Source organism: Musca domestica, unplaced genomic scaffold (assembly GCF_030504385.1).
Source record: "Musca domestica strain aabys unplaced genomic scaffold, Musca_domestica.polishedcontigs.V.1.1 33, whole genome shotgun sequence".
Classification (NCBI taxonomy): domain Eukaryota; kingdom Metazoa; phylum Arthropoda; class Insecta; order Diptera; family Muscidae; genus Musca; species Musca domestica.
The window spans coordinates 8,905,289-9,482,004 of record NW_026712312.1 but is presented as its reverse complement, the minus strand read 5'-3'; the positions used below and the strand labels follow the sequence as shown (position 1 = coordinate 9,482,004).

General features: G+C 35.2%; 33 protein-coding genes and 5 long non-coding RNA genes across 64 annotated transcripts; 14 read left to right on the top strand and 24 right to left on the bottom strand.

The window, feature by feature from the left end:
* Window positions 1-52,657: 52,657 nt before the first annotated feature.
* Window positions 52,658-56,064, bottom strand: LOC101892370 (dipeptidase 3). Its single transcript, XM_005176849.4, has 4 exons — window positions 55,313-56,064; window positions 54,760-55,247; window positions 53,463-53,638; window positions 52,658-53,396 (listed from the first exon to the last, which is right to left on the bottom strand). Exons 1-4 carry the CDS (start codon window positions 55,677-55,679, stop codon window positions 53,051-53,053), a joined length of 1,377 nt encoding a protein of 458 aa, XP_005176906.2. The 5' UTR covers window positions 55,680-56,064; the 3' UTR covers window positions 52,658-53,050.
* Window positions 56,065-68,563: 12,499 nt separating this feature from the next.
* On the top strand, window positions 68,564-69,611 carry LOC101897124 (ribosomal RNA-processing protein 7 homolog A). Its single transcript, XM_005188129.4, has 2 exons — window positions 68,564-68,704; window positions 68,764-69,611. The coding sequence occupies exons 1-2, from the start codon at window positions 68,680-68,682 to the stop codon at window positions 69,534-69,536; spliced, it is 798 nt and encodes a 265-aa protein (XP_005188186.1). The 5' UTR covers window positions 68,564-68,679; the 3' UTR covers window positions 69,537-69,611.
* A 5,057-nt stretch (window positions 69,612-74,668) lies between these two features.
* LOC101898275 (integrator complex subunit 15) lies at window positions 74,669-76,104 on the bottom strand. Its single transcript, XM_005188137.4, has 2 exons — window positions 75,762-76,104; window positions 74,669-75,709 (listed from the first exon to the last, which is right to left on the bottom strand). The coding sequence occupies exons 1-2, from the start codon at window positions 75,838-75,840 to the stop codon at window positions 74,682-74,684; spliced, it is 1,107 nt and encodes a 368-aa protein (XP_005188194.1). The 5' UTR covers window positions 75,841-76,104; the 3' UTR covers window positions 74,669-74,681.
* Window positions 76,105-76,320: 216 nt separating this feature from the next.
* Window positions 76,321-78,878, top strand: LOC101897929 (THO complex subunit 1). Its single transcript, XM_005188135.4, has 5 exons — window positions 76,321-76,478; window positions 76,545-77,213; window positions 77,274-77,578; window positions 77,646-77,939; window positions 77,998-78,878. The coding sequence occupies exons 1-5, from the start codon at window positions 76,422-76,424 to the stop codon at window positions 78,773-78,775; spliced, it is 2,103 nt and encodes a 700-aa protein (XP_005188192.1). The 5' UTR covers window positions 76,321-76,421; the 3' UTR covers window positions 78,776-78,878.
* LOC101897306 (mucin-2) lies at window positions 78,789-100,977 on the bottom strand. Of its 5 annotated transcripts, none has more exons than XM_005188131.4 (6): window positions 100,709-100,977; window positions 91,969-93,275; window positions 82,775-82,894; window positions 80,908-81,579; window positions 79,700-79,741; window positions 78,789-79,629 (listed from the first exon to the last, which is right to left on the bottom strand). In XM_005188131.4, exons 2-6 carry the CDS (start codon window positions 92,014-92,016, stop codon window positions 79,114-79,116), a joined length of 1,398 nt encoding a protein of 465 aa, XP_005188188.1. In that variant the 5' UTR covers window positions 92,017-93,275; window positions 100,709-100,977; the 3' UTR covers window positions 78,789-79,113. The 5 variants fall into 5 exon arrangements, with proteins under 5 accessions (XP_005188188.1, XP_005188189.1, XP_058981466.1 ...); XM_005188132.4 differs by lacking the exon at window positions 100,709-100,977 and adding an exon at window positions 96,453-96,594; XM_059125483.1 differs by lacking the exons at window positions 91,969-93,275; window positions 100,709-100,977 and adding an exon at window positions 89,967-89,987.
* A 10,859-nt stretch (window positions 100,978-111,836) lies between these two features.
* On the bottom strand, window positions 111,837-169,982 carry LOC101898097 (uncharacterized). Of its 2 annotated transcripts, none has more exons than XM_005188136.4 (8): window positions 169,896-169,982; window positions 161,896-162,255; window positions 131,092-131,139; window positions 121,668-121,944; window positions 121,458-121,485; window positions 120,747-120,831; window positions 118,158-118,382; window positions 111,837-118,086 (listed from the first exon to the last, which is right to left on the bottom strand). In XM_005188136.4, the coding sequence occupies exons 2-8, from the start codon at window positions 161,978-161,980 to the stop codon at window positions 117,884-117,886; spliced, it is 951 nt and encodes a 316-aa protein (XP_005188193.1). In that variant the 5' UTR covers window positions 161,981-162,255; window positions 169,896-169,982; the 3' UTR covers window positions 111,837-117,883. The 2 variants fall into 2 exon arrangements, with proteins under 2 accessions (XP_005188193.1, XP_058981329.1); XM_059125346.1 differs by lacking the exon at window positions 169,896-169,982 and adding an exon at window positions 169,221-169,875.
* On the top strand, window positions 113,214-230,858 carry LOC131803726 (uncharacterized). The gene is made up of 3 exons (XR_009342755.1): window positions 113,214-113,303; window positions 141,047-141,069; window positions 230,815-230,858. It is a non-coding gene; the product is annotated as an uncharacterized LOC131803726 (long non-coding RNA).
* On the bottom strand, window positions 193,910-200,500 carry LOC101888282 (uncharacterized). Its single transcript, XM_005175440.4, has 4 exons — window positions 200,016-200,500; window positions 199,562-199,705; window positions 197,024-197,778; window positions 193,910-196,953 (listed from the first exon to the last, which is right to left on the bottom strand). Exons 1-4 carry the CDS (start codon window positions 200,172-200,174, stop codon window positions 194,712-194,714), a joined length of 3,300 nt encoding a protein of 1,099 aa, XP_005175497.2. The 5' UTR covers window positions 200,175-200,500; the 3' UTR covers window positions 193,910-194,711.
* On the bottom strand, window positions 202,608-263,407 carry LOC101890787 (fasciclin-1). Of its 12 annotated transcripts, none has more exons than XM_059125342.1 (17): window positions 263,277-263,407; window positions 260,415-261,015; window positions 240,982-241,014; window positions 227,415-227,547; window positions 227,044-227,213; window positions 226,819-226,955; window positions 225,589-225,685; window positions 225,336-225,504; window positions 224,965-225,125; window positions 216,333-216,478; window positions 216,092-216,182; window positions 215,785-216,005; window positions 215,543-215,705; window positions 215,333-215,480; window positions 215,137-215,172; window positions 212,564-212,689; window positions 202,608-205,839 (listed from the first exon to the last, which is right to left on the bottom strand). In XM_059125342.1, the coding sequence occupies exons 2-17, from the start codon at window positions 260,580-260,582 to the stop codon at window positions 205,826-205,828; spliced, it is 2,013 nt and encodes a 670-aa protein (XP_058981325.1). In that variant the 5' UTR covers window positions 260,583-261,015; window positions 263,277-263,407; the 3' UTR covers window positions 202,608-205,825. The 12 variants fall into 12 exon arrangements, with proteins under 12 accessions (XP_058981325.1, XP_058981327.1, XP_058981326.1 ...); XM_059125343.1 differs by having other exon boundaries at window positions 203,204-207,787; XM_059125344.1 differs by lacking the exon at window positions 215,137-215,172.
* A 3,217-nt stretch (window positions 263,408-266,624) lies between these two features.
* On the top strand, window positions 266,625-268,711 carry LOC101890615 (COMM domain-containing protein 5). Its single transcript, XM_005189036.4, has 3 exons — window positions 266,625-267,094; window positions 267,160-267,297; window positions 267,370-268,711. The coding sequence occupies exons 1-3, from the start codon at window positions 266,796-266,798 to the stop codon at window positions 267,599-267,601; spliced, it is 669 nt and encodes a 222-aa protein (XP_005189093.1). The 5' UTR covers window positions 266,625-266,795; the 3' UTR covers window positions 267,602-268,711.
* Window positions 268,712-271,653: 2,942 nt separating this feature from the next.
* LOC101890446 (probable galactose-1-phosphate uridylyltransferase) lies at window positions 271,654-273,184 on the bottom strand. The gene is made up of 3 exons (XM_005189035.4): window positions 272,906-273,184; window positions 272,681-272,850; window positions 271,654-272,617 (listed from the first exon to the last, which is right to left on the bottom strand). The coding sequence occupies exons 1-3, from the start codon at window positions 272,922-272,924 to the stop codon at window positions 271,757-271,759; spliced, it is 1,050 nt and encodes a 349-aa protein (XP_005189092.1). The 5' UTR covers window positions 272,925-273,184; the 3' UTR covers window positions 271,654-271,756.
* Window positions 273,185-276,624: 3,440 nt separating this feature from the next.
* Window positions 276,625-344,201, bottom strand: LOC101896578 (neurexin-1). Of its 4 annotated transcripts, none has more exons than XM_059125493.1 (16): window positions 343,719-344,201; window positions 340,070-341,620; window positions 328,135-328,756; window positions 327,679-327,866; window positions 327,422-327,580; window positions 326,309-326,461; window positions 326,124-326,240; window positions 325,674-326,058; window positions 325,239-325,609; window positions 325,019-325,139; window positions 308,859-309,006; window positions 306,345-307,102; window positions 305,925-306,275; window positions 305,628-305,863; window positions 302,062-302,359; window positions 276,625-290,587 (listed from the first exon to the last, which is right to left on the bottom strand). In XM_059125493.1, exons 2-16 carry the CDS (start codon window positions 340,778-340,780, stop codon window positions 289,641-289,643), a joined length of 5,565 nt encoding a protein of 1,854 aa, XP_058981476.1. In that variant the 5' UTR covers window positions 340,781-341,620; window positions 343,719-344,201; the 3' UTR covers window positions 276,625-289,640. The 4 variants fall into 4 exon arrangements, with proteins under 4 accessions (XP_058981476.1, XP_058981477.1, XP_058981478.1 ...); XM_059125494.1 differs by having other exon boundaries at window positions 340,070-340,925; XM_059125495.1 differs by having other exon boundaries at window positions 343,942-344,201.
* Window positions 344,202-351,722: 7,521 nt separating this feature from the next.
* On the top strand, window positions 351,723-352,931 carry LOC101896763 (valacyclovir hydrolase). The gene is made up of 2 exons (XM_005184199.4): window positions 351,723-352,636; window positions 352,702-352,931. Exons 1-2 carry the CDS (start codon window positions 351,885-351,887, stop codon window positions 352,793-352,795), a joined length of 846 nt encoding a protein of 281 aa, XP_005184256.2. The 5' UTR covers window positions 351,723-351,884; the 3' UTR covers window positions 352,796-352,931.
* Window positions 352,932-353,308: 377 nt separating this feature from the next.
* LOC101900556 (valacyclovir hydrolase) lies at window positions 353,309-354,805 on the top strand. Its single transcript, XM_005184223.4, has 2 exons — window positions 353,309-354,165; window positions 354,228-354,805. Exons 1-2 carry the CDS (start codon window positions 353,414-353,416, stop codon window positions 354,319-354,321), a joined length of 846 nt encoding a protein of 281 aa, XP_005184280.1. The 5' UTR covers window positions 353,309-353,413; the 3' UTR covers window positions 354,322-354,805.
* Window positions 354,806-355,598: 793 nt separating this feature from the next.
* On the bottom strand, window positions 355,599-356,850 carry LOC101900733 (valacyclovir hydrolase). The gene is made up of 2 exons (XM_005184224.4): window positions 355,957-356,850; window positions 355,599-355,895 (listed from the first exon to the last, which is right to left on the bottom strand). Exons 1-2 carry the CDS (start codon window positions 356,691-356,693, stop codon window positions 355,793-355,795), a joined length of 840 nt encoding a protein of 279 aa, XP_005184281.2. The 5' UTR covers window positions 356,694-356,850; the 3' UTR covers window positions 355,599-355,792.
* Window positions 356,851-359,320: 2,470 nt separating this feature from the next.
* Window positions 359,321-360,077, bottom strand: LOC101896933 (protein D3). The gene is made up of 2 exons (XM_005184200.4): window positions 359,630-360,077; window positions 359,321-359,567 (listed from the first exon to the last, which is right to left on the bottom strand). The coding sequence occupies exons 1-2, from the start codon at window positions 360,022-360,024 to the stop codon at window positions 359,432-359,434; spliced, it is 531 nt and encodes a 176-aa protein (XP_005184257.2). The 5' UTR covers window positions 360,025-360,077; the 3' UTR covers window positions 359,321-359,431.
* A 2,179-nt stretch (window positions 360,078-362,256) lies between these two features.
* LOC101897110 (protein D2) lies at window positions 362,257-363,311 on the bottom strand. Its single transcript, XM_005184201.4, has 2 exons — window positions 362,640-363,311; window positions 362,257-362,574 (listed from the first exon to the last, which is right to left on the bottom strand). The coding sequence occupies exons 1-2, from the start codon at window positions 363,032-363,034 to the stop codon at window positions 362,424-362,426; spliced, it is 546 nt and encodes a 181-aa protein (XP_005184258.1). The 5' UTR covers window positions 363,035-363,311; the 3' UTR covers window positions 362,257-362,423.
* A 2,081-nt stretch (window positions 363,312-365,392) lies between these two features.
* Window positions 365,393-369,738, bottom strand: LOC101897295 (AP-2 complex subunit mu). The gene is made up of 4 exons (XM_005184202.4): window positions 369,357-369,738; window positions 368,950-369,228; window positions 367,413-367,572; window positions 365,393-367,104 (listed from the first exon to the last, which is right to left on the bottom strand). Exons 1-4 carry the CDS (start codon window positions 369,531-369,533, stop codon window positions 366,407-366,409), a joined length of 1,314 nt encoding a protein of 437 aa, XP_005184259.1. The 5' UTR covers window positions 369,534-369,738; the 3' UTR covers window positions 365,393-366,406.
* A 370-nt stretch (window positions 369,739-370,108) lies between these two features.
* LOC101897467 (26S proteasome non-ATPase regulatory subunit 6) lies at window positions 370,109-371,509 on the top strand. Its single transcript, XM_005184203.4, has one exon. The coding sequence runs from the start codon at window positions 370,227-370,229 to the stop codon at window positions 371,394-371,396; it is 1,170 nt and encodes a 389-aa protein (XP_005184260.1). The 5' UTR covers window positions 370,109-370,226; the 3' UTR covers window positions 371,397-371,509.
* Window positions 371,510-371,646: 137 nt separating this feature from the next.
* LOC101897636 (broad-complex core protein isoforms 1/2/3/4/5) lies at window positions 371,647-401,426 on the bottom strand. 2 transcript variants are annotated; one of them, XM_005184205.4, is made up of 3 exons: window positions 400,609-401,426; window positions 376,707-377,639; window positions 371,647-372,865 (listed from the first exon to the last, which is right to left on the bottom strand). In XM_005184205.4, the coding sequence occupies exons 1-3, from the start codon at window positions 400,811-400,813 to the stop codon at window positions 372,054-372,056; spliced, it is 1,950 nt and encodes a 649-aa protein (XP_005184262.2). In that variant the 5' UTR covers window positions 400,814-401,426; the 3' UTR covers window positions 371,647-372,053. The 2 variants fall into 2 exon arrangements, with proteins under 2 accessions (XP_005184262.2, XP_005184261.2); XM_005184204.4 differs by lacking the exon at window positions 371,647-372,865 and adding an exon at window positions 374,375-375,601 and having other exon boundaries at window positions 400,609-401,425.
* A 2,007-nt stretch (window positions 401,427-403,433) lies between these two features.
* On the top strand, window positions 403,434-410,209 carry LOC101897916 (cytoplasmic aconitate hydratase). Its single transcript, XM_005184206.4, has 13 exons — window positions 403,434-403,586; window positions 403,702-403,794; window positions 405,011-405,180; window positions 405,249-405,464; window positions 405,528-405,732; window positions 405,791-405,861; window positions 405,926-406,058; window positions 406,119-406,217; window positions 406,297-406,514; window positions 408,374-409,028; window positions 409,103-409,535; window positions 409,597-409,882; window positions 409,949-410,209. Exons 1-13 carry the CDS (start codon window positions 403,580-403,582, stop codon window positions 410,057-410,059), a joined length of 2,697 nt encoding a protein of 898 aa, XP_005184263.1. The 5' UTR covers window positions 403,434-403,579; the 3' UTR covers window positions 410,060-410,209.
* Window positions 410,210-410,602: 393 nt separating this feature from the next.
* LOC101898086 (solute carrier family 25 member 44) lies at window positions 410,603-414,211 on the bottom strand. Of its 2 annotated transcripts, none has more exons than XM_005184207.4 (4): window positions 414,075-414,211; window positions 412,618-413,516; window positions 412,419-412,546; window positions 410,603-411,778 (listed from the first exon to the last, which is right to left on the bottom strand). In XM_005184207.4, exons 2-4 carry the CDS (start codon window positions 413,309-413,311, stop codon window positions 411,587-411,589), a joined length of 1,014 nt encoding a protein of 337 aa, XP_005184264.1. In that variant the 5' UTR covers window positions 413,312-413,516; window positions 414,075-414,211; the 3' UTR covers window positions 410,603-411,586. The 2 variants fall into 2 exon arrangements, with proteins under 2 accessions (XP_005184264.1, XP_019892544.1); XM_020036985.2 differs by lacking the exon at window positions 414,075-414,211 and adding an exon at window positions 413,617-413,752.
* Window positions 414,212-418,133: 3,922 nt separating this feature from the next.
* LOC101900911 (uncharacterized) lies at window positions 418,134-423,029 on the bottom strand. Its single transcript, XM_020036984.2, has 3 exons — window positions 422,715-423,029; window positions 420,089-420,799; window positions 418,134-418,812 (listed from the first exon to the last, which is right to left on the bottom strand). The coding sequence occupies exons 1-3, from the start codon at window positions 422,824-422,826 to the stop codon at window positions 418,217-418,219; spliced, it is 1,419 nt and encodes a 472-aa protein (XP_019892543.1). The 5' UTR covers window positions 422,827-423,029; the 3' UTR covers window positions 418,134-418,216.
* A 6,236-nt stretch (window positions 423,030-429,265) lies between these two features.
* LOC101901090 (ETV5-related protein Ets96B) lies at window positions 429,266-442,765 on the top strand. Its single transcript, XM_020036990.2, has 7 exons — window positions 429,266-429,328; window positions 431,210-431,705; window positions 431,803-431,976; window positions 434,962-435,043; window positions 435,285-435,331; window positions 441,259-441,886; window positions 441,963-442,765. Exons 1-7 carry the CDS (start codon window positions 429,266-429,268, stop codon window positions 442,456-442,458), a joined length of 1,986 nt encoding a protein of 661 aa, XP_019892549.2. The 3' UTR covers window positions 442,459-442,765.
* Window positions 442,766-442,767: 2 nt separating this feature from the next.
* LOC101898264 (uncharacterized) lies at window positions 442,768-448,701 on the bottom strand. The gene is made up of 3 exons (XM_005184208.4): window positions 448,412-448,701; window positions 448,147-448,327; window positions 442,768-443,605 (listed from the first exon to the last, which is right to left on the bottom strand). Exons 1-3 carry the CDS (start codon window positions 448,554-448,556, stop codon window positions 442,930-442,932), a joined length of 1,002 nt encoding a protein of 333 aa, XP_005184265.1. The 5' UTR covers window positions 448,557-448,701; the 3' UTR covers window positions 442,768-442,929.
* Window positions 448,702-451,397: 2,696 nt separating this feature from the next.
* Window positions 451,398-455,784, top strand: LOC101898436 (colorectal mutant cancer protein). Of its 3 annotated transcripts, XM_059125291.1 has the most exons (9): window positions 451,398-451,510; window positions 451,576-452,138; window positions 452,690-452,960; window positions 453,017-453,201; window positions 453,265-453,636; window positions 453,698-454,008; window positions 454,074-454,211; window positions 454,281-454,922; window positions 454,992-455,784. In XM_059125291.1, the coding sequence occupies exons 2-9, from the start codon at window positions 451,824-451,826 to the stop codon at window positions 455,251-455,253; spliced, it is 2,496 nt and encodes an 831-aa protein (XP_058981274.1). In that variant the 5' UTR covers window positions 451,398-451,510; window positions 451,576-451,823; the 3' UTR covers window positions 455,254-455,784. The 3 variants fall into 3 exon arrangements, with proteins under 3 accessions (XP_058981274.1, XP_005184266.1, XP_005184267.1); XM_005184209.4 differs by having other exon boundaries at window positions 451,458-452,138; XM_005184210.3 differs by lacking the exons at window positions 451,398-451,510; window positions 451,576-452,138 and adding an exon at window positions 452,292-452,629.
* Window positions 455,785-455,915: 131 nt separating this feature from the next.
* Window positions 455,916-457,092, bottom strand: LOC101898715 (pre-mRNA-splicing factor SPF27). Its single transcript, XM_005184211.4, has 2 exons — window positions 456,752-457,092; window positions 455,916-456,687 (listed from the first exon to the last, which is right to left on the bottom strand). The coding sequence occupies exons 1-2, from the start codon at window positions 456,824-456,826 to the stop codon at window positions 455,941-455,943; spliced, it is 822 nt and encodes a 273-aa protein (XP_005184268.2). The 5' UTR covers window positions 456,827-457,092; the 3' UTR covers window positions 455,916-455,940.
* A 2,320-nt stretch (window positions 457,093-459,412) lies between these two features.
* On the top strand, window positions 459,413-461,511 carry LOC101898881 (large ribosomal subunit protein uL4). Its single transcript, XM_005184212.4, has 4 exons — window positions 459,413-459,572; window positions 459,786-459,966; window positions 460,041-460,411; window positions 460,743-461,511. Exons 1-4 carry the CDS (start codon window positions 459,570-459,572, stop codon window positions 461,397-461,399), a joined length of 1,212 nt encoding a protein of 403 aa, XP_005184269.1. The 5' UTR covers window positions 459,413-459,569; the 3' UTR covers window positions 461,400-461,511.
* Window positions 461,333-463,178, bottom strand: LOC131803741 (uncharacterized). The gene is made up of 2 exons (XR_009342756.1): window positions 462,445-463,178; window positions 461,333-462,390 (listed from the first exon to the last, which is right to left on the bottom strand). It is a non-coding gene; the product is annotated as an uncharacterized LOC131803741 (long non-coding RNA).
* A 1,743-nt stretch (window positions 463,179-464,921) lies between these two features.
* On the top strand, window positions 464,922-475,679 carry LOC101899063 (glycerol-3-phosphate acyltransferase 1, mitochondrial). 2 transcript variants are annotated; one of them, XM_005184213.4, is made up of 7 exons: window positions 464,922-466,271; window positions 470,394-470,514; window positions 472,667-472,831; window positions 472,893-473,744; window positions 473,805-474,587; window positions 474,656-474,986; window positions 475,051-475,679. In XM_005184213.4, the coding sequence occupies exons 1-7, from the start codon at window positions 466,159-466,161 to the stop codon at window positions 475,245-475,247; spliced, it is 2,562 nt and encodes an 853-aa protein (XP_005184270.2). In that variant the 5' UTR covers window positions 464,922-466,158; the 3' UTR covers window positions 475,248-475,679. The 2 variants fall into 2 exon arrangements, with proteins under 2 accessions (XP_005184270.2, XP_005184272.2); XM_005184215.4 differs by lacking the exons at window positions 464,922-466,271; window positions 470,394-470,514 and adding an exon at window positions 472,060-472,476.
* Window positions 475,680-475,894: 215 nt separating this feature from the next.
* LOC101899586 (nuclear receptor binding SET domain protein) lies at window positions 475,895-481,823 on the bottom strand. Its single transcript, XM_005184217.4, has 6 exons — window positions 481,363-481,823; window positions 479,709-481,302; window positions 477,787-479,642; window positions 477,058-477,719; window positions 476,867-476,992; window positions 475,895-476,801 (listed from the first exon to the last, which is right to left on the bottom strand). The coding sequence occupies exons 1-6, from the start codon at window positions 481,589-481,591 to the stop codon at window positions 476,493-476,495; spliced, it is 4,776 nt and encodes a 1,591-aa protein (XP_005184274.2). The 5' UTR covers window positions 481,592-481,823; the 3' UTR covers window positions 475,895-476,492.
* A 2,702-nt stretch (window positions 481,824-484,525) lies between these two features.
* Window positions 484,526-485,624, bottom strand: LOC131803774 (uncharacterized). Its single transcript, XR_009342761.1, has 3 exons — window positions 484,990-485,624; window positions 484,655-484,929; window positions 484,526-484,580 (listed from the first exon to the last, which is right to left on the bottom strand). It is a non-coding gene; the product is annotated as an uncharacterized LOC131803774 (long non-coding RNA).
* Window positions 485,625-485,816: 192 nt separating this feature from the next.
* On the top strand, window positions 485,817-487,127 carry LOC105261852 (uncharacterized). Its single transcript, XR_891551.3, has 2 exons — window positions 485,817-486,723; window positions 486,790-487,127. It is a non-coding gene; the product is annotated as an uncharacterized LOC105261852 (long non-coding RNA).
* A 1,033-nt stretch (window positions 487,128-488,160) lies between these two features.
* On the top strand, window positions 488,161-492,574 carry LOC101899747 (biorientation of chromosomes in cell division protein 1-like 1). 2 transcript variants are annotated; one of them, XM_059125455.1, is made up of 4 exons: window positions 488,161-488,548; window positions 488,609-490,455; window positions 490,512-491,075; window positions 491,897-492,574. In XM_059125455.1, exons 1-4 carry the CDS (start codon window positions 488,325-488,327, stop codon window positions 491,953-491,955), a joined length of 2,694 nt encoding a protein of 897 aa, XP_058981438.1. In that variant the 5' UTR covers window positions 488,161-488,324; the 3' UTR covers window positions 491,956-492,574. The 2 variants fall into 2 exon arrangements, with proteins under 2 accessions (XP_058981438.1, XP_005184275.2); XM_005184218.4 differs by lacking the exon at window positions 491,897-492,574 and adding an exon at window positions 491,539-491,790 and having other exon boundaries at window positions 488,179-488,548.
* Window positions 492,575-492,725: 151 nt separating this feature from the next.
* On the bottom strand, window positions 492,726-518,691 carry LOC101899920 (mitoferrin). The gene is made up of 6 exons (XM_005184219.4): window positions 517,571-518,691; window positions 495,040-495,128; window positions 494,851-494,975; window positions 494,537-494,772; window positions 494,305-494,466; window positions 492,726-494,217 (listed from the first exon to the last, which is right to left on the bottom strand). Exons 1-6 carry the CDS (start codon window positions 517,685-517,687, stop codon window positions 493,786-493,788), a joined length of 1,161 nt encoding a protein of 386 aa, XP_005184276.1. The 5' UTR covers window positions 517,688-518,691; the 3' UTR covers window positions 492,726-493,785.
* Window positions 518,692-520,416: 1,725 nt separating this feature from the next.
* On the bottom strand, window positions 520,417-530,027 carry LOC101900090 (sideroflexin-1-3). Of its 2 annotated transcripts, none has more exons than XM_005184220.4 (8): window positions 529,869-530,027; window positions 523,609-523,973; window positions 523,118-523,235; window positions 522,976-523,051; window positions 522,831-522,916; window positions 522,639-522,766; window positions 521,335-521,492; window positions 520,417-521,268 (listed from the first exon to the last, which is right to left on the bottom strand). In XM_005184220.4, exons 2-8 carry the CDS (start codon window positions 523,919-523,921, stop codon window positions 521,182-521,184), a joined length of 966 nt encoding a protein of 321 aa, XP_005184277.1. In that variant the 5' UTR covers window positions 523,922-523,973; window positions 529,869-530,027; the 3' UTR covers window positions 520,417-521,181. The 2 variants fall into 2 exon arrangements, with proteins under 2 accessions (XP_005184277.1, XP_005184278.1); XM_005184221.4 differs by lacking the exon at window positions 529,869-530,027 and adding an exon at window positions 524,289-524,415.
* Window positions 530,028-540,106: 10,079 nt separating this feature from the next.
* LOC131803744 (uncharacterized) lies at window positions 540,107-543,027 on the bottom strand. Its single transcript, XR_009342757.1, has 2 exons — window positions 540,369-543,027; window positions 540,107-540,309 (listed from the first exon to the last, which is right to left on the bottom strand). It is a non-coding gene; the product is annotated as an uncharacterized LOC131803744 (long non-coding RNA).
* A 183-nt stretch (window positions 543,028-543,210) lies between these two features.
* Window positions 543,211-575,358, bottom strand: LOC101891146 (probable sodium/potassium/calcium exchanger CG1090). Its single transcript, XM_005191538.4, has 7 exons — window positions 574,096-575,358; window positions 549,224-549,430; window positions 548,913-549,156; window positions 548,566-548,855; window positions 547,492-548,500; window positions 544,046-544,234; window positions 543,211-543,970 (listed from the first exon to the last, which is right to left on the bottom strand). The coding sequence occupies exons 1-7, from the start codon at window positions 574,096-574,098 to the stop codon at window positions 543,960-543,962; spliced, it is 1,953 nt and encodes a 650-aa protein (XP_005191595.1). The 5' UTR covers window positions 574,099-575,358; the 3' UTR covers window positions 543,211-543,959.
* Window positions 575,359-576,716: the final 1,358 nt, after the last annotated feature.

Here is a 576,716-nt window from a genome sequence, read left to right as displayed (position 1 = left end):
ATGTAAATCAAAATTGATATTAACATATATAAAACACAAACCTTTATTGTTTCGCAGTTATAAAAGCGAAACCTAAAGACACGTTTTATATACAACTCCACCATTATACAAAAACAACAACTCAAATAGTTTAAATAAACACTCGTGCATGGAGTACAGCATTTTTCAAATTCAAATTAATTGCAAATTCATGGGAATTTTTAAATTACCCTGACGATGAACCCCCTGTTCACCTCCCGGAATGTTTTTTCACTGTTTGTAAACTATTCGGTGAACAAGAATTTCTGGAAGAATAACCGAAAGAAAACAAAATGGGATATGGATAACAAAATAAACTAGATTTTTACCTCAGGCTCGGTTTTGTTTGGGGTTATGACAAATTGCTTCATAAAGTGTTTTGTCTGTCGTGCACACACACACACATACACACAAAACATGCATACATACCGACACACATAATATGTGTACAAGTTCACTTGACATTCCCTCAAATTCACGCACATTCTCAAGATATGCAAGAAAAGAAATACGCGCTTAAAGCCAATAGCAACTTGTTACCACTGCCATAACAACGAAGCCAAGTAATATTCCCTACAACTACAACAAAGACGCGGCTGGAAATAAAAATCTCCCATAAAGTACACACCACCTGTACCACGTTTGTACACGCTTCGCGCTGCAGTGACATTGTTTGCTCTACTTCTTCTTGTGTAATAGTAACTACTATTGTTGTTGTATCACAATTCCAAAACTAACACAAATTCGTATTTAAAAACCACACATATGTTCACTTCTAATTGAAGAATCCTTGAAATTCCCTTCATAAGAAATATTTTTTTTTCTCTGGTAACCTGAAGCATCCTTTTTTGTTTTGGGGAACTCCGTTTTGTTTTTAGTTTATTTTGTTAGTTGTCACTTCATCTCTCTTTTGTGTCGTTGCCATTGGTTTCTAATAACAATCGCATGGCAGCTGCCTGTCTGTTTGTCTGTCTAACGTAATGACTGCGGTTGCATGTGTTTACATACAACATAAATTTGAGGTTGCGTATGTGTGTGTATGGTTGCATGGCTGAAGAGAGTCTACGCGTGTGTGTGAGTGCGAGTGTCTGTTCGACGACTGGTTTTTATATCAACACTTAAATGGTATTTAATGTTAATTTATGTGATTGCCTGTGATAAACGTGACTTTATGACTTTCGATCATAAATGTTTGCCAACTTTATATGTGTGTGTGTGGGTCTGTGTATGTATGTGTAAGGCTTCGTAAGCTGTTATTTAAGTGCACAAATTTTTATGTCTTCACTGTTTGTTCAAATATATGGGCTCGTCGATACGATACGAGAGTATTTTGGTTTTTTTGTTTTGTAAAACAAAAAGGGAACAATTGTTGCAATACCTACAGCGAGTGATCAAAAGAATTTTTCGAACATAATTTTTAATTTTTTAAATTGTGGAAATGTGATTTATTTTAAAATATACGGTACATCCATTTGAATTATATAAAAAAGTATTGTGATTTTTAAACCTCCCTTTCTATTGCTGACAAAACGCTTTCAATACGGAAGGCCAAGAAAACCAAATGGGCCAAATTTTAAAGTCTAGCCTAAATCCATCTATTGATTGGATTTGAATAGGTAATCTCGTGAAAATGCTGTACTTAATTAATTTAGGTATATCTGTAGATCATATAATCCGATATTGCAGATTTCCAACAAAAATATTGCTACATGTGTAATTTGAAGACAATCGAACTCTTATTTCACATTTTATTAGAGTGGTAATAACTCCAAATGTTGTACTTGATAAATTAAAATATTAGGATGTGTAAAATTTGAAGATAATCTGACTCTTATTTCGCATTTTATAGGAGTTATAATTATTCAAAATGTTGACCCTTTGTGGAAGGCACATGAGGTAAATAATTTTCTTTGGAAAAGTTGACCTTTTGTGGGGGAGGTACCAGAAGGAGTAGACCGACATTGCCCAATTCCGAACTCAATCTAAGTTTGACAATAATATTACGATGTAACAAGATTGGACCTAATCGGATACTCCTTTCGAGAATTATGGTGCTCATAAGCAGACAGACGGACGGACACTGCTAGATCAATTGGAAATGTCCTGAAACGGATTGGTCCAAAGAGACCTAGGTCTTAAACCGTGATTTCGATGAGGTACGTTTTGGCTGAGTTTATAAAAATTACTGCCATGGTTTTTGACCAGAGTCAGAATATTATGCATAATTTCTTGGGAAGTGTCCTATCCTTATGGCCACTATTAGAATACAGGGTGAGATAAAAAAACTGCAACAATGTCAAACGCCCTAATTTTTACATTTCTTTTTTAATTTTATTGAATTGAAGCAAAAAATGTCGGAAATAGCATCATATTTTAGAATAAGTTTAGATTTGTTCGAATTGGTTACGAATTATGGCCTCGAACGGCGATCGACACTTTGGAATTTTTTAGCGCCAACCTTGCTTCCCAAAATATAGTCCAACGGATTGGTATACGGAGATTTTGGTGGCCATTGTGCGGAAATGCTGGAAATGAAGCAAGGAACCTCATTTTGTAACAATTCTTGGGTAGCGCGTGCTGAATCTTGTGGGAATGTCCAAGGTCTGCGGCCAAAATGTTTGCGTGCCCAAGGTTTTAATACACCCTCCAGAATATTTTTCCGATAACTTTTGCTGATGCCACGGTCGATTAATACGAGCGAAGAGCGACCATCGGCTGTTATGGCGGCCCACACCATCACCATGGCCGTCGCTTGAGTTCTTGTGGCCAACCGGAGGTGCACATTTTCAGCTGACCTCTTTGGCAAGTACACAAGATCATTTTCTTTGTTTACAAACTTCCTTGACGTCGGGCAACGCTACCAGTATCACTGTAACAAGCGAAGGTGCGAGACATAAAAGATTTATTCACATTTAAATGTTGGAGTGCTCTAACGATGCCCACTTGTGATTTTCCAGCCAAATATAAAGAAATCACGTTTGAATTCCATCACGAATTAACTTTTTTCTGGAAAATTCTCACCAAATTGCTTATGTACGCAATATAAACAGCGCAATGTAAACAATATAATGAGCTGTCACTGGAATAATCTTAACAGCTGTTGGACGAGTGGCTTAGAAATGACAGTAGTCTAAAGTTGGTTGCAGTTTTTTCATCTCACTCTATATTTTTGAATGTATACGTATTCGAAACCAGCATCAACAGATGTGGCATTTTCGTTAATGTGTGATTTCGGCTAGAAGTGACTTTCAGCATTAAAAATATTCACGTGTGCTCTATTTCACCCGCTAAATTGTATACGATAGCCATCTAAAATGGTAGGCCCTATTTCAAACTCTAACCTCAATCAAAATTTCGTCTGCAAATCATAAACATGTTATATTAAGAGTTGTGTTAGTCTTATTCGATCCAATGAACAAGTTCCTTATCTTGGACTTCTGTCGTTTGCATGAAAACTATGCGTATGAGTGATATGACATATTGGAAATTTATTAAATCACTCATACGCTTACGAACTGGTGTACTGAATTGTGAACTAGATCAGCCTTGCTGGCATTACATGCATTAGTAATGGTGAGAGACTCTCCTCCCCTGCCAAATCAATCAATAAAATCCAGAGAGAATACATTTGATTTTACATCCAAGGCAAAATATTGACTCCAGGTGGTTTTAACCTTAAATTATATTTTCAATTAATTAAAAAGGTGAATGGGATAAAACTTTGAGCCCATTTTTTCTAAAAATTTTATTCGTATTGGCGCTCAGTAATTCTCTATACATTTTTGACATTACCTCTTTCCCAGAATGCATTTTGTCTGGTCTTTACCATTTTATATCTTTGTTGTATATTTTTTATATAAAGGACATATCTGCTAATACGACAGATTTGAATTTTGGACTTGGAAAATAAGGACATAAAAATAACGCTGTTGATATAATTCCATGGACTTTTTTCCGACGTCATATGTATGCATCCCTTCAATATTTATTTTGCTTATAGTAAAAATCGCGACATTTTTATGGCTTTAATGGTTCAATAAGACATTTATATACTTATTAACAATGCATAAAATGGTTTGATTCGTAGCGAATTAAAACTTCCCTACATGTCGATGTAAAGAAACGTTCTGTAAGTGGACATATCAAATCACGTAGTTTAAGCATAAATAATGTTAAAGAAACGATATGATATGACCTTCCCTAATGAAAATTGATTATCGAAATCTTTTTATATGCTTCAAATTTTTAAATTAAAAATTAATAAGGGTGTTCTCTTGTCGCAAAAGCCTCTCTAAACTAACAATACCGACAAATTTTTAGTTTGCTGAAAAAAACCCCAAAAACTATACATTAAATATGCAAAAGAAATGTGACTTCGAGTGTGAGTTCGTAACCACTCAAGTGTTGTGAAATATGAGACAGCGGACTTAAAGTGTTAAAGCCGCAGGCTTATGACACATAATCCCTCATACTTTAATAAAAAATATGAGTTATTGGACTAAAATTACAATTTTTTTATTTAATCCGCGAAGCGTCAGAGTTATTTATTCGGGCAGTAATTTATACAAAATTGGTGGTAAAATAAATATCTGAAATATTATGAGAAATGTTGTCACATTTTAGCTATGCACAATTTTCTAAGAAGTTTTAAAATAGCTATGCACGCCTTTTACTTTGGAGAATGAACCAATTCCATTATTTTGCAAGTCTAGGATATTTTTTTATTTGATTATATCGAAAAATGCAGGCTGTGGATTTTTTTTTTGTAAGAGCTCAGGAGATGTAACCAGAGAATCCCTATTAAAAATATGCAGATTTTTTGCTTAATTTTTTATATAGTTATGAAATATTAACTGAAACATTTATGATATTTCACTAACGTAAATTTCGTAAAATTGAAATTTTAAATTTCAGAGTTATATCCAAATTGTGATTTATACAAAAGTAAAAATTTCGTCAAACCATTCCATCCGTGAAATCTTATTGACAAATTACAGACAAATTGGTTGAAAACACAAATTAATATTTTAAAATGTCTCACATCCATATTCGACTTCTTTACACCCATTCCCGAGTCCGATTTCTTTCTCTTTAAGTTTTCTCTTGGAAAACTTTTACCTGAATTCCCATGAAAAAATAACCACACGATAATGAAATTCTTCATCAGCTACCATTCAACGTTGTTCTCTCCTATGCCAACTAAATTTACATAAAGCGTAGTTTTTAACCAACATTTTCTTTCAAGCTACGTTTTTTTTTTTCGTTTGGGCATCGCTTAGTTTATGCAAATGTGTCTATTTTGATGACGTTGAATTTGAAAATGTTGAAAAGTGGGTCAGTCGTTTGAGTTGTGCGGGGAAATGCGTTGAGTGACATTTTCCGCGCTAAACTGATTTATGTTTGAATTTGTGAAACAAAAACTTTGATAGGATGCTTGCTCGACTCGGCTTTACATGGTAGATATTTAATACAAAATGCACGGAAATGTGTATATATAGGTGAATGCGTTAAAAAATTAATACAACAATATGGACAGCAGGAGTCGTATTTTTTGATGATTCAACTGCTTGGTATTTAGATTTTTAGGGAAATGTCGAATCCCATTTCGTTTTTAACTGTCGAGGATTAAACACAAAGACTATAAGCGGACGGGTGCAACCATTACAATTTTCTGTAAAATTTCTTTAACTCTAAAACATTTTTGACTAGAATGAACAAATCTCTCAAGATATTTTTATATGAGATTTGACTACTTTAAAAGTCGTATTACATACCCAGGATATTTAAACTAAAGGAAATAGTTACGATTAATGGAAAATATGTGATTTTGCATTTTTACTTTTTTAAGGAACCACCCACCCATTATTTCTCAATCTATTGGTAATGCAGAAGGTAGTATGTTTACATTACCATTTTAATGGGTTATTCGACTCATACAGCATCCACGCTTTGCTGAGTATTTACGGTCTTAATGACGACAAATTTACAAATATATTAAGTTTAAATCCATGATGATCATTGGCTAATATACTATAAAATAACTGAACCCGGTGCACATCGCTACCCCTTTTGATGTTATATGTATTTAAAATTTTGAATATTTTGTGGTTTTTCAATAAAAAAAAACAGTAAAACAGTATCACTTTGCATATTTAGTATAACTTCACATAACAAATATAAGTTTTTATGGTGAATTTGTGAGACTATGAATATAGTTATAATTTAAAGTCCAAAGGAACTAATATATGAGAGGAATATCCACCTCTGAATCGATGTCTACTAAATTTGCCGAGGCATTTGTGCATTTTCAATTCGGGCTTGTATTATCCATTTGGTGTACAATTAACTCTTAATCCTATAGAGATATATCCAAATCTGAACCGATCTAGATAAAATTAGGCAAATGTATTTTCCAGCGGTATTTCCCCGAATATCGATGTTACGGAGTGCATATTACGGCTGTGGAGAAGAAATATAACAAATCGGATGAACAATATATAATGTAGCTATAGCTATATCTGAACCGATTTTCCCCAAATTTGTTATTCTTGATTCTTGTTTCTCAATTTGGTCGTAAGTGCAAAATTCCATTCCATTTGGGTTTATATTACACGTTTGGTGCACAATAAAAAGCAATTCAGACGAAGCTATACATGGGAGCTATATCCAAATCTGAACCAATCTCGATCAAATTTAGCAAAGGTTCTTCTGAGCTGTATTTGATATATTTACCCAAATATCGTTGTTACGGAGTGCATATTATGGCTGTCGAGGACAAAAATAGCAAATCGGACGAACAATATATATGGGAGCAAATATCTGAACCGATTTCGATCAAATTTGGCATACTTATTTTTAAGCCTAATTTGGTCGTTTGTACAAAATCCCATACTATTTGGGCTCATATTTCACGTTTGGTGGACAATAAAATGTAAATCGGACGAAGATATATATGGGCCCACAAATTTAGAAATATTTGGGCGTTTATCTCCAATTTCAATAGGGTTCGTCCTTGGGTCAAAAACAAATGATTTGTGCAACTTTGCAAATGCAAATGATCTGTGTAATGTGACCTGCATTTTGTTCACAAAAATACATGGACAGACGACAAATGGATGGACGGACGGACGAACGTACATTCTAAATAAAATCTGGACCGATTTCAATTAATTTGCCAAAATTATTTTTTAGACCACATTCCAAACTTCTTTTAAATTTGAAAACGAGCTTGGTGTATGGTATGGTATAAAATGCAACATCTCGACCTAAAATATATGTAAGAGTTGTATCCAAATTCTAACCGATTTCTATAAAATATCATAAATTTATTTCAAGATTAAATTCAGTCACACATTCCAAATTTCCTTGAAATTGAAGATATATAGTTTTGTGTATCAAATAACGAAATTGGCCGAAAATATATATGGGAGCTATATCCAAATCCGAGCTGATTTCAATATTATTTTACACATATATTTGTAGACCAAACTACATTACACATTCAAAATTTCAGTGAAATTTAATATATTCAGCGTGTTTGATGCATCACTTACATTAAATCGGCCGAAAACATATATATGGAAGCTATATCCAAATCGGGACCGACTTCAATTTAATTAGGCTAATTAATGTGTGTTCCGAAATCCGTCACTCATTCCAAATTTTATTTAAATATTTATATAGCCTATGTTACTTTCAGGCAAGGTTGTATTGTGTTTGGAAATTTTCTGGAAAAACTGTTTAGCGATTTTTAAGATCATAAATTACAAACAATTAAATGTACAAATATTTATTTTCCTCTTTTAAATACATAGATATTGTATGAACTATGTATGTATTTATCTTATGGTCTATATATTTTTCCTGAACCACGGCTTCCCATAATCGAAATTCCCTAAGGAACAGGAAATTTTACCTTTACAATAATACCAATTACAATTCGAGTTTATTTCGATAGAGTTAAAGTTAGGACTAAAATCGTATTGTTTATATTCAGTGAATTAATGGATTATCCTTAAATTAATTACAAGATTTTTTCTAACTAAATCACACAGCACACGTACAAATTCTCATGACAAACAAAATCTTGTCCAATTTAATCAAAACTCATTGAATATCCAGATAATTTGTAAACATTCACATTGATTTGCACTGCAAAACTTGTTTAACTTCAAATTCATAAATACCAAAAGACAAATGACTCAATGTAACGACGACATAAATTGTGGCATCATATCCCATCAAAACACATACACGAACAAACATTGCTCCAATCCAGCCCTGCACAAAATCATAACCAAAGACAAATGTATTTTAAAACATTTCAACAAGTATCTGTGATAAAATGCAAAAGATACATCATCCGAACGAACACACAGGCACACACCCACACAGCTTAAAATGCATGGAGGGGTAACGAATAAAAATGGAGGTAAAACGAAAAGAAAAAAACCTGAACAACTTTTAATGAATTTTTCACAAAATGCTGGGCGGCAGGGGAATGAAAGCCCTTCTTAAGCTGACGAACTCAGAGAAAACGGTGAAGAGAGAGAGAGAGAGGGACGTTGTGTGCCTCATACAACAAACGGATGTGTATTTACATACGGACCTTGGTACTTAAACACAAATCTGATGGTCATTTAACATCCACCTGTAAGAGGTCAGACGAACAGAACGATGGACGAACGTACGTACGGACAGGACATCCCAGGGACACCATGGCTGACAGCATGCTCGAGAGATGCATGAACGGATGAGTGAAGGCACGACTGTCCACGTACACACTTTGCCTTTTACGAATCACATGTTTCCGTTACAACAGCACAAACGTCAACAACAACAACAACGACATCAACAACAGAGACTAGTTATACTGCGGAGGAAATGGAACGCTTTGATGTACTGCGTTATGGTGCAAACCAAATGAAAGATGAATTACGACCATATCAGGTAAATAGCAAAGGAGACAAACCGGATTGGGGGAAAAAAGTTAAGAAGTGAAAAGGCAAAACGAAAAGGTTAAACATACCAAACACACACACATCACACACGCTCATACACATGCAAAATGTGTAAATGTTTTCCATGTTAATGCCAGTGAGAGGTGGCCACTAGTGGTGATAGAAACGATCTTATCTGCATTTCAGAAGGTTGTGATTGAGGAGGAATTGATGCGTCCTCAAAGGACCCTTTACACTGGCAAATATGCGTTTTTAAAAAGAAATTCATTCGGTGGTTGTCTGTGGCGCTTCCCGTTAACTACCTTTGAGTTTCTTTTCTCGGAAAGTATGGCTCATAATTGAATGCAGTTTGATGGGGGCAAACAGTAATGCACGAAATGGAGTCTTAATAGAACGCTCAAATGATTCAAGCGAAATATGTTTTTAGAATAAACTCCTATTGCGATTAGAGTCAATGAAGTGCATTTGCCACTTGAACATACGGAGAGTGTAACGCGATGACCATTTACACAAGTAATTACAATCAATTAATCCAATTAACGTTGTCGATGTTCAATTAACACGGTCGATGCCTAAAATAGTTTGAGAACCGCTTAAAGAGATATTTTCGACAATTATATATTAAATCCTTCTTTCTTAAATATTTGAAATATTTTTTTTCTTAATGTACAATACGTGATAAAATCGACAACATTATATAAAAAAGCAAGTGGAAGTATGTAATTTTCTTTATTCATTAAAAAGAGCCACCTCCGTTTAGAGCATTAAGCTTGCAACCAACTTAAAGAAAATGAATAAATAAATATTTTCTTTAAGTCGGTTGCAAGCTCAATGCTCAAAACTGTAGTGGTTCTCTTTAATGAGTAAAGAAAATTACATAATAATAATATGCTGCCACCGGATATAGAACACGTTACAAACTTTCAATATCAAATTTGGAACAATTCAGTGGAAATCATAATACCGAATATGTAAAGGTACGGTTATACGAGGCTATCTCCTTTCCATGGTGGAGGATTTAAAAAAAACAGAGACAATAAATATGTGACCCCAAGCGACAATTACAAATTAGCAGGTTAACGTTTAAATTAAATTACAATATACTATTATTAAAATACAATAAGACATATAGAATGGCGAATTGAGATTGGAGATGGTCGGGAATCGATGTAGAGTTGTTTTGTTAAGGCAAGAGGGCGGACGACTTTTGGACAATCCGAAACTATGATGTAGTCATGACGGGTTACTCACGATTGGTACACGGGCGATTGGTGTGAAGTGTGATTACCCGACGATTCAAGGGTGATCAGGAGACTTGTGGTTAGTCAACCGATGTTGATTGGTGGGGGAGGTCAGGGATTATGATGTTTGTGTTCGTTGTGATGTCGGGGTGGAAGGTAATCGGGAACCTATGGTCGTCAGTTGTCGGCAGGTTAAATATAATCAGAAAATGCGATGTTTGTGATCGGAGTGACGTCGGCATTCGGGATGTTGACCTTCTGGAATGGGGACTCGTGCTATAATAGTTCGGGACGGCCTTTCACTGTAGAGATGTCTAGATGTCACGGTAAGTATATTCGTAAGCAGCTGCCAAGTTCTTCTAATTTACCGGCCAATCAACCTAATGAGAACCAGTTCAAAAAATATTTCGAGATAACGATTCTATTAGTTGGAGGAGAGAAAATGATTCCGAGAGCTTTATCTACCCGTTGGCAAGCCTGTCTCGTCGCAACCCAAGCCGAACAATTTTGGAACCAGCATTACCAAGTCAATGAGAATTATTTGCCTTATGCGGTAAACAGCATATTGTCAAAAGATTAGCGAATAGGGAGGTGGTTGATTAACGCCGTTCTCATTGCTATCGTCGTATTTTCTTGTGTTGTTGTTGTTGTAACAGTGGTACTAATCTGGTTCCGGTTTAATGTCCAGGTTACCCTTATGGGCTGTAACCATAGAACTCCCGGACTGAGTTAGGTAGGTTTGGCAGGATAATTGAACAGATGTAGCATATTTTGCGGGCCTGTATCTTACGCTGGGAAAACGTCCCGCACATCTTCATCAATGTGTGCACAATACGAATTGAGACGACTGCACCATCTTGAACGTAACTAGGTCAAAACCACTCTGGTTTACCTAGACAGCCGACATTCTTCAGCTGCAATGGATGGGTGGTTGACTCCGAACATGGAATTCGTACTGTAATGGATAACTACATCGGCGACTGTATCAGCATGAATGCTGCTCTAACCCGCTTGATAGGCTTCCTGATCTAGAGGCTTTCTCTCTCTCTCTCTAGATTTTGCAGATCCTTACGGACATGCCAGGGTGGAGGAGTTCTATCCGTCATATAATGGTTAGGATGATCCTCACGGTACCACGCAAGCAGGTACTGCAATGAAAGCTTTTGATTATGCTGGCGTAAGGGAAGAATTTTCGTCTTCACATCTAAATGGAATTCCGTCAGACCTACTTATTCTTAAGATACACACATGCAAGTTAAAATAAGTGTCCAAACTTCCTTAGATCATCCCAATATATATTATATAAATATCGGCCAACTCCGTTTTTCCCTTCACCTCCATTTTAAAATACATTTTTTTTATCTAATTATCCTTAAATTGAAATTGTTAAAATTGTAGCGAAATTAAATTTTTGCGTAGGATAGGTGAGTGGATATAAGTTGTTAAAACCTTCGAAATACCAGCTTTATGAAGCATTAAATCATTATTTCGATGTGTAACAAACACAATGTGTACAATGAGCTGGCAATTGTATTGAATTCAATATTCATATTGTCACCCAGCAAGTAGACTGTCAATGTTACATAATATAACTGTCTAACTTTTACAAAAAAAAAGAATCCAAAATTCCTCAAAATAATATTTTTGCAAACTTTATGTTATCTTAACACCCGATTTAACATCGATTCATAGATTACATATTTTGCTAATGCTCTTTGCGGATTACGTATAGAAATTTAAATAAACAATTTTTCTTTGCAACATAACTTTTTACCAAATCAAAACGAGAAAATGTTAGTCAGGAAAAAAACTAAAACAGTAATTATTTTAAACTTTACCATCAGTCCGATTAAAGAATATAAAACTTAATGGCAAATTGTGCAAAAGTATGCATTAGAAAATTAACAAGAACAGAGAAAGAGTTACAACGTAGATGGAAAGAGGGACGTAGAAAGGAGCGCGGGGAAAGCAACAGAGGGACGGATGATAGGGCACTTTGTGCTAACAATTTAATTTAAGACCAGCATAAACTGTTAAACTTATACCCGGAACAAGTGATGCGCACACACACACATACACCCAAACAGACAGACACCAAAGTGTGGCGCATCTCAACTGATGTACTAACTCACATACGCATAAAAATCGTGAACAAACTCCATATGTTGTGTACATTAGGTCCTATTGCTGAAATAAATAAATGATTTTAAAGCTTTTTCCCAGGGCCCATGGGCCACACACGCTTTTGAAATCGATGGGGGGCACAACAAAAAAAAGTTTAAAGGCATCTGGGTCGAATTTGAATTGGGCAGGTTGTTTCAACAAGACGGCGCCACATTTGATTCAGTCAGAGAAACAATGCAGTTGTTGCATCAGTCGCTTCCCGGTCGTGTTATTTCGCGTTTTCAAAGTCAGAACTGGCCGCTTAGTTGGCTGCGCATAACTTAACGATATGATGAAGTTTCACATTTTTTTAATGTCTGTGTTTGTATATCCTCCACGATAGTATGGAGGGTATATTAAGTTTGTCGTTCCGTTTGTAACACCTCGAAATATACATTTTAGACCCCACAGACCAGCATTAAATTCTATGTCGATTTAGCAGTGTTCGTCATTCTACTTGTCTGTCCGTCTATCCGTCTGTGGAAATCACTCTAGCTTCCGAACGAAATGAATTGTACTCAAATGTGTATTATGTCTTCAGGACTTTTGGTATTGATAATGGGCCTGTAGGTTCCCGACTTCGTATAGCCCCCATATAACGGTACCTCCCGATATTTGGCATTTTGGTGATTTTAGCTACATTATTTACCGTTATTGTTTCAAATTTGGTATTTGAATTTCGTAATCGATACTTCATCCTAAGACAGAAAATGAGGCATGTAAGTTCACGTCTTCGTATAGGCCCATATAACGGTACCTCCCGATATTGGGTATTTTGATGATTTTAGAAACATTATTTACCGGAACTATTTAATATTTGAAGTTCGTAATGAACACTACAGCCTATGAAAGAAAATTTATAACCCCCATGGTACCTCCTACCTATATTCGGTATTTTGATGATTTTAGCTACATTATGAACAGATTTTTTTTTCTCAACTTTCGCATTTGAGTATTGTCGTCGTATAGACACTAATATACGTCTACATTCGGTGTTTTTAAGATTTTAACAGAATTTTTAACGGATTCTATTTTTTTGAAAATTGCCAAATTTGTACCAAATGGTGGAGGGTATTCAAAGTTCGGCCCGGCCGAACAGCTCTTTTTCTTGTTTTTTTTTTTTTTTTTTTTTTTAATTTAAAAATTGTGTTCTAGTTGGGACACCCTTTACAACTCCGATACTATATTATTCAATGTCTTTATCGTTTATAAATATTAATAATAACAAAAGACTGAAATCGGAAAAAAGTCAGAAAAAAATTCTACTTTTAGCTCAAACAAATATGGTATCGTGCTTTGTCTCCAACCGTCGATTCAGATTAGACCTTAGAAATAAAAACTTTGAACTTTACTTCTTACATATGTTCTATTCACTTCAAGTATATCAGCCTATTGTCCGCTTCTGTGGCCTGTGTATCATCATTGTAGTCATCATCACCAGCAACATGGACGGCCTCATCAACTGCAGCAGCAACAGCAGTGGCAGCATCGAAAACGGTAACGGCCACATAGTAACTGTAATTAAGCATGTTAAAGTATTTGCACATAGTTATTAACACACACAGAGAGACGCACTCTCATACACACTCTCCCTCTCTTGCGATTCCCTTGCAGTCTCACTTTCTCTCTTATACACTCGGTGTCCGCCGCAATCGATGTATGCACGCTTCCGTTGTTGTGTAAGATCGCCTGCAAGTGAATGTCTGTGTGTGTGCAGCTGTAAAAATGTTAAATGTAGTTGAAAAGGCTTTAACGGACTTGATGCAGACATAGACGGCATGCACACACACACACTCACTCACATACAAACACAAACCGAAGTTTTTACTTGCAGCAGAGTATGTGTGTGCGTGTACGTATTCAACTTGTATGTGTTTAATGATTAAGAAACTTTAATTAAAAATGTTAAAACATTTCCTCACGCACTCACACACACACACACACACACACACACACAGGATATTATGGGTAATTTTTCGAACATTTTTAATTTGTTTAAATGTTTGTTTTACTTTATGGCATATTCTTCTTTGCCTTCGGAACAAATGTGGAAATAGAGTTGTTGGCCTGCTGGTCAGACAAGTGATGTCAACAAATGGCCATCAAAACAATTGCCAGCATAGTGACACACACACACACTCCGTCATTTGTGAGTCACAAAGGACATGACACGTACATGGACATAAGAACGTATTTCTTTTAAAGGACACATCAGTGCACCTTTAATGATTGCAATAATTAAAACGGGTTATATTTTTGTGTACAAAAATAACCCGAGAGAATTTTTTTAATGCCACTGTCAAATTATGCCCAGTAACATGCAACACAGATGTGCTCTTACGATTACAATATTTTTGTAGCTTTATGTTCACTCAGTTTTCATGCCATTTTAGTTCACTTTCTTTCGAAATACTCGAATGAAAAATAACATAAAACGGTTTATATAAAATTATAGCTAAGTCTGTTGCTCCAATGTATAATATATTTCAGGGATGGATTCTGTGACAGTAAATCAAAATTGAATCCTTGCTAAAATAGTTTATTTCTCTTAATCGGAAACTAATTTGATTTTACAAAAATTCTTTTTCCCGTCGATGTTTGATTTTTTGTCGAATTAAAAACCTATGTTGAAAACGATATAACCAAAAAACCATCAGTTAAAAGATCACTATTTTTTTGCATTTCACTTGGCTAAACATACCTCATGAATTACCGGCATCTCTGGACCAAATCCGTTTCAAGACGCGGTAATATATATACATTTTCTTCGATGCATAACAGCTCATGAAATTTCCCAGAATAATATTTGTGTATTATCTGGAGGAAGTGACACAAGAGTTAAAGAGTTAAATCGGAGCCACGTCTTGCCAATTCATCGGCCGACTCATTGCCAGAGATGTTTCTGTGGCTGTGTTGATGGGCCAGAGATGTTGATGGCGGATGAATTTAGCGCTTTCAGGGCTGACTATCGACATATATAGTCCGTTCAGCTCAACTATTCTATTCATCACCAGTTCTACGGCTTTCCTGACAGCAAAGATCTCACCTTGGAATACGCAACAGTCTTAATTGAGTTTGAATAAGTTCCGAATGTTAAGGCTTTCGCAGAAAACACCAGCACCTGTTTCTATCTTAAAACCATCGATATATATCGCTATGCCGCTGAAAGGTGTGGTTTTTCGGGTACAAATATCCCTGTCAGGTATGTGGGTGTACATTGTTTCAAAGATATATAAAGTTATATAAAGTCACTGGTCAAAACCCGAACCCCTATGTTCTACTCATACTTCAAATGACCGAATTCCCAAAAGGTTGGCTACGCCATTGAGACTTAAGGGTTTCAAGTTAAGTAGGGTCTCTAAAGCACACTAATATTAGAAGTAAGGCAGTGAAGAGTAAGAAACTAAGTATACAGGGTGAGATGAAAAAACTGCAACCAACTTCAGACTGCTGCCCTTTCTAATCCACTCGCCCGACAGCTGTTAAAATTATTCCAGTGACTGCTCATTATATTTTTTACAAGCGTTCGAAAGCATTTTGGTGAGAATTTTCCAGAAATAAAGTTATTCATGATGGAATTCAAGCGTGATAGTGTTATTTCTTTATATTTTGCTGGAAACCAACAAGTGGCTATCGTTAGAGCACTCCAGCAATGAAATGTGAATAAATCTTCTGTGTCTCGTACCATCACTCGTTACCGTGATACTGGTAGCGTAGCCCGACGTCAAGGAAGTGGACGGAAGAAAACATCAACATCAGCAGAAATGGTTCGAAAAGTAAAGAAGCGACTTGATCGAAACCCTCGTCGCAGTGGCCGAAAAATGGCTCATGAGCTGAACATAGCAATATTCCATTCGGCAAATATTGAAAAATGAGCTCTGTGTAAAGCCATTGAAACGGACCTGGTCAGGTCAATTTCAAAAGCGAAATCTTCCAAATTTGATCTGGATATAAGGGGGCTTCTAACATATTGTAGTATTGTAGAGTATCACATGGTCGGCTCCGCACGACTATAGGCTTTGCTTACTTGTTTTTTTTTTTTTTTTTTGAACATTTCCTAATTCATCCCAAATGGTGAAGGGTATTTAAAGTTTGTCCCGGCCGAACTTATTGCTTTCTTACTTGTTTAATCTCACCCAGCCCCACTATTGACCTTTCTTTACTGGTTATATATGTTACAGAGACTCTCAATCCATGATTTCTTCAATTAAAATTCATAATTTTTTTTAATAATTTTTAAATATTATTTTAAGCCCCAAAAAATGTTTTTTCAAATATTTTCAAGGCCCTCATCTCCAATAAGAAATTTTTTTAAATAATATTTTTAAGGCCAATTCAAAGAGCCGGACCTTGGTAGGTCATTGTAGAATACTAGTACGTGGAATCTCTTTCGCAGAAAACCTAATATAAGCTCGCATTTGTATAGCATCCTCATTACCTTACCTCTGCTGTTAGGTACTTCAGTGTTTTACACCTTCAAATCTAAATGTCTATAATTCAGGGTTTCAAACGTTCAAGTCTAAATATCTATAATTTGTTATTTCAAAAACCTATAGAGTTAAAAACCTCTCCCGAAAATGTTTAGCATATGAAGGTTCCGAAACTATTGGAAACTCCCGGAGCTCCGAACTGTTGGTAGTCTCAGGAGTGCAAAATTTGGTCCGATCGACCGGCTTACATGTGTATGTATAGAAGTCTTGAACCCAATAAGACTATTTCGGTTTGAATAATGTTACTAGGTTTAGGAGTGTGGTTCAGGTCATCAAATATATTTGTGACCGATTGCGTCGAAGTTAAAACTAAATCATATTTACAACCATTACTATATATTCTGGTAAAATTAAAAAAAAAGCCTAGATGAAGATTGTTACGCACTGACTACCAAATTTCTGCGTTATTTAATACATAAATCGATTTCAAAATGTTTGTGAGCAACATAACTGAAAAGAGTTTACATCGACTCGATTTTCGTCCACTGAGCCACTGATCCCAAGTTCCATGACCTCATCATCATCTTCATCTACGACATATTGGAGACTTTTCCGGCTGTTAGCTACAGTTATTTTTCACTTCTTTTGGATGTGTGGTGATATAAATATGCAAAGGATTTTTTAACTCCTTCAATCATGGTCATTAATGTTAACACACAAATGCAGGACAATACACTCACACATACACACACAAGTTACACATACCCACAGAGACTGATAGACAGACCCATGTCGCTACTGATATCAAAACCGAGAGTCTCAATTACACATTATCCTTCGTATTAAATATGTTGTCTCGTCCGGCGTGACCTTAATACCGCCTGATTTAAGCTCTGTTATTATTCAACATTAAATGAGCGTGCGGCGATTTCTTTAATGTTGCTTTTCACGGAATGGAAAACGCGTATGTGTATGTATATGGGTGACTGTGTGCGTGTGTGTGTGTGAGACTGCGTGTGTGTCCTTTGGTGCATAACGAATACAAAGAGAACGCTGACAATGATGATGGTGTAGGTGAGTGACATTGATGTAATGGGCCAGGATCAACGTATCACTGTTAGCAGCAGCAACGGTGCTGTTGTTGTTGTTGTCGTTGTGCTTCTTCTTGTTTTTAATACCCCTGCTTTGTGGTTAAGAACTATTAAAAGTTTTAACATGGCTGCTTACTCGGCCGTTGCATGCCACAGCTATGCTGTTGATGTTGTGGTTGTTGTTCTTGTTTATTGCAAATATTTTTTAAATTAAAACACGACACACACACGCTCACACAGGTTTCAAAGGAAGTGTCTGTCCACTCTCAGTATTTTTTTTCGAGGGGGTTAAACGCACAAAAGCCACAAACACATAGCAGGGAAAATCCTCAGATGAATAAATGTTGCTGACCATTCGCTTTGAATGGCGAAACGCTTCTGCCCTGGTAGCGACAATTCAAAAGACCGAGTTGATTCATCAATACTGGCTTAATAAAGATCAGTTCCGATATACTACACACACATGCTTAAATTCCGCCGACGACCGCCTGTAGATTTGGCGCATTGGCAGGCAGCATCTGCACTTTAAGTGGAGCAAAAGTAGATATTTTCTGCAATTTATTTAATGAGACTAATTACATAATGATAATTTTTTTTCTCTTCACCAAACACAGCTTCCCATTAACGTTACTGCCAAGGGAACGAACAAACTGCGATACCTAGCTATATGTTTGTATACAGATGTGGGTGTGTGTGTGTGTGTGCGTACAATTAATTCGAGGTTTGTTAATAAAGTATTAGGATCTGGCAGATAAATGAGCTAAAGGTAAAAATAAAATTTGTACCGTGTTCTTAGAAGAAGGGTCAATAATTTATTTTGGGGAATGATTACAACTTTTTGAATAAAAGCTCAAACCGAATACTTTCAGAGTAAAAGCACTTTATTAAATTGTCGGTCTGTTTGTCTGACTGGTTGGTGCGCAAGATAACTTTCGAAGGGAGTATCCAATTTGATACACCGTAATACTATTATCAAACTTAGATCGAGTCCGGAGATGGGCAATATCGGTCCCCTCCTTCTGGTACCTCCCCCACAAAAGTTCGAAATTTTCAAAAAAAATATTCTACTGCACCGAAAGAGAAAGGATTATCCGATTTTGCTCCAACTTTGCAAATCGTAATATTAATATCAGTGCTAGGTCAGATGAGAAATTGGTCCACTCCATTAAGTATCTCCCTCACAAAGGGTCAACATTTTGAATAATTACAACTCTTATAAAATGAGATATAAGAGTCCGATTGCCTTCAAATTACACATCACAAATTCTTTATTAACCCTAGGTCTGGTGTGAAGATGGATAATATCAGTCCACTCCTTCTGGTAGCTTCCCCACATTTCCATCAGCAAAAGATCTTTTATAAAGATGGTAGAGATCGGACCATTCCAGCTGGTACCTCCCCAACAAATGGCCAAAGTTTTGAATAACCAAAGCGATTATAAAATTCGAAATAATCATTTAGTTCGCTTCATGCTTCACACATCTTAAGGAATATATCGGTCATCTGGTAGCTCCTCCACAAAGGATCAAAATTTTGATTATTTGAAAAGCTCTTAAAATGTGAAATTGACATCTATTTCATTCAGACTTGCGAATCTCAATATTTCTATCAACACAAGATCTGTTACAAAGATGGTAGAAATCGGACCATTCTTTCGGGTACCTCCCCCACAAAGGGTCAAAGTTTTGAATAAGCAAACGCTCAAAGAAAGCGAAATAAGCATCCAACTTTTTTCAAATTTCACACATACAAAAATTTTGGCTAACATATGATCTATTGTGAAGATCTGCAAAGCACTTTTGGTAACTCACCCATAATGGGTCACAATTCTCAATATTGTCACCTGTCATAACTTGCGAAACAAATCAGCCATTCTTTAGAACTTGTTGTATCTAGACATTTCTCTCAACCAGGATCCTGAGATGAATATGGAATTTATGATTTCACATAAAATTGGATATAAATGTTCAATATTTCTGTAATTTTGCCCATTCCAATATTTATACCCTACAACACTATGTGTTGGGGGTATAATAAGTTTGATTGAGTCAAAATTTATGCAACACCTCGAAATATTGGTTTCCCACATAGGAATGTATATATATATGTATATATGGATTCTTCCTTTCTCGCCGAGCTCAGTCGATCTAGCTATGTATGTCCGTCCGTCTGTCCATGTTAATATGTAATCACTCTACAGGTCGCAATTATGGTCCGATCTTCATGAAATTTAAAATGGAGGTGGGGCTAGAACCAGAATAGAATCCTATTGCTTTTGGGGTTGAAATGGACCGAAAACTGAAAAATTTCCTGATCGCACAATTGAAGCCAATTGACACGCCTAGAAGAGAGTTAAGGACATGGAAGTATTCTAGCATTTTGGATGACCATTGGATTATATTAAGCTGTAAAATGGGCAAATATCCCAGGTCAAAATGCGAAGGGTAATATCTGGGCAGTGCTCCGTGACATAATTTCAAAACCAAAATCTTCCAAAATGGATTTGTACATAAAGAGTCTTCTAACATATTTTAGTGTTGCTGTAGTGTTGTACGCCCCCAACATTTTTTACCATTTTTCAACGAACTTTCCAATTTTTTTTAAACTTTTCACATCCCAACATTTTTATAAGTATTTATGGAGTATTTCGGTCCCCTTCTTCGGATACCTCTCGCACCAAAGTTTAAAATTTGCCATACATATTTTTCCATATTTCTTTTAAAGTAGAGGAAATAGTGAATATAGTCCAAACCTGACACGTCATTATATTTATATTAAACTAAATACAGATGAGAAATGTACAATATTAGTCCATTAATACCTCTCCCACAAAAACTCCACATTTTACTGAACATAACGATAGTCAAAATATATTTAAATAAATCCTAAGGGTATATATCTGCTATCAGAACTGGCTGATGCTTTTTAAATTCTCTGTATTGAATTGGACAACTTTTAAGACGCCTTGAAAAGTTAGAGTAATTCTAAAACAATTCCCAAGCTTGCCAAATTTGCAAATACATAAATGTTTTTTTCCAAAATTCCTGAGTTATCTTCCTATTGTTTTCGTTGAAAATATAATTGTTTTTTCCTTGAATCATACAAAGAAGGTTAATGTATGTGTGCGTGTGTATTGAACACATGAAATTCTATATATGTTTATACATATATATTTTGTTAAACTCTTGAAAAGTATCTCATATATACAGACATACATACAAATGTGTGTGTATCCCATTTCGTTAGGTCTTGTTGTTGATGGTGTTGCTGGTGGTTACGACACCAAATGAAGCAAAAACCTTATTTTTTTAACTGCAACACGACAGCAGCGAGGGAGCATAAATTTATAATTCGCAAAAGCACTTTGGCAAAAGACGAAACACACCGGCTTCACGTGAATGCGAGCGAACGTTTACAGCGTGTGAGAGTTCACTTGAGGTAATCACAGCTAAATTAAGTAAACATTAATTTAAATTGTTATTCACACATCTGGCAACCGTATTGGGATTTAACGCCAAACCGAACGGGATTAAGCCAAAGTAATATTGACTATTTTTTTTTTTGTATATGCGGACCTCTTTAAAATCCAGCATCCCGTGAGTGAATAATATTGATCACTGATAGTGTTTGTGGATATGTAACAGTGTGTGTATACAGAGAAAAATATGGAGATGGAGATATTATTCAGATTAATTAAAAGAACAGAGATAACTTAAATGGTAAAATTTTAAAAACCAAAAAAGCATTTATGGCTTAAATTGACTGTTCTGGTGCTATTTAATCACTTTTTAAATTACAATTGGCAATTAGGGACCTCTTGTAAATCACATAGGAAATGGTAATTAAAAGATTCTTAAAATTTTGTTGCACAAATAGTCTAAATAAGAATGCTTCTTTCCATGGGATATGTGATCAATTGTGGGATATGTGATCAATTTTGAAAAATGTTGAAACAAGCGTGAAGTACAAGATATACTGGACCGAAGTTTTCCACTTCATCTAATATTGATATAAATATGTGGATGTGCAAAATTTCAAATCTTAAACCATTTTTTTTTTTTTTTTTGGAAATAATTGTTAATCATAATTTTTATCTTTTGTGGGGGAGGTATGAGAAGGAGTGAGCCGATAAATTCCATCATCACATCAGATCTTTGATTGAGGAAAATATGTAGATATACCATGTTTGAAAGAATTCGCCAAGTTTTTTGGACGTAGTGAGACATATAAATATTGTAAACTGTGAACCATTGTGGGAAAGGTGGAAAAGAGATCTGATATCTATAATTTTCACATCGGAACTTTCGTTTGTAAAAATATTGGGATATGTGAAATATAAAGAAAACCTGATGCTTATTTCGCATTTTATGAGAGATATAATTATCCAAAATTTGACCCGTTGTGGCGGAGGTACTTGATAAAGTTGGTCGATATCATCCATTTTCACACCAGACCTGGGGCTGATAAAAATGTTGGGATTTGCAAAATTTGCACCAGATTGAATGATCCATTTTTTTTGTTATATTCGGTAAATCATTTTCTTTGAATTTTTTTGTTGGGGTGGTACTGGAAGTGTTTGGCCGATATCTATTATTATCACACCGGATCTTTCGTCAGTGAAAATATTGGGATATGTTAAATTTTAAGAAAACCTAATGCTTATATCGCATTTTATAACAGTTATAATTATTCCAAATTTTGACCCTTTGTGGTGGAAGTAGTTGATGGAGATGATCGATATTATCTATCTGGCCTGGCACTTATAAAAATATTGGGATTTGCAAAATTTGCACAAAATTGGATGATCCTTTCTTGTTCTATACGATAAAATATTTTTTTTTTTTTTTTTTTGAAATTTTTTACCTATTGTGAGTTGGTAACCAGAAGTGGTTGACCAAAACTAATTTAATCCAAAGTGACCTAGGGTCTAATATCGTAATGTCGATGAGGCACGTTTTGCCCGTATCAAATGATATAGGTTTTTGAAATTTGCATTTTATATAGCCTATGTATGGCTGAGGGTATAAAAAATGTAGAGTTCAAGAAAAGGTCTTATAAAACATTCCATTTTTAATCAAAAAAAAAAAAAAAAAAAAACAAAGTTATCACATTTGACGTTCATTGCCGAGATTTTAAGGTCAACAGAGTTATATTGCTAATTTGTAATTTAAATCAATTTTATAATTCATCATAAAATACACTTTTAAGATATATTTTATTTTTATTTTAAAAAATTTAATTTAAAACAGTCTAAATATTGAAAAGAATTTAACTTAATTTAAATCATTTGTCTTTAAAATCATTTTCTTTTCCATTTCGGGAGAGAAAATGATTTGTGTATTTTCCCTCCATCTCCATCCTCATACAAACATGTCTATGTACATACATATATTACAAATGGCAGACAATAGACCTAATAAAATCAAATATCACAACATACACTTCAATTCGCATACAAATTGTGGACATATCTTAAGGCAGTAAATAAACTAAGACGTTGTTGTCCTTGTTGCTGTTGCTACTACTGTTGCCGTTGTTGTTGTTGCATGTACAGCTACTAGAACTGCTGTAGAAGTTGTTATCATGATTTACCCCAAAGGACAATGTGGTCAATCTATGTGACACAAATTGTAACTAACGGATGAACATATCGTCAGATGACCCACCGAATTAGGCCGAAGGGGAAGAGGCGAGGGAACGCAGCATCAGAGACATCATAAAAAACGGCAAAGCAGCAACACGTTCTTCCTTCCGATGGGCCGGTCCCAAGGAAATGTATTGTCTAAAGAAAATGAACACAATGGAAAAATAAATACTGGCCTCTCATTGTTGTTATACATATGGACGTGTGTTCGGATTTGTGCACACACACACATACTCGACTGTACACACTTGTGTGTATTTTTAGCCAGTCTATTGGGACAATGCACTCACTCGACATTTTTATTATATTTGTCATCAATTTCAAGCCTTTTTCATCAGATCCCATTTTTTTCTCATGACTTTTTGGGAGTCCTTGAATTGTGAGTGTGTGCGTGTGTGTGTGTCATCTTGTGGTCATAATGAATGTTAAACGAATGAGGAAAGAGATTTCTTGTTGTGGTATTTTGTGATTTCTTCACCTATCAGTTGTCACAACAATTAAGAACCCAACAAAAATACACTTGTTTTATTAAATTAAAGAACAATAAACAAATCAAAGACAAATAATTGCGAAATTAAGATTGATAAAAAGTTTTCCAGGGAATAGGATTTATTTTTTGTTATTTTTTGATTCCTATATTCCTTAAAGGAAAATAAATAAACCCAAAAAAGAAAATTCTATCATAGCAACAGAGTCCAAAATCAAAAAATTGAAATTCAATACAGAATATATAACCAAAAACAAATGATCTCAAATAAGGGACTGTTGTCGGGAATAACATTAAATTTAGACTTCAATGGGGTGGGACCCATTTTATGAGATGAGGCAGCAAGAGAAGTATATTATCAGAAAACAGACTAATCAAATCAACTCGAAGACTTATATTATCATCTTTTGCACTGAAAAATCGGAAAAAAGGAAAAGTGAATTTCATGTTGAAACTTGTTACAGCATTATTTAAAAACAAGTAAAATAGTATCAGTCGGTTTTACCGAGAGATTTATACCCCGCGCCTTGAGCTATGATAACTATTGACCTTTTATGAGGAAGGCTCCGGTCAATATTGACCAAGACTGATAAAAATATTACAACGGGCCAAATTTGGACTATGTCGACTACTTCCTATAATTTATGTGAGATATGTGAAAATTTTTGGAAAACAGATATAGCGGACCGAAGTATTTCATTTTCAAACTTCTTCTAATACAGATAAGAACATTGGTATGTGCAAAATTTGAAATAAATCGAACAATTTTATGCGAAACCATAAATTCCGATATATTACATATTTATATCAGATTTCTGATTTCTGATCTCTGATTTAGATATAGTAAGTTGTAAAGAACCGCCGATTCGTTTCGCAAGTTATGATAGATGTAAGTATTGGATGTACCAAGTCTGAATGGAATGGGATGTTAGTTTCGCGTTTTATGAGCTTCATTGTTACTCAAAATTTTGATACATACCAATTTCACACCAGGCCTTGAGTTTATAAAAATATTTTGATGTGTGTAATTTGAAGAGAACCGGATGCTTACTTCGGATTTTACGATCGTTTTGGTTATTCAAAATGTTGACGCTTTGTGGGGGAGGGATGGTTCTATCTCTACCATCTTTATAACAGATCTTGTGTTTATGGAAATATTCAGATGTATCAAGTCTGTAATGGAATCGGATGTTGAGTTCGCTTTCTATGAGCTTCATGGATGTTCAAAATGTTGAGTCTTTGTGGGGGAGGTACCAGAAGGAGAGAATCGATATATCCCATCTTTACACCACAGCTTGTGTTAGCAAAAATGTTTGTATGTGTGAAAAATAAAGAGAACCTGATGCTTATTTCGGATTTTACAAACGTTTTGGGTATTCAATTTCGACCTTTTGTGGGGGAAGTACCAGAAGGAGTGGAACGATATATTCCGTCTAAATACCAGATATTGGATTCATAAAAATATTAGGATGTGTAAAATTTGAAGACAATTAGGCTCTTACATCATATTTTATAAGAGTTATAATTATTCACAATTTTGACCCTTTGTGGGGCAGGTACTTGATGGAGTGGACCGATATTATCCATTTTTTCACCTGACCTAGAACTGACGCAAATATTGGGATGTGCAAAGTTAAAGCAAAATTAGATTATTGCTTCCCGTTCTGTGCTTAAAATATATATATTTTTTAAATTTTGACTTTTTAAGGAGGAAGTGCCAGGAGTATTGGACCGATATACTCCATCCTCACACCAGACCTTGGCCTAATAAAATTATTTGGATGCGTGAAATTTGAAGACAGTCGGACTCTTACATCATATTTTATAAGTGTTGTAATTATTCAAAATTTTGACCTTGGTGGGGCAGGTACATGATAGAGCACTGACGCCAATATTAGGATTTGCAAAGTAGTGGCAAAATCGGATTATCGTTACTCTTTCTGTGTAGAAAATATATTTTCTAAAAATTTCGATCTTTTGTGGGGAGGTATCACACGAAGTGCACCGACATTGCCCATCTCCGAACTCGATATAAGTTTGAGAAAAATATTGCGATGTACCAAGTTTGGACCAAATCGGATACTCCCTTCAAGAGCTATCGTGCGCAGCCAGGCGGACGAACATCGCTAGATCAACTCCAAATGTTCTGAAACGGATTTGGTCCAAAGAGACCTAGGGTCTAAAACCGTTATTTCGACTTGGCACGATTTGACCGTATCAAATGATATAGTTTATTTTTATGCCCGCAGCCATATGAAAATAAACTAAGATGCAAATGCGAATGTTTTAAACACTGGCACAAGATTTCACTTTTATCAATAATTATTTTCTTTTTTGCTTTAATGCGAATGTCTAATTGAAATCGCCTCTCATGATTATTATGGCTATGACCTTTTGAAAGGCGTATCAACAATTTGGATATTTGAATAGTTGCATACAATATTCATAGTAATTATCCAATTAACATATCAATATTTTATTACAGAACTAAAATATTTGACGGTATCTTTGCTTCGGAGCAATTTGCTGTTATCGATGCCTGTCTTGAATATTTCAAGTCGAGATAATCGAATTGTACATTTATTAAATGTTTGTAGCATAAACATCCATTTGTAATACAAATATGATGAACACACATACACAGATAAACACTCAGAGAGAGCTTCACACGCTTGTCCAATAAGCCAATGCTACAATAATAATATTAATAATAACAAGCCAAGAACAACAACAATAATAATAATAATCATCATCATTAATTATTGTGTCAATACATCAGATGCATGCCATAATATACAATCACACACAAAAACAACAACATGCATACATACATACATACTTTCGTATATGTGTACACATGTACAACACAATTATGATTAATTTATGTAATAAATTAATAGAATAAATAAACGTAAATCACTTTTCATGCAAAATAAAAAAATGCCGCAATTGAAGTCTTACTTGCGATTACTTTGGTGAGCTAAGCAAATTACAAATGTATATATGTATCAGCTGAGAATATTTTTTAAGCTAATTCTTCTTTTTTAAGTTAATTTATATTTATTTCTATAAATACATTTGAATTTGATTCGAACGTAGGATGTTTAGCGTTATTAGAGAACGCAAATAATTCTAGAGGAAAATAAGGGAAAACAAGTTAAAAATTTTCAGTCGGTTTTGCCGACGGATGCATAGCCTTTAGTTATGATTATTCACTCTGTTCACCCTTTAGGCGGGAGGTTCTGAAAAAGTTGGCCAATATTGTCCATTTCATATCTGACTTAAGGCAAATGTATCTTCCGATAATTACATATTCATTTCAGATTTCTGTTTAAGATAAATATTTAGGTATAGCAAGTTGTATAGAATCCCTGATTGGTTTTGCAAGTTATGACAGATATAAGGATTAAAAATTGTGACCCTTTGTGGGTGAGGTGCCATAAGGGGTCGGCAGATATATAATCTTTACAACAGATCTTCAGATAGCAAAACTATTTGGATGTGTGAAATTTGAAAAGGGTGGGCTGCTTATTTCGCATTTTATGAGCGTTTAGTTTTTTAAAACTTTTAACCCTTTTGTGAAGTAATTACCAGAAGGAGTACGCCGATATGTCCTATTTTCACAATAAATATTGTGTTAGTAAAAATAATGGCATGTGTGAAATTTGAAGAGAACCGGATGCCTAATTCGGGTTTCATGTTCGTTTTATTTATTCAAAATTTTGACCCTTTGTGGGGGAGGTACCAGAAAGTCGGGGCTGATTTCCCTCATCTTCACAACACATCTTGTATAAATAATGGGATGTGTCAAATGTAATGAGAACGGGATGCTTATGTCGGATTTTATAATTGTTTTGGTTATTTAAAACTTTGACCCTTTGTGGGGGAGGTACCAGAAGAAATGGTCCGATCTCTACCATCTTTATGACAGATCTTGTGTTGATAGAAATATTGCGATATGCCAAGTCTGAATGAATGGATATTAATTTCGCATTTTATGAGCTTCATGGATATTCAAAATTGCGCCCTTTGTGGGGGAGGTACCAGAAAAAGTGAACCGATATATTCCATCTTCACACCAGACTTTAGGTTAATGCAAATATTTATGAGAGAAACTTGAATAATTAAAAAATATACATATATGAAAAAATATTGGTATATGAAGGTGGTTTAGCAAATGTGTACTAAGTGTCCGAACTGAATTAAAAGATGCTTAATTCAGAACAGATTGGTTGAGGGTGGACGGACGAAGCTGGTTTTTTGAAAATTTGTATTGGTGTCCATGTTGGCGATAAATTTGAAAATTCAAGTTGATTTTCGAAATGTACTAAATATTTTACAATGGTAGTAAATTTTTTACAATTTTGGTGTTTAGTGAAAAAATAGGGCTTGCAGTTGGAAATTTTGCACAAGGGCCGCTGTTCATGTGTAGCCTTAACATATGGAGGTGGTTTTGGAAGTGTGTAATATAATTATACGAAAAGTACGAAATGGTACTAAATTGGAAATCAGTAAAAGGTATAAAGATAAAATTCTGAGGTTAAGATTTGGAGGTGGGTTTGAAAATAGGTACTATAGTTGTTCGAAAAGTACTAAATGATACTTAATCTCTCGTTGAGAAGAAAAACAAAATTTAAGACTTCTGGGTGTAAAAGGTAAATATTTTTACTATCATTCTCTCCGAAAAAGGAAACAATTAATAGTAGAATATTTGGTACGATGTACTAAAATGGACTTTGCTGATGAAGTACCGAGCTCTTGCTTGTTATTTATAAAGATAATTTACTCTATATAAGGAACCACAAAGATGATCAGAAGTGTATTTGTCAACTAACCCATTTTTAGCAGGATAATTTGCAGTTCCCTCTAACTACAATTGGATCTATACTCTTAACTTTAAAGTAACATACAAAAAAAATGTGAAGAATAACTGCCTTAGGGTTGATTTAGACGTCGGTCTATTAAAAACCATATCTCTGGAACAAAAACTTTTAGTCAATTCCTAATTCCCAAATTAAGTCATGATCGCATGGATTAGAATTTAAACGCATTTTCGGTAATATTTTTGAATCGGGGTTACTCAAAAGTAGATATATTTCCAAAATTCTCCCAACAAATTTAATTACTTACTTAAAATAAAGATATTTTATTTTTAAATTAAAATTAATTTATTCAACTGAATTAACAAATTCCATGTTATACTGTAAATTTTTTTAACAATATCCAATATGTAATTTTATATTTCATTTCATTTGAAGTTCACATTTGAAGAATATCACAACACACACACACTGAAAAAAAATCAAAAATTTATTTTCAATGAAATAACTTCAGTGTTTGCCGAACGAAATACAAAGGAGATCATCGATACAAAGGTGTAACGAATGTCAAAGGTTTTTGTGCATAAGAAATGTGCTGGCGCCCCCAGTCCAAATCCCCCTCTCCACTTCCATTTCGTATTTGTTTCCTTATGAATTTAAATTTTACTATAAATTCATATTCTCCACATTTAAATGCCATTAAATCATTTGTGTGCCGGCAAATGTGGAAGTGCCCTCAGGATGGGATGGGTGTTGTCGTCATAAGTATTTCACCATAAATAATTCCTCAAAAGACTGACTGGTAAACTGTGAACAGATTCAAAAAGAAATGTGATTTATGTGAAGAGAGGACTTTTAAGGAATACAAAGGATTTCCATGGATTATCCTTGAACGAACAAGATAAATGTATGAGTCTCTTTGAAACAGTATCACATTTCTTAGATACAATATTTATGGAGAATAGAATAAAAAACCAACAACAACGAGAATGTGAACAGATTCAATTCTATACAAATACTCAACAGTAGCAGCAGCATATTCATATTCATATGTAAGTGCGTGTGTGCGTTCATGTGTCGAGCTTTCCAACTGTTTGTATATTTCCAAAACATTTGCTATTATTTACATTTATGCAATATTTATTCGTCTTTTGTATTTTATATTTATTTAAATTAGGCTCAGTCAATAAACTATTTATTTGGTTATTATATAAGTTTACTTATTATTTGTATTTAACTCACACCCCTGTAAAGTGGTCACTCACTCACACATATGCACACACCGACACTCGCTCCTGATGTTATGATGTATGTGTTACATTTTACAATTTAATGTGACACATATATATAAAAATATACAATATATTATTTATTATTATTTTTTTCTACAGGCTACAGTCGAGCGGGGCCGACCGTTGAATACCCTACAACACTATAATAAACGATACAGTTTATATAGGCGAGATACTCGAAAGAATTCCACAAGATATTGTGACAAATAATAAAAGAAAACTATCAGGTTCCGTTCTCTAAATTTCGAAATAGCAACTTAAACTAATTTGCTTATTTCCAATTTATTGGAATAATTTCCAATTTATTCCTAGATCTGGAACCAATATTTCCCAAAGACCTATAATCTCTCAGAAGTGGCAAAAGATTAACATTTATCATTGGTTTTTGACTGAAACGCATCTATATGAGATACATACATTTGACTATATTCTTCAACGAAATCAGCGTAAACGAAATAGTCGGAAGTGCGTCTTTCCTGTATTTGTGAATTCTCCAAAAAGTCACTGGAATGGACATTTTCGTATTTTGTCTACAAAAGTTGGCAAACTATTTCACACATTGAATATTTTTGGATGACCATCTGAAACTGCTTGGCTTTTGCAATGTGCGGTAACCCCCATTCAAATGTGCGTGAGGATCGGGCGATAATTACGACCTGCCGACAATTTTGCACTTTTTTTGTCCATTTCAACCCCTAAATATATGGCGATCATCTCCAAAAAGAGTAGGCTTCTATTCTAACCCTCATCTTATCCCCATGCAAAATTTCGTAAGGATCGGGCCATAAATTAGATCTGTATATGATATCCTGATATCCAAACTACTTAGTTTTGTTAGCTGTAGAAATATTCCAAATGTTTTATTCAAAATGAAAATATGCCAAAAATATGACAAAATTGAAAAAATATGAGAAAATGTTACAAAATCAATATTTTCATCTTTAGAGAGATATTTTTATGCGATATTTTAGACGTTTTTTCTTTCCTGCCAAGAGGCCATTCTGAATTAATGACAACTGTCGAAATCAGTTCAGCCGTTCTCGACATATAAGAGATCTTTCAAGCATATCTTCTTTGTTAGACATATATATCGCACATATTTTGCTATATATCCGATTTGTTGGATAATAACATCAATGTAAAGGTCAGAAGTAACCTTGTGATGGCTTTGTGATTTCGCCGGGATTTAAAATATTCACGGTTTAATGAAAAATTTTGATTTTTTCAACACAAAAGATAGGGTCTATTTTACCCGCTAGATATTATCCGATGACCACCCAAATTAGTAGGCTTCTTCCCCGCCCTAAACTCTATCTACATGCGATTGGTCTATAATTGCGACCTGTATAGCTACTGCAAAATCCGACATTTTTTCAGTATTTGGTCCATTTCAACCCCTAAACATTTGGCGATCATCTCCAAAAGCAATAGGGTTCTATTCTGGTCCAAGCCCCACCTACATTCTAAATTTCGTGAAGATCGGGCCATAATTGCGACCTCTAGAGTGATTACAAATTAACATGGACAGACGGACAGACGGACGGACGGACATACATAGCTAGATCGACTCAGCTCGGCGAGCTAGGAAGATCCATATATACTTTCCTATGTGGGAAACCAATATTTCGAGGTGTTACATAATTTTTGGCCCAATCAAACTTATAATACCCCCAACACATAGTGTTGTAGGGTATAAAAACTAATACAGTATTGAAGTGGAATCTGATTTGATTGATATGATTTCGTTTTTAATTAAACAAATCAATGAAATAATTTCCCAAAAATATTTCGAAAAACATAAACTTGAGGAAATAGCTTTAATTAAGTTGTATAAATATATGAAAATAAATTGTCAATGCCAACGATTGTGTGTATGTGTGGGTTGTGTTAAAAAATGTATTGTAAATGGAAAATAAGAAAAAAAATATAGATTAATTGAGAACAATGTTGGCTTGTTCAGAATATTAATGCAGAAACATGTATGCTGTTCCAATCTGGGACATAAAATATATAATTAGTTGTATTCATGTATTCATTATACCCTCCGCCATATGGCTAGAGGAGGTATTTATCATTTGATACGACCAAAACGTGCCTTATGGAAATAATGGTCTTAGACCCTAGGTTTCTTTGAACCAAATCCGTTTCAGGACATTTAGAGTCGATCTAGCGATGTCCGTGTGTCTGTCTGGATAGTGCGAACGATAGCTATCGAAGGGAGTATCTGATTTGGTCCAAACTTAGTACATCGTAATATTATTGTTAAACTTTTGTCGACTTGGAAGATGGACAACATCGGTCCACTTCTTTTGGCACATCCAGCATAAAAGATCGAAGCTTTCAAAAAAAAAATATTTGACTGCCAGAAGAAGATAGGATAATCCGATTTTGCTTCAGGTCAGGTGCGAAAATGGACAATATCGGTCCACTTCATTAAGTACCTCACCCACAAAGGGTCAACATTCAGACTTGGCATATCTCTATCAACACAAGGTCTGCTATAAAGATGCTAGAGATCGAACCATTTCTTTTGGTACCTTCACCATTAAGATTTTGAAAAACAGAACGCTCAAAGAAAGCGAAATAAACATCCAACACCCTTCAAATTTCACAAACACAAATATTTTTACTTGCACATGATCTGCTGTGAGGTTGATTCATATCTGCGAACCGCTTCTGCTACCTCAACCACAAATGTTCTCAATTTTCAATACTTTTATCTGTTATAAGTAAGCGATTCTTTACAACTTGCTATATCTAAATATCTCTCTCAACGAGAATCCCGGGAATTGAATATATCGCTTAAGCCCTGCTATAAAATGATCATGAAGGAGGTGGAATACCATTGCAAAACTCACCATAAGAATGGAGATATCTGAGGCACAAAGACCTATGCAGGTTTTCATTTCGGAGTTCTAATCGGGTTTAAAATCATGGAAATAAAAAATATGTTGTGAAACATTGTTTTGATCGTTTCGATCGCCAGGGTATTATACAATAGGAAATATACAGCGTGAGATAAAAAAGCTGCAACAAAGTAAAACACAACAACTTTTAGATTTTTTTTATAAATTTTATTGAATGAAAGCAAAAAATGACTGAAATATCATCACATTTGAGAATAAGGTTAAATGTGTTCGAATTGGTCAACTTTTTTACGAATTATGGTGTTCAAATGGCCAATGGAACTGTCACACGCTGCCCACATGTTGCTCTGGGGTATTTTGGACCATCGGCTGTTATGGCGGCCCACATCATCACCATGGCCGGCGCTTGAGTTATGTGGGCCAACAGAAGGTGTATATTGCGATATGTTCAGATCATGAGCCATTTTTCGGTCACAGTGACACGGGTTTCGATTAAGTCGCTTCTTTAATTTTCGAACCATTTCTGCTGATGTTGCTGTTTTCTTCTGTCCACTTCCATGACGTCGGGCTACGCTACCAGTATCATCGTAACAAGCGATGGTACGAGACACTAAAGATTATTCACATTTAAATGCTGTAGTGCTGTAGTGCTTGTGGTATTCCAGTCAAATATAAAGAAATCACACTACCACGCTTGATGGAAATCAATCACGAATAACTTTTTTCTGGAAAATTCTCACCAAAATGCTTTTGTACTCTTTTAAACAATATAATAAGCTGTCACTGGAAAAACAACTGTCGGACGAGTGGCTTAGAAATGACAGCATCTTGAAGTTGGTTGCAGTTTTTTTATCTCAACCTGTAAACAATTTAAGTTCCCATGTCTAACTTCAAATACTAAAATTTAAAACAATTTCGTCAAATAACGTAGTTAAATCACCAAAACACCAAATATCTCTAATACCATAAAAATACCGAATATTGAAAGATACCGTTATAAGGGTCTATACGAAAGCTGGGACCGACATGGCCCATTGATGAACTTAACCTGTCTACTGTACAAAATTTTAGCCTTCTATGTCAATTATTTCGAAAGATACCGTGTTTATCGACTTAGAATTTTGAAAGATTGTTAATACACCCTCCATAGTACGGTGGGTATAGGGTATAAAATAAGAATAAAATATCTGGAGCCCGCAGCTGACCTACTCTGGCTTAAGTGTATGTCACAAGAGTATGGCCTAAACTCCAAATTGTTTACTCTACTTGTCAATACTCAAAGCCTAAGTACTACAGTGAAGTCTTTTTTTCCTCGGCTTTGGAAATCTTGATTTTGCATAATTTTAATTCAAATTATGCAACTAACATCCTGGTTGGCATCCAACCAAACAACATTGGCAATGACATATTTTTAACATATCTACCAAGCAGCCTAAATATTTGAATTTTATTCCAAAATTAGATAACTGAATCGGCATTTACTATCACATTTTTAGTTTTTTTTTTTTTTAATTTATTGCATAACAATTGTTATCATTTACATTCGACATACCCTTTGGACAAAACAAATTGAAAACTGGCCGGCGAACGTCAAGTGTTTAAATAAATGACACAAATGTGAAGTTTCCGATAGTTTTGCTAGTTTTTGCTCATTTCAAATATTAATTAGTTGTATAATAGATTTCAGTCATTATTTCTATATTTGACGTATCGGCCGTATTACGGTTATTCCATAATGCCATAATGCATGGCGGTGTTGTCGGCCTGACATAATTATGCATTGGCAACATGTGCGAGTGTGTGTGTGTGTGCATAATGGGCGCCAAACATACTACCCATACACACACGCGGAGATACACCACAGACTGGGAAAACCTCGCAAATATGTTTGGCATTAAATTTGAATTATGAAAACGATTTTAATTAAATGAAAGTGCTCATTTACATTGGGTTAGTTGGGTCGCGATCCACTCAGTTCAGTTCATTTGTTCGAGTATGTTGCATAATGAGTACATTTCGGTTACAACATGTTGTGTTTGGCAAATGCGACATAAAATATAAGTAATGCTAACCTGTTCTGTGAGGAGGACATCATGAAATTATAAAGGGGTTACCTTTAGGCCATAGAGGCTATGAAAAATGCATTAACCCAATAGAAAATACTTTGTCACTTAGCTCATTTTGCACTGCCATCCCAATGTAAATGATATGTGGTTGTATAAAAACAAAAACAACCAACCGCTAACTATGCCATCACCATCGCCACGACCTTCGAACATCGCCATTGCCATACCGTTCAGCCATTCAATTATTGTTGTTGCATTGGATATTCCACTGGTCATCTGAGGCAAACTCAAAAGAAAAAAAAACACAAACCAATGCTGGATTTTTTCATCGACTTAATTTTGTTCTCATCACCATTATCGGTGGGGGAGTTGAATAAAAACATAATCAGATTAGTCTAATACGAAAATATTAATTAAAAACTTGTTATATTCAATGCATTTATATGGAGATATGTTTGAGTGTGTGTGTCTAAAATAACAAACAACAAAAAAAAATGCAAAACAAATACATTCACAATATCTATTACAATTCACAAATGCATGAATGGCCATAAATAACGGAGGTGATGCATGGAAGCATAAAATTTGTAATTTTTAAATTAAATGCGGATGGAATTTATTAAATACTTTTTCATTATATTTAGTTAACATCATTATCGATGGAGTTCAGTGCACCCAGTGCTGTTTTAAGAAATTGTAAAAAAATGTTAGTGTTAACTTTACACACAATTTATTCAATTGATACAATTGACCACATGAAACCACTTTAAGGTAATTATTGAAAAATTGTGTGAAAATCTGTGAAAAAAATGTTTGGATCCACTAATTTATAAAACATGTTGTGACTACTGTCACACTCAGAACATTGGAGATCTCACCTTTTGATATTAGATGGAAACATCAGTGGGAACCTTAAGTTATTTTTAACGTAATGACTTAGACTAGGCTTGTGTCAATCTAGTTCCTAGTTCAGTACGTAAGTTCCTAAGCGTATGAGTGATTTCATTAAATTCACACATTCCATATCACTCATACGTAGAGTGTTCATACAAACGACCGGAGTTCACACAACTAGATAAACTAGATTGACACAACTCTAATTATGACCAATTAAATGTTATTTCAGGAGCGGAAAGGAGTAGTAAAGTAAGACAGACTGACTGACTTAACGTCCAGACGAAACGGCTGAAGCTAGAATCTTGAAATGTTGGGTGAGGGTCACCCTTGTTCCAAAGGGGGCTGGGTTTTTGGAAATTCGTACTGGAGCGGTACGAAAAATATTTAAAGGTACTAAATATGGAACCCTTTGTACTTGAAGAAGAAGTAGAGCTATTTTTTTAAAAAAATGGAATGCGTCACCCTTTTTCCATAGGTACTAAATATGGTACCCTTTGTACTTGAAGAAGAAGTAGAGATAAATTTTTTAAATTTAAATCACTGATGGAGGACGCTTTAGAGCTAGATCTCTTAAATTTGGAATGAGGGTAACTGATGGAGTATATGATAGATGTACCAAAGGATTTTTGGAAATTCACGCTATAAGTGTACGAAAAGTACTAAAAATATCAGTTATCATTTCGTATCATGTGAACGGTTAGAGCAAACAACTTGAAATTTAGAATGGGAGTCAAGGTTGTGGAGTAGAGTCGATGTAAGGAGGTAGTTTTGGCAGTGTGTACTCATATATACAAAAAACACTAATCGGTACCAAAATTTAGTACATTTGAATTTGGAGGGACGAGTAGAGCTTGAATCCTGAAATTTTAAATTAACATTACTGGCGGTGTGTAGGATTGGAAAATGGAGGAAGTTTTCGACATGTAAAATAGTAAATTGTACTGAAATTAGTACAATTTCGATTTGGGTGCACCGATAGCGTTGGAGTGCTCACATTTTGAAATAAGATTGCTATCACATTCTACAACTGAGATGTGTAGATAGTTTGTGTTTAATGGTACTAAATTTGAAACAATTTGTATTTGGGTGAACCATTAGAGCTGATATCCTGAAAATTGCAATAAGATTAATGTCAGAGTGTAGGATTTAAATATGTACGTAATTTTGGAAATAAAGTAAAATTTGCATTTGGACGAACCAACAGGGATGGATTCTTAAAGTTTGGATTTGGGATTACTGTAGGAGTGTATTATTGGGGTATGTAGCAAGCTTTGGATAATCGTACTTATGTATACTAAATGGTACTAAATTTGGTACAAATTAGAATTGTGATAAACCGATGAAGCTGAAATTTTATATATATGTCACTATTGGGGTCTGTTGTTTGTATATAGAAATGGATTTGGAAATCCGTACTAAAATGTTACGAAAAATACTAAATGAAGAAAAAAGTCCTTTAAAGGTTTTCTATGATCAGAAGGCCTTTTACAGGTTTTCTGTGTCAAGTGTAATTTCCCGGGTCTTCCAGAACCTTTTACAGGTCTTCCATGACCAAAAGAGCTGTTACAGTCTTCTTCGGTCAGAAGACCTTTTAGAGGTATTCGATGGCCAAAATACATTTCCCAGGTCTTCTATGGCCAGAAAACCTTTTATGTGTCTTCCATGGAGTTTCACAGGCCTTCTATGGCTGGAAGACCTTCCAAGTGTCTACTATGACCAAAGATCTTTAAGAGGTCGTCTATGGCAAGAATATCTTTTTGAGTTCCTACATCACCTTTGGTGATCTTTTATAGACTCTTATGACCTTCTGGTCAGGTATTCTACGTCCAGAAAACCTTTTAGAGCTCTTATTTCACCAGGTCTTCTTTTACAGGTCTTCTATGGTCAGAAGAAATGTTATTGGTCTTTTGTTTGTTAGGTATTCTTTTAATAAAACACCATTTGAATCCAAAGTTCAGAATATAACTGTTATTGTGCTTAAATTTCCTCACAACCAACAAAACCAAGATCCCCCACTTTAATTATCCAACATTTAGTTTATGTACCGTTTTGAAAGCTACTACATATGGAGACGTTTAAATAGTTTTGGACAGAAAAATTGGCTGGGTGTCTATCGTGCAATGATTTTACTTATATCCTCCTCGGTATATCTTCAAATGAAAGATTTTGAAGAGTTTTTGGTGTAAAAGGTAACCTGTTCATTATAGTCTAAAAATTTAGTACGGTGTACGAAGTTGTGATTCAAGAATTTTCTGGAATGAATCTAAAATTTTAAGGTCGAATTTTCGCTGGCGAAGTAGCGGGCACTTGCTAGTGAAACGTAAATGTAAGACTTTCTTCATTCAAAATATATTAAAACAAAAAAAAATCAGGGCCATGGGAAGATGAATAATATAAATAATAATACAATGACCTATAAACATCTGAGCCAATGTCAATATAAAAGCCTCCCCACATTTTGGAATATTTTTCGTACCAACCCATAATTCATACAGAAAGAGAAAGGATTTCATTTGAATTTGTTCCCTAACAAATCTATTTTATTCAACTTCTTACTGGAACTTACATTCGAATTCCGTCCATGGGAATTTTCCAAAATTGAAACCATTAAAGTTCTTTTGACCCCAAACAATCTACATGCGTACATTATTTTATTTATTTAATTGCAATTATACGTCATTTCAAAACCGCAGCCATGGCAATAGGACATTTCTCAGTCCGTAAATTACAAAAATACTTGCTACTTCTATCTTAAATTATTTCCTCATCCTCTGTGTTATTCAAATCTATAATTAGGAACGGCATCAATTTCCAAACAACAGCCATATGCCTGTTTATAAAATCGATTCGACTAGATTAAGAGAAGTACTGGCGAGTCTATTTATCTCATTCATCACATCGCTGTTCGATGAGGCGAAATGATTCCTTTGAAATGTAATACTGTTACGACCGGATGCAGGTTTCTCTGCTTCGAAAGTCTCAACGCCAACACTAATGCCAACACCGACAACGGCTTGGGTTTGCGTGCGAACGTGTATGCGTGGCTGAGTGTGAGTGTAGGTAATTCATTAGGTTACACAGCCTATTTCCGGTCAAAAGTTCCTAACAAAGTTGGCAACTCATTTGCAGTGAACTGCGAGAGTCATGATACACACACCCACAGACATAGAGGAACATACATGTTCGGGTAGACTGTAGACATTGTCTGCCGTCTAGGCTAGGAATATTCGGTAGCAAAGTTGACTTTTTGTAGTTGTTGTTGTTCTGCTTCTTGTTTAGACTGCACAACATAGAGGATATGGTCGTTTAACAAGCTATTATTAAAACGCATTCGGACTCACATAAACACACCCCCACACACACTGATGTACACACATGAATGAAGAACGTGCCCACAAAATTGGCCAGCCGTTCGTTGTTGTCTAAATCCAAAGAGACAAAGTCTTTAAAGACTACTGCCTGTTGCTTAAAGTATAAACTTGATTAAACAGCAGCAAAGTTTGTTCTGAAATCTTACTCAATTCTCATGGCAACACACACGCACACACACCCACTCACACATGATATAATTGCATTTGGGCATATTTATGAACAAGTCCTAACATGAATTTATTAACAAATTTAAAGTAATTAAATCCAACTATATACGAACGCCCAAATGGCATCATCAATCATTCCCAACTTCCGGACATGCACAGACAAGCTGACGAAAGACACATATCCTTGGAAGAGGGAGAGGGAAAAAAAACTTTAAATTGGAATAGCATTGAAATCGATTTTTATTGCTGCACCTTTACCCGACCGGCCTGGCCGGGATCACATTGGCCATTTGCGTTGCTCTCCGACAAGCCATTCCGTACTTTATGTTATTAGTAGCATTCATCTCTTTTCGGCTTTCATTTGGAAATTTATTGTTTTCGACTTATATAATAACTCTTACCTTTAAAATATGTCTCCCCGGTGCTATGAAAATGCATTTCAACGGCACAAAATTTCGTTCAATTAAAACGAGGTGGGGTAGTGTTTGGTTGGTTTGTTAGTGGAAATCACCTGCGCTTTATTTGTGGTGGAATGATATTTGGTACCAGATGTCAATTGCGGCCCAGAAATACCTCTGCCAAATTTTATCAATATCAGTTCAGATTTGGATATAACTCCCATATACATCTTTATCCGAACTCGAGTTATTGTGCACCAAATAATATCAGCCCAAATGGAGTGGATTTTAGTACAAGGACTGCACCTTTAGTGAAAATCGGTTCAGATATGCATATAACTCCCATATATATGTTTCATCTGATTTTGGGTTTTAAGGCCCTCACATGCGTAATATGCACTCCACAAGAATGATATTTGGTACCAGATATCTTATAAAGCTTAAAAATATCGCTGTCAAATTTTATCCAGATCGGATCAGATTAAGATATAGCTCCCATATACATCATTATCCGATGTCAAGTTTATTGTCCACCAAATGGCTAGTAACCTAATATTGGAGGTAACTGGTTCAGATATAGCTATAGCTCCGATATATATGTTTCATACAATTTTAAGCCCCTCACATGCATAATATGATTCCCAAAGATATCAGATACAGCGCAGAAATAAGTGTTTAACATTTTGTCAAGATCGATTCCGATTTCAAGTTTATTGTACACCAAAGGGTTAATATCAGCCAAAATGCAGCATATCTTTTTAATACTTCTATTACTTCAACTTTAATGGAAATCTGTTCAGACATAACGATAGCTCTTACATATAATGGATGATTTGGATGATTAAGTCCCTATCTTTGGCAGAAAGTCAAAAATACCTCTGGCAAATTCTATCGAGAACGGTTCAGATTTGGATATAGCTTCCATGTATATCTTTATAAGAATCCGATTAACTTGATATTTCGAAATCCTAATATTTTGCACATCACAAGTTCCGGCGTGAAAATAGAATATATCGTCCATCCTTCTGATTCCTTCTCCACAAAGGGGTCAAAATTCGGAATAAAAAAGTAAGCATTCGATTCTCTTAAAATTTTACACAAACCAATGTTTTTATTAGCACAAGTTCTAGTATTACGAACGGAACGGACACAAAGGGGTCAACAATGTAGATAACCAAGAAGCTCATAAAACGCGAAATTAGCACCCGATCACTTTCAAACTCGGCACATCTCTATATATCTATCACAAGATTAGCACCTCGAGTACATCGAGCAAATGTCGACATTCTCCAAAAATACCACACACCTCATATAAAGTGAAGGAAGTGGTCGATATAGTCCAAATGTGAGACGTTGTAATTTTATATCAGATACGAAATATATTTTCTAATATAGGCGTTTTTTCTGATTCGATCGTAAATTTTTTTCCGATAATATCAAGCATTTTTTATAAACTCATAGAGTTCTTTTTTCACAGGCCTTTTTTGGTGCTAAATTCAACTTCTTATTTCTCTAAATAAGAATTATCTTTCGTAGAATCCCATGAATCAATTATTTCCCTAATTATCATACTACACCGCAACGTAGCAGCTCTAATGAATTATTTGTAGAAATACAATTCATGTCCTATGGAGTTCAGAGTCTCTGGCCAGACTACGGGAAAACAATTTAAAATTTATTGCTCTGTTACCAACTCTCAAGTCCAATAACGACTTCAGCTAAGATAAAATAATAATAACAACAACACAAACTACCATAACAAAAGCCAGCAGCAGCAACAACAGCACTAACAGCAACGTCTCCAGGAAGGGCAATAATAATGCAAATGTCTGCAAAGAAGTGTGGCCGAATGTTCATTGGGTCCTCTGTACCCTTCTTTAGGTGTGTAATGGTGTATGAGTGCCTGTCTTTCATTATAAAGGAATTTTGCATTCGCACCATAACTGGCAATAACAACATGCCTACATACATGTTCTACACTGTCCACAACATATACACATGTACATGTACACACATGCATACACTCACTCACGCACGCATTATTCGATTGTCTTACATGGACGTACAGCGATGTGACATAATGTCGTCTACTTGTACTCATGTCTGATGGTGGACCTATGGTGGCTAGCAAGGAAACATGTACAAATGTGTTCGAACATGTGGCAATGTAAAAGAATTGTTTCCAACAATAGGTTGTAACCGGGGGAAAGATGAATATCCAGGCAACAGAAGGAAAGAGCAATATTTGTATACATACCAAGCTAAAATTTGGGAGCTGTATGAGATGAATAATCCATTAAAGGGTAATGCGAGCAAACTTAGCTCTGCATTACCGGCAAGTTTAAAATAATGGATTATGCATTAAAATTAACTTACTTTACTCATTACAAAGTAATGTGTAACGGCGGAGAGTAAGAGTGTGCGCGTTCCACCAAATGTTGTAAGTTCGTCAATAGGTTGGCCATTGTCAACAATTTATGTGAAAGTCCAGTTTTTGCTAATAAAAATTTTTGCTGGGTAATAGTTTCAAAAAGCTTCAACAATACGAGTTTTACAAGCAGCTCAAAAATAATGACAACACCATACCTTCTTCATTACCAAAAGAGTTATTTTTACAAAATTTCAAACTAAAAAAATGAATTAATTTTTTTGGTCTGAGATCTTCAAAAGCTGTTATTAATTCAAGGAAGCATTCTATTGCTGTGGAATTTTGCGCAGACATTTATATTACCCCTAGTATGATTGATATTAAATAAAGGACATATAGGTTCACTTTTCTGTAAGGTCCACAAATAGCGTTACTTCTTTACTCTAAACCAAATCATGTGTACCTTGACATTTAGGTTTCTGATTAGGTATAATCTCTTCTTTCTCCTGTAGTTGGTATAGGCCCCATATTACTATACCTCCAAATTTTCGGTATTTTGAAGGTTTAGATGACAATTTTAAACCCAATCATGAGTAAGTAAAAATTTTGTATAACTTTAACTCTTCTAAAATATTATTAAAGAACCTGATTGTCTTCAAACTTCGCACATCCCAATATTTTTATTAACCCAAGGTTTGGCATTAAAATTAAATATATCGGTCTGCTCCTTTTGGTACCTCCCTCACAAAAATTCGAAATTTTCAAAAATATATTTTCTGCACAGAAAGAAAACCATAATCCGATTTTGCTCCAAAATCCTAATATTTGAGTCAGTGCTAGGTCAGGTGCGAAAATGGGCAATATCAGTCCACTCCATCAAGAACCTCCCCCACAAAGGGTCAACATTTTGAATAATAATTACAACTCTTATAAAATGTATATTAACCCAAGGTCTGGTCTTAAGAGGGAATACATCTGTCCACTCCTTCTGGTACTTCCACCTCAAAAGACCCAAATTTTCAAAAAAAATATACTTTTCTGCACAGAAAGAAAACGGATGATGCGTTAGTGCTAGGTCAAGTGCGAAACTGGACAATATCGGTCCACTCCATCAAGTACCTCCCCCACAAAAGCTCAAAATGTTGAATAATTACAACTTTTATAAAATATGATGTAAGTATCCGATTGTCTTCAAATTTCACACATCTCAATTATTTTATTAACCCAAGGTCTGGTGTTAATATGGAATACATCGATAATAGTAAATATAATAATAATAATCCGATTTGTCTCCAACTTTGCAAATCCTAATATTTGCCTCAGTTCTCGGTCAGGTGCAAAAAGGGATACCGATACGTCCACTCCATCTATATTCGAACTACGATTTTTATTTTCTAAAAATTTCCTCAAAGTAGAGATTGTTAGAACCCCATCCCAGTCCAACTCAATTTCAATCATAACTAGTTTTTTTTATTTTTGCTACAATTTTCAACAAACTCTTCCACATCATAAATATAAAAGTCCAACACTTCCGGCTGCCTAACACCCCATTACACAAAACAATTTCTGTCGCCTTCATGCCAAATCAAGGAACATTTTTAATGCAGAAGACTATGAAATTGACCACAAATGCAAATGTAAATGCAAATGCATTAAACTTGCAGCAAATAACATAATAATAAATATATTTAGGAAAAGTATCCTCCGTCCTTCGTCGTCCTGCGTCCCGACCAGCATGGAATTATTTACCGCCCGTCTGGGTTGTTCGTCCATATGTTTCGTTTGCCATTTGGCAAATGTGGCCGGCTGTGTGGGTATCTATGGAGAATATTCATTATATCTGACATGAAATATTTAGTTTTGTATGTTTGTGCGATTAGTGTGCGTGTGTGCGTATGTGTTAAGACATTTATGTATGTGTTCACATAGCTGTGAGTGTACAGAGCGTACACGTGCCTAGTCCTGTTGACTTGTAGGTGTACATTCTGCATCCATAAATTTCCAAACATTATGTCACCTGTATTTTTGGCCTTTGGCCATGTGGGTGAGAGTGTTGGTGAGACATTTTGGACACACTTGTTCTCGGCTATCTGTGTTTTATGATCCGAGAATACAGTGGTTGTTTTTGATTTTTGATAAAAGTACATCATATTTACAAATTGTTTTCCAGGATCGAAGAGGATTTTCAAAACAGGCCTATTGTGAAATATCTTTAAATTAAACATATTTCTTATTATTTCTCGCCAATATGTAAAGAAAGATTTGATACAATGCTAAAAACCTAAATATTTCCAAGTATCCAAGTATATTTTTTAATATTTTCTTAAGCCTGTAGGGGAAATTTAAGACTATTGTATATTAGTGGTATTAGGCCTCTAACTATCATGCATTTGTCACGAATATATCATAAATTGTATTTTAGAATATTTAATAATATTTCATATCATTTGAATATTGTGATATTTTAAAAAAAAATTGTAAAGGTCTATCGGGATATTTTAAAATTTATTTGAAAACTCATTAATGAAATTTAAAGAAAATGAAAATGCGTCGTAAGCCACCATATAACAGTACCGGCCGATAAAAGTTATTTTTGGGAATTTGGTCTCATTATTTACCCAATTTGCTGTGAGTGGGCGAAAAACAGTCTTTTCACGAAGGTCCAAATATTTGGTCCCGTTATTTGATATTTGTATCAGTTTAGACACATTTTATATATAATTTATTCAAATTTGGTATTTAAAATTCGCTATGGCATATAAAGGTTCAGGTGTTTGTAAAGCTTTCTCGATAGGGTGCGAAAATAGACAATAACGACCTACTTCACCATATACCTCCCTCATAGAGGGTCAACATTTTCAAATTTCAAACATCCCAATATTTCTACTAGCACAAGACCTGAAGTGAATGTGGAATATGTGTATAGGCCCACTCCTGTAACCTGTTTTTGTTGTCGGCTTGGATACCCTCAGTCGTGTCCAGGATCGCCATAAGGACTCACTAAGCCTTACGGAATAAAAACAATTTTTGTTTCCTTTTTGCGGTCAAAATGAGTGTTTATAGATATAATTTTAAGTACTTCAAAGGAAATGCGACGGGTTGATAGACCGTGGGATGTTTGCGATAATACAGGTGTTACTTGCTGATGAAAGCGGTCGGTAATGACGGGGTGTTTTGAGGTTCAGCCTTGACGATGATGATGTGATTCAGTGAATTCGGCCGATGATGGGATGAGTTCGGAGAATTTTGCTGATTATTGGGAAACGACGATGCGGTGATGATCGGGAATTCGGTTGATGATGGGGAACGACGATGCGATGGGTAATTAACACTATTTCTGTGGGCTACGATCACAAACTACTCCATAATTGTATGGGCAGGGAATTAGAGCCCCTGTGGGTGCAGTAAACCGAAATCTCTGAGGGGAACGGAATTTCCATGGAGTACAGAAAACCGAGATTTCTGAGTGGGACGGAAAGCTGAAGCTTCCGTGTGGTAAAAGAAGCCGAAGACTCTGGGACGGAATATCGAGGCCTCCGTGTGGTACAGGAATTCGAAGACTTTGTGGGGAACGGAAACTTCCGTGGTGTGCAGAAAACAGGCTTCCTGCAATAGCCTGCCTCAAGTAGCAAATACCTAAGTATTAAAGACACAGTTGGCACTAGGTGAATGAGAATTATATTAGTTGACCACAATAAATAAAACAATGAAATGCAAATATAGAACGGAAGAGTAACACATCGGACTAATATGACATCTTATCCATTAAAATTGTGTGGCACCGTTGTCGTCTAACCACAGTTCAGATCTATAAATATGCATTAGCAAACGTTATTTTCTTCTTGCTCTGTTCACATACGCACACATATACGCACGTATGTATATATGGCTGTTTGCTGGTGTGCAAGTACTTGTGCTTACTCGAGTGTAAGTGTTTGCAGTTGCGTAATGTTCAATTGAGTGTATTTGACACATTAATTATGCTGCGTTAATATAATAAATTGTTGATTAATTCAAGAGGTTACTTACCAAACATAACACCCAACACCCGGCGGCAGTGACTTCCCCAGGACCTCCTCCCTGCATCAACGATACGACTGTATAATGGCTTAACTATTTCAAATCATGCCTCGAACGAACGAACGGTTGGGCATGCCATACGTTATAGGTGCCCTGCTACTTGCATTAATTTCAGCGACACTTGGCCATACGCACCCACCTACCATGGTATTTGAACTCCATAACAACAATAGCAACAGCAAAAACAACGGAAACGGAAATTCGAAACACTCAAGTTAAAGTGCCACTGGCCGGATATAAATCCTACGACGATAAAGTGTCACAAACGGCAAAAGTATTTTGTTATCCAGTCATGTATGAAGGTATGAGTTTGAGTGGGGGAAAGTGTGCGTGTGTTGGGGGGGAGGTAAACACACATGTGATTGTGGGCATGTGTATAAATATTAACAGAATATCCCATTACCTGTAGTAAAGGTACAAACGATATTCTTCGAATGCCCAAGCACTTTTGCATGCATGAATGATGATCTCCTTTAGAAGTCTTGGCGGCCCAAATACTTTTAAACTGTTTGCCGAGAGTGAAACTCTGGCTTACTGTGGTCTCCGGCATTCAAAGAAAACCCAACATTTCAAAGGAGTTGAAAGGTTTTAGTGTTGATTTGTTTGCCAACACCCCACAATTCACAAATTCGGACAAACAGCCCTAAAAAGGGACAAATAATGAAATAAATGTTATGTTAAATAAATAATTAAATGTAACCGGTATGCGGATATACTCGTAGTTGTTTGTTTGTTTAGACCTAAACCGACAATACCCTTTGCAGTTGAGCGTGGCAAATATTTTACAAAATCAGTTGTAAAGAAGGATATCGTTATGCTTTATAGATTGACTGACCTAACGACTTTATGGACTGACTGACCTAGAATCTTGAAATTTTGGGTGAGGGTCACACTTAGTCCGAAGGGGTCAGATATGGCAAAGTTTTTGGAAATTCGTACTAGAACGGTGCGAAAAGCATTAAAAGGTACTAACTATTTGTGGAAGCAGTAGAGCTAGAACTCTTAAATTTGGAAGGAGGGTCGCTGAGGGTTTTTGAAAATTCGCACTATAAGTGTGAGAAAAGTACAAAAATGTACTACTTTTAGTACCATTTCGTATTATGTCAACAGTTAGAACTAAAAAGATGAAGTTTGGAATGGGAATCAAGGCTGAGGAGTAGTGTCGATGTAAGGAGGTAGTTTTGGAAGTATGTCCTCAATTACACGGCAAGTACTAAGTGGTACTAAATTTAGTACAAATCAATTTGGAGGAACGGATAAAGCTGGAATCCTGAAATTTGAAATTAACATTACTGGCGTAATATAGGATTGTGATATGGAGGAGATTTTCGAAATTTATACCAAAGTACTAAAAAGTACTAAATTTGGTACAGTGTCGATTTGGGTAAACCGATAGAGCTGGAATTTTGAAAGTTAGAAATATTAAAATTTAATTCTAGGTCTGAGAAATGTAGATAGTTTTAGAAATTCGTACTTATTTGTACTAAATAATGCTAAATCTGGTACAATTTAAATGTTGGGAGAAACAATAGAGTTGAAATTCGAAATTTGGAAATAAGATTACTATTGCATTATAGGACAGAGGTATTTAGAAGGTTTTAGAAATACGTACTTATGTGTACTAAATGGCACAAAAAATTTGGTATAATTTAATAATTTGGGGTGAAATAAGATTTTTGTTGGTCTGTATAATGTAGGTAGTTATAAAAATGTGTACTGAAGTGTACTAAATGATATTTCGATTTGGGTGAATCAATAGAGCTAATATCCTGAAAATTGGAAATAAGATTACTCTCGGAGTGTAGAATTGGAATATGTAGGTAATTTTGGAATTGTGTACTTATATGTATTAAAATGTACTAAATAGAGTAAAATTTTTGGGCGAACCAATAGGGTTGGAATCCAAAAATTTAGAATTGGTATTACTGTCGGAGTGTAGGATTGGTGAATGTAGGAAACTCTGGAAATACATACTTATGTGTACTAAATGGTACTACTAAATTTGGTACAAATTGGAATTGTGATGCACCGAGAATGGTAAGTTCTTAAATTGTACTATACTTCTAAACTGGTACCATTCGGTATTATGTGAACGGCTAAAACTAAAGACTTGAATTTTTTTATGAGAACCAATGATGGAAAGTAAATTTGATATACGAATATGCTTATGGAAATGTGTACTAACTGTGTGAAGTGTACTTAATAGTACTAAATTTGGAATGGTTTTTTAGTGTGAACGGATGAAGCTGGAATTTTGAAATTTTGTATTGAGGCAACTTCTAAATCCTCTCCCCCTGTTTTGGAGGTAGGTTCGAGTATTAAGGTGGTTTGGAATATATGTACTCCAAGTGCACGAAAAGTACTAAATAGTACTGAATATAGAACAATTTGGTATTGCTTGAAATTTGTCATTTGTAGCTTGGACATATGAAGGCTGTTTGGGAAATGTGTGCTATAACTGTACAAAAAGTACTGAATGTTACTAAATTTAGATAGAGATAAATTTCTACAATATAATGTTTAGATTATCAATGGTCTCTGTGTTTGAGATTTGGGGTTGGTGTGGAAATGCGTACGATAAGTACGAAAAGGTACTGAATTTGGTATTGGGAGAAGGGATAGAGCTAGAAACCTGGAATTTGATATGTATGCCACTCTTGGTGTCTATGGTTAAAAGAGAAAGGTCGCTGTGGCTATCTGAGCTTGAGATATGGAAATTGCTTTAACTGCACGAAAAGAACTAGATGATATTAAATTTGGTATTGGGTGTATAGCTGATATTGTGAAATTTGATATGGACGTTACTGTTGGTATCTGTAATTGAGAGAGGGAGGTGTTGGGATAAAGATGGAAATCTCAAATTTGGTGTTTAGATTACCGATGGCATCCGTGTTTGAGATTTGGAGTTGGTGTGGAAGTACGACCTATATTTGTACGAAAAGGTACTAAATCTGGTATTGGGAGAAGAGATAGAGCTGGAATCCTGGAATTTGATATGGATGCCACTGTTGGTGTCTGTGGTTGAGAGAAGGAGTTGGTTTTGAATATACGGACCATAATAGAACTGAAATCCTGAATTTAGATATTAAGGTCACTGTTGCTATCTGAGCTCTAGATTGTTTTGAAAATTCGTACTTTCACTGTGCAAAAAGAACTAATATTCTCCTCTGTAAATTTCAAAATGAAAATTTTTTTGGTGCAAAAGAAAAACATTTACCTATAATTCTTTCCGAAAAGAAAAAAAAAAGAATATTCTAAGTTGCACGTTTTACAAACATTCAATGAACCCGCCATCACGTCGCTAACCGAACACCCTGTTGTTGTGATTACATTTAAACCTTTTGTTTTACTTTATTGCCAACACAATTCATATTCATACTTTTAATAAATAATGCAAAAGTTGTTAAATCTCTTCAGCAATCTTTGCAAACACGCTCCAGGTAACCTGACCATAATTCTGACCCCAGTATAAACATTGCCGTCCCCTTTTTCGCCGACTGCCATAATTGTGGGACTGACACTCACTTCGCTGTTGGACAAACACAAATAAGAATATTTAATCCGAGGCATCTTTTCCTTCCCACTGGTTGGGTTACAACAAAAAAAATAACAAGGAAACAAGGACTTCTCCGCTTGGAATGTAACTTCATTCGTCGTGGAATTACAACGATTCGCAGATTTAATGCAATTGTTTTCATTTCATTTATTCACGCCATAAGGAGCCAATCCCTTTCGCAATGCTGTTGAGCGGGATACTGTTTCTTCTTATCGGATTTGAATGCTATTTTCTTCCTCTATGCCATGTTATTTGGCGTGGAGTTATGAAAAGATTATGCGCCACCAGAGTGCAATTATCTCCGAATATTGGGGGGAGTTATGTGAGCGCATTATTTCTTGTTTGTAAATATCTGTAGTCATTTGGAGGACGTTAGGAAGGTAGTGAATATTAAATGTTCTCAAACTGAAGTCAATTCTCGAAAAAAAAAACACCATTAACATATATTTGTTGATATTGTCGACAATTATTTGTTAAAAATATTTATTTTTTACAAATACACATACACATCTATGACATATTGGAGTGCTAACGCAGAATTTCCTTTATCTGGTTCTACATTTATACAACACTATGTGTTGGAGGTATCACAAGTTTGATTGGGCCAATAAGTTTGTAATACATCGGAGCATTGATCGTAGACCCACTATTTTATATTTCGATCTTTCTGTCTCGGCGAGCTGGGCCGAGCCGATCTACCAATGTGCGTCCGGTCTTCCATCTGTCATATAAATTTGTAAAAGTCGTAATTATGGCCCGATCGTCACGAAATTTTGAATTTAGTTAGGGTCAGAATAGATGCCCATTGTCGAGGGAGATGATCGCAAAATATAATAAACCAAAACGGGGCACAATTTTCTATACAACATGCAAAACAAGTCAGTGATACTTTTCAAATTTGATATTTTTAATAATTTCTCTCAATCAGAGATCTGCTGTGGATATGGAATTTATCGGCCCACTCCTTCTGATACATCTCCCATAAAAGGTTAACATTTTTACTAAAAATAACATTGAAAATACATGTTCCATTATCTTCCCATATTGCACATCCCAATATTTTTATCAGTATTAGATTAAGTGGAGTACTTAGGAAAATGTTGAAATCTGCGTGAGGTACCAGTTATACCTCACGATATAAAAAAGGAAAATGTTTGTATGTTTGTAATTTATGGACTCGAAAACCGCTGAACAGATTTTTCCAAGTATACTACAACATCGCCTACAGATATAGCATCAGAATAGTAGTAGAAATGTAGTATATAAAAATGAGACTTATGTCTGATTTCAAAAGAACAATATTGACTCACATAGACAAACGGACATTGGGTCTGTGAACAATATTTCGAGTTTTTAAAAACAGGAGAGGGCTACCCTGCAAAGTATAAATATAAAATTTCATAGGAAGCTAAAACGTGAAACAATACAACGTTTTTTTCAAATATCGTTAGTCTTAATCATTCTGCAAATATCAGAATCTTGGTAAAAATAGAATCACTCTTTCTGGTACCTCCCCCATAAATGTTCAACTTTACGAAAACATATATCTCATACAATGTCCCTTTTTACCCAAACTTAGTAAATACACTATCGAAATTTTCTTTTTCGTATCTCCCCCACGAATGGTCAACACTTTGAATGCTTAAATGTGAAATTTGTATTCGGATCTCTACAAATATTGAAAATCCCATCCCATTTCGTCCAAATGCGAGTCAATTTTTTTTAAAACAGAAGTAAAAAAGCAGCTTACTTCGCTAGGCCGAACTTTAAATAACCTTCAATATTTTGAAAAAATTTGAAAAATTTCCAAAAAATCCGTCGAAAAATATCGCTCAAAGGAAAAACGTTACATGGGGGCTATACGAAGACGTGGGCCTACAAAGACAATTTTCCGTCATAGATTGTAGTACCCATTACGAGCTTCAAATACGAAATTTGAAACAATTCCGGTGAATAATGTCCCTAAAATCATCGCAATAAGGAATATCGTGGGGGGTGGGTGGATACCGTTGTTTGGACGATATACGATATTGGGGATCTATATAGACAATTCTCTTTCAGGGGATAAAGTATTCACAAAGAACTCCTTGTGTGTAGACAATTCCAGTGAAAAATGTGACTTAAATCATTAAACTTCCAAATATCGGAAGGTACCGTTATATGAGGGATATACGATGTCGTGGATCTATATAGACATTTCTCTTTCAGGGGATAAAGCACTCAGAAGGAATTCCTTGTGTTAATTGTCAGACAAGACAGGCACTAAAAAAATTGGCTACAATCATCAAAGTACCGAATATCGGGGGGCATAGTTATATGGGGGATGTATGATATCGTGGGCCGATATAGGCCATCTTCGAACTTGACCTGCCTGCAGACAAAATGTTAGCTTCCTATCTTAACTCGTTTTGACTCTAGCGTGATTAAAACAGACGGACGGACGGACAGGGATAAATCGGCCTAGAATATTACGCTGATCAAGAATATACTTTGTTAGGTCGTTGATTTACAAACGGATTGACGAACTTAATATACCCTCCATAGTAGTATATGGTATAATAAACCTTGAAATGGTCATAGGCCTAAGGACTATATGATATTTCTACTTTGGTTTATTCAGAAACATGTGCTACTGGTATCGCCTTATTACTCTATCCACTTAAAACAATAACACACACATACATCATTTCTAATTGTTATAAATATTTTACTTTTATTATAAATAAATCGATAACATAAAAATATTTTAAACTCTTGAACGTTACAATGAAAATTGGTTCTTTATTGTTTTCTTTGTTTGTTTTGTGGTTTATTTTTAATTCGTCTTATTTTTATTTTTATTTTTGTTTTTCTTTTTTTATTTTTCAATACGGTTTCGATAAGAATTTCAATTTGAAAGGAATTAACTAAATAACAACTTTAAATATGGTTTATCGTTTAAAAATATTGCTAAATACAGGTGTTGCAGGCCGAACGGCCGCCGATCTATCACTCTTTGCAGACAAAAAGAGATCACTTAAAATACCGGTACGCATGTGTGAGTGTACTTGTGCTCTTCAATAGACAGATGAGGGTGGAGGGGGAGGCAGCAAGATCAAAAAACGAATAGAATGCCCTCTCACTACCGATCGATTTACGATTCGGGATAGCGACAATACGAATTGCTCTCCACCAATTCATTTGGTATCCACTCCTCGTAAAGGGGCAGGCGATTTTTCAAAGTTTCCACCTCACGCAGGATGCGCACCACATTGCCGCCAATCAGTTTCTTGATGGCTGCATTACCCCACACCCTGTCGCGTGCCAACTCGGCCAAAAGAAAGGCATATCCTTTGGGTGCCCCACTCAGACCGATGTGATCGACACCGGCCACCTTCCGAACAAAATTGATTGCGTTAATGGCCTCACGCACACCCAGCAAACGTTCTCCACAACGTTCCAAATTGAGCATTATAACTCCGCCATTATCCGGAAGTAGGCTGAAATGAAATGTTGAGCGAAAACAGATTAATGTTACTCTTTGAATGGGGAGCGGTAGTACCAACCTTAAAACACGATCGGGTATGGAAGCTACATTTGTACTATTGCAAAAGGATGCAGGTGCGGCGTTCATCATCAGAACTGGTGCCTTGGCTGTTTTCAGTGCTGCAATCATGCCAGCCTCCGAAAGATGTGAGATCTCCACTAACATACCAATGCGGTTCATTTCGAATAGCATGGTCTGGAAATAGTGAATCGATGGTATAATTTAATATAATTTGAAAATAGAAGGACTAAGTAGCTTTTTTTATACCCTCCACCATACATATTATGGAGGATAAATAAAGTTCGTCATTCCGATTGTAACTCATCGAAACAATAATTTTAGACCCTACAAAGCAAGACGATTGAGCCATGTATGTCCGTCCGTCTGCTGTAATTACGCTGGATTCAAAACTAATTAAGATAGGAAGCACAAAATTTAACACAGATCAGTCTTTTGTCTGCAGGCAGGTCAAGTTCGAAGATGGTCTACATCGGTACTGGATGATTTTAGCTACATTTTTTCATATAATTGTCTGAAATTCTACACAAGGAGTTCTGGAAGCGTATTATCGATATAAGTCCACGATATCCTATATCCCCCACAACTATCGATACCTCCCGATATTCGATACTTTCATGATTTTTGTCACATTTTTCAATGGAATTGCTTGAAATTCCACACCAGGTGTTCCTTCTGAGTACTTTACCCCAGGAAGAGAATGGCTATATAGATCCACGATATTGTATATCCCCAATATAAAGTTACCACCCTTTATTCGGTTTTTGATGATATTATTCAACGGAATTGTTTCAAATTCCGATGATGAAGTTCGAAATTGGTACTACAGCCTGCGACAAAAAAATTATGTTTGTGTTTTTTTACTTGTTTGATGATTTAAGGTGAGCGTACATAAAAGGTTTTTGACTGGCTTAAGTTATCGGCGGCCTTCTTCGTAAAAAAACAAAGGAGTTTTGGGTTGACTTAGTTCGATTTTGACCCTAAGTTCCTTTGTGCCTTTACGAAGAAGCCAGCAGATGACTTAAGCCAGTCAAAAAAGTCTTTTATATATTCTCACCTTTAAGTCCTCGCCTGGCTTCTTCGTAAAAGAGCAAAGAAGCTTTAAGTTGCCTAGTTCAATTTCGGGTCATAATTTATACTCGTTTACCCCACGCCCCTTTGTTCTTTGTCTAAGAAGGTAACCCTCAACTCATTGGATGTCAGCCCTTCGATTAGGGTGCATACTGATGACTAATGTCATACGCTAGACATTTTGCATAACCAACTGCAACCCCTCGCTGCATCGTCCCTAAACTCACCTTTCCAAAATCGTTAATTGAATTTGTGGCATTCGATTCCATAAGATAATCTAGATTCTTGGTCGATGCTGCCCATGCCGTTGTGCACTCCAAACTGGTGATGGAAACAAAACGAGCACCCAACAAATACATTGACCTTAAAACGGCCAAACTAGTACCCAACGTGTGGCCACCGCCCAGGCCCATCAGCACGGCAACTTCTCCCCTGATATGTGTTTGTTCCATTTCGTCAGCCGACTCGACAATATGCATCGAATCGGTGACAGCTGTTATTCGTCTAGCCTCGTCGATACCCTCCAATGCCAGTTGTACAGCATCCAAATATTGAGCTCCACACGGAACTGCTATGGGCCAGAGAACGGCCCCAACATATTTTTGTCGCATTTCTCGCATACTACTGCTGTAGTTCATGTCTCGCGTTGGCGCCCAAGAGCCCTCTATCAAGGGCGCCTCACTGAGCAAACGTCTTATGAAAGCCAAGCGGGCCTCTGCAAATAAAAAATATATTGTTAATACATGTATTTTGCTACGTTCCCTCCCACTTGATGCTTACCTAACAGCGAGGACTGCCGCAGCTGTAAGGCTAATGGTATTCCGCCCGCCATTGCAATACAAACCATCATTATGGCCAAGACAATGAGAATTCGTTTACTCCGCGAAGATTTCGTCTCCGAGTCGATGGGCGACTCCATGCCCGTTGACGACCCACCACATGGATCCTTGCTACTCGTGGTATACGGCGATATGACCACTCCATTTTGCACCTTCTCACTGCCAATTTTCGTTATCTCGGGGGGTAGTTCGACTATATCCGCTATTTCAGTGAAAACAAAGCACTGTTGCTTGCAATGGGGTTGATGTTGATGATGAGGATGCAGGGCATGCACCTCGATGAAAGCATGATTTGGCACTGTATTCATAGCGAACCGCTATGATGGTCTCTCGATGTTGGCGTCGTTGAAGTCTCAATGCTGTTGGGCTTTTCTTTTGGGCCTCCTCGCTTCAGAAATGCATCCAAGTTGTGTGGTTTTTCTTGGGGCAAAACCAACAAGTAGTGAACACAAAACAAGACTCTGCGGAGTTTATTATTGCTATGTCCGCTTTGCTCCTTACTTCGCTCAGGTGTACGTAGACTAAGGTAAAGCTTTATTGATTGTAGATTTGTGTTCCTCTTTTAGTACACCATCGAAGAAAAGAAAACAGAGTACAAACATAATTGACAAGACCAATTTGGGATTCTGCGCACTGCCTAGGGGATGTTTGCCACTTCGAAGGACGTTTGACGTTATGCCCAGCAGTTTCGATTTAATTTGAAATTTAATGGATGCAATGTACTAGAATACATCAATGGAAAGCAATTTGCCATTTGTATAAATTACTAGCTATTTAAAATAATCGAACTCAATTATAGAAGTGAATATTTTCTCAATATGAACCGAAAAATGACAATTGTAGATATTTGGTACGTTTTGATTAAAAACTTAAACAATACCGTTCTTAGGTGAGCTTAAAATAGTCATATGAAACATTACGGACACCCCTCTAAAGGCCCGATCACACATTATATTAGAGTCATATGTGAAGCGACTTTTTCATATTTTATATTTCACATTTTTATAGCATACTTTAACGAGCTGCCAACATCTTTCATATATACTCTTAGTACATTTATACTATATCCTAAAACGATTCTATTTTAGAGAAAAAAAGAAGCAAGTTAAAAAGTATCAATCCGTTTTGCCGACAGATGTATACCCTCAGCTAATGTTCGATTATTTAAATATATTTTGACTTCTGCTGTGATTATTCAAATTGTTGACCCTCTATGGAGTAGGTTCCGAAAGAATGGACCAAAATTGTCAATTTCGTATTGGACCTAAATAAATATAATATAAATATTGGGACGTGCCAGGTTTGGACAATATTCCTTCCTTCACCTTATATGTTTGGTGAGGTGAGGTTTCAGAAGGGGTTCACAGATATAAATGATCATGTTCACAACAGATCTTGTGTTAGGAAAATTGAAGAGAGTTGGATGTTTGTTTTGTTTTTTTTTTTTTCTTTCTTTCTTTCTTGAACCCTATTGTTCCAAGTCTGAATGGAATCGGATTTTAATTTCGCGTTTTATGAACTTATTGGATATTTGCAATGTTGTCCCTTTGTGGGAGAGGTACCAGAACGAGAGGACCGATATATCCAATATTCTCAGCAGATATTGTGTTAGTGCGAAATATGAAGGGAAACGGATGCTTATTTCGAATTTAAGCATGTAAAAGATCTCGTGTTCATGCAAATATTGAGATGTGCCAAGTTTGAATGGAATCGGATATTAATTTCGCGTTTTATGAGCTCCATGAGGAGAGGTATCAAAAGGAGTGGACCGATATATTCCATCTTCACACCAGACCTAGGGTTAATAAAAATATTGTGATGTGTGTAATTTGAAAACAATCGGACCCTTACATCACATTTTATAAATGTTATAATATACAATTTTGACCCTATGAGGGGGAGGAACTTGATTTAGTTGACTGATATTTGTAAGGGGTACCTTGAACTTAATTCATGATAACTAGGGTTTCATAAAATTATACCAATTTAGAGATAATTAACTGACAGCGACATCTATTGTTGAAGTGTTTCTACGTAAATCGATTAGAATATCCCTGCTAACTCGCCGCTTATTGCTAGTAGACTGGAATAGCTGTCTGCTCTAGCTAAAGCAGAATTTTCTTTATCTTGAGAGGTGCTTTACTCGGCCATTTTGCTGTTCCACGTACCGTTGATAAGTTCGCCCAAGACAGTTGATTTTATCAGATATCAAACGATTAATATAAGTCTGTTGGTAATATATCACAGCCAAATTTAATATACTCTTGGCAAGTTATCCATTGCTAATTTAAATAGTTAAATGGTTTAAATTCATTTTAAAATCCAAATCATCATTATCTTGACTTGCGTTTAATGATAATTACCCATTAAACTGAGTGCCATTTCGCATATGCGGTGAGTTTAAAATCTTAAAACTTGTAGAAAAAGGAGAACACAAAATTTTATTTTTGCCCTTCTCTTTTTTTTTACTACTATCAAGATTGGCACTGAGTACCAAACCTTCATTGTAATTGTTGAACGAGGAATAAGTAATCCAACAAAACCAACAAGTAACGTCTGTTCTTTGCTCACAATCTAAGAGCAGAGTGTAGAGCCGAAACTCTGTCAGTGAACACGTTGATCTAGTCAGTTACGTTGGTCGGCAACAAGTGGAAGCAAGGCATAATTACATCATAATTTAACCAACCAAACCCGGTGCAGTATCACAAATAGTGACAAATAGTGATTCAAAACCATCATTATTGCCTTTGGATTGTTTGGTTGAAACTAGAGAATAAACTACTCTTGCAGTATCCAACAAGATACCGAATTGTGTGTTAAATCCGGAAAATCTAAGAAACCCAGGACCTAACAACAAAGGCGCAGTCCGAAGTATACTAGAAAAGCTATCTTTTAATTATTTCATTCAATTAATTCTTAATTAACGTTTCTATTTTGTTTCTAAAACTTCAATTATAACCACTGGTGTACTATCATCAGTGATTGCAAACGCGTTTCACATATTCAAGCAAAGCTCGATAAACACACAACACAACATAAATTCGGGTGACAAACATACATATCGTGGCTCTGCATTGAGCATCTCATGCTAGCAGTTGTGTGGTTACCTTATTTTGCTTGTAACAATTTAACATCGATCTCTCTGCAGTCAATAATGATGATCATTGCCTTGCATATTTAATATCATCATTTTCTACAGCAGAGCAAAAGAGAAGCACATAACTCTGTTAACATAAATTATTGCTATCCTGTTAGAAATTACAGCAACCACTGCAAGCAATCGTAGAAAGGCCTTTCAACGTTGGAGCATTATTGTGGATGGTATGTAAATCGTGAGTATTATTTGTTTCTCTTTGTATCCATAATATTACATTCTGCTTTGGGTGATATTTTTTGTGTAAAGCGTGTAAATACAATAGAGTGGGTAAATACCCCGGAATTAGAATTATGCAGAGATATCGATTTATTATTTTAGTGTTTCTCTTTAAAATTTGTATTTTTAACAAATTTTAAGTTCTTAAATTTAAATTAATTACACAGATTCATTGAAATAATCATGTTAGTTATTGAACCTAGTTATAAAGTAGCCTTTAATATTTAGACAATAAATTTATAATGGATATGGCATAATACTTCAGTATTCCTGTTTGATTGCCTGATGGTTAAGTAGGTGGGCCACTGATTCGTTCTATCTTGGGTCATATGAACAAAGTTGATTCTGGTTCATCTCTATATGGCTAGGTTGGGAGGGCAGCAAAGACGGAATGAGACCGACACGTCTATACAGTGATATTGTACCAATGAACCATATAGTTACTTTCCTTTGTTCTAACATCTCTTTTTGCACGTATAAACTAAAGTAATTTAATGTAGCCATATATAGAGCTAGAGAAGCACCGAACCTACCCCCCGACGAGCTAGTAGACCGGTCTTAGATACGTGCACTAGCTTCTTAATACTGTCAAAGAAATCCTATTATTGGTTATATGCTACATATAAATTATTTTTGGCGCCCAGACGTGAGGCCCGAATTAAGTCACTATTTCTGTACCACCTATTCTGTTTATTAACTCAGTTTTAATTCGGCTCACTTATGTTGTTTATTTCTTCCTTTTCTCTTTCCTATTCTCTTCGTGCTCGCAACTTTTGAGATCTTAACATTGTAAGGATGTTGCTAAGAATCAAGAATGCAATCTTCATTTTTTTGCAGCCTACTTTGTATTTGATCTCCCTTCAAGTTTGTCTTAATAACTTTCTAAGTAATTGGAAGGAAAACAGTTTCTGGTCACTTGTGCTGGATCTGACCACAGTTACAACGAAGGTATTAACATTTTCTAAATGCCATCGCCTGGATTTTGGAACAATTGTGATTCCATCCGGTATGGTCCTTTATTATGATCTTTCTTTTCTATTTATGTATTTGTTCTTGGTCAGTATTAAATTAGTATTTTTTCGAATCACTTGGCATACTTATGAACCTCTGGATAATCAAACAGGAAAATTATTTGTTTTTAATTTTTTTTTTGTGCACAAGTTATTGCGATTTTATGCAAAACTTGAAGATAAAAAAAAAACTTTAAGGTAATACCTTTAAAAATTAACGGGATCTTGCTCTTGTTTAAATCATATACATATTAATTATAAATTTATTGCAACTGAATTTTATTTCAACCATTTCGGAATTTTTCTTTATTTGGGAAAAAAAAAAACGAAAAATCAGTTGAACAAATCTATGTATTGCAATAAATCTTTGCCTGGTGATACATACGCTTCAGAGAGTTCTAAAGAGATCAACTATTTTGGGAAGTCTTCATCCCTTGGGTTGTATAATTAATTGCTCTGCAGTTATTAAAATTTTCACCGACTATTTATTATTTATCTCTCTCCCAAGGGCGTACACACTTTTTTCGATTTATATTAAATATGGCAACCAATACTGGGGAAACAACTTCTGTCCCACTGGGGGCAGATAATAATATTTTGTGTAATGCTTGTGGAGAAATTATTGTTTCGACTGTATCTGCACAAAAGATTTCGTGTGGTCATATTTTCCATAAAACTTGTCTAGATAGATGCGTAAAAACCAGACCCTATTGTCCAGTGTGCAACATGCGTATTGTGTCAGAACAGAAGACGCCAAGTACATCACAAGTTCAAACTAGATCTCAGTCAAGGGCAACAAATAATCCGGTTGGTTCCGAGTCAGTTACTAGTCGAGATAATAATCCTAACAATGATCCTTCTGATGCTACGGACGTGGCACAAACGGAGAGAATTACCCAATTGGTAACTAACATTATTTCCTCACAACAGCCCCAGCTTATAGCTACTTTAGGTGCACAGATGAGTCAGCTAATTGAGAACCAAATAGCCGCGAGCTTATCAAGACTTATGTCATCTAATTCGCCTGTTCAACCTGAACAACACCATACATCACCTCAACAAATGCAAACCTTGCCAGCTGTTGAGGGCCGTACCTTCCGTGAGTTGTTTGGCATTACACCTCACACTCAACAACGAAATGGTGCTCAAAATAGACCCCCACCAAGCAATGGCTTTTCGGCCCTAAATGCCTCCTCCTATAATAATTCCGTCTCAACTGACCTCAATTCTAGGCCTGACAAAGTGTTGCAGATAATGTCTAACTGGAAAGTCAAATTTAATGGCGGATTAAATGGTCTATCCGTAGACAATTTCATTTACCGCGTGGAAGCATTGACCTCCCAAACCCTTCAAGGTAACTTCGACCTCCTTTGTGGGAACTCTAGTTCGCTGTTCGATGGAAAGGCGAACGATTGGTTTTGGCGGTATCATCGAACAGTGAGCAGTATTCGTTGGCAGGATTTGTGTAGAGCTCTCCGTTACCAATATCAGGATTCTAGGACTGACGTGGACATTAGGGAATTAATCCGCGAAAGGAAACAGAAGTCAAACGAGACCTTTGACAGCTTTTATGAATCCATCGTGGCCTTAACTGAAAGGCTTAGGGCTCCGTTACCAGATGAGCTGTTGGTAGAAATTATTCGTAGAAATTTACTTCCGGAAATCCAACATGAAATACTCAACTTGGAGATAAAATCTTTGCATCAGCTGCGCGATACATGTAGGAGGCGGGAGTTTTTCATGGAAAACATGCGCCGGCGACATGGCATTGCTATCTCAAGACCCGCCCAAATGTCAAAAAGAGTCTCTGAAATAGAGGTGGACGAAGTTGAGATGACGTCAGATGTGAGTCTTTCCGCAGAAGAAGTATCGGCCATTGATTTGATTTGTTGGAATTGCGGCAAAGTTGGTCATCGTTACCAAGACTGCCTTGAAAACAGAACCGTGTTTTGCTATGGGTGTGGAGCACCCAACATATATAAACCCAATTGTTCCAGATGTTCTTCAAAAAACGGCCGACAGGGTGCACAAAAGTGTGCACTCTTATCAACAAAACCCCAGCAGCAGGATCTAAAATAGAAATATTGCAAAGAAACTCTTCAGTTCCACACAAACCAGACATATCCACTTCAAAAATATCAGTTTTGCAAAGACTAAACCCTACAGAATGCCGTTCACCTAAGATTTCATCCCGTGATGGGTCGGCGGACAAACATTATTTCCCTTTTAAACCTCTTCATATTCGGATTAAAGAATATAATGAGGCTCGTCATAGAATTTTCAACGATGGTAGTAAGAAAAAGAGATCGTCTCTCCGAATAAAATCCTTTTGGGCTAGAATACGAAATTTAAAGAAAAAACTTGTCTGTTCCATTTTGGACCGTCCTTCGGACGTCAGACCTTACGCCGAGGTAACCCTTTTTGGGAAGCACTTCCTAGGCCTCTTGGACACTGGAGCTTCTATTTCGTGTATAGGTTCAAACGCTGCTAAAGAGTTTCTAGAATCCAACTCCCCTTTCAAACGCTTGAACTCTACTGTCCGAACTGCTGACGGGAAGGGTCAAACAGTTGTTGGATATGTGGAGACGGTTATTACGTTTAAAGGGAGCGAATTGCCTATAACGATTTTCATCATTCCGACTTTGGATAGAGACCTTTTTCTAGGAATTGATTTCTGGCAAATGTTTGATTTGCTACCCGCAGAGTTACAACAATTTGATCCATTTCCTTCCTCGAATTTGAGTGAAATTTCTGACCAAGTGCCTCTATCCGATGCTGAAAGGCTAAGATTGAACCATGTAATCTCCATATTTCCATCCTATTCTAAAGAGGGCTTGGGAAGGACGAACGTTTTGTGTCATACCATTGATACTGGCATGGCCAAACCTATTAAACAACGCCACTTTCCCGTATCCCCGGCCATTGAAGGGTTAATTTTCCAGGAACTAGACCGTATGATCGCCTTAGACGTAATAGAGGAGTCAAATAGTGCGTGGTCTTCTCCGGTTGTTTTGCACCGAAAGCCTGGTAAAAATAGACTATGCCTTGATAGCAGAAAATTAAATTCTGTTACCGTAGGTGACGCTTACCCTTTGCCGCAGATTGATGGGATTCTGAGCAGATTGCCCAAGGCCCAATATATTTCTAGCTTGGATCTGAAGGATGCCTTTTGGCAGATTCCCTTAGACCAAAGTTCTCGAGAAAAGACGGCATTTACCGTCCCTGGGAGACCTTTGTACCACTTTAAAGTTATGCCTTTCGGGCTTTGCAATGCCCCACAGACCATGTGTCGCCTTATGGATAAAGTGGTACCTCCGGAACTCAGGGCGGAAGTGTTCGTATATCTCGATGACCTTTTGGTAATTTCGGAATCATTCAAAAGGCATCTGGAAGTTCTTAATGCAGTGGCTAAAAGAATCCGTGAATCTGGGTTGACCATCAACGTTGAAAAAAGCCACTTTTGTGTCCCGGAGGTAAAGTATTTAGGTCATGTAGTGGGTAACGGTGTCATCAGGACCGACCCAGAAAAAGTATCCGCTATTACGGAGTTTCCTGTTCCAAGATCTATTAAACAAGTTCGCAGGTTCCTAGGTATGACGGGGTGGTACAGAAAGTTTATTCGGGATTATGCGTCGATTACCACGCCTATAACGGACCTTTTGAAAGGGAAAAGAAAGTTTGTATGGACCGATGAAGCCCAAAAAGCTTTTGAGGTTTTGAAGTCACACTTGAGCTCAGCTCCTGTTTTACATAGCCCCGATTTCTCGCAGCGGTTTTACATACACTGCGATGCGAGTAAAACAGGTATAGGAAGCGTATTGGTACAGAAGAATGCGGAGGGTGAAGAAGTTCCTATCGCCTTTATGTCGAAGAAACTCAACAAAGCCCAACGCAATTATTCAGTTACCGAACAGGAATGCTTGGCAGCAATGCTGAGTATTAAAAAGTTTAGACCATTCGTCGAAGGACATGAGTTCACCATCATCACTGACCATGCGTCATTGAAGTGGCTCATGTCCCAGACTGATCTAAGTACAAGGCTGGCTCGGTGGGCTTTAAAACTTCAGGGGTACAAATTTCAGATTCAACATAGACGTGGTAGTCTAAACATAGTCCCTGATACTCTTTCTAGAGTCAATACTGAGGACCTGTCCGCCCTGCGAATAGCAAATCTATCAGTTATGGAGAGTGAGTCAGGGTTTTTCGTAGACCTAAGTTCTGCACACTTCCAATCGGATGAATACCGACGACTTCGCGCTAAAATTGGGGAGAATATTGATCAAATGCCCGACTTAAGGATAGTGGATGGATTTATATACAGACGAACAGAACATGCTAGTGGCGAGCGTATTCATGATGACCTGGTATGGAAGTTGTGGTTACCGCGGGAGCTAATACCGGTCATACTCAAAAAAGCACACGATAGCCCTCTGTCATCACATTGCGGGATTAATAAGACTTTGGCCAGAATACGACAATTTTTCTTTTGGCCAAACTTAGCGGTAGATGTTAAGACATATGTAAATAATTGTGAGATCTGTAAGTCTGTCAAGCACCCAAATACAGTTTTACGTCCTCCAATGGGCAAAACAACGGAATCTTGCCGATTTTTCCAAAAACTGTACGTGGATTTCTTAGGTCCCTATCCACGGTCAAAATCCGGCCATATAGGTATTTTTGTTGCTCTAGATAATTTTTCTAAATTTCCATTTTTAAAGCCCATTAAGAAATTTACAGCAGATGTAGTGGTGAACTACCTGGAGGGGGAACTTTTTCACACATTTGGTGTTCCAGAATCAATTGTATCTGATAATGGATCCCAATTCAAATCAGTTATATTTAACCAGCTGTTACAAAGATATGGTGTAAGTCATATTTACACGGCCATATATTCTCCGCAAGCTAATGCTTCGGAGAGGGTGAATCGATCAGTGCTAGCAGCCATTAAGTCATACATTAAGCCCAACCAAAAAAATTGGGACGAACTACTTAGTAGCATTTGCTGTTCACTACGTTCTTCAAAACATTCCGCTATTGGCACCTCTCCTTATTATTTGGCCTTTGGCCAGAATATGGTCACCAATGGTGCTATATACCCACTTCTCCGTCAGCTTGAAATGTTGGAAGATCGGTCAGTTCAGTTTAGTCGCAACGATTCGAGGGACATAATGGCGAAAAGAGCAGCTGAAATGGTACATAAACAATTTTTGAGGAATGAAAGGTCCTACAACACCCGTTCTAGAGAAATTTCATATAAAGTAGGCCAGGAGGTGTACCGCCGCAACTTTAAGCAGAGTAATTTCGAGCAAAGTTACAATGCAAAGCTTGCACCTACCTTCATTAAAGCGCGGGTTAGGAACAAGTTGGGCAACTCCTATTACGAATTGGAGGATCTCAATGGAAATTCGGTAGGAACTTATCATGCAAAAGATATCCGTCAATAGTTTTAATTTTCCTTGGACATGTGTTATCATCCTCCGGTATGCTGGCATCCCCGAAGTCTGATCTTGACGGGGGGGATTGTAAGGGGTACCTTGAACTTAATTCATGATAACTAGGGTTTCATAAAATTATACCAATTTAGAGATAATTAACTGACAGCGACATCTATTGTTGAAGTGTTTCTACGTAAATCGATTAGAATATCCCTGCTAACTCGCCGCTTATTGCTAGTAGACTGGAATAGCTGTCTGCTCTAGCTAAAGCAGAATTTTCTTTATCTTGAGAGGTGCTTTACTCGGCCATTTTGCTGTTCCACGTACCGTTGATAAGTTCGCCCAAGACAGTTGATTTTATCAGATATCAAACGATTAATATAAGTCTGTTGGTAATATATCACAGCCAAATTTAATATACTCTTGGCAAGTTATCCATTGCTAATTTAAATAGTTAAATGGTTTAAATTCATTTTAAAATCCAAATCATCATTATCTTGACTTGCGTTTAATGATAATTACCCATTAAACTGAGTGCCATTTCGCATATGCGGTGAGTTTAAAATCTTAAAACTTGTAGAAAAAGGAGAACACAAAATTTTATTTTTGCCCTTCTCTTTTTTTTTACTACTATCAAGATTGGCACTGAGTACCAAACCTTCATTGTAATTGTTGAACGAGGAATAAGTAATCCAACAAAACCAACAAGTAACGTCTGTTCTTTGCTCACAATCTAAGAGCAGAGTGTAGAGCCGAAACTCTGTCAGTGAACACGTTGATCTAGTCAGTTACGTTGGTCGGCAACAAGTGGAAGCAAGGCATAATTACATCATAATTTAACCAACCAAACCCGGTGCAGTATCACAAATAGTGACAAATAGTGATTCAAAACCATCATTATTGCCTTTGGATTGTTTGGTTGAAACTAGAGAATAAACTACTCTTGCAGTATCCAACAAGATACCGAATTGTGTGTTAAATCCGGAAAATCTAAGAAACCCAGGACCTAACAACAAAGGCGCAGTCCGAAGTATACTAGAAAAGCTATCTTTTAATTATTTCATTCAATTAATTCTTAATTAACGTTTCTATTTTGTTTCTAAAACTTCAATTATAACCACTGGTGTACTATCATCAGTGATTGCAAACGCGTTTCACATATTCAAGCAAAGCTCGATAAACACACAACACAACATAAATTCGGGTGACAAACATACATATCGTGGCTCTGCATTGAGCATCTCATGCTAGCAGTTGTGTGGTTACCTTATTTTGCTTGCAACAATTTAACATCGATCTCTCTGCAGTCAATAATGATGATCATTGCCTTGCATATTTAATATCATCATTTTCTACAGCAGAGCAAAAGAGAAGCACATAACTCTGTTAACATAAATTATTGCTATCCTGTTAGAAATTACAGCAACCACTGCAAGCAATCGTAGAAAGGCCTTTCAACGTTGGAGCATTATTGTGGATGGTATGTAAATCGTGAGTATTATTTGTTTCTCTTTGTATCCATAATATTACATTCTGCTTTGGGTGATATTTTTTGTGTAAAGCGTGTAAATACAATAGAGTGGGTAAATACCCCGGAATTAGAATTATGCAGAGATATCGATTTATTATTTTAGTGTTTCTCTTTAAAATTTGTATTTTTAACAAATTTTAAGTTCTTAAATTTAAATTAATTACACAGATTCATTGAAATAATCATGTTAGTTATTGAACCTAGTTATAAAGTAGCCTTTAATATTTAGACAATAAATTTATAATGGATATGGCATAATACTTCAGTATTCCTGTTTGATTGCCTGATGGTTAAGTAGGTGGGCCACTGATTCGTTCTATCTTGGGTCATATGAACAAAGTTGATTCTGGTTCATCTCTATATGGCTAGGTTGGGAGGGCAGCAAAGACGGAATGAGACCGACACGTCTATACAGTGATATTGTACCAATGAACCATATAGTTACTTTCCTTTGTTCTAACATCTCTTTTTGCACGTATAAACTAAAGTAATTTAATGTAGCCATATATAGAGCTAGAGAAGCACCGAACCTACCCCCCGACGAGCTAGTAGACCGGTCTTAGATACGTGCACTAGCTTCTTAATACTGTCAAAGAAATCCTATTATTGGTTATATGCTACATATTGTCCACTTTCGCACCCTACCTAGCACTGATGATAATATTGGGATTCGAAAGGTTTATTTGCAGTAAATTATTTTCTTTGAAAATATTGACATTTTGTGTGGGAAGTACCAGAAGGTGTGGATCGATATTGTCCATCTCCGAACTCGATCTAAGTTTGACAATAATATTACGACGTACCAAGTTTGGATCAAATCGGATACTCCCTTCGAGAGTATCGTGCGCACGAACAAGCCGGACAGACAGACAGACGGACATCGCAAGATCGACTCCAAATGTCCTGAAACGGATTTGGTCCAAAGAGACCTAGGGAAGTCTTAAAATATTGCTAGATGCACGTTTAGGCCGTATCAAATTACATATATACCCTCTCTAACCATATGACCTAGGGTATAACAATTCTGAGTAGCATCTTTAAAATGCTTTAAAATGCCACAGATAATTGTGGAAAAAGAGACTTTACTTATGACTCTAACATCATTCGTAATCTAACTTCAAACCGCCTGATTATTTCGAACTTTCTGCTATGAAACAAAACATAAAATAATATTAACATCCTAAAAGTAGGCAATGAAATGCATACACAAGTAACCTAGACATATTTTTATGAAATAAAATGTTATCATTCAGTGAACATCATAAAAATTTATCATTTTAAGAATTTCTTCCTATCAATAACATTGTCCCGACTATTACACAAACACTTGTAAATAATTATTGAGAATCTTGTAAATTCCTTTCTCTCCAAAAAAAGCTTTATAAGTAAATCTTGCTGAAAATTAAAAATACATAACGCGAAATTTAGAATTATATGAAGTAGTAGCATGAGTTTCTAGCTCCAATAGCATGAGTTTCAAGCTCCAAATAATTTGGATTGTCATAAAAGTGGCATACCTTGTATCATAGAGTTAACTTCCTTTAAAGAGTTTTATTTGACCTATATACAATGGAAATGACAATATAAATCCATTGCATTTACTAAATCGAGCAATTATTAGCAATACATCCCTCGATTATTAGCAAAACTATCCCTCGATGCCCTACAGTTATGAAGTGTCATTCAAAATGAGTTGATATCCTAAGAGTGGTTGATTAAAATTGTCGTAATAACAATAGATCCCTTATTTGTAACCATTTAGTTTGTTTTGTTTCAGCATTCTAAACAACACACACACACACACATTCCCACAAAACATTCAAACATACGTTGCCATATTGTTCTCTTTCCATTTGTAAACATGTCAAAATTAAATCTGCTGCCTCGACCTACACGTGCTGCTGTAAACAAACGCTGCTTTTGATTTTTTAACATAAAAGTATAATTAAAATATTTGAAATGCCCGAAATAGAAGGTTACAAAGGTAAATATAATGTGGAAACATAATAATGTCAAACCAACTATAAATGCTCTCTATTTTAGTTGTGCCCCTGAGAGTCACGCCCGATGCCGAACATTGTCACAGTATTTATATGAAGGAACATTTCATACGCCTAATGGATCCCAACAAACCCAAGGGTAGAACACTTTTCTTGTTGAACGTACCCCCCTATGTTACGGAAAAAAGCCTACAAACATTTTTCGAGCAAGTTGGTCCCGTAGTTTCCGTTTTATTTGCCCAAAAGGCAGGACGAGACGAAGATCAAAAGTGGATGCAGAAAGTTACTGAATTCAGTAACAGCGAGGCTCCATTCACATTTAAAGTTGCCTATGTGGTGTTTAAAAACACCAACAGTGTTAGCCGAGCTCTCGAACTGAAAAGCATTGATTTATTTAGTCCTACAAGCAAAGAGTCATACATTGTCACGGGTATGCAGTTGTGGCACACACAATACAATGATCGTATTTTAGATGTGGACAAGACCCAAGCCTACATTGACGAATACATGACAGCTTACGATGAACGAGAGAGGGCTGCTGCTGAAGCTGCAAAGACATCAGAAGCCGATGCAGATGGTTGGGTAACCGTTGGAAAGAGAGGAAACAATGCTGGTTTTGAACAAACCGAAGGAAACATTGGTAAACTGGAAGAGAAGATGGAAAAGAGCAAGAAAAGGAAGGAGCTGACAAACTTTTACACCTTCCAAATACGAGAATCAAAAATGAAAAATATTGTCGAGCTACGGAAGAAATTCGAAGAGGATAAGAAGAAAATCGAAGCACTGAAACAGACTAGAAGATTTAGACCGTTTTAGAAGTTAACATAGTTGTAGAACGTAGTAGGCAAATGTTATGCGAGTATGATTTTAATAAGAGTACATCGAAAATTATTTACTTTTGTTTTATTGCACTTGTGTATTTCTGTTACACTCAAGTATTTTGTTGAGTTTGGAAGAAAAATAAGTGTATCTTTATTACACATGAAACTGAATGGTCGATATATCATATATAATTATTGTTTTAAGAATAACCAGTTTTCCCAGAACACGGTTATTGGATTATACTTTGAATACATTCACTTGTTAAATTTCATCCTTAGTAGGTTTTGAATTTTGTTTAATGTAATGAAAATTGTATTTCTGTTTTTCATATTTCGTTCTGTTAATAAACTTTAAATCGAACAGAACGGTTTGTCGGCCTTTATAAATTCAATAGGTTATGGGCCTTCTTTTTGTGTAAAGGATAAAGGATCAAGGACATAAAGGATAATTTCAATAAATCTAAAGGATAATCAAAGGATTTCAAGTTGAATTTAAAGAAATCAGGAAATATTTGCACGGATTTCAGGAAGATTTAAAACGGATAACTAAAAGGATACGATGTCGGATTCAAAACCAAATTTCGCAATACTCAATAACGAAAACTATGCAAACTGGAAATTCAAGATGGAATTGTTGTTGCGAAAGAATAATTTATGGAAGCAGGTAATAGAAGGATCTCGTCCCGAACCCAAAAGAAACCAAGGTAATGAAGTTGTGAATCAATCAGAACTTGACGCATGGGATATGAAAGATGACGAGGCACGGGGAACAATTGGATTGCTCGTTATGGATGACCAGCTTGGGCACATCCGAAGTGCGAAAACGGCTAAAGCTACCTGGAGCGCTCTTAAAGACTACCATGAAAAGAACACACTCACCAATAAGGTATATTTGATGAGGTCAATATGTAGTCTAAAACTTCAAGAAGGAGGTAACGCAATTAGTCACATAAATGCAATGAACGATTTATTTACTAAACTACGGGATGTCGGCGAAGAAGGTTTGTCAGATAAATGGAGTGCTGCCATGCTCTTAAGCAGTCTTCCGGAAGGATATGATGCCTTAATTACATCGCTTGAATCTCGCAAGGAAGAAGAGATTACCTTCGCATTAGTGCAGCAACGTGTAATTGCAGAATTTGAAAGGAAACAACACTCAGTCAATGAGGGAAACGACTCAATTTTAAAAGTGGTGGCTGGGACAAATGGTGTATGTTATTTTTGTAAAAAGTCCGGACATCAAAAGAAGAATTGCACCAAGTACAAATATTGGAAAACAAAGCAAAATTCTGGAAAGAATCCCAATAAAATCAATTCAATCGAAGAAAAGGTAAATGAAGAAAACAAAAGTGAAGATTTTTTATTCAAGATTGGCAATACTAAGAAGTTTTGTTGGCTTGTGGATTCTGGAGCAACACGACATACAGTAAATGAAAGAAAGTTTTTCAAGAATCTCAATCACAATTACAAGAGTTCGATCGAATTAGCAAATGGTCAAACCATTGCTATTGAAGGTATTGGTGAGGGTGAGATTATTACGAATGATGAATTTGGTAACCAACATAAAATAACGTTAAGAGAGGTACTATATGCTCCTTGTTTAGTTGGTAACATTCTCTCGGTAAGGCAACTAACGAAATCTGGCTACAACGTTGCATTTAAAGATAATAATTGCTGCATAAATTCTGGAAATAATAATATCGGAATTGCGGATATTGACGGTGAAATGTATATTTTGCGACAACCAGATTTTGTTCATGCAGTATTGCAGCACAACGAGAATTGCATACATCAATGGCATCGGAGGCTTGGACACCGTGATCCAGAAGCAATTAGAAAAATGTGTAATGAGAAATTGGTTGAAGGTTTAAACATTGTGGGTTGTGGTATAAAGGAAATTTGCGAAAGTTGTGTTAAAGGCAAAATGACTCGCTTGTCATTTCCAAGGCAATCAATGACGAAATCTACAGCTCCCTTGGAATTAATCCATAGTGACGTATGCGGTCCAATGCAAACCACTACACCATCTGGAAAAAGGTTCATAGTGACATTTATAGATGATTTCTCTAGGTTCACTGTAATAAGATTAATATCACAAAAGTCGGAAGTTTTGCAGACATTCAAAGATTTTGTAATGTTGTGTCGTACTAAATTCGGTAAGATTCCTAAGAAAATTCGATCTGATAGAGGTGGAGAATACACAGGAAAAGCATTCGAAGATTATCTCAAGTGTGAGGGTATTGAAAACCAACTCACTGCTCCCTATTCCCCACAACAGAATGGAAAGGCGGAACGAAAGAATAGGACTTTAATAGAAATGGCAAGGTGTATGTTATCAGAGGCAGATTTACCATACACATTTTGGGGAGAAGCAGTTGCAACAGCAAATTTTATACAAAACAGAGTTTTAACCAGAACAACCAATGCTACTCCATATGAACTATGGTACGGAATAAAACCAAGTGTAGATAAGTTTCACGTTTTTGGATCTAAATGTTTTGTACATATTCCGACTGAAAAAAGGCGTAAACTTGACAGCAAAGCAACCGAAATGATTTTCCTTGGTTATGATGAGAAGTCAAAGGCTTTTCGTTGTTATGATCAATATGCTAAGAAGGTTGTTATTAGTCGCGATGTGATATTCACAGATTTTATCAAGATAGATGCTGAAAATGTTTCCATTTCTTTAAATCCAAGGATTAAGGAATTATTGATTGAGGAGGAGATACCCGAAAATAATTCAGTAAAAGAAAATACAATCAATATTCCAATTGAGGGCCGAAATAATTTACCGGATGAAAATAATATAGAGGAAAATTCAATAAATATTCCAAATGAAGAAAGCACTAACTCAACACAAGACAGCAATATTTGTGAGCAACATATTAGAACATCCAAAAGATGCAACAAAGGTTCTGCACCGAAAAGACTAATTGAAGAAATATGGTCAGCGAATGAAATTAGAGAACCGAAATCATACCACGATGCAATTAACAGTACCGAGCGTGCGCAGTGGTTGGAAGCTATGCAAGATGAACTAGAATCTCTACAGGCAAATCAAACATGGGAACTTGTCAGTTTACCCGAAGGTAGAACAGCAATCGGAAGTAAATGGGTATATAAAGTGAAACGTGATGTTGATGGACAAGTAAATAGATTTAAAGCCCGACTCGTTGCTCAAGGATTTTCTCAAAAATTCGGCGTAGATTACGATGAAGTTTTTGCACCTGTTGCAACACATACCTCGTTTCGAATTCTGCTGTCAATTGCTGGAAAAGAAAAAATGATGGTTAATCATTTTGATGTAAAGACTGCATTTTTAAATGGTAAGCTGTCTGAAACCATTTTTATGCAACAACCTCCAGGATTTCAAGATAACAATGAGCAGGTTTGTCTATTGAAGAAAAGTATATATGGCCTCAAGCAGGCTGCTAGATCATGGAATATGGTTTTACACGAAGCGCTTGAAAAAATGGGTTTCAAACAGTGTATAAATGATTTATGTTTCTACTATGGTAATATTTCTGGGAAATTGAGCTACATTCTTGTTTATGTTGATGACATAATTGTAGCATGCAATACATCGACGCAGATGAATTATATTGGTAATACTTTGTCAAAGAATTTCACTATAGTTAATTTAGGAAAAATTAAACATTATCTGGGAATCGAAATAACACAAGATTACAAAGGAAATTTTCAACTCTTTCAATCTTCGTATATTGGAAAAGTTGTAAACGAATATGGTATGCAGGACTCTAAAAATGTAAAAACACCAATGGATGTTAGTTACGGAAAATCAGAAGATTCAACACTTCTTGAAACAAATATGAAGTATAGAAAATTAATTGGACAACTTTTATATATTTCTGTCAATTCTCGACCAGACATTTCAGCTGCAGTAAATATATTGGCTCAGAAGGTTGCCAACCCTACAATGGAGGATTGGTCTCAATGTAAAAGGGTTCTGAAATATCTTAAGTCTACTTCACAGTTAAAACTTAATTTGAGCAATGATGAAAATGAACAAAGTCTTGTTGGATATGCTGATGCAAATTGGGCAGAAGAAAGAACCGAAAGGAAATCTAATAGTGGTAGAATTTATTTTTATAATGGAGGTACGATAGGATGGTCTTGCCAGAAACAATCAATTGTGGCAACATCGACATGCGAGGCTGAATTTATTTCATTATCTGAAGCTTCTAAAGACGCAAAGTGGTTAAGGCAACTATTAGAAGAAATTCATTATCCTATTAATGAACCAACTCTTATTTATAATGACAACCAAAGCTGTTTGCGTCTAGTAAATGATGACAAATTTTCTTTTCGAACTAAACACATCGATACAAAATATAAATTAACAAAAGACCTAGTCAAGAAAGGAATAATTAGATGCACATATTGTCCAACGGAGGAGATGATTGCCGATATATTAACGAAACCACTAACAGCACCTAAACATGTAACTTTACGCGAGAAATGCAATTTAAAGTGAATGAGGAGGAGTATTGGATTATACTTTGAATACATTCACTTGTTAAATTTCATCCTTAGTAGGTTTTGAATTTTGTTTAATGTAATGAAAATTGTATTTCTGTTTTTCATATTTCGTTCTGTTAATAAACTTTAAATCGAACAGAACGGTTTGTCGGCCTTTATAAATTCAATAACGGTATATATATTCCTAAAATTAAACTGTCTAATTGTTTTGATTCATTTCGTGGAAACCCCGTAAAATATAGATTCAAAATTCAATATATCTATACAAACAAATGCTCTGTTTCAGAATCTACTAGTTTTGAACCTTCTTTCGTTATCACAAAGGGAAAATCGGTCATCGTAGTAAAAACTTTAACATTCTTTGCAGTTCTGGAACAAGAGGTAGATATTAACATACACACCATTTTATCAAATTGTCAAACATTGGACCGTTCCAGAAATGCAAGATGTGTTTACTACGATAACCGATTTTCCCGTTTATGAAAAATTGCAAAATTTGTACATTCTCGCAAATTCTGGAAGATAGCAAAATCGTCCTAAATAATCTTGGTCGAAGTGCATAAACTTATATATAGTATATCGCATTGGGAAAATTATTATTTTACTAAATATAAATAAAAACAAATATTTTCTTCTTAAATTAGAGACTTTTATTTGCCGCTATAACAATTTTCATTAGCTGATGTGGCGGTAGGCTTTCCAGTGTGCACAACAATTGGGGAATATTACCGTAAATACATTTAGACGTCAGGCCAATTTGAACCGCTTGTGCCAAACGTTCCAAGCACTTTTGGAAATCTGTGTCTTGCAATGGATCAATTTTGTCACCAACCAAGCGAGCTGCATGATTCTTCAACGATGTTGCTATTAACATTAAATGCTGAGCATTCAAGGCTGTAGGGGGACCATTATTGACAATTTCGAGGAGAGTCTGAAGTAATGCCAAGTGCAGGTTACTATATGCAATTTTGTTCGACACAACTGGTGACAAAACAGACCATCTGATGAGGCCCGCTAGCGGAGTAACCACCGGCATAGCTATAGCACCGGTAGGCAATGCCAAAGGTTGTTGAGATGCCAGACAAAGGGAGGGATTTTCAGAAACCCACTCACAAAAGACATCTAACAGTGCATCGGGCGGGGGAATTAACGTACCTCTCTGATCATTCAGATACAAATCAGCTACCGCTGTCATAAGATTAGCAGCGAAATGTGGAGCAACAAGTGGCAGTTGCTTTAACTGCTCCGAGGTCTTCCTTGAAAATATTATGAAATCACTTACTAGACTTTGTGCCACTTCTAAACTAGGAGGCGTTGTACAACCTACTTGTTGCATCCATGTGCCAGCGGCCGATAGTAATGGAGCCACAGATCCTGATACCGATGTACTAATCAGTTTGCACAAGATTTTAGATCGTTGCGGTGTCAAATTTGTGAAAAGAGAGAGAAATACGGCATTCCTTGTAGAGTCTGGACCGGGCTGTGAAAAATACTCTATCAAAACCAGAATCAACTGAAATTCTTGAATTTTATTCATTTGCATTGTGGAATAGGCTTGCGGCGACTGTCCCCTGCGGACATCCATGTCCTTATTGCGCTCCAAGAATATAAACTCCGATATTAATTGCATTATAAAATTCTGTTTTCCACGTCCAATGATCATGCTTTCTGTAAACAAGAGATTGTGAGAAAATTTCAAATTTGTTGAATGTTGTATTACCTATGCGTGGAAGCGCCTCCTTAACACATGCAGGAAATTCGAGTTTCCGCAGGGAATGTTTCACGTCTGACTGACTCATGTTTCACGGTCTTTGTATTCGAGTTTATACAAACAGAAAACTTAGGAATAACTACTCCAACCAGTAGACAAGTTGAGGGCTAAGTATTAATCCAACGACACCTCTCTTCTTCTTTGAAAAATTCACTATAAAATAATAGCAAACTATAAGCAGGGCTGCCGCATTTTTTCTAGACCTTCTGCGAGAAATTCACAGTACGGAGTGCAAGCAAGAACGCGTACCTTTTAAAGCATTCTTGTTGTCATTATTGTTAACATTTGATTGTCATTTTTCTTAAAACAATCGAAATATGCATGAATTAATTTGGCTTGTGTTATCAGTTCACATTGTACAATAATAAGAAGAAGTATTTGTTTTGTTTTTTATTTGTAATCGGCCTTATGCATTTGTTCTCATTCGTAAACAACATAGTCTATTGCTCATTTCGTTTTCTGGTTATTTTTTAACGAGAATTATGTTTTGTCTTTTTTTGTTGACTTGGTGGAACGCTTTTACTTTCGGCAGCGGTTGGAAGCAATTGTGTGTCTGTTCAATAGAATCGCTGGGGATATTTTTGTTACTTTTAAAGAATCTTTTTTATTATGACAAAAACAGTCGAAAGATCCACAGACTTTACAGGTTTGCATGCAGCATTTTCCGTAAGTATTGGGTGCTACACACATTTATATTACACTAATCATCTTGAATTGAATGGGGTCTTGCAGAAATCTTTGACGGAAGCCTTCGAGAAAAACGATGTCCAGGTATTAAGAAAAGCTTACGACAGCTATGCAAACAACTCGGATCATGACAAAAAATCACCAATGGACCAGGCTTTTCGAGAGATATTGATGTTTAATCTCAGCGATAATGTGGATTCCATAGGCAAGTTAGTGAAGTTGTCGGTGCAGGCGGTGAGAGCGGAAATCGTGTCAGTCACTATACCGGTAGTGCTGTTGGGCGATATCTTTGAGACTGAAACATTGGACAAATGTGAAAAGATTTTCAATTATGTCGAGGATATGGTTGAGGTTTGGAAGGAAGAGATTTTCTTCTCTTCCTGTAAAAATAACATATTACGAATGTGTAATGACTTGTTGCGGCGTCTTAGTCGGGCCCAGAACACAGTATTCTGTGGTCGCATTCTTCTATTCCTTTCCAAATTCTTTCCCTTTTCGGAGAGATCAGGACTTAACATAGTGTCGGAATTCAATTTGGAGAATGTTACCGACTATGGAGTCGATGGCAAGGACCTGGATGATACATTGGAGGACATTGAAGATATACCCATCAAAATAGATTACAATTTATATTGTAAATTTTGGTCACTGCAGGACTTTTTCCGGAATCCAAATCAATGTTATAGTAAGGCCTCGTGGAAAATGTTTCAGACTGTAAGGAAATGGTAACAATAGAGTACATAAACGGAAATAATTTCAAATTGTTTTTTTTAGCATGCCACCACAGTATTGGAGTCATTTTCCAGCTTCAAATTGGAGGATTTGCGTTCAGCATCTGCTCAACTGGAGGATAACAATGATGACTTAAACGATAAAATGGATTTGGATATTAGCTTTACCATGGATTTCAAAAATGAAATAGATCAGTCGGTTCAAAAGGTAGACCATTTCTTTGCAAAATTCCTAACAAATCCGAAACTACTGGCTTTACAACTATCCGATGCCAATTTTCGGAGAGCAGTTTTGGTGCAGTTCCTTATACTTTTCCAGTATTTACAACTGACTGTCAAATTCAAAGCGTAAGCTTGGCTATAGAACTCATTGCTTCATGTTCACTAATGAAAACTATATTTAATCCCAAACTAGTGAGTCGAATACCTTGACCCCAGCTCAGTCAGATTTTATTAAGGAAACCGAAGCAAAAGTCTATCAGTTGCTGGAAGAAACGCCCCCAAATGGCAAACGTTTCTCTCGTACAGTAAAACACATGCTACAACGTGAAGAAATGTGGAACAATTGGAAAAATGATGGATGCAAAGAGTTTAAAAAGCCTGAGGAGAATATCTCAGATGATAAACCCCCGCCGGCTAAGCGCGAACGTAAAACATTGGGTGATTGCCTTAAAGATGCCAACAGACAAGGAAAATTCTTCTTGGGCAAGTATGTAGATTGACGAAAACACCATTCATCTCGTATTTCAAATGCCTCTTAATTTTAGCGATGTTCTTACACGTCTCTGGAACTATTCTCCGGATAATTTGCAGGCTTGTAAAAGCGAAGAGCGTAACTTTCTACCACAGGTCGAAACTTATTTGGAAAGTTTTCGCGACAAAAGCGATACGTCTTTCGAATGGCGTGCTTTGCGTCTGCTGGCGCGTCAATCGCCACATTTCTTTACTTTTATCAATTCACCATCATATAAAATATCAGATTACTTAGATGCCGTACGAAAACGATTGGCTAAGGACCGTTTGGATGCATTAAAGCAAGCCGCAATAAATTCGAATGGCACAAATGCAGAGAGCACTACATCTTCGGGTGAAATCCAGGAAAATCTACAAGAACAGGAAGCCGAACATGAAGTCAACGACGAAGGTGTCCTTGAGGATGAAGAGGAAACAAATGATTTGGAAAAGGGTGAGGAGGATAATAATGCTCACACAAAACCACTGACAGCTTCCCGAGAACAAATTGAGGAGTTGGCCCCTTTGATTGGTGATGACTGGAAGAAATTGGGCAAGAAGCTGGGCTATGCTGCAGATGAGTTGTTGTACTTTGAAACAGAAAATGCCGATCGTGATGGCGGCTGTGTAGCAATGTTGGTAAACTGGTTCGCCGATGATGACGATGCCAGTCTTGACAATCTGGCCTATACAATGGAGGGCTTAGAAATCAATACTGCTGCCAAAGCGGTCAAAGCTTTAATAGATCGTTTGGCCGCAAAGAGCGCTCAAAAGGATACTGAAAGTGAGGAGAGAATGGAAACCGCTGAATAAAAACAAAAATACAAACTTTTCAAATGTCTATTGGTTTATTATTTTTAAATTCAACTCTTTTTCTTTCATTATATTCGATTAATAAGAACTAAACAAAAAATAATGAGTTCACAAATAATTTATCACAACATGTACAGGATTATAAGAACTAACGCTCATTACATTTCAGTTTTTCTCCTTTTTAAAAAAGATTAGTAGATAATTAGTAAGAAATAATATTTCATTATGGATAGCAGATTGTAAATTGTATTAAAATATGTCGATAATGCCATTTATCATCGAATATGAGTGATGACAGGAAATGTAGAAATACAGTGATCCACTGAAGTCGAGATTATTTAAAACCGTTTCTTCTGTGGCGGTTTCGGTTTATTGTGCTGCATATTGGCACACTTCGGTATGTGGCGTTCGGCTGCAGCTTCGTTGAAACGTCGACTACAGTGGGGACATTGAACGTAATCGGGATTCTCAGAGGGTGGTGGTGGTGGCAAGTCGCTCAACTTCCCGCCTTTGGCCAAATAAGCTTGTACCTTTTTGGCTTCACGTATGGCATTTATGAATTCCTCATGCTTTTTGCGCCAATTACCCTTCTTCGATGAATCAGCTGGTGTACTCTTAGCCACAGCAGCCTTAGGAGCTGCTGTTACACCCTTCTTTTTGGCAACATATTTTTCTGCTTCCGTACCCTTGACACGATGTTTTGAAGCATCGAATATTTTGCGTTTGGTAGTGACCATTTTGCGACAGACCTCTTCGTGTTTGGATAGGCGATCTTCGTTGAAATTGCGATTACAATACTGACAAGTGGCCATACCGGGGGGTGGTGTTGTGATGCGAGGGGGCGGTTTCACAGCCTGTTGGGGAAAATAAATTATTTATAATTTTAGACTTTGGGTATCTAATCAATGACTCAATTGTTCTTACCATAACAAATGTGGCCGGTTTACTTCCAGTTTTAGATGTGGTCTGGAAAAAGAATTAAAATAAATAATTTAGTAGCTATAAAACAATGACTTATCTACTTATGACTTATTTGTGGGTACAATATAAATAAATTCTGAATGTCTTGGATATAGGTATATTTAGATAAGTTCTTCTAACATCGCTATAATACTATGATTAAAGCATTCCAAAATATCTAAAGGACATTCTAATTTTATGCTAAGCTTTCAAGATGTCTTTGCTTTTTAAACTACATAGATGTGTAAAGAAAATGTCCAAAAGGGCTTGAGTGTTTTGCATGGGTGAAAGATCATATCTAGGAACTCTAAATGGGAAATGTCTCCCCATATCAATTTCAAAAGTTGACATATTAAATATATATACTTTAAATCACGATAGATTTATGTGTCACCGTGGGCGAAAACGAACCATTGTCAATTCTATGAGTTCTAGAAAGTCTTTTCTATTTTAGTGATATGTTTGGAATATTTCTTACTCTCTTACTAGTTGTGGAAAGAAACTGTATATAAAAATATCTATTCTGATTGGATTTAGTATCTTGTGGCTTAACATCATCATCATCACCTCCAATCAGAATTTTTACTGTCTCATGAGCAGTTGTACTGTGTATGCCTGTCACAGCATCGTACCGTAATGCACGCAGTAAAAATACTAATTGGCTGGTGTGCGACTGATATGGTAGCATTCTTTTGGCAATTGATTGTACCGCCCTGTACCGTCTGATGCGTATACGTCACGTTACGTCAGCAATAAGTGGGGAACTGACCGTTAGTTTGCTAAAGCTTAGAAGTTGTTTGGTAAACAAATCAGTCGCGCCTTTTTCTTTTGTGTCAACAGATTGAAGCTATTTGGTTTAATTTAATTTTTGTGAAGAATATAATAAATGTATCATTATTATAGTTCATTTCATCATTTTATGAGTCTCAGTGAAATTGTAATTGTTTATTGATCAATAAATACAGTTCTAAAGCCGAGTGACCCATTTTACAAAGTGTGAAGTTAAGGAACTCCTTCGAGTTTCGTTTGATCGTTTATCAATCAGCCAATTTTCATTGGAGCTTCTTCAAAAAGTGAAACAGTGTTTGTGAAAATCGGTAAGTGCTTTCCCAGTAGTACAGGTCAAAAATATTTTGAAAATAGACTTACTTCAATTTGTGAATGGTTCTTACCTTTGCTCCTGTTTTGGTTGTTGTTGAAGTGACGGATGTGGGGGTCTTTTTCTCTGGGGATTTCGTTGCTGTTCCATTACTGGATGCCGCCGACGTTCGGGACACTGTTGATGTACGACTCGCGCTGCTCGGGGTCCTTGATTGGGCAGCAGCCATTGTGCGAGGTGCTGTCGTAGTCGGTGACTTTTTAGTTATTACTGGATTCAGTTTGATGCCATTCGTTGTTGTAGGCTTCCGGCCCAAGGTAACTGTTGTGTCCATAACGTCTCTGCGAATCCCATTCGAACTTCTGCTGTTGTTGTTACCATCACTGACGGGTGGGCCCATAACTCTTGTGTTGTCCAGACTTAAGGAAGAAAACCCCTTAGGCAAGGTTTCACTATCCAAATTATCCATCGAATCTAATTCGTCGCCGAATAGATTTCCATTCGAGGCGAATGGACTGGAATTTGAGTGGGAACTTTTCAATGTTGATGTGGTGTTTTGCCTTGTGGTGGTAACTACGGTTCGTCGGGTGGCAGTAGTAGTTGCATTGCCTCCACCAGTTAGACGACGTGCAGGATTTTGTTGTGTTTTTGTTATTGTGGTGGTAGTCGTTGTTGTTGTTATTGGTTTCAATGGGTGACTGCGGTCAATGCCCACACCGCGTCGTTGTTCGAACATTTGACGAACCTTTGGGGAGAAGAGCCAAACAAAATATTATTTATAAATAAAACAACAAAAATGTAAATAGACGATTTTGATTATTGATACAAGTCTTGGGCGAGTGGAAGCATTAGGTTAATTGGTATTTTATGGTTAACACATATACCTAAGTATGGAGTTTTTTTTAGAACGAATAATTTTTAAGATATTTTAGCGAATAGAACAGTGTTGGCATTCATTTGTTGAGATACCGAAGTTATTGCGTTGTTGCAAAATAGCCAGGTTTAAACAGATTATTTTTGTCCTTAACGAAAAGTGAATTTTTATAAAATTAAATGCAATACAAAAAAAAATGTCAACAATAACTGACAGATATAAAAACCAACAATTTGACCCGAATATTTTTAGATATGAAACGTGAAAATCTTCAATTCTATCACGTTGTTAATACCATACCTAAGTTAATAGATACTTCTAGAATTTATTATTATTCAACATTTTGTTTAAGTTCAATGATAGTAATTTTAGAATTCGGAGAGACAATGATAAATACATTATTTTTTGATTTTGTTTACAATCTTTTGTCATACAGACTTAAAACATGTAGGTAAGGTAATTTAAGATTTTTGTTGTTTTCGCAATCAGGATATTTTCTCTACGTGCATTAATAAAAATTTTTCTTGCAGAACATCTTAAAAACACGGGTTTCATCAATGAAATATCTTTGAATAAGTCCAAAGAGATTACAACTTTGCCTATTGCAAGCAACTTGAAATCTTTAGAATAAAATTATTTTATAGAGATAAGAATGTGATGCGATATATCTATATAGTTATATTCGAATTAAACAAGATTCATTTCAAGTATAGGCGCGATTTTATGCTACAATTATGACCATAATCTGAGGTATCTTATTTTTCTGGTCGAATTGTTTGTTATATGTCCATGTAAGTTACAACCGGAGCTATATAAAACATCGTTCAGTTTGAAGGCTTGCAAGGTGTTCCAACATGTCCATTAAGACATTTTCAAATGGTTTTCACGATTAATTCAAAAATAATTTCACAATATTTGACATATTTTCATAATCTTTCGATGCGGCTCGACCGCGTTTCACAATTTGGGTTACTTTAATGGAACGGACAGACACATATATTTAACATCACAATTTTTTTCACACTGATAATTTAGCTACTAATCCACCTTTTGTCATAACATTTACCTTTCCATTTCCAATGGCATTTCTGGTGGTCGTTGTTGTTGTCTCGATTCCACTATCACTTCCCGTCAGTGCCAGTTTCTTCTGCTCCCGTTCCAGTAGCTGTTTTCTTTGAAATCTCATCTGGAATCAAAAAAGAACGAAGAGAAGACAATTTTCAATTAAATCTTATCCGTGCCAATCACAAAGTTCGACTAACTGCTCCTCACTGAAAAGCTGAATAAAATTGTTAGTTTTGCTTATTTCTTATCTTTAAAATAAAATACACCAACGCGGAGTTAAATCTAGACTTGTTATTACACAAAACGCCCAAATGTATGTCTATTTTTGTGCGATTGTCGAATGAACGACAATTAAGAGCAAAAAGGAAAAACTATACCAGAAATAGTAGAACCTTCGTTAAATAGAAACAAACGCTTGTGTTGAGCCATACTTGCTGCTGTGTGTTAGAAAATTAGAAAAATTAAATATCGGTTTCCGTTATGAATTTGCAAAATCAAAAACAAAAACCAACAACTGAACTCACATCCCATGATGAACTTAAACTTTGTGGCGGCAGCTGACTCAGAGCCTCAACCAGACGTCTACCGGCCCACGATTCGTTTAGCTTTACGGGCACAACATTTTCTCGATAGAATTCCTCACTTAGCCGTTGCGGTCGGGTTCGGTAGTCGTCGTACATGGTTCACTTTGCGGGGGGTAATGTATTGCAGTTTATTAATTTGTTAATAATACTTTACAAAAATGGCAAGACAACACCGCTTAGAGTAGAGAAGTCTTTCAAATTTAAATAACTAATCAGTTTCGTTGTTTTTCGGAAGTTTAACGTTTTATAGCGTATCGACTTGGTGACGTTTTGGGTGAAACTGGTCACCGCTTCGTAATGAAAAACACCAAACAACACTGTCGGTTATCATGAAGCGTGTGTGTGTAACCTTACACTTGTCCCGGCTACTGGCCAAATGTAATCTGATAATGGTGGACAGATAGATAGTATAGTATTTTTTAGAAGGACATGGACAGCAAGTACAGACACAGGCATTAACAATGTGTTGGGGTTGTAGAGACTTAAATGTTAATAACCGTTAGAACTCTACTAATTTTAATCGTTAATGTGTGTTTGAATGTGTGTATTAGCATGCATGTATGATGATGTATATGAGGGTGGAGAAATTATCGAGAAACATGACAGACGTTCAGACGTTTCACAGTCAATAATATAATTATATAAATGATGTACATATTTATTAATTATTTTTATCTATTTAAATGAGTTTCTTATGGCCATTTAGCTTAAGGTACAACAAATTTGACCATTGTATCTCATCGAGATAATCTCATTAAGGACCCAACAAAGTATATATTTTCTTGATCGGCGATTCTAAGACGATTTAAACATACCCGCTTAAGATAATTACTTTAGCTTTTTAAGGGATCGACTCTGAAATTTATAAGGAATAAAATATGGAGTATATCAGTCTATTTGTTGTTTTTATGTTGTTTTTATTGTTGTCACATATTCCATATTTTGGTATTTGAAGTACATTATGAACACCTACCTCCTAGGAGGAAAGTTGTCTATATAGGTCAGTGAATTTTTATAGCACCCAGGTCAGCGAATTTTTATAGCACTTAGGTCAGCGAATTTTTATAGCACCCATATTCGGTATTTGGATAATTGTTACTTTATTTTCCAAAGGATACTTACAATTCATTCGTGTTCGAAAATACCCCCGACCCCCTTAATTTGACGACTTTAGATTCCAGAAACAAAATATATTCAGAGGTAATTTACTAAATTCATCCACTTATATGAGACATTTACCCTTCACTGAAAACTGATTTAAATTTTTAAAAAATATATTTTGACGAATTCAACGGAAACTTTTTGTGGAAGAGTAGGTTTATCTAAATGAAAATATGGTCTGATGAATTATCGATGTAAAATAAACAAAATATTCATTTCATTTTCAGTTTAATTAATGAAGATATCATCTATTTCAGTTTCCTACATCCGACTGGGCAAAAATCGCCTGTATTGACCGTAAGTGAAGTATATTTTTATATCCTCCACCATACTACATTTGTTATTTCATTAGTAACCCCTCGATATACACACGTTAGACCCAACGATTCCCGTCTATATGTCGTAATCACGCTATCTTTCACTCGAATTAAGAGAGGAGACTGAAATGTTGAACATATCTGTCTTTTGTCAGTAGTTCGTTAATGGGCTTTATCGGTCAACGTTTTTGTATACAGCCGCTAAAACGGTGCCTTCCTATTTTTATACCCTCCACCATAGTTGTTACCACCCTAATGTACAATTACGGAACAAGAATTTGTATGCATGTACACATTAAAATAAACAAGAAAAAACAAACATGCCGTATACATATACACATGTACATATGCATATAATATGTATGTAGTAGGTATGCTTGAATAAAGTTCACCAGTCCACGAGTCCTTTGTAAAGTTTTCATTTTGCCGGGCTTGCTCGTTCTGTATTCGCCCGCGCGAAGTTGGTGTTATTATTTTTATGACTGTTGCTGTCTCTCCCAACCCTTTAAGTAAACACAACCACACGTTCGTTGTTTCTCTCAAAGCAAAACACTTCAATCATTATTACAATGGTTGCTTTTTAATACAAAATCAGGATTACTCATGCGAGTGGGTAAATGTCCTTTTGAACACGTGGGTATGTTGTGAGGGGCCAGTGGACGATTGATGAATTGACGAATTGCTCAAATAAGTAAATTTTCTCTATTTTTGTAACAAGTTATAAGAGCTACGTGAAAAGTTTTAATGTTGACTTATGTTTTTCTTTTATGCTGTCACATAAAAATATCTCTAATTGATACACTTACTTTTAATACTTTGATAAATTGAAACTAACTGCTCATGAATCATAATTTCATATAGTTTTCTCATTATTTATCTATTCTTTTGCTTTAACCATGAGTTTTGACTTGTCAATATAGTAAATGTCAGACATTACTATTAATTTAATTGTGCAATAGTTGTCAAACAAATACACAATGAAAAGAGTATGATCATTAGAAATCACTTGATCTCAAGTGGGGCCTTTAATGTTCTTCGTAAAATCAAGTTTTCGTATAGTTACAGAATGGTTTCATGGAATATGTATTTATTGCCATATTTAGTTTAACTTTTTTGCTAAATATTATTTAGCTATTACGTGTGGCCCTTCATTCAATACGAATAAATTATTCATAGGTTGCGTAATTCAATATATGACAATATTAACATTATCTGACGAAACAAGTTCAATGGCAACACAACTGCGCCTAATTGTTGCATGTAAATGTCAATATTGTTCGAATATAATGGCAATGATAATAGTTTTAATAAACAGTTGTCGAATTCAAATACAAATGTATTACAGTATTACAATACTGTATCATATAATAAATATTTGCAGGTGAATATGACATTAATTCATGGTAAGTTAATATGCATATGTATGTGGGTGTGCACATTAATGTGTATAACATCGAGTTCAATGTAATTGGTTACAGGAATTGCAAAAAAAGGTGTTGCCGAGATGGTGTGTGGTTTCCGAAATGTAATCCCCCTTCATAACAAAGTTGGGGTATAGTAAAAGTTTAAAAAATTCGACGAGAGTGCAAACAATGCTTTTGGGAGTAAACTTAACAATTTTAAAATATTAAATTATTTAAATCAGAACAATGTTCTTAGTGCATAATTGCATTCAAAGGTGTCAGTAATATATACATAAAACTTTATTCGTTTTAAATGTTTAATTCATTAAGTAAAATCAAAGTGGGAGCAAACACATGCTTAATTGGAGATCAATATACATTTTTATACCCTCAGCATTATCAGTAGAAAGGGTATATGTCATTTGATATGGCTAAAATGTGCCTCATCGGAATAAGGGTTTTAGACCCTAGATCTCTTTGCACCAAATCCGTTTTAGGAAATTTGAAGTCGGTCTAGCGACATCCGTCCGTCTGTCTGTCTGGCTGGTGGCAAGATAACTTTCGAAGGGAGTATCCGATTTGAGCCAAACTTGGTACATCGTAATAATATTGGCAAACTTAGATCGAGTTCGGATGTGGCTAATATCAATCCACTCCTTCTAGTACCTCCCACACAAAATGTCAATATTTTCAATAAAAGTAGTTAAATGCATAGGAAGAGAAATGAAAATCCGATTTAGCTCCAAAGCTGCGGATCCTAATATTTTCATCAGTGCTAGGTCGGCTGCAAAAATGAACAATATCGGTCCACTCCATCAACAACTCCCCCCCCCCCCTACAAAGGGTCAAAATTTTGAATAATTATAACTCTTATAAAATGTGATGTAAGTATCCGACTGTCGTTAAAGTACAAACATAATAATATTTTTATTAGCCCAAGGACTGATGTGAAAATGGAATCTCTCGGTCCACTCTTTCTGGTACTTCCCCCACGCGAAATTAACATCTGATTTCATTCAAACTTGGCACATCTCAATATTTCCATCAACGCAAGATATGTTATAAAGATGGTAGAGATAGGACCATTCCATCTGGTACCTCCCCAACAAAGGGTCAAAATTTTGAATAACCAAATCGATCATAAAATCCGAAATAAGTATCCGATTCTCTTCAAATTACTCACATTACAATATTTTAATTAACCCAACGTCTGGTGAGAAGATGGTATATTTCGGTCCACTACTTCAAATACCTCCCCCCCAAAAGGGGTCAACATTTTGAGTATCTATGAAGCTAATGAAACGCGAAAATAACGCCCGTTTCCATTCAGACTTGATACATCTCTATATTTCCACCAACACAAGATCTTTTATAAAGATGGTATAGATCGCACTATTTCTTTTGGTACCACCCCCACATAGGGTTCAAGATATGGAAAAACAAAACGCTCGAAGAAAGCGAAATAAGCTTCCAACTCTCTTTAAATTGCACACATGCAGACATTTTTGCTAACACAAGATTTGTTGTGAAGATGATAAATTTCTGCGAACCCCTTCTGGTACCTCAGCCACAAAGGTTCACAATTTCTAATACTTATATCTGTCATAACTTGCGTAACAAATAATTCTATTAACTCTAAATCTGATATGAATATGTGTGTAATCGAAATTTATGATTTCGCATAAAATTGGATGTAAATGTTCGATTTCCTTCAAATTTTGCACATACCAATATTTATATCTGTATTAGATGAAGAATGAAAATGGAATACTTCGCGCATATTTCCACATTTTCCAAAAATGTGAACGTGTCTCATATAGGAAGTAGTGGATATAGTCCAAATCTGGCACGTCAGTTTGAATAATCATAACTCAAGGCTGAGGGTATACATCTGTCGGCAAAAGCGACTGATACTATTTTACTTGTTTTTTGAGAAATCTAAAATTTATTTTCTATTTTTTTCATTCCAGTTAGATCTCAATGTTTCGGCGTAGGACAGAAATGTGATGATTTCATTTACATTACAAATGTTTTTCAATTTTCCCTTCAAAGATAATTAGGATTTCCTCGAAACACAAACTCTATATTCGACTTAAATTAATGACATTATTTAGATTCTTATCGCGGCTTGAGTAGATTTATTCAATCATTAATCATTTAATTTGTACGATTTGGTATTTTCCATTGAAATCACCCACAATACTCTGACGGTAAGGACTTACATGTCTTCCGTACATGTGTACTTTGTTGCTATTAAATTGCCAGCAGCGTGCCGAGGAAGAAGGACACACAAATTAAATTCTTTATTGTATTCCGTTGAACTCTTCGCGGGTGTGTGTGTCCTTTATAAAATCGAATTTGAGGTTCTATTTAATTCCCATCTGCAGACAGTGGTGTTTGTTCGTTGAAATCTTTTAAAAACTGATAGTTAAAAATCGGCAAACTTAGTTTCGTGCCAGCGACAGTTGGTCTTCTGTTCTTTATAGTTTTTATTGCAGTTATTATTCCAATTAAGTATCGTCTTTCATTTAAAATTAATAACGTTGACTCCCATTGCAGACATTCACGTTCATTCACTCACTTACTCACGTTATTTCAAGAATTTCTTTATTGTTCTTGAAATTATAATTATTCATGTATTTTTCAATGAAGTTCCGAATAGGCCGGAGAATATAATATTATTATTATTATTATTTTATTAATTTTCTTCTTTGGTAAACATTTTAAAATTTTGTGGTTTTGGCATTATCAGTCGACCTTTAAAGTATGTACCGAACACAAGGAAAGTCAAAGGTTGAATTAAAAACTTGAAAGAAGAAAATCAAAATGCCTTTCTTGTATTTCTTGACAATGGTGGTTGTTGTTATTGTTTTTGTATTGTTTACCAACCATTTCTACGTTTTTTATTGAATCGTATCGAACCGACTGCTTATTATTGCTTTTTGCAATCCTTTAATAACACATTGGGATTGCTGTGTAGAAAATCGTCGTCGTTGTCATGGTTGTGGTTTGAAACAATAAACCATGCCGGCTTTGGGGGCACATGGGCAAAGACATAACATACCAAAAAATGAAAGAAAAACAAACAGAAGAGGACGACACCGATGACGACGCCAAAAACTGAGGTCGAACTGAGTAAATATTCAGGGAAACTTTGTCGGTTGCTGCTTAGGTCAAATACTTTATTGAAATCTTTGGAAATTGCTTTAAATTCATTTAAAATAAACTAGCACTTATTATTAACTTGAACGTTTTGAGGGGCGAATGTTATTCACGTTTTATGTAAAATATATATTAATGTTAAACGTCAACTTAAAAGAACTTTATTATGAAGCGGACTATGTTATTTAAAATTAGTAATATTTACAAATTGAATGTTTTGCGATATATGGAGATTGGCTGGATAATTGGCTGGATAATTGGCTTCACGAGTATTTTTATATTCCAGAAACTTGAATATTTCGGAAAAATTGTCAGATGCTTGAGTAGTTTTTGCAACAATGATTAACAATCAAAAAGACACAATAACTTATTAAATAAAATAAAATTAAAAAATTGTTCGTCGAATTAGTTTTTTTTTTAACTGATCAAAGTTTTAATTAAACTTTAGTTTTTATAAAAACTTTTAAATTCTTTAGTTGTTAAATATCTATGCTATTTAATATGACTTAATTTTCTATTCGTTTATCACTCGCCGATATCGCTTAATTTGTAGCCTTCGTTCATACCTGTCTTAGAAACGTTTAACGCCTGGTTGGCCTAACGCATTTCCATGACATTTTATAACATTTGTATTTATTCACTCAAGAAAATTTTCATTGGCGGCAATAATCTGCATTATTTAGTGTAAGCCACCTACTATAGCCACTATTTCGCTTTCAGCTGTATCTGGCTCGTTATCGACATGTATGAACGTGTTGCATGACACCACAACTGCATGATTCATCCAAGCAATTATAGCTGTAGAAGTAATGCATTTATATTTTCCATTGTGAATGTCAATGTTTATTAATTGCCTACTGACACACATGGGCACATTGTGCCGTGTTGAAATATATTCCCTTAGCCATTTGTTGGCTATTTTTCCTAGTTCCTTTTTGGAAATGAACTTAAATGAAACTAATATCCCTCTTTTTCAAATGGATATCTACTGAAAGTCGAGTGTTGAAATGTAAAATTTAAAATGTTGGAAGGTGGAAGATAGATTAAGAGCGAATATTTTAACAGATGTACCAATCTATATTCTGAATTAACATAAAAATCCACAAGAACTAGCACATCTGTTTCTTAGTCTGCGATGTTTACACTTCATAATTGGTGTTTATTTAATTGTCAGCATGTTAAGTTCGAAATTGAATTGAATCGGTACACTTTTTTTATACTCTCCACCATAGTATGGAGTGTGTTAAGTTTGTTATTCTGTTTGTAACACCTCCTAATTAAATTGTGTATATCTTGATCAGAATAAAATTTTATGTCGATTAAGCAATATACTTCCGTCGAGCTTCCAAACAAAATTATGTAGGTTGATAAAATTTTACCCAGTTGTGTTTTAGGTCTGCAAGCCTTTTGGTATTGAAAATGGGCTTTATAGGCCCCATATAACTGTGCCGACAGATTTAAAGTTATTTGGGTATTTTAGTGACAGTTTCAAACTGAAGAGATTTGTCTAAATAGGTCCATGTTTTAGTATAGTACCCATATATGGAGAGTATATTAAGTTTATCATTCCGTTTGTAATACCACAAAATATGCATTTTAGACCGCACAAGGTATATATTCTTTATCAGTATAAAATTCTACGTCGATTTAGCGATGTCCGTCCGTCTGTGGAAATCACTATAGCTTCCGAACAAAATGAAGTAGGTTGATAACATTTTACTCAAATGTATATTATGTCTGCAGGACTTTTGGTCTTCAAGATGAGCAATGTAGGTCCACGTTTGGTATAGCCCCCATATAATTGTACCTCTCTGTTTTCGATATTTTGGTGATTTAAGCGACATTATTCACCGGAATTGTTTCAAATTTGGTATTTGAAGTTTGTAATGGATACTACAGCCTATGACAGACAATTGTCTGTGCAGGTCAACCTCTTTCTATAGTCTCCATACAATGGTACCTCCTTTCATTCGGTATTTCGATGATATTAGCGACATTATTCAGCAGAACGATTTCAAATTTCGTATTTAAAGTATCGGATCGTTACAGGTTCACGTCTTTATATAGCCTCTATATAAAGGTTTTTATTTTAAAATTAAAAATTTCAAGTTCCTTCCGAATGGTAAAGTGTCCGGCCGAACTTAGCTGCTTTTTATTTTTTATTTTTTACTTGTTAATTTTAAATTCTATAACTAAATAGGTGCATGGCGTTAATGTAGAAGAAAGACCTCTATGAGCTAGCCCACATTCAAAACTTATCCGAAACGTTGTTCGTGTTTATATAGTTTCCATACCGCTTCGAAAAACCATTACCTACACTCTGTACAAATGGACAATGGCAAGAACCGGTTGGAACGCGCCCAACGATAACACTCCAAAAGACAAATTGTTTTGTTTAATCAATGAAATTGTTTAAACAAATTAGCATAAACTAAATAGAATAAATAAATGAATAACATTTTAACTAATTTTATACAAAACGATAACCATAAATATGTACAATAAACAGTTTTGCTGTTGTTGTTGTTATTATTATTTGCTAAACACACATTAATCGCGCAAACTCACCTGCATTTCAGCCAGCCTTGAGGTGGCAGCGACACCTTGTGACGCCATCGCCAAATATGTTCACAGCTAACGACGATGATGACAGCGGAGACAAAGAAAAAAAATTACAGCTCGGGCTATTGGCGTTTTGTGAGACACAGATAGCTTGTCTCGGCAAGAAGTTCAGACGACACAAGCGTCTGCGATGGCAGCAGCAAGTCAATTGTCAAACGCTCTATGTAGGAGCGTGACGTGATCGAAGCGAAGTATGAATGAGTAATCTATGGCGGCGTGAATGGCACGACTGTTGTTAGCTGGTTCGTCGTAGGTTGCGGTAGCTTTGTTTTGCAAAAAATAAAAAAGAAAAATCCGAAACAAGCTGGCAAGGTAGTCTATTGTTTTGCGTGGGGTTTGGGTTGTACTCTCCAGAAATAGGCGTTATATTTTTAAATAATGAACGTGAGTAAGATCGCTTCGAATAGAACTAGAATATATTGAAACGTCTCTGGTTACGACTTCTAAACGATTTCGATTCGAGCCAAATTCAATATTTATTTATTGTCTTTTGAGTTTGAGCTTTTGCCTTTGTTTCACGTTTGTCGTTGTTGTTGGCGGTGGTGTACAAATCAGCTTATGACTTGATGGCAATCTATGACTCACTTGGCTGGCCAAGCTGATCTCTTGTTATGATGAGTGGTGTTGGTGGGATTGTTGTTGCTTGTTCCTCAAATTGATCAAATTTAAAAGATGACAACACTTCTTTGGTTTGTTGTCTGTCGCACAATCTTCCGTTTTCGTTGTTCGATCGTTGTTGATCACGCCAAGTCATTCCTTCTTGAATACAACTAATGATGATGGTGGAGCCTGTGTTTTACTGCAACACTCGATTCGCTGCTTTGGAAGATCTTTGGCTATTTTCTCCGCTACTCCTATTGTTGCTGTTATTTCTCTTTTTGTTATTTATTTCTGTTCGTTCTCCTTGAGTTTGTTTTATAGCATATTGTTTTTTTCAAGTTGCTGGCAATTATCCATTTGCCCGTCGACCATAGGCCACTTGAGTATCTCTTTATGGTGGTTTTACTATCCGCTCTTGAAGAAGATGCTTATAAGAAAAAGACTTCAGTTCATTATTTGCTTGTCCGGTCGGTCTGGTTGTCTCGATAAGAATCTGTTGTTCCCCTACACTCAACTTCGCTGGCAAATCAATCTAGTTCTCCTTCTTCTTCTTCGGATGGGGATAGGAACAATGTTTTCGTTGTTGTCGTTATGGTTTTGTGGCACTGCTGATTGAAGTTAGTCTTCAAGTGGAAAAACTCAATTGGAAATATCTGAAATGGAGAAAATTGGCAAGGAAAGAGGGGGGTAAATCAAAGAATTCCATGCATTTATGGGAATAACAAATATTAATTGGTTTCAATTGGGAGAAATACAACCAAATGATTTATATGAAATGATAGTGAAGCGTTTGAGGATGGCGGAACTTGAGAAAAGTGCGTTGCTGCATAGTGGCCAGGAACAAAATGTTGGAATTATTAATAGTTGAAATTTTCAATTTATTTAAAATTACTACAGTTTCAAGAAGCAGGGAAAATGAAGGAAAGATTGAGTAATTTTGGTTTCGTAGTGACGTTACCCATTTCAAATCTTTGTTTTTTACGCTTTGTACCGTTAAAAAAGACAAGTCTATGTCAAGACCGGTTTTTGCAGCAAACAAATACTTGCATAATTGGAAGAATAATGAAATTAAAGACAACCAAAAATATATCTCAAATATTTGTGAAATGTTAAAATTATGCACGCATTTGTTTATACAAATAATTGTTGGTATAAACAATTTTGAGCTAATTGACGGTGGTGGTGGTGGTTATAGGAATTTTAGTGAATTGCATGCTTCATTAGTATGAGCCGAATAACCCATTACATAGTAATGTAAATATATTACTTTCTGTATTACCAGTAGGTTGAAAATAATGGGCTATTTAAGAAAATACAGTGCAAAAGAACTAATTAAACTCTCCACCTTGAAAAAAGGGTATATTGACTTTGTCCTTCCCCTTGTAATATCACTAAATATTCGTCGTAGACCCCTTAAAGTATATTCATAATCAGCATAAAATTCTAAGTCGATTTAACGATGTCCGTCTGTCTGTCTGTTCAAATCGCGATTTGACAAAGAGCTTAAAAATTTATCAGAACAATTTGTATTGTGTCTAGGATGGTTGGTAGTGGAAATGAGATATATCGGTCCACGTTTTGGAATAACCGCCATATAACGATACCTCTCGATATTCGATATTTTGATTATTTGTGCCACATTTTCCACGGATTTGTCTAAAAATTGGAATTTGTAGTTTGCAATGGGTTCCAGCTCCGGTGGCGGAACATTGTATTTTGATGATTTTTGCCATATTTTTTCCACAGCTCTGTCTAATAATTTGTATTTGTAGTTTATAATGGATTCTAGCACCGGTGGCAAAACATTGTGTTCATAGGTCCACGTTTTGGATTAGCCGCCATATAACGGCACCTCCCAATATTCAGTATTTTGATGATTTTTGGCATATTTTTCCACGGATTTGTTTATGTATTAGTATTTGTAGATCGAAATGGGTTCTAGCTCCGGTGGCGAAACAAAATATATATTGGTCCATGTTTTGGTATAGCTCCCATATAACTGTACCTCCCGATATTCGGTATTTTAATGATTTTTGCCACATTCTTTCACGGATTTGTCCAAAAATTGGTAATTGTAGTTCGTAATCCTGTAACGGAACATAGTATGTCCACGTGTTCGTTTAGCCCCCACAAAATGGTACCTCCGGATGTTCAGTATTATTATGACTTTTGCCACATTTTTCCACGGATTTTTCTAAAAATTGGTACGTGTTCCAGCTCCGTCGGCGGAACATTAAAAAAAATTAGGTACACGTTTTCCTATAGCGCACATATAACGATTCCCATCAAAACTCGGTATTTTGATAATCCTATTCAAATTACCCACTTGAAGTATAAAATTGTTTATGGAGGTTCCCGTATTGATATGGCCCTCATATAGCGGCCTAATCACTTTATGGTTTTTTGATAAGTTTAACTGCATTCTGCAAACGGACTTACTGGTATTTGTTGTTTAAAGCGGAACACATTTGTATTCAGATACTTTTATATAAAAATGTTTTCTTTCCCAAAGGTGGAGAGTTTTAAAAGTTCGGTTCGGCCGAACTTAATGTTGTTTTTACTTTTTTGTTGTGTCTATTAACGTATATTTCATGAAGGATTCTTTTGTTCCTTAAAAGAAGACGTTGCGCTAAAACTTTCAAAGAAACAAGTCGGGGATGACAAGTAACTAAAATACAATTAATAACAAAATAATGATACAGATTCTAATATAAGTTAAGCCTTCAGGAATATCACATTACAAAGTTGATGCAAGGTCACATGTTTCAATTACTTAGATTACAAGTGGAATTGTGTTCATTTCTATTAAAAATTTGAAAAATTAATTGTTCGGTAATCGCAATTAAAATACGAAGCGGCGCCAATAAAGCTGTATTGTAAGACTAACTAGTCACAAATATACCCATCGCCATGTAATGTGACGCTCTGCCCAATATTGTGACTTTTTATGCAACGCCATCATCCTAACCATTGAAGGCTCTCTGAAAACATATTTCAAACAAACAACTTCCCACTAACACTTTTCCGGTAACATTGTTGCCTAAATTAATTAAGGATTTTGTTGAAATGTTTGACTCAATGACTCCCACAACAACTGACCTACAATTGCCTTTGGCAAACAATTTCTGTTTCTGTTTCCCTTTAAACCGACAGCCAGCGGGCTCGATTATCTCAACAATAAATATGGCCTTGCCAATTATAGAGTCGTCCCAAAAATGGAAAAGATTACGAGGCTTAACGCCAAATAAATGATTTTATAATGATCATTACGTAAATCCTGTGATATTTGTGTGTGCATTTGGAGGTGAAAATTGAAACAGCTTACACACAGCTCTCAATCGGCCAGTGGAGGCGTCCAGAAATAAGTGACACACACACACAAACACCCATTCAGCGCACACCACTCAGCATAAAATATGAACTTAATTAGTCTCCAATTTATATGAAATTGCGCGACAATTGATACAAATGAAATTCCTGTGTGGGAAGCCACACACCGAACAGCCGTCAACATGCCATCGACATTTACTGGCATTCGCAAACCTCCCATTCCAATAGCCTTCAGGCAGCAGTAGACGGAAGACGGAAGAGAAGGGGCAACAGAAAACAAAAAACAAGAAAAAAAATCAGCGGCATTGGTTCGACCAAAAATGGTGAAATGGAAACTATAACAACTTTTGTTGTGGTTTTAAATTGAGAGATACTATCATTGTTTTGAAATTGAAGTCCAATTTCAATCAAGCGGTCGATGGGCCACAAACGCAATGAAGGGAACGAACGTCGGAAACATTTAACACCGAACAGCAGAAGTTGCACCCGTACATACTTACACCTTTTTTGGAGGGGGGTTTTGGTTTGACAATGGGGAGAATACAGCGAATTTTTGGTTCTTGCTTGTTGTTGTTGTCGTTTATTTAAATTAAAAATGTTTGGAAAAAAGTAATAAAAATATAACTTTGACTGTCAATGGAAAAAAATCAAAAATAATTAACTGACAATCGAATAAATTTTAAAATTCTTTTGTTGTCAATTCTATTTCTGTCGCAAAAGAATTTGGGGAGAAAGTCAAACGAGAATATTTTTTGGACATTTAGAAAAATAACAAAAACAAATTGGGAAAAGGTACTAAATCAAATTTTTTTGGCATAAAAGAATTAATATATTACAATTGCCAAATATGTAAATAGGCCTAAACAAATAGGACGCGTTCCAAATGTCCATACATAAGTATACAAGTATTTGCTGTTTCTAATGAATGTAGTTGAACGTTTGTGGTAAAAAGTGTAGTGGAATCGGGAATGCATCCCATATATAAAAATTGGACATTTGAGAATGTAAGTATAACATTTTCTTTGAAAATAATTTAACCATTGTCAATTTCATTCCAAGCCTTTAGCTTTCGAATAAATTTCAGTTTTAAGGTACCTAAGCGTAGGTGCGGAAGGACATTTGCCAATATTTTTTCGTCCCAGTTTTTAACTTAAGCTATTAAGTTGATCCATAATAATCAGGGCTATGTTAAAAATTTAGTTAAGTCCAAAGATTCAGTTATCTTCATTCCTTTAGAAAGTCATTAAGCAAGTCATGATTAAGATATAGGCAGGAGATTAATGCAGAGGATCACAAATCCCAGAAAGTAGCATCCTTAATTTTATTTATGAAACTACGCAGAATGTTTTTGAAAGAAATTGAACTTGGAAGAGCCTATTAGAAGACATATTTGAGCGAGCCACATATAGACCAGATTTCTCCTCCATTGTTATTTTTAACCAAATTCTGTTTTAATACCCCATCAAATTCGGTTTAAGACACACTACATAATATGGAGGGCATAAAAAGTTCATCATTTCGTTTATAACTCCTCGAAATAATAATTTTAAACCGAACAAAGTATATATGTTCTTGGCGTTTAAGACGCCCGTCTGTTGTAATCACCGTCTGTACAATCAAAACGAATGACATCACAGGTAGGTCAAGCTCGAAAATGGGCCCCCACGTAACGGTATCCCCAGATATTCGGTATTTTCAGATTTCCGGAATTGTTTCAAATTTCGTGACACAAATTACTTATGCAGAACCACGTCTTCGTATAGCCCACATATAACGGTTTTCATTTGAGCGGTATTTTTCGATGGAATTTTTTTTTGAAAAATTTCAAGTTTCTTCCAAATGGTGGAGGGTATAAAAGGATCGACCCGGCAGAACTTAGCTGCTTTTTTACTTGTTTCCGCCCATCTGTCTGAGATAGGGCTCAGAAATATGGTGACTGTATTTTGTTTGATTTGTTCGACGAGAATTGTATCAGTTTGAGTTTTGGTATTCTTTTTATATGTTCTGATGGCTGTCAACATATTTCTATACCCTCAGTCATATGGTTACAGTTGGAGTATGTAATTTGATACCGCCAAAACGTACCTCAAGCAAATAATGGCTTTGAACCAAATTCGTTTCAGGACATTTGGGGTCGATTTAGGGTTGTTGTCAGTCCATTCGTCTGTCTGTCTGGCTGGTGTGCACGGTAACTCTCTAGTATCCGATTTGTTCCATACTTTGTACATTGTAATATTATTGTCAAACTTAGATCGAGTTCGGAGATGGACAACATCGGTCCACTCCTTCTGTTACTTCCCCTCAAAAATGTCACATTTTCAACAACAGAAAGCGAAACAGGGGCCGGATTTTGCCCCAACTTTGCAAATCCAATTATTTGCATCAGTGCTAGGTCACTTGTGAAAATGGACAATATCTGTCCACCCCATCAAGTACGTCCCCCACAAAGGGTCAACATTTTGAATAAATATAACTCTTATAAAACGTGACGTAAGTGTCCGATTGTCTTCAACAATTTCACACATCACAATATTTCTTATTAACCCAAGGTCTGCTGTGAAGATGGAAAATATTGTTCCACTCCTTCTGGTACCTCCCCTACAAAGGGTCAACATTTTTGAAGATTCATGAAGCTCATAAAATACGATATTTACGCCCGATTCCATTCAGGTTTGCCACGTCTCAATACTTCCATCAACAAAATAACAGTTATAAATATGGCAGAGATCGGACCATTTTTTCTGGTACCTTTCCCACAAAGTTTTGAATAAACAAAGCGATCATAAAATCCGTAAGAAGCATCCGGTTCTCTTATATTTCATACATCTCATTATTTCTACTAACACAAGATCTGAATGTGGGATATATGTATCGGTCGACACCTTCTGGTACCTACCCCACAAAGGGTCAAAATTTTGAGTATACATATTGAGCTTTATGAATACTCAAAACGCGAAATTAACATCCGATTCCTTCAGACTTGGATCGGACCATTTATTCCGGTACCTCCCCCACATAGGGTTCAAGCAAAACGCTCAATGAAAGCGAAATAAATTCCAAATTTCACATATCAAAATATTTTTGCTAACGAAAGATATATTGTGAAGATGATACCTTAACCACAAAGGGCCACAATTTCCAATATTTTTTATCTGTCATAACTTCCGAAACAAGTCGGCGATTCTTTTCAACTTGCTATATCTAAATATTTCTCTCAACCAGAAATGTGATATAAATATGTAATTTATCGAAATTTATGATTTCGCATAAAAGTTTATATAAATGTGCGACTTCCTTCAAATTTTCCCCATACCAATATTTTTATCTGTATTAGATGAAGTCTGAAAATGGATTACTTCGGACACATTTCATATAAAGTATATGAAATATACATTTTTCATATAAAGTATATACATTTTTTATATAAAGTATAGGAAGCAGTCGCAAATCGTGTCGTCATTTGGAAAAAGGCAATATTGGCTATTATTTGTCCTGTGTGACAAATCAGCATAAAATTTTGATTCATTTATCTTTTCTATCGGTACTCACTGGGTTAAAGACTTGCTTTGATGGGGCTTTGTAATTCTTAGTTCACATATAAGTGGTGTGTTTCTATTACTTTGATTTCCTTATCCAAATGTTATGATTTATATATCCCCATAGTCATGCTCTTCGAATACTCACGACAGTCTGTATTTACTCTCCAGTCTGTATTTGTTCTATGCCAATAACAGAGGACGTACACTGAAATACATTGAGAAACTATTTCAAGGGACCTATTGGAAACAAGATTATTTTTTTTATGAATTATAACCAAAAATGTAAGCTTTTTCGTAGGGGCTGTGGGGCCCTAGGGCCCTATTCAGTGTAGTTTATATTAGTTCTATGAAAAGAAAGCTGAAGAAAGCATTCAGAGTATCGACCAATGTGCAGGCGACTTCATTTTTTCTCCCAATTTCAATTCTTTAACCTTTTCATTGTTCGGCCCTAACTGATACATATTTTACACATTCGTCATTCTGGTTTCGGAGTGTTTCGACAACATTCCTAAAGTTTTTTTTTGTTTTCTCCTATTTTGGGTCGATGTGGTTTATACAAATTAAAAAAAAAAAAAAACATATTTCTGAAGATAACATCTGGAATGGGTTGCACTTTTCTTTGAACTTTTCTTTACACTCTATTTGTTACTTCTTGGAATGGCCAGGGCAAACAAAAAATGTTAACTGTGTTATTTAGCATTCCGCATTCAGTTGTTGTTGTTGTTATTTTATTTTTGCCACTGGCAATACAAACTGAGACCTATAGCCGTGCCTTTAACTGATTCAAAATGAAACGTAAGAAGAATGCTTTTAAATGTAGAGGAATTTCCAAGCGGGTGTGTACTCTGGTATGTTTTCATTTTGCCCGAAATTTATGATGAAACCAAGAACAACAACAACAACTAGAACAACCACGACACACCAGACACTTGCGAGTTTAATGACTTATGCTGCTGGCGTGGTCTTCTACTTGTATTTCACTTGACCACACAAGTCATAGAACATTAGACCAACGGCCACACCGTCCCCTACCTCAAGAAAAAAAGTAATGGACACTATCCTGACAGGAAATGTTTTATTTATCCTCACGTTTACCCGCCTCCGCTTTGGTTTAGTCGCACAACGCTTGGAATAACAAGATAGACAGTGAGTGAATGAGTGAGTGTGTCAGTCTGGTTCTGTTAGTTCTGTAACACTCGTTATCCGACAACACATACCACTGGTTGGAACAGCTGACCGTTGTTTTGTTGACCGATAGTTATGTACGAACGTAGGTTGTTGTCGCCTTCTTGTTGACTCATGAACGTATGTATGTTTGCACGTATTTAAGCTCGCTCTTTGTTTGTTGTGTTTCAGCGTCAATTTACGCTAACCGACACGCGAATTATTTACAAGTTCAGTCTGACTGTTAGCGCTAAAATCGAAACCAGCACCCGTTTTGTGAGAAGTTTCTTTAAAGACTGACGTTGAAGTTGGAAAGCACATCGCTTGACACCAGTCTCTCTAACCACAACCATCGACAGCGGCCAACTCACAAGAGTATCTCACACAACTGCTGCTTTTGGAATAGCTTGTTAGGGCTAGTAGGGGCTCTGCTTGCCCCGCGCCATGCATTCTGATAGATTACGAAGCATGCGAGGGTATGAGCGAGCTTATTTATTAGTAGTCGGGGGAAGAGAAATAAATTAATGGAAATTTGAAATATTAAAAAATGGATATATGTAACGTGATGTGTGTGTGCGGCTGTTGTCAGTGTCCAGCAAACGCTGCCTGGTATTGTGGGACACTCCCTGGAAAAAAATATATATATATTTCTATCATGTTTCCTTCAGAAAGGATTAGTAATGATAGAGTTGCCATGTTGTGGAATGGATATAAAGGGGAGATTGGTATTTCTAATACACTAAGAAATTGAAATATAATTTTGAGAGAAATTATTCAAAATGTTGACTCTATTGGGGAGAGTTACGAGAAAAAGGGGATGGACTTTATACATGTTCGCACTTGACATAAACGTGGTTCAAGTATTGGGATGAAATCTTGGAGTCAGCTTAAGATATATTTCTTCATTTACCAGAAGGAATGGTCCGATCTCTAGCATCTTTATGACGAAATCGAATGATAATTTCGTGTTTTATGAGCCTCATGATTATTCACAATTTTGACCCTTTGTGGGGGAGTTACCAGAAGGAGTGGACTGATGTATTCCATCTTCATACCATAATAATAAAAATATTGTGATGTATGTAATTTGAAGACAATCAGACACTTAAATCAGAATTTATAAGAGTTTTAATTATTCAAAATGTTTTTTCTTTGTGGGGGAGGTATTTGATGGAGTGGACCGATATTGTCCATTTTCGGACGTGACTTAGCACTGATGCAAAAATAAAGTTTTGCAAAGATGGAGCAAAATAGGATTATTCTTTCTCTTTTTGTGCAATAAATTATTTTCTTTGAAAATGTTGATATTTTGTGGGGGAGGTACCAGAAGGAGTGGACCTATATTGCTATCCAAATTTGGATAAAATCTGATACTCCCTTCGAGAATTATCGCGCGCAGCAGCCAGGCAGACAGACGGACGGACATCGCTAGATCGACTCCAAATATCCTCCAACGGATTTGGTCCAAAGAAACCTGGGGTCTAAAACCGTTATTTCGATAAGCCACGTTTTGGCCGTATCAAATGGCATATGCCCTCTCTAGCCATACTGCTGAGGTTATAAAAATGTACAATATTGGGTCAATGTTTCTCGCACCTCCTCCACAGAAGCCCAAATTTCTGAATGAATGTAACTTCCTTAAAGTGGTAACATAATATTCATTTTTTCCTCCTTCACATTTTCATCGGCTGACGCTGTTCTTAAAAACTTATTTTGAAACCCATGCAATAAAATACAGGCCGTTTATGAATATTTTAACAAATTGTACACCTAATCTATCCAAAATAAACAATGATGGAAATTTAAATTTTTAAAATCCTTAATGGCCTCTGCATTGCTATTCACCAAAATAGGAAAAAACTACAAAAATTGAATTTTGATGGCAACTCTATGTATCATTACTGGCTTCATGCCATTCACCATTTATGAATGCCTTCACTTAGGTTTGTTGACGACTTCTCCACCGATACTCATTTAATTCATTCGCACATTCCCTCATTCGTTAACAACATCTTTGCGGTTTAATTGGTTTCTCCGTCAAAGCTGGCATGCTTGCTGTGCTGCGACGACGTTGTTGTCATTGTTGTTTAGACAACAAAGATCTTTGAGCGCTATCTTTGATGATTTATTTCTATTTTTGTGTTTATATTTTATCTTCTCCGTTAACACTTTTACTAACTTCGAACTGGAAGAATTTCTAATAAGCGTCGGATGACAGAAGAATACGCTAATAGATGTGACAACAGAGTCTTTTGGTTTGTGCAAATATTTTAAAGGCAGAACGGCGATATTTTATTTTGGCATTTATTGGATTCATTCAATACTATTTGATCAAATTTTATATTGTTTCTTTTGTATGTGTGGATAATACGCTTTTCTCTTTGGCATATTTTACAAATTCTTCTTTATTATTAAAAAATCTACCTTAGAGGGCTATTGACACACACGCACATATCATACATTCAATATGGAGTTATAACCAGCTTCATCATCGATATCAATGGGCTTGGCATTTCCAATTGAAGAGATCCGATCCAATTTCGGACATCAATGCGAAATGATTTTCATCGTTTGAAACTCTATAGGAAATCATAGAAAAAAGTCTTTCTTTTCGCTAATGAAATTCTATACATGATAAAAATATTCCGCCGCTTTAGCCATATCGATGGTTGTAGTTCATAACGGTTGAGGGTATTGTTGTCATTGTCATATTGGCATAAATATTTCTTAAGTCTGATGTGACTAGTTTACGACTTCATTCGTAACGAAGTTGTTCGGGAGGGATTTGTTTGTCAAATTTATGAGAAAGTATATCAATTCATGGTACAATGATATCAAGGTAGGGCTATGATACCATATGATTTTAATTTTTTATTTTCTTGGCCTAATATGTTTTTGTAGCGAAATAATCCTTTAGAGATATATAGTACATGATTTTGAAAAGAAGTGTTGACCTTTCATTCAGTTATCGCGTTTTTCAATTATTTATTCAAATCAAATGCAACAAGTTGTTTGATTTTTTATTGTTTTGATACTAATTCTGACATTACAAGCCAAACAGGTACTTACAGGATACTTGCAATTTTTTCAAAGTTGACATACCTTCTCTTCATTGTGCCATGTATCAATTGAGAAACAAATACAGTGAGGTCTCTCTAGAAATGACGCATAATAACGATGTGTTCTCAATATTATGTAGGACGACTCCATGTTTTCGTTGTTGTAATGTTGTCAAGAACTAATTGTTTGCTGGCGACTCTAATGTAACGTGATTTTACATGCACAGAGGTGAGCTCTGTTCTAGCTCAGTTGATGACCATAGACTCGTGAGATAATTTGGGGTTTAAATATAAATGTTCAGTTGTTATTGATAATTACATTGATCTGATCAATTGGGTTTTTCCGACGACTCATATGCAATTGGGAATTTCAGTGTTGATATACAGTACAATGTATCGGGAATTCTAATGAATGATCGGCTATTGCTGACAAGTGATAGGTTATTAGAAACTTTGATGTTGGTGTTTAGGTTCTAGTCGTTTGCAGCTATGGGGATTTTCGGTCGAAGATATCCAGGTTATATCAGATGAATCTCATTTTTTTTTTTGCCAAATTTCATAATCAAATTGCAAATTGTTGCTAATGCTTTCAAAGGGGATAATTAAAAAAAAAGAAACACGCTTAGTTGACAAATTCTTGCAAGCATGATTTCTACTTACCGATTCGACACAAAATGTCGAATTTCGACCAAACCGAATAAAAAATTTAAATACCAAAAACGCATAGATATGAACCATTTAAATACTCTCCAGTATAGTATGCAGATTTGATTTTAAATTTGCCTGAATTTGGGTTTCGACTCCTTAAATAATGTATGTTAACTTTGTTGTGTAAATGTATTCTTTTTCAAAATCTGTCTAAAATTTATTCTTCATTTTCTTTCGTTGAGTGCTTTTCAGACCCTAAAAGTGTGAAGTTATGAAAACTATTGGATTCCGCTTCGTTGCATAAATAGTGAGTTACTTGAAAACTCTCAACGTTATAGCTCAATCACAGTTTTGAAACTTTTAAAACAATTGTCTATCATTCAACACTGTTTGCAACCTTCAAGTACGAATTTGCAAAAATCTTGCCAAAGAGGAACCCTCATGCAAAATTTCCATCAAACATAAAATTGACATCCGATTCCATTCAGACTTGGTACATCGCAATATTTCCATCAACACAAGATCAGCTATAAGGATGGTAGAGCTCGGACCATTTCTTCTGGCACCTCCCCCACATAGGGTTGAGTATTTTGAAAAACAAAACGCTGAAAGAAGGCGAAATAATCATCTAAATTTCATCCAAATATTTTTTCTATCGCAAGATCTGTTGTGAAGTCTGGTACCTCACCCACCCTCACGTCTCACGTCACAATATCATATTGGTCCATTCCTTCGGAACCCGCTCCATAGAGGGTCAACAATTTGAATAATCATAATAGAAGCCAAAAAATAATTAAAAAATCGAACATTGGTTGAGGGTATACACCTGTCGGCAATACCGACTGATTCCATTTAAATTGTTCTATTACATTTTAGTAAACGTTCTCCCTGCACTGCAGGTTCTGAAATTCAATAAAAATTCGCAGCAGAAAAAAGTGGTGCTTATGTTCATCATTTAGATAGCCCTTTAACTCTTTCCACCCATTGACAACCAAGAAAAACAATTTCGTACCGAATTTACTATAAATCAATGACAAACTAAACTAAAACATTTATTTAAAAAATATTCTCTAAAAAATCAATTACAAATTTTCTAATACATTTTTTACTTAAAATTAACTACTTAACTTACTATACGGTAGTACATTACATACAATACAAATACATATACATGAGACATTTTTCCGCATTTTGTTTTGTTTTTCTCTTTGTTTTTTTATTTTTTTCTTTATTTCACTTCAATTTGAATTTATTTCGCTTTTATTTGTTATTTAGATTTTGCATCGTTTTCAAAAACATAAACAATGCACCGATGAATAATTGATTTGAACTGAAATAAAAAATAGAAAATTGAAAATCAATAATTCATTTCAGTTTTTTCTTATTTATATTTCGATTTTTGCCTATTTTTTTGTTTTTGTTCTGCTACTAGATTTTTTATTTATTTAATTTTCATTTATTTTCTTGGGGATTTTGTACGATTGGCAAATGAAACCACTATGATTTTCACTAAATGAAACACAAAAAAATAATTGCATATTTTGTTTCATAAAATTTATTGTTGGCATTGCATTTGGATGGGGAACTCAGGTTTAGAGTGTCAAAGTATGTATTCTTGAATTAAATGTGATTTGACTTTGACAAGAATTTTTTAAATATATAATTATCAAGAATATTGCGAACAATTTGGAAATATAAGTTTTTTTTAATTATCACTGAAAATTAAATATAAAGCTGGAAATGGGCAAATCTACAAAAAGTCACTCCTACGAAAGTGTAAAAGAAAAAATTGTTAAAAACTACTACCAATTTTTATATATCTCTTGTTGTACTCAAGCAAATCGTACCCACCATGCTTAAAACTATGCACAGATCAGCTTTTCGTCTGCAGGCAGGTCAAGTTGAAGATGGACTATATCGGTCCACGATATCGTATAACCACCAAATAACGGTACCCCTCAATATTCGGTATTTTGATGATTTTAGCTACATTTTTCAATGGAGTTGTCTAAAAATCCACACTAGAAGTTCTCTAGAAGCATTACCCTCTGGAAGAGGAATGTCTAAATAGGTCTACAATATCCTATAGCCAACGGTACCTCCCGATATTCGATATTTTGACGATTTTTGCGACATTATTCACCGGAGCTGTTTCAAATTTCTTACTTAGAGTTCGTAATGGGAACTACAGTCTATGACAGAAAATTTTCTATGCATGTCCACTTCTTCGTATAGGTTCCATAGTTCAGTACCCCCCTATATTCGGTATTTTGACAATTATAGGCACATTATTCAAGGAAATTGTTTGAAATTTCGCATTTGAAGTTCCTAATAGGTACTACAGCCTATGACAGAAAATTGTCTATGCAGTAGACCCCAATATAAGGGCTATATTCGGAAAATTTTCAGATTTAATCAGAATTGTGCTCGTAATTGTGGTTGTTATATCAATACATGGTGACGTATACGCAATAAATGCCATTAATTACTTATACACCACAAAAACTGTATTTGTCGGCAATGTCCTGCATTATAAGATGACCATCTCACAACAACAACGTAATAAAGATAAAAATTGTAGAACAGTGTTGGCTTGTTTGTTGTTTGGTCAGGCTTAATCCCTTTATTGTTTTTTTTTTAATAAAAACAGTGTTTGTTTATAAGTGGAGAACGATGGTAATGTTTACCAGGGGGGGAGGGGGGTAAGGCAGGGAATACCTAGGATTCGAAAAGAGCCACCAATCGTCATCAGTTTCCTTGTTTTTAGTCTGGGATATTCTCTTCAAAAAATATTTTAGCTACATTTAAACTAGTTACAATCATGGTACAATAAAAAGGTAGGATAGAGCTACAAGCTGATTGCATTTTATTTACGAAGCTGTTCTACCTACTTTTTGTACCATGATTACAAGTGTCCATAACAAGTATAAGTTTAACGTATTTTGGGAGGTACTGATCCTTGGAACCATGATACAATAAAAAGGTATGTATGGTACAGCTGCCGGTCTATTAACATTTTTTTCTGAGTGCGCCCAACTTCTTCCAAATTTATGTATATATTTATTGATATTTTCAAATTCGTTTATTTCAAAACCATACATTTAGGGGGAATCTATAAAATATAAAATCTAGTCATTTCATTCAAGTTGGACACCTTTTAACTCATTCTAAAAATGAAGAAAAAATATCAAATAAATTGGAAAACATGGCCTCAGGGCTTTATTTCGTTTTAAGAATCTGTTTTATCTCCTTATTGTGTCAAGTTTGTAACAGATTTTTCCAATATAATTCCTATACTGATAAGTACTAGTAAATATTTAAATACATATAATTATCATTCGTATTTTCCATTTTTAACTTTGATTTTTATTAAAAACTCGAACATTTTCGAAATCATGTTGCAACATTTATCCCCTCCTACATAATTCCAAATGCATGCCAACAATTTGTTTCGCGAATTGCAACAGTTTCAATAATTTTGTCCTACAGTGTAGTTTAAATCTGCCGGCCGGTTTTTATTTTTGGTTTGTTATTTTCTGTTTTCTTATTGTTATTTGTTTTGTTTTCTTTTCTCTATTTCTCTTTAAGCGTATACATTGTTTTAGTGTTCTTTTTATTTCATTATTCTTTGGTTAAGTTTTTTTTCGGTTTTTTTGTTTTTTTCGCTGAGCTAAGGTGGTTGAGTTTAGGGTACGTGTGTGACTGACTGTTAATGCTTTTGAACAGTGTTTGTGTGGTTAAATATGTGCGTGTGTGTGTCTTAGTTGGGTATCACTCACTCTCTCTCTCTCTCTCGCACACATACACATGCAAAAACATTTGTAACAAATATGACATCAATGACATGCAAAATTCCATAGACTATGACGACAGAAAGTTCTTGGACATTTATTGGCGCCGGCAGCTATCGCGCTGTTTCGACTGATGACGACAACGACTTGATGTAACAACGGCCACAGTAACACTAACTAGGCTAACACATAATTACACAAATTCCACAGAATTGAGTGTTTTTCAGATTTCTCTTATGTTTTGTGGGTGTTCTCTTTTTTCTCTTGGCTTAGAAAACTCTTTGCCTTGGTGTTAGGTTCTCCAGAAAATAGTTTTCACATCAGTGTTGCTATTGTAAAACACTTTGTGGCATCGACTTTCCAATGCCATGCAAACAAATTTTCTTAATATTTTCCGCAAGACCTGTTAACAGGCGGCATTACTTCAAGTCTTCTTTGGCATAATTTTGCATAATGATGGTTTGTGATCGTTTTGCAGTGGCTTTTTCGATTTTTCTTTTTTTTGTTAAAGCGAAAACAAGTGGAGACCTAAATGAATGCATTTGTGGCGAACTTTTGACCCATTTATTTTCTTTTTTTGGTTTTTACATTTAAATTGTCTGTTTTTTTTTTTTTTTAATTTCTATTTGTTGTTGCCTAATTTCTAAATGAATTACAAATTACGAATACATCTATCTACATTTATTTTTGTTTGGGGATTTTGTTTTTGTTTCATTTTTATACTTTGGGTTCATCAGTTTCCATTCCCATAAATTTTTACTTAGGGTCATCTTAAAATTATTGACATTGTTGTTTTTGTTGTTGTTCTTAATACGCAAACATTTTCATTTTATTCCTATGCGAAGAGTTAACATAATAAGGAGGAGCGTATGATGAAATGATATTTGAATATGTATTGCTATAATTGTTGTCAGATGTAAAGAAATGAAGTGAAGAAATTGTCAACACAAGTACATGAGGGTGGTGAATTCAATATTCAGAAATTTTACGTATCTTCAGTAAAGAACATTTATTGCCGATCTTGATAAAAATTGGCAAAGGTATTTTTGAGCTGCATTTAATATATTTCCTCGAATATCTTCGTTGCGGAGTGCATATTATGGCTGTGAAGAACAAATATAACAAATCAAATGAACAATATATATGGGACCTACAGCTGTATCTGAACCGATTTTCATCAAATTTGATATCTTTGTTTCTAGGCTCACTTTACCAAAAAAAAGTGCCAAAAATTTGTTCGTATGTGGAAAATTCTTCTTCGTCCTTGGGCCAAACAAATTATTTGTAAAAAAAATTATCTGGATCAGGCATACTTTGTTTACAAAATTACATGGACAGATGGACGGACAGGGGGTCGGACATGCATAAATCGACTCAGAATATGATTCTATGCTGATCATCAAAAGGAATTATGGGTCTATCTCGTTTCCTTTTGTCTGTTACAAACAAATGTACAAAGACATAATACCCTGACTGTAGGTTATAAAGATCACTACAAATGGTGACTACTATAATAGTTGCGGGTCAGCCCCTTTCACGCTAAAAAACTGAAGCAACTAACAATTTCATCCGCGAAATCCAACGCTATACCATTTGGACGATGGCTTCCAACGGCAAACACGAGAAGCGGTTCATATCCAAGTCATCTTTGGAAAGCTGCGATTGCCAGTAAGATTTTTAGACATGTCCGATGCCACAGAAGACCTATTACTAGGACTTAAAGCAAGGAAGGACTTCAGGCAACTCAACAGCTGATCTGAGACAGACGATAATCATTCACTACTCTGAATTGATACCATTTTAAATTATCTGCGTGAAATTTAGCTCTACACATTTGCCTTATACCAATGAATTAATATTTATTAGGCATTGGTCCGTCGTGCATGTTACGGATTTTCACAAAAAAAAAAAAAAAAAAAAAAAAAAATACTAACCCTAATAACCCCAGAGTCAGGGAGAAAGTGGCTGAAGCATTGCGACATCAGCACCGAATCGTGTAAATTGTGGGCAACGGTAAAGTCGCTGTAAAACCCTGAAAATTTATGGCGTAGAAGTGACAGATCCGAAGATATGCCTCAACAATTTTAACCGGTAATGGAAAAGGTAGTTTGTTTACGAGTGTGGGGATGAGGAGATGGAGGGGGGGAGAGGAGGATCCTACGCCGTGTACGAACTCTCCGAGCCGTGGAGGTACCACCACAATTTACGTTAGAAGATATTGACATGTCGTCAGAGGCGCAAAGTGATCCAAAGAGCTTGGTCCTGACGGAATCTCTATGGTGATGTTGAAGCAACTGGATGAACCAGGAGTTGAGTACTTCGTTTCTTGGCGTTAGCCATCCTATTAGTTCCTGATGCCTGAAATAAGGGCAGGGTGGTCCCTCTACTGAAGTCAGGCAAGAATGCCAGTAAAGGTGATTCATACAGGCCGATATCACATTTGTCGCCAGTAGCAAAGACGCTGGAGACATTACTAATCACCAGCATAAGAGTGTGCTTCTCAGTAGCTGATCATCAACACGGATTCGGGAAATTGCATAGCACAACAACATGGTTGACATGAGGCTATCACTGATTATACTGATCGATTGTATTTCAATTTCGACCACCAATTACAATAGCCCAATGAAGTCGTCCGCGGAAATCACAGATACCTGTGACACAATCAGAAGTAGAAACAAGGTTCTCATGTCTCTGATCGGCAGTACTTGGGAAGCTGATAAAGGCCTTGTTGACCTCTTGTGGTCCGCCAACGTAAGTGGTACGCAATGAAATCGCATTCAGTCCTGCCAGATGCCGGTTGACCATCTGCATGAGGAGGCGAAGGTCTTGCCGGTGGGCAGCATAATAAAATGCTGTCAATGCAATTCTTGCTTGGATGTTATAAACCCAAGTATCTCGATCGCTATCTGGTGGATAGGAAACCTCCGTCCATGCAAGTAAAGAAGCACCTTTATGATCTATAGAGAGAAGTACAGAGATATAAGAGAGATTCAACAGGCCTATAAAGCAGGACTGAGTAGCATTCACTCTGACGCGGTCACAGCATTTCCATTCCATTGAAGCCGAATAACGAGAACTGTCGCGACCAATTTGGGGAGTTTTGGCACAACTGAGATCGGGATGGTGCAGCAGCGCGCATAACACACCCCGCTAATCATACTCACCTAACACCCGTGTCGCTTGGACCCTACCAAAATAGGCTGCTTAAGTTCTTATTTTCCAAATTCCTTAAAAATAACCCAATTTAAACTTTTAATAGCAAACATTTTTAAGTTTCCATTTTTAGGGATGACAAATTTTTGGATGGAAATCGGGGTAGCATGTTAAATTGGAAAAAACGGAACTTTTTTAATGTTTGATTTATACATTAAAAATTACGATATTTCTAAAGATTCGAAAGTCTGTATTATTATGTGTTTGGATTCCATATTGATTTGATTTTTCCCTTCAATTTTTTTTTGTGACAAAATCAAAATACGAATTTTTCAAGAATTATTCAAATTCATCACCCGTGTCGTGTGTAAAAGAACCAAATCAGATGATTGTGATATAAATGTTGTCTAATTTAAATTTTTTATATTCCGGGTTTGTTTGTTTTTTAATTCTGATCGAGTTCAATATTATTTCGATTTTTGGTTGGGTTTACCAACATTATATTCTTCTTCTTATTCGTGTGTGTGTTTTTTTTTGTTAGGATTGGTTGCCTTTTGTTTATTTATCGAAAGAAGAAAACGAATTAATTTTCATTCAGTGAACACATTTAATAAAGGCAGGCTGATTATTGGTAATTGTTGTTTGGTTTTTCTTCTTCGTCTTTGTCGTCTTTTTTTGTCGTTTGTTCGAGTTGTGTGTTTGTTTTGTTAATTTTCGGTTTAGCTTAATTAGGTAGGCGTGGTTTGTAATTGATAATTGTTAACAATTGTTTGTTGGCCAACTGCGAATGTTGTTGCTGTTGTTTTTGGCCAATGTATCGCACATTTCGTACGAATAATGATTGCATTTTACCGGTGACTCGTTCGGATTTCGTTTGGTCCCTACGCCTGTTCGATTTTTCATTTAAAGCGATATGGAGTCGCTTGTTTTTAGTTGGGTTTATCAATTTGGGATTTTTTAAATAATTGTTTTCTTTTGTTTTGGGAAATTATATGGAAAATGATTTTATGTTTTTTGTTTCTTTTCGAGAACGATTGTTGGTTTTTTTTCTGATTGTTGTTGTGGTTAATAGAAAACACTGATTGTCGGAGTAATTGTTTGCGTATTAGTTTTTGTGAGAATGTTGTTTTTTCTTTTTAATTTGTTTTATAAATAATCAATTCATTTTAGTGGGTGTTTCATTTTTTTTAAATTTGGTTGTGGATTTTTTCTTGATATTATTTTAAGTTTTTTTCTTGTGAAAACATATAAAATATTCATTAAGTCTATTTGGCTACATTTTTAATTATTTTTTCTTGAATTTGTTATATTTCACAATCCTTTAATTTCCATTTTTGTGTTATTTGTTTATATCTCTTGGTTTTTTTTTTTCAAATTTCTTGTTTTTTTTTTAACTTATAACTTTTATTACCCTCTGTGGTTGTTTTTTTAATAATTTTTTTGCTTTTACTTGTGATGTACGTTTTCCGGTAAAGCCCAACATTTAATGCTTACTAAACAGACATTTATAAATTTCTATAATTTTCTTTTTTGTTTTCTTGTTTTTAATATTTAACGTCCTGGCGACAATTGCTTAAGTCTTTTTTAGTCTACAGAAAAATGTACATTTACACTCAATGTTTTTTTTTTTTTTTTGGTTTTGTTTTTTCATATTTTTTTGTTTTCCTTGTACACTTAATAAGATTCTAAAATATTTTTATATAAATAAATATATGTATGTATGTGTATATTTTCATTTGTCCTCTTTTTTATTTGCTATTTTCATGAAGCTTCTCTGTTCAGTTTTTAGCTATTCCAACTATACCGGAGATTGATTACCATTTAATCATATCTGATATATAAGGAAAATGTAAAAGTGAAACTATGTTAATTATGTATTTCTTTGGTTTCAGGTTTTATTTTTTTTTAAATTATATAATGAAAGATGTAATCGAAAAATTCGGAAATATAAGCAACATACCAGACAACGATGGATGTATGCAGCTTAATCTGTGGTAAGTTCTAAAATACAAATTCCATTAATCGTTTCTAAAATAAAATTGTGAGAGTCGACTCATTTCATTTCAAACACCTCAAAGTATTTATCCGAGTCTACTTAAATTTTATATTATTGATTAATATAAAATTAAAAATCATTTGACGACACCTGTTTCTTCCTTGGAACTTTGAAATTGGTATTAATCATTGTCTACTCGCTTCACGTTTTGTTAAAGCCCCTCCCATGATATGGTGCCTCCTGATTTTCGATACTCTGAATGTTTCAGAGAGCTGTGGTTTTCAATATAGATCCGTTTTTTATTTAGGAACTTCCTGATTTTAAATATCACTAAGCATTCTCGCAAAATATCATGATGTGTCAAGAATTTAGAATTGAATTTATCGTAGAATGTCTTTAGAATAATATTAGAAGGGTAATTTCCATTGTCGCATTTGGTATATCTGAGTTAGTTATATGTGACAGCTTTGCATGTTCATGACTTCTCCGTATGTTTTAAGGCGTAAGTTAGGTTAGTCATATTATAATTACTTCTTAGGACATATTTTAAATAAAAAGGATTGTGGTGGTGTAACACTTGCCGAGGGGGCTTCATAGTAGAGATTTTCAGCCAGAAAGGGCGAGGCTATAGATTTATATCTCTAGGAGGTCGAATCCGTTTAATGATCGGCACTGACGAAGTTCGAGAAAGGACTAAACCCTTTACAGGAGTTGTTCTGTGCCTGCAATGAAGTAGGGCACAATATGACGGTATGTGGAAAATGTTTTTCTATGTTGACAGATAAGAGGAAGGTCCATGCTAAAAAATTTCGAATTTTTTGCTCTTGTATGGAACATATGACCGACAAACGATGCGAAAGCATCGTACACTGCTACACCTTAATCAGGTTTTAGCGGAGGAGACCAGCGATGCTTTGAGTCATGAACGGATTAGGGTGGGAAATGGAAATAAGAATGTAAAGAGTTTAACAGTGGCTCTAGTTTAAAAAGTTGCTCAGTTATTAGAGGAAACAAAGCACGAAATGGCGGAACTAAGGGTAACGAACATAAAGCTCGAATGTAGCCTTAAGGTTGCTGTAGATGCCTAAAATAAATGTTGCAGTCATTGAATGGCCAGGTTCAGTGAGACCTTATGTTCAAGAACGATGAGAATGAAAATAAATTCAAAATGAAGAGCTGGTACTCAAAATCAAGTGCTGGAACTCAAGTCCGAATTTGTGGCTTCTGAGGAAAGAACACATGCAGAATGTATTCAAGCAAACCACACAGTGAAGTCTTTGAAAGGGAAAGCAAAACTGCTTTCGGAGTGTTTGACTTCTTTGGAGGAGGGCTGTCGAGAAGCTGAGAGCGAAGGGTATGAGTTCGCTGCAAAAAAAAGTGAATACGACAGTCTGACGGACGTCGCTTAATGGGTCAGACATGAGAATTTCGAAGTCAAAGAAACTGAAACGAAAGACAAACGTTATCCTCCAAATTAACATTTAACTTTTGCATTTCCTCTATCTTTTTGAGAACAGATTCTAAATTTCCACATTTTATTTTATTTTTTTTTTTTTTAACTTAATTCTAATTCTAATGTCTGTCTGGGTGTTGAGTTATCAAATGAACGAACATTGCCAGCATGTCCTTAATTTTTCTTGTTATTGTTAATTGTTTTTTATTCTTCTTTATATTCTATGTCTCAGTGTGTGTGAGTTCTTAATAAATTGCGAATATTTGTTTATATCAAAACGTTTGAATAGAAAAATATGGGAAGTTTATCAAAATTGAAAAAAAAAAAAATGGTGAACAACTTCAAATTGGATTTTCCGTGTTGTGTTGTTGCTGTTGTTGTTGTTCCGGAGTAAAAAACCCTTACAAAAAATGTACAAAATTTGCATTGGAAAAGTTTCTAATGTGTGTGTGTGTTGTGTTGTCCTTGCACTGAGGGTTCTGTGGCGGGAGCGAATTACTTTTATGTATTTTTTTTGTTTTGCAATTTGGCAGATTTTGTTCATAATTCAGTGAATTTTTTCTTTTTCTTTAAAACGGAAGGGCGGGAAATTTTTTTGTCTTATTTCATTTTTTCTTAATTACAAAAATTGTAACGTCTATTTGCTATTATCTTTATTATACCACACATACAGTTTTATTTGTTTGTTAATAGCTTTTATTTTTAATTTCTTTATTATGTGTTGTTGTTTTTGTTTGTTTTCATTAGCCTACTAATCTAGATTTTCATTCAAAAATAACTTTTTTTTATTTTGTTCTATTGTTGGTTTTACTTCGTCTTTTATTATATAACACTTCGTTCTAAAAAACATCAATCTTGTTTTTAGTTCTCTAAAATTTTGTTTAGTTTTTTCCATTTGTTTTTAAGAATCTTAAGAGCTTTATTGAGGATGGGTGGTTGGTGTGTATGGAGAGGAGTATGGTTTGCTAAAGTTTCGTAACTACCTTCATTGGTGGAAATTGTTTTTAAGACGATTGAATGTTTAAATGTATGTAAACTTAAAAAAGAAAAAACAAATATCCAATGGGATAAAAATTACACAATGCTACAATGTCAGAAAATTCAAACATATCCCAATTTTGAAAATTACAGCTTGAGTTAAAAATACAGCAAAAATTTTTTGAATGAATGAACTTTTTGAACTATTAACTAGTCAATCATGCTTAAGAGTTCCATACGGCATATTTCACTTTAAAAATATTTAAAATATATATAAAATATTTTTAAAATATTTCAAAGGGTTTCCGGTATGATTTTGTTGGTCACTTATCCGATATATGCCCTAATTCTTGGTATGGATTTGAATGAAATTGATTTAATGTTTCTAAACACATCTTTCAAGGGAAAGCGACTATATTATCCTTTGTAATTTAAGTCAAAAATATCGACACATGTCCGGGTCCAATCAATTTGATATGCAGAGTTCGAAATACTGTGTTTCTCAAAGGAAGCAATTGACGCATATGTCCATTACGATAGATTCGAATATATCGAGCAAAGACACAAACCATTATGCAGTTAACAGAATATAAAAAATATATTTAAGTAAAAATTATAAAACGGTATTAAGTTATACGATAAAGGCCGGCAGCGTTATTTGTTTTGGCTTTGTTATATGATCATTGATCCTTTAAGGATAATTCTGCCGGGACAGCATGATTATTATTGGGAAGCTTATCGAGAGCACTCTCAATAGTATTAATAAAAAGTCTCAAAAATATTGCGCGATGGCGCCGAATCCACCCATTTCAGAAATATTCCTGGGGCAAGGATAATTATTGCGACGAATACTCCTACAAGGACAAATTCTGCCAGGACAACATGAGTACCATTGAGAAGCTTATCAAGAGTAGTCTCCATAGCAATAATAAAAAGTTTTAAAAATATTGCCCGAATTTTATTTTGTGGCTAAAAACATTTTTAGAAACTCTGTTAACTTTAACAGTACTCTGTTAACTTTAACAGTACCTCTCTGTTAACTGAATAATTGTTTGTGTCTTTGCTAGATAGATTCGAATCCATCTTAATGGACATTGGCGCATGGAACCCCGCAAAATAGTGAATTACAATAAAAAAACAGGTTTTTAATTCGCTTGACAAGTCAAGTCTGTAGCATTGTGTTACAAATTGCTCCACTTAATCGCCTTAATTTGATGGTAGAATCTTTACTTGGGTGGATGAAAGGGAATAAGTATTTATTTTTTGTTTCCTATTAGGTTTTCTTGATCGACCAGTAAATCGCTTAGCTTCTGTCTTCCAGGATCTCAGCCATGGACCATTAAAGTTCGACAAAAGATAGAATGATTGATTGGCGATTATTGTTGGGGGGTGGAGGGTGTGTATGCGTGTGTTCGTGTGTTCGTGGATGTGGTTTTTAAATAAATTCTATTAAATCAAATACCCGTATATAATTATCATTAGTTTTTGTTGTGTGTGTGTGTTTTTTTTTTCTTAATTGAAGTGTTGGCATTTTTTCAGGGTTGTTCTTTTCTTCGGTTTCTCCTGTTTTTGTTTCTGTAATTTTGTTCCGATTACAATTACACACATACACATCTATTCATTTGTGGCCATAAAAAAGGATTCTAGGATTCTGAACATTTGGTTTGGTTTGATTTCGACTTGAATAAGAAGTCCTTATGTCTTTTTTTCTAATTTTTTTTTCTGGTAGCGATTCTGCTTTGAAACGACACTCAAAACACACATACATATGAACGGTTTATGTGAACAGCTTCTTCTACAACTATTGTCAGAATTTCTTTCTTTGTTGTTTAATTTATTTTTTTCTTTTTCTTCTTCGGCTTCCTCATCTAAATTTGTTGTTTTTTTTTTCTTTTGTTATAATGTGTTACGTTTATCCGTTTTAATGTTTAAAAGAGGGTTTCCTCAAAAGGCGCGCTGTTCGAGGCGTTTTCTTGTTTTTGTTTTGGAACAACGCTTCTGTTTAGGGTGGGGTTTGTTAATTTTCGGTTTCCTCTGCTAAAAATACTTAAAACAACTTCATACGTATTCGAGGGGATTTGTTTTTGGTTTTTTCTTCTACTTTACTGGGGGGAAATGGTGGGGGTCCTTGAGCTTCAGATGGCTGCTTAAAATATAAAATCGCCACAGTCCATGGCATAGTCGAAATCTTCACCGCCCAGATCTTCCACTGTCGATGAATGGAAATCAAAGCCTCCAATGTCGGTGTGATAGACGGCACCACTGCAGGAGGTGTCCACCAAATTGGTGCAGTGAGTGGTTGGCAGTGCATGCAAAGTGAATGTGTCTTCGCACTGGGACCATGTTAGGCCTAAAAATACAAAATGATCCAATTTTTGACTTTAATATCAATTGAAAAAGAAAACTCTGTTCTGCTCATACCTCCACTCCACACGCCATTGGGCAGTGTCGCCCATCCCCAGCCATGGCCCCAGGGCAGTGCACAAGCTAGAGCAGCTTTTGAATCAGGATTTTTGCTTAAAATCGCCACGGCAGCATCACTTTTTACCAAAGGATTCTGATTGTAGAACGCCCGTTGCGTTGCCAAGGAGCGCGACTTGCTGTTGGATAACGCTTTGCGTTGTTTGACTTCGCTAGAGGTGGCAGCTGTAAAGAAGACAAATTTTATGAATTTTATGTATTTAAAAACTATTTGTTGAAATTACATCATAGCTTAATAATTATAGCTATTTTATCTTTTTTATACATTTAGAAAAAGTTAAAATCCATTTCTAAGCAAAATTGGGGTTGCCAGGCCTTTCTTCCAACAACCCCATCATTTGATTTTTATTCTGCTACCACATTTAGTGCTTTTGGTACACTATATAACACGTATTTCCCAAAACTGCCCACTGTGACTCCTGAATCTAAATTCATATGTTTTCCTCTATTTGACAATGTTTATCCGATGTAGTGTCATTACTTATTTTTTGATACTTGGAGTACGTATTTCCAAAACCATATTTTTTCAATCCGAAGGAATGGGTCAATGTTGTCCACTTCGTGTCGGACCTTAAATATGATATAAATATTGCAAAGTGCCAGGTTTGGTGATAATTTTTAGAAAATTTTAAAATGTTCGTGAGGTACGGAAGGGGTTTGCAGATATACATCATCTTCACAACAGATCTTGTATTAGCAAAAATGTTTGTATGTGACATATTTGAAGAGAGTTGGATTCTGCTTTGCTTTCTTTGAACCTTTTGTTTTCAAATCTTGAACTCTATGTGAGGGAGGTACCAGAAGGAGTGGGGGAGGTACCACAAGAAATGGTCCGATCTCTCCAATCTTTTAAACAAAATTAGTGTTAACAGAAATATTGAGATGAGCCAAGTCCGAATGGAATCGGATGTTAATTTCGCATTTTATGAGCTCCATGGATATTCAAAACGTTGACCTTTTTGTGGGGGAGATCTCAGAAGGAATGGTCTGATGTCTACTATCTTTTAAACAGATCTAGTGTTAACAGAAATATTGAGCTGTGCCATGTCGGAATGCAATTGGATGTTAGTTTCTCTCTTTATGAACTTCATGGATATTCAAAATGTTAACCCTTTTTTGGGCAGGTACCAGAAGGAGTGGACCGATTATGATTATAATGGGGGAGATACTTAATGGAGTTGACCGATACTGTCAATTTTCGCATCTATTTACATCTTATGAGTACTAGCATAGGAATATTGGGATTTGCAAAGTTGGAGCAAAATCGGACTATAATTTCTTTTTCTGCGCAGGAAATTATTTTCATTGAAAATGCTGACATGTTGTGGGGGAGGTACCAGAGTGGATCGATATTGTCCATCTCCGAACTCGATCTAAGTTTGACAATAATATTACAATGTACAAAGTATGGACCAAATCGGATACTCCCTTCGAGAGTTATCATGCGCGCCAGCCAGACAGACAGACGAACGGACGGACGGACACACATACAGACATGGCTAGATCGACTCCAAATGTCCCGAAACGAATTTGGTCCAAGGACACCTAGGGTCTTAAACCTTTATTTCGATGAGGCACGTTTTGGCCGTATTAAATGATAATAACTGAAATCGGATGGGACCGTTTCTAGTGTTTCAGATTCAAAGACATAGAAGTATAAAGATGGGACAAGACAGAGTCAAAATATGGCAACCCTGTGAAAATTACCTCTGTTGTTATGATATCGTAACAACATAGTTACCAATGTTAAGCAATTTAAACCGCTAAGGCAGTATGCAATTATTTGGGAAGGTATATGGAAAAGAATTTTGAAACCAATATTTTGGATTACCCAAACTTTTATTTGTCATTCTTTCCTATAGTTGTGTTTTTTATATTAACATGCCTCTGCCATGAGCTGTTATTCAAGGTAGTATAGCCACAAACCATTTGCTCAGAATGCATTTTGTCTAGTTTTTACCATTTTAGGTCTTTGTCAGATGCGAACATAGTGTTTCAGATTCGAATATAATTACTACATTCGGAACTTAATTTTTGGACTTTCCTATTAAAATGCATTGTTTCCATGTTTTAATTCCTTTCTTTTGATTTCAAATATAGCCATCATTATCTTTAAGGTCATTGTGAAGAAAATATTGTTTAGCTCAAGAATTCCATGAACTATTAAAACCAAACAATGGCTGCGGAGGACTCCGTTGAGATACTCACTCGATCAGGAGGAAGCAGTACATATTTAGCATTTCCAATGAATCGATTTCTAATTAAAATGTAACCCTGCAGTCCTGGCAGCGGATGTGTTATTTCATGTCGGGGTTTTTGTACAATGGCGCGAGTGTATGTGTGTGTGTCAGTGTCAGTGTTGGTGTTAATGTAGTCGTGCACAATACCAATGTGGCAATTGGAAAATCTTAATTTAGACGACAACAACAATGGCAATGGCCAGAGTCACAGTCACAGCCATAGCCATAGCAGAGACAATCGAAAGTGTTACGACACAAGGATAAAAGGGAATAAAAGATTTACACTTACGTCGTATGCGTACCAGTGGTCTGCGTAAGACATTCATTAAATGGGGTTTATCGACGACCAGTTCGATCTGGGGGGGTGGTGGCAACTGTGGATGAGATTTGAAAACAGATTAAAGCAAATACACAGATAAACACATAAACAAGCAGATTTACGCACAAACACACACACACAGTACTCACACATTCACACACAAAATAAACTTAAAGAGTGATATACATACACATATATACTAATACACATGAATGAATAACCAAGGCTGGATGGTTGGGCGGACAGACAAACGGACAGACGGACGAGTGATAACAACGGGAAACAACAGCAACGAACCGACCGACCGACCGACCGACCTACCGACAACAGAGCCAACTAACGTAATTAGATTGTTTTCTCATTTTATGGAACTTTATTGTGTTTTTATTCATTCTTAAAGCTCTTTGTTTTTGTTGTGCGATTTTATGTTGCTGCTGCTGCTGTTGCCTCCGCCGTTGTTGCTTTCATTCATCCACATCATGAATGGATGGATTGTGTTGGTATTTGTAATAATGATGACTATGACCATAAAAAGTGTGTGTAGAGGAAGGATGGCTGGCTGGGTGTAGGCGTCGCCCTGTTCGGACAGCACTCAAACCCCTCATCCCGCCACCCATATAGCTCCCCATAGCACTGCTGTAATGCTGATGATAGTTTTTGGTGGCCAGCATTAATACTCACAGTTTTTGTAATGGCATCGATCCACTCACTGGTGAAACGGAAGCGCAGGGCATCGCATCGCATGGCATAGATGTGCAGACAGAGAAATGAAAATGAAAAACAAAGAAATATTAACAGTTGAACATGTCCGCATTGTGAAAATGATTGAAAGGATACATGGTTGGGTGGATTGATGGAAATGCTGTTTTTTTCTCTCGCCCATTGTTTTACCTAACTTCCTGTTCGGATTTGGCCAGCATCCAATAGACCTTAGATCGTTTTCTTCTCGAGCCCAAGGCTATCAGCTGTGAAACGCTACAGCCTTCGGGTAGTGGTGGCCTTCTTGGTATCTGGCCAGTCCAGTGTGCGATGGCCAGCATTTCTGGTGCTTCTTTGACAAGGATTTTTCCCGCCGGCGATGAACGTCCCGGCTCTGTGAACCAAGCCATAGTCGAGTCATCGTACAGAACCACCCACTCTTCCGCCCAGCGATTCCAGAGAAGTTGTTCTGCAAACGAAATAAAAAAAAAATGTTGAAAATTAATAATTTTGTTTTCATAAAAATTTTCGCTTGGAAAAATAAAAACAATTTCAGCGATTTACATGTGCCACTTTCGGGTAATCGATGTTTTGCACACAAATCGCCATATTCTATGGCAAATATAAATCTAATCTCCATCTTAAATGGATTTTGTGGCCAAACTAAATCGATAAATAAATAATTTAGTTGGAAACCAGCTGTTGATGGAAACAATTTCCAAATAAAATTAAATTAAAATTCGTGATAACAGCGCTGTATCGCATTTCTGCGAAAATAAAAAATAAAATGGAAAAGTTGTTTCTTTCTTATGGTCGAACAAATGGATTTTCAATTAACACCAATTCAGCGATAATTGAAAATGGAAATTAAAGCTATTGGATGACACGGGTCACGTTGGGTAAATCTTTCACTTGACACACAATATTTTGTGGAAAATAAAATAGAAAAACAACTGGATATGGTCGAACACAGTCCAACTTGAAACGGGGTATATATTTTGTAAGTCAGCACAAAATCTGAAGTCGATATAAGTAAAGCTGCGGTGTCGGAAGCGCTACTTATAAGTCACAGTCGAAAATACGACTCTGGCCGCGGGTCTTAATTTTATTTTTTAAAGAAAAGGAAATGTTCAAGATTGGTAATCTATTTGGGATAAATTCTGTATATCCTGATTTCCGATAATTCAGGTTTCAGTCCCAATTTCTAACTTGTCTTTTATTTGGCATTGGACCCTCATTTGATATAATTTTTTTGATAAAAAAAACATTTTTCAGCTTTTCCTCATCGGCTTTACTTTTTGAAATCTTAATGGGTAAAACACTACCTCGGAAAATATGTTCTCTGGAGATTTAGGATTTAGCCCTTTTACAACGATGGTCTCCTATTGTTGGTATTTTCGAGTTCCCTGATACATTATTTAGAATTTCCATTTCTATAATTATTTTCTTATCTTACAGCTCGTCGACAGATACAACTCTGCAAGCTTCCTGTAAAAATAACTTTCTAAGGCCTCCCTTGTTCTGTGACATTTCAAAAATGCTCAAAATAGGTCTAGAGTTTGGGTTGTTGTTTTACAGGAACTTTGACTTAGCCACATGTCTACAGAGGGCACATATCATTTGATACGGCCAAAACGTGCCTCATCGAAATAACAATTTTAGACCCTAGGTTATTTTGGACCAAATTTGTTTCAGGACATTTGAAGTCGATCTAGCATGTCCGTCCATCTGTCTGTCTGCCTGCTGCTGCGCACGATAACTCTCAAAGGGAGTATCCGATTTGGTCCAAACTTGCAACATCGTAATATTATTATCAAATTTAGATCGAGTCCGGGGATGGGCACAAAAGGTCAAAATTTTCAAAAAAAAAAAATATTTTACAGAACAGGAAGAGAAATGATAATCCGATATTGCTCCAACTTTGCAAATCCTAATGTTTGCATCAGTGCTAGGTTAGGTGCGGAATGGGCAATATCGATCCACTACATCAAGTACCTCCCCAAAGGTTCAAAATTTTGAATAATTATAACTCTTATAAAATGTGATGTAAGAGCCCGACTGTCTTTAAATTACACACATCTCAATATGTTTATTAACCCAAGGTCTGGTGTGAAGGTGGAATATATCGGTCCTCTGCATCTTGTACCTCCCCCACAAAGGGTCACAATTTTAAATATTCATAAAGCTCATTAAACGCGAAATTAACATCCGATTCCATTCAGACTTGGCAGATCTCAATATTTCGATCAGCACAAGATCTGTTATAAGGATGGTAGAGATCGGACAATTCCTTCTGATACTTCTCCCACAAAGGAACAGAATTTTGAATAACCAAAATGATTTGTATTATTTCTACTAACAGACGATCTACTGTGAAGATGGGATATGTTGGTCCACTCCCCCACAGAGGGTAAACATTTTGAAATTTTGCCGATACCAATATTTTTTAAGTAAAGGAAGTAGCAGATATAGTCCAAACCTGTCACGTCGCAATATTTTTATGATATTTATTATGGTTCGAAATGTACAATACTGGCCCATCGGCCCACACTTCATAATATTTTATGGGATTTTTGGTGTCTAAAGCGATAGATACGCTTCAATCACATAATTTCGACAAGTGGGAAAACAAGGCATATCTTTGGAACCCATTGATTTGAATTATGTATGTCTGTTTTCCAACATGACACATGTATGTGTATGCGTGTTTGTGTCTACATTTCCCTCAATTGTTATGATCTGCTCTGCTGCTGTGTCATCGATTGTATCCAAATCATTATAATTTTTGACGAAAAACAAATTTTCCTCAAAATGGCTGACATGGTGGCGTTGGTGGCTGGTATTGCCAATATTCGAATGGCTGTTTGTGTAGAAGAACCTTTTCCCGATATGACTTTCAAATGTCATTTGGAGTGGTACACATTAGCCCGATGGGGGGTTAAGTTCAATTTCCAGCAACTGATGTTTGCAATGGCAGCATATCATGGATGTTTTTGTTTCACAAATTCAATAGAAACTACCATTATTTATTGACGGTCACATTTTGATGACGACGATGGCGGTGGCGATGGCGGTGATGATGACTCGGAAAACATTATGATTTGTGAAAAACGAAAATAAAAACAAAATATTACAACCCAAATAGTCTCGATTGTTTCAATTGGCATAACGGCCAGCAGCACACCACCAAAGGAGCTGGGGCCAATAAATTCAGTGTTGTTGTTGCTGCTTTTGCTGTTGTCATTTCATTATTTGTGAGGTGCACCATCTGTTTAACATTAAGCCTGAAACGGAAATATCATCCCAGTGGTTTGGTCTGGTCTGTCAGTGTGTCCCCAACAAAAGTGTGCCGGTGTTGTTGTTCTTGTTGTTGAACACATTCGGGTCCATGCATGTCATCATCGTCATGCTCCCCATTCTCGTTGTAGTCGTCGTCGTCATGACCATTATTCCGATCATTTGTATGGGACTATTGTATATTTTATTATGCCCGGCCATAAACAAACAATTCGAACATGAAAACTTTTCCCACTTAACCACACATCGACTGCTGACTGACTGGCTGGCGGGTAGGCGGGAGCAGCAAAGGCAGCACCACTCAAGTAAATGTTTTGCCTTGGATCCTACTTCATACACAAATATTCAATATATATCCACCAAATTTATGTATGTATGTGTGTGGGGGGAGAGAATGTTTTTTATGCTTTGATAAGAGGAATGTTCGGATATTGAAGAAAGTTTCCTCATTTCGGCCCAAACCAGACTGACACACACATCTCGATATTCGATGCCTTCTTTTTTTTTGTTTTGTTTTATGAAATTTTAATGTGACAACTGTAAAATTCCGCAGCATCATTTGTTTGAGGATTGTCAAGCTATGACTTGATGCTGCTGCTGCTGCGGCTGTTTGTCGCTGATGCCGCTCATAATTTGGGCTTCATTGTCGTCATTATCATCGCTATTATCATCATTTCCATCGTTGTTTGTCGTATTTCCCAGCACTTACGGCCGTACCCGCCAGACATCTATCCTTCGAGTCATTTGTCTGTAATGAAGCTACAGACAGACAGACAGACGCAAACAGGCAGAGCCAAGCCATGGCTGGCTGGGCAGCGGCAAACCAACATCGCAAAGCAATGAACGAAATCCAGTGTCTCCTGGGCCCAAAATGCCAAACACTTTTAGTGCCACTAAACATGGATTACTCTAGGCTGTCACCAAAAAATGTGCGCTTGTAGTTGACAGTGTGTGTGTGTGTGCGAATTTCTACATACAAACATATTTCAGATATCGTTTTATCCCCGTATTTATGAGGGTTTTTGGCAGAAAGATTTTTTAACGATCATTTCTAAAAAATAATGAACATAAATGGGGACTAAATTACCATGGGGAGGTATTGAGAAAATAAAGACATTTGCTACAGCGGTCATTATAACAGTTACGAAGCTTCTAGGATGGTCTTATTTCAAAACTAGAAGTTTTACTTCTGGCTGATGTCGCATATGATTAGCATAAGAAAAAAAACAAAATGCCAATATTTTAGCTAAGACATAGGTACAGCAAATGTTTGCGAATTATATTTGTAGTTTAACACACTCCGACACGGCCATGAATCCGAATGGATTGGCAAATATTGTCCAATTCGTATCTAACTTAAGTCTGATAAAATATTACAAGGTGCCAGATTTGGTTCTAGTTCTACTTTTAAAGCGATATGTGATAATTTGGTGGCCGGACATAATCCTCACAAACTAATCCCCATTGGAAATATGGGGATTATGTCTGATTTTATTTTGGTCATAACTCCCATAATAGTGTGAGGACTACGTCCGCTTCCAAAAACGGACATAACCCCCATGGGGAGTATGACCGTTTGTCCGAAAAAGTCCCCAGAAAAAAAACAAGGCTTAAATTGAGTTTAGAAAAGTTGTAGTTTACAAGAACTATGGATCACGTAGCCGGTGTTGGACATGTCCTAGAGGAGAAAATCTGAAGCCCTGGCCAATGACCAGCTACATATAAAAGTTTTAAAACCTAGAAAATATCAAGCCCCGGCTACTTAAAAAAGCTATAAAGGTTAGGTACATATTAGTGGAGAAAATCATGATTTCATGCTTTTTATCACTTATATCTTAGGAACTACAAGAGATAGCATATTTGGAACATTTTTTGGAAAGACAAGAATATAGGCTATAATGTGGTTTGTAGATCTTAATACCACATAATGGGTCCTTTTTCAACTTTTTAGGGGTACTACTACTACTCCGGAACCGTTGCAAGCAAACCCACCATATGACCATATGCTTTTACCCATTTTGTAGAACCGGATAAAACCCGGATTTTGTATCCCAACTTTCGGGTTGAATAAACGGGTAACCAGGTATTTTGTCCAAAAAACCCTAACTCAGGTTAAAAATACTTAACCCATAATGAAAAATGTTCAAATGTTCAGATACAGTGGAACGAAGAATTCCTCTTCACCTAATACTGATAAAAATATTGGAATGTGCAAAATTTAAAGAAAATCGAGCACTTACAATTCTATAGGTCCATAGGTGGACCGAAATATGTATTAGACCCTTTGTGGGGAAGGTACCAGAAGAAGTGAACCAATCTTCACACCAGATTTTGTGTTAATGGATAAATGTGGAATGTGTGAAGCTTAGAATGAATCGAATACTTATTTCGCATTTTATGATCGTTTGGATTATTCAAATATTGAGAGGTGCCGAGTTTGAAAGGAATCGGTAGCTCAATTCGCGTATAACGAGCTTTTTGATAATTCAAAATTTTGACCCGTTGTGGGTGGGTTACCAGAATGAGTGCTCCATCTTCGCACCAGGGCTTTTGTGGTAATAAAAATATTGAGGTGTTTGAAATGTGAAGAAAATCGGACTCCTATGTCACATTTTATAAGAGTTGTAATTATTTAAAATTGTGACCCTTTGTGGAAGAGGTACTTGATGAAGTGGGCCGATATTTTCCTTTTTCGCACCTGACACAGAACTTATACAAATATTGGGATTTGATAATTTGTCTTTGAAAATGTTGACCTTTTGTGTAGGAGGTACCAGAAGGAGTGGACCCATTTTGTCCATCTCCGATCACGATCTAAGTTTTACAATATTATTACGGTGTACCAAGTTTGAACGTGTTCGGATACACCAGCCAGCCAAACAGACGGACGGACACAACTAGATCGTTTCCAAATGTCATGAAATGGATTTGGTCCAAAGAGACCTAGGGTATAAAAGCGTTGTTTCGATGAGGTACGTTTTGGCTACATCAAATGCTATATACCCTTTCTACGACAGATAGACACGCCTAGATCGTTTTCAAATGTCTTGAAACGAATTTGGTACAGAGACGTAGGGTTTATAACCGTTTTTCGATGAGGTACGTTTTGGTCGCATCAAATAATATATACCCTCTCTTGCCATATGGCTGAGAGTATAATGAGGGGAAAATATCAAATACATTCAATTAACTTGTTGCATCTAATTTTGAATAATTTGACAGCATCAGAGGTGTATTTGAATAGTTTTGCGAAACTGTTTTACCTTATTGTACCATGGATGCATCAAATTCGCTTTTGATCTGTACTTTTAAATGGCATAGTTTCATTAAACAGTTTTTTCATTTTTAAGTAAAATTTTTCAATCAGCCAAAGAAACACAAAGATTTAGTGAAAAAACAAACAATTTTAAGCATAGAATGAGTTAGTTAATAGTTTGTCTGATTTTAAACCTTAAAACTGACTTCCGAAGTCGGTATCTTGCCAACGAATACATAAATGCCTAATCATTTTAAATTTAACAATTTAAACATATCTACACAAGCACACATCCTGGGTCTATCCTTATTTTCTTTAACGCTCCATAAACGATTTCATCGTATCTCTTTGGCCAAGAATGAGGGATTTTCTTTTCGCAAATATTCACTGAAATTTCGAAACTTTGCTGTGTCATACAAGTGTGAATTGCACTTGTACTGATTTGGCACATTATAATAGCAACAACAACAAGAACAATGTATTGTTGGTGTTGGCTGGTTGCTACGACTCTGAGTCGTTTTCACTCCTTATCACCAACGACATTCGCCTTTACTCCCACTAGCATGCAATCCTCGTCGTCATCATCATCACCATTTCGCATGTGAGGAGAGAAGATCCGCAGTGAAAGCAACAGCATCATCATAAACAATTGCCTATGTGAGTGTGTGCGTTCGGTTTGTGTGTATGGGTGCGTTAGTGTTTTTGGCTATGACTTTTGTGTAGTTCATAATTTTAGTTTGTTCTTTTGGGGTCTACTGCGTGTGTGTGTGTGTGAGAGAAAAGTTGCAGCGGCAATGATGTCTATATGTGTGCCCTTCTTCCTTAGCACAAGTATATATAAAACTTCAATGACAAGAGTTGCCACATTTTGTCGAAGAGATGACGGAGCATAGCTCAACTAAATGAGATCGGTGGTACTTGCTTGAGGTAAACTCTTTCCAGACAAGTAGAATTTAAAACCAATAACAAAAAGTCAAAGTCGGGCGAGGCCTACACCACAATGGATATTTTCGCAAATATTCACTGCAGTAGAGCTCCCGTAACAAAGGAATTTATTTGAAGTAGGTCATACCACCTATCAACATTTGGCTTTAGAACAGTTATAATTTGGTTTCAGAGGAAATAAATATATGGGAGGCATGTCCAATTCTAAATCAATTGTCGTTAAATTTGACGGAGACATTTTAATCTTTTATACTAAATACAATTGCTATAGAGTGCATGATATCACTTCGAGAAGGATTACATTAAAAAAGATATATCTCAGCCGAGTTCCACAAAATAGAAAGGAAATTCACTTCATTTGAACTGATATTAGTCATTATTTGCACAATAAACCTTAAATCGGATAAAGGATATATATGGGAGCTATATCCAAATCTTAACCGTTCTCACTAAAATTTGGCAAAGGTATTTCTGAGCTGCAGCTGATATCTGGAACGAAAGATCATTGTTGTCGAATGCATATTACGAATGTGAGGGAATCGGATGAGACATATATATATATATAGAGGAGCTATAGCTATATGTGAACCGATTTTCTCCAAATTTGATGTACTTGCTTCTAGACTAAATTTGGTCGGATATGCCTAAATTCAGGTCATTTGGACTGATATTGGCTATTTGATGCACAATTAACCCGAAATCATTTGAAGATATATATAGGAGCTATATCTAAATCTGAACCGATCTTGACAAAATTTGATGCACTTATTTCAGAGCTGTATCTGATATCTGGTTCCAATATTCATTGTTGTCGAGTGCATATTACGCGTGTGAGGGACTTTAAACCCCAAATCGGACAAAACATATTTATGGAAGCTATTCCTATATCTGAACCGATTTACACCAAATTTAAGGTATTGGTTTCTAATTGCCAAAATTCAGTCCATTTGGGCTGATATTGCACCATAAACTTGATATCGTATAAAGATATACAGGGTGAGATGAAAAAGCTGTAACCAAGACTGCTGTCATTTCTAAGCCACTCGCCCAACAGCTGTTCAAATTGTTCCAGTGACGGCTCATTATATTGTTTACAAGCGTACAAAATCATTTTGGTGAGAATTTTCCAGAAAAAAAGTTATTCGTGATAGAATTCAAGCGTGATAGTGTGATTTCTTATTATTTGGCTGGAAAACCACAAGTGGCTATCGTTAGAGCACTCCAGCATTTAAATGTGAATACATTTTGTGTCTCGTGCCATTGCTCGTTACCGTGATACTGGTAGCATAGCCCAACGTCGAGGAAGAAAACGGGAACATCGGCAGAATGTGAAAAGTAAAGAAGCGACTTAATCGAAACCCACATCGCAGTGGCCGAAAAATGGCTCGTTAGCTGAACATATCGCAATATTCCATTCGGCAAATATTGAAAAATAAGCTCGAGGTAAAGTCATTGAAATTCCAAAAAGTGCAAGAACTTACTTACGGGCATGTATAAATCGACTCAGAATGTGTGTCTATCTCGCTTCCTTCTCTATGTTACAAACAAATGCACAAAGTCATAATACCCTGTCCGAAGTGTGGTTTAGGAAAGAAAGAAAAAAATTTAAAGCTGAGAATCCATCTGGCAACACTGGTCGCTTAACATACCACTGGCCACGAGTAGTGTAACTTCTTCTTCTTCTTCTTTTTAATTTGTGATGTTCGTTGGTGTCGGTCTCCGTTAGACCTCTACCACTTTCATGAATCTTCTTCGGATGCTGTGGAATTTTAGAATTGAAAGTGTCATTTTACGTGTCATTGTTGTTGTTGGAATGTGTTGCCACCATTACTGTCGTTGCCATCACATGCCAAAACTTGCCTCTTATCCTAGGTGGGGTCACTGTGGCTGCAAGGCTGCTGGAACACAGCCATGTCTCCAAGAGAGATGATTTACTTTTATTGTTATTAACTTTTTTACTTAAGTTTACTACTTTGGCTTTTAATACAATTTATGCTATGGCTCGGAAGGCCACCATGGCCATACATACACATGCGTTGCCTATGTGGGGGCAGGACACTTTATTGCTGGCTGGGGTAGTGTGTGTGTGTGAAGCAGAGTCTCTGAATAAATACTTACTTTTAAAACGTAACAAATATCCTCCTTTGATTTGTTTACCAACATTACCTGCAAAAGAAGAAGAAAAAAGAAGACAGAGAATCAGTAGAGAAAAATAATAAACTGGCATTAATACTTTGAGAGGATTATCTTTGGGAGAATATGTATATATATGTGTGTGTGTATGTGGCTTTAGTGCCGTAAAAACAACACCAACAAAAGCTGCCTGCACTAACGCAAAGATAATCGTTTAATAGCAAGTGTGCGGGGGCGGTGATGGAGGTGTGAGTGTGGATGGTGGCTAGTATAACGGTTATGATATAAACAAACATTGAACAAATGACTGAAGCCATTTCGTCATCTCTTTGGGGATAAGACTGAATTATGTGCTGAGAACCTTTTTTTGTATTTGTTGCCAGGCAGGTGGTAGTCAATTCATTAAATTTTGTGGTTGTACAACTTCGAAACAAACTAAATACACATTTCGTACAAATATTGAGGGGGAAATCAGATGAGTTTTAGTATGTTTGTAGGAAAACGTTAATCATTACTCACAATAAACTTGAATTCAGATGAAGATGTGTTTGAAATCGCAAAATATTAATTTCGCACATTTCTGTATATATAGTACCTACGAAAATTTTAAAATATTTAAATTAAGAAAGCATCGATACATCGTTACAGGTGCCATATCTAAACATGGACCAAAATACCTCAATATTAAACGCCCTATAACTATAATATTTAAAGCTCTATCTTAAATGGTGCAAGGCCATGATGACATACGGAAACACCTGGCTAAACCGACACATAATTTTACCCTCAGGCATATGGTAAGAGAGATTATATATTATTTGATACGTGCCTCATCGAACTAATGGTTTTAGACCCTAAGTCTCTTTGGACCAAATCCGTTTCAGGACATTTGAAGTCGATCTAGGGTTGTCCGTCCGTCTGTCTGACTGCCTGGTGCGCGAATAACTCTTGAAGGCAGTATGCGATTTGATCCAAACTGGGTACATCGTAATATTATAGTCAAACATAGATCGAGTTTGGAGATGTGCAATACCGGTCCACTCCTTCTGGTATCTCCCTCACAAAAGGTAAAATTTTTCACAGAAAATCATTAACCGTATAGAACACGAAAGGATCATCCAGTTGTGTGCAAACTTTGCAAATATCAATATTTGTAACAGTTGTAGTTCAGGTGCGAAAACTGGACTATATCGGTCTACACCAACATGTACCTCCCACACAAAGGGTTAACCTTAAAAATAATTATAACTCTTATAAAATGCGAAATAAGCATCCGATTCTCTTCAATTTTCCCACATGACAGTTTTGACATATTTAAATCTCTTATAATTTGCGAAACAATTCAGCGATTCTGTTAAAACTTGATTGCTTGAGATCTGACGTAAATATAGAATTCATCTATTCCTCCCTACAAAAGAATAGAAGAATAATAGATGAAGAGGAATAGTTCGGTCCACATTATCTGGTACCTCAAGCACATTTCTTAATTTTCCAAAAAATTTTACATTTCTCATGTAAAGGTGAATGAAGTAGTCGATATTGATCCACTCCTTTGAAGCCTCACCCATAATTGGTCAACAGGGGCTGGATTATTGTTCTATGAAAATATGAAATGAAAAATATTTTCTTTATAAATTTTTTCATTTGACATTTCTTTCCTTTATAAAAGTTTTCATTTCACATTTTCACAGAACAAGAATTGAGGCCCAGTTTGGATAATCTTAACGCAAGTCAAAATTTATTAAAATAAATGAACAGTGGCTGAGGGTATACATCTGTTGGCAAAACCGACAGATACTTTTTAACTTGTCTCCAACTAATGTTTGATGTGGAAAAATGACAGATAAATGATAGAAGGCATAACAATTGGATTTTTGATGTTTTTTCTAAAAGTTCTACGAAGCTCCAAATTTCCTTCAATTCCAACATTTCCGATCTTCATACGTTTTCGAACACTTTCGAATTTGACTTTTGGATTCTCAGGGCATAGGAAGAGGACATTTTTGCAAAAAAGTCATCGTAGGTTCAGGCCTAGGCACACCCCTACAGTTTGGTTACTTCAGTATTCAGCTATTGGAATAAAAGCATTCAAAAAGATCTCTAGTTAATAGTGAAGTTGAAATTTTTGTCACAAAAAACTACTTTCGAAACATTCTCAATAGAATATTTTTTGGAATGCTTATATCGTACCTTTCTGTTTATGTTATCCTTTGTCAAATTTCAAAATTGTTTTGCCTGTCAGTCATTGTGAGTAGTTTCAAGAGATCTCATCCCAAATGATCAATTTTTAGATATTTTTTGAACATTTTATTTAAAAAAGCTGTCCTCCCCAAATACTTTCGAAAGACATACCTGGCTACGAAGGTATATAGCATCCCATGTTTTTCACATAACAGGTCAAAACTTCTTCCATAAAATAGATGCCCTTAAAAGTCATCCTCTTCCATACCATTTGGGATGCGATGTAGTTTTAAATTAAAATGTTGGTAATTCTCTTTTCCCCTCCCTTGAATATTTCCAAATTTAATTTGTATGTATATTAGGTCGTAATTGCTTTAGTGTATGAAATGCTAACTAAGGCGAAGTGCAGCAAACCGTGACGCCCCAGAAAAACGGAAACATATTTCCAGAGCGTACAATTCATATGCGGGCATTGAGTGAGCATTTTGTACCAATTTAGTTTTCTCAGTGGACCAAAGACAAAGATGTTGCTTTTCTTTCTTTCGTCGGGTTTTTTTTATTTGAAATTGACCTCAATATATATATATACCTCGCCACAAGCTGCCCTCCAACAGACTTCCTGTGCTTTTCGTTAAGTTTTCTTCTTCTTCCTCTTCTTTCTTACATCATTTTCCTTTTTCAAGGAATAGCCAGCAAAGGAAGAAGCAGAAGAAGAAAAAACAAGAATAGCAACAGAAATTTAAATTTGAAATTCAATCGAGTGAATAATCGCCCGTTCTTCGTTTATTTCGTCTCCAAATGGCGGATTTTGAAATTTGAAATGCTGCTGAAGGAGGAAAGTTCCAATGTAATGGCAGCCAGCTGCAAGCGTTTTGCCGGAACGGCCAAAATGGAATGGGTGTGGCGGGCGTGTAATTATTCGAAGGTTTTCAGTGAATCATCGCCATCATCTTCTGCTGGTATTTTGTCAAGTAATATGAACTGATATCGTTGAGTGTGTGCATGTGTGTGTGTGTTTGTGAGTGAATGTATGCATGTGTGAGTGTAATCTCGCAAAGACAATGATTTCGACTTGATTGGTGGCATTACCACTGTTTGTACGGCTGCTTGTTTAGATTTAGTTGACTCTATTGATGCTGATGTTGTTATCCTTGGATTTTAGCATCGACATCAGCTCGAGTGCAGCAGCAGCAGAGCCAAAGCGTTCTTTACTTACATCCTGCCATCAGCAGGGCATTTTCCTTCTTCCTCCGTTTACCATTCTTAGTTCGGATTCTTTGGAACACTTGAAGGTCCTTTGCCAAGTTACCAACCAACAATGTGCAATAGTTTTTTTTTCTTTCCTCTTGATGGCTGCACTCTCTTGATGGAAGGACAACGACATTGACAAGAATGGGGATAAGGATAATGGTGATTCTAAGATAGTAACTATTCAAAGATTCTTCAATCGTTGTCATTTGAATCCAATTTGGACACCCCCCTCCCAAATACTTGGACGAATTTCTTCCACAGCTTTGGTTGGTGTCTAAAGAAGACGGAGATGGAGAAAATGCGAACAAAAGAAACTGCATTCTCAAATGTAAATCAATGATATCGAACGAAATATGAGTAGTTGGCGAATGTCTGTATGTGTGTAGTTATGAATGTCTCTAAGATTATTCTCTTTACTTGTCCTAAGTCCATGCATCTGCTTCTTCTTCTCCTGCCCATGATTGATATTGTTATGCCAGGGGCTAGGGCAGCAGGGTCTGCAGCAGGCGGCAGTAAATAAATATGGCTATTGTTTAATTCATGCAATGGCGAATCAAATTCGATACAACAAAACTACAACAACAACAACAACAACAGTTGTGTATCGAATTTCGTATTCAGGATTTTTGCTTTTTTTGTTTTCTATTTTCTCGAAGACGAAGGAAATTCAAATTTCATTGATTTCTTTTTCCTGCCAAAGATGTTGCCCGAATTGGCAGACTTCGGTGTGGTGAGGTGGTGAGAGCGGGGCAAGTGTTTGTTTTATTTATGTAGACATCTTTCTCATTAATAAAACTGAATTTGGGGTGGGCTAGGTCCTTTCAAAAAAGCTTGGACCTGCGGGATATTTACCTTAATTAAATTAAATTCTATTCTATTTTATCGCAACGCAATGTTTTGTTGTTTTTGGGTGTTTTGTGTTTATACAATACAATGAAGCCATGAAGTTTGTGCTAAAAAATGTATGCAAAAGAAAATGTGAAACTTTACTGAAGATGAGGGGTTGATTGTGTGTGATAAAATATAACTAAATACGATTAGGTACAAGATATTGGGTAAAATCGCATGGGCTAAAGCTTTTATCCGTAAATGATTAATTGTTAGAAAACCATGTAATGATTATTGTAAAATATCAGGACTCACGTTTTCGACAATTGCGATTTTAGTCATATGTATTTTTTTAATCGGATACTTTCTTGAAGGGAGTGTTTTGCACATCGTAATATTTCCTTTCAACTTCTATCAAGTTTGAAAATGCGATTAAATCTTTCAAATAAAACCATAATATTTCAAACAACATCATCGCACTTCATGATATCAGATTTATATAAATAAAAAAGCCTCAACTGACCCATTCCTTCTGGTTCCTTTGGGAAAAAGGGTAGATATTTAAAAAAATGTTAATTTAAAAAAATAGTTTTCTTCAAATCTCAATACTTTTATTAACACAGGATTCGGAGTACTGATGCGATTTACGCACCCATCATTTTGAAAAATATATACAATAAAAAAGAAGCAGCAGCCCTCCACCAGTTGGAGGGAACTTGAAAAATGTAAAAAATTGTTAAAAATATTGTTTTTCTTTTTTTAAATTCCGAACATAAGTTATTACACTTATATGGAGTTATGTAAAACGTGGACTTCTGGATCCAATTAGCAGCTAAAGAAGGTGATGCCTATTGCGAACTACCGATCATACCATTATATGGGGGCCATACTAAAACGTGGCCCTGCACAGACAGTTTCAGTCATAGGCTGTAGTATCCCTTACTTCAAATACCAAATTTGAAAAAATTCCGGTGAATAATGTCGCTTAAATCTTAAAAATACCGGATATCGGGAGGTGCCGTTATATGGGGGCTATACGAAGACGTGGATCTGCACAGACAATTTTCTGTCTTAGGCTGTAGTATCCATTACGAACTCATATGTAGAACACCTAAAGCAAAGCATTTATTCATACTTCGATAGATTAATTGAGACATTTTTTGGCAAATATTTTCACCTGATTTTCAAATTTGCCGAGACGTCAGAGACAAAGTGTTGCTTCTTTACCTTCGAAAAAATGAAAAGGAGAAAACAAAAGCTACCGCCTGCATTCATCTCCACTCTATTGGATTTTTCTTGCAAACACAAAATGAGAGAAAGAAAACCCATCATCCTGCTGCTATTGTCGTGCTGCATATAATGATAATCATGATTCAATTTTCTACGAAATGCTCATAAATTTACTATGAAAATTCCCAACGGAGCAGGAGGATGAGGCTGGGACAGGCTTTGATTATTTCTCGCAAGAGAATGTTTTCAATTCATTCAATAATTTATCCTTCATGTATGGCAAAGTAGCAAAGGATCCATTGCGAAGTCCTTCTCACAGTTGAATTGCATATTTTGTGCTGCAGCAGCAGCTGCTGCAGCGGCGGCTGTTGTTGCCTCTGTCGCCAACATCCATGCCTGTCCTGGTGCTGCCTGTCCTATCCCACTCTTGTGCATCGCTGTATGCTGCTGTTGTTGTTCTTGTTGTTGTTGCTGTTTTTATTTTGCATTATCTTAAAAAGCAATTGTGGCAAATGGTATTACCTTGAATAAGTTTATTGTTCAATGAATACCATTTGTTGTAGTTGTTATTGCTGTTGCTGTCTGTAAAATGTAGATGTTGTCCTTGTTGCTGCAATTTACTTCATATTGTGGATGAGCACAACGTATCGGTTGAGAACAGTATCGGCCAAAGTATGATAATTGAAACCGGAATAAGAAAACACTGGAGGTAAACCTCTTCGAATAGTCCCATATAACTGTACTTCCCTACATTCGGTATTATGATGCTTTTAGCGACATATGCCAACGGAATTGTTTCAAATTTCGTATTCTTGGAGTTCCTAATGTGTACTTACTTCAGAAAATTGCATATGTAGGTTTGGGTCTTCGCATAGCCCCAATATAACTGTAGCGCCCTATATTCGGTATTTTTAGGATTTTAGCAGGAATTTTAAAATATTTTTTTTTTGGGAAAATTTGCAAATTCTATCCAAAAGATGGAGGGTATTCAAAGTTCGGCCGATCAAAATTATAGATTTTTTATTTGCTTATATTGATTTGTCAACTATAAGCAGTTAACGATACGGGTATTATATCTAGTGCATTTGTTTGTAACATAGTAATAATCGAGATAGACCCATAGTTTTGAGGATCTTCATAGAATCACTTTCTGAGTCGATTTATGCATGTTAGTCTGTCCGTCCATGCATTCTTGTAATCAAAATGCAGGTCGCATTTATCCGATTGAGATAAAATTTCCAAACACTATTTGTTTGACCCAAGGACGAACCCTACTGAAATTGGTGAGAATCGGTTCAAATCCAGATATAGTTTCCATATATCTTCAACCGATTTCGGGTTAATTGTGTACCAAATGGCCAATATAAGTCCAAATGGCACATCCAACTGAATTCAGTCTAGAAGCAAGTACATCGAATTTCGTGAAAATCGGTTCAGATATAGCTTTATATATATACAGGGTGAGATAAAAAAACTGCAACAAAGTCAAACACCATAATTTTTATTTTTTTTTAAATTTTATTGAATGAAAGCAAAAATGTCGGAAATAGCATGAAATTTTAGAATAAGCTTAGATTTGTTCGGATTGGTCACCTTGAGCACGAATTATGGCCTTCAAACGGCCAATGCAACCGTCACAAGCTGCCCGAATGTTGCTCTGCGGCATTTTGGCCCATTGTCAGCGAAGCGATTGCTTGAGATGATCGACACTTTGGTATTTTTTAGTGCCAACCTTGCTTTCCAAAATACTCCAGACACAATAGTCCAACGGATTGATATCCGGAGATTTTGGTGGCCATTGTGCTCTGCAAATGAAGCAAGGAACCTCATTTTGTAACCAGTCTTAGGTGGCGCGTGCTGTTTTTTTTTTTTAGAAGTAAAAATCGGTTCCGATTTCATCACCTCTAACTGTATTATTTACAATATCTGCGCACATACAAACATGCGTTCAAATGAAAACAGGCATTGTCATATACTTCAACTCCTGTTGGCTTATTGCCGCATCCTGTTACTGCTGTCAGTACCCCAGCGCCATCATCACCAGGTCCCCCTACACCGCACCCCACCACTCGCCGCACTGTACACTCTTTCTTTTTCCCTCCATACAATGACAGAGTTTACCTCCGGATCCAGCGTTCTTAAGTTAAATAAAATGCTTTGTTAGTTTTTATGCAATGGAAATTGCGAATGTGACATTATCTTATGGCAAATATTTTACATACAAACATACGCATGTACGTGTGTGAGGGTGTGAGTGTGTGAATGTATGGATACGTGTAGTTTAGTAAAAGGAAACGGAAATATGTTTATACACAGCCGACATGTGTAAAGGCGAATGCGTTGATGTGCCTGTGTATGTGTGTGTAAATGTAGGCAAATATTTTACGAGTCTTTCGCCGTTACTGTCGTACACGTGCGGTGAGGACCCCATGGCTGTGTGGGTGTTACGTTTCGTCTTCTTACGACTAAACAACAGACAAAGAACACTTGCGGGCAACGTCTGTTTTTGATGGTGCAACAGCCCCACATTAGTTCATCAAAAATATGTCTCTGGAATTATTGGACAAACCATAATTCGTTGACACGTCCTAAATGTGCGAACGTGTGTGTGTTTGTGCGAATGTGACGCTTGTCATGTGTTCTTTCTTGTATCTAACTGCGACAATTTGTTGTGTATTCTAGAACTGGTGTTCTGTGGCTTTCCCTCTCCAACCGACTTTTTGTCCTAACTTGAATTTCGGTTTGTTAGCTCTCCTCGTAGGAAGTGTTTACTGCTGCTGCCGCTGCTGATGATTTTTACAAAGTTTAGCATTTCCTGAGGAAATGTTCGTTTACTTCTTGAAGAGGATTTCACTTTGGCGTATTTGGAAAAGTTTAGCAGCACCAGCGGCAGCAGCAGCAACCAAAGGTAACTGTCATGCAAATGTTACGCGAACATTTCCGTTTCTCATTAGTTTCAGTTCGCTTTAATAGCGTTACAAGAATTTCGTGTTCTTCTCTAGGTATTTCCGTTAGCTTGATTTTCTTGGGTGGAGTATAACTTTAGGAGATGGGTTAAGTCATTATATGTTCACTAAAGTGTCGTAAGCCACCTTTGTGGTTTTTATTGCGATTTTCTTTACAAAAATTAAATTCAAATCGTAAAATTACTAGTTTCAGGAGAGCTAAATTGGTGTTGAAATTTAGAGAGGAAAGCTTTTATTCAGATATTGTATTGTATTGCTTTAACAAGTACATGACGCACAAAATAAGTTGTATGTCTTTCATGAGGTATGTGAAATTCGTAGGATGTGTACTTGGGATCTTTTGGGATTTTTATATATATTTTCTAAAATCATTGTTTCTGGCGTGGGTCTATCAAAAAAAAAAAACTTTTTTACGTTGCAAAACAACATTTAAGGACATAAATAGATAAGCATTTTTATACCTTCAGCCATAAGGCTACAGACGGTATACATCATTTGATATGGCCAAAACTTATTATCAAACTTAGATCGAGTTCGGAAATGGGTAACATCGTTCCACTCCCACAATATACTGCACAGAAATAGATAGGATAATCTGATTTTGCTCCAACCTTGCAAATCCTAATATTTCCATCAGTGCTAGATCAGATGCGAAAATTGAAAAATACATAAAGTACCTCCCCCACAATTATAACTCTTATAAAATGTGAGGTACATAAGTGTCCGATTGTACAAATTACACACATCACAATATTTTTATTAACCCAAGGTCTGGTGTAATGATGGAATATATCGGTCTACTCCTTCCGGTGCTTACCCCACAAAGGGCCAAAATTTTTAGTAACCAAGAAGCTCATAAAACGTGAAAGTAACATCCGATTCCATTCAGACTTGGTACATGTCAATATGTCCATCAACACAAGATCTGTTAAAACGATGGGACCATTTTTTGTACCTCCTCCACGTAAGGTCAAAGCAACTAATTATCTTCAAATTTAACACATCCAAATATTTTTGCTAACGCATGATCTGTTGTGAAGATGATATACCTTTGTCAACCCCTCCAGATACCTCAACTACAAAGGGTCACAATTTTCAATACTCATATCTGTCATAACTTTCAAAACAAGTCGGCAATTCTTTATAACTTGCTATATTTAAATATTTCTCCTAACCAGAAATCTGATATGAATATCTAATTTATCGGAATTTATGATTTCACATAAAATTGGATATTAATGTTCCATTTCCTTCAAATTTTGCACATACAAATATTTTTATCCGTATTAGATGAAATATGAAAATTGAATTGAAAATATTTTCCAACTGCTTCGGAACCTTCCCCGTAGAGAGTCATCAGTTTGAATAATCACAACTCAAGGCTGGGTGTGTATATTGTATTTTACTTGTTAGATATGATTTTAATAATTAAAAAATAGAAAATTATTTTAATTTTATTTCATTTAAACTTATTTTTATTGCAGATGGGTGTTATGCCATAGAAAAGGTAAGTTAATATATAATAAACAACAACTAATGTGCAATATATAATTGAGTGATATATGTAATAGTTAAAGGAGGGCATTCCTTGGCACTCTCAAACGTTTTTCCATAATACTAAAAAAGTGTTTAGATTACAAAAATATAGATTTCGGCTGCATATATCTGCATCTTTGGATCATACTTGTATACCCTATTCCAAACTGAAATATTAATCTTCGGCAAAAATTGATTGAAATCATATGTTAAAACGCCTACATAGGAGTAAAATTGGGGGTAGTGATTTATGGGAGCTAAATCAAATTGTGGACCCACATTTACATTATTCATTCAGACTTGGTACATCTCAATATTTTCATCAACACAAGATCTGTTATAAAGATGGTAGAAATCGGACCATTTTTTGGCACCTCCCCCACATAGGGTTCAAAATTATTGAAAAACAAACCGCTCAAAAAAAGCAAAATAAGCATCCAACTTTCTTCAAATTTTACACATCCATATAAAGTCTGGGAAGTAGTCGATATAGTCCAAATCTGGCACGTTGTAATATTTTTCAGATGTGAATTGGTCAATATTTTCCAACTGCTTCGGAACCTTCCCTATAGAAAATCAGCAGTTTGAATAATCACAACTCAAGGCTGGAGGAGGTATATCTGTCGGCAAAACCGACTGATACTATTTTACTTGTTTCAGTCCATTTCAACCCCTAAGAATATTGCGATTATATCCAAAGACAATAGACTTCTACTCTGACCCTACACCTGCCTCCACGCGACCTGTAGCGAGATTACAAATTAACATAGACAGACGGACGGATGGGCTGGATCGGGTTAGCCGAAATAGGAATATCCATACATAACATCCTATGTGCAGAACAAATATTTCCAGATTTTACATAATTTTTGGTTCAATCACACATAGTGTTGCATGGAATAAAGACTTCAAATGATATTTGCATGACCAGCGGGAACATTCTTTATTATCAACACATTTGTACATTCATGTTTTGCAGAATGACAATTCTTATTTCCTTGCACTTGCTAAATACCTTGGAAAGGATGCCCACTTAGCTTTGTCCCGCAAAACAAAAAACGTTTTTTTTTTTAAACCACAAATGTGAGGAAAACTAAAACATTTTGTAGGTCTTTTGCCAATCGGAGAAAAGAAATAATAATTACAGCTGAAATTATCCCCCGACTATAGAAGGACATACTTAGCTGTAATTCAGAGAGCGTCACAAGGAAACGGAACGGAAGCATAACCTTGGCGTTTAAACGCTATCATTAGAACAATCATTAGAGTGGGAATCCATCCATGATGCACGCCATTCGCTTATCGAGATGAACGGGTCACACAGACATACGGCACAGGGCCAGCCACCACCACCGCCACCAACCACACAAAAGAAATCCAACACAGACTTGACCTTTGATCAATAGGCGATGGGCCAGGACAACCGACGAACGTCGTCGTTAATGGGCGGTGGTCCATAACAGCTACAACGAAGTGGGTCCTTCATACATTGTCAAATGGATAACAAAGTGTTTTACAAGAGAAATACTTAAAACATTTCCACACTCTCACGAGTGCTCATAGTGGCGGGCGGGTGGTTGCTTGATTCCGTTGCAGTAGCCTCCGCAGCTGCTGCTCTGTTATTTTCATGAAGGGCAACAAGGAATTGTTACATTCATGCATCAAGTGCATCCTTTTTGTTGTTTTGCCTTGGCGTGCATTAAACAAAAAATGTGTGAGTGTGTAGGTGGTTATTTGGATGGGTGGTTGGTTGGGTGTGTGTGTGTGTGTGGTTTAAAATACTACTATGCTAAGCTTGTGGGAAAGGATGTGTTTTTTATTTCGCTTTGTTAGATTATATCCAACTATGAGTGGATGTGTGTGTGTGTGTGTGTGCGTGAGAATGTTCTCAAACTATGACTTAGTCGTGTTACTGCTGCGCCCACGTTTTAGTTTTATTCATGTCCACATACCGATGCATCCAAACACTCACATCGCTTGTTGTTTGGATCTGTGTGCGTCCATGTGTATATGTGTGTGTGTCTTTGTGTGCGTTTGTGTTTATATCCCGTTTTGTTTCGGATGCTCAACAACTATGAGCACGTAACGTGCCACACCCGTTGTGAAAACAACAATAATCATACAAGTTGTACAAGCGATGAGAATGATGACGTTGACGGTGACGACGACAACAACGAAAACAACGACAAATACAAAACATTTTGCGAATCCAAAAACGCAAAAAACCGCAATATTTTATGAATCTCTGTGTTCTTCGGATATGTATGAAGAAATAGGGATTACAAATGTCTGTTAAAAGGTGTGGAGCCGTGTCAAATGTATTGTAAGATTCTATTTTTGTGGAAGAGAAAGTCAGATTTTCTGCCTGAATAAACAACAGAAACTTCTGTGAAGAACAGAGAGACGAAGACTCAGTGTGGGCGAACGCACGAAATATCAAGTTTTACGATCAAACAATATATCAAACCAATGTATCCATTGATGGATTGTAAAAGATCGTGTGTGGAACGATCATCTACAGAACAATGTTAGCACACCCAGGAAGAAGCAACTTAGAGCAAACTCTCTCTATTTTGAGTGATTCCCTAATTTTTCGAACAGGAGTGACTAAGAAGTGCTCCCACGCACAACAAAAGTATGAAGAAAGTGAAAAAAACTCCCACTCTAAGCAATCCTGCTTACGAGCAAGAAATTTATTCAACATTTGTTCTCTGTTGGAATAAAATTCAATCGTAATATTATATAAAATATGGATGTTCACAGTTTGAAGGAAATCGGTTGCAACGTGCACATATTATGAGCGATAATATTCAAAAGTCAATGATATTTTATGAGAGAGATATACGAAAGGGTGCACTGATATTGTTCACTTTTCGCACCTGACTTCAGCTTGGTACCAAAAGAAGAAAACTCTCATAACCGATCTTTACTTATATTTCAATCAAGAGTAAAAAAACAAAAAGGCTGTAAATTCGGTCGGGCTGAACTTTGATTACCCTCCACCATTTGGAACGAATTTGGCAATTTTCAAAATAATAAAATCCCTTAAAAAATCTGTTAAAATCTTAAAAATACCGTAATATTAAGGTCTATACGACGACGTAGACCAGCATAGGTAACTTTTGTCATAAGCCATTACAATACTCAAATGCGGAACTTTTGAAAAAATTTCGGTGAATAATGTAGCTAAAATCATCAAAATACCGAAAATATGGAGGTACTATTATATGGGGGTTATACCAAAACGTTGACATATATGGCTCATTTTCAATACCAGAAGTCCTGCAGACATAATATCAAAGACATAGAAGTATAAAGATAGGACAAGATAGAGTCAAAATATTGTCACCAGGATTATTTGCCTCTGTTGTTACGATATCATAACAACATAATCTCCAATGTTAAGTTATTTTAACAGGAAATGCATTATCAATTAATTGAAAACGTCAATGGAATGCAATTTTGAGTCCAAATTTTTGGTTTACAGAAAATGTTATTCGTAAAATTGCTCTGTACATATGATTTTTATGCTAACATGTCACTGTTGTGAGCAGCGCCCCTATATATTTTTCACAGTAACTATTTTTCCATAATGCATTTTGTCCAGTCTTTACCATTTTAGGTCTTTGATAATATGCATTTGAGTAAAACTTTATCAATTTACTTCATTCCGTTCGGAAGCTAAAGTAAATTCCACATACGGACGAACATCGCTTAATCGGCATAGAATTTTATGCTGATCAAGAGTATATATACTTTGTGGGGTCTAAAATGTATATTTCGAGGTGTTACAAACGGAATGACAAACTTAATATACCCCCATACTATTATGGAGGGTATAACAAAAGAGTGGAAGGGCAAACTTCTTCGAACTCTCCCGTTTGCGAGTAAAAGCGAGTAAAACTGAGATCTGCATGTGGCTTTTTTCTTAAATCTAGTGTCGACTTTGCGAAAGATCTAAAAAGATCTCCTTAATAATAAACGGAAATCCTCATAGAAGGAATATCTACTGAAAAAAATCGAATGTCTTCATTCATTGCTCAACAGACTTTATTTAGATAAAACAATGAATGAATCTTGAAGTGAGTAACCGAGTATTTGCCGAATACCGAAATATGGTAACCCACTCACACGCTGCTCTGTTAACACAGCCACACGAACAATTCTGCTTGGAACTAAGAACTACATACCAAAACAAACAACATACATATGTAACAACAACAAGAGCCAGTGTATAATAAAACAAAAAAACGACAACGAAAACAAAAACGACTGCGATGATATGTGGTGAGAGAGGGGAGGCGGAGCTGAACAACAATTTTTATGTGGCATGCTGCAGACAGATTAAAAATGTCGCTGGCTGTCGTTTTTACTATTAAGAGACTTCTCTGAAGGACATTTTAACTTTCGCACATACACATATGAACACACACACACACCTACCAACCCACACACACGCACACATACACACTGACAAAACTAGCACTTCCCAACATACCAAAATGGCTTGAGAATAATATTAAATAAAGCTTATGAACATAAGCCTTAAGCTTGAGAAAATCTTGAGAAAACATTGAAAAATGTTTGTGTAACAAGTATAGAATAATCGAAACGGAACCCTTATTTATAAGCTTATACTTGAAATTGTAGAATAAGCTTACGAAAATAATATTATATTAAGCTTATTTTTGCAATAGTATAAAATATTATTTTTTTAATTTTTAATCATTTTTCACATTTTTTTTCTTGATGGACATCCCAGTAGTCACTGCCTCATGTGGCCTTGATACCCTGACGCTTTCTTCTCCCTTATTTGAGCTTCTGCATATCTTCCACTAAGACTACACATCCATTGAATTCCTGAAACTTTTTTGATGCTTCCAATCTGAAATGGGATTGGAATAATTTATGTGAAAGATTCCCGGATTTATTATTCATCCATACCTTAAGAGTTCGGTCCAGAAATGGGTCCTAAATTCGCGTGATTTTGTTTTTTACCAAAGAAAATATTTTCTTGCCGACAATTTTCACAAAAAATCAAAACTAATTTGTCAACAAAGGACAGATTTGAGAAAAGTTTGTGGAACATAAGTTTTTCTCAAGCATTGTTGAAAAATTCTATTTTTTTATAATATTGTTCTCAAGCTGTATTGTATTTTTGGTATGTTGGGTTGTTTATAACTGAATATGCATTTGGGGAAACGTATTCGCATTAGTTTGGCAAACAACATCATCAGAGGCATTAAAAACAACAACAGCAGCAACAACAACACCAAGCCTTGAGCTATGATGTTGATAATGACAAGAACAACAACGACGACGACGACGATAATGATGATGGCGATATTTAGACACAACGATGCACACACACATCCAAAGATAGGTAAATTTATTTCAATTGAATTGTGAATGAACGGTACCCCTTGCACATATTCATGCTTCGTCGATATGTATTCACACAGATTCAGATACTGTAGAAGAAATACGAAAAAAAAAAACCAAATATTTCTCTTTGACTGTTTTATCTGTATTTCACAATAATTTGAAGGATATCAAAGACACACAAAGACGTCAAGGACATTTGTGTGAGAAAGAATTGATATTTTGAAAAGAAAACATCCGAGACATGATCGGCTTTAAAGTTCTATGGGAAAACTATTTGAAAGTAACTCATCGTTTCAATAGCACAAAAAAAGGTGCGCAGCGAAAAAAAAGTAATTGTGGCGATTTAATTGAGTTGATGGCAAAAGCAGTGAAAGAATTGTATGATGTATCAGAAGAGGCATGCACAATATTAAATAGCACAGGCAGGGACATATAAGAGACTTAAATTTTCATTTTAAATACCATTAAATATTATCTTTGATTCAGTGGTTAAAAGAACAACTATTATTCTCAGCGGTTCGCGTTCATAAGTGTGAATGTTGCGCCCAGGAATTGCAATGACTGTTGTTCTTTTATAAAAACAAAGATTTTAGGTCAGTCCATAAACGCTATAATATTTCAAAAGTTATTTGTTATTTATGAAGAATTAAATAGGAAGTTAAATAGTATTAGTCAGTTTTGCCGACAGATTTTTACCCCAGCCTTGAGTTATGATTATTCGAAGTGTTAACCGTTTAGGGGGGACGTTCTAAAGCAGTTGGACAATTTTTACCAATTCGTATCTGACTTCTAAGAATGATAAAAAATTACAACGTGTCAGATTTGGACTATATCGACTACTTCCTATACTTTATATGAGATATGTGCAAATTTTTGGCTAATGTGGAAATATGCGTAACAGATATAGCGGACCGAAGTATTCATCTAATATAGATAAAAAATAGGTATTGATAGATACAAAATTTGAAGGAAATCGAACACTCATATCCAATTTTATGCCAAATCATAAATTCCGATAAATTACATATTCATATCAGATTTCTGGTAAAGAGAAATATTTTGTATAGAATGTGAAGAAACGCCTAATTGTTTCGGAAGTTGTGACAGCTGTAAATATTGGAAATTTTGACCCTTTGTGGTTGTGGTACCAGAACGGGTTGGCAGATGTCTATCTTTTTCACAACGCTAGAAAAAATGTTTGGATGTGTGAAATTTGAAGACAGTTGAATGTTTATTAGGCGTTTTATGAGCGTTTTGTTTTTCAAAATTTCGAACGATTTATGGGGGAAGTACCATAAAAAGTGCGCCGATATATTCCATTTCACAGCAGATCTAGTGTTGGTAGAAAGAATTGCATGTGTGAAATTTTGAGAGAACAGGATGCTTATTTCAGATTTTATGATAGTTTTGGTTGTTCAAAATGTTGACCCTTTCTGGCTGAGGTGCCACAAGAAATGGTCCGATACATCCAATCTTAATAACAGATCTTTTGTTGATAGTCATACTGATTTTTGCCAAGCCTGAATGGAATCGGATGTTAATGTCGAGTTTTAGGAGCTTCATGGATATTCAAAATGCTGACCCTTTGGGGGGAGATACCAGAAATAGTGCGCCGATATATCGATACATCTTCACAGCAGATCTTGTGTTAGTAGAAATAATGGGATATGTGAAATATGAATAGAACCGGATTATTATTTCGGTTTTTATAATCGTTTTGGCGAATTAAAACTTTGACCCCTTGGTACTAGAAAAAATGGTCCGATCTCTACCAACTTTATAATAAATCTTGTGTTGATGGAATTTTAAGATGTGCCAAGTCAAAATGGAGTCGGATGTTAATTTCGTGTCTTATAAGCTTCATATATATATTTAAAATGTTAACCCTTTGTGGTGGAAATACCAGAATACCAAGGTGAGATGGAGTGGACCGATAATGTCCATTTTCGCACCTACTGGAGCACCGATGGAAATATTAGAATTTGTAAAGTTCGTATATACCCTCTGTAGCCAAATGGTTGATATACTGTCAGTTATTTGCCTTACGGATGAGGGTGAAGAATATTTACACATTTGATGACATAATTGGTAGCGGTTCTCAAGAAAACTTTCAATAGCGGCACCGCCTCCTATTATTGCTCCTAATAAAAATTAATTTCTCTATGATAACGGAAAATATCATGTAAAAAATGGATTATGTATGTATTAAATTCACACTTGAACCTGCACTTTAATCTCATTAACGTCATTTTCTTCAAAAAGCTTTTATTTTATCTGTTCTGCCTTATTTACTTTTGAAAGAGGACACATCAACTCAAACCACTCTAGATTGATTACTTAGAAATGTCAAATTCACCTTTTTTGCAAATTGACATTCTCTTCCGGAAACTTCATTTTGAAAAGTGTCTTAATTACGACATTTTATGCTAGTTCCTGAGAACAGCTTCAAGGACATTTATGAGGAACAATTTACTTTGGTTTCTTTGAAGGCATTGGAATGGAAAAAGTTTCCCTCGAAATTATATTATTTCCATGAATTTTTGTAATAAGTACTTCGATTAGATTGTTCACTGACAATGACATACACACATACACTCATACAGGGACATCATCATTCATCAACACAGGTAGAGGTTGACAATCACACAATCGTATCTCCAACGACTACATCAGTCTCATGGCGTTCATTGTGAAGATATTTCTAAATAACAAAGTTACATTTGTAATGGCTTCCCTGAACTATTGTTAATTCGTGTTGTTGCTGTTGTTGTGTTGGCGAACCAAGCAACAAGCTTCGTTGTCAGCGTCTAAAACTTACAGAAATGATATTACAAAACTAAATAGAAAGCCGTTAAGGCTGCTTCTATTAGTTAGACAACTGAAAAGACACAGTTTGGGAAAATAATTTAATAACATCGTCAACAACAAAAATTGCAATGGTCTTGTCGCTCGATTGGCGTTCCTTCTTAATTTTCCAAAAGTAAAGGAGTTTAAATTAAAGTACAAACTTACTCTTTGATTATACCCTCAGTCATATGGCTAAAGAGGATATATATCATTTGATACCGTCAAAAGGTGCCTTATCGAAATATCGGCTTTAGACCCTAAATCTATTTGGAAAAATGTCAAAATTTTGAATATCTATGAAGTTCATATGACATTCAGACTTGGCACATCTCAATATTTCTATTAACTCAAGATCTGTTCTAAAGATGGTACATATCGGACTAGTACCTCCCTCCACAAAAGGTCAAAGTTTCAAATAACCAAAACGATTATTAAATCCAAAATAAGCATCCGCATCTCTTCATATTTCACATATCACACTATTTCTACTAACAGATCTACTACAGATGTGTACTAAATAGATCTGGTGTGAAAATGGGATATATCAACCCACTCCTTCTGGTACCTCCCCCACAAAGGATCACAATTTTGAATATCCATGAAGCTCCCAAAACGCGAGATTAACATCAGATTACATTCAGACTTGGAACATCTCAATATTTCTGTCAGCGCAAGATCTGTTATAATGATAGTAGACATCGGACCCCACAAAGGGTCAAAATTTTGAATAAACAAAACGATCATAAAATCCGAAATAAGCATCCAACTCTCTTCAAATATCATACATGCAATTATATTTACCAACACAAGATCTGCTTGGAAAATGGAATATATTGGTGCACTCCTTCTGATACCTCCCACACAAAGGATTCAAAATTTTTGAAAAAAAAAACGAAATAAAAATCCAACTCTCTTCAAATTTCACACATCCAAACAATTCTGCTAACGTAAAATATGTTGTGAAGATGATGGATATCTGACATCCCGTTCCGGTACATCAACCAAAAAGGGTTCCAATATTTATACCAGAAATCTGATATCGGTCGGAATTTATGATTTCGTATAAAATTGGAGATAATTTTGTATTAGATGAAGTGTAATATCCGGTCCGCTATATTCAGTACTACACGCATATTTTCACATTTTTCAAAAATTTGCACCTTATCTCATATAAAGTATAGGAAGTATTCCATTGTAATATTTATACGAGACTCAGATATAAGTTGGGTAATACTGGCCAACTTTTACGGAACCTCCCCATAAAGGGTCAACAGTTAGAATAATCATAACGCAAGACAGGGGGTATGCATCTGGTATTTTCTTTTAACTCTGATGCCTAATTAATTGAAATTACAACACCTAAACAAAAAACAACTAAAAATACATTACATTTTAGAGGAAAAATCTATCAAAAATTAACCATCAAAATTACACTCTCCAATCAACTAAGTATAGCAGATGTGAGGCTTAACATTTACTGAAAAATTATAAAAATTAGTATCTTCGATTGTGAATTTTAACAATAGTTGTTTATATTTCAATTCTTCTACAGAATGCTGATAAAACCAAAAGAAATTAAGTAAATGTTGAATTGAATTTTCAATATTTGAAACATCAGATTTCTATTTCTATTGTTCTCAATTTATAATTTCCCTAAAAACAAATATCGTTGACATGCCTCCATGATTTCCATTTCATTTTAATTCCATAAATCTATATATTTGATCTATTGAAGCATACAAAATCATATTTGTGTGTGAGTGTATGTTTGTGTTTGTGTTTCACTATTTTTTTTTTTCTGTGTCGTCGACAGGTTTCATGGAGGATTAACATCGGATGAATCCCTTGCTGAGTTCTGTAATCGCCAAATTGTAACCACTTACTCGCTCGTACTGGTACTCGTACCCCTCATACTGTCGTACAGCATAGGTTTTTCGGTCGGTAGCCCGATTTGTTACAAAGCCATACAGAGAGTGAGATAGAGAATTCCATTTAAAAATTTTAATCCTATTTTGACCCAGATTTTCAGTTCACAAATCCCAAAATGTCTAAGTGAAGGGGTTAAATGCTAAGCGCCACACTATGCCATCCATGTTGCAAATTAGTTTAGTTGTGGGTTTAAGGTCGCCAGAGATGGCAAAAAATTGGCTGTGAGTGAGTGTGTGTGTAGTGGTTGGTTGTGGTGTTGCTATTGTGACTACAGCCTGTCTGTCTGCTTGTCATTTGTGTATATCTAAGTGATATTCTAAAAAACGTACACACAATCACACAATTCTCAACATGAATGTGTTTTGAGTCATAAAGGATATTTATATCTTGAATTTGGTTTAAGATTTTCTTTTTGTTTGGTTTGTTGAAATTTTATGGCTAAGTAATTTGTGAATATAATCATATTGGAACAAATCAGTTTTTTAAGTTTTTTTTTTCTAATTGGGTTTGAAAATTTCATAAGTACTAACTTACTAATATTCATAACACGAAGTTCACCCAATTTTGTCTTTGCAATTATTTTTCCGAATATATGACAGAGAATTACATCTTAAACTCCAAAATTAATCTTAATTCAAAATCTCAGGATTACATCCCGTTTCGGTTCACTCTGATTCAATTTATACCAAATTTAGTACCACTTAGTACTTACCCCAATCCTACACTTCAACAGTAATCCTTTCCTATCGTTTCACACAAATCCATATTGTACCAAATTTAGTACACATAAATACGAATTTCCATCGTACACCAATCTTATACCCCAAATTTCCAAAACTAGCTTCATACCTCAATCATACAATCCCATAGAAATCTTATTTCCAAATTTCAGAATTTTTAGTTCTATGGGATCACCACAATTCCAATTTGTACCAAATTTAATACCATTTAGTACACATAAGTACAAATTTCTATAACAACCTGCATCGTACAATAAAATAGAAGTCCTTTTTCCCAATTTCAGGACCCTATCGATTCACCCAAATAAAAATTATACCAAAATTAGTACCATATCAATCCTACGCTCCAACATTAACTTTAATTTCTGGATTCCACATCTTTCGGTTTACAGCTCATAAGTACAAATTTCCATAACAACCTGTCTTATACAATCCAATAGAAATCGGTTCACACAAATCTAAAATGTACCAAATTTAGTACCATTTAGTACACATAAAGAAGAATTTCCATAGCTTCCTACATGCACCAATCCTACGCACCCACAATAATCCCAATTCCAAAATTCAGTATTCCAACCCTGTCGGTTAGCTCAAATACAAATTGCACGATATTTAGTACCATGTAGTACACATAAGTAATCTTAATTTCAGGATTCCACTCTATCGGTTTACCCAAGTTCAAATTGTACCAAATTTAGTACCATGTAGTACACATAAGTACGAATTTCCATAACTTCCTACATACCCCCAATCCTACACTCCAACAGTTATCTTAATTTCAAAATTCCTCCTCTATTAGTTCTCCCAAATTCAGATTGTACCAAATTTAGTACTATTTCGTACACATAGGTACGAATTCCCAAAGCTTTCTACATACCTCCATCCTACAATGCAATATAAATATTATTTCCGAATTTAAGCATTCCATCTCTATCGGTTCACTCAAACCGAAATTGTACCAAATTAAATACCATTTGGTACTTTTTGTATACATAAGTAAAAATTTCGAAAACTACCTCCATATCCCAATCCTACACATTTCATCTCAATCCGTTCCGCTAAATTCAAATTCTACCAAATCGTACTGTTTAGAACTTTTTGTATACATGAGTACGCACTTCTAACTCCTAACATTGACCCTACTCCTCAATCTTTATTTCCGTTCTAAATTTGAAATGGTACCAAATGTAGTATATTTTATTATTTTTCGTACTCTTATAGTGCGAAATCCTTGGTACATCCGCCATACACTCCAGTGACCCTCATTGCATGTTAAGTACCTTTTAGTATTTTTCGCACCATTCTAGTACAAGAGTGACCCTCAACCAAAATTTCAAGATTTAGCGTGAGCCGTTTCGGCTGCCCTAATGCCGAATCACACATTTATGCAATCGTGTTTGGTATTCGGTATCATATAGACGGTCTTGTCCAACTTTTGTCCTCTATTTCCTGGCTTTTAATGTCTAAGCGATCAATAATCTTGTTTCTGTATTAATTGTGACTTTTTGTTAAGAATGTCATATAAACTCTCCAACATCTGAAAATTTGAAATATTTGGAAAACTGACCAAATTTTGGAAAGTAATCTACTAGTCATAACATCTTCCTCATTGATTTAATATATTCAAATGTCTAAATCAATTTCTATATTTCTACTAAACTCAGGTCAAAATCATACCGAATTCCAAAATATTATTTCTGATTTTTAGTCTTATAAAATATGCACTCGTATTTGTATTATTCATTTAAAAATGTACATCCCTTTTGGCTTTATATTTTTATAAATTCAGAATTTTCAATTCGTTAAACCAGAGTGAATCCATGTCCCTTGTCCCGGTTGTGAGTGCAATCGAACACATGCACACACACACACATATGAATATGAATGCATAGATGAATTCTAACCCACATTTATGGCCACCTTCGTGTGTGCATGTATGTAGTCATTACATATGTACTGTGGAACCACATAAAACATTCACACGTACCCCAAGTAAACTGTGAGGCGCATTACAAGAATACCGAACGACTGGAGAATGCAAGTCATGCAGGGTGCAAGTTTGTAATTCACTTTCACTTGCACTTCGTTCTCGGCGAAACCTTTCAACTCAATCCAACAAATCAAGCGAACGACATACAAACACACACCCACACACATACACACATTTGTACTCGAAATACAAACAAGTGAAAATTTTAGTCGATTGCTGGTGTTTGTGGGGTTATGTCAACAGGGTTGCCATAGAGAAAAAAAGAATTGAAATTTCCATGATTACATCCTCTCTAAGTAAGAACGTCTAAATGGTGATACGACAGATAATATTTTTTTATTTGTAATTCAAAAAAGTATATACGCAGAGTTTATATTAAATTTAAAAAAATATTAAAATTAAAATCAAAATACATGTTAAAAAGTACCAGCCGGCCTTGCCTTGCCTTGGATATATACCCTCAGCCAATGTTCTAAAATATTTAAATATATTTTGACTTCTGTTATGATCATTCAAATTGTTGACCCTCTATGGGGTAGGTTTCGAAGAAATTAGCCAATATTGTCCATTTCGTATCGGGCCTAAATAAATATGATATGTATGAAGTATGGAAATGGATTACTATATCTGGTATCTCGCGCACATTTTAACATTTTCTAAAAATTTTCACATACTCAGAGAAAGTGAAGGAAGTAACAAATATAGTCCAAATCTGTCAGGTTCCAATGACAGATTTGGACTATATTTGTTACTTCCTTCACTTTCTCTGAGTATGTGAACATTTTTAGAAAATGTTAAAATGTGCGTGAGATACCAGATATAGTAATCCATTTCCATACTTCATCTAATACAGATAAAAATATTGGAAAGAGCAAAATTACAAGAAAATCGGACATTTATACCCAATTGTATGCGAAATCATAAATTCCATATTTATCTTATATTTTCGATTGAGAGAAATATTTAGATACACAAATTTGTGAAGAATTGCTGACTTGTTTCGCAAGTTATGACAGGTGAAAATATTGAAAATTGTGACCCTTATGGGAGATACCAGAAGGGATATATATCATTTTCACAACAGATCTTGTGTGTTGTTTGGGTGTGTGAAATCGTCCGATATATCCCATCTTTATAACAAATCTTGTGTTGATAGAAATATTGAGATGTACCAGGTCTAAATGGAGTCGGATGTTAATTTCGCGTTTTATGAGCTTCATGGATATTCGCAATTTTGATCCTTTGGGGAGGGGGAGATACCAGAGGGAGTGCGCCGATATATCCCAGCAGATCTTTTGTTGGTAAAAATAATGACATGAGTGAAACTTGAAGAGAACGGATGCTTGTTTCGGATTTTATGATCGTTTTGGTTATTCAAAATTTTGATCCAGATACCAGAAGGAGTGGACCGATATATTCCATTTTCTCACCAGACCTTGGGGTAATAAAAATATTGCGATGTGTGTAAGTTGAAGACAATCGGACTCTTACATCATACATAAGTTTGACAATAATATTACGATGTACTAAGTTTGGATCAAATCGGATACTCCCTTCGAGAGTTATCGTGCGCACCAGCCAACCAGACGGATGGACGGGCGGACATCGCTAGATCGACTCCAAAAACGGATATTGTGTAAAGAGACCTAGGGTCTAAAACTGTTATATCGATTAGGCACGTTTTGACCGTATCAAATGATGTATAACCTCTGTAGTCATATGTCTGAGGGTATAAAAAATCGAATTCCAAATGGAATTCTCGAATTAACATTGAAATATATCTGAAGGAAATATGTAGTTTCGTAGGTTGATCTATATAGACTACAATGTAACCTTATATTTCAAAAGGACCCCATACAAGGACCAACCGAGTGCCGAAAAACAAACCTTCCAATGTTATTTAACATTTTTGGATCGGTCCATGTACATTTCTAGACTTAAAATTAAATATTTTAGATATATTTTATGTTCTTAGTAGTTTTTTTCTTGAAGCTTTTTTATTGCCAAAAAACGCTCCCTTCTTTTTGGTCGTATTAGTTGTAATTGGTAAGGTTGGAAGGATTTGAGCACGTCTCCGAAACCCAAACATAACAAACGCACGCATACACTCTCACACCTATACCATAAATATTGTGATACGTGTTCATGAAAATGTCGACGAACATCACGACTACACCAGCAGCACCTGATGAGAAACAGGCAACCAAGGCAAATGGATTCTGCCGTCAGAGATGATGGATTCTTTTTGTGGGTTGTTGGTGTTGTTATACCTTTTTTCGGGGTCTGTTTTAGTTTTCTGACATTGCCCTGGTTAGTCGTTGGTGTTGATGCCTGATTGTTGACATACAGCCGTACACCCACACAGCCATGTATGTGTATATTAACACAAACACACACTCGCACATTCAGAATATAATGAAATCAACAACAATAGCAACAACAACAAGAAGCACCACTAAAACATCGTCACAAAGGACAGGATGTCTCATGAGCACCTTTAATAGCCCACAAATACTCTTAAATATAATTTTGCATATCACTTGTGAGCCTGTGCAAAAAGCTGTACGCACACCGAGACACAGTTTGCTGGTGTGTATCTGCATGTCATGCATTTGATTGGGGCGGGGAGGAGGGGTTGGATTACGCAGCGATGATAATGGATCACAAACTTGGAAAATGATTAGAATGTTCTGATATATTTATTCTGTATAATTTAAAACACGCTAAGTAGAAGATTAGGATTTTGATATTTTTGGGGTTTGGGTAAATTTAGTGGTTTGGAAATTAGAAATCCCCACTTTGGGCTGGGTCAAATGATAAAAACAGAACATTAAATATTATATGTAGTTCATTGTTTTAAATATTGGAAACCATATCACCATTTCTGGCAATTTTTTAAAAGGATTTCATCACCATGGGGAAATTATTCGGTAGCTATAGCCTATCTTGTAATCTTTGTATATAGAAATATATAAAAATTCAGATTAAAATTTATTTATTGAAGAAATGTTTTCGTTTTACTTGTTACGAAATACCCATGCAACTTTTTTAACCATAATTTTAGGAAGATATCTCATTTAGTGTAGAATTCAATTGTTGTGTATCCCTCCTAATTAATTGATTCCAATCACTGTTAACCGCTCACAAATCACAAAATACCACTTGAAATGCAGAACACTAATTGTGTGAACCAACATACTTGAGCTAATAATAAAAAAGACATCAACCTACATATCTCTATAATTATTGATAGTGATAATTTTTTGCTTTCATTTACATAACCCACTGCTAATAAAAATGAAAGTTTTCAAATAATTTGCAGTATTTGTCTACAATTATTATTTCAATGCCTTTTTTATACGTACATATGTATGCATGCATTTATTTATGTGTGTGTGTGGCAATGAATATGTTTGAACATAAACTTCTCTTAAATAAATAAACAAGCTATACACAACATGGACTCGGCCGAAAAAAAATTAAATACAATTTGTAAACATTCATAAAAACTTGATAACAAAAAAAAAAAAAAAACGAAAAAAACTATTAACTAAAATCCCCACATAGAAACATACATACACATATAAATTACCAGGAGGTTGGTATGGAAACTTCAGTAAAATTGTTCATTTTTATACGAGCACAATAAAAATATGATTTGTCAAAAACAAAACTCCAATTTTAGTAAATTGCCCAATAGATTTGTATCGCAACATAGGGGTTGCACTACTTTCTAAATGTTCCCAACATATTACTTTACTGGAGTTCAAGGCGAAGCAGAAGCCTACCAATTTGGATGGGCATCGGATGACGTTAAAAGAGTGAAATGGGCCATAATGTTTATGTAAAAACCGAAAATGTTTTACCCGACGAAATCACATGATGTCACCTCTGACATTATTGTTGAAAGCCAAGGTATCGGATTTATACCGAAATATATGCAATCCGTTTATATACAAGAAATTGATGTCAGTTTATTACAATTGTCACTAACTCAGAATAGCCTCTTTAAAAAACGTGAATATTTTTTTGTCATATTTTTAATTGCATGGAATTTTTTATCTTGAGTTTCAATATAAAATTATCTATTTTGTAATATTTTTTTACATATTGTGGTATTATGTGTCGTAAATATCGCAATTATCTTCCGATCCTCACGAAATTTTCCATTGGCCTTCTGATTTCATTTGATAAGGATAAAAAGGGCTTAATCGAAATAGGATTCAGGACATTTGAAGTCGATCTAATGCCTAAGTGCCTGCTTGTCCATCTGTATGGTTGATAACTCCGATTAGTTCCAATCTTGGTACATGGTAATATAATTATCAAACGTAGTTGGGATATCCTTCACAAAAGATCAACATTTTCAAAGAAAATAGTTCACCTCATAAAAAGATGATCTTCCCATTTTGTTTAAACCTTACAAATCATAATATAGGTATCAGTAATAGGTTAGGTATGAAATGAAATAAATTGACAAATGCTGTCGTCAAATCCACTGATACTTTTCACTTCTTTAATAAAAAACCCACTATCTGTTAAAAAAATATTTAGACTCAATACAATTTTTCTACTAGGGTATCCGATTAAATAAATGTCAACTCTGTTCTAGAAAAAATTATGTTTTTCTAATATAAATATTGCCAATATGGACGATTTTTCAAAACTGAAAGTGCTACCAAACGTTCAAGAACAATATGTACCTTTTAGTACTTTTAAGGCATTTAAGTATGGATTTCCAAAAATTCTCCTCATATCATAGCATTAAATAGCACTAAATTCCATAAACTCCATCTTTCCTCTAATGTGGCAAATGAATTGCAAAATCCCACGCTACTGTCCCCGTGTATATACTGTTTATTACTTTATACTATTTAGTACTTAATGGTTTTTAGTATTTTATACTTTGTAGTAAAAATTTCCCTACGTATGGTAGCTCGTCGTACTTACGTCAACCACCCTCACCAGACACAATATCAAGCTAAATTTAACAAATATAATTTTTCTCTCCTCCACATTTAGTAGTTTATTAAACTCGAACTTTGGAGTATAGTTTTTATTCATAGGTAAATTATTTAAAAAGGGGCTAACATTTTAGTAAACATTTCCGGCTGGCAAGTAAAGTGTCCTACATGCGAAGTTTCAAGATTCCAACTCAAAAAGTATAGAACTTAACGCCAAAACTGCTCTTTAGTTCCGTTTTCTCCTATTAATGGAAACCTACAAGCAGTATTTAAAGTTTCTAGTACCCAAAAGTGTAGAATTTTAGGCCAAAAACTTACATTAACTACCTTCCCAGAGACAATGGACAAATAACGGCGTTTCGGCTTATACTTTCAAGCACAACATTTTGGCCAAAAAAAAAAAACATGTAGTATACAATAAATCCCTAGTCTCGATGGTTAAAGAATGACATTGTGACGTATGAGTACTACAATTGGAACAAAAATGTTAATCATACGCTTCAAAGTCCCTTAGTAATTGACGGCTGGATAGTGGAATTTTACTTTTTTAGTAATTTTGTAGATATTTTTAAAAACAAATAAAGCAGAATAAAAGCGGATTCTTCGAGGAAACAATGTTTTATTTTGAATATTTAGTATTTGTTTTTGTATGTGAGATTTGTATTTTTCCAAAAGAGCAAAGTATTTTTTGCTTGAAAACCATAAAAATCATAATAATCTATTTTTATTTTCAAGATAAGACTTAACTTAAAAGAGTTGACATTTTTTGCAGAATTAGTAATGATAATTAGTAATTAGTAATAGTGTCAAAAAGAATTTGTTGCTATAGAAAGCCTTCATAATGTACCCCAACGTAGTAATTATATTCGTCTGTCCATCTGTATGTTCCTCTAAATATCTATTGAAATCAAACAAGAGTCCACACTAGTTTAAGTAGAATTTTAAAATTTTACACATCCCTTTGCAGTATGTCCAGAATCCCATGAACTATAATATTGGAAATATTGATCTACGTTTGTCTGTTAAATCGAGACTTTAAATCGGGCTCTACCAAATACTTAGGTAGAGCCCGATTTAAAGTCTCGAATTCCAACGAAATTAGCTGTAATTTGGTTGCTCACGGTTTCATTGCATATAATCCACCTTTCAGGGAAATTTCCGAACGTTTCACTTATAAATAAGTGACAGTGGCTGAATTTTTCGTTTCTCTGCGGATAGGAACTTTCATTACAATTTTTTATATGTCAATTAAATCCACATCTTGCCACTACTGTGAGGAAGGGTTTTCTGTAAATTGAGTTGTATTTGGACTGAGAAGGATATAAAGGTACCGTTATTCGGTATTTTGGCATTTTTGTTAAGCGCCAGTTGCACCTGACAATTTTATTTGTTCTCAAAGACTTAGCTAAGCAAAAATTTTCGAATCGTGCATATTTTAAATCTAAACTAATTTTAAAGATCCACAAAATGACACTAATGTTCTGGAAATTCAAATTAGAATATGTAACACCCCATACCAAATCGGATGGCAACGTGGACTTGAGAGGTACCTCCATTTTCTGCAAAGAGTTGACCTACTGCCCTCTAATACCAAGAAACTAAGTTAAAGCCAAATTGAAAAATGCGGATAGGACCCGGGAAATTTATAAAATCACGGGTACTTCTATATGTGGTTAATGCCAAAACTAGGTTCTCTTTTGTGGGTTTTTACATCGAACATAGAAACAACTTTGAAGCAGAGCCTTTCCTTATATGGGAGCTATACCAAAAAGATGTGTATTTCTAGATCTTGCAGCAGTATAACTCAAAATACCGTAGTCCTTTTTTGTACGGTTAAGGCTTCATGTATAAAGGACCATGGAAATGTTTGACCTTAGAACCCATTTTGGAGTTTGGATCTACTAACAAAATACGCCATAATTTTGGCAGATTCAAAACATATGAAATGTATCTCGCAAGAATATTCAATATTAGTACTAGTTCCGACAAAATACCCTTTTAAGTGAATTATTGTCGAAGTTCTTACCCATAAAAATTTACCATAAGGAAAAATAACAGTTATATATCTTTACTTATTTTTAAATACCAAACCAAGATTGATTATTAAAAACATTTTATACGATTATCAGCAAGTTCTCTAAAAACATATATTTTTCAATTCAATATAGACTTCTAAACAAACCAAATTATCATATCTCCTAGCCATCCTCCAGAGAGAAAAAAAAAAAAACACAGACCTTGCATGCCTTTCCAAATAAATGTGCAACTTTCTGCCGTTGTTAGTGTATGCGAATTTTCATTGAGAAAATACTCAAGCCCGCCATTAACACATTCTGCGCTCTTTGCTGCTTGTCGTACAAATGAAAGGGATTTTTCGACGATGTTTTATTTTTTTCTATTTTCGTTTCTTTTTTTTTTGCTTTTCTATTTTCTAAAAGTTCGCTGTCAGCCAGTTTGTTTGGCAACATTAACATTATCATGCTCGTCCCTGCAGCAGAGAAATGATTACATGATGAAGCAAAGACGCGACGAGCGTTGAGGTGTTGTATCTAATGTTTAATTTTCATAGAAAAAAGGGGTGTCCCCAGTCTCAGGGCTCCCGAGTCTGTGGGGTGTGGATTTGGGCCTACTTTTATGCGGTTGCTTTTTGGCTTTGCTTTTGCTGTGGCTAGTTGGCTGCCTGGTGGCACTGCTGTGGAATGAAAGTTAGGTCGGGAAGGGTCGGTTTGGGTTTTATGTTAATGTTAATGGGTGGTAAATTGACTTGCTCATTCATTTTGCTTTTCAGGTCTGTGCTTGTTTTTCCTTTCTCTGTTTTTTTTTTTTTTGTTTTTTTGCCTTTGAATGCTTTTATTGGTAAGCGTGTTTGTTTGTCTTTTGAATGGTGATGCTTGTTTCGTTTCGTTTTTTTTTTTTGCTTCTACTTCATATTCTGTACTTACCCGTTGGCTGCTGCTGCGGATGTTGTTGCTGTAGTTGTGAATTTGTAGAATTTCGGGGCTTGACTTTGGAGCACATGGAGAACATAATGGCTTCTGGCTGGCTGACTGCTTGGCTGGCTGGCTCTGTTGGCTGGTGGTGCTGTTTATGCTGTTGTATTTCACTTAAGGGGTTCCGGTTGTTTGTTTGTTCGATTCTTGTTTTTTTACTTTGTGTTATAGTTGTTGTTGTTGTCTTTTTTGTTGGGGTTTCTATATATTTTTTCTTCTTTGGTATAAAATTGATGAGGTTTTTTTCTTCTTCTTTTGGTTTAAATTATTTTCAATGCGTTATTCTTTCTTTTGCTTTTTATCCTTAATCTTCTGCTAAGGAACAAATATTATTCTCTTATAAATGTTTGTGGGTGAGGAGTGAGTATGTATGTGTGTCCATGTGTGTGTGTGTTTGAGTGAATACCAAACAAATAAACAAGAAATAAAGAGTTAGTCTGTGGCAAACAAGTGATGTCACCATTTGAAATATAAACCACAACGCCGACGACGACGATGAGAAAGAGAATGAGAACGACGACAGTCTTTTCAAAGCCACAAAAAAGAAAAAAGAATTCTGAAAACACTTGAAAAAAATGTTGGAATGTCGGTTGATTTTCCGTTCTGTTCTTCTCTTCATAAACGTTTTTCAATTAAAAGTTATTGCCAAAGTTCTCGTTTTGAAGTTTTAATCCTTTTGTTGTACTCAACGTTTACACTTGCTTGAGGTGGTGGTTGGGGGCGGTGATGTACTCCCTGCGAAGGAGCACCTATTTGTTGTATGGTTTCAAAATAAAACCAAGTTTAATTAATTGTTATACCTCAATAAAAATTAAAGCATTAATGTTCAGATTTAGTAGCAAAATAACCCGATAATGTTAATCTGCGGTGTGCTCTACAAAAAGAGGACAATTGTTGTATGAGTATGAGAATAAGAGTAGCAGCAATGTCGTCAATTTTCAGTATCGCTATTCTTGTTCCCATGAAACATTTTTTTTCGTCTTCCGTTTCGTAGAAGATTTCTTCTTCAGAAAAAGAGATTTAAAATAGGAACCAAGTCATTTTACCATGCCTATAACTAACATTCCCTTATGAAATATTGCTTTACAAGCTTTGTTTATACAACAAATGCCAAAAATTGTCCAAAAAAATTATTTTTCTATAACGATTTCAAATAAAAAAATGCTTAAAGAAAACTTTTTCCTATTTTTTCTTTGATTTCAATGTGACAGCAAAAGAGAAGTTTAGGCTGATTTTTATTTCGAAAGAAAAAAAACACAGTTGTTTCCGAGTCTTGACAAGTCCCGGTCGGATTTCGAAATGCAAAATCGCAGACGACTAGCGATTTGTAGAAAGTATGATATGTTTTGTCCAAGAAATATTATTTCTTTTATTTATTAAATTCATCTAATATAAGTTGAAGCTTGTTCTCCCTGCTAACATGACTTCATATAATTTTGTGATTATCATGCAGTGATATGCCTTTAAAAAGAAAGTGATAATTCTGTGATTGAAATCTGGCATAAATATGGAAAAATAAATAATAATGTCTTTCTGCGGTAATATGGCTACAGGGGGTATATATCATTTGATACGGCTCAATGAAATAACGGGTTTTGACCCTAGGTCTCTTTCGACCAAATCCGTTTCGGGACATTTGGAGTCGACCTAGCGATGTCTGTCCATCCGTCCGTCTGTCTGTCTGGCTGGTGCGTAAGATAACTCTCGAAGCGAATATCCGATTTGGTCCGAACTTAGTACATCGTAGCACAGGATGAGATAAGAAAACTGCAACCAACTTCATACTGCTGTCATTTCTAAGCCACTCGTCCAACAGCTGTTAAATTTATTCCAGTAACAGCTCATTATATTGTTTACAAGCGTACAAAAGCATTTTGGTGAGAATTTTCCAGAAAAAAAGTTATTTGTGATGAAATTTAAGCGTGATATGTAAAGAAGCGACTTGATCTAAACCCGCGCCGCAATGGCGGAAAATTGGCTCGTGAGTTGAACATATCGCAACATTCCATTCGGAAAATATTGAAAAATGAGCTTGGGGAAAAACGCCATTGAAATTCCAAAAAGTGTAAGAACAGACAGGAAATAGACTCAAAAGAGCTAAAGAGTTGCTTCACTTTGCCGATAGAGGTGAACTGGCGAATTTTGTTTTCTCCCATGAAAAACATTCGTTGTCCAGCAGTTTGTAAACATACAAAAGGATCGTGTTTACTTGCCAAAGAGGTCAGCTGAAAATGTGCACCTTCGGTTGGCCGCCAGAACTCAAGTGCCGGCCATGGTGATGATGTGGGCCGCCAATCCAGCCGATGGTCGCTTTCCGCACGTATTAATCGATCTTGGCATCAGAATAAATGCCGAATATTATCGCGAAAATATTCTGGAGGGTGTATAAAGCCTTGGGCACGCAAATATTTTGGCCGCAGACCTTGGACTTTCCAACAGGACTCAGCACTATCGCACTCAGCACCCGTCACCCAAGAATAGTTACAAAATGAAGTTCCTCGCTTCATTTCCAGCGCACAATGGCCACCAAAATCTTCGGATATCAATCCGTTGGACTATTGGTTGCACTAAAAAATAACAAAGTGTCGATCACCTCAAGCAAGCGCTTCGCCGGGAATGGGCCAAAATACCGCAGAGCAACATTCGGGCAGCGTGTGACGGTTTCATTGGCCGTTTGAAGGCCATAATTCGTGAGAAAGGTGACCAATTCGATCAAATCTAAACTTATTCTAAAACTTGATACTATTTCCGACATTATTTGCTTTTAATTTTGAATAATTATAACTCTTACAAAATGTGATGTGAGTGTCCGATTGTCTTCAAATTCAACACTTCACAATATTTTTATTAACTCAATGTCTGGTGTGAAGATGGAATATATCGGTCCACTGCTTCTGGTGTCTCCCACACAAAGGGCCGAAATTTTGAATATTCATGAAGCCCATAAAACGCTAATCCGATTCTACTCAGACTTGGTTCATCTCAATATTTCCATCAACACCAGATCTGTTATAAAGATGGTTAAAGAGCGGACCATTCCTTCTGGTACCTCACCCACAAAAGGGCCAAAGTTTTGAATAAACAAAACGATCATTACATCCAAAGTAAGCGTCTGGATCATAAAATCTGAAATTAACATCCTGTTATCTTCAAATTACACATATCACAATATTTTTATTAACCCAAGGTCTGTTGTTAAGATGGAATATATCGGTCCTTCTGGTACCTCATCCACAAAGGGTCAAAGTTGAGAATGAGTACCCATGGAGCTCATAAAACGCGAAAATAACATCCGATTCCATTCAAACTTGGTGAATCTCCATATTTCCATCAGCACAAGGTCCGCTACAAAGATGGCAGAGATCGGACCATTTCTTCTGGTACCTCCCCCAAATAGGGTTCATGATTTTGAAAAACGAAACGCTCAAAAAAAAAAAAAAAAAAAACAAATAAACACCCAACTCTTTTCAAATTTCACATGCATACATTTTTGTTAGCGCCACATCTGTTGTGAAGATGATATATAACTGCGAACCCCTTGTGGCACTTCACCCACAAAGGATCACAATTCTCTGTCATAACTTATGAAACAAGTCAGCTATTCTTTACAACTGGCTATATCTAAATATTCCTCTTAACTAGAAATCTGATATGAAAATTTAACTTATTGGAATTTATGATTTCGCATAAAAGTGGATATAAATATTCCATTTCCTTCGAATTTTGCCGATACCAATATTCTTATCTATATTAGATGAAGTATGGAAATGGAATACTTCGGTCTGCTATATCTGGTACCTCACGCATATTTCCACATTTTCCAAATTTGCAGTATAGGAAGTAGACCATATAGTCCAAATCTGGCACATTGTTATAGTTATAACTGTCTTAGGTCCGATACGAATTGGTCAGTAATGGCCAACTGCTTCGGATTCTCGCCCATAAAGGGTCAACAGTTTGAACAATCATACCTAAAGGAAAAACCGACTGATACTATTTTACCTTTTTAACGGGTTTCTCCAAATAATTTTTACAATTCAGTCTGGAAGTAACGTTACTATTCCAAACAGTTGTGGACCTGAAAAGTTTAATCTATCAATGGTACATATTTGAATTTTAAACCATTGTTGTGTTTCTACTTCTGTTTTATTTTTCAATGAACAATCAACCTTTTTATTTTCTATGTCGAAACAAGTCCTACATCGAATCACATGGAATTTTTTATCTAAGAAAACATGTGCTTTGTTGTCAACTTGCCATTGTTGTTCTTCGACAATTCTCAAACGCTTTATTGGAATGAGCGGACAAATGTGTGCCAAACACTTATTCACAAAAGTGTACAATCTTAATTTGAAATGCTAATTTCTTCAATGTCACTGCTTTATGAAATTTTCCACTTCAGAGATGTTTGTAATTTTGTTGTTGTTGTTGTTGCTTTTTTCTCTCACTGTTCACTCTGTTCGACAAAAACTAAACACTTCGTATCAACGTCCGTCCTCTTTCTTATTTTATGCCAAACTAAAAAAAATATATGTAAGTGTCTCGTCACGTTGTCAAAGGATGTGCATGAAGAGACAAACACACACACACACCCACACACACCAATTACATATGGACACATGGCCCTCTGGTAGCACTTCATTCACTAAACAACACTTCAGCACTAATGTTTTCGTATTCAGATTCCTCTTCGTATACGCATCGTGTAGTTTGTATTCAGATCCGTTCGTCTTCCCCATTTCGGTTGTGTGAGTGTGTATCTGTGTGGGTGAGTGTTTGTGTGTGATTTTTTCTAATTGGAGACATTTATGTCTGCTTGGATGGCAATTAGCTTTGCTTTTGGGGGACAACGATGATGGCACACGCCTATTGACACTTTGGCCCAAACTTAAGATCTCAAACAGGTGTGTCCAAGCAGCACTCGTGAGCTTTTTTTCCATTTTCCCTTCATGCCTGAAAAGAATTAAATGTGTTCTTTTTGGGCTTGCTATTTTTAAGTGGAGCTTTGTCAGTGCCCGCTTCGTGTTGGTATGGTTTGGCGGGGGATTGTCTTTCTTAATTTTGCTGTCCTTAAATATTTGATGAATTTCACTCCTTGGCTGGTGGCGGTAGGTATTGCCTATTGCTGCTGCTGGATTATGTCGAATTAAAGATTAATGGCTGTTGACAAATTGTGATTGTCATTGTTTACGGCCACCACTTTCTCGAAGATTGAGAATTTTGAAAATTTCAATTAAGAATGTTTAAAGTAATTAACACCTTTGTAAGTGAGTGAGTTCTCGTCGCTGTCCATCACTCCGATGGTAGTCAATGAATGAAATGTCAAGGCGCGTGGGTGGGTGTGTGTGTGTGTGTTTGCTGTGCGTGAGTAGAGAAGGGAACGAACTATGACGTTAGTTGTGAACAGTTATTTAATTGGCAAGTGTTGGTGTAACTGTGTTATTGCATGTTCCTTGGCAGTGTCCACAGCAAGAGATGGCTCGTCGTGAAGATGTCGAAAATGTCTAAAATATCAAGTTCACATTATGTATCTCTTAAATTGTCAATTATGGACCAAAACAAAAAAAAAAATAATAATAATTTTTACTAATTTTTCGAATCCGAAGATATTTTCAAAATAGTCTATAGTTCAGAAATGATTTTGACAGTTCCATAACTCTGTTCTCGAACCTGTAAGAAACTACTAGTTTAGTAATCGGTTATCATATCAGCTTTTTTACATTCTTCCAGGTTCCGGAACAGAGCATAATTTTTAAGGGTCCTATTCTGGACAAGTAAAAAGCTAGTGCTTACTGCTGGCAATAGCATGTCACAAGAAAGAAGTAAAAAATCCTAAATGTGGAGGCTCCGTTATATGTACCTTTATTAAATATTGATTGGTTTAATCTACCCACAAGGGACCGGATACAGAAATCACATATGGTTGGAAAATGGAAACGAAAATAAAGATGGGGTTGTATGGGATCCATACCAAAAAGTTTACCGAAATTAACATATTTTGCGAGATGTTAAACTGGTTCTTAAAAATTGGATATATCATGCCATATAGTCGACTTGGTCTGTAGTTGGGATAAAAACCTTTGGAATACCGAAAAGCAGGGGGCACTGGGGTTGCACCTAAGTGTAGGCTGATATACATCATTTTCAATGTTAGACACCTAAATCGACATCCTGATTACTTCGAGATGTTTACTGTTTAAAAGTAATTCGATTTCTAAGAGCAGAAATAATATTATATTTTGTGGCAAAACGTGGCTCAAACGTAGCCTTGAGGGAATATTGTCAAAGAAACTTCCTAAGAAAAAAAGAAATGTTTGCTAACAGCCTTTCATTTCTGTTTTTAAGGTTCAGAAAATATCTTTGGCTAGACCTTTTTTTTAAATATTGGATTTCCAAATTTTATTGTCGAAACTGCTAGCCCGATGTGTGTTTCGGTTAAAGATTTCGACTCCAAGAAGTGAGTTAGCTTTCTAATTATTAGTAAATTATTTAGATTTCTAAATTGTGTCTCCTACCCTTGCCCTCAACTACATCATCCCAATCAAAATGTATGGAGTTGTCATCATATATTTGCAACAGATCCTCCTGTATTTTAACGACATTTGCGACACATACCACTTTTTGACGGTATGTAACTTGAAACCCCCCAGAAAAATATCCCCCTGTTACTGACCAGTTTCAGCCCCCCCCCATGATGGAGAAGGAAGTTCTTCTACCACTTTTCCTTTTTTTCTACATAACGTCAATCTGTGTGTTCGTGTGCATGTATGTGTGTGTTTTGTCTCGTCCTGCTGAGCCTCACTGCTTATGTTGCTGCTGCTGTGGCGGATGATGTTGATGATGTGTAGAGGTTCAAAGTTTTGTGTAGTCGTTGATGTCTGACAACGGTCGGTTGTTCGGTCTGGTCGCTTTTTTCACTCTTCGTTGGGAAAAAAATACGCTGATGATTGCCTCTTTGTTTTGCGAGGCATCCTCTTCCGTTTGTTATTGCCACAAAGCGGCTAAAATAACCAACAAATCATTCTAAGTGCCACAGCAACAACAACAGCAACACCGACGACCAAAAAACGCAAAAGTTTTTCCCAATTTTTTGTGCTTTCAATTCGGCTTCCTTCCTTCCTTTTAATGTTCCCTACAACAGTTTTCAGTTGCTGTTGTTGTGTATTAACAACAATTTAGCCTATTGTCGGTCTTTGTATTAGGGCGAGGATGAGAGTCCATGGACGTCATTGTTTTTGTAGCGTAATGAAGTGTTCTTTCGCAAGAAGACAACATACATCAAACTAAGGCTGTTGATGCTGCTGCCCCGCCACCGCCAGGTCGGGGGCAGGTGGTGGCTGCCAGGCGGCGGCGGCTGTAGACCGAAATGAAGCCACCTAAAACACTAAGGAGAACTTTTAATTGGATTTTTTTCGTATTGTTTCTTCTATTTTGTCAGTGTTTTTTCCACATCTTCTTCTTCTCGTTTGGGGTTCTTTTTTCAACTTTTTTTGTTGTTGCTTTGTTGGTTGGTTGACGTTTCACCGCAATCAACGACCAAAGTTAATGAATTTGGCCAAATTATTCTCTCTTAATGGGCAAAAGTGCAGACACACAGTACGATGAGTGTGGTTTTTTTTTGAGACAGATGCTTCCTTTCTATTCTTCGTTCTTTGCTCGCAGATCATCTGTTTTTGTGGTTCAGAATCTTGAAATTAATCGCGTTGTCGGCTTCTAATCAGGCGGAAACTTAAAAAAATTGCTTTTGAATTGAGAAACTTTTTTCGTTTGTTCAACATTTTGTGGAAATTGTGCATTGAAAACCAATTTAATTTGAATAGTTGTTTTTGTTTTCTTATTTTATGTTGTTGTTGGTTTTTTCTGTTTTTCTTCTTTTTTTTTTTTTTGTTCTCCAATGTTTTGATTTTTGTGAATTTTGTCTGGCGAACAATTCTAGGGATTTTTGTACACACCTCAGTTTAAGTTAACGGCCGAGACTCAACTGAATGGAAACTGTAAAAAATGTGACTGGTAGACGACGACAACAACGACGACCAGACGACAACAGCTGCGTCTCGGTGTGAGTGCGCGCTCGCCAGAGATGTTCCTCAGATACTCCTACTCGCAGTAACTGAGGACATGGATGCCAAATCCAAGTTCGATATTAACAGTGGCAGAGTGAAAGCTTAAAACATCCAAACAACAAAACATGGGGATGGTATCCGAACAGGCGTCAGTGCATGTGGTCCCCAATGAAGGCGATAAATAATATCCATTATTTATTAAATTTATTTTCAAATTTGTAAGAAAAACAAAAGAAATTTGATACGGTAATATTTTTTAAATAATTTCCCGATTCAAATTAATGCCATGCTCTTGTTTGCTTTCGAGGATGTTAAAAATCAATGAATGAATCAAAAATCATGTATTCATGCTCGATATGTGTATGTGTGCGTTTGTTCGCATCGTATATCATGAGAATAAAGCTTTCATTCATAAACTCCTGGTTAATATACTTACTCACACACACACACCCATCCACCCACCTAGCGCGCTGAGGAGCATTGATGTGTATGAGAAAAGCTTTTAATTGTTGGTGTGTGTGTGTACGTTGAGTGAGGGAGTGTGTGTGTGTGTGTGTGAAAAGTCGTTGGGAGGTTCCCCACTGTGTTAACAGGGACGTTAATTTGTTTTAATAGAATTTATATTCTGTTGAGATGCAACATGCAGTGGCCATTACAAAAACAAGGAACAACTGAAATGGAAAGTGACAAAGAACAACAACAACAACAAGAAACACAATATTTTATGATAAGATACTGACTTTTCGCAATATATATATATATATATATATATATATACGTACAGAGGAAGTTAAGTTTTTAGAAGTAGGACAAAAAATGTATATAAAGGGACCAGGAGTGAAATTAAAGTTTGTGTCGCTTTAGTTTAAGAAGGTCTAGAAGGTAAGAATTTGCAGAGCATAAATAGGGAAGATATAGAAATATAACGGATAATTCTTAGAAATATAACCCTATGATCTACAATTACCCAATGTAGTTTCTCGGGGAATTTAAAATTAATGTGTAACAAGTAAAGTAGTATCAATCGGTTTTGCCGGCAGATTTATACCCCCAGCCTTGAGTTATGGGAGAGGTTCCGAAGCAGTAGGCCAATATTGCCAAATACTAAGACTGATATAAATATTACAGATTTGAACCATATCGACAACTTCCTATACTTTACATGAGATATTTGCAAATTTTTAAAAATGTGGAAATATACGTGAGGTCCGATATATCTGGACCGAAATGTTCCATTTTCCTTCTTCCTCTAATACAGATAAAAATATTGGTATGTGCAACGGAAATCCACTTTCATGCGAAATCATAAATTCCGATAAATAACATATTCAAATCAGATTTCTGGTTAAGAGAAATATTTAGATATAGCAAGTTGTAAAGAATCGCCGCTTTGTTTCGCAATTTATGGAAATTGCGACCCTTTGTGGGCGAGGTATCAGATTGGGTTCGCAGATCAACACAACAGATTTCGTGTAAGCAAAAATTTTTGTATGTGTTAAATTTGACGAGAGTTGGATGCTTATTTTTACTTCTTTGAGCGTTTTGTTTTTCAAAAAATCTTGAACCGTATGTGGGGGAGGTATCAGAAGAAATTGTCCGATCTCTACCATCTTTATGGCAGATCTTGTGTTGATAAAAATATTGAGATGTGCCAAGTCTGAATAAAATCGGAGATTAATTTCGCGTTTTATGAGCTTCATGGGTATTGAAAATATTAACCCTTTTTGAGGGAGGTACCAAGGAGTGGACCGATATATCCCATCTTCAGACCTTTGGTTAATAAAAATGTTGTGATGTGTGTAATTTGAAGACAGTCCGACACTTACATCACATTTTATAAGATGGGTGTGAAGATAAATTGGAAAGTTAAATTGGATGTTAACAGAACACAGTTACTTAACAGAGCTCTGTTAAGCACTTAACAGAGCTTTGTTAAAGACTTAATAAAAAGAAAATTTTGAAAAATATAATTATTTGTTAATTATTATATTAAAATTTATTACTTGGTAATAAAAATAGCTTGAATACAAATTAAATAAATGCTATGCAGCACCAACTAAAGAACAAACCGTTTGAGACACCCGAATTAGGTCATATCTTTATTATGATGTAAAAAAAAGCGGAATGGACAACTGTGCAAAGGCTATAAAAGCTGCGCGGATCAAACTAGGCTTAAATGAAAGGCCTCTCTGAGCACTTTCAGCCCATATATAGATTATATACATCGCTAGATCGACTCCAACACCCGTTTTTTAGACTGCGCACCTTTTGGCCGTATCGTATGATATGGCTGATATGGCTGAGAGTATAAAAATTTACTAAACATTTTATTAAACATTTACTAAAAAATATGTGTTGCGGTAGGTCGTTCGGCTTCAATTCTTGCACCAACATAAAGGCTTCAGACATTGTTGAAGAAGATAGACCTAATTGCTACGAATTATTAATTGATGGTCGTTACGTAGAAAAAAAATGGAAGTGGTAGACGAACTTCATTTTCGATCATTGAGAGCTGAAGCTGATCAGCATAAGAGGGGGAAATTTTTCTGGGTGTTTCGAGTCAAAAAGTTGTGTGTCTCAAAAATACAATTGATAAAAATTGGAAAGCTAACTCATTTCGTGAAGTTGAAAGCAGCAGTTACAACAAAAAAATTGAAATTTCAATATTTTTCAAAAAAAAAATAAATAAATAAATAAACAAATAATAATAATAATAATAATAATAATAATAATAATAATAATAATAATAATAATAATAATAATAATAATAATAATAATAATAATAATAATAATAATAATAATAGTAATAATAATAATAATAATAATAATAATAATAATAATAATAATAATAATAATAATAATAATAATAATAATAATAATAATAATAATAATAATAATAATAATAATAAAATTAAATTAAATAAAAATACTTGCCAAAGATATTTTCCGAACTTTAAAAACAAAAATGAAAGGCTGTTAGAAAAAAATATTTTTCTTAAGAAATTTCTTTGACAATATTCTTCAAGGCCATGTTTGGCAAAATTCCATTTTTGCCTCAAAATTTAATATTTTTTCTGCTCTTAGAAATCGAACATCTCGATGCAATCAGCCATCAAATTTTGCACACGTGTGTATTGAGTTCGAAAATGGCTTATGTTGGTCCAGGTTATAACGGTACCTCAAAATTTTTGGTATTTTGATGATTTTTGCGACATTATAGACCAAAATCGTTTTACATTTCATATTGGAAGATGTTAATGGGTACAGCAATTATGACAAAAAATTACTCATTCAGGTCCACGCTTTGCATAGCGCCTTTATAATGTTACTTCCCAATATTCGGTATTTTTAAGGTATTAGAGACATTATAGACTGGAATTCTTCCAAGTTTCGTATTTATAGTTCGACAATGACAAACATTTGCGTGTGCAGGCCTTCGCTTAGCCACAATATAACGATATCTCCCGATATTCGTTACTTTGATTATATTAGCTACATTATTCAACGGAATTGTTTTAAGTTTCGTATTTGAATGGGCACTACAGCCTACGACAACAATTTGCGGTCCTCCTCTTCGTATATAACGGTTTCTATTCAAATGCTATTTTTCGACAAAATTTTCTTAACTTTTTGCAGATTCCTTCTAAATCGTGGGAGGGTATTGAAAGTTCAGCCCGGCCGAACTTAGCTTCTTTTTTAATTGTTTTTTTTTTTTTGTAGTTTTCAGAAAAGCATCACTTATGTTACAGACATTCAAATTTACATTTTTCGATCTCAACATATAATAATATTTAAAAATCCTTTTCAAATCGCTGTAACGTTTTCTAAAAAATGGTTCAATTTGTGGGAGCCGGCAGGTTACACGAATCTGGCTGTACATTATTAGTATAATGAGACTTGCTATGAAATTTGCAACACGAAACGTATATTTTGTATTTATGGTTAACAGTACCAAATTATTTATTCAAAATTTGGTTGATGAGCCTCCATACATTAAATTTTTTTCGAGGGCACATTCTTTCTCAATCTTCGCTTAATATTAGATTCCTGGTGTCAGCACTCTTCTAAATTCTTCTCGTTTTTATAAGTTTTCCTAATTTGTATATCGTATGCCGTTAATCGTTTCACATACCATTTTGTGTGCTTGAAACTACACAAACACCCAAACATACACACACATAAACAATATAACGAGTAATGGAAAATGTATTCCAGACAGGAGGTGAGCTCATCTCAAATTACAAGTGATATTTCACCAGTGATGACACTAAACTGCTAAAACTGAGAAACAAAAATAAAAGGAGAAGACATCGACGTCGTCGACGAAGACGACTCAAATGACAACAATAACAACCTTGCCTTTATGTGAGCGGTGCCAAACAAAGTGCTCATCAACACGCACTCAGATTCAAACGGAGAGACACACACACATGCCCACCTAAGCCATTGAAGGAAAACTTGACGACATTAACACTGGCCTGACTGCCTGCCTGCCAGTCGAGCCAAGCTATATCGCTGGTGTGCGCCACTCGTTCGTGCCACAAACGCACGTACAGCGTATTACACTGTGTAATCCTTGCATAACTGCCAAACAACAGATACACGATTTGGCTGGCGTCCTCCGACTGGGGTGTGAGCGTGTGTGTAAATATATGTAATTCCCTCGCAGCCCGTGTGTGGCTGGTTGTGGGTCCTAGCAGCCGTTCGTCTGCTTTGTTGGCATTCCACCTCCTCCACCTCGTTGCAACCAAACGTCGTTGACTGCTCAGTCTTAGCGGCAACGACCCGAAAACATATGGTAGCATCCGCACCGACACTCACCAGCCAGCCACACACACCCGCACACCTCGCAGGGAGACAACAGGCGAACACTAAATATGCTATCATACAGCCAACATATTCTCGTTGTAGTGTGGTTGGGACTGCTCCCCCGCTGGCAACATCGATGCTGTTACGTTAACAGGGTCTGTTGGCGACATGTCTCTGTTAGATGCTTGGCAGCTGCTGCTACGGCAGAGGCAGCAGACTCACGTCTCTGTTGTTTGTGTAATCGAGACGTGAACGACAACCAGGAAGGTCTCGTCTCGCATCGGTTCGCTGTGTATTTGTTGTGTTTTGTCCTGAATTTCTGTAGGGGAGTTAAGCTTTTTTCGGAATGGCATTGTTCCCTTTTGACACAATTCTAGCTTTCCTCCATGTCCGAGCTTTTGCGACACTGCTTCGCCCGAGCGCCCGCATTTACTCATACACACACATACATCTCGATGCTAGAGATGAGAATTTGTGTTTGCATGTTTGTTCAAGTTTCAAGAAAAAGAATATTTCTTATTGGTGTTGTCGTTGTAGTTGTTTTGATATGACTTTGACCGCGTTCTGCAACGTTAGCAGTGTGCTTGTGTGTGTGTGTGTGTGTGTGCGGGTGTTAGTGTAACTAGGTTATACGCCCACATTAGCAAATGTCTTGCAGACAAAACTTAGCATTTGGCACTGATGGTATACGTGTGTGTGTATGTGATTCCTTGAAACGTAATGTATGTATGGGTGTGCGTTCAGTCTTGAATTTCAGCTTGTTTTCGGCATTATGTTCTTTGAACAACTTTTTGGTATCATCGAACACGGCAAGGGAACTTAAGAATGTTTTTTGCTCTCTCTCTGTGGGGGGGAGGTAGTATGTGTGTGAGTTTGTGTGCGTGTGATATCGCAGAGAGTACACACATGTATATTCATGTGCAGATATGTGTGCATGTAAATATTTTTGTTGAGTTTTTCTGTACAAGTTGGCATATGAACACAGCAAGCATCATTCGCACACACACCAAAACACCTACACACACAGCGATGCTAAAGTGTCAAAATACCAGAAGGATGTTTAGAACAATTTTCTGTTCTGAGAATATTTGCTTGGATTATGTTGCTGCGATATTTTCCCTACAGGAAAAGTTCACAATTTCGAAGGATATGTGAATTCCTTGTGAGTTCTGTTATTGGCTGAGACAACATCAGCAGTGGCAGCAGCAGCAGCAGCGAGCTATGACTTGTTAAAGTTGCTGTCGTCCATGGCCAAAGCGAGAGTGAAATATAACTATTGTTATTTGATATGACTTTGACATAGGGACGTTATTAAATATTCACCAATCCTTGCTTTTACTGGTGCTGTTGTTGTTGCTGCTATTGTTATTTGTTTGTGAAGAGAGTTGCGAAAGGAATCTTGAAGTGCTCATATGACAATACAACTTGTTTTGTTATTGGGAAAAGTATTCTCGCAGTTTTTTTTATTAATAAATAAATTTGTTGTAACAACTTTTACAATAACAATCGAAATATTGATTTCGGTATGAGAATATTAAATATTTATGAGTTTTGGATGCGTATGATAAATGTTTGATATTGTTCTGTGACAATATTAATCATACGCCAGTGATTTTAGAACACATTCGATTAATTTTGAATGAATGGGGGGTAGAAGACATATTTGTGAAGCTCTCACAACACATATTCCGAGAGCATCATCCAACCGACGTCTAACAACCGCCAATACAAAAAGAATATGAGAATATGAATATGTTTTCTATCAGGCGAATAGACACTGGTGTGAATTATTAAACCAATTGTGTAGAGGTCAATGACCTGTTTAACTTTTATTGATTTTTAAGAAAAACTACATACTTGACGTACTAGCCTACTTTCAGACATTGGAAATAATTAATATTCTTTGATATGCAATGCAATTTAAATGCCCTGAATCTACATTTTGCCTTTAGTTAATGCGATTTTAATGTTAAGAGTTATGCATTTTTTTCTAGATTATAAATATATTAGCTGGCCCAGTACGCGTTAACGACTTTTAGTCTGTAATGCATATTTTTTTAAAGCATATTAAATCACATATTTGACTTATGTAAGCGGCACAATTTTGATTATGACTCAAAAGTAATTTCTAAATAGAAATTAATATTCATGAAAAAAATTATGATTACCGTCGGTTTTAGATATTTTGAATAGCCTGATCTTATTTTTCAGCCATAGGCTTCAATTTGAGTGTTAAAAACATAATAGCCCCATGTGAAAATTCAGCTCAATTTTTGGTATTTTTTAAGAACTTAACATGTCTATTCAAATGAGCTATAATTTGGAATTTGTATTTCCAACGTTTAAAATCCCTTACTGCATGGTATTTAGTTTTGTCGACCTCATAATTGAAGGCAGAATGTTGTCAGAATAGCCAAAAAATAATTACTCTTTTACTCCGATTACCGTAAGATGGGCATTAATTTTTTGTCATCTAAATTGTGCGGTGGAGACTTCACAAAGTCGACATTTTCCATCAAATGTTCGGTCCCTTGTCACTTTCTAATTTCGTAGTTTTTCCATGTTTCTGCCACAATTTCCGACTAAATGAGTCCCAGATTGACATTTCGGAGTTTATTTCTATCCCAGGGTTTTTTACCCCAGGTAGCCTCAAGACTAAGATGGGCCCTTTTTCGAAAATGGAAAAGTTTATGAGAAGAGGTTTTCTTCCCCCTTAGAAACAAAGATACCAAATAAGGGCCAAAAAATGAAAAAAAAGGCCAAGACCCCGAAAATAACTTAAATCAGATGATGGTGATACCAAAACGTGATCATATTTTGCAAAGATGGTTTCTTCTCAAATTATCAACATTTGCAAAAATTAGTATGAAAAATATGGTTAAAATGTAGAATATACTTGAAATCGGGTTGTTCCGTTATTGGGGGTTATGATCCATATCATGACCTGCAAAAGCGATTTAAGGTATCTTGAAAGTTTAGGAAGAATTTCTGGAAGGAATTCGCTCTACTATTTTGCGTCCTTTATATTCGGTAACGGTATTGGCCTGAATGTAACATAGGCTATATAAATTTTTGAAATTCTAATTGGAACGGCAGATAAAGCATCAGAATCGGAGGTACCTCCAAAATTTTTTTGAATATAGTCTTCAAATTTAGAGTGCGTACGTAAGTTTGAGTATAGCTCCCATATATATATTTCGTCCGATTTCATGTATTTTATGCACCAAACACGATATGTATGTCGGATTCCAATAAAATTCAAAATGTGTGGCGGAATTTGGTCCAAAAATTAATATTGTCAAATTGTATTGAAATCGGTTCAGATTGGGATATGATTTTATTAAGAAACATTGACCTACAACGGCTTTGCAATGGTATTAGTTTTATGAATTTCATATATTTCAAATTGGAACGGCAGTCTTCATACAAACGACCGGAGTCCACGGAACTAATTCGTTCCATTGAACTATATTGGCATTCTCTGCCACTTCTCTTCAAAGTTTGCACATTGAATTAGCCCGGAATTTTGACGATTTCAGCCACATTTTCTAACGCAAAATTCGTTATTTTGAGTTTATAACAGTTTCTACCTCATTTGACAGAATATTGTTTATACGTTTCCATAAGGCTCCCATGTAAAGGCACTTCCCGATATTCGATATTTTAAAGATTTTACCCACATTTTCCAAGGTAATTACTTAAGATTCAGTATTTGGATTCGGTCACGAGTTCTTCTGCTTATAAAGAAAAAAATATCTATATGAGTCAAAATTTTTTTTGCCCCTATCCTCCCAATATTCGGTATTTTGATGATTGCAGCCAACTTTTTAACAGAATTGTTTGAAATTTGTATAAGATGTCCCTAATAAGAGAAGTTACGCATACCTCTTCAATGCTGGAATTTCGGCATTTACAGACACATTTTCATATAATTTACTTTCCAAATTGGGGAGAGTGTAAAAAGAATTTAATAACTTAAATTTGATGGCCAACTTTGTGCCATATTGCATTATTTGTGTATCCTTCCCCACACAAATACCCTTATTTTTCATTTACCACATGTCATATGTCTATATGTTAGCTATTGACTCTTATACTTAGTTCGTTATATTTCGGCTTGTTTTTTAATTAACTGACTGAAATAAAACTTTGAGGAAGAACTAATAAAAATACAAAATTGTAACTCTGTCCGCAAGCTGAATAATCGATCAAAATTAAATGAGAAACTTCTGTTTGAAAACCTAAGTAAATCAAAACGCGTTTTCCATTAATTCATTGCAAAATGCTATGTTAATTTGCCGCAAACAAACTGCGTGCAATACAATTTGTCAGTACCGTGTGATGTGGCCAAATGGAAATGGGGAAAAAATGAAAAGTGAAATGTTTACATGCTCATCTTGTGGGAAAACATCGTTTTCACATCTAAATTGTTTTCAGCTTTTTGTGTTTCTTTTTTTTCCTGGTGCCAACCGTAAATGCCTAAAAACCAAACAAAAGCGTTGAAATGACATGAAATATTACAGGCGGGTGCCTCTGGGAAATTAATATTGTGATTAATACATTAAACATCATTTTTAAAGTGTTTGTGTGTATGTGTGTGAGTGTGCGTACGTGTAGCCATAGCTGAATTTGTGTGACGTTTCAATTAAGCGAAACATTTGAGTTTCAGCCAAATTGGTTTCCGTGCATTTAAGTCACTTTTCGGCCGCAGAAGACCTACAGAGACGCCAAGTCTCCGTGTCATTGGAGCGTAATTCTTCATAGTTTTACTAAAATTACGGAACTGCTCCACCATGGTCTAAATTTGATCGCTGCCTCAGTTGGGGACAAAATGTGAAAGGGGAAATAGTTGAACCACCTCAATTGGGCGAATATGATTTTGGTTCTTTTTATACCGTAAACCACATAATGGTAAGGGTATTATGTCTTTGTGCATTTGTTTGTAACATGAAGAAGGAAGCGAGGTAGACCCATAGTTCCTTTTGATGATCTGCACAGAATCACATTCTGAGTCGATTTATGCACCTCTGTACATGTATTTTTGTAAACAAATTACAGGTTGCATTTATTGCCCCATCAAGATGGTATTTTGCACAAATAATTTATTTCACCCAAGGACGAACCGTATTGAAATTGGAGATAATCGGTCAAAATTTAGACATGGCTCCCATATATATCTTCAACATATTTCGGGTTAATTGTGCACAAAATGCTAAATATTAGCCCAAATGACCTAGAATTTCGCATATCTGACTGAATTCAGTCTAGAAGCTGGTACATTAAATATAGGTCCCATATATATGTTTCTTCCGACTTGGCTCCTTTACATGCGTAATATGCACTACACAACAATGATATTTGGAATCAGGCATCCGATACAGCTCAGAAATAAATGTCTAAAATTTTGTCAAGATCGCCTCAGATTTGGATATAGCTCCCGTTTATATCTTTATCTAATTTCAGGAAAGCAAATACAGCTCGAAAATACCTTTGCCAAATTTTATACAGATCGGTTCAGATTATTCATATACCTTCGATATACATCTTCTTCCGATTTTACGATTATTGTCCACCAGATACGTAATATCAGCCCAAATTGGATAGAGTTTTTCATATTCAAACGAATTCTTCCATTTGGCGAAACTCGTTCTGGTTCTCCGATAAATATTTTTTAATATAATTCTTATCGAAGCCATATCATGCGAAATACAGCAATGTTATTTGGTACTAGAAGTACAAAAGCATCCGTCAAATTTGTTGTTGTGACAACTCTAAAGCCATGATACGCATTTAAATAAGGTTCATAGTTGGTATGATCTACTTCACATGAATTCCCAATATAAACTTTTTTTGTTACGGGAGCTCTTCTTACAGGTTATGTTTTAAAAACCATGCAATTTTAAAACTATGTCATTGCCATTTTTAAGACAATTGTTAATTGCTCGGCATTTAAAGTAAACAAATGCTGAATGCATTACGTGCACACATACATATACAACGCTATATGCATGCATGAATATTTAAATAAAATGTGAATATTAATTCTATTTACATTTCATCAATTTTCTCATTATAAATTGGCTTTCTTGCTTCGAGTTCGTTTCCATTGAAGAATTTGCCAAATACATGGCAGGCATCTTAATGAAAATGCGATTATAATTGATTGATTTAATGTGGAGATCAAATGCTGATTCTGATACTGATGGATTACGAAATACTGAGATGGCAAACACACACACATACACAACACTACACACACGTACGCACTCCCCAACGCGCACACACACACACGCAGTCACACATCACGTCCTTGTATACCTTGAAAGTTATGCCTTCATTTGCTCAAAGCATCTCTATTTCATTTGATAGGAAATGATTTCAATACTATACCTGCAATGACAAACACACGCCACACACACATACACATACATACTTGTGCCAACTATCCTTCCTCCATCTCCAGCTTCTTGCTGAGCATTACTGCCGTCTGTCTGTCAAAGAAATATTTGTCAATAAAGTTATACAACAACGACAAGACCAACAAAAGTTTCCTATTACAAGTTGCAAACATTACACAGAGTTCTGTTGTTGTTGTTGCTGCTGCTGTTGTTCGTAGGACACTACCCCAGAGAATCCTTTTATGATTCCATAACTAACAAAGCAGCCTTATCGTTAAAAGTAGTTGTCGTTGCAGCGGCAGCAGCATTGGAAGTAGTCTCCGCCGTAACGGTGGAAGGTAGTCAACAACGAATCTACACCCGCTCATAACGAGAACTACAATAGAGTCAGTCATTCAAATTTTGAGTGAAATGCGAAAGCGTATATTAATAAAGAATTTTCGAATCATATGCCGTGTTATCACCAGATTGAATGGAATATTTAAACAAATTATATAAATGATTTGTTATAACATAAATTTTCTTTCCCTTTTCTTAAAAATAACCAGCTACTTAAATAAAGGTGAGATGAAAAAACTGCAACCAACTACAGACTGTTGTCATTTCTAAGCTACTCGTCCGACATCTGTTAAAATTATTCCAGTGACAGCTCATTATTGTTTACAAGCGTATAAAAGCATTTTGGGATTCAAGCGTGATTTCTTTATATTTGGCTGGAAGATCACAAGTGGCTATCGTTAGAGCACTCCAGCATTTAAATGTGAATAAAGAGCTAAAGAGTTGGCCGAAAGTGGTGAACTGCCGAATTTTGTTTTCTCAGATGAGAAAATATTCGTTGTCCAGCAGTTTGTAAACAAACAAAGTGATCGTGTTTACAGGGTTGCCCATATTCGACGGACCCATGTTTTTTTTTGGGCCCATTCCAATCGACGAGGCTTGTCCACAGGCAACATTGTTTGCGTCAATTGAATTTTGTACGGGAACAAATGCAAATCAATGCGAATAATCCATTGTAAAGTGGACCGAGCCATGCCCAACTGCTGAGAACGGCGTTTTTGGGATGTTCTTGGGGACCTCTCAACACTGGCTCTTACGGCAGCGATTTCCTCGGCCGATTGCCTTGGTCGACTTTTATATGTCCTCTTCGGATTAGAAAGAGCCTTACCAGTCGAAAATTTTTCGTATAAACACTTAATGGTGTTCTTAGAAGGCGCACGTCTCACTTTCTTTAATGTTTTAAAAGCACGTTGAGTTTTCACAATTGACTTTCTCTGTTGAATGTAAATTTCAACTATTTCGGAGCGCTCGCGTGGCGTGTATTGGTTCATGGTAAAAATCTGCTTGGACTGACGCTTCAAACGCGGTATGTCATTAAGCGATGTGACATCTCTGTCAAAAGTTATGGCGTTGCCAGATGGGTCCGTCGAATATGGGCAACCAAGAGCTTAGCTGAAAATGTGCACCTTCGGTTAGCCACAAGAACTCAGACGACGGCCATGATGATGGTGTGAGCTCCCATAATAGCCGAAGGTCGCTCTCCGCTCGTACTAATCGACCGTGGCATCAGGATAAATACCGAATATCATCGCGAAAATATTCTGGAGGGTGTATTAAAGCCTTGGGCACGCAAACATTTTGGCCGCAGACCTTGGACATTCCAACAGGGCTCAGCACGCGCCACCCATGAATGGTTACAAAATGAGGTTCCTCGCTTCATTTCCAGAGCACAATGGCCCTTAAAATCTCCGGATACCAATCCGTTGAACTATTGTGTCGATCACCTCAAGCAAGCGCTTCGCCGGGAATGGGCCAAAATACCGCAGAGCAACATTCGGGCAGCGTGTGACGGTTTCATAGGCCGTTTGAAGGCCAAACTTCGTGCCAAAGTTGACCAATTTGAACAAATCTGAACTTATTCTAAAATTTGAAGCTATCTCCGATATTTTTGCTTTCATTCAATAAATTAAAAAAATGTAAACATTATGGCGTTTGACTTTGTTGCAGTTTTTTTTATCTCACCCTATATTTTTCAATATCATCCTTCTCAAAGTGAATAAACCGAATAAACCTACCCGCCTCAATGTTGCCATCGAAGAATAAGCTTTTTACCTTGACAAATGTTTGCACTTTATTGATAATAATAGCTGAGATAGAGATGCCATGAACAGTAATTTCGTTTGGAGGCACACATTCACGTGGAGTACACCTGCATCCTTGAATGGGGTGGTGGTTGCCAGGTTTTGATATTTTTTAGTAAAAATATTATTTTATTCTTAACGAAGTTGCTCATGGTAACTAAGTAGAATCTGATACCCAAGACGAGCAGCGAAACGTACTGAACCTTTCTTTACGAAATCAATTTCCTTACAAAACTTATGTTTCCATATTCTCACAGTGGTTGGTTTAAGGACCTGTTGTTATGTATTAAATGTGTGTGTGCGTTTTTTTACCAGATCTGTAAAAATATAATAATAGTAACGTTTGTTCCGATTTACCTTTTATATGTCATAGGACTTTTAGTGTCGGATTTTTTTTAGGATATGATTTGTCAATAATACTACATGAAAATCTTGCCATATAATGGCAACTCTCCATGCAATTGTTCTGTGGTTATTCCACATGGCTGTACTTCATATAGACACACAAACATACACACTTTTCAGCCACATTTGATAATTTCATCTTTTTTTACTGGGCTACGCCCAATATTTGGTACTGACGATGTCGTTGTTGTTTTTGTTGCATTCGTTGTGAATATGATATGTTAAATCTACTTGAACTGATGGCGTTTAATTTAAATTTGTTACCGGTTAAAATCCCAATCATCCACACAATGATGAAGCGCAGGATAATGAATTTCACCTGCATCCAGGTGGGGAAGTGGTGGGGAGACTGTCATGAACTAGCTCATGACTGATTACATGGTGTCATAGCAGGCGTATGTGTGGGTGTGGATGTCTCCATTTGGGTGGTCTACTTTTTTGATGGGTGGTGCTTTGACATTGTGATCCAGATTCTTGCTGTTGACTCACAGCTGCAGCTGCAGTTGCAGCGCCAGTTACAGCAGCCGATTTGTTCATCATATTTTCTTTCTAGCCAAACATTTAACAATGGAATTTGTGTCAGGGTCAGGATAGGTCGCCGTAATTTTTCTGCTCTCACTACCAGCGGCAGCAATTGCTTATAGCAAATAATAAAAATAATAATAACAACAACTGTGGCAGTAGCTGGAGCAGCAATAACTACTATCTCGTGCACTTGTTGTTTGCTCAGCACTCCGTTGTATTCGGCACGAACACGTTAAGTCGGTGCAGCTACTGCACATTGATGGCAGTGTGTGTGTGGACACATACAATATCCAAGTGTGGGTGTATTTTGTGGTGTACGTGACTGTAGTTATTCGATATCGGTGAGTGTCGTGCAGTGTCCCATTCTAAGGACATTTATCAATTAGACCTTACCATTGATAGTTGCTGGCTGGTTGGCTGGCCCCACAGAGGTGTAAGGAAAGAGACAATTTCTAGAATAAACTAACCTCCTTCGTGGTTGATAACAACTCAATGTTGGGTGTTGATGTTATGTATGGCTTATTGTTAATAAGAGGGCATTTATTTAAAATTCATTACGGGATCAAAGATGGACTATAGCTCGCATCAATCCTTCTGATACCTTTCACGAATGTTTCCATTATTAATGGGTGGTACAGTTGAAAGGTAACAGGAGAACGTTTGCTTTCTATACCCTCAGACATAGGGCTAAACATTTCATACGGCCAAAACGTGCCTCATCGAAATAACGGTTTTAGAGCGATGTCCGTCTAGCTGGCTGGTGTGCACGATAACTCTCCAAGGGAGTATCCGATTTATTAATATCAAAATTAGATCGAATTCAGAGATGCACAATATTGGTCCACTCTTTCTGGTACCTCCCCCACAAATGGTCGAAATTTTCAAAAAATATATTTTACTGCACAGAAAGAGAAAGGATAATCCGGTTTTGTGTCAACTTTGCAAATCCTAATATTTGCATCAGTGTTAGGGCAGGTGCGAAAATGGACAATATCTGTATACTCCATCAAGTATTTCCTCTACAAAGGGTCAACATTTTGAATAATTGTAACTCTAATAAAATGTGATGTAAGAGTCCGATTATCTTCAATACTTTTGTTAACCCAAGGTCTGGTATTAAGATGGAATATATCGGTCCACTTCTTCTTGTACCTCCCCCACAAACGGCCAAAATTTTGAATATCCAGCTCATAAAATGCGGACCATTCCTTCTGGTACCGCCGCCTTTAAGGTTCAATATTTGGAAAACCAAAACGCTCAAAGAAAACGAAATAAGATTCCAACTCTTTTCAAATTTCACAAATACAAATATTTTTGTTAACACAATATATTTTTTAAAGACGGATTGTATCCTTCTGGTCCCCCCCCCCCCCCCACAGAGGGTCATAATTTTCAATACATTTATCTGACTTAACTTAGGAAACAGGTCATCGATTTACAACTTGCTATATATAAATATTGCTCTCAACCAGAAACCTGAGATGAAAATGGCATTTATGATTTCGCCTAAATCTGGATAAAAATGTTCGATTTTCTTGTAATTTTGCCCATATCTGTATTAGATGAAGTATGAAAATGGAATGCTTCGGTCTGGTACATCATCTACATTTTAACATTTTCTAAAAATTATCACATATCTCATATAAAGTGAAGGAAGTAACCAATATATTCCAAACCTGTGTTGTACCTATATTTAGGTCCGATACGAAATGGACAATATTGGCCCATTCCTTTGGAACCTACTCCAAAAAGGGTCAACAATTTGAATAATCATAACAAAAGTGAAAATATATTTAAATAATCGAACATTAGCTGAGGCAAAACCGACATGACAATTGTCCGAAGAATAAAAAATTGTCCGGGGATAAAGTTCGGGTTAAATACGGTTAGAAGGTAATGAAGAAATGATGGAGGGTCGTCGAATTTTAATGATTTGTGGCTAATGTGGAATTATGGCGTTGACGATTGGAAGGTAATTGGGAACTCTTTTTAATGGCCGTCGGATATTGACGATTTGTACAGAATCGGGGACCACGATGTTAATGTTCGAGTTGAAGAGGATTTGTGGGTAATCACGAAACGATGTCGACGTGCGTGTTGTAGACGATAATCGGGTACTATGATGAACGTAGGGAGTTACATAATCGGGTACTTTGATGAACGTAGGGTGTTACAATGACGATATTCTGGCTGTAGACGATGTCAAGATAATCGAGAACTCAGACGAATGAATGTGGGGGGTCCGGCCAAGAGTTAAACAGAAATTTGCTGTATCAGCGCTCGCCCTGCAGGTTTTAGGATACTCGTTGATGTTGCTGGTAAATGTTGCCCTCTCCTCGCATAAAATATGCTCCGAAATTTCAACTCGACAGTTAAAGGCTAACGTAGGTTGGTTGATTGTGGTACGGTTTCACATCAATAATTCTTATTCAGAGTATTTTACATTCAAACATTGCCTTTTTAATCTTTTCGAGGTGTTTTTTTTCGGCCTTCAGATACAGATGTCATTAAACCTTCACGATTTTTTGTCGATTGAGCGCCTATCTAGCTAGTGTTGATAGGCATGACGTTCCGTACCTTTAATATGACGAGGTACTAGTGGGTCTGGAAATAGCGGATCTTCTTCATCTACCCATTCATGGTATTATTGTAAATGCTCTTACGAAACCTTCTTTTAATAAAAATATGTTTCTTCATGTGGCAATAACTGCCAGAATAAACATTTCAATGCTTTTCCAATGCTAACTATCGTCTTTGCTACATTATTTGTCTTATTATCGGATCGAAAATCTCAATAGTTCAGCTGTTATAGACCAAAATACCTAAAACAATTAAAAAATGACGAATTTTCTACATTATCGATCTTTTTACCATGAAAAGTTTTTTTTAAGTTAAATGCTTAGAGATATTGCAGCCCGGGCAGTTGCATAAAATCTCCTTTTGGGGATAAGTGAAAGTTTAAAAAACTTTACGAGATATGAGCCCAATAAAATATTCATATTTTGCAAACAAATAATTGAAATTTGAATTTTCTATATCAAAATGGCGAATATTCTGCATTTTCGACTTTATGACCATGAAAACAAAAATATTTCTAAGTGAAAAGCTTAGAGAAATTGTAGCCCGGGACAATTTCTTCAAATCTATTTTTGAAGGTAAATGAAAGTTTTAAGTTAACGAGACATAAATCAAAGAATATATTCAAAAAAAATTGAAATTTGAATTTTCAATATTTTTTACTATTTGACCATGAAAACGAAGATATTTGCAAGTAATATGTTCATACAAGCTGTAGCCTGGGAACATAGCTACAAGTCTTCTTTTGAATACAAGTCAAAGTTTCAAATTGTTTACAAAATATAAGCCGAACAAAAGTTGTATGTTTTCCAAAACAAAATGAAGTCCGAGAAAAAAAAAAAACTTCAAGTAAAAATGGGCGGACTCGATTCACCGTTGATATATGGTCTAGTGTACCTTTTTGCTCGCCCAGTACAATCATAGGAATCAGAAACGCAACGCGCCCATTAACATTTCTTTCCTTTCATTGAATTCCCCCCTTTCTAAAGTCCATGTTATAATAAGGAGTTAGAATGGCGTTTTGTAAGTAGTTTTGGGTCCCATTGTTCGGGGATACGAAGGTATGATTGGCACTATCTACAAAGTAAAGCACGTATGAGTCCCCCAAAATTGGTTCATATACATTTGACCTACTTTTTTTTAATAAAACCCTTATAAAAACTGTAAATTGTCATAGAAATTGAAACATGTTTTTTTTTTTGTTTTTATGTTAAGGGTCGCGGTCTATCCTATAAATTATTTAATCTGTGGTATTTTTAAAATAACCATAAGTGTTCCAAATTGCAAATTAATTTGGTTCCCAAACCAGCGACAACAACAATAAGGTAGCTGCATGTATGGGGGTGGGGTAGTGCAGCTTTTACCAAGTTCACCATCGATCTAGAGGTTTGGGGAGCAAACAAATTTACTCATCTAACTATGAGGATAGTTACATAGCTGTGTACTCTCCGTCGGTCGGTATGGGTTCGAGTTTCGATACTTTTTTCATGCGTTTATTTTTTTGGGTTGCATTGCCTTACGTTTGCTTTGCTCTGCTACTACCGTTGGTGGCAATGGTGATGATACCTCTGTTGGTATGGGACTCAGTTCATGTGTTCTCAGCTAATGGAAAATTTATTAAAGTTAGTACGCTGGCAATGGCAACAACGAAAACAACAACAACAACAGAAAATTAGTTGGTAATTATAAAAAATATGCGTTTTGCTCTCCGAATGGATGCAAGAGCCTGGCTGGTTGCTTGGTAGGTAGGTAGGTAGTGATGATGTTGCTACTCTCGACTGGGGTTTCCTCGACGGGCTCATGGTAATTATAATTATGCTCAGTAGACATTTTTTCTGCAACGTTGTGTACACTCACGAAGCTGCTCCATTGTCTTGTCTGCAATAGACAATGGATGTATGTGTGTGTGAGCGTATGTTGCTTCCTGTGCAAGGGAGTGTGGCTGCTGTGTGTGCGTTGTTGGTAATAGATAATAATATGCTCTTCATGGGAGGACTGTTCTTTTTATGCACTAGCATTAGCACTGTGGTTCGCAAATTTTTATAAATTTTTAAATAATACACGGGCATTCCAAGCGAAGTTAAGGTCGAAAGGCCTACCGATTATGGCATATTTGCATTGTGGAAAACCGCATACACTTATTTAAGTGCTATTCCGTATTTATTCTGAACAAATTAATACTAATCTAATTTCCCTACTGTTTAAAATAAACAATTAAAAAATGGTTATGTTCGGAGAGCCAACTTGAGGTGCTCTCCACCATTGGGGAAATTAACACATTTTGACGATACTTGGTATTCGAACACTGTATATTGCTTCCAAAACAAAAAGCTGCACAGATGTGCACCCCCCAGACAGAATTCGTTTATTTAAATATGTTTTGGCTTTGGCTTATGATTATTCAGGGGTTACGAGGGAGTGGACCATTATTCTCAATTTCGTATCTGAGATAAGTCTGATATAAATATTACAAATCACTTTATATGAAATATGTGACATTTTATAGAAAATGTTGAAATGCGCGAGTGGCATAAGATATAGTGAACCGAATTGCTCCGGCCCATATAATACTAATAAAAATATTGCAATGTGCGTTTCAAGTGAGATATAAGTATTGAAAATTGTGACCCGTTGTGGGGGAAGTATCGGAAGGAGTTGACATAGGTCTACCATCTTTACATCAGATCTTGCTTTTGTAATAGCTTCGAGATAGGCAAAATTTAAAGAGAATAGGATGGATATTTCGCATTTTATGACCAATTTTGTGGGGGGGGGGGGGGGGAGTTACCAGGAGGAGTGTGCAGATATGTCCCACCTTTTCTGCAGTTAGTTGTGTTAATGGAAATAATATTATGTGGGAAATTTGATAATGGGATTGTTATTGGGATGTGCTGAGTTTGAAAGGAATCGGTTGTTCATTTCGCGATTTATGAGCTTTATGGCTTTTGACCTGTTGTGGGGGATTTACCGGAAGGAGTGGTCCGATATATTTCATCTTCATACCAGATCTTCCCTTTGTAGAAATATTGGAATGTACCAAATTTGAAGAGAATCGGGCTTTTACTTCACACTTTATAAGAGTTACAATGATTCCAAATTGTTAAAGTTTGGGGGGAAGGTACTTGATGGAGTAGACCAATATTGGCCATTTTCGCACCTGACCTAAAAAAATTGAATGATCCTATATTGTTATATAAGGAAAATTATTTTCTGTGAAAATATTGACCTTTTGTGGGTGAGGTATCAGATGGGGTGAAGCGAAAACAAAACGAAGGAATGAAATTCCTGAAAATAACAATGAGTAAAGTTGTTAAAAAGTTACAGAATAGGAACCCTGATTATAACAAACAGATATAAATATACTAAAATAATAATATCGATGAGCTGCAAACCGAATGACAAACTTAATACACCCCATCCCCACCCATACTAGGCATGGTAAAGGGCGTAACAATTACGAATTCTGCTTCGAAACGATAACATTCTGTACCGTCTTTTTTATTAACGAACCCCTGAGAAATATCCCAGAAAATCTACCTTAAAATAATTCCACCAATTGCCACTGTAAATTTATTCTCGTACATTTTGTGTGTTTGTCCTTTAACTTGCACACAGAACACACATATACACTCACACACATTCATATGAAATATTTAATTTTAATTAGGAATTAGTAATATTTTAATTAAATTTAATGTTGCATTTACCTTGAGGACTCTTTTCGAAAGGAAAAGTTAATAAATTTCATGTTCGTGTGTGCACATATCTGTTTCGATGTATACATGGGTATATGTGTTTGTATGTTTGCCGTGTGGTACATAAAGGTGTGTTAATTTTGCCCAAGGGTAAATTGGAAGAATGAAAACGGATTTGTAGAACTGGATGGAACTTGTGAACAACGCAACGGCAAACATTGACTTGTCCAACAGAAATGCAATGTCACCAAGTGCCACCGACCCCCCTTCATTGCTTTGGGTTTGACACACACACACACACCCAGTTCAAATAAATACTTAATCAAAAGGAAAAGAACACAATAACAACAATTTCGAACTACAATTTTAAATAGTTGGCCAACATAATTGAGTTATAATGAGGATATAATTCAATTAGGGATTTTTCATTGATGTAATTATTCATTTCGTCGGAAATGCAGGGTAATATCCCTTTCGTATAGATTGGGAGTAAAATATATGGAAAACAAATGGAAAAGGCTTTAAATTGGCCGGAATTTTCAAATCATATATAGTATTCTTCAGATATGTAAAGTACACCCTACAACACTATGTGTTGGAGGTAATACCAGCACATAGTTTGATTGGGCCCAAAATTATGTAACACCTCGAAATATTGGTCCCGACATAGGAAACTATGTATGGATCTTAATATATCGCCGAGCTGAGTCGATCTAGCTATGTAGGTCGCAATTGTGGCCCGATCGAAATTGAAAATGGATGTGGGGTTAGGGTCGGAAAAGAACTCTATTGTTTTTTGGAGATGATGGATCAAAAGCAGCAAATTTCCTGATTTTCCAGCTGCTCTACAGAGCGTATTTATAGACAAATTGACGCAGAGTTTAGCATGGGCCTAGAGTTTAGGGCTTGGCAGAAGCTTAATCATTTATTTGATCGTCGGATAATAGTTAGTGGATAAAATATCCACATTTTTATGTGAAAAAGTAAACCGCCAATATTTTAATCCCGGCGAAATCACAAATACATTAAAATATCATTTCTGACCGTTGCAGTGATACAGATAGCCAAGATATCGGGTACATAGTAAAATAGACACAGACAGTGAACCAAAACCACTTCCATATCTGAATTCCAGATACCAACAGAGACCTCAATATCAAATTTGAGGATTCCAGTCCCATCCCTTTACCAAATACCATTGTACCACTTTTCGTACAATTATAGTACACATTTCCAGCGATCCCAATGCCAAATTTCAGAGTTCGTTCAAGCCAATACCCAATTGTACCAAAATATGATACTATTTACTATTTTTCCAAAACCACCTCTATATCTCAAAACTAACACCAGCAGGGACCCCAATACAGCATTTTAAAATTCCATCTTCGCCCTAAACCAAACTGTTCTAAATTTAGTACAGTTCGCGTACTTAGTATTTATTTCCAAATCCAACTTCACATATCAAATTTACTTGACTCTTATAGCAAATTTCAAGTATCCTTAAAGTTCGAATTTCCAAAAACCCTTTGGTGCATCTGTCTTGCACTCTATCAGTGACTCTTATTTATATTTCAGAATTCTACCTTATTTCATTTGTCCGATACAAAGTTTTCAATATTTTAATACATTTTAGTACCTTTCGTATCCCTTTAGTGCGTTAGAGAAAAATCCAGCATTATCACATGCCTACGCACCAAGACTGACTCTCGAGTCAAATTTCTAGCCTCAGCCCTTTCTGGGCGTTGATTCTCAGTCATTCAGTTATTTCACTTCTGTTTCATATATAACTGACCATAAACTTCGGAATCGATCCAAACTTTCTATCTCTTGGTAGTACTCTTCATTCGCTTCCAAATTCTGGTAGGCAAAATGGTCAATGAAATAACGCTTATTAAAGGATTTCCCCAGGTATTGCCACATACCTCGGAATCGCGGGGAAACTTTACAAAATGAATGTAAGGTTCCCCATGGGTAGTAGTATCATATTGTGTAAAATCAATATTTTTAGGAAGAAAAATTTTTTTTTTGCCATAAGAGCTCTGTGTCTCATTATACCCTCAGCCATATGGCTAGAGAGGGTGTATATAATTTGATACGGCCAAAACGTTACTCATCGATATAACTTTTTTATAATCTAGGTCTCTTTGGACCGTCTGTCTGTCTTGCTGGATGGTGCGCACGATAACTCTCGAAGGGAGTAATATTATTGTCAAACTTAGATCGAGTACGAAGATGACCAATATCGGCCCACACCTTCTGGTACCTCACCCACAAAAAGTAAAAATTTTGAAAGAAAATAATTTACTGCACAGAAAGAGAAAGGATAATCCAATTTTGCTCCAACTTCGCTAAGTGCTAAGTCAGGTGTGAAAATGGACAATATTGGTCCACTTCAGCAAGTACCTCCCCAACAAAGGGTCAATGAATAATAATAACTATTATAAAATGTGATGTAAGAGTCCGATTGTATTCAAATTACACTCATCAGAAAATTTTTATTATCACAAGACCTGCTATAAAGATGGGATATATCGGTCCATTCCTTCTGGTACCTCCCCCACAACGGGTTAACATTTTGAATAGCTTATAAAACGCGAAAATGACATCCGATTCCATTCAGACTTTGCACTTCTCAATATTTATATCAACACAAGACCTGTTATAAAGATTGTATATATCGGTCCATTCTTCTGGTACCTCCTCCACAAAGGGTCAACATTTTGAATATCAATGAAGCTCATAAAACGTGAAATTAATCTCCGATTCTATTCAGACTTGGTACAGCTCAATATTTCCATCAACACAAGATCTGTTGTAAAAATGGTAAAAATATAAAATTTTATAAAAATGTACCATTTCTGCTGATACCTCCCCCCACATAGGGTTCAAGATTTTGAAAAACAAAACGCTCAAAAAAGGCGAAATAAGCTTCCGGTTATTTTCATATTTCACATATCACAATATTTTTATCAACCTAAAGTCTGGTTTGAAGATGGAATATATCGGTCCACTCCTTCTGGTACCTTCCCACAAAGGGTCAAAATTTTGAATATCAATAAAAATCATAAAACGCGAAATTACCATCCGATTCCATTCAGATTTGGCGCATCCCAATATTTCAAATATTTTCTTCTGGTACCCTTCAGTAATCTTGTCCATGTTCACCTTACAATACTCGATACCAGAATCCGACAAACGTTCTTCATATCGTACTACTCGGTAATTACATTTTATCATTTATTTTTATTAACTTAAATCTTCCTGCTAGCTTAGTGTTTCCGTTTTTATAACAATTATATAATAAATGCCCGTAGTACCCCCTCATGTTAATTTTATGTAAATCATAAAAAACGATCTTCTATATTTTATATAATTCATATTTTGTTTATTCTTTGTTTTAACTTTCATTTGGGATGTGATATTTTCTTTTTTTTAGTACTTTTCAAAGGTACTGAACTTTACCTTATTTATAACAATATTTATTAAAGCCAGGAGTTATTATTGATATAATACACAAAAACATAATCTACAACTACAAAACTAAGTGATTTGTGACATTAAACAATATGTATATTTATTTGAGAAAATGGCATGAACGGCAAAAATAAACTGTGAAACAAAAACAAACAAATGGGAATGGAAATCTCACGGCACGATACGTATAAAAAAATACTAAAAGATTTTAGGGCATAAAACTAAATAAATAAAAAAAAAACTTGTTTCACAACTCTTGCCGATCAGCTATTTACGATGGGTTAGACTATTACTATGCTTAAGGTACATTCATATAAAGTGTCATTTACTGACGAAATGATATATACCAAAGTTACCAATATTCAAGTTTTTTTTCTTTTTAATTGTACATGTGAGGAGAATCTTCAGAAGTATTTCTCAATCATAAAAAGAGGTTGTATCTTAATTGGAATGGGATAATAATTCAAAAAATACTTTATATCATAGTTAGAAACTAAATTTCGAATAGACACTTTAATAATAATCAATAAGATATTGTGAAATCGAAAATTAGAAAACTCAATTTTCAAAATGTAACATGAAATGCGAACTGCAAACAAGTAATGTGGCGAACCTAAGGGAGCAACTAATTTGTATAGTCTTCTGCATAATACGAAAATGTATTGTTCCATTATAGTTTTTTTCTTAGTTTTCCAGAGCATTTCTTAACAAGGGATCTCGTCTTCTAGCTCTGTTCTCGGCAAGTCTTTGCATTAATGTTATTCTTTTCTTGGGTGTCGAAGGCGGTGATGTAGATTCTAAAATGTGTGCGCCATTGGGCGGCGAACTATCCATTTGTTGTAGAACGTGTTCATGTAAGTCTTCCAATGGGTTATCAATGACGGTGAGAGTAGGATTTTTAGGCGGCGTAGTCTCGATGTTCATAAAATGTATTGAAGACTCGTCGCCAGCAAGACCGTTTTCTTGTGAGGAATGTGTCGGCGAATTTTCAGAATTTTGAACTTTGTTGCAATTGTTTTCGAACTTTTGTAGTATCGAATTAAGAGGACTGTGCTGTAATGCTAGTAAAGGCTTCATTTTGAAAGAAGGATTCGATTTCTTGGCAAACTTCTCCAGGAATGAATCATCAAAGAAAGTAGATTCCAGGCGAGCCACTTCTAGTTCGGTGGCTTCTATAACGGGTGCATTTAAAGAATCACTACGACAAGGTAACGATAGACGAGGCCTCATTAGTGGCCTCTCAGCAGGTAGCTCCGGCAATGTAGACGGTGCAGCTAAAGCCTCCTGGACCACATTGCGGTATATTCGAGCAGCATAACCTTTGACTGATTCTTTGTTTGTGGGTACAAGGGGTTCGGTTCTAAGTCTGTAGGGTACAATTTTAATAGGTGGCGCCAAATCTGCGGATATGTTGCCCTTGTTATCCGCCATTCCAACAGTATTACGCCTTTTCAGGGCAATCCTAATTGTTTGTTCTCTGGGTTCTTCCTTCAGACTGGAGAGATCATAAACAAAATCACTATTAACTGTTTTAATGCGATTGCGAATGGGTCTTCTTTGGCCCATTTCCACTTCGTGCGATAAGGCTTTGCGTAGTTTCGAACGCACAGCTTTGCTGATACATTTTGCGGGTGAAGCTCGAGCTTCAATCTTGATGGGGCTTTCAGATTCGGGATCTTTTCTCACGGCTTCATCTTCAGGCAAGAATTTCTCTTTTTTACGTTTTCCTTTGTTTTCATAAGTTTTCACATCGTGTCCAGCTGTTTTTGTCATAGTGGGTCCTGCTTCATTGACTACCACAATGTCGTGTTCCACATCATCCTTAGAATATTTGACGTCATGCATTGTTACAAATTCGACTGCCATTGACTCACGTTCCCCTTGCATTTTATGCACAAATGACAGATGATTAACAATGTCATAACGTCTGAAGGCACGATAATCGCATAAGCTGCAGCCGAAACGCCGTGCTCGATAGTGAAACATTGAGATGTGTCGGCGCAGGTTGCTCAATGCATTGAACTGTTTGTTGCAAATCTTGCAGCGACATGTCAGCTGCTTGGATACAGGCACTGTGCGAAAGCCCTTTGGTTTTTTCTTTGGAATCTCAACTTTTGATAATGTCTCCATTGCAGATTCTTCAGACATTTGTTCCTCACCATCGGCTTCTTGTTTCATTTCGGGATACATTTCGTTGGTACTGCATCCATTTTCATGTGGAACGTTTCCCGCCATTAATTCCTGCTGAGTATCTTGTTGCTGTTGTTGTTGTGTTGATACCATAAGATCCAGTGAAACTGTTTGCAAACCCTCACCAAATGTTTGTTTTTCCAAATTTTCAAACATTTCGTTTATGTCGGAGCCATTCGTAGCATGTGTGGAATTTGAATTGAACTCATCCTCGTGTGGTTCTTGTTTAATGTTGACGCCATTCAAATGATTCGCATCGCAATCATAAAAATAAGAAATAAGACCATGGTTTGGGGTCTCTTGTTTTGATATCAGCGGTTTCTGATCGACAGTTTTGATTTCAGGTTCATTGTTTTGATTTTCTTCCACGCTTTTGTCTAAGATTTTGTTACTTTGGTTTTTTAGTTTGGTGTGAATTTCTTCTTTTGTTGCTACTCGGATCTTGGTTTGTACTTCTTTTTTAACGGCAGTTTCGTTCTTTGCAGAGCAACTTGCTAAATGGGTCGCAAATGCGGCCCTTTTCTCGAATGTGTGTTGGCAATATCTGCATGTCGATACGGGTTTACCATTCGGTTGCGACAAAACATTTTCATTGTTGCCATTTAGCAAGTCTTTGGTAGAGTCCAATTGTAGGCCCTTTAATTCACGACATGGCCCCTTTACTTGGACATTTCCGATTTGAATACGTTTTTTCAAAATTGATTCCCGCATTTTACGAATTCTTTTAAGGGGTTTCCTGGAAAAGAACCAAATCACACATCGCTATTAGAAAAGTTGGGGAGTTGATTTGATTTAACTTTACTTACTTGTGCTCGTTGGCCAAATGCCTTATAACTGCGGCAGGTTGCAGGAATGTCAACGAACATGTTGGACATTGGAATACATATGTCGAGGAATTGTGTTTCTTTTGTATGTGGATATTTAAAGTTTTCTCGGTTTGAAAAGTCATCTGACACATCTCGCAGGTTACCTCTGGCTGTTGTTGCTGTTGGAGATCTGCAAGTTTATCACTAATAGCTAAAGTTTTTAATTCATTTAGTGAGTCCAGAGCTGTTACTAATGATGACTCCTCACGCGTGTCATTTGGTAACAAGTTCACAGTAGTTGCAGTTAAAAACGAATTACTGACTATGGCCTTGCCATCCGGTCCTATCATGGTCTTTTGATTGGTAAGGAGATTATGAACTTCGTTAACCTCAGTCCTAATACTGTCCTTGGCATTGAACGGTTTAAGAGTTTGATATACAGCTTGGGTTGACGTCGGAACGGACTCCAATTGCAAAATCGGATCGTTTTGTTCTGGTTTAAGCTGTTCCCCTGGCAATTCTTGTTTTTCTTCTGGCCCAGTTGTGGGCCACTCGTTTCGTTTAGAATCATCATTTTGATCTTTAAGTGTTTCTGTTGATTTTATTTCAGTACGTCTAAGTCGTTCAATGACTTTGCTTAAATCGCGTGATGACGTTTTTGTTGGTATTGGTGATGATCCAGTACTGCGACTTTTACTAAACCACGCCTGAGAACGTTGCTCTGTGGGTTGTATAATAACGCTCGAGTTGTGATCCTAAAAACAAAAAAATTGTGAATTATTAATAAATGGCTTTATATAGAATCGTATAACCGTAAAATTCAATATTAAAATTCTAAATATAACGATGTTGACTCACAAGGTGTGTGTTAGATCTGTGTTCATGGGATGTGAGTGAAATGAATAATAAAAATAAAGTGCACTCTTCGCGACAAGAGACCAGAAAAGTATTTAAAACAACTTTCACTGCCAGGGTTTTGGCTCTAATGAAGTTAATTTTAAGTGACTTCCAAATTAGTTCTCGTGTATTTTATTTTGGTACAGAATTATAACAAAATGTATTAAAAAATATTTTAATGATAATGCTTATTTTATCATGATACGATATTATGGTTCTTAGAAAATATACTCTAGGAAGTACTTTTCATGGCCTGTACCTCCGCTGTAAATGTTAACAGAGTTTTAATAAATAATATGGTTTTGACCTTAAGAATATAATAATTTTATGGTATATAATAAACACATTTTTAACAGCTGTATTTGCTTTTTAATTTTCCGAAAAGTTATTGTATTCATAAAAGTTAACAATAAAAGTAATATTGGCTCAATAAAATGATGCACACATCCTTAACCTTGACAGCTAAATACCGGACATGAGAACATTATTGAGTATATTTTGTAAGACCAATAGCTTGAATGAATAATATGTATAAATTGACGGGCTACAACAATATACCAGACAAATAGGCGCTCAATAAAAAATAATATATTTGAACAAAGTAAAACTACAACTGAAAATATTTGTCCAAATTCAGTTTGGGATTCCAAGAGAAGTGGAAATAGTCCAACCATCCATATACGGAGATACACATTTTATGTTTAATATGAGTATGAGTTGAAGAAAAGTTGTGCAGGGCATTGTAATCATTAACCGGGTAGCTTAAAAATATCTTGACAAAATCAGACATTCAGCACCAAAGGTTGCAAGTCCCTAACAGTTTTAAGGCAAATAGCCAATGTATCCTTAGACATTTATGTCTGTCTAAAAATGTTTTCGTCATTCTGAATAGATGGAAGACGAAACAAACACTGTTAGATGGCCGGAATAGCATTCAATCCAATTTGAATAAGTTACACATAAATTATTTTTTTTATAATGTACTACATGTGTGTAAGTAATTATTTTCAAAATCGGAATACACTGACTACGATATAAATATCAATTGCACATTTTCACATTCTTCTGTTTCATTTTGGCCGATATTAGACAAAACGTTCGTTCTACACCATACCTTTAACATCATCAATTACCCATCAAAAATTCTAATACACACATATGCAGGCACGTTATTTGCTAGCATAGATTGGTAGCTGTTCGGTTTTGATTCACAATATTAAACTATAAATCACTTTCAACAAATTATGTGTATCGGGGGGAGAAGACTAAATTAGCACATTATGTGAGTCCACGTCACTGTTTTGAACTAATTAAAAACGAATTGAAACACTTTTATGGAATTTTCTTTGAATAAATTACATTATGTAACTTTTCTTCATTTTACCCCTCCGATGTTTTTTTTTTTCGAAGAAATAATATATACCTATATCCATTACAAATGACGGATGCACTGGGTACTCCATTATATATCTATGTACTATGTAGGTATATATCCGCCATTTTATTCTTTGCAATTGTTTTATGAACTGAACATTGTAAAAAATAAGATTTTTTTAATGAATCACTCACTCATTTTATCACTTTAGCCATTCTTTCTGGCATTCCGCTCAGCTCAGAATGGTAATAAATGTTACAACTTACCGAATAGGGTCGCTGATTTCCCTCGGCGGACAATTTGCAGTAGATGCGTTTGTGGCTGATAAAGTTGACCAAACTGCGAAACATATTGCGACACACATTGCACTCGTAGATGATGGAACACTCATGTAACAGCAAGCGACGTACCTGGAGTAATGGATGGGCGCAGCACACATGTACACGACGACGGCAAACATGAAATAAAGTGGTAGAATAGAAAGAAAAGAGGTCAGCCAATACTAAAGTCTGTGACAATGTTTTTATTTTCCGAATCTATTCCATTGGTTATGCACATCTCAATCCATTCATCCATCCATACAAGTGGATGTGTACACGGTCATAATTGTCGAACATGAAGCTCAACATACTGAAGAAGGTAATTAGCAATAGAGAATACAGTCCATTGCTGTTCACCCCGACCCGACTCTCTTCATGTCTATCAACCGCCAAAACTTACCTCATCAGTACCATTCTCATAGGCTTTCTTCGCCTCCAGGAATCCGGTGAGGGCCGTTCTCATCGGCTGGCGCAACAGACTTATATCTTCTGTCATTGCCATTTCATGGAACTCGTTCGCCATCTCCTCCTTGGCTATCGCGGGGACTTTGGTATCCATCAGCTACCTTTCAACTAGCACGTACGCACGTACGCTTTTCTGCCTTTCAAATGTCGTCGAATGTGGCTGAGTGACTGACTGACGGGCTGTTTGAGAGCAAACTGTATTGTTTCCGCAGCCGTCTTGTTGTTCTTTCGATTGATTGAGATTTTAGGATGTTCCGTTGAAAGTTATTTGATATTTCCGTTTCACATTTTGATTTGTTTCATTTGTTAACAATTTGTTATTATTTTATAGTTTAATCTGTGTAAAGCAACACTTTAAAGCCGTAACAAAAACACAATTCTGTGTCAAAGAAAATAAGTATTCACTCAGTTGGTGTAGCGGCCAGGGCGGGTAAAATCTCGCCTGTACTGCAATGGTACTTTCAATGTATGTCAATTTTACATAGATTCATTATCATTTATTCTCAGGTGAAATATTTTCGTGGAATTATCTGTTATTACGATTATTATAGAACATGTTTTGAATAATAAGATCCATTTACGAGGGATGTAGAATGAAAAATAATAAAAAAAACTTGTTTTTTACATTAGGTAAATATAGACATTATTGTTATAAAAAGTTACGGTGCGCGAAATGTTCCTTCTCTGATTGTGATGACCGTTGTTGAAGACCTGTTACGATTACTAATTCGATAACCGATAATATTTATAATCGATTAACGGATTTTTTTACTAGGTAACACCCTGTTTCTGGTGTTTTATCTTATTGCCTAAAAGTAGGCAACAGAAAATATGAATGGTTGAGTTTGTTTATATTTTCAGTGGCGAGTGTTGTCTTAATTGGCTAGAACAATAGCAAAACTACATTTCAGGAACTATCGGGACGAGATCTTGTTAAAGCAGAAGTTAATCAGTCAAGCTTAAAAAACTTAATTCCGAGAAAAAATAGTATTTTAAACAGGAAGAGGAAAGGACAAAAGTAGTTCGAGGCTAACTATATAATACCCAACACTACTAGGCATATTTAGAGAGCTACTAGTAAAAAATATTCCTTTATAATGAGAAGTTGTGTAAATCAAATCGAAAGCGAAAGAAAAACACCATTCCGAATGTGTTTTTCTAATTTTAAATATAACTAAAAAAATCAAAAAAATAAAAAATAGTAATAAAAATAAAAACTCATCCCGAAACAGGCCTTTAAATATGACACAATTTTTATTAACTTAATTTATGGCCAGTTTTTTGAACCGATATCACACATTTGGTGCGCATATATTGAAATTGAAATATATGAGCGTGTACAAAATACTTTGTACATACTTTTGAGTGCGGTTGAGGCGCTGGGAAAATCTAGCAATAATCAATAAATATTCGAAAATTAAATATTTCCCAGCCGCCATAAAACACCACAGTGAACAATTCGGTGATCTTGTGCGCTGACGCAATGTGTGAGATAATAAAGGCTATGATCCACACGCACAGATATCAATGCGCTCCGTAGATGCACAAGACCATTTGAATGAAATGACAAGCAGCCCTGCAATGTTCTCCATTCAGTATTAGAATAGATAAGAATAATTGTGTGGCTGCGATTAGGTTAAGATAAATTTGTTTCAGTAGCACTTAAGAAATATACTTTTAAATGAAAATCAGAATTGAATCAACAGCCAAAATATTCGGTTGGTTTTCTTTTCTCATTCAGAGCGTTCGGAAAATGCCTGCTCACCATGGCCAATTAAAAAAAATAGGAATACAATCGAAATGTAGCTCTAAAACCAAACTATGGCTGCTCTAAAGCCAAATGTTAATAGGTTTGTATGACTTACTTCAAATAAATTCAAATAAATTCTTCTTTTACGGGAACTCTACTAAATCTGCATAGTGGTGTAGGGTATCGTATAGTCGGCCCGCCCGACTTTTGACTTTTCCTTACTGGTTTTATTTTGTAATGTTGCCGAAAGTAGCAACCTAACTATTATCACAAATGAACCAATGCAACTTCATTAACTTCAGTAGTTCCGTAAGGGTGGGTTATGTGTTATGTGAACATATAGCACATGTTATCATTATCGAGAGTGTATAGCTGTATGAAATGTTATTAACTTCAATAAAGTTATTAAATGTGGATATCTTAAGCCATTGTGTAATCTATTTTTTTTTGTTTCGGGCTCTAATAGAAACACTCAGAAAATAAAATCTCCCATTGTAGATCGGAGTATTATTCTATTGTATATGTTGGAAACATACTTATGGATATCTGTCCGGGTACATGGTGATCAAATGCTTTACCGTATCAATTAATATATATGTAGAGTCATCAAGGTAAAGAGGAATCGCAGTTCACAGTAGTTCTGAGGGTTACAAGTTTCGTGGAGCTTCCAATAAGAGAACATTTTCAAGAATCTTTCCTCCCAACCAAATACAGTCATTAAAACTGCAAATATTTTCCAACTTACCTCCATGCTGAAAATCTTAAAAATCAAAACAATTCTTTAGAGTTTTTAAAAAATCTTTCTTTATTGGCTTTAAAGCGTGACATTCATTTTTTTCTTTTATCATTATCAATCAGTATTTCAAATTGATTTGATTTGAGTTTAAATTTTTTGTTCTTGTTACGAATACGTATTGCATGTGGATGGCCTGTCTACAAGTTTGTTTTTTTTTTTTTCATTTTCTTTAAATTATTTTTATTAAATTTATTAATTATCTGTTTTATATAGCTAGGTGTGTAGCTACCTATTTTGTTTAATTTTTTTTGGATTTACTTAATGCATGGTTCGCAGGTTCATGTATGTGGTATAGAAAAATAAATACATTTTTATTCAACATTAGCTTGTTTTTTTGTTCAATTTGAATAATTAGCAGAAAAATAAGACGTCTTAAGCATTTTTTTGTTAATACTTTATATTGATTTGGTTTGTTTTGTATATATAATTTTTAATTTATACATAAATTGTTTTTTTTTTTTTTTTTTGTTAAATTTGCAATTTGACATTTATTAATTTTTGTTTTTAGATTTTATTTTTTTTCTTACTTATTCATATAGATGCATTCCATAAATATATGTATATATTTATTTTTATATTTTCATTAGATTTGTTTTTATTTTAAACATAGTTTGTAAATAAATATGCCTTAAGAAATAATAATTTTGGTACTGATGCCTGCAATATTGTTTTTTTTTTATACATTTATTTTAAATCCCGTTTGGTTTTTGTTTTTCATTTCTTTTGTTGTAATTATTGTTATGACAGGCGTCGTTTATTTATGTTTAAAAATATGATTTATTATTTTGGGAATGTAATCGCTTGGGTGAACATTAAAAAATCGAGCTTCCTCGTAATAGGCAAGTGGAAGATTTTAAACTTTAAAAGGGGCATTTGTGGAACTCCCTTCAAATTGTGACCTTTATTTGCATTTTTATTCAAAGGTCTTTTTGGCAGATCCCATTGCGAATTTTAGAAAGTCCACGAGAAAAAAAGTAGCCTTTGATAAAACCTTTTTGCAAATTTGAATAGCATTGCTTGAAGCCATTGTGTTGAAGCTGTTTATTATCGATGAGAAAATATTAGGTGAGTCTCGATACCATACCATTTTTACTGGAAGTTGTCTGTTAAAACAAAACCTTTTTGCAAAAGAGAACACTGCGAGAGGAGATTCTATCAGAGAGAGTTTGCAATCACTTGCAATTCTTCTCTTTCTCCTTTCGGTAATTCATATTTGGGAAAACAGTTTTAAAATAGGGCTGAGCAAAATAATGTAAAGAGATTTTTAAGAGAAAATTAAAGTTGAATTTTCCATTATATATATTATTTTAAAATTAATTAATTAATGATAATTTTTAAAGAATTAAATGACATTGATTGGTTGGTTATTTAACAAAAATTAACCTCATTTGCCACGGAATTGAAAGATTGAACACTTAGGATCATATTTTTGAGAGAACATCCAGACATTTCATTTATCTTTCGCGTTATTTGACTCATTTTAGAAATGAACAAAAAATGTCAACAACATATTTATTATAATTTTGAATAATTCTACCAGGAAGGGGGCATAGCCTCAGGTCTGTATTTCTGTAGTTTTACGAAGCTATTCTACCTCCTGGAAATCTAGACTTCCGATTGTTTTGTTTTTCCTCTCATTCTTAGTTTTTACGTGCTTCGTTTTGACAAACCAGCTGATTGCTTCCAAGTTATTGCTGGGATCCCGTCTGTTTACTTTTTTCTCATTTTTTTAGCAAAAGAGTTGTAAAACTATTTTACTCTCTCAAAAAGAAGCTGCTGGAGAATTTCAGCATGAAAAGAAACCGGAAACACGCTTTATTGAATGAAAAAAATATTCAAACTTGAGTTTTATTTAATGAATTTTTACAACAGAATGTCGACCATATGTATTACCTTATTTCCATTGAAATAGCGCCCTAGCACCATTCCCAATAATGATGTATTTTCTTTTTTAATTAGATTAGACACACCCATTATTAAATAAAAAATATTTAAAACTTGAGAAATTTTTTATCAAATTTTGCAACAGAATTTCGAATGAGGTTATTGCCTTTGAAAATGGCGCCCTAGCATCATTCCCAATAAATTCATAAATGTTTTTTTTATTGTTGTTGTATTTTGTTTTTATTTCTTTCTGTTTTTTAATTAGATTTGTTTATTATTCTTAGGTATTTGAGTTAAACATTTAGTAAGGCACTAGTTACACGTTAATCTATCTACTTTTTATTTAGTTTTTGTTTTTACGTTTTATTTCTTTTTTGTTCTAAATTTCCTGCAAATTGTGATTTAAGCTACATTTTGTCCACCTCACAAACTCAGGGCTTGATGAGTCATGTTGTCTGAGAGTGGGGAGGAGATTTCGGGGACCATCTTTAACGTGTAACTACTGACTACGGAGATTAGATCTAGATACCTCTTAAATTCAGTTGTAAATTTTTAATTCATTTTTTAAATATTATTTTTGGTTTGGTTTTATTGTTAATTAATTATTATATATTTATGTATGTGGTTTTTGTTATTGTTTAAAGCTTATTATTTAGCAATAGGTATATCAGGATACATGTATGTTTTGTTATGTTTTGTTTGTATGCAATTTGTTCATTATTATAAATATATTTAATTAATGTAGATATATTTGTTTTCCTTTAAGGGGTAGGGGGCGATTAGCATCATTTTACAATATATGTATGTATATATATGTAGCAGCATTGTGTTAGTATCATTTTTAATGGGTTTCGGTTTTATTCTTTGGGTTTTAGTTTGTTCTCACAATTTGTTTTAGCTTAATCTGAACTACAACTACTACCAAAATAGAAGGAGAGGTTGTGGTTTATTTGTTTATGGTAACTTCATCTACGTTTAACAATAAGAAAAGCTTTTAACATATGTATATTTTCAATTTTTTTTTTAATTTTTGAATTTAATTTTTTTCTTTCTGCCAAAGAACGACAAATTTTAAATCGTAAAATTGCATTTAGGAAAAATTTCAAGAGGAAAAATTGAGGAATGTTGTTTTTGGAAGAAATTGAAAAGAATGCCAATGAAATTGTCCGACTCTGCTCGAAATTTTTCATTTTTGTTTTTGGTCAGTCTATTAAGACAATGGAGACATATAGAGGGAGAGAGAAACAAAAGTTATTCTGCCTGCAGCTTGGAGTTCAACTTTGAAGTTTTTTTTCAGAACCAATTAACGGCAATTTTAACATGAACGACCTGTAATAAAATTGAAAAATTATTTCTTGTTGCTGGGATTCGATAAAATATGGGTGATATTCACGAATAGCCTGAAATGGGGGGGAGATAATTTTCCAGTAAATCTTTTCAATATTTTATGTTAACAAATGTCAAAAGTTTAGATTGCTTTAAATTCAACCCTAAAGATTGTAATTTCAAAATAATTTCAAAATCTGATTTTTTTAATTTTTTTTTTTTGAAAATTGAAAACATTTCCGTAAGGCAATCTAATTTAAACACAATTGTCATATAAAATATTATATATTTTTTATAGATTCCCGGCATGGTCGAAATGACATGAAAGTAATTGATTTTTGTTTTAAATCAAAAAACGAGTGTTTGACTGTCGAAAAACGACAAACATTTAAAACAAAGTGTCGACTTGACGTTTTTTTTCACTACAAGGTGTTCTCATGCGCATGTGTATTGCAGACAAAAAATTTCTTTCTAACGATTTGGGGAAAAGCTCTTGTTTGTATGAAAGTGAAAGACATGATTGGAGAGCATAAAAAACTAAAAAACAAAATCTGATTCAAGTAAGACATGCTTAAACCAAGAAGAAGAGGAAAAAACGGAAAGCACTGAATTTTATAATTTTGATTTTTTTTAAAGCAAACAAAACAAATATTCTATTGGAAATGTCCATCAATTCTACCTTGGCTAAATCCTGTCATCCTCCGATCCTCTTAAAACTTTAACAAAAAACAATTTCTGATTTTGATAATTGAAATAATATTTTTTTGGTATTATTTTTATTCTTCCAGCTAAACAAATAAAAACATAAACAATTTATTGCCATAAATTTGTAGATTTTTGAAAGATTGGTGGGCGCGTGTATGCTTTTCTGTGGTAATTCATTTTATTTTTTTATTTTTAAAATAGGCTTTTTACTTTTTTTTTAAACACTACATTAAAAATTAATCCTCTTTATTTAATTGGAAATTGATTTTTTTTAACTATTAAATATTTATTTATTATTTTCACTTTTATTATTATCATTTGATTGAGTTTTTGTTGTAGTTTTAGTTAGAGAGCAAAATATACACACACATCTTTTGCTTATCATTTATCTTGAGGGGAGAGTTGGATATATATATTTTTTTGTTTTTGTTCAATCCCTAAGGGTTCCATTAAATATTTATATTTACTTAGCTACTACAAAAAAAGTAAGAAATATTATTTAAGCTAAATAATTTATTTGAAATTAAATTAAAATTATTCAATGATTACAACTGCAAACGAGGAGTATGATTGAAAGTGGATAATTAATGGAAAAAAGGTGAACTATTGAAGTAATTTTTATTAAAACCAGACACTAGGTATTCATATTAATTAATATTGGTCGAACGTTTTTTTTTTTATTTTTTTAACAATATACCAAGATATTTTGCTTGGGCGTTTCAAAAAATTCGATTCTGGCGAAAAATTGTAATTCTGGAAACATAAACAATTGGGAATATTTATCTCTGTTGTCCAAGAGACTATTCGAATAAGATTCACATTCTTCAATAAACCGAAGTTATCTTGTCAAAAAAATAAATAAATAAATAAAAATAAAATAAAAAATACTTATATATTCGAATGACTACATGTGTTCTAAAGACACCCCAAAAATGTTGGTATTTTGTTTCCCAATTGACCATCCCAGTCCAGAAGTTATCCACATTCAAACATATCTCACGATATTTTTTTATTTCTAGCAAAATTATATTCAAAATTTCGAACAAAAATTTCCATTGATTTAGATATTTATCAATTCGTTACTTGGTTCTTTATGGCAAGTGTGGTTGGTTCTATTGATTCGCTTCGACTTTTCGCTTGGGACAATTTTTTATTTAATTGGTTTACAGTTTGGAGTTGAAGGGAGAGTTGGTTATTTTTCTGTTTTTTGTGGTTTACTTTGTTTTTTTGTTATAAAATGTCTAACCTATAAAAACAACAATAATAATTATGTGAAAATAAATTATTTTTTTTTTTAAATAGTTCCATAAAAATTAGCAGAAGAGAATATATTTGAAGAGTTATGGAAACGTACAAGAGAGAGAGAGAGAAAGAGAGATCGGTTGTTGTTGTTGCTACAGGTTAAAAGACTATTTCTCCGTGTTTGGGAATATTATTTACTTGCTTGCTATGCAGTGGAAATTATTTGGAAAGGTGGGGGGATGGGAGGAAGTGCCAATGTAACAAATAAAAAGGGAGTTTTTCGGGTTACAAATACTTGTAAGTACAACTAGGTTTGATTACAAAAATGAATTAATGAGAGAGCGAGAGAGAATCATGGCCATGGATATGATCATATATTGGCAAAATAATGAAGGAGATACTCTTAAGAGAATTTTAAAATAATTTTCCTGTGTTGATGTTTTACTCATGACAGAGAATGAGAGACAGCAACGCTAGCGTGGCTACTTGCCCATCTATGATGTGAGTGACTTTTGCTTTGCTACATGGAACACAGATGGCAACTGGCAGCTAACTTTGCAAATTCGTTACGATGTGGATTCAATGGAATAATGTGTGAGGTACGAAACTGGCAGGCTAAGACCATACCACCAACTTTAAGCTCAAAATATTGCATTCTCTTAACTAATCTTTAACATCATTACATATGTTTATGTTTATTTTTTTTTTAAATAATAAATAAAATTATGTGATATTAGCATGTTTTCTTTATATGATTGCTTTTATTTTTTTTGGATTTGGTTGGATTTTTTTTATGTTTTTTCTAATATAATAATAATAAAACTAAACTGCAATATTATAGAAAATAGTTTTTTATACAAAACTGGTGTTTAGTTTTTAAATTGTTCTTTATTTACTTTGTTTTTTTTTTAGTTTTAACTTTAACGGCAGTTTCTTTTATCAATTTGAAAGATTTCATGAAGGGGTGTGTTACATTGAAGGTTGCCCTAAGAAATTAAATTCATTTCAAAATAAAAAATAAATTATTATGAAATAAATTATTTTTCAAAATAAAACTAAAATTATTTTCTTTATAAAATCAACACAGTAGAACAATTGATTATGTGGAAGAAATATTCAGGTATGTGGTGGAAACCAATTCGAATTGTGAAATCGGATATATTTATGTAAAGCTAGATGCCAAAACAGGTTTTTTTTTTTTTTTTTTTGGAAAAATATTCTTAAAATGTAATTGCAATAAAAGAATTAGTGACATCTGAGATATAAGATTTATGCCAAAGCGAGATGTAAAGGTTTTCATGACATACCTAATTATATTTATTTGAAATGTACAATTCTAAAAGAAGGAATTTTGTAACTATAATTGATCATCCAGTGTAACTAGTATACACTTATTTCGTCTCTGACATGTTAAAAAATGTTTAAACGGAGAATTTTTTTCCGCTTTTAGACGGCGAAAACTAGTTAAATCTGTGCCAAATCTTATTTTGTCATAAAAATAATTTTTAACGTCCGATGTGTCATAAATAAGGGGGAAAATCTATAAGAAAGCGCTCCGCATCCAAATTTGTAATAAAATATTTTGATATGCGAAGTTTGAAGCGGAGTTTTTAACAGAGCCTACTCTTCAGTCTTCATTTATTTATTTTTTTTTTGTGGCAGCGCTTCCGAGTCACTCCTGTTTGAAAAATTAAAGTGGGAACAGAATCGCTCTAAATAGAGCAAGAGTTCTCTCTAAGAGTGGATATTTTGTTTACTGATTTGTGTGTGTAATAGCAAACGGGTTTTGATCAGACCCAAAGAGTGAAGCTCACTCGATTTCGAGCGATTGCGATCCTGGGAGCAGAAAAAAAATTGAGTAAACTCATTTTTTCGATGTCACTCGAGTGGGAGTGAGTATGTTTTTGAGAGGGAGCAAAATTTGTTCAAAATCGATGTGTGTGTGTATTTTTGCAACCACCAGTTGCAAACGTAACAAAAACAATGAGATCAAACAGAAGCATCGCAATTACATTCTGCTGATTTTTTCTTTGATTTTGTACACTATTAACCTGAGCCCCCTGCCTCCCTCCCTTTAAAGTTCACAGCAACACACACGCACACACAAATCACCAAACAAAAAAATGTTCTACTCATTTTCACTCTTAGAGCAAACTCTTGATAAATTTTGAGTGATCCTGATCCCACTCTAATTGTTCAGACAGAAGTGACTCAGGAGAGCTCCCACACAAAACAAAAAATGAAGATTAGACTCCGTAAAAAAACTTCCACTCTTTGAGCAATCCTACTCGCGAGCAAGATTCGCTCCCGAGTGAAAATGAGCACATCTGAGCCCTGGTTTTGATATTGCTGCTCCATCGAAAAATATTCGCAAACGAAAAATGGAGATTTCTTGTTTTGTATTTTCTACTCTCAGGAGTGCTTCCGCATGACTTCGAGCGATTTTAAATCGTTACTCGAATTTAAGAGAGTTTTTTTTTCAGAAATCCGGTTTCAAGACAAATAGGCGGGCACTCATTTTTTATAAGAATTGTTATTGTACCAAGCATTAACAGAAGGTACATGTTCCAAATTTATTGATTTTTTATTTCAAAATATTGACTGACAAGAAAAAAGGGCTAAGTATTCAATCTTTTCACTTAGTCTAACTTTGGAAAGTTACCAAGCAGAGTGGACTGATATTTCCATTTTCGAAGGTAGCTGTTCAACGTAATATCACAAAGAGGGTGGCTCAATATGTTACTTCGATTTATAATACATGTTTTGGGGCAAGTTTACTGATGTTGCCCATCTTCGAACCGATCTAAGATAGTTAGAAATATTAAGACGTCCAAAGTTTGTTCTAAAACAAATGGCGCCCAAATAGACATGAGTACAAAATGGGGTTTATATTAGTATGTGTGTTTGTCCCTATACATTGATATGTATATTCTCTCTGTAGACACAGGACTTAATTGGGAAAATCAATGGCAATAGAAATCGTCCACTATAGACATTAGGAAGATGTTTCTTGAATAACACCCTCATAACTCGAAGCGAAATTGGATACAATATTTAACGTTCTCAGTAAAAGTTTAGCTTCGACATATGGACCAAATTGAACTTAGTTCGTTGTATCTGGGTCACATATGATTATCTAAATTTTGGAATCCGATTTTTAATGAATCACCAATATGCTTGTAATTCTCTACATTTCTTGTAAATAAATGAACAAAATGCACTGTGTCACGTATTTGTTAAAACTGAACACAAAACACTGCATGAAATACATCGGGTTTGTATGACGCTGATTTTATTAGAAATTCGTTAGGCATATTTTTTAAATAGTCACACATAATTTTAAATCCATTATCCATTGTTAATTGCACAACGCAGTTACAGGAATTTTCAGAGCTACAGTTATTTCGAAAGTTAAATACCAGAGAATACGCGACAATCTCTAAGTTTTTTTTTTTTTTTTTTTTTTTTTTTTTTTTTGAAATGACATTTCGATTTATCCGGAGAATATAGGATGTATATGGATTTTGAATTTTAATCATTCAATATTTTTTTAAATTTCGAATTAAAAACCAATTTCCAATTATTGATATTTTATTAATACTTTTTATTAGTCTTTTTTTATCATTTCACATATTTTCATTTGTCCTACTGTGTTGGCAGTCGGTGTTTACTAAACAAAAAAAGGTCTTTCATTTTTATTTTCTAAATATGCCTTTAAAAAGAAATAAAATAAAAAATAAATCACAACTTAGAACTAAAAATAAAAATAGAAAATATATAATACGATGTATGTAAATGTAGTTATGTGAATAATAATATACAAAAGAACTAAATGCTATGGAAAAAGAAAACTAGGAGGCATAAAATATGAGGTTTTTGGTTTCCTTCTGTTTCGAATGCTTCGAATGCGAACAAAATGAAAGGCAAACTAGTTATGTGACTTATGCTTATGTTTGTTTGTATGTTATGTATCATGTATAGCTTAAATGAAAAAGGGCGGCAAAATTGGGCAAATATTTTTAATACATATTAACATTACATTCTTGGAGGGAGCGGGAGGAGTATTCAATTCAAAATTCTAAAATACCTAAAAAACCAAACGTCTAAGGTGGCAGACAATAAGGCTTGAATTTTACAAATGTATGTGTGTATGTTCTTATTAAATTTCAAACAAAAAATTCAATGAGTCAATTTTGTTGTCAATTAAACATTTATATATATTAACTACAAATTTCTTATAGATTTTCTTGTTTTTTTTTTTTAATTTTTTTTTCTCAATTTAAAGTTACAAATTTTATTTTTCAATTTTTTGTTTTAGATTTAATTTTTGAAAACTTTAATGCGTGTTTTAAGGCTAAAGTGGCTTAATTTTGTTTTTGTTGTTTTTTTTCTCAAATTCAAAACGAAATGCATAATTTATAAAAATGATACATGTGTTTGTGTGTGTGTGTGTTTGAGAGCATTAATGACATTTAATGTTTTAGGTGTAGATGCATGTATTTTTTCAAATGCGTTTTTTTATTTAGAAAATGAAATTATTTTTTTTAATTTTTCTGTTTTTTTACTTTATACACAATTGGTTCGTTATTATTTTAATGTGTTGTTTAATGGATTTTCATGATTTTTAAATATTTATATTTTTAGGAGTTTGTTGTTATTTTTTTTAGAAAGATTTTGGTTTTGTTGTTTGGTTGGTTGGTTTAGAAAAGAATTTTTGCTATTGCTATGATGAAGAGATTTGCAAACAATATGCAGAAGTTAGTCGTGATCTGATAACTACCTCCGCTCGCGACAACATCCTTCTCCTCCAACATGGGATAGTCGATTACATGTATGACGCCATTGATGCACTCCACATCGGGACGATAGACATTGATTTTCTTGTGGTTCCAAATGATGACATAGCCTAGAAAAAGAGAAAATCATTTTGTTAGAGAACAATAGTGAAGTAAATATCATAGGATAATATGAGGGGGGGTTAATATGTATGATATGCATGCTATATTTTTATATATTTTTCCAATTCAAAAAATAAATGGAAAAATTAAAAAAAAAAAAAAAAACAAGATGAATAGTATCAGTCGGTATTGCCGACAGATTTATACCCCCAGTCTTGAGCTATAATTATCCAAACTATTGACCCATTATGGGGGTGGTTCCGAAGCAGTTGGCCAATATTTATCAATTCGTATCTGGTATAAGACTGATATAAATATTAAAACGTGCCATATTTGGACTATATCGTCTACTTCCTATACTTTATATGATATATGTGCAAGTTTTTGGAAAATTTGAAAAAATGCGTGAGGTACCAGATATGGAGGACCGAAATATTCCACATCATTTAATACACATAAAAATATTGGTTTGTGCAAAATTTAAAGGAACAGCTCTATGTTCCTTTAAGAGTGCTGCCATTTCTAAGCAACTCGTCCGATAGCTGTTGAAATTATTCCATTGACAGCTCATTATATTTTTTACAAGCGTACAAAAGCTTTTGGTGAGAAGTTTTCAGAAAAAAATTTATTCGTGTAATTCAAGCGTGATAGTGTGATTTCTTTATATTTTCCTGGAAACCCACAAGTGGCTATCGTGGGAGCACTCCAGCATTTAAACGTGAATAAATATTTTGTATCTCGTGCCATCGCTCGTTATCGTGATACTGGTAGCGTAGCCCGATGTCAAGGAAGTGGACGGAAGAAAACAGCAACATCAGCAGAAATGGTTCGAAAAGAAACGAAGCTACTTGTTCGAAACCCGCGTCGCAGTTGCCAAAAAATGGCTTGTGACCTCAACATATCGCAATATTCCATTCGGCTAATATTGAAAAATGAGCTCGGGGTTAAGCCATTGAAATTCCAAAAGTGCAAGAACTGACACCGCAACAGAAAGAAAATAAATTCAAAAGAGCTAAAGAGTTGCTTCGCTTGGCCGAGAGTGGTGAACTGCCGAATTTAGTTTTCTCCGATAAGAAAACATTCGTTGTCCAGAAGTTTGTAAACAAACAAAATGATCGTGTTTACTTGCCAAAGAGGTCTGCTGAAAATATGCAAGGCAAGCAAAAATTTTGGCCGCAGATCTTGGACATTCCAACAGGACTCAGCACCATCGCACTCAGCACGCGCCATCCAAGAATGGTTACAAAATGAGGTTCCTCGCTTCATTTTCAGCGCACAATGGCCACCAAAATCTCCGGATACCAACCGTTGGACTATTGTGTCTGAAGTATTTTAGGTATCAGGGTTGGCACTAAAAAATACCAAAGTTTCGATCACCTCAAGCAAGCGCTTCGCCGGGAATGGACCAAAATACCGCAGAGCAACATTAGGGCAGCGTGTAACGGTTTCATTGGCCGTTTGAAGGCCATAATTCGTGCCAAAAGTGACCAATTCGGACAAATCTAAACTTAATCTAAAATTTTATGCTATTTCCGACTTTTTTTCAATAAAATTAAAAAAAAAAAATGTAAAAATTATGGCAAAATTATGGCTTTGTTGCAGTTTTTTATCTCACCCTGTATTTCCAAAATTTAAGATAGAGATTTTAGATTTGATATACGCTAACGAGTAACATGTGGAATCATTTGTACAAAATATGTGGCATGTCATGAAGAAACCATGCGAATTATCAATATAGGCCCACGTTTTGGTATAACCCTCATATGAATATATAAATAAATATCCTGATTTCACCTATTACAGGGGTCTTGACCATATTTTTCAAATTATTTGGCCTCTTCGCAGAAAATTGTCAACTTATACCATATAAAAATACCTCCTGATTTAATCCATCTCGAAGGTCTTGACCATGTTTTTCCCAATCGATTGGTATACAATTTGGCGGTAGAGAACCATCTATGAAAAATTGGCCACATGAAATAAAATTGAGAATTTGAAAAGTTTGAGAGCCCGAAATTTCAAATTGCCGTTCATTTGGTTGCAAATGTAGGAAGAAACCTCGAAAATATATTTATAATATGGCATAAATAAAAAATTGCATGTATGTATGCGTGTTGGGACTACATTTGTACCCAACAAACCAAACTGTCCGAGTTCGTATCGAGGAGTAGTTGAGTAGACCCGTTTTCTCTCAAAAATACCTGTGACTACATTTTTTCTAACTATTCCTAATTTTTATTTCAAAACATGAATTCTCCCGTTCCTACTAAGAAAATTTCAAGTATTGAGACATGAACTGAGAAAATTTGTAGTCGCTCAAATTGTTTTCCTTTTCGCGTCATGCGTTTGATGATTAAATGAATGGATATTGAAGCTCGATATATGTATTTGCAGGTTATGATTCCATGATTGTTTGTGTGTATGTGTGTGGTTTCGTTCTCATATTAAAACTCACCGTTCCATTCATGAGAAGCAAACTCATCATGAAGATCTTGGAGTTTTTTTGAAAAATAAATCCAAATAAAAGTTTAGAGAATGTTAGTATAATTTCTAATTTCTTGATTTTTCATAAACACAAATCTCAACCAACGTTCGAAAAAATATTTACCCAAATACCAAGCTTTTAAATATAATTTGTAAAGAATACTTACGTCCAGCCTCCTCTTCAACTCGGATTTTGAGTGAATCTCTAAATGTGGGCAGGCGAATCGAGTCGTTTTGTTTTGACATGGTAACCAGGTCCTTCATGGTATAAACTTGATCTGCAATGACCAAATGACGTTCCAAAACAGCACGGGACTAAAAAAATTATAATCAGTTAACATTACTCCATCAAAGCAGCAATTCTGTCATCTTCTTACATGATAGGCAAAATCTCTCATGAACAATTTCTTGTGCACCGAGGGATGGTCCAATTCAATTTTTTGCCAACCCTTGTCGCGTGGTACGAAATAAGTAAAATGCCTATTTGTGTTGTTCAGCTGTTCGTTGAAGGAAGAGAATTGTCCCATTTTGTAGGTGTCGCTATAGAAAAGAAAAATAAAAGAGAGGAGGCTCAGTTGACATTGGCATGTGAAAGCAATTGCGTGTTTTATCCAATTACCTTAACATGGGGTCACTTTCCATTTTGCCCAGCACCGTTGTGGAGGGGATACCCAAAACTTTGTCAATAATGTGTACGAAGCCGTTTGTGTTGGCAACATCCGCCTGGACAATTGTGGCATTGACACCGCCACCCTCCACTGTGATGACTTCATCTTCGCCCTCGCCATTGATGTTGAAGTACAGGAAGGTATGGTTGCTCAGAGTGGGTACTTGGGCAATCTGTCCCCCCCAAAAAGGATGAAAATAAAGGAAATGTTATTGTGATGTAATGCATTGCACAAGGGTATCTCATCATTAAATCTCACCATGTTCTGGTTCTTCTCTTTAATGTTTTCAATATTCAAGGGATCCCGGATGATGTGCATATTCAGAATTTCACGCATTCTCTCGGTGTTGCTAAAAAAATAAAATACGTTTGTTATTCAATATTGCTCTCCTTTTGTGTGTGGTGGGTGGGAGAGGAGGGGGTCGGATAGTAACAAAATCATAATACAAACGTAAAAACAACAACAAAAGAAAATGAATAATCACCAGTCGCTGACATACTTTCTAATATGTTCAATGGCAGGATTTTCCCAAGCCTCATTGCTGGGTGCCAAAATTGTAACTTTGCTGTAGTTTTTAATGTCATTCAGAACATAACCGCCATTGGCCATAATTGTATCGAAGAATGCCTTCAAAGCTCCGTGCTCCTGTTGAAAAGAATGGGGAAAGGAATATTTTTTAGTTTTTTTTTTCTTTTCATAAATAAAAAATAAGGTTTTTTGTAGTGTTATTGCTCAAGCAGTTTACATTCAAATGATGGAAATTATGACAAAAATAATAACTTGAAGTGGGTTTTAAATTGTGGTTACATATTAATATAACTGTATGAATTTCATAGGGACGAGTTTTTATTGATTGTGGTCATAATTTAAAAAAAAAACTGTATTTAAAAGTCTGAAATACCACATATATTTATTTTATGGTACTGATCTGAACAAAAAGCCTTTCTTAGGAGTTCCTTATATACAGGAGGCACAACATTTTCATTTTTATATTTTACTTTTTAAAGAATGGGAAATATTTTATATTTAATATTATATATTTGATAGACAAAAAAATCACACAAAAAATATACTTCTTCAAATCTTGAGGAAGTCGGTGCAATCATATAAGAAAAATTATCTATAGCCAACTTCTTTTTTTAAGAATATTTTATGTCCGTAGATGATAGAAAGATAAAGCAGAAAATTTCAAAATATAAATATATTTGGCAATCTTTAGATTTATCGCTGTTGTTATTTACCTCCTTCGTAGTAGGGTCAAGGACGCAAAGTATATATATGATATGGTAAAAATATGCCCTCTCAATAAAATATATCATATTGGGTCGATTATGCTATGTGCATATTCCAATCATTTTTAGACCAGCTCGAAATTTGACGTTTTCAGCTCAGAAATTCAAGCTTGATAAAAATATTACGTATCAAGTTTGAATTTCGCATATGTCGAGGGAGGTCTATTAATTGTTCGAAAATCGCACATCGTAATATTCTAGTCACAGTTAACTTGAGAGGAAACTATATAGATGCCGTCCATCTAAGCGAACATTACAATATCTATACCCTCAGACCAGGGAAGTTCGCATTATTGAATTCCGGATACAATTGGGCTGGGGGCAACTAGAAAAATGTAACTTTTCTATGTGAAATATACAAGCATGGCAGAAATGAGTCATTCTATCGGGGCCCTGCACCACAAAAAAAAATTGCATTAGATTTTCAGAAAATTTTTTAACATATTTGCTAAATTAGTTCACTTCTATACGGAGTTAACTCTTCACTCTTTTTTATGCTCTCCAGCATTCTATGGAGGGTATATTATCTTTGTTATTCCTTTTGTAATTGCCCGAAATACTTATGTCAGACCCAACAAAGTATATATATTTTTGATCAGCGTAAAATTCTAAGTCGATTTAGTGATATACATCTGTCTATGTGTCTCTCTGTTGCAATCACGCTATCTTTCAAACCAATTGAGATAGAAGATTAAAATTTTGCACAAATGTGTATTTTGCCAGAAGACAGGTTTAGTTCGTGAATGAGCCATGTCGGTCATCGTTTCATATAGCTCCCATATAACGATACCTCCCGATATTCTGTTTTTTGATGATTTTAGAGACACTTTTTAGCGGAATTTCGTATTTGAAGTGCGTAATGAATACTACAGCCTATGACAGAAAATTTGTGTCAGTTGAAGCAATGGACCGGTGAAATTTGTGTACAAAAGCAAACAATACTCATACATGGAACTACAACAACAGCGTCTGAAAAACTAGTAGAGTACGGGCCAAAAAATAGAATCTGCTGATCGCACTCTAAAACGAGCAAAGCGTGCTCGCCCTTTTTTGAGCGAAACCGAATAATATAGTTATACTCGTTTTTTCTACTCCCAAAAGTGCTCCCGCAGACTTTGAGCGAGTTTTTCGAAGTCTGGTTATGAAAAAGTTAAAAAATAGTTCACGATGGGTGTTCATTTTTCCACAAAGAATCCGAAATTTCACATCACAGCTGATGTGTTTGGGAATTACGACAGAAACCTTTAAAAATCCGAAAATCAAGAGGTCGCGTATACACCTAAAAATGTTATCCGCATTGAATATTTTTTGCAAAGAGTAAAACTAAATCGCTGAGAACTCGTCATGTGTATTTATAACTGATTTCATTGGAATCTGGGACCTAAACAATTAAAATAACAAAAAAATTAAGAGGTAGCGTTGCCAGGGGGTCTATACCTAATTTTGGAGCGAAAGCACTATTTTAATAGGACAATTTCAATCGTGGCTTTAAAAGACTGGCATGACGAAATCGACATCGAATTTCATGCTGATCATGACTATTTTTAGGTGCTTCAAACGAAGTGTGATGCACCCTTTATTTTATAGCAGAGGACATTACTTTACAGGAATATAGGTTTCTAACCAATGTCCGTTTTTCCTCCTTTGTAAAAAATGAATTGAAATTATTGTTTTTTGTTTATATTTCTAGAATTATTCTTTAATCTTTGAATCAGGGTTATATAATAAGAGAATCAAAATATTCATTCCGCTATTTTAAAATTCAACTGCTATATCATTTAACCACAATATAAAACTTTATGCACAAAATGATGTGAACCAGTTACAAAGTTTACTCTCCAAAGGCATTTGGCCATGATTTGGAAATAAAATTCTTTATTTCTCTTTAGTTCCTTTCACTTAACATTGTAATTGGCTTTAACGGCTATGAATTCGTCAAAGAAATAATAAAATGCAACTTAAAAATACACAAAGATATACATACACATGTATATGGTATGTGTGTGTGTGTGTTTGTGTGTAAATGTAAGGTGTTGTTGTGGGGGTGTTGTTAGGTATGATTAAATGGATTTGGTGTGGGGGGTTGGTATTAGAATACTTAGATTAGGGATACATTTCCTACGGCAGCTTTAGCTGAGGTTACACAAAGTGGCTTGACAAGTAAAACTTTCAGCAGTAGTATCAAGGAAAGGGAAAAATGATAAACACTCAAAAGAAGTATCGAAAAAAAAAATACACATAATTTTAGCAAAGAAAAATTAAAAAAGAACATACATTTTTTTTTCATTTTAATTTTTTTGGAAGAGAGTTTTAAATTTGTGTGTCTTTTGTTGCCAATTTTGGTTGGTTTTGGTGATGATTTGGGAGTTTGCAAGTGACGATGATCAAAAATGCTCTCAATGTGTTGGTAACGTGAAAATAACAAGCTGGCTTGCAGATACATGTATTGTTTTTTGTAGGGGGGAGGGCAGCCCCCTATGAGGGGCTGCGGATTTCAGGGAATTAATTCATACTTACAATCTACCGTTATCGTTTTTGGTTTGTTTGTTTTGATGCATATGAGGATAGTCGGAGGAGTCATGGCAAACAGAGACGAAGACAGAGGTAGGATTCATGGCAATTGCGTTCATCACATCGCACCATTCGTTTTGGGGTTCGTTTGAATTTATGGAGCAGTACCATTTTCGAATTTTCATTTCGTGTTATCGTTTGGTTGATTGAATGAATGAATTGACGTTTGATTGAATATCGTGCATTGGAAAATTTACGCAATTTTGAAATTGTGAATTTCCATTAATGTTGTTGGTTTGTTGTAGTTGTTGTGGTGGTTGGTGGTTATCATTTCGTTCGTAATTTTGCCATAACAAAAATAATCGATTATTAATAAATCTATTTTGTGTTTTTTTAATGTTTTTTCTTTACTTTAAGTTTAGCGTTTTTGTTTGTTTTTTTTTTTTTTTAATTTGGCAAATAAAATGTTTATTTTTTTTTCAAAACTTATACTTCGTGCAAAGAACAATGCGAATCATTCGTCGGGTGATCGATTTTGCATGATACAAACATGAGTATGTTTTACTTTTTTCAATATTTATTTCAAAATAGCTTTCGAATTCCAAATGAATGTGGTGGATGGATGGCGAAATATATATTTTTGGGATATTTATACAAGACACATGTAAATAGGCATGTAATTATTTCATTCGTTTATAACGACGTCGACAATTTTGTATTTTTGATAAACAAAATCCCAGCAAAATTAAATGGTACCAGTTCGGAATGAAGTTGGACTGCTGCTTCGTGCGAAACAAATAGTATAAAGAAGTCTTTAAACCCCTTAAAATAAATCAATTACTTCCAGGGCATTTACATTTTTGCTGGAAAATACTAAACTCTCGAAAAGTGGGAGAGATATTGTCACTTGTCGTTATAGACGAACTCTACTGTTTGATGGCATATGGTTGATTTGAAAAAATCTCAACTTCCGAAAATGCATTTCTCTTAACTCCATAAGCTGGCAACTTTGGAAAAAATGTCTAGTATATGTATTTATGTGAATCATGCATACGATATTATTTTTAGATTAAAAATGTCCGATTTTTAATTCCTATTAATGAAGTAAAAACCAGTACCGAAAGGTCAAAAGTTGGACTGGGCCGACTAAATGATGCCCTACACCACAATGCATATTTAGTAGAGCTTTAGCCCAGGCAGAATAGAGGTTTTACCCATAGGAAAACTTCTATTCAGCCCAGACTTCCATAGGAAATCTGCCATTCGACCCGACTGAATGGGGGTTTCCATCGGAAATTTGCCATTCACGGCCTTTATGACCTTTATCCAGTATCAATATCCAAACGCATTGTAGTAGGTAGATTATGGGGGTTTAGACATATCACAGAGATTGCCTCTTTAAGCGTTACGGTCATCGTATTCCAGACACATATGGGTTTCCATCGGAAATCTGCCATTCAGCCCAACTCTGAATCGAATATCAACAAATTTGACAGAGGCTCGTATTTCAGCAAATAACATTGCTGACATGACTTCGAGAATGTATGACTATTATATCTCCGAGTAATATATGTATGGAAACCGTTTTTCATCTAATGTAACAATTCTGTTGAATGTGCAAAAATCCATCCAACTCGAGCTGATATTACATTTTCGGTGCACAATAACCATGAAATCGGATAAATATATTTTTGGGAGCTATATCCGATTCTGAACTGATCTCGCTATAATTTGGCAGAGGTGTTTCTGAGCTGCATCTGATATCTGGTACAAAATATCATTTTGGTAAAGTGCATGTTATGAATCTGAGGAACTCAAACTAAATCCGATCGATTTTCACCAAGTTTGATTTATTTGCTTCTAGACTGAATTCGGTCGGATGTCCATTTGGGCTGATATTAGCCATTTGGTGCACAATAAATCTCAAATCAGATAAAGATTTACATGGGAGCTATATCCAAATCTGAACCGATTTTGACAAAATTTGAAGCACCTTTTTCTGAGCTGTATCTGCTGCCCGGTATCAAAGATCTTTGTTGTGGAGTGCATATTACGCATGTGTAGGACTTAAGCATCAACAGCTATAGTTCTATCTGATCGGATTTTCCCCAAATTGGAAGTACTTGCTTCTAAAATCACGGCCATGTGAAAAAATATCCGAATTTGGCAATCTACAACATCGGATTCATGATTTCTATTCACCAAGAATTCACTGGACATTTTTTATAAATAATATTTTGTTTTCGTTTTAAAGCGTGTCGAACAAAAACCAATTATTTGACATGCTGAGATTGATTTAAATTCAAATATTTTTGTGATAGCATTCTTTTTGGAAATCATAAATTATGAGACGATTTAAATATATAAGTAAAAATGACTTTTTGGCATTCCATTTACATTTCGAGTCAAATGCAAACAAAAAAACTGAAATTTTGGACGGAACATAAAACTTCATGCAACTCTAAAATAATTCGATCACCATGATAACTTGCAGCTAACATTTCAAATAATAAAATTCTACATTATTTAATAAATATTAAATATATTTTTTTTAATATAAAAAACGGGTAATTACCTTAAACGACTAAAATTATTTTTTTTAACATTAAGTTTTGTTGTTTTCAGGATGTTTGATTTTTTTTTGCGGGGGATTTGCAATAAAATCCACAGGGAGGCACAGTATTTTTTTTTAAGTTTAAAGAAAATACATTTGATAAGAAAAGAATGGAAAGTTTTACAAAGATAAAGAGAACACACATTAAAAAAATCACATCAAAATATTAAAAAAAATAGAACTAAACTAAAAAATATCACAACATTTAAGAGAGTAATGATGAGGTTAGAGAGCGGCAGAAATGTAAACGCACGAGATGATGTTTGTGATTACAATGAACTGATATTTTCAGGGAGGGCGCTTGGAAATTTTCTTGATATCATGTTTACACCGCGCCTTAGAAAATTTGGTTGTCCTTTTTTTTAATTTAAAATTAAAATCCAATATAATGTTGTTCTAAGGCACAGTGCAGACAGTATTGGTTTATGTTCAATGAAATTCTTCAAATGTCAAGCAATGAAGCTAAACACAACTTCAAATGGGGGATTGATTTCGAAAAATGGTATAAAATTATAATTTATTCCATCACAGTCGAAAAATCATTCCCCAATTTCTCCTTTTAACTAAAAAAAATAGTTCCCTAAAAGCCAATTGTTTTGAACGAATATCTAAACAAAGGATAGATAAAGAAAATGTTAATGTTAAAGATCTGCCAATTTGCTGGTGAACTTAATTTCAACCCTGAACCAAATGTACAATTTTGATATAAAAATTTTCAAGTGTAAGGGAAGTATATGCACAGAGAATATATGAACCAGATTCGATTGATTAGAATTTTTAACCTTCACAGTAAGAAATTATAAAGAGCATTGCATTATGAGGAATTTTAAAATGTTTGTCGGAAAGCACCGTAGAAGTTTGTGTTTTTTTCGTTAATTTTGGAAGACTAATTGCAGAAAAATCGATAGCATTTTTCTTTTTAATTAATTTTTTTTAATATCGAATAATAAAACAATTAATATCTTCCAATAGAAAATTGTGGTCACTTAATGTGTGAAACCGCAATTAAAATACAAAAGAGGGTATGTGTATAATTTACCCGCGGCTGAACCTTCAAACAACTTAAAAACGAGGTCTCTATGTCCTTTATTCAGTATCAATATCCAAACGCATTGTAGTAGGTACTTTATGGGGGTTCAGACATAATCACAGAGATTGCCTCTTTGACCGTTACTGTCATCGTATTCCAGACACATACCATTTTGATATTCTTGTAGTTCAGTGTTGCCATCTTACAGTTGGGTTTAAGCAGAGATTCAAACATACAGTGATGAACATTGACAGGGTGATTTACACATTCAGATTTAGATGTCGCTATGGGGTAAGCGAAGACACAAACTGCCAAAAATTTACAAGTGATCTAACCGATCAATGTTGCCAACCTCCGACATGACAAAGTCGAGCTCGTTGAAAAAGGTTTGTTAAATTCCATGTAGTAAATGACACCACCTCTATAGTTCTGCCATGGTTTTAATCTGAATCATCCAAACTATTTTGGAATTGTATTTACATTTTGACCCACTCTCTTTTTGGTCTCCGCTGATTCAGACCCAAACAAAAATAGTTATAAATCTATTAAATTTTACGAATTAAATTTCAAGAGTTTTTCTTCTACGGTGCCCTCTGTTAAGCTTTATTTTCAAAATATAAACGCTTTGAGCCAATTGCTTTGCAGGTTAAAATTCTTTGTTTGGAATGAATGTTCAATCATGGATATAATAAATTTGGATTTAGATGTTTTTTTTTTATAATTTTGTACACAAATTAATAAAATTCAAACACAAAAGGAAAATGTCAATTAATTAACAATTTTTTTGTTGGATTTATTTGGATGAATTTATACAAACAAATATTTTTGTTAGATTTTGTTGTTGTCCTTGGTATACTTACATTACACCCAAAATTTTTTTAAAATAAAATTTATATTTTAAAAATTATTTTAAAATAAAATTTTGCTTTGATTTTACTGAGAACCGAATCTTTGTGTTTGTTTTCTCTCTTCTCTCAAGACTTGAAATTTGGTGTTGGTTTTTTTTCGCTCATTTGGGGAAAAAATTATAACTGAATTCAGTTCAAGGTAAAATCAGTCTTTGGGTATTCGTGGCAAAATGTTGTAGTTAATTTGTGTACGTGTGTGAGAGTGGGTGTGTGTGTGTGGGGGTGCAGTGTTAAGAATGTGTTTCATGTTTCCTGGAGGGAATGTTAAGGCTTTGTTCTTGTGAGAACACGGGGTTTAAAAACGTAAAAATGTAGTTGTCATCAACAATTTCGGAACGACACGACAAGTCATCCTTTCCACCAACGGCTCAAACCAAAATCAAAGCCCTTTCGAAGACGATTGCCTAATCCAAAAGTGTAACCTTAGCCTAAGTAATGATAATTGCTAGCTTCTTTTTCAGCTTTTGAGGAATGCTAAGTAATCAGCTTTTGGTTAGTTAAGCCTTTGTTTTAAGAGCTTTGAATCCTGTTACAGGATTCCAGGAATTGCTAATGTTAGAACATCTAATTTGCATTCTGGCTTCAGGGGAGGCGGGTAACTACATTCTTTACAAAATATTTGATTTTTCTTTTCAGTTTCCCTTTTTGGCTAATATGTTAATGTGTTGTAGCGTTTTACTATTGCCTTTGTTTCTGTTGTTATTGGTATTTTTTGCAAATGTTGTTACTGTTGTTTACTTTTGGTTCGTTTTGGGTTGGAATACATTTGGACTTACCTGCAGGAATTCGGTTACCGTCGTATCGACAATCATCAAAGGACGCTTTATTAAATGGACAACGCCATTACGTACGGGTATATTGGCGGCCACAATTTCCGACAGCACCACTCCGGTGGCGTGTTTGTTATCGCCAAGCAAAGTATTCGATTTCACATACACTACAAAAGTATCATATAAAATAGAATAGAATGGGGCAGAAGAAGCAAAGGAAATAGAATATCAGATTAGAGAAGAGATAATTTTCATTTCTTTCAACATAAAATCCGTCTTTATGACAGTCTTTATATTCATTGTGTGTGTGTATGTGTGTGTATTGTCAGATACACAAACACATATACATATCATTTGTTACATTCACTTGTACTTACTTATGCCACTCTTCTCTTTAAAGAAAGTCACGGTAACCTTTATGTTATCCTCGAACGCGGCAGTGGTCTGTGGCACTTCAATGGGTGCGGCCGCAGTAAATATCACATTGTTCAACAGGACATGGCCGTCGATAACTTTTTTATCCACCAAACTGCTGCGGGCTGTTGCCTATTGTTTAATCAAGGAATTGTTTTAATAAATTATCCTTGCAAATGGAGACGAGAAGAAACGGAATTCCGGGAAATTACTTACCTTGAAACCTTCATCGACTGGTATGAGGAATGTATGACCACCAGGTGATTGGAATAAATTCTCCTTGCCTTTCAGAGTTACTTGCGAACGATAGACTCTAAAAAGAGATGAAAAGACAACAACGTTAACGATATGTTAAAAATGCCATTTAGGTTTCCTCGAAAAAAAAATTCTTGAAACGGGACTAAAAGCAGAAGTGATACGCAATCAAATAAAAATTCTTGAATTCCTTCATATCTCCCAGAAAAAAACGAACCTCGAAATATTATGGTATTTTATCACAAACTACAAAATTATTCAATATTAGCATCAGATTATACATTCTATTCTATGCCGGTTTTAGACCTTAGGTCTCATTGTACCAAATCCGTTTCAGGACATTTGGAGTCGATCTAGCGATGGTGCGCACGAAAACTCTCGAAGGGAATATTCCCTTCACTTCGATTTGATCAAACTTGGTACAGCGTTATATTATTATCAAACTAAGATCGAGTTCGGGGATGGACAATATCGGTCCACTTCTTCTGGTACCTCCCCCACAAAGGGTAAACATTTCGAGTAATGATAACTCCGATATTCTTCAAATTTCACACATCCCAATATGCTTGTCAATAAAAAATCTGGTGTGAAGATGGGATATATCGGTCCACTACTTATGGTTCCTCCTCCACAACGGATCAAAATTTAAAATAACCATGAATTAAAAGTAAAACACGAAATGAGCTTCCGATTTTTTTCAAATTGCGCACATCACAATGCCTCTACTTAAACAAGATCTGGATGAAAATATTGAATAAATATAACTTTCATAAAATTATATCAGATACGAAATAGAAAATATTGGCCCACTCTTTCGGAACTTCGCCTATCAAAAGGTTTGCAGTTTATATAATCTTCATTGACGCGCCTAAAAGTATGCTACAAATCTTTCTTATATAAAATGTTAAAAATCCTATTTACATATGATTTTAACAAGATGTGTAAACTGTTCTTAAAGCTTTCGTCTAATTTCGCATTTGAAATCAAAGCAATTTAATATTGTGGGTAGGTAAACATTTTGAGCATAGGTCCACTTTTTGGAAGAGCTCTCATCTCGTAAAAAGATAAGATTTAAACAATTTTTAGTTTGGCTCTAATTTTTGTTTCCCCTTTTAAATGAAATACAAAACCCCAAATCTTCTGTTTCGACCCTTAAACCCAGAAAACAACAAAAATTTTCACTTCACATACCTTAAACGATGATCTTCTCCGATGTCAAGTAAATCAGACTGTTGCAAGAATTGAAATGCATCTGGATTGGTGATTTCCGTTTTTGTATTGGGCAGCGGGGTGAGTGGCACTAAAACTTCATCGATAATATGCATCACCTGGTCAGATTAGAAAAAAAAAAACAAGAAAAATAAAATATTGAATTATTTCTCCGACTTGGGATTGGTCTTTGCAACGGAATCATACCTGTCTTTTTCCCTCATTATTGGTCATTTCCACCGACAATGACGGTATGATGCGGGCATTATTCACATAGATATCACCATTGCGATTCTTCGTTATATACAATGGAGGATTACCATCCATGTCGGATGGTATGGTCTTTGTTAATTGATCCTGAGTCATGGCAACGGTGGCTGAATCGAAGAGAAAAACAAATCCAATTTCAATTAAGATTTCAATTTGTAAAAACATATTTGTAATTAATTTAAAATGAGTCAACAACAAAAACACAAACAATAATAAATGGAAACAACAATGTAATTAAGTGATAAATGCCAGGCAACCAGACAATCATCAGCTAGTCCGACAGCCAGGCAGTCAGCTAGACGACTTACCCATGTGATAAAGGACATAAGTGGCCTTGTTCTTGTGACGCTGGAACGCCTCATTGGTAGGTACAAACAGTGTGCAGGCTCTCAAGGATAATGTGGAATTGGCAATTTGATTCTGTTCCAATAGACTGTAGAACTGCAAAGAGAGGGCAGAGAGAGAAAGAGAATTAAGAGATAAAGTTTTATTAAACAAAAGTCATTCAATGGCCATAAAGTTAAGTTTTTGTTGTCTGTTTTCAATACCACCACCAAAATTAGCAGAGTTAACAAAAAAAAAAAAGGTTGTTACACTTCCAACATCCAACTCTGGCTAAACAATGTTGTCAAATTTGAAAACAAAGAAAGTTTTATGATTATTTACAATACTTTGTTGCACTATTTACAATCTGATGGCGTTCGACAATTTTGTCAGCCAAGTGAAATTGTCTACAAAATGGAAGAGAGCAGGAATATTAGGGGGGTTCAAAGGGTGTACAAATTTTAAATATTGGAAGAAAGATGGAATGGATTTTAGGGAAATTATTTGGATATGTTTAAAGTCATACAATTCAAATAATCAATTTGTTTCCAGAAATTTATAAAATACGGTTCTTGTAGACTGGAAATATCAAAATGTAGTCCTTATAATGATTTGCGAGAAAATTTTGATCGTTGGGTTAAGTTCTGCAAACATTTTGGCATCAATGCCTTAAGGGTTAAGTACATAAGAAGCTTGAAGTCATGGCAGGCCTATTTTGTGACATTTCACAAAGGAATTACAGAGCCGCTCTAAAATCCTGCCGTCGTTTTTCATTATAATTTAGCATTAATATGCCTAGCCATGACTTCAAGCTTTTTATGTATTTGCAGCCTTAGTCTCCAGTTAGTCGAAGTGAAATTATTAACCAGTTTTTTAAAGTCAACCTACAGTATTTTACATAGAGCTCTGAATACTTCAAATATTTCCTTCGGGATATTGGATTTTGAAACCATTTCATATGAGTCCGTATGTTCGACCTCCAAATTTTATTCAGAATTTTGTTACGTATATCAAACAAAACCTCAATTGTGCAAATCAAGACCCATACGATAGGAAGTGATGTACGTAATGCATCTATAAGGTTTCGGGGAACTTTTGAAGACCCCGAGTGCTACTAAATTCATCCAAGACCGACCAAACACAATTTACTTTAATTTGAAATTAAGTATTCGAAACTAGTAAAAAATACTTCCTTCTTCCTTTTTTAATACCCTCAACCATATGGCTAGAGAGGGTATAACATTTGATACGGTCAAAACGTGCCTCATTGAAATTATGGTTTTAGATCTTTCTCTTGGCTCTTTGGACAAAACCTGTTTCAAGACATTTGGAGTCGATCTGCGATGTCCGTCCGTCTGTCTGGCTGGTGTGCGCAATAACTCTCGAAGGGAGTATCCGATTTGATCCAAACTGGTACCTCCCCCACAAAGGCTCAAAATTTTGAATATTCATTAAGTTCATAAAACACGAAATAAACATCCGACTCCATTCCGACTTGGCAAATCTTAATATTTCAATCAACACAAGATCTGTTATAAACATGGTAGAGATCGGACAATTCATTCTGATACCTCCCCCACAAAGGTTGAAAATTTTGAATATTCATGAGGCTCATAAAACGCGAAATTAACATCCGATTCCATTCAAACTTGGTACATCTCAATATTTCTATCAACACAACATCCGTAATAAAGATGGTGGTGCAGATCGAACCACTCCTTCGGTTACCTCCCCCAAAAAGGGTTCAAAATTTGGATAAACAATACGCTCAAAGAAACCGAAATAAGCATACAACTCTCTTTAAATTTCACACATACAAACATTTTTCCGAACAAAAGATCTGTTGTGAAGATCATATATATCTGCGAACCCCTCGCCCACAAAAGGTCACAATTTTAAATACTTTTATCTGTCAAAGCTTGCGAAACAAATCAGCAATTCTTAACAACTTTCTATATCTAAATATTTCTCTCAACCAGAAATCTGATATGAATATGGAATTTATGATTTCGAACGAAATTGGATATTCGATTTTCTTGTAATATTGCCCATACTAATATTTTTATCTGTGAGGGTTGAAAATGGAATACAATAGTCAAAACTGCAACTGATACCTCTAGCACATTTCCAATTTTTTCTAAAAATTATCTCATATAAAGCGTAACCTGGTAGGTAGTATATATATATATATATATATATATATATATATATATATATATATATATATATATATATATATATATATATATATATATATATATATATATATATATATATATATATATATATATATATATATATATTAATTGTTATAGTTTATAATGTCTTTACGGAATTACATTGAGGCCTGTGGAAAAACTAGGTATCACGGTGTACCCCATTTGACAAATTCTCCTCTGCGCAATATAAAATTTTCTCATGAATACTTATATTATACGAGTTTTTGTTTAAAAGCTCTTGCTCCCCCCAAAAACAAAAAAATAAAAAATGAGAATGGAGTTCAATCAACTTTCTGCACTTGAATACAAGAGTATTTCATATCATCCAGACAAGATTTTGGCAGTCATATCAACATCTCATTATGCATGACATACATATATCGGGAACAAGCAGTGTTCACACATGGGGGGTATGTTGGCACCGATGGCATGGCTGCTCCACCAACCAACCATTCCATGCCAAGTGGAATAAAGAAATCACTTTTGCGAAATTTGATGCTCTGCGAATCCTTTTGCTCTTTGAAGGGAAATTGTTTTCCCGACAATACTTGTCGTTGAGTTGAGATACAAGTGGATGCATGCATGTACGAATTTATTTAATTGAATATTGAAATAAAATAATGAAATACTTTCAGAACGTGCTTGTATTTCTAGTACTGCAAATATTTGCGATAATAAAACTTATTACAATCTTAGGACTCTGCCCATAAATATTGACGTTTAATTTATGGTTGAAATTTAAAAGGAAATATCTGCAGAACGTGTTTATATTTCAATTACAAAAATAACGGCCAAAAAATATTTGCCAAACCCTTTTTCATTCCCATTGCAATTTTGAAATATTAAAAATTGCGATTTGAATTTCTGCGAAAATAAAAAATAAATAAATAAAAGCTATTAGTGGCAAATGGTGCTTAAAAAACTACCATCAGCACCGTTATGATTTCAAACAATTTTATGAATGAATTTTAAATGACATACTGAAAAATAAATTTAATATCTTGGCTTTTAATATCAGTTTATTGTTGACTAATAGTGCATTTCGAAAATATTTATTGCTCAATTACATGACAAACTACCATTTTTCCATTATAGCATTTACATTCAGACCTCTACAACATTTTTCATAACATGTGTTCAATATTTGTTTTTTTGTTACTTTCAGATTGGCAACAAACCTCGCACCCTCTCTTAATCTCCCCTAAAATGGTAAGTGCTAAATGTTTTCAACCAACTTCATTAAATCGATTTTGCCATTGTTTATTGTTTTTAGTAAAATTGACAAAAATCTTTCTCATTATCCCATAAACATGTCAATTTAATCAATCTGCTTAGGACGCAGAAAAAAATCCAGCAGATTGTCTTAATTAGTTTGCTTAGCAAAAAAAACACCCCTATTGAGTGAATCGATTTGTTTCTTTTATTTCCGATTTAAACATTCGCATGTTCGTTTAGATTGTATTGCTTGACAAAAATGGAAACATTTCTATTTTTTGGCAGAGGGTAATTTTTCAATCTTAATGCGCATTTGGAAAAATCGTATCGATAAAAAATATCTGAATTTTTGGCAAAAAGAATTGGGGGTTTAATTGAGAAACTAATGAATACCCGCATTCTGGATAGTTTAATTTTATATCTCTAATCTGGTATTTTATTGATGACCATTATATTACAAAATAAATTTATCGGAGAATTTACTAAAAATCTGGGACCCAATATGAAATAAATAAAATTCGGAATATTCAGTCGCTTTTTGAAGATTTTTTTTGTTTAAAAATTCTACTTTTTTAAATTTCCATCAAATGCTGGAGTGAGCCGATATTGTCCATTTTCGCAATGATATCAATATTGGGATTTGCAAAGTTTGGACTATATTTGATAATCCTTTCTTGTTTTAAACAGAAATTTAATTTCTGTGAAAATTTTGACCTACTGTGGGGGAGGTTCCAGAAGAAGTGGACCGATATTGCCCATATCCGAACTCGATCTAAGTTAAAAATAATATTACGATATTCTAGGTTTGTCTTGCAACGGATATGGCCCAAGGGGACCTAGGTTCCAAAAACTGAAACCATATGCCTGAGGGTGTAAAAACAGAAGTCTAAATCCAAAAACAATAGTAACAAATTTATTTGCATAAATAAATTTCGTACAAGTTTCCCAACAAACCTTTCTACGTCTTTCATTTTTAAATATATCAGCACAATTGGACAATATCTTTTGGTAACAATTGTACCTTTTTTTGGTATCAAATAATTGGTATGTTAGTAATTGTATACCGTTCCTATCTCTTCCTATGTAATCAATTTCAAAGCTACAGTTCTACAAAATCGATCTTCGCTCATTTCAAATTCTTATAGAAAAAATTTCCGAAAAACTTTGCCTTGTACCATCTTCGGCCCTTATATAAAAGTTATACAATTGTATAATTCCATATTCTCGGAATTATTTAAATATATATTTAACCTTCATGGACAGCTTCAAAAAAATTTCTACAGCCTGTTCATGTCAAAAAAATAAGGAATAAGTAGGTTGCATTGTAAGTAGTTTATAATGTCAGAAACTACTAAATCCATGCATCAGCCTTGCTTCTCCCTACTTAAATAAATCGCAATAACACCCTACACATGTTAAAATCTTAAAAATCTACCAAATATTGTAAAATTCTGATAAAAATCCATATTTAAAACTTCCCATGTATATCATAACTAAATCACTGACAAGTGTGTCCAACAAATATTTATTCCCCTAACCAACGACCATTGTCCTGCACTAAATAAAACTGATTTATGGCCAATACATTTACTAAATGTCCTAAGTAGAGAAAATTAGTGCCCAAATTATGTCCATTGCAAATGTGTTAACTGCATCTCCCAATTGGGACAGACGCGATGTTGTTACGTTTAATAGCTTGATTTATGTAACAAAATATTCGCAAAACCTCAAACCCCTCTTGAATGGAGACAAAGCCAGTGGCAACATAATATCCCATGAATAGAAAATTCGCACATGTTGTGTTAATAGTTTTCCGCAAAGGGATGCTCCTGGCCAACATCGAAACCAACCCCCTTTCAAGCGTCGCAAACAATGGACAACAGCAGACGTCATCGCAGCCGCAGTGACACTGGATTCGGTTGTGCCTTTTAATTAAACATTTGTAAGTCAATTTAATTTTATCAAATCCGATTATCTGCGACGATTCCCCATGAGCCATTGATTTCGGGTTTTTGCTTTCAGAATCAGTCAAGCGATACGATTTTCGGGTTTCCTTTATCGCTGGCAAACAGATGCAATAAGGATAAGGAAAAGGCAATACAAAAGCATACACCACGAAAAGGAATTAACATACATACATACATGCATACATGTATGGAAATCAATGGCAATGTGTGGATGTGTGTGTGTGCGTGCCATTGTCACAAAACGGACATGATAAAATGAAATAGAATATTTGCTTCTTTAGTTGTGCTACATGCCAAATCAATGGTTTGGCGATCAAAACACAGCGACAACAGCATAACTTGTATTGATTGCAGCGTCATTGTCAGCGTCAGTGACAACATTAACGTCCGTCCACACATGTCTTGTCACAGACATAACCAGAACACACTTCTAATCACTTTTTTGTACTTTTTCCTGCAAACATTCCCTTCCCTTGCCTTTGGGTGTAGGCTGGCCGCCACAGGCACAGCAAATGTAATTGCCATGGCAATCGAATCGAAGCTCGTTTCAGTGATGTATGTATGAAAACCGCCCTTAACTAATGCGAATTATGAGTTGTAACATGTCTGCACGTGTATGTGTCTGTGTTGTGCATGCATCCCCTCTAGTTTATTGATCTGAATAAATATTGGTCTCGTTGTTGCACTTGTTTTCCTGCATCTGTATGTGAAGGAGGGGGGTTGTAAACCCACAATTGGGGAGAGCTCACACCCGAGGTGTGTGTGTTTGCCACAACCTACTTCCGCAGAGTATCTGCCTTCCGGAAGAAGTGTGCGATTGTCACTTGTTATCACATCGATGTACCATGCAAATCAATCAGACATGCTTGTAGTTTGTTCCAGTTAAAATGACAACAGCAACAAAATATAAGTTGTGGGAAACTTTGTCAAACACATATTCAACTTGTGTTTGTGTGTGTCTGTGTGAAAGAAAAGTAGGACAAAGTTATGTTGTGGCAAAATCTAATAATATGTCATGTATTCATAATTTAATTCATTCGATACTAACGTTCTCTTGAGGAAATAAAACTGAAAATAGGTTATACATCATATTGCTCTTAGTTTCATGTTGTCCAGCGAACTATGTCAACATATCTTCTACCAGGATATGTCATTGGCTAAGGAAGAGTTTTGAGCAGTAGAATCTGTAAAAATTTGGTAGACATATGAATTACATTGTCAATTACCAAGCAATGTAATTCGTCTGTGTGGCTATCCTATTAAAACCAAATGCTGTCTATATCTTCCTCTTAAATTCTTCTGAGCAAAATTTCGTTTAACAATAGCATAACCACCACTTTTTGCTCATTTTCGAAGAATAAAATATCCTTTAAAAAAATGTGTAATCAATCCGCTTTGTAAAGAGTATTTTGGCTGGATACTGAACTATATAGCTAGGATTGCAAAAATCACGCGATAAGAGACCACCGCAGTGCCTAATCGAGTAGAGGAAAAAAATTCATATTCCATATTCAACATTTTTTTTACACTCAGCCATATGGCTAGAGGGTATATATCATTTGATACAGGCAAAACATGTCTTATAGATATCTTTTTACCAAATCCGTTTCAGGATATTTGGGGTCGATCTAGCGATGTCTGTCGGTCCGTCTGTCTGTCTGCACACGATAATTTTCGAAGGGATTATCCGATTTGGTCCAAACTTGGTACATCGTAATATTATTGTCAAATTTTGATCGAGTTCGGAGATGAGTAATATCGATCAACACCTTCTGGGATCTCCCCCACAAAAAGTTAAAATTTTCAAAAAAAAAAAATATATATATATATTTTACTGCACAGAAAGAGAAGGGATAATCCGATTTTTCTCTAACTTAGCAAATTCTAATATTTGTGTCAGTGCTAGGTCTGGTGCAAACAATGTACATTATCGGTACCTCCCCCACGAAGGGTCGAAATTTTGAATAATTATAACTCATATAAAATGTGATGTAAGAAACCGATTGTCAACATTTTTTTATGAAGATGGAATAAATCGGTCCACTCCTTCTCATACCTCCCCCACAAATGGTCAACATTTTGAACATCTATGAAGCTTATACGACTCGAAATTAAGATCCAATTACATTCAGACTTGGCACATCTCAATATTTCCACCAACACAAGATCTGTTATAAAGAAGGTAGAGATCGGACCATTCTTTCTGGTACCTCCACCACAAAGAGTCATCGTTTCGAATAGTCAGAACGATCATGAAATCCGTAATGATGTTCTCGTCTTATTTCACACATCCCATTATTTCTACAATATCTGCTGTGAAGATGGGATATATTGGTCCACTTCTTCTCCTATCTAAATATTTGCCTTAATCAGAAATCTGATATAAATATGATCGGAATTGATGATTGATCGGAATTTATGATTTCGTATAAAATTTGATATAAATGTTCGATTTCCTTTAAATTTTGCACATACCAATATTTTATGTCTGTTAGATGAATAGTTCGGTCCGCTTTATCTGTTACCTCAGGCATATTTTCACAGTAAAGTATAGGAAGTTGTCGATATCGTTCCAATTTGGCACATTGTAATATGTATATCAGCCTTAGGTCTGATACGAATTGGTCAATATTGACCAACTTCTTCGAAATCTCCACCATAAAGGGTCAACAGTTGGAATAATTATAATTCAAGGCTGGGAGTATACATCTGTCGGCAAAAGCGACTGATTCTATTTAACTTCTTTTTTTTTAAATCATATCTAAAAACTAAATTTTCCTGAATTAAAAACATGGTTAATTGAATGATTAAAATTTGATGATCTATCCGTAAGCAATGCATTATATCGGACCCGAGTATATTCGTTTCAACAATTTGCTTCGTCCAATGCTATAACAAAGGAACTCTCTGCCTCACATCCTTATATTACACAATTTTAATTTCAGAAGGCCAAGCCTCCTGATGAAAGTCATTCTGAACCTGTCCATTAAAAACATTTTTATTTGTATCAATGTATTTTAATCAATAAAATGTTAATGTGTCAAACATAGTTTATTGTGACATCAATAAATAAACATTAAATATTTGAAAAACTTGAAATTCTCAATACTCCAAAAATTGATTTCAATAGAAAGCACTCATAAAATTGTCAAACAAAATCCCCCCTTGAAATTTTTCTAAAATGTCCTATAAATATTTTATGAGAGTTCGAGTGTGTCGTAGCTGGCCATAATTGAATCAAATAAAGTAATTAAATTTGTTACTGCCTTCCATTAAACATTTAACGAGATGTTGGAAGAAACAAGCGGCTGAACGTCACATTAAAATTTAAGACTTTTAAATGTCGAAAAACTGTCGATGATACATCATTTCTGGCAGCCTCATCATGTCAGCATGGCCGGCCAGGGGTCGTCCGTCGACCATTTCAAATGTGTTTTAATAAAAATTAATTACAAAGAAAATGCTGTAGTCATTATGATGAGGGGGGGATGATGAGCTTTTTCCGAACACTTGGAAATGACGATTGTAACTCGAGACATTTAATTAACAATAATAAATACATTACCATGCCAACATTTCGGATCAATAGAGACCGATTATTAATGCATGCCGTTTTCTGCAAAATACTTTTCCGATTCAAAGAACTAATCATGTTCCTCCATTCACTGAAAATGTCGCCTGTGGCAACTGTACTTGGACATGGACAACACCTAATGGTGTCCCGGCAACCAGAGTATGGTGTCAAATGCAAGCACTGAATTGAATTGCAAACAAAAACAAGAACAACATAACTAATGTTATTATAAAAAAATGCATTTGTTGTTGGGGGTTAGGGGTATCGACTCTGCTATGTCATAGTTGCCTCGTCACCCCAGTCCGTTGGCCAGCCTGATTTGGTCATTAAACTGTTAGGAAACACCATCAAACTTGGCCGTTTTGGTTTTAACTAATTTCCAACCCCTGGCAAATATTTGTTCAGCAGAGGGCAGCATTGTTAACCACACGTACGCACGAATACATCCTTTTTCGACTGACTGAATGAATATGTCCTGCCATCACGTCGCATGGTCGACGTGCAGTCGATCAATCTTTCACCTGGTCGCTTTCATTCACATATGTGGTAGGTAGGTAGATGGCTAGGCATGTGTAGATGTGTGTGACCAAATGCACAAATGTTTGTTTGATTGTTTTTAAAGTGACCCAACGCCTCCTCCTTCGTGTGTCCTGGCTTACCACCTTGCCATATGTTGTTACCACCTTTACGCTTTTCATACAATTGTTTCGTGTTTTTTTTCGATGTTTTTTTTACTATTTTAAAAAGACTGTCTAAGCGGACACCAACTACTACACGTTGCGAGAGTTCGTCAGTTGGTCTGGGAGCAGGAAATAGTGTCATGACTTACGACAAAGCCATTTTGTGTATCATGTGTGAGTAGTGCATGTCAGCCAGATGTGTAGGTGGTTGGTTGGCTGGTTGATGGGTGGTTGGGTTCCCACTATGTATGTACTATCTATGTTCGCCATAGAACACGTCCGTCCTCAATAATTAAGTGAGGGCAATGGTCTTAAAAAAAGTTCCTGCCCACATTTGCACAACCCTCCTCACTATGCTTTTCGTTTTATTTTTTTTTCGCTTTTTCCACTCATCAGATTCACATGGGGGTCTGGGTTTGTGTGCCTTGAGATCGTTAAGACCAAAACAAGTTTAAAGCGAGTGCATTAAATGCCATTTTATGACTCATTAGACTTTGCACTTTTTTTGTTCAGCTTAGCCTGACGACTTCATTCTGCGAATAGAAAAAAGTTCTTCTTTTGCGGTAATTTTATTGGAGCTGTTAAACGCAGTAATTGAGACGTTAAGGTAAGCTGGAGGAATTGTTGAAGTGAATGTGCAACGCTGACATCAGCGCGGATGGAAAAAGAAAAAGATTTGTTTCATGACGTGAACGTGTATGTGTGCATGTGTATATCATAAGAAAGATGGTTTTGAAAGAAAAAGCATTTTGTACTACAAATTTGTTATGAGATACAAATAAGCCATAACATGTCTCGACTAGGAACAAATTGGGTTTTATCAGCCATATGGATAGAGAGGGTATATACATATCATTTGATACGGCCAAAACGTGCCTCATTGAAATAGCGGTATTAGACACTAGGTCCCTTTGGACCAAATCCATTTCAGGATATTTTTGGAGTCTATCTATCGATGTCCGCCCGTCCGTCTGTCTGGCTTGTGCGCACGATAACTCTCGAAGGGAGTATCCGATTTAATGCAAACTTGGTACATCGTAAGATTATTATCAACCTTAGATTGAGATCGGTTATTGGCAATATCGGTCCACTCCTTCTGCTACCTCCCCCACAAAAGGTTAACATTTTCAAAAAAAAATATTTCACTACACAGGAAGCAAACACACAAAACAATATTTTTTATTAACCCAGGACTGTTGTGAAGATGGAACATATCGGTCCACTCCTTCTGATACCTCCTCCACGAAGGGTCAAAATTTTGAATATTCATGAAGCTCATAAAACACGAAATTAACATCCGAATTGGCACATCTAAATATTTCCACCAATACAAGATCTGTTATAAAGATGGTAGAGATCGGGCGATTCCTTCTGGTATCTCCCCCAAGAAGGGTCAAAATTTTGAATTAGCAAAACGATCGTAATATCCGAAATAAGCACCCGGTTCTTTTCAAATAACACACATCACAATGTTTTTATTAACCCAAGGTCTGGTGTGAAGGTAGAATATATCTGTCCACTCCTTCTGGTACCTCTCCCACAAAGGATCAACATTTTGAATAACGAATGAAATAAATCTCCGATTTCAACACAATTATAAAGATGGTAGAAATCGGGCCATTTCTTCTGGTACCTCCCCCATATAGAGTTTAAGATTTTTGAAAAACGAAACGCTCAAAAAAATCGAAATAATAATCCGACACTCTTCAAATTTCACACATCTAAATATTTTTGTTAACGCAAGATCTGTCTTGAAGCTGATATATATCTGTCAATTCCTTCTGGCACCTCACCCACAAAGGGTCACAATTTCCCAAACTCATATCTGTCATAAGTTGCGAAACAATTCGAAACTTAACCAGAAATCTGATATGAATATGTACTTTCTCGGAATTTATGATTTCGCATAAAATTGGATATAAAGGTTCGATTTCCTTCAAATTTTGCACATATCAATATTTTTATCTGTGTTAGATGAAGTATGAAAATAGAAAACCCTCGGTCCGCTATATCTGGTACCTCTCGCATATTTCGACTTTTTCCAAAAATAAAGTATAGGAATTAGTCGATATAGTCCAAATGTGGTACTATGTAATATTTATATCAGTTTTAGGCCAGATACGAATTGGTCGATATTGGCTTCGGAGCCTCTCCCATAAGGGGAATAATAACAACTTAAGGCTGGGGGGTATACATTTGTCGGCAAAACCGGCTGTTATTATTTTACTTGTTTTATTAAAGTTTTTGTATCGGATGTGTGGTAATCCTAAAGAATATAGTTTTTTCCTCAATGAAAAATATAATTTTTTGAATAAAAACGCAACGATTTTCAAGGAACCTCTCACTGCTTAATGAGTTTCCCCCGTTTAATATTCCTCAAAATAATGTTGCACAGTGAGTGTCATTCCATTCCAAAATAATATATCGAGCTTTAAAACACTCACTCCTCTATGTGTTACATCAAGTCCTTTTATCCTAAAACATGATCCAAACAAATGCACCTGTATCCTTTGCATTTGTGTCTGGCAGAAAGGGGATTATGAATATTTATTACCCAAAATATTTCACATAAAAACTTAATTATTCTTTTGCTACACATACAACATGGGACCGGAAGAGTACCTGAAAGAGGTTTTACATGGTGGTGGTGTAATTTCAAAGGACACTTGGAATTGTTGTTTAAACTCGAAATGCTGTTGGGAAATGTGTTTGAGGTTAATAATTATGTATTTTTAATAACCCACAATGCAGAATGGAGACACTCATGTACACGCACACACATTTAATAGAAATGTATAGACGAAGGCTGCTGGCTAATGACATTTGTGTGTGTGTGTCTGCGTGAGTTGGGTGACTCGTGCCACTGTTGTCTGTTTCGCTATTGTGCGGTCTTCTTGAAAAGGATACTTGAGTTATTCGTTCAAACATTCATATGCCAAAATCAGCTATTAACTGTCAAACACAAATCGAATTAAAAATGACGTTTGGCAGCATAAAACGGGGTGTAGGGGTGACTACCATTCCCGAGCCATGGTTGGGTTGGGTATGTATGTGTGTGTTTAAAACAGTATTTATGTGTTACAACATTACATTGACGTCCGTTTTGTGTAATGTTTAACATTTTTTGTTTTTCAATATTAACCACAAACTCACTATTCTAGCAAAAAGGAATAACAACAACTATGACTAGAGCAATAGCAACGCCAACAACATTAACAAGAACAACAACGCTATATATGCAAACAACCCTTGCTAAGGTCTCTAAGATACAACACAACAAAACAAAACAACGTAATGAAACGAATTCGTTGATAACACAAGCCAAACCTTTCAAAAATAAAACGAAACGAAACAAAAAAAAAAAAAATATTGAATTGAATTGAATTGAAAGGATAACCGAAATGATAAATCAACTAAAATATTTACTTTGAAAGGGATATGGAGTAATTTATACGAACAACTTCTGATAATGCACGCTAATGCATTTCCAAATCGCCGACTTGTCCGCCAAGACACGGCCGGACGGACATTGGCGACCAGGATGAGAATAAAAAATAAAAATGCATTTATTTGATTATCTGATCAATTTTCCTTAAGAAAATGTAAACCAAAAAGCAATGGAAAAAAGATACAAACGTCAACATAAAGGGAACGAAACAAGAACAAAGGACAAAAAACAAACTAAGGCAACTTGCCGCATTATTTACATAGCGAGCACTCGCCCTGGATAGGTAGGTGGTAGATAGGTACTATGGTGGTTAGGAACATTAACTAGGCTTTTAGGTTTGTCTGTTTTTTTCTGATATGTATTTAAGGTTGGTTGGTTGGTTGTTGGTTTTATAGATAATTTGGTTGGTTGGTTTTTATTGTTTGTTTTGTTGTTGAGGATATCTTACCCTAACAGGCATTAGTTTCCTTAGCGATGCAGTCTGGAAGTAGAAAAGGCCATAAAACACGATTTTTAAACAGCCAAAAAATCTTGGGTTTGTTGTTTTTGTTATCAAGGCCAAAACATAAAAACCATTTTTTGTTTTTCTCTTTAATGGAACGAAGGAGGAATGAAACCAAACAAAGAAGAAGAACGAGAAGAATGGCTTGGGTGTGGATTTTTTTCTTGTAATGCACTGTTGTTTTTGTTGGTTGAGTTGAATTGATTTTTTTGTCTGAAAACTAGGAATAGAGTGTGACTGAGATTGTTGACTGAGCGATTGATTGACTGTTGGTTGGTTGGTTCGTTTGGTTCGTTTGGTTGTTTGTGAGTGGATTTTGGTTCTGTTCTAAAGCGGAATATGTGAATCATGAAAATGGAAACATAATTAAAACGATAACAACTGCTGAATAGGAAGGAAAATGGTGCGTGCCAATGAATACGTACAAAGGATAATGTCAAACGAAAATGAGGATAACAAAAGAGCATAAAAAATATATTTCAATTTAAAATTCAAAAAATATATTTCAACATTGAACTTAACATAGACATATGACTAGACTACTGATAACACAGAATAGGTACACACTTAATATTAGCATTGGAAACCGTGTATTATAATCCCGAATGGGCGGGATCATGTGTAAAAGCCCAGATCTTCGTAGCATTTTTTGGTTCCTTGATTTCAAATTAATTTTCCTTTTCATGGAACCAGGGAACTCCATTTTAGGATTCACATTTTAAAAAAAAAATTTTAGAATGTTAAAAAGAACAATTCCAAGTAATATGTATTTTTTAAAAATAATTTAAATTTATTTCATGTATTTAAGTATATTTTCAGTACTATTCTTTCTTTATGCAATGACCACTAATTAATTATTTTTAATGTCAAGACGTAGGCAACTATAATTCTTATATCCTGGAATCCTGTTAATCACCTTCAATGAAAATGATATCTTGTTTTTCTTTTTGTCTCCTGCTTATTTTTTTTATTCCACCTACAGCCTCTTAGTCCTTTTTTTAGCTTGTCTCAATTATTACTCTTACATTTTTGTTCTTTCACACATCTTTTATTTTCTACCCGCTTGTCAAATTATTGTCTTGAAATGTTTTAATCTCCACTTCACCTCTGCGCATTGTCAAGAGGCTGTGGAACGTTTGGCTGCATTGCATTAAGGTCGCATTACTGCGGCATTGAATGGGGCCTCTTAGACGCTTGGCAAGGCAACAATTTGTCACAGCTTCATTTCGCCAACCCTGAAAGTTATTTTTAACTCTGAAGGAATTCTGCGCTTGTTCTTTTTTTTTCGTTGAAATCTTCAACTAGAGGTCATATCGTGTGTGTCTGTATGTGAGTTTGTTAAGGTGGTGTCCTTGTGTGTTTTATTCATTTGTATGTCCTTGCACCGGATAATAATTCAAATACGAGGAAATGACGTGTAATAGGATTTATATGTACTGTTGTTACTGAGCAACATGGGGACAATAGTTTAGGGATTGATTGAAAAAATTGAATTAATGCTCCGTTTTTATAAAGAGAGGAATTTTTAAAATAAAAATTATGTTGGGTCGGCTAAATTGAAAAAAAATTGATATGTAATTTCGATATTTGAATACTATGCTTTATATAATGTCGTGTATATATTTGGCCGATTCGTAATCAAACAACTATATTTATGGCGTTTGGTGAAGGCTACATTATCCTTTAACAAGGGATAACTTCACTCGAATGGTGACTTCTCCAAGCCATGGACCTGCATTGTATACAAAAGAAAAATACTACTATAATGGTTCAGATATCAAAACATTAGATTGCAGTCTCTTCGGTTGCAAAATGTGGCTATGACTTTCGAAGTAGTTAAAACGAGTCCCGAGGACTCCTAATTAAAGAGTGGGAGACAAAATGGCCGAAGAAGAGTAAGAGTTTACTCTATGAGAGAAATCAAGTGAAATTTTTTTGGTTAATGATTTGCGTGTCTTCGTGCAAATGGGCTTTGATGTTGCTTTGGACTGGGGCAGGAACAGAATACTGCAAGGCTGGAGGTGGTTTTGTGAAAAAACAAAAGCAATGACAATTGATATTTGTTTTTGTGTCGTTAATGCAGCAGAATCTGCTCGATTTCGAGGGAATTTTATTCGTACTCAGCATACTCGCTCTTAATCGAATGACAGAAAAAAGTTAAAAAATATCAATCGGTTTTGCCGACAAATGTTCGATGATTTAAATATATTTTGACTTCTGTTATGATTATTCAAATTGTTGACTCTCTATGGAGTAGGTTCCTAAGGAATGGGCCAATATTGTCCATTTCGTATCGGACCTAAATAAATATGTCATATATATTACTTCGTGCCAGTATTGGACCATATAATTAATTTCCTTCACTTTATATGAGATATGTGATAATTTTTAGAAAATGTGCAGATAAAGTCGACCGAAGTTTTCCATTTTCATACAGAAAAAATATTGATTAAGGCAAAATTACAGAAGAATCGAACATATATATCCAATTTTATGCGAAATAATGAATTCCATATTGATCTCATGTTTCTGGATAAATATTGTAAAGAATCGCTGACTTGTTTCGCAAGATAAAAGCATTGAAAAGCCAGATGGGGTTCGCAGTTATATATCATCTTTACAACAGATTATGTGTTAGCGAAAATGTTTGTACGTGTGAAATTTGAAGAGAGTTGGATGCTTATTTCGCTTTCCTTGAGCGTTTTGTCTTTCTAAATCTTCAACCCAGAATAAATGGTCTGATCTCTACCATATTTATACAAGATTTTGTGTTGATGGAAATATTGAGATGTACCCAGCCTGAATGGGATCGGATGTTAATTTCGTGTTTTATGAGCTTCAAGGATATTTAAAATTTTGACCCTTTGTAAGGGAGGTACCAGAAGGAGTGGACCGATATATCCCATCTTCACAGCAGACGTTGAGTTAACCCTTTCAGTGTTTTTGTCAAATATATTTGACATTTAAAAGTACTCTCTTTCTTTGCCATTTTTGTTTTTCTTACGAACCGTTATTTTTGATATTTTTTAATAACAGACACGTTCGCTATTTAAAAATATTGCAGTTCTATTCTATTAGTTTCGTTTTCGAATTTCTGAGCACATTTTAGTAAATTAGTACGGAATTTCAGATTTTTATCTCGACAAAAATTTTCATTGACACTGAAAGGGTTAATAAAAATATTGTAGTGTGTGTAATTTGATATATTTGATATACCAGATGCTTATTTCGGTTGTTATGATCGTTTTTATTATTCAAAACTTAAACCCTTTGTGTGGGGTAGAGTGGATCGATATTGTGTATTTTCGCACCTGACCTAGCACTAATGCAAATATTAGGATTTGCAAAGGTGGAGCAAAATCGAATTATCATTTCTCTATATGTGCAGTAAATTATTTTCTTTGGAAATGTTCACATTTTATGGGGGAGGTATCAGAGGGAGTGGACCGATATGAACTAAAATATCGAGACAGTTTCCTATTTACAAACTGTGTACAAAAGTGTTCTAATGGTCGCCAATAATTTTCCATTAAAATGGATTTATGTCAAATGTCAATCAAACCTGTGATGAAAGAAAAACAACGTTCGAGCTAAAATATGCTCTTGGCTCTCGAACTGACAGATAACAAATTGTTCATAGAATTCAGTGCTTGGTTGGCTTATGACCTTTCAGCAGCAAAAAATCCCAAATATTATTTGAAATATGAAATATTCTCTTAATTTTTAAAATAAAACACATTTATAAGGGCTGTGATATTACAGCCCCCTTGAGTAATGCAATATAAAACCGAATTCCATTTGGAAGAAATTTAATACTTCATTTTCAAGAAATAAATTGAATTTTGGGTGTTTCCGTTATTCCGGTTCCGACAATACACAAATGATATAATTAAATGCAATTAAGAGAGTCACAGGCAAATAAAAAGCAACTTGAATTTACATTAAGCACACATCAATCTTTTAAAAGTTCCCTTTGGGATCAAGAGCAAATGCAAACAAATTACACAAATGTGCGAGTGAGTGAGTGTGTGTGTGTGTGTGAGTGAGTGCATGTATCGTCCCAAAGGAAGTTATAATTGGAAACTATAAAATATGCTACTAAAACTCTATCTTCCAGCCTTTCTTAATTGTCAGTTGTGAATCGATGGGGAGGCGGCCACAAGCGACTAGTGGTATAAAAGGCCTAATACCGCATCACAAGAGAAATTATGAAATTTAACATCTAATTAGTAATTTAAATACAAATCGTAATTGCTTTAGCGGCATCGCACACACAGACACACACACATGACTTGTATCTTAAACTGGCAATTAATAAAACGCCAGAGAGAAGAAAATAAATTTTACATTACAGCCAAATGAGTGCGTGTCTAATTGGGGGAGTTGTCGTTGTATCCAAATCGTTAAAAGAAAAAACAAAAACAAATGCATCCATTAATTAAGAAAATTTCAGCTTGCAACGAAAGCATAATTTTATTAGAATTAAATTGGAGAGAATTGAAATTTTGAAATTGTGTCGACGTTTTATTCCACATTACGCAGCAGCCTGAATTCTAATCAAACTTCCCCCTTATGAGATCCGCCAACGCAGGCATTGAAATAGGAAACATAAATGTTCATATGTGAGTATGTGTGTGTGTGTGTGAAAATGGTGTTAGATCTTGCACATTAGACGATGAGACAATAAACAAACACAAAATAGAATAGAATAGAATAAATGAATGTTGGCTAATGCAAGTGATCCATAAACAAAAACAAATATTTTATCTGATGGGGACAATGCATTTGAAACGGTCCATTCTTGAACTCAAGTGTGTCTCCCCCATCACCCCTAAAACACACCCGGCTGGGGCGTAACATTATTCACTGGTCATAAAGGTCGTCACTTAATGCCGCTAAAGATCCACACGAGAAACTCAACAAAAAAAAAATAGCTGGCATACGCTTTAATCTTAATTAAATTTAATTGAACAAACGAGTGCATCAACAGCAGAAGCAGCAGCAGCATCATCGCCGTCTTTCCTCGCCATTTTCATGATCATCGCATTCGGCTACACAACCATTTAAACTCAACCCACAACCACTGCTGGCTTGACGATCAGCTACTGCTGCTACATTTTGTTTGGATTTTTTCTTGTCGCATGACATTGTTATTGTTGTTGTTAATGATGGGGGTGGACAATTGGTCGGGATGAGGGGGAGAGAGCGGGAGGTTATAAGGGCATTGTTTCTCTTGTTCTCTGTATTGCACATGAATAAATTGATGACGTTTTCCTAGATCATTGTCATCGTCTTTTTTATGGAAATCATAATTATTGTGTCAGCGTCTACAGGGCTTCATCATCTTCTTGCTTCTTTCTGCATGCGTTTGCCTTTGCATGAGAAAATTTATGAGTTATGAAAAGATATTCATACAATTAAAGAAGCTTTTAGCAGCTAGGAATAGATCACTCAAACGCGTGCGAAATACAAAGATGTATTAATTTCTTTTCCTATACCACTACTTTTATGCATTTAGACGCGAAGAGCGGGCTGTCCAAATCCCGGTTATTACAACATGTTGAAGTTAAGTTTTGATTTACTTTCAATTTCTAATACTTCTGTGCCGAATGTGCTCCACACTGTCTACAATTTTTCAATATCGGTCCACTCCATCAAGTACCTCCCCCACAAAGGGTCAAAATTTTGAATAATTATAACTCCTATAAAATGTGATGTAAGACTCTGATTGTCTTCAAATTACACACATCAAAATTTTTTTATAAACCCAAGGTCTGATGTGAAGATGGAATATATCGGACCACTCCTTCTGGTACCTCCCCCACAAAGGGCCAAAATTTTGAATAACCAAAACGATCATAAAATCCGAAATAAGCATCCGGTTTTCTTCATATTTCACACATCACAATATTTTTATAAACCCAAGTTCTGGTGTGAAGATGGAATATATCGGCCCACTCCTTCTTGTACCTCTCCGATTTCCATCAACTCAAGATCTTTTACATAGATGGTACAGGTCGAACCAATTCTTCTGGTACCTCACACACAAAGGGTTCAAAATTCATCAGGCAAAAGGAAACGAGATAGACCCATAGATCATTTTGATTCTGAGTCGATTTATGCTTCGCCCGTCTGTCTGTCTATTGTCCGATTTCGCACAAGTCATTGTTTGACCGAACCCTATTGATACTGGATATAATCGGTCAAAATTTAGATATAGCTCCCATATATATCTTCGTTCGATTTAATTTTTATGTGCACCAAACGTGTAATATCAGCCCAAATATTTTATGGAAAATTTTGATGGAAATCGGTTCAAATATAGCTATAGTTCCCATATGTATTCTTCATCCGATTTGATATTTTTGTTCTCCGCAGCCGTAATATTCACTCCGTAACTACGATTTTTGAGGAAATATATTAAATACAGCACAGAAATACATTTCCCACATTTTATAGAGATGGGTTCATTTTAGGATATAGCACCCATATATATCTTCGTCCGATTTGCTTTTTTTTATTGGGCACATACGTGTATTTGTTCAAATGGATTGGAATTTGGTACTTTCGACCGAATTGAGCATAGAAACAAGTATGTCATACTTGGTGAAAATCGGTTCAGATATAGCTATAGCTCCCATATATATTGTTCATCTAATTTGTTATATTTTTATTTGTTATATGAAGCTCTATTAAGTTAGGGGTGTATGGGTGTAGCTTTAAGACTTTCTTTACTGATATGTAGATATGTATATGTAAATATGTGCAAAAGAAAATAATTCGATTTTCGTAGGCGTATATACGTATGTATAGAAAAAAATCTGGGATTGAGTTGAGATTAATATTGTATTTATTTAAATTAACAGAATTTTCGATTAACTAAACCAAAGTCAATATTCTGTAATTCTCCGGTCATTGTCAATTATGGGATATTGGCTTTTGTTTAATTAATCGAAAATTCCGATTTCTTGAAAATGTGGAATGTCAAAACAACATCAACAGCAATCTGAACCCAGTCTCAGGTTTTTGAATTATTACTTTGTAATCTTCAAACACAGCGAATGAAATAAATAGGACCTATGTATTTTTCTTATCATTTTGTATAAATGGTATTCCATTGAAAATATTCGTAGACCAAAAAATTCAAATTAAAATTTAAAGATAACACGTTTTATAAAGAAGGGTATCAAAATTTAAATTTGATATCCCTTATCAACAATTTATCAGGCCATTTAGAGGATAAAATCTCTTTAAAGTCAATTTTAATCATATTTTATCTCGACTGCAATTAACAAAAAAAATGTAAGCTAGAAATGTTTGTTTTCTAAAAGGTGTAACAAAATATTAATTTAATCCCCTTTCGTTCCCGCTCTCCTCCGGCCATTCATATTCATGAGATTAATTTAGGAGGCACTCGTCGTCTGTGGGTTTGTTTTTTTGTTTGTGAAAGACGTTCTAATGTTGTCACCACCACCCAGCGTGTGATAGAGCTCTCAGATGATGATGATGATGCTGTAGCCTACTGCCACCCGTTGAGTGGCTAAATGCGCTCAAATCCATTTGAATGCTGATAATGGCTTTGAAATCTTCTAAACACAGTTTGACCAATAAAACCCGATTATTTATGAGTAGCTTTGGTTTGAAAATGTCACAAATGCCGATTCAAATGCGTATTCATGTTTTGTTTGTTTTTCCAAGTGACGTCATTGGATTTGATTCTATGGTTTCTGTTTTTGTTTTTCCATACCTTTTTTCTAATTAATGAAGGGAAGGGGGAAGGCAGTGGAAAATCTCGCTAATGTCTACACCGTTAAAGCTATTCGACGATTGGTGGAAACGATTGTTGCCATAAATCTGATGCTTCTGTTGCCGCCGAGCAAATGCAAACCAGTGTGCCTCAGTCAGTTATGCCATCCAAATGACAATCATGTTGGTCATGACAATCATCATTACGCCGCTGATCGTCTGTGAAAATTTGCTCGCTGATCATAATTTGTAATGTCAGCTACACAGGAAGTTAGGTCATAGTCAGCCAAATAACGTTACTGCTGCGCAGCTTGTGTTGTTGGTGTTGTTGTTGTTGTTGACAATGAACAAATGACAATTCAAAAGGTCAATCATGACGACGTTTGGGGGCAAAAAAGTAAAACTGCAATTGCGGTGTTGTCTACGTTCTTCTTTACGAAGACGACGACGACGACGCCGCCGACGATGATGATGATGCGGTTACGGTTCTCCTCCTTTTCTGTGACTGACAATTGAAATTGTCCACAACAAATAGAATAATTTTCCGAAAATAAAAATTCACTGTTATTTTTTTATTTGTTATTGTTGTTGTTTTTTTGTATTTCAAATGTTCTTGGTGATGAAACAGATTATCTGTATTGAAATAATTGAAAATAAAACTGTACAGTTCCAACGGGGTTTTTTGGCATTAAAATGCCATTTGAAGTCATCACTAATTCGGTCATTATGTTGTGTGTCGAATTTATATGTTTCAGTTTTTTGTTTTTTTTTTCTTTGTGTACTTTTGAATACTATCTAGTTTTTTGAGAATTAACAGAGCTGAACGATGTTCCATTGTTTTGAAGTTAAAGTTCCGTAAACTTTTACACTCTCTCTTTCTCTGTTTGTCTTCCGGTGCCCAAAGGTTTACGAGGGTGTGGGAGAAATGTTTTGTGTTGTATTTTAAACAGTAATTTCAGTTTACCTGCATTACTCATAGCTGCATATTGTTTTTGATGTCTAAAAATTACTTCATCTAATACGGATAAAATTGCAAATCGAAAAGCGCTTTATTGAGAGTTTTGTTTTTCAAAATCATGAACCCTATATGAGGGAGGTACCAGAAGAAAAGGTCCGATCTCTAACAGATGTTGTGTTGATGGAAATATTTAGATGTACCAAGTCTGAATGAAATCGGATGTTAATTTTGCGTTGACGAGCTTCATGGATATTTAAAATTTTGACCCTTGGTGGGGGAGGTACAGGAAGCAGTGGACCGATATATCCCATCTTCACAGCAGATCTTGTGTTTGTATAAATAATGGGATGTTTGAAAAATGCAGAGGACTTGATGCATATTTCGGATTTTATAATCGTTTTGGTTATTGAAAACTTTAAACCTTTGTGAAAGAGGTACCAGAAGGAATGATCCGATCTCGACCATCTATATATAAGATCTTGTGCTGAAAGAAATTATGAGATGTGCCAAGTCTGAATGGAATCGGATGTTAATTTTGCGTTTTTGAGCTTCATAAATATTCAAAATTTTCACCCTTTGTGGGGGAGGTACCAGAAGGAGTGGACCGATATATTCCATATTCACACCTGAACTTGGCTTAATATAAATGTTGTTATTTGTGTAATTTGGAGAAAATCGGGACTTACATCACATTTTATAAGAGTTAAAATTATTCAAAATGTTGACCCTTTGTGGCGGAGGTACTTGATGGAGTGGACTGATATTGTCCATTTTCACACCTGACCTAGCACTGATGAAACTATTAGGATTACAAAGTTCGAGCAAAATCGGATTTTCCTTTCGTAAATCGTACGGACATCGCTATATCAACTCAAAATGTCCTGAAACGGATTTGGTCCAAAGAGACATAGGATCTAAAACCGTTAAAATCCTGAGCGGTTTAAAAAGAATGTATTTGTGCACATTTGTCTTGCAAACACATTTTTGATATTGGTTCTAATGTATGTTTCTATTCTATTTCCTTTTGCAACTGTGTTGCGAAGAGAGTGAGAGTAATGCAGAGATGGGAAAAAGGATTTTTGGTGACGGTAACTTTTAATGGGACTTTTTGTTTGGCCTACAAGTAAAACTTATCAGGTAACTTCGAAATTGTTTGGTTATTATTTTTCAACTGATATGAGGTTTTTTTATTTTTATTTGATCACACTCGAAAATAGAAGATATTATTTATATTATAATACCCTCATTCATATGACTACAGATGGTATATCTTATTTGATACGGCCAAAATGTGCCTCATCCAAATTACTTTTTTAGACCCTAGGTCTCTTTGGACCAAATCCGTTTCAGGGCATTTAGAGTCCATCTAGCGATGTCCGTCCGTTCGTCTGGCTGGCTGGCTGGATCGCTCGATAACTCTCGAAGGTAGAATCCGATGTACCAAAATGGGTACATCCGTTTCTATTCAGACTTGGTACATCTCAATATTTCCATCAACACAAGATCCGTTATAAAGATGGGAGGGATCGGACCATTTCTTCTGGTACCTCCCCCACATGGGGTTCAGGATTTTGAAAAACAAAACGTTCAAAGAAAGCGATATAATCTTACAAATCTCTTCAAATTTCATACATACAAATATTTTTTGCTAACAAAAGATCTCTTGTGAAGATGATATATGGAATTTATGATTTCGCATAAAATTGGATATTAAAGTTAGATTTTCTTGTTGTTTTTTCCATACCAGTATTTTTATCTGTATTAGATGAAGTACGAAAATGGAATGCTTCGGTCGACCATATCTGGTATTTCACGCACATTTTAACATTTTCTAAAAATTATCACATATTTCATATAAAGTGAGGGAAATAGTCGATATAGCCCAAAACTGACACGTCGCAATATTTATAACATATTTATTAAGGTCCGATGCGAAGAAATGGACAATATTGGCCCATTCCTTCGGAACGTACTCCATAAAGAGTCAACAATTTGAATAATCATATCAGAAGTCAAATTTTATTTAAATCATTGAACATTAGCATCTGTCGGCCAAACCGACTGATAATTTTTGACTTGTTTTGTACGAAATTTAATTTTTAATTTTTAAATTTTTTTCTTAAATTTCGAAGTGTAATCATTTGAAATTTGTGTGAATTGAAAGTTGGTCCACATTTTTCCATTTATCTTATCTATAAGACTTTTTTTGTTAATGTTAATATATGTCAATTTAGTACCAGTGAATACGTTTTTAAAATTCTTAATTTTTTCACTTACATCCCAAAATTAAAAAAAACAAAATTTGAATTTTGTGAATGTTATATTTTTATTTGAATTTCCAATTTTTCATATTTTAAAATAAGACTTTTCATAATTCATATTGTTTCATAGTTTCCATCCCTGTTGTAGAGTTGGTTGCTTTATGTTGCAAAAAATTGTCCATGGGAATAAACCTTACAGCCAACATGCTGTGTGTCTGTGCTCTCTTAAGCCTTAATACATTTTATTGTGAGAAAGGTTGCGTAAAATTGAGTTCGGAAGAAGGAAAATCCTCAGCTTTGTTATTAAAATTATTTTTTGCGTTTTAATTAAATTAAATGTATATCACACCGCAATGTAAATAGGGTATGATAAGATGGATTCACGGGAGGATAAATTTCTCTTGAACCGTAAAGTTTTATCATATGTTCTATAGATCAAAGCGTTAATTTAACATTACCCATATATTCTTGTTGACTAGGCTTTTACTATCTTCTAAAAATCAAATACTTTGCAAATAACCTCGAAAGAATTAACCCTAAAAATTGAATGGAAGTTTCGCAACAGTTTGTGTGTTTTGTAAACATACCTACATAAATATTTGTTTGCCACATTCCATTTAGGGGCCTGGCATTGCCTTTGATCTCCCCCAAACCCAACCCATCTCACAACAGAACACCTACTTCACAGCAACATTTTTAACTCAATTTTGTTTGGCTTTGCATAAAGCCTTCCTCCATCCATCGGCAAATACCCGCATAGCTGACACGAATGCCTGTGTATCATTCCTGTCTAGAATTACAGCTGACCTAAATATAAACTCCCGTGAAAAGTACACCATGCAAATATTTACATGGTATCTCTCTCCCTTGCCAGTTTCTCTCTCATACGCCATGCACACATACACACGTACATCATGTGCCGCCGTTATACAGGCTCTGAGTGGAAAAGTATTTAATCGCACAAACACTCGTTGAAACCATTGAAGTACATAATTTACGTCCGATGCATCCTTGGAATGGAAACAAAATCTCAGCCCAGCCAGTCGGAAGAAGGCTCAGGGTCGACATTGGCAAGAATTGAGTGGTAAATTGGAAATTCTTCAGGATTTGATAAAGTAATGGGGAATGCATCCATGTATGGAGATTTTCAAGATATCGCAGAAAAATCTAAATAAGCCAACCTTTATAAGCACATATTTTGTGTATCCAGGTTCAATTTATATAAATTCAGCTTAATTTTGAGGAACATCTAACAGGCTATTTATTTATTAGCATATTATCTGAAATTTAAATATTATTTGTGGATTGTCTGAAAAAAACACCCTCGTCTTATTGGGTATTTGACAAACGTCAGATAAAATTCATTGGCAAAATAAAAATTGGATTTTTACGGATTTGAGAAATTAATCGCAGTATGGATGTCGGAAGCGAATAAAAATCGAAGCCATGCCTTTGGTCCCTTATCTATAACTTGCAGATAGATATTTACAAATACTCTCATTCTAATGGGATTTATTTAATAGACTTAGGGTGAAGAATAAAATATAAGTTGAGGTTAGTTAAGAGTAAAAGCAACAGACGAATGTCATAATAATTCTCTCATCCACCGCTATCAGTGTTTCGTATTAAGCCTCTGGAAAAAAGTACGTTGTTACAGTCCATGTGAAATGTTCACAGGTTGCATTACATAAAAAATATACACAAAACAACAACGACAACAACAACAACAATGCAGAGGAGAAAGAAAACTCATAACAATCGAAATGTAAAAACATAGCCGAAGAATGGCAAACCAAAGAAAGGGGGAAGCGATGCAACATTGCATAAACGTAGTAGTTCAAAGCATAGAACAAAAACCTTAACTCATTTGCTGAACTAAGAAAAGTGGAGAATAGGGGTTCCAACACACAAACCCACCATGGCCCGGGGGAATTACTCGCTAAACTGCGGTGAAAAGGTAACTGCATAGCGACCTACCTGTTTGCGTCAACGAGTGGCAAGTTAAAAACCACCATCATCATCATCACCAAAGCTGGCGTCGTCGTCATCTTCGCCATTCTGCAGATGAAAACCTTGACCTTTAAACTGATGCCAACAAATCGATAATTGAAATAAAAAAAGAACTAAATCAAAGTTTTGTGTGGAAAATCAATAATTGAGGCTTCATTAAACATTCGAATATTGAACAAATGTAACATTCGTTGCATTATCATTTGCTGCAGAAACACCAGCAGCAGCTGTGTTGATAAGCGTTCGCTTTTTATTCGCATTCTAAGTCTAAGTTGCCTATCAAGGTTATCGGTGTAAGTTTTATTGAAAAACAGTAAATGTCAAAGAGCAAAGCCAGCCCACAGTTGACGTATGCCAAGGCACCAATTCGGTGTTGATAACCTTGATTTGTTTGTTGTAAGCTGCTGCAATCAAATGCAAAAGCGACAGATTTGCAGCAACAGAAAGTTACAAGGTTGGTTGCAATAGCCGGAAGAAAAAAATGCGACAAAGAAAATACAATCTCATACGCAAGGCAATTTGAAAAATAATTTCCAAAAAGGCTTGGAGTCTGTGCAGGTGCTATGTAAAATTAAGTTCCCGCTAAGGATGGAGATTTGTAAACAATATAAAATTTCTTTAAAATTTTAATATTTAACTTTCTTGGACTGTGTCTCTATTGCTCACGGGATATAAAAGGTCGGACAAGAAAAATTATTTTTGACAAAATTTTTACAATGAATTAAGTAATTTTTGCAGCATTGCGTTTGGCCTCTCTTTGAATTTTAAATCACAATATTTATTTTGACAATAAACTTAGTAGGCAGATGGATCTACTGGCCGACCTCAAGGAAAAAAAAATAATTTTTAATTTTTTTTATGTAGATATTGGGTAATTGCTACTATTGATGACTTGCAGTATATTTATAGCAATCAATTGAAGAACGGGCGGGCCGAACTTTTTATACCCTCCACCATATGGGTCAAATAAAGACGTGGACTGCATAGACAATTTCCCCTCATTGGTTGTATTAACCATTACAAATTTCAAATATGAAATTTTACGCAATTCGGGTGAATAATGTCGCGAAGATCCTGGAAATAGCGAATATCTCGGGGTAGCGTTATATGGGTGATATACTAAAACGTATACCTATAAAGATAATTTTCTTCCAGGGGGTAAAGTACTCAGAGAGAACTCCCTGTGTGGACATTCAGACTATTCCATTGAAAAATGTGGCTAAAATCATCCAAATACCGAATATCGGGTGGCAACATTGAATGGGGGCTATACGATATTGTGAACCTATATAGAAAATTCTATTTCAGAACCTATCTAGAAAATTCTCTTTCAGGTGGTAAAGTACTCACAGAGAACTTCTTGTGTAGAATATCAGACAGTTTCTGTGAAAAATGTTACTAAAATCATCAAAATACCGAATGTTGGGAGGTCGAGTTATATGGGGAATATACTATATCGTGGACCGATATAGCCCATCTTCGAACTTGACATGCCTACAGACAAAAGACAATTTTAGCTTCCAATCTTTATTTGTTTTGACTCTAGCGTGATTATAACAGACGGGCGGACAGACAGGGCTAGATCGTCTTAGAATTTCACGCTTATCAAGAATCATTGGGTTTAAAATTATTATTTCGATGAGTTACAAATGGACTGACGAACTTACGGAGGGTGGTAGTACTATGTATGGTGGACGGTATAAAACTGTGTAAAATTTAGCATTGTCAAATTGATACAAACATTTGTGGGAGGATTGGTGAACTACCCATTCACCCATCTATAAACTTGACACAAATAACCTAATCGTGTGCACCACACATACAGACAGAGTTCAGACAAAGGTGTGTCTGATTTCGTCGAAACCTCTCACGTTCTAATATATGTATTAGGCTTAAGCCAGATGCTAGAATTGACAAAATCGGAGCACTGCTTCCACAAGAAAAAATAAAGTATTGAAGCAAGCAGAACAGATTTGCTAGTTTTCGCTCGGAAGTGAAACTTGTTCGCGAGCGGGATTACTTCAAGATTGGGAGTTTTATAAGAAGTTTACTCCTTACTCTTATATTTTGTGTCGAAGAGCCCCTGAGTTACTCTTTTTTGAAAATTTAGAGTGGGAGCAGAATCTGATACACTGATTTTGCAAGAGATCCCATTAATTGTCATTAGGTTTATCTTGACTTGAAGAAATACAGTGTAACTTCGTTTATGTTTTTAACCTATTTAAGTTTTAATGTTGGAAAGCCTATTTTTTATTTTTTATATCATTTACAAATGTCAACCTTGGGTTGGTTTAAATTTAGGCTTTTTTTGTTATTTTTTTTATAAAAATCACCCCTAAGAACAAACCTCTCTTCCTGGAAAATGCATTTGAAATCTTATCTCGGCGTTTGTTTTCTATTTTCAGCATTATGTGGTGAATCCATGATAATGATATATTTTTAATGGACTTTTTTAACTTTTAATTACATAATGACCAACACAATTACCACCATATCACATATGTATGAAAGTCCTGGCAACGGTGGTGGTGAGTGGGTGGTAGATTAACCCAAAAAAAGGTTCTCCTTTGTTTTTGTTTTTCAAAAACATTTCATTTCACTCGCATATCCTTCCTTTCCCCTCCCTCGTCATATGAACAGAAAAAAAAAACAGTCGATTTTATAAATATCAATTTCAGGTGTTCGTACCTTTTTTTTCCTCCCTCAACTACTGTTATATGGCTACGGCATATGGTCACTTGGTATTTGGCCATAATTTTCCACCTTATCTGTTTACGGTTCCGCTAGAATGCGCTACACGAATGGTCTGCCGCATTGGGGGAATGGGTTTTTAGTTAAAAGGTTTCGATTTCGTTAACAGAAGTTCTTGCCGAAGAATGAAGGAAAGAAAACTAGCCGAAGCCGATGACATAAAACAATAAAATCTCTCTATTAACATGAAAGATTATATTCTGCTGGCAAGTATTCTTTTTTTTTCTTTCTTTTTGAATTCAGGTGGAATTTCGAAATAATTTCCAGTGCATAGTGGATGGCATAACATGTCGTTGTCGGTCGGTCTATTGTATAGAAGTAGTGTATCGCATATTTCGTTTCATTGCATTGCTTTTTCTATTCAATTCATATTTGTAGCTATTCTTAGATCCGACAATGGTCTAAACAACAACAGTAACAACGGCCCCAAAGAGACAGCCATAATGGTCTTGGTAACCCAATACTTTTAAGTCTCGCATCTAACAAAAAGTCAGTTTTGTATTCTTCTATTCATATTCTGTCGTTTTGCTATCTGCTGTCCATCGATTCGGGTCTGTCCATTGTGAAGATTGGGAAATAGTTCATTTTCTTGAAAAGCAGACCAAAAAAAAAAACCAGATCGCCAATGACAAAGACTCAGCTTGAGGGCTCTGTGACAGGTTGGTTGACTGTCTGGTGGTAGTTTTTGCACACCCTGGAATCTGTGGCAGCACTTGAAACCAAAAAATTTGCTGCTTGGGCTAAAACAACACATTCGACTGATTTGCCATTTTAGCAACCGTCATCAAAAACAGACGTTGTGGGAAGATGTTAAAAACCTATTTTGAAAAGTGTTGTTGGAAATCATGTATTCTTTGTTCTTATTGTCATTTGTGATACCCAGCTGCTTTTTCGATGGCGATGAGTTGTTTGTTTCGAAAATTATCAACAATCTCAGATTTGAATCTGCAGAATTAAAATTATCTAGAATCTAATACTTTGTTTTATAGGAGAGATGAAAATGATTTGTCAGTCTTGTTGGTTAATTGGACTAATTTGAAGGTTCTTGAAATTTTTAAAATACAAAAACCGATGTACCATTTTGTCAAAACTTGCCCGACAAGAACTTATTGTAAGTATCCCTGTTCTTCAATGAATGTCAAACATTTTTATGACGTAAAGTAGGTAGGTGAAGTCGAAATAACGGTTTTAGACCCCAGGCCTCTTTGGACCAAATCCATTTCAGGACATTTGGAGTTGACCTAGCGATTTTCGTCGGTCTGTCTATCTGGCTGGCAAGATAACTCTCCAAGGGAGTATCCGATTTATCGTAATATTATTGATAAACATAAATCGAGTTCGGAGATGGCTAATATCGGTCCACTCCTTCGATTTTGTAGAAACTTTGCAAATCACAATATTCGTCGGTACTAGGTCAGGTGCAAAAATGAAAAATATCGGCCTGCTCCAACAAGTACCTCCCCCACAAAGGGTCAAAATTTGGATTTATTATAAGTCTTATAAAATGTGAAATAAGAATCCAGATGCCTTCAAATTTCACACATCGCAATATTTTTGTTAGCACACGATCTGATTATTATATATATACATTTTGCATATTCCAATATTTTTTACTACAACAATATCTGTTGTGAAGATTGCATATATAGGACCACCCCTTCTGCTACATCCCACATAAAGGGTCAAATTTTTGAATAAGTATATCTCTCATAAAATGTGAAATAAGCATCCGATTGTCTTCATATTTCACACATCCCAATATTTTCGCTAACGCAAAATCTGGTACGAAGATGGTATACATCGGTTCACTCCTTCCGATACCTCCCAAACAACGGTTCAAAATTTTGAATAATTCCATCTCTCATAAAATGCGAAATAAGCACACATTCCAATACTTCTATCAACTGAAGTTTTGTTGTGAAAATGGTAGATATCGACTTATTCATTCTGGTACCTCCTTACAAAGGTGTCAACATCTTAAAGAACAAAACGCACCTAAAAGCGAAAAAAGCATTCGATTCTCTTTAATTTTCACGCATTCGAATATATTTACTACTGGTGTGAAGATAGGATATATCGACCTACCCCTTCTGGTAGCTACCTGACATAGAGTCACAATTTTCAGAATTTATATCTCTCATATCTTGCTTTTCTATAAACATCTCTCAACCTGAGATTGCCTTCTAGTACCTCCCTCATAAAGAGTCAACAGTATCAAAACGCATAACGCTAGGCAAAACCGACTGATACTTTTTAACTTGTTCAGATGAAATTCGAAACTCTCTTTACTTGTAATTTTTAAAATTCCATTTGTAATTCGGGATTTCTATTTGAAATTCGTAAAATTTCGGAAATTCCATTTGTAATTCGATTTTGTAATTTGAGAATTTTATTTGTAATTCGTGAAATTCCATTTGAAATTCGAAATATTTCATTTGAAATTAGATTGTTTAATCGATTTTTTTGAAAATCGTATTATTTCATTAATAATTCGAATAATTTTATTTTAATTCGAAAAAGCTAATTTGAAACCAATGGAAACCATATTTTTTTCGAATTTCAAATTGATTAATTGAAATTACAAATTGAAAAATAATTAGAATTCCAAACGAACTAATTCGAGTTAAAAATTAAAAATTCCAAATACAAATTAAATAGTTCGAATTTATAATGGAATGTTACGAATAACAAATTGAAATCTCGAATTATAATTGTAATATTACATTGCGATCTCCCTAATAAGGAAACCTACTCTTTTAGTTTATTTTTAACGAATCGACTATAATCTCTAACTTTTAAATTATGAACCCATTTTTTATGGAGCTTAGTTTAAATCTGTAATTTAAAAAAATACTGGGTTGATATCAAACTATCCCCCAAAAATATAAGTACAGATCGTTGTCTTTATATAAAGAAGCCTCCTATTTTAGTTCAATATTTAGTTGAATTAAATGCCTCAAAGTTCAATATGACTTCCGTTTTGATGTCGATGATTATGGACAGGAAACGTCACTAAATTCGACTATGAAGCTTAAGCCTCCTAATTTAGTGTATACACGAGTGCCATAAATATATACCAGTTATTATTTTGGATTGGGACTTCTACAGCGGATTTGAACTTAATTTCTACTCGAAAACCCTCTTGCTTTGTATTATTGAATATAAACTTTTCAAAAGAGAACAACAACTTTAAGGGCTTGTCTATAGACCCATAAGTTTTCTTGGCTACTCAATCAAAAGTACGTACAATAACTTTCTTTAGACGTCCATCGTTGTTGTTGTAGCGTAACAACTGTTGAAAATGTTCATTCTTATTTGCCTCATTATTAAAAAAATCCCCAATTAAGAACATCCAGCGACTGTCTGGATGCTTAACAGAAATTATGTAAATTATTAGTGGCATCAGCTGCCATAAATCGAGCGAGGAGTGGTACAGGGTTTTTTATTACGAAGGAAAAATGAATTATCCTTTGAGACCAATCAAGTAAATAATTTCCTTCCTTCCTTCCTCCCCCTGGTGGGTATTTTCCAAACATGTGTTTCATGTTCCCATCAATTACATTTGAAATAAAAATATTTTCTTAAATTCAAATACGCGTCTATACGCTTGTGTATTCGTTTAATTTGATTGCCTTAGCTGGAGCTGCACTTACCTGTGACAAATCGGGGTCCTCGCTCAACTTGGACAGTATCGATGACGACGCCAATTGTGGCACCAGCAACAGTAGACCGCACAGCGCAAACATGCTTCGCAAATTCAGTGGCAATGCACGGCCGCCACCTCCGTCACCACGAGCAACACTACGTTTGTGAACAAACATTGTACGGCGAGCAGACACCAAGAACCGTGGCGACACACCAGCACCGACAGAAGGACGACTACGGCAAGAGCAACAACAACACACTAGTGTGCAAATTCGATTTAGGTTATGCTTTGGTGGATTGTCCTTTTTTGCGTTTTTTTGTTTTGTTTTTTGTCTTCACCGAAAGTTCAACTGATGAGTGGTGGTCTCCCGCTTTTAATTTATTTTTGTATTTCGTAGAATTAAAAAGGGGGTATTGGGTTTTCTTGTTCTCTGTCGGTTTCCAGCCAGAAACACAAAAGGATATTAAATTCCTTGGTCTTTACAGATTTTATTTTCTTTTGTTTTTGTTATTTTTTTTACTTTTGCTTTCCTTTCGTTTTTTTTTCAAGTGTAATTTTTCTAAGGGTTCAAGTTTATTCCGTTACACACTTTAACACTGCTGCCGCTGCTGCTAGGTTGGATAAGAAGAACAATAACAAGTAGTGAGAAATCTAATTGAAATTTCGACTCAAAAAAATACTGGTCAGTCCTTTGGACCGTCAAAATTGAAGAACCATACACCAGAATGTCTGTATTATATAAGTCCATTGGAGGAATACAATTAGTGACACGCTATGTAAATAGCTGGACGATAACGTCAACAAAATTACTATCGTCTTCTACAGCTCGTGACTTTTATTGCTTCTGTGTTTAATGGGCTTTTCGTCGTCATTTGTTTTTCCTGTCTTGTTTTTTTTTTTTTTTGTTGGTCTTTTCTCAAAACGAAAAGGTTTCACAGACACCCGCACCCCTCCTAGCCATCACATATTGAAAGAGTACGGGCCAATGTCAAAACACCCCAGATTTGTTTTTAGAACAGAAATAAATGGATAAAAAATAAGAAAGTGGTTTAAAAAAATCGATTGATTTGGCCTTTTCACCTATGACTGGCTGAAAACGAAAGGGCCAAGTATTGGCTGTGGTCTCAAGTTGAAAAAAACAACAAAGCATTGTATTTTTAAGACCAAGACTGTTGTAAGGTTTCCTGATTCTTTTGTGCCTCATCTTTGCCAAAGGAAACAAATTTTGGTATCCTTTTTGCAAAAATTTGTTGTTAACTTTGTCCTGCTTCGTTTGTTCCTTCATTCGTTATTTTTGGTATTATCTCAGCCATTGCTTTGCTGCTTTTCAAGGATTCTGAGTTCTCTGCAATTTCGTGCGGTTGGTTGGTTCATGGCAAAAACGAACGTCGTTATGTCACTTCTTCAGCAATTCAAACACACACACACACTCGTTACGTTTGGAGTAGACACAAACACACCGTTAAATAACGCCACGTAAAAGAGAGGGAACCTTGTGTCACAACTCACATTAAGGATTATTTATAACATTCGTCTAAAAAAAAAAAATACTCTGTTGATGGTGTCGTTGTTGTAACGGCGCTCACTTGTTTGTGTAGGGGGGAGGGGGGGGGGGGGGGGGGGGGTATTGTGAGTGTGTGCGTAACACTTTGGCTCCCTACCATTGCGGCAGTCAAATAAAGTTGTCGTCCTCAAACGAATCAAACCAAAATTGGACTAAATTCTGAGTCACACAACAAGAAATGAAAAAGGATATTTTTTCAGCTATTGGATATTAGTTGATAGTAGTCAGTTGAATTTTGAATCTGTTTCCAAAACAGATAGTTACTTGCTATGGCTATACAAAATGTTTACTGGGAACGCATTATCTTTTAATCAGTTGGAACTCTGCGTTATTTCCAATACTAAGAAGGAAGCAATGGAAATTGAAATTGATACCTACATAGGTATCAAATTTTCGAATGGGGAACACTCAAAACGACTTATCCTTATTAAAATTACATATCTGAAATGTGAAATTCTAAGCAATAGAAAACCTTTCAGAATATGAATCATTAGTTAGTCGAGTGTTTTTTTTTTAATGTTTTTTAACAGTTTGGATTGAAGTAATGAGGAAAAATTAATTTTTTGGGCCTGATTACTGATTTGAGTTTGGGAAAGACGATCCACACTAAAATAAGGCAATTATATGTTAATCTCCTTACATTTCCATTTGTATAGCTAAGAAACTTTCTTCCTTTCAATACCTTGAAATCCCCTTCACTGCAAAATTGTCAGTAGATAATTCTTCTGAAATGTATGTTTTCCCCTGTTCCAGTTAGAACCTTAAACTGGGTCTAGCCACACACACACCTGCTCTCTGCTTTGGAGAACCTATTTAGAAATGTTTTCTCACATTGTAAAAACATTATTTAATTATTACACTTTGTAACAGTCCCACGACTTCTTGACTTTTGTGCTTTCAGATAAATAAAAAATTAAATTCATTTAAAAATAGTATCTTTACAACATAAATTAAAAACAATTCGTAAAGAAAGGCCCCCTCCAGAAACACACACACACACAGAAGCATAGAAAAGCTTTGACAACGAAGAAATTATGCAATTCGTCGCCTATTCAGCAGCAATGAATCAAAGGACATCAAAATATATTCTTAATTATTTTTACGGATGTTGATTTAATTGCATTTAACAAAATTTGAAAAATATTTTTTAAAAGTAAAAAAAAATGTTTTATTTTTTAAAGGTTTTTCTTATTTTTGAGCCGTTTTTTTTTTCAATCCACATTCAATATATAGTATATTTCTTTCTCTCACACACCGTTCACACTGGGCCTGTGGTCACACACTCACACAGAGACAAACACTCACTCATAAACAAGAGCCTTAAATGGTGTTTTCTTCACTTTGAGTTTCTTTTTCTTTTCAGAACACAACAGAATCAGAAAGAAAACAATACCGACACAACCGACGTTTCACAAGCAACTGAAGCGCAAGTTAAGCAAAGCATCGACAATTTGGCTAAAATCGAACCATGACTTGCTGTGGCAGCGAAGTCGAGCGCAGCAGCGCTCTGTTGGCAGAGCAATTCTATTCAATCATTCATGCCGCAGTCAGCAGCAGTGTTCATTCAAATTGTAATTGTAACGACTTGGGTTGCTGGTTGGCTGCTCACAAACTGAACCCCCAAAACTCTCTTTTCTCATGTCACTGATGAGAGCCCAGACTGAGAGAGAAACAGTGAGAATTTTAGTTGAGCGCACATTAAAGAGTGCGTGCTATTGGTCAATGTTGCCACCAGAACGTTGTGTGATGATAACAAGGCCCAAGGGACAAATTTGTCACCACTTTAAATCTGCTGTGGTAGCGGTTTAAGCACGTGTGGTGTTTTAAATGTTATTCCATTCTCATCGACGCATTCATCAATTTCTTCTTCATGTACGTGTTTATAGCAGTACTTAACAAAACTGCAAGTGCATTTTTGGAAAGTAAACAAACCAACGTTATAAAATATGAAGAATACACATATAAATATGAAATCGTTTCTTAATGTGTAATTTTTGTAGTATAATAGTACGTTTACGTTTCTTCCTTTACTTTATATGAGATATATGCAAATTTTTGGAAAATGTGGAAATATGCATGAGATAACGGATATAGCCGACCGAAGTATTCCATTTTCATACATCATCTAATACAGATATGTGCAACATTTGAATCCAATTTATATCCAATTGTATGTAAAATTATAAATTTCGATAAATTCCATAATCATATCAGATTTCTGGTTAAGAGAAATATTTTGATATAGCTAGTTGTAAATAATCGCCGACTTGTTTCGCAAGTTATGACAGATAAAAGTATTGGAAATTGTGACTCTTTGTGGGTTAGGTACCAGAAGGGAGTTGACAGATATATATCATCTTCATAACAGATCTTGCGTTAGCAAAAGTATTTGGATGTGAAAAAATTTGAAGAGAGTGCTTATTTTTTCAAAATATTGAACCAGAAGAAATGGTCCGACCTGTACCATCTTTATAACAAATCTTGTGTTGATGGACATATTGAGATATACCAACTCTGAATGGAATCAGATGTTAATTTCGCGTTTTATGATCTTCATGGATATTCAAAATTTTGACCCTTTGTGGGAGAGGTACAAGGGTAAATAAAAATATTGTAATGTGTAATTTGAAGAGAACCAGATGCTTATTTCGGATTTTATGATCGTTTTGGTTATTTAAAACTTCGTCCCTTTGTAGGGAAGGTAAAAAGCAGTAAGTTCGGCCGGGCCAAACTTTGAATACCCTCCAACGAATTTGGAAGTTTAAAAAAATAAAATCCTTAAAAAATTCTGTTAAATTTTAAAATACCGAATATTGCCGTTATATTGGTGTCTATACGACGTGGACCTACATAGGCATTGTTTGCCAATAGCCATTACCATATTCAAATTCGAAACTTGAAATAAACGGTGAATAATGTAGCTAAAATCATCAACATATCGTATATAGCGAGGTACCATTATATCGGAGCTGTGCGAAAAATGGACCAGCATAGACAATTTTCTGTCACAGGCTATAGCATCCATTACTAACGTCAAATACGATATCTCAAACACTTTCGGTGGGTATTGTACCTAAACTCGTCAAAATACCGAATATAGGGAGGTACTGATATATGGGGCCTATACGAAGACCTGGACCTGAAAAATGTCTATTTTCTGTCACAGACTGTAGTTCCCTTTACGAACTCTAAATACGTAATTTGAAACAATTCCGGTGAATAATGACGCTAAAATTATCAAAATACCGAATTTTGGGAGGTACCGTTATATGGGGGCTATACGAAGACGTGGACCTGCACAGACATTTTTTTAACATAGGCTGTAGCATCCATTGCGAATCTCAAATACCAAATTTGAAACAATTCCGGTGAATAATGTCGCTAATATCATCAAAATACCGAATATCGGGAGGTACCGTTATATGGTGGCTATACGAAGACGTGGACCTGCCCAGATAATTTTCTGTCATAGGCTGTAGTATCCATTTCGAACTTCAAATACCAAAGTTGAAACAATTCAACAGACAGACAGACGGAAAGACAGACAGACGGACATGGCTAAATCGACTTAGAATTTTACGCTGATCAAGAATATATATACTTTGTTGGGTCTGACATGATTATTTCGAGGAGTTACAAACGGAATGACAAAGTTAATATACCGTCCATAGTATGGTGGAGGGTATAAAAATATTCAATATTTTGTATTTTGAGAGAATTGAGTGAATAGACTTTTGCTCTCTCACAGCATGAACGACATCTATTGAAGCACTTTTTTCGGAGATCACAGATGAGACAACTTTTTAGTCTATACCTTTATTTGTCTATTCTGATTATCTATTCTGATTGCAATTTTAATAGAAATGGAAAAGCCTAAATTGTTTGCAAGAATAGCTGATTTTTTGCAAACAAGGAGTCGTGGAGTAGCCAAATATTCATGTGGGTAACCTTATAGCATGTTTTCATTGGAAACCGAAAAACGTTGTTCGCTCTCAGAATTGCGGATGGTAGAAGTATACAGGTTGCCGCATCAACACAGCTGCTGGGATAGTGAAATGTCAAACCAATTTTGGAATTGACAATTTAGAATGAAAAATAATTGAATTTTGTAAAAACTGTTGAAAATTGCCTATCAGAACAAACTACAATTGGCGTCGTATAAGAAAACATATAAAAATCTACGGTTTATACGTCCGTATTACCCAAATACCCCGTAACATCATTCAAATCAACAAAAGTTCAGAAACGTTTGAGCAATTTTAAATTACCTTGACAAAAATTGAATTATTGCATGTTTTAATTATTATGTTTTTTTTATTCTTATTTAAATACTTTATTTCAAAGTTTTACATTTCTTAGACATTAGCATGTGTGCCTTTACTTCATTTGGTCTCTATAATTATATAATTGACCCTAAGCTTTACAAAAACATCCACAGAATATTGGAATTATGTGTATTTTAGTTTTCCATTATTTTAAATTAACGGCCTTGTGGTTTCACATCGGTTGTACAACATATCGTATCTTCATCATCAGATTGAACAGGAAATCGAACAACATGACGAGCAAACACAATCATGTCTTTGCATCTCTTTCTTAACCATCGTCTCTTTGGTGTTCTCTCCACATTCGTAAAAACATATGTTTTTTGTTAGTCTCTTCTATGTCCAAACAAAAATAAGCTGAGAGCTGCTGGCTGGCATTTATAAACATCCAGCTGATAGACTGGTAGTACACCCATTTTTATACGCGAACAGCACGGACATATACCGAAAGGATAACCACCACACAAGACGAACAGAACAATAAACAGCTTCCAGCAAAATGTCCACTAATTTTCGCTATACAGTAGTCAAAACAATACGACCTTATGTGAAATTCTTTCCACAACTAACCAAGCCTGTGATGCGGGTTCTCATCCAAGTGTCGGTGCACTATATCGAGAGCAGTAAGTGTTCGCCCGAGGTATTGGATTTGGCTCTGAATAAACTGACACACGCCGGCCACCCGATACCAGAAAATTTCTGTGAGCTGTTCGCAGCCATATTACAGATAATGCAAATATTTCTACGGACTCCAGTTAAGCCAGAGGAATTAAGGGACTGTTTGAAACAGGACTTAAGGTTGGATCCACATTCCATTTGCAATTGACAAAAATACTAATTGAATTTTGACACCATATGTTTAGATTCAGTGACGAATGCGTTGAAGATTTGGCCAAAGTTTTGCACAATCATCGCTCATCATTAACCAAGAACTATGTGGAGGCCAAACAGTTGCGGTCATGTGCCAAAAATCTGCAGTGGCGCATCAATATATCCCTGAGGTATGTAGCCTACTTGTCCTCCACAAACAAGCAAACGCATCTTCCTATTTGCCTTTTGGGTTGATATTTCAGTATACCACGGGGCCCCTCATCCGCAGGCAACAAAAAACCAACTGGCAGTGATGGCGAGAGGGGAGGTGCTGTTGTAACACCTACCATCATTCTACATTTCCAGTTATCAGACGGTCGCTACCGGACCCTTGAACTGCCATTGGCGATGTTTCATCGTCTGCGGTACAATGTCGCCGTCTTGCTTAGCGAAATGCAATCCTTGCAGCAGCGTGCGGTAATGAAAAAATTCTAAACCGCCGCCTTATTTGCAAACATAATGTCCAAGTGTGTGAATGTGTTTGTCTACCTGGCTGTGAGGAGGATATAGCCGTAAAAAATGCGAATTGCCTATGTGTGAGTGTGGGTATACATTTGCACACCAACACACGCATAAACATCCATCTTTATATACCCTAAAGACATTCCTTGCATACTCTTTTGGATCATCTCCAAGAAAAGGAAAGGAAGAAAATGAACATTGAAAACAAAAACTAATATTAAATGTTTCCATGTATGGCACTCAACCACAAAAGCACTTGGCAAATACTTGTTGTGTGTGCTTAAAAGTTGAAAAAGATACTTTAGCCTCGATACCCTACACCTAACCAGCGATCATGTACATATTGGCAGTCAGTACGATGTGGGATGTTCTTTGTTTTATATCGGAATTTTTGTTACATAAAAAAGAGCTCAAAATAGTTTATGAAGAAAAATGCTAAAAGCTGAATTCCGTGCCAAATTAGATTGAATTTTATCTGTTTGTTGTTTAATTTTTATGTTTTCAAAAGAAAAACGTCCGTATTTATATTTGTAGCTTTTACAGCGACCGTAAATTAAAATTAGGTTCAATATAGCCTTTGCTTTTAAAGAGGAATTTCTGTAAGAAAAGCCCTAATTTTTTGTAAGAATTACTCAGTTGTTAAAAATAAACAAAGTCAAATTTTAATGGTGTAGGGTTTCTTTGTTGTCGCTTCATGCCGGTGTTTTTTGAAAAATGTTCTACTGCAATGTCGTTGTTTAATTCATATGTCATGCCAACACACGTGCACCGCCCGTAATATACGGAAGGATGCGTGCTGCTACCGGCATGTTCATACATACATATAGATACTCATATAGCTGTGTGCTTGCGCTATTCATATGTCAATGTCTCGTTGTGTGTAAAAGCTTTTTATAATCTAAATAATGAAATAGAAAGCGTATAGTTATAAACAATTATATTTGTAATCGTAATTACGATAATTATTATAGTCGAGTGATTATTAGTCTAAATGTCCTTGTTGGTTGTTAAAGTTTACACAGTTCGTATTTTTTTGGGGAAAATGTTATTTATTGGTAATTAAATTACTCTTATAAAAAGAAATACCTATATATAGAATTACTAGTGTGTTGTTGTCTTTTTGGCCAAACCACATACATATACACAAATACATATTTAGAAACATAATATTAACTACATACAAATAACAAAGGAAACATTACAGATTTTACTCTTACATTCATGATAACAAAACCCAATTACATTACCTCTAAGCATCTCTAATGACATGAAACTTAGTCGCTTATTTATTTTAACTACACAGTTACACACACATTATAATACGTATAAGAAAGACTTGATTATGTGGTTTATATAATAACAAAAAACAAAACAAACAAATGATTTTTTTAATAATTGGATTTTATCCAAGTTTTTTGATTATACTGCAAAATAAATAAAATTATATATAACATAAAATACATATTTGATATTTTGATATATTTATAACTGCGGTGGGATGAAATGGACTGATTAAAAATATATAACTTGAATAGTAAAAAATGCAAAATGATTCGGGTAAATTCAGAACCTTAAAAACAGGATGGCCTTCACAGATGTTGTAATCCATATCGATGAAAAAGCTCACAATTTATTTCTAATAAAAATATTCCATTTATATGTGTATTGACATACCTGTGTAAGTTATATGCATTAATTACCAGGGGTACAACAATTTTCAAGGTAGTCTAAAGAAATCACCTGAAAATAATATTTTCTTATGCTGGCCATGTCAAAACATATTCACAGTATTTGTGAATGTATTGTTTTCAATGATATACAAACAAGTAAAATAGTATCAGTCGGATTTACCGATAGATTTATACCCCCAGCCTTGAGTTATGATTATTCAAACTGTTGACCTTTTATGGGGAAGGTTCCGAAGCCGTTGGCCAATATTGACCAACTCGTATCCGTCCTAAATCTAATATTAATATAACACCGTGGACTACATCGACTACTTCCTATATGTAATAATAATAATAATATAATAATTTTTAGAAAATGTGGAAATATGTGTGAGGTTACAGACATAGCGGACCGAAGTATTCCATTATCATACTGCATCTAATACTGATAAAAATATTGGTATGTCCAAAATTTGAAGGAAATCGAACATTTATATCTCATTTTATCAAATAAATTCCGATAAATTACATATTCATATCAGATTTCTGCTTAAGACAAATATTTAGATATAGCAAGTTGTAAAGAAACCCTGACTTTTTTCGCAAGTTATGACAGATAAAGTATTGAAAAATGTGATTCTTTGTGGGTTAGGTAGCAGAAGGGGTTCGCAGATATATATCATCTTCACAACAGATCTTTTGTTAGAAAAATGTTTATATGTGTGAAATTTTAAGAGAGATTGGATGCTTATTTTGCTTTCCTTGAGAATTTTGCTTTTCCAAATCTTGAACCCTATATGGGGGTGGGACCAGAAGAAATGATCCGATCTCTACCTTCTCTATAACAGATCTTGTGTTGATGGAAATATTGAAATGTACCAAGTCTGAATGGAATCGGATATTAATTTCCCGTTTTATCAACTTCATGAATTCTCAAAATGTTGACCCTTTGTGGGGGAGGTACCAGAAAGAGCGAACCGATATATCCCATCTTCCCACCAGACCTTGGGTTAATAAAAATATTGTGATGTATGCAATTTCAATAGAAACGAATGGTTATTTCGTATTTTATGATCGTTTTTATTATACAAAACTGTGACCCTTTGTGGAAGATGTACCAGAAGGTATGATCCGATCTCTACCATCTTTATAACAGATCTTGTGTTGATGGAAATATTAAGATGTACTAAGTCTGAATGGAATCGGATGTTAATTTCGTGTTTTATGAGCTTCATGAATATTCAAAATTTTGACTCTTTGTGGGGGAGGTACCAGAAAGAGTGGAGCAATATATTCCATCTTCACACAAGACATTGGGTTAATAAAAATATTGTGATATGTGTAATTTTAAGGCAATCGGACGCTTACATTACATTTTATAAGAGTTATAATTATTCCAAATGTTAACCCTTTGGGGAAGTACTTGAAGGAGTAGACCGGTATTGTCCATTTTCGCACCTGACCAAGCACTGATGCAAATATTATGATATGCAAAGTAGGAGCAAAATCGGATTATCCTTTCTCTTTCTGTGCAGAAAATTATTTTCTTTGAAAATGTTGACATTTTGTGGGGGAGGTAACAGAAGGAGTGGACCGAAATTGTCCATCTCCGAAAGCGATCTAAGTTTGGCAATAATATTAGGGTGTACTAATTTTGGACCAAATCGGATACTCCCTTCGAGAGGACGGACATCGCTAGATCGACTACAAATGTCCTGAAACGGATTTGGTCCAAAGAGACGTAGGGTCTAAAACCGTTATTTCGGCTAGGCACGTTTTGGCTGTATCAAATAATAAAAACAAGGTTTGGTTGTTACTGTAGAAAATATGGTAATTTTTACCAGAGGGTAATGCAGGCAATATCCTGATTTCGAAAAGAGCTACAAATCCTCATCAGTTCCTTTATTTAAAAATAACTGCTATGACAAAATCTTTTTTACGCAAGTGCCAAGGTCATAAGCTCAATACAAGGGAAACCAAAGACATGAATTAATTCGCATAATTTAAGAAATTTGATTTTCCTTGCTCTATATTCGTTTTCAAATCTGATAAATATGTAAGTGGTAAGACATTACGCCGATTTTGAATATCTAAATTCAGATGCAAAAATGATAAAATGTTTATGAAATGTCAAAGTCTAGAAGATAATATTATGATGTTATGATGATCATTAACGAAAATCTTAAACGATCCAATAATTTGCAAAATTATATATAGATAGATTACTTTGGTATTCAAATCATTTACTACATTATTTCGTTTTTGAAATTCTTGATATAAATATTTCATCTACGGAAAATGACTATCTCACATTCGTCAAACATGATAAATTATTCAGTAAAAAATATTGTCCACTCATTTAGAATATAATTTTTGGTTTTTATTACTCATTTGGTACAATTGAAACAAGTTTTTTACATTACAAACGTTTTACATTGTGGTAAACTTCTTCTTCACAGCGCTATTCCTTCAAATAATGTTTCTCCCCATCCAACTCCCTTAAACGGTGGGCCGCTTGTTCCGCTGTTAAATCTCTTTGAGCCTGACACAACAACTCAAAACCCACCATAAATTTTCTAACAGTAGCTGATCTCAACAATGGAGGATAGTAAATTGCATGTAAAGTCCAGTGGCTGTCATCATCGTTCAACATCGAACCAGTTGGAGCACCATGGAAACCCATTGAATATGGAAAAGAACATTTAAACAAGTTGTCATATTTGGTTGTCAGCTGTTTTATGACCAGAGCTAGATTCTTCTTTTGCTGTTCGGTCAGGTCATTAATGCGTTTGTTGTTGTTACGCGATATGATCATTGTTTCAAATGGCCATGCTGCCCAATATGGCACTACCACTAACCAATCGGGGTTATCTATAACGACTCGCTCTTTACGTAGCACTTCTTTCTCTGCGTAATCGTGTAGCAGTGGCTTCTTATATTTTTGAAAATACTTTTTGAGGTTATCATTTTTTATCGATGGCTCTGATGGCAAAAAAGAACAGGCCCATATTTGGCAATGGGGGTGAGGATTGGAACATCCCATTGCGGAACCTTTGTTTTCGAAGATCTGCACCCAGGTGTATTTGGCACTTAATTCATTGAATTGGTTTATCCATTCGTTAATTACCACTCCAATTTCGGCCGGACTCATCAACGGCAAGGTTAAATTGGACTTTGGATGAAAACACATGACACGACAAGTACCTCTTGCAGCAGCAGCTTGAAACAGAGGATCGTCACTCTCCGGTGGTGCTGGGATATTTTCCAATAGAGCTGGAAAATCATTGGTAAAAACAAACGTGCTTTCATAGCTGGGATTTTTCTGAAATTAAATTAACGTTGTAAGTTTGATGTTGGAATGGGGGTGCGGGTGAAAATTTCTTACAACGCCATTGGGCCTCGTCACGCCGGGGCACAAGGGATTACTTGGATCAAATTCAGGCAAATCATTTTTCTGCGGTGATTCCTGTTGTCCCGACCAGGGTCTAAGCATTCTATGGGGGCACACTAAAATCCATTGACCCGTCAAAGGGTTTAGACGCCTATGCTGGTGTTCTACAATTGAATTGAATTAAAATATTCATTAATACATTAGATAATTCATACTCACCTGTTGGTATAAAACTCATTGTCGAACTGTTTCGATTATCGCCTCAGTCAACTGTTTTTGGCTTGATGTTTCGCTATAAAATGTTGCCTTGCTAAAGAGCACACTTGGTTTTTATTAATGCGCTATAAGTGCCTGCTATCAGTCGTGAAGCACCCCTTTCGATCGTGTTTTTTCCACTTTAGATGTCATTCCATGATCATCGGCAATTAAAATGCATTCTGCAATCTGGACGACATGCCTAAAGCTTCCACCCTCTTCAAGTGTTTTGTTCTTCATTTTTGTATTCCTCGTTCGTCGTTTCGTTATCGCAACTTGTGTTTGTTGACATAAAATAAAAGGCGATTAGTGCTGTAAAGGAAATGCGAGTAACTGATTACCAAAAAAAATAATAACTCTAAGTAGTCATTTTACAATTTTGTGGAGCAAAGAAATGAATATGTTAATGTAAATTAACGATTTTATATTATACAATTTAAAATTAAACTTTTAAGAACATGCGCACTTACGGACTCATAAAATATTTAGTGACTTATGTGCGTTTTTTAAGATATTATTCTTATATGTAAAAGGAAGTTAGAACGAAGACAGTAAAAAAATAAATGTTAAAGTTTAGTATTTGATTTGTTAGTTATAGTAATGAGGAGGTTATAGAATAATGAATGAAGTTCTGGAAATTACATTTGAAGATGAAAGTGAAGGGTCTACAAGACTGGGTATTTGAAAATGCGTTTTAAAAAAGTACTAAGAAGTCAATTCACCCGGAAAATATGTTGCAAAAATCAAAATACTAAAAGGGATGCCCGTGGTCCGATGAACCTCATAGTCGAGCTTGATATACATAAGTGAAAAATCGAATCTAAAATTATCATTTCTGGATTTTGTAAACTTAAACTTTATATGCCCTCGATAGTATGTGCATTAAAAGCAAAAAACAGCTATTTTGGGTTTATGAAACATGATTAACTATGTTTCTGAAAATTTTGAATTGTTGTTGGAGTTACCGTAAAAATTGTGATACATAAACAGTTTGGCATATTTTGGCTTAGACAATTCTTTGACACATCATATGGAAGTATTTTTTTCTTGGCTTAAACTATCGTCTTTTTTTCGTAAAAGAACGATGGAGCGTGGGTAAACACACATAAATTATAGGCCGAAATTTAAGTAAGTCATCCTAAAACTCCTTTGTTCTTTTACGAAGATGCCGATGCCAGTAAAATAAGAAAGTGAAGACTTTTCCATTAAACAAATCATTTGAAACGAGTATTAATTCGTCATTCTAGTAGAATATGTTGTTTCTGAAGAAATATATCCCAGATGAATTTTTGAAACCAATTATTTTTTCGTAACAAGTTGGATAAAAAAAATTAAAAGTATCAGTTTATGAATTTCCATATTCACATTTCTCGTTAAAAAAGTTTTTATATACCAAGATTGAAAAGAATCGCTGACATGGGATGTGTTACCTGTTGTATGAGAGGTACCAGAAGAAGTGGTCCGTTATATTCCATCTTCACAACAGATCTTGCACTGGTGGAACTATTGGAATGCGTGAAGTTTAGGAAGAATCGGTTGCTTATTTCGCATTTTATAATCGTTATGATCTTTGTGGCGGATGTTCCATCTTCTTACCAGATGCTGTTTTGGTAAAAATATTGGAATGTGAGAAATTTGAAGATAACCGTACTCTTATTTCCAATTTTATAATTCTTCAAAATGTTGACCCTTTTTGGGGCAAGTACTTGATGGAGTGGGACCATATCTTGTGCTAATTATATTGGTGTGTGTGTGAAATTTTAAGTGGGTCGATTGCCTATTTTACATTTTATAACAGTTATAATCATGCAAAATGTTGACCTGTGGGGGGAGGTACCAGATGAGGTGGTCCTATATGTTTCACCTTTACTGTGATACTGGTAGCGTAGCCCGACGTCTAGGAAGTGGACGGAAAAAACAGCCACATCAGCAGAAATGGTTCTAAAAGTGAAGAATCGACTTGATCAAAACCCGCGTCGCAGTGGCCGAAAAATGGCTCGTGAGCTGAACTTATCACAATATTCCATTCGGGAAAAATTGGAAAATGAGCTCGGGGTAAAGCCATTGACATTCCAAAAAGTGCAAGAACTTACACTGCAACAGAAAGAAAATAGACTCAAAAGAGCTAAAGAGTTGCTTCGCTTGGCCGAAAGTGGTGAACTGCCGAATTTGGTTTTCTCCGATGAGAAAACATTCGTTGTCCCGCAATTTGTAAACAAACAAAATGATCGTTTTTACTTGCCGCTCTCCGCTCCTATTAGTCGACCGGGGCATTGGACATTCCAACGGGACTTAGCACCATGGCACTCAGCACGCCCACCCAAAAATGGTTACAAAATGAGGTTCCTCGCTTCATTTCCAGCGCACTATGGTCACCAAAATCTCCGGATACCAATCCGTTGGACTATTGTGTCTGGAGTATTTTGGAAAGCAAGGTTGGCACTAATAAGTACCAAAGTGTCGATCACCTTAAGCAAGTGCTTCGCCGGGAATGGGCCAAAATACCCCAGAGCAACATTCGGGCTGCGTGTGCCAAAGGTGATCAATCTTATTCTAAGCTTATTCTAAAATTTGATACTATTTCCGACATTTTTTGCTTTCATTCAATAAAATCAAAAGAAAAAATTAAAAATTACGGCGTTTGACTTTGTTTCAGTTTTTTTTTATCTCACCCTGTAAGCTCGGTAAAAATATTACGATATCCCCATTCGAGGGTTACAGGCATCCCTAGATCGACTTCAAATGGGGGTATAACAACTCAAAAATACGGGATGTATTTATAATAGAGCCCGAATGAGGTTCAACCAATTGATAAAAAAAAGACTGAGGTTATGGATGTCGGCGTATGCCCCCGCAAATAAGGTATTCGGAATGATATTGCCATCTTTACGTTGATTTTGCATATTTGCATGATTAATGATCTTCAGTTGAAATTGAGATGATTTTCAATACAAAATCCCGATAAAACAAAAGAAAACACAGCAATTATTTATTATTCAATAAATACTTTATTATTTTTTATTTATTTTTCTTGTTTTTTTTTTCAATATTTCATTATAATTAGTTATTAATAATTTCTAATGTTATTATCATAATACATAATATTATTAGTTTTTATTTGTTAATAACTTAATATCCTTCTTTTGTTTATGTTGTTTGTTTTTTATATGCAATTTAATTAAATAATAATAGTAATAATGATTACAGTTATAATTTTATTATATTTCAAATGATAATCATAATAATAATAATGATTTATTTTCATTTTGTGTATTAGTCAGTCGTTCTGTTTTTATTCTCTTTTTTCTTGTTTTCTTAATAATGATTTATATATGTTTTTGTATTTTATAATATTTTTGTTATATATAAATATAAATGTATGCTTTATGTTATTTTAGTTTAAAAATTATAAAAATAAAACTAACACAAACAAAGCAATTAATTAGTTAATATTCTTTTGTTTGTTAATATCATGTTTGTCCTTTTTTTAATTGGTTTTAACAATCACTTGAGGAATATTCTACATACAAATATAATTTTAGTTTTGTTTTTTATTTTCAATTGTTACTATTTTTTTTTTTTTTTGTATTCTTCTTTAATAATAGTACATAATAGTTAATAATGAAGTTTGCTATAAATATATTATTGGTATCGGGCTTTTTTTTTGTCTATATAGGTGAGCAGTAGCTGCCCAACTGTTATTTTCTTTGTATTGAAATAGTATGGGTGTGTTGGAAATAACCAAAAAAAGAAGCTTTTTCAAAAAGATTATGTTTAGAAAAAATATTTTTTCCTAAAAATAAATAATTGAATTGGTTTTGGTGTCATAATTTTGAATGAGTGTTTCGAAGTAAAATGTTAAAAGCATTTGAAAGTATGCTAAACAGAAATCGAATTCTAAGAAATTACTAACGTTTGGAGCTTTCTTTTCGAAAGTCAAGTCAACTTTGGATTGGGCTATACTGGACACATTTGTTATTTCTTTAGACATATGGGAATCCAATTTTGCATGATTGCCTTTTAGCTTTTCCCAGGGTTTTGTTTTCTTATTTTGAATTTTCTACACTGTGAAAAATTCTTCAGTTTTGCCATTTTATGCCCGTTTTATATTGAAGTTATTTTTGATTGAAAATATTTTGAATTTTTTTCCTTTTTAGAATATAAAGGGACTTTTCAGAATATAAATGAACTATTGGCAGATGTCTTTGAAAGGTTAAGTGAGGTTTGTTCAGAAATTCTGTAAAATATCTTAAATGGAATCGGGTTCTATAAAACATACGGGTATTCCAGTATAGTTTCCATTATATTAAAAAAAATAATAATATTATGCCAAAATTTAAGAAGATCTAAAAACAACTTTTTTTGAGCTTCTAATAAAGTATAGAACTTTTTGAAAAAATAAATATTTATATTTATGATTGATTATACGTTGTTTATATGTCTCTGTATCTGTTATTGTTTCGTATTAATTGTTTGTAATTTGTTGTATTTTTGCTTTTTAATTTGTATTCAATTTTCTAAACCTTTTGTTACTCTGTTGTTTGCATTTGCTATACTTTTCGTTATTCATTCTGTTTCTTTTCATTGTATTCTAATTTTATTTGTATATATGTATGTATATGTGTATATATATGTATGTAACAATATGTATATACTATATATATGCAATGTATGTAGGTATGTATATATATACTACAATTAAGATGTAATAAAGAGTATATATTAGCCTACAAGTGTGTATAAAAAACGTGTATAAGATGATAAGCTGAATTTAGACAAACGTAACTGTAACGTCAATGTAAACGTAGAAGAGGAAAGCCTATGTAAATGAAAGCTATGGCACAGTTTTTAATCATTTGAAAACAAGCGAACTGTCTGAATCGATCGGAGAGAAATTATTCACTAAGACAGGCGGGAGAGGAAGCTAGCAAACAATTTTTAACTTAGGGGCAATGTCAACGACCAATAAACTTACTTCCCATTTTTTTTTTTGTGAGATTATTACTCAAAATACAAGTTAAAAAGTATCAGTCGGATTTTGCCTACGGAAGTTTACACTCAGCTCTTGTCCCTTTATTTAAACTTATTTGGCCATCTGTTATTTATAATACATAATGTTAAGCCTTTATGGGGGTGGTTTCGAAGACATGTTTCGCAAGTTATGAGGCATTTTGGTATTTAAAATGAAGATTTTTTTTTTTTTTTTTTGGGGGGGGGGGGGGTGGGTTGGTACAACAAGGGATAGCCCAAAATCTATAATTTTTACACCATATCTTGTGATAGTAAAAGTATTGAGATGCGTGAAGTTTGAAAAGAATCGGACGCTTATATCGCTATTTTAGGGCGTTTTGTTATTAAAAATCGGATTTCTCTGTGGGTGAGGTACCAAAAGGAATGCTCCGATCTTTACTATATTTATAACAGATCCTGTGTTTATAGAAATATTGAGATGTGCCAAGTCTGAATGGAATCGGATGTTAATTAATGTTAAATAAAGAGGTCCAAAGAGACCTAGGCTCTTAAACCTATATTTCGATGATACACCTTTTGGTCGTATCATATGACTGAGGGTATAAAATGGGTACGGGAAAGGCTTTCCAATACGATTTTCTAAATTAATAGATTTTCGCATTCTGGAAATGAGACAAAGTAAAACACAAATGTTTGAATTCATAGCGGGTCTGTTTAAACTGTTAACAGTCTTCTCAAAATTGAGTGTTTCGGAATCAGAACACACTGTTTTTTTTAACCCTACGCCGGACTGTGGTACAGACTACTATGCCTTTGTTTGTAACAAGACAGTCCCATTACTTTCTTGATATGCCGATTTGTGCAGGTCCGTCCGACTTTTGTACAGTTCATTTGTTTGGCTCAAGGAAGAATACTATTGAAATTGATTTCAAATTTGGCCATATTTATTTTAATCCCATTTCATAATTATTTAAAAAACGGCTTAAAACACACAGAGTCCATATAATTTTGCGATTTTCGGATCAGGCTCCCAAAATATACCTTTTTACCGATTTGATTTTCAATACCTTACAATGTCGCACTAAGCACTCTATTCGGCACAATATATGTATTTTAGTCTGTACAAAGTTTCAAATACATCTTAGAAGTATCTCTGAGACATTTTGTAGAAATTATTTCAAATCTTGATATAGCTCTTAGACATATAATATTAAATATTAGCTCCCAAATACAAACATCCGATTTCAAACTTGAACCTAAAGACGTAGTACACCTTGAAAACATAAACATTTACAGTTACATTTGTCTGACTCAGGACTCCTTTGTTTATTAAGGGGTACCGAAAAAGTTAAATTTTTAGAAAATTGGCCAAATATTTCAATGAATAAAATCCAATTTTATTGTTCAATAAATATGTACATATATTCAAAAAAACTTATTACAAGAAAAAAAGTTTTGTAATAAGCATCCCTAATAAGACTTACACAAAAAAGATTAGCTTTTTTCAGTACACCCTTATATATATGTGAATATAATATTAATATCGTAATATATGTATTTATATAGTGTTTTGGAAGGAATAAAAAAAGTAAATTTGGTGTTTTTGTTGTTGTTTAGGAATGAGTTTGAAGCCTAACAAAAATTAACGGGGCTCTAGTTTGGGGGAAGAGGCATTTATAGATTCTCCTGGTAATTGATGACATGCATTATTTAGTAACTCTGCTCTGTTTATTTGTATTTTCTCTTTTACGGTTTGTTGTAAACTTTTTTAATTGCATTACATAAAAAAATGGTGGGACATCTCTGTTACAGAAACAAACAAAACTAAAATATTTGAAACTGTTTTGGTTTTGTTTTAAGCATGGTGTGATTTTTTTTAAACGATTCGAAGTGTTGTGCGATTAATCTGTTCCCATCAAAATAAAAAAAAACAATTTCACTTTCATTCCCACTAAAATATATAAAATATTTAAAATTAATCCGTTTTTTTTTTTTCAATACGCCTCAGAAGATTTTGAAATCGAATTTGACTTTCTAGATATTTTGCTAAATATTATATATGCTAAAATGTTGTTGGTGGTATCATCAATACTTTTTCAATTTTGCCGGTGGGGAATGCCTCGAATCAGATCTATTTTCGCTCTTCTACGTTACAACCAGAAAACATGGTGCAGAAAATTTGTGATACTTTTAACCATAGCTCTAAGAATATTTAATTTATTCCAAAAATGGCTTGGAAACTGGGTAAATGATATTATATTCCTGGGAATAGACGGCAGATTCTTAGAGCGTTTTTTTAAGCATCAAAAGATGTATCGTTACTTTTTTTGTTTTAACATAGCCAGGTTATTTGTTTTTATTGTTTCGCTTCCCTAAAAAACTAGTAAAATTTGCAGCAAAGACATAGAAGTATAAAGATGGGACAAGACACCAGGTGGATTTATCTCCTTTATTATGATAACTCAAAATGCGTTCTCTCAAATAAGTCTTTGCTTCCAGAGAAACAACAAAAAATACGATGTTATCTTTTACTACCTTTTCCTGGGTGCAGCGGTGTAAAACATAGTAGCATGGTTCCCAGCTGCCCGTACTTTCTGGGCAAAGCTATTCTCTCAGAGTGCATTACACAAATCTCTCTTTTTCTAGTTAAATTCCCTTAATAAGGTGCGGAAAAACAAAAAAAAAAAAAATATATATATATATATATATATATATCTTATGATTTCCTTGTACAGCCAATTTTTGCGAAGATTGCCAAAGGCCAAGCTATTAACTGTTTGTAACCCCGAAATTTGGATCGAAAGGGGGTTTTCAACTAGAAGTTAGGACAAACAATGCAAGACTTCATGGTCGCAAAAGAGAAAAGTGAGTTAAAAGCTTTGGCGAATCTTGCCAAAGGCCAAGCTAGTAACTGTTTGCAAACCCCGAAATTTGGATCGGAAGGGTGTTTTGAACTAGAAGTAAGGATCTTATACAAACAATGCAGGACTTCATGGTCGCAAGAGGGAAAAGTGATGGAAGGAAGAACATAATTTAGATTATAGACCTCAACCACCTCAGCAGGAGGGCGAAATCTCCAAGTACTGTAAAGTTACGTAGTCAAGTTTAACATATCAATCGGCTCTCCTCTTACACGATGAGGAGTAGGTTTTTTTACGATATGAACATTCATGCCGTAAGGCACAATGGCGCCCAACGTTGTCGTTGTTTTTATTTATTTTTTTAACGAGTAACGCCAAAGAAAAATCTAATGATGGATCTGTATTAGTTCAAAAGCGTATTGAATAATTTTTAAATTTCAACCAACCATGCTTATGCAAATATTTCGGATTTCGATTTTTTTCACAGGTAGTATATATATACCCTGATTCGAGAAACTTATTTTTTCTTGGGGGCGGACCCGTGACTCCAATTTTTTGACACAAATTGTAGCATTTTGGAAAGATAAGAGTGTAAGCTATAATTTGGCATAAATTTTGTTGTCCCTTTTTCGCCTTTTTGGTGGTTTTATAAAAATTCGGAGTCCAATCGATAATTTGACAAGAACTTCAGAACCGCTATAAATAACCCAATTATGTAACCACTTGTTGGATAGGTAATTTCATAAGCCTTCAAACGATACCTATAAGTGGATCCGGGTCTTGAACCTGGACTTTCGGGTTAGAAACCTGGGGTTCCGGGTCCGTCCCCCATGAAAAAAATAGTTTCCCGAAATCAAGGTAAAAATACCCACCTCTGGAAAATATTTCGAAAAAATCAAAGTGTTTTTACTAAACTAGAGATATTTCAAATTATCCCAAATGTATCATAAAATCTAACACATGGAGAAATTTAGCCCCAAAAACCCAATGGAAAATATTCAGAAAAAAGGACTTTAATAAAGAATTTTTTGTTAGAAGACTTGTTCCCAATATTCGTCTAGTTAATATGTGTCATAATTAAAAACGACATTATGTTATTGAACTTTGCAATATTGTAGTTTATAAATTGCCGGTTATCTAATATCCAATAAATTTGTGATTACAGTTCCGATCATTCTTTATATTTTTTTGTTTTAAAACTCCAATTTCACTGTACTGTTTTAATATCAATCGCACAACCCTTTGGTTTTGTCCTTTTTGGTTTTTTTTCTTGTGGAAAATGTGGCTCTAGAAAATTCGATCAAAAAGCAGAATTAAATGGAAAAAATTGGTATTTTGAGATAATGTTGTTGTTTGTTTTACTGTTTATAAATGCAAAAAGTTCCTTGTGCAGCTTTAACTTTGTTTGTGTGTGTGTGTCTGTGTGTAATAAATATTTAGTTTCGGAACAAATAATAGATTTGTATGCCAGGCAAAGGTAATGAAAATCGTATATTTTTTGTTTGTAAAAACAAAAATTAAGCATTTGTTAATAGTTCATGTTGATTTTCTTGTTGTTGTTGTTTTTGAGATATATTTGATTGTGTACAAAAAAGCTTTCAATAATACAAAAAAAATTGTAAAAAATTGTATATCTCAAATGCTGTTGTATATAAACAAAAAGTGTTTTATTCATTCATTTGTTATTTTTGGTTTCTTGTTGGTTTTTTGTTTTAATCAATATTGATATGTTTGAGTTTTTTTTTTGTTTTTTTTTTTACAAAAAAATTCCATAAGTCTTCTCGTGACATATGTATGCGAAAAATTTTGTTCAAAGTATTTTTTCAAGTCTTCAAAAATATGCCAAAATCTATTTGTTTTTTTTTTGTGTTTTACTTTTTTTGGATTAGACAAATGCAACTCAAAATTAGAACTGGTGCTTTGAATTATTGCAAATAATTTTTGATTTAAGCTTTTCTTTTGTTTTTATTAAATTATTTGTTGTAATTGACCAACTTCAGAGAAAAGGAGAAGAAAAAGAGGTGGGGGTTAAATTTCCAGTTTTCAGAGCAAAATACCTGGCAAATACATTATTTGCGAATTTATTTGAGCTCTTTGAGTAAAGTTTATGAACAGAGAATCCAATAACGGCAAAGATATATTATTTTTATTATTTCGCTTGCTTTAAGCGTTTTTTTTTTTTGTACCAGAAGAAATCGTTCCATCTCTACCATCTTTATGACAGATCTTGTGTTGGTGCAAATATTGAGAAGTACCAAGTCTGAACGAAATCGAAGAATAATTTCGCGTTTTATGAATATTCAAAATGTTGACCCTTTGTGGGGCAGATATCAAAAGGAGTGGACCGATATATTCCACCTTCCCACCAGACCTAGGTTTAATAAAAATGTTGTGATGTGTGTAATTTGAAAAGAGCCGGATGCTTATTTCAGATTTTTGATCGTTTTCGTTATTCAAAACTTTGACCCTTTGTGGGGAGGTACCAGAAGGAATGATCCGATCTCTATCATCTTTATGAATGATGTTGTGTTGATGGAAATATTGAGATGTGCCAAGTCTGAATGGAATTGGATGCTAATTTCGTGTTTTATGAGCTTCATGAATATTCAAAACTCTGACCATTTGTGGGGGAAGTTTACCGATATATTTGATCTTCACACCAACCCTTAGGTTAATGAAAATATTGTGATGTGTGTAATTTGAAGATAATGCGACATTTACATTACTTTTTATAAGAGTTATAATTATTCAAAATTTTGACCCTTTGTGGGGGCGGAACTTGTTGGAGTAGACCGATATCGTCAATTTTCGCACATAAACTAGCTCTGATGCAAATATTAGGAGCAAAATCTGATTATCCCTTCTTTTTCTGTGCAGTAATTTATTTTCTTAGAAAATGTTGAGATTTTGTATGGGAGGTTCCAAAAGGAGTGTACCGATATTGCCCATCTCCGAACTCGATCTAAGTTTGACAATAATAGTACAATGTACCAAGTTTGGATCAAATCGGATACTCCCTTCGAGAGTTATCCTGCGTACCAACCAGACAGACAGACGGACGGACAGACGGACGGACATCGCTAGATCGATTCCAAATGTCCTGAAACGAATTTGGTCCAAAGAGACCTAGGGTGTAAAACCATTATTTCTATGAGGCAAGTTTTGGCCGTATCAAATGATATATACACTCCTTAGCCATATGGCTCAGTGTATAAAAATGTAATAATTCGAATTAAAATTGGAATTTTTTGAATTATAACTGAAATTCTCCAATTACGATTGAGACGTTTCGAATCACAAATGAATTTCTCGAATTTCAATTGAAATTTTGCGAATATCGAATTACAAGGGAAATATTAGAAATTACAAGTGAAGTTATATGAATTACAACTCTAATATTGCAAAAGGTGTGGATATTAAATTCTGTCTGTATGGAAATAATTCGGACATTATTTAGTACTTCCTTAGACAGAAGACTCATATTCTTCATTATTTAGTCCACAAGGTAGACTCTATGGTATATACGTTCCATTGCTCCGTAAATGGTCTCCTTGTTTCCCTCACTTTTCTTCTCTTCCCTGGCAGATGATCAAGAAAGAATAAACGAAAGGTTTATTTCTTTTGAATACGAAATGTTTCGTGTTTTCCCAATCAATTTGGAAAATATTGATATTTGTTTTGAGCTGCATTCTCTTGGATTGTTTGTTGTTGCTGTATTGTAGTGGGTATTGTTGATTCCATTAACATTTTGTAGATTATTAATAAGTTTTGTAGCCAGTCGCTGCTGTTTTTTCTTTTTAAATATATATAGAGTTGTTATAAATTAAGCTTTCTAAACGAAAAAAAGAGTTGTTGTTTTTTGTCATTTCTTGTTTTTGTTTTTCTTAAAAATAATTTAAAGCCCTTATATAAGTTTGTAAGTAATAAGTGTATATATTTATATTTGTCTAAACGCTTGTTTATTATCTATGTATATAAATGTGTGTGTAATGTATGTGTAATTGTGTATATAATCGATTTTTAGAAGTTGTTTTTTATGTTTAATAATATTTGCATTTTTTTTGTTTTTAATTTTTAAAGAGTGAAATGAAATTTAATAATAGGATTTTTGTGTTATTTTTAAATACGCTGAAGGGGTATTTATTTTTTGTATAATTAGTTAATAATTTCCATTATTTTGTTCATTTTCAGTTTTTTTTTTTTTGTCTTATTCTGTTTTGTTTTAATAGATTACAGCACCTTGTTGTTTTAAGTAAATTTTACAATAACGGTTTAAGTTTAGAGAGGGAAATAAATAAAGGAATCTAAAATTAAGGACCTTTTGCAAAGTTGCGTATGCATGTGTTGGTATTTACCCATACCGTAAGAGTGTATTGTTTAAATGTTTAAAGAGTGTGTAAAGTGTGTGAGTGTGTCTGTGTCTATTTGCTGAACATTAACCTCTTGTGTACTTCGTTTTTATTTAATATTAAAGTATATGAAGATTTAGCGTAATATTGTTTTAAAGTATTTTCTAAAGATTTCATCTTTGCCTAGATTTTAATTTTTGTTTTTTTAGTTTTTATTTATTTTTTTTTTTTGTGTGTGTATTTATTTTTATTAAGAAAACCACTTCAATTTCCAGCGATTTTTACTTCCTAACAACAAACGGAAAAAACAATCAACAAATCTCCTCCTTCGTTTTTAATATTTATCTTTTGTTTTGTTGTTTTTGCTTGCATTTCTTAATATTCTTACAAAAAAATAAGCCTAACTTGCTAAAAATATTACACATTTCATTATACGAGGGGAAGGGGAGGAGTTACATTAGCATATTCGTTTAATTATTTTACACCTTATCTCCTACGTGTGCTCTCTTGCTCTCATGGGTTTTGCTAAAATGTCACTACTTCTCTATTGTCACGTGTATGAGAGCGTGAGAGAGAGTACCATATTTTTGACTAACGAAACACTCGCACTCGTGTGTCCGTATACATTCAGAGGGGGAGGGGTTTAAAGCATTTTCTTCTATTTGTTACATTTAATTTATTTAAGATTACGCATAGACATACATACAAGGATATGTACATATGTATGTGTGTGTGTATGAGTTTGTCATATATTTGGGTTCGTTTGTTTGTTTTGTTTTGTAATATCTGTATAATACAATGGCATCTAACTAATCGCTCACATTATCTACATTCTTCATTCATACATACATACACTAGGACTTTACAGCGCGAATACAAGTACCAAACAACAAATAAAACAAATCAGATCTAAACTTAGGTTCTTTCTTTGTTCCTTAAATTACTATGGCACAAATTCTTAAAGTACTCTTGTTTTTCTTCTTCTTTCTACTCTTATTCCTATCCTTATGCTTTTCTCTGTTTTCATGTTCCTGTTTAATGGTCTAACATTCGAAGTGGTTTATCTTTTTCAATCATTTGTACGGGAGATTTTGAGGGGGAGAGTGGCTGAGAGGGAGTCCCCCACAAAAGTGAATATGATTGTGTTTGTTTTAGAAGTTCTCGACGAAGTCTAAAAGCTATCTAAATTAATCGTTTTCTATTTGTTTCATTTCTAGTTGAAATAAAGTTTTGGTATCCTCCTTGCAGTATTTATTTGAAGTTGAGGATTGGGGGTGGAATGAATATCAAATAACAATATTCAAACAACCTTGAAGTGACATTGAGGCCGTCTGTATCATGTGAGCGTTTCAGTCACAGTCATTATCGTTCGAGTTTTCAAAGAAATGTGTATTAAATTCCCTTTAAGTTACTTAAGAGACTAAAGTGAAAATAAATTGAATTGGAATCGATTTGATAGAAATGTTCACTTCTGAGTAGATGGGAAATTTTTTTAGCGGCCAACTCAGCACTCATGCGACTTAAAAAAAAAACTAAATTTTTTTCTTCTTATTTGGAAGTATAAGAAGCTTAGAATGTGTCCTAAAAATATACACAAACTAAAATTACTGCAGTAGAAACTAAGAAAAGGAAGTATCCTGACTTAAACAAATTTCCGTTAGTCAATTTTTTCAAAATATATTCTTCAGATGAAAATTACTAGAATCCTTCGAAGACTGTTTTATATTCCTCAATAAGTAGATCCATACCTATTTTTATGTAACCAAATTTCCCGCAAGTGTTGATATCCAATTTGTGTTGATATTACATATATGGTGAACAATAACCGTAAAATCGGATGAGTATGTCTTTGGAAGCCAAATCTGAACCGATCTTTGGTAGAGGTATTTTCGAGCTGTATCTGATTTCCGGTACCAGATGTCATTGTTGTGGAGTACATCATACGCATGTTAAAGTCCCTGTAACACTAAATTGGATGAAACATATATATATAGGAGCTATCTGAAACGATTTCAAAGTACTTTAAAGTATTTGCTTCTGGGCTGAATTCCTTCGGAAGTCCCAAAATATATATCCAAATCGTGTTTCTTGGTAGAGGTATTTTCGAGCTGTATCTGATGTCAAATATCATTGTTGTGGAGTGCATATTACGCATGTGAGGGACATTAACACTAAATCCGATGAAATATATATATAATAGCTATCTGAACCGATTTTCACCAAAATTTGAAGTACTGGCTTCTGGACTGAATTCCCTCGGATTTGCAAAAATGTATATCCAAATCGTGTTTTTTGGATGAATTCAGTCGGAATTGCCAAGAGTCAATTCATTTGGGCTGATATTAGCCATTTGGTGCACAATAAACTGATCAAAATCTGATCCGATCTCGATAAAATTTGACAGAGTTATTTCTGGACTACATCTGATATCTGGTACCAAATATTCTTGTGGGTGCATGTGAGGGACTTTAACACTAAATCGGTTGAAACATATGTGTCAAAATGCATGAACATATCGCAATATACTTTCGGAAATATTGAAAAATGAGGTCGGGGTAAAGCCATTGAAATTCCAAAATTTCGCTTGGCCGAAAGTGGGGAATTTGGTTTTCTCCGATGAGAAAACATTCCTTGTTCAGCAGTTTGTAAACAAACAAAATGATCGTGTTTACTTGCCAAAGAGGTCAGCTGAAAATGTGCACCTTCGGTTGGCCACCAGAACTCAAGCGCCGGCCATGGTGATGGTATGAGCCGTCATAACAGCCGATGGTCGCTCTCCACTCGTATTTATCGACCGTGGCATCAGAATAAATGCCGAATATTATCGCAAAAATATTCTGGAGGTTGTATTAAAGCCTTGGGCACGCAAACATTTTGGCAGTAAACCTTGGACATTCCAACAGGACTCAGCATGCGGCACCCAAGAATGGTCCCAAATCAGGTTCCTCGCTTCATTTTCAGCGCATAATGGTCACCAAAACCGGATACCAAACCTTTGGACTATTGTGTCTGGAGTATTTTGGAAAGCAAGGTTGGCACTAAAAAATATCAAAGTGTCCGCAGAACAACTTTCGGTCATCGCGTGACAGTTTCATTGGACGTTTGATGGCCATAATTTGTGCCAAAGGTGACCAATTCACATTTTTTGCTGTCATTCTTTCTTCTCTATGTTACAAAGACAAAGACCTTATCACTATGTGGTGTAGGGTATAAAAACTACAACTGAAGTAACGCCTTATCCTCCATTTACACACGCAAAGAAATACACTCACCGAAGTTTATTTTCAAACTCAATTTTAATAGAACTCGCTAGAAATTACCCTTTGAATTAATCAATGAATTAATCCTTGGCATTTAAATGTTTTAGGGAATTTGAAACCGCTTCTTTCAAAAGCTCGACGACCTCACATTTGGCTTCAAATCACATCAGTCCTGTGGCTTGAATATCATTTTTGTTTTCTTTTTTTAAACTCCCGCCACCCTTTGACGTTTTCTTATATTCTCCCGTTGTTTGGTCTTCTAATCTCCTCTTCATTTCATTTCATTTCATTTCAGTAGATACATACATATATGTAATTGATTAGAATTATCATTGATTAGAATTGATGATATATGTATGTATACGATTACTATATGTTTGCATGAGTCTATGTGTTTATATGGATATTTCTATGTATTAACAAACCAAAAAAAAAAAAAAAAAACGAAAAACAGATATTCTAATCAGATTTTGAAATGTATCTCATCGGAATTGGAGAAAAGTATAATGTGTGTTTTTCTTTTTCTTTTATTTTCTTGGTGTTTATTTGCCTTAAAACAAAACAGCTCCAACAACAATGCATTGTAGAAAAAAGGAACATTCGTTTGATTAATGCTCTGCAAATAGCGAGTCATAATTATTGGTGTGTTTGTATCCGTGTGAATTCGATTCTCCTTTGACCTTTTCATATTCCTTGGATAATAATGTTTTCGGCTAAAGCTCTGTTGTGACCCATCTCCAATTCGATGAAATACATTCCAATTATTATCATTTTCATTGCATCTTAATGAATTATTTGTACATTGACTGATTTTTGTTTTCCATTATCGTTATTATTTTGTAAGTTCTTGTTTGTTTTGCTTTTATTATTTTCTTTTTGTAGTTTAGAGCTGTTGTATTGACCGAGGCCTCTTCTAAATAAACTAGACTAAATATGTATATGTCATAATTGTTATATACTTTTTTCATCTTTTTGGTTGCTAAATATCGACTGTTTACCCAACCCTCGTATTACTTTTTGGACAACAAGGGCACTCACTTATACATACATACTTGGAATTGTGTGACCCACCTGTGTGTTTGTGTGTGTGAGCTATAATTTCACGGGAATTTCGCTAAAGTTTGACTCTTTGGTTTGGTTATTGCTAATTTGACATTAGTTTATTATTCGTTTACACTGCGCGCTCACACAGACAGAGAGATAGAGCGAAATACATAGAGGGAGGGAGAGAGAGAGTGAGTGAGTGAGAGTGACACATTTACACATACCACTCTTTGACATCTTTGGAGTCACGTTTTTTCGTTTTCACTAGACCGGGACGATCCTCGCCTTCGCTGTGATCCGTCGAGTCGTGATAGACACGTTCGACACGCATCGGCTGCGATCGTCCGCACATGTCAGCGTTGCCATTGTTGCGCATGGCAATGCCCGAGTGAGAACGCGAACGTGCATCCTGCGTCGTTTGCAAGTGATTGGTGGTGGACGACTGCTGGCGCTGCTGGTGATAGGAGCCGTTGGTGCTCGTGTTGCCCAGCAGTGAGGCATTAGGATTGTGGGTACCGTAAATAGTTTTTTCACCAGCAGTTTTATAGTTACGATCCCCATTGGATTTTAACCATAAAACCAGTAAAATAACTAAAATTACAGCGATCAGGATACCCGCCACGATGCCGATGATCATGGCTGTGCGCTCCTCTTCGATGGAGTTGATGCGACCGCCCTTCCCCTTGGGTCGATAATTGTTATTGCCGTAGGGTGGGGTCTGAGGCGGCAGGGGGAAATAGGGCAGTCCATCATTGTCGTGTATGGGTGGTGGCGGCGGTGGGGGTGGCAGGCGATCTTCGGGTATCTGTGGGTAAATCATATTCGAGCTTTCACTCTTGTCGTCCGACTTGAAGATGTGCACCACATCGTAGGTGGTTGTATCCCGTTCCGTTGCTGTGGTGCGTATTTCGGGTATTGGTGTAGCTGCCGTTGTGGTGGTGGTTGTGGTCGTTGTTGTTGTTGTGCTGGTGCTGGTTGTGCGTTGCGTCGATGATGTGGTAAGGACGGTAGTTGGTGGCGAAGTTTGACTTGTGGTCACGACGGTGCTCAGAGCAGTCGTTTGCTGTGGCGTTGTCTGGGCCACAGTGGTTGTGGTCTGTTGTTCGGTAGTTGAATCTTGTCTTCGTGTAACGCTGTCGGTGGTCACTTCGCTGTGTGTTTCTGGAAAAAGAGAAAAGGTAAAACAGATTTAAATTAAATGAACAATTTTTTGTTATTGGAGATTTTTTGATGAGCATGTTGGCATTTTGAGGTGAGTTGATACGTTAAAATTTAATACCGAATATTGCAAAATGAATATTGCATAAAGAAATTTCAAATTTGTCAATCATTCAAGTATTAGAGCAACTAAAACCGATCGGTTGATCATACAACTCTTATTTGAAAACACTGAGGTCAGCCAGTAAATAAAAATAAAATTGTTTTGCACTGCACTATGAGATATGTCAATTAAAAACCAAAAAAAAAAACATTTTATCGAATGGAGGCAAGCTTTTTCAACTCTATTATTATTTTTATGAAGTTTTGAAAATTCAGACTAAAATGTGAAAGTAAAGTTTTATACATTTTAATTTGTATTGTACCACTGGTATTTTTCGAAAGATTAAACATTGAAATCTGCTCGGGGAAAGGTGAAAATTGAGACTTCGAATATGTAAAATTTGAAAAGGAAAAGGTAGCAATATGTTTTTCTCTTCGAAAATCTATGTGTGGAAAATATTCTAACTTTTGACCCTTTACAGGGGAGGTTCCGAATTAATTACATATTCATATCAGATTTCTGTATAGAATATTGTTTCGTAAGTTAAGACAGGTATAATTATTGGAAATTGTGACCTTTTGTGCTTGAGATACCAGCTAAAATTTTGCGATATATCTTATTTTGGATTTTATGATCGTTTTGGTTATTCAAAATTTTGACTCTTTGAGGGGGAGGTACCAGAGGTAATGGTCCGATGTCTACCATGTTTATAACAGAACTTGTGTTGATAGAAATATTGAGATGTACCAAGTCTGAATGTCACTTTTGCATTTTATGTGGGGGAGTAAGCCGATATATCCCATATTCACAGAAGATCTTGTGTTAGTGGAGATAATTGGATGTGCGAAATTTGAAGAAAACCGAAAGCTTACTTTGTATTTTATAATCGTTTTAGTTATTCAAAACTTTTTTTACTTGGTGGGAGAGGTACCAGAAGGAATGGACCGATATATACCATGTTCACACCAGAAAAAACTATTGTGATGTATGTAATTTGAAAAGAATTGGACATTTACATCACATTTTATAAGAGTTATAATTATTCAAAATTTTGACCAAATATTAAAATTCGGAAATTTAGCAAAATCGCACTATACTTTCTGTGCAGTAAAATATTTTCTTTGAAAATTTCGACCTTTTATGTGGGTGGTACCAGAAAGAAGGAGAAGATAGAAGGAGTGGACTGATATTTCTCATCTCCGAACTTGATCTAAGTTTGATTATATTAGGATGTTCTAAGTTTGGACCAAATCGGATACTTCTTTCGAGAATATCGAAAGTTATCGTGCGCAGCAGCCAGCCGGACATGCCGACAGACAGACGGACATCGCTAGATCGACTCCAAATGTACTGAAACGGATTTGGTCCAAAGAGACCTATGGTCTGAAATCGTTATTTCGATGAGGCACGTTTTGGCTGTATCAAATGATACATACCCTCTCTAGCCATATTGCTGAGGGTATAAAAAGAAACTCGCGCATGCCCAAATGTTACTAAGTAAAGCTTCCAGCAGCTGGGCTACAAAAATATGCTAAGTGGATTTTCTGGATTTTTCAATATTTAAATTTTGATAACAGTACTGATGATATACTCAAATTACGTATTATATTTTTTTAGCAAAAAATAAAATGTTTGTTGTTGTGATTTTCTTATTTTTACAATTTTTTTGAAAAATTCATAAACATAATATGTAGTAAACACTGAACAGTAGAGTGGAAATCTGACCAATACTTCCAGTAAATGATTGAATGAAAGAAAATACATCATAAAATCATTAAAAGACATAAAAACGTACACCTTTTTGTTGAAATTCAAATTGGAATGTCATTAATTTTATTGTTAAAGTTTTATTAATTCATTTTACATAAAATGCATCAACATGACTGTAAAGAATACACATGAACTATTTACAATAACTGATGTCGAACAAATGCAACATTAAATGTTTATTTGATTTTGTTAAAAAAAAAATAAAAACGATTCGAAAGGAAGAGCGATTAACAAAGCTGTTATTCAATGTTGCGTATGAGTGTTGTATCAACAATTCTCGTTAATCATACGGCGTATAGTTCAATTTGAAAATATAAAAAACAAAACAATTAAGCCAAAAATTTTGAACAAAACATTAAAATTTCTAATATTTTATTAATCGCTCAATGGTAGTGTGTAATCTATATCAGATGAATCCATTATTGGTGGTTCTTTATGGAAAATTAGGATCGAAAATCATCTAAAGTCAAAATATTTGCTTACCACAAATGCCCATACATGCCACCCGACAGGAGAAAATTTAAACTAGTACATCCAAAGGGTTAAGGAATATAACCCTTCTTGTTATTAGGGATATGAATTTATTTCGAAACACGGCATTAAACAAGAAACAAGTCGTAATTTTTCTGCTAAAAATGGGAATTTCTTTAGGACCCAATATAAATCAATTTGTTTTAAAAAATTTCCCGTTAAATTAGAAATATAAACTATTTTCCCATCCCTATAATGGATGCATTCTACGCCTCGAATATTTTTAAACAATTTTCATCGCTGAAAGTTAAGAATATCTTCCCCCGACATGGCAGAAAAATTCAAGAATTTATTTATCAATGAAATGTTTTCCCACCAATTTCTTTAAATTCATCTGATATGGATGACATATATTTTCGTTTTTTTTTGTCAGTAACGTTAAGAGGTTAATTTATTTAATAATAGCTAGAGTAAAGATCAAAAGATTCAGCGATAAAATACATATTTTTTCTTCACATTTTCTCAACATGGGATGGCAATTAAAAGTTGTTTTCGTTTTGTTTTGCATTTTTTCTCTCTTCTGTTTGAGATCATCAATTAATGGAACACAAAGAGCGTTGCTGTTTAACAATTCATATTTCATTTTGACTCTCTGGATATATGTGTATAACGGTACATTTTCTGGTTGCCTATATAAATCCATCGCACCTGTACAGGGGCGGATGGATGATTCTACTGTCTGTTGCCTAACTACTTCTGATTATCCGAGTATATTTGTATGTAGGTACATGTGTATTTACGCGTCTTATTCTATTCGATTCGATTCGTTTCGTTGCGATACAATTCCTGTACTTGAATTTTGTACTGCACATGAATGTCGGGATATATTTTGTTGTTGTTGGTTGTTGTACATATTTTGCATTGTGTTCATTTTCCATTTCATCACTGATACATTGAAGATATTCGAAAAATATTCTATTTTATTTGTTGATGTTTCAGAACAGGCAAATCAAGACATGCGTTAATTAAAATCAGTTTCATTAGATTACATGAATCCCAGGTCCTGACGAAATGTAATTTCTAGTTTTTCCACAGAGCTTGCAGTTTTAAATATCATCCTTCTTCTAATTCGCAATCCTTAGTCTTATGTTTCAGTGGCCAGTAATAACTACCCCAAGGTTTTTGATCACGCCATCTGCTACTATACTACCACCAAAACAATTTTAATATCCTTTTAACCACTTTAAGCTATGAGAAAGTTGTAATTATAACATAGGATCTGATTTTAAGGTCTAATAACTTCTCACGGGGTATAAGTACACAGGCTGAGAGGTTACTGGTTCATGGTGCTTCGGTAGCAAGTGCTTAGTTTTCTTACCTTGAGGTTTATCTCACTCCACCAATAAAAATCTCATCCACGGTGGATATCAACGCTTTTGCCACATTTCAGAACGATTGATATCATTACGATTGGAAAATTTATGCAAATGAAAAATATTATTCGCAATAGAAAAACAAGTAAGCAAAGGCTACAGTCGAGCGGGGCCGACCGTTGAATACCCTACAACACTATAATAAACGATACAGTTTATATAGGCGAGATACTCGAAAGAATTCCACAAGATATGGTGACAAATAATAAAAGAAAACCATCAGGTTTCGTTCTCTAATTTTCGAATAATAGGAACTTAAACTAATTTGCTCATTTCCAATTTATTGGTAGATGTTGCACTTAAATGGTCTTCCTAGATCTGGAACCAATATTTCCCAAAGACCTATAATCTCTCAGAAGTGGCAAAAGATTAACATTTATTATTGGTTTTTGACTGTAACGCATCTATATGAGATACGGACATTTGACTATATTCTTCCACGAAATCAGCGTAACGAAATAGTCAGAAATGCGTCTTTCCTGTATTTGTGAATTCTCCAAAAAGTCACTGGAGTGGACATTTTCGTATTTAGTCTACAAAAGTTGGCGAACTATTTCGCACATTGAATATTTTTGGATGGCCATCCAAAACTGCTTGGCTTTTGCCAAATGTGCGTGAGGATCGGGCGATAATTACGACCTGCTGATAATTTTGCAGTTTTTTGGTCCATTTCAACCCCTAAATATATGGCGATCATCTCCAAAAAGAGTAGGCTTCTATTCTGACCCTCATCTTATTCCCATGCAAAATTTCGTAAGGATCGGGCTATAAATGCGATCTGTATATGATATCCTGATATCCTTAAAACTACTTAGTTTTGTTAGCTGTAGATATATTACCAAATGTTTAATTCAAAATGCAAATATGCCAAAAATATGACAAAATGGAAATAATATGAGAAAATATTACAAAATCAATATTTTCATCTTTAGAGAGATATTTGTATGCGCTTTTTAGACGTTTTTCCTTTCCTGCCAAGAGGCCATTCTGAATTAATGAGAACTGTCGAAATCAGTTCAGCCCTTCTCGACAAATAAGAGAACTTTCAAGCATATCTTCTTTGATAAACATATATATCGCACATATTTTGCTATATATCCGATTTGTTGGATGTTAACATCAATTTTTTCAATATTTGGTCCATTTCAACCCCTAAACATTTGGCGATCATCTCCAAAAGAAATAGGGTTCTATTCTGACCTTAGCCCCACCTCCATTCTAAATTTCGTGAAGATCGGGCTATAATTGCGACCTGTAGAGTGATTACAAATTAACATGGACAGACGGACGGACGGACATACATAGCTAGATCGACTCAGCTCGGCGAGATAGGAAGATCCATATATTCTTTCCTATGTGGGAAATCAATATTTCGTGGTGTTACATAATTTTTGGCCCAATCAAACTTATAATACCCCCAACACATAGTGTTGTAGGGTATAAAAACGTATTCGTGCTATATTCGTCCCAGACAAAGGTGCAACCGTATACTCTTAACATTTACGAACTTTGAAAAATAAGGGAAACTACTTTCACCTTTCACTTGGGTTATAATTATTACAAATGTTGATCATAAGTGGGAAAGGTACCAGAAGGAGTGGATCAACGTATTTTCACGTGGGATTTGAATTCTAACTAGGATTTGCGAAGATATTCGAAACATTGACCTTCGCTTCTGCCCTAAGTCTACAGCGCATCAAGTTTTTTTTTTAATTTTTAAACATTGTAGAAAATGTACCACCAATAGTGGAACGATATGTATATATATAGTTCCACCCTTCTTAACATAGTCAAAATTTTAGGATGTAGAAAATTAAAAAAAAAAAACAGGCATTGACTTCTAAGCTAAGTTGGGCTGGGCCGTACTGTAAATATCCTCCATCATTTGAAAGGGACTTTAATTTATTTAAAAAATCGGAAAATTACCGCATAAGTGAAAGCCGTTATACGGGAGCTATACGAAGATGTGAACCTGCATAAGTAATTTGTTGTCACAGGCTAGCCATTTAGATCTTCAAATACGAAATCTGAAAAATTTCGGGTGAATAATATCGCTAATGCCATCAAAATACCGAATAAAGGATGGTAACCCGCATAGACAATTTACTGTCTTAGGTTGTATTATCCATTTCAAACTTTGAATACGAAATATGAAACAAATCCGGTGAATAATGTCGCTGAAAACCTGAAAATACCGAACATCGGGATATATGGGGTCTATACGAAAACGTGGACCGACATGACCCATTTACGAACTGAACCTGCCTACTGGCTAAGTACACACATGTGCACAATTCTAGTCTTCTATCTCAATTCGGTCGATAGCGTGATAGCGTGATTAAAACAGACGGACATCGCTTAATCGACTTAGAATTTCACAATTATCCAGAATATATATTCTATACTACATATACAAGGAGTTATATAGAATGGTGGAGTGTGTAAAAAAGAGCGCGTAACAATGAACTTATTGAGACGAGGGTTCGGCAAACATTTTTGTTTAAGCTCGGGACAGGTCATTTGGTCTCCTAGATCGTGCGATTTAACGCCTTTAGAATATTTTTTGTGGGAAAATGTTAAAACTCATATATATATATATATATATATATATATATATATATATATATATATATATATATATATATATATATATATATATATATATATATATATACAGACGAGCCCGATATGCTGGAAAAAGTATGCCAAAATTGGACTAAGGGTGCACAATTTGAGGAGCAGTCGCAGCCGACATTTACATTAAATAATCTTCAAACATTAAATTGTATGGACCATACTATCAATTCAAACATATATTTCATATTTCTGATTATTTTTTTTTCGAATACTTTCATATGGCTCTTACCGAATCACCGTTTATTATACTAGTTTCAGTATCCATCAAACATAAATATTGGAATAAGAAGAAAATTTGAAAAATTTCATATGAATTGAGATTAAGCCCTCGGTTCCATCATCACTCTGGTAGTAATATGAGTAAGAGAATATAGTAGGATGATTTTCGGGATTATAGTCCATGGTTCAAAATTATATAAAACTTACACATTTAGTATCTCGATCCCCCGCATTGTATAAAGGAATTACAGAAAGGTCTTCGTCTACGATCATAAACTTGGATATGTTGTCCCAAGCTTCTTAAATTACCGAAAGCCTTTTCTTACTTGAACTTATTGAAAATTATTTCTTATTGGAAATTATAACAATATTTTCTATATTCGTAAATCTAAATATCCAATATTGTTTTTGGCGACTGCCAAAAACTATTACGTCTCTGCCTGTCTAATTAGTTATTGTCGAACACTTTTCTTTTTTGAAAAAATTAATTGCAATTTAATGAAACCGTTCTTTCAGTAGCGAACGTCTTTGATTTGGCCTTTCCACGTTTCAATTGTAGAGATTGAGATCTATGTATGTGTTGGTGTGTGTGTGTTTGTGTATAATATTGTATGCATCTATGCTTCATGTAAATATTTTACTTTTATTTGAAACTAACTACATTTTTTTTTTGTTCTTTGCATTGTTGTTGCTGTTGTTGTTATTCTCATTGTTTATATGTATATATATAAATTATACTGGTTTATTATCATTTAAATACATGTTAAATGAGACATATATGTATACATGTGGATTTATAAATGTAAATATATATATGTGTGTGTGTATGTATGTATGTATATATATATATAAATAGATAAATATATCTTTGCTGAACTGAATAATCCAAGGAACTTTTAACATTATTGCTTGTGTAGACGTACATATGCACATTAATACATACTAATACATGTTATAATAACCATATATATGGGTTCTGCTTCATTATATTAAGCCTTATACATAACTATACGAATATACGACGACGACGACGACGACGAGTATGTACAATGGAAAACCTATTTGGCTGGCACACACTTGCACTCATATACGGACACATCCCGGCGAAAATCCCCTTCTATGTAGCTCCGAATGTTCGGGGATGCGTACGTACAGAGTTGCATGGTCGTGGGTGCCCTCCTGGTTTTGGTGGTGTTCTGAGTTTCTGTTTTAATCGGCTTAATTCTTATCATTCGTTGCATCTCATATTCGTTTCATTTCTTATTGGCTTATGTCTGATGTTTTGGTTGTTTACACAAATAAGTCAATGAAAATAGGTTGTTATTACTGTTGTTGTTGTTGTTGTTTTCATTGATTATAGTCTAAGATAATACTTTAATGTTGCACACTTATGATCTTAACTGTAACGAAACTAAGGGGAAACAAAATACACGTATGGTGGTTGTGGTGGTAGTGGTTGGTGGTGGTTGGTTGTCCTACAAGCAGCCACTTCTGTTTGAACGACCCCAAACTCTGACCCGCTCTCGGACATGGAGGCTGTGGAGTTATTGGTTGACGACATAACCGTCGTAACTTTGAACCTGTCTTGTGGTGTTTTGGAATGTGATGTGTTTTGACAGACATTGGTCTTGGACTACAAGTGCTATGTTTCGGTTTGGCTTTAACGCTAGACTGTTTGTGGCTTGCTATGGTTTACTGAGACAGCCGGTGCGCAATCACGGTCAGTAGGATAATTATGAAGCAAAGTTTTAGTTCTGAAAGAGATAAGTCCAACTGTATAAATGCTTTTCAAAATTTAGTTTTTGGTTTAAGCATTTTTTTGGTTTGGTTTGGTTTGAATTGAGATAGTGTCCATGGCTGACATGAATGAAAGAGAGATAACGAACGAACGAACGATAATGCCATGATGGATGAAAGAAGCAGTTGGGAAAGATGTTCTTTTGTTGGGGGGTTTTTCATTTCGAAAAAGGGCATGGGGGTAGATAATTGAATTCAAAACTACTGAGCTCACAACAAATGACTGAGATTTGTATATACAAAATGACAGAAGCTGTGACAGCGAACTTCAGAACATTTAAAATTAACAATTAGAAACAAAGCCAGTCACTAAAGAGGCGCTAAATTTGTGTTTGTCGTTGTTCGGAAACTTGTATTGCATTCCACACCACTCCACCGAGGGCCAGAGGATACAACTGTTTTGGGAGGGGGCCTTCATAAGAATCGACTACTCTAAAAGAAACATGAACATGTTAGAAATAAAATCACAAACAGATGTTTAATGTCATTGATGTACATATCCATAGCGGAATTTGGTCGACGAAAAGAATGAATCAAAAATAGAAATAATTTTGAATAGGTGACTGACTGTAATAAAATAGAAGGCATTGTACATCTTGAAACCAACAAAAAAGAGTATTTTGAAAATCAAAAAAGACAAAGAAGTAAATATTTGACATAGTTTAATTTTTTTTTTTTTGTATTGATAGTTTTCTTATAGCATGCAGTGGCTTGAGGTCATTAAGGGAGTTAAGAGAGCAGCAGCATATTTGCGGACCGGATATTAATTGGTGAATATTATTATGTTCTATAAAGTTTGGAGCAGCTCTCTTCGTGGGTTGATTTGTGGTCTCAATTTCATTTTAATGTGATTTACCAGAGGTAACAGCCAGAGAGAGGAAGTGATACAGAGAGAGCGCGTGGGAAGGTTTGAACTGAATTAAATTCTCCCAAAGACGTATGATTTTATTGCGAGTTTTGATCTTTCGTGGAAGGTGCCTAATGTACTAGGATGTGTAAAATCTGGTAACGGATCAGGATGGATATGGTGCTAAAGAGACAGGCTTAAAAAGAACAACTCCATACGACGTAAGGCGGGTTTGGTCCAAAGAGATATGCTTTAATAATATGTTAGAAATTTCTAAAAATCGGACAGTACTGTTATATGAGAGCTACGCTAGAACCGGCATGGTCATGTACAGGAAAGAGTGGGTCAATATTTCCCATGTCCACCTTTGAGCGAGGTTTGTATATTTATTCCACAGTTTGAGCAAAAAGGAGTGGGCCAATATTGCCCATTTTTTCCTGACTAAATACTTATTTAAATATTAAAATTTTTATATTACTAAACAAACATTTTGAAATTTTGTGAGGAAAGTGCGGAAAAGTACAATTCATTTTAAAATGTATTCTAATATTGAAAAAAACATAGGAGGCGCCGAGTAAAGAAAATGGGGCATGGATTTCCCTCTTTAAGTCAGTTTTTATACCCTATACCACAAGGTGGTCAGGGTATTATGTTTTCGTGCATTTGTGTGTGACAGGTAAAAGGAAACGATATATACCCATAGTCCTTTTGATGTTCTGTATAGAATCACATACTGAGTCGTCCGTCTGCCCGTCTGTCCATGTATTTTTGTAAACAAAGTACATATGGCATTTTTGCCCGATCAAATTTTGCTCAAATCATTTATTTGTCCCAAGAACGAACCCTATTGAAATTGGAGATAATCGGTCAAAATTTAGATATAGCTCCCACATCAATCTTCGTTCGATTTGCCTTTTATTGTGCGCCAAACATGTAATATCAGCCCGAATAGTATGAAATTTGGAAATACGACCAAATTAGGCCTGAAAATAAGTATGATCATTTTGATCAAAATCGGTTCGGATATATCTATAGCTCCCATAAACATTGTTCATCCGATTTGTCATTTTTGTCCTCCACTCCCGTAATATGCACGCTGTAACAACGATATTTGGGGAATTATATCAAATACAGCTCAGAAATATCTTTGCTAAATTTTATCAAGATCGGTTTAGATTTGTATGTAGCTCCCAGATATATCTTCGTCCGATTTGCCTTTTATTGTGCGCAAACACCTGTAATATTAGCCTAAATGTGATGGAATTTGACACTTATGACCATTTTTTTATCGAGATCGGCTCAGATTTGGATATAGCTTCCATATATATCTTTATCCGATTTCAAGTTAATTGTGCACCAAATAATTAATACAAGCTTGATTTGAGACAAAAATGCCTCGGCCAATTTAAATTATAACAATTGTAACTATAGTCATAGTTAGTATCATTCTCACAAATGCCCCTAAAAACTTTTATTTTTTATGTGAAGCTCTACTAAATATGCAAAGTGGTGTAGGTTATCACAAAGTTGGCCCCGCCCGACTTAAGGGCTTACTGAATATTTTTTGAAATTTTTAACCATTTGTGAGGGAGGTTCCAGATGGACAATTGGCCAAAGTCTTATCTAAATATTACGATGTACCATAATTGTACTATAATTTGTGCTATACATTTTTTGTGGAGCACGACCGTTATTGTTCTTCTACGAACTCGATATAAATTTGGTAAAAAATATTATGATGTCCTCTTCTACGTATACAGACATGTGCATAAAATAAATAAGCTTTATATGATATTTTGCATTTATAACAACAATAATAACCGTCTCTTATTTCAATTATAAAACATGGGAGAAACTATATCTTTTGCGGTTACTCCTAATATATTTTAAGTAACTAACCTGGTGAGAGAGGTGAGAAATAAATCTAAACTCACAACTCATCGAAGCAACTTGATCTCAATAAATCAATCAGAATATTTTTATATGTATGAGATATGTAACACCATAAAATAGTTAGTATTAATGTACATATGTATTCGTTTCACTTAGCTTTTTACATCTAAAAATTAGAAAAATTAAAAAAAAATTGGCCTCTATCTGTGTTCCTTCGGTTTTGGTGAATATGAGAAAGATGCCAAATAATGAAATGACACAACTACGAGATTGTTCGACCAACACTGGACGGGATCTTCCAACTTACCTGCTCCCTTGGCGGTACTCGTCGAGGTGAACTGTTCCGTGGTCTCGCCATAATCTCCCGAGCCATGAATGCAATCTTCGTCATCGCAGGCCCGTTCGGTGCCATTCGTTTTGTCGGTACTGACATTTTGAGGCATGGTGGTCTGTTTGGTGGGTGGCACATAGACGGGGGTGATCAGGTCATCGCCACTCGACTCGAAGGGTGGTGTACACTCATCCTCGTCATCGTCACGACAGCCCGATCCAGCACCAGAGAATATCAAATCATCGATGGCACCTGGATAGCCACTTGCCGGTGTCTGCTTGAGGAGAAGAGAAAAGACATGGACACACATTAAACAGGATTCTCAGATTCTCCACATGGGCGTTGGGTGTTAATTGGAATATTCCGTTATGATTGATTATGTATAGACATGTATGTGGTTAATAGTTATGTATGTGTATTTGCATAATATTGCGCTCATGTTAGAATGTTGTGCAAAATAAGTTTGAAAAAAATGTGTGCTTTTAAAAAAAGGCCGAGTAGAATAAGTTATACATTAATTATGTATGTATATGTATATTATGAGGGTGATATGAAAAAGGATAATTAGAGTTACAAATCTCCAGAGAAATGCGTCAACGACAAAATAAAGCAACTATAGTTTGTGGGTGGAAGAAGCTATTCTTTTAAAAAAAAAAAACGTCCCCTGGTAATAACCAAATGAACATAAGAACCAGTTTTCTTTTATATTAAGCTTTGACATGTCATTGAAATAAATTATTTCTATCCCTATAAAAAATCAATTATTAACTTAGAATCCAATGCCAAAAAGACTAATTTTTAATGATAATATTGGTGAAAGAGAGAAATGTTAAATTCACTCTGAGAAAGCTGCTTTGTACAGAGAGTATAGGACGAAAAATTATATAAAAACCTAATGTCAAAATTAATGGACAATACTTCCAAATCAATATTTCAGTCAGTCAGCAAAATAGATCTAATTTGGATAATACATATTTAATAATGCTAGAATATGCAGGTATATCCGGACGGTGACTCTTCCACTATTTAGTAGATGTCTTTAGTGCAACATTAAGATACTTTCGAACACACAATTTCAATTTTATTAATTTGGAGTGGATGTGTGAGTTTAGTCAGAAGAGAGAAAACAGACAACAAACTTGTTCTCATATCTCTTGTTAATCAAACCACGACGCATATCGGGATGAAGCAAGGGCCCGATACTCTTCAAACTTCGCACATCCCCATATTAGTCCATATTTTCTGGTATCTCTGCCACTAACATCAAAATAAAACAAGTTAAAAAGGTTCCCGACAGATGTATACCCTCAGCCATTAGGTTGCCAGAAGGAGTGGACCGATATATCCCAAGATATTCCCAAATATTGCGACGTGTGTAATTTAAAGGGAACCGGATGCTTATTTCGGATTTTATTATTTCAAAACTTTGGTTTGATTTGGTTATTCAAAACTTTGACCCTTTGTGGGGAATGTACCACAAGGAAAGGTCCGATTTCTACCATATTTATAAGAGATCTTGTATTTATAGAAATATTGAGTTGTGCCTAGCCTGCATGGAATCGGATATTAATTTAGCCTTTATGAGCTTCATAGATATTGAAAATTTTGACCATTTGGGGCGGAGGTACCAGAAGAAGTGGACCGATAAATTCCATTTTTTCACCGGAACTTGGGTTAATAAAATTTTTGTGATCTGCGTAATTTCGAGACAATCGGACTCCTACATCACGTTTTAAAAGAGTTATAATTATTCAAAATGTTGACCCTTTGTGGGGGTGGTACTTGATAGAGTGGACCTATATTGTCCATTTTCGAACCTGACCTAGCACTGATGCAAATGTTAGGAGTTGCAAAATTGAAGCAAAATCGGATTATCCTTTCCTTTTCTGCGCAATAAAACATTTTTTTTTAAATTGGACCTTTTGTGGGAGATCTCTGAACTCGATTTAAGTTTGATAATAATATTACGATGCACCTAGTTTCAACTGAATCGAATACTCTCTTCGAGAGTTATCGTGCGCACCAGCCAGGCAGACAGACGGACGGACATCACTAGATCGACTCCAAATATCCTGAAATGGATTTGGTCCAAAGAGACCTAGGGTCTAAAACAATTGTTTCGATGAGGCACGTTTTGGTCGCATTAAATGATATATACCCTCTCTAGTCATATGGCTGGGGGTATAAAAACAGGGGGTGCCGTTATATATCCTTCGCCACATAAAAAGACTTCAATATCTCTAATACAATCCTATCTAATGAATATTTTTTTAAGATAGTCCTCTTCTCATTATGAATGCAAATTTCCCAAGACTGGAGCCCCATTGAATATTCTTCGCGAGGATGCATATTAAAATTTCAAAATTTAAATGTTAACTTCATCCTATTTCAACAGTCAATATTCGACTTTAAGGCGTTGCGCATGTAGGCGGAGGGTATAAAAATTGTCAACAATCCACCAATTGCTTTCATGATTTCATTTTGGAAATCATTGCTTTAAGATAAGTGAATTTGTCCTCGGAAAGCTTACGGTCCTTCTTCTTCCGTATCGGCTTTCTCATATCACCCTCAATCTGTGTGTCTGTGTATGTGCATGCATATGTTTTGTACGATTATTCGAATATTATAAATATTTGTATTTAAGAAAATGTGCTTAGATTATTTTAATTACTAAGTGCATTGAACACCTCTGAGAGAGAGAATAAAACAACTGAAATCAAATAAAAAAAACAAATCATATATCCAAAATCAAGAGAAGGCAAGGGGGAGAGGTTAAGAGATTGATTATCATTATTTCGTACTGGCATTTTTGCTGCGGTACTTGGCAGTATTTTGGAAAGAGATTATTTATATTCTTTATCGCAAAGTGATCGTAAAGAAAATCAACACAAAACAGAGATCAGATAAATTAGTGCACAGTGCAATTGGTTAATTGGTAGAGCGAATTGAGTAATTTTTATTAGGTTAGGCAATAAGCAGCTGTTGTAATTCGATGGGAATTTCAAAATCATTTTCAATTATTGCAACATTTTCTGAGCTTGAAGTTGCCATCAAATTACAAACAACAAACGAACGAACACAAAATAGGAAATGAGGAAATAGTCGATTTTATGGATTCTTCTGATAAAGAACGAGGCAATTTACACTGAATTCAACACTAAGTTAGGTTATTTTGAAGTTTAATTCTTTTTTTTTGGTTTTTGTTTTTAGTTTTGGTATGGAAAGACACAAACGAATTCGATTGATTGCGGAGATCATGTTCGTTGCCCAGCTCTGCCAACAGGGGATTACCCTTTGAACGCTCGCAACGAACCGCCCATCTCCACCAACCAGCCGAGCCGAAATACACACTGATAATACGATAATGATACAGATTTGAGCGATCAAAAAAAAAACAAAATTAATTGGATTGATTGAATTTGAATTGAAGAAAGAATTTCAAATACGACAGAGCAAAAATCGAATCGAATTTTTACGATGAGAAAAATACTTGAAAAAGTTTGAAGAGAGATTTCAAATTATTTAAAAATAAAATCCCTAACCTGCTGCATTCTTTGCAGATCATTTCTATCTAATACTCCAGTTACCAATTGAACATCTCCTCGTATGGTTATGTGGCTGTCACGTTCCACCGCCAGATCCAGGACACGCAACTTGTTCACGGACAGGCCGGCGATGACGCCGGCAAAGGGGCGTTCGATGCGTGACCGGCCCGAACGACTGAATTTTCCTCCGACTTGTATGTTCGACATGGTATTGAAAACGGTTGATTGGTGGACTGAAAGAGAAACACAGCGGGGAATGAAAAATTATCCTCGCTTTGAACTCATTCCACTCACCTTGTGGCGTCAAAGTCTGAACATTGTAATCATCCAACTGGAGCGTGGCATTGCCACCCTTGCGACTGAACCTTACCACGTGATAGGTGTTGTCGTTGACTTTGGTGCCGATCTCACCCAAAGGCAAGTCACGGGTACCCACATTGTAGCACATGAATATGTTGCCCTCGACGATCTCCAGTTCCATGTAGTCTTGGGTGGTGGCACTTTCGATGCGCAGCAACACAGCATCCGATTTTGTGGTTATGAAACCCAGTGCAATGTTATCCTCTTCCGTATCGGCCTGGGCATTTTCGGGGAAGGTGTACTGGATGATGCCCTTGTTGTTGCCAAACTCATAGGCAATTGATTCTGAAAAGCAAAAAAAAGAAAGAACCGATAGATGTTTTCGAATCCGTCGCAGTAATCACACCCACTCACCGTCGTAACATGTCGGTCCTGTGTACGATGTCATATCACACTCGCAGGCGTACGCATTCCACTGCTGCACACAAACGCCTCTGTTCGCACATGCATTTTGGCTACATTTTGTTGGGCCCTCGCAACCGGACACAACAAGCGAGCTTGGTACTACAGCGTCATTTGTCAGTGATGGTGATGTGTCGCCCAAGTCGAGTGAAGAAATACAACCCTCAAAGCCGGAACGGGACGATATTGAGGCCGGCAGTTTCGAGTACATATCCTTGAATACACCACCTATATACAGAATGCCCGACAACTCCAGGTGCATACTGTTGCCCGAGAGCGTTATGATCTCAAACGAGTCGTCCACGGCCAAAGTATGCGTCTTGGGACCAGGTCGCCGAATGCTGACCTGATGCCAGCGATTGTCGTTCATGTGTAGGCGACTCTTGTCGCGCATCGTTATCGGGCCATCGCCCAAATCGAACGTATAGTGAATGTGGCCGTTGACCAATTCGACGGCAACGAAATCGTTGCGTCGTCCGCCATTATAGAGCAGCAAGCCGTTGGGTTCAACCGTCTTGAAACGGAAGTCCACTGATATGGTCGAATATGCTTTCAGCATTGGCAGACCCACATACGAGTGTTTGGATCGGAATGTGGCTGCATGATATGGATTTCCTGGTGGGGAGTTGACAAATCGGGCAGTTAGTTTAAAGGTGGCGCTAGGTAATGCCGAAAGTTCAGGGCCAAGACTTTTCACAATATCGATGTATCTGCAGAGAGGGGAAGAGATGGGAAAAATGATGGAAAGAGAATGAGTAAATGTATAAAGATTATTGGATATTAATTTTAGGTTAATAGTTTTTTATACCCTCCACCATAGCATGGAGGGTACATTAAGTTTGTTATTCTGTTTGTAATACCTCGATACATACATATTAGACCCCTTATAATATATTCTTGATCAGCATAAAATTCTATGTCGATGTCCGTCCGTCCGGAAATCACTCTAGCTTCCGAACGAAATGAAGTTGTTTGATAACATTTTACTCAAATGTGTATTTTATCTGCAGGACTTTTGGTATTGAAAATGGGCCATGTAGGTCCACGGTTTGGTACAGCACCTCCCTATTTTAGGTATTTTGGTGATTTAAGCGACATTATTCACCGAAATTGTGACACATTTGTTATATGAAGTTCGTAATGAATACTACTGCCTATGACAGAAAATTGTCCGTGCAAGTCCACGCCTTTATATAGCCCCCATATAACGGTCCTCCCGATATTCGGTATTTGGACGATTTTAGCGAGATTATTCACCGGAATTGTTTCAAATTTGGTATTTGAAGTTCGTAGTGGATATTACAGCCTACGGATATATCCGCCCCTTGGCGGATGATTATTCAATTAATACAAAATTTTAAAACATTGATTTTCGGACGCTTTGAAAATGTCGCCTTATATTTAGTACACCAAACCTAAAGACCTTGTACCGAACCCTTTGTGCCAATGGATACCAATACGAAAGATTTTCCCTCCATCATTTGGAAGGAACTTAAAAAATTTCAACAAATTGCAAAAAATTGCACTTAAATCATGAGCCTTATACGGGGCTATACGAAGACGCGGATCTGCATAAGTTATTTTTTTGTCATAGGCTGTAGTACCGATTTCGAACTTGAAATACGAAATTGGTCGCTAAAATCATAAAAATACCGAATATCGTATGGGGGCCATACGAAAACTGGACCGACATGGCCCATGTTCGAAACTAAACTTGCCTAATGGAAAAATACATATGTGTGCAAAATTGTAGCCTTTTATGTCAATCGAAAAGTTCGAAAGATAGCGTGATTACAACAGACAGACAAACACAAAGTCGGAAATACCGAATATCGGGAGGTACCGTTGTATGGGGGCTATACGATATCGTATATATATACAATTCTTTTCTAAGGGATTTCTTGTGTGGATTTTCAGAAAATTCCATTGAAGTTGAAATCATCAAAATACTGAATATCGGGGGTACCGTTATATGGGGGCTATATGATATATCGTGGATCGTCTTCGAACTTGACCTGTCTTCAGACAACAGTCTGATCTGTGTAAATTTGTAGCTTCCTATCTTTATTCGATTGACTCTAGCGTGATAACAACAGACGGACAGATGGACGAACGGACGAGACTAAATCGTCTTAGAATTTTACACCGATCAAGATTTCGATGAGTTACAAACAGAATGACGAACTTAATATACCCTCCATACTATGTATGGTGTAGGGTATAAAAAATGTCAATGATTGTCGATTTATTTTCAATTCAATGCCAATTTCGAATTTTGCACTGCAATCTCGGTTAAGGAAACAGCTTAAATCAAATATTATCTCAGCTTGTTTGCCAAAAATCTACTTTAATTTGTCTCCAATAATAGAAACTCCCCACTTAGAGTGTAAATTAGCCCTAATAAGTTATACAATTCTATTTTGTTTTTCATTCAAATCAAATATTCGAAAACTCATTTCCACTCACCTCTGTCCATTGAAGATGAATCCCTGCATTTGTCCAACGAAATTCGGCATTGTCGAGGTCATTTGTATTTCTTCTTCGGCATGGAACAGGCCGCCCAAGTGTATGGAGCGTATCTCGATGGTGCTGTGGCGTCCCAAAATGGTCTCCGCTAAAGGTGGAAGGGCAAGGGGGAATACATTTACAGTGACGAGATGAAGTGGGCAGTATATACACGTAATGTTCGGTTTAAGTTCGAATTCAAACACCTAACGCCTTCTTCATACATTATACATCATCTTCATACATTCATACATACATACAAATATTTGCACAACTGCTACTATGCACCTCTAGGTGGTGCATAATAACAACAGAGGCTGCTAATTATTACAACTGTTAAGGGGTTAATAATAATTTGTTTGGTTGTTTTTTGTTATTGTTTGTTTAAAAAATATTTTCATTTTCAGGGTGGGGTGGGGTGTGGAGGGTAGGTGATTTTGCAATCAGTTTTTTTTTTGTTTATTTGTCAATTTACACATTACAAGAAGCACATTAACAATCAATCTGGGGAGGCATTTGGGAGCGGGGGCAGGGAATTATTTAAATAGTTTGCAATCGGGGTTATTTAATTTTGGATTTGTTTTTTTTTTTCGCTATATCAATCAATCACATATACAAATATATATATTTTTTTGGAATAAATATATGTATCTCGGTAGATTAGGTTAGTTAGTATTGGCAATAATATAGCAATATCAATATGTATGTAATGATTGGTATCACATAAATTTCTATGGTTTATTAATTAGTTATTATTTTTATTTTTATTTGACCAAGAAAAAAAAACAGAAAATTAAGATTTCAAGCAAATCTTTTATCAAAATTAATTGAAATTTATTCTCAATAAAAGTTCAAGGTTGTACCGATCGGTACTTGCAGTTTGGAAAAGAAACTATTTTGGTGCAGTTTACATAATAATATTTATGTATATATATTTAGATATTATTCGTAATAATAATAGAAGTATTATTATTATTAATTATTTAAATTGAGAAGAAAACCGATAAATAATAATAAATAACTTTGAAAAGAAGAAAACGAGGAAAATTGAAAAAGTTGATAATAGAAATGTATAAACAAAAAAAAAATATTAGTCGGGAAATAGCAAAGAAGAAGAAGAGGAATGCAAAAGTTGATGATAATGGTTTGTACGGTGTGCTAGCTATAGGATATATTAGATTGCATAACATATTAGACGCGGCACAAATCCGATTTTATATATTTTAATATATATATATATATATATATATATATATATATATATATATATATATATATATATATATATATATATATATATATACATATATAACATATATATATTTGACACCAGATTGGAAAGAAACAAAAAAGGAACAAACAAGTAAAATAGTATCAGTCGGTTTCGCCGACAGATGTATACCCCCAGCCTAGGGGGAAGTTTCGAAGCAGTTGGCCAGTATTGACCAATTCGTATCTGACCTAAGACTGATAAGAATATTAAACGTGCCAGATTTAGACTATATCGTCTACTTCCTATACTTTATAGGAAACATTTTTGAAAAATGTGGAAATATGCGTGAGGTAACAGATAAAGCGGATTGAAGTATTCCATTTTCATACTTCATCTAATGCAGATAAAAATATTGGAATGTGCAAAATTTTAAGGAAATTGAGCATTTATATCCATTTTTATGCGAAATCATAAAATTCGAAAAAAGCGTATTCATGTCAGATATAGAAAGTTGTAAAGAATCACCGACTTGTTTCGCAAGTTATGAAAGATAAGTATTGAAAATTGTGACCCTTTCTGGGTAAGGTACCAAAAAGGGTTAAGGATATCATCTTCACAACAGATCTTTTTGTTAGAAAAAATGTTTGTGAGTGTGTGAAATTTGAAGAGAGTTGAATGCTTATTTCGCACAAATATTTGAATTCACTAAGTTGGAGCAAAATCGGATTATCCTCTCTTTCTGTGCAGTAAATTATTTTCTTTGAAAATGTCGACATTTTGTGTGGGCGGTACCATCTCTGAACTCGATCTAAGTTTGACAATAATATTACGATATATCAAGTTTGGATCTAATCGGATATTCCCTTCGAGAGTAATCGTGCGCACCAGCCGGACAGACAGACAGACAGGGGGACGGACAGACTGACATCGTTAGATCGACTCCAAATATTCTGAAACGGATTTGGCTCAAAGAGACCTAAAGTCTAAATCCGTTATTTCGATGGGGCACGTTTTGGCCGTATCAAATGATATATATCCTCTCTAGCCATAAGGATGAGGGTATAAAAATGGGTGTCTCACAATTTTTTGGTAATAATTACTTCCAAATCAACATACTATCCTATTATTTTTGCGAGGGCTTAACAACCGAGATAAATACTTATTTTCGGTTCAACTTTAGCTTAATAAAAACTCTTGGATTTTTTTTTTGAAATTGTTTCCAAAGGGGTATGGACGGATCTACCTAATCCATATGGATAATAGAGGTATCATTGGCCGGCTATCTAAAACAGCATCAAATTTAGATAAATTCGTTCGCAAAGCTGGCGTTGGACATACCCAGAGGAGAAAATCTCAAGCCTCGGTCAAAAACTACGAAACTATGGTACTGGTACTGAACAGAATCGGGTTATTTGGTGTTCAAAGACCCATATCTCTGGATCCAGGAAAAAATTATGGTACATGTTGAAGAATTTGTGAGAGGTTGGTTTGCTGTACATTTTATGGCCTGCCATAACATACTCCTTTTCGACTTTTTGAGGGTTTTATAAAAAGTCAGGTCCAAAAAATCAACTTTCATTAGATTTCAAATAATGTTAATATTGTCCATGTCGGTTTAGTAGATCCGTGTGTATCCCGGGTCATGTACTCGGACTTTTGCGTCAAATATCCGGGTCCGTCCCCCCAAGAAAAGAACAAATTTCGGAGTCACGGTACAAACATTTGAAAAATAAATGATTGAAAAGTTAAATTATTTATTATCATTTGTAGTAAAACACCCTATACACTGTGCCACTGTTGTGAACTGTTGTTTAGGACACGCATACTCTGTGTTACGATTTCTTATTACTTGGTAATGACCCAAGTGTTTTTTTTTTTTTTTGCCTTGCAATTTAAGCCATACTTTTTCAACCTAACCACTTGTTAATGCGGCTCCTAAATATTATCAGGAATATGCCAGTATAGGGTGTAATATGCACTGTTTGTATAAATTTCAAATTTTTTTGTCATTTCCAATGGTAAATTTCGATACAAACCATTATCACAAACATATGAAATATATTTTGCATATATTAAAAATATTGAAAAATTGTATTAGAGAAAAATGTAACGAAAAAAAAAATAATTTAAAATAAACACATTATTTTGGTGTAGTATTAGTGGTGCTCTTTCTGTGGTACGATATTCATTTATTTTAAGAGTGCAACGTGGGTGAGTTGTGACAGCAAACGGAAGATGTAATCCAACATAAAAACGATCATGACCAGCATTGATCTAAGTCGAGTGACAAATGACAAACGATCACAGGATACAGGGTATACGAAGGTGACACGAGTGATTTACGATACGAATACACATACTATTGCAATAACAATTGAAAATGATAAGTAAAGGTGGTTGGTAGGGGCGGTGATGTTGGTGGTGGTTGTGCGCTTTTATATCTAAACGAAAAACAACAGCTGTAGAATTCAAATGGTCCGGATGAAGGTATTCTTGTTTTGTTCATCTATAAGGAGCAAGAAAATAACTGTATGTATGTGTGTGTGTGGCACTAAAAGAGACACCTATCCAGGCAGATCTGACGATAGCTTTGGAAGAGACAGTTGGAGAAAGAGATGGGTGTGAGGGAAAAACGTACAGCGATTCCAGTTAAAGTTCAGAGGTAGGCAACAGCTTTGCAAGTGAGTTTCGATGAAGTGGACTCACTTGCCAGCCTTGAGACCAAGAAATTTAATTCAAAAGAGAGTTATGAGAACTATTGGGGGAGTAGTTATGTAGCAGAAATAGTTCCAGAGAGAGTGTCTGTGTGTTTGTGTGTGCTTTAATGGAAAATGAACGTTGGCGACTTTTGTCATACGATGATTGGCTTCTTGAGGGGATGTGAAGAGTGTGATTCTGGGAAGTATGTATGTGTCGTTGTGCGTGTTTACAAACTTCGAAACTAAGACAATGTGCATTTAAATAGTCCTAATTTTGACTAGAAGTGTTCAACTAATTTTGTCCATTAAGTTTGGGAGGAAACAAAAGTTTTAAAATAATTGCGTTCTAGTTTCGTATATTTTGTTGTTGTTGTTATTGTTATTTTTTTAAAGCCTCTTTGTCGTTCCATTTTCAGCTTTAATGGTTCATGCATGCAATTGTAAATTTTGTTGCTGTTTTTGTTTTTTTTTTTTTGTAGTTGTTATTATTATAAATTATTATGATTACTTTGTTGTTGTAGTAGTAGTAGTTATTATTGCTGTTGGTGTTTTTGTTGTTGTAGTTGTTGTTGTTTGCAAAAGAGTGGTGCTGTCATGCAAACGCCATACGTGAGGAAAACAGTTCTTTCATGTTCATTTTCCATTTAAATCATTTCTATTTAAATATTAATTATGCGTGATTTGAATTTGTTGTACTTGTAGTTGTTGTAGTAGTTGTAGTAGTGTGGCGATATTCGAAAAACAAAAAACAAGAAAATGCAAATGTCCAAGTGGCCCTCCACGCGAAATGTGTGTGAGTGGTCGTGGCGAACACACGAATCGTTCGTTGTAAGGCATTTGTTATTTCAAAGAAGGTCATTTGGGGGGCAGCTTTTGACATGGTGTTGGAATTATTTCATGTCATTGATTTTAGAAAATTTAAATATGGGTTGACAACTGTGAAAAATGTTATTCCATTTAATGTCAACAAAAAACATTGTTGAGAATTTTCCTTTCTTAGCGATATGACCTTTTTGGATAAATACCATTTGATATGAGAAATGAAATGGGCCAATATTGTCCATTTCGTAACGGACCTAAATATATATTGCGACATGCCAGGTTTGGGCTATATTGGTTACTTTCTTCACTTTATATGAGATATGTGATAATTTTTAAAAAATATTAAAATATGCGTGAGGTACCAGATATAGTCGTCCGAAATATACCATTATCATACTCCATCTAATACAGATAAAAATATTGGTATCGGCAAAATTACAAGAAAATCGAACATTTATATCCAATTTTATGTGAAATCCTAAATTCCATATTCATCTCAGGTTCCTGGTTAAGAGGAATATTTAGATACAGCTAGCTGTAAAGAATGTTGGACTTGTTTCACAAGTTTTGACAGATAAAATTATTGAAAACTGTAACCCTTTGTGGGCGAGGTACCAGAAGCGGCTCGCAGATATATTTCATATCTTTGTGCGTTTCGTTTTTCAAAATAGTGAACCCTATGTTCGGGAGGTCCAATTTCTACCATTTTAAAAAAGTTTCATGGATATTCAAAATTTTTACCGTTTGTGGGGGAGGTACCAGAAGGAGTAGACCGATATATCCCATCTTCACAGCAGATCTTGTGTTAGCAGAAATATTGGGATGTGTGAAATATGAAGGGAACCGGATGCTTATTTCGGATTTTATAACCGTTTTGGTTATTCAAAACTTTGGTCCTTTGTGGGAGAGGTACGAGAAGGAATGGTCCGATCTCCACCATCTTTAAAACATATCTTGTGTTGATATAAATATTGAGATGTGCCAAGTCTGAATAGAATTGGATGTTAATTTTGCTTTTTATGAGCTTCATGGGTATTCAAAATATTGACCATTTGTGGGGAAGGTGCCAGAAGGAGTGGACCGATATATCCCATCTGCACAGCAGATATTGTGTTAGTAAAAATAATGGGATGTGTAAAATATGAAGAGAATGGAATGCTTTTTTCGTATTTTATGATCGTTTTGGTTATTCAAAGCTTTGATCCTTTGTGTGGGAGGTACCAGAAGGAATGGTCCGATCTCTACTATCTTTACAACATATCTTGTACTGATGGAAATATTGAGATGTGCCAAATCTGAATAGAATTGGATCTTAATTTCGCGTTTTATGAGCTTCATTGGTATTCAAAATTTTGACCCTTTGTAGGGAAGGAGTGGACCGATATATCCCATCTTCACACCAGACCTTGAGTTAATAAAAATATTGTGATGTGAGTAATTTGAAGACAATCGGACTCTTACATTACATTTTAAAAGTGGGGAAGTACTTGAAGGAGTAGACCCTTTGTGGGGAAGTACTTGAAGGAGTAGACCGATATTGTCTATTTTCGCATCTGACCTAGCATTGATGCAAATATTAGAATTTGACAAAGTTTGATCAAAATCGTACAGTCCTTTCTCTTTCTGTGAATTAAAACACTTTTTTGATTATTTCGTTTTGTTGGGGACGTACCAGAAGGAGTGTACCGATATTGTCCATCTCCGAACTCGATCTAAGTTTGATAATAATATTATGATGTACCAAGTTTGAAGTAAATCGGATACTGCCTTCGAGAGTTATCGTGCGCACCAGACAGACAGCCGGACGGACGGACATCGTTAGATCGACTCCAAATTTCCTGAAACGGATTTGGTCCAAGATACTTTGGGTCTAAATCAGTAATATCGATGAGTCACGTTTTGGCCGTATCAAATATACTAGCCAAAATGCTGAGGTTATAAAAATCGGAGATTCATTTTGCAATTTATAAGACTTGTGATTAGTCAAAATGTCGACTCCTTGGTGGTAGAGATTCCAAAAGGAACAATGTTGTCCCAGGCAAAAGCCCACATACGTACCTAAAATGCAAGGTTTAGATAAAGACTGAATTTGAATATTTGCAAAAGCCTAGAAAATGTCGGATATATTTTCTCTAAAATTTAGAAAAACTAACAAAATGCTGATACACAAATATTCTCTTCTTCTCTTGAAAAAATTCAGATTTTATGAACAATGAAATTGAAAGGACTGGTGAATGACTATATACTATTCTTGGTATATGGAATTATCTATTTTGTCACATTTTATGAGGAAATGCGGATAATTTGATGAAGAACTAACTCTCTCTCTCTCTCTTTCGGCCAATGGTATTTTGATTAATCTTAACGGATAAATTATTGAGCATGTTACCTATTTTGTTTTATTTAGACCTCACCGGGAAAATACTTTTCATTTGAAATGCAATGGATTTTATCCTGTTTTTTTTTTCTTCCCAGCATTCCATAGCACTCCTGTTCTCATTACAAATCCATTAAAATAAAAAAAAATCTCAGAATATTAAATTTCGGCGTTGCGGAGGGCGTATTGGACATTTGGTGTGTTAAATCTGGGGTGTCAGTCAAATGTTTTTATTATTATTGTTGTTGTTGTTATGAATGGTGCGCTGCTAAGAGCTAAACAAGAGCATTTAGTACAGTTGTAATTGTAACGGTAAATGTTAAACGTTAAGGGCAAAGAGTTGGGAGTTGAAATGTTAACGGTCGGTCCGTGGGTGGGTCGGTCATTGTTGTGGTTGGTGGCAGTCATTGTACTTGTTGTCGTTTGCCATGTAGGTAAGTATGTTGGTGGTCGGATTGTTGATGTTTTAGTTATTGTTATTGTCGTTGTTAGTTAGGCAGGTACATGTGTACGTACACACTTACACATATTCTACATTTAAACTAAATTACATAATGATTTATTTAATATTGTTTTGGTGCAAAATACAGCCCTGGGTGGTCTTTCCTCAAAATCATTTTCTTTGCCAGTCATAACCAACGGAGGATTTCCGTTTTGCATTTGCAGTTGCCGTTGCACGGTCCTCTACGCCCCTATTAACAGAATTCCGTGACTCAAAAATGTTAAATTTTTAAAGCTTTTCATGTTTTGTTTTTATTTGTTGTTTATTTGCTGCTGCTTTGGCCAGAGAACCGTGAACCACTGATTGGAACAAAGAAAATGTTTTGATTTCATATCACCGATCTTGCGTGTCGATTTTTTCTCGTTTTCGTTTTTTCTCCTCAGCTGCTGGTTGAAAAAAGGACTAAAATTGGCAATCGTTTCGTTTTTTTTTTCTTTTCATTTCTTATTGTTTGTTCTCTTTCTTTCGTTAAATGGGGAGGAATGGGGGTGTAATGCTGAAAATGTTAGATTGAAATCATTGACGTCGATATGAATTGAAATGAAGAATTATTTTTATTTCATTATGAAGCATGGGACAATATGGAAATTTGTTGTTTGTTGTTATTTAACTGTCTCACAAAAAAATGGCTGTGTTTTTTTGATCGAAATTTTATTCAGAATCTCTATGCATACTTTGTTGTTGTCTTATGTTTTACATGTCGAGTCGAAAAATGTGACAAAGTTCGCTTTTAAAACTGCTGGAAGATATTCGAAAATAAAAAGTAAGAAAAGCTAAAATAATAAGAAAATATTTAATGTTGGTTGGATTATTCAACAATTTACGTTTGGCGATATTTCAAAACTGTTAACATCCCAATCAATGTTGATTTGTAATCATGTTCAAAGAAATAGAAAAGATCTAGTTTGAGGAGGGGGCAGCTAAACAGCCCAAGAAGTTAAGTGAGTAGTCATTTGTTAAAATGAACATTTATTTAGGCATGTAAAATAGTATCAGTCGATTTATATCCCCCAGTCTTGAGTTATGATTAATCAAGCTGTTGGCCCTTCATGGGGGAGGTTCCGAAGCAGTTGTCCAATATTGACCAATTCGTTTCTGACAAAAGACTGATATAAATATTACAGCGTGATTGGACTATACCGACTACTTCATATACTTTATGTCAAATATGTGCAAATTTTAGGAAAATGTGGAAATATTCGTGAGGAGCGGACCGAAGTATTCCATTTTCATACTTCATACTAGAAGAGGTTGACATATATATATATCTTCTCTACAACGGATCTTACGTAAGCAAAAAGATTTGGATGTGTGAAACTTGAAGAGAGTTGGATGCTTATTTCGCTTTCTATGAGCGTTTTGTTTTTCAAAAATCTTGAACGCTATATGGGGGAGGTACCAGAAGAAATGGTCCGATCTATACCGTCTTTATAACATATGGATGGATGGATGGATGTTGATGGAAATATTAAGATGTACCAAGTCTGAATGGAATCGGATGTTAATTTCGCTTTGTATGAACTTCATTGATACTCAACATTTTGACCGTGTGTAGGAAGAGGTACCAGAAGGAGTGGACCGATATATACCAATTTCACACCAGACTTTGGGTTAATAAAACTATTGTGATGTGTGTAATTTGAGAAGAACCTTATGCCTAATTCGGATATTATGATCGTTTTGGTTATTCAAAACTTTGACCCTTTGCGTGGGAGGTTCCAGATTAAATAATCCGATCTCTACCATCTTTGTAACATATCTTGTGTTGATGGATATATTGAGATGTACCATGTCTGGATGGAATTGGATGTTAATTTCGTGTTTTATGAGCTTCATGAATATTCAAAATTTTGCCCTTTGTGGGAGAGGTACCAGAAGGACTGGACCGATATATTCCATCTTCACACCAGGCCTTGGGTTAATAAAAATATTGTGATGTGTGTAATTTGAAGACAATCGGACACTTACATCACATTTTGTAAGAGATATAATTATTCAAAATTGTGACCCTTTGTGAGGTAGGTACTTGATGGAGTGGATCGATAGTGTCTATTTTCTCACATGTCCTAGCACTAATACAAATATTAGAATTTGCAAAGCTGGAGCAAAATCGGATTATCCTTTCCCCTCCTGTGCAGTAAAATATTTTTTTGAAAATTTCGACATTTTATGTGGGAGGTACCAGAAGGAGTGAACCGATATTGCCCATCTCCGAACTGGATCTAAAGTTTATAATAATATTACAATGTTCCAAATTTGGACCAAATCGGATACTCCCTTCGAGAGTTATCGTGCGCACCAGCCAGCGTACGGATGGACGGACATCGCCAGATCGACTACAAATGTCCTGAAACGGATTTGGTTCAAAGAGTCCTATGGTCTAAAACCGTTATTTCAATGAGGCACGTTTTGGCCGTATCAAATGATGTATACCCTCTCTACCCATATGACTGGGGTTTAAAGAAGACAATAAAGTGGGTGGAGCCGAGGGCCATATCAAGGGGGAACACATGTTATCTATTACTAGTCTTAAATACCCCATTAAAAAATACCCCTTTTGTAATATGTTTAATTTTCAGGAAAAAAAAAAATTATCTACATATGTGAGTGTATATGTATTTGTAGATAGCACTTCAGGAATGCATTTCCAAAAATGGTAGTAAAGGACAACAGTCACTTCCTGCGCCGGTTGTTTTTTGATGTCCATAATGAAACATGTTCTGTCTGACACACTTTTTTTCTACTCTTCCGAAAGTGCCGACAATGAAGTGTTGCACATGAGCCTAGAGGGGTAGATGGGTGGATGGGTGGATGGGGACGATACAAACACAAAATTTCTCTGGGAGTTTGAGTGTTTGTAAATCGACTAACGAACGGGCATGAGGAATGTTTGGAAATGATGTTGTAGATGTTTTGGGCTGTTTATCTCAAACCTACTTAAAAGCTGTTAACAAGTTATGCAAAACTGAACGAACTTTGTTTTTGGCTATTGAGTTTGGGTTTGGCAACAAAATAAGCTGCTGTTGTCTCTTCGATTCGAATAGGTTGTTCTTTTTTCTCTTTTGGTTTTTGTTTCACACAAAATATATAAATAAAATATATGCGTGTGTGTGTTTGGGTATTCAAGAAAGACTTGTTTCAAACAATACAAAAAACATGTCACTCCGTACTTGTTTCGAGTAGAAGAAGAAGAAGAAGAAAAAATAAGAGTTGAACACAAAAAAATCTCAGTGTTTATTATTTGTTTCAATATTTTTTGTTGTTTTCTTTTTCAAATTGAATTTGCAAATCAAATGTAATAAAATGGAGCACAACATCAAGATGTTACTTTTTTTTGGTTTTGGTTTTGGTTTTTGGAGGATTGGAACAAATTACGAGGAGTTGTTAGTTAAAAGTATAATCGAAAAAAATCGAAACCATACAACAAATTCCAAAAACAAACAAACGAACGAACGTACAAACAAATAGATTATTGAAATCAAACAAAAACATGTTTAGAAGAAGAATTTTTACAAAACTTGTCGATAGGAATACAAAGAAAATGTAATTTCCAAATTCAATGTCCCGTTACATTCAAAGGGGGGGAGGGGTATGAACAATGGACGGTTAAACGCTTATGGGAAAATGGGGTTATGGTTAGAGGTAGGGTTTCTGGTTTGGCTAGCAACAAACAGCAATGAATGAGGGGCGAGGGGGAGTTGAGGGCACGCGGCAAATAACAAGATTAGCATAAGGACCAACAATACTTTTGTAGTTCAATGGCCGCAAAACAGATGGAATTTTGCAACTCATCTTTTTTTGGGGGGAGGGGTTTGTTTCAAGCGCTATGGAAGGAGCCAGGATTCACTCAAGGAAGGCGGGTGTGGATGTTAGCGGATGTACATGACACAACATTTCCAATTGCACAATGTCACTGACTTTCTCGTCGTCGAATTTGAAGTACTCGGGCAGGGATATGTGGGTGTCTCACAAATGTTACGGAAACAAGTGACAAAACAAGAATCAAAACATAAAAATCACAATTTCAAAACAGCAGAGTAATGTCGAATAAGAAAAACAAAAAACACAAATTAAAATTGGCCTTGTTCATTTTCGAATTAAATATTCAAATGTCAATGCAACACACATTTAAATGTTGGATAACTCTCGAATTGTATGACTGGTAGTTTTCTTTGTCTGTGAATTGTTATTGTTGTTGTTGTTGTGGTTGGGCTAAAAATTCTGAATGTTTTTGTTTTTTGTTTCTTGTTGGTTTTATTTTTTTAGTCGAGCGAGGGGATATAGTTTTGTAATTTGTTGTTCTGTTAATAATGCTTTCAACAACTACTTGGGACAATGAGAGAGAAGTTTAGTTGAACAAAAATACCATTTAGAGTAGCTCTTTTTTGTTTTTGTTGTTTGTGGAAAAAACATTTGTACAGAACAATATTGAGTTTAAATAATAATATTAAAATATAATAAATTCCAACTAAAAGATTAATGTAAAAGAATAACAAAAGTTTCCTCACGAACAACTGAAAATGAAAGCATTTTAAAAATGGGTAAATAAATATTGAAAAAAACACGAACTCATAAATATATTCATATTTGGTATGTGCATATATTCCTAATTCATTTACACTGTTCGACATGTTTTGTATTTTCTTTTTTTTAATATTTTTATATTTAACATTTCAAAGTCTAAACAAAATCTTTGGAAATTATTGGCTATCTATGACGGAGATCCAAATGTCAATTGGCTCATTATTCCATATTTTTTAATCAAGTTTGATAAGTAAATCACGATTCGTTCCAAATTGGAAAAATATTGACACTGTTTTATTCCATCATCGCAACTGATCTACGTTGGACAATTTTCAAAATTCATTTCATTTCAATTTTCAAAATGTATGCTTTATAATTTTAAGGGTTGAGAAATTTTTATCAAAATTGTAATTTGTATGGAGAAAAATTAGATATTGAATAGTCTTCGATTTAGAATTTTTTTCTGAAAGATTTTTAAATTATTGCCTGAAATTGTCCACATCGGCCACAAAATCAATTGATGATAATAACTGAGAGACTCTCAGAAATTCAACTGTAAAAATTTCTCTTTTCTCTCGCTCTCTCTTACCAGAACTCTCACTTTGTAATAATTTGTAAAACTTCACCTTGTGTGAAATATTTGATTTCTTTGTTAGAATTTTGATATTTTGTGGGAGAAGTATCGAATTGGCTGGGGTCAGTGTTGACTATTTTCACGCTCAACCTTAAAGAAAGCTTAAAATATGCTAAATTCAAATTAAATCGATGGCTTTGTGAATGGACTGATATAATCCATGTTCACCAGGAATGGACCAATATTGTCCATTTCATACCGGACCTGAATAAATATGATATAAATATTGCGACGTGCCAGGTTTGGCCAATATTGGTTACTTCCTTCACTTTGTATGAAATATGTGATAATTTTAAGCAAAAAGTTTAAATATGAGTGAGGTACCAGATATCGGATACTTATTTAGGGTTTTATGATCGTTTTGGTTATTCAAAACCTTGACCCTTTGTGGGGGTTGTACCAGAAGGAATGGTCCGATCTCTACCATCTTTATAATTGATAATATAATAATATATAATTATATTGAGATGTACCAATTCTGAATGGATTGGGATCTTAATTTAGTGTTTTATTAGCTTCATGAATATTCAAAATTTTGACCATTTGTGGGGGAGGTACCAGAAGGAATGGACCGATATATTCTATCTTCACATCAGACCTTGAGTTAATAAAAACATTGTGATGTGTGTAATTTGCTGAGAACCGGATGCTTATTTCGGATTTTATGATTGTTTTGGCTATTCAAAACCTTAACCCTTTGTGGGGGAGATAATAGAAGGGATGTTCCGATCTCTACCATCTTTATAACAGATCTTGTTTTTATGGAAATATTGAGATGTTACAATTCTAAATGGATTAGGATCTTAATTTAGCGTTTTATTAGCTTCATGGATAATCAAAATTTTGACCGTTTGTGGGGGGGGGGGGGTACCGGAAGGAGTGATATATTTCATGTTAACACCGGGTTTTGGGTTAATGAAAATATTGTGATGTGTGTAATTTGAAGACAATCGGACACTTAAATCACATTTTATAAAAGTTATAATAATTCAAAATTTGGATTTTTTAGGTTGGAGGTACCAGAAGGAGTGGACCAATATTATCAATTTTCGCAAATATTAAGACTTGCAAAGTTGGAGCAAAATGGGGTTATACTTCCTCTCTCTGTGCAGAAAAATATTTTTTTTTTGATTTCGAAATTTTGTGGGGGAGGTGCCAGATATTGCCAAACTCCGAACTCGATCTATGTTTGATAATAATATTACGATGTACAAAGTTTGGATCAAATCGGATATTCCGTCTAGAGTTATCGTGTGCACCAGCTACCCAGACAGATAGACGGACGGACATCGCTTGGACATTCCAAATGTCCGTGTCTAAATCTGGACTTTCGGCGAAACATATATTTGGTCGTACTTTCCACACGCCTATACTAAAGGTCCGCTCAGCTTGCTTTAAATTGTGCAGACATTTATCGGCCATTCGGCATTTAGTTATTATTCTTATAAATGTTCCAATGTTCCGGCAAGATAAAAATGTATCGCTGTTAATATAGAAAGTTGTTTTTCTTTTTTTTCTAAAACACCAAGAGAACTGTCATCATAATTCATTGAAAGTTAATTGGAAAAATATGCAAATGAAAACTGCATCAGTTGACCTCCTCGCAAGAAATTTAATTCTAATTTATGAATGTTAATGCAAGTCTTGGTAGCTACATTTCTCACTTTTTTCTCTTTCTTTCTAATTTTTGTCAAAAAAAAATCTGCTGGAGGACAAAAGTGTGACTGGATTCAATTACAACAGCACCCATTTCGTGTCAGATGGCCATTTTGCAATATTTTAATGTGAAACTATTTTCATATTTTGCATTTACCAGTAAAACTTGTTTAATTTAGTTGTTGCTGATGGTGTTGTTGTGGTTGTTGTCGCTGTAAATGCTCCCAAAACTAGTCAGTGCAGATGTAGGAAATTTATGACTTATTAGAACGCACCTCTAGCTAGCTTGCAGTCTGTGCGTGCCAGTGGCAAAGTGCCACATAAATCAACAGGATGATGAAAATTATTTGAAAATGAGCAAAAGGGAGTGCGCCAGAGAGAGAGAGAGAGAGAGATAGAGAGAGGGAGCAGTTAAACGAATACAACAACACTTGTACAGGTGTTGGGTGCTGTGATTTGCCAGCACTCTCAAATGTGTCTCAGCAATGGCCTTGAAATGGAATAAAATTACACTGTGTTGCAAAAATGAAATGGAAATACGGAGGGTTGTAATTTGAAACATAATTTTTAGAAAAATAAAAATGCTTTATTCGATAATTTTCCATTTCGATTTAAGCTTTTAAATACCTAAGAAGATGACATTGAAAATTGGAATCTAGCGGCTAAGATTGGAATCTAGCGGCTCATCAGGCATATTAGATGCTATTTTAGTGGCCAGTTCCATTATTTTTTGTTTAAACCTCATCGTCAGAGGCTGACTCAAATAAATTAAATTATTCTCAAATAATAGAAATTCGCCAGTGAGAGGCCTCCATATTTTTAATGTAAGGATTAAAAAAATCTAGTTCTGAATAAAATGGAAATCTTATCAAAAATTGAGTTCGTCTTATTGCAAAATTTAAAAAAAAATTGTCCTAACTATAATAATGTACAGTGTAAATGTTTTTTTTAAGAATATATACACCAAGATATACATACAATATACCAATATTTAAATATATAGATACAGACAAAAGTTTCAAAAGTATGTTTTATGACTGCACATTAATAATAGTAATATTTTGAAAAAAAAAAAATAAATTGGCTGTTGTTGCTTTTGGCGGTTCTGCCGTACCAACAAAAAATAATAATAATTATAGATATTTATTTATGTGGGTACATTTACTTTTTCTTTTTTTCTGGCAAAACTAACCAAGGCGAAAAATCAAAGTTTTTCTCTTGTATTGTTGGTGTTGTAAATCGAAATTTTTACAAAATTAAAGATTTATATTTACACGAAAGAGTTTACTAAAGTCCACAATGAAAACAACAACACGAAGGACTTGCACAAAAGTTCACCCGCCTGTTGGGGGAGGTCGGGGAGAACACAACGTTAAACTGCATATTGAGATTGGCTTGTATTTTTTCTTAAAAGAAAAGGACACCTTATATTTACATGGATGGTGGATACGTTGTACGAAAAGAAAAGGCGCAAGCAGTAACCCTAGCTAATTTTTTCTTTCAGTTTTTTGATTGGGATGCGCAAATGGTGGTCAATTTTTTGGGGGTTTTCTTATTTTCTTGAGAAGGACATTTCTCTTCATCATTTGATTTTGTTGGGTTTTGTTTGGGAATTTGATATGAAAAAATTTAGATTTAAAAAAACGACACGGCACGACACGTAGTAGGGCAATTAAAGTGCTGGTGATACATACATAACATACCCCTGACAGGGGGAGCCCCGTCAACTTGTAGACGCAGATTTGAGGCACGCCTCGAGAAACGAATGGTGTGCCAGTTGTTGTCGTTTAAAACGGATTGGCCGGCCAAAAGGTTCTGCAAAGAGAAGGGCAAACAAACAAAGAGAAAGACAAATATGCAAAATTAAAATAATATTCTACACTCTCTTCCTCCCTTTCACACTCGTTTACTTGCCTTTTCACGATCACTCAGTCTTACACTGGCACGTATCCGGCCCGCAACCAAGGCTATCTCGAGGCGATCGGGCGAATTCGATTCCGCACTGGTCATTAGCAAAAGACCAGTGGGTCTGCTGGTCTTGAAACGTAGCAGTAGCTCTTCCGTCTGGGTTTTGGTACCTTGGCCATTACCCAGCCACACGGTCATGTGTTGGGTTCCGTTGAACACCAAAGTAGCCGATTCGCGTCCACACGTTGGTCCATAATACAGGGTCGAGGTACAATCACAAATGGGTCGATTCCAGCCTTCAACGCATGTACCACCATTCAAACAGGGATTGCCGGCACAAACATTGGCCTGAACATGACAGGAGGGCTTCACAGAAGCTGAAAATCCATTAAATTCCGTCAAATATTCTGAAAGTATATATCCCTCTCCCTCCCAACTTACCCGAGTCCTGTAACCTGGCATAGGCCGCAATGTCAATTTGTTTCGAGCTCAACACCAAGTCACGCAGACAACCGACGAAACCCTGACGCAATGTTGCCGTCCAAATAGTTGGCGGCCAATTGGCATTGTTATAGGCGGGCCCAGTACCGCCCACATACATATGGCCATCCAATTCCAAAATAGTGCCCTCACCCGGTGTACGGAAATCATTCCAGACCCCGTCGACACTAACTTTAGCATCACGACCATTGCGTCTCAAAGTGAAATCATGCCAATCGCCATCATCTACTCGGCGGCGAGAGCCACGAACCTTGACTGCGCCCGAACCCAAATCCAGATGAATGTAGATGTGACCATTCAGCAGCTCAATAGCAAAGAGAACCGGCTGCAAACCGACAAAAAATAAAATAGGGATATATTTATTTGGAATTTTCGAATTCAAAAACTTACATTTTTCGACCTGGGTTGCTTGGATCCAGTTGCCAAGATAATCAAACCATTTGGTTCTTTGGTGCGGAATTTAAATGAAATGGAACTTTGTTTGCCAGTTTCCCAGGGCGGTAAAACCTAAGAGAGAGGTGTATGTTTTCATAAAATAATACTTCTGTGAAATGGAATGTTCTGAGACCACCTACCAAATGAGATTCCCGTGTTGTAAAGGTTACAGGATCTTGAGGGTCGCCAACAGGACATTGATATTCAACATTTCCAGCCACCTGAATGAGTTTGGAGCCACTTTTTGCCAAGTCGATTAGATTTAAAAGTAAAGTGTCCGCCGAGAATTCAACCTGTAAATAGAGCGAGAGATTTAAAAGTGAGACAATTATCAAAAAACATCCGCGGCCGAGTTGTACTCATTTAAACCGAACTTTTTTATGCTATAGGAGGACAAATTTGATGAGTTTTTATACCCTGAGCCATACGGATAGATATGTACCCTATAGTTTGGTACGGCCAAAAACATGCTTCATCGAAATAACGGTTTTACACCCTAGGTCTCTTTGGACCATATTCGTTTCAGGATATTTGGAGTCGATCTAGCGATGTCCGTCCGTCCGTCTGTCTGTCTGGCTGGTGTGCACGATAACTCTCAAAGGGAGTGTCCGATTTGATCCAAGCTTGGTGTATTGTAATATTATTGCCAAACCTAGATCGAGTTCGGACATGGACAATATCGGTCCGCTCATATTTGCATCAGTGCTAGGTCTGGTGCAAAAATGGACAATATCGCTCCACTCCATCCAGTACCTCGCCACAAAGGGTCAAAATTTTGAATATCCATGAAGCTCATAAAACGCGAAATTATTATCCGATTCTATTCAGTCTCGGTATATCTCAATATTTCTACAACACAAGATATGTTGTACAGATGGTGGGGATCGGACCATTCCTTCTACTACCTCCCCCACAGATAGTCAAAATTTCGAATAACCAAAACGATTATTCAATTCGAAATAAGCATCCTGTTCTCTTCATATTTCAAACATCACATATTCCTACTATCACAAGATCTACTGTATATATAGGATATATCGGTCCACTCCTTCTGGTACCTCCCACACATGTTGAGTATCAATGAAACTCATAAAATGCGAAATTAATATCCGATTCCATTCAGACTTGGCACATCTCAATACATTTCAAATAGGCTTGGAACTCAGGATCCAAAGATTAAAAAGCCATTTCTCTCCGAAATTATATACTTCCTTTAAATCTTCAGGTTGAATCAAATCCAAATATCAACTTACCTTTCTCAAACAGCCAACAAAATTATTGTGAACTCTGGCGCCCAATAATGCTCTTGGGTTAACAGCACCGCCAACATAAACTCTTGAAGAAGAGAGCATGGTAAACTTGCCAGCGATGTGCGAATGATCCGTATAGACATCGTCAACAACCGTAACAAGCTGCGAAGAGTGAAAAAGAGAGTTATTTTACTTTGAAACTCTCATTTCCATTTTGACATCACACATTCAATATTTATTTAATCTGTTTCCAAACTTACCCGACAAAAACTGGTAATCGAAGAGATTTCCTGAATGCGGCGATGCACCGTAACCTTGTGCCATTGATGATCATCGAAACGTATTTTCGAGGGTTTGATGTGCATTTCCTGTTTGCCATTGGCCAGGCCCATGGTTAGGGAAACACCGCCATCACGCAAAGCCAAATTCAAGTAATCAGTGCCGTGTCCTGTTGTTCGTCGTTGATTCGACAATGAAGCAATTAAAATGCCATAACAGCAACGACAACAACAATGAAACAAAAAGCAAAAAAAAAAAAACAAACAAAACGCTTTGGTTAGTCATTACTTATTATAATTACAGTTGACCTTTTGCTCGTAGCTAAACACCACGATTATCAGCTGAACTCTGACTACACTGAACACCCCAAACCCCCCAAATCTAGAACAACAATTACCAATGTATGTATGTGTGTGTGTGAGTGAATTGTGACTTACCCGTATAAAATAGTAAACCATTTGGTTGTCTGGTGCGAAAATATAATGTTATGGCATCCTGGGCACTGACAATAGGTTCAGCACCCGTCTGACCGAGATCATATGAAAGGAACTGTGTACCGCGAAAAGTCGCCTCCGACGGGGCCTTTTCTTTTTCACAATATTGTCCATCGTATTCTAGATTTCTGCACTCGCAGATGGGGCCGGAATCGGTTGATATGCAAATGCCACCGTGCTGGCACGGATCATGGCGTTCGCAGGCGTCTGTCATATTGCTGCCACGCAAATTGCGCGTCACCTTTTCCTTGGGCATTTCGCTGTGATCGCATGGCCCATCGCCGCACTTGATGTCGCGGGGCTGTTTCATTTCTTGGCGCCGCGTCTGACCACCCGGTTGGTCGGCATAGACAAGATTCCGAATCGATCCGCGAAATCTTGGTTCGAAGATGACACTGGGCAGGGCCAACAGAGCCAATTTGGTGCTGTACCAATTGGGCATGCCGCCGACATAGACATCGGAATTGGTGGCAAATTTCCCGAACTGAAACTCCTTGCCCTTGGTGGTGCGACTCTGTGAAACGCCATCAACAATCAAAGAGGTCTGTTCATCGTTGCGTATGACCTGAAAATGAATGGAAGTTGGTTAATTATGCACAATATGTTTTCCAGGTAAACAAATAAAAAATTAAAAATAATTATTAATTGAAAACAAATAAACACAGTATTGTTTTAAAATTCTATTTTTTTATTTTATTTCTGTGAGCTCGGAAATAAATGGAGTTGATTTATTTACAACTAATCATTTGAGTACCCGTAAAATCTTAGAAAATCAATTGGAATTTTGAGTCGATGTTCGAAAATATGTATTTTCCAAAATTAATCCTCTGGCATTCGATACCCCTATAAATTAAATGTGTCTAAATTTAATATTAATCAAACCTAAACCATTTTTTAATATCAAAGGCATTTTCATGGACATTTCAATGCCAAGACTTCATTTAAAATAAATAAACAAATTCCCGTAAATAATAAAGGACATTTTCCAAAAATATCGAACAACACCTTTGTATTGCAAACAATATGGACACAAAATTCCCTAATTAAAAAATTTAGTCCAAAAAAAATCAATCAATAAATTGAAAATCACTGGCTTCACTTCCCAAAACCTTTAAAGAGAATAAGGTTGAAGGTAATTGAAATAGGATATTAATTTTTAGTTTCATAGAAATTTGTAGATGTTAATATAAAGAGGTAACAGTTAAAAACAAAGGCAGGAAACACTTTCCATTAAATAACAAATAAAAAACATCCCAAAAAAGTGAATTGTTATTGTTTATCCCCTGAGATATATATTTTAATGGAAAATTCATTTATTTAAAAAATACCAGAAGTATTTTGACGAATGCATCAATACAACTTCAAATGAGAATGATTTTCCATTTTGTGATTACGAAATATTTGTTCCACTTAGATTTTGGAAATGTATCCAATTATATCATGGGGTTATTATAAATGTTCTATATCATAAAGATTTTTAACACTCAAATTTTAAAGTCAATGGCTGAAAATAAAAGCAGGCTATTCAAAATATCTAAAACCGTTGGTGAACATCTATTATAATTTTTGCAATAAATATTTATTTCTATTCAGAAATTATTATGGTAAAGACTCCATAATAATAAAAATTGTGCCGCTTACATAAGTCAGATCTGTGAACAAAAATATGCAATAAAGACTAAAAGTACGGGCCGGCAACGCGGACCGGGAGAGAGTAGAAGAGCGATGTTGAACTGTATTGATCCGTATTCGAAATATACCTAAGCCAGCAAACATTTGGGAGTTGCATGAGCCGAATAACTTTTTAAAGAATGATGTTAAATAATTAACATCTGCATTACCAGAAGGGTGAAAATAATCGGTTCTTCTTCTTCAAAAATTACCAAATTTTGTCTCTCTACGCTTGGTATACGATTTGTCGTTATTCAAAATGTTGACCCTATTTGATAGGTGTCGCAATAAAAGTTGATATAGCGATGCCCAAATTTTGGCTCAAATCGGGAACTCCCTGCAGCAGTATAACGAACCACGGTGCAAGTAAAATAAATCAGGTCAGATATCTCCTCACGTATAACTCAGTCTCTATTAAGCGTCAGTAACAATAGGGATACTAAAAGGCCACTGCAACGTCCGATCAGGAGCGTCCAAGAGGAATAACTCTAACGTCGAATACAACAGAACACGTTTTATGCCACTGCGCCCTGATGTATCAAGTGAAATCCTTTGGGGGAGCTGATCATGATCTCAGTGTGCATTCAAATGCCTACGTCATTTATAATTTAGCAAAATGCTTTACTGGCTCTGGCGCAAAGCACAACTCTTTTCGAAGCCTTTTCTCCGTTCTTTCTACTTCTCTACAAAGATTTATCGCCTTTTTTCCTTGTTAACTTTTATTAATTCTTCCTTTTCTTTTTCACGCAGAATGATCACAATGGACCAAAATTACAATCACACCAAACACTGTTCCACGGTTTACAGCATTTAAGGTTATTGAAGTCTTATATATATATCAAAAACTCGTGGTATTTTTTTCTGCGTCTAGACCTATTTGCCGACATTATTCCTCAGTTCGTAATGAGGAAAATAAGTTTTGGTAATTTGTTTACTTTACCCCCTATGTTTTACCAGGCCTACCAAGGGATGATACCAGAAGGATTCTTACTCAAATTTGTTGTGGTACAAATTATATGTTGTGCGAGATTGTTAATATATCGAGTTCATCCTACGCTTACTTTGAGATTTAGAATTTTTATACCCTCAGCCACATGGCTAGATAATGTATATATCATTTGATACGGCCAAAACGTAACTCATCGAAATAACGGTTTCTTTGAACCCCATCCGTTTTAGGAGTTTCATATGGAGTCGATCTAGCGATGTCCGTCCGTCTGTCTCTTTGCCTGGTGTGCACGATAAGACTCGAAGGAAGTATCCAAACATCGTAATATCATTATCAAACTTAGATCGAATTCGGAAATGGGCACTATCGGTCCACTCCTTCTAGTACCTCTCCCACAAAGATGTAAGTTTTCAATGAAAATATTTTACTGCACAGAGAGAAAGGATTATCCGATTTTGCTTTAATCATAATATTTTGATAAGTTCCAGGTCAGGTGCGAAAATAAACAATATCGGTCCACTCCATCAAGTACCTCCACCACAAAGGGTCAACATTTTAAATAATTACAAATCCTATAAAATGTGATGGAAGTGTCCGATTCTCTTTAAATTACACACATCACAATATTTTTATTAATACAAAGCCTGGTATGAAGATGGAATTTATCCTCCCTCACAAAGGTTCAAAATTTTAAATATCTATGAAGCTCATAATACGCGATATTAACACCCGATTTCATTCAGACTTAGCTCTGCTCAATATTTTTATCAACACAAGTTCTGTTATAAAGATGGTAGAGATCGGACCATTCCTTCTAGTACCTCCCCAAGAAAAGGTAATCATTTTGAATATCCATGAAGCTCATACAACCCGAAATTAACATCCGATTTTATTCAAACTTGGTACTTCTCAATATTTCCACCAACACAAGATTTGTTATAAAAATGGTAGAGATCGGACCATTCCTTCTGGTACCACCCCCACAAAGGGTCAACGTTTCGAATAACCAGAACTATTATTAAATCTGAAATAAGCATCCAATTCTCTTCAAATATCACACATCTCATTACTTCTACTAACACAAGATCTGCTGTGAGGATGGGATATATGGATCCACTTCTTCCAGTACCTATCTCCCATAAAGGGTCAACATTATGAATAACCAAACTCAAGCAATAATTTATAATAACACAAGATCTGCTGTGAAGATGGTGATATATCGGGGAACTCTTTCTGGTACTTCCCCACTCTCTAATTGATCAATATTGGTCAACTGCTTTGGAACCTCCCCCATGAAGGGTCAACAGTTTGAATATTCATAACTCAAGGCTGGGGTATATACATGCCGATATATTCTTTCAGAAAGGTATTGTATAAGACCTTTAAGTGTATAAGAAGTTTAAGTTAATTTTTGTATAATCTGCGAAAAAAAAAAATCAGCACTAAAATGTAGTTCAAACTTCGATTAAGATTTATTTGCTCTATTTGTAGAGTCCGCTCTACTTTTCATTGCTACTGTTGTGAACTTCTGAGTAATGAAATAGCCTGTGACGCCTTTTTCCTTAATCCATTCCATATTAAATCCATTAAAATTCCATATTAAAATAAACACATATGTGTAAATATATTATATTATTATTCTACAATTTCAAATAAGTTTTAAGCATATTTAAAAACAAATCAAAAACATTTCTAATTAAAGAATCATACGAATGTCATAAAAATGTATCAACGTTATTTCGATTTTACCATTCCCAAGAATATGAATAAAAAAATCTTCTTTAAAATTCCAAAAAAAAAAAAACGAAGAACACCATATGTATTTGTTTCCAAATCAAATATTCTCACTGCAGATGGACAATTTTAATATTCACATTTTAATGGCGAACATTGTTTAAAAATTCAACACACGCAACTTTAAATAGAAATTTACGAGCTAACCGAAAAGCAGAGGCAGCACCAGCAGCAGAGTGTCCTTCAGATGTTCAAAATCTATTCTTCCAACAGCACAAGGATATGACTAAATACCATTGTCATCTACATTGTCAGACACACACAAACACACACACACGTGTGTGTACATATTTACTTTATTTCTGTGTTAGTGGTACCTTTTTGGAGGAGCTTAAGGACATTCCACAAAATAATCCCTAGTTCTAAAGGTTAAGGTTATTTTTGTATTACATTTTAATCTCTTCTTGATGAAAATAACAAAACACGGGAAAAGGAAGCACAACAAAGGCAGCTATGCTTTCGTACGGAATTGTGTACACACATACACACACAAACAAACATGAATATCTATTTGAGAGAATCTCATAATGCTAAATCAGGTAACCAAACATTATCTAGAATTCCATTCTATTGCTAATGTCATGGCAATTATCTGCCACTTTTTGTATTCACTAACCGCACACAAAGCCAAACACCCTTGCTCTTCCTCCTCCCAAAAACAACAACAATGCTTATTGTCACAGAATACATAGCCCCCGGAACATCAATGCTGCTGCTTCGCTTCTACGATTACCGATGATGCCGATGCCGAGGCTGGTGATACCCAAAATTGCACTTTGAATCTTTCCTAATGACAGATCAAACGATGCAACTTGGCTTTAAGTATTTGGCTGTGGCTGCTGTCGTTGCCGCTCACAAAGAAACCACCGCCACCGCCACCACCACTGCCACCCACACAAATAGCAAAATGTCAACAATGTTTATTTTTACTAAATTCACAGCCTGGAGCAGCCATCATATCATCAACATCGTAATTATCATCATCGTCATCCTTATTTTCATCTTGAACAATCCTGCACAACAATCTAAAGCCAAGAAATGAAATCAATGACAATCTTTTGACATCGGGCCAAAAGGATGTCAAACATGTGCTGCTGTATCGCATTGTAAAATGGTCAAGGCGAACGGCATTCAACACTGATTGGGAATTGTTTTTCAATTTAGATTTCTTTGACATCCACTCTCACACACACACACACACAGGCTTTTATTCGTACACATACCATGATGGAATTTCCAATAGTTTTTCAACGTTTGTTATATATAAATAGTGCGACACTAATCATCATACGGCTAGAGGCGATAATCAGCGATTTATGATTAATAATATCGATTAAATACCGCTTTTAAGAAAACATTTGTCGCCAACGATTTAGTAATTTTTACATAAATTATGTTATTGGGAGAAATTGTTGTTTTAGAATCGAAAAGCATTTCTGCGATGAGAAAACAGTCAACTAAAGAAATGTGTTTCAAGTACAGATTTTAAATATTAAAGTTTTTAGAGACAAGTAAAATAGTATCATTCGGTTTTGCCGACAGATTTATACCCCTCCAGCCTTGAGTTATGATTATTTAAACTGTTGACCCTTTATGGGGGAGGTTCCGAAGCAGTTGACCAATATGGATCAATTCGCATCTTACCTAAGACTCATAAAAATACTATAACGTGCAGATTTGGACCATATCGAATACTTCGTGATTTTGAAAAATATGGATATATGCGTGAGGTAACAGATATAGCGGACCGAAGTATTCCATTTTCATACTTCATGTAATACAGATAAAAATTTTGGTGTGTGTAAAATTTGAAGGAAATCGAACATATATATCCTATTTTATGTGAAATCATAAATTCTGATAAATTACATATTCATATCAGATTTCTGGTTAACAGAAATATTTAGTTATAGCAAGTTGTAAAGAATCGCTGACTTGTTTCGCAAGTTATGACAGATAAAGGTATTGGAAATTGTGACCCTTTGTGGGTGAGGTGGGAGAGGTACCAGAAAAAATGATCTGATATGTTAAAAAAAATATTGTGATATGTGTAATTTGAAGAAAACCAGATGCTTATTTTGGATTTTATGATCGTTTTTGTTATTCGACCCTTTGTGGGGGAGGTACCAGAAGAAATGGTCCGATCTCTACCATCTTTATAAAAGATCTTGTGTTGATGGAAATATTGATTTGAGCTAAGTCTGAATGGAATCGGATGTTAATTTCGTGTTTTATGAGCTTCATTGATATTCAACAATATATTCCATCTTCACACCAGACTTTGGGTTAATAAAAATATTGTGATGTGTCGGAAAATCGGACACTTTTATCACATTTTATAAGAGTTTTAACTATTAAAAATGTCGACCCTTTGTGGGGAGGTACTGGAAGGAGTGGACAGATATTGTCCATTTCCGCATCTGACCAAGCACTTATGCAAATATTAGGATTTGCAAAATTGGATCAAAATCGGATTATCCTTTCTATACAGTAAATCATTTTCTTTGAAAATGTTGGCATTTTGTGTGGGAGGTACCAGATAGAGTGGACTGATATTGTCCATCTCCGAACTTGATCTAAGTTTGACATTAATATTACGAAGTACCAAGTGTGGATTTTCGAGAGCTATCGTACGCACCAGCCAGACAGACAGACGGACGGACGGGCGGATACCACTAGATCGACTCCAAATATCCTGAATCGGATTTGGTCCAAAGAGACCTAGGGTCTAAAACAGTTATTTCGATGAGGCACATTTTGGCCGTATCAAATGATATATACCCCCTCTAGCCATATGACTGAGGGTATAAAAATATGTACGACTTAAAACATACCTTCATCTTTATACAAATCGGAAGATTGTAAGTTCAATACCATCAGTGAACAAAACAAAATGTGAAAAGGAGGGTTGTTTATAAAATAAAACATAAAATATTTTGGAAATGGTAAGTCTTCCTGGATATCTTCTTCCTTGAAAATTTATGAAAAATTGATTGATCGAAGGTGCTTTGTTTAAGAATGTCAATATGCGAAGATTTCAACAATGCGAATCTGGAGGTAACTTTTTGGTGTAGTCGGTATATAAAAATGCGAATAACGTTGAACAAAATTTATATATGTTGTTTCAATATCTATATATTTTTGATAAGGTCAAAATTCGCTCATCCCAATGTTGATGCCGAAGTCATACCATGTGTAAAAATGGGATACAAGCAGTTCCTAATATTTGTATCAAGCTAAGATTTTTAGATAATGGGGGATTTGGAATATCGGACCTCTTTATCAAATGTCAATTTCACACCAAGTAAAAATTTATAAGATTCTTATAGGGAATGATCCACCCTCATTGAGTTGATTCAAGGTTTGTTTTCAAACATAGGGTCCTGTCGAATATAGCAGACACACCGCCTACTATCTCTTTTTAATGTTTACACTCTTTAAATTCACATCGTTGGCATATTTTCAATTTTCGGAACAATTTTTTCGAAATATGAGCTACTGGAATGTCCATATGAATGTCCATTTTTATCAAATAAAAAGTTAAAGAATATGGGTCGAAACCATCAACTTTTATCCTATGACAAAAATCGTCATTATAGAACTGAATCGATTTTTGTCTTTAAAATCCACATTGGTTTGTATGTGTACATAATATGTGAACCGAAAACATTTGTTGTCACGAAACTTCTTATGGTTCCATCTTAAAGATCGTCTACTTTAAATATTTATCAAATCTAACGACAAAATCTAATTATGTTTTGGAATAAGAGAGTGGGACCAATGCAAATATTATATGATTTTGTAAAAAATTTTGAAATGAATAGCTTGTGGTATGGCAGTATCAATCGCAAACTAACTTATTTTCTCCACAGTAATTTTTTCTTAAATAAAGATAAGCTTAAAATCTTGTCAAACTTTTAATTATGATTTTGTCATAAACGTCATTTCAAATTTGTTTTGCAGGCTCTTTTTTGAGTCTATTATTTGCTATCAAACCAAGCATTTTAATCTGTTATAAAAATAATAATATTTTTCCATTGAATATTGTCCATAAATTCAATTCTAATTTGACTTTTTTTATTGGTTTTTATATCTTTTTCTTTTTACTTTTTTATTGCTTTACGCGCCAGTCATAAAAAATCGCACACCATTACCTTTGCTAATCAAATAGGCTTTAATTTCTCTATTATTCGATTTTTTTTTTTTCAATTCTATAAACAAGCAATAACAACACGACACTAGAGACCTTTAAGACTCAAAACGTGACATTTTGCACGTTTATTTGATATCAAAAATATGTAACCCTACAATAATTCCAAATGTGTGATAACAATATCTTGTCTGTTACATATGTATGTGTTCTATAACATCTAACTTATTTTACAACATTTAGACTACAACACTGTGAATTATTATTATAATTTTTTGGGGCAAAACACTTTGTACTACAACTTTGGGAAATTACAACCATGTAGCAATCTCTCTAACTCAAAGATAAAATAGTCGATCACTGCGTATAATGAATATTGACTGTGTCTGTGTGGCAGCAATCATACGCCACAATGTTCTCGTCAGCAGTCATCTTTGGCAAATTGCAAATTAATAAATTATTACTCGTGTGAATTTTGTAACCTGCTTTTAAGTGCTTTTTGTTTTACTTCCTGGGAACTAGACATATCGCAGTGTCCAGGACTTTTCAGAATACAACAAAATTATGAAAATAATCAATTTGCAAATGTTCAACAATATTCACTGTTTAATCGTTTCATATATAAACCATTAGTTTCGCACAAATTTTCCCAGCTACTTCTTACACTTTTAAATACTGGGGAGTGTTGAATAGGAATTTGGAATATATGTTTTTATTTTCAAGCAACCCTTTTACGAGGTCACGAAACCTATCCTTTGGCATTTTGCTATAAACTCTGACAGACTATTTAGAAAGTAGCTGTCGGAAATCTTTCAAACGTATACCCTCAGCTAATAACCATTTCCCTATTCGAACCATATGAAATCTAAAGTTATGATTTCTAAAAGTACTAATTCATTTCCAGAATTTGGAAGGTTTCCAGGAAATTTATATGAAATCTTCTTTATTTTCTTATATTTTAACATCCCACATTCACATAACATGATATCCAAATATTTACTCTTTGCGGGAGTGGCAAATGAAGATAAGCGCCTACGTTTTCCATGATATGATAGTAAGTAAGATGATATTTTGGATCAAGACGGGGATTTGGTATTTGAATTGTTTAAAGTTGTAACTCTTTGTAAGGGGTATTTATATACGATATTTAGGGAAAAATCGTAAATAATTTCTCCCTTTATGAGAGATCAAAATGTAGGGATTGGTTCATATAAATAAAAGGCTGTTAGTGAGTTTGAAGTTTTATAACCTTTGATATTGACAAAATTGACTTTAAATGAAAACTTGGAAAAAAAAACCTGCCTCATATTCCAGAGAGAATTATGTCATCGGTGGTATTATAACCTCTAATAAAGGGGTTGCATATAAATATGTCTGTAATTGTGTTAAATACAGGGTGAGATGAAAACACTGCAACCAACTTCATACTGCTCTCATTTCTAAGCCACTCGTCCGACAGCTGTTAAAATTACTCCAGTGACAGCTCGCTATATTGTTTACAAGAATTCTGCAGAAAAAAGTTATTTCTGGTGGAATTCAAGAGAGTGTGATTTCTTTATATTTGGCTGGAAAACCACAAGTGGCTATCGTTAGGGTACTCCAGCATTAAAATGTGAATAAATCTTTTGTGTCACGTAGCCTGACGTCAAGGAGGTGGACGGAAGAAACAGCAACATCAGCAGAAATGGTTTGAAAAGCAAAGAAGCGACTTGAACCAAAACCGCGTCGCAGTGGCTGAAAATGGCTCATGAGCTGAGCATATCGCAATATTTCATTCGGCTTATATTGAAAAAAAAGCTCGGGTTAAAGCCATTGATATTCCAAAACGTGCAAGAACTTACACCGCAAAAGAGCTAAAGAGTTGCTTCGCTTGGCCGAAAGTGGTGAACTGACGAATTTGGTTTTCTCCGATGAGAAAACATTCGTTGTCCAGCAGTTTGTAAACAAACAAAATGATCGTGTTTACTTGCCAAAGAGGTCAGCTGAAAATGTGCACGTTCGGTTGGCCACCAGAACTCAAGCGGCGGCCATGGTGATGGTGTGGGCCTCCATATTAATCACCGTATCACCTCCGCTCGTATTAATCACCTTGGCATCAGAATAAATGCAGAATATTATCGCGAAAATATTCTGGAGGGTGTATTAAAATCTTGGACACGCAAACATTTTCGTAGAAGACCTTGGACATTCCAACAGTGCAGGTCGTATTTATTATCCGATTGAGATTAAATTTTCCAAACAGTATTTGTTTGGCCCAAGGACGAACCCTATTGAAATTGGTGAGAATCGGTTCTAATGTAGATATAGCTCCTATATATATCTTCAACCGATTTCGGGTTAATTGTGCACTAAATGTCCAATATCAGTCCAAATGACCTGAATTTTGGTACATCCGACCGAATTCAGGCTATAAGCAAGTACATACAATTTGGTGAAAATCGATTCAAATATAGCTATGGCTACCGATTTGGTGTTTAAGTCCACCACATTCGTAATATGCACCCCACAAGAATGATATTTGGTATCAGATACCAACCAGAAATACCCCTGCCAAATTTTATCAAGATAGGTTCAGATTTGGATATGGCTCCCATATATAACTTCAACCGATTTCGTGGTAATTGTTTAAGTTCCTCGCAATCGTAATATGCATTAGACAACAAAGATATTTGATACCAGATATCTTATAGAGCTCGGAAATACCTTTGCCAAAAAATATCGAGATCGGCTGGGATTTGGATATAGCTCACATATACATCCTTAATCCGATTTCAGGTTTGTTGTACAACTACTGGCTAATATAAGCGCAAATGGGGTGAATTTCGGGACATACCGGAATTTTGGTTTCCATTTTGAGGAACTCGGCTCCGATATATATTGGCAATATTATTTGTTGTAAAAGATAAAAATATCTCCGTCAAATTTAGTGAAAGTCGATTCAGAATTGAATTTACTTCCCATATATTAGTTCTCTCTAAAACCATATTATAACTGCTCTAAAGCTAAGTGTTGATAGGTGGTATGATCTACTTGAAATAATTTTTTGGGTTACGGGAGCTCTACAAAATATGCATAGTGGCCCGCACGACCTTTGACTTTTCCTTACTAGTTCAATTGACGCATTGAAGACAACGTTAAGCATAAGCAAAGAGAGCACTTTTGTGCATTTCAATGTAGCTAAATATTCAAAAAACTCAAGATTGATCCCAATAATGCTTGTTTTGTAAAATTTACTTAAAAATATGTTTTCAATGCTTGGAAATTCCCACTTTTTTTTTTTAATATCAATAATCCATAAAAATTGCTATTCTTACCTGAACCTTATGCCAATGTCCATCGTGTAAATCGCGTCCAACTGTTATTATCTGTGCACCCCCACCCAAATTATAGCGCAGTCGTAAGGCGCCCTCGACCAGTTTCAATTCGAAAAAATCATAGGTGCCACCGTCATCCGTGTACAGGACCAGGCCGTTGGGCTGCTCTGTTTTGAATTCCAGTTCAAGGGAACCATTCAGGCCGACATACCATTTGCGAAATTGGGCGAATGAGTTCTGGGAGCCGTCCAATTGGAAGGCCGCGGCTGTGGTCAAACAACAGCCGGATAGGATTAAGGCCAGCAATGAAATCAAGAACATCGAATGCAGGCGTCGGAATAAGGTGCACTTTGTGCTGCCACGATGACCAATGGCTATGTTGGGCATCAACGTCTTATGATGGATTAATGGCGGATTACGCGACAATGAAGAAGACTTTGAAATTGTTGTTGTTGCTGGACAAATTGAGTCTTCCATCGAATCCATGTTTAATGTGAACGGCAATGGCGGCAAAGATGTTGCAGTCTCTGATGGAATTGCAGTGGCTGTTGATGTTGCTGCTGCTACTGCTGATGAGAATGGTTGTGGGGGTGGTGGAGGGGCTGATGGTGATGGCCTTAATATTGTTTTTCTTCTTGATTGGTTTCTGTGCCCTCGTTTATTTAGTGGGAATTCAACGGCTGTTGTTGTGGATCCTGCTAAAGACAACATTTTTGTTGCAACAGCGTTCCTCTTTTTTTGTTTTTTTTTTTTAGTTTTCTATTTATTTTCGTTTCATGGGTTCATCTATTTTCAAAATTTGCCTAAAATTGGTTATTACTGCCGCTGCTGTTGTTATTCGCGATATCTTGTGGATCTGGTGATATGTTTGAAAAATTTCATTACAATGTTGCAATAACGCCTTCCCGCATTGGCTTTGCGTGTTCCAAAAAAAACCAAACCACACGAACCGCACTTTTAGGCTGATCTAAATGGAATATTGATTCGAAATTCGGAGGATACCAACGGGTGTTGTAACTGTGTGAGTGTGTATGTGTACGGTCGACCGGCTGGCTAAGCTAGGCAAGTTGTTGTACGCTCTGCAATTCACTTCAATTTAGTTTATATTTACATTTCATGTTGACGTTTTATGGCCTGGGACATGCACTTCAATATCCAAATGTAGCGATAAAAGCCATTTAAACTCACTCGATACGCTTCTGAATTATTTATTTACGAAGGCTTGTTTAGTTTAGCTTTTTTTTTTGCTTTTCTAATGGTGTTCACATGAAACTGACGGGGTTCTGTCTTTTGTTGTTGTTTAGATTTCTATGATTGAGTATTTTTTTTTTTTTTTTTGCTTTTAATTTGTTGTGATTTAAATTGTTGTCGTGTTTTTATTTTTATCTCTTTAATAACGGTATGCCGTGTTTGTTGTTGTATTTGTTTTTGTGGTTAATTTGTTGTATGGAGGACTATTGTCATTTGATGTCAACAACAACAAAAACAGTGTCACTACTTTGTTGGCTATAGTAATTTTTGCGCGATTTTATTTTCATGTTGTTGGGTTTGCTTTAATGGCATTTCAAAAAAGGAAACACATGAGAAATGAGAGAGAAAGAAGCGCGAGAGCAGAGTGAATTATCCTCTTCAAGGGAGAACTTTATATAAAAAGAAAGTGAGAGAGAAAGAGAGAGAGAGAGAGCTGGAGTAAAAGCTTCGGATAAATGAGAGCACGATTATCCATTTTATGTTTTTTTTTTTGTTATGGTATTGGTTATTGTGGAATTTTAAACATTGACAGCAACTCGGTGTCCAGAGACATCGTACCCTGCAGTGCTCTAAAAATTGTCCAAGAATATAGTTTTCAATTACGTTCAGATAAGTTCTAACGATATATGGGAAAATCTAAACCTAAACTATGGCCCCCTGTCGGAAAACGGATCTTGTTTTTGTTGCATTTTTTGGTAATACGACTTTCAAGAGCCAATTTATATAATATTCTACCTTTCTTTATCAGCTTAACTTTGGTCCCCAGAGTGGCTACAATACAATACATGCGAACGTGGATAAATCGGTTGGATCCAATTCTTTAGTTACAATCCAAACTTATATGAATTTTGAAAATTTAACTGTTTTGTTGTAAATTTGTTACGAAACTCTTTTGATATTTTCATTTGCTAATAATGAATCTCAGTTCGAAGTATAAGATTTTAACTAACTTCGACTTGAACATTGCTTATCAGGGCAAGTGCACCCGAAAAGACTCATATCCTGGCTTTTAGTTTTCATTGTAAGTTTCAGGCCCCTAAGATTTTATCGAAAATGAACTAATTCATAAAAATAATCTCAGGCCAAAAAAAAAAAAATGAAAATTCAGTTTGAATACATTTTTGTTAGGCTCCAATAAATTGTTTACTTTACTTAAAAAGATTCAAGAACTTAACTTTTCCAAAGCAGATTTTTTTTTTTTTTGATTTTTTGGCAGAATTATTTGTATTTAAAGCAATAAGACTGTGAATTTTAAATTAAGTCATCCAGGGACCGAGTTAAGAATGCTTCAACTGTTACAGATTTTGACCAGCAAACAAGATATTCTTACTAAATGAGGTAGTTGGGCTAAAGAATGACTGTTTATTTTTATTTAAACAAAAAATAGTCCTATTTTTATTCTCTAAAGAAATATTCATTGACCTAAGATCCCACGGAGTTCTTTTTTTAATAGAATAAACCAAAGCCACATTTATGCCACACACACACACACGCGGCGAACGAGAGCGTGTAAAGTGGACAAGTGAGAGTTGAAATGTCCATATGTTGTTGTCATTGCCTTGGCTAGAGTTTCGCTGTAAAATTCTTCTTTCTGCGACTGTTTGTGGTCGTCGGTAGCCGTGGTTAATGTGTTGTTGCTGTTGTTTTTGTTGCTGTTATGGTTTCACACGAATACGAGTAACTTTCATTGAACCTTTTTTTCTGTCATGGTTGGTATTGTGGCATGCAACGTAAAGCGTATACATAAGTATGTATGTAGTATGTATGCGTATGTGTATGTATATATGTTGGCCTTTATCTCGGTGTGTGTGTATACATTTGCCAAAAAAAAAACGACAACCTTCTGTTCACCCCATGTTGATGGTTAATAAAAAACGAAAGCTCTCTGGGCTCTTCTTCAAACCATTCAAGTGAAGTTAGCTGTGAGTTGGCGTAGAGCTTTATGTTTGCTGCCAAAGAAAAAGCTCTTACTTTATATTATTAAGGACTATTAAGGATGCTTATATCTTGTCGATGAAAAACACCAATTTCTTTTTTAACAATTCAATTTTCCAATGGCTTGAAAATTTGTATTCAATTTATGCAAAATTTTAAATTTTTTGAATATATTTGGCACCCGAACTGAAATGGCTTGGCGTTTGCTGCTGCACCATCACTTGCCTGGCTCAATGCCACAATATGCCCACAAGAACGATTTCGGAACGTCCATGTGTACATACTAAATTTCTTTTTTTTTTTTTGTTGTATGAAAGTGGCAATTATAAATGAAAATTCCAATACATCCACAAAACTTTTCTTGAAATGCAAATTTGTTTTAGATTTTTGTTTCCATTGAGAACATCGCGTTTTATTTTTCACAAAATTCAATTAAATGATAGTAAATTTAATTTCCATTTACACTATACTATGTTGTAGCTGGTGTTACTTGTTTTTACATAATATTTCAGACAATAGCTTCACTTTGTTTGCTTGCTCCGTACGCGTACTTTTGCTTAACAAATCGAGAAGATGTTTCAATTTTTTTTATTTTCTTTTAACAAAAATATTTAAGATTCCTCAAAACCCGATGAAGGACAATCATGTCTACCCCCGAAAAAATTCAAGATTTTTTCTTCCTTTACAGTTAGCAAACACACACAGACACAACACACATGCAGAGAAGGAAAAGGATTCTATGTGTGTGTATGTGTGTTTGGTTTTCAGTTTTCGCGTACACGGAGCTCCAACGTTTTACGAGTATTGATCCACACTGCATTCGCGACGATACTAAATTGCAATTTCCAAAAATGTTCCTATGAAACGTCGACTAGAAATGTATTCCCGTTTTCCGATTTTTTTCGTGAACGGATAAAAAGCTTTTCTTTCTGCCATACAAATGGAAAGCTTTTTTCTTATGCTATGGGTATGTGTGTGTGGATTTGTGTGTGTGTGAATGTCTCTTGGAAGGAGGAGAGTTAATTCATGACAATCTACACATTGAGTAAATTCGCTGGGTGGTCGGTTGGACGGTCGGTGGCGTAGTATACCAAAAAGCAGAAGCTAAGGAAACAGGTTCATAACCTGCACCACTTGAACCATCAGTGTGTATGGATGTATACAATTACACGCGCACACACATACACTCACATGGACACCAGAAAATATGAATTGTTCTTCTCCCGTATTCTAACAGCTGCTACGTCCTCCCCTATTCCTCCTGCTTCGTTTTTGTCATCCATGTTGCTGCTGCCATTCCTGTTGTTGTTGCTGTTGTATCCTTGCTGTGGCAATGCGCATTACATTGTTAAAAGCCACTGCAACGAAGTGCGTTCAAGAAGTGAAGTGTTTACAAGGTAACAAAGTTTGAAGGATATATTGAGTGATAGAGTGTGCGTGTGTGTGTGTGTGCGTGTGAATGCATCTGTGTCTTTTGGCAATGGTATTTTTTGGAGTTGTATAGATACACGATGATTTTGCCCAAGAAGAAATAAAAGCGCAATCTGTTGTACTTAACAATTTTTGTTTTCAGCATTGAAGACAGAAACCAAAAAAAAAAAAACAAATAAATATTTATGTAATGCAAAAAAACAGAATTTTAGGAATTTTCAAGTTTTAATTAGAATTAAAAAATACCCTCTTTTTATACACTAATGCACAAATATATATTTATTTCGCCCTATGAATGTTTTCCACAAATTTTAATAACCAATATCGAAAGTCTGCATTAGCAAACTGTTCCCTAGAGGACTGCTAACAACTACAGATACAACGATCTTACGATGAAGAAATGCAACTTCGTTTTTCAAAATTAATTCACCGGATAATAAAAACCGTAAATTGTTTGTCGCAGGAAGACGAAGAAGAGTTGCAAGAAGAAATCTATACGGCAAAAATTTGCAAACTTTCAGTCTTATATCCTTGTGTTAATTGATGACTCTCAGTAAAATTTTGCAACAATTAATGAGGTATCCGGACAAACCTAGTTTGTCACATAATCGCCTTATATGCCTCTACCTTTGGAAATAGCACCAAGTGGTTCCTAAAGTTGATATAATTGTATTGAAGACTTCAAATTCGATCGAATATATTAACCAATATGGGCTAAAATATTTTTGCCGAATATTGTAATCTCCAATAACCCTGGTTTTATATCCTCAGCCATATGGCTAGAGATATACCCTCAGCCATATGGCTAGAGAGGATATTTATCATTTTATACGGCCAAAACGTGCCTCATCGAAATATCGGTTTTAGACCCTAGGGCTCTTTGGACCAAATTCTTTTCAGGAAATTTAGAGTCGATTTAGCCATGTCCGTCCGTCCGTCCGTCCATTTGTCTGTCTGGCTAACGCGTACGATAACTCTCGAAGAGAGTATCCGATTTGATCAAAACTTGGCACTCGTAATATTATTGTCAAACTTAGATCGAGTTCGGAGATAGGCAATATGGGTTCACTCCTTCTTGTACCTTCTCCACAAAATGTCAAAATTTTCAAAGAAAGTAATTTACTTGCACATAAAGATAAGGGATAATCCGATTTTGCTTCAACTTTGCAAAACCTAATATTTGCATCAGTGGTAGGTCAGGTGCGAAAATGGACAATGCATCAAGAACCTCCCCCACAAAGGGTCAAATTTTTGATTAATTATAACTCTTATAAAATGTGATGTCCATAAGTGTCCGATTGTCTTCAAATTAAACACATAACAATATTTTTATTAAAACAAGGTCTGGTGTGAAGATGGAATATATCGGTCCACTCCTTCTGGTACCTCCCTCACAAAGGGTTAACATTTTGAATATTTATGAAGTTCATAAGTCGCGAAATTAACATCCGATTTCATTCAGGCTTGGCATGGCACATCTCAATATTTTCATTTACACAAGATCTATTATAAACATGGTAGAGATCAGACTATTCCTTCTGGTACCTTCCCCGAAAAGGGTCAAAATTTTGAATTATCAAAACTATTATAAAATCTGAAACAAGCTTTCGGTGGTCTTTATACTTCACACATCCCATTATTTCCACTAACACAAGTTATGTTATAAAGATGGTAGAGATCGGACCATTCCTTCTGATACCTTACCCAAAAAAGTAAAAGTTTTGAATTACCAAAACTATTATAAAATCTGAAACAAGCTTCTCTTAACCATAAACCTGAGATGAATGTGGAACTTATGATTTCGCATAAAATTGGTAGAAATGTTCGATTTCCCTCAAATTTTGTGCATACCTATATTTTTAACTGTTTAAGATGAAGTATGGAAATGGAAAACTTTGTTCTATACTATACTATACGACGTACTATATCTGTTATCTATTCGATTTATTCGATTCGAAATCCACACTTTCCCTGCAATGGCATTCCATTACTCTTTCATCCCATGTTTCATTTGGATTCATAAAATATTAAATGTTTGATGCATTGTCATATCCTTGATAAATTGTTTTTCCGCATTTCTATTTTTCAATAAATACACACACACATCCACATACCTACAAACATACACCCACACATTTATGTTGAGTGTTAAGAAATAACTGGTATTATCATCAATAACAGACTAAAGTTCAAGGAAATAATATTACTTCCCCGATACCAACTTCTTGAGAACGGAAAACAAAAACCCACGTATTTTTTCATGTGATTCTTTATCTGTGAGTGTGTGTGTGTGTGTATGTGACTGTGGATTGGTATCGGTGTGTAAAGCATGATTTTGATTCGTTTTATTCATTGCTGCCAAAGTGTGTTTCTGGCATTGTGTGTCTCAGTTATCAAATTTACTATCCACGATTTCGTGTCGATGTGTATGACAATTTTGTTTCACCGCTATTCGTTTGCATACACCTACACACATTCTCGTGTTCGTAATTCAGTGAATACCAACATACATACATACGTATACAAACACTCTGTAATCTCCTTGTAACGTCACGCTCCCTCTTTCTCTCATTATTCATTAACATCCTGCGAGCAAGTTTAATTTTCTGGAGGCGCGCAAATTGCAAACGATTCTTCTGCTATATTTTTTGCACTAATTGTGATTTAATTGCCACGAGTAGTCTTTATATTTTTAGTCGATCTGTGGGGATTCCTAGGGGTACATCGGACCCACTAAAACCTTAACCCAAGCACAAATTTATTTCAAGAATATGTATTTTATGTTCATTTCATATGTTTTTTGGTCGTTTGCGAAATTTCGATTATCGCGAAAACCCACTGATGTTTAACACTACTGTCAAAATGACGAAATTGAATAGTATCGTTGTTAACTAAATTGTTTCATTTGTCTAAATGAACATCTACTATGCTCGAAGTTTAAGAGATCCATAAACACACACACCCGCGCACTTAAGTAATTGACAAAATTGATTTTCGTGATTGACGGAGTAGTACTCGCGTTTGACTTCACAATTTCTACTGGCTTTGCCATCATCGCCCATGTAACAACCACTATCCATTAATATTACACTAATGTATGTAAGTGTCGTTATGTGTTTTGTTGTTGTTGTTGTTGTTGTAGTATGAGTTGTAGTGTAAATCTACTTAATACATTGCAAAGTTCGTTAATACGACATATTTAGGCTAAATGCGAGCCTTAATCCTCACAACAATTTAGCTTAATTGGTTTATACATCATTAATATTGTCGCCTCTGTCGACGTCATCGTTGTAGTTAGCCTCAATAGCGTCGTTTGTGACGAAGTAAGGAATGCACAAAAGAGCAATCCATTAGAAGTTTGTCAGAGTATTCGGCATAAGGAATTTATCAAGAATGAGAGATGCCGCTGTGAACACTCGATATGTAAATTTTATCCTCAGTCGTACATATTGTTATGTCGGTTTTTTTAATTGTTACTTTGTTTGTTTTAAAAGACTCGTTACACTTTGGCATAAGATTTTCAACGGTTGCTACTATCCATATTTATTTTCATTAATAAATTGTCTTCGATTTTTCACAAGCTCGGTTAGCACGTCCTATTCACCACCTATCAAAAAGCGAACTGTCAAAACGTTTGACTTTGTCAACTTTGTAGGGCGCATGCCACAACAGCAATACCCAACAGCCGAAATGTCATACAGGGTACCACTTAAATACTGACAAAATTCTAAAATGTTTTATTTTTTTTTTTTTTAATTATTAGCTATATTTTTACTTTTGACTCTTTTCAAGGGTTTCTAATTGATTACAAGTGGCACCATAATAATAACCCTCATTATTATTATTACATAACATAAAAATATTATTCCAATGTTTTTTTTTTTATAGAAACATCAAGTTTCTTCCTTAAGCTGCAATCAGACGATACGGTTTTATATATTTAGTGTCAAAATTTTCCACATGTAGAAGTTGTACACACCGTGTGATACAAGGACGACATTTATGTTGTGAAATACATGTGTAAAGTATATATGTACAAAGAAAATAAAAAAAAATATATATGCATGTATGTGATAGCTAGAATTATGAATCATATGTAAAATGGCAATTTTAACATACACTAATCTAAATCGATTTCCACTAAATTTGAACCGATTTTCACCAAAATCCATCCTATTTGTGCTGATATTACACTGTTGGTACACAGTAAACGTGAAATTAGATAAACGATATATATGGAAGCTATGTCCAAATCTGAACCGATCTCTTTAAAATTTAGCAGAATCCGATAGCTGGTACGAAGTAACGTTGTTGCGGAGTGCAGGTGTGAAAGGCTTAAATACGAAATCTTGTGAAACATATATATTTTTCCTATGGCTATATCCATGCTAAAATTAAGAATCTAAAGCCATTTCAAATAAGTATACCCATCTCTGCATTCTCTGTAATTTACCTTGTCAATTTTCACTGCATAGAAACCAAGTTCCAAACCCCGATTTGTGTATGTACAATGGATTTATAAATATATATTTTGACAATTAGAGGTTGTCACATGAATGATTTTGAAAAAATTACCTTTACCTTCTCAATTCTACCATGGCTATATCTGAACCGATTTTCCCCAAATTTGACTTGCTCCAAATCGTGTGTGAAAAATGCACTCCATTTGGGCTTATATTAACCATTTAGTGCACAATAAAAGTGAAATCGGATATTTATGGGAGCGATATCCAAATCTGAACCGATCTCAATGAAGTTTGGCAGAGGTATTTCTGAGTTAAATTTGATATTCTGCACCTAATATTGAGGAATGCATATTACGAATATAAGGGACGTAAACTCCGAATTTCACCAAATTTCACTTGCTTCTAGGCTGAATTCGGCCGAAATATGTCCAATTTGGAGGAATATTATGCATATGGCGCGCAACAACATGAAATCGGACTAATATATATATGGAAGTCATATCTAAATTTTGACCAATTGTCACGAATCACCGATTCTGCTCGGCTGAAGTCCGGTGACTTACAGAAGTTATGAAGTTTAGAAAAACTACGGACCACGAAGTCGATGTTGGAGGAGGATATCTCAAGCAACGGTCGTTACTTAAAAAAGCTATAAAGATTAAACACATATTAGTGAAGAAAATATCAATAATACGACCACGAAGTCGATGTTGGAGGAGGATATCTCAAGCCCCGGCCGAATGTCCGTTACTTAAAAAAAGTCGATGTTGGAGGAGGATATCTCAAGCCCCGGCCGAATGCCCGTTACTTAAAAAAGTTATAAAGTTGAAACACATATTAGTGGAGAATATCTCAATAATATGATTTTTATGGCCAATCTCTTAGGAAAAACGACACATACCGCACCATTCATACAAATTTGTTCGGTAGAATAATACCAACTTTTTTTGTATTACTACCGAACCGGGTAAAATAACACTATCACAAGTGTGATAATTTGATAGATATTTCCATAAGCTTAATAAAATGTATATTGTATAAATCGGTTAAGTAGAACCGGTTAAATAAGTATTTTTATCCGTTTATTTGGTATGTAACCTATGATAAAAATTTCAAAATGATCCCAGCATAGCCCCATGGTAGAAGAATACAGGTAGATGCATCAACCCTTGGGAACAATTATATGTCAAATTTTTTAAACTGTTTTGTCAAAAATAATTATTGTTTTTTATATGTTTTCTCATACCACACAAATTGGATGTTGTTACAATGTGAATATTTTTACAAACTGCAATAATTATACCCTCCACCATGGGTAGGAGGGTATATTAACTTTGTCATTCCGTTTGTAACACCTCTAAATATTCGTCGAAGACCCCATAAAGTATATATATTCATAATCAGCATAAAATTCTAAGACGATTTAGCGATGTCCGTCTGTCTGTCTGTCTGTCCGTCTGTCTGTCTGTCCGTCTGTCTGTCTGTCTGTTGAAATCACGATAGAGCCCACATTATTTGACGTAGACCTTTGAAATTTGGCACAAGTGTGTGTATTGTCCCTAGGATGGTTGGTATTGAAAATGAGATATATCGGTCCACGTTCTGGTATAGTCCCCATATAACGGTACCTCCCGATATTCGGTATTTTGATGATTTATGCCACATTTTTTCACGGATTTATCTGAAAATTGGTATTTGTAGGTCATGACGGGCCTCTGAGCGTGTGGCAAAACATTGCATGTATAGGTCCACGTTTTGGTATAGCCCCCATATAACGGTACCTACCGATATTCGGTATTTTGATGATTTATGCCACATTTTTTCACGGATTTGTCTGAAAATTGGTATTTGTAGGTCATGACGGGTCCCTGAGCGTGTGGCAAAACATTGCATGTATAGGTCCACGTTTTGGTATAGCCCCCATATAACGGTACCTACCGATATTCGGTATTTTGATGATTTATGCCACATTTTTTCACGGATTTGTCTGAAAATTGGTATTTGTAGGTCACAACGGGTCCCTGAGCGTGTAGCAAAACATTGCATGTATAGGTCCACGTTCTGGTATAGTCCCCATATAACGGTACCTCCCGATATTCGGTATTTTGATGATTTATGCCACATTTTTTCACTGATTTGTGTAAAAGTTGGTATTTGTGGGTCATAATGGGTCCTAGCTCGTGTGGCGAAACATTGTAATTATAGGTGCACGTGTTGGTGTAGCCCCTATATAACGGTTCCTCCCGATATTCGCATTTTAATGTTTTTTGCCACATTTTTTCTAATGTTCTTTTACCCTAGGGTGGAGGGTATTAAAAGTTTGGCCCGGCCGAACTTAATGCTTTTTTACTTGTTTTTCATTCAACATTTTCAATGGGCCCTAAACTCAACTTGCTCCCTGCAGTGAATAAATGGTAGAATGGTAGAAAATTGTTTCTAGAACCCTTTCGACAGTATGTTTCGATCTTGAAGTCCCTTTAGCAATTGTTGTCATTGTTGTCTTTACTTTGATTCTCATCTTTATCACTCGCTTTGTTCGTCATCCTCATTTGCCGGCGAATTTTGTTTTCTCTATTTCCTTACTTCCTCTTGACATATTTGCTTTAACTTTCAGATTCGTACCTCATCTCATAATCTTCATAATATATCAGCCGGTCCAACGTAGTCCAGCCATCCAATTCTATTTTAATTTTTAAGCTAATCGTTTTATTTTGAATTTGGTCGGGAGAAAAATGTTGCAATTACGTTCCCAGTTAATGTCGTCCTGCAAAGGGCTCGCAGGGACATTTGCAAAACGTTTCGCACACGTAGAACGCAAAGTCAAAGTAAATGATCTTGAAATCAACATTGTGGTAAGCGGAAAGGGTGATAAAAGTGTTTTACTTATGCCCGGAGCATTAGGATCGGCATGGACAGATTTCAAGCCTCAAATAGAGCACTTACCAAAATTACTGCCCAATTACACAGTTATTGCTTGGGATCCTCCTGGCTATGGTAAATCTATCCCACCTAAGAGACAGTGGGGCTTGGATTTCTTTAACAATGATGCTAGCTGCGCATTGGATTTGATGAAAACTCTTGGTAGGCCCAAGTTTTCAATAGTGGGTTGGAGTGATGGTGGTATTACTGGTCTAATTGCGGCTGGCCGCTACACTGACAACGTAGAAAAGTTGATTATTTGGGGTGCTGGTGCTTATTTGGTGCCCGAAGAAGTAGAAGCCTTCAAGAACATACGTGACGTCAGCAAGTGGTCAGCGCGTATGCGTGAACCCATGGAAATGGTTTACGGTGTCGACAGATTTGCAGAACTCTGGGGTGAATGGGTGGATGCAGCAACTGCCTTTTATACCGATCGCAATGGCGACTTTTGCAAAGAAGAAGTTGAAAAAATCAAAGCACCCACATTCATTTTGCATGGCAAAAAAGATCCAATGATTGCCGCAGAACATATTCCATACCTGAAGGAACGTCTCAAGGACGTAAGGTAAAGAAGAATTATATTGTAAACGATGTGATTTGATATAACTAAAATGTTTGCGTTTATTCCAGATATCATGAGTTTCCAGAAGGCAAACATAACATCCATTTACGCTACGCTGAAGAATTTAATAAACTTGTGGCCGGCTTCTTGTTGGAAAAGTAAAACGATTTGAGAGCAACAAACACAATACGACCATAGTTTGTGAAATTGTAAAATTTAAATGTTCGTTTAAATTAACAAAAAGATTATGTAAATTGTTGTAACTGTAATATTGTAAATAAAGTGCCATTATAAAATAATACAAATTTCGCAGATAACAAGTGTCTATTATTGTTTATTTTTATAAAAAAAATTGCAATTAAACAAATAATTAATTGAACAATCCTTTTCTCATATTGAGTCCTTCCTATATACAAATTTTCTGTTCCAGAACCTGCAAGAGTCTACTTGCACTATTTTTCGATATCATAACGGGAAAATCGTATATCGTAGTAAAAAGTTTCACATTCTTACAGTTTGGTTTGATATCCGAATTCATGGATGTGAAATCATAAACGACTTTAAAATATCTCAACTTTATGCAACACCTCGTAGCATGGTAATATACGTGACATACATAAAAAGTTCTCAAAAAATGCTTATCAGTATAGGGCATTAGCAAATCGAATAAAACAATTTTTTCTGAATAGCTGTTAACGTCTGATCATTAAAAACGATCAAATAATAGTTTTTGACATTTTGATCTTTGATACTAGTTTAGTTGTTCTCCCCAAAACAAAAATGTTACAGTTGCGATTAAAAGCATTCAGTTCCCTTGTAACCCTGCCAAGAATTGTAACGAAACGGTTTAGCCATGTCGAACAGAAAGTCAATGTAAATGGAATAAATATTAATATTGTTCAATGTGGCAATGGTGATAAAAGTCTTTTACTAATGCCTGGAGCGTTAGGCTCAGCGTGGACCGATTTTAAACCACAAATAGAAAAATTGCCAAAACTATTACCAAATTACAAAATAATAGCTTGGGATCCGCCTGGTTATGGTATGTCCATACCACCTAAAAGAAAATGGGGTTTAGATGTATTCCACAATGATGCACGTTGCGCGGTGGACTTGATGACACAGCTGGGTAGGCCTAAGTTTTCCATTATTGGCTGGAGTGGTGGAGGTATTACAGGACTTATAGCTGCTGGTACCTACATAAACAATGTCGAGAAATTAATTGTCTGTGCCGCTGGAGCGTATTTGATACCGACAGAAGTAAAAGCCTTCCATGGATTACGAGATGTTAGCCAGTGGTCACCTAGCATGCGCGAGCCAATGGAAAAGTTGTATGGACCTGAACGATTCGTTGAACTTTGGAATGAATGGGTTGACATGCTATACACGTTCCAGCAAGAAAACGATGGTGATTTTTGCAGAAAAGAAGTTAGTAGGATAACGGCACCTACCCTTATTTTGCGTGGCAACAAAGACTCAATGATAGCCCCCGAACCCATGGCCTATTTAAGAGATCACATTAAAAGTGCAAGGTACCCAAATACAAATAATTTTGATTTAAAACTCAAAATCTTAATGAATTTCATTTTTTTAGGTACTACGAATTTCCCGACGGAAAGCATAATTTCCATTTACGTTATGTGGATGAATTTAATAGATTAGTTGCCGATTTCCTTTTGGCTAATTGATTATGGCTGTTCTCTAGTCTGGTTGCTTATTTTTAATAATTGAGAAATAAAGTTTTAAATAAATTATTGAATGTACGCTATGTACGAGAATATCAAGAATACTGCCTCATTATATCGAGCTTGATGACAAAAATGCAGTTGAATAATTTGTGCTATAAACGTTTTGCGTTTTCCCTCACAATCGTAGCACATATTTTGTCCTTTTGGTACTCCCGGAAATATTTATCTAATATGTTATTGTTAAGCTTAAGTCATTATTTTCTATGTTGAAATGTCCCATGCTTTAAATATAGAGCTCCGAAAATTTCCACAGACATTTATGTCAATCCAAAGATGTTTAGTACCGAGAACGAACAATATTTATTTACGACTCGGAATAGCCCTCGTATTGGTTTGGATATTTGAAATGACAATGGGTAGAAGATTCAATCTAAAAAATGTATGACGTATATATTATAAAATAAAAAAGTATTTTCAAAATCAATGATTAGAAGAAACGTACATTGTGGAACGCTATTTGGGGATAATAACCATTTTTGCCATGGAATTGAAAGATTGAACCCTTTGGATCATATATTTGAGAGAAAATCCAGGCATTTCACTTATCTTTCGCGCTATTTAACTCATTTTAAAAATAAGGTAAAATATCTGGCTTTCCTTTTCACTGCAAATTTCAGATCATTAAGCTCGTCTCGAAAGAGAAAAACAAACACATAAATCATAAAACATATGATCTTCGCCTTAACAAGGCAAAACTCAAAAAAAAAATTCAGCCGAGCCTGGCTGTGGGATTTGAACCGCGGACCTTGGTGTGCAGCCAACTAGAAGTTGCAGTCTCTACGTTCAGAGCCATTAACCCGTCTTCCTAAAGCAGCACTAAAACAAGTGTATGCATTGGAAGCAATGTAGTTGTTGTGGACAAAAAATCCATCACTACATCGCATATGCTAATTTGCAATAAGTTCGAAATATATACTACTTTCCACAGAACGGCCGTTGTAAGCCATCATCCCACACCAAATATGCCTGATGAGCCGCTTAACCAACGGCGAAACGCGTCGCATAGTGGTGAGTGTGTGATAGTGTCTATCTGGCTTTCCTTTTCACTGCAAATTTCAGATCATTAAGCTCGTCTCGAAAGAGAAAAACAAACACATAAATCATAAAACATATGATCTTCGCCTTAACAAGGCAAAACTCAAAAAAAAAAAAAAAATTACGAAGCTGTCCTACCTCCTTATTGTATCATGATAGTAAAGTGAAGGAATAAGATAGAATTATGTAGATTATTATAGAATGTCAGTGTGGCTTGGCTTTTGCTGAATATATGACTTGACACAAAACGTTCTTATGCCATACATCACTTTGGCCATGTTGCCCTCATTTTTTATTACTGGTCTTAGTAAAAATTTGGAACTTGAATATATCCTAAATGCTACTTATAAACTACTAATATGGAATATTAATGCGATTACGTAAGGGGTTTGTCCAACAAGAAGTCTGCTATTAACTTATTGAACTTATTATGAAACTCGAGATGAATGTTATGTTTGCCATTGGGGAACTCGTAATACCTGTAAAGAATAAAGGTGGCTCAAAAATCCATAAAATAAAAAACTAATTTAGTTGTCCTACCTGGTATCCTTTAAATGTTCTCTCAAATATTCGACATGCTCAAAGGGCTTAATGTGATCTTTTCTGCCATGTAGGATTAATGTTGGTGCTTTGATCGCATCCAATTCATTTGTGCACACATCGCCATTGGGTAATTTGAGTAGGGTATCGACTAAATCATTCCAAAGTTTGGAGAATGTTCCAACGCCATATATTTGTTCCATAGGCTGAAGCATTTTTGCTGACCATTTGCTAACATCTCGCATGCTGTCGTACATCTTCAACTCACTGGGAGCCATGTAAGCACCACAACCCCAAACCACAAGTTTCTCCACCATATGAGGGTAACGGTTCGCTGCAATAAGACCTGTTGTACCTCCTGCACTCCATCCGACAATCGAGAAGGTTGGTTTGTTTAACGCCTTCATTAAATCCACAGCATATTCGGCATCAATTTGCAGAGAATCGGTTCTCCATTCTCTTGTAGGCGGTACCGACTTGCCATTTCCTGGTGGATCCCAAGCTATAATTGTGTGGCCTGGTAGTAGCTTAGGTAACTCTTTGATTTGTGGAACAAAATCTGTCCAAATTGACCCCATTATGCCTGGCATTAGCAAAATGCTTTTGTCGCCCTGTCCACATTCGACAATATTAATTTCGACATCCTTTACTTGAACTTTACGTTCGACATGTAAAAGGCGTTTGCAGGACGACCCTAGTGTGCGTAAATTTACGTGGATTTTATATAATGTTTGCATTCTTGTTCGACTCGGAAAAAAAAATGATGTGTCTATGAAACACCTGAGCCTATGGCTATTTAATCAAGATTTGAACGAAATTTTAGCAAATCGTTCAATATATCAGACTATCGTCTGTTGATGAATGCCGCTGATTAAATGAAATTTTTAAATTTTTTTTCGGTACAATAAAATAATAAATCTCTGCAAAAAATGTAGACTTGTAATAAACTGTTTTTTTTTTTTTTTTTTTTTTTTTTTTTTTTTTTTTTTTTTTTTGTGTAAGCACAACCTTTAAACCAACAACAATAATAATAATAAATCCTGTATATATATTTCATTTAAAAATGTATTTGAATGTCTAATAAATATTCAAATAAATTGAGAATCAAACTGAACATCTGATAATCTACAAATGTATGTTTGTACCAACGTTTATATCACAAAGCGCATCTGAAAAATTAAACTATTAATCATTAATGGTTAACACTAGAGAATAAAATAGACGAAGGGGTGAAATTGTTCAAAAATAAAATTTAAATGCATTGAATTTCTTTAAATTAAATAGGTGTGGGGATTTCCTGGCCAATCACCACAATTTGTAAAGCCAAATCGTCTGAAAAATCGTGCATGCATCTTAAGTGTTTATATTAAAATGTGAGATGTGTACCAAAACATGAAGAAATTTCCTTTGCAAGTATCCTTCCCGTTGAGAGCTAAAAATTTCAGCTCTTCTCAGCCTTGTATATTTTGAAAATAGGGTCAATAACCTTAACCTTTCTTTACTTTCTACATACCGAAACATGCTACAAACAATTATTTTCAGCAGAATTGGTTATACGTCCTGAAAATACATAAAAAGTGGTAGTCTGCAGAAATATTGACAAATTAAAAGTTCAAGAACTCCTCGAAATCTAGGCAAGATAAAGACAGTTGGACTTTAAACAAATACCTTATGAAACACATTCATTTCGAAAATATACGAGAACACGTTTTTTTAAATTATTGAATTTTGAATTAAATGCTATTAGTCCTTGCTTTGAACTATTGACTTTTTTTGGTGTTGCTCCCCTTTACTTTAAATCGAACCAAGGCTTAATGATTGAAAGTATATTTTTAAACCGTCTACCATGCATAGTATGGCGGGTATATTAAGTTCGTCTTTCCGTTTGTAACTCATCGAAATAATAGTCTTCGACATAACAAAGTATATATCAGGATAGAATTTTAAGACGATTAGCACTGTCCGTCCGGCTGTTGTAATCTCGCTAGAATCAAAACGAATTAAGATAAGAAGCTAACATTTTGCGCAGATCAGTCTTTTGTATGCAGACAGGTCAAGTTTTCTTCTTGACCGCCTGGAAAAGTATTGTCTATATAGGTACCTCCGATATTCCGTATTTTTTTTAGATACAACATTCACCGAAATTATTTTAAATTGGAAATTCTTAATAGGTACTAAAGATGTGACATGACATTTTTTATGCATGTATATGTAGCCCCCATATATCGATACCTCCCTATATTTCGTATTTTGATGATTTTAGCGACATTATTCATCGGAATTGTGTCAAATTTTGTATTTGAGTAATGACCTATGATAAAAGTTGCCTATGCAAGTCCACGTCTTCGTATAGACCCCAATATAACGGCCACTTCCTTATTCGGCATTTTTAAAATTTTAACAGAACTTTTAACGGATTCTACTTTTTTTTTTGAAAATTGCCAAATTTGTTCCAAATGATGGAGCGTAATGAAAATTCGACCTGACCGAACTTACTGCTTTTTTATTTGTTATTTTTAGTAGGGACGTTTGTATTTTATAAACTTGTAGCATGGTTACTTCCAGGGACGTACTCCTGGACCACCTCCTTTTTTATGATTTTTTTTTCTACTTTACTTGCCAAGTAGCTTTTTTCTAGTTGTTATTACTGTTGATTTTTTAAGAAATGCCGCTTTTTATAGAATTATGGAAACACAAATTTGGCCACATCATAAAATTGTCGCTAACAAATCAATGCTATTGCTGATTACATTTACATCCCCTGTTGTTAATTGTTTTATCTTATCTGGCTTTATCATGAAAATATCATTTTGAATATATCGGTTAGGGACGTCGTAAGAAAATTATGCCTATCGTCAAATAATAGAAACACGCTCTACACCCAAACCATTACATTAATTTTAGGCTACATGCAACCTCTGGACATTATGCCATATTTGATTTATTTCGAATATTTAAAAGAAAATTAGGCTCTCATACATATCTCGTATCGTTTTTTTATTTTTCTTTAAAATCGCTTTTATGCGTATTGGAATCTTCTAATCTATTCATGCTGCTGAAAATTAAGGGAAATATTAAGGATTTCGAAACAAAACATAAACAATATGCCAGACAATAGCATATGTCAACTTCAAACAAAGCCTGAACAAATGAAAGTTAAATATTAAAATGTTTGACAATGTCATGATATTGAATGATTGGAATAAAAAAATTCAAAAAAAATAAATTATTTGATTCTCATGTATCCAAACTGAGAGAAATTTAAAAATTTAACAAATGTTGTCTTTAATAACCACAGTGTATGGGCCATTCAACCATTGTTTAATAGCTATCACAACCAACCCATTTATGCAGTAAAAAAACCTTCTTTCATGTTTGACAAATAACCACGAATCGCGATATATATTTGTATTGTTCTTGATTGGCATAACTAGTGATTATACTTAATAAATACAATGGTCTGTAGTGACATTATTTACTTTAGTTGTGCTTGCAATGTTGGTACATAGTCATCATATTGGGCCTGATAATAATTGCCGGCAATGGGATTTCCCAACTTATATTTGGCAATGTAGTCTCGGGTCTTAACACTCACACGACCTTCGCGGCTTCTAAAACGAAAAAGAAAACACAACTCAGGGATTTTCCTCGAAAAAAGGAACCAGCTACTCACGTCTTTGCTATAAATTTGTCAGTGGAAATCTTGCCCTCCTGTTTGAATACCAAGAAAACGTAACGATGCAAGCCAGTACCCTCTGGTGGGCCCGAGCCAATGTATTCGGCTATGACTTGACCATCAGCAACTTTGTTGCCGGGAATATTGATAACCAACCAATGCAAAATTTCACGGTATGTAGGTTCCTGGCGAGATGGTGCATCTGGATCGACCATCAACAATGTGTAGAGAGCACCGTCTTCTGCTTCCCAACTGACTTCCGGTTGATCCTTTACTTGTGTTGGCGTTAACTCCTTGCCCAATTCAACTTTGACATCACCGGGATAGGTAACCTTGGCAACGGCACCAGGCTTCGAATCAATAATGTCGGGAATAATGCCACCGGAATCCATTGTAAAGAAATAACTTTCCGTATTCTACTGTCTACACAAAACTATGGAGCTCTTGACCAATGTAAGCCTTTTTATCAAGTTTTCTACAAAACGCACTCAATTTTTTGCATTATCATGCGAACTATATAGATCACCTTACCTTCAATGATAGATAACAAACTTCCAGTAAAGTCGAGTGAGTGTAAAATAAAAAAAAAACACCAAACATTTACTCCTACTTTAACTACTGTTGGGCTTGTAGCTTTTTTATCGTTAATGACAAAAAACAAATGTTGTTGGTGGTCTCTGTGATCAATTATGAAATCACAGATGGTATTCAATTTACTCTTATCAGAAATTAAGTTTGCAAGCACCCCTCGTCGATGTGCTGACTCCCCACACACAAGTCATTATCATTTCAATATAAATTCTGGTAACCCATAACTAAATGAGTCAAAACAAGTGAACTTTGTTACCACCATTCCAAGAAGAAAGTGAAAGCGTTCCAAAAATAATTACCAGTCATTGCTAACACCTCAATTAAATTAACATCGCACCCATTAGTCCATTTAGTTTTTATCAGGAATTGTACTTTAGTTAATTGCTTGCAATGTAAGCATTCCAATATATTTCCCAGCTGATTGCTAAACAAAAATGAGACATCGTTTATTCTTCTTGCTTAACCCTTTTGTTTTGTAGGATTTGTACCACATTTTCTAACGGATTGCTTATAATTCGGTTTGGCCCAGCAGCCAAACTTAACTTTTTTAAAACCAACAACTATAACAGTATCAGTCGGTTTTGCCGACAGATGTATACTCCCAGACTTGAGTTAAGATTATTTAAAATTTCGATAAATCACATATTCATATCACATTTCTGATTAAGAGAAATATTTAGGTACAACAAGTTGTAAAGAATCGCCGACTTGTTTCGGAAGCTATGACATATATGACATATAAATATTGGAAATTGTTACCCTTTGTGGTTGAAATACCAGAAGGGGTTCGCAGATATATATCATGTTTACAACAGATCCTGCGTTAGCAAAAATATTTGAATGTGTGAAGTTTGAAGAGAGTTAGATGGTTATGTTATGTTGGATGCGGATGTTAATTTTGCGTTTTATGAGCTTCATGACCCTTTTTGACCATTTGTGGGGGAGGGAGGTACGAGAAGGAGTGTACCGATATATCTTCACACCAGACCTTGGTTTAATGAAAATATTGTGACATGTGTAATTTGAAGAGAATCCGATGCTTATTTCGGGTTTTATGATCATTTTTGTTATTTAAAACTTTGACCTTTGTGGCGGAGGTACCAGAAGAAATAGTCCGATCTCTACCATCTTTATGACAGATCTTTTGTTGATGGAAATATCGAGATGTGTCAAGTCTGAATGGAATCGGTTGGATATTTCGTGTTTTATGAGCTTTATGAATATTCAAAATTTTGGCCCTTTGTGGGGAGGACCCAGAAGAAGTGAACCGATATATTTCATCTTCACACCAGACCTTGTGATAATAAAAATATTTGATTTGAAGACAATCGGACACTTACATAACATTTTATAAGAGTTACAATTTTTCGAAATTTTGACCTTTTGTGGGGCAGGTACTGGATGGAGTGGACCGATATTGTCCATTTTCGCACTTGGACTAACACTGATGCAAATATTAGGATTTGCAAAGTTGGTGCAAAATCGGATTATCCTTTCTCTTTGTGTGCAGTAAATCATTTTCTTTGAAAATGTTGACAATTTATGGGGGAGGTACAGGAAGGAGTGAACCGATATTGCCCATCTCTGAACTCGATCTAAGTTTGACAATAATATTACGATGTACCAAGTTTGGATACTCCCTTCGAGAGTTATCGTGCACACCAGCCAGACAGACGGACGGACGTACGTCGCCTCTAAATGTCCTGAAATGGATTTGGTCCAAAGAGACCTATGGTCTAAAACGTTATTTCGATGAGGCACGTTTTGATATATATCCTCTCTAGCCATATGGTTGAGGGTATAACAAAAAAAAAACAATTATACAATATTTTAGGTCTCACTAAACTTTTTCATTTTGATTCGCTCGTTGCGAAGCTGAGGTACTCTAAAGCAGGTGAGTATGTGGATCTTCATTATTTTTCGTGCTATTAAATGTTGACAAAATACCCAAAAGTTAACCACAAGTTATTTAAATGAATAATCGTTGATTAAAACAAAAAAAAAACTGATAAAAAATAATATTACACCAGTAATATAAAAATGATTAATATTTTATTATAGTAACAGTATCAACAACTCTGAAATAACCAAATTCTGCAAGTTTAGAAAAGTACAATTACACCGGCTGTTCAAATAGTTTTCACGTTAACATCTTAAAAACACTGATACAATTATTGTAAAATGGATGTTATTTTACAATTCATACGTGGTCATTCGATTTGAATTGAGACATTAAGGATGGAACAAAATCATCGTATTTGGCCTCATAATAGTTACCAGCAATCGGATCCCCCAACTTATACTTGGCAATGTAATCTCGGGTTTTTACATTCAGGCGACCTTCTAGGCTTCTGCAATAAAAAATAATTCGTGAAACATATACATTTCGAATCATGAGTAAACTTCATGGACCTACGTTCTTGTTATGAATTTGTCGGTGGAAATGTTTTCTTCTTGCTTAAATACCAAGAAAACATAACGATGTAGACCGGTGCCCTCAGGTGGCCCAGATCCAATGTATTCCGCAACAACTTGTCCTTTTGAAACCTTATTACCGGGAATATTGATGACTAGCCAATGCAAGGCTTCGCGATACGAAGGCTCCTGACGAGATGGTGCATCCGGGTCAACCATCAGCAATGTGTACAAACTATTATCATCTGCTTCCCAGGTGACTTCCGGTGTGTCCTTTACTTGAGTTGGGGTCAGTTCTTTTCCCAATTCAACTTTAACATCGCCCGGATAGACAACCTTGGCAACAGTACCAGGTTTAGTATCAATAATATCGGGTATAATTCCACCGGCATCCATTTTGAAATATAAATCTATTGTTTTTTTTTTTTGGACAAATGGCTCCTAGAGTGTTGTGCCTTTTATATCGAAATGAGTCGATCGGTCGCCGGTAAAAGTTGTCATCGGTAGTTGTTGGAAATCAGTTAAATCAACCTAACTCAAAACAGATAACAGACTTCCAGTACAGAAAAAATGAGTGATTTGTTTACTTGTAGTTATTTGAATAAAAAAAACTTAACTGGACACTCATTCTAATTGACCGGCCGCTGATATCAATTATAAAATCTGTTTTTATTCAACGTGTCTTATCAAGAAGCAACTAATTCTACTGACTTGTATTTTAATCAGTAGCTACCTTGCCATAACAAACTTGGAATCATTGAATTGCAGTAAATTAGAGCCTCCAATAAAAAATGAAAATTTTGGAACCAAGCTTAATGCTAAATTTGGAAAAAGAAATACGTGGGTAAATGGGAATTACAAACTTCACAGGAGTTAGATCCCATTATGACCTACATGTACCAATTTTTAGACAAATCCGTGGAAAAATGTGTGTAAAAATCATCCAAAGACCGAAAATCGGTGGGTAACGTTATATGGGGGCTATACGAAAACGTAGACATATAGAAAAATATTCCGCCACCGGAGCTAGAGCCCATTATTACCAACAACTACCAATTTTTAGACAAATCCGTGGGAAAATTGTGCCAAAAATCATTAAAATACCGAATATCAGTGGGTACCGTCATTTTCAATGTCAACCATCCTAAATACAATGCAAATTGTTGTGCTTAATTTTGAAGCTGTACGTCAAATAATGTGGGATGTATTGTGATTCCAACAGACAGACAGACATCGTTGAATTGACTTAGAATTTTATGCTGATTATTAATATATATATATATATACCTTAATACTTAGAATGACATAGTTAATATACTCTCCTTTTCAAGGTGGAGGTTATAAAAAGAAAAAAGTAGGAATATTTTTAAAAATTTCAAGCTATTTTATATTATTCGTGGGTACAGGGTGAGATAAAAAGTCAAGCGCCATAATTTTTACATTTTTTTAATTTTATTGAATGAAAGCAAAAAATGTCGGAAATAGCATCAAATTTTAGAATAAGTTTAGATTTGTTCGAATTGGTCACTTTTGACACGAATTATGGCCATCAAACGGCCTATGAAACCGTCACACGCTGCCCGAATGTTGCTCTGCGGTATTTTGACTCATTCCCGGCTACACAATAGTCCAACGGATTGGTACCCTCATTTTGTAACCAATTTTGTTTGGCGCGTGCTGAGTGCCATGGTGCTGAGTTCCCTTCGCGATAATATTCGGCTGTTTTGGTGGCCAACCGAAGGTGCTCATTTCCAGTTGACCTCTTTGGCAAGTAAACACGATCATTTTGTTTGTTTACAAACTGCTGGACAACGAATGATTTCTCATCCGACAAAAACAAATTCGGCAGTTCACCACTTTCTTTAGCTTTTTTGAGTTTTTTTTTTTTTTTTTTTGCACTTGCACTTTTGGAATTTCAATAGTTTTATCCCGAGCCTTTTTTTAATATTTGCCGAATGGAATATTGTGATATGGTCAGCTTACGAACCATTTTTCGGCCACTGCGACGCGGGTTTTCATCTAGTCGCTTCTGCTGATGTTGCAATTTTCTTCCGTCCACTTCCTTGACGCCGGGCTACGCATGCTACTATCACTGTAACGAGCGATGTTACGAGACACAAACGATTTAAATGCTGTGGTGATCTAACGATGGTCACTTGTTGTTTTCCAGCCAAATATAAAGAAATCACACTATCACGTTTAAATTCCATCACGAATAACATTTTTTCTGGAAAATTCTTATCAAAATGCTTTTGTACACCTGTAAAAATATAATGAGCTGTCCTGGAATAATTTTAACAGCTGTCGGACGAGTGGCTTCGAAATGACAGCAGTCTAAGTTGATTGCCGTTTTTTTTCATCTCACCCTGTATAATATGTCCATACAATCAGATCTTTAATCTTTATAAAAATAACAAATATATCATAATACATCACTGATAGCCCTGGTTTGGTGTTCATATCAAGCTAAAATAACCACGGCTGACCTGGAACAGAACTTAAGTCTTAGAAAATATGAGCCAAAACGCGTGGAACCTTCATTATCTCCATCTAGCCAACCATACCAATGGACGGTTATAGCTAGATCCAACTTCACCGATGCTGTAGTAACGCATTTCGTATAAAAGTTCTCGATCAGTAATTCAATACTAAATAATATTTGCGAGTAGATTTTAAACTTACAAATAGTTCTTTTTAACTAACCTTGGCAAATCATAGCGAAGAAGACAAGGGAATGGAATCAAATTCGATAACTACTGTGTTTACTGTGATCTTTATTTATAATATTTATTTTGTCTTTGTATATTTTTATCTAATTAACGATTTACACGTTCTAGCTTCATATTTTGGTTGGGTGCATTATACAAATGCTCATGTCAATTGCAACTTATAACATTTCATTGTAGATTTAAATTGTTGGGCAATTTTTACAATCTCCACCCATCGTAAGCTGTTGCGGCGGCGTGTAGTAGTACAAATAATATCAAATTAAATCGATGCCACGTCATGGATTTGAGAATATTTTATTGGTTAATCTTGTTTATTTTTTTTAACATAATATTTTGGAATATATTTTTCGGGTTCATGCATTTTACATTTTCATGATAAGTTTATTTTTATAATGGTATTGTTCATTAACTTCAGTTGGAATTATGGCTATTTAATCGTATATGAACACTTGCATTATTATAACGTTGAGAGTATATTCCGAGAACCAATATAACTTATATTTGACTAAAACTAACAATAACTGTTTTCAATGGAGATTATTTGTCTTCAAAAGTGTTTGTAAACTTTTTCAAAAAGAAGGAGAAAAATACACAAAATATTAAAAAATAAAGTAAGTGTATATCATTGATAACGCTATACATTATATAAGGATTATATAAAATTAATACAATTACATAAAGCATTTAAATGAATACAGGGTATGTTGTTTTTAAATAAATTTCTTGTGTTTGTAGGAATACATGTGTATAGTAGATTAAAGAATATATTGTATATATTTTTATTGGAATTATTATAATAATATATTTGTAATCTTAACTTTTCAAATATTTATTCATGATTCAATTTTTCAAATTGATTAAATACCTGCACGATGCATCAACACGAAGGAATACAAATACAATAAGGGTTCATGTAAAGTGTTTTCCTTTTCTCATTTATTACCATCGATATTTTTTTGTTTGAAAAAAGAAAAATTGAGTGATCTTTGAGGCCATTCCTAATCAAGTTTTTTGTTTCTTTTGCAAAAACACTAGGCGTTTAACAGCGTGTTTCGTACAATCCACTGCGACCGATATAACGCACCCATTTCACAACATCGTGATCGGAATAGTTTAGTTTTGGTTCGAATACTTTCAAATAGCGCACTTTAAAACCAGATGGTGCAAAAGGTACTTCGAAGTTCATGGAAATGGGTGGACGTGTCCACTTCTTTTTCGTGTCTGTTTCGAGGAGTTCTATTTCGGCTGACAATTGGGTTTCCTTCATGCCTGCCATGCGTTTTATCTTCCACACAATGGCATTTTCGGAGGCCTTGTATTTGGCTTTACCCTTTAAGCAAATCAATTGGACACCCGAGGTGTTAAGGGGCGTGGGTATTTTAACTTCGATCTTTTGACCCAACAAGGATGGCTTGAAATTTGATTTCAATACCACCTTCACTTCCATTTTGGTGCGTCCAACTTCACGCACAAGAGGTATAACACGGAATGGCAGCGAAATATCTTTGGTTGTACGATAACGCATCAATTCGAATTCACCGTCCGGCGGTATAAAACTTATCGAATGTTCTGTTTCAAATTTACTGAGCTTAACGCACTGGTGGAACTGACAATCGTCAATAACCACCACCGGTTTGCCTGAGCGAGAAGTATCGGCCTCAGAATTACCAGATAATCCACGACCTCTAGATTCCATAACAATTTTGTCATTAATACCGAATTTGCATTCAGGCATACCTAAAAATGGAATTTAAAGATCGAAAATTATTGCTGCTGCCGTTCTACTGCTTCAATGGGATCTATGCTGCCGAATCGCTTTGAGGAATACATTGCTGTTAAATTAAATCGGTATTCGTGAAAGCGTTTCGACACCAAGCCATCGTTTGTGTATGTTTTTGTTAGCTGTAATTTTGAAATTGTCTTGGTTTGATTATTTTAAAGAATCAATTGGGTTATTAGTTTTGGCTATTGTATTTTTAGTTGGCGTGCAGAGCAATTAAAACAATTTACTGCGAACTCCTTGCTGCTTCCAAAATTATACTTACCAGACAAATATGATTTCATAACAACTCGGCCAGCAACATGGGCTGAAAGCACCTGCCCCTGGGGGCTCATTAGCAAATTAACATATTCCAAAACATCCAAAAACAATTCATTGCGTCGGTATTTGATACCTTCTCGTCTCCAACCAATTTGACCGGTAACCTTAAAAGTTGAATAGTATTTGGAAAAATGTTAAATATGCGACAATAGGTATTTTAAATCTATATGATAGACATTAGATTGCATTAAACAAATAGTTGGATCAGAAGATGATATAATATAGACATTAATTTTAACAAATAGCCTTAATTCAATGACTTTTTACTGACAATGTATGTATGTATACCTTGAACCTAGTCAAGGGCTTTAAAAAGATCAAAAGTATTCAAACATATAAACAGTCCTTAAGCCATGATACTGACACGAAAACGCCAACGGACTTTTCACAAACTTTAACTGAGGAACATTTACATATCTATTCGCTAATATTTGACGTTTTTAAACCATTATAAAATCTTTTGGTGAGATTTTGTTAATGTGTATTAGTTCGTGACTTGATTGCTTTTGATGATTAGTTATGGAAGGATTACAATGTTTTATTTTTCTATAAAAGGCAAAATGGCTAATATTTGTAGGACAAAAAGGGCAAGTTTTTATAGTTTTATTTCGACAAATCAAAATGCAGGAGTCAAAAAATTTTAAATGACTGAAGATAGATCGCGTTGAACTAATTGGAATACAAACATGTGCCTATCAAATTGTGTTCTTAAGTGCTTAATTTCAGGATATATAGTCTCGGTTTAAAAAAAAATCTTATTTTAAGCATCACTTTTCGCTAGTCTTTGAAACAATAACTAATAAAAATAGCGGTTCGACAAAAACACTGAAAATGCTGCTCCAACAACAGGACATCATAAGAGAACAAATATACCAAATGTTTAAAATCAAACAAAGGTAAAATTATTTCATGAAAGCTCCATTCAAACAATAATATATAGCTCTATATTTTCTGTGATTTATCTAGTCAAATTTAAAATAATTGAAAACAGATTTGTGATTTTTTAATGGATTTATGAATGCATATACCTAATTGACAATAATATGTTGACATAAAAATATTGTTGCACCAAGTTATGTTCTTAATTCTAGCAAGGATGAAACTTTTAATTCTTGAATAGTTTAATAAAATTACCATAGTTTTTATTAAATAAATCTAAGAATACATCATTTATTGAATTATTTCGGCAAAGTTTGAATGAATTCAATGTTTAAAGTATGAGTCATGTGTTGTACAGAGCTCAGAAATTATACGAGCATCAATATTATTTAAAAATGTTCACAATTCAACTTTAGCGTTTCTCTTTGAAGTCGACTAAAATCTACTCGTGCACATTTTTATAAATTCTTCAAACATCTACCCAATGTCAAAAATCGTATTGCAACCAGTGGAATCACCGCCCGCATTATCAGCAACAATAATTTACCAAGAATAACTTACACATATTTATGTTATCAAGAATACAAGGCAATAACACTTACTTGAGATGTTATTTGCATTTGCTCCTCTTTCGTTGCCGACTTAATGCCCTGCTGGGTAATGAACGTTTTCAATGTACCCGAATCGGTATTTTGGGGATAGCCAAAATCGAGTATTTCATCCAGCAACTCGTAAATTAGGACAAAGTTGTTTTTAATGTTTTCTTCGGATATTTTGCCAAAGTACGACTGCATGACCTCAATGATCTTCAGCAAGAACTCAAAGACCATGGCGGCGTTGACATTTTGTTTGGTCACAGCAGCCAACCAAATATTAGCACGCTGCATACAATCAAATTACAAGAGAAAAAAAAAACGATTAGAAATTCCTTTAATCACTACAAACGCCTCCAGTCAATTGAACTAGGACGTGGAGTGCTGACCTATTATAATTAGGCCAGCTCACTAACCTTTATGTGGAAAAAACTGGTGCGAGCTATATTGGTGACCGGAGAACGGACTTGCTGGCGAGCATGGATTACATTGACGCGAAAGGCATCCACAGCATTACGTCCAATGTCATCGCGATAGACACGGCTGATGAGCACTTCACCTTTGTGGTTGTATACAAACAAACCACCGATCATTTTGAGAAATTGTTCGGATCTAGAATAGAAGAAATGTTCCGATTCTCCTCCTCCGATGAATTATGCAAACCGAGGCTTTTACAGCACAGCAAATTATTCTTAATTTGATTTCACTGATTTCGTCAAAGAAATTCTCTATTTCTTTTTCACTCCCCTTTTTTCATGTAGGTGCACGTAAGTCGACTTTCAACTTTAAATCGCTGGTTCGATTTTCTGTGCTGACTGTATGGCTAGAGGTGAGACTACAACAGTGCTATCGATTAATGGTTAAGTGCCGATTTTCCTTCTCAATAAATATTGAGAATGGTTGTACGTAAAATTGATAGAAATGAGAGGAACAAAAACATACATATATATTAGTTAGTTACTCGTAGCAGTTATACTTTATAGCGAGAAAGCGAAACAAATATACTAACGTTATATTAACAAGCTGCTATAATTATAAAAAAATGATTTTTTTATTTTCACAATTTCTAACAACGGTTGTACGACAATTCTTTGTTCTTGTTGGGTTATAACGACATGTGATCCGCATTAGCAACCATTTGCCTTTGCATTGTTGTTGCTTTGTGTTTGTGCTCTTCTTCTTCTTGGCTGATGATTTGCGATTTCAACCGATTCGTTATACTACACAAGTGCTGAGTAAAAGACATTCTTGGAAGGATTTCCTAAAAAATATAAACAAATTTCAACATGCCAGCAGAAAACTTGGAAGAGCAGGGTTTGGAAAAGAATCCAAATTTGGAATTGGCACAATATAAATTCCTGCTAACCTTGTCGGAACATAAACAAGATGCGGCTCTCAAAAACAAATTACTGGAAGCCGTAAAAGCCGATAACATGGCACCATACTACGAACACCTTTGTACTGAACTGGGTTGGACGGTCGACAAGGGTTTGTTGGACAAAATGAAGGAGCAGAATACGAAAGATTTGGAGAAGCTTGACGAGGCCATCGAAGACGCCGAGAAGAATCTCGGTGAAATGGAGGTTCGTGAAGCCAATTTGAAGAAGTCTGAATACCTGTGTCGCATTGGAGACAAAGCTGCAGCAGAGTATGCTTTCCGCAAAACCTATGAAAAGACCGTGTCGTTGGGCCATCGCTTGGACATTGTGTTCCATTTGATTCGCTTAGGTCTATTCTATTTGGATCACGACCTAATAACCAGAAATATTGAGAAGGCTAAATATTTAATCGAGGAAGGTGGCGACTGGGATAGGCGCAATCGTCTAAAGGTTTATCAAGGCATATATTCTGTCGCTGTAAGAGATTTCAAAGCTGCTGCCACATTCTTTTTGGATACCGTAAGCACCTTTACTTCCTACGAACTAATGGATTATCCCACTTTTGTACGTTACACTGTGTATGTGGCTATGATAGCTTTACCACGAAACGAATTGCGTGATAAAGTTATTAAGGGTGCTGAAATTCAAGAGGTCCTTCACGGTCTGCCTGATGTGAAGAACTACCTATTTTCATTGTACAACTGTCATTATGCCGATTTCTTCAAGCATTTGTCCGAAGTGGAAGTAGTACTCCGCAAAGATTACCTTGCACATCCCCATTATCGTTTCTATGTGCGTGAAATGCGCATTTTAGCCTACACGCAACTGCTGGAGTCGTATCGCTCCTTGACTCTTCAATACATGGCGGAAGCATTTGGAGTAAGTGTGGACTATATCGATCAAGAGCTTTCACGATTCATAGCTGCCGGACGGCTACATGCCAAAGTAGATCGTGTGGGAGGCATTGTTGAAACAAATCGCCCAGATAGCAAAAACTGGCAATATCAGGCCACCATAAAGCAGGGTGATCTCTTGTTGAATCGCATACAGAAACTAAGTCGAGTTATTAATATTTAAAGTTAAGAATTTTGTACTCACCAACCGACCATACTGTCATGGAAAAAAATAAGAAAACCTGTACACACACATAAATTACCCCAAAATAAAAAATTAAAAATTTATTTAATAAATTGTCTTTTAATTAACATTAAAAATCTATAGTCAATAAAAAAATTCTTAAATTTGCACTAAATAATAACATATAACGAAAACTAATAAACTAAACGATAAAAAAATCTATAATATTCTTCCTAGCTAGATATATTAACTTGTTTTGTATACTTATTTATAATTAATAAAATTCTTTGGAAGTTTCTTTGGACATAGAATTACATTAAACATATTTGTAACGAATGTGGAGTATTTGAATGTAGTAAAGAATACTTAAAGCTAAATCGAACAAGATCTATGGATAAATATTCTTTTAAGTGTTATTACAATTTAACATTTTATTTATTGGCCTATTTTAAAAATAAAAAATTGCTGCTTCAACGTTTGGATCTCCAATAACAATTAATTTGAAATGTTAAGGAGCCCCCTTCATTTTTTTTAATGATTTTCTATATCAAAACCTGGAAAACAGTTTAGTAAATAGAACAAATATATGTAATTATCTATTATCTATAATTCATCTTGCGATGCTACAAAACAATTCTGTATTCCTTTGCCGAATCTCTATTGGATTTCTGCTTCATTCTTACATGCCCATTCAGAATTCTCATGACTGTTGTTGTTGTTGCTGCCACTGTTTGGTGTCGTTGAATGATGCGTTTGAGTGCTATTATAAGCTTCTGATGACGGATCTTGCTTATAACTCCTGACCTCCCTTTCAAAACGTTCACGATCTGATGATCGTATACCACAATCGAGTGGTTGTTCGTCATGTAACGATGACCCTTCTTCCAAATTATGCATAGCTCTGTTTTCTTGATTGACTTGGGTTAACTGCTGATCTTGATGCTGCTGCTGTTGTTGCTGATGATGGTGGTTCATTTTCATATGGTCCTCATTGTCTAAAGATATCGATCTCTTGCCCAAATCTAAGAGTGTTCCTGCCATGACATTCGCAGCGTCCATGTGTGATTGGAGTGCTAGGGGTGAACCTGCACTAGCAGCCACCAAGTTACTAAGATTACTGGCAATGCTATTCACATTGTGTCGTCTAAGATTTTCCACCGCCAAACGATTTGTACTTAAATTAATGAGAGCATTCATCATGACCTTGTTGCGCTGATAGTCTTTACGTAGATGTTGGCGAATCTCTGTGTGACAGTGTTCATTGTTGGTTACAATTATTTCACCGGTGTCGGTTGTAGTGACACGTGCCTTGCAATTGAATTTCCGCGACAAATTGCATTGCCAGTACTTCTTGTCTTTGCGCACATATTGGATGCCGAATGTGTGGCCATCGTGGACGAGTAGAGGTTTGCCGCGTTGACTTAGCATAAATTCTAATTTGCCCTGGAACCAATGCTCACCGGGACCAACTAAATATAAAGTTGAAGTTGTTGTTTTATCAATATTGTGAATTTGAGCATTTGTTTAAGAATGTTTTGAATGTTTACCAGAGTAAGCTGAATGAAACGTATGAAGCATGATGTGCAATACCCTTTAAGATGATGATGATAATTTGTTCTTATGATAGAATGTTTCAGATTTTGTAGAACAATCATGCATTAAAAATGATCCCATATGAAAACACCACAATGTTAAAATTTAAGTAATTAATGCAATATCAATAATGTCCCAATGTATTTTTTTCAATTTGTTTATGTAATAAAATAATTATAATTTTGTGTATACTTACCCACCAATCTTATATATTCCATTAGAAATCTCTTTGTGACACAGAATATAGATTTATTAGATCTTTTGCATTTATGTTCAGAAAGATATGAATTTAAATTAAAATAAACAGGTATGCGATTAATAATCTATTCGGCTCGTTTTGACATAAATCGATGTACAAAACAATCAGTATCTTTGGAGCACTCTACCGTTTATCATCAAGAGCATCGCATACATGCATATTATTCTTCTCCTTACACTTCTCCAGGAAATCTTCGTTCTCTAGTTTTTTTTTTTTTTTTTGGAATTCAAAATAATACTGGAACATTTAGAGTTTATAACCATTTTAATATATCATAATATTCCGGAAAGTATCAGCCCTAATTGAATTCAAATTTGGATCTTGCAAAACAATTTTTTAAATTAACAATTTAGGCTAATATAAATGTCATATAGGCCCAACAGTCATATATATTTTGTTAGTAATACTAGGAAATCGGGTCAAAAGTATAGGCGCTTAGTGGTCAAAAACCGATCTTCAGACAAAACTTCGTGGTGATGATTGATAAAAAGGGAGACATTTTTTCGAAGTGTTAAAGCGTTTTGTGTGAGGGATATATAGCTAAGTGATATAAAATTCACCAGTTGGTTACTGGGAACAAAATCTTTCCTAGTCATAAATTATGAGGGTGGTGGACTAAAACTGTTAACGACAATGCATTAGCTTATTAGACAGATGTTACATGAGGATAGGAGGTTATTTTGAATAAGATATCCGTTGAATGTTGTTTTTTGTCTTTATCCTAAAAGATTTAATGTGAAACCCTTACACTAAACATGGCTTTAAATCAATTGTCGTTTAATCTCTCAATATTCAAATCGCATTAAGTAAAACATTAACCAATAACTGGCCAAGGTTTGTAATATAATAGATGAGAATATTTACAACGAAAAGTGTATTGTAAGTCCGTTCTGTTTAATAAATTTCTCAATTAATATTCATATACCTCACATTTTTAAGGATCGTGGTTAATATCGCCCCCAAGTTAAATAGTTCCATGCATAATATTGTTTAAAAAAAGTTTAAAATTAAAAATAATTCTCATCGTTGTTATAAAGCGTATGGTATTCGCCAAAGGAAGAGTTTGAAAACTTCTAGAATATACCAAAAGAAAATCCAAATGATTTACAACTTACTAAATTATAGATTCCTTTTCTATATTGGTTTGTGTCCTACAAAATTGCAATTATATTTATTAATATTATTTAAGGAATAAAATGTAAACAGAAATATTTCTTTAAAATTAATACATACATATGTATATTAGAACTGAATACACATTCAATTATTTAGATAATACATATATTCTATAGACGATGCCAACAAGATATAATTTGAAATAAGCTATTCTGTGGGCCATAACTAAGTAATATTTATGTATAAACTATTTGCAGTTCGCTATGCATTGGTTGCATCTGTTGAATGATTTCGTCTGTGATGGTTATTTATAAGGGCTCCATTTTAAAGTTGTGACCATTTCCGCCTGGTGATATCGTTATGGAGTCAATTACTTGCACTGGCTCATGTTGCTGCTTATGATGGGGTTGTGGTTGCTGCTGTTGCTGCTGTGGGTGGTGATGATCTGTTGATGATTTATCGTTTTGCTGACGATCACCTTCTTCCTTCATATGATGTGAAGGCGAAAGCTCTGCAGCATTTTGTACAGATATGTGATCATCATTTAGAAAACCTTTCTGAGATTTACTACTAGTATCGTAAACTTGTGGATTTGCATTTCGACTGTGTTCTCCCGAAGATGGTGAGGTAATGTCGTAGCTACCGTGTGGCTGGGGATGCATTATCGTTGTACTATTATTATTGGATGATTGTGGGTGCGGTGCCGGTGGATGTAAACTTGATAGCTGATGCTGTCCCAGGTTTGGTGTCATTTGTACAAAATGGTGGGAACTAGTGGGAGCTATTGCATTGGCTTCATTTGCGGTGAATGTTGTATGCTGCATAGGCGGTGGCGTTGACGGTGACATAGGATGACCATGATGTGATCCATGGTAATTGGTTGGAAATATATTTGCACTTGGTCCTGGTATATTTTGGGCGAATCTCCCGCTAGGTCCACTACCACCACTCATGTTATTACTATTAGTAGGGCCCATGTTGACATCGTTCATGGGGGGACCACCTGCACCACCGGCGTTATTTCCTCTCATATGTGGAGTATGATTATGGACTCCTGTGGCGGATATAATTTTTCCTTGATGTGTAATACAACGGGCTCGGCACATACTAATTCGATATGATTTGCATAACCAATAGGTTTTCATGCCCTGTTGTGTGGCCACGGTGTTATTGCGATTAAAAACACAATTTCCGTGAAGCAAAGATGTTGAACTTAACATCACCACATTGGGACAATCTGTGTGTGAACGGGTAAAGGAGCGAAACGAGAGTTTGGAGATGTTTTATTTAAAATATTTTTTTGTTTTTTTTTTTTTTTCAAGTTAAACATTATTGAAGTTTTTATTGTTGTTATTTACAAAATTAAAATAAAAACTGTGAACAAGTGTCCAGAATAAAGCAACTAATTCTATGTTCATTACAAATGTATATATACAAATTGTGTGCAGCCATTTTGTGCAATTGGAAAGTGCAGTAATTGCTGTACAGGTTTGAATATGGATATGTACATATTTATGCACTTGTGGTTGGGTGAATATAAATAATGTATAATGTCGAATTCTTCTGTAACGAATCAAGTGTGACACCAAATTACAGTCAGTGGTCACATTTTTTACTATAACTTCATATAATCTACACATTCAAGCTTTTACTGAAAATTAAAAATAAAGATATTTTTGAAAAATAAAAATTTAAAAACAGAACGTGTTTTTAGCATAACGCTAACAATTGGTCTGTTCCAGAACTTTAGAATGTAAAATTTTTTATGATAACCAGTTTTCCCTTTACGATATCGAAGAAAATTGTAAAACTAGTAGATTCTTACAGGTACTGGAGTAAGTACAAACTAAAATGAATTAAAAATAATTCTTATATATTTTTATTACAAATTTGAATTCTAAGAAATTATTTCGATGCTGTTACCACCAATGAGTGAGTACTACCTACACTCAAGTCATAAAAACCTTTATCAAACTATTTTATATCTAAATCTATAAAAATTCGACATATAGACTTTATCATATGCATAGGTTTAGCAATAGTATACGCCATATCATTATGTTTTGTTATTTTCTGTGTGGAATGGCAGAGATCTAGTTAAACACGTTGCCTAATGCAATGTTAATTTAGAATGTTAGTAACGTATAAATGCAACGATGGATATTTTATGATGCGAAATGTGTTAGTGAAAGTCCCAAATTATGTAGCCCAAATTATTTTCAACCCCGACACCATTACCAAAGACGGAATTACACTACAACAAAACACAACAAAACTAATGTAAAAAATGAAAACCAAAACACATACAGAAGTGAAATAAGAAATCTTCTTCATCAACTTACTTGGCGGTATATCCATGTGATTGGCAAATCCTTTACTGTAATCACCACTGGATATATTCAATTCATTGGGGAATTCTTGGGCAATTGTCGAGGCCGATCCGCTATTGCTGTTCTTATAGAATGAATAGTCCAGCCCAAATGCTGCGGGGTTAAATGAGTTGCGCAATGATGCTGCGGCCGCAGCGGCTGCCGCGGCACTGGGACTATTTGCATTGAGGTGATGTTCGGAACTGTCTCTTTTCACACTGTTCAAATCGTAACGGCCCTCCACCATTGACATATGAGGCATAAAAAAATCTTCGGCATTCATTTGATCCATGCTGCTGCCACCACCAACATCGGATCCTTCATTGTTATCGCTGCTCTGATCCGTCGGCATTGTTGTCCGACGATTCTTGTTCCTGGAATATATAGATAATGAGTCCGAATTGTAGTCGGATAAATGACGTTTGAGTCCTGAATTGCCAGCAGTGGTTAAATGGAAATTGTGATGTAAATTATTTTCGACTTGTTTCTGAGTGACACTGGATATATTTAGCGAAGGCGAGGCAGGGGAGGACATAGAAATATCAGGCGACTGCACTCTTTGTGGGGTATTTGAGCTTGTTGTTGGTGCTGGTGTTGTTTGTGATGGTTTTTCTGTGTTACTGGTAGTCGAGTCGTTGTGATTGGGCGAGGCAGCAGATTTCGGCGTTGATCTGGAAACCTGTGATGGTTCCTTTTCCTCTGTAGTATTGTGATTTGAGTTTGATTTTTCCGATAACGACGGACCAGCCGGTGGAGACGAGTTGTTGGTAGCTAAGCCTTTTATTTGTAATAATTGGCCAATTTTCATGAATGCTTGAAGTTCCGTGTGTTTGACATTGACAACGCCTTGGTACATAAATTCCAAAAGTTCGCACATGATTGTGTAGGAGACATCTTTGAGAATAACTGTAATAAGGAATATAGTCTTATAGTAATTGTAAAAAGTAATAGATAAAAAAGTAAAATGTCATGGTTTATTTTTATACCCTCCACCATAGTATGGAGGGTATATTTAGTTTGTCATTCCGTTTGTAACGCCGAAATAAACATTTTAGACCCCACAAAGAATATATATTTTTGATCAGCATAAAATTCTATTTCGATTTAACAAAGACCGTCCGTCTGTCTCTTTGTGGAAATCGTTCTAGCTTCCGAACAAATTGATGTAGGTTGATAAAATTTTACTCAGATGTGTGTTTGTTCTGCAGGACTTTTGGTATAGCCCCCATATAACGGTACCTCTTTATATTTATTTATTTCTTCAAACTCATTTGTGTAATACAGGGCCTCTAAGACCATAAAATCATTGCTAGCAAAACCTGAGTATTTAATACTTATAATAGGAAAAAATGAAAACTATAAAATAATTTCTCTTCATTGGCTCCCCAGCCATAATAATATAATAAAACAAGAAAAATATAGCGTCCAAGCAAACAATAACTCAAATAGTTGTAATGCAATGCAACCATTATGAAGATCATTTCACCAAAAGTCAGAAAAGCAGAAACATGGCTATTTAAAAAAGAAAACTACAAAAGAAGTAAAAAGAATCAAAATTTTCTTACTAAAAAAAATTGGAGTGGGAAAATATCCTCAGTTCATAGGGTAATAGATTCCAATTCCGTGCAATTCTAACTAAGAACGATCTCGCATAAACATCTCTATAAATCCTTAGTATAATTATTTGAGGATTTCTTGTTGAATGAGAAAACATAAAGATACTGTATTTAGATGTTGGTGTGCGACGTTTAGTAATATTATAAAAAATATTCGGTATTTTGATGATTTAAACGACATTATTCAGCGCAAATGTCTCAAATTTCGTACTTGAAGTTCCTAATGGGTACTGCAGTCTATGATTTTTAAAAGTATTTTTCAACGTATTTTTATTAATTCTACAATATAATCATATTCTTTTTTCGAACATAATTTGTGATTAGGATATGTTATTTGAATAAATTTACATTATTTTTTTGATTTCCTTTGGAATTGGAACCAAATTTAATTTGAATGTCTTATACATTATAAATGTACAGAATCTAACGGCCATGTGGCACCTACGACCAAATTGAATCTAGAAAAAAGTATGTCAAATTTGGTGAAAATCAGTTCAGATGTAACTACAACTCTCATATAGTAGTAATGATATTCAGGGAAATGTATCAAATACTGCTCAGAAATGTCTTTTCGAAATTTTATCGAGATTGGTTCAAATTTGGATATAACTCCCATATATATCTACAATACAATATCTACAATACAAGCCCGAACTAAAAGGCACAAATGTACAGACAAATTAAGTAGAAAACGATTAAGAGAAGAATATTCCTTTTATATATATTAGTTCCTTTAGACTTTAATTATAACTACAATCATATTTGGTATGATTTAATTCTCACAAATTCCCCATGCAAAACGTTTATTTGATATGTGAGGCTCTACTAACGATGCAAGTGGTGAAGGATATCATAAAGTCGGCCTCGTCCGACTTAAATGCTTTCTTTACTGATTCTATTTTACATTTAATGTCTTCCCTCGTGAGACTTATGAATGAATGAATATGATTCAGCTAAAAAAAATATTAGGAACACGTATTGTAAAATGGCACGTGTTTCACGGATTTTTTTTTTTGGTCAGTATATTTTGTCCGATTCAGATCAAGATCATAGCTGAACACTTTTTTAATATATTTAAACAGTAGGAAGAGTGAAGAAATCTTCGAGCGCAGAATAAAATCAAAAATATTTTTTAAAATTTCTTTTTAAATAATGATATACAAAATAAAAATGCCCAATAATAACAAGCACTAATTATTGGGCATACTTCAATATTCCGTCGAAAAGGTCCTAAATTCTACTGGAATACAGTTATCCTAACCCTCCGACTTAATTCCAAGGCAATCACTTGGCAACGATGATACCAGGCACTTGTTTTTTGTTTCTAAATTTGATAGAAAAACGTGTGGATGTACGTTGATGTTACACACTTTAGATTTTGTATTCTAGTTAGAGGAGATCACAACGTGATTGACGCCGTAGATCATCAGCTCAGCGTCGTACAGCAACGAGAAAGAGGTCAGTCATATTCCTATAAGATGTTATCGCTTCGAAGTAAAGTAATAACGAGTACAAATACTAAATCAATACATAAAATTATTTACGATAAGAGACAATATAACAACAAAAAATACACATAAACACATACGAACAGATCCACCGAACTGTACTTGTTTATAATAAAATCTTAAAAAACAACTTAAAGGCGGACTACAGACTACAGCGGAAAAACAGCATCAGAACACATCTACTTAAAAACAATATTATCACTTGTTCTCAATAATCACACATTTATTTTTTCATTTTTTGTATTTTTTTAATTCGACACGTCTGCCCGATAGATAGATAGCCAGTTAAAGGGACCGTATGGACCAATCAGAGCCGTTCACTCAGTTACAGATAAGTGCATAGATGAACATACGAATGAGCGACCGGATAGATAGATACGACGAGAAAACGATCGAGACGAATAGAGACGTCACGATTCTTCACAGATTCCTTGTTGTTTTAATTTGCTTCAATTTTTTCACTCCAGATTAAGCTAGGAAATTTTCAATCTTAGAAATCCTTGAGGTTACCCAACGACCAAACGGATACATACGGTGATGAATTGACGCAAATTGATATTTGAACCAAAATTTTATTATAAGAACAAAAAAGTACGAGTATTTTGTATATCTTCACTGCAAACATTAAACATATCTAAAGATAAAGGATTAATATCGTTAAATTACAACAGATAAACTTTAATCTCATGGGTCATATGAATCAAATGTTAAAGATTTATCAGCATTCAGATATCATTGGCATTTATTTTCCACTAATAAACAAATGTGGTTTACATATTTACATAAAAATCGATTAAATTGAAATATATTTTGATAACACACACACACGCACGCATACTTGACAGCAAGATCAGCTCAGTGTGAATGTTATCTGTGGACATTAAAAGAGACCATAAATGAATTTAAACAGAAAATAATATTCAAAATAATATATAATGAAATAATCCCAACCCCCCGAAAATCTCTTTACTTCATCTTTCATTTATATTTCTTGGGATTTTTTCATTCACGATAAACTTTGTCTAAAGTTCAATGAAATCGTGATAAATCTCGTCGCATGAACATCATCACCACCAGCGCCACCGTGGAACGGTCTCGCATTATTGTCCATCGATTATCGCCGCCAGTGAATGAGTATCTCGAATGTGAGTTGTAGTAATCACAATCAGAAGAAATGTTTCAGCAGATAGCGGACTTGCCGCACAGCACAGATACAAACATACATTATTGGTACATGCCGAGAGACTGACTATGATACAAATTTAAAAGAAAAAAAGAATCCATTTGAAATTGGAGCAAATATTTTTAATTCGATACGGTTCAAAATATTGACCCTTGCCATGTTTACAATGATACAAACATACATACATGCGATGTGTATACATTTTTTTTCGTACTACAAATCCAATCTAGAACATAATATTTTTTTGTATGATTAGTAGGTTAAAATTTGATTTTTAATCGTTAATCGCCAGAGTTTTATTCGCCAATTCAAATAGAATTAGTTTCGAATCAATAAAAAAAAAAAAACAAAGACGACAAATTATAATAACAACAAGCATACGGGTTAACGTACCAAAGGTAAGTGGCAAGGAAGTAAGTACGTACAAGAATACAGGTAGTCGCATCGACACAGCTGCCGGGACAATAAACTGTCTAACCAATTTTGGAATTAAAACTTTTGAATGAAAGATTATTCAAATTTTTAAAAATTGTTGAAAACCGCTTATCAAAATAACCTCCAATTGATGTCGTATAATGCAAGCCACACACGATACAACCGTTGGTACAACCTGGAGGATTGTCAAGTTTGTATGCTTCGGCCACAAACGATACAACTTTGTGTACAACCTCTTTGTACAACTTCACTTTTCGAAGAGTTCATTTGAGTTAAGATGGCACCGGAAATAATTTCGTGCGTAATTTACTTTATTTATTATTAATTTTTGAAATTCCGTTTTATATATACATTTATTTTTTTATATTTTCATTGAAATCACACATTTGATTGGATTTCGTATTGTTTTGATGTGCGAAACAATGGTGTTGCCTCTTTGAAAATAAACACAAATTGAAATTGTATGTGACATGCTCACAAACAATACAATCGGTTGGTACAACAATCCAAATATCAAGAAATTTTGATTTTTTGTACAACCTAGACACAATTTCGTACAACCGGGACACAAACGATACAATCTTGAATACAACCTCTCCAAGTTATGCAACCAGTTGCTTCGTTTGTGGCTTGCATAAAAAACATATAAAAATCGACTTTTTTTTTGAAAAAAAAAAAAGAAAATTAAAACTTTTGACATATCAATGTTTTCAAACCTGTATTCTTCTACCGTGGTACGTATGCTGAACTAAAGTGGACATTTTGCAAAGAAAACAGAGAGACACAACTCTCATAACATGTTAATGAGAGAGATAAAAAGAGTACGATGCGGACGTATATCAGATGTGAAGGAGATTTGTTGTGTTAACAACGATCTCGTAGATCTCGTTTCAATGCTGGTCTCGGTCTATTGCAGTTTAAGGTAAAAAATATTAAATATTTAAAAATTTTAGGACTACTTTAAACATATATCACAGTTATTGTACCCACGAAACCGACATATCAGATAAACCCGATATATCTAGCTTATGTCAAACCGTAAGTGGCTATATTATATAGCCCAACTAGAATCAATTGTGGAATTTGGAATTTGTGGCTGAAGAGTTTTAAATGCCGAAACAACAAATACATACATATAGAAGCAGAGTAAGTTTGTTTGTAGCCAGGACTAACATCCTCTGAGGACCTTCATCATTAAAATATAGCATATTTGAAGCAATTTAGATTTATCATTTTAATTAATTTAATTTTCTCTGCAAAAGAGGAGGGATGTTAAACTAGTACAATTTAAAATTGGGTGAAAAGGGAAATTAATACTAACAAGTAAGCAAAGGCTACAGTCGAGCGGGGCCGACCGTTGAATACCCTACAACACTATAATAAACGATACTGTTTATATAGGCGAGATACTCGAAAGAATTCCATAAGGTATTGTGACAAATAATAAAAGAAAACCATCAGGTTTCGTTCTCTAATTTTCGAATAATAGCAACTTAAACTAATTTGCTCATTTCCAATTTATTGGTAGATGTTGCACGTAAATGGTCTTCCTAGATCTGGAACCAATATTTCCCAAAGACCTATAATCTCTCAGAAGTGGCAAAAGATTAACATTTATTATTGGTTTTTGACTGAAACGCATCTATATGAAATACAGATATTTGACTATATTCTTCAACGAAATCAGCGTTACGAAATAGTCAGAAGTGCGTCTTTCCTGTATTTGTGAATTCTCCAAGAAGTCACTGTAATGGACATTTTCGTATTTTGTCTACAAAAGTTGGCAAACTATTTCACACATTGAATATTTTTGGATGACCATCCAAAACTGCTTGGCTTTTGCAATGTCCGGTAACCCCCATTCAAATGTGCCTGAGGATCGGGCGATAATTACGACCTGCTGACAATTTTTCAGTTTTGTTGGTCCATTTCAACCGCTAAATATATGGCGATCATCTCCAAAAAGAGTATTCAGACCCTCATCTTATCCCCATGCAGAATTTCGTAAGGATTGGCCTATAAATGCGATCTGTATATGGTATCCTGATATCCTAAATACTTAGTTTTGTTAGCTGTAGAAATATTACCAAATGTTTAATTCAAAATGAAAATATGCCAAAAATATGACAAAATTGAAAAAATATGAGAACATTTTACAAAATCAATATTTTCATCTTTAGAGTGATATTTTTATGCGATTTTTTTAGACGTTTTTTCTTTCCTGCCAAGAGGCCATTCTAAAATAATGAGAACTGTCGAAATCAGTTCAGCCGTTCTCGACATATAAGAGATTTTTCAAGCATATCTTCTTTGATAAACATATATATCGCACATATTTTGCTATATATCTGATTTCTTGGATGTTAACATCAATGTAAAGATCAGAAGTAACCTTGTCATGGCTTTGTGATTTCACCGGGATTTAAAATATTCGCGGTTTAATGAAAAATTTTGAATTTTTTCAACACAAAAGATATGGTCTATTTTACCCGCTAAATATTATCCGATGACCACCCAAATTGGTAGGGTTCTTCCCCGCCCTTAACTCTAGCTACATGCGAAATTCCGCGTCGATTGGTCTATAATTGCGACCTGTATAGCTACTGCAAAATCCGACATTTTTTCAGTATTTGGTCCATTTCAACCCCTAAACATTTGGCGATCATCTCCAAAAGAAATAGGCTTCTATTCTGACCTTAACCCCACCTTCGTGCAAAATTTCGTAGGGATCGGGCCATAATTGCGACCTGTAGCGTGATTACAAATTAACATGGACAGACGGACAGACGGACGGACGGACATACATAGCTAGATCGACTCACCTCGGCGAGCTAGGAAGATCCATATATACTTTCCTATGTGGGAAATCAATATTTCGAGGTGTTACATAATTTTTGGCCCAATCAAACTTATAATACCCCCAACACATAGTGTTGTAGGGTATAAAAACTCCTATTATTATTATTATTTTTTTTTTGGAACCACACGATTACTTTGTTTGGAGAGAAAATATTATTTCGGAACTTCTTTTATATAATATTAATATAATTAATTATAATATAATTAAAATTTCTATATTTTTTTATAATTCCTAAATTTGAAATAATTTTGTCACAATCCTACTATTTTTATTCTAATAAATAAAAATTTCAATCATAAATAAGCAATAATCCATATCTTGTTTCAGCCAACTATACCCAACTCCTCCTCAAAATTCCACATTATAAATTTATCGAATCGCCATTAATGGAGATGTTTCGGTAAACACGCCCATTCCGTAGCTTACTGCCTCAATTCGACCAATTAAAAACGAGCTGACACGTCCAACAAAACATTTCACTACGATTACGATAAATGTTTATCGAATCGTGGAGTAGTTCTCGCCACTGAATTTATGGACGTGGGCTAATATTTAACAGTCGTAACTCTTATCAGCGAAACCAAATTTAACCAAGAACAACAAGGAATCAATATAAATACATGCGTATACAAATACTAGATAGTGTCAGTGAGTTTGAGATTAAACAGTAGCACATCGATAATATGAATTGAAATTCGATACCAACGAATCAATACCGGTAGCCATAAAATCAAACGCTTATCAATTATTTAGATAGTACACAGAAAGGAAAATCACTGAAATAAACCAAAATAAGCTAAATTGGATCCGCTGAAGGAAATATTCGGTCGGTATTATATTTATGAACTTTCATTCACATTATTATTTTCAATGTATGTTGGGTAGTTTAAGAATATGGACGTCTGATAATTGCACGCCTGATTATTGCATTTAAAAAAAAACTTAAGCAAATATGAAAAACTTTAAATTTCATAACTCCATGAGCGAAATGTTTGTAAAATCAGAAAATAAATTACAAATTTTAAAATTGAGAATTAAAAATGATATATTACTCATAGAATGTTAATAATTGAAGAGTAATATGTCTGGAAAGTAATTTTTCAGACCTATCTCACTGTAAAAATTTTTGCTATTTTTACAACTTTTTACTTGTAAATAGTTCTTTAATCCAAAAAATAGTAGTACTCACAGCTAATTTTAAGAGAACACAAGCAAATGTTGCGTTTTCTTCTGCATCTTTTGACTATACAGATTCGGACGAGTAATACATTTTTTGATTTTTAAGGATTGCTACATAATTTTGTTATATTTACTAGGTTTCCGTTCTTATACTCCCTGTGTATTGTAGTTCTCTCAAAATGAGTTTTAAACCGTGGTATTGGCATATAATAAAAATATGACATTTCTTCCCATAAATTTGAGAAGTTTCTAAAAAAAAACACGTAAAAAAGAAGAAGTTCGGCCGCCCGAACTCTTAATATCCTCCAACCGTTGGTACTAATTTGGAAACTTTCAAAAAATAAATAAAATCCGTTAAAAATTCTGTTAAAATCTTAAAAATACTGAATATAGCCGTTATACTGGGATCTACACGAAGACGTGGACCTGCATAGGCAACTTTTGTCATAAGCCAATACAAATAACCAATACAATTAAAATAAGAAACTTAAAAAAACCGGTAGTACCTGTTTTAATTTCCTAATAGGTACTTCTGTCACATACTGAAGTACCTATTAGGAACTTCAAATACGAAATGTCAAACCATGTCGGAGATTATACATATTGTACCTAATCGTTAAAATACCGAATATTGGGAAGTACCGATATATTGGGCATATACGAAGACCTGGACCTGTATAGACAATTTTCTGCCAAATACTGTAGTTCCCATTACGAACTCTAAATACAAAATTTAAGACAACTCCGGTGAATAGTGTCGCTAAAATCATCAAAATGCCAAATATTGGGAGGTACTATTATATGGAGGCTATACTGAGACGTGGGCCTGCATACTTCGGCGAATAATATCCCCAAATATCGGGGGATACCGTTGTATGTGAGCTATATGATATCGAGGACCTATATAGACATTTCTCTTCCAGGGGGAAAAGTGCTTAGAAAGAACTCTAGTGTGGATGTTTGGACAATTCCATTGAAAAATGTAGCTAAAATCATCAAAATAACGAATATAGAGAGGTAGCGTTATATGGAAGATATACGATATTGTGGATCTCTAGACAATACTCTACCAGGGGGTAAAGTACACGCAAGGTCAATTTAATTGAAAAATTTGGCTACAATCACCACAATACCGAATATCGGAGGGTACCGGCTATACGATATCGTGGACCGATATAGCCCATCTTCGAAATTGACCTGTCTGCAGACAAAAGACTGATCTGTACAAAATTTTAGCTTCCTATCTTTATTCATTTTGACTCTAGCGTGATTACAACAGACGGACCGAGAATATATATGTATACTTTCGATGACGAACTGACGAACTTAATATACTCTCCATACTATGTATGGTGGAGGTAAAAAAAATATTATTATAGCCAAGCAAAAATAATTTTATAGAAAAATAAATGGGGTCGATTTGCGACATATTTGTCATTTTGACTTCCAAATAGTGAGAAGTCATTAACTTTCTTTAAGCTTCGGGAAATGCTAAGTTTTCATATAGTTTGACCTTCGTTCTATGATAAATGAAGGACAAAATGTATTGATTGTAGGTTTACTCGATCGTGGTCGAATTAGTACAACGAGTAAAAAGCACTCGAATTCGAGAGGAAGAATAAACTAAATTTTTCGATGTCGCTCAAATAGTTGTGAGTATATTTTGGGTGGGAGCAAAATTCGTTCAAGATCGAGCAGATTCTACTCTTGTCGAACACTCGTTAAGAAAAACGTATGTGTGAATAAGAAATATATTTTCCCCTCTAAGAACAATATAATGCTTTCTCCAACAAATTACTCGAGAGTGCTCCCACACAAACAAAAGAGTGAAGGGAAGACTCCATCAAATGTGCTAGAATTTGGTATTTTGGGATCATAACTTCAAATCAAGCAATTACCTGTGGTAATTGTATATCGTTTCAATGCTGTGGGACATATTCCATGCACGAATATAATACCTAATATTGCTGTGTATTTTAGGTAATTAATTAGTTTCAAGCTATACCCAATAAATTAATATTAATATGCAAACAGGAATAATTTAGTATGAATATGTATGTCCAACAGTTTTTGTCCATTGAACTTCTGGCAATGAAATAGCGGATAGCAAATTCATATTTACAAATACCCATGGTATTTTCATAGTTCTATTAAATTTAAAATTCTTTGAAAATATTAAAAACTCATGTGTTCCACTGTCCAGGTTGTGATTGATTTATACATTCATAGATTTGCTTTCGCCTGAGTTCGATAGTATCAATCGTTTCTGACATAAATAAGTTTTAGCATAAATAATGGTCATACCTTGGTCCCATTCGCTCCGAAGAGTTTTATCAATATTAAGTGGCGAATTGGCCAAGAAACCGTTAATCAAGACCAAACGTAAATATGTTTTGTACATTATGGCTGAGCCATCTCAGCTGCACACAGCACTACTACTTGGGTATCTGATATAAACATGATATGCCCGACGATTCGCTCGTACAGGTGTATTCTTAGAATTGTTTTATTGTCTATCATTTGTAAAGCAAGTTCAAATGGAAAATTTGATATAATCTCAACCGAAAAGGGCCTTTTGGTAGAGCTAACTTTCAATTAAAGATATGGCGAGAACATAGACAATTTTGTTGGAATGTGTTTTCGAACGTTTTTAATGGTAAAACAGGTGAACGAAAGATGCGTGAACTCCTATAAATGGCTTAAGTGACATCTGCCAAATCAATATTTTTCGAATATAGTATAAGAGAATGTTCCTTTGTATAATGCATATTATCTGGTCTATGGTAAAATGGCGAAGTTATCGACTAATCGGAGGCTGGCAATCATGCTAAATTATTATTAAAAAAGCGCCATTCGCCGCCATTTCGTTAACCTAAATTTAGGTTTCATGAATGTTCCATTTAAACCCATTTTTAAATAACCACTTTTTTCTTGAATATTTCATGACACATGTATGACAATTCCTGTAATATTGACCCAGTGCAACATTGTTGCCTAAAACAAAGACATAGAAGTGTAAAGATAGGACAAGACAGAGTCAAAACATGGCAACCCTGTGAAAATACCTCTGTTGTTACGATATCATAACTACATAGTCACCAATGTTAACTGATTTAAACCGCTAAAGCAATATGCAAATTTTTGGAAAGATCTATGGAATAAAATTTCGAAACCAAAATTTTGGATTTTTCTAATTTTTATTGGTTATTCGTTTCTGTAACTGTGGTTTTTATATTAACATGTCTCTGCCATGAGCTGTTACTCTATGTATTGTAGACACAAACCATTTGCTCAAAATGCATTTTGTCTAGTCTTTACCATTTTAGGTCTTTGCCTAAAAGAGCAGAATTCGAGAAAAAATAAACGACAACACTGCGTCTCAAACTCGCAACCTTTGGCGTTGCTGGTTACATGGTAATAAAAATAATAAGAGTTTTTACTTTGTAATTTTTCAAGGAATAATTTTCAACCAACAGGTTATGTAGAAGGCAATTTATTTACGTTACTCTTTAATATGTTAGTTGCAGAGATCAAATTTGTCCGTTTTTTAATTGCGAATTAAACAAACTTGCGAGTGGGAGAGCTCAAAAAGTAAGAATACGTTCGACACGAGATTTCACTTCACGAGACTTACTCGTTGCTTTATATAGGAGCGTTTACTCATGTTTGAAAAAATAAGAGTGGGCGTCGAAATGGGGTCCTATGTCTATATCTTTATTTGCCTATGCTCTTAATCTCACTGAGTCTGTCCAAATTTAGACAGGCGATCATGCGGCTTATTTTCGAATGACAATGAATACATAGTTTTAAACTACTTAATAAACAAAACACTACACATGGTAAGTTTTAATTGAATCAAAAAAATCAAGCTAATTTGATAATTTCGGGTTTTATGAGATTAATGAAAATTCAAAAATTTTACCCTTTGTGTGAGAGATACCAGGAGAGGTAGACCGATATATCCCATCTTCACAGTAGATCTTGCGTTAATGGAATGTGTGAAATATGAAGAGAACCGGATGCTTATTTCGTGTTTTACGAGCTTAATGGATATTCAAAAGTTTGACCCTTTGTTTGGGATGTACCAGAAGGAGTGGGCCAATATATTCCATCACGGCAATCGGACTCTTAGGTTATGTTTTATAAGACCTATATTTATTCAAATTTTTGACACTTTGGGGGGGGGGGAGGTACTGGATGGAGTGGACCAATATGGTCCACCTGACCTAACACTAATGCAAATTTAAGGATTTGCAAAGTTGAAGCAAAGTCTGATTTTCTGTTTCTTTTAGCGATCTTTTCTTCTAACAATAGCATGTCATCATACGCTTCTATACCTCAAACATTTATATTAAGGTTTAGATCCCACACTTTCCTTGTCCAGTTCCTAGTTCTGACAATGAATAGAGACATTTCCCGCTAATTGGTACAAGAACGTTTTCTGCCATTGTAACGAAACTCTCGAACATCTTAATTATAACGCCGACCACCTGAAACCGAAAAAGATGCTAAAAGAAAACCCTAGGATAAGATGTTGTTAAATTGTTAACGTTTTTAAATGATTTGCCTAAAATTTCAGGCAAAGGTGGAATTTTAAAGAAATTCATCTTAAATTTTTTAAAAATTGTAAATATACTATTTCACATTTTCAAGGAGAAACGCAACATCTACTCCCATAGGAGTTTTATTTTATAAAAATGACCAACAAAGCACCATACGTCATTCCGAAGTATTTATTTTCTATACGTTCGCGTTCTGATATCAAACTCTCGATAAAATGAAAATTAAAAGAAAAAAATACTTGGAAGCTCTACCCTAAATTATAAATATATTGAAGCTCAATATCAGTCAAGGGGTGTCAACAGTGATGTGGCAATAAATTCGATTTTATTATGTGATAAAAAAAGATAAAAGTGACTCTATCGAAAGGGAACACTCGACTAATATGGCATATTTACGAAAAAGTTTTAACAAATATTTGATATTTGTCATGAGGAATAGAAAATATGGAAAAAATTAAAAACTTGTTATAACTACTGTCAATCATACTTCAAAAAAAAAACACATTTTTTTATGCCAAAAAATCTGCTCAAAATCCGCTTTTTCGATTTCAATTCCCATCTTTAAGCTAAAGATTCTGGAATTTTGGAAATTTGATTTGTTATGTAAATACTACACTATGAGGATGGTAAAACGAAAAGTTGATGCGCTCTGAGGGTAGAATACTTGTTAAAAATATTCAATTTTGTTTCAGAACTTTCGAATTTGGACAAATTGTGTATCGTTGAGATGCTGGACGGAGATGTGTTCCGATATATATATGTCGATTTTTTAAATTTTGTATCCTTCATTTTAATCTGTCACAAATCAGGTAATGTATTGCGCAGAAATCACTCTTAGCTTTTTCATAATGAAATATTTCTTCCCCAAATATGAGTTTTCATTGGAATTGGACCCAAAAACATAGGTATATGTATTATATAAATTCCCAGAAAATCAAACCAAAATTAAGTGGACTACTAAAACCGAGTATTTTCAATCTATGTTCCTATTGTTAATAACTTTGTGGTATTTAATGTTATTTATAAGCTTTATTAATATTCTTTATCTTTGTACGAAAAAAAAAGAACACAACAACTCAATGAAAACAAAAAAAGTTGAAAATTGGTAATTTTAGTAGCTAGCGATCTATATAACTTCTGCTGCTGCTGCTGGTGCGGCTGGCAAACAACAGCTCGTACCTTTGCTACTACACTTGAAAGATAAAACAACATTTTTTATTGCATTTCGATCAGATAAAGTTGTCGAGTGTGAACCAATGTGTGTGATATGATATCCATTCCATAGTCCATGTGGTAAACAACAAACACTTGGGAAAATATAATAGAGGTCTAGTGCTCGGACACACACACAAACAATTGTCGTTTTGTATGAAATCGAAAATACGAAGAACGTTGTTCTGTCATCGTACAACTGCTGTTTGGGGAGAGACATAGTTTTTAGTATTTTCCTATGATTTAGTTGGACTCTAGGCTAGTATGAGGTCAGTCCTAAAAGAATTCTAAACATTTGCCTGTGGGTGTATGTGAGTTCTACATGTGTGTGTGTGTGTGTGTGGGAGTGTGGGGATACGCACTTGGTACTCATAGGAGTTATCACACTAAATACATCTGTCAATAGCTCAGTGCTGCTTTTATCACCAACGTACCAACGTGATAAATAAAACTGTGGGTAAAATTACAGCACCACTTATAAATGGCGTAATTTATGGAGCTGCCCCACTATTTTAGGAAATTTCCAAATTAATGAAATGATCGATGTGTCTCGAAATATTCAAAAAAAGAGGAAATTTCTCGAGCTTCAAGTCAGTGTTAATGTTTTAATACAGTATATTGTGTAACTTTGCATTTGAAGACACATTAGATCCATGCAGTAGACACGTTAGAAGTAGGGATCTGTATAGAATGATCTGCACAAATCTGCACAAATTTATATATTCCATTTAATGACGCCCAATGCTTTAATATATGTCTCACAATGGTATTTGGTATAAAAAATCACACTCCTTTGATTATTTTTTAAATCCCCGGTCCATGTAAATGTTCCATCGGATTACATTCCTTATTGCCAACAGATTATATTAAGTATAAAAGCAGAATTATTAAAAATCGTGTACATATTTATAATGAGGCAGAGTTTTCGCATTTATCTCCCACATTAATGTTTCCTCTGATCTTACGTTTAGACTGCATAATTGTCGACATATGCCCCCATCACGATCTACTTTGGTTTATGGTTTCAATGGTCAGAATTTAGCTAAAGTTTCTATGAATAATTTATCACATATACACATAACCTGTGCAGCATTTCCAAAGTTGGCCCGACATTTGCAAACAAATTTCTAAAATATCACATGTCTTGAGAAAAGTCAACAAAAACAGAGACGAAATATTTTTTATATTAACACCTTTAGTTTCGAGTGTTCGTCCATTGTCTTAAATTCATATTACTCGTAGGTACAGAGAGTAATGTTTTTCAAAAGGAAATTTACAGTTTTGCAATATTTGGCGATCGCAAGCAAGAAAAGCAAGTTTTTTAAGTTTCGAGAACTCTAATTTAAATCATTTCTATCAATCTAATCCTTACAGTTCTAGGTATTTGTCTATTAATAAGATAATAACACCATATCGATCCGATAGATCATTTTTTTATAATTGTTATGTCCGAAATTGGTCTATCAGCGTCCCTTCCTCATACAAAACGGCATTACTTAGATGAACAAATACTTTGCTGTCATCCCCATTCCAATGACATTTTTTACATATCCATACAAAGGAGGGTATATTAAAAAAATCTAAGCCGATTTAACAATATCCATCTGTCTTTCTGTTGAAATCAATATACAGCCCACATTATTTGACGTAGAGCTTTGAAATTTGGCTCAATAATTTCTATTGGGTCTGGGATGGTTGGTATTCCTATATCACCTTATAAAGGTACCTCCCGATATACGGTATTTTAATAATTTTAGCCAATTTTTTCATATTTTTATATCCTCACGTCATATGGCTAGAGAGGGTACATATCATTTGATATGGCCAAAATGTACTTTATCGAAATAACAGTTTTAGACCCTAGGTCTCTTTAGACCAAATCCGTTTCAGGACATTTGGAGTTGATCTAGCAATTTCAGTCCGTCTGCCAGTCTGTCTGGCTGGTGCGCACGAAAACTCTCGAAGGAAGTATCCGATTTGATCCAAACTTAGTACATCCTAATATTATTATCAAACTTAGATGAAGTTTGGAGATGAGAAATATCGGTCCACTCTTTCTGGTACCTCTCACACAAACTTAGTACATCATAATATTGTTGTCAAATTTAGATCAAGTTCGGAGATGGACAATATCGGTCCACTCCTTCTGGTACTTCCCCCACAAAATGTAACATTTTGAAAGAAAATATTTTTCTGCACAGAAAGAAAAATGATAATCTAATAAATTTTGCTCCAACTTTGCAAATCCTAGTATTTGCATCAGACACAAGATGTGTTATAAAGATTGTAGGGATCAGACCATTTCTTCTAGTACCTCCCACACAAAGGGTCAAAGTTTTGAATATTCATGAAGCTCATAAAACACGAAATTAATTAATAATCCGATTCCATGCAGACTTGATACATCTCTATATTTCCATAAACACAAGAGCTGTTATAAAGATGATAGAGATCGGAAATCTTCTAGTACCTCCCCCACAAATGGTCAAAGTTTTGAATAATCTAAACTGTCATAAAATCCGAAACAAGCATCCGGTTATTTTCAAGTTACACACATTACAATATTTTTATGAACCCAAGGTCTGGTGTGAAGTTGTGATATATCGGTCCACTCCTCCTCTCCCACAAAGGTTAAAAATTTTGAGTATCCATGAAGCTCATAAAATGCGATATTAACATCCGATTCGATTCAGACTTGGTACATATCAATATTTCCATCAACACAAGTTCTGTTATAAAGATGATAAAGATCAGACTATTTCTTCTGGTAACTCTCCCACATAGGGTTAAAGATTTTTGGAAAACAAAACGTTCAAAGACAGCGACATGAGCATCCAATTTCACACATCCAAATATTTTTGCTAATGCAAGATCTGTTGTAAAGCTGATATATATCTTCCAACCCCTTCTGTTACCACACAATTTTCAATTTTTAATTTTATCTTTCATAACATGCGAAACAAGTTCTCTTAACCAGAAATTTTATATGAATATGTAGTTTATCGGAATTTATGATTTTTACATAAAATTGGATATAAGTGTTCGATTTCCTTCAAATTTTGCACATACCAATATTTTTGTCTGTATTAGATGAAGTATGAAAATGGAATGGGAAATCTGTTGGCAAATCCGACTGATACTATTTTACTAGTTTATTCGGAATTTAGATTTGTAATAGGGCTCCTCATAATTTTCTCTGCATATGTCCACGTTTTCTCATAGCCCCAATAAAATAATATATACCATATAATGGTACCTCCATTTTCACTATTTAGGTCAAATTTTTATCGGGTTGATTCGAACTTCGGTATTTGTAGTTCATAATGGGTTAGTCCAGGGTTTCCATATAAATGGTTTCCTAAGATTTGTTTGATATTTGGTATTTAAATAAATAAAATTGCCTTTTTATCACGGATTTATTGTAGTTAATTTTAACTGAATTCTCCAACTGATATCAATGGCATCTGCAGTTTAATGTGGAACACCTTATGATCCAGCTATTTTATATAAACATTTTTTTTTACCTAAAGTTGAAGGATATTGAAATTACTTGGGTAATTTAAATTTGGGCCAGTCCGATTCTCGAATTGTGTAAAAAGGCCACTACATATCGAGTTATCACTAACATTGACTTTCCCATTTAACCCATAAACTGGAAAAATGAGACGGATATTTGTAAAATATATTGTAAATGTCAAAAGAATTTATTATCTAGTCATCGCAAGGCATTTCTAGGTTGATTATTTATTACAACCAGATAAAAAGTAATGAAACGCTGTGAAATATTTGGCCAAATGCTATCAGTTCTACTCCACAGTCTGGTAGTGGACAATAGTAACCACGAATGATAAATAAATTTTATTACCGAAATCTCTCTCAAATTAAATAAAGTAGCAAAATTATTGTATTGATGTTATAAACAATATTGGGTATAAACAAATAAAATCATTTATTGTAGCAGAGTTTTGCTGCTTCGTTTATCAGTGTCAGTAACGAAAACCAATATCTGTAGTATTTTATTTGACGTGACACAGTCAAACCACGATATCAACAAATCAAATAGGTTAGTGATTTGAAAATATTATGATAGTTTTGTATAGTGAAATATATATTGATTTAAAATAGTATTTATTAGAGATTGGTTTATTTAGCACAACTTTAAAATCAAGTAAAATAATATATGATGTACAGGCATTCTACATATTATCCTTAATTCGAGGTCTACTCTTTGAATTGAAAAGAGTATTCTGACGACCGACGAATTTTCCCAGCAATATATGTATGGCGTCACGTGAGATAAAATAGGAGTTTTGCAAATACAAGTCAATTTCAAAGTAGCCAGTGTCCACTGTTCTTTAATGTTAAGGGTTTTTTTGGTGAAACAGAATTTATTACCCAAGTTGATTTATATCATACAATACGACACAAATATCACTCGCAGAACAAACAAACAAATCGTACACATTTTTGTTTTTGCTGTCAATGACATAAGTAGTGTTGTGCCACTACTCGCGGAGGCGAATTACCCACCGAGTCCAATGTGTGTGGATAGCGGACGGACGGAGGGAAAATCTAATGTTGTAAAATCGTCGTAATCACTGACGGTTAAAACTGATAATTTTTTTATTTAGTTTGGGTGTTTCGAGTAGCCATTGCCAGTGGATAAAGAATTGGGTGGCGATACACTTGCATTTTCGGGTTCCATATCTGGTTTATGGCCGCAATCAACAGGTGGTGTTAATGGTGCTGAGGTGGCTATCAGCAACGTACAGTAGCATGCATGGTAGAAATATAAAACCAAACAAATCTACAATTCCCTATATATTTGACATTCAAATAGAAGACGCGTCCCTTCATCAATTACTTGCCCCCGTACTAACATGTCTGTTTAATCATTGTCAAATATATTTGTATGTAATGGGGCTCTTGACAAGTCCACTGATGGAACAAATAGATAAAATTACAGTTAATGAAGTATTTTTTGAATTTCTGAGACTTCGAGGCATTTGTTCAGAAGTCATGGTTTACATATTCAGACATTGTGGAGTCATTCGCTACCACATAGAGAACCTTTCCATAACCTCACGCCTGAACACCATTACATATCAAATAATATGAATTGTAAATATATATCAATTGTTTTGTGCATATATCTATAATGTGTCGTCTAATATTATAAGACCACATATATGCCCACTAATCGCTTAGGTCTTACATACTTGAGTTTTCCCATTAAATACAAGAAAAGCAAATTATTATTCTGTTATAAATATTTGTTCAATTAGTGCATTCTTTTTTGCATTACATATTTTAATTTACAATGACGCAAATTCTTGGACGCATTATTCGATAAAATAAAAATATAAGTTATGCCAAACAATTAACGGTCCATCAACAGGTTCGCACAAAAACCCCTTAGATAGCTGTACATTATTTGTATAGATGGCCAAATCGTATTTCACCAAAGGGATTAAAAGTATAATGAATAAAAGTAATGACGATGTACATTTTTTTACATTTTGGGGTCAGTTATTATAATTAAAAAAATTATAACCTAACAAATGCATTAATATTATGTCATTGGAACATCATTGTATATCGAGATTGCAATTTTTGTTTTGAAAAAATAAATTTTTTATGATATAAAACAATATTTAGTCATATAATCTAAAAAAGTGCAACCAACTTCAGACTGATGTCATTTCTAAGTCGAAGCATTTCCAGAAAAAAAGTTATTCGCGATGGAATTCGAGCGTGATAGTGTGATTTCTGTATATTTGGCTGGAAATCCACAAGTGGCTATCGTTAGAGCACTCCAGCATTTAAATGTAAATAAATCGTTTGTGTCTCCTACCATCGCTCGTTAGCGTGATACTAGCAGCGAAAACAGCAACATCAGCAGAAAAGGTTCGAAAAGTAAAGAAGCGACTTGATCGAAACCTGCGTCGCAGTGGCAGAAAAATGGCTTGTGAGCTGAACATATCGCAATATTCCTTTCGGCAAATATTAAAAAATGAGCTCGGCTCATTTTCCATTGAAATTCCAAAAAGTGCAAGAACTCACACCGCAACAGAAAGAAAATAGACTCAAAAGAGCTAAAGAGTTGCTTCGCTTGGCCGAAAGTGGTGAACTGCCGAATTTGGTTTTCTTCGATGAGAAAACATTCGTTGTCCAGCAGTTTGTAAACAAACAAAATGATCGTGTTTACTTGCCAAAGTGGTCAGCTGAAAAGTGCACCTTCGGTTGGCCACCAGAACTCAAGCGCCGGCCATGGTGACGGTGTGGGCCGATAGTCACTCTCCGCTCGTATTAATCGAACGTGGCATCAGAATAAATGCCAAATATTATCCCGAAAATATTCTGGAGGGTGTACTAAAGCCTTGGGAACGCAGACCTTGGACATTCCAACAGGACTCAGCACGCGCCAACCAAGAAGGGTTACAAAATGAGGTTCCTCGCTTCATTTCCTGCACACAATGGCCGCAAAAACCTCCGGATACCAATCCGTTGGACTATTGTGTCTAGAGAGACTAAAAAATACCAAAGTGTCGATCACCGCAAGCAAGCGCTTCGCCGGGAATACCGCATTCGCGAAAATACCGCAGAGCAACATTCGGGCAGCGTGTGACGGTTTCATTGGCCGTTTGAAGACCATAATTCGTGCCAAAGGTGAGCAATTCGAAGAAATCAAAACTTATTCTAAAATTTGATGCTACTTCCGAAACTTTTTGCTTTCATTCAATAACATTTAAAAAATATTTTTTTATCTCACCCTGTATATGTAATATTTTGTACAAAATATTGGGTTATCGTACATACCTAAGGTTATCATAAAAAATAAGGTATATTATTTAGATTCATCATGATGTTTATAAGTACTCCAAAATCGCAGGCGTTTATAATCAAAAATAAGGACGCATTTTTAAAACCACTATAAAAGTGGAATTCCAGATCTGAAATTATGCTTGAATGCTGGTCATGAGTAAAATGAATGACAGATGATTAACCAGTCAAATCAAAATTGAATCATTCACGCCTCAATCATGTCTACGGAATGGCCAGAATTCTACCTAACTCAAACCTGCATACAAACGGAAAAGATTGCTACAACAACAACTCCGATTTTGATCCATGCTAATGGAATACACTTCAAAAGAGGTTGTTCATAATCGGGTTGTAATCGAATGAATCTTTTCAACGGGCTCCAGAAAAAAAATTAAAAATGAATTATTAGCAAAAATTGATTTTTGGTAATAACGATCAAAATTTGAGTTAACTCAAATCTAACCAGATAGAGCGCTGATTAGAATTTACCAATCAAGCTATAGACGCGTAAAATATTAAATTATTTTTAGTCTTTCCAATTAAAGCCAAGTTCTTCCATTAGTGTAAATTAGTACAAAATTGCCAGCTTACATAATAAATTTACCATATACAAACTTTCCAAACCAGGGCTTAAATCCAGCAGCTAATGAAGTTAACCATAGCCTTTGAGTGCAACTTCGTTAAAGCCGTATGAGCAGCCGAAAATTAATTTTTATGATTGTGCATTTGTTATCGTAATGTAAGCCACACACGATACAACCGTTGTTACAACTTAGAGGGTATCAAAGTTGTATGGTACAACATGCCAAATATCAAAAAATTTTGATTTTTTGTACAACCGAGACACAACTTGGTACAACCGGGCCACAAACGATACAATCTTGAATACAACTTCTCCAAGTTGTACAACCAATTGTATCGTGTGTGGCTTTCATAAAAGTGGACAAATATTGGACTTTAGAAGAAAAACACTAAAAAATTGTATAAATCTGCCAGAAAAACTTTGATTTTTTTCACAAATATGTATTTGACAGCACATTTAGTAGTCAGATGGGCTTACTACGCGATCTTATATAGACCTTGAACAGCAGAAGAGCAACATTAAATCATTGAAACAAAAATAAATGGTATGTATGTTTATATAGTTCCAATGTAGGTACTTTTTTATATAAACTCATCTGCTTTAAAACCCATCATCCCAAGTTCAAAGAGTGGCAATAGCTGTTTGTCCCTTCGCTACTATGCATTCCATTTCAACTCTAGTTGGTTGCATAGTAAATTCCCAAATTTGAAATGTTAAGTGTTGGAAAACTGAGTAACTTTTAAAGAATTTATGTTATAAAAACTCTTCAGTTTCTTTTAGTGGTCACATGATTGGATAATTTTTAAGCGGTTCGGAAGTTATAGTCAAATTGTCGATTTTTTGGACCCGTATTTTTTTATAAAACCCACAAAAAGTCGAAAAAGGGCCCATTATGGGGGTCAACAAATACCTATTTGTCTATATCGGGTAAGTGGATCCCGGACTTTCGGGTCAAAAAACTGGAGTCCCAGGTCCGTTTCATACAAAGAAGTACGAAAATTTTGTTCAAACACAGAAACGTGCAGTATTTTCAATTATCAAACCAGACCAGACAAAATGTGTTGTAATTTTCTCCCTAGCACTAAAAAACTTTAGAATCATTTAGTTGATCCACCTTGGTGGGGAAACTTTTTTCACCGAATCAACCTTTTTTCGTTATCAAAACAAATTGATTTTTGATCTCTAAATGCTTTTGAACACTTAATTCATATTCGAGCCTCTTCAGTCGGAAACTGATGGTCCATTGTCCTGAAAAAGAGCCATTTTTTTATGTCGTTAGTTATTTAGATTCTTTAGAAGTTGGTTACCGTTATAATTTTCATGAACTAGAGTCAGAAGATACCAGTAGCCTTTGTTTCCGACCAGTAGACTTTAGTAAGAAACAGCTAAATACAATGTGTTCAATTGACTCGACGTCTTTCTAATAATCACATAGTGTACAAAATTCAGAATAAACAATCCCTGTCTTATATTGAATTCATTAAGAGAGAGTAAGGGCAGAATTTCTTAAGCTCCAATTACCGGCCAGGTCACACTCGATTCCTTACATCTATTGATAAAATATTGTCACTTCCGGAATTGAAATTATTTTTATTTGTAAAATCATTTTGAAGCTGTTATGTGCTTACACCTAGAAAGTGCCGACACAAAGGCTCCTATTCAAAACCAAAACAAATAATTTCAACGTTCTGAACCGGACAGCAAAACCACCTTTGGTAAACACTCAACGAAACTATGTTGTTGTGAATCTTTAGCTTTGAACTTTACATGTAAGTAACAGAAACATTGGTTCCAATATGTTGGCCATAAAAATAGATTGGGCATTTCACATAAAGAAGTATCGGATCGAATACCGACGGCAATAATTTCAAGTTATCGCTTTTCTATAGACGAAAATATTTCTTTCACTTACTTATTGGATGCTTGCAGGGATTTGTTACAAATATTTCCTGGAAGTATGGGCTGCATATGGCGAGGACAATTTTATGCGCCTGAAGAAGTTTTCCATCACATGCTAATGTCACATCGACCAGGTCTCCGCGATCATACAAACTTTGGAAGCCGGATGCAATATTGTCCTGGAAATTCTTCCAGCACAATTTGAACTCATCATCCATGATGATCGGCTGCTAAATTTCACTGGTCGCTCAATTCAGTTTTAACACTTTTCTACAGAAAATTACTATAGCTCAACCGAAACACTTTTGGACAATGTTATGAATGATTTTTGATTATTTACTAGCTTTCCTTTGAATTTAATTGTTTTGTTTATTCATATTTTCATTCTACTTTCATTGACATTTGGCGAGGATGGCGATGTAAAGAAACGGTGCGATGACACCAGCACAGCAAATAGGGATGCAAAAACCGACTACTGTCAGTAAAATACGTTCGTAAGTATAACGGCAATTAAAATTTATTGTTTTAGTTTCTACACATAATTGGATTTTCTGGTTTTGTTCTTGTTAGATCAAGTTTTTACTGAGAGATGAGTACACATATTTATTTGTCTCCAAGTTAGTATCTATTTTTTAGCACTTCAAATATTTTTCTTGTTTGTTGTATATATTTTTTACACCGGCTTGATGTACGTTTGCTTGTGCCGAATGCACGACAACGACCGTAATGAGCTACAATTATATTCACGTATAGATAAGTTCTTCTTAGGAAATCCTTCCGGCGAGTTTGGAGCCCAAAATTGATCTGTGCAGTAAGTGATTTGTTTATAATTTTAGAATGAAATAGGGATACGCAAGTCGATTTCTGACTTATCGACTAAATGCCAAATTGTCGATAGTAACAATTTTATCGAAGTTACAGGGAGACGCCGAAACGTTAAATTTCATACAACCCAGTGTTGCCGTTGGTAAAGTTTATTTCCGCCCAAAATAAATTTATATCCGAAATTTAAGAGTTGAAGAGTATTCCCTGATGTTGTAAGTGACACGACTTTCTCCACGTTTTTTAAAATCTGAAATGTATAATCTTTTGCAGCATGAAGATGTTGAATAAATGAATGAAAATTATAATATCGTTCATAATAAATAACCCGCCAGTGGATTATATATGGTATGTTCCGAAACTGCAAGTGTATAAAAGTTTTTACTACGTTAACCGATTTTTCCTTAACGTAATGTAAACAGCATAGGATTTAAATGGATCTGTTCCAGAATCTGAAATAATCTACCAATTTTGCAACTTTTTTCGATATCATAATGAGATAATTGGTTATCGTAGTAAAAACTCTTGCATTCTTGCAGTTCTGGAACAGAACAAATATGTTTATGTTCCAAAACCAGGAAAAATCTACTTATTTTCCACTGTTTCGATATTGTGAAGGAATAAAATTGCAAAACTTGTACACTCTTGTAGATTTTTTAACAGAAAAATTATTTGCAGTAATTAAAAGCATGGATGAGGAGGAGGTAGAACAGCTTCGTAAAAGTACAAAATTATAGAATTATTCAAAATTAGATTCAAGAGATTGTTCTAATTTATTTAATATTTTTCCTTATTTTGAATATTGATTAAAAAGTGTGAATGATGGAAGATAAGCCCGGATTTTCTTTGAGAAGCATTTTTATTATATTACATTATTGATCCATCTCGGCAAAACTCGTTATTACCTTTAATGTGCACCCTGCAATGTTAGTTTCTTCCGTGGTACAATAAGGAGGTAGAACAGCTTCGGGAAACTACAGAAATACAGCTCTGAGGCTATGCCCGCTTCCTGTCATATTTGCAAACAACAAGTTGTTTTCATTTATTCAATATTTTTCCTCATTTTTAAAATCATTTAAACAACGGGGAAAATGAATGAAATGCCTGGATTTCAAAAATATGATCTAAACACTTCTATCTTTCAATTCCATGGAAAAACTGGCAAATAGCTTTAATACGCGACTCGCAATATACGCGTCTCCCAAACATTGATTTTTAAAATATTCTGTTTTTATTTTTCAAAACAATAAATACATACACAAAATTGGCAGGAGTCGGGCACACTTAGAAAAAAAATTGTTATCAGCTGGTAGCTCTACCTTACCTTTTTATTGTATCATGGTTTCTTTTAATCATTGATTTTGATTCCGTTAATATTTTGTTTTCTTTTGGTGCCCTATTTTAGATTCAATCTTGTGGAATAACCCCAAAATTCCGTTCTTGTTTCGCGGACTTCCCTAATATAAGAATTTTGTAAAAAAAAATAAACAAAACCAACCAACTTTTGCAGATTTAAAAGTTTATTGTACACCATAAGACTACATCACAGAGTCACATTTTTTCTAGTTTCTTTGAAATTAAGCAACATGGTAAAGCCAGTAAAAAAAAATCTTTTTGTATCTTCACTTTAATAATTGGTCTGTTCCAATATTTTCTTTTCTGTTTTGCAATCTTTTCGATATCATAAAGAGAAAATCGGTAATTGAAGTAAAAACTTTTGCATTCTTGCAGTTCTGGAACAGAAGAATTTTTGAAGCTTTGGACAGCACAACACATATGAAATTATATTCCGTCTGATGGAGGCTTTATTATCACTAGCAAATACAACTCATGGTTAAAAAAACAGGTAGATGCGTTAAATTAAATCATTAGTAATAAAAAAGTGCTTTCAACAACTCTGCATAATAGTTTATTCATAGTTTTGAATATTAAAACATTTTTAGCAGTTCATTGTACCACCAGATGCATTGATGTGGCCACCTGTATCAACTTGTCATGTCAATTTCGATTAACCGATTGAACGAAAATCGACTTTCATATCCCTACAACAGGCGAACAGACGTCAAAACCAGAAGACAGCAGACATCGCCAGGTGAAAGTTTGTGTCGTCGGATTAGAGAAGTCTTGGAATAAAAGCGATACTAATATTGAAGAGATTTATCATGGCCGGTAAGTTAATATATTTTGCAAAGCAAATGCCGTTGGTAATTAACTTCAAATTCTTTTCAAAATTTAAGAGACACAATTACATAATTCTGTTTATTATTTGCTTCTTTCTTCGCAGGTCCAAATCCATTTGCGCACTTTCAAAAATCTTTTCAAAAGGAAGAAGTCAACTACAAGTATTTTGATTTGGCCTCAATAGATCCTAAATATGGTGAGTAGTCGCTGTATGGGCAATATCGGTAATGGCGGCCTATCAATAAGTGCAAAGGAAGTCGAGGGGTAGAAAAAATTGAAACGTAGTTGTGTTGGGCTGTACTGCCAAGTGTATCTATGGGATAATTAATTTGCATGGATTTGTTAAAGTTACACTTTTAAGTTGTTTTGTGAATAGTATAGCAGTGCATTAGAAATTGGAAAATGTGTGGGGCAAAAGAAAACTGATGTTGTGGCTTTGGAAAAGTAGAACAAGCTTAATATTAATGCGGCTGTTTTGAAAGCAACATATACGAACTTTGCTCTCTGTGGTTCGTTTATGCATAATTAAGTGAATTTCGAACTGTATTCTTTTATTTTCATTGTGAAAGAGGCGTGTGCTCTGGGACTTTGGTTTGACGAGGGTTGGCAGCAATAATTTAGGGAAATATTGGCATGTATGTATTAACACCACATTGTCACCTCCGGTTAGAACTTCCAGACTATTCGAAATCAAACATTTGGGAAGTAATGGAATTACTCAAAAATATAATTATTTTAACATTTCTCAAATTTGTTTTTTTTTTTTTATTTTTGTTTTATTGGAAAAAAGTCTACTTTGGTATAGAACCAAGGCAATCAATACTAGCGGAGAATCAACTAGTTTCAATTTCGAATATCAAATAGCTCTGCTTTATCAACGCTGACGCCGACATCGGCGCTATCTGTGCCAGATATGCACACACACACACGTTTGTGTCAAAATTAATTGCCAAAATATGTCTGGGCATTATGAGGCGATATGAGGTGATCTTACGCATGTTATCAACTTGATCTTGCATGAGTAGTTGAAACATTTTGCTCACCCAATTTTGAGGGAGTTTCTGATTGGAAATCTATAAAGATTATTTGTCATTATTTTATGGGAGAGATTTCAACTATGTAGAGTTATACCTATGGGCATTTTGTGGCCTATAGGTACTCTGCTTTAAAGTTATTAGCCAGATTATTTGCATGTTCTCCCAAAATAACAATTAAATTATTGTTACATATTTTTGAGACATAGCTACACTAAATACTGCAACTTTTAACACAGCGGAAAAAATACATTTCGAAGGCGATTTGACTTATCTTCACAAATATACCTATGTAAATAAATATGTTTATCTCAGTTATTTACATTGAGTGCTTTGTTTATTTGCTTCTCACCTATAATCTTTACTCTTTTGTTGTAGATCAACTGCCCTATTCCATTCGCGTGCTGCTAGAGTCTGCTGTCCGTAATTGCGATAATTTCCACGTTTTGGAAAAAGACGTTCAAAGTATTTTGGCCTGGACACCTGATTTGAAACAAGGACAAAACGATGTTGAGGTTTCTTTTAAACCCGCTCGCGTTATCCTACAAGTAAGAGGGAGATGCTGTTGAAAACATTATCTTCCAAATATAAAACTAATGTAACTATTTTGTATCAGGATTTCACTGGCGTGCCTGCTGTCGTCGATTTTGCTGCTATGCGTGATGCTGTCTGCGAACTGAATGGCGATCCAGAGAAGATCAATCCCATTTGTCCCGCCGATTTGGTTATTGATCATTCAGTTCAAGTTGACTTTGCTCGTACATCAGATGCCTTGTCAAAAAATCAAAATTTGGAGTTTGAACGCAACAAGGAGCGTTTTACTTTCCTCAAGGTACCTATGTTAAATATTTGAAGATAACTATTTGAGTTAATTTAAACATTGCTTCGTGTGTAGTGGGGAGCCCGTGCCTTCAACAACATGTTGATCGTTCCACCCGGTTCCGGCATTGTCCATCAAGTCAATTTGGAATATTTGGCTCGCGTCGTCTTCGAAGCCGACACTGAAGGTGGTAAAATGTTATATCCCGACAGTGTAGTAGGTACAGACTCCCACACCACAATGATCAATGGTTTGGGTGTTCTTGGTTGGGGTGTTGGAGGTAAGTAATTTTTCTGAAGTCATTTCTAAAAATGCTCATATTACATATTTGATTATAGGCATTGAAGCTGAAGCTGTTATGTTGGGACAATCCATTTCTATGTTATTGCCCGAAGTTATTGGCTACAAGGTAAGACTGACAGCACTAAATGCTTCTTCATGTGGCTTTATACTAAACACTTTATTTAACACAGTTGGTTGGCAAATTGGGTCCTCTTGTTACTTCCACTGATTTGGTATTGACAATTACAAAACATTTGCGCCAGTTAGGTGTGGTTGGAAAGTTCGTGGAATTCTATGGTCCTGGTGTGGCTGAATTAAGCATTGGTAAATTCTCGACACACCGATATCTGGCATTCTAATACATGTGTTTTCTCTTGATTTTAGCTGATCGTGCTACCATCAGTAACATGTGTCCCGAATACGGTGCCACTGTTGGCTACTTCCCCATCGATGAAAATACCTTGAACTACATGAAACAAACTAGTAAGTAGGAAGAAAGGTAATAAAAAATAGCTGTTTATTAATTATAATTTTTTTTTTTTTTTTTCATCAACCAATTCAGATCGTTCTGAAAAGAAAATTGAAATTATCAGACAATATTTGCAAGCAACCCGCCAATTGCGCAACTATTCCGATGAGTCGCAAGATCCCAGATTTACTCAAACTGTTACCTTGGATTTGTCAACTGTTGTAACATCTGTGTCTGGACCCAAGCGTCCCCACGATCGTGTCTCCGTTTCGGAAATGAAGAAGGACTTCCAGTCCTGCCTGGTTAATCCCGTAAGTATAGTTTTACACACTTAAATGTTCCGTTGTCTTAATTTCGTTATTATGAGATAAACAAAGCCCAGTGATGCAATCATTTGATTTGAAGCTCTTAAATATTTCTTATTTTAGAAATCCACAAAACTGAACTTGGTGTATCCCATAAATTGAAACTTCTTTGTTTAGACACATTAAATTGTTTTTACGCTTGTACACATTTGTGGCTTACAAAAGAGCTATCTAAAAGAAACAGCAACTGTGATATGTGAGATGTTTGCTGTGGATCAATAAAATCACGGCTACTATTTCCTTAGATAACTCGATATAATTTCTTGATTTGGTACAAGCAAACACAAACCGAATAGCAATATTTCACAGTACATTATAAACTTAGTCACAGTTTTGTATTCACAACGAAATACTTCGATGTCTGTAGCTTTATGACTTCAATCAGGGGTGTTCGCTTTATTTAGTTGGCTCATTTTTCCGGTCATCAAAAGCCACCACATCAAAGTAGTTTATTATGAAGTAACTCCTTAGAATTTAAAGAAACTCCTCGGAAACGATTTCTTGTCCGCTACACACAAGTGTGTCTTTTAAGCTTCGGGTTTGAACTAAACGTTCGCGGTAAGCAAATTGAAAGCCTTCTTATAAACTCTGCGTTCAATGCCACCATCATCATATTTTTTTCCGTATTCATTATGTGCCTCAGGTTTCCAGTTTGCAAAATTGTTGGTAATATTTTGGTATTGACCACTGCAACTGCATAGGTAAGCATTAAATATCATTTATTGCTTATAAATTTAAAAATAAAATAAAAAATGCAAGCTTATGTAAACTGTATACATATATACATACATTCTTTTTAGATTCTTTTTTTTTTTTGACTTGGGTTTAAGAACTTTCACTTCTCAATTATACTTCTCAAATTAATATTTTAAATTGAGTTTCATTATTTTGCATTTCATTATTTAAGGAAGCAATAATTGTGGTTATCATCCATCAATAATAAAAAATGACCTTATTTCACCATAATTTTGTTCTTTATACTGTATCTTCTTTGGTGGAACTATTTATGTGAGTCCAATATTGGCGACTATAACTAATGTATCCTCTCAAATAAGGTCTAAGATGTAATGATATGTTATTAAATATGTTGATACATTGCAATCACTTTCTTCACTTTAATTGTTAAGCAAAATTCAATCAGAATTAACTGGAGGCATATAATAATTCGTATCAAATTCAGTTTACAGCCAAATACCAAACTCTTATTCTAATATGTCTAAAATATGTAATAGTGGACAAACTATATAAACATCATTGGTCCGTACCAAATAGCAAAAATGTAAGCATTTTTTCTACAATTGACGATTTTCCTATTATGATATTGAAAACAACTGCAAAACTGGTATATTCTTGCAGGTTATATATAAAAGAGGATTTTATAATGACAGACATTTGGTTTTACATGAAGCTATCGCCACCGCTTTTTGCCGGTTTAAACTCTCCTCTATGGCAATTTAGAAAACAATAGAACAGAAAATCAGCAAACAGGAAAAATACCATCTCTTTAAAAATATCATAATTATTTAAAATCTCAGCTAGCAAGTACATTTTTAATTAATTTTACATGCAAAAACTATCAAGATGCAAAGCACCAGCCATAATTAGTAATATTCCAAACTATTTCTTAACTTCCGCAATAATTGCTGGAAGGCATAATGCTTGCCGAACAAATACAATTGCACTGACCTAATACATTTATTGTTTTCTACAAAGCTGTTACTATTCGAAGTTGAATGAACTTTTCAGTGCTAACGGCATTTGTGTCAAGTCAGCATTAAATAAAAGCGTTTTTGTTTTATTTTCAGGTCGGTTTCAAAGGTTTTGCAATTCCCGCCGATGCCATGGAAAATTCCGGAGAATTCCAATGGGATGATGGCAAAAAGTATACCATTAAACATGGTTCCGTTGTCATAGCCGCCATTACCAGTTGTACCAATACGTCAAATCCCTCCGTTATGTTGGGTGCTGGTATGTTGGCTAAGAAGGCCGTCGAAAAGGGTCTTAGCATTATGCCATACATCAAGACGTCCTTGTCCCCTGGTTCCGGAGTGGTCACCTACTATTTGAAGGAATCCGGTGTCATTCCCTATTTGGAGAAATTGGGCTTCAACATTGTTGGTTACGGCTGTATGACTTGTATTGGCAACTCTGGTCCTTTGGATGAAAATGTTGTAAATACGATCGAAAAGAATAACTTGGTTTGCTGCGGTGTCTTGTCGGGCAACAGAAACTTTGAAGGACGTATTCACCCCAATACCAGAGCTAATTATTTGGCAAGTCCTCTGTTGGTAATCGCTTATGCCATTGCTGGCCGTGTGGACATTGATTTTGAGACTGAACCCTTGGGCACTGATGCCAATGGACAAAATGTCTTCTTAAGGGATATTTGGCCCACTCGCTCCGAAATCCAAGAAGTTGAAAACAAGCATGTCATCCCAGCCATGTTCCAGGAGGTTTACAGTAAGTATTTATGATTTATTGTAATAATACGATTGTTTTCATAAACATAAAATGGTGATGCATTTCGTTTTCAGGCAAAATTGAATTGGGCTCGGAAGATTGGCAGACTTTGCAAGTGTCCGATGCCAAACTATATCCATGGAATGGTGAATCTACCTACATTAAGCGCCCACCCTTCTTCGAGGGCATGACTCGTGAATTGCCCAAATTTGATAGCATCAAGGACGCCCGCTGTCTGCTATTCTTGGGCGACAGTGTCACCACCGATCACATTTCACCCGCCGGCTCAATTGCACGCAACTCACCAGCTGCTCGCTACCTATCCGAACGTAAATTGACACCCAAAGATTTCAATTCTTATGGTTCAAGACGTGGCAATGATGCTATTATGGCACGTGGTACTTTTGCCAATATACGTCTGGTCAATAAATTGGTTCCGAAGACCGGACCTCGCACCGTTCACATTCCCAGTCAAGAAGAGATGGATATTTTCGATTGTGCCGAACGGTAAGTGTGTGCGTGCGTTAGATTTTTTTCCGACGAATGACTTGATTTTAAATCTTAACAGTTATCGCGAAGAAGGCACCCCATTGGTTTTGGTTGTTGGCAAGGATTACGGCAGCGGTTCCAGTCGCGATTGGGCTGCTAAGGGACCCTTCCTTTTGGGCATCAAAGCTGTTATTGCTGAAAGTTATGAGCGCATCCATCGTTCCAATTTGGTGGGCATGGGTATTATCCCACTTCAGTTCCTACCCGGCCAAAATGCCGAAACTCTTAATCTGACTGGTCGTGAAAAGTATAATATTAGCATTCCTACAGAAAATATTAAACCCGGTCAGAAGATTCAGGTTGATGTAAGTATTTGTTGTGGCCTCATAGAAATGCAAATGTTTCAAATGATAATTTTTCTTGTTTTCTAGGCTGATGGTATTACTTTCGAGACTATTCTCCGTTTCGACACTGAAGTTGATATTGAGTACTTCAAGAACGGTGGTATCCTGAACTATATGATTCGCAAAATGTTGAATTAATACTGTACTACATGATCGTACGTATGGTACGGGAATTATTTTATAGGAAACACAATATAATAACTTTTATATGCATTTTTGTCAATATATTGAATATAAATAAAATTAAGCTTGCGGTGATGAATATGGTTTAACCAATTTATACAAAAATGGAGATGATTTTTTATTAAGTTTAATAGGTGGTTTGTTATCATACACAGCTACCTAATAAGCGAATCTATTAACATAGCATATTTTTAGGGTAATCGCGAACAGTGCTGTAAATTTCCACCCACGAGTGCTTCCAGCAAATAGTGTACACATAAAATTTGATCAATCTAGTCTCGCCTGACTTGATATATTTGTTTGTGGTGCATAATGATATCAATTGTTGATTAATATACCAACAACATACGCCTGTTTGTTGTGCCTATCAGTCACAAACAAAACTCTTATCTCACCGTGAGTGACGTTGCGAAAAATAACAGTATGAAACACTCACACACACACAACATTGCATAATTGTTGAGCAAAGAAGAAAGATAATTTAAACACACAAATGAATGCTTTTCAATTTTTTTATTTGTACTTTATTACAAGTTTCGGTTTTGTTTGTTATTAAGTTCTTTTTTTTATATAAATTATTGTACATAGCTCTTCTTTTGCTATTTTTTTCATTCAAATTCCAATATTTTTTCTTTTAGTAATACATCTACATAAATTTCTATCGCAGCTAAATATTTGTATTATGGTACATTGACTTATCAATTAACAACATTTACAAAATTTTCAAAATTAAGTTAGCTCAAATGATGATTAGGTCCAGGTAGATAGTTTTCATTGTAACTAGCAACAAAAATTAAAATAAAATAATTGTAACAAGCAAACACATAAGATAAGCGCTATAATTATATTTTAAAGGTTGGCTTTTAAACTTAACAATAACAACAATTAAACACTGGTCCCAAAGACCAAGTTGGACTTTGAGGCAGGCCTCCTTCTCTTTTGTCTTGTCTGTCATTGCTATATAATTGGCTAATTAAAGTTTTGCATGGTTTTCAAATAATAATTAAAAAAAGACCACCAAATATACAAACAATTGTATTTACGTTTATGTACAAAAAGAAGTTTGATTGAAATGACTATGTGTTACATCTTCGGTCTTACATTACTAGAAAATTGTCTAAAACAATATGTTGCGATGAATACAAAGGGGGCTCCAGGTGATTTGTTTTAATAGGCCAACAAACCTCTTTGGCTAATTATTCTATATATAGATGATGGTTTAAAAAAAATCATGTTTTTTGTATTGTGTAGCGTTTTGTTCTTGCTATGTGTGTTGCATTTTGTCCAAAACTCGGTTATATATCTTTAAATGCATGGAACCATTCGGTTTTCTGTTTGTTGTCCGCTATTGTAAAATTATGGGGCAATTTGTCGTCATCACCATCATGATTGAATTTGTGCATTCCACGTTTAGTTGGTGGGTCTGGATTCGAGCTCCATAGAAAGGAAGGTCGTTCGTTCGCTGGGCTTAGGTGTATAGTATTACCAACGGATATTTTGTTTATACCTCTCATCAACTGCTATTCTCTTAATTGTCTCATAACCTAAAATTATACTAAATGAGAAGGCTGCAGATTGAACTAAACGAGCCGACAGTCCTTTGAAGAAACAATTTAAACCTTCCTCGCGCCAAAGTTCTCGGAAGGCAATTTTCATACTTTCGAGACGTTGAACCTGAAATTGTAAAAAATAGACATGTAATGTGTATTGATTCTTTTTCTTTTTTTGGAAAATTGTGTAAAGCACGTCCAAAATAGATATAACACTTAGTTATCTGCGGCATATTGAGAATACGGGAATAAAGAAATGTTTTATGGTGCAAGAGTAAGATATTTGCAGATACCTATCGTCTAAGAATTTACTTCAACATTATTAATAGCTTTTCACCGCAGAGCATTTTGTACGGACAGCCGTATTACCCAAATACGCAGCACGGTATCTCAATTAAATTCAAATCATTTAAAATTTAAAAATATTAAATTGTTATGAAAAAATACTCATAATTTCACTCTTTCTTTCTTGAATTATAGTTTTCCAATTAGAACATTTGAATTCAAGCAACCAGTGGTTGAAAAACTAATTGGTATGTATATATTTAAGTTTTGTGGTGAATAAAATCGCATGTAATGTATATGTTTACAATATCTGCAGAGGCATGGTAGAATCCTAATTAAGCGGGTTACTTCTCGTGTTGGTTTTGTCATTGATTTATTAGAATTTTTTTTCTAAACCATATTTACACTTAAAACGGAAACCCTAACTCCCTGCCAGGTTTGTTATTTCATAATTTGCACAAAATTTCATTTCAACTTACCTGCAATCTCGCTCTTACTATATCTAATGGATTTGTAAGTATCGTTGTTGTAAATCCACCCATACTGCCAGCAACACACTGTATAAGTAGATGTGAAACCCATGGTGGGCATATTCGACAAAGTTCATCTGGAATTGAAAGGAACAACAGATTTTAATAGCTCTATTTTTTTGATTTTAAGTTTTGTCTCATAACATACCTTGATACCAGTGATAAAATGCCCACCACATCGCTGAGTTCGGAACATAAGCCATTAAACTGGCAGTGTAGCCTCGATAAAAACCCTGAAATCCATCACGACGCATAATCTCTTTGGCTATATCTATGGAAATTGTTATACGACTGCGACCAGGACTTGTGTCTATACCGAGGGGATTTAGGTCAGCCTTGGGACCATGTCGTGCCATACCCAAGACCATGGCGTGTTGAGAAATTACATCGAAAGGAACTATAATTGTCTGCCCCACCAAGGATGCACATCCGCCGCCCACCAAGGCTTTTACATTATGTCCTGCTCCCAAATCTTTTAGAATATGTCGGACACCCTCGTACGTGCTGATATAGAATACACCCGACACAATTTGCACTGAAGAGATCCAGAAGCCGCGGTATAAACCGGGTACACCTTCTGAACGATAAATTTTGTATGCACAATCAAACATGCCCTTGTAAACGTCACTTTTGTGTTGAACTTGAAGCTGCGTCTTAATCACAGTCAGGGGGAACAGACAGCAACGCACCGAAAACGAACTCAGCATGGACAGGGGAAAGAATTTTGTCTTGTCCATCATGTCCCACTCAATGGTTTTGATAAAGGTCGAACTAGACGAGGTTTCCATATTGTTGTTGCCTGAGCTGCCGCTGGAAGGCACCGACATTGCACTACGACTCATATTTCCGTACGTGTGTGTAGGGCTCCGCAAAGTAAAATTTACTCAGATCCCACACACCACACACAGTATGCCTTCACGAACACTGCAGCTTCTTATAACGTAGGTCACGAGTTCATATGGACAGCTGGATGTGTAGAATGACAAATGTAAGAAGACAACAACAAATATCGACAAATTCGCTCGTTTGTCTCACTGAACAAAGCCTCTAGAAATAGAAAGAAGGAAAACACAATTATACTCTATATGCTAGACATTGTTTGTTTTTCATGTTTCGCTCAGAACGGTAGCGTAGCAAAACAACGCACTCCAAGGTGAACAGCCGATCCGATAGCCACCTTGGCCGTGACACCCGAAACGAGGAAAGCACCACAAAATAGCGAACTTTGGCCCCTCTTTCCCGCAACAACATAATCACACTACATCCTTTTGAGTGGAACGCACACACACATTGTTACAACGATAAACTCCACTAAAGAATCCTCCGTGTAATTATATAATTTGAAATCAAAATCATCCTCTGATATCTGTTGTCGTCGAATGATTTTTGCATCAATCACAGAACTCCCGCAACCCCCACCACATCGACATCCATATACATATGATTTATGTTCTTGTTGTTGTTTTTGTTAGGGTTGGTGCGTAAAGTTGTTGTTTTTTACTTATGACGACATATTTTGCAAGAAAAATACGCAATTCACGTAATTATGTCTACATTCTCTCACAGGTTTGAACCGCGTCCAATTATCACACAAACAACACTTACACTACTCGCAAATAGTTCCGATTAAACATTAGTGATTTTATTGAAGAAAGCCATCAATAAGCGAGTTTCCAGTTCGACGTCTAGTAAAGAATGTCACACGAAAAATATTTATTTTATTTATCGTGTTATCGTTTTACGGTGATTAGCAACAAATCTGTTCATCATTTTAGTTAGAATGATTAGTGAGTGAAGTAGCGTAACGTATGAGAGAGGAGAACATAAAGCCATGAGTAGTAACGGCTAGTATGTAATTTTTGGCGGAAATGCATGTTATATTTAGTTCTTTGCCAAGAAAAGAATGGAAATTACAGGGAAAATTGAATGTTAATACTTAAAGTTGTTATATCGGATTTATTAATGTTCATTGGTTGTCACAAAAGTAAGAAACGCTTGGAATGCATAAATTATTTGTTGGAAATGACGCTTAAAGCCTTTTAGCAAACTGTGACGTGATGACTCGAAATCAAATTCGGCGAAACGCGTCGCATTGTGGTGAGTGTGTGATAGTGTCTATCTGGCTTTCCTTTTCACCGCAAATTTCAGATCATTAAGCTTGTAAGCTCGAAAGAGAAACAAGCACATAAACATATGATCTTCGCCTTAACAAGGCAAAACTCAATTTTCATTCATGTTTTTAACTTTTTGTATAAATGTTGACATTTTCCATATATTTGTGTATTTTTCTGCTTTTAAATTCGGTTGGAGAGTCACTTGTCAAAACATTTTTTGTCGATACAAAATTTTGAGCTAAGTCAACCCAAACCTCCTTTGATCTTTTACGAAGAAGCCAGTCAAAAACGCGTTTTGTGTATTCTCAACCTTAAGTTCGGGCCGTATGGTTGGTATGCGATATGTTGCACCTAAATATACAGTTCTATTTCAAGGGGTAAAGTACTCAGAAAGAACTCTTTGTGTGGATTTTCAGACAATTCCAATGAAAATGTTGACTACAAGCGAGGTATCGTTATATGGTGGATATACGATATTGTGGACCTATATACACAAATTTTTTCCAGGGGGTAAAGCACTCCTAAAGAATTCCTCGTGAAGAATTTCTAATAATTTCATTGAAAATTTTGGCTAAAATCGTCGAAATCCCAAATATCGGGGGTACCGTTGTATAGGGGCTTTACGATATCGTGGGCCGATACTTGTCCTGCCTAATCTATGCAAATTTTTAGCTACCAATCCTAATTCGTTTGACTCTAGCGTGATAACTCTATACCGAATATATATGATACAGTCATATGTGGACTATACCCAAACTTGGATCTATACAAGGTGAGATACAAAAAAACTGCTACAAAATCAAACGCTATAATTTTTGAATTCTATTGAATGAAAGCAAAAAATGTCGGAAGTAGCATCAAATTTTAGAATAAGTTTAAATCTGTTCGAATTGGTTACCTTTGGCACGAATTATGGCCTTCAAAAGGCCAATGAAACCGTCACACGCTGCCCGAATGTTGCTCTGCGGTATTTTGGCCCATTCTCGGCGAAGCGATTGCTTGAGGTGATCGACACTTTGGTATTTTTTAGTGCCAACCTTGCTTTCCAAAATACTCCAGACACTATAGTCCAACGGAATGGTATCCGAAGATTTTGGTGACAATTGTGCGCTGGAAATGAAGCGAGGAACCTCATTTTGTAACCATTCTTGTGTGGTCTGCAGTCAAAATATTTGCTTGCCCAAGGCTTTAATACACCCTCCAGAATAATTTCGGGATAATATTCGGCATTTATTCTGATGTCACGGTCGATTAATACGAGCGGAGGGCACCCATCGGCTATTATGGCGGCCCACACCATCACCATGGCCGGCGCTTGAGTTCTGGTGGCCAACCGAAGATGCACATTTGCATCTGACCTCTTTGGCAAGTAAACACGATCATTATGTTTGTTTACAAACTGCTGGACAACGAACGTTTTCTCATCGAAGACGGAGAAAAACCGAATTCGGCAGTTCACCACTTTCGGTCAAGCGAAGCAACTCTTTAGCTCTCTTGAGTCTATTTTCTTTCTGTTGCGGTGTAAGTTCTCTCTCATCCCGAGTTCATTTTTCAATATTTGCCGAATGGAATATTGCGATATGTTCAGCTCACGAGCCATTTTTCGCCCACTGCGACGCGTGTTTCGGCTTTCGGACGAGTGGCTTAGAAATGACAGCATCCTGAGGTTGGTTGCACTTTTTTCATCTCACCCTGTATTATGGCGAATTCTACCAAAATTTATACGGACCTAAAATGCATTTCAACAAAATTTGATCAAACTACTTCATTTCGTTTCCATTTCCATCACGGACGGATATGGCTAAATCGATCAAATAGAATCTTATGTTGATCACGGTCTAAAATGTTCATTTCGAGGGGTTGCAAACGGAATGATTTACAACAAAATAATTGAACAAACAAAACAACTTGTTGCATGCAAATTAATGGCAATGCTCCTAGTAGAATCCATATAGGTAGGACTCTTTTCATACAAATTTCTCTGTTCCAGAACTGCAACAACGGGGAGGTAGAACAGTTTCGTCAAACTGAGGCTATGCCCGCTTCCTGTCAAAATTATAAAAAAAATGAGTTAAATGGCGCGAAAAATGAATGAAATGCCGGAATTTTCTTTGAAAAATATAATCTAAACTATTTAGTCTTCAATTCTATGGCAAAAATTGTTAAAAGCTTTAATGCGCGCCCTCAATATGCGTTTCTAATAACCATTGTTTTTCAAAATATTTTGTTTTTATTTTTCAAACCAATAAATGCATACCCAAAATTGGCAGTGGTCTGGCAAACTAAGAAAAAAATTGTAACGAGTTGGTAGCTTTACCTTACCTTTTTATTGTACTATGGTACTAAGGTAGGTTCCCTTGTTTATATTGACAATCAAATCAATCAAATTTGAGATTTTCAGATGATAACTAAATTTAAGGAAAATACGTTTAATGAATGGAATGATCTTGATTGTAGCCTCAAATTAATTCATTAAATTGTCTTTAATGAATGATACGCATCCTTTGGCCAATCGAAAAATTCAAACTAAGGACAAAATTGCAGCATTTTAGTTTCACGAATTTCTTAACCAAACTCTAGGTATGTTGTCACTTGTCGCATCAATGTATGCAGTTTCGCATTCGATCTGTTCCTCATTTTTCTCAAATTTCAATATTTAACCTTTTATCTAAATTTGCTTTCCATTCATGCAATATTCACTTCTTAAATTCCAAATATTCGTTTTAATGTTCAATGGCACAAAGCCAGATGCTATCGAGGCAGACAAAAAACTGTTAACTAACCTATTTTTTAACGGAAACGGATTTCCGTAGACTTTGCACCGAACAACATGTAATTGACCTTGAATAAGAGGCAATACCGGAGACTTTAAATATATCCGTTTAGCCAATGCAACACCAATGGAAATTTGCATTTATTGGAATCCGACACACAAACGTGTATTGGTATTTTCGTGTTGTGCACATGTACTTGGCCGTATTTATTTCTATTCTATCAACTGTGAAAAATAAATTAGATTTTGGGTTGATAATTTCTGCAGGATTTGGGGGGTGTGGTAGATCTGAGTGAAACACAAGATATGTCGCATCATAACAACAAAACACTTTAACACACATATGTATTTGATTTACATTTGTTCTTCCTTACATATAACATCCTTTGAATTATCGCTCTGTGTTGGCATCTCACAACCCCCTCCCTTTCGATTACAAATTTTCGTGTCAAAGCAACCAATCAAATTGTAGCATCTCGGTCCTGGACATGCGCAATTGCTCGAAGCCAAATGAAAAGGGATACGCCCCCTAAAGTATGCAATAAATCTTGTTCATCTTCATTTCTGAAATTAGTTGCGGCGCGTATTTTGTACTCAACGGATTTCGAATCTAGTGTTGTGATATTTAAATCAGACCGTTGTCCTAAAAAAATCAATGATTTTTTTAAGTGAAAAGTAACCTGAAAAACTTATTGCATTTTTGGAATAACATTCAAAAAAATGGTACAGCATAGAGAGTTGACGTTTTTTGTAATAAATAATTATTTTATATTTGGTTTCAATAATTTACTTAAACCTCGGGTGAAAAAAAAAACAAACATATAAAATATTCTATCTAAGCAATACATTGGCAATGGTTATTAGCCATAACTTATCGTATAGCCCATGTTTTCCATTAGAGTTTCTTTGATGGCCGGCTGAAGGGCCCTCTGCATGTATGTGGTCAAAAGACTGCGCACTCCCATCGAGAATAACTTTTCCAATTCATCTCGGAACGCATCATTGATATCGTCGCGATCTCCAAACATGTTGTCACCACCGCCACGATTGTTGTTGGAAAATATATCAGCAAATGCCCGGGCATCCGGTTGCAGCAAGTCCTGAACGTTATCATCTGAAAATCTCAAGATGTCATCGTCAAAGTTAACTTCGTCGTTCAAACGGTCCGTTGCCATGTGTCTAACTTGGCGTTGTCTATAGTAAGTGCTGCGCTTTTTACGAAATTGTCGGCGATAAAAATTATCGCCATTGGGGTCGAGCAGTTCCTGGGAATTGGCATCAGTCCATGCCAGATCTTCGTCGCGCATATTGGGCGGTATATAGCCTTCACTTCGTATGTCGAATATAACATCCGGTGTCAGTTGGGAAGTTGGAGGTTTGTGGCCCTCGTTAGGTTCTTCGTTGACGAAACTGTAGCGACGTTTTGAATTTTGCCGTAATTTTATTCCGGTTGGTCCTAAAATGAAATTAGATGAAATGCAATTTTAAAAATTAAAAACCAGCAAGGAATGTCAAAAGCCTGGCGGGGCCGACTATACGATACCCTACCCAACTATGCATATTTAGTAGAGATCTCGTAACAAAAGTATTTATTTGAAGTAGAGCATACCATCTATCAATATTTGGCTTCAGAGCAGTTATAATTTGGTTTCAGAGAGAACTAATATATAGGAGCCATATACAATTCTGAATCAATTTTCACTAAATTTGAGGGAAATAAGCTTGAAATCGGATTAAGAACATATGGTGGGAGCTATATCCAAATCTTAGCCGATCTCGATAAAATTTGTCAAAGGTATTTCCGATGTATTTCCTTCTGGATTGAATTCGATCGGATGTACCAAAATTCGGGTGATTTGGACTTATATTGGCCATTTGGTGAACAATTAACTTGAAATCGTTTGAAGATATATGTGGGAGCTATATCCAAATCTGAACGGACCCTGATAAAATTTGGCAGAGGTATTTCTGGGCTACATCTGATATCGGATAGCAAACATTCAAATATTTTTGTGGAGTGCATATTACGAGTGGAGGGGTCTTTACAACCAAATCAGATGAAACCTATATATGGGAGCTATAGCTATATCTGAACCAATTTTCTCCGAATTTGATGTACTTACTTCTAGACAGAATTTGGTCGGATATACCAAAATTCAGGTTATTTGGACTGATATTGGCCATTTAGAGCACAATTAACCCGAAATCGGTTAAAGATATATATGGGAGCTATATCTAAATTTGAACCGAATCTCACAATAAAATTCGTCCTTGGGCCAAACAAATATTGTTTGGAAAATTTCATCTCAATCGGATAACAAATGCGACCTGCATTTTGTTCACAAGAATGCAAATGAGGATCGATATTGAAAATCTCTCGTGGAGCAAATTGGTATTATTCATAATCCGAAATTTATAATTACAGTCCATTGAACGTATGCACACATCGCAGAAGCAGACAATTTTATGGGTTGAAAGATTCTTCTCACATTTTGAAGTTCTATTTCGACTTGATAGTGTGATACTGAACACATATGGTATAGGTATAGGTTTTGGTATATTTTCCACCCCTAATATTCTTATCGCTTGTTCCATAATGTAATTGTATATTCGTTGGTATTTTGAGGCCTACGTTTAAGATTTCTCATAGATAAGACTATAAAAAGTTCGTCTTAACTTAACATTGTTTTTTAATTCATTAGAGTCTCTTAATCCTTTTTGTATATACATACCTTGGCAGCCATGGGCAAAGACCGATATAAATCCCGGCTCTGCAAAATGTGAATCTGTCCTAACAGATGCCGCACCAATTCGTCGGGACTCCTCACCACTGATCTTCTCGAATCCAATGGGTACCGTGTGAAATTCTATGCCAGCATGTCTCAAACGCAATATCATATTACATTTTCCACCCGTCGGCTGCAACACGATTCTGCCGCTCAAAGTCAAATCGGGAAATATTAAACGTGTATCCAGTGTTGAGTTCTCCGAAATGAACTTGCACTTGTCAATTTCCACCCATCTTGCACTTGCCTCCGGTGGCAATCGAACGCGTAAGTCTTCAACTTCCACTCGCGATACTTGCAATTTATGTGGCTGCCTTTGGCTTTGATATTTCTGATATATCGACGACGGTGGTGGTGGTGGTTGGGTATGTTGATACGAGGATAGGGCCGCATCAAAATCTAATCTTGAATTTGGTCCATAATTTCGATTAATATTTTTGGCGTAATAACCACGATTCGGTTGGGGATGATAAAAATCATCGTCGATATTTTCATCTGCCGGGCCATAGAGGGAATGATACAGAGCATAGGGTGATTGCAAGGGAGTGTAAGAACGAGCGGACTTCGTCTGGAAACTTCGTCTTCTCATGTGTTCCAGGGCATTCTCCAAGCGATTTGAGCAGCGTTGTGTGTTGCGGTACGGTTGTGATGAGACCACTGTTGAGTATAGGAAATTATTTTCGATTATGGTAACTTCTTTGTTTAATATATATTTTTGATTTTCAGACACAATTGTATATATATTTTTGAAATAAGCGAAAATTAAAAAATCGAAAGAAAAAAGTCAAGTAAAACTAGGTTGGGATAAAACCTAAATTAGATATACTTTTTGAACAAACCTCGTAGATATATGCCAAATTGTAAGTGACATTTAATTTCAACGCAATGCTTCTTCATATTACCTGCTACATTTTATAACATGCAGAAATAATGAGCCTATATCCTATATCATTTTGTCCGTCTTTCCGATGTATTACATATTGTTCACAAATGTCGGAAAATATTTAAATGTCAAAACTGTGCATGTAATTGAGGGAATCTTTTTATACCCTAAGCCACATGGCTATCAATTGATATGGCCAAGACGTGTCTTATCGAAATAACGGTTTTTAACCTAGGTCTTTTTGGACCAAATCCTTTTCTGGACATTTGGAGTCCGTCCGTCTGTCGAGCTGGCTGGTGCGCACGCTAACTCTCGATGGGAGTATCCGATTTGATCCAAACTTGGTACATCGTAATATTATTATCAAACGTAGATGGGGTTCGAAGATGGGTATTATCGGTCCATTCCTTCTGCTACTTCCCCCACAAAAGGTCTATAACAAGAAAAGATCATCCAATTTTGTGCACATTTTGCAAATCACAAAATTTTGCATCAGTGCCAGGTCAGGTGCGAAAATGGACAATCAGTCAACTCCACAAAGTGCCTCCCCCACAAAAGGTTCAAAATTTGGAACAACTTAAAACTTTTATAAAATGTAATGGAAGAGTCTGATTGCCTTGGAATTACACACATCACAATATTTTTATTAACCCAAGGTCTGATGTGATGATGGAATATATCGGTTCACTCCTTCTGGTACCTCCCCCACAAAGGGTCAAAATTTTGAATTAACATTCGATTCCATTCAGACTTGGTACATCTCAATATTTCCATCAACACAAGATCTTTTATAAAGATGGTAGAGAACGGGCCATTCCTCCTGCTATCACATATTATTTTTTTAACCCAAGGTCTGATGTGCAGATGAAATATATCGGTCTACGCCTTCCGGTACATCCCCACAAAGGGTCAACATTTTAAATATTTATTAAACTCAAAAAACACGAAATTCAGACTTGGTACATATCAATATTTCTATCAACAGAAGATCTGCTTTGAAGATGGGAAATATGGGTCCAACTTCGTAAATCCTAATATTTGCATCAGTTCTAGGACAGGTACCTTCCCAACAAAGGGTCAACATTTTGAATACTTAAAACTCTTATAAAATGTAATGTGAGAATTCGATTGTCTTAAAATTACTCATATCACAATATTTTTATAATATCCCAAGGTCTGGTGTGAAAATGGTAGTTACAAACGGGAGGGACAACTTTGTATACCCTCCACATTATGTATGGGGAGGGTATAAAAACCGATTTTTTAATGAATTCATCTATGTTTTTCTAGAACTCTCTTTTGTGTCAATTTGGGGATTTACTTCACCAGTTTCTTTTTAAAAACTTTTTTTACTAATTTTCAGTTAAACACACCCTTTTTCTGAATGTTAACATCACAGATAAAAAATTCAAAACACACACATATTCCAATAAATATTCAATAATTTCTGAGGCTATGGGTTTTAAATTGCAGAACTCATCAGGGCATATTTTCTTTATTTTTCCAGCTGTTGTTTGGCCAAGATAAAAAAGTAACTTATAGATTTATCCGTCACTCTTTTTACCCACATTAAGTCAATGTAAAATCTTCTCGAAGTATCTCCGCTCGCGATTGTAACAAACTTTACAATATTTTTTTATAAAAACACTCTTTTTTAGGCACATCCTGAAATTATTAATTCATTTTTACCTTCGAACAAGACAAATAATAAAATAACAAGTTTTGAATTGGATTTCAAATAGCCGCTGTAGGATTTTATTCGTCGGAAAATTCTTAGTTCTTTGGTGGGAAGGAAATACATTTTTGGGTAAGACACAACTTTTTTTCGTTTGAGACAAGTCAATTGTTAAACACAGTTCCGTATATTTTTTTGGCCAACGGTGGTTGCAACAACGTTACGGGGTGAACTGCCTTCGACAGCAACTACACTGGAAATGTTGGGTGAGACGGCACAACACATATCGTTTGCCGACTCCAACACTTCCATCTGAAGACAGACAAAAGCAGAAGACCAACACCACAAAAGTGGATCATCACCCAACGATCAGCAGTTTCAGTCATTCGCATAGCCCAACGCTCAGTTGGCACAACGTGAAAAGTTTCTTTTCTTTGAATTGCCTGGCTGGTGTCTTTTTGGAGGGTGCCCATTTGTCTGCCACACATGTATGTACATATATGTTACAACCAAAATAACACGCCGAACTCACACACACACACGCTCACATGTGGCTACAACACTAATTTTCAATGCAAGCTTTGGATGGATTGCTATTATTTGTGGCTTTTCCGAAAGCAGGTGAACCCTACCATTCAGTGTCAATTTTGAGCGTGGATTCGTTGTCACATCTCAACATCAGTGAAAGTGTTTTCCATACATGAACGAAGACTGCAAGTGTATGTGTGTGTTTAAGAAAGAAACATACATTGTTGTTTCTTTTTGTTTTCATTTTGGAGTAATTATTCCTCCATCCTCTATGTGAAAATTAAGAAGACACATTCGTAACTTACCTGCCCAACATTTCATCCAACAACCCAACCATCCATCCATCGCAGCTTTAAACAAAAATTATAATTAGTTTTATGCGCTCTCTCATTTTGTGGAAGAGGTGATGAGTTTTGTAATCCATGCGAATATGGAAATAAAACACCAACAACAAGCTTAAAAAACTGTTCATAATTTACGGCTGTTATTCGAGCGCCCTACAGAAAGCAATTTGGGAATGCAAAGGGCGCATCGTTTTTGTTTTGCCAATCCATTCCAGAAAGTATCGATTCTAGCTTTTTTTGTTTCTTAGGCGGGCTCAAGCGCCCACTAAACCTCTAAAGTAGTTTCTGAGTACATCCTAACTTTTTCAATTGTCAAATGTTTGCAAAGATATGTATTCGAAGTTGGACTACATTGAACATAAAGTCATTTGTAAATGTGTGAGATTGAACTTTCGTCTTGTGGCTACCAAGGGTATATAAATATCAGTTTATAAAGGTGCAAGTACATAAAAAGCTTGAAATCATGGCTAGGCATATTAATGTCAAATTATAATGGAAAACCACGGCTGGATTTTAGTACGGCTCTGTAATCCCTTTATGAAATGTCACAAAATATGCCTAGCCATAACTTCAAGCATTTTATGTACTTACACCTTTGGACCAAGATGTCGCTCATCGAAATGAGGCATATTTGGAGACGATATAACCATAAAATAAACTGATTATTAGTGATTCCAACTGAATTCATCCTAAAAACAAGTACTTCAAATTTGGAGAAAATCGTTTCAGATATAACTATTGCTCCCATGTAGGTTTCATTCGATTTGGGGTTTCAAATCACGTAATATGCACTCCACAACAATTATATTTGATACCGGATATCATATGCAGCTCGAAAATACCACTGCCAAATTTTATTGAGATCGGTTCAAATTTTTATATAGCTTCGATATACATCTTTATCCGATTATAGGGTTATAATAAATTTTTTTCATATTCAACCGAATTTTACCATTTAGTAAAACTCTCTATACCTATTGATCCAATAAATATTTTTTTATATAATGCTTGTCGCAGTCATATCATGCCCTATACGGTAATATTATTTGGTTCACATAAATTTCCAATATACTGTACTAAATACGCATAGTGATGTATATGTTCCTTATCTCAGAAAAACGGCTTTTATTTATATCGTCTTAAGCTTGCAAATGTAATAATGGAGATTTTAAGTCCTTCATCTTAACTCGAGTACTCCATTGACGTTTTATTTCAAATCATCAAAACACCAGAATAACCGCCTGAAAAATATTGGGAAAATCTTCACAATACTCTGCAATAAAATTAAGACCAATCAGACTGAAAATTTGGGATGACAATCTTTTATCAGCATTACAGGAAAACAAGCCGCGACATTTTCGATCTTCACACCTATACTAGCTGCCGCAAAATGGTGCTTTGGGACAAAATGCAACCAACCCATAATCAAGCCTTCCATTACTTACGAGGCTAATATTTTTGTTTATATATTGTATTTTTTTTGAAGCTGTGTCAAATTTTGAAGCTCTACGTCAAAAAATGTGGACTGTTTCGCAATTTCAACAGACGGACATCGTTAAATCGACTTAGAATTTATGCTGATTATGAATATATATATACCTTATGGGGTCTACGATGAATATTTAGGGATGTTACAAACGGAATGACAAAGTTAATAACTGAACGTAATTTTCCATAGTCAAATTTATTGCGATTGGTCAATTTTCGGGGTTAACCTTGATAAAGATTTGTATGTAAACATATTTTAGCAATAAAATACTGAACAAGAGAAATCTTGAACTGAACACATTTCGAAGAAGAACATAGCGTATTTTGGCTAAATCCGTTATTCGATTTTAATTCACTGTTTCTTACTTTTGTGTGGCAAAGACTTTGAAAAATTCAGTGCATTACTTTATTGTTGTTATTTTTGTTTTTCCTCTTCGATTCCTTATTGCTTCAGCTAAACTGCAAAACTCGTGCCACTACTTCACGCTCTGTTGGCGAAAGATTGTGCGTTTTGTATGGTGTTTTTTTATTTTTTGAAAACTCCAATTCACATACTCCGATTGTCCGCAAGTGTGTGAGAAAATGACTAAATATGGTTAAAAGTCTAAACATTTTGAAAACCCATTTGTTGCAAATTGACATTTTGCAGACGAGTTGTGTCGCGGTTGTGTCACTGAAATGCAACCGACAACGACAACACATTGCATCTACCAACACCCCCCAACCCCACCCGCACACAACGTTTGGATAATTTGTTTAACCCAAATGCATGAAAATACGATATACACAATGCTGGTAATAGACAATTTTCCCCAGTTACAACATCTAAACGTTTGAAAATTATAGTTACGCCATAATCTTTGCCGTTTATAACATCGCAAATGAAGAGGTTAGAGTTTTCTCAAAACAACAAGAAATTCTCGTCAATTGTCGTTTTCTCGCTGCTATTTTGTAGCAACCTCTTCTTCATTTGATGAAACGATCGGCTGAGGCACGTCTTTATTGGATATGTCTTTCTTTTGTCAGCCAACGTCAATTAAGGGCATTTGTGCGCCTCTGCAAAGCGATTAAGAGCGGCGAGAGTGCCAAAACCAGAAATATACATGACTTTTTCACAAATAAAATTATTATACATACATACGCACATACACATGTACATGTACCTATATTGGTGGGTATACAGTTTCTTTTACAATCCGTGTACCAGAAACATGCATGACAACAGTACCTTAACTAAAAGTGGATCTTCTTCTGACGCTTGGCTAACTCTACAGCCATCGCTTAACTTTAATTGATTTATGTGATTCGCTTTTCTCGATTTTTCATTTTTGGGGAAATTTCACATTTTTCTCCAAATTCGAAATTAGAGTAATTAAAGAAATAAAAAAAATGGAAATGTAAAATATTGGTTTAAAATTGAACACTAAATACTGGGACTATACCAAAACTTGGACCTATATAAATAGTTATCTGTAAAGATATTTCCTACAAACTAGGAACACGAACTGGCAATTTACAACCAATTCGGTTTATAACTGAGACTAAAACACCTTGAATCTGCCGGTACAGTTATATGAGGGAAATACGAGTAAAACTTGGACTTATATGGCCCATTTTCAATACCAACAATTCTGCGGACCTAAAATACATCTGGATAAAATTTTATCACCTACTCCTTTTTTTCGGACGTTAGAGTGATTTCCACAGATAGAGGGCGACATAGAATTTTATGCTGATAAAGAATTTATATACTTTACTTTGTAGGGTCTAAAGTGGATATTTCGAGGTGTTACAAATGGTATGACAAACTTATGCATACTATGGTGGAGGATTTAAGAAAGTATATTCCTAATATATATCTAAACAAGCTAAAAAGTACTAGTTGGTTTTGCCGACAAGTTGTAAAGAATCGCAGACTTTATCGCAAGTTATGACAGATAAAAGTATCGAAAATTGTGACCCTTTGTGGGTGAGGTACCAGAAGGAGGAGTGTCAACATCTAGCCGCGAACACTTCAAAGCAGATCCTATGTTAGTAGAAATAATCGGATGTGTGTATTATTAAGGGAACCGGAAGCTTATTTCGAATTTTATAATTGTTTTGGTTATTCAAAATTTTGACCCTTTGTGGGGGTGGCATCAGAAGGAATGGTCCGATCTCTAGCATATTTATAACAGATCTTATTTTTATAGAAATATAGAGATGTGCCACATCTGAATGGAATCGGATGTTAATTTCGAGTTTTATGAGCTTCATGGGTATTCAAAATTTTGACCCTTGGGGGGGAAAGGTACCAGAAGGAGTAGAATGTTGATCCATTGTGGGTGAAGTACCAAAAGAAATGGGCCGATCTCTGCCATTTTCATAACAGACCTTTTTTAGTGAAAATATTGAGACGTACCAATTCTGAATGGAATCAGATATTAGTTTCGCATTTTATGAGCTTCACGGATATTCAAAATGTTGACCCTTTCTGGGACAGGTACCAGAAGGAGCGGACTGATATATTACATCTCAACACCAGTCTTGGGTTAATAAAATATTGTGATGTGTGTAATTTGAAGAGAACCCGATGCTTATTTCGGATTTTATGGTCGTTTTGGTTATTCAAAACTTTCACCCTTTGTGGGTGGAATGGACCGACATATTACATATTCACACCCGACCTTGGGCTAAAAAAATAATATTATGTGTGTAATTTGAATCGGACTCTTACAACATAATTTATAATAGTTATAATTATTCATAATGTTGATCCCTTGTGAGGGAGGTACTAGATGGAGTGGACCGATAATAATATTACGATGTACCAAGTTTGGACCAAATCGAATACTCTCTTCGAGAGTTATCGTGCGCACCAGCCAGACAAACGGACAGGCATCTCTGGATCCACTCCAAATGTGATGAAACGGATTTGATTCATAGGAGACCTAGGGTCTGAAACCGTCATTTCGATGAGGCATCGTATCAAATGATACATACCCTCTCTATACCTGAGGGTATAAAAAGGAACGTCGTATGCCGATACCTTTGACGAAATCTTATAAGGTTTACTTTTAACCTCTTTCTGTCCTGTATGTTTATGTTTATGTTCATTCTTTTATTGAATGTTACAATGATGATACATGCAGACACCCACCGGTTCACCCACATTTTCAAAAATAGCCTGTTAATAAAACGAACTTACCTTGCTCATAATCAACCACAGCCACAATTGAATTGACATAATTAAAAGTATATTTGACACTTGCACTTTCCCACCCGAATGGGTATCAATTTGTGTCGAAGTGAAAAATAACAAAGGCTACACGAAGACCACCAACCAACCCTTGCAACTGAAATCGAGTTATTTTCAAACTCCATTACTTAATTGTCAACATCTAGTCGTGAACACTTAAGTACATCGCCCCAAAGTAGAACACATGCAGCTACACTTGGCGTTGGCAGAGTGGATGGATGGACGACGTACTTCAAAGCTTGACCATACATTTCTAGTTGTAACTTATATCTGTGGACGTCTTCGCCAGTGCGGGTTTGGTGTTCAACGTTGCTTTATAGTTGTTTCGCACCAAACAAAACCTTAAGTACAATGGGCAAAGCTGTTAAACTAATTACACCTTACTTGCCTAACTAGCTGAGCCCTCCAATCCATCCAGCTGAGAGAAAATAAAAAAACTCCGTTAATATGAAACTGGCTAAACAATGTCGTTCATTATTAGAGTTCAATTACAGGTCACATACAGATTTCACACACATACACATTGAACCAAATGCTAAAGCAATGATCGGGTGTGGAGTATTTGTATTAACTTGTCAAAGTAGACTAACTATAATGGCAAGAGATTCGTTTGCTTTTAATTGTATCATTTAACAAATAACAAACATGTATCCTAATTAATTTCTTCCCAATGGGGTTTAAAAGTTCCGAGTCTATTTTATATCATGTTCAGGAAGAACATAATTTAAATAATAAATTTTATAAAATTTAAAAATGGATTTTATAAAAACATCAATAACGGGATTAAGCCAAACTATTTTGCAAAAACAAAATTCTATGGTATCCCGAAGAAACATGTCAACACTGTTATATAAAAAATAAATAACACACTAATTCTATATTACGTCATTTGTCAAAATTACAGCTTATGCTCAAAACTAATTCAAGCACCTTGCGAGCATTTGTTGTTTCTTCATTGGATGTCATAATGACAGAATTAAATGATTTCAATAAAAAAGCTGAAAAGTATCAGACGGTTTTGCCGACAGAAGTATACCCTCAGCTAATGTTCGATTATTTAAATATATTTTGACTTCTGTTATGACCCTGTATGGAGCATGTTCCGAAGAAATGGGCCAATATTGTTCATTTCCTATCGGACCTAAATAAATATGATACAAATATTGCGACGTGTTTGGGTTGGGACTGTTGACAACTTTTTTCACTTTATATGAGTGGCATGTATGAGATGTAGTCGGCCGAAGTATTCCATTTTCATACTTCATCTAATACGGAGAAAAATATTGGTATGGGCAAAATTACAAGAAAATCGAACAATTTTATAAGAAATCATAAATTTCATATTCATTTCAGGTTTCTGGTTGAGAGGTATATTTAGATATAGCAAGTTGTAAAGAATCGCTGACTTGCTTCGCAAGTTATGACAGAAATAAGTATTGGAAATTGTCACCCTTTGTGGGTGAGGTACCAGAATGGGTTCGCAGATATATATCATCTTCACAAAATTGAACAGAGTTGGATACTTGTTTTGCTTTCTTTGAAAGGTTTGTTTTTTAAAATTTCAAACCCTATGTGGGGGAGGTACCAGAAGAAATGGTTCGATCTCTATCATCTTCATAATAGATCCAGTGTTGATAAAAATATTGAGATGTACCAAGTCTGAATGGAGACGGATGTTAATTTCGCGTTTTAAGAGCTTCACGGATATTCAAAATTATGACCCTTTGTGAGGAAGGTACCAGAAGAAGTGGGCGATATTTTCTATCTTAACACCAGACCTTGGGTTAATAAATACATTAGGATGTGTGAAAATTTGAAGACAATTGGACTCTTACTTCACCCTTAAGAAAAGTTAAAATTATTAAAAATGTTGACCCTTTGTGGGGGAGGTACTTGATGGAGTGGAGCTATATTGTCCATTTTCGCACCTAACCTATCACTGATACAAATATAAGTATTTCCGAAATTGGAGCAAAATCGCAATATCACTTCTCTTTCCGTGCAGAAAAATATTTTTTTGAAAATGTCAACCTTTTGTAGGGGAGTTTCCAGACGGAGTGGAGTCCATCTCCGAACTCGATGTAAGTTTAATAGTATATTACCATGTACCAAGTTTGAGCCAAATCGGATACTCCCTTCGAGAGTTATCGTGCACACCAGCCAGACAGACGGACGGACGGACATCGCAGGATCGACTTCAACCATTTATCGAAATTTTAAAGAGTTCACAATTATGTCTCCTTCATAACGGTAGAGTGCCAAAAGAGTTCGCTGTGACTGAACTAAATATTGTTTTCACTTGTTTCATTACATAATTGATTTCGACGGCACTGCTTGAGCACTGAACCAAAAACGGGGTTGTTGTTCTAAAGGGTAGCTATTCCGCAACTTCCTTATTAGAAAGTCATTACAAAGACATCCTGTTAAGGATTGACTTGTTTCCTTGCCAAATATTAACTCATTGCAAAATTGAAAATAAAAATAAATTATTACACACCTAGGCACAAAATGAACCAATTTAAATTAAGGGGAAATGTATGGGTATTTTGGTTTAGAGACGAATTGTGGTTGTGAATGTAACATTTATAGGGGGGCCCGGCTGAATAAATTTAGTTTTTTTTTTTGAGAGTTTAACTATAAATGGGGATGTTTGAAAAAAGGAAAATATTTACTATATGAAAGGAATTAAGGACATAAGTACGAGTACATAAACTTTGGTTGTCATACGAAAGGCGTTTTTAATGGTATTTGATGTTTAATTTTGATTTGATTTGACGATACTTGTTTTACTCTAATACTTTCAAGAAACCAAAAATAAAATATGGAACTTATGCTTCTTTTTTGTTTTGATTGTAAATCAAATTTCTTCAAATTGTGTTTATTTACAATATTCAATTTTTCTCTAATTTAGACCGACTACGTCAATTCGTCTAGTAACAGTGGCAATAACAACAACAACAACAGCAGCAACAACTCCAACAATTTGGTCTTGGAAAATCTGCACATCAATCGTCATCACATTGACAATATTAACCCTATCAACAGCAATTCCTATTCGTCCTCTCCACCGACTAACCACCATTCGGCTAATGCAACAACACAAAGTGATGTCTCCACAGCATCCGCCGCAGCCGCTGCGACAACAATTCATAAATCGTCTCATTGCACCGGCAGTCATGGTCGTGGTGGCAACAGTCCCACAATCCTTGAAAAAAAGAAATGCCTTGAACTGCAATCCACCAGTGGTGGCGTTGCCACCACCATCATTCACAACAGCAACAATAACAACAATTTATTGGATACCACCGGCGACATAGATAAGGGTCATTGCTGTATGGCAACATCATTGACCAGCATTTCATCAAGTGTGTCTTCCACGGCAGTCGTGACAGCATTACCGAGCACAGGTATGGCAAATGACATTCCGTTTTTTTAACATTCGTATTATTTTCCGTTCATTTTTATGTTTTTGTTATTGTTAACTAAATTTAACACTTTTTTAAGATATTACCCGAGAGCAATGGTATGTCCACCACACGCCCGCCCATCCTCAACACCAGTTGCCGGAAGAATTTGTTATGTATGCTCCCACATTGCCCACCAGCGGTTCTGCCTCGTCCATCGGTAAATTTGGCATTGAAAGTTCAACGGAAAGTTATTTGAATTCAAGATATAACGGTAAGTTATTTCGATAAAAAAAAATTAGTTAATTTTAGGACGAGGTAATATAATGTTAAATGAGGCGATAGTCGCCGACTTTATGATACCCTAGGGCCGACTTTATGATACCCTACACCCATTTACATATTTAGTAAAGCTTCATATAACAAATAAAAAACATAACAAATCGGATGAACAATATATTTGGGCTAAACATATGGGAGCTATATACAAATCTGAACCGATCTCGAAAAAATTTGGAAAATGTATTTCTGTGCCTATCTCGTTTCCTTTTGCCTGTTACCAACAAATGCACAAAGACATAATACCCTAACCACCTTGTGGTGTAGGGTATACATACATATCTGTAAAATAGGGACGAACGTTTATTTCAAAATGTCTTCAATTATTATTCAAAGAGCCCGAAAGGGGTATTTAAAGAATGGAATGGAATGGGAATTATTTAGAATAGTACGTGAGCTATTAGTGTCTGCTGAAATAAAAAAATAATAGGAAGTTTTAAAAAACGTATTTTTTCAATTTTTTTCATATCCAAACTTTTCACAAAATTGTAAAGTATTGTGGAAGAAATATATTAAAGTTACTCTGATCTTTTAGGTTAAGAATTCTTACTTTTTTAACCAAAAATAATATTATAATTTTTGAAAAATTGAAAGGATACGAAAAGTACCAAAATTGGCTAAAAATTGATTGCTTTGCATTGGTCAGACGTAACGAGTTAAAATTTTTGAAATTAGGGGTGAGAGTCATTGATGGAGTGCAGAATAGATCTACCAAAGGGTTTTTGGAAATTCGCACTTAAAGGTTACGAAAAGTTGAACTTCAAAATGATACCATTTGGCATTATGTGAACGGATAGAAATAAAAACGTGAAATTTGCAATGAGAAGGGTTGGAATGTACGCTTTATATATGTACGGGGTTTTGGAAATGTGCGAACTGTACTAAGTGGAACTAAATTTGGAACAGTTTGGAATAGTACTACATTAGTACTACAAAAGTACGGAATAGTACTACATTTGGTACTGGGTGAAAAGATAGAGATAAAATTCTGAAATTTGATATCGGTAGGAAATGCGTCCTATATTTGTACGAAAGGTACTTATTTGGCACTTAGATGAAGGGATAGGGCTGGAATCCTCAAAATTTGATATTGAGGTCTCTGTTGGAGACTGGAATTATGTTCAATAATAGTACGAAAAGTACTGAATAGTACTAAATTTGGTATGGGGTGAATGGATAGGTCTGCAATCCTCAAATGTAATATTGAAGTCTCAGTGTCTGGAATTGAGATAGAGAAGTGGTTCCGGAAATATGTCCCATAATTGTACGAAAAGATCCTAATAGTACTAAGCTGAAATTTTATCTGAGGTTCCGATATGTTTTCAAAATAAAATGTTGAAACTGTGCGAAAAGAACTAAATGCTACTAAATTTGGTATTGGCTGAAGGAATAGCGCTGAAATTTGGTGTGGATGTCACTTTTGGTGTCTGTAGTTGAGAAAAGGAAGTGATTCAGGAAATGCATAGGATAAGCATAAAATTCAACAAATTTTGCCGGTGTCTGTTGTCATAGAGATGGAAATCTGAAATTTGGTAAGGAGATCACTGTTGGTGCCCTGGGTGGAGAGAAGAATGTGGTTTTGTACATGCGTAGTATAACTGTACGAAAAGTTTGGTATTAGCTTTGGGATTGGACTTAACATAGAGCTGGAATTCTGAAAGTTGATATGGAGGCCACTGTTGTTGTATAGTTTTGAGAGAAGGAGGTGGATTTGGGAATTTGTACTAAATGGAACTAAATTTGCCGCTAAGTGGATGGATAGAGATTGAATCCTGAAATTTGATATTGAGGTCAATGTTGGTTCCAAGGTTTTAGATATGGTTGTGGCCAATTTCTATTATGAAAATACGTTGAACTAGGGTGTGGAAGATTTTGGATTTTTTGGTATAAAAATAACCAATTTTCGATTATCCTTTTCGATAAAGATAAACTTAAATATGAATAAAGTGTTATCGACCTAGTGCAGCTGAGAAGTTAATACGAATTACGAGTTTTGTTTGGAATTACTAAGAAGAACTGTCTAAGAGTCTAAGGTGGACTTTTCGCTAACGAAGTAGCGGACAATTGCTAGTAAAATAATTTCAAATATTTATTAAAAATCAAAATTCACATTTATATATCTGAACATTCGCAGAGAACACTTTTGAATTTAAAAAAAAAATTGAAAGCTAAATGAGCACTAGCATTGGTTTTTTATAGAGATTTCGACTTGGCTAAATCGGTCAGAAGAATTTTTTAAATCGAAACATTATAATTTCAGTAAGAATAATGTAAGATAAAAAACCACTTTCATAACCAATAATTCTTTTGCCAACTTTCACTCATACACTTGCAACTGTTTACCATAAAAAATGTTGAAACACAAATACATCAACTGTTTGTCTTTCTTATAATTTCATTACAGCACGTGCACGTTTCTACGCACCCCATGGTTTACAGAACATGCCTCGGGGGCTGACTGACTTTTTTTTTTTTGTTTGGTAAACAGTCGACGGCGACTTTTTTACGCTACGAATCGAACAAATATTTACATTGATTGTTATTGCTAAACAAGAAACATCCTTAATATGGGGAAACTCCTCCCACAACTGGTTGGGTAATACAAATCTTCAGATGTGTGGAGAAAAACTAATTTTCCCCAACAATGGTAGTAGACGTTGGGATGGACTGGGAAGTCTTGACTCATGACTCCTGTTGAGTGTTAATATGAATTCTCTTTCTTTTCGATTCTTTGATATTTAACATATTATTATTATTGTTGTCGTTGTTGTTATGATGTTGATAACAATCAACTGGCGACAAGCCGCAATTATGTTTAAGAATAGTCGACTTTGGTTAGTTGTTTTTTGTTGTTGTTGTACAAAAGAATAAAAAGAAAGATAGAAAAAGTGAAACTCAACTTCATTTCTTTTCCTTGCAGTGAATGTCAAAGGAGTGCGACATGAAAGAACCTCATCTTTTTTCGACATTCCAGCTGTGACGCATCCATACCCATGTTACAGGTAAATTAATGGAAACTCCCGCAAAATGACTTTTTTATTTGATGGTGGCTAAAGACGACAAGCCCCATGAACTGCCTCCACCTCAAAACGGGCTCATTGATATTAAATTGATTCGTCTGTCTCCGTTACCCACGACTGAGACGATGATAAACCGAAGGTTAAAGTTTAAAGTGATTTTTGTTGTTTCTTTCTGTTTTCTATTTCACATCTTCTCCGCCCGGCCTCATCTGCTTGAATATAGATTTCCATCATCACCACCTGCAGGGATTTTAAAGAAAAGCGATGAAGGTAAGTCGATTAAACTAAGACGATTTTCAGGTCACGAGTTTCGATACCAACCAACAACAATATAAGCCAAATGAACAATATTGTTTAAATTCATTTGTTTTAATTTAAGAATGAGAGCAAATATTAAAAAGAAACCAACCCGCGACATTGCGCGTTTTTTCCATTGTTTTCATTGTTGACTGGCAGGCGTCTTACAGGATTGTGGCAATTCTGAAAAACATTATGCGCCTCATCAACGCCATACCAATAACTGAATTTGTTTTTATTAAATTTTCTCAATATAAACAAATTGAGAGCAAAGAAATTTATCAAAAAAAAAAAACGTGGAATATCAGAGACAGCTTCTTGTTTTTTTCTCGGTTCCCACCATTCAAATGCTAAAATCATTGGCATATGACAGATTGCGTTCCCCCACGCCGTTCCCTTTGCAATAATGAACCGCTAACTATGCACCACCAGTAAAATGCGATTACGTTTTTTTTTAAAGAAAAAAAGTGAATGTAATCAATATTCCGGTTGAAAATCGTGTTGTTAGTTATCCGATTGTTTAACCAAATTATTTGGAACCATAATCCTGAAGTGAAATTTAATTTTCCCTTGCTAGGCATATTGCATATTGAAAATCGAATTAAGTTTGCAAAGAAAATTAATGGAGTATTGGAATGTGGAAATCACAAAATAAAATCTGTGCCGCCAATTATTATTTAGGATTTGAAAATAGTTATTTTACCAAACTTATATTAAATTCGATATGAAATATATTGTTTTCTTCACTAGAAAAAGGACAACCAAAAGTTCATTAAGGATGATCTTAAGGCATTATAATCCAATTAAGAACTCGTATGAGCTCTTTTTCGGCAGAAGTTCTGATAATATGGGAACCTGAATTTGTTAAAAAAAAGTTATGTTAGAATTACTATATAGTCAATTTAGTTCAAAAGCTTTCAACCTGAACCTTTTATCCATCAGACAGAATTAAAACTCTGTTAAAATAAGTCGATACATAATAGTGGAGCCATAATCTGAAGAACCAACGTTTAACCTTTAGCTGACGAGGTGATGGTAAATTCAACCCTCCCTTCACATTTTCTAAATATACTCTCTTTTATTGCGATGAATAGAAGTTTTGTTTAAATGAAAAAAAAAACTGTTTTTTTACTTATTGTAATTTAATAGAACAGCGTTGTCATGTTTGTTCGGGATACCATCGTATTTTACGGGGTGAGATAAAAAAATGCAATACAGTCAAAAGCCATATTTTTTACATTTTTTTAAATTGTGTTCAATAAAAGCAAAAAAGGTAGAAAATAGCATCAAATTTTAGGATAAGTTAAGATTTGTTCGAATTGGTCACCTTTGGCACGAATTATGGCCTTCAAACGGCCAATGAAACCGTCACACGCTGCCCGAATGTTGATCTGCGGTATTTTGGCCCATTCCCGGCGAAGCGCTTGCTTGAGGTGATCGACACTTTGGTATTTTTTAGTGCCAACCTTGCTTTCCAAAATACTCCAGACACAATAGTTCAGCGGATTAATATCCGGAGATTTTGGTGGCCATTGAACGCTGGAAAAGAAGCGAGGAACTTCATTTTGTAACCATTCTTGGGTGGCGCGTAACAATTCCGGTGCATAATGTCTTTAATATCATCAAAATACCGAATAAAGAGAAGTACTGTTATATGTAGGTTATACGAAGTCGTGGATCTGCATATACAATTTTCTGGTTTAGGTTGTAGTATCCATTTGAAACAATTCTGGAGAATAATGTCTTTAAAATTATCAAAACACCGAATATCGGGAGGTATCATTATATGGGGGTTATACGAAGATGTGGGCCTGCATAAGTAACTTTTTGTCATAGTTTGTTGTACTCATTAGGATCTTCCAATACGAAATTTGAAATAATTCCGGTTAATAATGTCACTAAAAATATTGGAAAGTACTGTTATATGGGGGTTATACGAAATCGTGGACCGACATGGCCCATTTATGAACTTAACTTGCCTACTGGCAAAATACACATGTGTGACAACAGACAGAGGGATTTCGCTAAATCCGCTCAGAACCAAAATAAATAAAATATAAGTTCCGTCAATGTTGATATTGTGCACCTTTGAACATTTGTACCTTCGACGTATTTCGGTAAGATTCATATAAATACATGTGTTCAAATTCAGTTGTGAAAAATGTCGAAGGCGTAAGTCTGGTATTAGTTAGGGGTGTGATAAGGTAAATTACGGAATATACACAGTAGGACACCCTTTTTATACCCTCCACCATAGTATGGAGGGTATATTAAGTTTGTCATTCCATTTGTAATACCTCGAAATATACATTTTAGACCCCACAAAGTATATATATTCTTGATCAGCATAAAATTCTATGTCGATTTAGCGATGTCCGTCAGTCTGTCCGTCTGTGGAAATCACTCTAGCTTCCGAAGGTCCACGTCGTCGTATGAAGTCGGTTGATAAAATTTTACTCAAATGTGTATTATGTCTGCAGGACTTTTGGTATTTAGAATGGGTCATGTAGATCCACGTTTTGGTATAGCCCCCATATAATGGTACCTCCTTTTATTTTGGCGATTTAAACGACATTCTTCACCGGAAATATTCCAAATTTGAAGTTCGAAATAAAAACAAGAACCTAAGACAGAAATTTGTCTGTGCAGGTCCACGTCTTCGTATAATCCCCACATAACGGTAAATCCGATATTCGATATTTTGATGATTTTAGCGACATTATTCACCGAAATTGTTTCAAATTTAGTGTTTGAAGTTCGTGACAGATGCTACAGCCTATGACAGAAAATTGTCTTTGTAGGTATAAGTCTTCGTGTAGCCCCCATATAACGGTATCTCCATATATTCGGTATTTTGATGATTTTAATGATGCAGGTCCACGTCGTCGGGGCTATACCCCTCATATACATTCGGTATTTTTAAGATTTTAACAACATTTTTAACGGATTTGTTTTATTATTATTATTATTTTTTTTTTTTTTTTTTTTTGAAAAAATCTTTCCAAATGATTGAGGGTATTCAAAGATCGGCCCAGCCTGTTTCTGTACATTTCGAAAATTACATTTTCAAAAACACGATTTGTTATTATTTCCTTATTTCTGTATTTATTTCTGCCATTGCGAAACACTCTTAACCCTTTTTCAAATTAAATTTCAATCGGCCCTCCACCTGAAAAAGATTCATAATAATTTGTTTTTATTTTTCACACAATCTGTAATAATCTGCTTAATGATAAACAAAAGAACAACATCGGCAGTATAGCTAAATGGCCATCATAAGGTCGACTTACCAACTCCTCTCCTCCCCCCCCTCTTTTTTGGCCAAATAAAGCCATTTAAAAACAATGAGGATTAATTAAATATACATGGATTTGTTTGCTACTCCCACAACAAACACAGCAACAGCTTTTAAATAAAATTCTTTGGTTGTTTTGCCCCTTTCGCATTACTTAACGTTGCGTTATGTTTGTAGGTATGTTCGAATATTAAATGTCTGTGCACTCAACGAAGCGAAAATACCTGTAAATTGTGCGAGTCAATTTAGGCCAGGTCGCAACTAAGTATCCTCCTCGTTCGTTGTGACTGCATCTTGAAAGCGATATGCAGAGAATGTTTGCCACGGCCACAATGTGTTGCCACTGGTGCTCTACGTTTCGTTTCGACCCACTCGCTTCTGTTGAAATATTCAACAGATTCCTGCATAATCTATGAGCAAGTGTCGGAGTGGCATGAGTTAATACTCGTGCAGTGCAGACAGAGCTTTGGTAGTGTGTGTGTGTGCAAGGATGTTTGCTTTTATGAAAACTCAATCCAAACGGCGGAAAGGGCAACAACAACAACAAAGAAACATTAATAATAACAACATCAACAATCATCAGATACCAGAACGACCAGTGGTGTGAGAAGTAATGTCTGTCATGGGGGGATGCTGAGGTGAGGGTGAGTTGTTGAGCAAAACCGATAACTTAATGGAGATGAAAATAGAGTTAAAATGTTGCGTAAACATTCCCACAGGATCATCAAATATTAGCCGTAGAAAAGGAAAACTGAATCCCAAGAGGTGGCAGGAGTTTCAAGAAACAAAAAAAGGGGGAAATTTTAAAGCGGTCAATACTTTGTTGTATTACAATAAACAAGTAAAATAATATCAGTCGGTTTTGCCGACAGATGTATAGCCCCAGCCTTGAGTTATGATTATTCAAACGGTTGATCCTTTATGGGGGTGATTCCGAAGCAGTTGGCCAATTCGTATCTGACCCAAGACTGAAAAAATATTACAACGTGCCAGATTTGTGTGCAATTTGAAGAGAGTTGGATGCTTATATCGCTTTCTTTGACCAAGTCTGAATGGAATCGGATGTCAATTTCGCGTTTAATGAGCCTCATTGATATTTAAAATTTTGACCCTCTTCACACCAGACCTTGGATTAATAAAAATATTGTGATGTATGCAATTTGAAGACAATCAGACCCATCAAATTTTATAAGAGTTATAATTATTCAAAATGTTGACCCTTCGTGGGTGACGTAGTTGCTGGAGTGACCGATATTGTTCATTTTCGCACCTGACCTAGCACAGATGGAAATATTAAGATTTGCAAAGTTAGAGCAAAATTGGATTATCCTTTCTCTTTCTGTGCAGTAAATTATTATTATTTTTTTTGGAAATGTTGACCTTTTGTGGGTGAGGTACCGGAGGGGGTGGACGAATATTACCCATCTCCGAAATCGATCTAAGTTTGACAATAATATTATGATGTACCAAGTTTGGATCCAATCGGATACTCCCTTCGAGAGTTTTCGTGCGCACCAGCCAGACAGACGGATAGACGGACGGACGGACATCGCTAGATCGACTCTAAAATGTCCTGAGACGGATTTGGTCCAAAGAGACCTATGGTCTAAAATCGTTATTTCGATGAGGCAAGTTTTGGCCGTATCAAATCATATATACCTCCCTAGCCATATGGCTGAGGGTATAAAAATGTTGTCAAATTGAAAAAGCAGTAAAGTTCGGCCGGGCCGAACCTTTTATACCATCCTCAATTTTAAAAGTAACTCATGTAAAAATATGTCTATAAATGCGGAGGTATGTCTGTTATTAGGAACATCCAATCCACGCTTCAAACAATTCTTTAACAAAAACTGCTACAATATCAGGATGATAGGGGCTATAGAAAAACGTTGACTTAGGTAGAAATTATAAGTCATTATATAATATGGCTAAAATCGTCAAAATTCCGAATATTGAGAACAATTTATTATAGGGGAGAAAAAGAAAAAAATGAGGTCCTATATAGGCAATATTCTGCAACAAGAGGTAAAATATATTTTAAACTCTAAATACCGAATTTTAATTTTTTCCATTAGAAAGTGCTACTAAAAGCGCCAATCTACCGAATATGGGGAGGTACAATTATATGGGGACTATACGAAAACGTTGACCGATATGGCTCATCTTCGATGTTGACCTGACTACAAACAAAAAACAAGTCTATGCAAATTTTTAGCTTCCTATCACATGCTGTAGACGGACAGACAGGGCTAAATCGACTTTAAATGATAAACTAAGTGTTCCCTCCATACTATGAATGTGGAGGACATAAAAAGGTCTAACACGAACTATTGGAACGAATCTATAATTTTAGGGTGGACTTTTCGCTGACGAGGTAGCGGGCACTTGCTAGCGGTGATTTTTTTAGTAAACAATAATGTTATTAAGATTTATTCTGAATTCTTGGATAGTTTTTACCTGGCTTTCTTTTTCCACTACAAATTTTGGATCATTAAAGTTCGTCTCAAGTTCTCCTGTGTTCCATTTGCCTTATTACCATAACTAAAACGCCTAAATAAAACCATTAAAGACCCCAACTGTTATCGTCTAAACTATTTCGTTTCAGAAAATTCATTTTGCAATAATTCTGTCGTCTCATCATCCCTTCAATTTGGTCAACATTTTCACAATTCCAAAGCGGAACATCCCGACTCGACGACTACCTCGCATCTCAGCAATCCGCACAACCCAGCTGCCCATCCACATGCTCATCATCATCCGCACCATCACACATTTAATCCTCATCACCATCCTCACCATTTGTCGCCTCATCATTCGTCGGCATTTAAATTTAGTCATTCCAATGTTTTGAGTTCCACCTCACCGCCCAGTGTTTACCATCATCATCATCATCCACACCATCAGTATAGTGGACAGAATTCATCGTCGGCGTATGGTTTGAGGACATCATCGGATATAACATCACTAACCTTGGCTCCCGTGTCTACCACATCGGAGGTGGATATTAAATATGAAAATCCCTACAATACGGCGATATCCTCCAGCTATGCTCTTAGGTCGGGAAATTGTGTAGACTCGTCGACGGGAGTTTCGTCCTCTGACTCAGATTTCAAACTGGAGAGTCTGTATGCGGCCAATAATGGCATTACTACCAGTCACACTGTCAGCCAAAGACGAGGATCTCTACAATTGTGGCAGTTCCTAGTGGCTCTGCTGGATGAACCCACTACAAAGTAAGTAGTTCACTTCTTCTTCTTCTTGTTGTTCTTTAATTTTACCTAGTGTCATCCGCAAATACTAATCTATTAGCTCCAGCTGCATTGCCTGGACGGGTCGTGGCATGGAATTCAAATTGATCGAACCGGAAGAGGTGGCACGTCGCTGGGGCATACAAAAGAACCGACCGGCCATGAACTATGACAAACTGTCCCGCAGTCTACGCTACTACTATGAGAAGGGCATCATGCAAAAGGTCAATGGCGAACGTTATGTTTATCGATTTGTTTGCGATCCAGAGGCATTGTTCAACATGGCCTATGGTCATCTCAATGCCGGCTCGAATTCCACGGGAGGAACAGGTTCAAAAATCGAAGGTCATCAGCATCATCACCACGCCCACCACGGCCACGGTCATTTGTTGCCGTCGGTAGGAAAGAATAATTTAGATGCTGGACTGTTGTTAAGAGATACCAGTGCGCCGGGCGCATTAGACGACGACTCGACAAATCGTGAAAGGTCTTCCACGAATCACATCTCCATAGCTGCGACTAAGCATCACGAACAGCTGTATTATGGGAAGTTTTAATGTGTGTTCGACGGATGCACACCATATATCTTTATTGTATGTATGTATGTATATCAGTAGATTTCAATTGCAGTGTTGAGAGGACATGTGAGATATTATGGAGGTAAAAAATCAAGTATTGTTGAATTCTTAATAAAATTAACAAACCTATATACATACATACTTTGTTTTATTTGCATATTTTAATGTTAACAGTTATTGTGGGGATATCAGATTCAAGAAAACTAACAAAAAATTGAGATTAGGATACAGAATCCTTTTTTTCTAACTTGTTTTGAAGTCGATCCCGTTTTCAAAACAACAACTCTATTGATGTTTGCAGCTATATATTTATCCAAAAATACCAGAAAATATGTGTTACAAATCTGAATTTGAAACACATTTACATTTCAATACAAAATAAACACTTAAATCTATTTGCAAAAAAGGACATTATGATTAAGTACTACAAAAAAAGTGATCTAGAATGGCTCAGGAAGTTTTGGCTTTCTTGGCAGGAGACTCGCCATTTTCTTCTTTGTCTTCTTTCATTTTCTCATCTTTACCGCTGTCTGCCTCGTCATCGGAATCGCTGCCACTGCTGCTACTACTCGCCGATTCGTCTTCGCATTTCCGTTTTTCGGCCTTCTTGGGGCATTCGGATTTTAAGGTGGCGGCATAACTTTTGACCTTGTCCGGCTGTGGACTGTATGCCCAGTGGATTAACTGCAGATGGAGATCACTTGGCTTGCCTTGGTCATCGAACAGCTTGGCATCTTCTTCTTTGATTTTTGCCAAAATTTTGGCAATATTCCTGTTGCGTATGATGTCCCATGATGTGCTGTCGTCCTCCTCGGGGTACATGGTGCGTAGATGTTTGTAGTTGCCCTTGGCTTTGGGACCGCCGTAGGCTTTGAGGAATTCCGCTTGCAATTTGTCTTCGGGCTGGGGTAATTTAGCAATGACATCGTAGGCAAAATAGGCACGATTGTTTTTCATGAGATTTTCGGTTTCAAATTTTTCGAGGAAATCTTCCAGAATTTTTACACCTTCCTTGATGGATTGGATTTTCTCTTCATTTTTAGTGCCAGATAAAACACGTTTCGAGCTGCCGATAAGACCTTTAATGGCCAACTTTTGATATTCAGGATCGCGGTCTTCTAAAATTCTGCAAAGAAATATAGATGGGGAGAATTGTCATTTAAATGTTGGTATTTCATTCAAACAAAGAAATAATAAAATAGATTAAATTGTACTCCCTACCGTATGAGTAATGCATACCTCATACGTCGTATTGTTACACAAGTACACAAGTGAAACGAAAGATAAATAACGTTTTTAGAGAATAACCAGTAAAGAGAGTCTTAAAGTCGCTCGGGTCCGACTTTATGATAACCTACACCACTTTGCATATTTAGTAGAGCTTCACATAACAAATACAAGTTTTTATGCAGAATTTGTGAGAATTAAGTAATACCAAATATGATTATAATTACAATTTAAAGTCCAACGGAACTAATATATATCTCTCTCTGAATCGAATTCTACTAAATTTGCCGAGGCATTTGTGCTTTTTCAATTCGGGGTGGTATTACTCATTTGGTGCACAATTAACTTGAAATCGCATAAAGGTATATATGGGACCTATATCCAAATCTGAACCGATCTCGATAAAATTTGGGTTCAATAGGGTTCGTCCTTGGGTCAAACAAATGATTCTGCGACCTGTACTTTGTTTACAAAAATATATGGACAGACATACGGATATGCATAAATCGACTCATAATGTGATTCTATGCAGATCATGAAAAGGAACTATGGGTCTATCCCGTCTCCTATTGCTTGTTACAATCAAATGCACAAATACGTAATACCCTGTATGATAAAAAATATAGACTTAATGTCATCATGTCGTTATTATTATTATTATTATTATTATTATTATTATCATTATCATTATTATTATTATTATTATTATTATTATTATTATTATTATTATTATTATTATTATTATTATTATTATTATTATTATTATTATTATTATTATTATTATTATTATTATTATTATTATTATTATTATTATTATTATTATTATTATTATTATTATTATTATTATTATTATTATTATTATTATTATTATTATTATTATTATTATTATTATTATTATTATTATTATTATTATTATTATTATTATTATTATTATTATTATTATTATTATTATTATTATTATTATTATTATTATTATTATTATTATTATTATTATTATTATTATTATTATTATTATTATTATATAAATTATAAAAACCTTCTATGTACTTTCACCGTTAGATTATGACATTTTATAGTTCAGTAGGAAATGCGAATATTATGAACTGTATAGATCACTACTTAATGAAGTCATTTGTCAGATATAAGGTTGTATTCTGTTGCGCTTGAAAATGTTACAAGCCAATACATCTGTGGATAAACAAATTGTTGACATCATCTACATTTTTAGCTCAAACTTTAAACAAGTTTTCACTCAATGCCAATACATAATTGTTGGTCATTAAAACACAACTCTATTTCAAACACCACATAAAATATTAACAAACATCATCGTGATGGAGAATGAATTTCAAATACGCATTATTGTTTGGGCTTCGTCGTTTATGCTCGTTTATATTCCCAATGAGTGTTCGTCTATTCTCTGTTTTTTTTTTTTCAAATGTCACTGATGTCCATACATGTGTACGTCATCACATCCACTAAGGTATTTTTTGTCTTCCGACTTAACGACAATATTAATTATAATGGCAAGATGTGCTATTTATTAGTCCACGGTTGTGTTTGACTCAATATTTATTTATATGAACACGGTCAATGCATGCGAGTGTCGAGAGAGTGTTCATAAGCAGCCGGCAAAAGTTTACGATAAACATTAGTCAATTGTTTTGTTGTTTTCTTGTATATATGTACCTACCCACTATTTTGATTGTGTTTATGGCATTATGTATATATGTACATACATTACTATACTCAAACACCATACATATTTTAAATATACCTAAGAGTATATACACATATTTTTCGTTGGAATTTCATCAATGCAATTATTGGAATTTAAATACAAGTGTGGACCTTATAAAAGTTGGCCGAAATTAAAAATAAGGCTAATTAATACAAACATATTGGCTTCCTCCCAAGTCCACAATGATGAAAAATGGGAATTTCAAAACATATATATACATAGGGTAAGTGTGCCTAAGTTCGGCATGTCCCAGTAGTCGGCACTTCTTATTTTTAAGCCCAAATAAATGAAACTATTATAACTAAATGTATTTTGTTTACTTCAAATATATTGTCAGCTATTTTTGTGTACAATTTCGCTAATAAAAGATGATTTATTCTAATAAAAATTAAAATTTTGTCTATGAAGATCCTCAACAATCCATATTCTTAAGAAAAGTACAATAAAGACGTCGAATCAGTTTAAGTAAACAAAAATATTATATTTTAATGAATTAATTTATTATTATTATTAATTATTCTTACAAAAAAATTGGTATGCCGACTGTTGGAACATGCCATACCGACAATTAGCAAGTGGTGCCGACAACTGGCAAAAAAGCATTGTTTTAATAAAACTGCAAATTTATGAAATTTAATAAAAAGTTATTAAAAATTTATTTATTATTGCAAAAACTATATAAAATTTCGAATCTGAATAAATTAACTTTGTAATAATTGAAAAGTTCCACTCAGAATGGTGAGCGATTAAAAACGAGAAAATCCTAAAAGTGCCGACTACTGGTACACTTACCCTATGTATATATTAAGGGCAAGCAATGACATCACATGTAAACATGCATACACTTAAAATTGTAGCATGTCATAATAGGTAACTGCAGATCGATATAAAAAAGTCACTTTTTTGTGGGAAAAAGTTCGTCATTTACACCAAACATGCCTGAAGAGCTGCTTGGTCTTTCGTAAAATAACTAAGGAGCGTAGGGTTAACAAGTATGGATTATGGGTCAAAATTAAACTAAATCAAACTTCTATTTTTGAAGAAGTAAAAAAGCTGTTAGTTTGGCCGATCCGAACTTTGCAATGTTCAAAAAAAAAATAAAATCCGTTAAAAAATCTGTTAAAATCTTAAAAATGCTGAATGTAGCCGTTATATTAGGGTCTATACGACGACGTGGACCTGCTTAAGCAACTTTTGTCATAAGCCTAAATAAGCTAATAAGCTAAACTGGAAAAAAAATCGGTGAAGGATGTTGCTAAAATCATCAAAATACCGAATATAGGGAGGTACAGTTATTTGGGTGCTATACGAGGACGTGGACCTGCATAGACAATTTTCTGTCATGGGCTGTAGCATCCATTACGACCTTAAAGTACCAAATTTGAAACAATTCCAGTGAATAAAGTCGCTAAAATCATCAAAATACCGAATACCGGAAGGTACCGTTTTATGGGTGTTATACTAAGACGTGAACCTGCATAGACAATTTTCCGTCATAGGTTGTAGTACCCATTACGAACTTCAAATACGAAAGTTGATGCAATGCCGGTGAATAATGTCGCAAAAATCCTGGAAATACCGAATATCTCAGTGCATCATCGTGCACCTATATAGACAGTTCTTTGTTAGGGGCTAAAGCACTCACAGTGAACTCCTTGTGCAGAATTTCCGACAATTTCATTAAAAAAATGTTGCTAAAATCATCAAAATACGGAACGTCGAGAGGTACAGTTATATGAGAGATATACGATATCGTGGACCTATATATTATTCTCTTTCAAGGGGTTAGGTACTCAGACGGAACTCTTTGTGTCGATGTTAAACCAATTCAATTGAAAAATGTAGCTAAAATCATCAAAATACCGAAATTCGGGAGGCACAATTTTTACAAATGTTTTCATTCAAAAATTTTAATTTCAAAATTTGTTTGACAGTTCATTGTCCCAGCAGCTGTGTCGATGCAACTACCTGTATTCTTCTATCATGGTTAAAAGCGATAAAAGTATGTATGTTAAAATCTTTGCTTTAACGAATGGAATTGACATTTGAAAATATATGCCTAAAAATGTCCTACTAATTTAAAGCAAGAAACCCCTGACATTTCGAGTGATAATCCCTCTAGACAAAGTAAACTATAACCGGGCTTGTAAATCCATTGTAATTATTGAATGATTTTGAACAATTTCGGTTTTACCAAAACACTTTCCTGTTCAAAATGTTTACCTTCATTTCTGTGTGGATAAGAAATTGCCTTAAACTTCAACACGAATATGTTTGAATACCTTGCTGAGATCATGGTTATTTTACCCCCATGTCCATAAATATTGAATCTAGGGGAAAACTAAAATCAAAACACAGTGTTATTATGTTAGTTCAAATAACTTTGTCTACAAAAATAAATAAATAAAACTACCAAATGACATCATTTCAAATACAGACCTTCGCGCTGTTAAATCTGTTTGTCATTTGTTTTGTATTTGTATCGAAACAGAAGTGAAAACAACGCATATCAAAGGAATAATGAAGTGAGAAAAGAAACACAAAAATATATTAAGCGATATAGGTGCACACTTTGAATACCAGCCATATGGCTGAGTGGCGAACCCATATATGTGGTGACCTGACAATAATCGATCGGTTTTTGTTAAAAACAAAATTCTATATCCTCGTATATCTAAGTTGAAAATAAATCGACTTACTTTAACGTTTTCTCAGCTGCCTCCTTATCCTTGAAACCTAGACCAGGCACCGTTTCCACCTTATCGTCAGTGGTGGTTTTGGCATTTTTGTTTGCCGCATCGCCGCCGTTCTCTGCTAACCATTTCTCAAACACCTCTATAGCATCATTGATATTTTTAACTTTATCTTCGGCTTTGGTCACTAAAAATTCAACAGCGACGAGGAGAGAAATCAAATCTGTTAGTATTTCGCTCTAATGGAATGTTTCGGTAATAATCGGCTTACTCGATAGAACACGTTTCGCTCTGCCCAATAGACCACGTACGGTTAGTTTCCGATATTGCATGTCATGGCTTTCCAAGAGGACCAGAGTCTCCTCGGCCTTTTCCTTATTTTTGAATCCGAATTTTGAATCTTCTTTATCAGCCATGGTGACAAGTATTTTCACTTAAATTCGTATTTTGCTTCTTTCAATACGCACGGCCAAAGCACAACTGAATTTTCAAATTTCGAACATATTCGTAAGTTCTTAAAATATTTTAACTCGGTCTACTGCGGGCATCTGTGTGTATGGTTGTTGTATGTTTCCCATACTTTTTATACGTAGGTATATTAGCAAGTGGCATTACGTTTTGCTAGTGTTGGGCTCAGTTAGCTATTTGTTGATAGTAAACAAGAAATGCTCTCCACAATGTTTCTAATAAAACAAGAGTCGCTGTGTGTGTGTGTGTCTGTGAGCACCAGTTTGGAGCACAAAGAGTGTCATTTCGACATACATAGCTCCACACATTTAAGAATGATGTCATTATTTTCACCTCAAATAGCTGAATGTGAGTAGCGTTTATCGCATGAGATAGATTTGGCCGAATGTTTCAAATATAATAAGAGATTGTGTGAAACATATTACTCTTTATTAGTAGAAAATAAGCACAGTTTGTTTACCAAATGATTCCATGTGTAGAATAAAATATATAAAACTTAACTGTCTAATACATTCCATGCCCAAATAGATATAAATGATAAATACTAGTTGAAAAATGATTCCAATCAAGATATCCCTATTTAAAATAAGGACAAAGACCTAAAATGGTAAAGACTGGAAAAAATGCATTCTGAGCAAATGTTTTGTGTCTATACTGTCTAGATAACAGCTCAAGACCGGACCATGTTAATATAAAAAAAAACACATTTATAGAAAAAATGACAAACAAAACTTTGAAAACTCCAAAAATTTGGTTTCAAAATTCTATTCCATAGACTTTCCCAATTAATTACATATTGTCTAAGCGGTTTAAATCGCTTAACATTGCTAACTATGTTGTTACGATATCATAACAAAAGAGGTACTTTCACAGGGTTGCCACATCTTGACTCTGTCTTGTCCCATCTTTATACTTCTATGTCTTTGGATATCCAGGATATCCAGCTCTTCATTTTTGAAAATATAACCAAAGACATAGAAGTATAAAGATGGGACAAGGCAGAGTCAAGATGTGGCAACCCTGTAAAGACTGGACAAAATGCATTCTGAGCAAATGGTTTGTGTCTATACTGTCTAGATAACAGCTCAAGACAGGACCATGTTAATATAAAAAAAACACATTTATAGAAAAAATGACAAACAAAACTTTGAAAACTCCAAAAATTAGGTTTCAGAATTCTATTCCATAGACTTTCCCAATTAATTGCATATTACCTAAGCCGTTTAAATCGCTTAACATTGCTAACTATGTTGTTACGATATCATAACAACAGAGGTATTTTCACAGGGTTGCCACATCTTGACTCTGTCTTGTCCCATCTTTATACTTCTATGTCTTTGTTATGATATCGTAACAACATAGTTAGCAATGTTAAGCGATTTAAACCGCTTAGGCAATATGCAATTAATTGGGAAAGTCTATGGAATAGAATTTTGAAATTTTGAAAAAAGGTTTAATTGTACATATCCATACAAAATTTTACCTTGATAAAACATTTTATCCCGAAGCCCATATTCTTAGGATTCATTGCTTAATATTAATTTAAACAGGGATAGGTAGACCCATCGACATGGCTGCCGATTTTAAAATTGAACATGTTGAATGAAAAATGATTGAAATATGTAAAAATTGTTGAAAAATTCATATGATATCATCCTCCAATTTGGGTCGTATGAGAAAACATATAAAAATATCCCTGATTTCCCCAAGCGTTGATGCATCTACCCGTATTTTTCTTCCATGGCACGGTATAAATATAAGAAAGTAGAAGCAAAACCATAGACAAATAAACGTATAGACATAGACAAATAAATGTATAGACTAACAATTTTTTAAATTTACCCCTTTCGGCAGATGTTACTATGGTTGATCTTGGGCCAGTAAAGTCACTCAAGGCACTAGCCCTCGCCTCGACTTCGAAAACTATTTATTCATTTTTCTGCTATTTAAGTTCTACATTTTTATATTTTACGACATAGTTGGGTAATGTAAATGTAAACAAAGTCACTACTTTGGTCACTATTTCATTTCCAATTGAAAAATAATACTAAATCATAAAAATATTTAATATTTTGTATTTTGAGAAAATTGAGTGATAGTCTTATGCTTTCTCATGCTCGCGATTTCTTATGACAACCATCAATCGATTTCGTATTAAAATCAAACAATACCAAATCCTATTTTGCCTTATGGAAGTTCTACAAAAATGCAGATATCAACATTTAAATTCCTGCCCATGAATACCCGTAAAAGTGGCAACATAGACCTAGCGTCGCATGTCACTTTAAAACTCCACCCCTAAATTGACATATGGCAACATATGTTTGAAGAAAAAGAAGAAGCAGACAAAATATACACAATTTAATTCATTTAATGTATGTTTAATAGAATAATTCGAATAATATTATTAAAACTCTGCAAATTACATCTTTAGAGAGTTCTCGTTTTACCGATATAGTCTAAATTATCCAGTAAACAAGTAAATACAGTGTTCTGATGGGACAATGAACATTCACAAAATACTGAAACTATATCAACATCAACAGTTCTTACAAGCAATTGAAAACTGTTTGGTGTGAACATGTCATTAGCTTTTTTAGAGTTATAATAGTCGCCGCTTCTTTTAAAGAAATTAATTTTTTTTCCTGTCTCAATTTTATTACGTTAACAATTTAATCGATGAGAGAGAGAGCGTTTAACGAAAATATAGATTGGATATTTAAAATAAATTTGAAATGAAATATAAATTTTCTCTTTTATCTTTGTTTGAATTTCGACGCCGACAAAACTGGCAGCAGGTCGCCGCCGATTGGTTTACACCCGATGAGCCGCCGTTGCTAAAAATACTTTCCGCTTCGTTGTCTGCGGCAGAACAAAATATACACAATTTAATTCATTTAATGTATGTTTAATAGAATAATTCGAATTCGAATAATATTATTAAAACACAGCAAATTACATCTTTAGAGCGTCCTCGTTTTACCGATATGGTCTAAATTATCCAGTAAACATGTGAAGTAAATACAGTGTTCTGATGGGGCAATGATGTGTACTGATGGAAGGGTGGAGCGGACAGACACAACAAAAAACTATTTCTAGCAACAAATTGTAAGAAAAAAGAAACAACAAAGACAAAAAGTAAACAAAATTGAAAGGCGCCTTCAACTGGTCATTGGGGAAGAGGAAAACCAATTTAAGTTGGGACAGATCTTAAGATGTCCAACGATGTTCATTTGGCCAAAGTGAGTAAAATCCACAGAAATGTCACAACAAAGGGTGCAATCACTAGCCGCAGTAACTTCCGTCTGAATAACAAAGGAGGAGGCGGCGAAGTTATTGACGATATACGCCCTTCTACGGATGAAGAGTATTTGTTTGGCAGCATAAGCCCCAGGGGCGGCGGTTGTATCACAATGGCACAACACTTTTCTGGAGGAGATTTATTGGATTCTCCAGATCACACGCAACGTGACACAACTGAAAGCGATAACAACATAAGTTCCTGTTCTACATTGGATATTGTTAACAAGGTAAGTGGAGGAAGAAACGACACCGATGGGCAGAATTAATTTGGAGGTCATCATTTCAACAATTCAGTAGGGACGGTTGGGGACTATGTGTTGCAATTTTCTTTGCGCAGATGCGTGCCGAAACGCATTACAAAAACATAAACCTAAAAGCACCAGCTGTAGTAGGTGCAAGCGAGTTGGAGAGTGAAGATGACGTTGAGGCTATTACGAAAAATTCCAATGTATTGGCACATTCAAATTACTTGGGAAATATAATAGAACGAAAAACAAGAAAACAAAAAATTCCACAAGGCCCGACGTAATAACTTTGTATCAATGTTCCTAGGCCACAAATAGGAAAAATGATCTCAGAACAGCTGTTGAGACGAAGTGTTAGTTGTATGTGTTGCTCGGAACAACAACGTCAGGAATCAATGTTAAAGCGGCAGGAAATACGGCGTAGTTGGGAATATACTCTAGTGGCACAGCCAATGCCTTTAAGGCCTATTAATGTCTGCCCCTATAAACGACCTTACTGAGTGCCTCTAATCTGTTATTAATCAATATTTCAGGTGGATAATCTTTCCCTGCAACAACTAGAGGCTAAGGTACGCGAACTTACACAACTGCTAATCCAGACTGAGGAGCAAAAATCTGCGATCCAACAACAACTCGAAGATTGTAAAGCTGAGAAGGAACTATGTCTGCGTAGACTTGAAGTTGTAAGCGCTGCTCATGAGTGTCGCATAACGGAAATGCACTGCGTCATTGCCGAGTTAAGCAAGAAACTTCGCAACAAACAAGAATCTACGATATTAGAAGAGCAGGAGCCCGAAGGCAGTGGTAAGTTCCTTAAGATATCACTAGGTTTTTTGTTTGATTACAGTGTCGAATTTTAGAGATCAGTTACCAAGAGGGCTCTGTCTACAACTCTGAGCTAAATTTGACAAATCCCGACGCAGAATGCCAAACTGATCCTCTTGAAGAAGCGGAGTATTCGCATGCAGAAGTTGACCATAATTTATGTAGTGAGGTAACAGATGAAATAAAACTCTCTGACATAAACTACAAGGCACAAGTTGAGGTAGGACTGAATAGTTTCGTACGACTGGAATTGATCAAAAATAATAGCTTGGAACTGTTTTAGGCACTGCAAGAAGAAATACTGCACTTGAAGGCACAGGTGGCTTTGTTACAATCGGAGGTCAATGCCAACTGTACATCTGGCGTAGCCGTCGGGTCCGCTGTAGAAGAGCCTCCAAGCATTGAACACTTTGGCGCCGATGTTGCCACTCAAAGTTTGGATTCCCCTTCGCTGCAACTAACGCACAAAGACATTGATGATCAAGTGCTTAACGACTTAAATAACACGTCGACACTTACGGCCGTCGAAGATACCTATGTTACTAGTCCACACAAAACTCCTGCAATTCCTAAAATGGCTGAACGAGTTCGCTTGAAATGTGCGAGCAAAACGGAAGTGGACAACATAACAGGCATGGATCTGAGGAATATGGAGGTGGGTGTAAGCAAACTATCATATCGCCACTGTCAATTAATTATTTCTCCTCGCTTTCTAGATTAAAAACGCCAACATTGTTGAGCATTTGGTCTCTGACTTAAAACAAAACAACAGCACCTTAATGGAGTCTTTCACCGAACCCTCGCAGTTGGACAATGAACTGCAGCGCTTGCAACGAAAAGTAGAACACTTGAAAGTTCAAAACACGGTACTGTCACTGACCCTAGACGAATCCAAGGAGCATTGTGAACGCCTATACTTGTTGTGCGGCAAATATGAGTCGAATGCGATAGCTTTGCAGGTGGCCTTAAACTGTAGTGATCGTGCAATTGAAGCATATGATGTTATGCTCGCTTTACTGGAAAGCAAGTAAGCACTAAGACGGAAATGAACTGAAGAATTCGTAAACATGTGCATTTGTTTGTATTTTTTAGATTGGGCCTCATCAAGGAGAAATCATCAGCTGCCGAAGAAAGTAGAAAAGCTGTAGAATCTGTAGCCAGACATTTGTTGGATCGCTTAGAAAGCGAAAAAAACATTTGTGAAAATAGTTTAGGCCCCTGGCAAAATAGGTAAATATATTGTTACAATCGGTAGAAAATAACAAGAACTTGTCTAATCTATATATTCTCTATATGCAGTTTTAGTATTCCCGACAAAGTGTCTTCAAAGCCATGGACACCGGAAGATGACAACCGTCTGCGTTACCATGTATCAAAACTAAAAGGTAGACGTTCGAATGTACAAAATACCATTGTACAGTTGGAGTCGCCATTCAGCGATTCATTTGAGAAGTCACGGCTAGCTTTGGAAAACAAAAAGGAATTAAGTGGAAACAAAGAAAAATCCTCAGCTGTAGATTTGGAAATGGCTGTTTTAATGCAGGAACTATTGAATCTACGTGAAGAGAACATAGCTTTGAAGATGAAAACAGAACAGGCAGAACGAGACAAACAATATGCCAACGATCGAATAGAAGTTTTGCACGAAGCGTTGAGTAACTTTAAACAGCTGCAACTACAATTCAACTCGGATTCATCGGAATTGTTCAATCATCAACACCACCAACGGCAAAGCCATGTGGAACAGCAACGAGCATCCTATTCTGAGGCGGAGCATGCTGCTCTTACTGAGCAGCAGTTGATCGAAGCACTTGGCAGAGAAACTGAACTCAAAGGACGTATACAGTGTCTAATTGCTTCTGTGACAGAAACGCAAAAAATGTCAGATGAAAAATACGAACATCTGCATACAAGTGTTAGGGAATTACAAAAAACCAATCAGTAAGTATGAATTCAAAATAACTTCCGACTAGAGTAAGAACATTTACATTGAAATTTCATCATATTTAGGAGTCTTACACAAATTATTGAGCAGAACAAACGAAAATACCAAACTCGAATACGTCGGTTGGAACAGAAAATTATGGATATTACACTGGAAATGGGCCGCCAACAACAGCTGACCAGTGATATTCCACAGGTAGCATTCGGCGCAAATAAATACAAGTACAGACAGCATGTTTCGACACATAACTCAAACGCGACCCCACCACTCACATCCTCTTCGGCCCATCTAAGGCATGTGGAAAATGTTCCCGAAACAACATTGTAGTAGAAGGGAACACTCAATTTCCTAAATGCATATCTCCGTTTTGACAACCGTCTTTAACAAAAACAAATTAAAATGTATTTTTGTGCCCATATTTACACACCTAGTACTCTTATTTTTTTATTATTCCTACTCTTCGATACATGTCTGTATTTTTGCTATTAATTCTTATGTTACTGAAGTTTGGTGATACCCATTTTGTAGAACGCGTAATAACTAACATTATACACACACACACATATGTGCCATTCGTTATCAAGTTTAGCTTTGTAAAAACATTTCACAAAAACAGCATTACTGGAGCATTTGTTTAATTTTCTTTAATTATATTATCAGAAATACAAACAAACTATTGCAATAATACACTTATTAAAACATACATACTTACCTTAATAGCAATGTTAGCCCTTTAGCAAGAGATGTTGAATGTAAACTGAATATTTAATACCAATGATGATGATTATGTCGAAAAGTGCAGCTTCAATTTGCTTTTTTGTAAAAAATATACATAAATATATAAAATATATAACGGAACTATTTGTGATTTTATTCATTCTACATAAGCCAGGAAGGGTGGGGAAAAGATAAGGATATTCGAGGAATATTATCAATCAATCAACTCAACCATTGCACCATTGAATTTTCAAAATTAGAATGCAAAATAATTCATGTATGTCATAAATTGTTCTTTTATTGTTCCTTCTCTTCAACTGTTGCCATTTCAACATCGTTTTCATCGGATTTTTCATATTGATTTTGATTTTCTGAATCCTCAATAACTGTTTCCTCTGGGACATTTTTACTCACATCTTCCCCCTCATCATCAATATGATGATCGTTCTGCTGTTGGGGAGGCTCTGCTTCAACGTCAGCTGGAACTTCATTCTCAGATATTCGTTTTCTTAATTCATGAATTTGTTTTTCTAGTTCAACACACTGTTGTTCAATCTCATAGTTTTTCGAGACCAACAATACCCAACTGGCCTCTAACTGTCGAAGTCTCTCTCCGGCTTTCGTTTGTGCTTGTTTCCTTTGCCAATTAACGTCCTGTATTTCTTTTTTCAATTCTTGCAACTGCCCCTGCGCTTTAGCCTGCATTGCAACAAATACTTCCAAGTACGCCTTCCAAGCTTCTATGCCGTAATCCAACATCAACTCCAAATTCATAGCTCTCACCCATTGATGTTCCAATTGTGCTTTGGAATTGTCTATCGATTCTTCCCATGCTGACACTTCAGACAAACGACTACCGGATGGCGGCGGAAGTTCATAACGCTTCATACTCAGTGTTTCCATAGGTATCAGATTTTGAATGCGTTCAAATTCTTGTGCCATCAACTTGGTTTCAAACGTGGATGTAGATAAATGTGGCATGTGTTCCAAATAGTTTTTAGTTGGCCTATATCGGCGACATTCCTCCTCAACCATTGCCAATGCCTGAAATCAACAATATTCTCTACATTAATCGCTCACATTATTTACATTAATTTTGTTTACCAACCGATTCTCTGACGCCAGGATCGTCATATCCCTGATCGATGTAAGGCAAAGCATCAACAATGACTTCTCCGGCCATTGTTCAATTATGTTATAAGGAATAAGGATAGCGAATTATTAAAAATCTCTAATTTAATTCTTGTTTTTAATTTTTTAAGCTTAATTTTTGTTTCGTTTTTGACATTCGAATTGGAATATTTTCACTCTATCTCTTACAATTTAGTTATTGTGCAGATTTTTTTGACGATTTTTTCAATTATTTCAGAATTGCGTCAAGCGTGCGCTTTCTTTGGTTGGTTGTTCGTTGCGAGCTTTGGAAACAAAAATGAAAAACGTCCCAACGAAACGAATATGAGGGCCACATAGGAATACCCGATAAAAAATAAACAGAAAGCGAAGACTCGGGGTACTCTGTTGTTTACGAATGAGACATGAGAAAATTGAACATCTTCACTAAAGAGCGCGGAAGTAGTTAAAATTAAATTCGACGGCGGTGCGACATGACAGACGGACGGCATAAGTCGACTCAGAAAGTGATTATTTTTCATTGATTGGTTTTAGAGTCCGGAAGATTAAACATTTATACATTAAATGAATTAAATTGTGTATATTTTGTTCTGCCGCAGACAACGAAGCGGAAGGTATTTTTAGCAACGGCGGCTTACCGGGTGTAAACCAATTTAATGTCAAAATGCAATTATTGTGATTGAATTAAAATTTTTTCTCCGATATCATTCATAAAGTGAAATTGACAGACATGACAGAAAAAGAAAAAGGAGAAAAGTATAGTCGCTTCGACACAGCAGGTGGCAATGAATGAACAACAACCAACTTCAACATGGTACTTGATTTCAAAACAGTATTTGGAATCCATGATGTTCTAGGCCCATTAAATAGTTTAAATAGTCGTTTAAATCGCAGTAAAACTACAATTTATCTCAATTGATCAAATTTGTAAAAGTTGTTAAAAAACACGAATTATAATAGCCTCCGAATGACGTAGTATAAAAAAACATATAAAAATCTACTTATATTTGAAAAAAACATTTAAATTTTTTTTTCAAATATAAACATATTTTTATATGTTTTCTTATACTACATCATTCGGAGGTTATTATATTTCGCGTTTTTCAACAATTTTTATAAATTTAAAAAATTTAAAGTACTGTTATATGTGTGGGGCTATGCGAACACTTGAACGTTACAGAAGGTAGAAAAAAGCTACCCCCTAAATACAATTTTTTTTCTTTTGGTATCGTTACTTTGTCAAAACATATACACATTTTGTGTATGTGTGTGTATTGTTTTTAATAAAAAAATACAATAATTTGAATTTATTTCAAATTTGGTTTCAAAATAATGCAAATTTTCGACGTACATCGTAAACTGTACAATTTTTGCCCTGTTCCAGGAACTGCAATAGTCTTGGTATTATAGCTTAATAAAGGGCTAAGTACATAAGAAGCTTGAAGTCATGGCACGGCCTATTTTGTGACATTTCACAAAGGAATTACAGAGCCGCACTAAAATCCTGCCGTCGCTTTTCATTATAATTTGGCATTAATATGCCTAGCCATGACTTCAAGCTTTTTATGTATTTGCAGCCTAAGAAAGCTTCCTCAACTTCAAAGAAACAAGAAAAAATGCAACTCTGTGCTGAAGCCATGGTAGAAGAATACAGGTAGTCGCATCGACACAGCTGCTAGGACAATGAACTGTCAAACCGATTTTCGAATTGAAAATGTTGAATGAAAAATTATTGAAATTTGTAAAAATTGTTGAAAAATTAATATTATAACAACCACATATTTACGTCGTATAAGAAAACATTCAAAAATATACTTATTTTTGATAAAACATTTTAAAAATTTTGACATATCAATGTTTTCAAGCGTTGATGCATCTACCTATATTCTTCTACCATGGCTGAAGCCTTATGGTGTCAAATAGAATTTGAAATATGCTACAGTGGGTTTCACTTATTTATATTAAATGACAAACACCTTTTGCACGTTATTTCAAATATTTCTAAAGATGTAGGTATATAAGCTTGAAGTCATGGTTAGGCATATTTTGTGACATTTCATAAAGAGATTATTAATCCGCACTAAAACCCTGCCGTCGTTTTCCATTATAATTTGATATAAATATGCCTAGCCATGACTTATTATGTACTTGCATCTTAACAGAGGGCGTTAATTACAAAAATGAAATGATGTTTTGCTCCGATAATAGACCAATTAAAATAAATGAAAAATACGTTAAATTCATTCCACATTTGTTTTTAATATTGCAAAATGATGCACTTTGCGATGTCTTACATCGATGTATGGTAAACAAAAAAGAAAGAAAAAACGACACAATCCCATCGTTTTCAAATGTCAATTCCCTCGCTTATACGTCACGCAAATCTTATTCAAAAGTCGATGGGGGTATAATTTGACGTTCACGCCATGGAATTGACATTTCAGATCAAGCGGATTTTGTTTTAAATACGTTTGAGCCAATATTTGCAAATGATGCGAGTTATGTGAACAGGCTATAAGAACACGGCGAAAGAGTGTGAAGGAAAATTACAAAAGAAATGTGTCAATGCTTCGCATGTGTCCACATTTTGGCACTTTACAACACTGTTCTTCGTTCAGTTACAACCCTGATTGTCAGCCATGTTGTACATTCGTCAGGTTGTTTCGTTATTTCAGTTTCTTTCCTCTTCTTTTTTTCTTCCTTTTTCTTTTCGGTCTTCTATTGGTTAATGGAGGACGTTTCTGCAGCTGCAGAATAAAATATTTTCGTAATTTTGAGAAAAATTGCCAATAAAAATGGTAAGCAGTGTAGTCAAATTAAGAAATACCTCGCGGATAAAGTGGATCTATCGGAATTGTGTCAAAATTCGGCGGAATTTTTGTTAAAAGGAACTCGGAAATTTTGAGGTGTTGACACACGTGTTTTTCCGTCGAGATCAAGTGAATTGTGAAATACATAGTGAATGAAGGTTTAAATGAAATGTTTTTGTTTTGTTACTCGTGTTATTGCAGAGTTTAGCCAACGCAAGACCTCTGGTCTCCGTATATTCGGAAAAGAATGAACAAATCAAGGAAAAGAGCATCTGCTTGCCAGCAGTGTTCAAGGCCCCCATTCGTCCCGATGTCGTCAACGATATCCACCAATTGATGCGTCGTAACAAGCGTCAACCTTACGCTGTCAGCGAACAAGCCGGTAAGTAAGTGCGATGGAGCAGGAATAAATAAAATTCGAGTTGTGTGTATCTATTGAATGTGCGTTTGTTACAGGTCACCAAACCTCTGCTGAATCTTGGGGTACTGGTCGTGCTGTTGCTCGTATTCCCCGTGTCCGTGGTGGTGGTACTCACCGCTCCGGCCAGGGTGCTTTCGGTAACATGTGCCGTGGTGGTCGTATGTTCGCCCCAACCAAGACTTTCCGTCGTTGGCACCGTAAGGTCAATGTAAACCAACGCCGTTACGCTTTGGTCTCTGCCATCGCTGCTTCTGGCGTTCCAGCCCTTGTCCAATCTAAGGGTCACATTATTGATGGCGTCTCTGAATTCCCATTGGTCGTCTCTGATGAAGTTCAAAAATTGCAAAAGACCAAGCAAGCTGTTGTCTTCCTCAGACGCATGAAGATCTGGGCTGACATCCAAAAGGTAAGCGGATTGTTATTTTGAACATGGAATGGTCAGTGTTTACATTTGAGCAAAACAAACTGAGCTTGTTAATCAAATGTATCCATGAAAGCCAAACATTGCGCAGTTGCTGCTTATTGTGTAAAAATGTCCTCACTGAGTTTTATACATAAAGCTGTCATATAATCCCAAGTAGCTGCTAGATAAATATTGGTTTCGGTAGGCGTTCCGTTAAGAAGTAGTCAATACTTCCTAAGGGGGTAACTTAAATCAACAACCCTAGAAATTTTATAATCTAACAGTAGTATGTTTATACGTCAATTTCTCATTTTTCAAACAATTTACATTTTAGGTGTACAAATCCCAACGTTTCCGTGCTGGCCGTGGTACTATGCGCGATCGTCGCCGCATTGCCCGTCGTGGACCCCTCATTGTTTACTACAAGGATGAAGGTTTGCGTCGCGCCTTCCGTAACATCCCTGGCATTGAAACTATGTCCGTTGATAAAATGAACTTGTTGAAATTGGCTCCTGGTGGCCATGTTGGTCGTTTCGTCATCTGGACCGAATCTGCTTTCGCTCGCCTCAACGAGCTCTTCGGTACCTGGAAATCTGGTTCCACCTTGAAGAAGGGCTACAACCTTCCTCAACCTAAGATGGCCAACACTGACTTGTCTCGCCTTCTTAAATCTGAAGAAATCCGCAAGGTGCTCCGTGACCCTCGCAAGAAGGTCTTCCGTCGTGTCCGCCGTCTCAATCCATTGTCCAATGTTCGTCAACTCATCAAGTTGAATCCTTATGCTGAGGTTCTCCGTCGCCGCGCCGCTTTGGCCGCCGAAAAACGTACCATTGCTAAGGCTGTCGCCAAGGCAAAGAAGAACAACGTTGAATTGGCCAAGAACCACTTTGCCGTTGTCGCCACCAAAGCCGCTGCCAACCGCGCTAAAATGCTACAGAAGGCCTTTGAAGCTAGAAAGAAGAAAGCCGCTGCTGCCCCCAAGAAGAAGTAAACTTTTAAAAAGTTTAATGTGAGGCGTGTTTTTTAAATTTCTTTTAAAGCTACAAATGTATGAATTTTTTTCATAAATTAAAAAAAATACATAAAACCAACTTAAAATTTAAGTTTATTTTTAATAAATTGTTTTCACAATTGTTTTCATATAAAAGTAAAAAATAGCTTTGAGAAGGGTGCTAGGCAGGATTACGAAAGGTCATATTTAAGAGCTTAGGAAGGGAAACATTTTAATTGATGTTTTTAAATATTTATAAAACATATCTTAGAAGCGCCAATGGGGCTGCTAAAAAGGCAGCTTTTTTGGGGAAATAGTCATTCCAATCATGCTCAGGAATTCAGTGAACAATTTCCGACTTGCCTTTGCCTACTATCAGGCATTAATGTATAGATTAATTAAAGGAATTTTAAAATAACTTTCCTGCATCGAATTATTTGATTATTATTTGTATACCTATATCTGTTTATTGATGACAGAGCACAAGTGATGCAAACACTAGAATGCATACTTGCCCATCTATTATATCGAGTCCCACTTGCAAACTTTAGAGTTTCCAAAAAATTGAAACGTTTCTAATAAGAAGCAATTGCATTGGATTTTCTTTATCAATGCACATACTAAAAGTTGGAAATCTTCTAATAATTGTAGATCAACATACAGTCACGTTTTAATTTTTATTTTTTTTGCTACGGACCAATTATCCATATCCACACCACATTAACAAATGTGCGTTTGCTTTTACATTCAGATATCTCTTGCATCCACATTATATATCATTCTATTTTAAAGCTCAGTTATAATGAACGATAATTGTATTTAAAACATGACCTGTCTTGTGCGACTGATTCAATCAACGTGAGTTCAAAGTTTTTTTCTTTGTTACGACTTGAGCTATTTGTTCAGACAAAAGTCCATGGCAAACAATTGGAAAACTTTATTTGTCCCATTGTCATGTGATATTCAGAGCTCCTTAGGGGTAGAGCATAGCCTATTTGGAAAATTTCAGTTACAAGATTTGAATATTGAGATGTAGGTCCCATACCTCAAATCTTAAAAACCATTTTAAGTCAGGTTCGCATTTTTAATTGATTTTGAAAACATTTTACTCCGTTATATACAATTTTTGTAAATGTTGTTTTTTTTTCAACATTTCCTTGATAGTGCATTTCCTTCTAACGGCGATTAAAGAATTTAAACATTTAACTGTGGGTAAATGGGTGTTTAAAAAACATTTAATAAAGTGACAAATTATTGAAAATTTCGGGGCACACTATGCTGCTGCAGGTGGAAGTAAAAAAGTGCGCAAAAATCGGAATAAATAAATTTTCCATCAAGAATTAACAACAATAACCAAAATAAAAAAAATATTCTACAGCAACGAATAATGCTATGGCAAGGTATCACATTGTAACAAAATTATGAGAGAGGGTAATTAGGGAATCCGTTTTCAATCGAAGAAGAGTATATATTGCTACTGTGATAACAGAGAGAGAGAGAGAGAGTCAAACAACCATAGCGACACATATTTTCGGAAAAATAAATAAACATGCCACATATAAATGAGCACCTTCTTAGTATTTTGACAGCCTTTAACTGTTATCAATGTATTTATCAACATTTAGGAAGAACAACAACGTACGTTTTGGGTTCAATGTGATTTGTTTTTGTTTTTATACACATTAAAAAGGAGCACAATTCAAAGGTCTATTCAAAATAAAAAGATCAATACAAGCACACCATGTATTCAGCTTGGCGAAGTCGAACATTTTTTACCCTAAATAAATATTTCTTGAAATACCACTTTACATGTGCCATTAAGTTTATATTATATGGTTTTAATTTTGAACATTAAGCTAAATAAACTGTATTGTAATTTTCCTGATAATAATAAAACAAGTAAAATAGTATCGGTCGGATTTGCCGACAGAAAACCAAACTCTTGACCAATTCGTATCTGACCTAAGACTGATATAAATATTACAACGTGCCAGATTTGGACTATACAGACAACTTCCTATACTTTATATGACATACGTGCAATTTTTTGGAAAATGTGGAAATATGTGTGAGGTAACATTTATAGCGGACCGAAGAATTTTATTTTCATACTTCATCTAATGCAGATAAAAATATTAGGGATATTAGTATGTGCAAAATTTGAAGGAAATCGAATATTCATATTCACACCAGACCTTGGGTTAATAAAAATATTGTGGGGGAGGTACCAGAAGGAGTGGACCGATACATTCCATCTTCTCAGCAGACGTTGGGCTAATCAAAGTATTATGATGTGTGTAATTTGAAGACAACCGGATACTTACATCACATTTTACTAGATTTATAATTTTTAAAAATTTTGACCGTTTGTGGTTAAGGTACTGGATGGAGTGAACCAATATTGACTATTTCGTAAATGACCTAGCACTGATGGTAATATTAGGATTTGCCAAGTTTGGAGCAAAATCGAATCATCCTTTCTCTTTCTGTGCAGTAAATTATTTTCTTTGAAAATGTTGACAATTTGTGGGGGAGATACCGATATTGCTCAACTCTGAACTCGTTCTAAGTTCTATAATAATATTGCGATGTACGATGTTTGGATCAATTCGGATACTAACTTCGAGAGTTATCGTGCGCACCAGCCAGACAGACAGACGGGTGGACGGACATCGCTAGATCGACTCCAAATGCTCTGAAATGGATTTGGTCCCAGGGTCTAAATCCGTTATGAGACCTGTTATGGCCGTATAAAATGATATATACCCTCTCTAGCCTTATGGCTACTTTACTCCAACGGCCCTTTAAGGATAAATTTTTGATTTTTGTGATTACTTCTATTTTCTTTGTTTCTTCAGGATATAGCTATATTAGTTGGCTGGCATGGTGTTATAAAAAGGTAATGTACCAGCTGAGTACAATTTATTGTAGATGTGCCCAACTTCTACCACTTTTGTTTTTAAAATAAAAGATTGGAACAAAAGTATATTGCGTTAAAAAATGTTAACCAGGTTTGCCATTGAATTTAAAATTGAAGATATTTTTAAAAATTTGAAAGTATTTCGTAAGTTGGCGCACATAAATTTAAAAATGTAGGTTTTTTAATGTTGCCTTTTGTTTCAGTTATATGTATAGATAATTTCTCTTCAGAATACCTTCATAATTAAGCCTTAAATGTTATCTACAACGGCTATGCAGCGAGTAATTAATTTACTCCATTTAACACTAACAAATTCCCATACGATTGTAATGCTATCAAGGTATACCCGTCGTCTGTTCGACACTAATGGTTGTAGGGTATATCACATGACAATTGGAGAGCAGAGAGCAATAAGAGATTATTGTAATGTAGAGGGAAAGAACGAAAACTATATTCCATAGTTTCTCTTTGAATTGCGATCTCTTCGGGTGAGCACCGACTATAATTGAATCACAGACGTAACACTCTGTGTGCAACAACAATAAGCGTTTTTTTGCAAGAACAATAATAAATAACAACAGCGGACTGTCGGGCAAAAGAATCTAATTGAAAATTAATTAATAAACGACTGTCTTTTGGCCGTAGCACGCATATTAAATGCAAAGCTCGAACAGGACGCGGCAAAGAACTCCCACGAAAATTCAAAAATTGGAAACCATTTCCAATAGCAAATAACCGATACATACCTACATATATATTAGTAATTTGTTTACAACACAATTAAGTTCAGTGAAAAGTCAGTGAAAAATCAAAATAAACCAATGAAAAAAATTGTTCAACAAAGCAAAAACACATCACACATCGCTACATTCCAGCTGAAGTTGGTAGCTTTATCATGCAGACAGTAGTTGTTGAATAGAATGCATTGCATCTTCGCAGAGTCGTGTTGTGACCGCAAACCACATAAACTATGAAAATAATAACGAAAATCTTAAAAAAATTACATAAATGTTTGTCGTTTCGCGAAAAAGTAAATCAAAAGCACTACTGAAAAGGCAGAAATCGACAAAACCAACCAACCCCCGTAATATTCAAAGAACAAAATCGTCTACAAAGTAAGAATATAAATAAACAACAAAACGAAAAGAAAGCTAACTAAACGAAAACCGATCATACGATTTTTGTCTTGTCTTTTCTCCGTGCAAAGTAACTATATATTCGAAATAAAAACGTATAGACGGCAGCTAGCATCTGATCGAAAAAGTGGAATAAAACGGACGGAATCGTTCAGAGATATTTTGCACAGATCTCTTCGATGATAAGAGCGCAATCGCGTGTTTGTAGCATGGTACTGTTCCATTGATAATACTGAGGCAGACAAAATCTTCCTAAAGAAATCATTCCGGACCACCCAAATAGATAGTGGTTCTAGACGATCATTTTCAAAACAACCCGTTGTATTTATCAAATTATTTAAATTTAAAAACAAAAATTAAAACAAACAAATAATTTCCAAAACAGAAAAGACTTCAAAACACAACAAAATAAAATAATAAAAACATAATGATCGTGTTGTTGGTACAAAGTCGAAATCTATAAAGAATTATTGCTGCATCAACGTTTGGCAACAGAAACCTGGAACAACAGAAGGCCTGTTGCAGCAGCAATAGCGCGATACATCGCCGTTGCAACCACCAATATTTTAATTTTTGTGTGCCGACAAACTGCATTTATCGCGGATCTCTTTACCTTTTATTCGCTTGAGACTTGGTTCGTTTCTTTGCCGTTCATTTGCAATCCTGCTGTTCGTCATCCTGGTTCCCTCTTTTTTCTCTCATCATGCTTACTTCGGCTATTGGTTTCCTGCAGGGAGCAATTGAATTCTCTTTGCTTGGCTGTTTTGAAGCAGCATCTGTTGCATTTATAGTTTATTATATTTATGCTAAAACCAGGTAAGCTTGAAAACCATATACAATACACATATACATACAGCCAACTAAAACATATATCAAACAAAGAAATACACAGCTTACAGAGCAATTATGTTTCCTCCAAGATTGGATGGATGCACAAACAACTGTTGTATTTACTCGGAGATCTCTTGAATGAAGTTTGTGTTTAGAGTTCTGATAGATTAATTTAACTATTCTTAATTCTTGGCAAAACTTTAGATGACTGGGAAAAATGTTGAAGTTTCTCTATTCCACCTAAAGCGATACTGCAATGGTCATTTACCAACCTTGATTCCTAAAGGAACAAGGAAACCCGCGCCGAACTTATAAGCCATTCAATTCCCCATAATATTGCTATGACTTGATGCTTCCAAAAGCCCCCTCAAATCAAATAGGAATCTCGATATAATGGCTTGTGACTTAAGTGCATTAAGGACCACCCGACTATCGTCATATGTCCATAGCCACTCATGCTTTTACGTTACTTTTAAATTCTTAATATTCTAAAATATATAAGGATGACAATATCATAATATTAGAGGAACAAGTAAAATAGTATCAGTCGGTTTTTCCGACAGATGTATACCCCAAGCCTTGAGTTATGATTATTCTAACTACTGAAGCTTTATGGTGGAGGGCATTCCGCAGTTGTCCAATTCGTGTCTGACATAAGAATTTGAAGGAAATCGAACCTTTATATCCACTTTCATGCGAAATCATATACTCCGATAAATTTCATGTTCATCTCAGATTTCTGGTTGAGAGATTATTGAAAATTGTGACCTTTTGTGGGTGAGGTACCAGAACGGATTCGCAGATATATATCAGATCTTGTGTTAGGAAAAATGTTGGTATATGTCAAATTTGAAGAGAGTTAAATACTTATTTCGGATTTTATAATCGTGTTGGTTATTCAAAATTTGTACACTTCTTTGGGTAGGTACCACCACAGACCTTGGGTGACGTGTGTAATTTGAATCGAACTGGATACTTATTTTGGATTTTATGATCGTTTTGGTTATTCAAAATTTTGACCCTTTGTGGGGGAGGTACCAGAGGGAATGGTCCGATCTCTACTATCTTTATAACAGATGTTGTGTTGATGGAAATATTGAGATGTACCAAGTCTGAATGGAATCGGATGTTAATTTCGCATTTTATAATCTTCATGGATACACAAAATTTTGACCCTTTGTGGGGGTGGCACCACAAGGTGTGGACCGATATATCCCATCTTCACACCAGACCTTGGGTTGGGGTGTGTGTAATATGAAGAGAACCGGATGCTTACTTTAGATTTTGTGATTGTTTTGGTTGTTCAAAACTTTGACACTTTATGGGGGAGATACCAGAAGTAGTGGACCTATTTTGTCCATTTTCGCTCCTGATATAGCACTGATGCAAATATTAGAATTTGCAAAGTTCGTATTATCCATTCTCTTTCTGTGCAGTAAATTATTTTCTTTGAAAATGTTTTTTTGGCGAGGTACAAGAAGACTCGGTCTAAATTTGACAATAACATTACGAGGTACTAAGTTTGGCAGATTTGGCCCGAAGAGACCTAGGGTCTAAAACCGTTATATATATGGATATGGATCATAATTTTTAGAGGTCAAGGAGATATTTTAAAGACCTTAAAGCCTGTAAATTGTTCTTAGGCATTCCACACAGTGTCATGAAAAGGACATTGCGATCATCATACTTCAACAACATCCGATTTTCATCCATATTTTCTATATCTTTAACGTAAAAGTATTGATCGCAATCCAGATCGCGCTTAAAAAGGCCTTTTCCATATTTTTTTTCAATATTTTCGTGGACTGATGTATAAGCATTTTCTTTAATTGTGAAAATACTTCTGCCATTTTTTACTAATTGTGAATCATTTGCACTACGAATTAATTGAGAAAATTGCTTATGTAAATTGGAGCCGTTTATAAATATTTAATTGTAATTCGTTGAATAAAGTTTCAGTCCATTGGCCTCTTATTATATTTAGCTTTAGCTTATTTATACGAATATAAAATAAAAATGCGATTTAAATGTTAAACATTGGCATTCATGAAAATTAAACCCGATAATCAAAAAAGAAAAAAAAATGTTGAACATATCTTATAGATCTTTAATTACACAAATGAGCTAAACATAAAAAAATATCTCTGGTTAGCTTTATTGTTTTTGGATTATAAATTTTATAATTGTACTCGAAATGAATTGATATTGTGTTAGGTATTAACTTAATCTAAAAGGCGGTACTAAATATTTTTTAATAGAATTATAACACGCTGCCGTTTACTGTTTCTATCTGCAATCAAGTACAAAGTTTACACAAACACAACAGATTAGAAAACATTAAAACAATAGAAAGATTGTAAAATTATAATTGAAGTAATTACTAAAAATGAAAAGAAATTTTCGAAATCGAAGATAACCAATACACATACAAATGAGAAGATGAAAGAGATAGCGTTTCCTTGTGATGGGACTCATAATAGGATTTATAAGGAAAAGTATCCTATATGATTCCGTTGGATTTCACATTAAAGAATATATATTAATCCTCTGAAAACACGGAGCAATTTATTTGTGCCTTACAATCTACCTACCATTATTTATTCCGAACCCTTGAACTTTAAATGTTATCATAAAACAATGTTTACTTGAAGCAAAACAAGTGTTGTGTAGTACAACAATAATTTTGGAAATATTTAGCAGGTGTGCCATGTCCAAAATCATTACATGACTCATTGTTTCTAATCTGCTTACCGATTAGGAATGGTCGGACAGTGTTTCGGCAAAAATATGTTATTTGTTAGCTAGAACCATCCATGTAAAGTCGTAATTGTCTTTTTGTTTTATTAAAGGAATTGAACGATATGGATAAGACTATGTTATATTAACCGATTGGATTCATTGTTTTTGTTTAGCGTTTCGTTAAAGGTATATTGACATCAATAATGTGTCAATCGAACGTTATCACACTTAAATTAAAATCGTGCCGCCATTATTATAAGTATCTCATTTGTGCATCGATAATAGATCAATAAAGCTAACGCACAAATTTCTAATACGAAAGGCTTTAACGACTGATAATTACATCTCAATTGAATGCAATTAATTTGTTTTCGTAACTGATTTAATTCATTCAGGGTTGGCAGTTGGTATAATTACAGTTTTCAGATTATGAGTCCATGGTACATTAAGTCCATTTTTCTTTTATGATAACATGGAATGCGTAATTAACTAAAGGTGCGTTTAGATTTCCCAAATCCACTCGATTTCAAATGCCAATTCCATATTGTATAACATGGTACTCTTTATTGTAGAATAACTTAGAGGAAGTTGTAAGAGAGGATTTAAATGTCAGAATTGCTATCACAACAATGGTATTACAAAATGTTGGTCCCTAACCCAAAAGACCAGTAAATGAGAGCGAGCAAAGTGAGGCAATTTGACAGTGCTGCGAGTTTGCAAAATGTTGCAAAAATATTTACAATTTTCAGACAATAATTAACATATTTTAATTATTTTTTAGATAATAAGTATTTAACATTATTATTCTATTAAATAACTAGCGTCTAACTACATTGCTACGATGAAGACAAGGTGGGATAAGTTGGAAAAAGCATAACTGTATGGATCGTAATAGATATGTACGATAATTTCTATGCTGTTTCCAACTTATCCCACCTTGTCTTCATCGTAGCAATGTAGTTAGACGCATCAAGACAGATGATGGGATAACGAACTGTCTAACCAATTTTGGATTTAGAAATTTTGAATGAAAAATTCTTCAAATTTGTAAAAACTGTTGGAAATTCATATTTTTCATTCAAAATTTTAAATTCCAAAATTGGTTTGATCTCTCATTATTCCAGCAGCTGCGTCTTCTACCATGGTATACGCTATGGAATTGACATTTGAAATTGAAATGTATCCATTTTACCATTGCTTCAAAAATCGCAAGTAAATAGAGAAAGCATCTTGAATCAATCAAGAATTTTCTCAATAACCCACTTAATATACTAGGATTTTTCGTATTCCCTACAAAAACGTATATATCTTAAAAAATACAATTATTTATACAATATTCTATAGGTTTTTGTTCTCTTCTCATTGCAGAGCGCCTTCAATAATTGCCAGCTTGTTTCCAAACCTACACTTGAAAATCAATTATCGATCTCAATTGTTGAAATTCAACAATTTGGGCAATGAACTTCTTCTCACGATGCGTATCAAGCCAGTAAGTATTATATAATATTAAATAATGTTAATAATAATAGTTACAAAGAGAAAAGCCATTGGATAGCAGAAGTTTCAAATATTACAAAGGATCCTCATCTGCCCACCAGGTTTCATACCCTTCACCATGCTTTGTAGGATACATTATGTTATTTCTTCCGTTTCTTACTCTTCGAATTAATAATTTTATACCGCACAAATCATACATTTTTCGGATCGGCATAAAAAACTAAAGGTGGGAATACATGAAGCGCTTATTTGGCTGGCTTAAGTCATCGGCTGTCTTCTTCGTAGAGGAACAAAGGAGTTTTAGCTTGACTTAGTTCGATTTTGGTCCTAGGGACCTTTGCTCATTTCCGAAAAACCCAGCCGATGACTTAAGCCTGCCAAATAAAGGTTAGAGTACATAAACAGATGGAAGTCATCGCATGGCATATTTTGTGACATATAATAAAGGGATGCCAGAGCCGCACCCAAATTCTGCCGTCTTTTCCCTGTATAATTTGACAATTTTATGCCTAGCCATGATGCCAAGCTTTCTATGTACCCTCACCTTAAGCGCTTTATGTATTCTCACCTTAAGATCCAATGGTAGAACAATACAGGTAGTCGCTTCGACACAGCTGCTGGGACGGTGAACTGTCAAAATGATTTTGGAATTGGAAATGTTGAATGAAAAAATTATTGAAATTTGTAAAAATTGTTGAAAAACAACTACCGATTGGCTTCGTATAAAAAAGAAATATTAAAAAAGTATATTTTTAACACATTTTAAAAATGTTCAAAGCCTATATTCTTCTACCATGTTAAGGCTGTAAATACACAAAGCGCATATTTGGCGGGCTTAAGTCATCGGCTGGCTTCTTCGTAGATGAACAAAGGGGTTTTAGGTTGACCTAGTTTGATTTTGGCCCTAGGCTCCTTTGTTCATTTCCGAAGAAGCCAGCCGATGACTTAAGCCAGCCAAATAAGGCTGGAAATACATAAAGCGCATATTTGGCTGGCTTAAGTCATCGGCTGGCTTCTTCGTAAATAAACAAAGGAGTTTTAGGTTGACCTAGTTCGATTTTGGCCCTAGGCTCCTTTGTTCACTTCCAAAGAAGCCAGCCGATGACTTAAGCCAGCCAAATAAGCGCTTTATGTATTCCCAGCTTAAGCGCTTTATGTATTCCCAGCTTAAGATCATATAATTAACAATATTTTTACTACATTTACGTCACATAATTTAAAATGGTCACCCTAACTTTTTTGTTCTTTTACGAAAAAGGAGCCGGAGACATGCGAGAAAAATCCTTCTATGTAACCTCACATTTAAACTTGACTTTAACTTTCAACTTCATTATGTATTCTCATCTTTAAGGTAAGAATACATTAAAAGATTTTTTCTGGAATATGTCATGGATTTTTCGTAAAAGAACCAAAGTGTGCAGGTTAATTTAGTCAATAATGACCCCATCATATGAAATCAAAAGTCCAATAAATACATGTACCTATTTTAGAAAAAAGTCTCCTTGCAACCACGAATCAATTAAATCTGAAAGAACAGCACTCAAAAATCTTTTAGAAAAAATGGTTAAATGAAAACTTGCATGGTTTTGCAAGTTGCACTTTCCAACATATCAAAGCGGACGACATAAAAAACACTACATATACACTGGCAAAATCTCCCACGAACAGCTGATAGACGACAGACGTCAACGTCGTCTAAGGCTTTGGCACCGACTTTGACCTGACTTATTTGCGGCAAAAATTGCATTGTGCGGTGCATTTCTCGCTTGCTTTAATTGAAGACACGAAAATTAAATTATTTTGTAACAAATGGAGGCAAAACGCTGTTAAGTTAATAATAATCAACCGTTTTAAATGTGTCGTTGGCGACATTTTATTGAATCTTTCGAGGAGACTGAGATTTGATTTGTAGAAGATGAGTGAATTTGTTATAAGAACGCGTGGCTGGTTTGAGGTGGGTTCATTAGGAAAGTACACATGCACTTTCTTATGAATATACATATATACACATCCATATATTTCCTCCAAATTATGGGCATTAATTATAGATGGTTTATACTTTGTTTGTTACATCACAACAAACCGTCGACTGTTTGTTTAATTATTGTTTCTCTCTCTCGTTCTACCCCATTCTTCGGCTGCAGGAACCGAAACGCGAAAATGCACTGGCCCATGGTATTGGTACCCAAAATATGTTGGACATGACTCCACATGCTGGTCGAAAGCCATACAATTCAATATTTGATTGGGGCGTCTATTTCCCATATATTGCCCAGGCGACACGCAGCAAGCAGTTTTGCTATCCTCAGGTAAGTGCGTTTATTGTGCGTGGCCGAATGCAATTTTTATATTATTGTCGTATTCTTGCAGGTTTCCAACTTAGTACAAAATGACCCGCTTCTTCAGAGAGCCATCAAACAAGCTGCCGAACAAATGTTAAAGGAGAAACAAACCAATTCGGCGAACTCAAACGAAGATCTCAATAGAAATAGTGAAAGCAAAGATAGCTATTTAGAGGACTCCATGGCCGACTACCAACAGTTTCTCAATAAACAGGAGCGCCGTGCCATTAGCATACTTAAGGACATGCGTTCCACACTCAACAACTTCCTATTGGCCCTAACTTCCTGGATATTGTACAAGCTGTTGCCCTGTTTTCTGAGCGGCGTGGTCACGCATACACAACAAATTGAAATGCTAAAAGCCGCCTCGGAGAAAGCTCCAGGCATACCACTGATTTTCTTGCCATTGCATCGCAGCCACTTAGATTATATTATGGTTACCTTTATATTATATAACAATGACATTAAAAGTCCCCTGGTAGCAGCTGGTAATAATCTACAGATTCCTGTTTTTGGAGAACTGCTTCGCGGCCTTGGAGCATTTTTCATAAAGCGGAAAATCGATCCGGTTGTGGGAAAGAAGGATATTCTGTATCGCGCTGTCCTACATTTGTATTTGCAACATGCTCTGAAAATGGGTCACAACGTAGAATTCTTTATTGAGGGAGGTCGGACGCGAACTGGTAAACCCTGTCTTCCCAAAGGCGGAATACTATCGGTGATTGTCAATGCATTTATGGACGGAACTATACCCGATGCTCTAATAGTACCAGTGTCGGTGAACTATGAAAAACTTGTGGATGGAAATTTCGTTCGAGAACAAAAAGGCGAGAAAAAAGTTCCCGAAAGTTTTGGAAAGGCCATATCAGGCATATGGAAGGTAACTTACTACAAACATGGTCAAATACCATCTTTGTTGAATGAATATTTCTAATTACAGGCCTTGAATTCCAAGTACGGACTTATGCGCATAGATTTCAATGAACCTTACTCCATCAAAGAATTAGTACAATCCTACAATAAAATAGCCAAGGAAGATGGATCAATGAGAATTTACAAACCGTCAGCTCGTACTTTGCAACACAATCAGTCTACCTCATCGCTGTACGGCACTGATGTGGTGTGTGAGGAACATCGCAATCTCATAGACAGTATTTCGCGGCAAGTTGTTTTCGATTGTGCGGTTGCCACATCTGTTATGTCCACAAACGCGTTGGCTTTCCTTCTGCTCACGCGCTATCGCCAAGGTGCGACAGACATTGAAATTGCCAAAGGTTTAGATGAATTGCGTACCACACTCAAGGGACGAAAAGATATTGGTTTTTCCGGGGAGTCTTCGCATATTGTAAACTATGCAGCCGATTTGTTAGGCGAAAACTTGGTTGTGCGATCAAAAGACGAAAATGGCTGTACGATTATTAGACCGAAGGGAACAGTGGAAAGCTGGATTGAATTGGCCTATTACTCGAATACGATTACTCCCCACTTTGCTTTGCAATCGATTGTTCTTACAACGTTTCATAAACTGCTCCCAACATCAGATGAAGTGAATGAGAAACAGGAACCCGGTGTATCTCGTAAAAAGGTCATCGAAATGGCTTTAGAGAACTGCGAAGTATATCGGTACGAGTACATTCTCAATAAACCCACTCAAGTTCTTGCCAACATGCTAGAATTGGCTCTGGATGAATTGATAATGCAAGGCTTCATTAAAACTGTGCAGGTAGGTTCGACTTAGTATTATTTTAAATATGTTTATATACATACGTATATTTTGTTTAATTTCTTCAGTCTGATAATCAAACTGATGCCCCCATGGAAACAATGCGAATGGCTCGAGCCATAGCTTCTTACATCGAAAATAATGATTTGGATCAAGATGAAGACCCCAACGATTTCGACAATTTGGAACCAACCGATGAACCAGATATTTTCCTAGTTCCCGAAACGATAAATCAACAGAAGGCTGTTTGTGAAGTCCTAGCCCCATTTGCTCAGACATATTATATAGTTGTCAATTCATTATTTATATTATATAAGAATTCAATACTCGAAAGTGAATTTATAAAATTCGTAATGAAGGAATTGCACGAGAAGGTTAACAAGCAACTATGCCCCTATGGTAGGTACTACTCGATGTGGCAATGTGACATATTAAACATCAACCTTTTACTTGTTCCTTGCAGCTGAAAGTATATCCACCGACTCTGTGCGAAACTGTTTAAAAGTTCTCGAAAAATGGTTCGTCATTGAAATAACCAACCAAAGCGGTTTGCGGCTATTAGCTTTGCGAACGCCTTATGAAGCAAGTCGTGACTCCTTGAAGAGCATAGTCCAGCGAATGTCAAATGTTGTGCCACTGTACGATAATGGTTATTTTTAACCCTACATTTCCGAGACATTAATTTTTAAAATGTAATTTTAAGAGAACATTTTTTTTTTGTAAATTTCACATTTGTTTACCCTCACGTAGAAAATGACAACTTCGATGCTCTCATCCATACATTTTTCTACTCTAAGTAATCGAGCGTTGTTTCTAAAACGGATCGCTATTTTAGCCATTAATCATATAACCGTAAGCGATTGGAAATCAATCTGTAAATGCCAAAGTTCTATCAAATTATAAAAAGTTAAAGGCGAATAATGGAACATTGTAAATGTTGCTTATTGAAGTCCATAAAACTTTGACTGAAAATTTTTATTTTATATTGCATTTTGTATGCAGTGTATGTATATTATAAAACCAAAAAAAAAAATCAGATACATATTTTGAACGAAAAAAATGAAATAAATCCAATAAATACAAAATGTAAAAGCATGATTTTTGTGGGGGAATCAACATGAATATGGGTATGTTCATTTAGATTGTTCAGTGCCTCGAAACAAGAGATTTCTTGTGACTTTATTGTTTAAAACGCCATCAATCGAATTATTTTCCAAGTCTACAATCAAAAAAAGGGAAACACGATACTAAAACCTCTTCGTAGCCATAAACATACACAAGTAATAAGTACAAAATAATGCACAACATTTTATTATAAAAAACATAGTTTTATTCCATATAAAATGTTCACCACCTCCGTCCGACTGCGACAAACACTATATATTTTCGTATGGTTGATTGTGTCATAATAAATCTTTCAATAAGAACATTATAATTATTTTCCTCACTAACAATACACAATTGATTCCTTCTCATATTTAGCAATATATATGTAATCTTAACAGATGTAAAAAATAAATATGCAAATGTTCAGGCAGATTATAGACAATTTAACTTAGATTGATTTGTATTTTGGTTAAACTAATACTAAATCTGTGTAGTTCCTAATTTCAAACGAGTACGTTGGGACTTTGTAAAAAGTTATAACAAATCTTGGAAGAGACTATAACAAAAAAAAAATGCAATAAAAACTAGAAACAGTGTAAAAATTGTTAAATTCAGCATAGGAGTGGAGCAGCATCAACAGGCGAATCGGGGAAGCAGACTAAGAAAATCAAAAATAAATGTATATCTAATGCAAGAGCTGTTATAATTTATGTTTGGAGATACCCGTATAAATGAATAAAAATAAAATACATATGTTTACATATAAACATTTACACAATTTCGAAAATTAGCTACCAGCTAAGACATGGCGTCCTCGTTCCCTATAGAAATATTGCTGTTGGTCGCTTCCTCTTTATCGTTGGTTGTGATGTCAGCTTCGTTTGGACTCGTGTTCTTCTTTTTGGTTCTAGCTGCAACAGCTGCAGCTGCAGCCATCTTATTTGATTTAAATTTAGCCGTCGCATTTACCTTCAATTTTGTTATGGGCTTGCGTTTTCCAACGCCAGCTGTTTTTGAGGGAAGTCGTTTTAATGGCTTTAGTTTTGATTTTTTCTGCTTTCCCTTGCCGCTCTTAACAGGCATTTCATCGGAACTAGGAGACATATCCTAAGAGGTAAATGTAAAACACATAATGCATATTCATGAACAAATTTTTATATTTTTTCAATTACCTTGCTCTCGATTTCCTTGATTTTGCCTCCGATTTGACCTGCACAATTTTTAGAACCACAATAGCAAGTCTTCTTTTCGTTACCCAACAAGTCATCCCAATGATAATTAAATGTCAATTCGGTATTCTGTAGAGCAGAGCAGTTCGATATTAATGTCAAATCATACATCTACAACATATTGTCGTATTTACCTCGGGTATATCTTTGATGGCAAACAGGCCTACACGATTCAATGAATTCACCGACCATTTTTGTGTCTCACAGTTCGGATCACATGAATGATTCATGAAACGAGCCAAATTGCCCTTAGGTCCTGCATCGATAATATAATCCTTTTCCACAGATAAAAAGTAGAAATTCTCATCACGATCCAACGACTTTTGGGCCATTCTCGCCCGAAACTCGTCATCGTTGATTATTTCTCCCACATATTCTATAACAAAACTGCCAGATTTAATAGGTTCGCGGGTAATTAGTCCGAAACCACGTTCTTTCATGTATATGACATCCAACTGTGGCGATTTTCGAGACTCAAACATTTGATTCTGGCAACGTTCTCCGGCCGGGCACACTTTTGGATTACATTCATGATATAATACCCGATTTAGGCAGTTGCTTTCTGGACCACATGGATTTTCTTCGTTTGGATCACAGTCACATTTGCTTACATTTTCGATATCGATGTGAAGTTTCACCGGTGGCACGGGACGATTGGCTTTAATTCTCGTATAAGGTTGTGGATGCAATCGCTCTTTATTTTCATTCAACATGCTTTGTTGTTGTTTTTTGGCTTTGACAACTTCATAGATTTGTTTAGCTTCTTCTATTCCGCTATTATAGTACTTATCAATTGCTGTAACGATTGTCAAAAAAATTAGTGTGAATACTTGGTTTAACAGCAGGGCTTGTTAACTAAATACCTGCTTTCGTTCTGGGCGGTTCCGACGTGTCCCCTTCCAAATACAGATATACTCTCCGTCTTGATATCCAGCCATGATCATGCGTGCCAAAGAATCTAACGACAAAATCGGAAGGATTGTGGTTCTTTTTGGCTATGTTTGTAGGAATTTCAGTGGGAGGCAAAATAATGGCAGGCCACCATCGAAAATTGGTAAACTTGGCCCACACCATTTCGCCATAGAGTGGCATTCGCCCCGACTCACATTCTTCGCAGATGTAGCCCTCGTTAGGGTCTATGGGGATTTTTAGACACTGGGCATGTACAGCAGTAGGACATGTCTCACAACACACCACCTGGCCGCCGCGAACACATATAAAGCACCAATTGACATTGATGGTCATGTCATGTCTCGGACTAGAATGCCTGGGGCAAATTATATGGGCCGCAGTTAGGATCTGTGATCCGGCCGGAATGCAGGTAGAATCCGTATGATAGGTGGCGGGACATTTGACACACTTCGTTATTTTAGCGTTACTCAACTGCTGAAATTTTCCTTTGGGATCATCTGACACACAAGTATGGCAAACGTGAGACGGACAACGGAAAGATTGTATTCGATTTTTTGATATTGTTATTTTGGATTGAGGCCAGTACTTGCAACAGGCGGGATGGAACGCCCTATCGCATTGACCCATGGTACACTTAACTAGCGGGTCATCTAGTTTGGCAGAGTCCGTAAGTTTGCACACCATGCATTTCGTGGGCTCATTGTTAGCACATTCCCTACAAATCACTTCAACATCAGTTTCCGAAGTGATGTGAGGTACGGCGCTTGATGATTCTTGCATTAAGTCAATAGCGACGAGATCCGTGGTCGACGAACTATTACTTTTACTAGCCTCAAGGTTGGAGTCGTTCGCAGACTTTATGGCGGAAGTACTGCGTTTGCCTATTTTCTTTAGTTTGCCATTTTCGGAAAAATGCATATGCAGACATTCAGGATGTAGCCAACCATGACAACGACCTGTGCATCGCTTTAGACCACCACCTGGTTTAAAGCAGTACTTACATACGGGGTCTCGACCCAATCCTTTAAAGAGATACTTGCTATCTAGTTCGAAAATGTCATCGATGACCTCTAAAATTGGACGATTTACCATTTTCTTAGGCTTATCGACCACGGACTCCTTTACTTGGGGTGCTTTGGAAGCTGTGGACGCTTCATTCGTCAAATCGATTGATGAACGTTGCGAGAGCATAGATTTTCGCATCATAAGAGTTCTCAAACGATTCGAAAGGCGTTTAACACCGCCAGTTTCAATATCGTTATTGGAACTCGTATCCAAATCGCCAGCGGAAAGGCTCAGTTTACACTGCATTTGTTGATGGCTCAGCTGTTTAAGTGCCCAAATATTCCGCACTGCCACAAGTAAACTTTTATCCAAATTCTCATCGGTATTCTCCTGCAGTACGAAATCTTTCATAGCCACATAAAATTCTTGAAATGCTCTGCCACTGAATAAGTTCAACTCATCCAAAGATTTTCTCACAGCTATTTGATTGTTGGTATTGGAGGAGTTCTGCTCAACACTGGTAGTTTCAGGGACGGCACTATTTGTGGCTTCCGCATCCGTTGATGACGCCGCGATGTCCGAACTCAGTTTACGTTTTTTAACAGACAAATGTTTTATAGGAGAATAAGCGGGACTAAATGGTGATGTAGAACGCTCACGCTTGCCTGTTGCAGACGGAGCCGACAAATTATTTATATTTTCATGGGAACCATATAAACTTTCTGCATCTGATGGTGTTACATTTTTGACTGCAGGTATATACATTGACTTCCTGCGCTGTTGTTTGTTTTTTTGTGTCAATCTACAAAAAAGAAAGAAAATCATTGAATGCTGTATAAATCGTGGTTAGCATTAAAAAAAGACTCACTTTGATTTATCAAATATTTCATAAAACTTTTCCAAGCGTTCTTCATATGGTACGGCTGCAACCATATTTGCCTCGTTCACTGCTTCGTACCAAACGGGCACTTGATTCCGTTTCGGTACAAACTGCTTAAACTTGGCACTTTTCGTCCCATATTTTTGACGAGACTCCTCTAAACGTTCTTGATAGTGCTCCAGCGTTGTGAAGGGCATTAGGTTTTCTCTTTTTACCCAGTTTCGACGAGCGTTGTCCGCAAAAAAACGAACATGTACCATAACATGTTGATCACTGGCGGCATTATTTTCTTTTGCGGTTATTGTTTTACCTTCAGGGTCTGGACAAACCATACAAGGCCAATAACAATAATTGTAGATTTGTCCCCAAAATAGATCACCGGTAGAAAATGACATCCACGAGCCCTCATTCAATATCGAAGATCCTTTGGCACTGTCCATGCTTACCGTTGATGGCGACTTAGCTGACGAAGCATCTACGAACTCTGAATTACCGTCAACCATACCACCATCACCATCTGCCACATCTACCGTAGCATCGGATCTATGTTCATTTTCAGTGGTTGTCTTCTCGTGTGTACTTTCACTATGATTTGTTTTTATTTCGCTTACATTTTGATCTTTTATTTTTGAAAGTAAAGTGGATGTCAAATGTTTTTCATTTGCATTCTCATCTATCTCATTGTGGGTTTGGGCATTTAGTTCTACTAGACCATCATTCACACTGTTGTGACAACTTACTTCCATTTCTTTGTCAAGATTTACAGACAAATAAGAACTGTACATTTCCATGCTTTTGTCTCTGTCTTTTCTTCTTATATGTTCTGTTGATTCTGCAGACTCGATTGGGCTTAGGTCTCGTACATCTTCGGAACTAGATGTCTCAATTCTGACGTTGGCTTCGGAAGTCTTCTCTGCGTCGAGTGAATTTTCTGTGATAGGTATATGTGAGTCGCATACGTCTTTTTCAACATCGCCATTTGTTCGCACACTCTTATTTTTATCTACTGTGCAACCATTTTCACTGTTATTTCCTACCACATGCTCTTCGTGTTCTTCATTACCAATTATGATTCCTTGACATTCTTTTTCTTGCCCGTCATGGGGGATCTGATCTTCGCATTTTGCAGGATGGTGATTGTTATTTAAATACACTTCATCACAATGAGTGTGTTTGTCTTTATTATCCAAGGATTTGTTTTTTCTATCATGACTATCGTCTTCAGGAAGCTTATCAGTCTCCACCATAGATCCATTTTTTCTTAACAATTTGTCAATGGGACTAACAAATTCTTTTCTTCGGCTGTTGCGATTCTCTGGTGAATTAGTAGTAGGTTCTTTAACTCTTCGCACAAAACCAACTGAAGTATCATGCACTCCGCAAAATTTGTTATTAATGTCGTCGGCCATATCGGACGTGTCTTTAGTCAAAGACGAGTCTGTACCGTTGCTCAAATTGTGACGCCTCCGAGTCTTTCGGCTTCTGTCTTCAGTACTGCTATCTAAATTAGTTGTAGGTGTTACAAAACCGATATATTTGGGACTAAGATTGGAATGAAGATTTGCGAGTGGATCCTTTTTCCCTATCAAAAAATTATGATAATTAATGAAATTTTGTCAAAATAAATGAAAAGTTTACACACTTCTTGGCGTCGACGAATTTGGTGTACTCGACAACTGTTTATCTTGACCAGGTTTGGTTATGGAATTTTTGTCTGTTTCTGCGGAAACTGAGTTGAGTTCCGATGGCGTGCCATCAGTGGATATGTCACCAATGTTTTCTTCATTTGTACTTCTTTCATTCTGCTGTCCAATTTTGCTACGTCTCGCAGATCGCCCTTTCACAACAGTGTTTTCACCTTCGCTTTCCATTTTAACTTAGTTCACTTTAATGGCGTGCTTTCGCATCGAGGTCTCATTCATATGATTTTGGTGTTATTTATTGCTGTAAAAAGCAGTTTACACTCTCGGAATTACCCAAACAGAACGATGAAGAAAACTAGAAAACAAAATAATTTATAAACTATTTCACAAAGACTCAGATATTTCTTGCGCTCAACGCCACTCGTTTTGTTGTTTGCGCCAAAAGCAGAAAAAGAAGCCGACAACAATTTTTGATCGTATGCGCCAGGTAGTTAATCTCAACGGCGTCAGAAAAAATCAATGGACAACTCAAAATTTCTAAAGTCGCTGGGCACAACTCAAATTCATGCATTGCTGTCGAGAAATCTACTAACTGACATATAAACAAGACAAAATTATGAATTAAAAGTCTAAATTTAAGTAGACGGCACTATTGCAATCGGACCATGGTAGAAGAATATAGGTAGACGCGTCGACACAGCTGCTGGGACAATGAACTGTCAAACAAATTTTGGAATTGAAAATGTTGAATGAAAAATTATTTAAATTTGTAAAAATTTTTGAAAAAACGCGAATTATAATGGCCTCGACTGACGTAGCATAAAAAAAAACATATAAAAATCTACTTATATTTGAAAAAACATTTAAATCTTTTTGGCATATCAATGCTCCCAAGCGTTGATGCATCTACCTGTATTCTTCTGCCATAACTGAATGAAAGGTCAACACTTCTTTTCAAAACCAGGTTCCATATATCTCTAAAGGATTATTTCGCTACAAAAACTCTAGATTTTGTCGATGCATACGTTGAAATAAACATTTTGAAAACATCCGAATTTTAATATTTTCTGATCAACTTTTTTGTTATTGAAAAGAAAACACATACATAAACAAAATAACAAAAAAATTGTTCAGAAAACATTCAAATTCGGATCGACAAAATCTAGAGTTTTTGTAGCGAAATAATCCTTTAGAGATATATAGAACCTGGCATGGTAGAAATACCAGGTAGCAACATAGGCGAAAATTACAACAAAGCAACTTTTTTAGAAACTTGATATGTCAAAGTTTTAACCAGGGCGAATTTATTTGAAGTATAAAATTTGGGGCAAATTGGTTTGCACCAATCAGAACTCTTCATTCTGAAACATTGAATAAGTTTGTTTTGGTTTATTCATATGTATATATTAGTTGAGATTAGTATATTTTTTAACATATAAACTGAAAATACTACAATAACTGGAAGTGTATACGTATTATACCATCAGTCATATCGCTAGAGAAGGTCTGTATAATTTCATATGATCAAAATGTATCTGATCGAAATAACGCCTCTTTCGACGAAATCCGTTTCAGGACATTTGGAGGCGACCCGTCCGTCTGTCTTGCTGGTGCGTACGATAGCTGTAGAATGGATCATCATCCAAACATAGTGCATCGCAATATTATTAACAAACATAATGCGGAGATAGGCAATGTCGTCCCACTCCTTCCGGTTCCTCCCTCACGACATTTTTAACAGCACAGAATCCAGTGCGAAAATACAAAATATATGTTATGTTATCACTTATTTTGTATTCTCTTAATAAAATAAATAATTCTCCTAGTAGCATTAGATATAGGTTTTTAAGAAATGTGTAAAGATTCCAAGTTATCCTTTTGTATTAGAATTAGGGTTGATGCTTTGCCATTAAAAGTGAGTAAATAATAAATGTACATATATGCGTGGAACTTGTGAATTTAAACCTGTGTGCAACTACGGTGGATCTATCGGAATTGTGTACAATATAAATGTCCCCACTGTATTTTAATGATCTTAGTCACATTTACCCACGGAATTGTTTCAAATTTGGTATTTAAAACTTGCAGTAGATAGAAATCCACTTAGTATAAATATGTCTATATAGGTTCATGTTTTGGTACGACTCCAATGTAACGGTTCCACACACTTTATTGGTATTTGAAATCTTTTACTGCATTCTCCTACCGATCTCAGTCGTATTTGTAGTTTAAAGTGGAACATGTTTGAATCCAGATACTTTTGTATAAAAATGTTTTCTTAGGTAATGGTGGAGGGTATTCAAAGCTCGGCCCGGCCGAACTTAATGTTTTTATACCCTCAGCCATATGGCTAAAGAGGAGATGGGCAATATCGGTCCACCCCTCCTGGTACCTCCCCCACAAAAGGTCAACATTTTTATTGAAAATAATTTACCGCATATAAAGACAACGGATTGTTGGATTTTCTTCAAACTTTGCAAATCGTAATATTTGCATTACCCCAAGATTGGGTGGGAGAATGGACAAGATTGGACTACTCCTTCTAGTACCTCCCCCACAAAGGGCCCAAATTTGGAACAATTAAAATGCTCATAGAATGCAAAATATACATCGGATTCTAATTAAATTTCACACATACTAATACTTTTATCTTTACAATGTCTGGAGTAAATATGGAGTGTTGCCGGTCATTCCTTTTGGTACCTCCCCCACAAAGGGTCAACATTTGGAATAACAAAAACGCTCATAGAATGTAAAATATACATCGGATTCTCATCAAATTTCACACGTATCAATATTTTTGCTATTACAAAGTCTGGTATAAAGATTTAGTATCTATCTACTTATTCCTTCCTTCCTTCCTTCCTTATATTATGTTTAGGTCAGATGCTAAACGAACAATATTGTTGTTCTGTAATTCCCTCTATAATGGTTCGATATATTGAAAACCCACAGGACAAAAGTCTTAAAATATTTAAATAATACAGACTTAGGCTGAGGGTATTCATCCGTCGGCAATACCGACTGATACTATTTAACTTGTTTAATTGTTATTTTTAATATTTATTTTATTTTTATTAAGTAACAATAAAAAATGATATAATTACAAATTATATAATTACAAAATTAAACCAAAGAGTAGTTAGTAAAATTAAAAAACAGGGGGCGTTTTTGGTCAAAATTTTCTCAAAGGTCTGGATGACGGTTAAATGATGATCTAAATAAAAAAATATATATATATATATTTTAAATGAAATTAATAAAAAATATTGAGTTTACGTAAATACCAACCGTTAAATGAAGTTCATAATTTTATTTTGAAAAATTTTTTATTGGTCATGATCCGCTGTTTCGCTTTCTTAACTTTGAGTCGTCTATTTAGTTGCCTAACCCTAAAAAATATTCGGCATTTGAAAAAAAGCTCTTTAGCTTTATCCGTTAAGTTGATGTTGTTGCTTCTTTGCATAAGATATGTGATATGGTAGGGCATAACAACTTCTTTGTCATTTTTATTTATTCCAGCCTCACACTGAAGCATCCTCCCGACTTCTTTGCATTGGGCTCCGCTATATATACACCGTATTTTATATATTTAATGTATATTCTCACTGCTAGCAAATACGTACCCTGGACATTTCTTTTTTGAACCACCATAGAATTAGAATTGATACATCTCTGGTACAGCGCATGGTAATATTTTCATTCTACAACTTATGCCCGTTATATACTTTGGGTTGAAGTTATGAGAACATATTTTGGCGTTTGGGTTTAAAGTGATCCCACAAATCGCACTCCACTTCAACCTCTTCGTCTCTCCCTTGGGTACATTGAAAAATGTTGCTTGTCGTTCACTATCCTTTCTTTTGCAAACAGCACAGCACCTCATATTCTGTTTTTTTTATTTGAATTATATCACAAAATTTGATTTTTATATTTTTGTGTTTATTTTTTCCTCTATGATGTTTGAATTTCTGTTATGTATTTCTACGGCGAATTCGAATTACAACAACTTGTTTGACATATCAAGTTGACTACAGCTGGCCTGAAAGGGTTACCTTGTAATTCTACCATGGAACCTGGTTTCGAAAAGAAGTGTTGACCTTTCATTCAGTTTTCGCGGTTTTCAATTATTTATTCAAAATAAATGCAACAAGTTGTTTGATTTTGTTATTGTTTTGATACTATTTCTGACATTACAAGCCAAACAGGTAGACCTCTATACTTGCAATTTTTTCAAAGTTGACCTACCTTCTCTTCTTTGTACCATGATTGTACCATGCATCTACCTATATTCTTCTACCATGGTATAAAAGCTCTACTGTATGTTTTTAATTTTTTTTTTTTCAAAAATAAGTACATTTTATAAATATTCTTATACGACACCAATCGTAGGTTTGTTGATATGTATTTTTCAACAATTTTTGGAAATTTGAATAACTTTTCATTTAAGATTTTGTTATGGTTACCACCTTATGCGGTACTGTGGTGGGTATCCAGCTGCTCAGGGGAGCTTTTTGCTCAGGTCGGTTCCAACCCTGACACCAACAGTCCAAGGGGCCTAACAATTAAAAAAAGGGGACATATTACAAACATCAAAACAATCAAAAATACAAACACTCCATACACCGGTGACAAGGGTGCTTGGTGGAAGTTGCACCCACACTTAGCCCACCCAACCTTGACCCTTTTGTCCAGTAATTTTTTAAATATTTAAGGGCCCCGCATTCCACTAACACTTACCACACAATTTACACCCTATATTCCCCCAAGAGTTAACAAATTAGCACATCATATTCACTGTTAACATTTACACATATAAATAATTTATTGACATATCGAGAGTTGACTTAATCCTAACAATTAAATATTTGCACAATGTTGAATTTAAAATTCCTAACACCTGAATCTGTATTTATGTGAGCCAATTGCTCGGGCTACTACAGTCTACGAAGAGTACATAAAAATTTTTGCCAATCTGGCCACTTCAAGCATCTACTCCCTCCCTAATAGAGCTCTGTTAAGGGGATATTATGGACGTTACCTTATGTCCAAAATTAAAAATAAACTGGAATTCTCCCTTCGTACGACGGTCTAACCCTACGCTCAGGTATATAACCGGGCGTTAGAAATTTTCACAATATCAAAATCTTAACCTAAATTCTATACACTAAGGACAATCACACTTAAACTACAGACAATTACATTAAATTAAACTAGTCAGTACAAAATTTTGGTGTCATTCCATTTTTCATTCAAATTAATTATTAATCAAAATTCTCTTCTTTTTTCCAGGCCGCAGGAGGAAGATATATATATATATATATATATGCCGCTTGGCCGCACCAACCGTTCAGGACTCGGTAAGTTTTAATAATACAAATTATTACCTGGAGATTCTGTACTTATATATTTTCTTTTCTTTCCAGATATTGATGATCTTTTTGACCTTTTCGGCATCAGACCTACCGAGCCGACCACTCTTTGATTCTCAGAACTTTGGCGTACCAGGGCTTAGCCTCAACCACGGACTGGGCAGCTGCGCTCTCTTTATATAAAAAATTTGCTGACCTCCTCCACCGAAAACTTGGAGGGGTCAGATATCTAACCGTCTTTTGTTGGGGTGTTATCTTAAAAGAAAAAACACAACATCGAAACACCAAAAAGACATACACTATTAGAACAACAGAAACTTACGAAATTTTGGTCACACCCACACATACACAACAATCGGCAAATAAAAATAAAAAAATTACGAAAACTTTAATTCCACTATCTTGGTGTTTTTATGGGATCACTTTTTTAAATTTTAGCTTAGAAAAATTTTTCCTTGCCCGTTTACCAAAACTTTAATGGCGAATTTTTCTGTCCGTTACCCCTTTTATATGGCAGCCATTGGACGCAATCTTCCCACTTTTCCTTTTTTTTTTTGTTCTCCCTTGTTTATTCTCTTCCTCTTTGATCGCACTTAGCGAGCCCTATCGTTACCCATGGTTGCATATGATCTTCGTACCATGTACTAAGATGAACATTGGCAGCACCTTGACACCCAACCGTATCCGGTTCATTCATTTTTTCAAGATCGGCTGGAGCGGTAATTACAAATGTAAATTCTCGCTCAGCCGATAATACAGAAAATTAATCTTTCGCAATCGCGGTACGCACGCAACAATTTTCAATTTGAAAATTGGTTTGACAGTTCATTGTTCCAGCAGCTATGCGATGCGACTACCTGTATTCTTCTACTATAGTTTTGAAGTTTGTTTTGGTTGCAGCGAATTCAAATTTAATTGACAGATCATGTGGTAATCAGCTGAGCTGGAAGGGGGACCTTATACTTGGATCATGCCGACAAAAATTTTTGATCGTATGCGCCAGGTAGTTAATATCAACGGCGCCAGAAAAAATTAATGGACAACTCAAAATTACTAAAGTAGTGCTGTCGAGAAATGTACTAACTGACAATAAACAAGACAAAATTACAAATGAAAAGTTTAAATTTAAGTAGACGGCACTATAGCGTCAAATTATTATTATTCGTCTTGCTTAGAGCGCACTTTTGGACTACAAAATCCACTCCATCTAAAATTTGAATTCGATAGCGTATACGTCAAATAATATTCCCTGGATCTATAGAACTGACTTTTGAAATTGAGTGGATTTAACAATGACATATACAATATATGGCAAATTTGTACCAATTAAATGCTTTAAATTTGAATCATTGAATAATTTTTTGTTAAAACGCCAATGTAAGGTGTTTAACCGTGATTTGGTTTCACAAAAAGTACCCTTGTACATTGTTACGGGAAAGTGCAACCCTGCTCACAGTATATACGAACGAAATGAAAAAAGAGGCAAAAAAACAATGTGTTGAAAAAGAAGAAGACTCGAATAAAGAAGGAAGAACTTGTTGTTTTGGCAAACAATCTAAAGAATCAAAGAGTCAACATCGAGGTTGGAAATGGATGCTTCTCTTGTGGAAAAAATAGTGCATGAAGTGAAATCACAAGGAGTGTTTGATGAGTTTCGTAAGGATTCTATGGCCGATGTGGACACAAAGCCCGCCTATCAAAATCTGCGGCAACGAGTAGAAAAGTCTGTTAAAAAGTTTTTGTCCGAACAAACATGGACTCCGGAAATGAACAAGAATCAATTGAGAGAAAAATTGCGACGTCACATTGCCGAGTAAGTAATGGTTACAAAATATACCTGTATTCACATTGTCAAGTCTTATGTTGCATTTAGGTCGGGTTTCCTGGATGTCGGCGTTGAGCGTATTGTTGATCAAGTAGTGAACCCAAAGATTGGTAGTGTCTTTCAACCTCGAATAGAGGAGATAGCCTATAAATATTTGGGTTTGCCACCACCTCAAAAAATTTACGAACCTCCTCCCCCGCCTCTGATGCATCCACTGCCACCATTACCTCTGACTGCCCCGCCACCACCGCTGAAAGTCGAAACATGCAGTCTCTTGCCGAATGATTTGGAGCAAGTTAGTCCCGATTCTGATAAAGGAACCGTGAAATCCGAGGCAGAAGGTGATGACAAGACAAATGTGGATATGGAGACCGAAGAGAAAATAATAGATGATGATGAGTCGCCGCCTTTTGAACCATTGGTGAAGAGTGAATCAAAGGATATAAAGCTAGAGCCGAAAGCCATAAAGACAGAGCATGACGAGCCCGAAGACAACATTAAAAAATTTGATGACAATGATAGTACCACCGTTAAAACTGAGATGAAAGATCTGGGTGAAAGTCAGAGTTCTACTAACATAGATAAAGACAATAACAGTCAATCGATGGATTGCAGAAACTCGCAAGATTCACAATTATCAAGTGTTTCCAGCGACACGCGTTTAACACCTGAAATTAAGGATGACTCTGCGCCACCTCGCAGTTCGCAGGAGGAAGCCGTAACTGCAAATATTTCCGAAGAAGCACAAATGCCCAAGTTCAATGAAAACTCCAGCGAACCTAGCTGTACTAATGGCCGAAAGGAGTCAGACTCGACACTTCATTTCGATATCAAGAAAGATGAAATAAAGTTTGAGGGAACCGAAAGGAAGAAATTGGAAGATTCTCAGGTATCACCTATGGATGATGATATAAAATGTGAGTTGCCTTCGGGGACTCCATTGTCTGAATGTAAGAGTGACATGTTTAAGTTTTCGGTAAATACTAGCTCTGTAGCTGAGCAAAAGGAACATGATTTGGAACGAACTCCAAATGCTCAGGAGTCAAGCTTTGGTTCGAGCATAGAAGATTCAGCTTCAATTCCCACGAACATTACAAACCAAGTAACTGTGGATGAGAAAGATAAAGATTTGAGCAGAGGAGAAAAATCACCACAAACCGCAGTATCTACAATATCCAAAATACCATCGACCCCCACGGCCACACCGACCGCAACACCAACAGTTACGCCAACCCCTACTCCTATTTCACAACCTTTGCCGCCAACTCCGTCGCCTATATCCACTCACCGGGCAGACAGAGAGCACTCATCCAGACATTCCTCTTCATCTAAGCATAAGAAACATTCAAAGGAACGTCGTCGATCCCACGACAGAGAGAAGGATAGAGGAGAGCGTTACCGCAGTAGCAAAGAGGGCAAAGAGCGGCACCGTAATAGCAATAGTAGTAGCCACAAAGGCAACAGCAAACACTCATCGTCATCATCTTCCAACAGGCATTCTTCGTCATCGTCCCACAACAAGTCATCGAATGAAAAGGAGTTGGATCGTTCACACTCCTCGTCCCGACATGGAAAATATGCATCATCCTCTGATAAGAGGAATTCCTTGTCTTCTTCAAACAAGGACCATTCGTCGTCGTCGTCCAACACGTCATCAACGATGACAAAACGTAGCGGGCGCTATGATGATGATCACTATGAAGCTAAACAAAAACCACAAAGAAGGAAGTCTACCGATTCAAATGATGATGACGGCGACAAAGGGGGTAGTAGCACTGGCGGTGGTGGCAAATTAAACCACGGTCAATATCAAAAAGTTGCGAGCGCAAGTAGTTCCAAATCGAAAACGAAATATGCCAGTGATACGGGTCATTCAACAGCTTCGAAGGAGCACGGTAAGCCTGAAAATAACTTATTTTGATACATGAACTTATCCATTCAAATATTGCAGGCAATCAACCCGACGATCTTTCACTCAGGGAGCTCTCCGAAAAGAAAGACGAAACTCCAAAATTACCCAACAATGTAGTTATTCTGAATGATTTGCTAGAAAATCCGCAAACTCAATGCATTCAACTAGATTCTCGAGGGCACCTTATAGAAGTACCGGCCATTCAAAGCGATAGCCGAACTATAACAACCGGTAACGAGGCAGATTTGTTATATTTTGAAGTGGATTTGCAAGAGTCCTTCAGGCAGAGAATAAATATCCTAAACGATACTATGGACCTTTGTCGCAAAGCGGTTAATTACTTGCGGTTTGATTCTCCTATTGACGAAGGAATTGAGCTATCCAGTGAAGATGATTATAACCACAATCGTGCCAATACATCGATCAGCTCAATACGAACATCTTTGAAACGCAAATCAATTATAAACTTTGAAGACTATGAGCGAACACCGCAAAAACGCTGCCCGATAGACAAGAGTGACGAGAATGCTTTGAAAACCTCGCCAACACCTTCGGATCTCAGTGTTAGCTCCAAAGAAAATGAAGAAATTGATAAAAATTCCGGTATGTAGAAGAAGATGCAAATATTTTGTTATGCATCGAACAGAGTATTATGGATTTAGTGTGCATATAATTTTTGTTTTCTTTTAATTGCGTCCACGCCCATTATCCTGCCCTAGAATAGTTTCAATTGACAAATAATGAATGTGGTGCCATGCATCAAACATTTCTCGTCTGCAATTTTATCTTAACATTTAAATTTCAACGTAAAACTTAAGTTATTTTTCAATTATTTGTATAACTCGCAAATATTTCCAAGTTTGTATTCAATTTTCAAAGTACAATAACATTGTATTTTGAAATCGAAATTACAACAACATGTTGTTTGAGACTTTAAGCCATCTTGCATAGCAGCCTTGCAAATAAATTTAAATACCAAACGTTAGTTGTGGTATCATCACATCAAAACCATCTTCATACTGCGAATAACTAATTAAATGGAAACAATCTATTTTGTCCCCTTCAGCTCTGTCTAAGAAACTGGACCGCCATAAGGCTGCGGTGGAAAAGCTCGCGCGGCAACAACGTTATTCCAGCGATGATTTATATAAGCCACGTCCGATTTTGGGTCAACGTTCTAGACGTAGAGGCATGGATTCTGTTATGTAATCGCTTTTTTGTTTATTTGTTGTATTTATTATTTTATACCGACATATTTTTGTAATATGTTTAATGCTATTATTTTATTTTTTTGAATAAATATACAAATTATTTTTTATTATTTTGTGTAATATTCTTATTTGTTGAGTTGCGTGAATCTGTAGGAATATTTTTGCGGATTAATATTTAATGCTTCTTTGGTTCCTTTACACCTTTCTGCCTAGGTGGTAGCGTTAGCATGGATGCATCAACATTTGTGTCAGGAGGAGCCTGCTGTTTTTGATTGCCATCGATTGTGCGGTGTTCTTAGAACTGAAAATGCCATTTGAGTGATCTTCGAAATGGGTGTTAATAACTCAAAATACCGTATGATGCTTTGTTGTCCGCCCGACTGAGGAATATGCACTTAGTTATTCACTGTGCAGAAGAGACCACATTAATTCCCCATTAAATGTTCCAAATAAAACAACTACGAAACTTTTTATTGGTAATTGACATAAAAACAATTTTATTTTTGTTTTTGCTTTCGTTTGTATATATTTTTTACAAGTATCAGATTGATGTTTCTCCATTGTTGTGGGGTGAGTGTGTATATCTGTGTGTGTGTGTGTCGTGTATCACGATAACAATTTTTGTTTTTGTTTTTCCAAAATTTCAAATTCTCTTAAGGAATTTCAATTTTAATGCTACTCGTTTTTGATAATAGCACTACAACTAATTAATTACTTGTTTAGCATTTTAAGAGTATGTTAAATTTCTCACAACTAATTGGTAAAATTAAGAAGAAAAAAATAACACATTACTACTTCAATTAATAAATTAACGCGTATTCTTCGAAGATAATCTGAGCTTATGTCTTAAACACATACATACATATGTCTTTAGGGATAAAATGTAAACTTAATCGCAAATATATTTTTTCAAAAACACTTTTTTTTCATTTTCAATTAAGAAAATATAAAACAATACTTATGTAGTAATATAAACCAGCAGAACATAAACAATTCCTTTAATGGATAAAATAAAAAAAAGCTCTTCATAAAATTTCGAGTGTTCTTTTTTTGGGGTTATCCGATCTATATTCCGAGGAGCATCAGGCAAATAATACACCTTACAATATAACACAATGAAATTTTGTATTAACAATAAATACAGCTCTTTTAACAAAAATTCAAATCATAGAATCCATTTTATAACATAACCTGAAAAGGACCTTGTGTGTTTTATTTACATAAAAAAGAATAAGAAAGATAAACAACTGGTTTTAATTTGTTTTTAACGCTGTTCAGAACAAATGTGAAAACAGGATTGCTGCTGTATTTGTTTATTTCCTTTCTCTCTGTAATTTGATTACAAATTGAGTTTTCTTTCTCCTTTCTCTTTAATTATTGTTTTTCCTTTGTTTATTTCTAGTATTTTAAATATATAACATCATACATATACATAGTTGAATTTTAAAAATAATAATAGTAATAATATAATAATAATAATAACGATTACAGGGCATTGTTGTTTCTGTTTGTTTTGTTTTTTTTTCTGAATTGTTACAGCAAATATATTTTACATGAAAGTAGGTAGTTTCATCAACCATGACTCGAGCTTACGTTCTGGGAAAAAACAATGTTCATTGTTTGCAGTTCTTTTTTTCTGACCATGCAGAGGAGATGGGGAAATGACTAACTAAAGACAAAACTAGGTTTTGTACTTTGATCTGCGCGATTGGTGAAAAAAACTAAGTTATTGTATTGTAACCAATTTTACAAACACAAACGTTTGCTCGCTCTACTCTCTCGGCTCATTATTCGTCTTACGATCAATTATTGTATTAGCACGGCGCGAACAATTCTATCTTCTTCTTTTGTCTTCTTCTTGGGGGAGATGAGCGCGCACCAGCAAGGTTATGTAAAAGCGTTTCAGGCGCTGCTGGAACTCACAGGCGAGACGCCCATCAACGCTGAGCGACAAGTTTTGTTGGACTGCTGCTGCTGCATGTGGGGGGTGGTGAGTGTGGTGGTGTCGTTGTCGTTGGCGTGGCTTGACAAGTGGCGCTCGATAGAACGTTGATTGGATTGGATTTTTTAAAGTTGTTTTATGTACCATCTCAATGATATCTTTATGTACTCGAGAATCCTCTGTCGAAGGGACTTTTGACATCGGTGTGCCTGGTGGTCAAATTGAGGGTGGGTGCTGCCACAGATGTCGATAGCTCGCAAACGGTTTTGATCGGCCCAGCTGGTAGCGGAGGCGGTGTTGTTTGTGGCGCGGCTTCTTTGGGTGATTTAGTTTCTTCTGTCGCTTCCGACACCGGTAGGACATAGGCATTGTGCAGCAGCTCGGCCTCGGTGGTGTCTGTGCTGGAAGTTTTACGCGGTTGTAATACATTTTTGCCGGTTATCGTTGATTTGTACTGATCACGATCTAGGCCACACAAATAGAATTTGAAAAATTCATAGGTGGACCAGCAGATGGCGGTAGCTGGCATTGAATACAGAACACGGGCGGTCAGGCCTTTAAAGAATCCAAGTGGACCAGCCATTGTATAGATCTGGAAAACAAACATTTGAAACATTTGAAATAATGTTTTCAGAACGAGCTTCTATTTTGCCTTTGACCAAAGTTAATAGTATCTCACCTGTTTAATAGCTTCCATCATGCCTCGTACTAGACCCGTTTCCTGAGTATTCAACAACGTTTTGACTACATCTAATGGTGTGGTAACTGCCGCAGCACATGCTCCAGCCGCGCCGCCGGCCACGACATGAACAGGAGGATTGTATTTTCGTTCATGATTCAGCTACGAAAGACAAATTTAAATATGTGTGAGATGGAACATTTGGGTATACCATCATAATAATAATACGAACCCTATTTTGGAAAAATTCATATGTGGTAAAGTGTATTGTCTGATTTGGTATATTCATTACCAACTGGGTTGAATAGGATCGATAGAAAGCTTTTAATCCTTCATTTTGGTAAACACCGCGCATGCAAGCTACCACCGATTTATATGGCGAATTGTACATCTGCATGCGTTGTTTTATGACCTCAGCTGGATTGGAGACGGCATCATGGATAAGGGTGGCAATGACACCACTAGCCACTATGGTAACGGAAATCAAAGAGGACAGGCATTAACTCAAAATTTCAAGAGAAAACGAGTGTGGACAAATGTACTTACTATAATTTATGTGATTATGTGTGGTTATTTTGGTCATAAGCTCTTTGGACATTTCATAGGAACCAAAATATAAAGCATGAGCTGGTCCGGCCCCGGCCACCACAGCAGTAACGCCTCTTATGGGTCTGTAATATAACAAAGAATTAATGGTTATTGCATTCAAATATTTGCAAATTTCAAAGTACTCACCTAAATATACCCTCTTTTCGAACCATATTCTGGAAAGTTGCTGTGATGTTTAGTTTTGATGTGGCCGGTGATAAGCTCTGCATGCGTGTCTGCGAAAAGAGGATAAAAATGAAAATCGTAAGAATGTGTAATTAGCATAAATGTTTCATCAACATTTTAAGAATTCCTTAAAAATGTTATTTTAATGTTCGATAGCATGTATGACGTAAGAACGGCATTACATTCAAAGGAACACCAAATAGGGGGAGTTGGGAGAAGGACAAGCTTTCCGTAACGTTTCTTTTGCGCACACATTAAAAATGATAGGTTAATAGATTTATTCTACCCCTAAAAACATGTTTTATTTCCTGTTAACAAATGGGCCAATATGGTTTGTTTTTCAGAAATTAATATTCCCACTATTAAAATAGTCCATAAACCGTTTAAGGCTATAAATAAAATGTGTATGTAAAACTCAGGGACGAGCCCGATATAGAGAAGTCGTCAAGGGGAGGTAATTGTGAAAAATGCCACAATAAATCAAAGATTTAAGATTCTATTTCAATTCAGTTTGGTACTGTATATTTTTCGGAATTTCCGAGTAAAACAAACCATGTTGTGGGAAAAATCAATAATGATTCGTTTCAGCCCGACCTACCAAGGAATCATATTGTATTATTACACAACCAAAGTGTGTATTTCGCCGTTTATGTATTCCTTTGTAAAAAAAAAACACGAATAGCCAACAAAGGTTGCCTACCTACATATTTATATAATATTTTTAAGCGTACCATTAGTTTTAGCCAGAAACATGAAGGAGTAGAGGTTTGAGTTTTTATTTAATAATAATTTGTTTGCTAGCTTCATTGTTATTCATTGGACGCAAACAGGGGAATGTGAAAAAAGATTAATGGAACTATATCCACATGCTACATCCAATAATAAAATTTTCTTGAGATAGTTATATTGCTTTTGTGAAACAGAATAACAGAAATGTAAACCGCAAAATTTTATTCGGTTTTCTAGATGCTTCTCTATATATGGCGAATATAAGCAGAAGCCTCGTCTACATTATATCGATTGCGGCTATATATATGCATACGTGTTTCTCACACACACACATTTTTATTTGCATGTATGTAATGCAGTGCATGTAAATGTAGTAAAGGTTCTCATATATACTACATATATATGTGAGCGTATGTATCTGACATGACTTGCCGCAAACAATACGAATAGATAATTGTGTGATATAACACGTTCGTTCGAAATACAATTTTTCTTTTATTTAAATGATCATTTCCCCATGCCAAGCAAAAAGCAATTGCTAATAATTGATAATTTGGCAAATTAGTCTAAATCATAAGTAGCTGCAATAACTATGGAGCTGAATGCAAACCATGGCATTGGAATGAAAGGAAGTAATTAGCAAAAGAAAAAAAATGGTTTATGGTCAAGGGCAATGGAGCAGATTTGCCGACTTGACGATATTCGATAGCTATAGCACAATTTTTTTTTTTGAAATGTCCATTTTTATAAACAAAAGTTATTGACAATTATGGGAATTTGCAATTCAACACAATTATGCCACCAACAATGATAAACATATTGGTTCCCATCTGTCTGGTAAAAAGCTGAGTTCGATTCGTTTTCGTGTACATCATCATACACTTCGATTTCTTTTAAATATGTAGTTGCCCAGCAAAATGTTTGTTGCCAAAGAAATAGTTCAATAATTGGTTCAAGTGATACCGAACTTCATAATTTAGGGTGAAGGAAGTTATGCTTTTTACAAAGGCTAAGAAGCGGTCTACTTTGAATTTTGATAGGTTTATTTGCCAAGGATAATGAGAGTTGGGTAGAGAAACTCATTTTTAAGAATGTTTGTGGCTGCAGAAAATGTATTTCTTTGTATTCCATTTGCGGTATAATAAAGTAAAAAACAAGTTAAAAAGTATCAGTCGGTTTTGCCGACATATGGTCAATGTTCGATTTTTTAAATATATTTTGACTTCTGTTATGATTATTCAAATTGTTGACCCTCTATGGAGTAGATTCCGAAGGAATTGACCAATATTGTCCATTTCGTATCGGACCTAATTAAAAATTATATAAATATTGCGACGTGCCAGGTTTGGACTGTATCGATTACTTCCTTCACTTTATGAGATATGTGATAATTTTTAGAAAATGTTGAAATGTTTGTGATAGACACTACAGTCGACCGAATTTTTCCATTTTCACACTTCATCTAATACAGATACAAATATTGGTATTGCAAGAAAATCAAATATTTATATTGAATTTTAAGCGAACTCATAAATTCCATATTCATCTCAGGTTTCTGGTTGATACAAATATTTAAATATAGCAAGTTGTAACAAATCGCTGACTTGTTTTGTAAGTTATGGCAGAAAAATATTGAAAATTGTAAACCTTTGTGGGAAAAGAAGGAATTCGCAGACATATATCATCTTCAAAACAGTTCTTGCGTTAACAAAAATATTTGGATGTGTGAAATCTGAAGAGAGTTGGATGTTAATTTTGCTTTCTTTCAGCGTTTTGTTTTTTAAAAATCTTGAACCCTTTGTGGGGGAGGTCGCTAGAGCGACTCCAAATGTCCTGAAACGGATTTGGTCAAAGAGACCTAGGGCCTAAAACCGTTATTTCGATATGGCACGTTTTGGCCGTATCAAATGATATATACCCTCCCTTTCTAGCCATATGGCAGAGGGTATAATAATAATAATAAATAATTTCGTGATAATTTGTTAAGTTTCAGACATGTGTGTCTAAATAAAATTTGTAATTGCTACCTTAAAAAACTACAATGCCTTGGTTTAAATATAAAGTATAGAAACTATATTTCATGACACTATGTGGAGTGCTCCGAAAGAAGCATAGTAGGTACTGCCTCATTCTGAAAAAATTCAACATTATTTTGCTGGGTAGTCACGTCTTTTTATTGATACAAATCGTATCGAATAGAATTCTCGTGAAATTAATTTTTCTAAATGATTCATTAAAAGAAAAACGTATGTAATGTAATTGCAAATAATTATTAGTATTCAAGTGTTGAATATTTTATAGAAATATCGCCTATGCACCCTATCTGTGTATGTGTGTGTGAAAAATAATGCACACAAAATAGCAGAAACGAAATAATTTATTAATTTAAGTGTATTAGCTGCAATATCAATGTCCATTTCATATATATTGGAACAATTTCTAAGAATTCATTGGTCTGTCTAGGCGTTACCCTAAATGATAAGGTACCTTGCAGAAATGGAGATGGAAATCTCTAAAAAGAATAGTGAAATAACTGACTGAGAATCTAGCTAGAATATTTAAAAGGCTACGAAAATGACTAAAATGTACTAAAAATTGAACACTTTTTATTGGATTGGAATGAGGACCGATGGAGTGGAAGAGGATAGATTTACGAAAAGTTCTAAAATTGTACTAAACTTCTTAAATGGTAGCATTTGATATTTTTTGAACCAGCTAAGCCAGCCAGCTGAGTTGAATTTTGGTTAGAGAATCAAGTTTGGAAAGTGAGTTTGATATATGAAGGTGCTTTTGGTGATGTATGCTAAGTGTGTGAACTGTACTAAATTTAGAACAGTTTGGCTCAGGGAAGGCGAATGAACATATAGAGGTGGTTTCGGAAGTGTGTAGCATAATTGTACGAGAAGTATGGTTCTATATTTGGTATTGGATGAAATTCTGAAACTCGATATTTAGATTACTGATGGTATATGTGTTTGAGATTTAGCGGTGGTGTGAAAATGCGTCCTATATCTGGATGAAAAGTACCAAATTTGCTATTGGGTAAATTTGTTATTAAGGGGTTTTTGTATCTGGAATTGAGAGATGTATATTGTCTTGGATATGCGTACTAAATGTTACTAAAGTCGGTATTGGGTGAAGGGATAGAGCTGAAATTATGAAATTTGATTTTTAGGGCGCTGCTGATTTCTAGGGTTTACATATGGAGACGTTAAAATAGTTTTGGATAGCCAAATTGCATGTAGGTCCAGATCCATTACGCAATGGTTTTGGTTGGAAATCATCTAATTTGGTTGAAATTGTGGTAAAAACCCTAAAAAAACCGAAAATCGAGGGGTACCGTTATACCTCCCTGTATCAAATATTCTCTTTTTTTGCAGGTAGCGAACAGTCCTACCAAGAACAAGGATAAAGTTTCAGCTGATTTGGTTGGAAATTGGGTCAGAAATCTTCAAAATACCGAAAATCTATACCTAAAATACTGGGCTATACCTAAGGCTATTCTTACTCCATACCAATCAGCCAGCTTATAATATAAAACTTTGTGCCAATTTTATAATTATATATAAATTACAATTTTATTCTGTTCATATATATACCTTTACATTTCGCTGACGAAGTAATATGCATTTGTTGCAGATTTTGTTCAATTTTTTTACTTTAATTCGATTTTGCTTTATCTCATAAAAAGTTTTCGACTAGGACCTTGAACCCCCTAACTGTATTTTAATCAATTTATACAGGCTTCCTCAGGCTAGTGACATACTTATTTGCATAAAGTTATAATTTCTTAATCGATTGCTTTTTAATCTCGGCTTATTATTTACTGTGGACTAGGAAAACATCAATTAACATTTGAGACTGCCAATAGATATGTACCCTTTGCTTATGAAAATAGTATGAAACGTGTTGGGAAGGTACTACGATCAAATTTGATTTAATTTTCCATCGACTTCTGAGTTTTATAATTTGTTATGACTAGCAGGTTTGAACCGAAAAGGTAATTGGTTTGAACCAAAAAGGTAATATTTTTTTTATTAATTTTCCGATATAATAAGATTATGTACAACCCATTTATCCCAAAAAACATTTTTTTTTGTAAGACAGCAAAATTCGACTCAAAGTCGATGCACATAAATCTTCTTAAATGTCATCATGTCGAATGTTATTTATGTGTTTTAGTAACTATCATTAAAAACAACAACAAAATAGTCACGAGCATACTTTTGTTATTTACGTTACACATTAGTCATTATCAGAGTGATATATTGGCGTCATGTGAATATGCGAGATAAAGTTCTCTTTAGACATGGCTTCCCACAATAAAAATTACCCTTGAAAAGAATGTTGATTTTATTGGTAAATTTTTTATATAAAAAAAATGAAAATTTTTTTAAAGTTAATTTCAAAACCTGAGACAAATTTACAATTCGTAAGGACTTGTTTTGACATTTGCTAATAATCAGCCAAATAAAATCAAACTTGTTCGATATTTGTAGATCCATTCTGTAATAACTGAGCTTAAAACAAAGCGTATTTACAAGGTGACACTGTGAGGCCAGCTACTTTACTTGTTTCTGTCAAAACACATTATTTTAATAACAAAAATGTACGAAAAATTTGTTTTTCGAAAATACGCGTGCATTTATAAATAAAATTAAATTTGTGTTTTAGCCTACGACATTCATATAATTTAAAACTTACTTTATAATTTAGATTATAGCGAATAACTAAAAAAATGTTTTTAAGTATAAATTAGTAAAAACCATAATTATACTCTCAGTCATATGGCTAGTATCATTTGATACGACCAAAAACGCGCCTCATCGAAATAATGGTTTTAGACCCTAGGTCTCTTTGGACCAAATCTGTTTCAGGACGTTTGGAGTCGACCTAGCCATGTCCGTCTGTATGGCTAGTGCACACGATAACTCTCGAAGGCAGTATCCGATTTGATCCAAACTTGGTACATCGTAATATTATTGTCAAACATAGATTGAGTTCGGAGATGGGCAATATTAGTCCACTCCTTCTGGTACTTACCCCACAAAAATCAACATTTTCAAAGAAAATAATTTACTGCATAGAAAGAGAAAGGATAATCCGATTTTGATCCAACTTGGCAAATCATAATATTTGCATCAGTTCTAGTTCAGGTGCGAAAATTGACAATATCGGACCATTCAATCCAGTACCTCCCCCACATAGGTTCAAAATTTTCAATAATTATAACTCTTATACCATGCGATGTAAATGTCCGATTGTCTTCAAATTACACACATCACAATATTTTTATTAACCCAAGGTCTGGCATGAAAATAGAATATATCGGTTCACTCCTTTTGGTACCTCTCCCACAAAAGGTCAACAATTTGAATATTCATGAAGCTCATAAAACACGAAATTAACATCAGATTCCATTCAGTCTTGGCACATCTCAATATTTCCATCAACACAAGATAAAGGTTGTAGAGATCGGACCAATTGTTCTAGTGCCTCCCCACATAGGGTTCACGACTTTGAAAAATAAAACGCTCAAAGAATGCGAAATAAGCATCCAACTCTCTTCAAATGTTACACATCCAAATATTTTTGCTATTGTGAAGATCCGCTATATCTGTTAACTCACTCGTCCCAAAATTTGCATATAAATCATATAAAGTATACGAAGTAGTCGATATAGTCCAAATCTGGCACGTTGTAATATTTATATCAGTCTTAGGTCAGATACGAATTGGTCAATATTGGCCAACTGCTTCGAAACCTGCCCCATAAAGGGACAACGAGTGCGAATAATCATAACTCAAGGCTGGGGGTATACATCTGTCGGCAAAACCGACTGATACAATTTCAATTGTTAATTTATAATTTTGTTAAGGATCGTGTATAAATATTTAAATTGGCCATTGAACCTATAATTTGGCTTCAATTGCAAAGTAAATATTAATAAATATTTTTTTACTTTCTTGCCATAAATATGTCCGTATATTATAAATACATTTCAATGCTATTTGTTCTTTTAAACAATAGCCCTAATGAGTGTCAAACATTGCCCCAAAATGATATTATGAAGTTTCAATTTAAACACATTGGGAGTGTTCGGTTAATCGGTAATTTGTACAATTTTTTACGAGATCTTGTCCAATAAGTGAGAGCGAATTGAGAGATCCAGTTGCATTTGTATATTCTCCAAGCTATGACGAAAGATATAATTCAAGGACACCATTTGATTTCCAAGAATACAATTATTTAATGCAATTATTATTTTTGTAATTCTATTTTGAAAAATTAATTCTAATAGTGAAAGAAAAACGAGCATTGCATTTAAGTTATTTAGGCGCCATTAGAAATAATAACAATAATTGCTGGAACGTATTACGTCACGATTACAAATCATATTTTTTATTTCATCATATTTCTACTCCCACCAACTGCTAGTGGCGAGGATCGCAAGTGATGTGATTCAACCGAAGCCCACGATATATTTTCTTTTCGAAAAATATTGGAAAAGGAAATATTAAAATAGAACCCACATCAAAAGAATTTGTATAGATTGGTGGGATGGGGATCTACATATCTACACTCATCGGTGCGGTGTCTATGTCAAGTCATTAATTACAGTCGAACACGGTTAAAAGGAAAAAGTTCAGCTCAAATAAGTACAATTATGATGAATAAAAAAAATTAACATTAATGTGGCTGCTATTATTGTGTTCGACTGTATTTAGTCAGTTTTCCTAGAAATATATACAGCTCGCACAACAATAGCTGCTAGTTGACGAATAAATAGCACATGATAGCGAACACCACACCAAGATACGTAAAACGTGATGCGATAAGATTGGAGAGATGTTTCTCGATTACTCTGCTGACACTCATGAATTCAAAGTGGAGATGAAAATGAAAAATCAGATAAGATTGTCGTCCATATATAGTTAGTAATAGGCAGGGGAACATATCTATATCGTAATTTAAAAAAAAAAAAACATTATCAAATTGGCGAACAGTTTCATATTTCAGAATCTGTTGGGAGGCAAGAAATAGTCAAGTTAAATGCTTCTCATCAATAAAAATGTAAAAAACCCAAGAAATTTTTTTCGTTGCTGAAAATGTTTTCATATTTCATGTTCTCTAAAACCTTTGACGCGCCAGCATGATTAGTGGTTTCTGTATTATTTTATGTTTTGTTTTTATCATGCAATTCACATAATAAAATACACTTAACACGTAGATAGAGTTGTTGTATCATTATGACAGTGCACTTTTGGAGGCAATATTTATTCTTACAAAAGCCTAAAGTTCTTAAAATGGAGCGTCATTATTACTGCCGTTGTCTTTTGCCTTTACTTTCATACCAAGATGTGATGTTTTTCTAGCTTTGATATAAATATAAATTTTATATGCCATGCCAGACTTAAGCATCTCTTTTACAGAAACCATTGTTTTTCAAACTAACAGCAAATATTTTAATCGCTACCAAGAATGATTTTGAAAGTGATGTGATGGAAATCGTTTCAGATATAGTTATGGGTCCTGTTTATATGTTTCATTAGATTTTGGATTTATGTCCCCCATGTCCGCATTCTGCTCTCCATAACAACGATATTTGGTGCAAGCTATCAGATACAGCATAGAAATAACTTTGCTAAATTTTATAGAGATCGGTTCAGAGTTGGATATAGCTCAAAGTATGAAATAAAAAAAACAAGTCAAACGCCATAATTTTTACATAGTTTTCGTTTTAATTTTTTTGAATGAAAGCAAAAAATGTCGTAAATAGCATTGAATTTTGGAATAAGTTAAGATTTGTTCGAATTGGTCATCTTTTGCACGAATTATGGCCTTCAAATGGCCAATGAAATCGTCACACGCTGCCCGAATGTTGCTCTGTGGTATTTTGGTCCATTCCCGACGAAGCTCTTGCTTGAGGTGATCGACACTTTGGTATTTTTTAGTGACAACCTTGCTTTCCAAAATACTCCAGACACAATAGCCCAACGGATTGGTATCCGGAGATTTTGGTGGTCATTGTGCGCTGGAAATGAAGCGAGGAACCTAATTTTGTAATCATTCTTGGGTGGCGCGTGCTGAGTGCGATGGTGCCGAGTCTTATTGGATTGTCCAAGGTCTACGGCCAAAATGTTTGCGTGCCCAAGGCTTTAATACACCCTCCAGAATATTTTTGCGATAATATTTGACATTTACTCTGATGCCAGGGTCAATAAATAGGAGCCTAGAGCGTGGTGACCAAATTTTCAGCTGACCTCTTTGGCAAGTAAACACGATCATTTTGTTTGTTTACAAACTGCTGGACAACGAATGTTTTCTCATCGGAGAAAACCAAATTCGGCAGTTCACCACTTTCGGCCAACGCTTTAGCTCTTTTGAGTCTAATTTTCTTTCTGTTGCGGTGGAATTTCTTGCACTTTTTGGAATTTCAATGGCTTTCATTTTTCAATATTTGCGAATAGAATATTGCGATATATTCAGCTCACGAGTCATTTTTCGGCCACTGCGACGCGGGTTTCGATCAAGTCGCTTCTTTACTTTTCGAACCATTTCTGCTCATGTTGCTGTTTTCTTACGTTCACTTCCTTGACGTCGGGCTAGGCTACCAGTATCACGGTAACGAGCGATGCTACGAGACACAAATGATTTATTCACATTCAAATGCTGGAGTGCTCTAATGATAGCCACTTGTGGTTTTCCAGCCAAGTATGAAGAAATCACACTATAAGGCTTGAATTCCATTACGAATAAATTTTTTCTGGAAAATTTCCACCAAAGTACTTTTGTACGCTTGTAAACAATATAATGGGCTGTCACTGGAATAATTTTAACAGCTGTCGGACGAGTGGCTTAGAAATGACAGCAGTCTGAAGAACAAATCAAAGAAATCGGATGAACAATCTATACGGGAGCTATAGCTACATCTGAACATATTTTCTCCAAATTTAATATACTTATTTCTGGGCTCAATTTGGTCGTAAGTGCCGAATTCCATCCCATTTGTGCTAATATTACATTTTTGGTTCACAATAAAAGACAAATCGGACGAAGATATATATGGAAGCTATATCCAAATCTAAACCGATCTCCATAAAATGTATCAAAGATTTTCCTGAGCTGTATTTGATGTATTTCCCCAAATATCGTTGTAACGGCTGAGGGGGACAAAACGTATGTGTAAAATTCCATACTATTCGTGCTGATGTTACACGTTTGGTGCACAATAAAAGGCAAATCGGACGAAGATATATATGTGAGCTATAACTAAATGTTGACCAATTATCTCCAATTTCAATAGGGTTCGTCCCTAGACTAAATCGGGCAATAAATGCACCTGTATTTTGTTTACAAAAACACATGGACAGACGGACATGAATAAATCGACTCAGAATATGATTCTAGATGATCATCAAAAGGAACTCGTTTCCTGTTGCCTATTACAAAGAAATGCACAAAGACATAATACCCTGACACCTTGTGGTGTAGGGTATAAAAACCAATTATTGAATGTAGTAAAATTCTTTTTTAACATTTCCAAGACAAGCAAAATTTTACGAATACTTTAACAAAGGTCGCTATAATATAAAGTTTTATTTTTTTTTATTAAAAAATTTGTTTGTTTTTTTGTGCAAGCGATGTCGACTCGATAAAAGTATGCAAATAATCCAAAAAATCGATCATGTCATTAACATTTTACAATTTAAATAACGCCCAGCAGTAAGTAGGAGACATGTGGGGAAAGGTATAACCAAACGTCCATTCAAAATGTAAAGGCAACTCATAGATAGATAATACTATCAAGTACGTTCAAACCACACTAGATAAGGTGGAAACATTTTTAAATTTATTTTCTTTGAAGCAAAACAACACCAATAAAACACTGCCTAGCACATGGGTTTAAATGTATTAGATATATACTCGTGAACCCCCAGTGAAATGTGCGAAGCAACGAATGCGAGTCTATCGCAGAGGGAACGAACATATAATATAAGTATGACTAAAAATGAATGACTGGCACGCGATATTTGATAAGATTTGAGCGTTGCCAATTTCAATAAAATAACAACAATTCTTAACATTGTTCGCATTTTAAGTGAAATAAGTTCGTTCAATGATTGCATTAACATTTAATTTAATTAAAATACCGATTGCCTATTAATTTGACGAGTTCGGATATGTTTACGACATCAAAATGATCTCCAGATATTAGTATCTTTGCATGCCAGGAAATGAGGTTTGTTGACACAGAAGTAATGTCGTTGTGGACGTCGTTTAATTTCAACGACTAAATTTTGAGAAAAGTTGTTTCTACTAACAGTGATATTTCGCCTTCTGTAAACATTTAAAGAACAAACAGCTCATTAATCACTATGATTTACTACTTTGTCTACACTCAGCAGTTAATAAAAAAATAATTGTACGTCTTAAAGAAAGCAGCGAGGATGGAACTAATTTTTTTAGATGTATTTCTCTCTCAATCGTAAAAATAAAGAAATACATTGTGAAAGTATATATTATTTAGATTTTTAGAATTTTACAAGTATCAGTCGGTTTTACCGAGAGAGCCTCAGCCAATGTGCGATTATTTAAATATATTTTGACCTCTGTTACGATTGTTCAAATTGTAGACCCTCTATGGAGTAGGTGCCGAAGGAATGGGCTATTATTGTCCAATTCGTATCGGACCTAAATAAATATTAAGTATTTCATTCCATATTCCGAAGTATTCCATTTTTATACTTCATCTAATACAGAAAAATATATGGGAAATAAGAAAATGGAAAATGTATGTCCAATTTTATGTGAAATCATAAATTTCATATTATTCTCAAGTTTCTGGTTGACAGAAGTAATCGCAAGTTATGACAAATTGTTACCAGAAGGGGTTGGCAGGTATACATCATCTTCATAACAGATCTTACCTTAGAAAACATATTTGGATGTGTGAAATTTGAAGAGAGTTGGATGTTTATTCCATTTTTTTAAGCCTTTTGTTATTTAAAAATCTTGAACCCTATGTTGGGAAGTACCAGAAGACAAATGGTCCGATCTGTACCATCTTCATAACAAATCTTGTGTTGATGGAAACATTGAGATGTACCAAATCCGAATGGAATCGGATGTTATTTTGGCGTTTTATGAGCTTCATGGATATTCAAAATTTTGACTCTTTGTGGCGGAGGTAGCAGTATATATCCCATTTTCACACCAGACCTTGGGTTAATAGAAATATTGTGATGAGTGTCATTTGAAGAAAACCAGATGCTTATTTCGGATTTTATAATCGTTTTGATTTTGGAAAACTTTGACGCTTTGTGAGGGGAATGTTCCGATCTTTACAATCTTGTTGTTGCAAATCTTTATAACAAATCTTGTGTTGATGGAAATATTGAGATGTACCAAATCTGAATGGAATCGGATGTTAATTTCGTGTTTTATGAGCTACATGGATATTAAAAATTTGAACCTGGAGGTAACAGAAGGAGTGGACCGATATATATTTCTTCACACCAGACCTTGGGTTAACAAAAATATTTTTATGTGTGTAATTTGAAGACAATCGGACTCTTACATTACATTTGAAAGAGTTATAATTATTCAATTTTGGCCCTTTGTAGGGGAGGTACTTGATGGAGTGGACCGATATTGTCCATTTTCGCACCTGACCTAGCACTGATGAAAATATTGGGATTTACAAAGTTGGAGCAATATCGGATTATCATTTCTCTTTCTGTGCAGTAAATTATTTTTTTAAAAATTTTGAAGTTCTGTGAGGGGGGGGGGGGGGGTACCAGAAGGAGTGGACTGATAATTCCATTCTCCGAGCTCGACAGACAGACGGAAGGAAATCGCTAGATCGACTCCAAATGTTCTGAAACAGATTTAGTGTCTAAAAACGTATCTCGATGAGGCACGTTTTGGTCGTATCAAATGATATACACCTCCTCTAGCTATATGGCTGAGTGTATAAACAGTACATCATATACATTTTATTAAAGATTGGGTGATTCAAGGGATCCGAACTACTCAAACTACTCCTAAAAGTTGTTTGCAGTCACCCTTAATATTGCTAGGAATTGAATTTATTTTTAAATATTTACTGAAATTTAATTACAATAATTTAACAACAACGGATCTATGATATTACTTTAATTTTACTGCAATGTCTGTTTGTACATTTTGTCAATTATTTAAATTATTTAAGTATCAATCAAATGGAAAGCTTTTTGACTTTTAAATTAACAACAGATCCACACAAGACAGCGCAAAAACATTTCCAAATATAAATTAATTCCAAGAACTTAAACTGAAAGAGGAAGTAGGTATTCGTAATTTCTTTCTAAATCTAACGACAATTTTGTTTTCATTTCCGAGGCCGAGTGCCAAAAATCGGAAATATCCATAACTAGAAGAAGCACTTCAACTAGGATTCCCCGTAGATTCATATAAATATGCCAATCAATGATGTTTTTGCTGTAAATGTATTTAGACTAGATGAATGGACCCCGCATAGTTGAAGCGACAAATCTATCAAACGCAAGAAAGCAGGGAATTTACCACAAAGCCACGTCATTGCATTTCATTTTTGTAAAACATCCATCATAAACAATGAAATATAAAACAAAGACATAGAATCTTTTATAGCAGGGAAAATCCCTAATTCGAATTTCGTCAATTGAGTAAATTCTCTTAAGTAAATCGTGACCATCATCTGCGTGAAAGATATTAATAAACAACGGCATTGCATAATAAATGAAAATACCTATATGATATTATAATATAATAGAAGAGTTGCTATATCTTCTCCATAACCCATAACCCAAGTAAAAAACAAATTTCAGTGTGACGATATGACCAGCTATCGATCTTTTTTTCCTATAAAGTTAATACAACTCGACTGATTTTGTTCACAACTGCGACTGGTGACCATTAAAAATTTATGTTTTAACATGACTAAATTGCACACTATCTCTAGCCGATGGTTTTATAGAAAACATTAACGGGCCATTGCTTCATTATTTGCAGCTCTCATCGATCTGCCTTAAACAACTACTATAAGAAAATAACTCCAAAATGTTCGTCATGTAATTGTAATTACTAAATTTGTACACCTTTTCAAATTAAAACGATGCATGAATGCCCAAATTCGACAAAAAATGCCAAAAATGCCTTGCCGGGACAGCATTCTATTACAACTGTTACATCTGCAACCGTCAGAAAAGTAAAACATTGAAATCAGCTGATTTTAGTCACTCGCGTTGTACCATGCACAAGTTATTTTCGCTAGTTCAAGACAACAAGAACAACAACAAACCCGAAAATATCTAAAATAACAAACGCACATAAACACACAAAACCAAACCAAACCACAACGCTATGCTATGCTCTCAAATATCTCTAGGAATTTTTAAGTTATATGCGCGAGTTACAGAAACAACATCAACAACAACAACATTAACACAAGCACCTACAAAGCCACCAAGGTTAAATCAAGCAAATAAATAATAAAAATTATTAAGAATTGCTAATAAGTCAATAACCGTATGAATTGCTACATATAAAATTAGTAAGAATTTTAAATAGTTCAACAGACCGAAAAAGAACTGTAAAATAAAGAATTGTTCAATAAAAGAATTGTTAAATAAGCATATATTTAAATTTCAAAGAATTGTAAACAGGCCACCAGCTATAGAATTACTAATAATTTTATAAATTGTCAAAATGCAATTATTGCAATTTTCACTTTAAATAAGTTTATAATCGTAACTTTCATTTTAATTATTGTTTTCAATAAAGGAGAGTAATTTTTGAGCAACCAACGAATAAACTTGTGTTTTTTTTTTAATACTCGGATTACTACAAGAATTAACTGGCGCAGTCGGGTAGTTCTGGTTCCTGCGCTACAAAAAAAAAAAATTAAATAAGTGTTGTGACGGTTTATCGCAAACGAAAAAAAGCGCACGGAATTACATAGAAGACGAAGGATAATCGTCTGAAAAGAACAGAACAGAACCAGCATCCGTGACGGATCATCACGAGGAAAAGCAGAACCAACAAGAGAGGACATCTGTACGGACATCTGCCAAGGAAAACTACTTTAAGGACAACCGATTCCAGTCAACGTTACCAACAATAATGTCAATAAGAACTATAATTTTAATATTGTAAGTGAAAATTTCTATTATTACCAAATTTATTGTGGAAAAGTGCTAGAAACAAGCAATACTATTAAATATTTTACTAAAAGATAAAATAGAAACATATTTTAAAGATTCAAGATTCAGTTTAAAGACTAATAAAAGTAAAAGTGAAAACTTATATTGTGAACAAATATAAAACAATTTAACCGTGTTTTTCAAAGAAAAGAAAAAATAGATAATATTTTATATAATTTACCTATTAAATATTATTTAAGTGAATATATTTAAATATAAACATATATATTTCGATATTATAAAATAATTTTGCTTTCTAAAGAAAATAATTGATTGAATTAAAGAGAAAAAATAAGCATATGCGTAAATTTCGTCCTTATACTATCCCAAGAACCCTTATTCCTATCCCAGAATCTGAAACCGATATGAGTATCAGTCAAAATAATCAAAGTGGTGTAATGAATTCTACGAACAGTTCACCCTCGACAGAAAGAAATATACTGGATTCCTTAAGAATCCCAGATGCTGTCAAGGATCTTCCAAAATTTGATGGAAATCCGAGATTGCTATACGATTTCATAAGCAATGTGGAGGAAATACTTACAGTATTAACACCCATTGATGGCACCCCTCTTGGCAAGATGATTTTAAGGTCTATACGTAACAAAATTGAAGGAGAAGCAAATGAGATTTTGAATATGTATAGCACAGACTTGAGCTGGCAGAGCATTAAAAATAATCTCATATTACATTACTCTGATAAACGAAATGAGACTTCATTGATTCGAGACTTACACCTACTAAAACAAAATAATAAGACACTTGAGGAATTTTATAGTTCAGTTGTAGAGATCCAAGCTTCAATTAACAATAATCTGATGATACACGAGGTAGATGCCAACATAATAAAAGCTAAACGAGATTTATTTGATAAAATGTGCCTTAACACATTTTTATCTGGACTTAGAGAACCATTAGGCTCTTCCATTAGGGCTATGAAGCCAGATACTTTACCGATAGCTTTTTCATACTGTATTACCGAACAAAACATGTTTTATATAAGACAAGAAAACAGGAACATTTTGAAAAGGCAAGAAACTCATAGACAGTACAATTCACAACATTCTTACCCTAACATTAAAAAACCATTCACTCCAAATCATTATAGACAACAAAACGCGATTTATAGTCCACCTATGCATTTCAATAGACCACAATTACCAATGAATCAACCATTTAATAAACCCCAATTAAATTTACCAACACCAATTAATAGACCTCAGTTAGCACAGAGTTTTTTACCAACACCTATGCAAACACAATACCCTACAGCCACAAACAATCAAAACCAATTTAGCAATTTTAGACAACAACGTTTAGACAGTAACACAAATCTTCCACCACCAGAACCCATGGACACTAGTTCAGGCTATACTCATCTAAGGAATAATAGTGGACAAACACGTAGATTTCCAAGAGAAGTACATCATATTGACCATAACTATAGGAACTTTAATACCTATTCAGATCCTGTAAACTATAACATTCCTAATTATTTACCTGAGTTGGACAATTACAACGAGATAGAGGATGTACAAAATTTTCAATTAGATGCCTCCAAAACCCAACAGGATACCTAGACATAAACAAACATGGCACTAACCTGCCTTACATAAACATTTCATCTCCATTTGGGCGTCCACTCCGTTTTCTTATAGACACAGGCGCATCAGCATCCTTTATAAACCCAGAATATACAGGAAAATTAAACATAGAAAACTGTGCACCAATAATCATAACCACTGTGTTAAAAAAACACCAATTGAATACAAAAGTTAACATCCCTATGTTCATAGAATTCCGAGAATGTGGAATCCTGGAATTCTTTGTCTTTAAATTTCATAACTATTTCGATGGTCTCATTGGACTCGATATACTTACTAATTTAGGTGCAAAAATAGACCTCGAGAAAAAGCAATTAATTACAAACAATTGCTGCATCCCTTTGTCTTTTAAACCAAACTTAACTTCCGGTAAATTTCTTATATCACCAAAAACTAAAGCAATTATGAAAATTCCTGTAGATTTAGAAAGTGGCGATTTCCTAATCCCCGCAATATCAATTAACCCAGAAGTAACCATTTCACCTGGTATGTACAAGGCTGAAAACTGGTACAGCTTCGTTGAAATAAATAATAAGTCAAACTCGGACAAAATAATTTTAATCGAAAACCCAATTAAAGTAGATCCAATAAAAAATTCATATTATAGGGAAATTAATAATATAAGCTTCGAACATATTCCTGAATTTCAAAGCCCTCAGTTACTGGACAATCTTAGAATTGATCATTTGAATATGGAAGAACAAAAGGTTATCACAAAACTATGTAAAGAATTTGAAGATATTTTTCTTCAAGATAATCAGTCCCTTACCTTCACCAATAAAATCAAACACAACATTGTCACAAGAGACGACATTCCTATTTACACAAAATCATATAGATACCCCCATATCCACAAAGAAGAAGTAAAAAAACAAATTTCAGACATGTTAAATCAGGGTATCATACGGGAAAGCTACTCACCATGGAGTGCACCTGTTTGGATAGTCCCAAAAAAAGCAGATGCTAGTGGGAAAAAAAAGTGGCGTTTAGTTATTGATTACAGGAAACTAAACGATAAAACAATATCAGATAGATACCCAATACCAAACATAAATGAAATACTGGACAAACTTGGCAAGTGCATGTATTTTACCACATTGGACTTGGCTAGCGGATTCCATCAAATAGAAATGAATCCAAAAGATATTCCCAAGACAGCATTTACAGTAGAAAATGGGCACTACGAATTTGTGAGAATGCCCTTCGGCTTAAAAAATGCACCATCAACATTTCAACGGGTGATGGATTGCGTTCTTAAAGATTTGATAGGAACAGTGTGTCTTGTCTATTTAGACGACATCATTGTCTATTCAACCTCACTCCAAGAACATTCGGAAAATTTAAGAAAAGTTTTTGAAGCCCTTAGAGAAGCTAATCTTAAGATTCAATTAGATAAGTCTGAATTCTTACATAAGGAATGCGCATTTTTGGGCCATTTAGTGACCACAGAAGGAGTAAAACCAAATCCTGACAAAATAAAGGCGATCCAAAACTTTCCTATACCCACAAATCAAAAAGAAATAAAATCGTTTTTAGGTCTACTAGGTTATTACCGTAAATTTATTAAAGACTTTGCCAAAATAACAAAGCCATTTACAGCTTGTCTGAAGAAAAATAAAACTGTTATAGTCAACGATAACTATAAAAAAACGTTTGAAATTTGTAAACAACTCTTGGTAAATGACCCTATCTTACAATATCCAGATTTTTCTAAGCCTTTCAATCTTACGACAGACGCAAGTAATTTTGCGCTAGGAGCCATTCTTTCGCAAGGACCTATAGGGAACGACAAACCGATTTGTTACGCAAGTCGCACACTCACGACATCGGAAATCAATTACTCAACAATAGAAAAAGAGCTCTTAGCCATAGTTTGGGCTACAAAATATTTTCGACCATACCTATTTGGTCACCAGTTCAGAATCATAACAGATCATAAACCACTCACATGGATTATGAGCCTGAAAGAGCCAAACTCTAAATTAATAAGATGGCGACTGAAATTAGAAGAATTCGATTATGAAATTATATACAAAAAAGGCAAACTAAACACAAACGCCGATGCCCTTAGTCGCATAAAGACTGACACATCAGTCAATCTAAACATAAATGCATTTGATACAACGTCAAATCAAGCCACTTCTGGTAGTACTATTCACTCTGCAGAGGAAAACTGCGATGATGGTATTCCGATTTCGGAAAAACCAATAAATGATTTTAATTTACAAACATTATTTAAGACAGGAAACTCTAATTCTCACATAAAACAAGAAGTAGTTTTTAAAAACAAATATAGAAAAACATTTACATCCCCCAATTATACAGAGGAAATTATAACACAAATTTTTAAAAATCATCTAGCGCCCAATAAAACCACGGCAATTTTTACAGATAATGAAACTTTTCGCATTATTCAAAATGTATATTCCAAACATTTTGCACAAAGCAAAATTTTTCGTTTAGTTAGGTGTACTGAAATAGTAAAGGACATAAAAGAAAACGATAATCAGGATAAAATCATTCAAGACTATCACGAAAACAATAATCACAGAGGCATACAAGAAACCTATGACCACCTAAAACGCGAATATTACTTTCCATACATGAAATCAAAGATAGCTCAAACAATAAATAATTGTACTTCATGCCAAAGACTAAAATATGATAGACATCCTCCGAAGAATAAGTTTGAAAAACCTCCCACACCTGTAAAACCATTAGATATAATACATATAGACATTTACACGATTAACAGCAAAAATATTTTAACCATTATAGACAAATTTTCCAAATTCGCCGCAGCATATACTCTAACAGCGAGAAACAGCCTTTGCGTTATTAAATCTTTAAAACATTTTCTTAGCCTGCATGGCATACCTAACAAAATAGTTTGTGACCAAGGAACCGAATTCACATCAAACATATTTAAAGACTTTTGTCAGCAATACCAAATTGACCTACACTTTACATCTTTTCAACAATCTTCTAGCAATTCCCCCGTAGAAAGACTCCATTCAACATTAACTGAAACTTACAGATTAATAGTCGAGAAAATTAAAGAAAAAAAGTTAGAAATGGATCATGACGACATCCTAACAGAAGTTCTTATAACCTATAATAACGCAATACATTCTTCTACTAAAATTACACCTTTCGAACTTTTCTATGGAAGAACCTATAAAATTAACCGTCAAATTACATTTAACAATGAACACGAATATCTTTCTAAAATTAATCAATTTCGAACACAACTCTACGAATCTATTAAGGAAAAATTGGAAACCGACACGGACAAACGCATAGAAAAACTTAATGCAGACAGACAAGATCCACTAAATTATGATGTAGATAACTATATATACAGGAAGGAATGTAGGAGAAACAAATTAACACCGAGATTTTCTAGGCACAAAGTGAAACAAAACAACAAAGCAACATTACTTACTACACAAAACACGAAACTTCACAAATCAAAAATAAGAAAAAAACAATTTTCATAATCTTTTATTTCAGATTAATACCCATGATACACACACAAACACTGGAGATACACAATTTAAAAGACACCCAGGGATTATTACAAATAAAACTGGGAACTGCTAAAACAATAATTGACTATATCAACCTTATACATATAATAAAATTAGATTCATATAGTGATAATGTCATGAAAATTGAGGAATCTGTCAAACAATTTACTCCCACATATTACAACAGAGATTCCTTAAAGGTAACAAAATTTAAACTTAAAGACCTTAAGGATAAATTGAATTCAATAACTCCTAAATACCGCAGGAAAAGAGGATTATTTAATGGTATAGGTTCAGCAGTTAAATTTATCACAGGTAATATGGACGATAATGATGCTCTCCGTATTAACCAGGCTATATTTAATCTAACAAATAAATTACAAACTGAAACTAGTAAACAGAATATACTTAGTACTAGAATCATTGAAAGAATAGAAAATATCACAGACCACATAAATAAAGAACAAGATATAATAGTAGAGTCAATAAAGAATTCTCAAAATAGCATAAACTCCAACTCAAGACTTATAAATGATATGCAGTATTTAAATCAGATTAATTTCCACATTGATTTACTGACAAATCATATTAAAGATGTTTCTGAAGCGATGACATTGTCTAGCCTCGGAATTATACCCAAGATGATATTAAATACGCAAGAGTTAGAAGAAATAGGGAACAATTTAGAGAATCAGTCAATTAAAATTGATACAACAGAACATTTATATGAACTCTTACAATTACAGGCATTTTACAATGATACCAATATCGTTTTTAACATTCAAATTCCCCACATCCCATTAACCAATTACACAATTTCCCATACAATTCCTATACCAATTAATAAAACAAAAGAAATAGTTATAAAACCTTACACAATTTATAATAATAATAAAATTCAATATTTCGAAAATTTATGTAAGAAAATCGAAAACATATATTATTGTAAAGAAAGTTCACTACAAGAAACTATGGAAAATTCTTCATGCTTTGGAAAAATCATAAGTAATTTAGAAGCTAATTGTAATCTCAATAATATAGGCCAAATTACAGAAATATCACAACCTGAACAAGGACTTGTGTTAATAAAAAATTTACCGACCACAGAAATGAAAACATCATGTAACTCCGAAAAACATAATATTGAAGGCAACTTATTAATAAATTTTAAAAACTGTAATGTTATTATTAACGGAATTATCTACGAAGATAACCCAAACATATATTGGGACGATTTTATTGTAAAACTACCCACAGAAATAAACATAAAACCTTTGTCTACAATAGAAACTTTAAATATACCTAAACTCAAAGAGTACCATCTAGAAAATAAGTTAGCCATCGAAGAGTTATCAAACAATACAGAACTTCACAGACACATAAATTATGGAACTTTAATGTTAATAATTGGAATTGTAATTTTCACCTATATAATGAAACAGAAGACAAAATTAGTGGTAAATGAACTTCCCGCCAATACTGTTGTCGCTTCTGACCATCAATTCTTTTGGCCATCGCTCCATACTAAGGGGGGAGGAGTTACAGAAACAACATCAACAACAACAACATTAACACAAGCACCTACAAAGCCACCAAGGTTAAATCAAGCAAATAAATAATAAAAATTATTAAGAATTGCTAATAAGTCAATAACCGTATGAATTGCTACATATAAAATTAGTAAGAATTTTAAATAGTTCAACAGACCGAAAAAGAACTGTAAAATAAAGAATTGTTCAATAAAAGAATTGTTAAATAAGCATATATTTAAATTTCAAAGAATTGTAAACAGGCCACCAGCTATAGAATTACTAATAATTTTATAAATTGTCAAAATGCAATTATTGCAATTTTCACTTTAAATAAGTTTATAATCGTAACTTTCATTTTAATTATTGTTTTCAATAAAGGAGAGTAATTTTTGAGCAACCAACGAATAAACTTGTGTTTTTTTTTTAATACTCGGATTACTACAAGAATTAACTCGCGCAGTGGTTGTAGGTGGTGATGGTGTATTCCCAACATGCTGTGTGCAGTGCGGGGAGCATCAGAACGCGGGTATAAAAACAAAAATCGAGAAGAACACATTCACCATTCGCGCAAAACTCTCGCCTCCGCTGCCATTCCAGACCAGTGTTATTGGGGGGCTAGTGAGAGATTGAGTACAAACGCCAAATAAGGGAGAGTAATTAGTGAGCGAGCGTACATTTGTCCGTAAGCACCAGCACCGTACATAGCAGAAAACGAAAAAAGGTGAATTACATCACTAAACGCACTATAAAAAGCTGCCCAAATGTTAGGTTAGGTAATTGCTATCATTTTGGTTCAATAAAACGAAGAAAATAATTGTGCCAGTTATCAGTCACGGTACGGCGTTGTTGTTGCCAAACGAAACGAGACTTACCTTCACTGAGTCCATGGGATACATGACAATGTGCTCCAGCACACCGGCAATGGCTCCAGCTGTCATATTTATGGCCACACTTGTCGTGGGCAAAGACTCATAATCATCTGGATTCATGACGGCCAAGGAATCAATCGGCTATTTACTGGGAGATGGTGTTTGGAATTTTGATTAACAGCTGATGCGATTTCACACTACTTTTCACAGCACTGGCTCTTAGTTTTATTATTCCATAAATGTATTAAAGCAACTTTCTTCTGTGGCCTCTTTTCATTCCTTGATTTCTGCGCTTTTTACAATTTGTTGGTGGTTGTTTGGAATGCTACTCGTTTTCTGTTGGAGCCTTCCTAGCGTTGCTCTTGCTGTAGTTAGCTGGAGTGGAGGCAGCTCAAGCTTTATTGAGAGTTGATGTTATTCGATGGCTGCCGCCGCCGCCGTTTGGTTGTACTGTTTCTTGACTGACTGAACGAGATTGCAAATGCCAGTGTTTTGTTGCGTTTGGATTGCTTGCTTTTTCCCCACACAGCTCCAAGTTTGTTCTCTGCTCTCGCGTGCTCTCTTTCTCTGTTGACAGTTCGGTTACATACGGTTCTCTGAGATTTTGTGTTTTCGCCTTTTTGTTAATATTCTTGATTTTCTTTTATTGTTCTTCTTTGATAAGAAACTATGAATGATAGATAATATTGTCGAATTTTATTATTCAACAATGATTTTGTTTACCATCGAATTTTGGAATCTATTTTGTAGGTTTTTGACACATATCACAGTGCAGCCGAATTGCTTCCATATTTTAATTTTAAAGACGACAACGTGGAACAGGATTGGATTTTTGAATAGGAATGCTTTCTTGTGTTTGAGGAGTAAGCTGCCGCGAACACACTGGCACACTTGCTTTCAATTGTGTTTTAATTAATAACATACAAACGTTCGGTTGTGTGTTACAAAGAGGTTTTTGATAATTTGCTAAACCAGCAAGCAAATATTCTTCATTTGATCCACCTCAAAAGTAGATAATCAGTTGTAGTTTAGTTTGAATATTTCGGATGATTTAGAAGTAATGCCTTTGCAAAAAGTCCAACAAATCTAAGCTACAAAACAGCGACACACGTTAGGAGGTTTTTGTAAAAAGAACTAGGGAAGCCTAGGTCGATTTTGACTAAAGGACGGAAAATAATTTTAAAGAAATCGACGATAGATTTATCGATTATGAGCGCATAACACCGTGTTCACAAGTGAAGGAGAGAATATATAAAATACTTTTTGGCTGGCTTCTTCATAAAAGAACATAGGAGCGTACGGTTAACAAGTAAATAAACATTTTGACACTGAGATGTTGTCAAACGAATAACTTTTAAAAAGTTGTAAAGATATGATTACATGAATTTACCTTCTTGATTCTACCATGCCTTTATCTGTGAATATAGCCGATTTGTTGGAACTAAGGGCAATGATAGAATAAAGTCTCTCGGCATTCTCTATGTCACTCTATGATTGTTTTATTGATATCGTATACATACCGGAATAGAGTGAGCGCGCTGCGCATTGCGTTTATTATTATTTATTAATATCACGTATCACACTTTAGGCACCCACATAATGCATCAAACACAAATCATATGATTGGTTAATTGTTCTGTTTCATCAAAATATATATTTTGAAGTTTAGGGTGAAACCCGTGGCAAAATTAAAAAGGTAAAGTCATTTCAAATAAGCATTCCCATCTCTGCATTTTCTGTAACTTACCTTGTCAAATTTCACTTTATAAAAACAGATATGTAGGATATGTGCAAAAATAGTCCAGAAATTTCACTAATCAAAATTATTTTTCATTTAACATTTAGAAATTAAAAAATGATTTTACAGCTCATTGTAACAGCGAATGTGTTGGTGCGCCTACCTTCACCATTTTATCATGGGTAAAACAGATCAGAGCTTAAATCGCGACTTTGGCGTGAAAATATAACACTTTTGTAATTTCTGTGAAAATACATCACTGTTGTCAGCTACAAGTGGCAACTTCGACAAAATACTTGTGTGTGTTCTGAAACACAGCATTTACAAATCCATTGGAAATGCACAAATGAGAGATAAGAACCTGTTTTCCATGCGGTTAATTTGACAAGGAAAATCTGAGAAGGTAAAGTCATTTCAAATAAGCATATCCATCTCTGTATTTTTAAAAATACATTTTTATCTTTTGTGGTGAATAAAGGTGAGAATATGATTCTTGCAGGTTATGGAACAGAGCATTTACCTATTAAATTCTACAATGAGATGTTATTGAAACCATGGTACAATAAGGAGGTAGAACAGCTTCGTAAAACTACAAAAAAGATCTCTGAGGCTATGCCCGCTTCCTGTCAGACTCATTCAAAATTATCAAAATTATTGTTTTCACTTTTTTTATATTTTTCCTCATTTTTAAAATGAGTTAAAAAGCGCGAAGAATGAATGAAATCTCTGGATTTTTCTCTCAAAAATATGATCCTAACCATTCAATCATTCAATTTCATGGCTATATTGCTTAATAGCTTTAATGCACGAGCCCCAATTTATGTGTCTTCCAATAATTGGTTGTGAAAATATTTTTTTTTTTAATTTTTCAAAACAATAAATACATACGCAAAATTGGCAGAAGTCGGACAAACTAAAAAAAAATTGTAATCAGATGTTAGCCCTACCTTACCTTTTTATTGTACCACGATTGAAACTATGTATTTAGGTATTTTAGATAAATTCGTGGTATAAGGTGTGAAAACGATTTGATTTGCACATGAAAATTAATCATTTTGAAAGTTAGCCTTAACTCAATTATTGACTGCAGTGGAACGAATAAAAAATACAATTTTAAGATGGTTGTTGCATTATTTTCTGATCCTTTTATTGAATATAATATTTTGTAAAAATAATTTATAATTTTACATTGTCAAACCAGAAACTTATTTTAAAGAAAGTCCCCCAAAAAAGGTTTTAAGAGTATTTTCAACGCCTAAAATGATAAATGTTTTCGTTTCACAAGAAAGAGTGGCAAAATAATAGAAATCATCCAAAATCTATTATTTTGAATTAGTTAGTAGCATATACATACATACGCTAATCTCTTTGAGTTATTTTTTTTATTTATTTTAAATATAACAACTTAATTAGGTTGCTATACTAATTTAAATTGGAATAACAAATTCAAATATTGAAATATTTTGAATTAGTACTTAACTAAAATAGAAGATTTAAACACTGAGTGAACTAAATGCAATTGATACATTGGAATACAATGAAATGAAATATACAACAACACATCTGGAACACATTTAAATTGATTTGTTTTTTGTTTTGTTTTGTCTCTAGGACCAACATTGAGAACTTAACTAGGATTGATGAACTTAATCGTAAATAATTATTGTTTGATATACTTATTAACGATTTCTTTGCTGTAGTTGTCACTGCAAATTATTGTCAAACACATTTATTTTTGTAATAGAATAATTAACGGGTTCCTAATGTTCTTCTTTTAAATTTGCTAAGCTCTTTTTCCCATTTGTTGAGTAGAATTGAGGCAATACGGCCAATTTAATTGCCTCGGCCATAGATGATAGATTTTGGTTGGGTTGCCTTACAAACCCTTGTTGAACCATACTTCAGTCATGTTGGGATTCTTCTTCTTAATTTCATCCTTGACTTCCGGTTCCAAACTGTCAACCTTAATGGAGAGAAAAAAAGAAAAACGTAAATGAGATTTTTTTTTTGTAGAACCAAATAAACTTACATTAATGGCAGCCCTTTGGCTAAAGAATGCACAGCCTAAAGGTGTGGCAAAGATCAAAACAAAGCCACAGAACAGGGTTTGGATGGGTGCACTAGCCTTGGGGAAACGTTTGAGGAAACCTCCCTTTTCCAATTTGTTAATGAGTAAAGGTGTGAGTACTGAAAAAAAAATTAAAAAAAAACAATAAAAATATTAGGAATGGTTATAAATATTAAAAAATTAAAAGAAAATGGAACATAAAATTACGTCTTTTGAACACAGTTTGCAAGACTACTGTATTGGAAGCCTTCAATTTCGATTACTGCAGACTGTTTCATTATTGAGCCGATTTTATGTGGGTTAGTACGTTACAATGCTTGCTGTCAGAGGATAATGAATTGTTAATATTAATCATTGGAACAGGCCCTGTTTTTATAACAACAATTATGGGATTGAGCCTATTTTGCAACAATAAAATAACTACGGTATCCAGAACAATAATTCCAATACTGTTCTATCTCTGTTTAATTATACCCTCAGTCATATAGCTAGAGAGGGTATATATCATTTGATATGGCAAAAACGTGCCTCATCGAAATAACGGTTTTAGACCCTAGGTCTCTTTGGACCAAATCCGTTTCGGGGCATTTGGAGTCGATCTAGCGATGCCTGTATGTCTCTCTCTCTGGCTGGCTGGAATGCACGATAACACACGAAGGGAGTGTCCGATTTGGTCCAAACTTCGTATATCGTAATATTATTTTCAAACTTAGATCGAGCTCGGAGATGGGCAATATCGGTCAACTCCTTCTGGTAACACGAAATTAACATCCGATTTCATTCAGGCTTGGCACATCTGAATATTTCCATCAATACAAGATCGCTTATACAGATGATTGAGATGGGAACATTCCTTCTGGAATTCAACATTTTCCCATACCAATGTTTAATGGAATACTTCGGTCCGCCATATCTGTTTCCTATCACATATTTTCATAAATTTGCACATATCTCATATCAAGTACGGAAGTAGTCGATATAGTCCAAATCTGGCACGTTGTAACATTTTTATCAGTCTTAGGTCAGATACGAATTGGTCTATATTGGCCAACTGCTTAGGATCCTCCACCCTAAAGGGTCAACAATTTTAATAATCATAACTCAAGGCTGCGGGTATACATCTGTCTGCAAAACTGACAGATACTATTTTAATTGTTTAACATCCTCTCGAATGTCCCGAAGGACGATCACAATGTCCCGAATGATCTTCTAAAACCCCAACACATATTTTCATTTTAGCTAGGTATGGGAAAAAGTAAACTTACCCATGCCAGGAGTAGCCATGGCAATTCTGCTAGCAACAACAGCTGTAATGCCAACAGCAGCAGCCTTCTTTGAAATACCCATTTCATTATTTTGTTCATCCAGAAGAGTAACACCGTTCTTCAATTCTCTAAAAGTAACATGGATGAATGAATAATAGTTTCAGTGCAATCAAATTCCAAAGCTATACTTACTGCAAACGCATCATTGGCACGTTGATGCAATTAGCAGCTGCCACAGCAGCCAAAGGTACTAAGCGTCCAATCAATGGATTCAAATTCTGAAAAAACGAAATTTGTTTCAGTATGCTTTTTAGGATAGTCAATTGTCGCAACATACCTTAACTATTCTATTCAAGGACAAAGCAGTAGTCAGAGCACCACCGGTAGCCAAAATATATGAGGTCACCAGTTGCCTATTCCAAGGGTAAAGAGAGGTAAGTAAAGTATATTCATGGTGATTTTTTTTTTTGAATACTCACTCTTTGGAGATGGGCGTTGAGCCGGAACGATTTGTGTAGTTAACGACGGCATTAAATGTTTGATTGACCCATTGCCAGAAGACCACAGCCGGTGTCGTTTTGTAGAATGAAAGCATGCCTAAGAAAAAAAAAAAAAAAACAAAAACAAATGTGGTTTGTTAGCAAAATATGCAACAATATAATAACAATTTATGTTTTAATTAAATTATTCAATTTAAATTTTCAGGAAAAGAAGAGTGTCAGGTTTTTTTTATATATACGTATATAAATATATATAGGTATGTATATTGTTCGAGGCACGATCACAATTGTGTTTGTGTGCAATTTGATCGTCCACTGAACCCAGCGGGATGAACTTGAGAACGTTAATTTCAATTGACGGCACACATTTCATTTGTCGCAAATTGATTAACAAAAATGTTATGTAAGATTGTTAAATACTTTGAAGAGACAATTGTGTATCTATGTACATATATTTTTGCTATACTCACATCCCGTAATCAAGGTGTTCATGGGCACTTGGGCGGACATACGGCCAATAATCAATGATTTTTCTCCGGTCTCGGGATGGAAGGCGGAGTCATACAAGTATTTGGCTCTCCACAAATCCTCGACATTCTTGACATCAGGTACAGGCTTGCCGGCACGGTAATCGTTCACAATGCGCTTGGCTCTCTCCAATTCGGCATTTGAGGCCAACAAATTGAGTGGATTTGTCAGGAGGAAGAAGTGTTTGGCACGATTCAGATATGTGCTTTGATCATATTTAGGCTGATCGATATCGACTCTGGCAAAATCGGACATTTTGAATTTGTTCCTTTGGCCAATCTAAGATACCAATGTTATGCAACTTAAACTGAAATTAAATCAAAAGGGAATACAATTAAAATAATTATACACAAGAGATAACCTGTTCAATTGAGAAGAACTCGGCTTCCTATTAAGAATAGGAAATATTATGAAAATAGTTAAGATTTGTTTGCTTTTGGTAAATATTGAAGATTTTTTAATTCAAGATTTTGACACAAACAATTTTGGAAGAAAAAGAGTAACTGGGTTTTGAGAGAGAGGTTCGAAGAAAAAGCGGAATATTCCTCACTCATCTCAGTCTGAACATCAAGAAGCAAACAGTTATTAAAAACAAACGCCTACAATTTTTTTTGCCACTCACTTCTTTCTCTCGAAGCTCGAAGTTCACTGACTTGGATAATGGAGACTAATGTGACGAAGTTATTTCTTGAAACTAAATGCACTGCAAATACTTCTTTTCTTTTAGATTTAATCGCTTCGGCTTCGAGTCTTTTATTCATGGACTGGTTGGCTGACTGACTGGCTGTTGGTTATCAGTGGCTAGTGGCGAGTGTTTATGTTTTGTTGTTGTATGAATATACACCAATACTTGGCATGTGTTTGAATGTTTATAACACATCAATCTAATTCCAATAATAATAAGAGTCTCCCCCCTTATCTTAATGAGTGCCACAATTAGATGTCGACGTCTCATCATAATCGGCCTTTTAAAGTGTGCTTTTATGTATTTGTTTATTTGTGTGTTCGAATATTTCTGATTTGATTAAGTTCATTATTAAAACAAACATTCTTCAAAACAATTATAACATGGCAACAAGTTTAAGACTTAAATGGAAATTCAATTCAAATCTATTTGTGGCAAAATTGTTTTGAAAAATAGGCGCCTTAAATAAATTCCATTAGTTAGGCCGTTGTGTCAGTTCATTTGAAAAACTTTGCGATTCTCACAATAGCTCTAATATTTGAAAAACAATCTATCGGGTATGGCTTTGGATTATTTTAATAATTTCCAAAGTGAACTTATTCGGAAATACATAGAACAAGATATAAAAAATAATAGATGACAGACATGTTGAGTGGAAAATATCGCTCGATTGACACATGTGACCATTGGAACTGTGATTTCACTTCCCAAAGACCCCCTTACGCAGTTCGCCTTGTTTTGGCCTGGAAGACGTTACACATATCCTTAAGCTTATATAAGCCCAAGTTACCCAAAACAGGGCCTGTCTTTATGATGAATTTCATTATCAACCAGGTCTTCAACTAGTCCAGATTGAGGTATGGACTCCCACGACATTATTCACCGGAATTGTTTCAAATTTTGTATTTAAAGTTCGTAGTGGATACTACAGCCTAAAACAGAAAATTGTCTGAGCAGGTTCACGTTCTTCGTATAGGAATATATAAAGAAAAGGTACATCTCGATATTCGGTATTTTAATGATTTTAGCGATATTATTCTCCAGAATTGGTTCAAATTCGGTATTTGAGCTTCGTAATTGATACTACAGCCTATGACACAAAATTGTCCGTGCAGGTCATCGTATTCGAATAGCCCCCATATAACGAAACCTCCCAATATTCAGCATTTTGATGATTTTAGCAACATTGTTCACCGGAATTGTTACAATTTTGGTATTTGTGATTGGTAATGGATGCTACAGCCTATGACAGAAAATTGTCTGTTCACGTTTTGGTATAACTCCCATATAATGGTACCTCCCTATATTCGGTATTTTGATGATTTTAGCTACATTATTCATCGATTTTGTTTCAACTTTCGCATTTAAAACTTGTAATGGCTTATGATAAAAGTTGCCTATGCAGGTCGACGTCGTCGTATAGACCCTAATATAACGGCTACATTCGGTATTTTTAAGATGTTAACAGAATTTTTAAAGGATTTTATTTTATTATTATTATTTTTTTTTTTTTTTTGGAAAATTGCCAAATTCTTTCCCAATGGTGGAGGGGATTCAAAGCCCGACCGAACTTACAGCTTTTTTACTGGTTATTCTACCGATTGTTGGTAACAAAAAAAAATGTGTTTGAGAATCCCATTACAGGGTTGACAAGACGGTGTGCCATGGTAGAAGAATACAGGTAGTCGCATCGGCACAGCTGCTGGGACAATGAATTGTCAAACCAATTTTGGAATTAAAATTTTTGAATGAAAAATCGTTCATACTCATAACAACCTCCGATTGGCCTCGTATGGGAAACATATTCAAATCTACTTGTTTAAAAAAAATTTAATAATTTTGACATATCTATGTTCCCAATCATTGATGCATCTACCTGCATTCTTCTACCACGCGGTGTGCGTAGCATTGAATTATCTTTCGATTATACACACGTGTACGCTCTAGACGTTTTGCTAACTCCTTTGCTGAACCGCTTAAATTGGCACAAGATGGCGTTTTGCTTCCCCTCCATGATTTTACTGTATTTTCAATATATACTACTACACTCTCTGGTGTTTTCAAGAAGTTGTTGTTAATTGTCTCGTAAGATTCTTAATGAGTTTTGATTAATTAACTGCATTGGAGCTGCTAGAAAAAGTGTCAACGACACTTGGCCGCTAAAGTGTGAATTTTTTAATTTTTTTTTTTTTTTTTTTTTTTTTTTTTTTTTTTTTTTTTTTTTTTTTTTTTTTTTTTTTTTTTTTTTTTTTTTTTTTTTTTTTTTTTTTTTTTTTTTTTTTTTTTTTTTTTAAGAACTGAATGCTGCTGTAAATTAAATCATCAAGATATGCCGATATTCGAATTAAAGTGTGTGTATACAAATGAAAGAAATATTTACGTTATTACCATTTTAAGTCCCCATCGAAAAAAAAAAATAAAAATATAATAGCACAATCACCCCTTTTCGGTTTTTAGGGGATCAAAGTTTATCGCAAAAAGCATTGATATTTCGAATAATAATAGTCAGTTGCCATACCGAATCTTTTCAATTCAGCAGAATATGTGTAAATTTGTTTGGGTGCTTAGCAAATATACACTTATTTATATACATACATATATATTACACATTTGTATTGTAAAACAATTATGTCTACATAATACTGATGCGGTAAAATTTAAAATAAATAACCCTCTCGCACAAAACAACGAAGGCATCATGTGCAAGATTTTATTGCTGTTCCACGCATTGGAATTTTCCTGTTAACTCTCGACAGCTTAGGGGTTTTTTAAAGTAAAATATACATACATTAATGATAATGTTTTCCATTTTTATCGGTATCAATAAATCTGTTTATTAGGAGCGGGGAATACCAAAGAAAGAAAATTCCAACTCCAAATACCAACTTTGAAATCATTCCGTTTGGAAAATATGTGAAGGCGTGCGCTTGCATGGAAAATAATTTGCTGTCATAAGATAGTTTGCATTACAAAATTTCAATACGAATAAAAAAAGAGAACTTTCAATTAAAATGTTCTGAAAACATCTAAAATCAGTACCGAACTTTTATACCCTCCACCATTCGAAAGGAACTTGAAAAAAATCGTCAAACAATACCGCTCAAATGAAAACCTTTATATGGGTGCTATACAACGGATGTTGGATATTTTTGGATTTTTTTGTGATAGGCTGTAGTAACGTTTTCGAACTTTAAATGCGAAATTTGACGCAATTCCGGTGAATAATGTCGCTAATATCATCAAAATACCGTATAAAGAAAGGTACGGTTGTATGGGGCTATAATAAGACGCGGACCTGCATAGACAATTTTCCGTCATAGGTCGTAGTACCCAGTGCGAACTTCAAATACGAAATTTGACGCATTTTCGATGATCAATTTAGGGGTAACATCATATGGGTGCTATACTAAAACGTAGACCTATATAGACAATTCTCTTCCAATGGGGTAAATTACTCAGAGGGAACTCCTTGTGTGGATTTTCAGACAATGCCATTGAAAAATGTGGCTAAAATCATCAAAATACCGAATATTGGGGGGCATCATTGTATGGGGGCTATACGATATCGTGGACGTGTAAAGAAAATTCTCTTTTAGAGGGAAATTACTCACAGAGAATTCCTTGTGTAGAATTTCAGGGAGTTACCGTCGTATGGGTGATATACGATATCATGGGGTTAAGTATCCCAGAAGGAAATCCTTTGGCAGATCCTTTTGCAGATTTTACGCCAATTCCATTAAATTTGGGGACCCATAAAGAAAATTTTTTTCAGGGGGAAGTACTCACAGAGAATACCTTGTGTAGAATTTCAAACAATGCCATTGAAAAATGCGACTAAAACCATCTAAATACCGAATATCGGGAGGTAACGCTATATGGGGGACATACGATATCATGGACCTATATTGACAATTCTTTTTTATGGATTAAATAGTCACGAAGAAATCCTTGTGTAGAATTTCAGACAATTCCATTGAAAAATGTCATCATCAAAATTCCGAATATTGGGGAGTACTGCTATATATGACGATATCGAGGACCGATATAGCCCACCTTCGACCTTCACCGTGATTACAACAGACGGACGTCTTAGAATTTTACGCTGATCAATAATATATACAGTTTGTTGGGTCTTAAATTATTATTTTGATGAGTTACAAAGAGAATGACGAACCTAACATACCCTCCATACTACGTATGGTGAAGGGTATAAAAATACATTATATATGTATCCTCCAGAGTACGGTGGGGAATAGAATGTATCGAAATACTGCAATAGATATAGAAAGATGGCAAACATTTATGATGGAATTATAATTGGTTTTTCGGCGCAGAACAAAGTTACGTTACGTTTCACTTGCAAGAATCCTTAATTTTTGGGATTTTTTCTAGAAGGTGTTCTCTTACACAAAATTGCAGCACAATCGAAAGGACAGCCGCGTTTGCACTTTACTTTTCGTTTTGGAACAAAAGTAATAGATTTCTTTTGGGTCTGTTCAATTTTGGCCTGGATAAGATGTATTTACACGGAAGCTGCACCCTATTCTACTTTCACTTTATTTAAGGATTTCACATTTATCGCATAAATTAGAAATTTAAATTTCTTTTAATTTTCCACTCATCAATCATTTGTTTTTCTTTCACGGCATTCTCTGTTTCATTCGCTTATGCTCGGCTTTTATTCATTTTTTATCTACACGAATGGAATACAACAACAGAAGCATAATTCCCATTTCTGTGATAACGATTTTTTACAACAACAAAAAAGTACATATTAGCAACAACAACAACACTCTTCAGCAAAAAGTTCAAGAGCAATGTCACGGCAAGACCACAATGGACTACAAGCTGTTCGCTAGCGATGGACCGACCATTTCTATGCAGTAAATATGCTGTGAACGGCGATGAGTACCTCTGTTGCGACACGATTTGTTGTTGGTCCATACATTCATACATGTGTTTGTGTGTGTGTGTGTGTGCGTCTGTCGAGACAATTCAATTGATGTTTTCAGTTTTTGCTGTGCCGAAAGATTAGAATTTGGGAACATATAACGCCTGAACGGTGTATTGATACTGGATGTGACATACAACCGCTGCGAGGGGGGCTACTGATACACATCAGACATGATGTGACTTCTCTTATCGCACCACTTTGGACATGGAACAATTGCGACACCATCAATAACAAATCACTTGTTACATAATGACAAAAGCACATAATCAAAAAATCCTGAAATCGCTACATCCGATTTAGACTCGGTCTGCAATATTTCGCAGCAATACTTTTTCGCTGGAATACTTGCGGAATAATCACTTAGTTTTGCATTACATTGTGGGTGCGTCACAACACAGAAGTCTTCTTTTTTTCGACACCTTCCAGTCACCGGAGTGAGACCAGCTGTTGTTAAATCACTACCCAATCGTCCACATTCGGCCGCACAAGCGAAAAACAACACACACACCCCCTTTCGAATCAAACATTTCTTTTGCACTTTTTTTTCTTCGTTAGCGTTTTACCTTTTCAGAATTCCACTGAACTAACGTGAAACTAAAGAACAAACACGCGTTTCCTCCCGACTGGCGACCGGTTGACTTTGGCAGTAGACTGAAAACTGTTGGCGGACTTATCTGTCAGCAATTTTAACTGTGCCACTTTTACTCGCCTCTGCTGCTTTACGGCCGTGAGAGCTCGAGTAGACCCAAAAGCTAAGGGAATAGCAACAAATTACTTGTATTTTGTTGTTGTCTTTGAAAAGCTCCGGTACTACGTTTTGGAGTATTCTTCTCTGCCTCCCCAATTTTTGTTCTCTTTTCTTCTCGCCAACGGCAGATACACGTACGCACACACTTCACTCTCATTAATGATTTCTTGTTTTGGAGAATGTGAGAGCGTTTACGTCAAACAGCAACAGCAGCTGATACTGTGGCCAAGCCAGCCGCTTGACAGTGTTTACCATACCCCCATTGGTTGGGGAAATCAACTAAAAACTGTATAAAAACCGCAGTTATTCATAACTTGGGATAATGGGGACTTTTCTCGATACTTCGACCTAAGACAGTATTTGTGGATTGTGTGGATCTGGACTTTATAGAATTGGACAATACGGTTATTTCTCTAAGATTTCTTCGATAATCGCGATTAATTGAATAGCGGCTAAAACGTCTTAAACACCGAGTCCTAAATTACGCATTTTTCGAAGCTCCATCATTCACACATAATCAAAGGAATAATAAGGCGTTTAAAGGACATGTTTAGTGTAAACACGGCGTTACTTGTTTGTAGATACTGTGCATTTAATTGTTTGGTGTTTTCCGGTTTTCTTAAAGACAGTAAAGTAAACAGTTATTTTTAGCATTGCCACTCTTTTTTAATTGTTGAGTAATTACCTTAAGAAAAAAAGAACATTTTTCGGTTAAAAACTCTGTATCTGAAGATGTAAACTCCGATATAGTCTGTTTTCAATTTTAAATTTATATATTCATTGCGACTTGGATATAAGCTTCGAAGAAAAACTTTTACTTTTTCCTAAGCAAGTTATCACTTGCAACCTAAGCAAGTTATCACTTGCAAATCAATCCATTGGGAACCGTCCAATCTAATTCGTTCCTCAATCGTTCGTATCTGTAACCGAAAAAAATCAGATTTTCAAGCAAAATGCCTTAAAAATATTTAAAAATTCCTTACCCCCTCATTAAGTCGGTGAGGGTACTTACCATTTTTTACAGTTTTAACCTATTAACCTACACTTAAAGGGCAAACACTTTCATGTACAAAGAAAAAAATGCCACATTTCAAAAAATAAATAATAATATAAATAGTAAAAGTAATAATAAATAATTTAATTTTTAAAAAAAGATTTCATTTTTATTTCGATTAGACTTCATCTCTTCCTTAAAAATTTCGAACATAGTTCAATAGAATTTATAAAAGTTAGAAGAATATTTCGCGTTAGGTATTTAACATGGTTACAGTAAAGCATGACTCTAAAGGTGAAAATACATAAAACGGCTGGCTTCTTCGGAAAAGAACAAAGGAGCGTAGGGCCAAAATCGAACTAAGTCAACCTAAAGCTACCTTTGTTGTTTGTCATCAAACGTCCTAGTCCCCAATCCCTAAGTTTTTCGGATAAATCCTCAATACTGGCAACGTTGATGGCAGTGGTTGATGTGCGCAAATGATACACTCTCTCGCCGGACGCCATTGAGAGCCAGAGAAATACAGGGCAAACAGGAAAATTGAATAAAACTAGTTTGACTCGCCACAGTCACAACAACGAGTAATAATCATGGTAGAAAAATATAGGTAGGCTCATTGACACAGCTGCTGGGACATTGAACTGTCATATTAATTTTGGAATTGAAAATGTTGAATGAAAAATTATTTAAATTTGTAAAAATTGTTGAAAAACGCGTATTATAATAACCTCCTAATGACGTCGTATAAGAAAACATATAAAAATCTACTTATATTTGAAAAATCATTCAAAAATTTTTGACATATCAATGTTTCCAAGCGCTGATGCATCTGCCTGTATTCTTCTACCATGGTAATAATAATGTTAATCTTAATAAACAATAATAGGTTTGCCTGGTTATTTTTTCTGCAAAAATTGTCTAGCAACTTCTTTTGATAGGGTAAGGTAGCTTTATTTTTTTTTTATAAGAACATTTTAAAAATAAAACAGAAAATATACCATACAATCAATCAGTTGATTTGTCAAATAAATCCGAAATAAAAAACACGAAAAAAATTTTTATATTATTAAAAAAAGTTCGGGCGGGCCGAACTTTCAATACCCTAAACCAAATTGAATGAATTTGGAAATTTTCAAAAATTAAAATCTGTTAAAATCGTAAAAATACGGAATATAGCCGATATATTGGGGTCCATCAGCGTGGACCTACATAGGCATTGTTTGTCATAAGCTATTAACATATTCAAATTCGAAACTTGAAATAAATGGTGGATAATGTAGCTAAAATCATCAAAATACCGTATATAGGGAGGTAACGTTATATCGGAGACCTGGTCCTGCATAGACAATTTTATGTCACAGGCTGTAGCATCCATTAAAAACTTCATATACTACATCTCAAACAATTTTAGTGGGTATTGTACCTAAAATCGTCAAAATACCGAATATAGGGAGGTACTGATATATGGGGCCTATACGAAGACCTGGACCTGCATAGGCAATTTTCTGTCACAGACTGTAGTTCCCATTAAGAACTCTAAATACGTAATTTGAAACTACTCCAATGAATAATGACGCTAAAATCACCAACATATCGAATATTGGGAGGAACCATTATATAGGGGCTATACGAAGACGTGGACCGACACAGACAATTTTTTGTCATTTCCATTCCGATCTTCAAATACCAAATTTGAAACAATTCCTGTGAGTAATGTCGCTAAAATCATCAAAATTCAAATATCGGGAGGTGCCGTTACATGGGGGCTATATGAAAACGTGGACCTACATGGCCTATTTACGAACCTACTGGCAGAATAAACATGTGTGCAAAATGTAAGCCTTTTATCTCAATTCGTTCGAAAGATAGCGTGATTACAACAGACGGACATTGCTAAATCGACTTAAAATTCTAAGTCAAAAATATTTGTTGGGTCTGACATGAGTATTTCGAGGAGTTACAAACGGAATGACAAAGTTAATATAGTCTCCATAGTATGGACATAAGTAAAAAAGAAAGTAGTTCCTAAGACAACACAATTTAGCTTACCAAATATATAACTTACCGGGACGAGAAGAGGAAGAGTTGCAAGTGAGTGCACGAAGAAGTTGTTCAGGCAAGAATTGCAAACTCCGAGTAAAAAAACTTTAACAGTTTCTCTCTCAGTCGCTCTGTGTTACAGAATTCTTTTATACCCTCAGCCATATGGCTACATAGGGTATATATCATTTGATATAGTCAAAACGTGCTTCATCGAAATAAAGGTTTTAGATTCTAGGTCTCTTTGGATCCGTTTCAGGACATTTGGAGTCAATCTAACGATGTCCGTCCGTCTGTCCGCCTGGCTGACAAGGCGCACGATAACTTTCGAAGGGAGTATCCAATTTGATTCAATCTTGGTATGTCGTAATATTATTGGAAAAAGTTCTGGTACCTCCCCCAAAAATTTTTTTTCGAAATTTTCAAAAAAAAAAAAAAAATATATATATATATATATATATATATATATATATATATATAATCCGATTTTGCTTTAAACTTGCAAATCCTAATATTTGAATCAGTTCTAGGTCTGGTGCGAAAATAAACAGTATTGGTCCTCTCCATCAAGTACCTCCCCCCAAAGGGTCAAAATTTTGTTTAAAAAAAAAAATTAATACACAGAAAGAGAAACTATAATCCGATTTTGCTTCAAACTTGCAAATCCTAATATTTCCATCAGTTCTAGGCCTGGTGCGAAAATGAACAGTATTGGTCCCCTCCATCAAGTACCTCCCCCCAAAGCGTCAAAATTTCGAGTAATTATAACTTTTATAAAATGTGAAGTAAGGGTCTGATTGTCTTCAAATTGCACATATCCCATTATTTTTTTTAACCCAAGGTCTGCTGTGAAGATGGAGTAAATCGGTTCAATCCTTCTGGCACCTCCCCCCCAAAGGGTAAAACGCAAAATCTGTTGTAAGGATGATATGTATCTGCCAACCTTTTCTGGTACCTCACCCATAAAGGGTCACAATTTCCCAATCTTATATCTGTCATAACTTGCGAATCAAGTCAGCGATTCTTTACAACTTACTATAGCTAAATATTCCTTTTAACCAGTAATATGCTATGAATATATAATTTATCAGAATTTATAATTTTACAGAAAAGTGAATATAAATATTTTATGAAGTAAATATTTAGATGAAGTATACAAAATGGAATACTTCGTTCCGCTATATCTGGTACCTCACGCATATTTCCACATTTTCCAAAAATTTTTACATATCTCATATGAAGTATAGGAAGTAGTCGATATGGCCAGTCTTATGTCAGATGCAAATTGGTCAATATGACCCAACTCAACTGTCGGAAAAACCCGACTGATACTGTTTTACTTCTTACGATCTCCTTTCCCAACATACCAAAAATACAATACAGCTTGAGAATAATATTATGAAAATAGTTTATCATAAGAATTTTTCAACAATGCTTGAGAAACACTTTTTTGCACAAACTTTTCTCAAATCTGTCCTTTGTTGACAAATTTGTTTTGATTTTTTTGTGAAAATTGTCAACAAAAAATTATTTTCTTTGGTTAAAATCAAAATCACGCGAATTTAGGACCCATTTCCGGACGAAACTCTAAGGTAATGATGAATAATAAATCTGGGAATCTGTAGTATAAATTATTTCAATCTCATTTCAGAATGGAGGCGTCAAAAAGTTGCAGGAATTCAACAGAAGTGAAGAATAAGTGGAGGAGATACAGAAGCTCAAATAAGGGGAAAGAAAGCATCTAGGTATCAAGGCAACAGGATGCAGTGACAGCTGGGATGGCAATCAATGAATGAAATGTGTAAAATAATTAAAAAATGAATAAATAAATATTTTTTACCATTGAAAAAATAAGCTTTATAAAATATTACTTTCGTAAGCTTATTCTTGCAATTGCAAGAATAAGCTTATGAATAAGGGTTCCTTTTCGATTATTCTATAATTGTTAAACAAACATTTCTCAATACATTCTCAAGATTTTCTCAAGCTTTAGGCTTATGTTTGTAAGCTTATTAAAATATTATTCTCAAGTCAATTTGGTATGTTGGGTTCGCACTGCCGAACAATACTTCTAAAATAAAACAAAGTTCGTGATTTTTTGTTTCGTTTTGTTTTCTTGTTTGGTGCAAGCTGTAATGATTGATCATTGTTTCATTGGTATTGTTGTTGTTGTAGTTTTTTTTATTTTGTTTTATTTTCTTTTGTTTTTCATTTGTTAATAATTGTTTTGTTTAATAATAAACTAACATAACATCAACAGTAAACATTGTACAATATCGTGTTAATTTTCTTTTTGTTTTTTTCTCATTTGGTTTTGTGTTGTGGTTGTTGTTGTTGTTGATTTTCAATGGTTATAATTCTCATTTAGTTAGAGTTTTGTTCTTAACATATACCTATGTATGTGTAAGTATACTTTCGGTTAGTATGTTTGTTGTATGTATATTTGTAATTGAAGTTAGTGTATTTGTATGTATATATATATAAATAACGTATTGATTATTTTGTATGCCGTTGTACATTTATGTTTATAATGCCAGTATATTAAGGTTGTATAACTGTCTCTCTGTGTGTGTGTGAGAGAGAGAGTTGGGGTGGTATGTGTGTGAGTTCATCTCTTCGTCTGCTAGTGTTATCTAAATAATGTCAATTAACAGAAGGATACAACTTAAATGTTTTAGTACTTGTCTGTTAGCAACATTTTTATTTTTGGTATACGCATGCTTGGTTTGTTGTTGTTGTTGTTGTTTGTAGATTATATAAATTTACATGTGTGTATGTATGTAATTCATTTTATTTTCTGTAGACAGTATAACAATATTTTAGGTTTTTTTTGGTGGATTGTACAGTTGTGGTTGTGAGATATGATGTATGGGAAAATATATTTAGTCTAGATTTTAACCGAAATAAAATATGAATGGGGACTGTGATGTAATGTAATGTAAATATCAAAATGTAAATTAACCTTCAAACAAATAACTTTGCAAAATAAATTTTGCAAAAAGTTATTGAACAACATTCAGTAAAACCTATCAAGAAAACAGCTGTTTCATAAAATGTACGCGTCACACTTAATCTCTTGAGAACATCTATTTAAAATTAAAATTTGTATAGTGTGGAATAAGTTTTTAATGGTAAAAATAAAAATAATTATGTTATTGCCCTGAAATTATGCATTGGCCACAAAACTTATCTTAGTAATCAGCTGATGATTCCTACTGAATAAATTTTTCAATTAGGATTTTGCAAAACTCCCAGTAACTCGACTGTTAAAATTGCTCTCTTTAGTCGCTTCCATTTACTGGATTTTGGGTTATCGAACAACATTATTCACTAATGTGAATAAAAAAAAATGGAATATAAAGGTTGGGGTTATGCGTCTCCATGCCAGCATATTTGTCTACCCTGCATAAGACATTCCTCGTATAAGAAGCATAAAAAATTCCTATAATTTGAGAAACACCATTATTTGTCCGATGAGCAAATATCTGTAAATACTGAACGTTACTATCTTCAAAATGCGGGACGATATCAAAAAATTTTTTGGAATATAAATTAACTTCCAAGAAACTCAAATCGCTTAAATTTTAGACCCAACAAAGTCTATATAATCTTGATCAGTGTAAAATTCCGCCCGTCTGTTGTTATCACGCTAGAGTCAAAACGAATAAAGATAGGAAGCTAAAATTTTGCACCGATCAGTCTTTTGTCTGCAGGCAGGCCAAGTTATAAGATGGGCTATATCGGTCCTCGATATCGTATAGACCCATATACGGGAACATCCAATATTCAACCACATTTTCCAGTGGAATTGTCTGAAATCCTACACAAGGAGTTCTTCGTGACTACTTTACACCCTGAAAAAAATTGGTCCAATATATCGCATATTCCCCATATAACTGTACCTCCCAATATTGGGTATTTTGATGATCTTAGCCACGCTTTTCAATGGCATTGTCTGAAATTATGTCTGGTTACTTTTTCTGCAGGAATTGGCCTGTAACATCTTTGTAAGAGAGAGAAAGAAGGAGAGAGCTAGCTTTATTCTCTTTTGGAAGAAAACTGTGAAATGTAACAAGTTAAAAAGCAGTAAGTTCGTCCGGGCCGAACTTTGAATATCCTCCACCATGTGGAACGAATGTGGAAATTTAAAAAAAAAATCCTTTAAAAATTCTGTTAAAATCTTTAGAAAAAAACCGAATATAGCCGTTATACCAAGTGGACTTACATAGGCATTGTTTGTCATAAGCCATTACCATATTTAAATTCGAAACTTGAAATAAACGATGAATATCATAATACCGTATATAGGGAGGTACCGTTATATCGGAGCTATACAAAGACCTGGATCTGCATACACGACATCTCAAACTATTTCGGTGAGTATTGTACCTAAAATCGTCAAAATACGGAATAGAGGGACCGAATATGGGGCCAATACGATGACCTGGAGCTGCATAGACAATTTTCTGTCACAGACTGTAGTTCCCATTACGAGCTCTAAATACGTAATTTGAAAGTATTCCGGTGAATAATGACGTTAAAACCATCAAAACACCGAATATTGGGAGGTATCGTTATATGGGGGCTATACGAAGACGTTGACCTGCACAGACAATTTCCTGTCATAGACTGTAGTATCCATTACGAACTTCAAATACCAAATTTGAAACAATTCCGGTGAATAATGTCGCTTAAATCACCAAAATACCGAAAATAGGGAGGTACCATTATATGGGGGCTATATGAAAACGTGGACCTACATGGCCCATTTACGAACTTAACCTGCCTACTGCCAAAATAAACATGTGTGCCAAATGTTAGTCTTCTATCTCATTCCGATCGAAAGATAGCGTGATTACAACAGACAGACGGACATCTCTAAATCGACTTCAAATTTTACGCTGATCAAGAATGTATATATATAGTAAAAAAGTTGGGTCTGACATGAGTATTTCGAGGAGTTACAAACGGAATGACAAAATTAATATACCCTCCATAGGGTATAAAAAAGACGGAATCCTTGTTCCGGCTTTCTTGTCTAAATAAAAACCAGAGGAAGGAGAAGAAGAGTTGTAATTGATTGCAAGAATTTGCAAACTCTCAGTAAAAGAACTGTCAAAATTTCGCTCTGTGACTGCTCTCTTTTGCAGAACTTTTGTGTAAACAGACAATTGTTACAAATTCTAAGGTAACCAGACACAACTTTTATTGCGCCAATCGTTTGGGGAATAATTGATTTGACATAAAATCAACGAACATTAATTTTTAATAAATATTATGTAACTTTAATGATGTCGGTCTGTGTGACATGTGAGGTTATGTATGCATTTCATTTTTTCATGTAATAATATTTGTATATATATAAAAAGTGGTGCATTTGATTTCAGTTTTCTTTTTTTTTTCTTTTTATCAATTTTACTATTTTTGTTTTGTTCATTGTTAATTTATACAAGTTATGTGTTTTGTTATTTATTTTCTTTGTTATTGTTTTTTATTAAATTGGTTTAGGTTATGTTTCGCTTTTTTTTGTTAAGTTCAAATGAAACAATTGACAATGGAATTTAACTACATACAAACATTGTTTATTGTAATGGCGTGTGATGACGTTAAACATAAATTAGTTATCCTTTTGTGTAACGGATTTTGAGGTTGATAATAAATAATGGCTTCAAGTTAAATTTAGTATTGAAGGTATTAGCTAGAAGGAAGAAGTTTTTGGGTCTATTGTGTGGAAGTATTTTTTGATTTCTATTATTTTGTTTCGTAATCATAGAGGAGCGAGAGCGGTATGTTAGTTATCAAATTTCAATTTTATTATTGAATAAACTAAATTTGATTTAGCCACATTTTTTTGCGGTAGAATATACAATTGTTTTATTTTTTTTTAATTTAATGAGCAAACAATATAACTTAGTTACTAGTGTCATGGGATATAAACATAAATATATATTTATTTAAATTATTTTTATTAGTTTTTTTTTGGAAATATTATCTAAGTTAGAGTATTTGGGGAATTATTAATTAAATGTAACACAAATTATGTTTGCATTGTTTTATATTAAATATAGTTAATTTGTTTTTTTAAATTTTTAATAGTTATTATTGTTACCGGTTTTGAATTGTTTAACAAAAACTAAATTTACATAGCAATTTGTTTAAATAGTAGTAGACATTGAGAGTTAATATTAGTTTGTTTTTTTATTTAACAAATAAAAAAATAAATAAAATTATAACAACAATTAACAATTGTTTTAATTTAAACATAGAATAGTAACTACATGATTTAAGTTCAATATTAATTTTTTTGGTAATTGTTTTTATTTATTTTTTGTTATTAATGTATTTGTTTAGATATTATTAATAATTAAATTAAATTGACTTCCGAAATAGAAATTGAACTTGTTTTAGTTTTGTAATTAACATTGAGATTAAAATTGACATGAATTATTGTTAGTTGGTTGTTTTTCTTAAAAATAAATGAAAAACAAAAAAAAAAAAAACTAAAACATGGTTGGAATTGAAAGACATTTGTAAGAAGACAGGTTGGTAGATTTGTTCAATATTTTTTTTTTTTTTGGAGAATTGTAAAGGAAAACTCTATTGATTGTAGGCGTTCCATTACATGCTATAATTTCAAATTGAATTTCAAATAATATAAATAAATTTAAATTTTGTTTTTTTTTTAATTTGCCAACACTCAAACTTTACATCATAATTGTGCAGCATTTACAATTATGTTGTATTGACTATTTCTAAGCACTGCCTTAACAAAACAAAAAATTAATAATTATTGCCAATTAAAAATTTAAAAAAATTACAAAGCATCCCAACATACCAAATTGACTTGAGAATAATATTTTAATAAGCTTACAAACATAAGCCTAAAGCTTGAGAAAATCTTGAGAATGTATTGAGAAATGTTTGTTTAACAATTATAGAATAATCGAAAAGGAACCCTTATTCATAAGCTTATTCTTGTAATTGCAGAATAAGCTTACGAAAGTAATATTTTATAAAGCTTATTTTTTCAATGGTAAAAAATATTTATTTATTCATTTTTTAATTATTTTACACATTTCATTCATTGATTGCCATCCCAGCTGTCACTGCATCCTGTTGCCTTGATACCTAGATGCTTTCTTTCCCCTTATTTGAGCTTCTGTATCTCCTCCATTTTTTCTTCACTTCTGTTGAATTCCTGCAACTTTTTGACGCCTCCATTCTGAAATGAGATTGAAATAATTTATACTACAGATTCCCAGATTTATTATTCATCATTACCTTAGAGTTTCGTCCGGAAATGGGTCCTAAATTCGCGTGATTTTGATTTTAACCAAAGAAAATAATTTTTTGTTGACAATTTTCACAAAAAAAATCAAAACAAATTTGTCAACAAAGGACAGATTTGAGAAAAGTTTGTGCAAAAAAGTGTTTCTCAAGCATTGTTGAAAAATTCTTATGATAAACTATTTTCATAATATTATTCTCAAGCTGTATTGTATTTTTGGTATGTTGGGATGTCTTTACTATACTATTTTGTATATATTTTTTTATATATAATCATAATAATAATAATGGTTTTAATATAATCATTTTTTTAAACTTGTAAATTGTTTACATTTTCAATCTTGTGTAGCTCTTTATTTCTTTGTTTTTAATATAAACGAAAAATTCGTTGCATTTTATTGTTAATTATTCTTATGTATTTATTAATTTATTTATTTTAAGTTCTTTATGCTCTCTTTGCAAAGAAACCATTTTGAATTTTGCTTTTGCTTTAAAAAATATATAAAGTTCACTCTCAGGATGTGTTTGGGGGTTTTTTTGTTAAAAAATTGAAATATTTTAAAGTCTAATCATAAATTCCAGATTTATCTCAGGTTTCTGGTTGAGAGAAATTTTTAGATATAGCCAGTTGTAAGGACAGATACAAGTATTAAAAATTGTGGCCCTCTCTGGACGATGTGAGAACTTTGAAGAGAAACGCTCAAAGAAAGCGAAATAAACATCCAATTATTTCGCTTTTTTTGAACATTTTGTTTTTAAAAATCATGAACCCTATGTGGGTGAGGTGCAAGGAAAAATTGTCCGATATCTACCATCTTTATAAGAGATCTCGTGTTGATGGAAATTTTGAGATTTTCCAAGTCTGAATGGAATCGTATGTTAATTTGGCGTTTTATGAGCTTCATGGCTACTCAAAATTTTGACCCTTTGTGGCTGAGGTACCAGAAGGAGTGGACCGATGTATTCCATCTTAATACCATAACTTGGACTAATAAAAATATTGGGATATGTGAAATCTGAAGATAATCGGACGCTTACATCACATTTTATAAGAGTTGTAATTATTAAAAATGTTGACCCTTTGTGGGAGAGCTACTTGATGGAGTGGACCGATATTGTCCATTTTCACACCTGACCTAGCACTGACGCAAAAATTAGCATTTGCAAAGTTGGAGCAAAATCGGATTCGGATCCTTTCTCTTTCTGTGCAGTCAATTGTTTGCTTTGAAAATGTTGACATTTTGTGGGGGTGGTATCAGAAGGAGTGGACCGATATTGTCCATCTGCGAACTCGATCTAAGTTTGACAAAAATATTACGATGTACCAAGTTTGGACCAAATCGGATACTCCCTTCGAAAGTTATCGTGTGCAGCAGCCAGCGAGACAGACAGCCGGACGGACAGACATCGCTAGATCGACTTCAAATGTCCTGAAACGGATTTGGTTTAAAGAGACCTAGGGTCTAAAACCGTTATTTCGATTGATATATACCCTCTCTAGTCATATGGCTGGAGAGGGTATAATTATTCAAATTTATAAAAAAAAGATTGAAAAATGCATATTGTAACAACCTCCGATTTTCGCCATACATATATCAATGTTACCAAGCGTTGATGCATCTACCTGTATTCTTCTACCATGCATATGACTCATAATTTTTGCCATCACACACTTGCATATGTATTATTTTAATCACATTTTTCAATGGAATAGTCTTAAAATCCAAAGAAGGACTACTTTACCCCCTGAAAAAAATTTGTCTATATAGGCCACGATATCGAATATCTCCCATATAACTGTATCTCCCGATATTCGGTATTTTTATCATTTTAGTTACATTTTTCAATAACATAGTCTGAAAATCCACACAAGGAGTTCCCTCTGAGTACTTTACTCCCTGGGAGAGAATTGTTTATATAGGTCTACGTTTTGCGTTATAGCACCCATATAACGCTACCCCGATATATTCGGTATTTTTCAGGATTTTCGCGATATTATTCACCGGAATTGCATCAAATTTCGTATTTGAAGTTCGTAATGGGTACTACAATCTATGACGGAAAATTGTCAATGCAGGTCCACGTCTTAATATATGGCCCCATACAACGGTACCTTCCTATGCCGTATTTTGGCGATATTAGCGACATTATTCGCCGGAATTGTTTCGAATTTCGTTTTTGGAAGTTCGAAATTGTTACTACAGCCTATGACAAAAAATTACTCATACAGTAACACGTCCTCGTATAGCCACATTTTAAAGGTTTTTATTTGAGCGGTATTTTTCGAGGGATATTATTTGAAAATTTTCAATTTCCTTCCGAATGGTGGAGGATATAAAAAAAATCGAACTTAGCTGTTTTTTTTACTTTTTTAAAGGATAAACTGCGATAGTTCTGAAATATGTTTTCATAATTGGATATAAAACAAAATTTCAAATAACGCCACAACACATCCAGAGGTAAAAAGAGATAAATAAAAAAATTAAAAGAACTCAAAATAATTTTCGATTATATTGACCCAATCATTTCGTTTATCCAAATCATTCATTGCAAATGCTTCGCAGATTTTATATTTTTGGAATGACTGCATTTATGTTTTTTTGGTTATCAATAAATAAATTAACCAAATTATATATAAAATTTTTGTTTTCAATTAAATTAACTAAATTTGAAAAAAAATTAAAATTAATTTTTTTTATAATTTTTTTTATGGATTGCAAACATTTTAATTTGGAAATTATATATAAAATTTTTGTTTTCAAATTAATTAACAATTATTTGCTAAATTTGAAAAAAAAAATTAAAATGATTTTTTTATAATTGTTTTTTATGGATTTCAAACATTTTAATTTGGAAAAATAAATGTTTATATGTGGTTACGTTTTTGTTTTTGGTTTAGAATGTTAAAAATTATATCCTAACTACAAATGTTGTTTATTTGTTGTTGTTATTATTGTATTATTATCATTACCTTTGTTGTTATTATTATCATTGTTGTTATTGTTATTATGTTTCACTTTTTGCTAATTTATTTTAATTGTTTCTTCTTCTTCATCTTTTTATTGTTTTATGGTGCGTTGTAAAAATGTAAAATATGCTAATATTTTTGTTGTTGTTGTTGTTGCTGTTGTTATTGTGGTTGTCGATACTAATTTTATTGACTCTGTAGAATTTCATTCGATAAATGCTGCTGTGGGATGAGTATAACAGTTTTCCATTTTTTGAATTTTTTTTTTCGTTTCGGTCCATTTCCAAACTCTACCAAGGGTGGTGGTGGTGGCGTCACGGGGGGTGGGGGGATGTGGAAGTGCTGCGTTTTCATATATATCCTCTAATCCATTATTTAATACTTTATTCCGTGGTGGCTATTTTTTATAGTTCTGTTAATGGCTATGTTGTAGTTGTTTATTAATTTTGAATTACTTTATGCCGTTCCCGTTTTCGATTTGCCCGAACGAAACTTAACGAAACTCAACAACAATGTAAAACGCTTTAATGTGTATGCATGTATTTATGTGCGGGATGCTCTCGGGTTATTGACATTTCCATGTTATTGCGTTTACAGGCCATAAATAAATGAGTTACTTAATAATCACCTGGAAACGAGTGCAAAAAACAGACAATTAGAATTGGTATTTGCGATTTCAGGATAATTACCACAGAGTACTTACTTGCACATTCAGGTGGATTCATGTAGCCGAACACATTCAGTTCGTACAGCGATGCCAGCGTTATGAATAGCAGATACCACACCATCAGTATGATGCCGAGGCGTTTATCCAATTTCCAGCCATTCAAATGTGTGGAGAGTATTAGAAATATCACCGTGGAGAACAGCGAAATGGTGGAGTAGGTCAAACCTGGAAGAAAACGAAATGGAATTTAAAGAAGAAGGAGAGAGAAAGAGAGAAAAATAGATATTAGTTCCTTGTAAAATACTTTGTCTAACATGTATTGTGTAAGTGTATGGGTGTTGGATACCAATTACCAATTATCGTGTAGCTATATTTATTTTTTGTACAGTTAACAAGAGAGGTTTCATTTTTGCAAATTCCAATCAAACTACGACTTATTGACAAAATTCCTAGATTTTCTATCTTCTGACATTATTTTCATATTCTATACGAATAATTTCAGGAGGAATTTCATTTGATTGATCGTCATAACGCAGCATTACAAACTTTCATTTAATCCTTGCCAAAGTGACACGATTACTTTAACTGTACACAACCTTCTTCATACGGCATAATCGAGCCACGCTATGTGCTACCACCTACACAAAACCAACTCGGACAAGACATAGTGGCCTGAATCAAGAATCCTGAAAATAGAAGTCTCATGATCATTTCACTGATCTAGGGAAAGACATAATGGCGCCCAACGTAGTTCTGAAACCATAATGCTGATATTAAAAATCTCATGAACTGTTAAGCGATCTAGGAGTAGACATAATAGCTTCCAAAGTGGAACTCCCAAAGTGAACCCAAACTGCTGATATTAAAAGTGTTATGACCTGTTGACAGATCTAGGGCAAGACATAATGGTGTCCAACTTAGTCCCGAACCCATAAACTGATATTTTCAAAGTCTGATTATCTTTTGATTATGGCGCCCGACGTGGTCCCGAACCCATAATGCTGATATTTAAGGTCTCACGATCTTTTGAATGAGCTAGGACTAAACATAATGGCGCCTAACGTAGTTCCGAATCCATAATGCTGATATTAAAAGTGTAATTACCTTTTGACTGATCTAGGGAAAGATGTAATGGCGCCCAACGTAGTCCTGAAACTGTAATGCTGATATTAAAAGTTTCACTATGTTTTGATAATGGCCCCAAACGTAGTTCCGAATACATAATGCTGCTATTAAAAGTGTAATGTTCTTTTGACTCATCTAGGGAAAGACATAATGGCGCCCAACGTGGCCCCGAACCCATAATCCTGATATTAAAAGTCTCATTATGTTTTGATAATAGGCCCAAAGAAGTTCCGAATCCTGATATTAAAAATCTCATGAACTTTTGAGTGATCTGGGAGTGCACACAATGGCGCCCAACGTGGTCTCGAAACCATAATGCTGATATTAAAAGTCTTTTTATATTTTGATAATGGCGCCTGCAATACATAATTCTGATGTTAAAAGTCTCACGATCTTTTGACTCATCTGGGGCAAGACATAATGGCGCCCAACGTAGTCACGAACCCATTGTCATGATATAATACTAACAGAGTACTTCCCAATGTACGAATTCCAAATACTAACAAAAGTACTGAAACAATATTTACTCTGTTTCAGAACTTGCAAGAATCTTTTAGTTTTCGAACATTTTTTTCGATGTCGTAGAGTCAGAATAATCTTTATTTCAAAAATATATTTTAAGTGAATTCATATTTAAAAAATATCCTCGTTTCAATTTTGATCCGAATCCTAAAGTATAACAATTTGAAATTGAGTTGCTGCCATCAGTGGCGACTTTTATATTAAAGAAACCATATAAATAAATACCTCGCTAGAAGCTCTTCACAGTAGCATACCTTTGGTTCATATAAAAAAATATGGACTTTAATATACATTCAAGATCGTAAATCTATTGCGAAAATTCTCGAAACTTCTATACAAATAGGCGATAACGTGTCCGTAAGCAATATTTTCCAACGAAAGGATGTGTATTTTGTCGGTAGGGCGGTTAAGGTCGTAAACGTTTTTGTATAGCCCCCATTTAATTGGTCACATTGATCACATGTAACAGAATTGTTTAGACTTCGGTACTCAGAGTTTGTAACGGGTTCTACCTCTTGTGGCAGAGCCTTGTCTATATAGGTCGACTTTTCTAATAGCATCATATTTCAGTACTTCCTAAAATATTCGGTATTATTATGATTTTCAAACGATTTTTATGGGTTCCGCCTTCTGTGGCAGAAGACTGCCACTGAGTTCTTCTTTCATCCACTTAACGGAATCTCCAAATATTTGGTATGAACCACATTTTTAACAGACTATTTTTTAATTTGGTATTTAAAACTCGCAATATATAATAGCCACTGTGGCAGGAAATTGGTACAATCGACTCTAATGTGTTTGAACCGATTACGCTGGTAAAAATGGAAGTGCGCCAAATATTCAATCTTCTTACTTTTTTTCCAGAGATCCGTGGAAATGTGGAACATTTAAGAAAACCCAACACATATGACGCCCTATTGAACGACTTCTTACTGGATAGGTTTGATTAACTAAAAAAGGGAGCAGGCTTGTCAAATTCCAATTTTCTGATATCTTGAATTTGAATTGAATTACTACTTCTTTTATGAGTCCTAGAATATCCTTCAGATATTACAATAAATCTTCTTTCACAAGATTGCAACGGAAGATGGCGGAAATCGGCATCTTAAATTTTAATGTTCCGATAATTTTCTAGTACGTTACCATGTTGCTGTTGTTGTTTTTCACTCATCATCTTGAACCACTAAATTGGTGCATCAACAAAATATGTGCATTGTTTCAATTCAGTGGCGCCCAAATGAATCAATCTACCTCGGACTTTCTTAAGTATTTTAGAATTTATATTTATATACATTCTACTGTTTGTAATTTTGAACTGTGTTGGAAGGTGTTTTTCTTAATGTGCATAATAACATTTGCATACTGCATATACGTGTCTGGGTGTGTGCGTGTGTGGTAGGGAGTGTGCCATTATTGCGGGATTGTGATATTACGTGAGTTGGGAGTTTGCTGTGTGTCTATGTCTGTGTTTGTATCTGTATCTGTGTCTGTGTAAAGAACAAAATTTTTCAGATATTACCTCGCAATTACACAAAGTTTACCCACAGAATATCGACAGATAGAGAGATAGATAGATAGATAGATAGAGAGACAGTAGAATAGAATAGGAGGAAACACACACAAAACAAGACAGAATGAAAATCGTTTGAGAATGACACTTGAGTGTCCTCAGCTGTCCTTAAGTCTTCGCGGTTGCTCTGGTGATTGGTTTCATTTTGGCTATGCCTTCTAGTCGGCGGCACCCACGTACACAATGTTTCTCTTTTTTTATTTGTTTCACTGTTTGCATTTTGGATGAGGGGGTGGTGGGGCGGTGAGCTTTGCTTTACACTTACCTTTCGATATGACATTGACGTGAGAGCCCGGCTTTATGATGGCCGTTTGTATGAACCACGGAAGACCTAAGCACACTAGGATATCAAAGACATTCGAGCCGATTGCATTTGAAACGGCCATATCGCCATAACCTTCTTTGATTACCGCTATTGAGCTTAGGGCATCGGGCACAGAAACACCAGCAGCAACGAACGTTAGACCCATCACCGTGTCCGGAATGGCCAGGGTCGAGCCGATGACCGTGATCATCCAGACCATGAAGTATGAATAGAATGAGATCCAAATCATGGATATGAGAAATGTGAAGGGATACCAATTGCGATACTGTTCGGTCCGACAGTCGGGCATGGTTTTCTGGCACAAGAAGTGAATGGGGTAGACGACATACCAGGAGATGAGGGCGGGCAGGCCGCCCTGGGTGGGCCGCTCCAGGGGATTGGGTCGGGCCTCTTTTGATTTGTCGCTGGATTTGTAGTATTCGGGAGCACCGCCGGTCGCAGGTTGGGGTTTGCCCACCACGGGTTTGTTGTTGCTATCGGCGCCAGCACTTTGGGTAACCACCGAGTCGGGTTGATCGGGATTGTAGGCCATGTTCTCTTGGCCCTGTCCGGCGCTGAATTGACTCATGCCCCAGTCATCCACCGGCGGTTGACTGGCGATGGTACTGCCTCCCACAGGATTGCTCGACGATTCCTCGCCCCAGGCGGCATTTGGATCCCAGCTAGAATTTGGATCGGAATAATTTTGATAGTCAGATGTGGATGACTGTTGCTGCTGGTTTCCTGAAGAGGCGGCGTTAGGCTCCTGTGACAAATTAGTCTGCTGCTGACTGCCTTCCGTGTACGTGCTGTCGGGTACATTCTTGTAGGTGACCAGGGAGGATTGTTCCTCTTTCGTTGGAAGTTTGAAGGGAAGATTCAGAGACATGGCCCAGCGTTCCAGTTCGGTGTTGAAACACAAGGCCACACAGTAGATCACATAGAACAGAAGCATGACAACAGATTCGAACTGCAAGGAACAGAAGGAAATCATTACAAGTTCTAAGCTCACAAAAGCCCGTTGCAAATACTCACACAAGAGATGACGTCATTGAAGATAATTATCAACATGACCAGAATGGACACACAATAGAAGAAACAGTCCCGCACCAGAGGCCACCAATTCAATTGGCACACCGTTCCCGAGCACAGGGCACACACCGAGATGACAAACATGATGTTGAAGACGGCCGAACCGATGACGCCACTGATGCCAATGTCATCCTTGGCAAAGAACACACCAATAACCACTGTGGCCAATTCGGGGGCTGAGCTGCCAGCAGCCATGAATGTGGCACCAGCCACATCTGGTGATAACTTCAATTCTACAAAGAGAAGATGATTTTGAACCATGATAGAGAGATATTGTGCTCCGGACTCACCTTCACATAGCCTATCCAAACTGGCCACGAAATACTCATCACAAACAATGGCCAGGCCAAAGAAGGTGAAAACGGCAACCAGGACATGAATCACCAGGCCGCCATGTTGCCGCAGCCATTTTCCCATTAGAGGACGGGGGAACTGTTCAATTGCTGGAGGGGTACAGTTTTCTCGTCTTGGACGCCATGTAGGAACTGCAGATTTGGGCTCCAAATGCGTGGCCGCAGTGCTTGTGAACATGAGCTGGTATATCAGGAGAATCGGAATTTAAGAAGGGAGGAATGGAGGCTTCATCGGAATGAATGCTTACCTGCGTTGTATCACCAACTATCGTTTCGTCGATTTCCTCACCGGATTTCGCCAGAACTTCTTCGTGTTGATCCTCAGCGTTGCCGGGTTCGGACAGAGGTGCCGATTCATCGCCATTTTTCGCCGAGTACACAGTGACACAATAGTATATCAGAAACAGTATTCCCATGTTCCACATGCGAGCTCTTCGTGTTCTTCTGCTGTAAGCCTACGAGGGGAGAAAAAAGGGAAGAACATAAATTAGGTTTCTTAAAACTTATGGTGCCTTATGGTACTAAACGTGTACGAATAGTGCTAAAATGTACTAAAAATTCGATACTTAGTATTGGACAAACTGAACGAGCTTACTGATGGAGTGTTTGCTATATGTACCAAAGGATTTTTAGAAATTCGAACTTTAAGGTTACGAAAAGTTCTAAAATGGTACTAAACTTCTAAAATAGTACCATTTGGTATTATGTAAAAGGATAGAGCCCAAAACTTGAAATTTGGTATGTGAATCAAGGCTCGAAAGTAATTTTGACTTTGAAGTGTGTACTAAGTATGCGAACTGTACGAAATGGTACGAAATTTGAAACAGTTTGGTTTAATGAGAACGGATTCAGCTGAAATTTTGAATCGGGGTCCCTTCTAGTGGTAGGTTTGTGAAAAAGAGGAGGTTTTGAAAAAGTGTACTACAAGTGTATGAAAAGTACTAAATAGTACGATATTTGGTACTATTTAGTATTGGTGTGAACAGATAGTGCTTTAAATCTGATATTTAATATTAGGGACGCTTTTCATGCGTAGCCTGAATATATCGAGTTTTTTTTTGGAAATGTGTTCTATAATTGTATGGAAAGTACTGAATGGTACTTTTTTCGGTATCGGATGAAGCGATAGAGATACAATTCAGAAATTTGATATTTAGACTACTGACGTACTAATGGTGCTAAATTCGGCATTGGGTAAAGGAATGGAGCTAAAAGACCGGATTATGATGTTGAGGCCTCTGTTGGTATCTGGGATTGTGGAGGTGGTTTTGAAAATGTGTACTATAATTTTATGAAAAGTACCATATTTGGTACAATTTGGTATTAGGCAAACAGACAGTACTTGAAGTCTTGAATTTGATATTAGCTTCGATGTTCATGTGTAGCCTGGGATAAGGAGGTAGTTTCGAAAATGTGTACCATAATTGTACGAAAAGATAGAGAGAGATAAAATAGAGATAAAATTCTTAAATTTGATATTTAGATTGCTGATAGTATTTGTGTTTGAGATTTGACGGCGATTTGGAAATGCGTCCTACATTTGTACGAAAAGTGCTTAAAGGTACTAAGTATGGAATAGGCTGAGGGAATAGTGCTGAAATTCTGAAATTTGGGATTGAGATAACGAGATGGCTATGGTAATGTGTACTACAATGGTACGAAAAGTACTAAATAGTACTAAATTTGATATTGGGTGATGGGATAGAGCTGATATCCGGATATTTGATATAGATATCACTTGTGGTGTCTGTTGGTGAGAGAAGGAGCTGGTTTGTGCTATGCGTACTATAATTGTACCAAATGTGATATTGATATTGAACTGAAATGTGATATTATGGTCACTGTTTGTAGCTGAGGTTGAGATAGGGAGATAATTTTGGAAGTATGTATTATATTGCACGAAAAGTACTAAATGTTACTAAATTTGGTACTAAGTGAATGTATAGAGCTAGAATCCCGAAATTTGATATTGAGGTGTCTGTTCGTATCGCGTGGTGGTTTTGCAAATGCGTATTATAATTCTTCGAAAAGTACTAAATGGTAATCATTTTGAATTACTGTTGGTAATTAGGATGCAGAGATGTTGAACGCTTTGGATGTGCGTATCAAATTATACTAAATTTGGTATTGGGTGAAGGGATAGAGTTGAAATTCTGAAATATAATATTGAGGTATGCAGATATTGAAATATATGAGATATGCAGACGTTGAAATAGTTTTGGACAGTAAAATTGGCAGTGGGTCCATTTCACTAACATCTTCCTTGTAAACTTCAAAATGAAAGCTTTTAAGACGTTTTGGTTTAAAAGGTAAAAATGTTTCTATTATTCTTTCCGAAGAAGGGACAACTTGAATAATATATAAAACCCTGAAAGTCTGAAAATTTAGGTTCTATAACACGGAAAATCGGTTATCGTACTAAAAACTTTTATATTCTTGCAGTTCTGAAACAAGCCAATAATTTTCAGTTGTAATAAAACAATCTTGAATATAATTTTTATAAAAACTTTTGTACCTAGATTTTTTGACTCATTCTGGGTGGAAAATTGTTTGTTTTTTTTTATCGATGAAAAAATTTATATTTTTTTTTTTGATATGCAGTGAAAATATAGATTTATTTTCTTTGGTTACCTATAGTAAGATTTGATGAAGAATATTTTTGTCTTTGACGCCATCCTTTTAAGATGATGCTTTCTCGTATATTTTTCCACAAACTCATTAAAAGTACGGCTTTAACCTTAAAATGTCTGTTTAATAAATATGAATTCCTGGCGTTAAGATAAGATTTAGTCTCTTTACGTCTTCTAGGACCTATAGTAGAATTTTATGACAATAAATTTTGTAGAATATTTTGACTTGCTACGATCACGTTTAAAATTAGGTTTTATCCATATTTTGAAAAAAGGACCAAAAAGACCGCTTTTTTGACTAGATTCAGGGTTAACATTTCTCGTATATTTATCAGCAATATTGCCAAAGACACACACAATGCACGGATTCCGAGGAATTTTAATCCAAAGATTTCTAAGAGTGTGGAAGAGGGGGAACTTGCCTCCTCTATTTAGATTACTTTGCGATGCAAACTTTCAAAACGCCAATACATGTGTCCTTTATTTTTAGCTCTATCTTCATAATCTGCTGGATTTCCCCACAATTATTGAAAAAAAATGAATTTTGTCGCCCAGTGTAATAAAAATGCTGGGAATAAAGGTGAGAATACGTAAAACGCTTTTTTGATTGGCTCAAGTCATGGGTTGGCTTCGTTGGAAAAGAACAAATAGTAAAAGCCAAAATCCAACTTAGTCAACATACAACTTCTTTGTTCCCCTACGAAGAAGTCAGTCAAAAAAGGCTTCTATGTACTCTCACCTTAATATCAATTTTAATTCAAATGTATTCTCCACGTCACTGGAGTTCTCTTCCACAGCGGTGTAACCTTGCCACAGAAATTAATTAAGTAACCTCAGATATACGACTGCGGTTGCAACTAATTCCAGAGATTATTTACTTTCCAATGCTCTCAGCTTAATGCCACCTCCACAATTACACACCACTATTACATATTTAAAGGGAGTTGGGATTCATGGCGGGAGGCAACTACGTTTTGATTCCACCTATTGTGCAAAACATGCTTGATTTCTGTGTGTTCTTTCACTAAATGCTCAACTTTCCCCCTCTCCCCTTTATTTTACTCATCTCCTCTTCACCGTTTTTATTTTTTGCTTTTTTTAATTTCGTCATTGTCTAAGTTAATCCCTTCAAAGTATTGACGCCGTTCATCCTTTGAGTCATTCGAATGAGATTTCCACCAAACATGAGGAATGTGATTCCTTTTTTTTTTACAATACGATTGTCGACATGCGAGGGAATACAAGAAAGGAAAAGATGAACTCCGTTGGGACACTGTGTGACTTTGGTAGCAAACTATCGTTTAGAGGTGACGTTTAAATAAATCTGTTATATTTACATAATTTAAAGTAAGTTTAGATGCAAATTCATAATTAGCTTATAGCGGAAGGCCTATGCGGGGATTCTCGTTCCAGGAAAAATATTTTCTGTTATTTCTTGCCATTTTTGTTTTCAAAACTCCGAAAAAAATAAGTTCGGTACCCATAACTTTTTTGAATTCCCCTGATTTTGGATATGCGTACTATAATTGTACTAAATGTTACTATATTTGACGAGAGAGCTAAAATTCTGAAATGTGATACCAAGGTCACTGTTTGTATTTGAGATGTTATTAACTTAAGCAATAGATCTGAAATCCTGAAATTCGAAACTTTTGTGTCTCCTCCTTTATATCCTCAGCCATATGGCTAGAGAGGGTATATATCATTTGATACGGCCAAAACGTGCCTCATCGAAATAACGGTTTTAGACCCGAGGTCTCTTTGGACCAAATCCGTTTCAGGACATTTGGATTCGATCTAGCGATGTCCGTCCGTCTGTCTGTCTGGCTGGTTTGACTTGATCCAAACTTGGTACATCGTAATATTTTTGTCAAATTTAGATCGAGTTCGGAGATGGGCAATATCGGTCCACTCCTTTTGGTACCTTCCACAAAAAATGTCAACATTTTCGAAGAAAATAATTTACTGCACACGAAGAGAAAGGATAAACCGATAATGCCAATATTAGCGTCAATGCTAGGTCAGGTGCGAAAATGGACAATATCGGTCCACTCCATCAAGTATCTCCCTCACAAAGGCTCAACATTTTTAATATTATAACTTTTATAAAATGTGATGTAAGAGTTCGATTGTCTTCAGATTTCACACATCCCAATATTTGTATTAACCCAAGGTCTGGTGTGAGATGGGGATATATCGGTCCACTCCTTCTAGTACCTCCCCCAAAAAGAGTCAAAATTTTTAATATTCATGAAGCTCATAAATCGCGAAATTAACATCCGATTTTATTCAGACTTAGCACATATCAATATTTCCATCAACACGAGATCTGTTATAAAGATGGTTGAGGTCAGATAATTTCTTCTGGTACCTCCCCAACAAAGGGTCAAACGATAATAAAATCCGAAATAAGCATTCGGTGATCTTCAAATTACATACATCACAATATTTTTATTAACCCAAAGTCTGCTGTGAAGAATGAATATATCGGCCCACTCCTTCTGATACCTTCCCCTCAAAGGGTCAACATTTTGAATATCCATGAAGCTCATAAAACGGGAAATTAATATCCGATTCCATTCAGACTTCCTACATTTCAATATTTCCATCAACACAAGATCTGTCATAAAAATGGTAGTGATCGGACCATTTCTTCTGGTGCCACATACGATTCAAGATTTTGAAAAAACAAAAGCGAGATAAGCATTCAAATCTCTTCAAAATTCACACATCCAAATATTTTTGCTAACGCAAGATCTGTTGTGAAGACGATATATCTGCCAACCCCTTCTGGTACCTTACCCACAAAAGGTCACAATTTCCAATTCTTATATCTATCATAACTTACGAAACAAGTCGGCGATTCTTTACAACTTGCCATATCTAAATATTTCTCTTAGCCAGAAATCTGACATGAATATGTGATTTATCGAAATTTATGATTTTGCATAAAGTTGGATATAAATGTTCGATTTCCTTCAATTTTCATCTGTATTAGATGAAGTATGAAAATTGAATACTTAGGCCCGCTATATGCGGCATATTTCCACATTTTTCAAAAATTTTGCACATATATTATATGAAGTATAGGAAGAAGTCGAAAAAAATGTCATTCCATTCCCCCAATGTGTGTCAGTTTATCAATCATTCATTCATTTATTGCTTCGACAGACAACAACGACGCCAAAGGATGGATGACATGTTCGTTGTTCTTAGACGAGTGGGCGCCATAAGATGTTTAATTTTCGGATTACTGAAATGTTTAAACGAGATGAAGATTTAAGCGCCAGCAGACAGACACATCACCGCCATTTGATGGGGGTAAACAATAATGAAATGCTGTAAATGTGTCTGGCTGGTTGTATGTAGGTGTATATGTGTGTGTGTACGGTGGAGGGTGTTGGCATCCCTTGGAATTTTGTTGGTTACTGTTACTGTGGCAGGGTAGGGTAGGGATAATTGGTAAAATCTATGCAAATATGATTTGAATTGCAGCCAATATTGACATTGCCAAATAGGACGTGCTCGAAATGCTAATGGGGACTGGAGGAGTCGTCTACATCCTTGGAGCCAGCAAGCAAGCAAACAAACAATCAGTCAGCCAGTGATTCCAGCATCGCACCATGCCATGCAATTATAGACAAACAAATATTTAATGATTTGATTACATTTACGTTTCCTGGAGCCGCATAATCGACATCTCGAAATCTCTCTTTCCGAATTCCTTTGAATTCCTTTAGCCTTGACACACAAACATCACGCACACAAGCTGAGGAAAATCTAAGGATGACTATTTACCTTAGATAGGTAACTGGGAAATAAGTTTCAATATTTTTCTGTTTGCCGAATTATTTAGGCAAATAAATCCATTCTTCATAATTTGTGAAAGTATTCATTGAGCGCTGGGATTTAATTTGATTTTGAATGGATATTTCATGGGAAAACCGTATCTTTGATGATTTTATTTCGATGAAAAGGCATGAACGATTCTTTAGTTAAAGCTAGTATACATTTAAAAGTGCCTCATCGAAATAACGGTTTTAGACTATAGGTCTCTTTGGACCACTCCTTCTGGTATCTTCCCCACAAAGGGTCAAAATTTTGAATATCCATGGAGCTCATAAAACACGCAATTAACATTCGATTCCATTTAGACATGGTACATCTCCATATTTCTATCAACACTTATATTTGATATAAAGATGGTAGAAATCGGACCATTCCCTCTGGTACCTTCCCCACAAAGGGTCAACAAGACCTGTTATATAGATGTTAGAGATCGAACCATTTCTTCTGGTACCTCCCCCACATAGGGTTGAAGATTTTGAGAAACAAAACACTCAAGGAAAGCGAAATTAACATCCATATCTTTTTAAATTTCACACACACACACAAATATTTTTGCTGACACAAGATCTGTTGTGAATATGACATATATCTGCGAACACCTTCTGGTACCTCACCCACAAAGGAACACAATTTTCAATATTTCAAATATTTCTCTCGACCAGAAACATGAGATGAATATGGCATTGATGATTTCGTATAAAATTGGATATAAATGTTCGATTTTCTTGTAATTTTTTTCGGTCGGCTGTATCTGGTACATCACGCACAATTCAACATTTTCTAAAAATTATCACATATGTCATGTAAAGTGAAGGAAGTCGCCAATACAGTCCAAATCTGGAACGTTGTAATATTTATATCATATTTATTTAGGTCCAATACGAAATGGATAATACTCCATTAGCCATTCCTTCGGAAATTTCTCCATAGAGGGTCAACAATTTGAATAATTAAACAGTTTCTTTTCAGTTTGACGCCGAGAACATGGCGGGGTTAAAACCAGTAAGGAAAGCTGAAAAGTCAAGCGGGGACCGACTATACGATGCCCCACACCATTATGCGTATTTAGTAGAGCTCTCGTAAAAGAAAGGTTTATATTGGGCATTTCTGAGCTCTATGAGATATCCTGTACAAAATATAGTTATGGTAGAGTGCATATTCCGAAAGTTGGAGATTTAAAAACCAAATATGGGACCAAATATATATGGAAGCTATAGCTATATCTGAAGCGATTTTCACCAAACTTTAAATATTAACTTCTTGAAGGAATTCGCTTGGAAGTGCAACATTTCCCTAACATTGGGCTGAAATTAGCCATTTGGTGTACAAGAAACCCAAAATCGGACGAAGATATATAGGGGAGCTATATCCAAATCTGAACCGATCTTGATAAAATCTAAATCATGCATTGCTGGGCTGAATCTAATATCTGGTACTAGATATCATTTTTATGGGGTGTATATTACGAATATGAGGGACTTAAACATCAAATCGGATGAAACATATATATGGGAGCTATAGTTATATCTGAACCGATTTCTACCAAAATTAAAGTACTTATTTCTATACTAAATTCGGTCGGATGTGCCAAAATTCACACCATTTGAAGTGATATTAGCCATTTGGTGCATAAGAAACCTAAAATCGGATGAAGATATATGTGGGAGCTATATCCAAATCTGAATCGAACTTGATAAAATTTGATCTATGAATTGTTAGGTTGTACCTGATATCTGGTGCTAAATATCAGTCTTGTGGAGTGCATATAACGAATGTAAGGGACTTAAACACCAAAATCGAAATATATGGGACCTATAGCTATATCTGAACCGATTTTCACCAAATTTAAAGCACATACTTGCAGGCTGAATTCTGTCGGATGTAGCAAAATTCACACCATTTGGACTGATATTAGCCATTTGTTGTACAAGAAATCTAAAATCGGATAAAGATATGTATGGGAGCTATATCTAAAATTGGACCGATTTTCACCAATTTCAATAGGGCTCGTCCTTAAGCCAAACAAATGTTATTAAGACAATTTCATCTCAATCGAATAATAAATGCGACCTGCATTTTGTTTACAAAAATACATGGACAGACGGACGGACAAGCATAAATCGACTCAAGATGTGATTCTATGCTGATCACCAAAGGGGACAATGGGTCTATCTCGTTTCCTTCTCCAAGTTACAAACAAATGCACAAAGTCATAATATCCTTACCACTATGTGGTGTCGACAAGGACCGAATTATCCGCTTACAGACTCTTCGATCTACGTATGAAAGTACATAAATGTATAATTGCGTAACTAAGGTCTCCATTGACAATTTTTTTTGATTAGCTACTGCATTACCACAGATTGTAGTACGGAGTGGAGATTCTCTTGTGGCTGCCCAAAGTTGCTGTCTTCCATCTCTGTTTATCAACGGATAAAGTGCCATGAAAATGAATGGTTGCAAAAATGAAATTCAATAGCTAAGCCCTACAACTAAAGTTCGGAATACCAACGGCACCAACGGCATGCAGCGGTTGTAACAAGTTGCAGCAGGAACAACAACTACAACAAGTCCAAAAACCAACTGTCAACAATTCTGTGTCAATAAACTCAAAACCACATTTGGCTTTCAACCGAACTCAACTGAATAGCAATAGCAACAACAATCATTCGATTTGCACCAGATTATCGAATGAAGAAGAATAACAAAAAAAAAAAACAAGGACAACAGCAACAACAGCAAATGCATTCATAAACAAATCTCAACGAGAACAGAGAACAGAAAACAGAAAACTATGACAAATGTAAATCAAATAAAAATCATCGCAAGTGGCAGTCAATTGCAGGGATGACGACATCAATGACGAATGACAATGAGTGGCGTTGTCGTTGTTGTATTGGCAGGACAAGGAATCAATTCAAATTTTAGGGGGGGTGTGGGGGGTAAGGGGACAACAAACACAATACAATGGCTAGCAACGAAAATAGAGCAAGGAAATGACTAACAATCCATTTGTCCATTGTGGCTAAGGCGGGCATGGGAGGGACAAATCCACATTTTCTAATCCCTGCACAATTCGCATCTCTGATGACGATGATACACCATGGCTGTTGCCTATGAATCAGAACCTGGGGCTATCAAAAAAAAAAAAAAACTCGAAAAGGGAATGTCTAGGCGGACAACAAAGATATGAATTCTTTTGTAAAGTTTTCTGTGGAAGGGAACATAAATTCATGTACAGGTTACCCAGGTTTTTGACTACCAATGTTGCTAAGGTAGGACAAATACTTATCGCTCATTTACTAAAAGAGTGGCACATCTCAAAAATGCCCTGTTTCGAGAAAAACACATTTTAAATTTTCGATTAAAATTTATTTACCGGAATTAAAATGATTCTCATACAAACAATAGTATAACTACGCAGACTATTATTTAAAAAAAAATATAAAACTAAAATTTAATTTTTTATTAACTACAACGAGAAAATGTGCATAAATGTGTTTGTTATCCAAAACAATGTTGATAAGACATATTTCCAAAGTATCAGCAATGATATTTTATGAAAAAAATGTATGTTGTCGTTGCATAGCTCTATGTACTATTTTGGCGCCCAAATGTTAGATCCTTGGTAACAGAATGATTCAATATTTTATATTGATTGCGTCTAGAGTTTTATGTAATAAAAAATGAAAGAGGTGACATACATTTTCTACAAAGTGCGCAATTTCTTCTAGCTCATAACTAGATCTAAGGCTGTAAGGAACGAAACTGCTTCACTCCATCTTTCGTACATCTCACCATCAAAAGACAAGATAAGGAAGAATCATCCACTATATTGGGGCTCTATTTTTATTGGAAAAGTTAACATTTGATTCGAAATCGAAACTTTCAATGTTTATTTGATTGAAAACGTTCCAAAGTGTTATTTAGCTTGGGTTTTGAGTTTTTATTATACCCTCAGCCTAAGCCTAACATTGAACCATTTATTCAAAATTGGACTAAGCGGATGTACCATTTGAGTCGCACTCTTGAACGCATTAAATTATATGGACCGCAGTATCTATTCAAATAAAAATGTCATGGTTATTTCGGAATTTTATGAGTTTTTTTCAAAAAGTTTCCTACAGCTCTTATAAATCGAATCCTTGAATGTTCTGGATCAAAGCTATCATTTTCCAAAGAAAAAGATTTTATAGAAACCAATATAATTTACGATTGACACAAGCGGAAAGACCCGAATCTTGGGATTTTTATTTAGGTTCACTCTTGGTGCAGGGGGGTTAGGAATAGCGTAACTTTTCGATATTCCATCGAATGAAAAATATTCGACAAGTAAGAAACGCTACAAAATGATAAACAATCGTAATGGAGAAGAATTGGGACTTTTAAATTGTCCAAAAGGGCCACACTCTGAAAAGGCAAAAAATTCTCGTTCACTTGGTAATGCCGGTCACATATGGGGCTTGCCAAGGGGTTAGCTGAGAATATTTTTTAAACTGACTCTCATTAAATTGCTCGGTAATTTATGTACTCATTTGATTCGACTCTTTGTTCCACCGGAGTTTTTGGCTCGTTGTCCCGCAATAGTCTTTGCCTAGTGGTCCCGCAGGAGCTTCGGCTCGTTGTACCGTACCGTAGCTTAAAAATTGTTAGTAAATTGGAGATAATCATAAGCTATAGTTCTAGATAGATTAATATCCTAGCCATTGTATAAGACCTAGACAGCTAAACCCCATCTTAGCCACAGTAAGCCGCCGAATCTGAACAAGTTCCGATATATCTAAGAAGGCCTGCGCATCTGTTCTTGAACTGAAATACCGTAAGCGGTCGAGATCAAACAATTTACTACCGAACATCTCTAAACAGTGACTTCCATACTCGAACGAATCGATATACAAGAATCCCCCTTTCCGGCAAATAAGACCTGGTCATAAAAATCCCGACCACCTACATCGTACATTTATCTTGTCAGCCCAGTCAAAATCGACAAAAACCAGTTACTCCGAACACAAACATCGCATTTCTTAGTCTCTCTCACTTGCCAACATCCGACAATTATCCACGACTCCCCAATCAACTTTGAATCGTCGATAACCTAATAACAAGCCGAGTATCATTTGAACACAACCCGACATCATAGTTCCCGATTATCCACAAATCAAGAATCCCGATTGCCTAAGAGACAAGGTAAACATTCTCCATTATCACCTGAAAAACTCTATTTTCAATTCCCGAACATCTCCGAATCCGCCATACTATATTGTATATTCCTATTGTCACATTTGAACTATACAGGGTGAGATAAAAAAACTGCAACAAATTCAAACATTTTTTGTTTTTAATTTTACTGAATGAAATGTCGGAAATAGCATAAAATTTAAGAATAAGTTAAGAATTGTTCTAATTGGTCACCTTTGGCACGAATTATGGCCTTCAAACGGCCAGTGAAACCTTCACACGCTGCCCGAATGTTGCTCTGCGGTATTTTGGCCCATTCCCGGCGAAGCGCTTGCTTGAGGTGATCAATACTTTGGTATTTTTAGTGCCAACCTTGCTTTCCAAAATACTCCAGACACAATAGTCCAACGGATTGATATCCGGAGATTTTGGTGGCCATTGTGCGTTGGAAATAAAGCGAGAAACATCATTTTGTAACCATTCTTGGAATGTCTAAGGTCTGCGGCCAAAATGTTTTCGTGGCCAAGGCTTTAATACACTCTCCAGAATATTTTCGCAATATTATTCGGCATTTATTCTGATGCCACGGTCGATCGATACGAGCGGAGAGCCACCACCGGCTGTTATGGCGGTCCACACCATCACCATGGCCGGTGCTTGAGTTCTGGTGGCCAACCGAAGGTGCACAATGCTGGACAACGAATGTTTTCTCATCGGAGAAAACCAAATTCGGCAGTTCACCACTTTCGGCCAAGCGAAGCAACTCTTTACCTCTTTTGAGTCTCTTTTCTTTCTGTTGCGGTGTAAGTTCTTGCACTTTTTGAAATTTCAATGACGAATGGAATATGGAAGATTTGTTCCACTTGTGGTTTTCCAGCCAAATATAATGAAATCACACTATCCCGCTTGAATTCCGTCACGAATAACTTTTTTCTCATCAAAGTGCGTTTGTACGCTTGTAAACAATAAAATGAGCTGTCACTGGAATAATTTTAAGTCTGAAGTTGGTTGCAGTTTTTTCATCTCACCCTGTAGTAGATTTTAATTAATTTTCAAATCAATAAAACATCTAATCTACATCCGCCAGCAAATGGAGAAATCTACTCTTCTTATTTCATAAGGTTTGGTGGGTCCCATGGAGACCCTGAATGAAACTGAGCTTATCTCAGCTGACGAGTAAATAATGTTACATGAGAAGTATTCCTTAAAGTACCAGAAGTTACAAAAATATTAATTTTTTTTATTGAACAATCGATATAAGCTAGAACTTTGAACGATTAAAGCATTACTCTTGTTAAGAGCAATGAGATAATCCGGGTCCATCCAATTTTAAGTGTGGAAGCTAAAATCGTTCAAAAACGAGCAGAGTATACTCTTGCCTAGCATTCTATTAGTTTTTGTCATACCGTTGTTGCATTTCTAAGTATATGTATTTTTTCGGTACATCATCACCTTCGACCAACATACACGGATCAGAAAACAAACATTTTTTCCACTCATTTACACACTTAGAGCAAACTCTTGCTCTATTTTGAGCGATTCTACTTCCACTCTAATTTTTAGAACAGGAGTTACTTGGGAGTGCTCCCATACAAAACAAAACAGTGAAGAGTACACTCTGTAAAAAATCCTACTCTTCGATCAACCCTGCTCTTGAGCAATTTTCGCTCTCGAGAAAAAAATAGCAAATCATTGCTCTGAGCGTACGTAGAAACCGATTTGCCGATGTGGGAACAAAATTTAACTCTGGATAGCCACGTCTCGAAAAACGCAATATTTTGTAATGGGATACGTAATATATTTTGCAATTTTTTTTGTTGTTTCCCGGTAATGCTGAATGTAGCCTTTTGTTGAAAAGTGACTTATGTCATTAGTATTCTAATTTAAAAACCAGTAAGGAAAGCTCAAAAGTCGGGCGGGGCCGACTATATGATACCCTACACCACTATGCATATTTAGTAGAGCTCTCGTAAAAAGGTTTATACAGGGCATTTCAGAGCTCTATGAGATTTTTGGTACAAAATCAAATCTCATGTACGAAAATTCATGCCATTTGGGCTGATATTGGCCATTTGATGCACAGTTAACACGAAATCGGATGAAGATATATATGGGAGCTATAGCTATATCTGAACCGATTTTTACTAAAATTGGTGTACTTGCTTCTAAGCTGGTTTCGTTCGGATTTGCCAAAATTGATTCTATTACGGCCATTTGGTGGTCAATCACCCGAAATCGGATGAAGATATATATGAGAGCTATATCCAAATCTGAACCGATTTCGGTAAAATTTAAAACAGCTATTCCTGTGCTCCATCTAATACCTGGTACCAAATATCACGGTTGTGGAGTGAATATTACGAATGTAAGAGACTAAAACACTAAATCGGATGAAACATATATCTGAACCGATTTTCACTAAATTTGATATACTTGCTTCTAGGTTGAATTTGGTCCGATGTACTAAAATTCAGTCCATTTGGACTTATATCGGCCATTTGGTGCACAATTAACCCGAAATCGGATGAAGATATATATGGGAGCTATATCCAAATCTGAACCGATTTCGATAAAATTACAAACAGCTATTTCTGGGCTGTATCTTTTATCTGGTACCAAATGTCATTCTTGTGGAGTGCATATTACGAATGTGAGAGGCTTTAACACCAAATCGGATAAAACATATATAAGGGAGCTATAGCTGTTTCTGAACCGATTTTCTCCAAATTTGTTGTATTTGCTTTAAGGCTAATCTCGGTCACATGTGCCAAAATTCGGGCCATTTGGGCTGATATTGGCCATTTGGTGGCCAATGAACCCGAAATCGGATGAATATATATATGGAAGCTATATCCAAATCTGAACCGATTTCGATAAAATTTAAAACAGCTATTTCTGTGCTCCATCTAATACCTGGTACCAAATATCACGGTTGTGGAGTGCATAGTAGGAATGTGAGGGACTTAAAGATCAAATCGGATGAAAGATATATATGGGAGCTATAGCTATATCTGAACCGATTTTCTTCAAATTTGATATACTTGCTTCTAGGCCGAACTCGGTTGGGTGTGCCAAAATTCAGGTAATTTGGACTGATAGTGGACATTTGGTGCACATTTAACCCGAAATCGGATGAAGATATATATGGGAGCTATATCTAAATTTGATCCGATTCTCACCAATTTCAATAGGGTTCGTCCTTGGGCCAAAAAAATATTGTTTGAAAAATTTCATCTCAATCGGATAATAAATGCGACCTGCATTTTGTTCACAAGAATACATGGACAGACGGACGGACGGACGGACAGACGGACTGACATGCATAAATCGACTCAGAAAGTGATTCTATGAAGGTTCTCAAAAGTAACTATGGGTCTATCTCGTTTCCTTCTCCATGTTACAAACAAATCCACAAAGACATAATACCCTTACCACTATGTGGTGTAGGGTATAAAAATACAGCGTTCCACCCGAATATATGTACATAAGTCATATTTATTTACTATAAATTAGTAGCAGAAGCGTTATCATGTGATACGATAGTCATAGCTCAATTAATCTACATTACCATCAAATCATATCCGAACGCCACAAAAAAATAAAAAAAACAACAGAAGGAGAAGAAAAACCCGGCAAATTATATTATATTCGACTGCAATGACAGAATACTTTCGCTCGAATAAACCGGATATTCAATGGACCGACCATGTGTGATGCGGTCGGGGGGAGTGGATGTGCACGAATACACTTACACACACATACACACCCATCCATATATCCATCCAACCATCCATCCATGGCACCCAGCACTCGTCGTAACACAATAAGAAATACAATCGCAAATGCACTTAAGAGCATTTCCTTTTCATCAACTCATTCAGGTTCTGCTACACGGTATATGCAGGTGTGTAGGTGTTTGCATGTATGTCTGTGAGTGTGTGTTTTTGCACTCGGGAACACTCACATTTACAAAGTGCTCTTCGATGTTATTACAAATGTTGCTATTGTGGGGAGTGGGCCACTTGGTCACAGAATGTAAGTGACATCTATTTGGTTGAAAGTGTTTTGGTAGGGGAGGAGAGGAGAGGATGGAAGGGGGCTGGTATTGGCGACAAGCAGCAATACTCTGAGACACCAGACATTGAGTATACGTCATGTTTTCTCCATAGTTGTGTGAGAGCGAGTGTGTGTTGGTGTACCCGCAACAAGGGAGATGGTAAACTAAACTCGTCTCACACATTATCGATTTATGATATTCCATCGTTTCGTTTTCGACGTCTTTCCTGCGAAACAACCCCAACACTCAATCACACACATACACACACTCACTCTCACACACATGCAGACAGATTTATACACAAGACATTTGTTTGTTTGTATAGATTTATTTTGCTGCGACTATGTCGCCGATTTGAACGCAATGTATGAATGAGTGAATGAATGACTGGCAGACAGACTGACGGTTTGACTGATTGCATGGATGGGAGCAACAACTACAACAGCAAAAGCCATAGCAGCAGCAGCAGCAGAGGAATGTCAGCCCCAAAGTGTTTGAGTGAATGTTTTTCGAGAGATAACACTAATAGAGGTTTTTGTTGTTATTGTTGTCGCTGTTATTATTTTAATTATTGCTTTGCATTAATACCCTACGCAACCACCACAAAGTGGGGAGGACATCTAATGTTGACTTGGCCTTGCTAATGTCCTTTATTGACAATAATTATTGTCAATACATATTCAACATATTCCTGTGTGTTACTTCAATTAACTTTTAGTGTTCTACGTCATTGTGGGTACACATATCTCGCCATTCAGTTTGTTACTACCAGAAGTATACGTTTTAGAACCCCTAAGATTTATATTTTTGATTTGATTTAAATTCTAAGACGATTTAGTTAGATCTGTTCGCCTGTCTGCTGTAATAACTCGTTGTAGCTAAAGAAATTTAGATAGGCATCTAAAATGCAGCAAATATCTGAGTTTGGCCTGAACTAGAATCAAGTTCGGAGATGTATTGCATCGATTCCCTATTTCGCATAACTGTCAAATAACGCTACCTCCCGATTTTGGGTATTTTATTGATCTAGCGACATTTTCAAGATTGACTATTTGAAGTTTGCAGTTTGTAATGGTTACAATTCCTGCTCTGGCTTAAAATTGTCTGTATGGACCAATGATTTTGCATATATAGCAGAACCTGTCGATTTTAGTATTTTGATTACAAAAACGATATTTCAAATGTTGTATTTTGAAATGTTGCATTTGAAGTTCGCATTGAGTTCGAAGCAACCCAACTGAGAGGAAAATGCATGTATACGTCCACGATTTCGTATAGAGAGCAAATAAAACCTACAGACAAATAACGGAACTGGTATTTTAAGGATTTTTTTTTGCTGCACGGTTTGAATATTGATAGTTCAAATTCGAAATAAGTACCAAACCCTCTCATAGAAAATTATCCATATGAGTCAAAGATTTTGTAGAGCCCATGCAACAGCAGTACCCAACTTTTGGCTATCTGTATAAAATGGTAAGCTGCGTGACTGCTTGCCACATCAAAAACCAGAAGAAACGTCTATCTACTACCCTAACAGATATTAAAAGTATAAATACTGTACTTCTAATTAAACAGGTAAAATAGTATGAGTCGGTTTTTAGGACAGATGTATACCCCCAGCCATGAGTTATGATTATTTAAACTGTTGACCCTTTATGGGGGATGTTCCGAAACAGTTGGCCAATTCGTATCTGACCTAAAACTGATATAAATATTACAACGCGCCACATTTGGACGGTATCGAATATTTCTTATACTTTATATGAGGTATGTGCAAAATTTTGGAAAATGTAGAAATATGAGGTAATAGATATAGCGGACCGAAGTATTCCATTTTCATACTTCATCATCTTCACAACAGATCTTCCGTTAGCAAAAATGTTTGTGTGTGTGAAATTTGAAGAGAGTTGGATGCTTCTTTCGCTTTCTTTGAGCGTTTTGTTTTTAAAAATCTTGAACCTTATGTAGGGGAGGTACCAGAGGAAATGGACCGATCTGTACTATCTTTATGTGCATGTGGAAATGTAGAGATGAACCAAATTCGAATGGAATCGGATGTTAATTGTGCGTTTTATGAGCTTCATGGATATTCAAAATTTTGACCCTTTGTGTGGGAGGTACCAGAAAGAATATCCCGATCTCCAACATCTTTTTAATGGATCTTGGGTTTTTGGAAATATTGAGATGATCCAAGTCCGAATGGAATCTGATGTTAATTTTGCGTTTTATGAGCTAATTTGACCTCTGTGTGGGAGGTACCAGAAGGGGTGAACCGATATATCCCATTTTCACACAAGACCTTGGCTAAATGAAAATATTGTGATGTGTGTATTTTTGACCCTTTGTAGGGGAGGTACCAGTAAGAATATCCCGATGAAAATATTAAGATTTGCCAAGTCTGAATAGAATAGGATAATAATTTCGTGTTTTATGAGCTTCATGAATTTTTGAAAATTTTGACCTAGAAGGTGTGGACTGATATATTTCATCTTCACCCCAGACCTTGATTCAATAAAAATATTGTGATGTGTGTAATTTGAAAACAATCGCACACTTACATCACATTTCATAAGAGTTATACTTATTCAATATTTTAACTTTTTGTGGGTCGCACCTGACCTAGCACCGATTCAAATATTAGAATTTGCAAAGTTGGGGCAAAAATCGTATTATCCCTTCTCTTTCTGTGCAGTAAATTTATTCTTTAAAAAATGTTGACATTTTGTGGGGGAGGTACCAGAATTAAGGGACCGATGTTGTCCATCTCCGAACTCGATCTAAGTTGACCAATAATATTACGATGTACCAAGTTTGGATCAAATTGGATACTTCGAGAGTTATTGGGCGCACCATCGCTAGATCGACTTCAAATGTCCTGAAACGGATTTGGTCCAAAGAGACCTAGTGTCTAAAACCGTTATTTCGATGAGGCACGTTTTATCCGTATAAAATGATATGTACCCCCTCTAGCCACATGGCTGAGGATATAAAAAAGAGCATCCTATTCGGTTCAAACAAACTTAGAACAAGTTCGAAGATGGCTAATATTGGCCCAATCCCTATTTTAAATTGTGGGAAAAAGCTGCTGAATTTCTTAAATGCCTCAGCTTTCTTATAATATGGTTCAGTATGATGCCACTCGTGCGAGTCATATGTATCGTTCACGCCTAGAAATTGCCTTATATAATTGTTTACTCCAATTTGGAATATTTTGAACATTTACTTTCTCGCCGTGGTGGATATTTATGGTTCGACCTGGTTGAAATAAATGAAAATTTTACTTGGTACAGTAATGTCTCGCATAAAATTATTTTGCTAACATTTACATCAAGAGATCTGGTGGATTAATTGTTCATTTTAATTTTTTCGCCCTACTGTGATACTCATTGCATTTTTTTCTCGTTGATAATAATTTATATGTGCTTAGTTATCACATAGATATCTAATCTATTAATAAATTTTCTTAGTACTGGAGCGTGGCAACTCTTGCACAGGAGCGACAGAATATTTGATGTTGGTTTACAACTTAAATGGCGCCCGGTTTCAATTTTCTACTTAATTCCTTGTGTCACATTGATTGACATTCCCACTTCCCCAAGTCCCAATAATGTTATATTCAGTGTAAAAATTTTTATAAAACAAAAAACGATTTTAAAACTTTTGTTTTTTCAGATTTCCATTAATTTTTCAATTCAGTTAGTGTTGGTAAAAATTGCAAAGATTTCTTCGTTTGATGACCTTCTTTGGTAGTTTGACAGTACATTTTTGGGGGGGTTACAAATGTCACGCACAATCTCTCTGTATGTGGAATATGTGTGTGTGTGTCTTTTTTTGTTACAATAACAAAACTAAAAACAACAGCATTCTAAATGTGTCCCCCAACCTCTCAACTATAATGTCATGGCCTTAACCGGAGTACTTTTTGTTTATCCACATACACCCATACATAGATGCTTGGTGGAATTGTAATGAGGATGATGGCGATGACGACAGCCATCCAATAATAGCCAAGTTTGTTTTGTATGGCAAAGTGTTAAGGAGTAATAATTTTTTCCACAACTACTGTTTTATCCACTGTTTTTGTCCATGTGTACAGAATGACATGGGGGACATAATTGGAACTATGTCTGTTATACCCTCCACCATAGTAAGGATGGTATATTACGTTTGCCATTACATTTCTAACTCCTCGATATATTTATTTAAGACCCCACAAAGTATATTTATTTTTGATCAGCATAAAATTTTATGTCGATTTTGCTATGTTCGTCAATCTGTGGAAATCTCCCTATCTTCCAAACGATATGAAGAGTAACTTCTCAAATTATGGAGGTAGGGTAGTTCGGTCCTGTCGAACTTAACTGATTTTTTACTTGTTCTTACATAAGATCGATTTAAACGAAAAAATCACACCAATTTTTCCAGCATTTTCTTTATAATTATACCCTCCAACTTGGAAAGGAGGGTATATTAACTTTGTCATTCCGTTTGTAACATCCCTAAATATTCGTCGTAGACCCCATAAAGAATATATATTCATAATCAGTATAAAATTCTAAGTCGATGTAACGATGTCCGTCTGTCTGCCTGTCCGTCTGTTGAAATCACGATACAGCCTACATTATTTGACGTAGAGCGTCAAAATTTAGCAGAACAATTTGTATTGTGTCATTGTGGCGAAACATTGTATGTATAGGTCCACGTTTTGGTATAGCTCCCATATAACGGTACCTCCAGATATTCGGTATTTTGATGATTTTTGGCACATTTCTTCGCAGATGTGTCTAAAAATTGGTATTTGTTGGTCATAATGGGTTCTAGCTCCATTGGCGAAACATTGTATGTATAGGTTCACGTGTTTGTATAGCCCCATATAGCGGTACTTTCCGATATTCGAAATTTTGATAAATTTTGCCAAATTTTCCCACGAATATGTCTAAAAAATTTCCTTTCCTTTACCCTAAGGTGGAGGGTATTAAAAGTTCGGCCCGACCGAACTTAATGTTTATTTAATTGTTTTTATTAAAAAAACATTTTAGGAAAATTGGAGGCATTGTCCGTACATTGTAATTTCATAAAATGACCGAAGGTAGTATGCCCATGCCAATGTTATTGATAACATGCGATTTGTGAACACTCTTTGTTTGCTCAGAACAGACGCTCGCCATTGACAGATAACATTAAACGTTTTATAGCCACGCTTAATTCTCAAAGAATTCATGGGGTGTACATATTTGGGGAGGTCATGGTCAAAAATGAAGGATGTGGAACATTTGCAATCAACAAAACGTCTCTGTTGTTTGTTTTCCCAAAATATACTCCTTAATATCATCGGCCTGATTCACTTTGGATTGAATGTTTTTTTTTTTTTTTCATTCGACTAAAAATCTTTGAATGCTTATATTCCGTCCTGATTATTTATAATCGCTTCTATTTACTTGTAAAAGATTTTTTTCCACGAGTAGATGGCTACAGTTTTGCACTTGCCCTTAGGTATTCTCAAATTGGCATCTAATTATTTTGTCATGACAAAGTTTCATTTGTCATAAATCAAAAATCTTTCAATATTCCAACCTGTTAATGGCGAACTGGGCAATCTAGAAACGATAAATAAACTGAAAATTATAAATGTATTGGTAGTTATAAATTGAATTGGTGAGATTTTTTTTTAATTTGGGTATGCCTTCGAAACCTTTAAATCGACAGATAGTTTTAGAGAGAGAGATAGTTTTATCGACCTTTACCGGAAGCAAAACAAAAGCACACTTCTAGTTAAGAGAAATATTTAGAAATTTGAAGTGAGTTTGTTGATGCCTATTTCGCTTTCTTTGAGCGTTTGTTTTTCAATATATTGAACACTATATTTGGGAGCTACGAGAAGAAATGGTCCAATCTCTACCATCTTTATAACAGATCTTGTGTTGATGGAAATATTGAGATGTGCGAAGTCTGACTGGAATCAGATGTTAATTTCGCGTTTTATGAGCTTCATGGGTATTCAAAATGTTGACCTTTTTTGGGGGAGGAACCAAAAGGAGTAGATTGACTTATTCTATCTTCACAGATGACCATGTTTTAGTAGAAATAATGGAACGATTGAAATATAAAGAGAACCGGATGCTTATTTCGGATTTTATAATCGTTTTGGTTATTCAAAAAGTTGACCCTTTGTCTGGGAGGTATCTTAAGAAATGACCCGATCTCTACCATCTTTATGTTGATAGAAATATTGAGTTGTGCCTAGTTTGAATGGAATCGGATGTTAATTTCGCGTTTTATGAGCCTTAAAAATATGCAAAATTTTAACCCTTTGTGGGGGAGTACTAGATGGAGTGGACCGATATTGTCCATTTTCGCACTTGATCTAGCACTAACGCAAAAATTAGGATTTGAAAAGTTGGAGTAAAATCGGATTATCCTTTCTCTTTCGGTTGAATAAATTATTTTCTTTGAAAATGTTGACATTTTGTGGGGAAGCTACCAGAAGGAGTGGACCGATCTTGTCCATGTCCGAACTCGATTTAAATTTGATAATAATATAACGATATATTAATTTTGGATTTGGTCCAAAGAGATCTAGGGTCTTACAACGTTATTTCGAAGATGCACGTTTTGGCCGTATCAAATGATATATACCCTCTGTAGCCACATATCTGTTTAATGACATTTGGAGTCGATCTAGTCGTTAATCTGTGTGGCTGGCAGCATCCAAATTGATCTAAACATTGTAACATTATTATGAAATTTAGATCGAGTTTCGAGATGGGCAATTTCGGTCAACTTCTCCTGGTACTTTCCCCATAAAGATAAAAAAAATAACAACAACAATTTATCTCCTTCAAAGAGAAATGTTCATCCGATTTTGTTTAAACTCAATAAATCCTAATATTGTCAGTGATATATCAGTGGCGGAAAAGGTCAATATCGGTCCACTCCAACAAGCACTTCCCCCTCACAATTTTTATACCCTCAGCCATATGGCTAGAGAGGGTATATATCATTTGATACGGCCAAAACATGCCCAGTCGAAATAACGGTTTTAGACCCTAGGTGTCTTTGGACCCACTCCAACAAGCACTTCACCTCACAAGTTATACACCCTTAGCCATATTTTGGATTCGATTTAGCGATGCCCGTCCGACTATCGGTCTGGCTGGTGCGCACGATAACTCTCGAAGGGAGTATCCGATTTCGTGAGTTCGGAGATGGGCAACATTGGTCCACTCTTCCCTGTACCTCTCCCACAAAGGGTTTAAATTTGAAAAATCTAAAACACTCATAAAATTCAATATATTCTGTCGATTCTCATCGACACACACCAATATTTTAGCCATTACAAGACAGGGTGTGAAAATGGTATATACCGGCTCACATCTGCTGGTACCTTCTCCACGAAGATAAACAATTTGAATCGGCGCATTTTTTTATACCTCGCCCACTACGGGTCAACATTTTGAATAATCATAACTATTATAAAATGTGAAATAAGAGTCCTATTGTCTTCAAATTTTGCACATCCCATTATTTCTACTAACACAGGAACAGGTATGAGGAACGGATAGAACGAACTTTTCCTTCTGATATGGATATATAAATATCGGTCCTCTCTTTCTGGTACCTTCCCCACAAAGACTCAATTTTTTTAATTATTATAACTCTCATAACATGCGAAATATGTCAACGATTTTCTTCAAGGCTTGTAAATTACAATATTTTTACCAACAAGACTTCCCTGCCCCTGGTACCTTGTCCACTTTTTAACATTATAACCCGAAATAAATCAGCTACTTTCTTAAAAAAAATCGTGTATATGAGGTATGTTGGCCAACTCTTTCTGGTAAATTCCCAAAAAAAGTTGAGCATTTTCGGAAAAGTATATGCACATTATCCGAACCTGTCACCTCCAATGATTTTATCAGACCAATGTCATAATCGAAATGGACAATATTTTTCTACTCCATTGGTACCTCTCCTATAGAGGGTCAGAATGTTGAATAATAATAAAACATGTCAAAATATATTTTAACAAAGGGATAATGGCTGAGGGTTTTAATCTGACGGCAGAACCGACTGATGATCTTAAATTGGTAATAATTATAACTGCTGTAGAATGTGAAATAAGACCCCAGACTGTCTTCAAATTTTATACATCCCAAATTTTGTATCAACACAAGATTTTGTGTGAAAATGGGATATTGCGGACCACTACATTTGGTGCCTTGGAAAATAAATAACTTTTTAACTTTTAAATTTCCATTCACTTTATTTATTAAAAAAATTCCAATAAATTTCCAAAAAAAAGCATGGGTTTTGAAGATAATATTGGAAGATTCTTTTTATTTATTTTTTTTTTGTATTTGTTGGTTCGTGTTATGATCTAATTTATGTAGCGTTCTTTGGCATTTGATATGCTTTGGGAAATCACAACTCCGTTTCCATCCGAATCTGAATCATTGATGACATTTTTTTTTGTAATTCACCACAAAAACAACAACAGATAACAAAGAATCTCACCACAAAACAAAACAAAAAAATTAAAACCGACGACTTGACACACTGACTTAGAAAAGCGGAACGACTGCCGCCGAGGCAAACCAAAACATAGCCGAGTGGTGAATGTTTTCGTTTACCCCGAGTTGCTTATCCCCCTGCCGACCCACCATTCCTACCATTTGTGACATAAATGGTGAGTTACATCACAAGATGGGCCAACCAAACCAACAAATTTGGCATTTCATAAAAAAAAAAATATTTGTTCAGCGAAAAAACCCAAAACATGGATGTTTGGATAGATGGCTGTGCAACGACGAAGATTAGACCGACCGCAGCCATCCTCGTCGAATCCTTTTGTTTCTGGCCTTTTGTTGCTAATTTCCCAGCACAATTGCCTTTTTTTTATTGGGGAAATGTGCAATTGTCGTTGCTTTTGTTGCATTTATTGTCATTGTTGCCATTTATAAATTGTAGGTGAATTATTCTATTCTTTTTGTTTGTGCGAATTTATTTTCACAACGGAAACGCCGAGGAAAATGTGGAAAGCTGCCTAGACACTTGTCCCTTAAGAGCTTGGCGTAGAAAAACGCAAAAAAAAAACAAATGAAAGAAAACTCAAACGTTGGGAATTGGTTGTTGGCAGTGAGTGGGTGTTTGACGGGATGGATGGATGGGTGCGTAAGTGAGTGAGTGAGTGGAGGTTGGCACTCGGAATGTCAAAGCACCAAGGTAGCGAAACGGGGAAATGACATGGAAATGAGAAAAACCCCATCATCGCCTCCAAGATGCACAAAAGGAAATTACAAAACAATTGAATTGTGTGTTCGTCAGAAGGTTGGATGGTAGGTTGTTGGGTTGGGGCCTCACTGCCAGTAATTAATTTTCCCCCAGAGAATTGCAAACAATAATTTACCATTTTTGTATCCTTTTTTTGTCGGAAAATCCAAGGGAAATGAAATTAGTTGACGTTGGTGGAGCTGCCGTTTCTTTTATCCTTGTCTGTCGTTGACGTTCGCCAAACACTAGGCACCGATTTTCACACGTAATTCCCGAGACTAACTGGCGGACTGAGAGTTTTTCTTCTTGTTTTGTTTTGAAAATGTGGATACAGACGAAAAAATTGTAACTTTTCTTCGTTTTTTTCTTTGCTTTGCTTAACTATCGCAGATTTGGGTTAGTTTGTTACGATGACGTTCTTTCTTTTTTTTTCTGTGGACACTTGGTTTTCATTTACTTTGGGCTGCTGCTCTTTGCTCTTCTGGCTGGCAAGGAAATTTTCACATTTTTTTCTTTCTTTGGTGTTGCTGCTGCTGCTTCTTCTTCTACGTCGGTTATTACAACATTTTCACATTTCTTTTCGTTTCACTTTTTTGTGGATGGCATTTCACTTTGATTTTTCTTTCTTTCTTTTTTATTTTTTTGTATTTCAAAATTTTCTCATGGGTATTTTTTGCACTTTCGATATTCTTTGGTAATTTTTTATTGGCAAGTTTGTTTTGTGGGGGCTCGAGAGCTCTTGAGGAATAATTTGAAGATTTCCTCGATTTGTTTGGTTCGGTTCGGGTCGGTTGCTTAGTTGGTTGCCGTTTAATTGCACATCCTTTGAATCCGTGCGATTCACTCGCGATTCTGGTTCGAAGTGCGGCGTTCGCGGACGTGTGTGTGTTGGTGTCGGAAGACTTTTGCTCTTAACGCATATTTTCGTCCATTAGTCGTTTTTCGTCGTCATCAACATCGTTAGTCACAGTCAAAGTCAGCGTCGCTGTCGGCGTCAATGTCGTCGCCTGTCGTCTTCAAGTCTATGAAGTCTGCTTTTTGTCGTCTATTTTATGTGATTTTTCCATTAAAGGATACTTTTCTTTACGCTCTTCGCCCCCTGCCCCTGCTTGTTATATTCCTCCTTCCCCTGTTCCTTGTTTGGATGTTGGTTACTGTAACTTTTTCTCTTCGAGTTGTTCGTTTTTTTTTCGAAAAGATTTGTAGGGTGAGTTAAGTTCACATGTATCGTTGGCTGCTGCTGCTGCCGCTGTGCATTTGTGTGGCTGCGTGTCCGTCGGAGTGTTGGTGTAAGTGCGCGCGTGTGTGTGTGTTTGTGTAGTTACAATCCTTAGTGCCACAATTTGTTACGTTTCGATGAATGCGTCACAACAAACACTTGCGAACTCTCTGAGCACAAACTGCGAACTGTTGGTTGAAGTTAACATTTTGGCCAACGAAAGCCAAACAAATGTGAGAAGGAATGAAAAGCTTAAACAGCTATAGCACACACACACACACGCACTCCCTATGCATACCATCGGCATTTAACATTGTGTTTCATGGACAGGCAACAACTGTTGGATAGTAACCGTTAGGTGTGATGTGAGTGTTGTGTGTCATACCACTGTTGTGAGAATTCAAGTGGTATGGCAACGTCATTCTTTTTATTTTCAAAAAAATTTAATGAAAAGCTTTTAAGAAAACGAAGTTGTATACATGGCGGTCAATTGTTTCAGATTCAGTTGGGAGGTATATAACTTAATGGGGATGGATTTTGGTTTTACGAAAATATGAAATAAATATATTTTCTTTATAATTTTGTTACTGTTTATACCTCTGCAACACAAGGTGGTCAGGGTATTATGTCGTTGTGCATTTGTTTGTAACAAGCAAAAGGAAACGAGATAGACCCATAGTTCCTTTTGATGATCCGCATAGAATCACATTCTGAGTCGATTTATGCATGTCCGGTCGTCTTTCCGTCTGTTAAAGGTCGAAATTATTGACTGATCCAGATGAAATTTGCAAAGGTCATTTGTTCGACCTCAAGGACGAACCCTATTAAAATTAGAGATAGTCGATCAAAATTTAGATATAACTCCCATATATATCTTCGTCCGATTTGCCTTTTATTGTGCACAAAACGTGTAATATCGGTCAAAATAGTATGATATTTGGAATATACGACCAAATTAAGCCTGGAAATAAGTACGCCAAATTTGATTGAAATCGGTTCAGATATAGCTATAGCTCCGATATATATTGTTCAATCGATTTGATATTTTTCTTCTCCGCAGCCGTAATATGCACTCCGTCGCAACGATAGTTTAGAAATTATATCAAATACAGCTCAGAAATACAATTCCCCAAATTTTATCCCGATCGGTTCAGATTCAGATATAGCTCCCATATATATATCTTCGTCCGAATTGCCTTTTATTGTGCACCAAACGTGTAATATTAGCCCAAATAGGATGGAACTTGGCACTTACGACCAAACTGAGCTTAGAAACAAGTAGGTCAAAATCGGTTCAGATATAGCTATAGCTCCCATATATATTGTTCATGCGATTTGCTATTTTTTATTTGCTTTATGAAGCTCTACTAAATAGGCATCAAGTCGGCCCCGCCGACTTTACTGGTTTTATTTTGTAAAAATTCACATTTCACATTTGCATAGAACCAAAATTAAACCCTTGGTCTCGGGACCTTTGCTTTTCTTCTTTTTTCTGCTTTAGAAATATTTGCTGTTCGAAAAAAATAACATATATAAAA

Excerpts from the sequence above, each read along its gene's own strand:
- LOC101896933 (XM_005184200.4), bottom strand. The coding sequence starts at position 360,024 with ATGGATTCCGGTGGCATTATTCCCGACATTATTGATTCGAAGCCTGGT. Across the intron at positions 359,568-359,629 it reads GACAAATTTATAGCAAAGAC|AAGCCGCGAAGGTCGTGTGA; the intron begins GTGAGTAGCTGG and ends TTTTCGTTTTAG.
- LOC101897110 (XM_005184201.4), bottom strand. The coding sequence starts at position 363,034 with ATGGATGCCGGTGGAATTATACCCGATATTATTGATACTAAACCTGGT. Across the intron at positions 362,575-362,639 it reads GACAAATTCATAACAAGAAC|AAGCCTAGAAGGTCGCCTGA; the intron begins GTAGGTCCATGA and ends TTTTTATTGCAG.
- LOC101897467 (XM_005184203.4), top strand. The coding sequence starts at position 370,227 with ATGCCAGCAGAAAACTTGGAAGAGCAGGGTTTGGAAAAGAATCCAAAT.
- LOC101897295 (XM_005184202.4), bottom strand. The coding sequence starts at position 369,533 with ATGATCGGTGGTTTGTTTGTATACAACCACAAAGGTGAAGTGCTCATC. Across the intron at positions 367,573-368,949 it reads AAATGCAAATAACATCTCAA|GTTACCGGTCAAATTGGTTG; the intron begins GTAAGTGTTATT and ends TCAACTTTTAAG. Across the intron at positions 367,105-367,412 it reads TATGAAATCATATTTGTCTG|GTATGCCTGAATGCAAATTC; the intron begins GTAAGTATAATT and ends TTCCATTTTTAG.
- LOC101898264 (XM_005184208.4), bottom strand. The coding sequence starts at position 448,556 with ATGGCTGATAAAGAAGATTCAAAATTCGGATTCAAAAATAAGGAAAAG. Across the intron at positions 448,328-448,411 it reads AGCGAAACGTGTTCTATCGA|TGACCAAAGCCGAAGATAAA; the intron begins GTAAGCCGATTA and ends TTGAATTTTTAG. Across the intron at positions 443,606-448,146 it reads GCAGCTGAGAAAACGTTAAA|AATTTTAGAAGACCGCGATC; the intron begins GTAAGTCGATTT and ends ATTTCTTTGCAG.
- LOC101900556 (XM_005184223.4), top strand. The coding sequence starts at position 353,414 with ATGTTACAGTTGCGATTAAAAGCATTCAGTTCCCTTGTAACCCTGCCA. Across the intron at positions 354,166-354,227 it reads GATCACATTAAAAGTGCAAG|GTACTACGAATTTCCCGACG; the intron begins GTACCCAAATAC and ends TCATTTTTTTAG.
- LOC101897916 (XM_005184206.4), top strand. Across the intron at positions 405,862-405,925 it reads CCGAAGTTATTGGCTACAAG|TTGGTTGGCAAATTGGGTCC; the intron begins GTAAGACTGACA and ends TATTTAACACAG. Across the intron at positions 406,059-406,118 it reads TGTGGCTGAATTAAGCATTG|CTGATCGTGCTACCATCAGT; the intron begins GTAAATTCTCGA and ends TCTTGATTTTAG.
- LOC101899063 (XM_005184213.4), top strand. The coding sequence starts at position 466,159 with ATGCTTACTTCGGCTATTGGTTTCCTGCAGGGAGCAATTGAATTCTCT. Across the intron at positions 466,272-470,393 it reads TATATTTATGCTAAAACCAG|AGCGCCTTCAATAATTGCCA; the intron begins GTAAGCTTGAAA and ends TTCTCATTGCAG. Across the intron at positions 474,987-475,050 it reads CAAGCAACTATGCCCCTATG|CTGAAAGTATATCCACCGAC; the intron begins GTAGGTACTACT and ends TGTTCCTTGCAG.
- LOC101898881 (XM_005184212.4), top strand. Across the intron at positions 459,967-460,040 it reads CGCTGTCAGCGAACAAGCCG|GTCACCAAACCTCTGCTGAA; the intron begins GTAAGTAAGTGC and ends CGTTTGTTACAG. Across the intron at positions 460,412-460,742 it reads TCTGGGCTGACATCCAAAAG|GTGTACAAATCCCAACGTTT; the intron begins GTAAGCGGATTG and ends TTTACATTTTAG.
- LOC101898086 (XM_005184207.4), bottom strand. The coding sequence starts at position 413,311 with ATGAGTCGTAGTGCAATGTCGGTGCCTTCCAGCGGCAGCTCAGGCAAC. Across the intron at positions 412,547-412,617 it reads ATTTTATCACTGGTATCAAG|ATGAACTTTGTCGAATATGC; the intron begins GTATGTTATGAG and ends TTTCAATTCCAG. Across the intron at positions 411,779-412,418 it reads TAGTAAGAGCGAGATTGCAG|GTTCAACGTCTCGAAAGTAT; the intron begins GTAAGTTGAAAT and ends TTACAATTTCAG.
- LOC101899747 (XM_005184218.4), top strand. The coding sequence starts at position 488,325 with ATGGATGCTTCTCTTGTGGAAAAAATAGTGCATGAAGTGAAATCACAA. Across the intron at positions 488,549-488,608 it reads TTGCGACGTCACATTGCCGA|GTCGGGTTTCCTGGATGTCG; the intron begins GTAAGTAATGGT and ends TGTTGCATTTAG. Across the intron at positions 490,456-490,511 it reads AACAGCTTCGAAGGAGCACG|GCAATCAACCCGACGATCTT; the intron begins GTAAGCCTGAAA and ends CAAATATTGCAG.
- LOC101890446 (XM_005189035.4), bottom strand. Across the intron at positions 272,618-272,680 it reads TGACGAGGCCCAATGGCGTT|AAAAATCCCAGCTATGAAAG; the intron begins GTAAGAAATTTT and ends ATTTAATTTCAG.
- LOC101896763 (XM_005184199.4), top strand. The coding sequence starts at position 351,885 with ATGTTGCAATTACGTTCCCAGTTAATGTCGTCCTGCAAAGGGCTCGCA. Across the intron at positions 352,637-352,701 it reads GAACGTCTCAAGGACGTAAG|ATATCATGAGTTTCCAGAAG; the intron begins GTAAAGAAGAAT and ends CGTTTATTCCAG.
- LOC101900911 (XM_020036984.2), bottom strand. The coding sequence starts at position 422,826 with ATGTATTTCCTTCCCACCAAAGAACTAAGAATTTTCCGACGAATAAAA. Across the intron at positions 420,800-422,714 it reads ATTATTTGTCTTGTTCGAAG|TGGTCTCATCACAACCGTAC; the intron begins GTAAAAATGAAT and ends TATACTCAACAG. Across the intron at positions 418,813-420,088 it reads CTTTGCCCATGGCTGCCAAG|GACCAACCGGAATAAAATTA; the intron begins GTATGTATATAC and ends ATTTCATTTTAG.
- LOC101890787 (XM_059125333.1), bottom strand. The coding sequence starts at position 260,582 with ATGTTTGTTCACAAACGTAGTGTTGCTCGTGGTGACGGAGGTGGCGGC. Across the intron at positions 225,126-225,335 it reads TAAAGAGAAGAGTGGCATAA|TGTATGTGAAATCGAATACT; the intron begins GTAAGTACAAGT and ends ATACTTTTGTAG. Across the intron at positions 215,706-215,784 it reads GAAAGTGACCCCATGTTAAG|CGACACCTACAAAATGGGAC; the intron begins GTAATTGGATAA and ends TCTTTTCTATAG.
- LOC101888282 (XM_005175440.4), bottom strand. The coding sequence starts at position 200,174 with ATGGATACCAAAGTCCCCGCGATAGCCAAGGAGGAGATGGCGAACGAG. Across the intron at positions 199,706-200,015 it reads ATGAGAATGGTACTGATGAG|GTACGTCGCTTGCTGTTACA; the intron begins GTAAGTTTTGGC and ends CCATTACTCCAG. Across the intron at positions 196,954-197,023 it reads CATTTGGCCAACGAGCACAA|GAAACCCCTTAAAAGAATTC; the intron begins GTAAGTAAAGTT and ends GTTCTTTTCCAG.
- LOC101900733 (XM_005184224.4), bottom strand. The coding sequence starts at position 356,693 with ATGCAAACATTATATAAAATCCACGTAAATTTACGCACACTAGGGTCG. Across the intron at positions 355,896-355,956 it reads GAACATTTAAAGGATACCAG|GTATTACGAGTTCCCCAATG; the intron begins GTAGGACAACTA and ends TATTCTTTACAG.
- LOC101896578 (XM_059125493.1), bottom strand. The coding sequence starts at position 340,780 with ATGTTGTCTTTAGCAGGATCCACAACAACAGCCGTTGAATTCCCACTA. Across the intron at positions 328,757-340,069 it reads GACATTGGCATAAGGTTCAG|GTCATACGCAACGATGAACA; the intron begins GTAAGAATAGCA and ends ATTCATTTTCAG. Across the intron at positions 290,588-302,061 it reads GAGTACCGCCAAGGGAGCAG|AAACACACAGCGAAGTGACC; the intron begins GTAAGTTGGAAG and ends CTCTTTTTCCAG.
- LOC101892370 (XM_005176849.4), bottom strand. The coding sequence starts at position 55,679 with ATGAATACAGTGCCAAATCATGCTTTCATCGAGGTGCATGCCCTGCAT. Across the intron at positions 53,639-54,759 it reads CAATTAACGATTTTGGAAAG|ACCATGCTATTCGAAATGAA; the intron begins GTGAGTTTAGGG and ends CACTATTTCCAG. Across the intron at positions 53,397-53,462 it reads ATACCCGATCGTGTTTTAAG|CCTACTTCCGGATAATGGCG; the intron begins GTTGGTACTACC and ends ATTTCATTTCAG.
- LOC101890615 (XM_005189036.4), top strand. The coding sequence starts at position 266,796 with ATGTCCACTAATTTTCGCTATACAGTAGTCAAAACAATACGACCTTAT. Across the intron at positions 267,095-267,159 it reads TGTTTGAAACAGGACTTAAG|ATTCAGTGACGAATGCGTTG; the intron begins GTTGGATCCACA and ends CCATATGTTTAG. Across the intron at positions 267,298-267,369 it reads CGCATCAATATATCCCTGAG|TATACCACGGGGCCCCTCAT; the intron begins GTATGTAGCCTA and ends TTGATATTTCAG.
- LOC101898275 (XM_005188137.4), bottom strand. The coding sequence starts at position 75,840 with ATGAGTCAGTCAGACGTGAAACATTCCCTGCGGAAACTCGAATTTCCT. Across the intron at positions 75,710-75,761 it reads GGAGGCGCTTCCACGCATAG|AAAGCATGATCATTGGACGT; the intron begins GTAATACAACAT and ends TCTTGTTTACAG.
- LOC101899920 (XM_005184219.4), bottom strand. The coding sequence starts at position 517,687 with ATGAATCCAGATGATTATGAGTCTTTGCCCACGACAAGTGTGGCCATA. Across the intron at positions 494,976-495,039 it reads CGAAAAGAGGGTATATTTAG|ACCCATAAGAGGCGTTACTG; the intron begins GTGAGTACTTTG and ends GTTATATTACAG. Across the intron at positions 494,467-494,536 it reads ATGAATTTTTCCAAAATAGG|CTGAATCATGAACGAAAATA; the intron begins GTTCGTATTATT and ends TGTCTTTCGTAG.
- LOC101900090 (XM_005184220.4), bottom strand. The coding sequence starts at position 523,921 with ATGTCCGATTTTGCCAGAGTCGATATCGATCAGCCTAAATATGATCAA. Across the intron at positions 522,917-522,975 it reads CCTTGAATAGAATAGTTAAG|AATTTGAATCCATTGATTGG; the intron begins GTATGTTGCGAC and ends TCGTTTTTTCAG. Across the intron at positions 522,767-522,830 it reads GTGCCAATGATGCGTTTGCA|AGAATTGAAGAACGGTGTTA; the intron begins GTAAGTATAGCT and ends TGTTACTTTTAG.
- LOC101898436 (XM_059125291.1), top strand. The coding sequence starts at position 451,824 with ATGTCCAACGATGTTCATTTGGCCAAAGTGAGTAAAATCCACAGAAAT. Across the intron at positions 453,202-453,264 it reads ACTACAAGGCACAAGTTGAG|GCACTGCAAGAAGAAATACT; the intron begins GTAGGACTGAAT and ends GAACTGTTTTAG. Across the intron at positions 454,009-454,073 it reads CTCGCTTTACTGGAAAGCAA|ATTGGGCCTCATCAAGGAGA; the intron begins GTAAGCACTAAG and ends TGTATTTTTTAG.
- LOC101898715 (XM_005184211.4), bottom strand. The coding sequence starts at position 456,826 with ATGGCCGGAGAAGTCATTGTTGATGCTTTGCCTTACATCGATCAGGGA. Across the intron at positions 456,688-456,751 it reads ATCCTGGCGTCAGAGAATCG|GCATTGGCAATGGTTGAGGA; the intron begins GTTGGTAAACAA and ends TGTTGATTTCAG.
- LOC101901090 (XM_020036990.2), top strand. The coding sequence starts at position 429,266 with ATGACAGAATTAAATGATTTCAATAAAAAAGCTGAAAAGTATCAGACG. Across the intron at positions 435,044-435,284 it reads CATCCATACCCATGTTACAG|ATTTCCATCATCACCACCTG; the intron begins GTAAATTAATGG and ends GCTTGAATATAG. Across the intron at positions 435,332-441,258 it reads TTTAAAGAAAAGCGATGAAG|AAAATTCATTTTGCAATAAT; the intron begins GTAAGTCGATTA and ends ATTTCGTTTCAG.
- LOC101897636 (XM_005184204.4), bottom strand. The coding sequence starts at position 400,813 with ATGGATGATGAGTTCAAATTGTGCTGGAAGAATTTCCAGGACAATATT. Across the intron at positions 377,640-400,608 it reads TCCCTGCAAGCATCCAATAA|TTATTCTCAAAGATGTCTCC; the intron begins GTAAGTGAAAGA and ends TCCTTATTACAG. Across the intron at positions 375,602-376,706 it reads TCACATGGATATACCGCCAA|ATTGTCCCAATGTGGTGATG; the intron begins GTAAGTTGATGA and ends GTTCACACACAG.
- LOC101897306 (XM_005188130.4), bottom strand. The coding sequence starts at position 83,453 with ATGTACGACGACTACCGAACCCGACCGCAACGGCTAAGTGAGGAATTC. Across the intron at positions 82,895-83,297 it reads GTTTAAGTTCATCATGGGAT|ATGAGATTTCAAAGAAAACA; the intron begins GTGAGTTCAGTT and ends TTTTGATTCCAG. Across the intron at positions 79,630-79,699 it reads AACCGGCCACATTTGTTATG|GCTGTGAAACCGCCCCCTCG; the intron begins GTAAGAACAATT and ends TTTCCCCAACAG.
- LOC101898097 (XM_005188136.4), bottom strand. The coding sequence starts at position 161,980 with ATGTTCTCCATGTGCTCCAAAGTCAAGCCCCGAAATTCTACAAATTCA. Across the intron at positions 121,945-131,091 it reads ATATTTGTTACGTTTTAAAA|AACAACTTCTCTGGAATCGC; the intron begins GTAAGTATTTAT and ends TTTCGTTTGCAG. Across the intron at positions 121,486-121,667 it reads AAATCCGAACAGGAAGTTAG|TGAGTGGATCGATGCCATTA; the intron begins GTAAAACAATGG and ends CCGTTTCACCAG.
- LOC101897124 (XM_005188129.4), top strand. The coding sequence starts at position 68,680 with ATGCCCGAAATAGAAGGTTACAAAG. Across the intron at positions 68,705-68,763 it reads CGAAATAGAAGGTTACAAAG|TTGTGCCCCTGAGAGTCACG; the intron begins GTAAATATAATG and ends TCTCTATTTTAG.
- LOC101899586 (XM_005184217.4), bottom strand. The coding sequence starts at position 481,591 with ATGGAAAGCGAAGGTGAAAACACTGTTGTGAAAGGGCGATCTGCGAGA. Across the intron at positions 481,303-481,362 it reads AAATTCGTCGACGCCAAGAA|GGAAAAAGGATCCACTCGCA; the intron begins GTGTGTAAACTT and ends ATTTTTTGATAG. Across the intron at positions 479,643-479,708 it reads GAAATATTTGATAAATCAAA|ATTGACACAAAAAAACAAAC; the intron begins GTGAGTCTTTTT and ends TCTTTTTTGTAG.
- LOC101891146 (XM_005191538.4), bottom strand. Across the intron at positions 549,157-549,223 it reads TAGTTGGTGATACAACGCAG|CTCATGTTCACAAGCACTGC; the intron begins GTAAGCATTCAT and ends CTGATATACCAG. Across the intron at positions 548,501-548,565 it reads TCAATGACGTCATCTCTTGT|TTCGAATCTGTTGTCATGCT; the intron begins GTGAGTATTTGC and ends TGTTCCTTGCAG.
- LOC101897929 (XM_005188135.4), top strand. The coding sequence starts at position 76,422 with ATGACAAAAACAGTCGAAAGATCCACAGACTTTACAGGTTTGCATGCA. Across the intron at positions 76,479-76,544 it reads GTTTGCATGCAGCATTTTCC|AAATCTTTGACGGAAGCCTT; the intron begins GTAAGTATTGGG and ends GGGGTCTTGCAG. Across the intron at positions 77,214-77,273 it reads CGTGGAAAATGTTTCAGACT|CATGCCACCACAGTATTGGA; the intron begins GTAAGGAAATGG and ends TGTTTTTTTTAG.